Consider the following 576,716-nt stretch of genomic DNA (forward strand, 5'->3'; position numbering starts at 1 on the left):
TCGAGCGCTAACCTTTGTGGCTTCTTTTCCATTTATTATAATTAACAGTGTTTTCTTTTAACGTCCAATGATTGCCTGTGTTACACTAAATTTCGCTACACCTAATAAAGATGTGAATCCACGTTATTTCTACGTTCCGTCTTCCACTGCTACGAGTCGTTTATCATCATCAATGCCATTATCTCTAATGGCTTTTCTCTCTTGACTGAATATTTCTCAGCACCAATCTAAAAATCTTAGAGTAAATAAAAAGAATCGTCTATTGATTTCATAAGCATTTGCAATCAACAGAGAAATAGCAATCAAAATTATCATTACTTTGAATCTGAGTCTCCGAGTACCTATAGTTTTGAATTTATCGCTTCTACTACGCTGTTTCCAATTTATGTATTCAGGTACAGCAGTAAAATGCAGTATAAAAATGCTCCCTATTGATTGGGATAGATGAGAAAGTACATCGCAGACCACGGATTATTTTGTAACAATGTAAGCTGTTTTCTACTTTACGATTTCGTCTTTCACAGACAATTATGAAAAGACGTAGAATCAAGACGATTTGGACGGAAATAATAGTCATGCTTGGTTCAATAGCACATTCTAAAGGTTGATATAGACAAGACGCTGCAGGAGTTATCTGCTTAATTAATTCCTGGTTGGTGTTGGAATTTGCTTAATTTATAACCATAGCAGCCCAATTTTACTTAAAAATAGAATATAAATCCAAACACTTCTGGAAATTAGGTTTCGTTACAAAATTATTAAGGAAGCTTCCTTTAAGCATTGAGATGTTAATGAAGAAATATTAAATATAAAAATTTGTAATAAATTTATGAACATTAATCTCATTTTGCATCCCCATAGTGGAAAGTCTCGCTTAAATGGTCTTGTCGAGCGAATATAAATTTTGTCAGAATGTCGTTTTCAACTTCCATCCCACACCCAGAAAAAAAAAAGATTCCTATTTCGGGCGTGTCCAAAATAGACAGTCTGCAAAGTGCCAGACAGCCCCCGGTTTTGTGCTGCGAACAGGAAGAAAAGGGGAATTTCTAAGGTGGTCGTCCTAGTCTATATTTATCCGGATTGCAGTCCGAAGAGAGATACATCTTCTGCATGGAGTAGTCTCTCTACCGGTAATCTCTTTTGCCTTTGGGCGCCAAACGCTCGCTTTTGGGCATGCGTCCATATAGTTTGGAGAGCGTCGCGACGCCCGACCACCAGTATCAGATTGGAACGCGGTCGTCGCGACGCTATTCATCGAACTCCAGCCATACACGTACACGCGCGAGTGAAAATTTTTAAGTGTTCTTTTTTAATATAACTGGTTATCCAATTTTTCAATTTCGGTGTACACCCAACAATAGAAAGGTAAGATAAAGATACTTTTATTTTTATATTTATTATTTTTATCCGTTACCTTTATAAAAAGAATTTTAACTTGAAATTATTTCTTAGTATTCATAAATGAAATCACAAATTGTTTAAAAAATATTAATCAGAAATTACTAATTTTTCAATAAAAGAAAGTTTATCTTTTTGAACGTTGTTAAGCCTCTAAAGTCGGATAATACACAATAGGAGACCTCGCTGGGGGCCGAGTTGTAAGCCTCCCTCGTTCGCTGACATCCCAGAGATTTGTTGAACATGGATTACGAATTAATGGAAACCCTCGAAAGGAGATGAAACTCAATTCCATGACGATATTATGTCAAAAAGTTATTACATTTATTTTAAACCGGAAAATAGCAGCAATCACTTGCTTTATTTTTAAAACATTTTTACAACTCAAGGTAAAATTTAATAATTTTTTCATTAAGTAATTATTTTATTGCGATACATTTCCCAGAATACAACTTAATACTGCAATTACACATAATTAATTTATTTTCAATTCACGACGAACGAGAAAATCTATAGCCCATCAAAATTTTATGGTGGAAAATACATCTAGCATAATAGAAACTACTAAATTGCAAATTATTCTGTTAGAGATACGTAATACTCGGTAGTATTCGTTACTCGTCGATAATTGCTTCATCAATTTACGATTTGCTTCAATTTGTCGCCCGTTCGTGTCGTTTTTTTAATTCAAAAAATCGCCATTAACGAGTAATTGTCCATAAATCACTTAAGGGCATATGACAATACCAATGAAATGCAATTATCTCTTCGTTGGCGTATATGAATACATAAATCATCTTTAAAAATATATCACAACTTTTTTCCAGTTTTTTATTTGATAAATTTAACTCGGTTATTCTTCTTTAATAACTTAAACCCCCAAAGATGTTATTTTGAGTCACTTATTTACAATTAAGATTAGCGTTAATCACTTTGTGTAAGTTATACGTTCCTAACGGCAACATTAACGATGTAATTATCCAACAACGTAGAACTTAATCGCAACAAATTAAACGAAATAATAGTTACATGTTAATACTTGACATATTCAGTTATTTATATATGTTATTTGTTACGGCAAACTTTATAGCTGTGTGTTGATGATAATTTGTTTTGTGACATTTGTTGTTCATGTTGTGTTCTAAACGAGGATTATTTATGAATTTGTGGTCGTTTAAATTAGACCCACACGTTAACTGGTATTTTATTATTTATTTATTAAAATATTAACGCGAATTAAAGATGTTATCTTATAAAAAATAGTCGCGTTATTAATTAGTTTATGATCCCAAGAGAAAAAATAAAAAAAAGGATAAATTAATTAACAAATTAAATTTTTTTTTATAAAACATTGACATCAATGAAAATATATTAAATCATTTCATGCTATAACCGAGTTATTATTTCATTTAATTTTGTACCAATAATATTATTACTGAAACTTTTTGAATCCTGATAAAAATTTTGTGTCACAGAATAAGCCGGTGTTTTTGCGTTAAATTCATTGGAAGGTAGATCCTACACCATTCTGTTGGGAACCGTTTTGCGAATACTGTTCGTGTTCGAACTAAAAACTACATTTACCACGACTGCAAAGCGGCTACTGTAAGCGACTGTTATTGTTTCCAACTCGTTTGATCTACTTTTTTCATTATTGGTTTTTTTCAACGAAAAGGTTAATAATTATTTCGGGTATAAATAAACAAAACAAAAATAGATGATCTTAATACAATTTTAATGAAATTAAAGTATATTAAACTACACCATTGAAAATTCGCACCCACACTAACAGGAAGTAGAAAATTAATGTTTACCTTTTTCATTTTTAAAATATTTTCATTATTCCATTGCATTTAATAGTTAAAACTTGTTTCAACGGAACAAGTCTTAGAAAGATAACTCATAAAAGTAATAATTGCAGTAAATAAACTGCGAAAAACTCAAAGTTTCTTCATAATGTTATGAAGTATGAACTCTGTTGTAATTACAGCAATGTGTCAACATTGACATACAAAGGTTTAGTTTAGTGTAAGTGTAGTTTAATCATCAATTATGTTGGATTCACGAGTGTCAGAAAACTTGGGCGCAACTAACTCAACGTTGATCAATGCTAGTGTTATTTTCTTCTATCCGGCTTATTATTGAAGATATAATATAACCTAAATATCTATATTTGAATTTGATCAATATTTTAGCAGGTGTATAATGCGTGGTATTTTAAATTAAAAGCCAGTTATATACGATGATAAATGTTTTATTTTATTAAAACAGGGTAATTCGGTGCAACAATGTTTCAGCTGACAATTCAGCCTTTATCAAGCACGACTATGAAAAGTGAAGGAGAAAAATAAATCTTCTAAAGAACTAGATATTTTCAACCTAAACCACAAATTTTCTTTACCCAGGATCATCAGACTTCTGGATCTTGCCATTAAAGTAGAGTCATAGCTACTGAATAATGTTAATATCAAAGAAATATTTCTTGAAAATAACGACATTATAAATAACATTAATGATAAACAAAACAAAATGTACAAATTTCTCTCGATATGTAAAGATCTCAAACTCCTTAAACAAAAAATCAATGATAACGAAATTATTGTCATGATGGGTGATAAAAACGTAGGATATGTAATAATGAACAAAAATACCTACATGGATAAAACTAAAGATTTTTGTAGAGAAAATAACATTACCACTATAACTAAAAACCCCACTAACATCTTTAACAATAGACTAAAAAAATGCATCAAACACCATCAAAATGAATTACATACCTTTAACATAAACATATACAACTCCATAGTTATGAATCCTCTAATACCAACTCTCAAAAGTCTAATTAAATTACAAAAAGAAGATAAAAGTATAGACCCATCATTGCTAACTACAATGCACCTTCTGGTAAAATAGCCAAAACAATATAAAGTTTTTTATACAAGACATTTAAAAATCAATTTTCATATAACATAAAAAATTCATCACATGTTATCGAAAAGCTAAAAAACATTCATATCACTGATAAACACAGACTAATTTCACTAGACATAAAAAACTTATCCACCAATATACCCATAAATACTTCACTTCAAATCGTCAAAGAACACTTAATAAATAACCTTCACATTTTAAACTTGAGCATTATAGAAATTAATTCATTCATCGCCCTACTTGGAGTCGTATGTGAACCCATATGAAACAAGGGCTTCCCATGGAATCACCTATTTCAGGTATCATTTCAGATAACTTTGTAAATTCTTTATAAAATGTACTTTTCTCCAATAAATATAATTTATTCACAAGAGACATAACCTTCTACGGCAGATATGTAGTCGACATCCTGATAGTTTATAGGGGTAATAAACATTTTTAATAATTTGAGAATAGCATTAACTTCTTGGATCTCACAATCACTAAAAATCTTAATGATAACACTCTTAACTTTAACATATTTAGAAAATGGACTACCACTAAAAACTCTTTTAACTGCAAACAGCATAAAGAAGCTGCCTTCAGTTTCATGTTTAATAGGCTTTTTAACACACCTCTTAATGATAATAATTATAATACAGAACTGAAAACCATAATAAAAATAATATCAGAATCGATAATATTCAGAAAATTTATAATAAAATTCATAATTCTTACATTAATAAATATATTCACATTTTACTTCACCAATTAAATACATTTCTGTTCCATACACGCCCTGCCCTCCCTTGACTTTAAATTTAAACATAATCTTCAAAAATTTAACAACATTCCTGCGTTTTCATCAGGCTTAAAAATTAGTAACCTTATTAACAATATCAAACATAGATTTGGAATCGAACAATCCTGTGGAGTTTACGAGATCCTTCACTTTTCATAGTCGTGCTTGATAAAGGCTGGATTGTCAGCTGAAACATTGTTGCACCGAATTACCCTACTTTAATAAAATAAAACGTTTATCATCGTATATAACTGGCTTTTAATTTACAATTTTTACGATGAACATCGAATCACAAATTTCTAAACGTGGTATTTTAGACATTATCTGCATTATATTGACCATTTTACTAGCATCATACATTTCATATACATCATTATACATCCTTGAAAAATAAATGTGCGTTGTTCAGGTATTTATATTTGTTTAAGTTGTGGTAGATCACGCGGATATTACGAATGCGGTCACCACACCTTCGTTTCCAATTGCTACAACCCACCCCTTTCTTTTTACTGGAAAGAATTATTTACAATTTACTTTGCCTAGAAGTTGTTTGATTAGCCAATCCCAAGCTCCTTTTTATTCGTTTCTGTTTTTATTTGTGTCGCAGTAAAATGGGACCCAACCTAATAGAGCCCAACCCATTATAGGCACAGCACGTTTAATATCAATCGTGCAACGGTAATGTGGTAATTCTGTTATTTCACAAGTTACCCATCAAAAACCTCTTACCAAATGACGCTGGAACACTGATAACAATACAGTCTTGCGTTTCATCGTTGTGCCTTCTATATCCAGTGGATATTATCCACCAATTGCTCGATCCATTCTTCAATATGCCCTTGTATGTTTTGCGCGTCATGTCGTCACATTTCTTACCCATCCTCACTTATAGTCCCTAATAACGTTAACACTACTAACACCCATCGTATACAGTCACTTTGAATAGAAACGTTAACTAAATTACTCTTGTCCTTTTAGTCTGTGTCCTTTAAACTCATTTCGCTCACGCTTCTTTGACGTGCGACTGGATCTATTGTTGTCGTCGTCGGTAATCGGCGGTGTTTGGTCCCATTTCCAATCTGTCCACATTCCAGCAATTGACCGGTAATGAATCGACGGCAATACGTTGATTAGGATTAATGTATTCTTTAACCTCCTCACCAATGGAACTTATATCATTTGGCTTAAACGTTTATTGTAAGTGGTTCTTGTTCACGTTCCATTATCATTTCTGAGTGTTGTGTTTTGACTAATTGGACGTTTAACTTTGTTGTGCCACAATATTGCATCAATTTTTATCGGACGCATGTCTTGTCTGATGCAATATTCTTCTAGCACTTCTTTTTTCTGCTATTAGTATCATAATTTCTTGAGGATAACTGTTGCCAGCAGTTTTCTTTTACAGTTCGTTTATATTGGGCCATGTTACTTACTGAATATCATATCTCATACTAAATTTTCTACTTCTTCTTCAAGTTGTTCTTTAGTTTTCAGTTAGATGTTCAGTATTAACAGCATTAACACTCATGCTTCAATTTAAAACTTTCCCAATCTGTTGTACCATTTGTCAGGGTTGGTGTTTTTTGTTTTTTTGATCAAGCTGGAATTTCTGCACTACAGAAAATCCTTCCTTGTGTTCAGTATGATAAGAAATTATATTGTTTACATCGTATGGACCAAATCTATTGTAAGAAGAATCTGTTACAATCATATTTTTCATGGTTGATCCCTCGATACATCGACAATATCAGCGTGTACTTTGTCGCAGAACATTGATCAAAATAAATTCAATAACGTATTATGAGCTGGCAAGGGACAGATCTTAAATTTCGTTTTCAGTTAACCAAAAGCTTGTTCGATAAACCTTGTAACAAATCGCGATATAATTTGTCACAGGGGAGTAATTGGCCTAGGCCAGAATAGTAAACGTTTACTTTTTTAAGCTTTAAAGCACAGTGTTATAAAATGAAATATGAAATACTTATTTTTAACTTGGCAATTCTTTGATTTATATCCAAAACGATGTGTAACAATCCCTGTTATCAGTAACATTCCCTAATCGAATGTCTTAGTACATCTTTTATATCATTTCTCACATTACTAAAACTCTGATATTTGACGTCTAAATTACATCGAACGGGTGAACCAATCTTATTTGATACATTTTTGATATGACCAAAAAAATTAAAGTAATTTAGCTAAAACAAAGAAAAGAATGACGGTATACAATCATTTATCACTAACATCCTGTTAAAAGTTGAGGTCTTTACAAAACTGTCAGAGTTTAGACAGTTCATACAATCAAGATCAATTTTTCTTAGTTTGGGTTGCTACTTTGTATAAGTATGTCTTGGTGCTTCACCTTGTTGCACATTCGATTTCCCGCACATCCATCAAACTGAAGACTCATGAGATTGTACATGTCCAATCGAAAGGTAGACATTACGTTTAAGATCGTAATGTTTCTGGTTTAGGCATTATGTTTTTCTGGTGGTCAAAATCCTAATAATCCTTCTTTGATGGTAGTGATGCTACTCTTTTCCTAATATGTCAGATGTTTCATCATCCAGTATCTGTTCGCAAATGTCAATTAGTACATTTTAGGCAATCCTCTCCTTCTTCTTTGCCAGTAATGACACACACCTTCAAAATTTTTCAGATATACCTTTTCATTTCCTTTTTGTGAAAAGAGTGTCTCACCAAACTATGTCTGTGTATTGTAGGGAGATCCTAAATATTCGTTTCCACTCTCCTTACAGCGTCCTTGCTGCTATATTCAATGATCATCAGGGGCTGGTTTAGAAAAACAGGAATCACCCATCAGGAACCTCCATATAAAGACCCTCTCCTATCCCAGTTCCTCGAGTCTCAGTAAGTCAACTAATCCCAACTTCCTTTACTCTTATTTTTTCGAACACTCCTTTTGCATGCATCTTTTCAATACGTAATTATTTCAATATTGTTTCCACGATACTTAAAGATTTGATTTCCTTTAGTTATTTCTCTAAATGAAATTGGCATAACTTCTTGTCTATAATACCCAAAGTTGACCTTTTGTGGTGTTTCTTCATGATCTGGTGGTTTGTGGATTAAAAAACCGATTTACCCTTTTTCAAGGATTTTTTACTTTGTATCCTTTTGAACCCATTTCGGTGGCGCCAGATTAAGCTTATTGTTGATTATTACGTCCCATAATTCTTCTTTACTTTTTAATAGCTCTTTCATTAATTCCTTCTTTTCGCATCCGCCATTTATTCTATTATCTATCCTAACCACTACTTAAATTAAATTAATAATATTACCAACTATATAAATAAGACCACTAACAGTGTAACGATTTAAAAATTTATAAAATATATAAAAATTGCATAACCTCGACGACATTTATTCTATCCGTTTAATTTTCTGAATGGCTAATTCCACTATAAACATTAGGTCGACGAAGGTTTTCCAAGGTGAGACGTCAGCGGGATATTCGCTTCGGACAAGGATTTATGTCATTTGGCGCTTTGCCAACTTCCCGTAAAAGGGGCTATATGGCCATGACTTAAACAATTGGACGGCTGAAAATATTGCCACCGAGCGTGCGATAATAAGAGAGATAATGAAAACCGCGGATCAAATGAATATTTTAGCAGTATATCCGACGAGGACGCCCTCGCGGCGGTTAAGCTTTAAATTTTAAACGTAATTTCCAATATGACCTCGTCTATGTACCATCTTCCCCTTCAAGGTGATTATATAACAGAGAAATTTTATGGTTTAGTACCTTGAAAACAACCAATAAAGTGAATAAGGGGAGAAAATGGTTAAGATGGCATCAAGATTTTTTTAACGTTGTAAAACTGGGTTTGTTTTTTAAAATTAATCACAAACTAAAAATATAGAGAACATCAAACATTTTTTTGTGTATATTAAAAGGTGTGTATTTGATATAAATTTAGATTTATTTATTTATTTTACCTCCTTCCGCATGAAAAAATATTGAAAAAAATTTTAATCCACGTAAAAGTAAATTGACAAAGGACGGGCTATAAAAATCAAACAAAAAAGAAGCTAATGCTAGGCACGTGCACGGCATGTCCGTTCGGGACCAACAAGGGTTTCCGTGCTACTGTATAGTCTCTAGTTTAGTAGTTAGAATTCCACGTGTACAAACGCAAGGGCATCACCGGTCCCTTGTATGTATGTACAGCGTGCTAGCCGGAATCTTTTCACTCGGGCAAACACAACACACAAACGTTTGTCGAGCAAATTCGGTAGTAATGCTTCACCGGCCAACAGAGTTCCCGTTTGCACACAACCAAAAAATTATTTTAGTTTCTCGTCGACTACTGCCTAACTTGTTTACAGTTACCTCGGAAAATTTTAGACCTGCTCTCGTTGGACTTTCGGTTAACATTGTGGACTACATGACAAATTAAATAGGTCGTAATTCTGCTTTGTTGCAATTTAAAGCGTTGGGGATGTGTAGACATTTTATAAAATCAAAAAAAGTAATGCATTCCACTACTAACATATTTCTCTAAGACACTACACTATTCTGCTAAACATAAAACTAGAAATATTTGGATTAGCCGCACGTCTCTTAAGACAGCTAAACTCGAATGTTTCTAGTTCTAGGTCTAGTGTTAGTTCTAGTGCTAGTATTATTTTTATTCAAACGGTCTTTTGGCTATAATCGACATTACTTTTACGGTCTTAATCCGTTATATCAAAGTTTTACAGTATATTATAATTTACGACATTTTTTTATACAAGCATACAAGAAAAATCTTTATATCAATCTCTCACCTAATAAATTTACTCGACCACCACACAACTTCTTTTGGTTGCGCGCGATAAATAACCGCTTCGGGAATTGCGAGTCTCTTCTCTCCTTGCACCGGTCACAAAGAAGAGCCTCTTTCAGAGAGTTATCGACCGAAAAAATAAAAGGAAAAATAAAAAAATCACGACTCGAGAACGTCTTGCGCAATTTTTCATCATTTTTGCCATAGAACAAAACACATTGTGCCGGGGACACAAAGAGCTGCGAATTTCGAACGTTTTATTTTCACTTTGATGTTTAAGGGCCAAGATTAACGTACGTTAAAGAGATTACAACAAGCTTTCAAAACCAGAAGATAAAGAATCGGAATATTGTCATATTTCAGACATTGAAAATAACCGATAGACCTCATTATATTGTTTTCTTATACAAGCTTTTAGACTCCAAAATTACAACTTCCTTATTTAATATTTATCTCAATAGAATCCATAAATGCAGTCACTGCGATTTTTTGAATTTTTATTCGAAATTGGATGATCAAGTTTACTACATTCTTATTTATTATTTATCTCAATATTTTTATAATCCAACCTACTAATTAAGATGCACCGTCTAAAAGAAGAAAGTTTGGGCTTTAATTTGATATAAAAATCTTTACATAAAATCCATAAGAACAGTGATTTTTTGAATTTTTTCAATTTTTATTCGAAATTATATGATGACTTAAATTGCAACTTTCTTATTTATTATTTATCTTAATATTTTTATGATCCGATCTACTAATTAATATATACTATCTAAAAGTAGAGAGTTCGGGCTTTAATTTGATATAAAAATCTCGACATAAAATCCATAAATACAGCTACAGCGATATTTTGAATTTTTTCAATTTTTATTCGAAATTGTATGATGACTTAAATTACAACTTTCTTATCTATTTACCTTAACATTTTTATTCCAACCTATTTATTAATAAGAACTGTCTAAAAGTGGAGAGTTTGAGCTTTAATTTGATATAAAAATCTTTACATAAAATCCATAAGAACAGTGATTTTTTGAATTTTTTCAATTTTTATTCGAAATTATATGATGACTTAAATTGCAACTTTCTTATTTATTATTTATCTTAATATTTTTATGATCCGATCTACTAATTAATATATACTATCTAAAAGTAGAGAGTTCGGGCTTTAATTTGATATAAAAATCTCGACATAAAATCCATAACTACAGCTACAGTGATAGCTGTATTTTTTCAGTTTTTATTCGAAATTGTATGATGTCTTAAATTACAACTTTCTTATTTATTTATCTTCACATTTTTATAATCCAACCTATTTATTATATAAGCACCGTCTAAAAATAGAGAGTTTGGGTTTTAATTTGATATAAAAATCTTTACATAAAAGCCATAAAAACAGCTACAGCGATTTTTTGAATTTTTCAATTTTTGTTCGCAATTAGATGATAACCAAGTTTACCACTTTTTTATTTATTATTTATCTTAATATTTTTATGATTCAACCTACTAATTAATATAGACTATCTGAAAGTAGAGAATTCGGGCTTTAATTTGATATAAAAATCTCGACATAAAATCCATAAATACAGCTACAAAGATATTTTGAATTTTTATTCTAAATTGTATGACTTAAATTGCAACTTCCTTATTTATTATTTATCTTAATATTTTTATGATCCAACCTATTTATTAATAAGCATTGTCTAAAAGTAGAGAGTTTGGGCTTTAATTTGATATAAAGCTCTTTACATAAAATCCATAAATAGAGACACAGCGATTTTTTGAATTTTTTCAATTTTTATTCGAAATTAGATGATGACTTAAATTACAACTTTCTTATTTATCATTTATCTTAACATTTTTATAATCCAACCTATTTATTAATAAGCACTGTCTAAAAGAAGAAAGTTTGGGCTTAAAATTGATATAAAAATCTTTACATAAAATTCATAAATTCAGCCTCAACGATTTTAATTGTTTCGATTGTTATTCGAAATTAGGTTTATAACTTTCTTATTTATTACTTGTCTCAATATTCTTATTCTTCAGGTCTTTCTGCCGAACTTCGTATATATGTTTCGTAAAAAATATATTCTTGTAGCTTTTTTGGATCTTACCCATAAATAAATTTTCAGGTTTTTGCCATAAAATGATTTTTTATATTTATTTATTAAATTCATATAAAATAAAGATATCTAAGAATTATGTTTATATTAAAGTATTAATGTGTTAAAAATGTAATTAGAGTCCGATTTTAAATCTCAAAAGGCACATTAAAACGTAGAGTAGAGATTTATGTATACAGTTGGGATTTATAGGAAGTCGGGCAACGAGCTGGTGTCTCGTCCAGGAGGGTTTTATTTTTCAGCACGTTACGGCGCGGGGTTTCCCCGTTTTAGTGGACCGCGACAGTTATATTAAACTTTTGTGCGCAATCTGCCGTTCATTGTTCAACTTACGGCGAAAATATTTAAATTTTAACGCTGAGGTACGAAACGGCGTTGCCCAAAATTGTCGCTATTCCAACCATCCCGTTCTTTATGGGACTAGTATTTTGTGACCGGACCGCACTGATATTAATTAAATTCTATAATCCAATAGAACTTTCAACCGCTTCATATTCATAAATTTTATCTGTCCATTTTAATTAAATTTTATTGTGTTAATATTTTCCCCAATTATTATAAATTATCAACACTTTATTGTTTAAAATTATCACAGAATTCATAACAATTACTAGATAAAGCTGTAATCAACTAATTTAGTTACTTTATTTGAGTCTTTGTATATACAATGTTAACGTTTCACTACAAATCCTCTAAATGCGCTTTCAATGTTTTTCTGTAAAAAGTTTCACCGCATTGAACTTCTTTTATACTTAAAGAGGAAGAAAGAAAATCCTTTTACATCGTCCTGATCAATATTAGGTGCGAAACTCTGCGGCTTTATATGCTTTAAAGCGTTGGTGTAACGGGTCGTCACGGGAAGGGAAAATCAATGTGCCAAAGGTAAAATTAAGCTCCGTGTGCCACCACCCCCTTTACAATGACTACATTCTGAAACGAATCACGAAAGTCACGTAAAAATATTGCATTTGGTCCCGACATATATAACCTAGCTAACGTTGACAGCAAAAAAAGTACTTTACGCAACAAAGCGTTAACAAGACGATAAAAAGGTTGAAATAAGTCGAAAATTGTCTGGATTTTTTTGCGACAAGAGCTTTTATAAATTACATGAATTAATTTAATTTATCATCATGGGGATATGGGACAATTTAATAGCGTATTATATTAGTTTTGAACTCGACCTGGCATTATAATTCAATTTCAGCAATCATAAAGGGGGTCTTTGTTAAACGATTATTGAGCGTTGCAGATCGAATATCAAACTGATGAGTTTTGGTAGAAGTTTCAGTTTGCAGACCCATTCTGTGTTTGGATTTGATATTACAACTTTGACAATATAAATCGACATCGTGGACAATATACGAACTCTGCATTGTCCACGTCAAATATAACACGATTTCAGTTATAATGTGTGCTCAAATTATTTCAGAGAAGTAAATTCATAATTTAATTTTTGACTCAAAAACGGTGATAGAACGTTACCCTTTAATCAATTTTGATTAGGATAACAAATACTAACAAACGGTTTAAATTAAGATTAAGAACAGTAAGAATTCAGGAGCTGAACTTATAATTAATGGAATTGATTACCCAAATAACTCCAAATAAGTCTTAGAATTTATTTTTAGCACTTCGCTATTCGCGCCTTATCTGAAAGATAATCCCTTAATTCAAAATGAATAATTGGATTGCTTCCAAAGTCGCGATTCTTAATCTTCCTGCTCCGTTAATTTGTTCCACTTAATAGCATTCTGCAATTGTAAGAACAAACGGTGTAAATAGTTTGACAAAATTAGTATGGCATGTTTTTATTGAGTCATAATGTAAGGGTTATATAAATGAAATTCTTAGCATTTGCTTTGCAAGAGAATACTAACGCTGAAATTTAGAGTTAACATTGCATTGTAGAGTCAATAAATTGTAATTATTAGTAAAATCTATCAATTTACGTTTTGTAGTTTTAGTACGATAAGACAAACAACTGATATAGATTAGATTATATAGATTAGACTAGTTTTTGCTTGAAGACTTTGATGAGGAGAATGATGGAACGTCATTGTAGCACAGTCTTTTAGCATATATTTTGAATATCTAGAATAAATCAGAAAATGTAGAAGAAATAAGTGAAGCTTCTTTGTACAAAACAATGTAGCAGTGATTATGGAAAATATTAGACTCTTCAATCAAAACCTGTTGTATGATCTGGTACATCCTTCAAACTTTAACATATATCATTTAGGAGGCATTTAACAGTCTTTGCTAATTCTACATTACATTCCCAGCTCGTTTCGAAAAATGGTTTTAGCGATAAATACCAAAAGCAAGATTTTGTTGGAACACAAGACAACGCTGTATGCAGATATCAACAAGATAACAAACCAAAAAGTTCATTAATTTCAAGTACCCTGTTTTTCCGCTAGAAGCCTGTTATACTTTTTTTTATTTTTTCTACATTTTATCCCTACTAAGCCACACACAAATATAAGCCGCACTCAAATACAAACCGCTCTCGATTATAAGCCGCACACATTCAGATGTGTTGGGCAGTAAGGGTCATTTTGTTTATTTCTTTCTGCAATGTGCGCTGCGCCAGTCGCATGGTGTTCTTATTGTTAGCTGGCTGTTTTGAGAGAGGTTAGGTTACTGTTTATTAAGGTAAGTTCTAAATCACGAATAATAATTAGGTAAGTTGTTTATATTTAATAAAGGCGTTTACGAGTTATTCAGCCACTTTATATTAATAATATTTTATCTTTGTAGAATGTCAGCAAAAACCGCAAAAAGACACTCATATACAGCAAAATTTAAATTAGAAGCAATCCAACTTGCTAAAGCGAAAAGTAACAGATATGCTGCTAAACATCTGAATATTGACGAGTCAATGGTACGTCGCTGGCGTCAAAATGAAAAAGATTTTGAAATGTCGAGCACTAAAATAACAACAATTAAGCGGAGAAGAACTGCACGTTGGCCACAAGTAGAAATTCAATTAAAAAATTGGATAACTGAAAAAAGAAAGGATCGAATACAAGTTACTGGTAAACAGGTTCTCCGACAAGCAAAATTAGTAGCCGAAGAGTTAGAAATTACATTTAAAGGATCTCCAAAATGGGTATATAATTTCATGAAAAGAAATGATTTTGTAAGAAGAGCTGTAACATCGGTGGGACAACATTTGCCTGCAAATTGGGAGGAAAAGTTAATACAATTTCAACATTTCGTAACCGAAAACAAAGCAAACGTGGACTTACCTAACATTGGGAATATGGATGAAGTACCAGTGAGTTTTGACTTACCATCAAAATTTACTTTTGCAAAAAAAGGCAGTGATGACATAAAAATTGTAACTACTGGACAATTTGGATAATGGCCTATTAATATTGGACTCCGCACCTGGACATCGCACCGATGCTGTAAAAAATAAATTAAAAAAAAATCAAACAATACCTGCAGTTATACCTAGAGGATTAACGAAACTGTTACAGCCGTTGGATATTTCAGTTAATAAATCTTTTAAAGCAAAACTAAGAGAATTGTGGAGAAATTTATGATCAATTCTTATAATGCTTATAAAAAAACAGGAAAACCGATAAAGCGAGTGTCTTATGAAGAAATCGTTAATTGGATTGACACAGCATGGCAAAATATTTCTGAGGACGTCATTAAAAACGGATTTAGAAAGACTAAAATAAAATTCTACAATGAAGAAATAATTCCAAATGAGCAACTACAAGAAGATGAACCTATAAATGAAGTGGAAGTAAACGATCAGGAAGAAAGCAACGAAAATAATCACGAGGACGATCATTTACTGTATGACTGCCTTTTGTCAGGTTTCGATTCGGATGGACCACGTCATGAAGAAGACATGGATTTTATGATCTCATAGAATACTTATCTACCTACACATAGTAGTAGGTACATAATTTGTTTTATTTCTTATAGAATATATCTTTTGTTTTAATGTAGAATATATTATATTGTTTCATTAAAATATATTTGGTTTTTTTTAATTACCTAGATATCTACGTAAGTAAACTTCTTCTAACGGAAAAACAGGGTATACGTTTCTAAACACTAGTTTTACTCTAGTTTAGATCTTTTGCGTCTTTAAAAGAAAAGATGAGACACTAATTGGTCGAAAGGATTTAGGATCCGCTGGGTTAATGAAATCATTAATACATAACTTAATATACTATTCTTCTGATTAACGCTGTAAGAATCAATTGAAAATTAACTCTCTAAAAGGAAGTTGTAATAAGTATTCTTTTTGGAAAGAATGAAGAATGGCTTTAATTGTAATAAAACTTTAAAATTAATTGCCTGCCATATAGAGTGTAATATATCCTGATGTAATGAATCGGTTTTGTTATGTACTCTATTCTATTTTATGATCATTCAAAAAGGTAATATTAAACGTAAAAGTTTTGTTTTAATATTTATCAAACAGAGTTATTTATTGTATTTCATTATTTATTCAGTTTATATATTTTTATTAATTCATAACTTTGTCATTATTAACAATAATAAACTGTTGTGCCTTCTTTATAATGTATAGGTGTACTACACAATTTTGAATAATTTTGCTCATTATTTTATGGAAAATTTTTTAAATTATAATAGTTTTTGCCAAAAACTCTAGTCAAATGAATAATTACAAGAACTGGTTATTAATGATGGTTAAATAAATTACTCGGTTTTGGGTAATCAAGTAGGATGGATTTGCGGTATGTTTTAGACATTACCTCTCCAAATGTCCAACAAACCAGAGGTTTGGTTTATGGGTGCGGTTTCGTCCAAGGGTTGTATTATTAATTTCCTCTGAATCGGCTCTCGATGCTTAAGGTGATAATGAATTTACTGTGTCCAACAAGTTGGGTAGTTAGTTCTAATTGCCCGTGATAGGGACGGAGCGCAATGAATTGTGGCCTTCCCGAGGCAAGATAATGGACGATACCAAAATGCCCAAGTTCACGGCGAACTTTGGCCAATTTATTCCGTACACGGCTTATCGATTTTCACCCCCGCGTCATCCACCTACCAAACTAAGTTCCGGCAATTAATATTAAAGAGGTGCGAATATATTCTATAGTATGGAATTAAACCCGCGTCATGAAGTTGGATCATATATTTTAGCTCTTAATTGAAATGAATTATACTAGCTATTAATCTGCAGCACCATTTATCCCTACCAATCTATATTCATTTACGTCAATGCGGAGTTTCATCTACCAACTCCTTGATACCATTCTTTTAATTAACTTCAATTTCTCCTTTTTGTATGATGACGGCGGAAACGATTATTTGTGAAGTAAAATACAAAGTCGTGATTATGCAGCCATTACTTCCTCGTGTATACGAGAGCATTTAGACTAAAAGATTAGCCACACGAAACTGTTAAGGAAAAGTCGCAATTCGAACGAAAGCACGCCACCACTTGACATTTTACCATTTTGCGAACAATAGGGCCTTAACGACGTAAGAACGACCCCTAAAATAGAAAATAACTGGCGCGCGATTTAAACAGATTGCGGTCGGGGTGGCATTAAGGAAGGAGAGGGAGTTTGTACACCCTATTTTTACTATTTTTAAGCGCTGTGGATTCCCAGTTGTTACAACATTCCGCGTTAAGCAACGAGCCTTCATGTCGCCCCATGACTCTGTAATCGACCAATTACTAAGTATTACCAGCGACTTTCCCCATTCGATTTTACGGTTAAATGAAATCTAAAGTGAAAACTGGGGAATGCGATCGTTACATTGCATTCGAACGTTTACAATCTGCCCTCGATTGTTATTGCTTTTACGTGATGTTAGGCGATTAGTGTCGTGAGTTTATTGCAATATTGAATCATAACCAAAGTTTCCCAACTGTGCAACTTCTGTGATAATGGAAGCAGAATTATCCATAGCACTGAGATTTTGCAAGAAAACATTTCTAAATTCATAAGACGTGCATCTAAGTAATTAGAATGAACAAATGAGGCATTTTGTTTAAGGATGCTAAGTGAGTGCCCATTCGAGAAGTTCGCAGTCGTTAATTATTAGGACAACTGCAACGCTGTCGCTCGAGTGCGACAAAACTTCGGGTAACGAGGGAACTGTGACATTGTTGGCTCACAATGTTAACTAATTAGCCGATAGTGAGGAGGCAAAATGCTGTCTCTCACGTTTACTCTTCCGCAGGTTCACTGTCGACAAAACCGTATTATTCGGTTGTGTTTAGGGCGTGCAAAGTTGCCCGGAATTGCGTTAACATCTGTTTTATTAGGCATGTGCGCGACTCAATTAGAACTCTGTAAATTGGATTTTCAAATTAATTCCAAGGAAAATTTATTATTATGTTCAAATTATAGTTTATATGCACAACGTCATCTCTTCAAATCCCATTATACAGCTTAAAATTCAATTAACATACAATGTATTAGTATTAGATTGTGTAGGGAATCAACTTTAAAGTTACTTTTCTCGATCACTTCGTTAACCTCGTTAACGGAGTATACGGAATTTTATAAAGGAACATCTCACATTGTCTTTTTTCAACCTCAAAAAGTTACTTTGAAAGGAAGGAAGTACTCTTGTGGATGCGGGATGAGAAAAGAAAGATCACTCGAGAAGACACGCGACGTCCTCCCGGTTGCGCATTGTACGTCCCGGTGATCCCGCGAGAGAGCGTAATTAAAGTGTCGAGGTCCTTCGTCCTTTTGTCTTTCGCAAGTGGAGTTCCTTGGTGCAGAGGTTGTGGGCGAAAATAGTGACTCTTCGCTGCAAGAGCTGCCTGGGCGACAATCCTTCAGGACGACACAAAAGCCTCCCGAAATGCATTGCTGTTCCTGATGGTGGAAACAATAAGGGCACGATTTTACCCGCAGATACCGCTACACAATGATATCAAAGACCACGTGCACCAGCGCTCGAACACTCTAAACCCGTTAATGAAATTATAGTAATGGCACAGACTTCAAAACGAAACGACATCGTTCAAAGTGAGTTTGAGGTTTAAAACAATGGTTCTAGACACAGAGTATTCATTCGTGTATTACGCCATATTAATGGAAAGAGCTTTATTAGAAAAGTATTGAGATCTTATATGTTAATCCCTTATCAATCCAATCGAAGTCAATTTTGAAGTCAAAAGCAATAAATTATATTAATTTTCTAAAAAGGTAATGGAAAAGGTAAATAATGACACAAATATGGTACTCGTAGTATAACGGAATAATTTCAATGTGGCTGGAAGTTGATGGAAACAATATATTAATGGTGCTAATTAGGTAATGATTCTTTTGGTTGTTGGGACCAGAACATATTCATTAAGCAGTGTAGTGTAACCAACTTAACACACTAATTAACCTAGAGCCTCTAAAGTGTAACCTAAGTTGTCCTTCAAGTAATGATCGGATTCGCTATATTACCAGAGTTCTACATACGTAATTAGACCAATCTTGAGTAGTCACCGTGTATGTACTATATAAGCAGCGGTTTAAGTGATAACTGTCAATATTGAGTTGATAAATTTGAAGTTACATTTAAGTCCATTTCATTAAATGGAGTTTTAAAATCCTAAATTTGGTGACTGGAGACTTGAAAGTTGTTCACCAGATTTTGGCGCCGATGTTGTACATGTTCTTTATTAATTTTTATACTGTTTATAGGTATGTTTTTATACTTTTTTATGAATTATAAGTTATATTGTTAATGCCCATCTAACCCAAACCTACCAAAGAACATAACTATTACTTACATCAAAAAGACAAGCAATCGTTGTAGATGATTTGATCCATTAATGTCTGCGTCAAAACACAAAGCAATTTTTAAGAACTTGCAACGCACTATATCGTGAATTTTGGACCGGATAACATTTGCGATCGAATAAAAGCATCTCTTAATTTCTATAAAGCTTTCCCACAAACGTCGCATAGTGAATGGTTCACTGATTCATTGATTTCATGTATTCTTTTTCTTTTTTTATTTTTTTTTTTTTTGGGTAAAGTTTAAGCAGTGTTTGTCACTGAAGTTCGCCCTTTTGTACCCTTCTCAACCCTTTTTGTTTTTTTTTCTTCTGTTTTCGGGATATAACAATTAAGTTATTTTCTAATGTTCTAATGTTATTTTGAGTTATAATTGTTGGGTACAAATAAAGACATTTATTATTATTATTATTATTATTATTTGGCTGACCTAACTAGACAACACTTTTTTTATGTTTAATTCATTCCATGGATTTCTGCGACAATAACAAAAAGATAAAATATTAAGATTAAGATGTTGATGCCGATAAAAATACTTTCTAGCATTTTCTTAATTGGCACATGTAGTGGTGAGTGATCACAACAAATAACGATCATAAAAGGAGTTAGGCAAAGCCATAAATGATTCAGAAGTGAACGGTATGGTCTTCAAATAACGAGAAGTGTGATACCAAGAATGAAAAAGTAGCTACAATTGAATAAGCGAATGAAAAAGAGCTTTACTGCTAAACATTTAAACCTACACCTACGTACAAGATTGTTTCGTTACTGCATCTATCCGGTGTTTTCAGACAGATTAGAAGCTGGATACTTAGTCCATTGTTAGATAAGAAGATAAATTATGTTTTCGAAATTTTCGTCTAAATCCCATTCATTTTCCAACTGTTGCTAGAATTGTGCTTATTGAGATCCATCACACTCCCACTTATAGACAATTGATAAGATATTGTATTCTGCATTAGGAAATATCTTTAACCCTTTCGTCCCGGATGGTAATATGTGTACCACAAATGTGCTTTTTGATAAATTTCATGTTTTAGTATTCCGGGACGAAAGGGTTAAAAGTCTTCTATTTCGTTAATTTTTCATTTTCACTCTTTGTCAAATGGAGTAGTAGGGGAAAAATTCTTTATTAGACTTTGGATAATGTCACGCTGTTTTCTGGAGTATCTAGCTTTAGTAAACATAGTGCTTGTGTAGGTGACAGTTGTGTTGGTTGGTGTTTTTCCAAGTATGCCTTTCTCCTATAGATCGTAACCAGACTTGAGCAGCAAAAATTCGTTTGTTTGACTTCGTTTACAAGTAGTTCTATCATACATCTTCTATTGCGTTCAGTACACTCTTGAAATGCTTGTGATAGTCAATCTCCTTGGATTATTGTCCAAAATAACTTAAAGCTACCCTGCGGCCTCTTATGATTTTTCTTTAATTTCAGATTTTTCTTTAGAGGTTAAGTTGTATTAAATATCGTAATAACGAATTGGAGAGATAGAAAATGGTATATTTGAAAAAAGCATATCTTAAAAAGTAATTATTAATGGTGGAACGGATATCCGGCAACTACCCGGTATCCGGCCTACCCGCCCCATTTTTTAAAATCCGGCCGGATACAGGATAGTTACCAAATATCCGGTTTTGGCCGGATATTAAAAACCTATTACTTAGTACTCCACCATTCACAGGAATTAGTATGTCTTTTAGGTGTTGGACACTGCAGATAATAATCAAGTTGAACCCCAATAGGACTTTTTTCACTGAATACAACTTTATTTATGTCAGGTTTGTCACTAGCAACCTCATTGTAACAGTCCCAATACGATATATAAAATTTCTTATTGCAGTGTCGTCTCTTCGCTTATAATTCATCATCACAATCATTACTAACAGAACTGTCGCTGTTGGAATATGAGTATGAAAATTTCCCAAAGTGTTAATAAGAGTGTCCTCTTTCCAATGAATAGACACGTTTTGAAAAATAACTTTTAGTTTTAGAGAAAATAATATTTGAAGTTTTGAAAAAATTTTGGATGTTGCAATTTTCATCGATAAATTTCAAAATTCGCTATAAAATTAATTTCTTAAAGGATCCATGTGGAAATAACACCAATTATTAATTAAAGTATCCTCTTTTTAATGCAACAAGCCGTTTTGAAAAATCACTTTTAGTTTTTGAGAAATAAATTTTTGAACTGATCGACAATTTTTTGGAATTTTGCAATTTTCGCCGATTAAGTTTTAAAAATTCGTATAAAATCCATTTCTTGGAATATGAGTATGACAATTTCACAAAGTGTTAATAAGACTGTCCTCTTTCCAATGAACCGACACGTTTTGAAAAATAAGTTTTAGTTTTTGAGAAAATAATATTTGAAGTTTTGAAAAAATTTTGGATGTTGCAATTTTCATCGATAAATTTCAAAATTCGCTATAAAATTAATTTCTTGAAGGATCCTTGTGGAAATAACACCAATTATTAATTAAAGTATCCTCTTTTTAATGCAACAAGCCGTTTTGAAAAATCACTTTTAGTTCTTGAGAAATAAATTTTTGAACTGATCGACAATTTTTTCGAATTTTGCAATTTCCGCCGATTAAGTTTTAAAAATTCGTATAAAATCCAGTTCTTGGAATATGAGTATGGAAATTTCCCAAAGTGTTAATAAAAGTGTCTTGTTTCCAATGAACCAACCCGTTTTGAAAAATAGCTTTTAGTTTTTGAGAAAACAATATTTGAAGTTTTGATAAAATTTTGGATGTAGCAATTATCATCGATAAATTTCAAAATTCGCTATAAAATTCATTTCTTGAAGGATCCTTGTGAAAATATCACCAATTGTTGATTAAAGTATCCTCTTCGAGTTGGTTCGTGAGTTAAATCAGCATCAAAAAAGTTTATTTTGTATCTTGGATCCAAGCAAGTTGTATTAATTTCATTTTTATTCAAATATCGCAATAACGTGGCAATGAAGATATGCACCAGAAGTTATAACTAAATTGGCTGGATAGATATGCCGAATATCCGGCTTTTCGCAAAATCACTATCCGTTGCATCATGAGTAATTATGATATCAAGATGATTTAAAAACCATTTCATAGTGAATTTAATTAATTACATTAATTAGTCTAAAAACAATTAAGATTAATTTAGAGTTACTATTCTTTTAAATTCTTACTATTGATCGTTATTTTAAAAAATAAACCCCATTCCTTAGAGTTGACTTTAGAAATAGTGGTTTCATTGTAGAGTTATCCCAACGACCGAAAACCGTCTTCAATAAATCACACACCCGCCCAGTAAATAGGTCTTTTCGTACCCGGGGCGTGTTTCCAGATACAGGTTTCCCTAAGCAAGATTGATATGGAGGTGGTTTAAAAGCCCCCTCGTGGCCGGTGTGTAACCAATCCTTGCCTGTAATACAAAGGGCACATACAAGGCACGTGTATATATAGATAGTGTGATACGGTTGGTTCATTTTACAGCTCATTTACGGCGAACATCGTTGCTTCGTTGTTCTCTGTAAATGAACACTTAATCCTATACATTTCCTCCCGCTAATAGACCGCGTACTCCAAATGATGAGATTGATTAATATTTAGTTACAAAGTCTTCTTAATCCTCCGCATACGAGGTGGGGTATCACATACCCCAGCTTCAGAAAAACTGAAAAAACTGAAAAACAAAAACATTTAATGTTTAAAATAATATTAAAACTTTTTGTTGTCGGATTAGATATTTTTATTTACGGAAAGTGTGATATGTAGTTGCGTAGAAAAAAATATCAACAAACCTACACCCTTAGAGGTCATCCAATTCCGCGAAGATCGGGCTCTCGTCGGTGAAATTGTTTTCTTTTTATCATCGTAACGTGTTTGTCTCGCCTTCCGATCCCTGCTACCTCCTCCGGGGCGTAATCTCTTCCGATAGCGCGCGTTTCGTTATACACTTATCCGAAATGAAAACCGACGACGTCACGTTCTATTAGACTTATTTACTTTCCGTAACACGGCCAATGAATTTTAAGCAGTTACTTATTTAGTTTTAAATTTATGAAAATAATACGGGGAAAATGAAAAATGATAAAAAAATAATCTTAAATTTAATTTTTGAATACTTGTTGTGGAAATTGAATCGAATTTAATGAAAATCTTTCTGTGCAAATCATCCAGAGATTATTTGTTTGTTGTATCAAAATTCGTACTATCCCATAAATATTTAAACAACATTGTTCAAAAATACAGAAGCTTCATGCAATATTCATCATAATACGATTCACCTGGGTTGCATGAATAATGTATAACACACAAAATACTGTCAAATAGTCATCCCTTTCTTATGTTCCATCTACATTTGTTTATCTTTTCCTTGGTTCCTTATCTTTTATTGGTTATCGTGTTATTCGTCGGGATTAGAATTAAAATGAAGTATACTCTTTCTCTTCGATATTTTAACAGTCAACCGTCGGACAAAGTGGTGTTTGCCAGTTTGACGTCGTAATGGATGATGAAAACTTGGTGGTGCTTGTGTGACCCAGTTCACAAACTAAACATATAAAATCTGTTGGTCTTAGATCGCTTCTGGTGAACTTTCTAAAGCAAACCTCCTCGACATTCAACAAATGAACTTGGAAGGTTTAAATCCTTTAAGTCTTAATTGATTGATCGTTTAAGCGTACGTTTTAATTAAAATAAAGTATCCCATTTTAAGATTTAAACCTTTTTCTACTTAAACTTCCATTTCAAAATTAGCGAGCATATCAAATTTACCACAAAAAAAAGAACACTTTAGGTTCTTTGTAACGGATCTTATCTTTTAGTAAATATTCCACCGGGATGATCCCGTTTTGTGAAACTTGGGCGATGAAAAATGTGCAACGAACCGTATACTTAATATAGGAGATGGGGTCGTCGTCATAGCGTCAAATTCTGTGTCCTTTCCACCCTGGGTATATTTAAAACAGACATTGACGTGCTCCTCTCTCGCTAAAAACTTTTTAACGACACTATCGGGACTTTACTCGGCGTGTAACAACTCCAAAGACAAATATCTCGTGGTCGCCCAGGCATGTCGAAGAGATATGGTAATTTCTTACTACTTGTTAGAGTTTTCTGATAATGGGATAAGAAAGTTTTATAATCGTAACCAAATGTTTCCTTTTTTAATCTGGTGAAATCTTTAATTCTACTTCAACTATTCCAGAATTCAACAAAAATGAAAAAATTAACAAGTGTTAATAAAATATTTGATATCCGAAAGCTTAGAATAGTTACTTAACTAAACCTTTTGAATTGAATACCCGTTGAATTGACAAGAAAACTAAAAATAATTAACTTTTTTTTGATGTCTTTTTAATTTCATGTTTTCACAATTAAAATAAAAAACAAAAATAGTCGTTCTATTTCCGGTTAAAGAACTTTATTTTCAGAGTACACACGAGAAAAGAAAATAAGTCAAATTAAAATGGTGTTTGGAACGCGAGGTAAATTCAGCGTCAACATTGAAACGTCTCAATTAAAAAGTGCAAAAACACGTATTAACGCTCCACAGTAATGAGGTCGAAGATGAAAAAACATTTCACTGCATTAGTAGATTTTTCACAAGCAGAATTTTCGCATTTAAATTAAATCTTGTACTATACAAGAAAATTGTATGTTTCATTACACGTTTGGAATTGCTTTCGATTGTATTTGTTAATACAACGTTTGAAAATCGAAATAACTACCTAACTGATTCACATTAGATATTTACTACGTCTTTATTGCCTGTTTGTTATCTGGTCCATTTCTAAATTGGATTTTTATTGTGCGTGATGTAATAAAGAACTCGAACGGCATCGAAACGAAATAATCGTCGGAAGGGTTCTTTTTGTAGCTTGTCCTAAACGCGCTTCGACTCTCGTATTACTCTTCCTTTTGTGTTCCTATAATAGGAATGCTATATATTTTGTTCCCTTTTTCTCGAATTCAAATAAAATAACTTATTTCATTCAAAAATTATCGTTAAAATGAAGTTATCACAATCTCACGACCAGGAATTTCCAAAATATAAAATAAAAACGTTTGTTTTCCAACTTGTTATAATGTTCTCTTCATTGTTCATAGTTGAATACAATTCGTTAGTTTTACGTACTTTATATTTGTACTGTCTTTCCGTTCGCACAGGAAGTGCCAGAGGTATTTCACTAAAATAAAGTTAACATGTTTTTTTTTGAAAGTGCGAAAAAACTCCTATCTCGAGTTACAAGGGTTGAAAGTTGGGATGAAATTACATTTCGCTAATATCACAGAAACGAAAAGTGATTCTGAAAAGTTGTAAAGATAATCTATTTTAACCTATTTTTAGGTTTTGTTCAAAAAAATTTGTTGTATGGAATTTACGGATCGTAACTCATATATCTAAGGGCTATAAAGAAGATATATTATGATGTTATTTCAAATAAACATTGTTTCTAAATTCCTATAAACAAAGTAGATATGATTTATTAATGTATAGTAAAGATAACTTGAGTGCGAGAGTTAAAAGTCGAATTAATGATACAGCAGTGAGGGTACGCAGAAGACTCAGAAAATGATAACGACGAGAGGATCCTGAAAATGTTTCCGTTTTTAACCCAAAAATCTTTAATAGGTTATACAGGGTGAGTTGGGAGGAACGGACCAAACTTTAGGAGTATATTGTACGCTTGAAAATAATGTAAAAAAACTTATATGTTGTTATCCGATTTTCTTTTATTTTATTTTTTTTATTGCATAACTCTTACTGCATAACTACAATTAAACAAAATCTTATACATTAACATTAAATATTGGTCATCAGCGTTATTTTAGTAATTGTTCGAAAATATCGCCATTAACTTCTAAACATTTCCGGCTTCGTTTACTAAGAGCTCTTGTTGCTTTCCTAATTGCTGCATGATTTTCCTTAATATTAACTGCAACATTTAGAATGCGCCTAACAAGTGCATCCCTAGTGTCAACTTTGACTTTGTATACCTCACTTTTGAACCATCCCCACAAACAATAATCAAGTGCTGTGAGATCTGGAGATCTTGGAGGCCAACTAATAGGACCACCACGACCAATCCAACGCCCTGGAAACCTTTCGTCCAAATGTTGCTTGTCCTGACGAGCGAAATACGCCGGAGCTCCATCGTGTTGAAAGTACATTTGCCTTCTAATGTTTAGAGGAACATCTTGCAGTAAATCATTTAATTCATTTTGTAAAAACTCTAGGTAATGGTTTCCTGTGAGGCGATTCTCCAAAATGAAAGGGCCAATTAAATAACCGTTGATCATACCACACCACACATTTACCGAAAACTTGTGTTGAAAGTTGTTTTCGATTGTTGCATGGGGATTTTCATCGGACCATACGTATGTAGGCCGATGATCATTATTTATCCACCGACAAAATTCGACTCGTTTAACATAATCTTCCGGCAGTAGATGTTGTACCTTACCTAAATGGTATGGATATAAGCATTGCTCGTGGAGTGTGTTTATTACTCTCTTTTGTGGGATGTCTAATTGAACAGCAATTCTGCGTGAGCTGGTCGTTGCATCTTCTTCTACTAGATCCAAAATATGTTCTACTTCATTTAAACATTGACGCGTAGCTCGTTCAGATGTTACTTTAACGCTGGGAAGTGTACCGGTTTCGCACAGTTTATTGAAAACCCTAATAAAAACGTTTTTATTAGGATGTCTGCGATTTGGAAACCGTTGACGATATTCATCTGCAGCAGCTGTAGCACCACCGTTACAAAAACCATATACAAATAACATGTCTGTATATTCTAAATGTGAATAATTACTTGGCATTTTATAGCACTTAATGCAAATCAAACTGTCAAATCTACGTTAAATGTTTAACTGTAGTCTATGACTGTAGTTATGCAATCAATTGAAAACAAATGAAAATCGGATAACAACATATGAGTTTTTTTACATTATTTTCAAGCGTACAATACACTCCTAAAGTTTGGTCCGTTCCTCCCGACTCACCCTGTATATATTATAACTAAAAACTACTTCATATTCAAGCAAACAGTATAAGAGATAAGATATAAAATTAATTTGTGTCAGTACGAAAGTTTAAGAGAATTCTGTTCAAAAAGACTGGTAAGAGATCTATTTACAGTGGATCCAATGAAATATGTGAAATAAAAGTACGAACAAATAAAATAAAGAACAAGGTAGCTAAAGATGTTCTAGGGTAGCATAAGAGGGAGGAAACTAATTGAAAAAGTAGAGAGGTACGTAATAATATAAGTACGAAGGCTTTCACGGCCGGTGTTAATTGAACTAAAATTAGAACTAAACCTAGAACCAGTTTCTGAAGAAGGTTGCAACATGGCATCCGAAACGTCAAACCTTTTCTTAAAAGACGCACGGCAAAACCCGAAAGGTTCTAGTGTTAGTCCTAGTTTTAGTTCTAATTTTAGTTCCGGTACGTAATAAAGTGAAAATATAGAGGAACCAGTACTGAAATTTTGAAACCAATACTTTCACGCTTCTAAAAGCTGTTACTCTCTTATCTCCATCTACACGAATACAATTTCGCTCGTAGACAATCACCAGGAACTTCTAATCGAAGTGAATAATTGCAAACAAATTTTGAAATCTTTTGTTGCTTATCGATCAGTATGGTGTAAGTTATATACAAAGGAGGCTACATAACTTCTAACAAACTAAAGGATGGAAAAGTAACTTAATCGCAGCAACATCAGAATTCAATATGTAATTGGTATTGATTACATTTGCGAGTTAATGTAAGTACATAACATTTAACAAGTATTATAACAGTCAATAAAGGAGTGAAGGTATTCCTGAAGATTTTTACTTGAGGTAAGGAACACTACTTATCACCTAAATGAAAAGAGCTATTATAATAAGTACTATATCTTCTATATCATCTTTACTAAACCAAACTGGATATATCAATTATTTATAGCTGCCATTTATTTTAGATTTAAAGCAGTCTAATGTGCCATAATTAGTTTTATAAAAAGTGTTGAAACATTCATTGACTGTGGTAAAATCTAAAATTTGGAACCAATTAAATTTGATACGGCGCAACAAGCTGGTTGGATCAGCACCGCTAATATTGTATGATTAGAATTTTGATGATGTAGATAGAGGATGACACTTCATAGAGTGCCTGTAGAGAGGGGTGATTATTATCGTCCACAACAAGGGGGTTCTTTACTGGACGCACTTCAATGGCGAGGTAAGAGATTATCAAGATTACATCAACATCCTACCCATGCCGTTAGGCATGCCATTTATTTGACTAAGATTAAAGTTAAGGAAAGCGGTGATGAACTTAATTTTTTGAAGTGGTTAACTCCTTTTATAGATCTTTACCTAAATTAATACTCATTAATTTAATTAATTTAATTTTTTGAATTTCCTTCATTAATGATCACTGTTTACTATTTCATTCCTAAGTCATTTTTAATATTTTGTGTATTATAAAGTACAACTAACATCAAGTATTAATTAAAATTCATCATGTATATTTAAACGATTTCCTTTATGCGAATATTTCGTTTAGAACAACGTTGCCGATATTTATTTGTATTTTTGTTTTATTTATTTTTTATTGTTTTTTTTTTGAGGAGAGTATTTTTTGATGGTAATATTTGATACGGTACGTTATTTGGTAAATATATACGCGAAAACACAAAAATAATATTTGATTTTCAATAACATGTACAAACTATAAGTTTTAAAAAAAACGTTGTAATGTTTACGAATAGATCTGTTTGTATATTTATTTGGAATAAAATCTGCAAAGGTTATATTTTATATACAATAGGCTTTTTAACGCGAAATTTTTACATTAAATTATTTTATCGTGTGATAAAATAAAATATACATATTTACATCACAAATAATATTAATAAGATTGTATTATAAATAAATTGTTATTTGTTAGGCGCATATTTACCCGTTTCTAATTTATATCAAGGATCTAATCCAAGAGACGATAAATATTAATCCGTCGCGTGTAGCAGAAAGGCAAAGTTCAAATTACTTTTGGACTTATTCTTCCGACTGGCGATAATTGAATAACTAGACGGCACGCTGAAAGAAACTTGCTGATAAATTAACTGAACGCCCGGACCGTTCCGGACTGAAGCCGATGTCGAGCGGCTTCCTCCCCTGAACAAAGAAAGTTAATTAACCGTAACCTACAATATTAGGAAACAATTTTGACCAAGCTGTAATTCACCAAACGGACTTTTTGTTATTATCTTTTTGAAAAATACATGACATTTTTTTACCAAAAAATAAAGTCGTATCACGCCTTTTTATTCAATTTCGTTTCGGTAGTCCTCACCCTAAAAGAAAGATAAACCCCGTGCAGATTGAAATAGCGTCGAAGAGAGGAAAACCTGAAAAGGTGCTTTTATTTTATTTTCAACAGGGGATGATAAATCGCGTCGGGTGAATACCCAAGGTAATATCATCACGGATATATTCGGCGGAGTATGCGCAGTCACGTCAAATATTCGTGAAAGAGGACGACGAGTTTCAGTTGAGGACAGCGCAAGAAAAGGAAATACCTCGACGAGAATGGGTGAAATTATAAAAGACGGATACGTAGGGTGCGCATTCAAAACGAAACGAGAAGGAACTAACAAAAAAAGGGTAAAATGCGAGAACGCTTTCGCAGCAAAGGATTCGTGAGATTGCGGCACCAGATCCGACCTTTTCGTCTTCGTGGATTAACGTCAGAAAACAATGTATCGACAGGCTATTCGTTACTACGCCAGAACGAGCTGCTACATGTCAGTTCACGTTATATTGGAAGTGTCGGATCAGCTTTACAGGTCGTGACATGAGTAATGAGTGGTTCATTAAATCTTTAACGTTCCAAAATTTCATACACATTTTCAGTAGTACAGTAAATCCTTAATATAACGACCTCGTTAGAACAGACTTCAGGAAGGTATAACGGACAAAATTTTTTAAGTCATACTATTAATATTATCTATGTAATACATAAATTATGAACCGTTTCGATATTTTTTGATTTTCAACCTATCGATCGTTATACATCACCTTAAAGCACAGATTCCAAGCTTTCATTTAAGATATAAAGCACTTCTACATCTTTATAAATAAAGCTAAGGCAAGTTTTTGAATTTTTATAAATTTTCTTAATTACTTCAAATTAACATAAATTTCAGACTATTCAATTTTGAACCATTTCGGATATTTTTGATTATTAACATATCGATTTTTATATAGCATCTTAAAGCACAGATTCCAAGCTTTCATTTAAGATATAAAGCACTTCTACATCTTTATAAATAAAGCTAAGGCAAGTTTTTGAATTTTTATAAATGTTCTTAATTACTTCAAATTAACATAAATTTCAGACTATTCAATTTTGAACCATTTCGAATATTTTTGATTATTAACATATCGATTTTTATATATCATCTTAAAGCACAGATTCTAAGCTTTCATTTAAGATATAAATCATTTCTGCATCTTTATAAATAAAGCCTAGGCGATTTTTTGAATTTTATAAATTTTCTTAATTACTTCAAATTAACATAAATTTCAGACTATTCAATTTTGAACCATTTCCGATATTTTTGATTATTAACATATCGATTTTTATATATCATCTTAAAGCACAGATTCCTAGCTTTCATTTAAGATATAAATCATTTCTGCATCTTTATAAATAAAGCCTAGGCGATTTTTTGAATTTTATAAATTTTCTTAATTACTTCAAATTAACATAAATTTCAGACTATTCAATTTTGAACCATTTCGAATATTTTTGATTATTAACATATCGATTTTTATATATCATCTTAAAGCACAAATTCCTAGCTTTCATGTACGATATAAAATACGTCTACATCTTTATGAATAAAGCCAATTCAATTTTTTGAATTTTTACAAATTTTTTTAATTATTGCAAATTAATACAAATTTTAGACAATTCAATTGTGAATCATTTCGGTAATTTTTTGATTATTAACATATCGATCTTTATATATCATCTTAATGTACAGATTCCAAGCTTTCATTTAAGATATAAATCACTTCTACATCTTTATAAATAAAGCCAAGGCGATTTTTTGAATTTTTATAAATTTTCTTAATTACTTCAAATTAACATAAATTTCAGACTATTCAATTTCGAACCATTTCGGATACTTTTTGATTATCAACATATCGATCTTTATATACCATTTTAAAGCATAGATCCCAAGCTTTCATTTAAGATATAAATCATTCCAATACCTTTATGGATGAAGCCAAGGCGATTTTTTGAATTTTTATAAATTTTCTTAATTACTTCAAATTAACATAAATTTCAGACTATTCAATTTCGAACCATTTCGGATACTTTTTGCTTATCAACATATCGATCTTTATATATCATCTTAAAGCATAGATCCCAAGCTTTCATTTAAGATATAAATCATCCCAATAACTTTATGAATGCAGCCAAGGCGATTTTTTGAATAATTCAAATTTCCTTAATTACTTCAAATTAACATAAATTTCAGACTATTCAATTTCGAACCATTTCGGATACTTTTTGATTATCAACATATCGATCTTTATATATCATCTTAAAGTATAGATTCAAAGCTTTCATTTAAGATATAAATCATTCCAATACCTTTATGAATGAAGCCAAGACGATTTTTTGAATTTTTATAAATTTTCTTAATTACTTTAAATTAACATAAATTTCAGACTATTAAATTTTGAACCATTTCGGATACTTTTTGATTATCAACATATCGATCTTTATATACCATTTTAAAGCATAGATCCCAAGCTTTCATTTAAGATGTAAATCAATCCAATACCTTTATGGATGAAGCCAAGGCGATTTTTTGAATTTTTATACATTTTCTTAATTACTTCAAATTAACATAAATTTCAGACTATTCAATTTTGAACCATTTCGGATACTTTTTGATTATCAACATATCGATCTTTATATACCATTTTAAAGCATAGATCCCAAGCTTTCATTTAAGATATAAATCATTCCAATACCTCTATGGATGAAGCCAAGGCGATTTTTTGAATTTTTATACATTTTCTTAATTACTTCGAATTAACATAAATTTTAGACTATTCAATTTTGAACCATTTCAGATACTTTTTGATTATCAACATATCGATCTTTATATATCATCTTAAAGTATAAATCCAAACCTTTCATTTAAGATATAAATCATTCCAATACCTTTATGAATGAAGCCAAGGCGATTTTTTGAATTTTTATACATTTTCTTAATTACTTTAAATTAACATAAATTTCAGACTATTCAATTTTGAAACAAAATTATGTTAAAAGTTTCTCTTTGTATACATCGTAGGACATAGTCTTTCAAGAACAAAATAATTTCATGATCAAATAAATACCGATTGAAATTGTAAAAGTATTTTTACATGTTGGTGAAAAAGCATTCCGTCGAAGTACATGAAGGTATATTTAGACTTGCGCGGCCCATCGAAGTAATAAAAATCAATTTTTAATAAAGAGAGAAAACCAGGTCAGCGGTATTATTCAATATTTTCCAAATGCTCGGTTGAACCTTGGCTCTGCAGAATTATACATAAGTGAGTACTGCGGCAAGACATCCAAGCAACGGCAAAACTTCGATCAATCGAAATTGCTTCGTTCACAAAATCGGAGCTATTCCGTTTTGGCAATATTCTCCTTGCGTCATGTTCGCGAATTATCGAACAAATACTCGTACAGTCAAAAGTAACTTACTTGACAAAGCTTAATCAGCAAGACAAAAAGTTATTAATCTTTGAGCCTTTTGGTTTTCGTCTCTAAAGCAAACATCAAATCTCATTAAGTTCAAATAATTTTAAATGGGTTTAATTCCCGACCAAGTTTTGTAAGTAATTCGGTGGTGGAATGATGGATGTCTGCAATGAGACTGATGGTAATTACACGTTCAGCAACGAACTTTATAAAACTTTGTTTAACCCGAACTGGTAAGACGGTTAAATCATTAAAATTAATACTCCAGACAATTTTAAATGGAGAAAGTTTTACAGTTACTTCGATGTGGATTACATTAAAGAAGAAATAATTACAATAAGATTTTCAAAGTTTTTTTTTATGGTCCATAAATTTTAATAAGCAGAGATTATTTATTGTTTTCATGTTATCGGGAAATAAAATCGAGTACGAATACTTTAAATTCTCATCGTTCACTAGGCGAGAAACTTCTACCTTAATTTGATAAGTTTAAATGACTACCCAGTTCGCACTTCTCTCGTACCTTTCCGTTGTTGCGCTGCGCCCTCTCCGGGCGAAAACGATTTGAACTCGTGACCCCTTTCACCCCTCGTAGGATTTGCAATTAAAAGCCACCATGTACCCCGTGAATCCTACTTTTCCTCTCCCCGACCTACATTCTTTTACTTCTTTTTTATATCATGACCCCGCTTCGGTCACCACACCACCAGTTAATACCGGTCTTAACGGAAAACCTCCAACCCCTTCAGTACGTTATAAAGTGTTTCGTTTAAAGGTTGGTCACCAGGGGACTCGGTTTGTGTTTAGTTCTGAAGAGGATTAAATTGTGGCTGGGGTCCACTTTTGGTATGCGTTAATTATGAATCTAGGTAGATTTACAGTCCCTAACTACCGGTGTAACTGTTATTTCCTCTGCGGTGCCACTGAATATTGTATGACTTTAATAAAGCCGTATAATTATATCTCTATGGATTTAATTCTCAAAATAGTAGCGACAGTTATATTTAAGGATACATTTTTGAAGGTTTTAAAGAACGCTATGATTTCAGTTCAACCGATATTTGTATCGTAGTACCATTTGTATCAATAGTACCAAAAATAGAGATGAAAAAAAGTATGAAACTTTACTAGTAAATGTGGTTGATGATATGTTGGTTTGAAACATTTTTTGGAATGATTGATTTTAAGATAAGGTTACATTTTATGGTTCCCTTCGAAATAAAAAACTTGGGAAATAGTGGCCCATTTTGAAATTCTTTAATTGGTGATGTTGTTGGATTGGTGCGTTCTTATCTTTTGTTTAATACGATATTGTTCAACCATTCTTCAATAAGCTTTTTTCAAAGCTAGGAAACATAACCATATCAGTATTCTGATAATTTTTGTATTAACCCAAAAATACCAAAATAACAACAAAAATACTTTTCTAGTACTAATATCAGGTAACGTTTCGTATTGACAATTCATATTGATGATATTGTGAAACAATGTAAGAAGGAATTTCGTGCAGAATTGTGTAGTTCATTATCAACAAATTGTCCTTATAGCTAAACTAGTAACTAAGAATATTTATGCTTTAAATGCATATAGGAGTTATTTTGCTGTTTAAAATAGAAAAGATACGAGGAAGTTAAATTGCGTATTAAAGTGTAATTTACTTACTAGGAGGACAACAGCGAAAGGATAACAAAGCGCTTTTATATATTTATTTATTTTACTTTACTTACATGGCAACAAGTTTAATATGGACTTTTCAATTTGGACACCATCATTTCCAGCTCGGAAGTTACAAATTGCGGAAGTTACAAATTTAATTCATTTTATATAGGTACAGAATATATGATAAGAATCAAACAATCAGAGTAGTGAAGGCCATCAATTTTGTAAAAACGTCAATATTGTAATATAATTTTAAAGTTGGTTCATTATAATGCTTTTGTTATGCTAATATACAAGCTGATTAGCAAAGATCCACAAAGGTATTAAATAAAAACTTCTTGGTCCATTATGCATAAATTCATTCGGATTCTTACAGTTTGAACTTTTCACAATGCATCATTGTATATACTACCTACAAGTTGTTAGTGGAAGTTAATGGCCGTAATATAGTGTGTTGTCTTTCACGGTCATCTTCTTCGAACATTCCAAGGATTTTGATGGTGATTTATAACACAAAGTTCCAAATATTTTCTATTTATTTCAAAATGTGCTTATTAGTGGGAATCTCGTGTTGTTCAGAATGTAAACTACTTTTTAAGAAATTTATTAGAACTATAATAATAGAATGGTTAGATCCTTATAGAATAAAAATGAATGCAACAATAATAGTATGTGATAAATCAGACTAAAATATAGTAAAGAGTCAGATTAGCGTTGTCAGCTTAAATAATGAGATGTATGGGATAGCACACTGGTACAGATAAAAAAATATTTATGAAATATACGAGCTATATAAAGATAAACTATTGTAATAGTACAATATTCAACCTCGAATCCATTTAGATTATCTATACATGTATATGTACGTACCTAACATAATAATTCAAAAACGCAATTAGCAGCGTTGACGGTATTTCGTGTATGACTATTACACTGAAATCGTATCAACTTTCAAATAAATCGATTTGTTAAATCCATTAAGCGGAAGTGGTACTTAACCTAAATATATATCGCAACTTTCTCATATAAACTTGAATTTCAAATATACACCTTTAATATGTAGCAATTGTGTTTGTAATCATGATAAACATTCAGTTATAAAATTTCATTCAGATTGCGTAACCGGAAATGATGCTTTATGGTGTTATAAATTATAGTTATAACACCTAGTTATAAATGATACATCGTATTTTAAAATTTTTGAGCATTTCCGTAAGTTTTGTAAATATTGTTAGTCTACATTAAAAAACAAAACAGTTCTACACGTCTTGATACGCTATAGACACGTAGAGGGAGACTTTGGACAAAATTAAGACAGACTTAAGATAGATTTTGAACTATAAGTTTTGACCATAAACTAAGAAAGAAGAACTTATTTACAAAAGGAACCTTACTTGAAACTTGAAGACAATACCAAGACAAATACTGAGAATCTTCCATCAAGATTTCAACAGTGATTCTGTGTCAAATTGACGAATATTAAATTTAGTAATCGTTTATTATTATTGATAATTGAATTGCATTAAAACTATGGAAGTGTCCTAAATTGGGCAAAATTGTATTCAAACCATCAGCAAAATCGATCAAAGCCTACGCTACATTGAAGGCATCAATAAGCATGGCGGGTTCACGTTTCCACAATCTTTTCCTGTAGATTCAGTAGTTCAATAGTTCTAGTGTTGTTCAAGGTTGCAGCGCAACATGAATGATGCAAGAAATGGATATTTGACATGAAGACTAACTATTATATCTAAAATAAAAGATCTTACATTTTTAGCTCGCATTTAATTGTCACATTGATGGTGGGGATCGCAAGGTATGACGAATCTTAAGATCAACAGAAAATTTTAAAAACATTAAGACCATGAAAGTTTTATGCATACGTTTTTAGTGTTTAAATTTTTACACCACCATTTGAAATCCTCAGTATCATATTTACATAAACGGAAATGAAAGAATCCAGAAGAAATTTTTAAAGTACTTAACCCTTTCCAGCTGAGTGATGCTATTTGGAATAATAATACAAATGTATTGTTATTAGTCAAAAGATGATAGCACTATATCTCACACTGCAGCTATAACTATACTAGATGGAGAAACTGTATGTTTACCGCTCACCTATAATGGACTCGACATAGTCGTTTTATAAAAGACAGCAAGAAGCAATTTAGACATTGGCGATGTTCACGCTGTTCCGAAGATACTGTTAATTGAATCAGAAGAGTGTGATGGAAATTCCACTTGCATAATTGGTAAGAAAATTTGAGAAACCTTACACAAACTTTATGTTATACGTGGCGGTTGAAAGATCTCACTCAAATAGACGTCACTAGCAAAAATACTTTCACAGATCCTAATAATGATATGATGTCAATACAACATTGATTCTCACGGATTATATTAACATACAATGCATATCAGATAAATCTCTACTTAGTCCACGAAACTGGTGCGTCTCTGAACACGGGTAAAAACTGAATGGGGAGGAGTTATTGTCAAGACCTCTTTTATATGGTATCAATGTCACTTCAACTCAACACCTCTTCTATTTAATATTTATGTATATCAATGATATTTTTTCAATAATTAAATACTCTCATTGTTTGATGTATGCTGACGATTTAAAAATTTTTAGTCGCGTTTCTTCATCTTTGGGTTACTTGAGGCTACTGCGCGATAAGGATGCGCTACGTCTTTATTGCAGCTCAAATTTCTTGTCACTGAACCCTGAAAATTGTAATGTTATTTCTTTCACAAGGAAGGTAAGCACGATCAGATACGATTATAGCCTGAGTTATGGCATACCTAAAGTGATTCAGGTCAGGAACTTAGGCGTCACATTTCTCCAGAACTCTTCCACGTTGAGAATAGCGCGGGATTGATGTCTTTTGCGACTTCACGCAGGATTTGATAATTGCCACATGTAAGGCATGTTAATTAGTTTATATACAGAAATTATATATATTTTGATATATTTTTGTTTTCCTTCATAGTTGTTATTTTTGATGCACGGTGTCTTGGATTCGTCCCGTTTCCGTGCCCAACTGTATTTTTCATCGTAGTTATATCTTGTCATGCTATTGACACGACCTTGTTAACACGCATTGCATCGAGGCGTTATTATATTTTATATACAATATTGATATGATATGAACACCGTGAATGCAATCATGTCTGCATTTTTTACAAAATCGTCAATAAATAGATATGACTGTTCGATACTGTTACATGTTTTGTGCCTTTTTCGAAGTAAATAAATAAAGATTTTGATGGCAATTGCGACAACAAACGAAAAAGTCATGAACTAAATGATCTAGTGAATATACTACTCGAATAATTGGGAGAAGAACTTGACGCTGAAATTTTTCAGCTTAGATAAATAAAGGCAATTATAAGAGCTAAAATATACGAAGCACAAAAGCAAACTTTGATTCACGAATATTCGCATTTCTTTAATTGTATTTCCTCGGCCGCTGTAAAAAGTTCTTAAATTACTGCAGCCAAATCTCTTTTAGTTTCCTTTCTTAATTTAATTCTGAAGAAGTTCTACCTTTAACATTTTCTATTAAGGTCCACTAGAAATAAACCAATGAAAACGATGTACCTTTCAACGTTGACTTGACATTAATTTATTGTAATGCAATTTCATAATGTGATTGCGTCTTTTTGTGCTATACAGGGTGTTAGGTAAACACGCGGACCTCTTTGTTTCGAAGATACAGGGCGAACAAAATTTTATTATCAAAAAGTACATGTGAAGTTGTTCAATCTACAATAAATGTGCCGAACTCTTTCAAACATACCAGGGTTGTTTCTAATTGAGTTACACCCAGCAATTATCCGATTTCGCAAATTCCCCACTGGAGTAGCGTAAACTAATGACTTTCATTATTTCTATGTTGCTGTAAAAAAATTACGAGCAACCAAACTGAAATGTGGTGGTGCACCATCGTGCATAAACCACATTGCAATTCTTGTCGCGTATGGTACATCCTCCAGAAACTCAGGCAACGTTTCTGCCATAAAGTTGCGATACACCACGCCAGTAAGTCTTCCTACCGGTCCAATTAGATAATCATCCACAATTCCAACCCATTCAACGAGAATTGATCTTGAAAATGATATTCACATACCTCATGCGGATTTTCATCTGCCCATACATGATTATTATGAAAATTCCTTATTGTATTTCTTGAGCAACTGGCTTCATCGGTAAAAAGAATCTGTGTCAGGAATAGAGGGATGCAAACTAATGGTTTGCAATATCCATTGATATAAAGCAATACGTGGAGGAAAATCATCTGGTGGTAGTGCTTGAACGCGTTGAATGTGGTATGGATACAACAAATTGTCCTTAAAAATTTTCCAAACTGTCCAATGACTTACATTCAAAGTATTTGTAATTCTTCGCGTAGAACTACGAGGATCTTCCTCGATCATGTCTAGCACATTCTGTTCCAATTGTACCGTTCTTGCACTCATTGATCTTCCTGCTCCTCCACTTCGTTTTAATGAGCCTGTTTCACGAAAACGTCGATGAATATTTTCGATGATTTTTCGGTCGGGGACATTACGGGCAGGAAATCGTTGAATGTACAATCGTCTAGCTTCTGATGAATTGCCATCAGCAAATCCATACATGAAATGCATATCAGTCATCTCGGCGTTCGTATAAGTCATAATAAAGTACTACACTAATTGTTAAAGACACGTCAAACAGTCAAACGTCACTCAATCTAAACAAATGCGATCAGTGAGACGTATTTAGGTGCTTGATAAAGTCATTGGCGTACGCCATACTTTTACTTACATTAATAATTTCAACAAATATCGAATATGGTTGTCGCAAATTTTGTTTGCCTTGTATCTTCGAAACAAAGGGGTTCTTCAAAAATCATCATAGGACACAATATTCTGAGGATAGGCCAAGGAATAACCCCTTCAATTTTTGCCGCATGTTTACCTAACACCCTGTATATCATCAAAAATTTTAATCTTAAAATTTCTTTGATTCAAAATAATTCTGCTTTATTAAATATTTTCTATGAAATACATATTCGTATGTTTAATTTTGATTTCACCGGTGCATCCCAGAGTAATCCAACCACTATTTCTCCATCAACCCACCCGTAATATTCCCTGTTTGCTTTCGTTTACTGCTAGATGGGTGAAGACTTTTATACGTATTTCCTTTCCATTACGTCGAGTCGTCGCAACGTCAAACAGCGTTCGGTGAACTACTGTGATCACTCACACACCATCATTGGTTGCATTTGCATTATTGAGGTAACAAGTCTTGACGTCTGCGTGGAAATGTCATATGGAGGCTCGTCGAAGAGACATTTGGCGTCGCGACATTGGTGGCTCCTTTGTGCGGTTCGTCTATTGGGAATTATGTAGGCGTCGATCTGTGATTTATAGCGGCCCGTGTAAACTCACTGCGACGCTCGGCGTCGCCTCAGGGCGCCCTCTGGTGCTGTCACCACGAGTACCGGTCGACGACGACGACAAAGTCCAAGGTAATAGATTGCCACCGGTGCGAGCGATGAACGCTGAAAATGTCGATTTCTAAACGGAAATCAAATTGTTTGACGTCCAGATTATCATATTAAAAATCTTTATAATACGTCAATTATCGAAGGATTAATATTTTTCATAATATAAAATTGAAATTAAAAAGAACTAACAATAAGAGAAATCAGATATTAGATTACTAAAATTTATTGAATTGAATTTACAAAATTGACTAGTCCTATATGGATACAAAAATTCCATAAAAGTTTGTTATTATACTAGGAATATTGAAAAATAGTGGTGCAACTGGATTCAGCGAGGCATATTGTATTCAAATACCAAACACAATTTCGCAATATTTGCCCTTATTATACGAGCCTTTTTGTTTCTGTTCTGCATCATGCGGCGATTGTTCGATTTATTCAAATTTTCCTCGTCGAGCGGTACTAAATCTTCCGGAAATTGGTGAAAGATACGACCGTCGCCCATTCCGTAATGGATTGCCGCTTACTAAATCACTGTCAACCGAACGCGCCACCAGCAGCAGTCCTGTCCCCCCGAGATAATGATCCTTATAACAAGCGCCAAGGAGTGCCAGGGAGTCCCCGGGGAACCTCTTGGAATGGAGAATAGAAACTTGATAATGGAGTGACCCAACTTCGCCTGGGGACATGACACTTGTTAGTTGAACCCCTCGATATGTCTCATTAAAATGACACACGTTTATGTGTGTGAGTACATTAAGGAAAACGAATCCTCAAAAAAAAGGACGCGGATGATGTATGAAAATTTTGTCTGACATTACCGGTTTGAATTATGCATACACTAGGATGTAAACCTTCGTCCGAGGTATTATGGAGATATGGAATTTGTATTCATTTCAAAAAGTTTTTGGAGAAGTATGCTTGTAACTACTGCGAATATCTTATTCCCGAAAGAAGAATTTTTTACACAAGAAAAAGAATACAACTTTATTACACCATTGCTTCTGTGGTGTGACTAGATTTCTCTAAGGTGTCATAAGTCATGGAGTTATAAAGTATCTGTCATGTTCTAGTAAAACAGATTCTCGGGTGGTATATTTCTAACCATCATAAAGAATCAACTTTAAATATTTAAGATTTATTTATAGGTACAAATAAATCTTTACAGTAATAAAGAATTTATTTGTAAGTATAATATTTTAAAGTATTTTTTCTAATAGGATGATGAATAGTGTCGATGCTATTGATCTCGTTCTATACACCGTATGATTGGATTTGGCTAGTGCATAGATGCATTTTAACAAACTCATTGACCTAATTACACGGGTTTCACATCACCGCTTTATTAACTTACATGTTGCTACACGTATTTAGAAAACACTCAAACGCAATATATCCGCTTAAATGTATGTTGATAATTAGTGAAAATACTCGCAAACGAAATTGTTCCAATTTAAATGTCCGAAACGGCGTAGCCCCTTTTTCATACTTATTACATTAACGTAAAAAATTTCTAAGTTAAGCGGCCATGGTACAAAATAAATTGCATTCATTATAACCAAGAATAGCGGCATTAATTAACAGAAAACGTACACTGCCCCGACTGAGGTTAAGCTCGGTTATTATTTATAGTCTGTAAACTGGAAGATAATGCGCACTCCTACGTTACGACTACTACACAGCGTACTTAATTTAGAGGAGTTTTCGGACAGAAAATGTAAGAATGTTTTCAGAAATAAATAACGGGGTGTGTACTTATGTAGGATTATGGTAATTAGAGTTTCGAAGAATAAAAGCTAACTCCAGATGGATGCCTACACATTAATCAGCTCAAGAAAACTTTTTTGTTATCTCTTAAGACATTAAGTATGTATCAAGTTTTAACAGATCGAAATAAGTTAAATCAGTTCAGAAAAATAAATTATTAAAACGAATTTTCAGAAATTTTAGTTCTGAATTATGCTGTTTGAGTCATTGTAACTTATTGCGTTGAGTAGTTACATACTATATCAGTAAATTTCTCGTAACGTAAGATATGTTTATTTCTAAATTTTTCGAATTGGTATTAGGGTCGTTCTCAAAAGGGCAAAAAAAGTGTCCCTCTAATATCATATCTTATAAACGTAACAAATTACATTCATTCGAGCAAAAAGCAATGTAGTGAGACTACATTCAGTTCATTAAGTTACATCAAAGTAACAAATATTTTATGTACGCAAAACTTAAAAATTTGTAAAAGTTGGTTTGCACTTCATTAATCAATCTGGTGTCCCTCTGGTAAAATTACAACTAAAACTACTTCTAAATCGGAAATAAAATAGTATTATATTATTTTATTACAGTTTTTTTTATTTGGGATAATTAACAAATAGATTTGAGGATGGTTTGCAATTTCTTATAGATTTCGATTTTAAATTAATCTCGGAAATATTGTGTCCCTCGTTTTAATCTCAACTCCGTTACCACATCTTCTAATATAAATATTCGTGTCGTCATGGTTACCCGGCTCATTGTAAACACTGCAGAGGGAAGTTGATATTAGTACGACACTATAACTCTCAAAAAATATTAAATTGACACGCTGAATATATTCAAGATTTTGATTGATATCTACAAATATTTTTCTGACCATTCGGATTCTCAACTCCGTTACCTGTCATAAAAAGTAAAGTTTAAGTGATTTCTTACTGTAATTACATTAAGTATATTAGTAAAAAATATACGAACACGGTATGCAACTATCAACATAAAATCAAATTCAGAAAAAAAAAAGACATCACAGTTAACAGATCGAGATAAAAGACATAAAAGGAAAAAATGGAGGGAACATAGTAAAAAACATTACCAAGCAAAAAAGGCAGCTGCTTTAAAGAACCACAACTCTACACCATCAAGTTCTGTCCTTTTAAGGGCCAAAAATGTAAATAATAAACTCAAAAACAAGGTAAATGTACTCCAGAAAGAAATTGCACAAGCGAAAAAACTTATACAAAAGTATAAAAAACGTGAAACTCGGAAGCCTCGTAAAACGGACATAGAAAGTACTATAAGTAAACAGCGCCCATTGAATAATATTTCCATCAGAAAAACCGTTCGTACATATTTAGAAAAAGACGAAAATAGCAGACTCTGTCCTGGGAAAAAGGACACGATAATATACAAGAAAAACAAAAAACAAAAACGCTACTTGAACGATTCCCTACAGAATTTGCATAGAAAATTTAATAAAGTATACTCAAAATTGCGCATCGGTTACTCCACATTTTGGATTTTGCAGCCTACAGCACGCCAAAGAGATACTTGTTTATGTGTTACCCATACTAACATGAATCTTTTGGTGCATAAGCTAGGGATCTTAGACATTATCAAAGAAAACACCCCATCTCAAGTGGTCCAAAAAATGTGCTGTTCAACCGTTAATATATGCAAAAATGAAAAATGCCTCGAACGCAAATGCGTCAAGTGCAACAAAAATACAATGACCGTTCTGCACTACAATAAAAAGGAATTAATGACATACATGAAATGGGTTAACAAATCGGTACAGGTAGTGGTCAAGGGGAAAATAAAGTTTTGTAAAAGAACAGTGAAAGAAAAGCAAACAGTAGAGAAACACCAAGCAGTTACAGAATTGATACAATCTATTACGAGATATATGTTGCAACTCAGGAATATATCTCATCAATATCGGTGTATAAATGCAGTGAAAAAGAATCTGTCTGTTGATGAAATCTTGATCCATATGGATTTTTCTGAAAATGACTGCTGTAAATATACTGAAGAAGTACAATCTGCACACTTTGGCTCTTCAAAGCTTCAGATATCTCTTCATACCTTAGTTGTATATTACAAGCATCCACACAATAACTCAACAGACCATATCTCATACTGTACAGTATCAAGTAGTCTTCGCCATGACCCCTCAGCCATATACGTGCACTTAGGATATGTTTTTGAAGATATTAAAATGATTGTTCCCAGGGTAAGACATATCAATTTCTTATCGGATGGACCATCCACCCAATATAAGAACAGAAAGATGTTTTATTTTATTGCCACACACCTGCACAAAAAATTACAAGCAGAGACAATTCGATGGCATTATAGTGAAAGTGGCCATGGAAAAGGAGCGCCTGATGGTATTGGAGGCTGTATCAAACGTACAGCAGACTCAAAAGTCGCACAAGGAATCGACATACCAGATTGTGATACGTTAGTAAAAGTGTTACAAAAGTCAATAAAAGGGATCAAGATCTTTCGTATTGATGAAAAACTAATCCCTATTATTGACGAACTGACCCCAGAAAATATTCCTACGTTTAAAGGTACGATGAAAGTTCATGAAGTCACCTGGATCAATAAACGAAAGAATAGACTTACTTTCAGAGAACTGACATGTCTGTATTGTGAACCCGGCGAGCTTTGCTTACACTATAACTTGGGATCTATGGAGTATAGAACACCTCTGCGTTATAGCGCTATATATACAGATTCATCATCATCAGATGATGATGTGCCATTGAGTTTACTTCGGACTAAGTTTGATAGTTAAGATGTTAGGAACAACATTTGGAATTAAATTATTATTTGTCAACTCCGTTACCACTTCTCAACTCCGTTACCTCTAAATATAACATTATTTTCATTATTTAATTATATTCTCAAAGTACAAAAGTTTTGTTATACTCATATGTTTTCTTCTATAAATATATAACCTAGAAAAATAATTACACAAATTTATTACTTGTAAACCTTTTTTCCAACCTTTCTGAGAATGACCCATTAAGCCTTCTTTGGACCTATGGGTTAGTACTTACATCCTATGAATTACAAATCCCGGTGACATCTCAGAATACACCTTTAGTCATCTTACCACAAATTGCAACGGGTCACAAAAAACGAAAGCTCTTATTAGCGACTCTTTTCCGACGATAAAGAAAAATCAAACAGTATCAAGAAAAAATTGGTCCGTGATATAGATTGCAAAAAAAACGGTAGTGTAGAAATTGAAGCGTTTCTTGGACTTTTATACTTAGCAGAAGTATTTCAAGGCGGTCATCAAAAGTTTGATGATTTTTGATGAATCGATGACTTCGAAATAGACTTTCTGACTTCCTCACCTTTCTGGGAGATAAGGTCCATTTAGGTGGCCAATAGTAAATCTCATTATTTTATTTAATTATTTTAAGAAAACTTTATCCTCACCGATCCGTTCTTTCGATAAAATTAAAAAAACAGTTATGTGATTCTCTTGTGCTGTCCAACTTCAACTTTATGGCGCCTGTGTATCATCCAGCTATAGATGTGCTTACATCGAATCGTATACAAAAAGTTCAAAATAGTTGCCTTAGGTTCATTTTTGAAATCCGGAAGTATGACAGAATCTCACACAAACTTAAAGATGTTGGGTGGCACAGAATGTTTCATAAAATCGTCACAACACATATACCGACATAGCTGTATGAGAAAATGACTTTTAAAAGGGCGAACAATGCTCTACAGACGAGATTAAAATATGCTTTCATTGCTTTCATTTCTGTACCTGATTTATGTCATTGTGACCATATTCTATTAACAGCAACCAACTAACCATGTAAGCGCACTGAGAACTGATTAAATTTGGAAACTACCCATGTCATTGAGAATGCAGTATTTTCTATTATAACGAAGATCATTACATTACGTAAGTACATAGATATACTATATCTAAATAGTATGATATATGCTGATTGGTGATCACTGATCTCTGCATTAAGGTATGTAACCTTGTCTTATACTGCTGTCATAAACAAGAGGATAGAACTATCTGATAGGTTTTATAGAGATTTAAGCATATTGTACTTCATGTTGTTAATCATCAAGTGATACATAATCCAATAACACAAATATCATCTATACAAATATTACAGAACCTCACTGTATTCGATCCTGTAATATTTGAAAACGTAGTAATCCCAGTAATATTTACAACCTTAAAGGAAAACTCGTTTTTACACCAAGACATAAGTAATAATGATAAGACTATCCAGAGAACGTTACCTTTGAATTAACGACCAAGATAACATACACACAAAATATATTTACCAAAATATTAAACGTTAATTTGACTGTTATTTAACCAGTATATCCAACTCTGCTCATCGCTTATCACCGGAAAAGTGGACGTTATATTTTACGATGTGTGCACGTTATGATCAAATAAAGCTCGACATAAACATCGACCTGGGAACGTATTTACATAAAAGCTCTGTGTATATTGTTCATTAAAGCATTACTGTATGATCCAATTTTCCATATATAGTCATTCAAATATTTTTATTAAAATTTCTTTCACAGTTTTTCAAAACTATCAATAAATAGCACAAAAAAAGTTTTATTCAATTGTATCGTTATCATTTACAATGTCGATGAAAACATACATTATCATCAACCGCACCACGTAAATTGTATAATCGATATTTCGGAGCCGTGATACAGCTGTTACCCTTAGAATTAAGTTACCAGCTCATTACGTGAGCAACGAAGCGTTGAAATAGATACGTTAAGAGCTTGGGTGCTAATTTTATTTGACGATGAAACTGGAACTGGTTAATATATATTTGGTACCAGTTCACATTGAATACATTCAATGTACTAATTGAGAGAAAAGGTATCGATTTTAGGGTGGCAATTATTATCTATCTAATGGTGTACTAGTGTTCCACGATACATTTTGTTTTGATGAAAGCAAACGACCCCGGGGTTTCCCCGAACGACGAACATAATATTGATTGCTGATTTTCCCTCCGGCAAATTTCCGTTTACCTTGTAATTGTCCTCGTCCTAATGGTTATAACAGGTAATGGTTACCACCGCTGCAAGTTATTGGAGATCCTCAATTAGGTTTTATGTTACAAAAAACTTATGTAATAACGAAAGTAGTTGGTAATAGGTCAAAGAATTAAAAGAAAATGTAGGGTATGGTTATAAAATAGGTATTGTCGTTTCTGGAACGTCTTGGCAACATCAATTCTTCTCAGCGTGCATCGTAACACGACAAGCCATGAACGTGTAGATAAATTTACTTTAGCGGTTTAACATAAAAACTCATAGTAAATAGCGGCACTAAGTCATCGTAGCGCTCCCAAGCTTTTTCGCACCACAAGCTTTCGTATAACAACATTACGCTACCGGTGATAAATGGCAAAATTCCATATGGATTACGTAATCAGCCCAAGAACCAACCAGCTACTAAAAGAACTCGCCACGGTTGGTTTCGGAACGCGACGCGACATATTTTTATTTACCCGAGTTGTTTGCATGTATATAACCATATGCAAATGATTATGCAAATTTAGATCGTTATTTAGGCACAAAGGGTTTATGTATTGTAAGTCTTGGCTGTTTTCATTTAATTTGCCGTCGTCGTGTTACCGACATTTTTGTTAATTAATTAATTTTAATTATGTATGCTATTAATAAGTACCTTTTCAGCTAAAACCATGACATCATTGATATTTAACAAATGATTCTGGTTATCTTATTCTATTTAACCAGTTGATGTAAACTGATATCCACAATAGCATTTTAGTATCGATTTGTAAAAAAAGTTATGGTTATATCAGTTCGAACATTTTTATAACAAAAAAAACCTTTAATCATTTTTTATCACGTCAATCGTTATTGGAGCAGATAATTCAATAAATATGAACCCCCTTTATAGATGATTCAAAGCGGAAAACTTTTTTATGTTTATACTATATACAGATCACGCAACTTTCTAAAATGCTAAAAAGTTCTTCTTCATTAAAGGACTAATCTCGTTAAATTACAAGGGAGCTTGTTTAAAAAAGCTGTTCGTAGAACGTGAGGAGACGATATCTAAGGGGAAAATTTGGAAATTATTCGGGAGGGCGAGTCGATGGGAAGACATTTAAGGAACGCGGGGACCAAAGAACACAGACAAAAAAACTTTAACCGAAGATTTCATTAATCAAAGAAAACGTTAATTAAAGTCCATCATCGTCTCTCTTTTTTAGCTAGAGATAGCATAGGACGCATTAAAGCTCGGAGTTTTTAAAAATCAGACGGATTATGATATCGAATAATGAAAAAAATTTAATTACCACGACCCCGGCGAATAGAGGGAGATATTGGAATTAAATTTAAATATAAAATCATTTTAATTTTAATATCTTAATAAAAATCCTAATAAAATAATGCTTGCCAAATAAATACCCCAATTATAGCTCTAATTACCAAAACTAAGATTATTTGCTTAAAGTAGATTGATATTTGTTCAACTCCTTGTTAATATCTATTAAGTCAATATTTAAGCAGAAATTTCCCAATAATTCCCGAGAGTTTGAACAGCGAACCAAACGCAAGGATCTTTGAACTTCTCTTTACATACGTCGAGAGAGTTGTTCACTTCGTGGAAGCGAACTACACATAATAATGACATACACGAATTGTGCAAATCGAATTTGATAATATCTTCGTAAAGAATCTCTTCATATTCGACGACGATCGCTTTCAAACTTATCACGCGAGTAAATTACCATCCGAGTCCTGTACATTGTGTGCATGGCAGCTGTACGAACATGCACGTACATGCCGTAGGATGCAAATTCAATTTTCAAACGCGCACCAGTAATCGTTCAATAAATTGTTAACGGATACAACAACTATCCGCGGGATAACGACGCCCTCCCGTGGCTATTTCGAGAACGAACGTCTGTTGCTTTGCGGCGTTAAATCTTATGCGAATAGATCCGGTTGATATATTATTATTGAAATGTACGTGGCGCGGTGGTAGTGATAAATTTAGTTCAATGTTCTAATGTAGTGTGGTACAATCAATTTGTTGATTGAAATTTTAGGTCAAAAATTTTCTGATAAAGTGATGACATTTCCAAAAGAAAAATCATTAGATTTTGTAAACATGGTATCATAATCCAAGATTCATAATCCAAGGATGACGTTATTGCATTAAATTAAATATATACCTTTTTGTTCAATGTTTGGCAAGATTTTGTAAAAATCATGGAATTGTGTATGGACAAGGGCCAAAAGGGATAGTAAATCATTTTTTTTACTTTAACTTATAAATTTGTACTTCTGCATAAGATCGACGACTAAAATTTACTAGTTGAAGGATGCATCATTCAGAGATTCCTTGCCTGGAATTTGTCTTCAGTTAAACTAAAACTAGACCTAGAAACATTTGGGTTAACATTCCGTGTTTTTTGGAAAAGGGTTTGATCTTTCAGATGCCATGTTGCAATATGCTTCAGAAACAAGTTCGAAGTGACGGAATCGGTTAGAGTTTGATATATTAGAGTTTGATATATTAGATTGATATAAACATTAGTTACTATCTAATTGGCAACGAAGGATAATGGTGCGAAGAAACGACCTCGAAAGATTTACCTTAGAGATTATAGTAGGTGGCAAAAGACCGCGTGGATGATCTCCAACGAAGTACATGAACCAATATCAAGGGACAAAGTCTGGCGCACATTCAAGATGGATGAGAAAGGATGAATGGGGAAATACTCTTGAGAACAACTCATGCAAGTACGATTCTCAAATACGGAATTCCTGAGAAGAAGAAATTGAAGGTCCACGTCTTGTATACAATACAATACACGTCTCTAAATGGTGTAAAAACATTGTTGTAAATCAAAAACATAAGTTGGAACTTTTTTGGCTTTAATTTTCTGGGTAGATTTACAAGTATATGCAGTCTCATCTTCTTGTTGATGGAATTCTAGGTCGGTCTGAATCATATCTGTTTCTTCAAGGGTACTACAAAGAGTTAAATTCATATTTAAAGGATCACAATTCTGATAAGTATCTGCTTTTGGTTTCTTGAGTGACAAATTCAAAATACGAAATATAGATACATATAAAGTTAGTACATTTTTGCCAATCTTTGATGCAATAATGTGGTAGTTAATAATAAATTTGTTAGTCTTATAAAATTCTGTCGTGTTTTATGTGCTACCTGATTCGGTACTGTATATGGCTTCGCAAGATGTGCTTTTTATCTCATAAACTCAATTATCATCTTGTTAATTTGATCTTTGGAGTTGTTAAAGATCTTTATTATGTTATGTTTGGTATAGAATGTGGAATTAATACATCTAATTGTATTCTTTGTCTACTCGTTACTGGATAAAGTTATATTCTTCTTAAAATTGTTTGTAACAATAATAGCAAAAACGCTGAAAAGGAAATTGCTAAATTTTGAATTATACAGCCAAATCTGGATAAGTGGGTTAGGTTGGGTTGGGTTTAGATCAGTGAGAAACCTTTATAACCAAGATCCAAATGCCAGTATAGAGTACACATAGAGGTGATTAAAAGGGGTTGCGTCAATGTACCTGCAAACAGGCGTATTGTTTTTCATCAACCGAAAAGACAGATGTTATGAATCAACTACCGAGGTTAAAGTGACAATTGGCAAGCATGTGGCAAGAAAGAACATAGAAAAATTGACCAAAGAATAACCTTTTGGAGACCACGAGAAACTAGAAGAGGTGCAGGAAGATAAGAACAGCAAAAGACAGACATAAATGACCATTATAATGGTCAATTGATGGATGCCTTTTCCAAGTGTTTAAAAATCTTTTATTTTATATTTAAAACCAACATTAAAATCTTTAATAAAAATCTCAGAAAAAGAATAAGCTTCTGGTTGTTTAATTATTACGATATTTAATAAATAAACCCCATGTTTTAATTACTTTTTTATACCGAGTTTGCATTCTTTGATTCAATCTATGCAGCCGAACAAAGAACAATGCTGTATATGAAAAAGGCAATAGCATAAATATTGTATAATACCAGGTTTTGTTCTGGAATTCCTCGTTTGCATTGTTATTTACAGTTTATAATTTGCAAGAAAGGGTTGACATTGTATTAATGTATGAAGCAGAAAATCTATATCTTATTAATATATTTACTGGAGTTATAGATATAAAACATAATCAGTGGGAATCATACTTTATATAAATAGTAAAAAATTACAAAAGGAATAATATTTAATATTTTAGATAACGATCCAGTAAAGTTTATTATGCAGAAATGTAAATTTGATGGAGAACAAATTTGCCCCGCAAATCTTCATCAAAGTTCTAAATCCTCTAAGTAGTGCTTTATTTCTCTTGATTGTTTGAGGATGAATCTGTAATGAATCGCGTTACTCGAATTTCCGCTGTGAATTGTCAGATGTAATAAACGTGCGTCAGTCTCTTCTAGTGAAAGAAGTCGAGTTTTGCGAAAGTTAATTATAAGTAGCCGACTACGTAAGAAGATGTAATGGTTAAAGAGATACTTTAAAATCTGTTTAATCTCAAAGCGTCTCTTAAAACACAAATTGGTTTTTGGATTAATAAAAGAAGTAACTATCATCTAGATAGAGAGAAAAATATTTGATAAACTGAACACTGTAAAAAGGACCTCTGTGTCTAGTGTTCAAAGGATAACTTTATCGATTTAAAACACTTCACGTCAGCCGATTTGTTAACGTGCCCAAACTTTTCCAACGATTCCCATGCGATCAGCGTTCCACAAAGTTTGATACTACATGGAGATAAATTGGAAAGGATTTTTCCACAACTTGCTTTCAGAAGAGAAAATAGTTTCGATTCGTTTTACTCCGCTCTCAAAATTAAATGATATGTAACTCGGATTAACGCACACATCACTGCAATGCCATAACGTTTATTAAACGCGCTTTTGTGAGGATAATTTATAAATTTTCGAGATAAACAGATCAAATTTCGACAGTTTAATTTCCCGCTTATTGTTGTTGATTATGGAAATACATAAAAGTTATTCACATATATTTACAACTCTTGTTAATATTCCTGATAATACAGTACAACTTTTATGTTGTCATATTTTCGGTGCGCATTTGTGGTGGAACCACATTTCCGCGTAAACGAAAATCACAGTTAGCTGTTGTCCAGAAATTCATTCGAATTCACAAATTCATAAAGCGACAAAACAAAATGAACTCTTTGTATGTGATTTTAAATTTAAAATACTCATTGTCAGTCACAAATGAACAGAACGGACTGACTAAAATCGCATTATGCGTATGCACGGAATTGAATTTAATCAGAATAATTTAATTGGTACGATCGATTTGCAATTCAGATCTGTCGCACCGCGGCAACGCCTCTCGCGTTTCCATATCGCATACTCAATTTGTTTATATTTTAATCGGTGGAATCGACTGCCTGTCGAATTCCGGGATATCTGTCTGTCTGTATACCAGACATTCAATGAACCAATTCACACCTCTCTCGTCGACACGACACGACGTCGTCGTGTCATTTTCTATAATGCGTTTTTCACGGAATTGAATTGGGGGGGTTTTGTGGAAATGTCATTAACATAGATGCTGCAGTTGAAATTTCTCCATTGAAAAGTTAAAATCTCGACGTGAAATTTATTTACAATGAAATATTTATTCGATTGCGGAAAATCGATTAAAAATACCCAATAATAAAAAATTGATTTCTGTAAAACGGTTCTCTAAAACTGTGCATGCATAACAAGAAGAGACGTGTTCCAATAAGTGACCATCATCAATTTGCAATTTATTCCGATCAAACTTTACGGTGTGTGTACACAGCATGCTACCGTTCGAACGATCACCAAAGTTTTATTAACCTGTCCCTCGCAAAACTTCCTAACCAGTTTCCTACAACTCAGGCTTCCTCCCATATATTGTGCAATCACAATGATGTCGTGACAAAACTTTTCAAAGCTTTTAGTTGTAAATTATACCCATAACAAAAATTTATACATCAATAAATTTCAAGTTTACTAAATATAATCTACCATCAAGTTTCTCGCATATTTAATACATATAAACTTTGGTACGTACGGGGAAGTCCCCTAGTGGCGGACACCTAAGGTTGTAAGTTTATTTATGAATTAACTACGTAAAGAAAGTTTAAAATCGAAATAAATGAACAAAAATGCAACTTCTGCGTAAGCATACTTAGAACCATATGTTAAACTTTGGTAACAAAAACTGCAATCACTGCAAGCACCGGACATTTTCAAAACATCCTGTATATATAGCTCTCTGAAGACTCAGGGATGTCTGCACATTCTTCATGAGCTCACCCTCTACAACTGGAGTACTGTATCCAATCTTCGTTGTGGTCCTCTAAGCACAATACGCAAACAGTTCTTCCAATGTTAGATACTTCAGTTAACGGATCCCTCTTTGCTTTTCCACTTTTTCCTTTGACTTTTATTTCTTTGGTTTGTTTCCCCTCCTCACTTATTGCTATTTTCCCACCTTTTCTTTTTGTCTTTAACGTTCTTTTCATTCTCTTTTTCTTCAACGACAATTTTGTACGGTGATGATGTTATAATTTCACTTTTTTCACATTTTCTCCTCCGAGCCGCTGACCGTTTTTTGAAGCATCGGGCAATGGCGATAAATAATGGAAAATCTGGACAATATTTGGATCAAAGCTCGTTGATGGCTTGGGACTGCTGATTGTTGGTTCGTGGGTAGATCTTTTAGGAGTGTCTTTGGATTCTTCTGACACCAAATTGTTAAACAATTCTGCATCGCAGAAAGTTAATGAGCTACCAGCAAAGGCCAAATCAGTGGAATACAGGGAAACATCCCCGGTGCAACCTGGCGCGTTTGAGGAAGTTCCTGGCTCTTCTAGTGGTCACGTCTGCAGTCAAATAATACAGATCAGAAAATATATGTCTGTCGAATGGGTGAATTCCTGTACATTTGAACCCAGAGATCGTAATATCTACTCGAGCTAGTTTTGTGAACGCTTCATTGAAAAAACCAGCAATACCGTAGTCGGTTATCCGAGATCCAGCATTTGCTCTGATCCAGATCTCGCATCGTTGGTTGTAGGTAGTCTTAAATGGCTTCATGAATGTTCTGTCTAGTGGTTGTAGTTTATGGCTGGTGTGTGGTGGTATGCTCATCAAATAAATGTTGTCTTCTCGGCAAAAATTGATGACCGCCAGTGTCTTATGGCCACAATGGCCGTCCAACAGTAACAGGACAGGGCTCTCTTTCGTCGGATGTTAATGTTTTGCGAATGTTCTGCAACCATTGCAGGAAAAAATCACTATTAATCCTTCCTTTTGACTGAGCCACGCCTACGATTTCGGCTGGTACATTAATCATGAGCCGATCATTCATCCTTTGGCTAGGAAATATAAAAAATGGCGCTATGAAGTGGCCGTTAACATTCATGCAAAACATAACTGTTATATTTTTGCCCCTGTCAGCAGAAGTAAGCTTTCCTACTTGACGTACAGCCTCGGAGCAAGAACTTTTTGATGTTTATGTACGCAGCTCACACCAGTTTCATCACAGTTATAAATATTGGAAGGTTGAAATTTGTATTGTGTCATCAGTTTTTCCAAGTTATCATAAAAAAGATCTATTTGTGGTTTGTTAAACTCTTGCTTCATGCTCGTCGACTCAAGTGTTCTCAGCAATATATCTGGATGCCTTTGCATGAAATCGTAGTAAAAGTGTTTCCCGGCAATACCTTTCTCTTTCTTTCTTTTCTCTCTTTTGATTTTTATCAAAACGAACAACAAAAATAACTGACAATCCTAGTTATTTACTGTATCTTTTTAGATTTTTGAATACAACATCTCATATATTGTTGCATTATTAGACATATATGTACAACACGTAAGATCACACACAGACACTCTGCTCCCATGTGTCCATCTTTTATAACTCCAGCTTCCTCAAAATACTTTACAGTTTTTTTTGCACTATCTCTGTCTGTTAAACAAATTTGCCACATCACTATAAAATCCTGTTGTATCGCGATATCCTCTCTAAATCTCCTGAATTTTGTATGATTCCCATTTACCCATTTAAAAGTTTCATTTCGAAGACTTTGTTTCATATACTCCAAAAAAGAGTCGGAATGCATTTAGTTGCCTCCATCATATTTATATATGATTTTAATACGTTCTCTTCGTATTTGTGAAAGAGTAAATATAACATGTCGTAGAATAAGTTTTCACATACACACACACAATTTATCTAAAAGCTCCATCCGTCATAGTAGAGCGCATACGCTACAATAACTCAATGTTGTTGCGGTGTGAAGTTGTTTTTCGTCGAAACTATAATGGCCCGGCTATAGAGAAAATTAGACGGGATGAAGTACCGTGCGGCGATGCAATTATCGTTAATGGAAATTTACGGTAACATTTGCATACTGAAGTAGTACCGAGGTCTCCGGTGTATCCTCGGCGGTTGACTCATTTGTTGAAGAGCAATGTGCGGCGACGTTCAAAAGAAAACAATGAGCATCAACTCATTTGATATCCCGCATTTAGTTTCGTACTAAAGTTAGTTGCCGTTGTTCCAAGAAAATAATATAAACGGAAATTATTTTGTTTGTAGTCCCTTAATTTTAGCTATTTAATCCTTTTCGTATCTTGTTTTAGAAAATGTTTCATTTCAAGTCATTCATCTCCTGAAAATTAATTAGGGACAAAACTCTTACAAACATCAAAGAGAGTTTCGAAAAGAGTTCTCTTTATGAATCCGATGTTAAAGGTCTCTAGGTTTTCATGCTCTATAATACGATACGTGGCTGTAGTTGAAGTAATGAAAACACCGGACCTGTAGGGATGATTAATGAAGCTGTAATAAATAGAATTGTTGTAAACATTTAATTAAACATTTGAATGGTAGTGTACGTATTATATTTGTGAGATGACTGAAGGTTTCGGTGTACTAAGTGACTTTAATTTGTTTCAGAGGGTTCGCCATGCTGTGGATCCTCATATTCGCGACAAGTTTACTGGAGGCCACCGGATCTAGCGCCATCGGCAAAGTGAGACGCCGCGAACTAGACAATCAAATATACTACGAGAGCTCGGTGAGTCTAGAGAACTAATTTTGCAAACGATCGAGGGGCTCAAAGCGGCATTACCACTTTCGTGTGCGATGTAAATATTCCTCCACCAACTTCAAACACACAAAACATCCAGTAGTTTCGGACATATTGCGGTTAAAATATCTTGTTATAGAACTTCATTTTGCGAGTTACTAACTAAAGTTTAAAATCTAAATTGTAAAAAATATTCATTATTCATTCAAAAAAAATCATCATCAAATCCTAACTTGACGTAAAAGCGGAAAAACGAAATGTCAGAGAGGTTGTGGACAGAGATTAATTGTGTCCCGGTGGTCACATTGTCCAGTGTATAATCACAGCGCAAGTACAATGCGAACAAATCAAATGCGGATGAATAATAATCGTTGACGAACTGGGTTAGGAAATTGTTGAAAAGGCAAAAAAAACGGACGGTGTGGTTGAGAATTGTCGTATAGTTGAGTCAAATTGTGTTGAACGCAAAGGTCTGAATTTGAAAAGAAAAAAAAATTTAATCGTTGTTAATGATTGTACGGGTCACGGAGTTGCACAAAAGGCCGGCTTAAACTAATGGCCTCATAAATTGTGCATTCGCCCTCGTGCTATTGTTTTCCTCTAAACGAATATAAATTATTTGGTGGTGGTTGCAATTAATTTTTGTTTTAATTTTGGTATACACAAACGTGTCTGTTAAAATAAAAATTTACCATTATAAATCATATTCGATATGATACGAAATTTGTTCGTAACAATACAAGAGAAATAAAATTTAATTTTATAAAATATACACGATATTAACATAAACATGATTTGAACATTGTGATTTCTAAAAAAGAGGTGGAAGTACTGGTTGTATAACGTTAAGAGTTAAGTTTAACTAAGAGTTTACGGGGAAGGAATTAAAAAAAACCTCCTTTAATTGGACCAAGCTTTCGATAAATATATTCTTATCTTCGTCAGGGTACGCTACAAATAGATGAAGGGAACATTACACGTAATTCCAACAAACATTTCAAGACTTACATTTAGAGATTAAAATGTAAAAACATGTAAAGACATCTATAAAGAGGGAAGGTGATATCCACACCAAAAACACTAATTAAATTAACGACAAGATGGTTAACCACCAACGTGATCAACCATCAATAAAAGGCGCGAAACCGATCGGACAAGGGACGGCAACTGTCTCTGGTGGGAAAACTTAAGGAAATAAAACTCACCAGGTTGACGTTAGACAGAGAGAGAAGATGGCGTTGTTGTTGGAAAACATCCAAAACACAAGGACGAAAGGAAAGGAACAAGTCAAGGACCAGAAACTTACAAAACGGACCCTACAAGTAGCACTATTAATAGCCCTAATAATAAATTTATTGAATAAAAGATCCTCAGGGCGAAATTAACACATGGCAGAAGGTCGACGCAAGCGTTAAATGTTGGTTCTAAGGAACACAACCAGGGAAAAGGAGAGTAATAAACAAAATTAAAAGGCCGAAACATGATCTGTGTAAATTTTTGAACAAAAAGAAAAAAATTAACTGGGTATACCAGTTAATTTTTAATTTGTTATAAACTACTTTAATGCCCAAAGGCAATCAACACCCAAAGATGGTGAAAACACTAAAAAAGGGGGGGTCATATCAAAATCGGTAAGAACCCAAGGAGGAATCAGACCTAAAGGAATCTACGGACGGCTTGTTGGTCAGATCAATCAGGTGGCAGTAGATCTCGCTATTGAATATAGTATATTGAATGAAGTACAGGAATCTCAGCAAAATTTTAATATGCCAGTCACTCATCGCCAAGATCAGCAATGTAGCAATCAACAATTTAACTCATCACTAACATCAGACCTCGAACAATATATTTTGCTTCAACCTCGCAATTCGACCAATGATTGTTAAATAAGTTTAAAATTAGTTTCTTTAAAAAAAATAGTTTATGCAGACGTGTTTTTTTACTTACCTTTAAATAACTCTTTTTCAGTGCACTATATATAGCTTCACAGGTTTCAGGAATAATTTTACTTAGTGCTTGAGGTGATATTCCTGTTCTAAACTTAAGATCTTTCTGTTTGAACCGTGTGTAGAGAAAACGACAGTACTGCAATTCCTACGATTTTCTCTCCAATCTGTAGTTCGGCGTGCAGTACGACAAATCGTTACGTGTGTGGGCCGTTTAAGACCCTGGCAGTCAGTTCTAAAGTTGATAGTATTAGGCAGAAATGTGAAACATCTCCAGGAAGAGTCTCCTGTTATATAAGTTATCTCTGCAAAGAATCTTGGTCTGATCAAAATCAAACTTATGGCCCGTAGAGACATGATGTTAGAGACAGATTTCAGAGCAGCACGAGGAATAAAGGGGACCTTAGCAAAAGTGGGAAGTGCTATGGGCAAATCGTCATCAGGAAGATGTGTCATCGACCAGTCAAGATGTGATGGGGTATTACAACTGGGACTGTTATGGGGTGGCCTATCCGGAGAATGGAGGACTCTACTAACTAACGATCGAAGAAAACCGTTGTTACATAATATATCTGACAGGAGTTTGAAGTAGCGATCTCTAAATTCTAAAGTCTGCAATGCAGAACTCTATTCTTCATACCTTTGAGAGTGTTAATTTTTATCTGAATAAGATGGCAGGAGAAGAAATTAATGAATCGACCAGAATATGTGGGCATTCTATATCAATCTAAGACAACGCGTTGATCACTCCTTCTAATGACACTTGTGTCCAAAAAGGGAACATTGTTATCGGATTTACTCTCGATGGTGAACTGGATTTATGAGTTGACAGAGTTGAACTCCCTTTGCACAACCAATAATCTGTCGTACGGAACAGAGCAGATAATGTCATCGACATATTTATAAATGAAAGGCGGTTGGAATGGAAACTTGGGAATGCAACCATCCAAAATCCAGTCCATGACAATGGTGTCTAAGATAGGACTGAGTGGACTACCCATGGGTGGGCCAAACTTGTGTTTGTAGAACTTGTCACGAAAGGAGAAAACCGAGGAATAAATCATGAGGATTCTGCGTGTGAGGTTGTATTAAGTTCTACTCTGCTGATAGCCTATTAATCACCAGCTGTAAGGCGATGTTGATGAAAAGGGAAACATCCAATGACACCAAAACAAAATCCGGAGGCAAGGTCAGATTTCTCATTTGGCCTGACTTTCTATTCAACATCAATGTATTAATGTAACAATTTTTACATTTTAACCTCTAAATGTAAGTCTTGAAATGTTTGTTGGAATTACGTGTAATGTTCCCTTCATCTATTTGTAGCGTACCCTGACGAAGATAAGAATATATTTATCGAAAGCTTGATCCAATTAAAGAAGTTTTTTTTATTCCATCCCCATTTTTGGGTTGATTTCCCAATAATTAAACTTAACTTAAACTCTTATTGTGATTTCTTTCAAAAAAGTAATCCAATTTTCTAGCAAAATATCAATCTTCTATAATATTTAAGCAATAAAAACTTTTCTGGTTAACATTGCGTGAAAAGACTGAAAATTAACATAACGTTTGAGCTGAGTGTACTAAATCTGCATTTTCTCACCTCGGCATTTAAAGCTGTAAAAGTTCTCGGCTGTGTAGCCACCATAACGTTTATGTTCCACCTGAAAGTTTCCACATTTTTCGAGACCAAACTTCGCGGCACGATTACGTTTACGCGCAAATTAAGTTTTGAAATGCGGCAAAGTCGGTTAATAATATCCCAAAAGCACGTCGAGTACTTTGTTCTTATCGTTGTCGAATGGAAATTCAAGTTAATTTTCACCGAAAAAGAAAAAGCTGTTTTGTTTATGTTTTTTTTTTGTTAATTTTTTATGAAAACTGTTTTTTTATCGTTATCGGAAATCTACTAAACCGTCCTCGTTGAAAGTCTCCCTTTTGATATATAAAAGTCTCCTTCTTAGCCTCCTTAGATTGATGATCTATTTATGCGAGCGAACCTAGGTTGAGATCGAAAACGTGTGAGGAATTTCCCGCAAAGGTTCGGAATGAATTTCAGATTTTCAGGTTGTTACACGTTAAGGAGACGTCTTGAATAACTTTGATATCGACCTATCCGTCTTTTTTGTGCGGAAGTACGTTTGGGAAAAAAAAGCATTAGCTTTTTCACTTTCCACATGGTGCCACCTTAATTGATTGATCATCATGCTATTCACGAACCGAAAAAAATTTATATGGAAATCTCGATAAGGCAAAAAAGATTACACCTTTCCTGAAAAAGAAGACTTATACGACATAATAAGTTGAGTTTTTATCAGATATTTTATGAATTTATTTTTTTTATTTAAATAATGTTTCTTATTTGCCTGAAAAATTGACTATATCTTTTTTGAACAGTTAAGGATGCTAATAAATTGTAAATATGTCATATAATATTAAGTTAGCCCTAGATTTTTTACCATATGGTGTTAGTAGATGATGCTTAAGAGATCCTAAGATTAGTTCTGTCTAGTGTTCTAGCTCATTTAACGCATGTGCGAAAATCCGAACTCGCAATAACATCATACAAAAAATCTGCTGCTCTACTTGGGTTGCCGCTGCAACCACACTGCGATGTTCTACCCTGTCACAAGTTTATTTTGGTGCAGAATACTGCGCGCCGGTGTGAATAAACAGTCTGTATACTCAAAAAATCGACACACAACTGAACTCGACTATGAGAACAATATCAGGATGTCTTAAATTCACCTTGCCAAACCTGCGAAGAAAGACTGCCCGCCTAAAAGAGTTCAAGAAAATAACTGATAACTCACTTCTGCTTATTCATGAGGACCTACCTTATCTTGATATGAATAGCTTCAGATTCCGGCACCATCCATTAATTGTTGCTGAGAAACTGGATAGAAACTGGAACAACTGCAACATCAACTCTGAGTGGAAAAACACTGGAACGATAAAGCACCACCAAGAATAAAGCAATAGATCCTCCTCAACCAAGAACTAAAATGATTTGAACTCCCCCACTACCTATGGAAGGACCTGAACAAAGTACTTACAAGACATAAAATCTGTGGTGATAGTCTCCATAAATGAGGAGCGCTGTCATCGTCTCAGTGTGACTGCGGTGGTCCAAAACAATCTATTCTGCACATTGTGGGGGACTTCCTTATTACATATACGTGGTATTGTTAGTGTCAGGCAACGGACAATTCCTGAATCTATAGGCAACGCCGATCAAGTTAATAACTTTTTCCTCGATGCACAGGTCAGTGTGTTGAGTGACGCCAATTTAATTCGGCATTATCAATCTAATACCTTCTCTGGTGTTATCGAATCTTATCTATTTCTTATATCGCTTCTTTACACTCTTCATTCCTACGTTTTCTCGCGCCACTTGCGATTTTGGTGATTGAATTTTTTATGCATTACCATTGTGTGTCTACATCATCAGAAGGTTGATAGCCTAACAGCCTCTGATTTATCTTCATCTGGTATGGGTCCAATTCATGCTCCACAATAAATTTACGAAATTCAAAGAACCCCAAGTAATCAAAACAAGTAATTTCAATTACATTTTCATGGAACTCAACTACATGCAAAGAACCTCATCTGTAAAGATTTTGCTGCCCTTCACTCGTCTAAACGCACCTATGGAAAGACTGGAGTTCTACCAACGGTCGCAGTGGCTTATAACAAAATTTAAAGATTTTCATTGATGATTGCTAATGTTCGATAGATTTAGTCATTGAGAAATTTAATCGAGAAGAAAAAAAATTTCGCCAAAAGGCCTTAGAGTTAAAAGTTAAACCCAATCGAATATGGATGATTACTGTTTATAGTAGGTGTAAAAGCTTGATTGGCGGACGTAATAACTAATATTTTGGAGGTTAAACATAGCCAATATTGACCTCACCCACATACAGAGTTTGTAAATTAGAGGACATCGTTCAAAACAACATTAACAAAATTAACGCTATTTATACCACGTATATTAATAGTATTTTATTAATTATATAAATATAATTTGTTTATGAGAAATTAAAGATGGTTTTGTTATTCAACGACAGTTAAATTATTAATTTGACAATGATTAATATGATTTTAATTGCGATTAATGCCAATATGATTGTAGAAGTTGCCAATTTGGTTTTGTTTAAATTTGATTCGTATCAAAATGATTTGAAAAGGTTAATAGTAATGTTAGCAATAGAGCATTATGCCGTAATTATCGTTTATGCGGAGTACATTGCTACACCATTTTCCACTAATGCGGTTCTGTCAATATGGCCAGACCTAAAACGGATTATACCCGTTCGGGGATTATGTTTCCTGACTGATAGGACATTGAAATTAATAATTTTAATAAGGTTACAAAATGAAAACTTCCTTACCTCTAAAACTTCCGACTATTACACTTTTACTACACGATTTATTAAGTCTTGGAAGGAAAATTCTATATACGATATTTTGGATTAGTGATGTAGAAGGAAGAAAAGAGAACATGTAAACGAACAGATTGATAGAATGGACTAGACAGCCATGCAGACCAACGAAGCAGTGTTAAGCAAGCCGTTCTTACATTATTTAAAACTATTAAAATAAGAAAAATATCCTACCCAGGGCATATTCTTAGAGGATTCAGATACAAAATCCTTCAGTTAAAAGCTAAAATCGAGGGTCGCCGAGGAATTGGAACAACTATTTAGATTGTCCGAAAGCCGATGTGGTTGCCAACGTTGGGAAGACCTGAATTATGGTACCGAAAGAAATGTTCTCTTTTCTTCCTTCTACACATATTGTCTATTCTTCGTCTCACTGCTTTAAGATTTATTTGCATTTTTTTTGTTTACCGTGACACATGCCTCCTATGTCTTTCCCTTCTATCGCTTTCCTATATCCTTTATCAAACCAAGATGCTCTTTTGCATCTATCTTGCTTTCCATAATATTCAATATTTATTCTGCAGCATCCGTTACTGTCATTTAATGTTGTGCCACTATCTTCCACTGGTTGTGTATCTAGTTATTAATCTGTCTTGTAATTTTCTTTTGAAAACTCTCATAAATTTCTTCAGTTGTTCATTCTGCTTATTCTGCACCAAGAAATGAACTGAGATATATCCACAGAATACAAATTCTTATCCATCTCATTTTCCTTACTCCAGCTTCATCTCTTACTTATGGCATTCTTCCCGTTTCTCACTTCTGTTGTGATTTGTTGCCACATTTTGAATCAACTACTCCTCTTGCAGCCATCTCCTTTAATTTAGGTAATTCATCTCATCGTGGAAGATACCATTTTTTATGTAAAATTTAAAAATTAACAAAGCATTTGAATAGTAACTTCTTTTCTTATGATAACGACAAATTCATTTTCGTCTTCAACGGTTAAAGCAATCTTTAGAGATATTTGTGACACAATTCATGTTGAGCCTTTAAGCTGCATATTCCCTTTTTCTCTGAACGTTGTTTTCAATCTAGAATCGTTTCATTTCCAACCTCATTCTCTATCTTTCATATTTATGTTCAACATTTTCAATACTTTCAACAAGATTTTCCATTCAAGATACTAACTGTTTTGTTCTATTTAACATTTTCTTCGTCTACAATCTTTGTCTATGGCGAATCCACTATATAATAGCTTTTTGCTTTCATCTACCACATCCTTTTTCCATCTAGCATCTCCATCATTGAAAAAAGTTTTCATCCCATCTTGCATTATGCAATTCCACCCATGTCGTTTCTTCACCCATCTAGTATCTTCATCTTCAATATAGTTATATTCAACATCTTTAATTTATCTACAATTTTCCCTAGCATTTTCTTGCATCTAGAACATTTTACCAACAAGTTATCACTATCAAATATCTTCTTTTCATTTAGCAAAAACTTTCTTCTAGGTAGAAATCTTTTTTGCCAAGTTTCCACGCGTTTCACATCATTTTGTGTATTTTGAAAGAATGATCTAATGGAAACATTGGTTTAGGGATACTTGGTTAGCCCACATTTCTTTAAAGGAAATATCACGCTCAAATTTTATTCTTAATCAGCTGCATTATTTTCTTACTCAATTTAGAACCATGTATAATCTAATAAATCGATTTATTTAAAACTTCTCCTATGCTATCAAAACAAACTTTACGAGTAATTGAGTTTATCTTTTGATGCAAATAGGAATTAAGGGCACTACACAACTCTCTGCGGTACATCAGCTTTACTAAACACCCAGAGCTTTCGTAAACTGTGTAGATGAACTTTACTGCACGCAAAACTATAAACTAAAAAATAAGTTAACTAGGTGCGTTAACTTTCATTAATAGACTTGCTAAGTTCCGTGCAAATGCATTTACCGAATCTTCTAATTACACCTACAGCAAGTTAACACAATCGATCGCGTTTAATCGATACAACCATGATTTGAGATGAAATAATTTAAAAGCGTTATTAGTTAAATAAAAAATATATTAAGGGTTTAACTGAAGTAATGCATTATTCGAATATTTACAGTGAAAATTCTGGAAATGGTCCAATAAATGCTGCCAAAAGTACTTCTAAATCCAAATATATGTATATAGGACAACGTACTGGTTATGAAAATAATATAACATAAGCTTACCATTTGTGGAATTTAAAGAATATTTTCATTTAAATTTGGCCTAAAAAGTCGGAATGTTTAAAAATAATCAGAAAACTGATGAAATTCGTTTTTCGTTGATAAAGTTCACATAGTCCACATACTGTTTCCGTTGGTTTTGGTAAAACACAAAATTTTTAATTTCCGTGGTGCAGTTCATACGCTCCGCAAAGTACACCTCTCCCATCAGAAAGATAAACAAGAAAGACACGCGGTATATTTTAATTAAAATTTTGATTAAAACTGTGAAACCCTAACTTAATATTTACATGTATTAGAATTAGTTCGCGACTTAGCACATAAAAGACAAAGTAAATCGTATCGTATTATAGTGATGAACGATTTTAAACTTAAAGTAGACAACTTAATGTACGTTTCTCTCGGGTTGTAAAGAACGTTAAAAGCTAAAATCTTTCCTGTCGTCAATCCCAAACTACAAGTTAAAATCCATGATGTGGTCCTCCCATTTCTTGTTTTTCCAATTCAGCACTTTAAAAGTAACATCGATTTGAACAAGATTTATAACATTCTTCTACTCATTTTATTTTATTGTAATCGTAAAGAATTACAAGTTCAAACACAAATATTTTGATTAAATTGATTATTGAATGCACTATTCATTTGTTACAGGAAAGATGTGCGTTTCCATGCACATGTCCATCACCACAAGAAATTTGCGATGAATGTCTAGAATGTCCAAGACAACTTGGGGAACCATGCAGCGAAGATAGACCATGTGATATGCAAAAAGGTCTTACATGTAAATATTTACATGGTGATACAGAGGGAACTTGTAGAGGTACGTGTTTTACAAACTTAGCCATAAGCATGTTTTCAAGTTATCTTGTAAAACCACTCGCTCTAAATCTGTCAAGATTCATTTATTTTACCTATTGTTAAGCTTAAAACCGCGGTGTGCGTATATTCTGTAACACGTCTAAACGGGAAGAACACCTGCACTAGCTACCATAGAGAGACAGACGGGCGGTGTGGCAGCCAGCGAGCGATTTCCACGACGTAATATTTATGACTTGGGCATTGCCATTGTTGCAGAGTCCGGCGGCGTGCCATGCATCGTCTACAACAGGACGTACGAGCACGGGGAAACGTTCTCCCTGGACTGCAGGACACAATGTGCATGTCAGGTGAGATTTTATTCGTATGCCGTTTTCCTTCCCTGACACGTACTCTCCCGTTCCCAACGGCAGTATACAGCGAAAGGTAAAGGGAAAATTGAAAACTGCAACTCTTATCCAGGCTCCGGATAGCTGAAACATCTTTATGGTCCCATTGCAGATATGCGCAGACGTAAAAATCGCAATAGCATTCTTGAACGATGGACGTAAAGTCGAGCAAACAGTACTATATAGGTAGTATATTCGTTGTAGAATAGGGTAACAAGAACGACAAGTTGAAAAGACCTCCTAACTTTCTTAAGTTTACTCAAATTTTGTTTTCATGTAAAACAGAATGGAAAACCGTAAGTTGGATTTACTTGAACATAAATTATTCAAAATTATATTATTAAATTCTTGTTCAAATCTTCAACATTGATCACTAAGCAGTTTATTAATTACTTTTCTTTAACTACAAACATATTTACCTTAATTTGAAATAATTTTGTGACCATAAAGTTTGTAAATATTAAATTCAATATGTACGAATAGAAATACAGAAATCTTATATATAAAATTGCCTCTCACGTAACTCTCGGAATGCAAGTAAGCCCAGTTTACGATATTGAAATTCTGTGAATTTTTTTGGCAAGAAATACTACCATTTCGTGAATTTTAGAATGCATACTAAATCTGGTCTACTAGCCCCTTTAAACAGGTTTAAGGATATAAATTTACTTCTAAAATACCCAAAGTGGGGCGCACCTGGTGGAAACTATGTAGGTAGCAGTATGTTTACGACGAACACCATCTGGCGTAAGAAAACTTACGATTTTATCAAAAAGTTCATACAATATTTTTAAGATTCAAGATTACCATTAACCTCAGAAACAGCAATAACTAAATTGAGGTGTAATAATAGAATACTATAAATATGTAGCTTCCCTATCAATAATCTTGTAAATACAATATCTACATATGGGAAGCTTTGTGTAATTTAGATAATTTCAATATATAAAATGTTTATTATACAGGGACGTCTTTATAATAAATATAAATTTATTTAAATATGTCACAAATACTTACATCTTTTATGCAGTAATAAACGACCTTTTTTTGAGTATTAATAAAAAAAATAATCTTGGCGGTTGCATGCTACTGCTAAGGTTGCTTTTAATCCCATTGAGTTTCCAAACTGATGTTTCGCCACTACAATTTATAATCAACAATGCCGCACACTTATGGCAATATTTGGAAATAAATCTTCTAACTTATGTGTGATTAAAATCCTTTTCTCTAGATTTTATATAATCAATGTCAGTGGTTTGAAATTTAACACAGTTTATAAGCAGAGTTGGGCAGTAGTTAACTACGTAGTCAACTACTTTTTGTGTAAAAGTAGTTGTATTCTAACTACTTTTGTTCTATTGGTAGTTATACTCGATTATTTTATGCTGGCATTGTTAACTACTTTAGGTATTTATGTTTATTTTAATTCCTTTTAAGTAATTTAACTACTTTTAAGACAGTTTAAGTACTTCCAAATATCTAGTATGTACTTATGTACACAAGCCGAATTAGAACCTATGGTTAGAACTTGCTTTAGAAGTACCAAAAGAATCTGACTTTTAAGCATAATTTATGTCTAACAGTTCAAACAGTTGTTAATTACTAACTAGAAACCTAGTTACCTTTAAAATAAGCTTTATATAATAAAAAGATGTTTATTTTATTTTGCATTTATTTATTTATTATTTATTTACCTTTTTATGCATTTTTGCAGTTGTAGGTACGGCATTGAGTTTTTAGGCCTCAAAAGTGCATTTTATTATGTAGTTAACAATGTAGTTAGATATTTAACTACTAACTACTTCGTAGTTAGTAATCTAAGTATCATATTCTAAAAGTAATTTAACTACCAAGTAGTTAAACTACTTTTTGGTGAAAGTAGTTAATAATTATACTCCACTACTTTTTTCAAGTAGTTTGCCCAGCTCTGTTTATAAACCACTCCTTCAGCGCTGACTGTAGTAAGATTATGTAAAAAGTCGAACTAAACATTGATATTTTTGTAGTTTACAGATTCTTCAAGGTGAGATATTAATATATCTATAATTTGGTAAAATACCTCCACCTGAAATCTTTCCTTACGAAGGTCCTTCTAAAAATCTTACAAGGGAAGTAACACAACTGTGGCACGCCAAGAAGAAGAACATTACAACTTAGCCATCTATGTACGATGTGCGCAGCTCAGTGTAACATGGAAACAACAAGGTTCTTCCAATTTATTTAGAAAATGTATACATAGTTTTAGGTTTTAAACCACAACTGAAGTATAATGAAACAATTTTTTAGCCAGATAAGCTAAATAGTAACACTAGCACTGGAACTAACAGCAGACTTAGAACTAGAAACGTTTCGGATGGCATGTTGCAACGTTCTTCTTGGACTTTGGCGTCTGAATGTTGTTTATACCAAGAAATGATCTGAGCCATAAAATGCTCCTCTTCTTGTTTTGACACCCAGGACGCCACTGGTAACTCTTTTGTCTATCATAGTGTGGTCTATTTGATTTTCTATACTTCTATCTGGTGATATCCATGTTGTTTTCTGGATGTTTCTGTGAATTAAACATATTTAGCTTACTGTCATATCTTTACTAGTGGCAATGTTAATTACGAATTCTTCATTGACATTACTTTTTCCGTGCAATTAGTGTTTTTTAAGTGTCTCCTTTACTGCTCCTTCTTTCCTAGTTTAAAGAATTGTGAAACCCTTCTTTGACATCTTTTTTCTTACTTCTTTATGGGACAGTGAACATTTATTAGTATTATATTAAAGAAACAAGTGTTATACAATACTTTTAAAGTTATTGTCTACTATGAACGCCACGCTAAATTCTCTATTTCCCCCATCAATTCATATTTCCTTAGTTCGTCGAGCAATGCTATGTTCCGAATATATATTCCATATTTCTTTGCATGAATCGTATCCGAAAACTTCCTCCAGTGCGAAACATTTCTTTAGCACATTGCCCTAAACTCAAGAATCTGTAATTCTTACAATTTCAGAAACGTGGTTAATATATTATCTGACCTCACGTAATTTGAACTTTAGCCTGCAACAACACAGTCATAACTCCTATAAAATGGAGAACGAAATGAGAGATTAACGTTAGTCAATCAGTTTTACCAGAAATGCATTGAGAGCTAAGCAATGAAATATAGAAAAACGCAGTCACCGGAGTTAATTCGGGTTTAAAACTGCTTTTTCCGCAAGCCTGAGTTAATTTGTGGGACTTACAGTTTTGAATTTCTATATAAATACAACCGAATATACTCGTGTGCTTTTTCCTTTCACAGTAAAAAAGTTGCCATCGGTGAATAGCTGCTGTTCTGATTGAACATTACATATTTACATTTCAGTTGCCTAAATTTCTTCGTGCTTTTTTTATCTACCATTGATACATAATATTGTGAATGAAATAAATAGATATGCTAAAAGTCATTATCGAAGCAGAGAAAAGACTTTGGTATAGCACAAATTTAAATAAAATTAAGGTGTTTTTGAGTATTTTACTTTTGCAAAGAATAGTTAAAAACCAGAATACTATTTTGGACTATTTTTTGAGCAAAATGATTGGGGAACGATTGGAGGTGATGAAACAGTTTCTATTTATTTGATTTTTGTCCGAAAGTAATTGAACTCTCCATTGAAAAATACAAAACTACCAACATTTCAAGAAGAGGACGGCCATCTATCATCTTAACACCATTGAAATTATCAACAAGACATTTTCCACCATTTGTGCTATCAACAGCAAAGAAAGAAAATGCAACTCGATACTGTTTCCTCTGCTCAAAAAAGAAGAATGAAAAGAGAAGATGCTGAATATCACATTGTTCTTTGTGTCATTGTGCGTTTTAAAATTTACCATGGTGCTAAATTTTAACTAAAAACTTATTTTTTAATATTTTTTTAATCATTTTCCTGTTATTCCTTTCAAGATTTGTTCTGCCTAATATAAAGTTGTTCCTGATTGTTAAGTCTCACGTTAAATATTCATGTTCTGTTACAGAACGGGACATACGGATGTTCCTCGTTGTGCCCACAGGAACACATATCACCGAAGGGGTCGTGTCGACATCCCAGGTTAGTGGATGTACCGGGCCAATGTTGTAGAGAATGGATGTGTGATGGTCAAGCAGGTAGCAATATTTTATTCAATAGTATCCAGTAGGAGTAACGATGTAAATTTTTCTTTGATAGAACAGCCACCATCGTGTCAACCGGCGTTTTCGAAATGGTCGCCGTGTAACAATGATTGCGGCGGAGGTTTATCCGTACGTCGCTCTAATGTTAACGCAAAATGCGAACCGGAAACTGTAACCCGAATCTGTCAAATTAGGAGGTGTGACGACGAACTTTCACCCATCATTTACCGCAACACGCAACACCACTTAAGGGTACGATTTATAACACTTTATTTTGCTTCGTTTAGTATTCGGAAATGATATTGAAAACGTTTCCAAAATACTCTTTAGTCTTTATATTGAAGGATATTCTTTTTTTCAATATTCATCCACTCAGTAAATTTGTAAATAAAAATGTTGGAATATTCTACTTCAACAAATGGAAAAACAAATGCGAAATCAATAATAATAAACCGAATTGTACTCGAAATTGTAGTAGTTCATATTTCGTTGTTGATGCCCAACTGCATATGAATTTAATTGGCTCTTATTGTTGTGTTGGGTAACCCAACAAATAAGGTCAATGATATTCATGCCAGTAGCAAAAACTATTGACCTAATACATTCATCCCATCCATTTCAACTCATTTTCAGAGAGGACATGAATGCAAAGCCACACATCGTCTTAGTTCAGCTGTAAATTTCCGTTTTGGACCCTGCAAAAGCCGAAAGAGATTTAGACCGAAATTTTGCGGGCTATGTCCTGTACCTGGAATAATTTGCGAACCCATTCTAAGTACGACGGTAAAGGTGGAATTCCTTTGTGAAGGTACCCAAAAATCTGAGAATGTGAACGAGCTGCTTCCGGAATATCTTGAACCGGGTGAAGATGTTTGGCTTGATGAAACACCGCAGAAATGGTGGGATTCGGATTACAGGCTTCTTACCGTTTCTGTACAATGGGTCCTTAAGTGTCGGTGCGGACCAATTCCCGCGGATCCTACTTCAAGCAGTGGTGAAGTAATTTTGCACCGTGTCCATAGAACTGCCGCACCCTGAGAAGAAAATCGACTAAGAACGTATTTATACTTGGTCCTCATATCAAAAATAAGAAAATAAAACAAAATGTGAAAGAGGTAGAATGAAACCAATCAATCATTTTTGAATAAGTGAAATCTCTTAACGATTTATTTCTTTTCGGTGTGATATTTTACACGAGAAAAGAATTCGTTTGTTTTCGAAAAAATTAAATAAATATTTTTCGTGTAACATATCATTAAGATTAGAAAATCCTTTCCAGAGACGTAATTACCAAAGACAAAAACCCTAACGATAACAATTATTTATTACGAATTCTTGTAGTCTCTGGTAAGGTGCGTTTTAAGAATCTCACTATATACAATATTTAAAAATATTATCTTGTGCCTTTTGATACTCGATCAAGATACGTGAAGAGAGATGGACATTGTTTGTGACATGCATGTTGGTACGTATTAAAAAATGGAAGAAAAAAAAATAATGTGTAAATATATTTCATAGGCGTACAACTTGTTAAATAATAACAATAAACGGATACCTAGTCTTATAAATTTAGAATGCGCGGGAGACGTCGATGTATACAAAAGAAGATGAAATAAAAAATAATAGATTATACGTGTTCTCTCTTTATACACATTTCGTACGGAATTTGCATGCAATGTATATTCTCCCGATCGATAATCTAAACTGACTATGGTTTGTTTGCAGATGACGGAAAGTTTGCATTATATTAGTATAATGGGCAAACAACTAACAGTATCCTAAAGTCAACCTTCATATTTTTTAAAATCTTTTTAATCCTTTAACGCACAATATTTTATTCAAATTAGTTCAAAATTTAAAACAGCTCTGGTTTAGAATAAACAAACAACCAATTTCAAAGAGAATAATATAACATTTCATACATTAAACTGCGTTAAAGGATTAATTCCTGTACAAAGCTAATAACTTAGAGCTTATTGTGACAATAGAAATTATGTAAAATAAGACAGTTTGGAAATAGTATCCGAAAAATAATAATATACGAATAAGAATATATTGCATGCGAATTCTGATGTATTTATTCACGTGAAAGTTGGCTCAGATCACACCAACTCTGTTCTGGACATCGGGAAAGTCGTGATTGTAATACCCTGTTAGTAATATTTTGTTACCTGTTTCATATAATACATGTACATTTTTGCTATAAGTACCAAATAAAATGTAATTCACTAGGGTTATTTTCATTTTTTTAATATTAATTATCATAAACCTGCTATAATTTACCATTTATTTTGGTAAGTATTTAACAATTCATATTTATAAAGTGATGCTTAACAAAATAATAAAATATAATTAATAATAAATCGTCATCAGAAACGTGTTAAAATATAAATTGTGAAATAAACGGGATATATGTATATAAAATACAAAACTGGTAGAGGTTGCTGAATTATTAAAAACATATTTACGTTTATTCATATTTATCAAAGTTATTTAAAAATAATTGTATTTAAAATGATTTTAAATTTAGTGTATTTTAAAGATATAGTTGTTTTAGAGTGCGGATATTTTTGAAATACGCAGTCGCAGAACTTTTATCGATTAAAACGTTTCCTTATCCTTGCCATTGAACTTGCAACTTTTCACAATGTCAATGACATTTTATAATGGTTAATTTACAAACACCAATTCTTATTATATCTTTGATAAAAATTTGAATGTACTTCAAAAACTTTAATAAAGAATGTTTAGAAAGTAAAATGTACTTCTGAAACAACCATTAATATTAGTGATGGATCGGATAGCGATTTTGCGAAAAGCCGGATATCCGGTTATCCGGCATATCTATCCGGCCATTATGGTTATAACTTCTGGTGCATTTCTGAAGTGATACCCTACATTGCCATATCATTGCGATATTTGAATAAGAATGAAATTAAAAGAAAGCTGATAAGATATGGCAACTTATTTGGATCCAAGATACAAAATTCACTTTTTTGATGCTGATTTAACTCACGAAGCAACTCTAAAAATTTTGAGCAGGGCATTTTGAGATTTGAGCAGGGAAGAAAGACAAAATATGTGACTGCAAAATGGGTGTCCAGCACATTTTTCACATATTACACGTGAAGCTTTAGATCGGGATTATGCTGGGCGATGGATTGGAAGGGGAGGTCCAATTTCCTGGCCTGCCAGATCACCTGATTTAAATGCATGTAGAAATAGTAGCCAAGAAACCCTTTTAAGATGTAAAGAAAGTTTTAGTAGAAGGGTTAATAAATGTATAGAAGTGAATCAAAAACATAGGGTGCCATTTAAAAAATTAGTCCTTCATATGACCTTGAAAATAAAGCCAAGGTTAAAAAATGTTATCGTCATATAGTTTCCCCCTTCGCATAGAACAACTTTTGTTTTCGAGATAATCGCTTGTCTCACGTTAAATGGACCACACTGTATATCTTCTCCATGATGTTTGAACAGCTACAGTAAAACTCGTTCGTTTCAAAGAGTTACGATAAGCGCACATGGGCAGCAGCGAATGCAGAAATTGTCATTCATTTTGCGGAAAATCGCCAGCGTTTTATTTGCTGTGTTCGGTGAATCGATTTGTTTTAGGGATTAGGCAACTGATTACAACGAAGGGATGTTTCAATGCTCGTAATTCCCATCTGTGGGCATCGGAGAACGCAAACTTGTAATGCCCAAAATCAATTTTTCGAATTTATACCTAGTCTTTCTAGAAAAAAATCTTTTGGAACTTTTTGAAGACGCTGACGTGTTTAGATATATTGAAACTTTTACTACTACTTCTCAAGGATAGCTACAAATAGAACCGCTTAAGGTATTAAGTCCTCAATAGCTAGAATGAATCATCCAGAATACTTGGAGCAGTGTACTTACGATGCAGATTGCTTAGGATATGATCCAAATTGTATTGTATTAACCTAAACTCTCTCCATCCTTCGCCTCTCTACGACTTTAGTGAAGGCCCCCGTTGTCATATCGTCAGCCCAGAATTAATTTGTTCTAAATCACATTTTGGTCCTTTTGAAGAAAATTACATTGAAAATATCAGCAAAAATAGCTTGTTCTAAATCTATTCAGACATTAGAATTTTATCTAGGTTCAAATCCAAATTTTTACTAAATATTTGTTCTATATCCAAAATTTAGTTAATACTTTGAAAAATATGTTGTTCCTTATATGAACTCAGAATTATAATGTTCTATGAACCAAGTCCGTCATATTTTGTTCTAAATCCTCTCACTCTATACGATAACAAAATTGTGCTAAATTTTATCAAAGGCTAAATCGCTAAATTCATTCAATTTGTTTTGGGGATTTTGACATTAAAAATCCGTAGTTTTAATAATTGATTCCGCCGCCAGGGGCGCCCTTATGTGCATTTCCGTCAACTGTCAATTCCTGCGTTATTAAATTTGAAAAAGTGACATTTATTATTCTCGTTGTATTTTTGAGTGTTTTTTATATTAATAAGAACAAAACATAATAATGACTAGTACGACGAGTTATATTCTTCCTAATAATAATATATCGCCTAGTTGTTGTTCCGAACTTTTGAGGTAAATAAACAATAATACCTATTCTAATCTAACTTTTCTAACTATTATTTGCCACTTTTTAGTAACCAATTAAATGACTCAAATCTAATCGATGCTGATGATAGATTAGATGTAGATAAGAAAAATAATTCTAATGGAAGTGTTGATGAAGATAGAATTGATAGAATAAAGAAGTTGAACAAGAAACGTAAAAGAAATCCTTCTTCGTGGAAACAAAATATAAGAAAGAACAAAAGGCAAAGAGGAGAAGAATACATAGATTGTAAAGGAAATTTAAAACCAAAGAAGAAAGTAAAAACTGCGACATGTCATACAGAAAAATGTAGTTTCAAATGTTCATATGATCCCTCTCTTCTCCATTAATTGCTTAATGGAGAAGAGAGGGATCATATCCATAATCAATTTTGGAATTTGGATGACAAACGTAAACTCCATTTCTACTCACAGCATGTCAAACGTATTGTTGTATCGCTACGCAAAAGAAGAAATTAGTAAGAAAACATACAGCATAAATACTATTTCTATGTATCCGGAGTGGAAGTTCGAGTTTGCCAAGAGAATTTTCTGAATACATTGAATATAAACAAACAACGGATCTACTATTTCTTCAAAAATAATATGAATGAAAATGTACCAAGAAGTCCTAAACATGGCAAACATTGCAAAAAAACTATTAGTGATGAGCAAAAAGACAAAGTAAGGGCTCATATTGGTAGCTTCCCAGCAGTAGAATCACACTATTGTAGAGCACAAACTAGTAAAAAGTATTTGGATAGAGGACTCAAGCTCAAAAGAATATATGAATTTTATAGGTCTTCGTCTAAAATTCCAGTAAAATTTAATACATATTCTCATATCTTCAATAATGAATTTAACATTGGATTTTTTAAACTTAAAAAAGATCTTTGTGATAAATGTGAATTATTCAAAACCACTAAAGAACCTTCCCCAGACGACATTAATAAACACGATCACCACATCCGTCAAAAAGAATTGTGCAAGAACGAACGAGATAGAGATAGAACAAGATTTCTTAATGATGTTCAAGTTGGGATTGTGACATTTGATTTACAAAACACATTTTCACTTCCAAAAGCTAATGTTTCCAATTTCTATTATAAGACAAAACTTTCGTGCTACAACTTAACCGCGCATTTAAGTAACACAAAAGTAGTCTACAATGCACTTTGGCACGAATTTTCAGCAGGTCGTGGGGCGAATCATATTGCTGCTGCAATTTTTAAAATCCTAACGCAAATTATGATTGATAATCCTCAACTCAAAAGCCTTATTCTGTGGTCTGACAGTTGCGTTTCACAAAACAAAAATTCGATAATGTCCTTCGCCTTACAATATTTTTTAAACTCTATAAAAAGTAAGGATCTCGAGACGATAGAACAAAAATTCAGCGAACCAGGACATGGAAATATTCAAGAAATCGATAATGCACATAGTTTAATTGAGAAACATATCCGCAACATTGAAATTTGGAGTCCCATCTCATTAGTTCGTCAACTATTATTGATTCCCTCATCTTGGAAATTAAAATTTAAAGTCATTCAAATGCAGCCAAATGATTATTTCGATTTTCAAAAGATTTCAAAAGCTTTGAATTATAAAACTATTCCTTATACTAGACTGAAACATATAATCTATAATAAAGGTAATATAAATAATATCGAATTTCGAGAAAAATTTGAAGGTGATTTTACAAAAGCAAAAATGTATCGCTTTGTATCAACAAAGAAAAATGAAATAAAAGTGGTTCCATATCACTTTTCAGAAGAACTTCCCGTGGCGAATCAGGAGTTTAAAATACCGGAACTAAAGAGAAAACATCTTTCAGAAATTGTGTCATATGTGCCACATGAAGATGAAAAGGCGTTTTATAATGCACTGCTTTCAAATAAAAAAAGTGCAGTAATAATTGAATAAACTAAGAAAATACAATAATAAATAATATAAAAAAAATAAATCTTTTGTTTTAGAAAAATTACTTATTAATGAATTTATCTATTAATTCTTGTTAATAATTATAGATTTCATTACTTCCAATTAAAATTATTTCATATAATTTGTTTTTTTATCAAAGAATTCCTTAGGCGAATTTATTTAAAAAAACAAGTGGATATAGACTAATTAGTTAATAAAAAAATGTGCAATATCCCATATAGTTTTCTAGAAATAAGGAAAAGTCGAAATTTGTTCTAAATCCAAAACAATTATTTCAAATTTTCAGTACATTTCTTCAAAATTCATATAACAGACGACGAATTGCATTACATTTTATATATATCTTTATGAAGAGTAAAGATTTTTGATAATACATATAATTAAAAGAAAGTATAAAAAAGTAATGAAATCCGTAAAGTCCAGTTTCCCCAACATTGACGTTTTGGGATAAATCACAAGATAATTCTAGGGTGACGATATAACAAAGGAATTTGTTTCGCAGCATGTCACACATTTACGTCTAACATTAGAAAGGTTCTCCTCCAAGCAATGACAAACTTCGGGTACTTCGTTGTCTTGTTCCTTACCTTCCTTCAGGTCTAGAAGTTTTTCAACTATTTGTTTTCTGAATTCAGTTATGGCATTTTATGCCTTTCTGTAATAACTAGGAATATGATATTCACTAGTCCGATAAGTTGATAAAAGGTTAATACACCGCTTCCACATCACACTTATCTTTCTATTTCAGAACGCCCATACTCGAATTCGATTCTTTTCAGATAGACTCCAATAGTTTTTGAAGATTAACTTGTTAGCCCATCTTAGAGATTTATCTAAACCGCGCAGTGTCTTCCGAATTGTCACATGGCCTGATGATGAGATATTACAATTTACTCTTTCCTGATGAGATATTACTTTGTTTTACAATTACAGATAATAGTAGGTAAAAAATGACTCTTTTTCAATTTGGTTGCAAATATAATAAATACACATATACATTCTTAACATAACAGATAAATAACAATTAATGACTTTTAAAAATTTGTAATTTAAACTTTTAGACTGAATAGGACGCACATTTATAATCATTCAACTATGCATCAACGTTGGTAACAGTTACACCGCAAATCATAGGGGAGGTAATTGAACATTACTCACCAAAGCTAACATAGTTAATCGCGATAATGAGAATATTCTCGATTGAAATTCTGCCATAATCAACCATACAAATCAATATAAACGCAGAACACCGATAATTTCATACAAATAAACTCCCAGCACACATTATTTTATTTCCGGTATAATTTGAAATACCCACAAACATTTTGATATGTAGGATGAAAATAAAATATTTTAAAATTGTTACTTAACGAGATTGGCAAGGATTCAATTGAGACAGACAAAGAGGGATACAAAATATTTTATTATGATACTCTTTCTATTACATACTTTGAAAACGTGAACAAAGATAAGGGACCGCCCGAATCCCGGGCGCAGACCAAATCAGACGGCAATTTGATGGTGTTTTAGTATTCAAAGATGCATCTAGATAGGAATTTCCACGCGAGTCGCGGTCGCCTCGAGCTTTTCACGGGGGAGCACAAATTGAACCCCCAACAACGTTCACCTCCGGTTCCCGTGTGCAAATGGAGGCACAATCAGAACACGGGCTGCCTGATATCGGCACAAAACGTTCGTCGGCCAACTAACTATATGGAGTGTGAATATATTTCAAGCTTTATTTGTGCGCACAAACGACCATATACAAAGAGCAGTAATTAATTAGGTGGTGAATTTGAGGTTGGCTGATTTTGTAGTTAGATTATGTTTTATCCTTTATGCTCTACAATTTTGTAACATTTATGATTATAAATAGAAGTTAAAAAAAATCAACTAATTCTAAATTATGTATTATGAAAATTAATGTAGAAAGTTAATTAGTGTATTTTTTGTTTCATTCGATCACTTTTCTTAAAACATTTTAATATGAAACAAACTTTCTTAAGAACACACAGCTCGCTAATCCGGCATTCACTAATCCGACACGTCCAGTAATCCGGCGTCTGACAACTATTATATCTAACTCTATAATCCGGCACTCAATAATTTCTATAATCCGGCATGTTTATTATTTCGTCACATGGCGTTTGGACGGTTCTCAGTAACAATAGTTAGTATAGGTGATTCCCACGACTTTCTGTTATTGCCTCTATGTATAAAATTTTCATTCATCCAGATTGAAATGGAAAGTAAATTAACAAAACGTAAACACGAAAGCTAAAAAAATGGAAATTTTAAGAAAGTTGGACATAAATTTGCGACATAAAGAAAAATCGCAAAAAAAATGATTCTTGTGTTAAACAAGCTGATTCGAGAACGTGCAATCGATAAACATTAAAGGTAGGAGAATACCCAGATATGGAAGATGCTTTATACTCTTGGTTTCTTCAAGAACGACGTCGCAACAAAACTCTCACGAAAGACATTAGTCATTATCCATTAAGGTAAGATATGGTATTAGAATGTTGACTCTAATGGGAGAAAAACTGTCGCGTAACGATCAGGTCTACAATTCCTCTGAAAGTGGATTGTTCTGGAAAGTTTTGCCAATAAAGACATACGTTTACAGGGAGGAGCGGGAAGCACCAGGCAGAAAAGTGTCTAAAGAGAAGGTTACTATTATGCCTTGTGCCAATGTTGATGGTACACTAACTCCAGCTTTTATTTATAGGCAAAGCGAGACCTAGGCCATTTAAAAATATCTCATATACAAAACCCAAAAGAAAGCATGAGTTGCCAAAGAAGTATTCTTAGAATAGGTCCATAATGATTTTGTCCCAGTCAAATGATAAAGACTAATTTGCAGTTTTGCGAGAAGATAAATTTAAAAGGTAATGGTAATGTACCTGAGAGGACAATATAATCGTTATGGCAAAAGTTGTGGTATTTTCTTTTTAATAATATAGTTTGTTTATGTTTTCCCGCATAGTATTTTTTTTTGCTATCAAACCCGCTAATCCAGCATTGCTAAAAATGTTATAGTGCCGGATTATCGAGCTTGTACTGTAATAAATAAAATTATTAAGGAAAACCCAAAAATATCCCAATTATCAGTTTGGTACCATTTCATATATCTCGCAGAAACTGATAAATAATCCAAATCACCACATTTCAAAATATAATCAATCCAAATTACAAATTTTTCCAAAGGTGAAAACTCGATGCAAGGATTATTAGGCATGATAGAGATACAACATAGACTTGCTGCAGAAATAATCATCTACACTTCTACATATAGCTTTTATACAGACTCGATAAATATTTAATATAAACTTAATAAAGATTTAGCTTTATAAACACGTTGAAGATTTTATGTAAAGATAATATTGAATTTATAAGAAGTTATCTCAATGAAGACTTCGTGCAGTTATAATAGACACATCTAGGTATAAAGCATCTATCACATCAGAGACATAGTGGATGCAGACTTCTAAAACTTGATGCAGAGTCGAATACAGTTGAAAGGCTTTGAAGAAGTCTTGATATATTCTCAAACGTGGTTTTAATGTAGACGTCGACAAAGGTACTTTATATGGAGTTATCAGCAGTTTTGATAGAGATGCAGACTTGTAGTGGAGACTTGATCCAGAAATGATAGAGATTTAAATTGGAATTCATCCAAGGATAATACATCAATCAAATCAGAGGCATACAGCAGATTTGATACAGACTTCAAAACCTTGATACAGATTTAATAAGTACTATATGGAGATTTTATGCAGTTGTGATAGAGTCCTTATAGGATATATATACACTCTTAGAGTTATAGGGGTTTGACTCTGTATAAAATTGATTTAATAGAAACACTGTAAACGACTTCTGCAGAAATAACATAGACTTTATACTGGGTTCTCCGGAAACAAAAATGATGAAAACTTGATGCAGACAGGATATAGATTTCAAGTAGACTTAATAGCGGCTTAGTGCAATTATCAAGTCAGAAATATAAAGAAGATTTCATGCAGACTAGAAAACCTCAATACACAGATCGTATGTAATCTTAATACAGATTTTATAGTAAATTTTATTAGAAATTTACAGATATGATGTAGATCTTATAAGGAGCTGTGTTGTTGCAGATTTGGAAGAGAAGATGAAGTCATGATGGAGATTTGATTCTGAACAAACTTGACTTGAATTATCATAGAACCGTATCATATTGCGATCATTGGAGTTGAACCAGCGATAGTCAAATAAAGAGTTGTGCCCGTTCTAATGTACAGTAACAGCGAGGAACATATTGTATAATTGCTGTTAACTGTATCAGGCTCCTAATTGAAGTTTTTTGCTATTTAAGAAGCAGCGGTTGATCAATTCATGTACATTATATGTTCTTGGTCACGGAGAAAACTTTGATTCACCTGCGAATGTGTTAATCTATAATTGTAGCTGTACCTCAGAATATGAGTTTCTGATATGAACAAGTATAATTTCAATTAAATGTTTCCAAAATACCTTAAATTTCGATTAGAAGTTTAGTGGTTGTGTTGATTAAACAGTCTAAAATAGAAGATTTAAAATTTACATATTTTGATTTTGCCCGGATTAGAATTTTGCGATGTGGCGTTCGGATTACTAGAATTAGATACATGCATATACATAGGCATAGTCGCAGAAATTTGCATAATTGATTCAGTGATGCAAAAATGTATAAATCAAATTTTTGCTCAATATTTTCTTACTAAATTGAATTAAAAAATTAAATAAAGAACATTAAAGTGAAATGGAAAATAAAAATATAACTTAAAAGCTGTAAGGTTGAATGCATAGTTCGAGAGAGTCCATTAAAATTTGATTTGGTTACATAAAAACCGCATTCGCTCGTCACCTTAACATCATGTTAAAACCGGCAGGGACTTTTACTGCACTCTAAACCGGCGTTTAACGATCAAAACTATATTCATCCGCCATGCTTAAAATTTAAATCTTTTCTCTCAGGTTGGACTGTAGATTAAGTCCAAGAAAGCTATAAAATAGATAGAGTAATAAACTTTTAAACTTAAGCTTTACCACCTTGGCAGAATTTTATTGCACCGTGAGGATTTTAATACTATATTCTCGTTAGGTATAAGAAAACATTTACACTTATAGATTGACAAGAAAAAATAAATCTTAACAGAAGATTAAAAAGTGATTATACAAGTTTATAGATATTTCATGGGTAGACGACAACTTACTTCAACCGAAAACTTCCAAACTTTACTGATTAAAAGTAAGAACTTTCGGTTATAATACCCAATCTACAGCATACCAAATTAATTTCTGATATTAAAGCACAAGAAATAGTTTTCTAAATCAAGCTTAACAAGTTATTTACAAGAATTTCTAACGAGAAATGCGTAATACTTTACTTAAAAGACATCTAATTGAGACGTTAAATTAAAGATTTAAAAGGGATTTTGAGATTACTTCACTAAAACTTCCCGAATAATAATGGTGTTATTGATCCATCGAATTTGCATTCCAAAAATAAACGATAAAACCTATAGAGCGTCGTTATTAACGGACTTCGAAGCGTTTCTGAACTTAATTTGCGGACGAACGCAATCGCGACGGCACTTTACGATGCGAGAGCTACGAAAAATGCCCAAACTTTTCGCAAGATCGTATAAATATTCTACGTCTTCTAGACGTTAGTAAAAACTTTCGAAACTTTAAATATTGAGACGGTGGAAAATGCAGATTTAGTGCGTGGCGATACTTTAAGTTTATGGTAATTGTGGATATTATACCTGTATGCTTTCGCCCCCAAACTTTTTCACGACGTCATAATAATTTTATTTCAGTTGTGCACTTACATTTCCTCATAAGAAACTATTACTTAACGCTATAACTCACACATTTCAAGATGATTAAGAATTTGCAAGAACTACTAAAAAGTCCCAGGAAAGTGCAATAATATTCTAAAGCATTCTTGAAAATTAATTCTGCGACGACGCATTACCTGCTTGAAATAACAGGTTTGACCTTGTTTCCCAGCAACGACAACTGGAGATAACGGTGTCTCGGGGTTTCATTTTGTCAAGTAATTAGCTACTCCCGCTTTACAACGGTCTGTGCAGTAATAAAAGCCAAATAAATCTCCTTTCTCCAGAATGTTCCGACGAGCATCAAATTCGAGGGGAATGTTATCGCTATGCTCCACGCGTTACTAAGCCAAGATATATTCTATTAGAGACGGTTCTCGCGCGAAGTACTCGTAAATGTACTTGTGAATATTGATGGAAACTCGTAACCCTGTCTTCCACTTTACTTAATTTACCCTTTTACGTTTCTCTCAGTTTAATGTAATCGATTTTGAATTAGCTGAATTCCATTACATAGCAAACAAAAAAATTAATAGGGTGTTTTTGTGTTTATCTACTAAGTACCTTTATATTATTTATTAGTGACATAGAGTAATCATGATTTATGGTAACACATTCGATATGGCAACTTGCAGATAAATACGTATTCTAGATAAAATAATCTGTCATTCAGACTTCTTATACATTTCATACAGATTATATAGTTGCTTGTGTGAAGAAATTTTTATGCTGTAATTTTAATTATTAGTACCTAAGTTCAAGAAAATTCAAAGATTGCCTTGACAGGGTAGAATTTCATTAACCTTTAATAATAATCTTTCAAATGATGTCGGGTCAAAATTTTCCAGCAATTAATGTAGTTGTGATGTACAATTAATCCAAAAAGTTTGCACAAGTTTAGGAAATGAGAAAAATTTGGATGATCAACTAAACTCATTAATCCTGCAGTGATGACGTGGAATTCTAGAACATCATTTATCAACTTCGCCTGCAGTGGAGGAAATAAATTAATGGATGGTCACAGCAATGCAGGAAACGAGAAAACTAAGAAAAGGAATCAGAGACACGAGCACACACACAATATTTTTCAACAATGTCTTCGGAGTGACTACTAAGCCAATAAAATCAAAACCATAGATATCTGTAGAGACGAAAGGGGACCGCGAAAGATGAAGGGAATTGGAAACAATTTTATCTGATGTAAATCTAAGTGCTGAGGGCGAAAAAAGGACAGACACCCCAACAATAGAACAAGTCGAAGAAGCAATCAACTCCTATCCAAAAGAATAACAAGGCAAGAAAATGTATTGAACTAGGTGGTCAACATCTAACAAAATCTAGGCATGCACTGATAACGAAAGTATGGGAGGAAGGGGCAATTCCCCAGGACTGAAAAAAAAAACATTATAGGTACGCCCTATCTACAAAAAAAGAAATAAATTAAAATATCTCCTTTTATGCACAGCTACCAAAATACTTACAACAATCTCTGGCAGAAATATATAATTGGCGAATATCATGCGGGATTCAGAGTCTTTATAGATTGTCTCAGAATGGCTTATGAATCGATCAATAGAATCAATAGAAATAAAGTGTACTCGATACTGATCGTACTGCCGATACCACATAAATTAGTCAGAATGATAAAAGCAACAATAGTAAGATAAATAGACATCGAAAAAGGCTGTCTATCCAAATAACATTAATATCTTAAGCCGTACGAAGGGAAGCTTTAAAACAAGCATATTTAGAATTAAAGCTAGATACCAAATGCATTGGTATGGAAATACAAGGTGAAAAACAAAAACGTTAATACAAAAAAAACGAGTTAACGGAGACGCACATATCATATTAGAAGACAATATGGTGACAGTAGATCATTTCATAACCTGGAATGCCTACTTCGCACTGCCCCATGTACTAAATTCCAAAAACGTACACCGCAATAATAAGATACTTTACAAAACAGTATAACGATAAGAATGAAAGGCATGCTTAATAGGTTCGAAAGAAGAGTTTTGAGAAAAATAATGTTACGGTCAACAAGGTCTGGATACCCAAATTTAATCAAAAACTGTACAACCTATTAAAGAACTCTCACTCTCAGAACTCAACAGATTGCGACGGTTACAGTGAACGGGACATGTGCGGGGAATGGAGGACGAGAAGTTACCAAAGAAAATCTTGGACAGCCTAATGTACGTGACAAGAGCAGTGAGGAGACTCCGGAAACGCGATTAAACATGCGATATTCTAGATAATGGAGTTATATAAGGAAGGCAAAAAGCTATGAATATGTAGGTTTTCGAAAAATTTTCTTGGTACAAATATATGAATACATTTACTTCAAGAGTGGTGAAGGAAGCCTTAGCAGGGATTTTCACAGAATACCTGAAAGCAAGAGTAAGTGTAACAACCCTAACAGGGAAGTGACCAGAAGTCGGTATCAAAAATTTAAGTTAAAAAAAACTAAAAAATTAAAAAAATATGATATTAATCAATGCCGATGCTGCTTTCCTATGGAGGCGTTTCTTCCCTTTTGAAGGGAGTTAGGATTAATCAAAAGCATAAATCAAAACTATTTTTACTGCCGATGATGAGGCAGTAAGTAAAAATTAAACCATATAAGAAAGTTTCCCATCTATTAAAAACAGGTTACAAGGTTGCTGCCTATCGCCTACTGTTGTCTATCGCTGTTCAAGATATATGTACCCTATGCCATCAAGCAGTGGACGAGGAAATTCTAGAAAATGGGATTACGCATAAACAACTCCTTTATACACACTTTACTGTTCGCAAATGACCAAGTCATTGTAGCTGCAGGAACTAGAGAAGATGCAGCATACATGATAAGGAAACTTAAAAAAGAATATGAATTCTGGGGTCCTGAAATAAACATAGCGAAGACAAAATACTTAGTGGTGGGAGCAGACACGAAATATTTTGGATATTAACGACTGATAAATAAGGGGGTGCGAAAAGAAACTCCAAATTGTAAGAATGATAGAGTTCTTAGAATAAATCTAGGACGTAATACAGTAAAACAACTAAATGGTATGTGGTGGCCTACAGAAATAAGAAATTGCACTAAACTGCAAGAAACTGTATTGCATTGGGTTGCTATGAAACTTGGGATATTGTCAACGTTGTAGTCAGACCACCGCCAAACTGTAAATATACATTTTTCGTTTGAGATAAATGAATAAAAATAATCCAGATAAATTGTTAACGAAAATTATACTCTATAATGTATCATATGGAGATTTGCACACTAGCTTCTACACCAAGTCCGATTCGAAGAACTTATAACCTCATTTGAATGGTTTAATTTTCATATACTACTATAAACTTTTTGCCCTTGTGCCCTTGTTGGAATGAAAGTTGCTCTGACAATTTCAATAATATGATGAATTTTATAGTATCTATCATTTATATCTTTTGTTATTTATCATTGTTATTGAAGTAAAAATGTTAAAACATAATTTAAGCAATCGTGGTCATGACAAAACATTTTTTTTCTTAAATAAGTGACTAAGTTGTCAAGTAATAAACAATACAAATGGATTTATTACTAATACAAAATTTATTTCTAATTTTGTGTTATCAATAGGTTTATTGAGTAAAGAAGCTTAAGCAACAAACAAAAATTTTTAACAAAAATTTGATTAAAAATCGAATTAAATATTTGATAGACATATTTTATTTTACACAAAAACCGTTTTTATTTGTAATTGGTTTATTTTTAATCCAATTTGACCCATCCACCGCAAAATCATCAAAATAACTTTTTTCCACCTATTTCCTTGTCTATTTGGTCTAGTTTTCAATAAAAATAGTTACTTTGAAAAATCAAATTTATTTTTGATAAACAAATTTTGTATCTTTAAATTTCAAAATAAGCATTTTTAAATAACATATATAACAAGATTACAATAATAGAACCGTTACTAAATATGAGTAGAATTATTTATGAGCTGATGATTTAATAATCCCGAAACAGTGTTAATGACGCCCGGAGTATAATTTAAAACACTCATGAATTGAAACTCATAAATTATATAAATAATAACTAAATCTCATATTTGCCATTTATTATTGCTGACTAAATTTATGGCGGAAGTTTTTTGTATCAATATCGACATCTCAATCATCTTATGATGATTACTGTTAATGGACAAAAAAAGAAATGGTTGTGTTTTTTTTTTGAAACGAGCAATTTCGATAAAACCTGTTTCAACGAAATTAGTTATTTGCAAAGTCAAAATAGAGTCGAACTCGAATCGTATTAGTAAACAACTCGAAACTCGATGGTTTCAATCCCAAAAGCTATTTATATCTGATGCTTTGACGTTGAACTTAAAAGATAATATTAGTTAATAGAAGTCAAATATCGAGGGTTTTCAAAATAAACATAGTGATGGTTAAATCTTGAGACAAACCGCAAATATTACGAAGACATAGGGATGGTTTTTTATCGTCAACGATATTTCAATTATCGACAACATGATTACTAATAATGGATAGAAGCAGAATTGGTTGTGTTTTTGAAACAAGCAAGTTCGATAAAACCCGTTTCAACGAAATTAATTATTGCTAAAGTCAAAATGGAGTTGAACTCGAATCGTATTAGTAAACAGTTCGAAACTCGATGATTTCAATCCCAAAAGCTATTTATATCTGATGCTTTGATGTTGAATTTAAAAGATATTTGTCAATAGAAGTCGAATATCGAGACCTTTTAAAACAAACAGCATGAAATAACATAATTTATGTTCTAAAGTTTCAATTCGATTCGAAGGGGAAGTTATGGAGAAGTTTTACATTGCCATCGATATCTCAATTATCGACAATATGATTACTATTAATGGATAGAAGCAGAATTGGTTGTGTTTTTGAAACAAGCAATTTCGATAAAACCTGTTTCAACGAAATTAGTTATTACTAAAGTCAAAATGGAGTTGAACTCGAATCGTATTAGTAAACAACTCGAAACTCGATGATTTCAATTCCAAAACCTATTTATATCTGAGGCTTTAACGTTTGTTAATAAGAGTCGAATATCAAGAGATTATAAAATAAACAGTACGAGATAACATAATTTCCGTTTTGAAATTTCCACCGGGTTCGACAGGGTGATGGTTAATGTTTGAGTCAAACCGCAAATATTAGGAGCTTATGGGGAAAGTTTAACTCTGAACCCAACGTCGTAGTTGCGATAACAACTTCGAGATATATTCGTCATTATTTCAACTATTCCTGCCGTAAATTAATACTTCATTTATATTTCTAGTGGGGCATATCATAATTTTATTGGAACAATTTCAACAATAAATAGTTATTAATAGCTCTCTACATAATCGACTACTTATCAAACTTTGAAGGATAAGTACCATCATAAATTCGATATAGCTTCTGCGACTATATATGCCATTAAATTTTGCTATAAATTAAACTGAAATCTGTACCTTCCGTCCTATATAACTTTAGATAGGGATTATTTATATCGGTTGACTAGTTTCAATGAAGTAGTTTTAGTCACGTATAAAAACGCTGTTTTGTTTTTAGAAGGAACCCTTTATTTGAGTGATCAATTATAGGTGGAGAACTTTAGTTATGAATAATATCTGGTAACAAACACGATAGCTATGCGAGAAAATATTCTAGACATTGTCGCTAATAATCACTAATAATAGGTAAGGTTTTAGTTTCCATTCTGAGCAAAGAAAAAAACAAACATTAAAAAATCTATAACGTAAAAGTAGGTTAAAAATTACTGTGCTATGTACATGTGCATTTACCACTAAAATTACCTACTTTATGGTACATAATATGTGTTAGATTTTATATTATATTGGTTAATTTATATTAGATTTGATAGGTTTATATTATATTAGTTCATTTATATTGGATTTATTTGTATCGCCTCATTTGTTTAGTCTAGATTTGAAGTGTCTCGAGTCGCAATATTAGAGTCTTTTATCGCATTATTTATTGGGTGGAGTTAAGTGTGGGAATGCGTTGGGGTATTTCGGTGTTTAGGTAAGGGTTTTTAGTTATGACCTAAAATAAAGAAGGAGCCTGCGAGCTCAACTCGTATCAGTTATTCAGTCTTCGATTTAACACACACCGAAACAGTACCCCTTCAATTTACGCGGAACAAGGCTCCCTATATAACTCTCGCCACAACTAATCGCAATTTATATGTATAGTTTAAGTGTAATTAATAATAAAGTTTATGGAAACGTAAAACCAAGATTTTGTTGTTAACCAGCGCCCACCAGATAAAAATAAATAATCATAAATGGTCCTTCGAGCCGGATAGGGAAAATATAAGAAAATTTAAGTGTCTTCGGTTCCTTGATGCGGCGTGTAAAATTAAATTAAATTCGACAACGTTGGCCCGCCAGTTACGCAGCTTTTTGGAGAACATTCGCCAGGAGTGTTCGAAGACCGAATTTCTACTTCATGCAACTCCCAACAAATTCGAGATAGAAGAAATTCGTCCATCATGTACTGGAAGCGACCAACGCCATTGAAACAAGTACCGTAAGTCCCTTTGCTTTCGCCTTTATCGTTCTCAATCTGAAACTTGTCAATCGCGATCATGAGTCAGTCAGAAAATTTAACTAAAAAACGAGGTATTGTCAAGGGCAAACTCACGAATTTTGCGAAATTTGTAATAAAATTTGAATCAAATATCAGAGAAAGCGGTATTAATCAGGAACTTTCGTTAGAGTTAGAACAAAGATACAATCGGGCAATTAATCTTATCGATGAGTTCGAGGAAATTCAGGGTGAAATAGATTTGTTAAGCGTTGATGGCGAGTCACAAAACGCGGAGAGGGAGACATTCGAGGCGAGTTTTTACGCAAATACGGCTAAAGCTAAGCGAATTTTGACAAATAGAAATATATGCGCCGATTCGTCGTTCATTTTAGGACCTTCCCCGGATCAACATGTAAAGCTACCGGTTATAGATTTACCAAAGTTTGACGGTGGTTACGACGCATGGCTAGGGTTTAGAGACATTTTCGAATCATTAATTCATAACAACCCAATGATCAACGACATTCAAAAATTTCATTACTTACTGTCGGCACTGACCGGTAATGCTCGTCAGGTTATCGAAAGCTTAGAATTGACAAATTCTAACTATGAAGTCGCTTGGGGGTTGATTCGCGAGCGTTATGATAACCCGCGGATATTAATTCATAATCACGTTAAGGCATTGTTCGAAATTGAAGGGGTTTCGGGTGATAATCCACAGCAGATTCGAAGTTTTATTGACGACTTTCGTAAACATCTGCGCGCGTTAGCTGCACTAAATGAACCTACGGATAATTGGGACACGCTACTTATTTATTTAGCCGTGTCGAAATTGGACGCTGATTCCAATCGGGAGTGGGAAAGGAAAAAGTCCGGTTTAAAGAAAGCGAATTTAGAAAATTTGTTAGGGTTTTTGAAAGAACGCGCTGATTTATTGGAAACTTTGGAAAACGGTTCGGGTAAGCGGATAATCGATAAATCAAAACCGAAATCAAAAACGTTTTTGGTTGCTAATTCGGGTGTTAAGCGTTGTGTAAACTGCAATGGGGAACATTACATACAGGAATGTTCAAATTTCACTAAACTTACGGTTCAGGGCCGTATAGACCGGGTCAAACAATTAAAGGTGTGTATGAATTGTCTTCGGTCGGGACATTTTGTTAAACAATGCCGTTCGAGCTCTTGTAAACGGTGTAATTCTCGTCATCATACCTTACTTCATTTGACACACAATCGCTCAGATTCACCACCACAACCAACGACATCCACCCAAGCACACAGTCTAAATTTCGCACAGCATGCAAATTATTCAAACATCTTACTCTCCACCGTAACTGTTCACGCATTCGACAGACATAACAAAAAACATTCATTACGCGCACTCTTGGATCCGGGCAGTCAAAGTAGTTTTCTTTCGGTAGAAGCTTGCAAGCGGTTAAGATTGTCTAGAACAGCAACAAACGTTAATGTAGCAACAATAAATCAAACACAGTCAACAATAACGAGTTCTTGTTCATTGCGAATACATTCACACTGCACGGATTTTTCACTTAAGGTTAATTGTTTGGTCATAGCAACAATCGCGAATGATTTACCCAATTTTGAAATAAACGCAAACACTTTAAAAATACCTACACACATTCGCTTGGCGGATCCATTGTTCAATAAACCCGATAAGATAGATATGCTTATCGGGGCTGATTATTTTTGGAATTTGTTGTGCGTCGGGCAAATCAAACTTGCAAAAGGGCCTATCATGCAGAACACCCGTTTGGGGTGGATCGTTTCGGGGCCGATACAAGCGAGCGCGGCACATTCGGTGCAGTGCAATTTAATTTGTAAGGATGACAATTCCGTAATAAACAAGCAGTTGGCGCGATTTTGGGAAATCGAGGAGATTGAAGGGTTAGTTCACTCATCCAAAAATGAAACATTTTGCGAAAATCATTTTAACAAAACCACTAAACGTGCAGAAGACGGACGATTCATTGTTTCGACACCGCTAAAGAAAGGTTTAGATTGGTTGGGCGAATCGTATAAAGCCGCGGAAAATCGTTTAATGGGTATCGAGCGGAAATGCAAACAAAATCGTGAATTCGGTGAGCAATATCATACATTTATGCGAGAGTATTTGGAATTGGGTCAATTAAGAAAGATTGTTGATACACGCGAGGGTTATTACATATCACACGGCGTGTTAAATGAAAATAGTGCCATCACAAGGATCGTTTTCGATGCACCATGTCCCACGTCAATGGGATATTCGCTTAATAATTGTCAGATGGTGGGACCCATATTACAGCCTGACTTGTTCAGTGCCTTGAAACGGTTTAGGGAATACGCGCACGTAGCTACCGCGGAGATACCTAAAATGTACCGTGCCTGTTTAATCAATCCAACCGAACTTAGTAAAGAGTGTTTTATTGCCGCTCTTTGGCGATTTTCAGCTAGACGCGGGAAACCGAATCGAATGTTCTCTGATAGCGGAACTAAGTTCGTGGGTGGTAATCGCGAATTACAGGAGCTAAGTCAGTTCTTCATTGATAACTCTAGCGAACTCAAACCACTGATTGCAAACGCTTTTATTGGTTGGTTGTTTATTCCCCCTAACTCACCACACTTTGATGGATTATGGGAAGGCGGTGTTAAGTCAGTAAAATTTCATTTACGTCAGGTTACCGGCAATGCCTCGTTTACGTACGAAAATTTTTATACATTATCTGTTCAGATTGAGGCCATCCTTAATTCCCGGCCATTAACCCCATTATCCACCGATCCCAACGATACGACTCTATCAACCCCGGCACATTTTCTAATTGGTGGGAAACTTACTTTCCCACCAGATCCAGGTTTGAGTCGCAACAATGAAGACCGCTTATCGCAGTTCCATCGCGTCCAGCAGATTCAACAACATTTTTGGACCAGGTGGTCCAAAGCATATTTGTCTGAGCTGCAGAGGTACTACGACTGGTTTACGGGTGACGCTAACTTAAGGTTGGGCCGATTGGTGTCAATGAAGAAAGACAATTTGCCTGCCTTAAAGTGGCTTACAGGCCGAATTATAGAATTGCACTGCGATAAGCATGGAGTCGCACGAGTGGTCGCGCACACAAAATGGGATCATCAAAGGGGCCACGGTCAGACTGTGTCCACTACCAATGGAATAGCAGTCTTGGGTTTCATTAATGTGATTGCTTGTGATTACGTGAATTGTGTGTGCGCGATTAATCACTCAGTAGTGTAAATTTACTTTTTCGATTTTTTTTCATACATTTTGATGTTGAGTCATTATTGTTAATTTGTGTTTTTATTTGTTGAAAGGTAGTTCTTTCAAGGCGGGGAGTATGTTAGATTTTATATTATATTGGTTAATTTATATTAGATTTGATAGGTTTATATTATATTAGTTCATTTATATTGGATTTATTTGTATCGCCTCATTTGTTTAGTCTAGATTTGAAGTGTCTCGAGTCGCAATATTAGAGTCTTTTATCGCATTATTTATTGGGTGGAGTTAAGTGTGGGAATGCGTTGGGGTATTTCGGTGTTTAGGTAAGGGTTTTTAGTTATGACCTAAAATAAAGAAGGAGCCTGCGAGCTCAACTCGTATCAGTTATTCAGTCTTCGATTTAACACACACCGAAACAGTACCCCTTCAATTTACGCGGAACAAGGCTCCCTATATAACTCTCGCCACAACTAATCGCAATTTATATGTATAGTTTAAGTGTAATTAATAATAAAGTTTATGGAAACGTAAAACCAAGATTTTGTTGTTAACCAGCGCCCACCAGATAAAAATAAATAATCAATATGTATGCATGACTTGGGACTATAAATACTAGTCGGGCTCGTATTATAGAAGCAACAAAACAGTTTTGTTGTCGTAAATATCTCCATTAAGAAAACCGTTTACGATTATTAAAATGAGAAAGTCAAAAACTTAATATTATATAAATAAATAAACAATAAATACGCTCATTCTTCGTACCAAATAAAGTTTCTGCAACACTAAAAAATTCGTAGATATGTCGAATAATGATTGAATACATAGTTGGTTGTATTTACATATCATATCTTACAACATAGATAACAAGCTATCTATAGGTAGTGGACATAAGGTTTTACAGGAAGAACCTATAACAATAATAAACATGTACAAAAATTGTTCGTATTGAAGCAAGAAAACATAATTGATAACTAGTTACAACCTAACTATCACCATCTTCTAGGCATAAAGCGAATATCTCGAAAATGTTTCTTATGATTGGTTTTCATTGAATAATCTGTCATCACAACAAAACTATAACGGATAGAGTACCATAACATGTACAAAAATTGTTCGAAATAAAGTAAGAAAGCATCGTTCATAACTAGTTCCTGCTTAGCTATCATCATTTTCTAGAAATAAAGGGAATATCGTCAAAATGTTCGTCATGTTTGGGTTTCATTAAATAATACATCTTAATATCAAAACTACAATCGATAGAGTATCTTAATATGTACAAAAATTCTTTGTATTGGTGCAAGAAAACATAATCCATAACCAGTTACAGCCTGGTTATCACCATTTTCTAGGTATAAAGCGAATATCGCGAAAATATTTAAGAAAACCGTTTACGATTATTAAAATGAGAAAGTCAAAAACTTAATATTATATAAATAAATAAACAATAAATACGCTCATTCTTCGTACCAAATAAAGTTTCTGTAACACTAAAAAATTCATAGATATGTCGAATAATGATTGAATACATAGTTGGTTGTATTTACATATCATATCTTACAACATAGATAACAAGCTATCTATAGGTAGTGGACATAAGGTTTTGTAGGAAAACTATACATCCAACAGATTTTAACTTTGTCACGTCGATATAAGTGATTTACTTTGTGTAAGTGTAACAGATGTTAAATACACATAAAATTCCAGAATTGGTGATATTTACAGAAGTTTCAGCAGAACAACTGAAAAGTTTGTTTGTTCACGTAGAAATTTGTAACTTTCATCAAATTATCGTTACCTAAATTGCTATGTTACCATTTTTTAATATTTGATGTAAAACATTTCAACAAATCATTCTAATACAAACTTTTATCAAAACAACACGTCTTTGTTTTAATTTTTAAAAAAGAGTTTGTGTTATATAACCACTACTCTTTAACCACTAAATATTTATGAATTACCTAAAATCCATAAATCAAATGTTCTCAAATGTTCCCTATTGTCAGTGCCATAAATTCTCCAACGTACATATCAACCGGTGAAAAACGATTCTACGCATTTTTGTGGAGTCAATTAAAAGTATGAAGTTAAATCCTGAGTATATCCTGGTAAGTTTCGATGTGAAATCTCTATTTATCAGAGTACTAGTCAAAAATTCCGTGGATGGTCGTCGCCAGAACTCATTCCGAAGGGCTTACGAAATATGTTCTAACTCTAGTGGAGTACTGTTTAACATCCACATATTTCAGTTGGAGGGGAAAATTCTACGAACAACCATGGGATCACGTTTCCCAGCAGTAATCGCTAATTTTGACATGGAGATGTTTGAGGAAGAAGAGTAAAGACCGTAGAAATCTAAGATATGGCTTCGTTATGTAGGTGATACCTTTGTGATCTGGCGGCAAGGAAAAAAGCGTCTAAATCTAAGTAATTCCTAGATCACCTGAACTCGCAATACCTCATGGATATAACATGTAAACGAAAGCTACAAAATAGTTACCTTTCCCGGATGTTTAGGTCACTAAGTAGACAGATGGGGGTATGGAACTGGAAGTGTATCGGAAGAAGACACACACGAACAGGTATCTGGAGGCTTCGTTCCGTCACCATCCTCAACAGAAGAGAGCGCTATTCCAGCGAGCAGAAAGACTATGCAACGAAAAGAACACTTTAAAAGATATCCAGCGAGCCACAAAGCAACGCAAGCAGAGGAAATCCACGGTAAGTTTCAGGTGTGACGGAGCGGATTTCAAGATGTCTAAAGAAGAACGCTATCATGGTACAATACTACCATATTTCTGACCGTACAGAACATTTTTTATACCGATTTATACATTTCTGGTTTTGCACAGTTTGAAAAAGCACGAAACTCGACCGGATTTTTTGTATTGCACATTTTTATTGGTAATCTGCAAAAAAGTAATTCTAAAAGTAATCTTATTCTGAATTTTAATCGTTTTATTTTAAACTAATTTTGAATTTCCTTTGATATTTTGTCAAAGCAACTTTTAACTGCGCAAATAAACGTACTACAAAGACAAGCTCCTCTAATTTCAAAACTCGTTAACGACACCAGATTCTAACAACACAGGATAGACTTATTGACTCTTGTTATTATGTAGTCGAGGAAGATTTAATAATTTAAATAAAATTATCATGTTCATTATCTCTTACAAGAAATTAAAAAAACAACAAACTCTTTAGGATGAAGAAGTCATGTTCGGATAACTTGAATCGGCAACGAATAAAATTAATGGCATAAAAACAACTTCTACAGTTTTCCTTTATCGTTTTATAATTACGAAGTGGCTATTTAAAAACCACTTAGCCATTTGATTAACTAAAGTTTTGATACACTTTTAGTTCTTTTTTTAGCTTTGTACCATAACACTCCAAACAGTTACGTTGCACTCAGAACAACTCACCTTGTATCTTTTCACATTGACTTTAGTTGAACAAAAGTACATTTTCTACAGTTCCCTTTGAAAGGGAAATGAACTCAATTTTCACCGATATCGGTTAGGTTAGGTCCTTCGTTATTTCGTTGAGAAAACATAGCTATTGGGTAGAATAAATGAATTTATAACAGAATTGATTAGACAGTATAAGATTTTTATACATCATCAGAGGGCTTATTCGAATTATGTAGAGTTGCCTGAAGGTATTTTCTGATTCTTGAGAAAATAACTCCTAAGTTTACAATTAAAAATGTCAAATATTAAAAAGATGGTCCCTCTGTCCTATCTAAGTTTGAGGTGTTGTTGCCCCATGATTTTTATAGTGCACTTGTGTCCACCATTGTCTTACTTCAGAAAAGAAAATCTATGATTTCACGCTTATCACCAACAATATCCATAAATGAGATTAATAATAGATGACTCCTATAAATTAGTTACTATTCTTCCAAGCCAAGAGAGAGATATATATATAACATATTGATCAGTATGTTGATCAATATGAGCAAAAACAATGATGTTGTTAGTACAATGGAAATCATTTATAACGCTTTTCTCACTAATACTTTTGATCTCCCTTTTTGTAAAGACTTGCAATTTATTGCCATCTATTCTCAACAGTGATCATATCTTCCAAACTTTTTAATGAAAACATTACAAAAAAGTAATCCAACTTGCAAAACTTCATTTTGGGAGATATACCTAAACCTCTGACTTCTTGTATTACATTATTACAGAAATAACAACGAGTGAAATGCTTAAATTTCGATATAATTTGCAATTATATAGTATTGATTTGTGTTTCTGAATATAGCTGCAAGATATAATCTATACATCACTGAAATTGGATATTAGAACAGTATGTTTGCCAATATGTATTAATGCTTCCCGATATATGCAATGGGTGATATCTTAATAATACACTCCATTAATATAATGCATATCGACCAATAAATTTTTTTGTTATATCTATCTATCTATTGACTTCACATACTTTTTTTCAAAATATATATTCAGAATTAATCCGAAATGTATTCGTTAAGAAAACAAAAAGATTTTTGCCCTTAATAAAAGGTATTTTGGAAAAAGATAATGTGATGATTACGGATTATTATATTCTTATCCATTTTCCTCTCGATTACATTTGATTATAACGTAGCTATTGAAACGGGAACTCGAACGATGGAAAGTAAAGACTTCGAAAATGGAAATGTCGAATTTATAGAGATGTATTAAAACGAACTTACACAGATAATATTATTCCAGACAGTTTCCAAATGAAATAGTATAAAATAATGATACAACGCAGTACTCGTCGTGCTATCGTATTCGCTTCGGCCCAAAATTGAATTGTCGCAAAGAATATTTGCGGTATGCACCACGTCGAAGTTAAATTATTCATTATGCTTAGTTGGGTACGTTGCGGGAACAGTTCCACCGACGGCAACTACGTTTCAAATGCGGCATCAAATTCGCGAGGTAATGCAGTCAGAAACTTACTTTGAAATTCAACTAGTACCAGGATAACGGTTCGACCGCACCAGAACTAGACTTTCCGGAGATCTAAACTTAGAAAATCTGTCGTTAAACATTCATCTTCAATATCATATTTGGGACATATTTACATTGTATGGGAAAACTTGGGGTGAATAAATATAATGACACTAAAAAAGTAAAAATAATTGTGATTTATCAATCTCCTTTCTTTTTAATACTAAAGAAATAAAGTATTTGACTTTTTTGTATGATTTATTACTCTATGATATTACATGAGTACATACGAAAATTGAGTTGGTCCATTATAGTTAACTATAATAGAAATAGACAATAGCGTCAGGTAAGTGCCTATTAAATAATGAATCAAATGTTAGAGCTGGAAAATTTGAAGTTTATAATAGGTTACACAATGTAACCGCTTTATAACACAAGATTTCCATACAAAATTATAATTTGGTTGATCGGAGGGCGTTTATTACATTGAAATTTCTGGTTAATTTTATATAAACTAAAACTAGAACTCTATCGACTTAAAAACAAATTAACAATAACTATTAAAACTAATCTTCCTACACATATTCAAACGTTTAAAACCTTTTTACATTTATGTTTTGTGTATCAATTAGTGTATTGTTAAAACATTATTTCGCTAGTTGTGTGGTAGAAATACAAGTAGTTCCATTTTGGGGATTAATGATATCAATAGATTTGTTATCCAATTAGTGGCACTAATCCGATTAGTAAATAGTTTATAAAGCTCAATTTAATTAAAATAATCGCAGTAATAGCTACCACAACACCTTTAAAATTGAAATTGGACAAAATAAAAAAATTTTATCAAAGCCAAAGAAGACTTACTTCAAACTGATCGATATTTAAAACTGTGCATAAAGTACAATTATCTAAAGTCTTATTCTATAATTCTAAATCTAAAATAAATACATGAAAATTAAATTTGTACTTCTATTGAAATATATCAAGCAAAGCCGTATAATCATGATCGAATTCGTTACCGTTAACAAGATATTATCGGTGATCCATCCTTCGAGTGACAATCTATCAGCAAAGGTTCTCCAAGTTGGTATCTATATTGACAGTGGCATCGTATCTCGGCATAGATGAAATGTCTACCACTAGGTAGTAGTTTCACACACGAACATACCGATCAATTCCCATTTGTTGCCAAATTGAATTATCGTCTAGGATATGCTTAACTGGTTGAATAATAGAATACGAGAAAGCAATTAATCCATTCCTGGATCGATTTCACATTTCAACCAATATTCCGCATATTCCATAAGCATATTCAGACTAAATCTGCATAATATTACGGATTTATCTTTAACGCAAAATAATTTTTTTTATGTATGATACTAAAATCTCATTTCCTTTTTATAATTAAAATTCTCTTTCAATTTTTTTTTAATTTGCTTTTGGAAAAACAACAAGAAACAATTTATGCTGCGTGTCACCGCGTCTGTGGTCAAAAGGCCGGGACGCATATACTACGACAAACAAACGACACAAAAAAGCTTACAGAAACGGTGTACATTTTTACATAATGAAAAATTAAGCGAACCGTTTAAAATTGTAACAAAGGATTGCGTGATGTTTGTTATATGAAAAATTTTATGTATTAACATTTTCACAAAATACGGTGTTTATCAAAAATTAACATTAGCGAATCTAAGCAAAAACTTGCAGCAATTACACCTTGAAAACAGTCTCTTATTTATAATACCACAAAATATGAAATGCCTAAATTTACTTTATAAGAAAACATCGGTATTTTAGTACCTAAATGTTCAAAGAAAGCAGATCTTTAAAGTTTGTGGATTGTTTATAAACGTTTTGTATCAGCAGTGTAAACTGCAGTGAACCAGGTGGACTGAAAAAAAAGTGGGAAATAAGCGTAAACGCCAATGAGAATACTAATACCGTCACACAAACTGTAGCTTCATTAGGGCGATCTCGCCTAAAATCATTAAATGAAATGGGAAATCCTTCCAAAGAATAAATGGGGCCGGTACCCTCAATCGAACAGAAAGAACGTCTTTCAAAAAATCGATAAACTATGTAAAAATAGAAGGATTGGCAACATTTTCAGATCCTAAAACTGTTTAATTTTTGCAATATTTAACATTAAAATTCCAAATCCCCTCTATAAAAGCTTTGGTGACGTTTACGAGGTTTTCGCGTACGACTGACCTCTGTTAAGTTGGCACTACATCTTGCGATTTGTATAAAAAAAATTATTGCATTAATTGTCGCTTAATTTGTTGTAATTTGTCGTAAAGTTTACAAATTCGTCGTATCTTTTTTTATAAACAATATTTGAAATATTGCATTTTTGAGGTAGTGCCAACTTGACAGTGGGAAAAAACTAATGACGTCATAAATTGTCGCTTAATTTGTTGTAATTTGTCGTGAAGTTTACATATTTGTCGCGTCCTTTTTTATAAACAATATTTGAAATATTGTATTTTTGAAGTAGTGCTAATTTGATAGTGGGAATCTATGATAAAGAGTGGAGATAACAAAAAAACTAATGACATCATAAATTGTCGCTTAATTTGCCGTAGAGATTACAAATTTGTCGCGTCTTTTTTTAAAAACAATATTTGAAATATTGCATTTTTGAGGTTGTGCTAACTTGACAGTGGGAATCTATGGTAAAGAGTGGAGATAACAAAAAACTAATAACGTCATAAATTGTGGCTTAACTTGTTGTAATTTGTCGTAAAATGTACAAATTTGTCGCGTCAATCGCATGATGCAGTAAGTAGATCTAAGGCTGTGCAGCATGGTAAAATGAATGAAAATCTTGCTATACATCAGTTAGAAGAACAGGATAATATAAAGGTGGAAACGTGCGGATTGTTCATAGACGCTGAGTATAGCTTCCTAGGGGCAAGTCCAGATGGTTTAGTGGGACCAGGAATTGTTGTAGAAATAAAGTGCCCTTTCTTCACATACCATATGCATCCCAAGGATGCCATAAAACAAAAAAAAACTTTCAGGAAATGGAACCAAGAAAGAGATTAAAGCTTTATAATTTTTCAAGCATAAAACGCAAAAATTTATTGAATGGTACCGTTTTTCAAGCACAAATCCAATGAGTAGCGTTCAAACGGTTTTTATCTGGCAACATTACACCATTTAAATCGCAATTTATCCCGATATGTTTTGGTAAATTAATAAAAATTAAAACGACTCACCGAATGGATGTTGTTTTCCTTGGATTTTACTTTGAAGCTCAGTTGGAAAGAAAAGATAAATTAATTTATTGTAATAAAAAAAATTAATTAATACGATACCTTTTAACATCCATAAAATAGCAATCCGATGATCTCAACTATATCACATCACTAACATCACCTAACACTTAGCATAAATATAGCACGTATTTATCACTTAATTCAAGTAACAAGTTTTATTTTTCAAAACTACTTTATCACCCTTAAATGGCCGCACATCAACTAAAATACGTTGTTAGCGAATCAACTTCCAAACATCCCCTCCTTAATTTATTGTGTGAAGAAGGAATACTGGAGGTGAACATACAAAAAATGTAAAGACGAGGGGGCGAAGCGGTTTTAAATCGTGTTTTTGGTTTTAAAACTCAACCTTGCAATAAAAAAATTACTCGCTTTCTCGAAACATTTCAAATAAAACTTACGTCATTTTATTCAAATAAAACGCACTAATCGAATATTGAATTTATTGGTGCCGTTTTTCAAGCACAAATCCAATGAGTAGCGTTCAAACAGTTTTTATCTGGCAACATTACACCATTTAAATCGCGATTTATTCCGATATGTTTTGGTAAATTAATAAAAATGAAAACGACTCACCGAATGGATGTTGTTTTCCTTGGATTTTACTTTGAAGCTCAGCTGGAAAGAAAAGATAAATTAATTTATTGTGACAAAAAAAATAAATTAATACGATAGGTATACCTTTTAACATCCATAAAATAGCAATTCGATGATCTCAACTATATCACATCACTAACATCACCTAACACTTAGCATAAATATAGCACGTATTTATCACTTAATTCAAGTAACAAGTTTTATTTTTCAAAACTACTTTATCACCCTTAAATGTCCGCACATCAACTAAAATGCGATATTAGCGAATCAACTTCCAAACATCCCCTCCTTAATTTATTGTGTGAAGAAGGAATACTGGAGGTGAACATACAAAAAATGTAAAGACGACGGGGCGAAGCGGTTTTAAATCGTTTTTTTGGTTTTAAAACTCAACCTTGCAATAAAAAAATTACTCGCTTTCTCGAAACATTTCAAATAAAACTTACGTCATTTTACTCAAATAAAACGCACTAATCGAATATCAATGTTTAACACTTCCTGCAAAAGAATCAGGTGCCCAACAAATAATTAAAACGAAGCAGCCAAGACATTGGATTATGCAGCATCCCTTATTTTTTGTGTCATGAAACACAAATTTAAAAAAAATCGTATCTCAAGAATGAGTTGAGATATCATAATGAAATAAAGAACATTTTAAAGCAAATTTAATGAAGATTTAATGCGCTATATATAATTTCTTATTTTCTATAAACATCGTTGTTAAGATACAGCCGGTCGGTATCCTTAACGGGATACCCGGTACAGCTAAACATATAAAATTTGAAAAAAAAGACTAGACAAGTAGTAAGAACAACAATAAATTATATTAAAGGTAGAAATACTAAAACCAAAAATTAAAAAAAGCGTTTATGTTTTAGTACAAATACATTTTAAATCAGCCTATTACTTTGTTCGTTTGTTTACATACTTTATTGTGACTAGTAGAATATTTCAAACATTTTAGTAATCCGTTAACAAAAAAATATTTTTTCTGTAATTGGGAAGTAGATTTCCAGGTAGTAAAGTAACCGGAGTCGTTTAAACAATCGTACCTACTTAATTAGCAAATTGAGAGATCGGGCATTTCCATTTTCGCATTCACCGTGGATAATACTTTCGATGGAGATATTGACGACTAAAATTTGTTAATTAATAAAGGAGATAATTGACTTATTTGATTAAGTAGTTTTTTGTGTCGGTCACCCTTACTTGTACCCACAATAAATTGCTATATTTAATAAGTTTGAATTGTTTTCTTCTTCTAGATAAAACTGAAGTTAAATATGACATTAAATAGAAATTATTTAGTGACTGTTTTGCGTGAAACAAAAATTATAATTTTAAAGAGAAAGTAAAAACTCTGAAATTTGAATAAATAGATAAATACTGGGTAAGCATATTCTCCCTATTTAAAGGAGCTTTGTGCAATGAATCAAGTATTATGGCAGCATCTTTAGAATTTGTAATGAAATGAATACAGAAGGATATCATTCAATAAATCGAATAAAGTATAAAATATTATCGAATAAAATATTAAATGCTTAAAATTGTGCTGTCCACATATATTACCTTATATTCGCAATACTATAAATGCGTGCATCGAAACATGTGTTTTTCCAATGACATGGAAGAAAGCCGTAATAAAACCGCTTTCCAAAATCTCTAAACCTACGGTACTTAGCGACCTAAGACCCATTAGTATTCTGCCAGTATTAGCAAAGGTTGCAGAAAAAATTCTTTATGAACAAATGGTCTCCTTTGTGGAGGAGAATGACATACTACCACAGAACCAATCGGGTTTCAGACGGGGTTACAGTTGCACGACAGCATTGATACATATCATTGATGATATAATTCGCGAAACCGATAGAGGTAATTTAACAGTTCTTTGCCTACTAGATTATTCAAAGGCGTTCGATACGGTCAATCATGAGACAATGGCATCAATTTTGAGGTATTCCGGTTTTGATGATAAGTCTACCCGCTTATTATATGATTTTCTAACACATAGACAACAAGCCGTATTTATGGGTGATGAACAATCTGAATATCAATACACTAGTTCGGGCGTTCCTCAGGGTTCTATACTCTCGCTTTTGCTTTATGCTTTATATACATCAAACTTTAACCAAGGGGTTATGCATTGCAAGACCCATTTTTACGCCGACGACACGCAAATATACTATTCTTTTCCGGCTCATGATATAAAACAGGCTTGTGTGCGAATTAATAGTGATCTAGAATATTTGCGTATCACCTCAAGCCGACATGGACTTAAAATTAATCGGAAAAAATCAAACGTTATTATGTTTGGTCCTCAGAAACAAAAACAAAAAGTCATTAATGACTTACAAATTTGTGTAAATAACGAATTACTACCTATTCAAAAACAGTAAAAAACTTAGGCATTTTAATCGATGAGGGCCTTACTTTTAATGAACACGTCAATAAATGCGTTCAAAGAGCTTACAGTAGCCTTAGAATTATTTATACTAACAGAGCCTTTGTTAATCATAGTGCAAAAGTGCGCCTATGCGAAAGTTTAGTACTATCAATGTTTAATTATGGCGATGCATTGTATGCACCCTTTCTGTCCTATGCATTGAAGAGGAAAATTCAAAAGGTACAAAACACCTGTATCAGACTAATTTTTGGGTTGAAACGCAGAGATCACGTCAGCTGTAAGCTGCCGGTTTTAAAGTGGTTGAACATGCAGGGGAGAAGAATGTTGCATGCTGTAGGTTTTTACCATAAATTACTCACTCTACATAAACCAGCGTATCTTGTAAAAAAGTTGTCTTTTCGGGGTGACGTGCACTCGGTTAATGTGAGGTTTAAGGGAAGGCTATCTCCACCAATATTCCACACTATGAGTTTTAAAAAATGCTTCTCATACCAGATATGCAAAGTAATTAATGAGCTCCCTTCTGGTTGCGCATTGACAGAGTGTGGGTCTGCCGTCACCGCCAGGAGGCAATATGCTAATTTTCTGTTTGGGCAGCAGTGTTCGCATTAACCTGCAAATCTCTTAATAGTCACAGATCTTGCTTTTGCGTTTGAATGTTTTTGTAATCTTTTTGTTCTACCTAAATTTGTTCTTAATTTATGGGGAACCCTTTCGAGTACTGACATGGTATCGATAACGACTTGTTGTGGCCTTTGGTAGTATTCACCTAAGTATTATATGTTAAAACTTAGTAGTTAAAACTCTTGTTTTGTTTATAGCTTTATACCGTTGTCGCGATTCTTTTTTTTTATATGTAACACGCTCTACTGTTTTTCTTCTCTTTATATACTTTATGGTGAAGTGGAAGAACAATATATATTGAACCTCACCATAAGATTGATCAGTTGTTTATTGGAAACCATTTTTAGTTGTTTATTCTGAAGTGTAGTACATTGTGATCAATAAATATTATTATTATTATTATTATTATTATTATTATTAAAGAAGAAAAAAGCTTGTGGAAACCACGATTTTCTCTTCGAGCCTGTATAGATATATGACGGGTTGTTCTGTTTGGGTTAGAGAAATGTTTGATATGTCAGGTAATGAATCCATTAGCGTCATATTTTCATTTCAACCTCTAGAAAAGTTTCACACTAAATGATACTAAACGCACTATTTACTTTTCGATTAGACATGGACAAACTCATGGATCTTGAATTTGATGTATGTTAAGCAATGGTTGGAAAGGAATCGGGTATGCTACAAAGATGATAAAATGAAGCACTCCAATATTTCAGCAATCAGTCAATGCAAGAAACACAGTTTGAATTTAGTTATTAATAATTTATGTTCAGTTCGTAAAATTCATTAACTTTATAAAGCTATATCAAAATTGCCATGGTCGTAACAACAAAATGCAAAAACCTCATCCATTAATAAACTCATTATTTCATAACTTTTCGGACTTTTGATAGCCCTAATTGGTATATCCCAAGATTTACGGGTAAAATCTAGAATTGACCAGTTTTTGGGGTTTTACATTAACATATATCTACAATTAATAATATTTATATGTATTTAGTATATTGTATACTATGTAGATACTATACATTATACTTTTACTTCAACTAATTAGATCGTGTAACTTGTCATTACTCCTAGTTGTTATAAATTTTAATATTACAACACGCTAATTTCATAAAACAAGAGAAGAGACAAGAAGTTTTAAAGAAAAGCCCCGAAAATTAAAAAAGTTAACCAACAAACTTTTAACAATGCGAAGTTATGTAAGGGCAATTTTGTACCTTATTTACTTCGCTTCATTATAACTGAAAGTCGAGGCGGTGCCACCCCTGAAACGCAATAGATTATTATCGCGGAAGCTAAACTTCTTCAAAAAATTGAGAAGTTTTCTAATAAAAAAACACAGCGTCAAGAATGACTTAAATTTTAAATTTCCAATACCGGAGAAAAAAGTAAAGCTAAAAATAAATTTAAAAAGAAATAATGTTATTCGTAATTCCGGCATAAGTATTCATCATAATTTACCCCAATTACCGTTTCGTTTCAAGTAGTGCTTGTGGTCTTTAAATGGCCTTTCATAACCGCATGGGAAACTTTCAATACTCAGTTATTTGGCCGTTTGTTCGCAGGCGAGATTTGTTGTAAAGTTGACTACGAACTTTTGGTGAATGGCCCACGAAGTTTAGGCGTTGAATGGGAATTTTCCAGGACGTTCGCCTTTATTGAACATCTGCAGCACTTCATACTCCACTACTGTTTTCGTATGCACCGAAAACTTACGAAAACTTACACTATTCAAATAAATATAGTATGAATCTTGTTTTCAAATGAAATGAATCTTTCAGCAACAATAAAAGTGTAAACAAAATAACGCGTATTTATATTTTTAATCAAAACTACTACTTCATAAGTCGCAATTTCAGTTGTGTTATGCACGCAATGTAGTACCTACATATATACTAATTTCATATGTGACCTCGTGCATCAGTTGCTATTTGGCTGTTATATGTACATGCAGGTAAACTACCTCTACGATAACGTAAACGCATTAAGGTTGTTTATATTAATCAGTACATGCAGAATACTGTCTACATAGTGGTTATATTAGGAATATCAAACTAGGGGTAATGAAGTTTATTTTTATTCTGTTTTTTAATTCTTAAACAAATTCGAACAATAATTCGTAACTAACCACAACTAATATCCGTGTAAATTAACAAACTGGATTTAAAGATTACAATGGAGATTTGATGTAATAACGTTGAGGGATGATAGTAATATTCTCGTCCGACTCTAAATTAAAATTAAAAACCAGATTAAAATAAAACCCTTTGCCGCAATACGAGAGGGAATGAACGCTCCCGTCATTATGAAACCACAGGGAATTCTCTGGCACACAGAGAAAACTTTTAACAACGAATACCCCGGACCCGTCTGCATTCAAGTTTCGAATGATACTTTCTGACATCAGACCTTATTAATGGAGTTTGTGCCGTTTCGTAACTTAATTTGCCACCCAATGCAACAGGATCACCTCAAAGTTTACACTTGAGGAAATACAACAAACTTTCTACAAAGGCAAGATCAACAACAACCCATTATTATCACACAAATAAAATCAATTATTTATTTATTATATGAAATGTAATTTCGTAACAACATACTTTGTAAATAATGTAAGTACCAACACCTGCTGCATCTATAATAATGTGATTAATTCATACCGTTCATAATTTATCTCTTGAACTATTTTAAACTTTACACAACATTTTGATAGAATTTTAACATTTCAAATTATTTACTTTTTGCTTTCTAAACCGTTAACCACAACGTGGTAGCTCCGAATTTCTAGTTACCAAGCTTATTTAGAGGAGTGGGTAAAGTTTTATTTTTATTATATTTTTTTTCATTTCATGGTGCAGACAATGTAACGATTTCATTCTACATGCTATGCCCAGTAGCCAAATAAACACCATTTCCGAAGAGTTTTTTAATTAAAGTTTTAATTAAAACTCGGTGCATCATTATTACGCCGAAACGTAGTAGTTATCAAAAGATAATTGCATAATTTTTTTAATCAATTAAAAATTTTTGGTCGCCATCAACAAAAACATTAAAACATAAGTTAGTAATACATTAATAATAGTACAGTAAAATTTTGATATAAAAGACCTCATTTGAACGGACTTTGGATATAACTGACAAAATATTTTTAAGTATTTATTGAATTTTTAAACATTAATTTTATTCTACCACATTTTATATGTTATTCTTGCATTATTTATTTATCAATCGGTTTTTTGTTTTTTTTTTGTAAATTATATAACAAATCATTTATTAAAACAATTTTACATGGCACACTTTGTGTGGTGCATGACACATTACAATACTCCCCCTTCCGTGAAAAATAAATTAATAAGAAGAGGAAGGTAAAACAATGGTACAACTTAAGAAAGTAATATGTTGTAGTAATAAAAAAATAACGATTATATGTTAAAATGTACTTTCCTATTCGAGGATGACACATGTTTATCAATTTCCGAATGATTAAATTTAACACTCTCGTTAAAAATAAACGCAGGCTTAAGACGATCGATATCATAATTTTATCATTGCCTTTCTGAATAACGAAATATTTGATAACGAAATTTGATTTGTGCAAGTCTTTATGAATAAAAGTTTTTTGAATAAAGTGAAAAGACTTATTCACTGGTTTTAATTTTGAAAAAGTGTCTCTTAAACTTGAGAGGAAAGGCTCATAGTTAACAGATGAAGGAAGACTCCAGGAAGTCTTAGTGGTTGCCCGTAAAGCAGTTCTGCTGAGGAGCAACCTAGATTTTCCTTACGTGATGTTCTTAATCCTAGTAGGATGAGGGTTAGATCGTTGTTCCATCTAGTAGTGCCTCCTTTAGCGATGATAGCCGTCTTCAATGATCGATGAAATCGTTCTAACATTCCATTTGCTTGAGGATGGAAAGTTGATGTGTGTATTTATCGTGTGCCAAGTAATGTGTTAAATTTTGAAAAGAGGTTTAATTCGAATTGCCGTCCCTGATCATGTGTTATTGTGGTAGGTATACCAAATCGACTAAAATAATGCCGGAAGAGCGTGTTCGCTTTAATAAATGTGATATCTTTCGGCGGAAAAGCTTCTGGCCATCGAGTGAAGGAAATTTCGGAAATTTTTTTAGGAAATTTGATGTTGATGATTACATCATTGTTGATGATTACATTTTGTATGTTTTTGGATTTTTACTTATTGACATTTTAAGCAGGTTTTGGTCCAAACATGAATTTGCTTTGACATGTGTGTCCAAAAGAATCTTGTTTTGATTGCATGAATGCTGGAACGTATTCCGGGATGAGATAAACTATGAATTTTGTCAAAAATTGCTTGTCTGAACTGTTGCGGAATATAAATTCTTGGAGATGATGAAGAGGTTTCACACCATAGTTTGATATCAGATTGTGATGTTGTTTGATGTGCCAAACAATAAGATTTTGAATTGCTTATTCAGTAAGTTTGACAATTCTGTGGCAGCAAGTTGAGCATTGCTAAGGGTTAGAAAATCTGGATAAGATGAATTTAGATGTTCGATGTTTGTTCTGGATAGAGTATCTGCAACAACAATTGAATTTCCTCTGATATATTTGATATCTGAAGTAAATTATAACTTAGATATCGGGTTTGACGAGGAGTTTTGTCTGTGGACGAAAAAATTGATGTGTCAATGGGTTTGTGATCTGTATATACCGTAAATTGATTTCCATATAAGGAATGTTTGAAAATTTTGATAGCAGAGTAGATCGCTAATAGTTTCGCTCTATCAAACCATCTCTTTGTGCTGCAAATGGATCTTCTATTAATACTTATGGTAAAAAGATATTGACAGTAACATTGAATCTAAGAAGAAATTTTCCCTTTATATTTACTATCGCCGATCTTAATAAGCCTATTATCGGTGCAGATTTTCTTGAAAAATTCGCCATTTTGGTTGATATTAAAAATCAACGATTGATTGATTCTACAACCAAAATAACTTCTTCTGGATCACTGATGCAAATATTTGTATTGTCCCCGAAATTATTTGCTTCTCCCGTAAGCATTCCACAAAACATCATATTGTTACAAATTCCTATTTACCCTTCTGCAGACCAAGACGGGTGGACTCAACAAAATTCGCAATTGCCAAAAAAGAATTTGATTTAATGATTTCCCGTGGTATATGTCGTCCTTCATCTTCTTCCACTACTTCTCCATTACATATGGTTCCTAAAAGGATTCTGGTGATTGGCGTCTTTGGGAAACTACCGCCAATTAAATTTGATTACTGTTCCAGATCGTTACTTACTTACGTTAATCTACATGGTTGTAAAATTTGTTATTCTTCTATGCTTCAACTGCTATTACAACTCAGCACAGACGTTCCAACGGTTCATTAAGGAAGTCACTAATGGTTTAAACTTTGTATTCGTATATTTAGATGACATTCTTATAGCGAGTAAAAATGAGGACGAACATCTTTCACATTTACATAAACTTTTTGAAAGATTAAATAGCTTTGGCATGAATATAAAAGCTTCAAAATGTGTTTTTGGGGTTCAATCCATTGATTTTCTCTGTCATACCGTTTCATCAAATGGAATTCGTCCTTCATCCGGTAGGATTCAGGCCATTAATGACTTTCCAAGACCGAAAACCCTTAAGGAATTGCGAAGATTTTTAGGTATGATTAATTTCTATCATCGTTTCGTCCAAAATTTTTCAGCGATTCTTAGTTCTTTGTATACTCTTTCTAATTCTTTGAAAAATAATAACAAAAAAGATGAACATGAACATTCATTTAATACTGCAAAAATTCTTTTAAGTCAATTAATTGTTCTTGCGCATCCTTGATGCTTCATCTACAGCAATTGGAGCAGTTCTCTCCCAAACATATAACAATTTTACTCAACCTATAGCATTCTTTTCAAAAAAACTTTCATCTTCACAGATCAATTACTCCACGTACGATAGAGAACTTCTTGCAATATATTCAGTGATTACATTTTTCACATGGCCATAATTTTAGGCTTTTTACCGACCATAAACCTTTAATTACTTCATTTCATTCTAAAGCTGACAAAACTCCTCGTCAGATACGTTATCTACATTATATTATTCAATTTACATCTGATATACAATTTATTAAAGAATCAGATAACATAATCGCAGACGCATTGTCTCGAGTTGAATCGTTGACTTCTCTTTTTCCTAATGTCAAAAGTATACAAGTAGCGCAAGAAAATGATGTACAATTAAAACATCTTTTATTACAACAATCTACAAAAACTACCAAGTTTATTCTCTCCAAGGAAGAAACTTCATTTTCTAAATATCGAATTTGGTGTGAGATTTCTTCTTCCGTACCTAAAATTTATATTCCTGAAAAATTTCGTAAAATAATTTTTGATGCTTTTCATAATATTTCACATTCTGGCATTCTCGCGTCAGAGAATTTTCTTAAAACACGGTATTTTTGCCTGGTATGAATCTTTGGAAGAAATCTTGTCTACATTGTCAAAAAACGAAGACTCACAAATATTCAAAATCACCATTTAAAAGATTTGCAATTCCAAAAGGAAGATTCGAACATGTACACATTGATATTGTTGGTCCCCTTCCTCCTTCATGTGGTTATACCACCTAAAGCATTTCCTCTACGGAATATAACAGGGACTACCATTGCCAAGACTCTTCTCCGTCATTATTTTTCTAGATTAGATACGAAGGCAATTTGAATCTCAGATTTTTTCTCGATTTAGTATATTAATTGGAGCACATCAAATTCATACCTCCTCATTTCATCCCCAAAGCAATGGAATTTTAGAAAGGTTCTACAGAACACTTAAGACTTCTATTATTGCTAAGGGTTCACACAATAACAATTATTGGAGTGACGAATTCCCAGTCTTTCTTATTGGGCTCAGATCTGCTTACAAGGAAGACCTTGATTGTTCTCCTGCAGAATTAGTGTTTGGTCAACCTCTACGTCTTCCAGGAGAAGTATTTCTCACATCACACGAATTTTTGGATACTGAACCTTTACTCATAGCTTTACGTGAAACCTTTTCAAACTTACGTGCTCGACCAGTTTTATATCATACATTCCAAAAACCTTTTGTTCATAAAGATTTACTAAAATCAGATTTCGTTATCCTTAAATTGGAAGGTATGTATTACAGGTAACACAATAATAAACATGAATATACAAAGTTCACTAGAAAGGTGATAGTGATTCATAGGTGTTATAAGGTTTCAATTTCAGCAGGACTTGATTTGACAACAAAGGGGATTTCGATTACACCACCAACGAGGCACGACCTTTGATCGATTGTTTGGGAGACTGCTTCCGTTATGTATAATTAGCTTTGTCGAGAGAGGAACCTAAGTGGTTTCTCATTTAGTTGTTTGAGAAATCAAGGTGGAAATTCCCCTATATTTATGTTTCTCTGGAACGTATTTGACGTTATCAAAGCGCGTCTAATGAACAACAAAACCAATTAGATTTTAAATAATTTCAATAATAAAACAATTCGGTGATATTATCCAAATAAGTAGTAAAAGAATTTATCTTGTCAACACGATTCCGCGTTAAATCCGGTGCAGTTTGCGGTTTACGCCAGTCGAGGCGTTAATAACTTTTATTTTTCATTAAGTCCGCTAAAAAGTAAGCCGAGGTTTTAGTTTGAATAGAAACGTAAATCAGGGCGGGATTAACGCGTTTCAAGGCGTGATATTCATTAACGTTACTCTGAAAAATCTCCAAAAGAAAATAAAATTCAGTGTCCATATAAATCAGCAGTGTTTTTATTCTTTTAAACCCTTACTTTAAATGTTACTCATTACATTTTTCAAATAATTAAACTTTTAAAAATTAAAATGGAGAAGGCTCGGAAACACCTCGAGCATCAAATACCGGAAAGCTTTGTAACCTGTACGTAGAAAAGCTCGTCTTGCCAAGGGAGCTTTTAAGTGAAGCACCCCCGCTGGGTTACCACCATTTTGTACGTTGTTGTTGACACAGAGGCGTCTAATTAACTGTCACCACCAAATCCCCACTTGATTGCTTTAATGTTAGACCAAAAACGTCACATGAGTAGTACAAACTATTTGTAGTATCTAAAATAAAAATCTAGTTGATTCAATTAAGATTTATTTTAAGTAATAATTAGTGATTTTACTTTTAAAGAGTTATATTCGCCTGAAACAGAATTGCAACATACTATCACACACGCACACAGATTGTGCCGTTATACTGTTGGATTTAATCCCTGCATTGTTCGCGTTTGTCGTTCGCGTCCAGTTGTGAACTGACTGGTATTAACACAATCCGCATTAAATACGACGTCAAATATTTTTTCATTAAAACAGCATTAAGTGGGTAACTCGGTGGATATAAAGCCATCGTTGCGGGTTTTATGCAAAGTTTTTTTATTTTTTTTCAAGACAAATATGTAAAGCATGGAAAATTATAGCTCATTTTATTTCAAACAATAGATATTTAAAATAAAAAAAAGATAAGATTTGTTCTAAAGCCACATCTTAATGAACACTAAAAACTACCATACGAAGAAACAAGCTGTATTTGTACCAACACCAAAATGAGGATACACAAAGCCTCTAATAACGACATTAACTGCGGAGACGGGGAGATGGTCATTTTGAAAACAATCACTGCTACACCCTTTGAGATAAGAGACGAAGCAAGGAAATTCAGGAAGAACTTCGAATTCTTAAAAAAAAAAAAGGAATAGACTACCAATGATTGCTAAAGAGTGCAAACCTAGGTATGAATTCATTTTCCGTACATATTCCTATCTTTAGCCATTCTTCATACTGCGGAGACACTTTTCCATCGTCTTCTTCTTTGTTCTGATTTTGTATTGAACATTTTCTTTAGTATTCCTTCCTCAACAATTCTAACCATGTCATACCATTGCTGCTGTTTCTGCCATCTTTTGTACTAGAGATGTTGGAATACTGGAGATGTCATGTGCTCCCAAGTTTACTTCTTCTCTGGCGTTCTTGTCTCGCAATCCGTTTCTTCTGGTTTTTCCTACTGTTGTTCAGAGATACTTCATCTTTGTTACTCCTATTCAAAATTTTTGGCCTGTAGATGAATATGAGTGTATAAATGATTTTGTACAAATGTAATTTTGATTTAGTGCTTAGTTCATTTCTACCTACCAGGGTATTATTTATCCGGTAATATTATAGTTATTTATTTTACAAGTGGGCTGGAAACATAATTGCAGTACGAGTGTGGAGAATTGCACGACGAGGTCGTAGACCGAGTCGTGTAATCACACGAGTACTGTAATTATGCTCTAGCCCACGTGTGATATACAGCACTTTATCTACGACTGCTAAAAATTACAAAAAAATCAATTTCTTTAAAAAAGTCTATTTGACATTTATAAAAATATTTTCAAATGATTGTTGACAATTTTGAATTGTCAGTTTCAACAACATGTTTACTCATCTGGAATAAGTGTTTTGAAATGTAAAACCATAACAATTAATGTTTGTAATAAATAGTATTGTTTCTCTGTAAGTAGATAGCAGTTTTTCTTTTGTATTGTTGTTCGTTTCAATAAATTAAGTCTGTTCTGATTAGGCTAGAAATGCGTTACGTAATGAAACCAGTGCAGTAATGAACTTCATTACGTAACTCAAATGAGTGCGGTAATGGTGACTTATCCAAGCAGTCGTAGATAAATATTATTTATCTTGAAATCTTTTTTAATTATGATTCCCAAATATTCGTATTTTTCTACTAGCTGTAGTCGTTGTCCACTATATTTATGTTTCCTGTGAATTGTAAGATTTTGCTTCTGTTCCAGTTTATTGTCATTCCCTTCTTTTGTAGGCAGGTTTCCAGGTGTGAATGTCTTTTTATACAGGACTTCTGCTTTGCCTGATATTAGTATATCGTCTGTAATCGTCTGCCTATACTGAGTGTTGCGTCCAGATTGAAATTAAGGTGTGGTAACTCAAAATTCAAATTCATCGTCACATTATGATACGTATTTATATTTAAACATTAGATATTATCTTGGATGGTTTTATTTGCTGCAAATCATAATTAACACTATCTTTGAAGACATGATATGTCATATTAGTTGACAAAGTTTTGAGAGATATTGTGGAATTTTTGAGAAAGGGCAAAAATTTAAATTATTAGGAAATAAATAATATTTGTTACGAATGAATCTCCATTTTGTCAGTTCACAATACATATATAAAGCATTTAATTTTTAACGCATTATTACTTACATCTTGGGGCCCATCTTTGGTCATGGGTTTAGACAGCTACATTATTAGTATTGGAAATTTTGAATGGTAATTTTTCAAATAAATTGGTTTGGTGGGGTGGACCAATAGGATAGCCTTCTCGCTCTCTCGTTTTAACTCCAATAGATTTTTGGCTATCGAGATATTTAAACTAAAAGATATTTTTTTGAAACTTGAGTTTTTTATTTGAACTGGAACTTGTTGTTCAACATCTTGTATTGCTGCAACGAGATACATACTTAGATCTTTTCTTCCTGGTCTCATTACGTACGGTATTACCAGTTGAGTTACAGCTTCTTTTACCAAAAATTTTCTGTTTGTTAGGTTTCCATTGATTTCAAGCAATTTGAAAATTGTTCCATAGAGTTAGAGAAGCATTTCTACCAATGTCTAGAATATTTGGAAAAAGCCACACACACACATTGGCCACCGGTTAGTCTTTTGGCGAACTGTATACTTCTACACCATTTGATTCGTGTCGACATTATACTACAAATTTATTTCAGCTTTGTTTTTCTTCTACTTCTTCTTTATAGAAGCCATTTTGTAACTTCTTGGAGGTTGTCTTGGAAGTCTTTTGCATTCACGGTGTGGTATAATAGGGGCAAGAGAAAGAAGAAGAACTAAATAATACCAAATTGCATTTCTAATTATGGAAAAGTTGATGAAACCATATTCACAAAAAAAAACATTTGGTATTGCGAAAAATAAAGATATCTGTAATTCGCACTCTTTTCCAAAGCCAAAAGTCTCTGCGACGGGGAAAATTTAAAGAATAATGACCTCTAAAGAATGTAATCCAGAGGATTATTTATATGGTGAGGGACCTTCAACGTGCCCACAAGTAGAAGACAACCGATGCGGTTAGTAGTCAACCTGTTAGTTTCATCTATCTTCTCTTTGTTTCAAGTGTAACGAAATAGCTAGATTACTGAAAAAGCTGGGTGAATTATCATAGCCATCATGATGAATTATGGGGCAATCAGCTTACTACGAAACGTATTCTCGATAAGACAGGATACACTTCATATTTTAAAAGGGTCAGAAGTTAAATCAACAGTCGAGAGTAGTACCATGCAAAACGCCTTCCTGAAATAAGTTTAAACAAAAATACTTGCGAGCAACAGTCACTATTCGCAGAGGATGATCAAAGAGGTTGGATTGTCAGCCAAATCCGCAACATAACGATCGACTTGATGAAACTTGTGTCAATTGTAACAGTAGAAACTAGCTCGTATCTCATTTATCTAAATACATTCTAGATAGTGTTATTCTTAACAACCTGCATATAGGTATCATAAGTTTTCCTAAAAGATGAAAGATTTCCTAAATACATACCACTAGGATCAGTGGTGCAATAAATAACAGCTCGTACTTTTTTCTTCTCATCAACTACAATTATTTTCCGTTTTCGGAAAAGGTAAAATAAATAAAAAAATAATCATAAACATTCATCAAAACACTATTCTTAAATTTTCTTCAGATATTAATGATGTTTCAATAAATACAGTCGTATTAAAAAAGTATTGTTTTGAGATATTTTTATTTCGAACATAGTAAGTGAAGAAAATTTAAAGAATTTTTTATAATAAAAAATATCGTGCAGTAATGTGACAAACTTGTCAGTTAATTGAAATGTGATGTGTGTAGTACATGTGAAACTTGTCGCGAAATAATGTCGATTTTAGGTTCTCCTCGACGTTTCTTGTCTCATTACTGAAAGTTCACAAGTTGTCACGTCAGTATGCGACATTCGTATTCCAGTGGAGACGTTCATTACTTGCACTCCCACGATTCTTTCAAGTACAACATCATACATGTCAAGATAACTTTAATTTTTGTTGTTGCCATAACTTATTACGAATAAGAAACGTCAATATTTAACATTTTCATTACAATAAAAAATCCGCCACATTAAAAAAATATATATCTTAAATAAAACTCAGTTTATTATCGTAGATTTAACGATGTGTTTTATCGTAACTTACATAAAATTTACGACCATCGTATTCTTTAGACTTTACTACCATACCTACTAAGTAACAAAATGTACGAAAATTTGGTTGTATATCAATATTCAATTTCTTTAAAAACCGATTCCGATTAATATTTCACATCACGTTCGAGTAAAGAAAACTCAAGAAGGAAAGTATAATCGCCTTCATTGGCGTTCGTTCATTAAATCGTCGACTACCGCTGAGAGTTCTCTTTTCTTTCTCATTTATGTTAGGTACTTTCGCATTTGAATGGAGAAAACCGATGATGTATCGCGGAAGTGAAGCACGTCGTACAGTTGAAGCAAATTTGCGGTTCCATCTAGAAAATCGTTTACATAACAAAGCGCCCTCAAAGTTATTTGTAGAGCGCGGAAACGTGACTAAGTGTTCCTTTGCTGCGTCCGGGAACTGGTAACGTTGGAAAATCTGCGTCGAAAACCTCCCAAACTTAATAAACACTGATAACTCAATAACATTCTCGAAACGTGTCTTGTTTTACTATATCGTTGTAGATGTACTTGTTGGAATTGTAATATTGTGTTGTACAACACTTATATTGTTTGGAATAAATGTTATGATGATTCTTAGTTTGAAAATGTAACTAAAGTAGCTCATTATGCAATTCGTTTCACCCTTGTTATTTAATTATATAATAATAATAAATTATGTAATATTATTTGAAATATTTACGTATAGATCGTATAGACCCCGAGTTGTGTATACGATGTCGATCAAGGGCAATATTGATCAATATTGTATATTTTTATTGAACCAACACTAGACCTACACCAAGAAACATTCGCGTTTAGCCAAACGTCTCTTAAAACGGCTAAACCTGAATATTTCTAATTCTAGTGCTAGTGTTAGCGCTAGTTTTAGTTGTTAAGCATTTGCTAGTTCAAAGTATGAAAGAGTGGTTGCCTACCCATGCGTGAAGTCACAAACGGGCCGTCAAGGGATGCAATCCTTTTAGATTCTCCCATTCTTGGTATAAATATAAAGCCACGTAGATTGAACGCAACGGCGTGGAAAGCTGTCCGAATTTGTGTGCATTAAAATTATTCATATAATAGACTTGTGGCTATTAAGAACACTCCCTTCTCCGTATTAATCCGTTACATCGCGATTTTACTATATTTAATTGTAGTTATAAAGGACATTATTGACAAAAATATATTTGCTTAATATTTATTATTTATGAACAAATAAAAAAAGGCAACAAAATAAATTTACGCGATCTTCTTAGATTCTCTTAGGATATTCTTTGTTTCTTCATATAACTACGAAACTTTGCCATAAATTTCAAAAAATGTCCATAATGAACTCTAGAATATTGACGATTCCATAGCATTTTGAATAGTTTTAGTTCAGTAATACTAGTACTTTTAGTATCTAGTAATACTTGAATACTTTTAAAACAAACGTTTACACAAGGTGTTTCATGATCATTTTAAGCAGAAAAGTTCCTAAAAATATGGACTCAATTCTCAAAGGTAACTGAGATACAGCTAGTTAATGCATAAACTGATCTATTTAAATGTGTACATAAAATATCTAAATTCGGACTTTAAACGAACTGTTCGAATGTCCCACCGCCTAACTCGATGCACTTGGCTGATCTCTTGAAGATATCACGCCCTGTGCTGCGTAATTTATCCTGATGTGCCTTGATTCGTGTAGCACTGGCAGTAATACGAGCGATTGGTTTATCATGCGTGTTACTTTTACTTGATAAACATCGCTTTTCAGCCATCCCCACATTCCGTAATCTAACGGATTAAGGTCCGGTGACCGAGCTGGCCAACTGATAGGACCCCCACGACCAATCCACCGTTCCGCAAAGGTTTGATTCAGGTATTGCGTCACTTGACGGCCGTAGTAAGCAGGGGCCCCATCATGCTGGAAGAACATATTGGCTCTGGTAGACAAAGGAATATCTTCTAACAGTATTGGAAGCTCATTGCGCAAGAACTCTGTTCGCTATTAGACGCTCGGGTGGTACGAAAGGCCCAATTAAGTTATTGTCAATCATTCCACACCATACATTCACAGAGAATTTTAGTTGAAATTTTATTTCAACACTGGCATGCGGATTATCCTCAGACCAACTTACGGGCGAAAGTGCCTTCATCGGTAAAAAGTATCACAGGAACCAAGCGGCGGTAAGATATTATCCATCCACAAAATTCCAATCTCCTGGCGAAAGTGTGTTGGTTCAAGGTGTTGTGCTGGTTGAACATGGATGGATACAAGGGATGAGTACGCAATGTTCTCCATACTTTTACATGAGCAACACCAAGATGAGCAGAAAGTCTTCTAGCACTGGTAGATGGTCTGCGTTCTACCGACTGAAAAATTTGTTCAAATCATTCAAAGTTTATATATAGTACTCAGTACTTTTGAGTTCAGTTAAAAACTTATTAGGGAAATTATACCTTTTATAAGTATCTATAACGTACTTTCTTTTATTTTCAAAGTATATTCGATTTTTGAACGGAATTTTTCGTCGTTTTTGATTTGATGACTCAACACTTGGTGAAATGTAATGGTCGTATTTAGAACAAATATGTTTGAATGGCAAAATCGATTCTGGGTTGAAATAAATACGAATAAGAATGCTGTATGTTATAAATATCATTTAATGGTATTTTGTAATTTAATTTGGACTGAAGGCGATTAATCCATACGTTAATATTTTTAACGTGATTTGAACCTTGTCCCACATTTAGTTTACCAAAAAGTAAGAGTTGTACAGTTGTTTGCATATTATCTCTTAGTTTTGCTGTTTCTTGATTATAACCAGCTTTTCTACTATCATCAGATAATTTGCAAAGCCTCTTGCATAATGTCCAGTAATTGCCTTCAGCTTTATTCAAAGTTCCCTTATGCTTTAACAAAAAATCCAACATTTGTTTGGATTGCTGAGGTAACTCGTGTATTGAAGGCATATCACCTAAGTACCGTAGTATTTCTTCACGCACATTTTTAACGTCAATTTCCAGTGAACTTTTCAAAAAAGTCTCACCACTCGGTGAATCATCATATTTATCAACTATTAGTTGCAGTTCTCGTCTTCGTCTTAAACTATTAATAAAACACAATACTTGATCTGTATTCATATAAGCAAATTGTAAATAGTTTAGTTTTAACGTTTCATCATATCCTGTTAAATTTCTTTGGTATTTTATGACTGGTACTTTATAAGGTGATTTATATATTTCAACATTGTCATCATCCATTTTTAAAAGATCATCAATGAAATTGTTCGCACCATTTTCTTGTGGAATTGGTTTACTTTCCAAACTAATGTACTCTTGTAAAGAAACTGGCTTTTTGAATAAAACTTCATCGGAATCAACACCATTTCTAGACTCAACTCTACATCCTGTTGATGTGTTTTCTCCGCCTAAGTACTTTCCTTTCAAATAATTTATTTGTTTCAAAAAGTAATTAGGGATTAATTTGGTTGGAGAAAAATCAACATTAAAATACATATTTTGTTCGTTTTTCTTTTGATTTGGAACTTCCGCGACAATTTTATCAGGACTTTCAGTTCTTTCCACACTCTTCAGGTGCAACCTTATTGGCCTCAATACTATTAATAACGGTATGGATAGCTGTCCGAATTTGTGTGCATTAAAATTATTCATTCAGTTTAAAGTGCAAATTAAAATTTTTCATATAACTGAGTTTTGGTTATATTTTTACTGCAATCGAAAAATTAAATAAAAAAATGTCAACAAAAATGAAGTTTGCATTTGCCGTTTATATACATACAGCATGGTAGTAATTATATAAGAAAGGGGTAAAAACGTGGAGTGTAGTAATTAACCCCGTTGGGATTACATGCGACCTTAGTCAGAGTAATAAAGGTTAAATATTGCGAACGTACAGTGGCCCCAAAGGTCGTTTACATGGCGAGAATGTGCTAGAGGAAAGTTCGGTCGACCGCGTCATCAGGGTGGTTGGGTTTTGAGAGGGGCACGGAGAGGACGCGGAAACTCGTATCTCTGCATCTTTGATGAAGTCTGGCATAAACGATTTTCCGATGTTTTAGCAAAAACGTGAGCGGAATTTCAAATTAAAGGTGGTTTCCGATACCGAAAACTTCATCCACACGCTTCGTTTATAAATTCCGTATTGTTACAATCTATATCAGGTTTTGACATTGATAAAAAAGTATTTTTTATTTCATATTTGTTTCAAATGTCACACCGAATATACCCGATTTATCTCACATTTTTGTAGGTTCCTATTGTTATATATATAAGTGATAAAGTATCATCCAAAAATAGAAAAAATATTAAACATGAATTCCTGTAAAATTATGTTTATTGCATTAATCCCTGTAACACATAATGTCTCAGTTTTCATACTTGCGTCTACAATTTAACATAAATATAGTGATATACCATAATATGTAATTTCGTTTTAAATACATTTGCCCATATTTACTGTTTATTATTCCATAAATATTTTATCAACAATATCAATAAAATACAGAAGGGCTTTTCATGCATTATTCATCACAGTGCGGCTTACCTGGGTTTTATGAATAATACATGAAAATTTCCCCAAAAATGCTATCAAACGTTTCCTCTTATGACACATTTGTATTCCTTTGTATTCGTTTGATCTTTCACTATCTCCAACATAAACATATTTTTAACTTTTGTATTGAAATTTACAAAAAGGCTTTCCACGAATCGGGAGTTAAATAGTAAAGGAAGCTTCCTGCTTTTTGTAATAACAAGATATCTGGACGTTTTTAATCCATCACGCAATCTATACGCCCTCTCTTTATACGGCTATTCGTTCTAATGGCCCTCTATAATTAGGATTGTATTTCGATTTATGGTTTATGCCGCTGATCGAGCGTTTTAAAAAATGCCAGTGCAAAACATTCAATTAAAAATAAATATACGAGAGGCACTTTTATAGAGATCTGTTAATTACATTGATTTAAAAAAATCATATCGATCAGATGATTCCTTCCTGAATTGATGTACATATATTTTACAACATTTTAAATTGTTGCTCACAAAATAGCTGATTTCAAATTGGTGATTTCTTCTTCAATATTAACTTTCAAGTCTACCTATGACATTACTTTTGCTCCACCTAGTAATACACAAGACATGCCACATTTAGTACCTACAATGCTTTCAAGGTCTAAATTCTCTTCTCCGAAAAAAGTGAAGAAAATGAAAATCTGACCAAACTTTAAGTTCCTTCATATAAGCAGAAAAACTTTATTCTTTGAAGAGGTTGTTTAAAAAAATTCCATCAAGTCAAACAGAATAGAGGCGAAGTTGTTGCGTCACCGTTCTGGATTCTGGATTCGCGGGAAGGCAGGCTGCACCGCCCGCAGCACTTTGACCTTCTTCGGAGATCCCTTCTACTTACTTCCCTCTTTTGCTCAGCATTAAGGTCCTTCCAGCCATATTACCTTGGAGGCAAAGGCTAGATTTGTCCTGGTTGTGCTGCCCTGATTCCACTCATGCGAATCTGGATATCTCCAAAAATGGATAACCTTAATGTTTGGAGGGCCACGCAGTCGCATAGAATGTGTTCCGCCGATTCCTCCTCCTCACCGCATCCTCTGCAGATATCGGTGTTACTTATTCCCATGTTCAGTAAGTGCTTCTGTAAATGCCAGTGTGAAATGATTAGACCTATGACCAAACGTAGATTCTTCCTGGACAGCCTCATAAATAAATCTGTTCGTTTAGGGTCAGGGTACATCAGAGCCTCTTTGGCTTCGCGACATCCTGGTGTCCTGTCCCAGTAAGTTAGAAACTGCTTACGTGTTTCCTCTTTTCGAAGCTCTATTAAAGACCTTATTGTTGGGGCGATGAATGGTTCTGGCGATCTCGGAGGTTCGCCTGCAGATTTCCTTGCCAGATTGTCCTCCATGTCATAAAGCTTATTTCCCGAATGACCCTTTGTCCAGCAGATCGTAATCTCATTGCTAGCGGCTGCCTCACAAAGATTGTTATGGCAGTCCTCAAGCAACGAGGATGAACAGCGATACCGCCCGAGCGAAAGGAGGGCTTGTTTGCAATCACAGTATATTATAATTTTTTTGTTACTAATTTTGTTAGAAATTTCCTCAGCCGCCAGAGAAATGGCCACCAGCTCCGCTTGGAGCGCGGTGGGCCAAATTTCCAGCGGTTTAGAAACTTTTATTGTTGGTTCGACGGAATAAACCGAAGCACCAGAGCCAGTTTCCCTACGAGATCCATCCACCCATAATTGGAGGATAGTTTCGTCAGGCATGGATTGTTCTCCTACTTTTATTTCATATATATTTTTTATATATATTAAATTCGGTCTTTCATTAAAAAACGAAGATTTGATTAAGAGAAAGTTTTGTTCCCTGTCCAACGTCATTCCTACATTGAATGCGACAAGAAAATGAGTTTCATCAACAAAAAGCCAATATTGAATTTGTTAAGGACCATTTCGAGGTGTTTGTGATCATCAGACTTTATTCAAATCTTGAACGTTTGAAACTTTTTTATATGTTTAAATGCCATTCTCTAACTAGAGTTGTGCAGCATATTAAAATTCTACACGATGAAGATAAATTCCTACTTTCATACCTCCATCAAAAGGTAAGAACAACAATATGACATCAACTTACATATTCCTAAGACTTTCCCCTTCCGATCAATATTGCAGAGTAGAACGACTTTGGCAATGTTTATAATCAATTCGCAAAATTAATAATTGATTTTAAACATTACATATCTTAGTACTTTAATGCCTAACTTTAGCGTATTCTAATAATTCCACTACAAAATAGTATACAATATATTACAATATATTTTTTTGACGTTGCTCCAGTGTTTACTACTGGACTACTGGAACAACGTCAAAAGTAACGTCAAAAATAGTAAATATTATCTTGTAATCTATGTTTATAGAATCAATCAAATTAATACTTCTAAATACGTTATCAAATTAAGTGTTTTTTTTCTATCTTTTGTAACTCCGGTTGTATTTTTAGCAACGTGGGTTGCAATATTCTGAAGTGCTAAATAAGTTTCGAATATCATCATTTTATTGGTGTATTTGAGTTGTAGTGTTGGTAAATTTAGCATTGCTTGGATAAAACTTCCAGAATTTATCAGCTAAATACAACATTATTGTAAATAAATACATCCATATGTTGTAATTGCATCTATTTGTTCCAGTGTCGGTTTTGGAGATTATCTGTCATATTTTGCTCTTTGGTACACATTTCAGGCACTAATAAACTACGCTACTTATTAATCGAGGTTATTGATCTAGTTTTGTTTTATATAACCAACCGTTTAACTGATTCCGCAATGATTTTTCATTTTATATATTCATTATTTTTTCAGTTATAATTAGAATTTCAAATTGTGTATCTAGGTAGTCGTTTTGTATGGCAAGTACTCGTTTCATACAACCTGAAAATTTTATTTCTCCTTCTTTAAATGAATGAACTTCTTTTTGCGACTCACATGACTATACAGCTCCAGATAGTTCTAAAATGTCGTTGGAATTTAAGCTACAATTATCCTCATTATTATCTTTATCGCTGTCTTCGTCATGATTCATTAGTACATAAATTATCTTCCGAGTGATTGATTTGTACACGACAAAGGTACCTACATCAGAATTCCATTTACCTCTCGTCCCAGTTATATTCCTCTACATAGATTCTCCATCTGTGAACCTAATAATATTGCGGCATATGCGAGACACGCCACGATCTTACCGGCACACCACGTGCGAAGAAGTACAAATACCGCGCATCAGCTCGCAATGTTTAGACACACCCTAAGGTCCCAAATTCAAATTGTCTAAAATATCTTTTTGTTCATAACAACTATTTACATAGATGTTCATCCCCTAGATTTACTTACGTTTTGTATCCATCAAACCCCGTGCGGTGTATTTCTTTCTTATAATCTATAAAATATAATTTCTTTCCTGTGCAATGGAGAATAAAATAGTTCATTAAAAAATGATAAATTCATACAATATATAACCAAATCATCACCTTTCTATTTTTTGCTTTAATATTTTTTCCACAATTCTCTACACATAAAGGTGGTTTAATTTCGGTGGTCCTCTAATTTGATATAAATGCATGTCACACTGTGCGCAAAACTAAGCTCGGTTGATTGACATCACTATGCAAATTTGCTGGCGGCAACTTTTTGTGGGATTTGGTGGACAACAAAAGCATACAAATGCTCGGACGTTTATGGATCCCCGGACGACGGCGCATATTCAACGCTCATCGTTCGTAGATAAACTTTTTTGACCGTTGGACAATATCAAGGTAAGCCATGTTTTTTCAACCACATCCAAATTCTGTCTGAAATTAATGTGCTCATTGAGCTGAATTATCTAGCCTAGTTCTCTAAACCTTGCTCACGGCATTTATATCCACAGTGCAATTAACCAGAACGACAGGTAGATACACTGGTAGATAATGATAGCATGTTTATTAGAGACCTAAAGCTATTTATCAATCTATTCGAAAGCATTCTAATTAGTTTCACATTTCCTGTTTAAACGTATCTGGAAACTACTTTAAAATAATTATGGAATTATAAAAATCGAGTAATTTTTGATGTACCTATCTGGCGTAATTGAGCACAATTATAATAAGATTAGGCGGTGTAATTATAGCGCATTACATCAATATCTCCGTATCATTAGATAGCGTTCTAAATCGATTTAGGACGTTCTAATAACGTCTTCATAATGTACACCAATAAACATGTAAATTATTAGACATATTGGAATATAATTTAGTGTATTGCTAATTGGATGATTAACTAAAATACATGTATAATAATGTGATATAAAATCTGGGTCAAAAATTATTCTACAAATATGAAGCTTGAAATGTTCAAAAATATTAACATGTAATATCCATTATAAGATCAAACAACTATTTAATTATACGGTTTAATTATGATGTATTAATATAATTTGCATTAATTTATATTTTAATAATAAAGAGCAAACATGTAATTTATGACGTCTATTAATTCTGCGCGGTGTACGAAGTGCATTTATTATTAATTTTGATTGATTTACTGGATTTTTAAGCACAATTTCAAAAACATTTTGCCGCAACAGCCTGTTTGCGCCGTCCATATTAAATAATTGGATTAAAATTTATGTGTAATTTAACCGTAATAAACCGGATGATATTTTTAGACACCTTGTTCGATTGATTTTCCGTAATGTATTATTCCAATATAAATTTTCGATTCATATGAAAATAAATGTGGGTATCTATTTAATTAACTATCAGATTAACAGGTACATATTTGAATCAATTTGTATCAATAAATTATTTTAATATGCATCATTTTTCTTGATAAATTTTAATGATATTGTTATTTAAATTAAATTACAGTAAAACTTCGATATAACGGATCTCGTTAGACTGAACAATATATTATTAAGTCATATTATTAATATTATCTATTTAATACATCAGTATATTTTTAAATAATTGTTAGCGCTCATAGATAGACTCCAACTTGTCTTATTCCCCATGTTCATAGATTAACGCGGGGTATTCCCCGAGTTGTCTATACGATTTATCAATCAAGGACGTTACGTAGTTGTAATTGTTATTCAACACTGACGTCACGAACGGGCCTTCGAGATGTGCACGAATGTTTCTAGTTCTAGTGTTAGCGCTAGTTTTAGTTGTTAAGTATTTGCTAATTCAAAGTATGAAAGAGTGGTTGCCTACCCATGCGTGACGTCACAAACGGGCCGTCAAGGGATGCAATCCTTTTAGATTCTCCCGTTCTAGGTATAAAAATAAAGCCACGTAGACTGAACGCAACGGTGGGGAAAGCTGTCCGAATTTGTGCGCATTAAAATTATTCATATAATAGACTTGTGGCTATTAAGAACACTCCCTTCTCCGTATTAATCCGTTACATCGCGATTTTACTGTATTTAATTTTAGTTATAAAGGACATTATTGATAAAAATATATTTGCTTAATAGAATATTTATTATTTATGAACAAATAAAAAAAGGCAACAAAATAAGTTTACGTAATCTTCTTAGATTCTCTTATGATATTCTTTGTTTCTTCATATAACTACGAAACTTTGCCATAAATTTCAAAAAATGTCCATAATGAACTCTAGAATATTCTGACGATTCCATAGCATTTTGAATACTTTTGAGTTCAGTCAAAAACTTATTAGGGAAATTATACCTTTTACAAGTATCTATAACGTACTTTCTTTTATTTTCAAAGTATATTCGATTTTTGAACGGAATTTTTCGCCGTTTTTGATTTGATGACTCAACACTTGGTGAAATGTAATGGTCGTATTTAGAACAAATATGTTTGAATGGCATAATCGATTTCCTGGGTTCAAATAAATACGAATAAGAATGCTGTATGTTATAAATATCATTTAATGGCATTTTATAATTTAATTTGGACTGAAGGCGATTAATCCATACGTTAATATTTTTAACGTGATTTGAACCTTGTCCCACATTTAGTTTACCAAAAAGTAAGAGTTGTATAGTTGTTTGCATATTATCTCTTAGTTTTGCTGTTTCTTGATTATAACCAGCTTTTCTACTATCATCAGATAATTTGCAAAGCCTCTTGCATAATGTCCAGCAATTGCCTTCAGCTTTATCCAAAGTTTCCTTATGCTTTATCAAAAAGTCCAACATTTGTTTGGATTGCTGAGGTAACTCATGTATTGAGGGCATATCGCCTAAATACCGTAATATTTCTTCACGCACATTTTTAACGTCAATTTCCAGTGAACTTTTCAAAAAAATCTCACCACCTGGTGAATCATCATATTTATCAACTATTAGTTGCAGTCCTCGTCTTCGTCTTAAACTATTAATAAAACACAATCCTTGATCTGTATTCATATAAGCAAATTGTAAATAGTTTAGTTTTAACGTTTCATCATATCCTGTTAAATTTCTTTGGTATTTTATGACAGGTACTTTATAAGGTGAATTATATATTTCAACGTTGTCATCATTCATTTTTAAAAGATCATCAATGAAATTATTCGCACCATTTTCTTGTGGAGTTGGTTTACTTTCCAAACTAATGTACTCTTGTAAAGAAACTGGCTTTTTGAATAAAACTTCATCGGAATCAACTCCATTTCTAGACTCAACTCTACATCCGGTTGATGTGTTTTCTCCGCCTAAGTACTTCCCTTTCAAATAATTTATTTGTTTCAAAAAGTAATTAGGGATGAATTTGGTTGGAGGAAAATCAACATTAAAATACATATTTTGTTCGTTTTTCTTTTGATTTTTGAGTTTTTCCTCGATAATTTTATCAGGACTTCCAGTTTGAGCATCATGAAAACTACACTCTTCAGGTGCAACCTTATTGGCCTCGTTAGAATTAATATTTTCTGATTCTAATTCGTCTTCTTTATGGTAGATAAACGGTTGATCTTTTGGAAAATTGTATAAATCAACATAAAATTGAATTTGAGGGTTTGTAACTGGATGTGTTCGATTACCACGGCGACATTTATTTTCTAAATGACCCGATTTTGAGCATAACGCACACCAACGATCTCTTTCATCTTTAAAAGTTTCCTCGCGTGGTTTTACAATTGGTCCCGGTTTGGTCTATGATCAGTAAAATTCAATATTACAAAAATTTTATAGTTACATTAACCTATTAGGGCATAGCATCCTTAGACATTTGTATTTGATGTGGTTAATGAGAATCTATGCACTAATGGGTTTAAAAATATTTATAATAGTTTAACTCTTTAATGCACCAATTTTGTTGGTAAGAAATAAATTATGCTTTACAATCTCTTTTTCACACAAAACAGACATTGTCATATTCGGAGTGCATCAAAGAGTTAATTGGATTAACTTACAGTTAAATGATATCTTCGCCACAAATCTGGACAAACTGAATCAATGTGTCCATACAATTTACAAAGATGGCATTGGACTTTCTGCCAATGAGCACATCTACTACAATAAGTTGTATGTCCGCCAAGATTTCCACACTGCGCAAATAACAAAAAAATTATTGATGACTTTATGATAATGAAAATACTCATAATTGAGTCAAAAGTAAATTAAGTCAAAACTAAAATTAAAGGATATAAAAAAATTCAATTTCCTATAACTAATAAATTCATTATTAATAAATTAACTGTTTCAAAGCATACTTAGTTACTGTTTAAGTAAAGAAATTTTAGTTTTGACTTATTTGTAATTTTAAAAATGTATTTTTTTATATATATATTTAAAAAATAAGAATACTTACAGATGTACACATTGCCAAGGGACACCGTGGATCTTGATGGCCTCTCTCCCCACAAAGAATACAAGGACGCGGACCTTGTTTGTTTGTACAATGAAGAGCCATGTGACCAACCTCTCGACATCGGTGACATCTAGGGCCCCTTGGAGTTTCATAACGAAAATGTAAACGATCAATATCCAAAATTTTCCAATCATCCGGATTATCTATCCATGGAATAGACATTTAAATATAATTACGATTTATTAATTAAATGTAATAACTTTTTAAATTTTGTGTTGATTTAAATCTAATCAAAGATCCAAAAACAAAAAGGAAATTTACTAACTGTACAGGTGTATTAATAATTAAATAAATTATTTAATTTTAATACCTGACATTGTTTGTTGAACTTTTTCCACAGAAAAATTTAAATAATCAATCTTTTCTTCACCACCTCTATTCACTGAATTAGAAGCCACAGGTTGTTGCGGTATTTTTTTTTCTTTAATTCCTTTGTCTTCACCTCTCCTCTTTGTTTCCTCCTGACAATTTCCCAATTTTAGATCGGATGTGATATTATTGAAATCATCACAACTAAAATATGACTCAGTATCATCATCATCACTATTTTGTGCATTTGGTTCATTACAAAACGTTTCATCAATGATTATAAAATTGGGATTACTTTCTATATCAATATCAGAAATAACAGTATCATTATTTTTATCTTTATCTTCAATAGTTGTATCATTTTGATTTTGTGTCTTTCGTTTTTTACTTGTAGATGTATCCAAACTTTCAGATTTTCGCTTCTTTGTTTCAATTAATGTTTGATCTAATTGAGAAGTACTAGGGATTTCTTCTGTAACTAATTTTGTTATGGAAAGAGAAGAATCTCCCAACGTTTTATCTGGTTCAACTACATCTAAATCATTATCTCTATTAACAGAAGAAAGTTGAGGTAATTGTTTCGAATTTAAACAACTAACTTTATTTTCTTCATAATCACTTTCTGAGCTTGAATCATCCGAACTTGAATTCGTCGCAGCTACGGTATGTCGTTGACTAGCTAGCGTACAAACTTGTTCAAAACTATCTTTTTCAACACGATTCGAGTTATCCCTACTCGGTGTTATATAATTACCAAACGATTCGAGATTTGTATCATCAAAAAATCGTTTCGTTGGCGTTTCAAAATCAACGGTATTGAAATGATTAGTTTTGGGGAGAGTAGCATCACTCGTTGTGCTATCAGTTTCAGACATATCAATAACATTTTTTGAAGAATTATTAGTGTTTCTAAAATCACTTCCGTGTAGACTAAAATTAAATTTCGAATTATTCACGTCAACGGAATTATCGAGAAAATCATTCGAAGCCGAATCAGGTGTTCTTAATTCCCGTCTTAATCGCATTTGAGGAATGTTTGGTATTTTTATATCCGAATTTGTTGAAGCTGTTTCGCTATGTTTTTCATCGTCTTTAAGACTGGCACTAACGGAATCACAATCAATTTCAATTACTTCTATATGTTTCGATTCGGGTTCGATGAAAATTACATCATCGTCGGTTTTACTTGTGTTTAAACTATCAGAACTGCCTGGTTCTGTTTTAATACTATTTAAAGTGGGATCAGGTGTCGATGTATCAAGAGGTCGGGTTTCTTCTTGTTTTACATCGTCATCCGAACTTAACTCCACTACTTCCCTTTTTTCTAATATTTCCTCACAATCGCTATTATTATCACTTTCAGATAATACAATAACTGAATTGTTTCGGGAATCCCTCGATAACGGTTTTACCGTTAAAGAATGTTCAATAAAAACTTTGTTATTATCTGTTGTTTTAGACTCTACTTCGTTTTTTTCTTGTTGAATGAGAGCTTTTAAGGCAAGCGCTTCTTCTTTCATTTGTTGCCTCCTCAACATCTTCTTTTGTTTATACCTTATGGAAAAATTCAAGAATGTGAAATAATAATAATAATATAATACCGAAAAATCACATTAAAATTTCGATGTGACGTCACAAGCAATGTTAACCATGTATTTTCCTATTAAATTAAGGTCAACACTAACCTACAAATTGTTTATTTTATAGCCACGCACAAAATCAATCTGATAAACGTAAAAGTAAAGTTATTTTCACTAAACTAGGTGAGATTACGGATGAAACACCCTAGTTTTTCTTAGGCTTTCGATGACTGCATAACGAGTGACTACCTGTCGTTAGATAGACTGTGTGTCAATAGACTGTATTTTAATACGAGAACTAACACTAGACCGAAAACTAGAAACATTCGGATTTAGCCCCACGTCTCTCAAGACGGCTAAACCCGAATGATTCTAGGTCTAGGTCTTGTGTTAATTCTAGTGATAGTGTAAAATAGAACTAATACTAGATCTAAAACTAGAAAGTATCTGGTTTAGCCGTGCATCTGAAGACGAAAGATAGTTTTTCCAAAAAAAAAACAATTAATATTTTTCACACAATAATGTTAAGTCAAAAGGAAGATTTCGTCAAAATCTAAATTAAATAGAAACCCAACGAGTCCAGAGTATTATTGCTTATTATCTCCGTAAAACATTGCGGAAAATGTTGAGAGATTAGCATAAACTTCTACAAATTCTGCAAGTTGGTTGAAAAAGATGCAGCACATATTAGGTAACTGATTCCAGAAAGTTCAGAATCAGTTGTAAGTATTTAGACAACGTTGAGGTTGACCTTTATTTTATTCTCATACTTACAATAGATTCTGGTGATATTCAAAGCTGCGTTTTGAAACCTTCCAAACATATTCAATTTGCATTATTACATATTTTGGCAAATACTAAAACTTGCAGACTCAGTTTTGAGTGTTGACACAAAATTATGCAGGTTGGTAGGAAAAGATGCAGTACATTTTAGGATGTGGTGACTGTTTCCAGAAAATTTAAAATCAATTCTAAGTGCTTAGACAACGTTGAGGTTGGTGTTATTGAAAGCTACGTTTTGAAACAAATTTAGCTTATGATTGGATCGGCTTTCTTTTCAGACATTTTCAAACTCCAAACCCGTTCCATTTGCATTATTACATCTTTTGGCAAACACCAAAACTTACCAGAGTCAATTATAAACGTTTACATAAAATTGATTATGGAAAATATCTTTCCAAGAGAAAAAAAATCTGTTGTAGTTCAATAATATTATATACATTTTATTATCTAACGCTAAATATATTTAAAACTAGAACACTAGACCTAGAAACATTTGGATTTACACGAACGTCTCTCAAGACGGTTAAGCCCAAATGATTCTAGTTCTAGGTCTTGTGTTAGTTCTAGTAATAGTGCTAGCGTAAAACTAGAACTAACACTAGACCTAGAACGAGAAACATCCGGTTTAGCCACACGTCTCTCAAGACGGCTAAACCCGAATGATTCTAGCTCTAGGTATTGTGTTAATTCTAGTGATAGTGTAAAACTAGAACTAACACTAGACCTAGAACTAGAAAGTATCGGGTTTAGCCGCATGCCTCTCAAGACGGCTAAACCCGAATAATTCTAGTGCTAGATCTTGTGTCAGTTCTAGTGTAAAACTAGACCTAGAACTAGAAACATTCGGATTTAGCCGCACGTCTCTCAAGACGGCTAAATCCAAATGATTCTAGTTCTAGGTCTTGTGTTAGTGTAAAACTAGAACTAACACTAGACCTAGTGTCACACTAGATCTAGAACCAGAATTATTCTGGTTTAGCCGTCTTGAGAGAAGTGGGGCTAAATCCGAATGTTTCTAGTTTTTGGACTAGTGTTAGTTCTAGTAATAGTGCTAGCGTAAAAGTAGAACTAACACTAGACCTAGAATTGCTCCATGCCTAACCCGACATTTGAGAAATTCGCATTGGTGCAAACGTTAATTAACCTAACTCAAAGTGGAATTTCCACACAAAATTCTGAAATAAATCAGTAAATTATTGGATCAGAATGTAACATTTAAAGAGGGGGTAGGGCATCAAGTATAGATTTTAGGTTATCTTTAGTTTGTACGACATTTTAGTCGTTGTTCGTCGAAACCCTAAGAAATAACCGTATTTCACCCAAAAATATGCGTTTTAACCAAATGTGCTGCGAAAATACAGGGGGTGGTTCAGTTTTTAATCGGGAAACTTTACTAGGATGTAGTACTTGCCAAAATAACACAAGTTTTTTATATAAACATAGGGTCGAAAGACTTTTGTTTTCAAGCTATGAGCTGTCAAAGTTGAGCCAAAACTTTACATTTTCTCTTTTATTTTGGGTATAAGTAAAGTGTAGAATTTGAAATTTTGTATGTATGTACTACTGGTTAACACCATACTTTAAACTTCCCTTGCGCCCTTCTAAGGGGATGAAATTCACAACCCCTTTGATTTTTTTATAACAACTTTTTAATGTCATGGAATATTAACATAAAAAAATATGAGTTGTAAAACTTATTCATTATTGGTACTTTTTTGCCTTTTAAGTTTTTTCCATAAAGACAATAGTTTTAGCATAAAAAAATAGTAAAGATTCCTGATTAAAAACTAAACCAGCCTGTATATGGTTATGACGTCACAAAAAGTGAGGTTAAGTAGAAACTTTAAAGTGATTTTTTTGGTAAATTTTACACTTTTCCGCACTTTTTTTTATTAATAACTGTTTAATTGATTAATTTCGCTTAAATTGTCGAATTTTAAGCGACATGATGATTCTTATATTATACCTACCTTTTTCTTTTTTCAAGATTTTTTTGTTTCTTAGCTTCAACTTTTTCTTGTCTCTTCAAATATTTTTCAAAATTTTTGTTTGGAAATACATTTGGAGAGATAATTTGCGTAGGCACTATAGGTGGCACAATAATGAAATTATTATGAGGTTGAAACGGCGAAATCACCGGTGGTTCCATCATATCAATTCCTTTATAATAACGATTGTTGAAAATCGTTCGATGCGTATTTTCCTGAATATCCCTTATTTCTTGGTTTGTAGATAAAGGTATAAACTCGGGAGGTGCTGTCACAACAGGTTTTTTTATGGGGATTTGAAAATATCTTGAAGGTCGCTTAAATTCCGCAATAACATTTGTTGGAGTTTCTTGTTTTTGTGTTTGAGGATTGTTATTTTCCGCAGGGGAATGATAAACTTGACTGTAAAGTCTTGATTCTAAATCCTCCATATCTATATCTAACCCCTCCTTTAAAAACATTATATAATTTTTGATATTTCTTATAAAAATAATCACTTACCATCGCTGATATCTTATGTTACACTTAAATTACGATGTCATATAGTTTTTAATTAGATATGAATCTACACAGTTGAACACGTGCAAATATCATGTCATGTCAAAAAAATTACTTAATTTGCAATGGCAGATAGGGAAAAATAAAATATCCCCAGTATTATCGATAAAGTAGAAAATTACTACTTTTAGAAACAATTTTCATATTATTTAGATTCCGTAATTATTCTTATCACACTTAAATAAACCAATATAACACTTTGCCAAACATAAAATAATATCGAATTAAAATTTAATGTTAAAAATTAAACTATGTCGGTAAAGTAGAATATAAAGATTTTATAGGTTAAATTTTATAACTGTCACTGTCATTAAATCAGCAGTAACAAAAATATTTTTGTATTCTAGAATTAATTGTAATAAATGTTAATAAAATTTAAAAAAGAATTGTTTAATTTAAATAAAACTACATACCTTTCGTTTATAAATCAATATTACACTTAATCAAAACATACATATTCATTACAAACATAATAAAGGTTCAATACTACTGGCAATAATTATCGGCTGGTTGCTTTAGGTAGTGTTGTATTGGTTGCTGAAAGTTTTATCAAAAAATATACACGTATTCCTGGCGTCATCATTAAAATAGAATAACGGTACCGGCGTTGAAGAGTTTTAGCCGAATTATTCTGTTAAAAAATGATTCCCATACGATATACGCGTAACCTCTTTCTCAGAGCGATTTGTGTAGTTTATCTGTTCGCATTTGCATCTTTTTACATTCAAATACCAGGTAAGGCGTATAATCACTTTTTTTAGGTTTTCACCTCCTCATTTTCTAATTTCTTGTTCCACTTATTTTTTTATAATAGGTCTTTATGGTGATAATGGAGTATTACCAGCTAGAGCTGTTTTGGACAACAGCATGTACAAAACCTTCTCTGCAAGGGCTCATTATCAACCAACACTACTTTGGCTTGCACCATATCTTGGTTTAGATACCAATTATGCTTTGGATGTGTTAGCTTTGATGGGAATCTTCTTAGCTTTTACTGGGTGCGTAAAAAGTAGTTAAAAGAGGAATTATTTAGTTTGAATAAATCTTTTTAAATTAAAGGTTTATATCTCAGAAGATGTGTACTATTCCTTTATATGCTGCTTTGTGGTCTTTATATTTTTCATTATACCAAGTGGGACAAGTTTTTGTTACTTCACAATGGTAAGAACTCATTTTAGTAGTTTTAGATAATTTAAATCTTACTTTAATCATATTGTTATTAAATATATTATTAATTTTTTTTCAGGGATGATTTATTATTAGAAACAGGTTTTCTAACACTATTAGTAGCCCCTCTTTTGCCAGGAAAAAGGCGTGGATCCAAGGGGACACCTAAGGATAAAATAAGTTTATTCTTAATAAAATGGCTTTTATTTAGATTTTTGGTATCAAGTGGGTTAACAAAACTTCTTAGTGGTTGTCCAAAATGGTTTGATTTAACAGGTAATTGAGTAATTATTAATCAACTGAGTAATAATTAAACAATTCAGGATTTAAGTACTTTTTTAATCCTTAACTACACACTTTTATTTAAAGGAACTCAAGCACAAACAACCAGATATATTTGCCTATGTCTTTAAATATTAAAAATTGGACCAAAAAGATTTCAAATTATGATCAAATACTCTAAAAGGTAAAATTTTCTGGTTGTGTGTGATTGAAGGTTAATACTATTTCTTAATAAATATTTGTATTACATTAGGTCCCTCCCCGCAATATAACATATTACACCCAGAGTTAGAAGGTCAGGTGTTAATTTTAGAACATCATCTAGTATGTCTATTATTAAGTTGTGATCAAATCACATATCATCATGGCTACATATTTAGAAAGGTTTGTTCACAGAACCGACTACTGATTTGAAAAAAGCTTAAATGCGCATTCTTATTTATATATCCTTGAAGGACTATACTTTTAGGTTATAAAATGTAAAGTCTTTGAATTACCATAAACTAGAGCTGTATATTCCTGTAACTATTGGGCTGAGATCCCACCAAAGTCCAGAAATGCATTTATATAGCACATAAATTACCTTCAGTATATGTATCTAATTAATTTAAAGAAGGAAATAGCGTTTGCTAATTTACTTTAATTTCTTGCATTTTTTTTATGGCAGTAATAAACTAATAATATCTATTACACACACGTTTTTGCAACACATTGTTCTTTTTCCACAAAAGCAGAAGATTTGATTGTTGCAATCCAGTACTTTTTGGTTTGTTGTTTGCAACTGAATCAATTTCTAATACTAAGCTTGCAAAATGAAAGATCCGCTTCTAACCCAGATAGAATCTAGACAGGTGATGACTCCCTACCAAATTATGGTGCAGCTGTGAGTTTGATAACGTCCAAATTAGGGATTGCAATCATGAAGGGTTTTTATAATCCGGGATTTTGAGATCAGAATTCTCTATCCCGGGTAATCCCAGGTTTTATGGGCTACATATGTAATAATAAATAAAATGTGCAAGGTGTTTCTAACAGTTTATTTTAACCATAACACAAAGCATTATAAAAAAATCTACCATCCATAGAACTATTTTTAAAGAAATGTCGCAGAACAAGCAATTTATTTATTGTTTTATCTCCTAAACGAGATCTAAAGTATGTGTTTAATAAACTTGCTGAAGGGAAGCACCGCTCTCCGATTCCACACTTGTTGGTGGAATAGTTTTCAAACATTCAAAAGCGAATTGAAGATTTTTATTCATGCCATTATTGAATATATCAATTTCTTGGATCAATGTATTGAAGATTGCATTCTTGATTAACTGGACAGGTGGCTGTTGTTTGTTTAAAGCAGTATAAAGTTTTTCTTTCAGTGTCTGATTCGTTTCCTATCGTTGAGGCTCCGCAATTAGTAAGTCATCTTCATCATTTTCAAACATATTTTGTTCATCTTTTGATGTTAAACGTAATATAAGTTTCTCTAATGTTTTGCTCTAATACACTTTGTTTTTTTTGGCTTTTTGTATAACACATCTATTATTATTGCCAGCTGTAAACCATGTGCTAAACAACTGATGCCTTGAGGGCGTTGATGTGCCTGATGTACCAGGTGCATTTAACCTCCTGAGTACCAGACACACTTTTTATAAGTTTATTTTTATGTTTCTAACGTACTATGAGTAGTACAGATGTACTCAGGAGGTTAAATTATTCTTTTCGTTGTTCTTTAATGTTTATTTTGTTACCCTTTGTTTTTAGAATAGATAACATATTTTGCATTTTGCCATTTCACCATGATCAGCACCAGTTAGATAGTAGTGCCATACCGAATATTTTATAAATTAATGACACAAACATAATCCTGAAAATCCCGAAACCATAATCGATTTCTCAGGATAATTTTCAAGATTTAAATATGAACGGGATCCCGAGATTTTCAGGATTAGTCCCATTTAATCCCATTTAAAATAACAATATTGGTTGCCATAGCAACGAAAGAGAAAACAATACTAAATAATAATATTTTTAATATTATAAAACATAATAATATTTGAAACATTTTTCTCTAAAACCGTAAATGGCGAAGTTATTGGCTATATTCCAGACATTTGACACACCCTGTATGTATAGTCTGTATATTTCAGTTTGAACATAGTATATCGATTTGACACTGTTCACATAAAATAACAAAGTAATTCCACATTGTGTGTAGAATGTGCACCACATTGTCAAAAAAAAAAAACTCTTGTGCCATATATTGTCAAGCTGACTGAAACAATATCATCAATCGAATTTTCAAAATAATTGGCTGATGTAGCTATGAAACAAACAATACTTTGTAATCTTCTAAGTTTTATAGACTTGTACTTGAAGTTTGGTGATGTTTATTCACACATCCTTCATGGACTCAGAAACTTTATCATATCGTAAAGTCCTTCAAATGGTGAGAGGGAAAATCAGACAAAATGAGAGAATGCTCTCGAATAAAGTTGTTAACACACATCGTCTAGCTAAAACATAGCAGCATGTTTAATCTGATTCAGTGAAAGAATATCACCAATATAACCGCTCTTGAATATAAAATGTATTTTTTTTTGTATTGGCTGTCTCAACAATCGCAGTAGTTTCATCAGTTTGATTACCCTAACTTTAACCTCTAATTGTGCATTTTCATGTTGCTGAGTTCTGGCATAAATTTTCTGCTACTTTAGCTCCGACATCGAATCAAAATAATTATCAAGTTTTTTATGATTAAATCCGAAATATCCCTGACGTTACTTCATATATCTTTCCTCAGCGTGTGTAGCCTTCGCCCACATTGATATTTCTTTAGATCAATCCTTGCCTTCTAAATCATCCCAGAACTCCTTCAGTTATTGTTCATTCTTATCTTCGTTTCTGCAGTTTGTTAATATAGGTCTGACCTCTCATAACATGGTCTCTTTGAACTTCCTAATATCTTATAACATCCTCCTTTACGTGTTTTAATCTATTTTTGATCTCTCTCCACTTTTTGTTATCTAGAGTTAATATATTTTCAGCCATATTATACCTAACTACAATCAACTTCTTTCAACGGTTTTCAGAACTAACAAATGCGACTCAATATCTTTCTATATGTATATCATTTCTTCTATGTACTCTCAACAATCTCAACATCTCAATATCTTTTGTAGTCAACCTCGTCTCATTTCAAGAGAAGGTCATTCGTCGCCTCTCTTACCATAATTTCTGAAATCTCTCAACAAACAGACTTGTGATTAATATAATATATTATGAATTGGAAAACTATTACTTTTATGTTTTTCTATGTTATTTTTTCAATTTTCTCGACATAGTTATCATATTTATTTATCATGTATTTTAATTACATCCATAAACATTTGCAACTACATGACTCATCGTCGTCCCGAACATCACTTACAATTAGTATTGTTTTTGGTCTACCAGAATATCATCCCCAACATTTCTTAACATAACCTTGCAAAAATTGAGCTAGATCCCCATCTTCAAGTATTAAGTACGATTAAAATTAATACAAAGATAAATTGAATAAGCCTTTAATCTTATTGCAAAATTATTAGTACATATATGAGGTGCTGTGTCTAAAAAATCAGCAGTTAAGCAATCAATCAGTAATCGTTCTGCGAATAATCCTAATAACAATCACTTTTTTTTCTTAAATTAATTAATAAACTGCTTCATCGCTTATTGTGGATATGAACTCACAATATGAAATCATTTAGATTCTAAATTATCGCATTTTAGACATTTTTGTTATATTGTGACTTACACATAGAGACAGTTGTGAGTCTTTATAGTAAAATTAACTTTTTATAATCACAATTAAAAACAATTAGCATAAAAGTATGTAAATATACCCTATCGTTATGAGAAAAATAAGCACCGTTTTTAGAACTGCACTACTAAAGATTGTTCAATTTATTTTTTTTATTTAAAAAAACTCACAAATAATTCATACATTTAATTTTAGCTATGAGTTATTATTTTGAAACAACTGTTTTACCAACACCTTTATCATGGTACGCTCACCATCTACCATTATGGATATTAAAATTGATGACAATTACCACTCATGTAGTCGAAATAGTGATACCGTTCTTATTTTTTGTACCTATAAGAAGTACAAGATTATCAGCGTTCGTTATTCAGGTAAATGTATCAATAAGAACAAATAGAAAGAATTAATTCACCGTGAATTTTTGATTCTTAGGTTCTGTTCCAAATAGGTGTCTATTTAACAGGAAACTTTAACTTTTTAAATATTTTAATAACGACGCTTCTTGTGTCACTTCTCGACGATCAATTCTTCTTTGCGAAACCTCTAAAAAGTAACAAAAGTAATGCAGTAATGAAACTGTTAGGCACTGTAATTAACATCTTGATTTTTGTCGCTTTAATTGGTGCCGTCATTGTACTCTTTAATTTGAAGATAAGCGGAAATGAAATTCAATCATCTGTTGGTAAATTAATAATGCATACATTAAATTCCAGTCATTTTAATCAACTTTAAATAGGTTTTACTAGAGATCAATTCTCGATGTTCGCCAAGTTATCAATTTTATATGGAATATACATAGCGTTAGCTACTTTGGGAATCACAATTGTGAATGCTTTTGGTTCTGCTATCGCCGATCATCATGGAATGGGGCAAAAGATTAGTTCGATACTTCAAACGGGATTTTACGCATCATTGGCTATTGTTTTGTTCATGGGATCAACTGTAAATTGCTTTAAAAATGTTCAAATTGTTTATTTAATTATTTATTTTAGTATCCTTTATCGACTCTTCATAGCGCCACAAATTCCACGGTTATGTCCAATGTCAAAGTTATTCATAATAGACTGAGTAAATTACATGTCGTAAATAATTATGGGCTTTTTAAACAAATACCGAGTTTTGAGGGGCGAAAAGAAATCGTTCTCGAAGGTGCTGATCACATTGATGGCCCCTGGCACGAATATAACTTTTTATACAAACCTGGAAATGTTAATTATTCTTTGCCGTTTGTGGGTAGGTTTTTATTTCTTTCTTTTGCGTTTGGGTTTTAATTAATATGAATTTTAGCTCCTTATTCGCCAAGATTAGACTGGCAAATGTGGTGGACCACTCAATCATCTCCTGAAAAAGAGCCTTGGTTACTTTCACTGGTTCATCGTTTACTCTTAGGTAAACCGGAAGTGTTGAACCTTTTAGACAAAAATCATATGCCGTATGCGATATTTGGAAAACCACCCAAATTTATTAGAGGAGTGTTATATAGATATAAATACACACCATGGAATGAAAGGTAAATGAAAAATAAATAGTTTAATTTTCAATTGATTTTTTTTGATTGTTTTAGATGGGGTCAAAGTTGGTGGAAACGTGAAAAGATCGGTGAATATTTTCCAGCTCATGCTAAAGATTCAGCGTCTTTGTTAGATACGTTAAAAGCGAGAAACATGTTGCCAAATCCAATTAAACGAGAAGTCCATCCACTTTGGCAACAATCTCTTGATAGCATTAGATATGTAACAGGATACATGGAAGCTAGTTTATTGATGTGGTCTATCTTTACCGCTGGATGTGCTATTATCACCACTACAACTAGAAATAAATAAGTTTTGGTTATTCAACGAAAAATCTACTTGCAAGATTTGATGGATGTCTTAGTCCTTGTTGTATTTAAAATCAATCAGGATTAATAAAGACGTAAAAATAGAGTTTTCACTAGATGTTGTCCATTGCGATTTTCACCAATATAATTGATCTTATGAGATTACTCATTAATTAAGACTTTTTAAGATGTTTTGTATATTTTAAAATTTTGTGTTTTTCTTCAAACCATCTTATGTTTTCTATAATAAATACTAGTTTTAATTTTTTTACAATTAATTTGGTTAATAAATTCATTAATAAAACATTTTGTAAATAAATTTTGAAGTTTTCTTTAACAACCATTTAAATTTCCCGCGTTTCAAAAATTTCTACGATGTATAAATTTCACTAAAATAAAAATTCTATAATTGTAATGGCAAAAATTAAATTTTCTATAATAAATACTAGTTTTAATTTTTTTACAATTAATTTGGTTAATAAATTCATTAATAAAACATTTTGTAAATAAACTTTAAAGTTTTCTTTAACAACCATTTAAATTTCCCGCGTTTCAAAAATGTCTACGAATTATAAATTTCACTAAAATAAAACAATTCATTAATTGTAATGGCAAAAATTAAATTTAATTAATTATTTATCTCAAAGGTATGAATAGAAATTATTTATTATAAATAAATAAACTAATATTATTTTAGAACGTACCCTAAAAGATATGTCAACTGTCAAACTTTTTCTAAGCTGTCAAAAACAATAAAATATAAACAAAAAGAAAACTTGAAATTTTAACTATTATGACCGTACCAAACTCTCAAGAGAATGAGGCAAAAAAAGATTCTTCTTCTCCTGTACAACAACAACAACAGGAAGAAGCAGAAGAAGAAAAGAAATATTTACAATCATATATTCAAGAAGCTGAAGAACGACTTACATCCAAAGCTGAATTGCGTGCTGTAAACCAAAACGTTCAAAATAACAGACCGAACGAAACCTATTTCAGTAAATTAGACTCCAGCCTTAAAAAGAACACTGCCTTTGTTAAGAAAATTCGTAATTTTAGTGGAACGCAAATCGATGCATACCTAAAGGAGATGTCAGGTTTAAATTTATCAAAGTATATTTCGGAAATTGCTTCAGCTATAGTGGATACAAAATTAAAAATGACTGATGTTGGTGCAGCTGTAAAAATGTGCAGCATTTTACATCAAACATATGCAGATTTATCTCAGCACTTATTTGAGAATTGGCAAAAAAATTTATCGTTTAAAGTAGGTGAAAAGATTGGTAATCCTAGTAAACTCCGAGTTGATTTAAGATTTTATGCTGAACTGGTTAGTGCAGGCTTATTTAACCACAAAAATGCGTTTAGTTTATTAGGAAATGTATTAACCACTTTAATAAACATGGATAAAGAGGAACATTTAAATATATCAATCATTTTAAGTTTTTGTCGACATTGCGGTGATGATTACGCCGGTTTAGTACCTCGAAAAGTTAGAGAAGTATCAGAAAAAGAAAAAATTCAAATTCCAAAAAGCATGTTTTTACCACCAGAAAAGCAACAGAATGTCAGATCATTATTAAAAGATTATTATGTTTCTTTAACTAAACATTTAGTTAAAGATCACATTGAAATGCAAGAATTTGAAAAGCAAAACCATCGTATTATGCAAACTAAAGGCGAATTAAGTCAAGAAAGAAAAGATAAATTGGAAGCTTTACAAATTTCTTATGACAAATTATTAACTGCAACGCAAAGTTTTTCAGAAATTTTAGATGAAGATATGCCTACATTAAGAGCTAATGTTATAATTAAACAGGATGAGGTAAAAAAATTATTTTGAATTAGATTGTTTTTTTTTTTAGTTATTTAATTTATTGAACTAATTTAGACTATGGTAATAACCGGAACAGGGGCTGATTTTGAAGAAGGGATTAATAACACCAACATTGAAATGATTTGGGGCGATGTTGACACACAACGATTTTATTGTGAACTTCCTGAACTTCAAGCTTTCCTTCCCACTTCTTATATACAAAAGAATCAACCACAACCACCTCCAGAAACCGTTTCTGAAGAAGTTTTAGATAAAGAAATTCCAGCTGAAGAACTTGAAGATGATGGTAAATTTTTATGATAATTGTACAGATGCATCATAAGTAATAACAATAACTTTTGACGCGTACTGTATATACCGGGTGTCCCAATAAGGCTGTATCTCAACAATGTAAGGTCTAGATGTTTAGGAAAACCTTTATTAGCAAAGTTGGTAAGAGAGATAGCTGGAAATTATTATGAAGTTCGTAATTCGACCGCTAGAGGACGTAACTGCCACAAAGAATCATAACATTTCCGCTATCTTGGAAAGTTAAATCATGAGCTATAACTTTTTTTGTATTTATTATGCATAGTACAATTATATAACATCTAGTACATGTATACTAATTAGTTTTGATATTTTGGTACAAAAAATCTAACTTTTACAGCTTTTCTTAGTGATACAGTCTGCTTTACACTTAATAATGATAATGCTTTATTGAGCCAAGATATAAATACAGAAAAAACAACGAAATATCAATCAATTAAGAAATATACAGGGTCGCTGATATGTATGCAAACGGTCAGTTATCTCCTAAAGTAAAATAGCTAGCACAAAATGTTAAGATACAAAAGTTTTAGTGTTTTTTAAAATCTATTACAATAAAGACAAATTAAGTATATCTACAGTTTCAATCAAAAGGTTATGACGAAACAAAGTTACGTTTTATTTAATGGAACAACCTGTATATTATTCCATATTTCAGTTCATCTCGAAATTCTAAACAAAATTCATGTAGCACATCATAGACCTAAACTTAATCGTCTTCCAGATATACAGCTTTTAAAAAATTACGAATTTATCTAATTAGTGATGTAATTTATCGCTGGGTGCAAATTATTCAAACTAATTTTGTATTTTTGACATGTGTTATGTCAATGCGTTGCTATGGAGATGAAAAACTTACAAAAGTAACTTGATGAATTTTGAACATAAACGACTAAAATATTTTTGTGTAATTTATAAGAGTGATTTTCAAAGTTCAATATCTCGAAAACGGTTAAGTTTAGGTGCTACATGAATTTTGTTTAGAATTTCGAGATGAACTGAAATATGGAATAATATACAGGATGGTGTATTAAAGACTTTGTATAATTCAAGCTTAATGGGTGCAAGAGCAGAAAAGGCAAAAGAGCTATTGCAGGACATCCTCATTGTCAAAAAGCTGGATGGCCTTGATGTTGGGATGATCATGCATTCTCTTCTCATGTTTATATGCAAATGATGCAATGACACCAATGCTACATCTAACTCACGATGTACCTCGACCTTAGTACTTTGTTTTGGAATCTTTGAATCAGATTTGCATTTGTCTTGCAAGTACAACCCCATAGTTGAATTTGTATGTCCATTTTGGTTTTAATACTTGATTGTATACAAGAGTTGTGGCATAATTTTAATTTAACTAGAATTAAAATGATGACGATTCGTGTAAAAATTTTTGGTCTAAACCCTTTAAATGCTTAAGAATATGGACCGAAGTTAAAAATTTTTTCAATATGTTTTATCTTAAAAAGATAAAATTTGGCAAACAATGCAATGTTATCATGAGAAATGGTTTAAGATCACTTTTGAAAGTATGCCACCACGGGATCAATGCTGTACAGGTGTCCACAAAGGTTATTTCCTTAACACTTTTATATTATGTCGTACATCCTTAAAACTTCCAACTGATTCTAAAAGCCTGTTTTATTTTAAAATTATTTTCTCTTAAAAATTTTTATTTTTTTTTTGTTTTAGAATTATTCACAAAAAGATACAACTTCGATTATGAAATGTTTTCATGTTTTTTTGCTCCAGTTACAATTTGTTTTCATAGGCACATTCGATTAATGAAAACATTTCATAATCGAGGTTGTATCTTTTTGCGAATAACTCGAAAACGATGCGTCTAGACAAAAAATTTTAAGAGTGTAAATAATTTTAAAATATGTTATATGACATAAAGTTTTAAGGAAATCACCTTTGTAAGCACCTATATAGCATCCTCTTGGGAGGAAAACCGTTTTGACAAATCACTTTTAGTTCTTGAGAAATAAATTAATTGAAATAGTCGACAATTTTTTCAAATTTTGCAATTTTCGGCGATTAAGTTATAAAAAATCGTATAAAATCGATTTCTTGGAATATGAGTATGAAAATTTCCCAAAATGTTAATAAAAGTGTCCTCTTTCCAATGAACTAACACGTTTTGAAAAATAACTTTTAGTTTTTGAGAAAACAATATTTGATAAAATTTTCGATGTTGAAATTTTCATCGATAATTTTCAAAATTCGCTATAAAATTCATTTCTAGAAGGATCCTTGTGGAAATATCACCAATTATTAATTAAAGTAACCTCTTTTTAATGCAAAAAGTAGTTTTGAAAAATCACTTTAATTCTTGAGAAATAAATTTTTGAAATAATCGACAATTTTTTCGAATTTTTCAATTTCCGCCGATTAAGTTTTAAAAATTCGTATAAAATTCATTTCTTGGAATATGAGTATGAAAATTTCCCAAAATGTTAATAAAAGTGTCCTCTTTCCAATGAACTAACACGTTTTGAAAAATAACTTTTAGTTTTTGAGAAAACAATATTTGAAGTTTTGATAACATTTTCGATGTTGCAATTTTCATCGATAATTTTCAAATTTCGCTATAAAATTAATTTCTTGAAGGATCTTTGTGGAAATATCACAAATTATTAATTAAAGTATCCTCTTTTTAATGCAACAAGCCGTTTTGAAAAGTCACTTTTAGTTCTTCAAAAATAAATTTTTGAAATAATCGACAATTTTTACGAATTTTACAATTTTCGCCGATTAAGTTTTAAAAATTCGTATAAAATCTATTTCTTGGAATATAAGTATGAAAATTTCCCAAAGTGTTAACAAAAGTGTCCCCTGTCCAATGAACCAACCCATTTTGAAAAATAACTTTTAGTTTTTGAGAAAACAATATTTGAAGTTTTGATAAAATTTTCGATGTTGCAATTTTCATCGATAATTTTCAATATTCGCTATAAAATTAATTTCATGAAGGATCCTGGTGAAAATATCACCAATTATTAATTAAAGTATTCTCTTTTTAATACAAAAAGCCGTTTTCAAAAATCACTTTTGGTTCTTGAGAAATAAATTTTTGAAATAATCGACAATTTTTTCGAATTTTGCAATTTCCGCCGATTAAGTTTTAAAAATTCGTATAAAATCGATTTCTTGGAATATGAGTATGAAAATTTCCCAAAATGTTAATAAAAGTGTCCTAAACTTTAGTAAAACTTTTAGTTTTTGAGAAAACAATATTTGAAGTTTTGATAATTAACTTCAAAATTTCATTTTTATTCAAATATCGCAATAATGTGGCAATGTAGGGTATCACTTCAGAAATGCACCAGAAGTTATAACCATAATGGCCGGATAGATATGCCGGATAACCGGATATCCGCCCGAAGGGGATGCCGAATATCCGGTGTCACTAGTTTAGACCAAAAATTTTTACACGAATCATCATCATTTCAACTCTAGTATTTGTGATTAAAATTATGCCACGTCTTACAGGAACTCTGTATAAGCAACTTGTTTCTTAGAAGTATTTCTTAGTCTAAATTTAATATCAAGTTCTTCACTTTTTTCTTGACATGAGCTTTACATTTGGGTCTGGTTCTTATAAGTAATGTTTATGTATGTCGATTTATTTGTATTTAGTTTTATTATTCATTGTTTAGTCCAGTTTTCGATTCAATTTATCTTCTTAATTTTCTGCAACAGCCAACATCGTTGTGTCATCTGCGAATATAGCTGCTAAAGTTTCTGGTATCTGAGAAGGTCAAAGGTGTAGAGTAAGTACAGTGTTGGGCCATTTGTTTTCAAGGTGCAGTAGAATGTTCTAATAATCTTTTCTTTTGAGATTATATCTCGTTGGTATGTACATTGTTGCTTTTTAGACATTTTGACTTCTTTTTTGAATCACCTTTGGTTTCAGTTGCTTTCAATAAGATCTGCATATAATGTTTTTATTATTTCTTCTTGTTAAAGTATTTTTTGTAGTATTAGATCTAATTTTGTGTTAGCCTTTTTATTGGTTAATATAGTTTCAGTTTTCTCTACAGTTTCACCATTCGCGTTTTCGGCATACGAGACTTCTGGTAGTCTCGCTAATTCACTTTTACTTGAATTTACTGTGATCTTCCTGATGGCTTGTAGTTAGTGCATTTGCTGGTCCAGTGTTCACCAATGTATTTAACACATCTCTGTGTCAGTATGTCTTGGTGTGGCTCCAACCTTGACACATTTGGACTTGGAAATTTTGACACGACTTCCTAATATGTATGTTATTTCAGGAATTCTTTTTACAACTTCTGAAGGTGCAAAATCCGAGATGTACTGCTTTTTTGTTTTGTATTTTTACACTTGGGTTACTTTACAAATGTTATAATTGCGCTCTAATAGTTCATCTTTCATGTCATTAACATCACAGCTTTTATCTTTTTAGCTACCACTTCCAGATTTCTGGTTTTCTGATTTCTGGTTATCAACATTTTTTCAAAGACAGTTTAGATAGCGTGATTTCAGTTTTACGTTTTTTATAAACTATTTTAGCGGTTACTGGACGGTTAAGATTTTGTTGGGTTTTCAGATCTTCTATGAGATATAGCCACTCCGCACTCTTAACGAAACACCCGATATAAATATATTAATATATTTTTAATCTTTAAACAGGAAAAGCAGAAGAAACCATAGAAGATGAAGTTGACGATACAACACAAATAACAGTAGGAAATAAAATAGTTTTAGAAGCCTTTTTAAATAATCTTTCAAATTGTGTAAATCGTGAAATGATTGATAACGCAGCAATAGATTTTTTAATAACATTAAATAACAAACATAACCGTAGAAAATTAGTTCGTTCGTTGTTTGGTGTAAATCGAACCCGTTTGGATTTACTTCCATTTTATGCTCGGTTTGCTGCAATTCTTTACCCAGCCTTACCAGAAGTTAGTAACGATTTATGCCAAATGCTTCGGCAAGATTTTAAATATCACGTCCGAAAGAAGGATCAAATTAATATCGAATCAAAAATAAAAGTTGTACGCTACATTGGAGAACTTGTCAAATTTAATTTGTACTCAAAAAACGAAGCTTTGTATTGTTTAAAAGTGTTATTACACGATTTTTCGCATCACCACATCGAAATGGCTTGTAATTTATTGGAAGTGTGTGGACGATATTTGTTTTGCCATCCAGATTCGCATCAACGAACAAAAGTCTATTTGGAGCAGATGATGAGAAAAAAATCTGTTATGACTTTTGATTCGAGATATGTTACTCAAATTGAAAACGCTTATTATTATGTTAATCCACCGGATGTAGTTGCTGTTACTAAAAAAGAACGTCCTGTTATGCACCAATTTATTCGGAAATTATTGTACCAAGATTTGCAGAAAAACAATACTGACAAAATTATTAGGTTGATGAGAAAATTGGATTGGAATAATGAAGAAGTTGCCGCGTATGCTGTTAAATGCCTTACAGGAGCTCATAATATGAAATATTTTAATATTAGGTGAAGAAGAAATTATTTAAAAAAATTTAATAATATTATTTTTGTTTTTGTAAAGATGTTTAGCTAACTTATTAGCAGGGTTAGTGTCGTATCAAGAAGAAGTCGGAACGAGAGTTGTTGATGGTGTATTAGAAGATATTCGATTGGGAATGGAAGTTAATCTTCCTAAATTTAATCAGCGAAGAGTTGCTCAAGTCAAATATCTTGGTGAACTTTATAATTATAGAATTGTGGAAAGTGCAGATATTTTTAAGGTATATATCTCCTTATCCTTGAGTCTAAAGATTAAGGACGCGTCTATACTTTTTTTAGGTTCTTTATTCTTTTATAACATTTGGAGTCAGCATGGATCCAACAAATCCAAGCGTTTTAGATCCCCCAAATCATCTATTACGTATCCGCCTATGCTCCATTCTTTTAGATACATGCGGTACTAAACAAAAAAATTTAACATTTTTAATAAACACCTAATTCATTTTTAATTTTTAGGGATGTATTTTACAACCGGAGGAAGTAAACGTCGTTTAGATTATTTTTTAACTTACTTTCAAGGTTATTATTGGTTTAAACATTCTTTGTGGGGCGAATCTTTTCCGCCTCCCTTAGAGCATCTGTACAAAGACACGTTATTTAATTTAAGACCGAAATTAAAATTGTGTCAAAGCTATGAAGAAACACAAACGGAAGTCAATAATATTAGAACTCAATTAGGAATTGGTATAAATGTTTTTTCTGTTTAATATCTCCATTACACAAATTATTTCATGTTAGATCGTTTAATTGGTGGTAGTGATGTTAATAAGGACGATGATGGATTAGAAAGCATTGCTGAAACTGATAATGAAGATATTGGTGATGATGAGATGTCAGAAGGTGTAACTGGACCAATAACAGATGATGCCACAGAAGATGAAACTGCTGAACAGGGTTCAGATGATGAAGGTTAATTTCTTTTAAAAACCTGTTTATATTAAAATAATTGAGCAAATTCCTAGATGTGTTAAGTGAAGGAGAAGAAGAACCAGAAGGAGGGGTTGTTTCAGAAACAGAAGCAATTCCAAGTGGGCCAAAAAAAGTTGCATGTCCAGAAGATGATGAATTTTTAAATGCTTTAGATAAAATGGTTTCTGAAAACATTCAAGAAAGAATGCGCGAACCTGTAAAGGCTTCAAACGTAGATATATCAGTCCCAATGGTCGTTAAATCCAGTAAAAAAACTTATGATCAATTACAAGTATTCCTTTTCCACTTTCTTTTTAAATTGCAAAATTATAATTTTTTATATTTAGGATACTCCTGAAAAAGAAACAAATACAATGGGTTTTGTGCTTATGTTAAGAAAAGGAAATAAGCAACAATACAAAACGTTTCAAGCTGATGTCAATTCTGAACTTGCTCAAAATCTCCGCGATCAAGAATTGGCGCAAAGAGAAGAAAAACAACGCGTTAAGAGACTAACTTTGAATATAACCGAAAGATTCGAAGAGGAAGATTATCAGGAAATGATGCAAACTCAACAAAGACCGGTCACGCAAAATTTAAACAGGGAAAGAAAAAAATATCAACATCCCAAAGGTGCTCCAGATGCTGATTTAATTTTTGGTCCAAAAAGAGTTCGCTAACATTTCCTTTAATTTTTGTAATTATTATGTTAAAATAAATATTAATTAAAGTTAGTTTAAAAATAAAGACAATATTACAAAAATGTATCAAATTTCATTTAGTATCACATCACAAAACTGATTACAATGCACAACAGTGTGTTCCAAAGAAATAATAATTTGTCATGACAGCCACAATAATAATTAATCTTCCAACAAATTTAGACTTTGTAGGAAAAAGTGCCAATTGTTCGCGTCGACATTATGTATTTGAAGAAGTTGATTCAAAGATATTCCATCTCTAGCCAATCTTTGATGAGCTGTGTATAAAGCTGAAATATCAGAAAAGTATATATCAATATTTAAATAATTATTAATAATAATTATATATAAAACTTGTTTATTTAAAAGCTTAATTTCAAAATCAAATATATTACTTAAGTTTACTTCTTACTTATGGTTTTTATACCACATACGATTATTAGTGTATTCTGGCCAAACTATTCAATCAAACCTTTATTCCAAAATAGATAAAACGTAAAAAAGTATGAAACTCTGTGGTACACCAGACATGACACTACCCTGTACAGACAGCTCTTTATAAAAAAAGTTACTTGCTATGATCGGTTGCAAGGATAATTCTGCATAAGTTCAATAAGTGCAGATTGCAATAATACAATATAGTGAAGAATTATAATCAGTAAAAATCAAGAAGAACAAGGATAGTGGCCAATCTGTTAGAACATTATCAGTGACATCCAAAAGAGATCCATTGACCAAGAAATGTATAATTCTCAATGCAAAAGTTTACTGTGTAACAAACATAGGGCAATATGACCGAAGAACTTAATAGAAGTAGAACACTGTCATTCCATTATTACCAACAATATTTGTTGTAATTCGATTCAGTGCCCGAAGCACCTCTCAGAAGCAAGCCAAAAAGAAAATTCTCTGCAATAAGTCAGAGATGATGGAAGTGACACCCCAAAGTCTGCCACAATCTCTTTTATCAAACAGAAATGTTAGCTACGCTTTTCGTCCACGTCGAATTGCTGAGTTGATGAAGATTCTTAACTCTTTGTATGAAAGAAACTGGACGAGATCTTTTGAAGATTGCTTTTCAATCATACTCTTCATTGTTAAAATATTTGAAGATACCTCAAGTATCTATACAGTACAAGTATTATAGTACATCAAGTAAAACATCAGAGCTAGCAAAACGTCAGCAAAATCATAAACAGGAAGAACACCATAATCTTAAACATGTTGTCGAGGAAGTCGTTACACGTGTAGATGAGTTTATTATTTGTTTCAAACTTAAACTGTTCAATTACCAGAATCTTTTACCATAACCACTTAAATCGTCATTAATGTTGAAATCATCAAGTAATCATTCAGATCTAGAAAGTAAGACAGAAATATGTCCTCCACCTCAGTCAAAAACTGTAAGATAGCACCATTAGGGCGATATAATACACTTACCACCACGAGCGCAATGTCGATGGAAGGACAATTAGAAAGGGTATAAACATATGATAAAGAAACTGAATTTATAAAGCCAATAGAATACACCTCCAAAGTATCAAGACACTCATCAAGAAGACAAACCAGCATACAATTGAGCTGATGACAGTTTTGCAAACACTTCAAGAATGCAGAGTTGATTATTGATACATCAAACTTGTTCATAACATCTACAAAAATGCTACAATGACGGTGAAGTTGCATGAAAGTACTGGAATAAGACAAGGCGATAGAATATCCCCCAAATTATTCATCACAATCCTGGTGACTGCATTTAAGCAGCTGATTTGACGGCAAATATATAAGTAATTTGCGCTGGAAGAGTAGGATTAGATATCAACATGGGAAAACCAAATTTATGACAACTCTTCTAACATCAATATGGGTGATAATGAGGTTGAGAGGGTTGTCAGCTATGTATATCTTGACAAGCGAACAAACGAACAGAAACCTACACGAAAGTTAGAGATATTTTCAAGAGCAATATTCTCATACATTTGAAAACAAAGGCTTTCAAACAGTGCGTGCTGCCAGTTATAACATACGGCTCTAAAACTTAACCGTTAACGGTGGCCTCTACCAGGAAGCTTAAAGTAACACAAAGAAAGGTGGAAAGGTCGATACTGAGTATTATCCTGAGGGACCATATATGAAATGAAGACCTACGAAGAAGAACTGGTGCAAATGATGTAGTCAACGTTGTGGTAAAACTAAAATGGAACTGGGCGGGTCATATCGCGCGAATGAAGAATAGACGGAGTAGAGGAAGACCAACAATTGGATTCAGACAGCATAGAACCGAAATGGCACAGAACAGTGGAGATCTACAGACGTCATCATTGCAAATATGCAATACCAATATCATCATATTGGTATTGCAATACGTGATTTGCACGATAATTAATTAACACACTGTATGTCCAACAATGGACGCAGAGATAGATGATGATAGGCTATGATTTTAACGTAAATTTATTAATTTTGTACTATAAATAGCAAACATAAAACATTACGATTTCATTTTCACTATCAAATTTGTATTAGCTGTATTAAAAATGTAATTTTTGACATTTAATTATCTATCTTCAAGTTTAATTTCAAAACTTGAGGTTTAAAATAACACTTGTCAAGTCTAACTCTTTAAATTAACATTTTTGATTATCTCCACATTTAATCCTTTATCAATAATTAAGAATGAATGTCAAATTGGATGTTTACCCATCTTTTTTGATGCTATAATTCCAAAACTTACCATAAGGAATTTAGTGAAGCTTGTATAACAACCCTTTATTTAAACTTACTTTGTCTATGTAAATCTAAAACTAACCTAAAGTTAATTTTAAATAATATATGAATACATTTAAAGACATTTTTATTCTTAGTATAACTGTTATAAAAAGTACAGGTTAAGATAACGACAACTTATTACTACTTATACTTAAAAAAATTCTTAATATTAATCAGCATCTTCAAATACTTCCTCATTTTGGTCTCCATTATCATAAACTAAATCCACATCACGAATTCGATCATTTATTTCTTCCATTGCTAAACACATTTAAAATTATATTTTAAAAAAACACACAACTAAACCAACACCAAGCACAAATTAACCAAAAACACTTTCAACATTAACAATTTCTTAATATGAAATCTCTTACAACTTATATGTGTATAAAATCTTACCTGTATCACCACCTCCACCTATATCTCCCAAATCATTAGAAACCACGTCGTTTTCTCTAAAATCTTCATCAGCATCTTCATAAACTTCATCATCACTCGCAACATCATCAGGATCAGGATTTAAAGACTAAAAATTTTTTTTTAATAAATCAAATGGTTACTTATTACTTTTAACCACACCTGACATTCTTTTAAAGCTTCATACATGGGTGTTAAAGCACTGGGATCACCAGGAACTAAAATTAACTCCGAAAAATCTGACTCTGATTCAGCATCACTATCGCTATCCTCCACCATATTCTCATTTTGAGTACCTAAAAATGTTTAAATTAATACCATTTTTTTAATAATACATTAAGAAATTTACCGGGCATAACAACATGGGTATCAATCATAATGTAAATACACTCTCGTGGGTAAAGATTTGGATCAGATGAAGTGGCGTGCAAACTTATATGATGATAGGAAAGTGAAAAACCTGATTCGACGTCACCCTGTTCTTTCCAACTTACAGTTCTGTGGAAATAATAAAAATGTTAAGTCAGAAATTAATTTTAAATGTCGAAAGGTAAACAATAATAAAACATAACCTCTCACTGATGAATAGTGTCCCAAGACCAAGATCTTTTTTATCTAAAACGGCCCTGGTGTTCCGCTGCTCGAACCGAATCGGGGAGTCTGGGTGTAGAAAAGAAGATAACACTACCATTTTTTTTATTTCTTATTTCAATAACTATCGATTTTACGATGGCAAACTATAAATTTGCTAGGAAAGACTGTCAAATTCACGTCTCGATTTTAAATTAGCGTCATACCAACTGTAAAATATTCCAACTAAAAATTATTTTTAATACAAAAATAAATAAATTTTATTTATACTTATTTTATATAATAATATTAATATTTAATATTTTTATACTTAATAAACTTGTTATTTCAATTTTAAATTATTAATTTTCTAATCACCAATTTAGTACAAGAATGACATTTCAATTTAAATTAGTGTCATACCAATAGTTAAATATAGGGTGCGACAAAAGTTCAGAACTCCCCAAAAGCACGCACTTCCGGATACAGTAAAACCACGATATAGCGGACTAAATTAAAATAAAACTTTAGAACAAATCTTCTCCTAATATTTCTACGCAACGACATTCTCATGGGTTGTCGGCCCAGATAAGTTATTTTCATTTAGGGTCTTGGTCATGTTGGACCACCAGGTAGAACAGGACTACCTCTAAGTCAGAAAGTATGTCCTCCAGATCAGCTAAGACCCTTAGCTGATCTGGAGGACATACTTTCTGACTTAGAGGTCCAGGTTTTTCTTACACCTGATATTCACCTTTGCGCATTACTTGCCCGTACTATCTCACGCAACTCCGTATGATTCTTAACCACAGGAGTAACCTTGATGTTACCGCGAACATATTCGTTCCGGATCCTGTTTAGCCTTGTTACTCCTCCCAACCATCGTAACATTTTTATTTCAGTCGTATGAAGTTTTTGCATATGAGTTTTCTTTACCATCGATTACCGCCACCTTATACTTTGCCCTTTGTGCGAATAGGCATATTTGAGTCGCATAACAGAATATTAAGGATCGCCATTTATGTCAGGCCACACCGACTCGATGAACGTCGGCTTCCATATCCGCGTTATTGGAGATCACAGATCCTCAATACTTAAATTGTGCGACTTTCGGAACGGGTGTTTTTATGGGTAACGGATGGTAACTTTACTGGTTGAGTTAACTTTACTGAAAGTGTACTTTGATGCTTCGGTGAACGGAAAGTGATAGATCGCATAGAAGAGCAGGAAAAAAATTGTTGTCACGCTGACAAATAGCGTAAGTAAGGAATTTAATAAAGCACTTTTTTGCAAAAGTTATAGAGTAATAAGTCTAAATAAAATAATTAATATTCCTCCGTCAACGAAAAGCTCTGAGGGATATACTCAAGGTAGTAACACTTGCGCAATCTCAATTTTTTTTGTAAGATTTGGAAAACACATGTTTGGAGATTGAGTTCTTTTGACAACAGGTAGATCCATTCTGCTTTTGCGTACATTATATGGTGTTGCGCAGCCATGACGATGTATGCACTCGTATGCTGATTTTTTGCCGCATCTAAGCATGATCGGGTATATTGGGTCGATTACACAGAGTTAGTTTTAACGGCACTAGCATGCTTTCTTTGCCTTTTCCGGTTAGTCAGTTAGTTCTCGAGTAAACAAGTTTTGTCTTGTACTCTCGCAACCGTCTGGTTATCGTGTTCTTTCCAAGGCGCTAATACGAAGTGGAATAAGTAAATAAGTTAACCAAGTTTTTGGAAATTTAAGAAAATTTTCCGATTTCATGGATACAAAATTAAGAGATTCTGCTTTTGAAGAATTATCGGAAGCGTTAAAAACTGAAGGTCTACTTGAAGATATGACAGCAAACCTCCAAGAACTAAGGCACATCCATGGAATACTTCTTTTGGCATTTTAGATGTCATTGTTAGAACTAAATCCTTTTTCAACTAAATATGTTGACGGTAACGTGATGAGAAGTGGTTCAATTTTTCCCCACAGTTGTGGATAAGCTTCACCCAGACTAACTCGTACCGCTCTGGTTGAAAATGATTTTCGCCTCGCAGTCATACTTCAGATCTAGAAACTCTGCCTGCAAAGAGTTAACAAATCCGGAATGGCACTTATAAATGTAAACAATAAGTTTATTGTCGTGCACGTGATAGCTTAATAGTGGCTTGGCAGTATTTTGGAAAATTATTAGAAAATATAAACTTAAACGTCTCAATTGCTGAAAGAGACTAGATATTGCTTGCAGAAGACTAAGTATTACTAATGAAACACTAGATGTTGCAAATGAAGCACATCCTTCTTACAGAAGACTACACACTACTACTAAAAAACCAAATACTGTTAGCCGAAGACTTAATTTTACTGTCAGAAGACGAAATTATGTTGTCAGAAGACTAGATATTACCAATCGTACAAATCCCATTTAAATTTCTGTCCAATACTTGTTAAAATTGCATCCCTCGTTTCCCGATTTCTATGTTCTTTAGATTTGGTATTTCAAAGAACTTGATTTTCTTCATACACTTCATCAATTAATTCAAATATTTCTTCTTGGAACCATTTTCTTTTAGGTGTTATTTTTAAACGCGTTATATTGAGTAAACTCGCAGCAAAATTCGAACCGTGATCTTTTTTTGACAGTTACTCTCACGATAGATAAATTGTGTGTGTCCACTTGAATACAAATCTTAACCTCTAGTTACTCTCAGATACGTATCCACCAGAAAATATACTCTCGATAGCATTTCTCGCAAGTGGACACCTAGCTTTAGGGTTTCATGCAGGACACCACTAAATTTTTTCGCTGCTAAATGTTGACGATGAATGACACAGTGAATAGTGATAACCTATGACACTTCTTTCTTGAGGTGGGCTAGAAACCCAGCATGAAGACCTGATATGGCAGGAGCACCGTTTGCTGCGCAAGCGCTTACGTTTGTTAGGGGAATCTCTTTTTCCTCAAAATAATCTTGCACCACTTTAAAAATCGCCAGCTAGTGGCTAGTAAAGTAGACTGATCTTCAACTTTACTCGATCACATATTTACTAGTTAACATGTTTACAGGCTCCCATAATTGCATAGAACTAGTTACTACAAGCAGCTAGTAATAAGCGCGCTAGTAGGAATTACGTCAGAACTCACTCCTACAAATTTTTATTAATACTGAATGGTCCATTTAACGTGAGACAAACGATGAACCACTTTCATTTGGTTCATTTTTATATCGCTTGTTTTACGTTAAATGGACCAACCTGTATATTAATATCGGTCAATAGAATTTTGCCAAATCCTGTATTTGATATTATATGTATCTCTTTAAAACCCCATATCCCTGCAAACGTTCATTCAAAAAAGCTCTAAATTGGCACGATTACTTTTTAGATGCTGTCAAATAGATTGTCATTTGTTGTATCAGAGTATCATATACAGAATGGTCAAAAATTGTATTATCGTTTCTCCATATTCAACCGCAAGAAAGTCGAAAATTTTAAATGGAACGTCATTCCTATACCTATTTATTGTAGTTTCTCTCATATTGGGAAATTTATCAAAACATGCAGGAAACCGTTTGGATTTTTATTAGAAGGCCATGACATTTTGATAGTTTTTCGTTTAATTTATTTCTATTATTAGCTACGATTGATAATCCAAAAAATTCCATAGCTTTCTAATAAAAAAACCTGCATTTCGTGCATGTTTTAATAAATTTCCTAATATGAGGCAAACTACAATAAATAAGTATAGGAATGTTTGTAGATAATTTGTAGAGAATTAAATTCCCTTCCTGATAAGCTAAAAAAACATGGGGCGTTCCATTTAAAATTTTGGAACGCCTCATGTCTATTTAAAATTTTCGACTTTGTCGCTATTGAATATGGAGAAACAGTAATTCAATTCTTGACCAGCCTGTATAAGATACTCGGATACGACAAATGACAATCTATTTGACAGCATCTGAAGAGTAATTGTGCCAATGTAGATCTTTTTTGAATGAACGTTGGCTGAGATATGGCGTTTTAAAGAGCATGTTGAAATTTACCAAAAAAATTTTAAAACCAAAATAATGTAATAAAAAACTGTAGAATTCCATTTAAAATAACGAAGTTATGGTCTATTTTCGGTAGGCCGGATGTGGCGGCCATATTGAAAATATTTTAGATCGAAAGTTTCGAATGAACAACCCATGCTAATAAAATTTCTAATCTCTATGAATAGTGGAACCTGAAAAGTTCTAACAAACCAGTTACATGAGACACCTGTATTAATATCAGTCAATAGATATTCTGAAGATGCCTTAAAATAAAAAAAGGGAATTAATTATATAAATTCAAATTCTTCTTCTTCTTTTAGCGCTACAGCCCAGGGGATTCCGCCCTATAAGTTAAAACTGGTCTGACCAAGGTCTTATACATACTCAGTTATACAGGTGTCTCAGCGAGACCGGTCATTAGACCTTTCTGGGGTTCTGGCGAAAATAAAAATTTGAGAATTCAGACTTAAGTATTATCAATTACGATCTCTTCGTCTAAAATATTTTCAGATTTCTTGCACTTTCGGTTATACCGGAAGTCGCCACCAACTTTATTTTTTTAAATGGAACACCCTGTATATTTTTACATATTTGGATTTGTCTGTTTTCAAGGTTTATAAATAACTTTACTTTTTGCAATTTGATTCGGTCGTTCTCGAGTTATTGGAATTTTTCTAGAAAAATCTGCTCCAGCAGACATTTGTTCAAAAAATCAGAAAACACTCAATTTTTGGGATATCAATTTAGGATTGAGAACATGCTTAAGCAACATGATGGAGTATGTTTTGGTGTCGAGAACTGCGGTCTAGAACGTTTGATCACTTTACTATGGCACGTTAACTTTTCAAAATTTAGAAGTACCATAACTTCATTTTTTTAAATGGCACCCCCCATATTTTATTTTTTAGTCGTCTTCGGTGTCTCATTCTACATCTTTTATATCGCATATGGCCCATACCTAATATTAATAGTTTGGGAGATAATTAGGGTTTTTTGAAAAATGCACACATATCATATGGATATTTAGCCTAGTGTGCCATGAAAAACAAGCCTTCTCAATGAGTTCTTGTCAAAGACTCACTTGTTTACGTCACTTGATGCATGTGAGCTAATTATTCTGTTATGTCATTTAATATTAGTACTGAAACGAGTTAAAATCGATAACAATAACAAAAGTAATATTTACACAAATCAAGAAATTCTTAATTTAATTTTTTTTGCATGAAAAGCGTGACAAAGTTCGTAGTATGATTCCCAGATGTTCTTTGGCAGCTCGAATTGAGGTGTTGGGACTGGGCTCGAAATAAGCCAAGGTATTCACCTCTTCCGTTGCATTATCTACTACATTTTTTGGTCAGTTTAACACGTGATTAATTCGTCCAAAATGCAAAAAATTTGCTTCTATTCCTCTAAATTTACCTTTCGTCATTGGAGATAATGTGGATAATTTTCATTAAACATTCTGCAAGTTCTAAGAACTTTGTCGCACTTTTCGTGCACAAAAAATAAATTATGGATTTCTTCATTTGTATAAACATTATTTACGTTATTAATATCCATTTTAACTGGTTTTAGACTCACAAGCATCAAACAACCTAAATTAGATGTTTATCAATAAGTCATTAAACATTTGTTTTCCATGGCACACTAGGTTAATATCCATATGATATGTGAGCATTTTTCAAAAAACCCTAATTATTTCTCAAACTATTAATGTTAGGCATAGGACATATCGAATATAAAAGATGTAAAATGAGACGCCGAAGAGGACTAAGTAATAAAATATGGGGGGTGCCATTTAAAAAAATGAAGTTATGGTGCTTCCAAATTTCGAAAAGTTAACGTATCATAGTAAAGTGACCAAACGATCTAGACAGCCGTTCTCGGCACCAAAACATACTCCATCATGTTGTTTAAGCATGTTCTGAATCCTAAATTGATATCTCAAAAATTGAGTGTTCTATGATTTTTTGAACAAATGTCCGCTGGAACAAATTTTTCTAGAAAAATTCGAATAACTCCAGAATTGCTGGTTCAAATTGCAAAAAGTAAAGTTATTTATAAACCTTGAAAACAGACAAATCCAAATATGTAAAAATATACAGGGTGTTCCATTTAAAAAAATAAAGTAGATGGCGACTTCCGGTATAACCGGAAGTGCTAGAAATCTGAAAATATTTTAGATGAAGAGAACGTAATTGATAATACTTAAGTCTGCATTCTCAAATTTTTTGTTTGGCCAGAACCCCAGAAACGTCTAATGACCGGTCTCGCTGAGACACCCTGTATAAATTAAAATAAAAGGAGTTAATTTAATAAAACTACATATTGACTCAAGGTAAATTTCTTTAAAAAGGTCCATAATAACCTTAAAATAAACATGTAAAAAGATTTAACTTAAAAAATTGAAATTAAATTGATTCAATATTAAGTCTAATTTTATTGATAACACTAAAAAAAAAAGAAAACAAAATAACCAACAATGTATGTAATCAGCAAATGCACTTAGTTGGTGTTAGATTGTAATTCTCATTTAGTTACAATAAAATTTACAATCTATTTTTATGTCTCGGATAAATAATTAAACAAAAGAGCTCTGGGACTAAATTATTATAACGAGAAGTTCTCATTTCATTTATCGGATTATTGGTGGCATTAAAGGCATCCCACCACCACCACCACCAGACATCGCCGTATTTGGTCCTAACAAAATCTAAAAAATACAAATATAATTAAAAATTTTTGAATACACTTTAATTATATACCTGTTTTTGTTGATTGCGCTGCATTTCTTCTAATTGCGCACGTTCTACTTCAAATATAACTGGTGCAAACAAAATAATGGAACTACTAAATACAATCCAAAACAATGATCGGGAAAACCCATACAAATGCTTGATTCCCGAAGTAGTATTTTCCGCTATATTTGCGGTGGTGTTTCGTACAGTTTCTGGAAACATTTCGGTCAACCCCCACAATCTTTCACCCAACGTTTCGGCAGGCTTAAAATGAAAAAAATTGAGGTTATGTCACATTCTAACCTTAAAATGTCGCGTTTTATTTTGTACCAAGTACAAAATTATGCTTTTAATGAATTTAATAATGTATTTCTTTAAAACTCACTTCATCGTCTACATCACCTTCAATTTCTAATGATTTTTTTTCTGGGGTTTCATCTTTTGCGCTGCCTTCTTGCGACTCCATCCCGCTGTCTTCACCAAAATCTTCACCTAATGCCATAAGATTGAGATTATTTTTGACCGTTCGATATTATATTCAAGTTTAGTGGGGAAACGTGACGATAACGCGAGCTCAATTTATGTTTATTTTCGGTGAAAAAATGCCACGGTGAGAACGAAATTATTCCTTCTCGGCTAAAAGGCCGTATTTAATGCGCATGCGCGGTTTAATGGATGATACCAAATCGTCGGCGGGAAATTTGAACTTTGCACCGAATCGATTTACTAATTTCATGTTACTAAATGCAGATAGTATACTTACTTTTTTACTTTAATTTACGCGAATATCTTTCAGGGTAGCCGAATGCGATAATTTTTAATCATTGAATTTAATGTCGTTTTTTTGTTACATTGACATTGACATTCGTTCTTCTTTGTTTTTCACGTGTTAATTTGGAATTTTAAAATGTTTATGCTTCATAAATAATTATTAATCAAATGTAATTGAAGACGTGTTTTTGAAGACTTGTTTTGTTTTTAAAGGTTGATTAATCTTATCTAAATGTAAATATCCATATTCTGATTGAAAATAGAAAACCACGTAACTTTTAATATTTAATAATAGATGGAGCCACAATAATTTTTCAAAATAAACATGTTTTATGAAATATATTAAAATTAGAAAAATGTTCTACGACAAGAACATACTTCTTTCTAGCTTATCCCTATGATTACGTTGAGATCTCGAATTCATCTTCTGAATGTTTCCTCCCCCCAGCAAGACTTTTGAGCTGCTGCATAAGGCCTGTTTTGGAATTATTTAGAAAGAATAAAACAAATCTATTGACATTAACAAATCTTTTTTTATTAAAAAAAAATAATACTCACATATACATATTTACAAAGCAAAACATATAAAAAAATTGAAAAAAAAAACAATTTCTTGGTATATGTACAAGAAGAAAATGTACAAGGAAAGAAAATGATAAATGAATGGATGCTTTTTAACAATGAAATTTTTGTAAAGATTATTTTTTTAAGATGCAAAAATGGCAAGAGAAAAAAAAAGAATTAATTCAAAATTAAGTATTGTTCGTAACTAGACGTTCTTCCTGCGTTAACGTTTTTGAAGTATTCATAGAATTGGAGTTGTTGGAGGTCTTCGAGACGCAGTTATTATGATGATTCGTTTCACAAGGACTGAAATCTTGCGATAAACTGGAATAGTCAATATCACTAACTGGGGCGTAAACTTTCGGGTCGAATTCGGGATTTAAAGGTCCTTCGACTCTTTCACTGGGAAACATGGTACTCTTCGTGAACACTTGAATCGGCCGTTGAAAACCGCGCGAATGATGCTGAGGAAATCCTAGAATCTCGCTTTTGGCGAATCCAATTTCCGGCGATAGAAGATATTGTGTGAATTTTTCGGGAAAAAATTCTATCGAGTTGTAATTTTTATAGATTTCTTCCTGAAAAAAGAAAAACGAAAAAAAAATTTCTTTTTAAAGTGTGTTCTTTTTGAAGATAAATTAGAATCGAAACAAATCATTCTAAAAAAAGATGTTTAAATAACTTAAAATTATTTGTTTTAACCTTCTAATACACGTGATTACACAGTCACAAGTTATTAAACTTCAAATTTATTAGATATTTTTTGTATTAAATCTATATAAGTCTGCAGTATAGACTCAGATATTTGCGGAATAACTAAAACTAGAACTAACTCCAGCACTAGAACTAACACTAAACCTAAAACTAGACTGCTTCTGTTATTTCTAGATGTAATGTTTGATCTAGAGAAGTAAGTGTAGAATCGGAATGGCAGAGCATTAAAAAGTGGTTAAAACTTGGTTTTGCTAAGAAGTTAAGAAATCAAACGAAAAAGCTATCTTTCTTATAAAAAAGCACACTCACACCTGATTCCTTAGCCACAGACACGCAAATAAGAAATGAGAAGACCTAAAGAAGGATTTGGAAGATGCTCCGAAATCGTAAAAAAAGCACTTGACGAGTTTATCCAAACCACTGTCTTGGTTTGGATCAAAAGAAGAATGGCAGAAATATTTTTAAACAACTATACTCCTTGAAAAGACTTATACACCTTGATGAACCAGTAAATACCAACTCGAGAAACTCAAAAATAAAAAATCCCCTGGAACAGATAAAATACCCAACAAATTGCTAAAGGATGGTGGGAAAGCCTTATCAGAAAAATTAACCCATCTATTCAACAGAGTGCACCAAGACTCTGAAGTACTAAATGAATGGCGCAAAAGCATAACAACTCCTATATTCAAAAAAGGAGCAAAACCTTGAAAACTATTGTGGCATAACATTGTTTAACATTTCTATGAAGCTATTTACAAACATACTAAAAAAAAGCTGGAAAATATCATAACAAATGCCGAAGAACAATAAGGCTTTAGAAAAGGCAGGTCGATGAGTCAATTGAGTTCAACAAACACGTATACATATGCTTTGTGGACTTGACTAAAGCTTTCGATTTGGGTGATATATTAAATCTGTTAAAACGAAGAGACACCAGCTGACATTATAAACATTTTTTTATAATTATATTATGCATAGCACAATTGTATAACACCTAGTAAATATGATGATCATGCATTCTCTTCTCATGTTTAGATGCGAATGAAGTAATTTCTGATAACACCGATGCTACTTTAAAGTCGCGATGGAGGTCGCTGTTTCTTATATACCAGGGTGCATTCACTATGCACCTTAGTACTTTGTTCTGGAATCTTTGAATCAGATTTGTCTTGCAGGTACAACGCCACAGTTAGATTCCTTATGTCCATTTTGGTTTTAATGTTTGCTTGTATATTAGCAACTTGTTACTTAGTGATAGCGTTGATTTTCTGCCAATATAGGTGTCTAAATTTGATATCAAGTTCCTCACGTTTTCTTTTGACGTGAGCTTTCCATTTGAGTTTGGCATCCAGCGTCATACCAAGATATTTTGCGGTGTCGGCGTAAGGGGCTGCATTGCCATTTATGTGTACTGGGACATAGTTTACTTTTTTATAAGTAAAGTTTATGTATGTCGATTTATTTGTATTTATTAACTTTATTAGCCATCGTTTGGTACAGTTTTCTATTGAATTTAAGGCCAATTGTAACTTATTTGTTGAAACCACTTCATTTTCTGCAACAGCCAAGACCGCTGTGTCATCTGCGAATGTAGCTGTTAAAGTTTCTGGTACCTGAGGAAGACATCTGACCAGACTTTGTCGAAAGCTTGTGCAACATCCAAAAATACGGCTGAGCATTATTTTATTCTATGCACTTGATCTATTGTTGCATGCTTATTCCGAAACCCAAATTGATGTGTTGGTATTAGCGCTTTTTCTTTTATGACAGGTTTTAGTCTTTTTAATAGTAATTTTTCAAGCAGTTTTGATAGTAAAGGTAATAATGAGATTGGCCTATATGATGTAACATCTGTTGGGGGTGTACCAGGTTTTGGTATCATTATTATTTCAGCAACTTTCAGAATATTGGGAAGTATTTCTGTTTAAAAGCAGCATTAATTATGTGTTATAGTTTTGTAATCATCCATTTTGGTAGATGTTTCAATGTTACAGCCTACTGATTTCTTTATATTTAGTTTTTGTATTTCATAATACAGTTCTTTCTTTCTTACACATGGTATATTATTACACATGGCTGAATTCCACAGCATTATTTTTAGATGCTGCTTTTTAGATATTTTGATTTCTTTTTTGAAACGCTTCTTGGTTTAAATTGCTTTCAATGAAATCTAGATGGCATATAATGTTTGTATTGTTTTTTCTTGTTGAAGTATTTTTTCTAGTATTAGATCTAATTTACTGTCAGCCTTCTTATCGATTAATGTACTTACAGTTTTCTCTGCAGTTTCACCACTCGCTTTTTCGGCATACGAGACGCCTGGCTTTATTTTATTAGAATTTACTGTTTTCTTATTCTTGATGGCTTGTAGTTCCTTAATCATAATGCATCCTCGCTAGTTCGCAGGATGATTTTCTCCACAGTTGAAACCTTTAGCCATTTAGCTGGTCCAGTGTTCACCAGCATATTTAACACATCTCGGATTTTTGTGGCAGTAGGCTTTGGTGTGGCTCCAACCTTGACACCTTTTGCACTGGGGCATTTGTTTTGGCATTCTGTACTCTTCGATTTTGACATGCATTCCTAATATGTTTATTATTTCATGGATTCTTTTTACATCCTCTAACGGTGCAAAATCCAAGATGTATAAAGGAAGAGACTCTTTTGTTTTGTATTTTAACATTTGGATTACTTTACAAATGTTTGTTCGATTTCTTTTTTAAGTTCGGCGGAATGTGTTCTTTCTTTTTTTAGGGAATTTAACAGGGAGAATTCCATATCCGTTTTTGGAGTAAACTTTTCCATGTTATTGAAATCGAACTGATTCAATCTGCTAATGGATAATATTATAGAAGAAGTGAGAACTATGCATCTTGATTATACAATGGGACAAGAAAAGATTTGTGGGATCTGCTATGCCGACGATGCTACGATAATAGCTAGTTAGTTCTTACTCAGAACATGACCTAGGAAAACAACTTTACAAGTTCTACCAAATGAGCAAAGAACTAAACATATTGGTCTCTGCTAATAAAACCAAATTCATGGTGATAGGGAAGGAGCCAATAAGGTACAAATTGGCAGTTGAAAACACTCCCATCGAGAAGATCATGATGATCATAACAATAATGGATAGAAAAATCAAGAATGATGACATCAGGGTAAAGTGCGAGATACAGGATATCGTCAGATCGGGCAGACAAGGGAAAACAGCGTAGCATGATCACGTAAACGGAATACCAAATAACAGATTACCCCAGACTGTCTTGATATACAACCCCCCAAGCACCAGATCACAAAAATTGTCAAAAAGCTGGTGGGAGAGTTGGCAATCAACATCTTAGGTCCTAGGACATAAAACGGAGGCAAAACAATACAAACTAAGCAGACTATATGGTCTAACATCAACAAGAAGAAGAAAGTGTTTGAGGAGCTTTTTTAAAAAAACGCAACATGTTCATATTTTAAAAAATTAGCTTATAGATGGTATTGCGAGCTATGTCAGCAGTAGAATATTATACATCGTCAATTCTGGGTTCTGGTCAAAGCGATACAACTTCCGTTATATTGTCTTATATTGTATGTTAGTTTCAAAACGTAACATTACTGAATCAAACTGCAACTTGTCCATATAATATGAGTTATGGCTGAAGTTACAGCAGAGTCCATGCTCTTGTTGACAATTTGTGTTATTTTCGATCAAACCCGTGATAAGACGACGAATTGGTTCATAAAGAACATCGATCTCTGTTACAATAATGGATGGAATATTAATGAAAGAATTGTCTGATAGCGGTAGTAGAAAACGGCAACGTATTAAAGGAAAAGCGAGGTAAATCTTACTAAAAGACCTACACTTAGAAAGGTGGATTGACAAAATGCATTTTCTACTTGGAATATACGTCATTTTAAAATAATGTTTTTTTTGGTGTATTTTCAGCAATAAAGCATATTTTACCCAACATTTTGCAAATATTAACATTATTAGTCAACAATATTGAATGTTTCTATTCATGGAAATAATGTCATTTGAAATAGCTAACCAACAAAAGATGGCATTAGTAGGAAATTAGAAATTTAAATTGTACGCGTGTATTAAAAGGTTAAATTTGTTCTTTTTAGAATAATTAAAAAAAAATGAAATACATACAGTTAACTTTTTCTTTCCCTTATAACTTGACCAATTTTGCGGTTCTAAAATAAGTTTCCCTCCGGGTCTAAGTTGTGCGTACATCCGCCTAAAACTTTGTTTAATTCCTGCATCGCCCCAATTTAAGTGGAACCATTTGGTCACGCTCAAACACAAGATCACATCGAACTGCGGCTGCTCCATCGTTAACAAAGTTTCATCGTCCAAAATGTAATTTCCCTAAAACGAAAAAAAAAAATGTATTAATTTAAAAATTTACAAAGAATAAATTGTTTCGAACTTACTTGTACGAAACTGACATTGTAGGGAAAACCATGTTCCTTGCGTTTGTTCTCACTGAGTCCTGGAATATCAATAGGCCCATATAGTATAGGCATCGATATGGGATATAACTCACTACTTTTCCCAATATCATCATGATCATTATGATCGATTTTTGCTGAATTAACAAAAAATGTCGGACCGGCTGTCAAATCGACGAATGAGGGATCGTCCTTATTTCGAGGCGATTCGGCGCTACTAACGTAATATTTTACGTTCTTACGCGCTATGCCTATCAAGGACTTATCGATATCCAGGCCGACGATACTTTTCGCTCCGAAATCCCTGGCTACTGACAGCGTGATGTGACCGATGTTACAACCTATGTCTAAAATGTCTTTGCCTTCGAACAAATCGTGATGGTACGAGAAGCACCTCAGTCTTGGATCTAACTCGTTATTTGGATTTCTATAACCATAATATCTATAACAAAATAAAAATATATTAAGCGTTTTTAATCCTTTCTAGAGAATTTGTCTTAAAATTTTATAAGAATTTAATTAAAGTATGATTGTATTAAATGTCCACCGTCAACGTTTTTTTAGAAAAGAGATTTTAATTTAGAAAGCTTCGTCTCTACTTATAGAGTAAGAAGAGCTCATTCAATTTGACTTTTATACATAATAGAAAAAGCCAGTAGAAAAATATTTTAATAAAAAGCAACCCGAGATTTTCCGTACAAAAATATTTCCTCTTTCAAACGTCGCATTTCCGGGAATGGACAATATTCCCGGAATGAAACGAGAACTTATTCCGAGAAAAACAGAATCATGTTTTTGTTATAATCGTAATAACGAAACTTTTAACTTAAATAAATCATTTTTGGAATGACTTTATAATAATTGCTTCAATTGAAATTAATTAAAAGTATAATAATAAGAAAAAAGAAAATCTTATGATGTAAACGTGACCTGCTTTTATCGAAATTGTTTAGTAGAATCACTTGAAGCGTATCCAATTAGATAATGTACTCTTAGCAATCTTTTAAAAGTAACAAAAAATTATTTGTTAATAAATATTTTTAAAATTAATGATTATTTAACTGTTATTAAGTAATTAAAAATTGTTTAACAATAGAAACAATGTAATAAAACATAAAGGATAACAGCATAAAGGTGGAAAACGAAGTAAAATAGAGAATAATATGGATATCAAAATAAGGCCAAGCAGCGTATTCGAGAATATTACAGAAAATCTGGTTGGTGTACTTCAGACTCGTTTTGAACAACTCTTAGAAGAATAATTAAGGAGAGTGGATGTACTTGACAAGGAAAATTTAAAATTATGAAGAGATATCGATCGACTAGAATAATATTCCAACTTGCGCTTATTTGGTTTGCCAAAGGTAAAGTTTTGAAGATCTATTCGACTTGATTTACTGATTGATTCTTTGATTCCTTTGAAAACTTCAGAAAGTCATAAATGCCTTTAAAAATATTTAAAAACCCTCTGACTTTTGAAATTTTTAAAAATCATCTGGAAATCCGTAGAGGTTTTTAGATATTCCTAAATATTGTTGGACACGATTGGAACACCTTGACGGTTTGTGAAAATTTTAGGAATACCAGATTCTTGCACTTTACGAACTTACACCAATAATGGAAGTCGAGGAAGTTCTCCTAACGTTGTGATACTGAAAGTTACAGAAATTACAGTACGAGCTTTTTTATTAATAGTTAAAAGTTCCAATGGATGCTAAGAAGACAAATGGTAAATCAATTAAAGTGCAGAAAAAAATTTTGAAGTCCTAGAAGTAAATGTCTCCAATAGTGATTTTGCGAAAAGCTGGATATCCGGTTATCCAGCATATCTATCCGGCCATTATGGTTATAATTTCTGGTGCATTTCTGAACTGATACCCTATATTGCCACATTATTGCGATATTTGAATAAAAATGAAATTAATAAGAAAGCTGATAAGATATGTCAACTTATTTGGATCCAAGATACAAAATGAACTTTTTGGAACGCGTGTGAAGTTGGACATAGATTTTAAACTGAAAAAAATGCGTGATCGGGGTATTCAATCGATCTAATTTCAACGGCATCGTATTCATGGTCGCCTCTTGTTTCAGATTCGAAAAGAAAATTTTCCTAACGATTTCTTATTTTCAGGGAAAATCGATTTTCTTCAAACTTTCGCAAAATTCGGCTCGTTCGGGGTTTTTAATCGATCTAATTTCAACGGCATCGTATTCCTGGTGTCCTCTTGCTTCAGATTCGAAAAGAAAATTTTAGTAACCATTTCTTATTTTCCGGGAAAATCGATTTTCTTCAAACTTTCGCAAAATTCTGAAAACATCTGAAGCAAAAGGCCACCAAGAATACGATGCCGTTGAAATTAGATCGATTAGAAACCCCGAACAGGCCGAAATTTGCAATTGTTTGAAGAAAAACAATTTTCCAGGAATATAAGAAATGGTTAGGAAAATTTTCTTTTTGAATCTGAAGTAAAAGGGCACCAGGAATACGATACCGTTGAAATTAGATCGATTAGACACCCCGAACAGGCCGAAATTTGCGATTGTTTGAAGAAAAGCGATTTTCCTGGAATATAAGGAATGGTTAGGAAAATTTTCTTTTTGAATTTGAAGTAAAAGGGCACTAGGAATACGATGCCGTTGAAATTAGATCGATTAGAAACCCCGAATAAGCCAAAATTTGCAATTGTTCGAAGAAAAGCGATTTTCCAGGAATATAAGAAATGGTTAGGAAAATTTTCTTTTTGAATCTGAAGTAAAAGGACACTAGGAATATGATGTCGTTGAAATTAGATCAATTAGAAACCCCGAACAAGCCAAAATTTGCGAATGTTTGAAGAATATCGGTTTTTCTGGAAAATAGAAAATGATTAGGAACATTTTCTGTTCCAATTTAAAGCAAGAGGCGACCAGGAATACAATGCCGTTGAAATGAGATCGACTAGAAACCCCGAACCGAATCGGCCGAAATTTGCGAATGTTTGAAGAAAATCGATTTTCTCGGAATATAAGGAATGGTTAGAAAATGTTCTTTTCGAATTTGCAGCAAGAAGCGACCAGGAATGTAATGCCGTTGAAATGGGATCGATTAGAAACCCCTAACAGCCCGACATTTGCTTGTGTTTGAAAAAAAACAATTTTTCCGGAAAATAAGAAATGGTTAGGAAAATTTTCTTTTCGAATCTGAAGCAAGAGGCCACCAGGAATACGATGCCGTTGAAATTAGTTCGATTAAAAACCCCGAACGAGCCGAATTTTGCGAAAGTTTGAAGAAAATCGATTTTCCCGGAAAATAAGAAATGGTTAGGAAAATTTTCTTTTCGAATCTGAAACAAGAGGCGACCATGAATACGATGCCGTTGAAATTAGATCGATTGAATACCCCAATCACGCATTTTTTTCAGTTTAAAATCTATGGCTGAAATCTATGGCCAACTTCACACGCGTCTTTTTGGATGCTAATTTAAGTAACGAAGCAACTCTAAAAAAAGGATACTTTAATTAATACTTGGTGATATTTCCACAAGGATCCTTCAAGAAATTAATTTTATAGCGAATTTTGCAAGTTATCGATGAAAATTGCAACATCGAAAATTTTATCAAAACTTCAAATATTGTTTTCTCAGAAACTAAGAGTTATTTTTCAAAACGGGTTGGTTCATTGGAAAGAAGACACTTTTATTAACATTTTGGGAAATTTTTATACTCATATTCCAAAAAATGGATTTTATACGAATTTTTAAAACTTAATCGGTGAAAATTACTAAATTCGAAAAAATTCTCGATTATTTCAAAAATTTATTATTCAAGAACTAAAAGTGATTTTTTAAAACGGCCTTTTGTATTAAAAAGAGGATACTTTAATTAATAATTGGCACAAAAATGATTTAACGTTATTTCTATTTAAAATATTAAAAAAATCTATTTATTCTTACCTATTATAATTTCCATATTGATATTGTTTATTTTTTTCTTTAAACTTAGGCATATGATTCTGATCAACTGGAGCTCTAGCAGGCCTAACGTGCCTAATCGCCTGACTATTACTTCGTTTTAACCAAGCTCCAGGTTGCGGAATAACCGGGCTAACAATTTTATCCATAGAGTATTTCATTTTTTTCACGTTTTCTTTGTGATCATCAGATTTCCGTTTGTTCTTGTCTTTTTTCGGTGATAGATCTAAATTCAATTCTTTATTAATTATCACCGGGCGATTTATTAAATTAACTTCCGTTATTAATCCTTCGCTTTCATTCTCCACCGTTGTTACTTCAGATCCTTCCGGTATTTTCGCCGAATCTCGCCTTGATTCTGGCGTTTTCGCTTCAGACGAGGATGTCCCACCAATATCATCATTATTAGCTGCGGAATTTATTTCCGTTATTGAACAAACTGTCGCGGACATTGTTCGTTTTTTTCTTAATCGCTTTTTTCGTCCCTTTTTAATCGGTGAACATAATTGTTGTTCGAATTCCGCTTCATCCGCACAACCAATTAAATCTAATGGATCGTTTATATTCGGTGGTATGATTACTTCAACTTGACCTTTTCTTCGCGGTGGTGTTGGAATTGGAGAGGATTTTGGTGTTACGGCGTTCATTGCTCGGTTTATATCTTCGTCTTGTAAACTATTTAAATTTAACGGATCGTTTATGTTTCCTCCTAAAAGAAATTTTGTTGGTAACACCGGTTTCATACTTTTCATTTTCATAGGACCACCGCCTGAAAAACTTTTTGAACGTTTTCTTCCACTTCTATCATGTTTAAATTTTTTTTGGGAAATTGTACTAAAATTATTCGACGTTCGACGATTATTACTCCGTTGATTTGGCATTTTTAATGAAGATGGGTGGTTTTCTAGTACTGCTGAAGACATTATTTCTGAAACAACAAAGATAAATTAGTAAAAAGTCTATCTAAAATATTATTTTATTTCATTATATTTTATTGTTATCTTATTTTGTCTTATATTTAATTATTTATTCAGAATAAATATGCAATGAAAACTCTAGAACTATATTTGAGTAACGGATTTTATACTTTAAATGGAGATTCTTGAAATTTGCATTTTTGAAAAGCGTTTATATCTGTTGGGATTTGGTACAATTTTCTGACGTCGCGTTGCCTTTGTGTTGTCGCGTTTCGGAGAGCTTTATTGAAGCAAACAATCCCGGGGTATTGTTTGAACGTGAGATATTGCAGCGGAACCCCCCGGGTATTTCATACTAAAGAGAATTGCATACACGATTCGCGTTCATCTATGTATGCAGGAGGTGAGTTATAATGTAGTTTCAAAATAATTCCTTGAAAATAAAAGACGAAAAGTTCGCTGGAAATTTTTTCAGAAAATTATGACGATTTTATTTATTATTTGTACAATAATATTTCTTAATTAAAAGAAAAAAACAATTTTCTGCAATAATTGTTTCGGTTGAATTTAAAATTTATAGATCTATAAATTTTGTTACTTCAAGTAAAACTGAAATGTTTTGAGGTCAACAACCGTGTTTCGTTTAATTTTGGACCTCATCTCCTCATCTGTATACAAGCAAAAGTAGATTCGCTTTCACTTTTATCATCGCCCCAATTTACTATAGTTAGCTTTTATAATCTTTTCATCTCAACTTTTTTATTTCCTAAAAGTAAATAGATTTTATCAGGTAGTTAATTTTAAAAAAAATGCATTTTCCGCTTTTTTTTTGCATAAATGTTGATAAAAATAACCACTTTGCAATTTTTGATTGTAAGCCAAATTCTAAAATACACTACTTTCATCACACTCACAAAGATATATGAATTCATCTATTTTAAGTTGGTGTAATTTTTATTACTTCATTTAATATATAGGTACTAATACTCAAAAGAAAATCGCGAAAGCGAATCGGAAGAAAACTTTGAGTTGAGAGAATTCGAGTTAGAGAAAAATTAGTTGAATTACAGCAAAAATTAGAAATTTACTTTTCTAATACGTACATTTAACCTTCTAAAACTAGAACTAGCAGTAGCATTAGAACTAACACTAGACCTAGAACTAGAAACATTCAGGTTTAGCCGTCTTGAGAGACGTGCGGCTAAATCCGAATGTTTCTAGTTCTAGGTCTAGTGTTAGTTCTAGTTTTACAATAGCACTATCACTAGAATTAACACAAAACCTAGAACTAGAATCATTCGGGTTTAGCCGTCTTGAGAGACATGCGGCTAAACTCGATACTTTCTAGTTCTAGGTCTAGTGTTAGTTCTAGTTTTACAATAGCACTATCACTAGAATTAACACAAAAAATAGAACTAGAATCATTCGGGTTTAGCCGTCTTGAGAGACGTGCGGCTAAATCCGAATGTTTCTAGTTCTAGGTTTAGTGATTGTTCTAGTTTTACACTAGCACTATCACTAGAACTGACACAAGATCTAGAACTAGAATTATTCGGGTTTAGCCGCCTTGAGAGACGTGCGGCTAAACCCGAATGTTTCTAGTTCTAGGTTTAGTGAATCTAGGTTTAGCACTATCACTAGAACTAACACAAGACCTAGAACTAGAATCATTCGGGTTTAGCCGTCTTGAGAGACGTGCGGCTAAATCCGAATGTTTTTAGTTCTAGGTCTAGTGTTAGTTCTAGTTTTACACCAGCACTATCACTAGAATTAACACAAAACCTAGAACTAGAATCATTCGGGTTTAGCCGTCTTGAGAGACGTGCGGCTAAACCCGAATGTTTCTAGTTCTAGGTTTAGTGAATCTAGGTTTAGCACTATCACTAGAACTGACACAAGATCTAGAACTAGAATTATTCGGGTTTAGCCGTTTTGAGAGACATGCGGCTAAACTCGATACTTTCTAGTTCTAGGTGTAGTGTTAGTTCTAGTTTTACACTATCACTAGAACTAACACAAGACCTAGAACTAGAATCATTCGGGTTTAGCCGTCTTGAGAGACGTGCGGCTAAACCCGAATGTTTCTAGTTCTAGGTCTAGTGTTAGTTTTAGTTTTACAATAGCACTATCACTAGAATTAACACAAAACCTAGAACTAGAATCATTCGGGTTTAGCCGTCTTGAGAGACGTGCGGCTAAACCCGAATGTTTTTAGTTCTAGGTTTAGTGAATCTAGGTTTAGCACTATCACTAGAACTGACACAAGATCTAGAACTAGAATTATTCTGGTTTAGCCGTCTTGAGAGACATGCAGCTAAACTCGATACTTTCTAGTTCTAGGTCTAGTGTTAGTTCTAGTTTTACACTATCACTCCAACTAACACAAGACCTAGAACTAGAATCATTCGGGTTTAGCCGTCTTGAGAGACGTGCGGCTAAACCCGAATGTTTCGAGTTCTAGATCTAGTAATTGTTCTAGTTTTGCACTGGAACTAACACAAGACGTAGAACTAGAATCATTCAGGTTTAGCCGTTTTGAGAGACGTGCGGCTAAACCCAAATGTTTCTAATTCTAGGTCTAGTGTTAGTTCTATCTTTAGTTGTTATTCAGTGCTAGATTATTGTATAATACTGTTTTACGGTTTTACTGTAGTTGTTTTAAATGATTTAATTAAAACGTAATATGTAAAATTAATTACGGTAAAATACATGAAACGATTTAATTTAATGTATTATTTTTTTTTTGTTTTATTCGTTAACATTTTCATTGCAAATTCACCACCAATATTTTCTCTATTCATACAGCGCACCAACAATAATCAAATAAACCAAACTCGAACGCAAACGGACATATAACGCACCGTTACGTGCGTATACATTAATTTCCGGTGATAATAACGAATTGGGTATGGTGTTGTGGGGGAAAACGTTAAACATTCTCCCATCCCCCAACCTCGGTTGGGCTTGCTATTTATAATTGGAGATATAAAACATTTCAATTTGCTAATGTGTAATTGAATTCGTTTTGATTGTCACTATTGAACGATTGTTTAATGTTAAAATTATTAAGTTAATAAAATGAACACAGAAACCAATTATGTAACGTCGATAAATCTGGTTGGTTACGAATGGTAAAAGTTTGTTTGCGAAAACTCCAATACTATAGGAAATTTATCAAAAAACTAAGCCCATTTGTATTTTCTTGACGACCTGGGACGTTGGTAGTAGTTTGAATGTAAAATTGTTCCCAAAGTAGAAACCCGGTAAAGTTAACGGAGAAAAGGAAACAAAATTTTTACGAGTAAAGTTATCTCTGAATTTACGCGAGGTAGAAACACTTTAAAACTGGAACGCTGCATTTTAAAAAGGTTACGATAAAACTATTTACAATTCATCAAATATTACTAAAAAAACTGTTAACTAAACAAAAATTAAATTAGAACTTCCAAAATAAATTTATAAAGAACTATTTCGTACTAAATAACATTGTTGTTTTTGCTAATTCAGGTTTAATTTATTTTTACTTTATTATCATACCATAAATTGACGTCACATCATACCATCTTAATGGATAATTTAAATATTATTTTTAACTCAATACTTAAGACCTATTAATATTTTATGTATACTCTTTAAAGTTATAGAAAGAATCATTTCCCAACAAATTATATCCTTTGTGGAACAAAATAACATATTGCCACAAAACCAGTCAGGTTTTAAACGCGATTATAATTATACGACAGCGCTTGTATACATCACTGACGATGTCGTAAGTATGACGTCACTGACAGACGATTAGACATGTATATACATATCTTAATTTCCTTATAAACACTCTTCCTGGACTTTTGGAAGACTTATCATTAAATCAGAGACCAAATCTATGGTTTATGCAGAATGGAGCACCATCCCACTCTACGTTTGATGTAATGCGGTAATTTTCTGACTTTATAGACTTTTCCTGGTTTCTTTCATTTCTTGCCTCTGTGTCCTTGCTTTTTCCCATATCGGTTAATTAGGTGGTAGAGTTTTCCGCATGTTCTATTAGCTAGTGATTTTCTTTCTGATTTTCGCGTGCCTTTTGAAGTTACATATTTCTCTTGTCGAATGTCATCCCTAAGTGGGTGATGGTGCTTCTTGTAAATAGGTTTTTACTAGTATTTCCTATTCTAACTTTATCGCCTATGTATTTTCCTTCAGCTAATCTTACCACCTCGGTTTCTTGTATGTTTATCTTCCACTTCTTGGCCCATGCTATTACACTGGCTGTCGCATTTTCCGCTTTTGTCCTCACCTGCCCATAGTTCATCCTTTCTATTATCCTTCCTCCTAATTTTCTGGGTATATCATGTACTATTATGATAGGATCAATAGGATGACGAATATTGGGAGTTCTTGTGGTAATTCTTCTGTTATCACCACCTTTCTGGTGGTAGCAGAAGTAGCAACTTTTATCTTGTAAGGAGAATGCTGTCATCTGTTGCAGGTATTCTTCTCTCCATGTTCTATTGTATGGCTTCTCCATGTTGAGGACTGCGCATAGGTTTCTTCGCTTTCTTTGCACTTTTCCACATTTTCTTCACATCCTTTCCAAATCAGTATTGACTGTCTGATATTATCTTCCATTCTTCTACGAACTCGTTGAATTCTTTTTATTATTATAGAGTCTCGTATTTTCCCCATCAAATTTAGTAGGCTACTATTTTTGATTCTTTCCACGCCTTTGGATATAGTCCTTTTTAATTGTTTTATTGAATACCTCTGTCATCTCCTTCATGACATCCTCATACTGTCGGGTTTCTAATTAAATAAGAGGGTAGTGTTCTAATTAAATAAGAGAAATGAAAAAAATCAAATTTGATTTCAGATTGTTATAATGAATGGCCTTTTACATATTTTGATTTAATTACATGCCGCTTAATAATGATACTCTTGTCAACCCCAAGCTGTCAGTGTGGGATGGAGATTACAGATTTAAAGATATTGATTAACGGCAAAATTATAAGATGCACGTTGCCTCTTATTACTAGTATAGAGAATGTATTAAGTGGCAATTATTTCGATCTAAGAAAAACCACTTCATAAATACTTGCACAGCGTCCAATCATCCATCTCATTCATGTCAACTACATATTAACATTTCGCTGACACAAAACATTGATAGTGATACTTATAAAAATTTAAATTATTATATACTTTTACGAGATTAAAAACGTTTACTTATAAGCAAAGTTTACTACTGGTACTGATATTGAAATTGTCAATGGAATTTCTGCAAAATTATTCAGAATCGGTTGGCATTTTATTGAAGAGAAGTGTTCGCTCGCCGATGTATGGCATCCGACACCAATCGATACTCTGCAAAAATGGATTTTGGGACCGTGAAAACTCGATTTATGTGACACGATTGGACTTGGTACTTCAATTACAGGAGTTAGTCGAGGATTACGCATGAAAACTGAAATGAAAAAAAGTTTCGGATATACAGGGTGATTCATTAGCTCTATGACAAACTTTGGCAGATGAAAGGTGATGCGATTCTAAGAAAAAAATATTATATGAATATGGGTCCGATTCATTTTGGTTAAAGAGTTACAAGCCTTTGAAAATTTTACACAGTTTAATAGGCAAATGAAAATGTAACATAAAAAATAAGTTTAAAAATTACAAAAATTGTTCGAAATGTCCGCCTTCAACTTGAATGCACGCTTCACATCGACGAAGTAAAGATTTGCAACAATAATTATGAAATACAGAGTTGGCTGTGATAACAAAACTGAGTTCTTTATGTCAAACATTTCAATTTACTCTATTCTGTGTGTTTCAAAGTTTATAATTGTCAGAGTTTTGATCGAAAACGAAAATGCATGTATTTACGACTGAAGAATATGCAGATATTATTTTTGTATACGGGCTTTGTAACGGAAACGCTCGGCAAGCAGCAAGAGAATACCTTCGTAGGTTTCCAAATAGACATCAACCTGTCCATACAGTGTTTAGTGCATCATTTCGCAGACTGAGAGAAACAGGTAACCCCGCTCCACTACATTCCGTTCGTCCCCATGATGTGAATGTACAAAATGAAGAACGTGTTATTGATTTAGTACTTGACGACCCTTCAATTAGTACTCGGCGTATAGCGAGCATGTTACAAATATCCCAAAGTTTTGTATGGCGTGTATTGAATCGAGAAATGTTACATCCGTTTCATCGCCAAAATGTTCAAGCATTACATCCTGGAGATACTGAGCAACGCTTAGCATTTTGCCACTGGATTATTCAGCAACATGCTCAAGTAATAACTTAATTTCCCAAGTTCTGTGGTGTGATGAAGCGTGTTTCACTAGGGACGGCATAAATAATTATCATAACGAACATGTGTGGTCCTTGCAAAATCCACATGCAATTAGACCAGGAAGATTTCAGCAACGGTTTAGTGTAAACGTTTGGGGTGGCATTTTTAACAATTCTTTGCTACCTGTATGGGTGATAAATGAACGCTTAAATGCAAATATGTACAGAAATTTCTTGGGACATAACCTTTTCGATTTTATCGACGACGTACCACTTAACATCGTTCAAAATATGTGGTATCAGCACGATGGTGCACCACCACATCGAGGAAGAGAAGTCATCGCTTGGTTACATGAACATTTTCCAAACAAATGGATTGGCAATGGAGGTCCAGTAGTCTGGCCACCACAATCCCCAGATCTAAATCCGCTGGATTATTATTTCTGGGGACACATGAAGCAGCTTGTGTACCATGTAGAAATTACTACCCGTCAGCAGAATTCAAGATGCAGCTAATAGCATACAGAATGATCCAAATATCATACGTCGTGTGATAGAATCTTTACTTCGTCGATGTGAGGAGTGCATTCAAGCTGAAGGCGGACATTTCGAACAATTTTTGTAATTTTTAAACTTATTTTTTATGTTACATTTTCATTTGCCTATTAAACTGTGTAAAATTTTCAAAGGCTTGTAACTCTTTAACCAAAATGAATCGGACCCATATTCATATAACATTTTTTCCTTAGAATCGCATCACCTTTCATCTGCCAAAGTTTGTCATAGAGCTAATGAATCACACTATATTTATTATTGTTTTACATCATCTAAATTTTCTGTTAGAAAAGTTATCACATTGATTGGTTGAAACTTTGATAAATTATTCTCATCACAAACACACACGATAAGAATTAAAAGAAATAATTAAAGTAACGAATCGTTTAATAGCAAACGAAGCAATGTGGTCCAATAAACATCGTAACAGTTCCAGCGAAGCGTGCAGAAAATATGGATCATTCCCGTTTGTTGCGGTCAATTGTTCTGCAGCTCTCAATCTTGCGTTTGTATCGTTCTACCGTATATACTACTATTTCAAGGAGGAGAAAGAGGAGAACCCCGACCCTCCATTTCTCGCCGTACTTGGATACACAATCTGCTCCGTTCGGTTTGTTTGTCCTCTTTGTGTCGATCTCGGTACATTAGATGTGGTAAAGTTAGACCGGCGAACCGGAGAGTTGTTCCTAAACCGTAACAACAATCAACTCCCAATAATCCGTAGAAACCGTTCTTCCTTGTGTTTCTACTTATTAGTAATTTTTATGGAGGTAACTAAATAGTATCGTAATATAATTAAAAGTTACTGATTTAATTCGTATAATAAACATCAAATAGAGTATTGAGAACTGTTGCTATAAGTAGAAGTAATAATATTACGTAGGTGGAAATGTAACATCAGAAACTAGGTCGGTTATTCAATAATAAGCATATTACCAGTAACGAGATTCTCACAACCAGTAACAAAATTCAGTGGGTGTACATCGTTACCAAATACACTTCGTAACTCGCTGAAAACGTAAACATCCACTTAGGCGGAAGAAGGAGAACGGTACACCGGGAGCTTCATGCTCGTCGTCGTCGTTTTGAACTTCCGGCAACATTGGAATTTAATCTGTAGAAGTCGTTCAACCGTTGCGCATTGAATGCGACTCGGGGAGAGAACTTCTCCGGTGATGCTGCCCTTATTTGTGAATAAAACATGATTTCATTTGAACTGAACCGCTCCGGTAACTCTGCAGCTGCTGCTCGTGTGACAAAACTCGGTCTAGTACCTAACCATTTTTTTGTTATATAGACGTATGTATATTAAAGAAGAGCAATAGAAAAGGTTGAAAAGTAGAAGTAATGTTTTGTACGAAAACGCTTGAAAATATTCCTCTTTACTTTTTGAAAACATCCTTTTGAAGTAGCTTGTAAACAAGATTATTTTTTTTTTAAAAAAGAAAAAATTTAAGTAATTTTCAAAGCTGTGTTACTAACTAAATGACGTCTATATAAAGACAATTACTAGAGGTAATATAGCACTAGAGGACCTTTCAGTAATCAATTTTGAAACGATTGGATAATACCGGACTCTCTGGTTAATGGATGGAGATACGTCGTTGAGTCGCTCGATGAAAGAGAACGAGCCACGATTTGCATTCAATACTAAGTTATGTGCTAACCACAAATCGATTACGAACCGCGCTTTGTAAAATCGATCCTCCCAAATCGTTTCCAAAGCTACATTTAACTATTAAGCAAAATTAAAATCAATACTTTATTATTAACCAGTTTAGAGAATATATTGTTACGTCGCTTAATAAATCATTTTGGTTAATTATAAATAACTTTTGGATTAACGAGAATGCATTTGAAGAGAAATTACGATTTAAGCGATTAATTAGCGGGAGATGCCAGTGCACAAAGAAACCGACTTAAACCAATTAAAATAGTTAGAGTAGTCGGACATTTGAAATTAGATTATAAACGTATAGAGCCCGTGTCTCCCGAATTTCAGAAACCGCCAGAACTCCACCTAAAAGCAATCGTTCTCCCGAGAGACGTGATTGAAGAAAATGAATTGAATGTAACTACTGTATTATTCTAGTTTCGAATTTACGTTCAATTAATTGAAATGAAATGGAAAAATTAAATAATGATTCTTCTTGTTTTTTCTCAGCATTTAGCCACTCCTGGTCATATGTCTCCTCTTTTATTTTCCAATCGTTGTGGTCTTGTGCTGGTTGTAGCCAATTTTTTCCTACTTTTTCTTTAATGTCATCAACCCATCGCACACAGGCGAATTTTTTAAAAATCTCGGCCAAAATTGGAAAAATTTAATGAATAAGATTGAAAATGCAATTAGTGCTCTTTGATTAAGTAAACCCGAAGGTGCCTTGAAACACCTTATTTATTATTATTGTAACAATCGCCGCCAAAATATTTTAGTTGTCAATTGATTGTTTGGTAAACAGTTATCACCTAGGTAAAATGTCGGTAAAAATTGTGGTTTTTAATTAATTTTTCCTTTACACTGTTTTTTATATATTTCAAAAATTTATCATAGAACCTATTTCTGGTGGTAAGTAGACTTGTGTAATATATTGAAAGCAACAATTCGGTTATTAGTATTTTTGTAATATTGTTTGATTACATCATATGTTGAAATTGAGAAAATAATTTATTTTACGATATTTAGATGGGCAAAAAATAAATTGTTTAGCATTGTTCAAAAGTAATATTGTATACGTGTTGTAGTATAAGGCCTACTATTGTAGATTTTACTAGAAATTCTTGCGGTGTTTTGCGGTTTTACCTTAAAATAAATTTTTATTATAGTGTGTGTATCTTTATACACACACTATAATACTATTCGGAAAAAAATCATAATTCTGCTATGTGCTGTTTGTTTGGGGAGAGCATTTGCAGTTAGAAAATAAACGTAAAGGGACACTTTTTCACTATTAAATTGATAATATAGGTGTCCACAAAAAAAGTTTCTAACCAAAATTACAATTTATTTTCTGAACCACTAATTAATTTTAGTATGAGATGTTACCGTTCTAAAGTTAATAACTTTCTAGAAAGAAATTAAAAAATTGAATTGACACGCTGAGTTTTCGGTAAAATATTAAAAGTTGTTATTGTGTCAATTCAATTTATTATTTACAAGATTTTTTCCTTGAAAATTATTAATCATACGTCTTATACAGGCTGGTCCGTTACTAATGGGACACAGAACAACAGTAAATTCCTTACATTAAATTATTACGATTTATTTATCTTAGCCCACTTGTAAATAATAATGAAGATACAGATGGGTAAAGTTTATACTTTATTTTCATTTTTCTTTAATAATTTTACTCATAGCATTAATAAATTTTTTTAATTAATTAGCATTAATACTCTAGTATTAATGCCAATTGACGATGTTAGTCTAGTGTTTGACGAAATAAAATCATTTTCAACGCCAACTAATGTTTACTGAGCATAATTAAATTTTGCAAAGTGCCTTTAAACAGTGATTATCTTGGAAACGGAGAACTTTAGAGAAGGTTGGTAGGTATACCAAATATATGTAAAAATGTCTCAGAAACTGTTTCAAGTTGTGTGAGTTGCAAAAATTTTAACGATTAAAAGGATATGTCTACTTTAAAGGATTTTTTTAAGGCAGGCAGTGCCATAAATCAAAACTTATACCAAATTATTATTTATCGTCTCAAAAAATGATAATGTACCAATTTTCATGTTCATAATTTAAGCAAAAGCGAAAATAAAGTGTTAACTTTAATCATCTGTATTTTCGTTATTATTAACAATTGGACTAACATAAATTGGGTAAAATCGTAACAATTTAATGTAAGGAATTCACTGTTCCTCTGTGTCCCAGTAGTAACGGACCATTCTATATACAGGTTGATTCAAAAAACCGCTGACAGACTTCTAAGGCAGGTAATACATCAAAAATTAAGATGAAAAGTCTTAATATACATGGGGTCGCAAATGCTTCTTTAACGAGATATAGCGGGTCAAAGTTTCTTTAAAATTAAACATTATATCTGCAATAAAAAGCCTTTTTTTAAAAATATTGTCTACGCCATTGCTAATTCTGTCAAACGGTGATCAATTATCTATCAATTGGTCTCTTACAAACTTTGATCAAAGCAATAGTTTTTAAGAAAAACACGTTTGTAGAAAATTTGTTAATCGAATCAAAAACTGTAACTTTAATCAAAGTTTTGTAAGAGACCAATTGATAGATAATTGATCACTTTACACGAAAATACTGCCCGTTTGGCAAAATTAGCAGTGGCGTTGAAAATATTTTAACTTTTTATTACAGATAATGTTTAATTTTAAAGAAACTTTGACCCGCTATATCTCGTTAAGGAGGCATTTGCGACCCCATGTATATTAAGACTTTTCATCTTAATTTTTCATATATTATCCACTCTAGAAATCTGTCAGCGGCTTTTTGAATCACCTTGTATAAAAATATAGGTAGATACAATTAAATAAAATCGCAGTATATCATAAAATACTTCATCCTTGTTAATTGTATAGATATTTTTTAATTTCCGCCAATTTTGAAGTAAAAAATTGACAAAAATATTTTTTTGGCCAAGATTTTTAACTAATTCGCTTCTGTGCATCGCCTGGGTGTTCCTATATTCCACTTGTATATGCTCGGCCCCCATGTTAATATCCGTTTCGACCAAATACGCTATTCCCATCTTAAGCGGCCCTGGTTTATTCGCAAAAAACGACTTTTTTTATTAAACACCCTGTATCTCGAAAATGGTACATTTTAGAGGGTAAGTTGATAGAAACTTTTTCCAAATTTTTGAAACACCTGTATATTTCAAGGTGTTTCTGTATCTAGAATCTATTTTTGCATTATCCATGGCTGTAAAAATTGCCCAAAGCTCTATCGAGTCGAACGCTTTTTTTGTAGTCTACAGAAGCTAGATGTAGTGGGATGTTGCATTCCCTGCACTTCTTTCTTAAGGTTTGTCTGAATGTGCTCCACTGTGTTAAAACCCCTTGCCGAAGTACTCTTTCATCATTAAGACTCAATTAAGACTCAAATGACAAATTTTCCTCTGTTGAGTGTGTTATCATATTCTTTTAAGCTTATTATTTTTGCGTTAAAGTCACCTATTATCATGGAGAATTTTGCTTTTTCTGATTTTCGTGCTAGTGAAATAATTTCGTAAAGTTGTTCAACTTCTTCCACCTCAGATATATCTAGATCACTTGGAGCTTGTAAACAACGAGAACAAAGACTTTGTAAATAACGATTAATAAAGTTTAATTCAAAATTTGTATTGTACCAATATAATTTTTAGAACAATAAGAAAATAGTAAAACACCATAAATCGTTATAAACCTGTGACTCATTTATCTTTTACACGAGACATATTTTAAGATTTCTATTAAAAGAGATGAAACACTTCAGTCCTATTTTTTATTACGAAGCCATTTTTGAGCATTAATCAACGTTATTCAGTGTCAATGCTAAAACGGCTCGTTTCTACTATGCTATTAGAAAATTTGCAATCTTGCCAGAGAACCAGTCTTTCCAATGCCAAGTATCGACCAAATAGTGCCCATATCGAAGCTAAAAACAGTTTCCGCGTTTGAACATTTACATAAAAGTGCACCATACAAGCACGCAAATGGATTTTTAAACTTTCAAAGTCAAATCTAGGTCAACAAAATCATTCGCAATATTTATATTTTTGATAATTATGCTTAATTAAATTCTTTCAAAATTAATTTATACCGATAAAATTAATTTATATTTCAAAGGTTATATTAATTGTTAATAAAAATTGAATTAAAACAATAAATCAGATATTATAGATAACGTACCTGTTACGTGTTTTTAAACCGTTAATAACAACGTTGATTATGTAGTGGGGTTATAATTAAAAGAGATAAGGAGATGAATAAAATAATTTTAAAAAGCTTGTTGTATTGTTTATTGCGGTTCAATAATAAATAAATATTCAATCGAAATCTTATTCCTGGTTGTAAAACGGGAATTAATGATAATTAGTTATCGTGTTGCCCACGCACCTTGATTTCTAATTAGTTAATTAAAGTAAAAACTTATTTTGAAAGTCGTCCAAACAACATTAACATAGATAGGTAATGAATCTATAAAATAAAAGCTTCAAGATTTTATTAATTACCCATTTCTATTTCTGTTTATAGCTGGAGAGTATAAAATTAATTCTTTTTTAAACCTCTTAATACTGAAATCAAATTTACCACAAAACCCGTTCGTATAGGCAATAAAAAAACAGACTTGTAAAGAGGGTTATCTATACAGAAAAGTTCTTGATGCATAACTTTCAAGAGACAATTAGAAATTGAGTTTCATTCCAACCTGACTCCATATTCATGCACCTAATTACAAGAGTTGTATAGGTAGTTGTGTACTTTTAATGGAAAATGAAACTCAACAGACTCATTTTGATCGAATTACAACTCGCAGTCGGGGTTGGCGCAAATGCAAGATGACCCGCTGATTTAATATCATTGCAAATGATACTTAGAATTAAGAGCACTACATCAAGTATTTAAAATAATGAACTTTTAATTAAAATTTTTGTAACTAATAAAGCCCATTTGTTTTTTTTCGATACTTAAATGTAAGATTAAGGTAAATTGGATGGTTCGAAACTCTAAACGCTCGCTTTGAAATCACTACTTGGGAAGTTTCCAAGCCAAATAGCTGTGTACTTAATAAGTTCTATGGAAGTAAGTTCAACACATGTGTTTAGCTTAAGAAACTTCCCTTAATAAAACTTTAATGCTACTCAGAAATTATGAAATGTTAATCTACGTGTTATGTTCTGGGAATTAGAAATGCATATTTTATTACTTAAAATAAGTTAAACCGTGAATATAAATTTAAAAAAAATTTAAAGGTTCTGCAAAACATTATGATTCACAAAATATTTAAATAAAAATGTAATATTCATGTTATGTAACCAACTTGTTTATTTAACCCGGCTTAAATTAGTGTTTAAAATAACGATTTTAAAAGAATCTATACTAGCTATATTAATACAATTGAAGTATCTTTATTTCATAGGAATGGATGGAAAATAAATTGAAATAGATTTGCAGCCTATAAAAATACAGAACTTTTATGAGGATTAAAAACATGATGCTGTACTGCCAATAAATCGAGTATTTCGGGAGTCTTTAAAAAATTTGTTTGATATGGAATGCAGACGAAAGATGGTGGGTTAGAATAATTTATTGTAATGGATTATAAAATTAAGAAGAAACAACTTATAGCAATACCAAATAAAATCACCATTACATTTAGACAAGTTGAAAAAGATAAACTACCAAAAACGGGTCATCATATACGAAGTTACCTGCTTTTATTCAACAAAGAAAAAATATAGTTACTTGATACAAATTCCTTCAACTACATCATCAAACTAAAACATTACCAGATTGAAAAAAATTTCTGGACCTAGTACATGTATGGCACTTCTTATGAGCTTTTGACTACAAGAGGTGCTCCCTTACAGCAAATTTTCGTTAATTTTTTTGCTCAGGAATTATTTGATGGTCCCACTTTGACTTTGTATAGGTCTACATTCTTGTGATCTGTACATTCCTGGGTTCACCTTAAGGACACACTTTGTAAAAAGTTTTTGCCAAATAGTTTTAATGATCAACTTTTTGATATTATGCATTTTAGATGCGCATATGTACTGCATAGGTGACTATTGTCATTGCATTTGGTTCTTAGAAGAGTTGTGGAAACCAAAAATTAACAGCGATATTTATTATCAAACTCACAAAAAAAAAACACAACAAGCCATTCGACAGAAACAAAGAACGTTGATAAAAGAAATCAGGTTATTGCATGACAATTTTTTGTAAGGCAGTATTTTATAAATTTGGATCGCACCTCATATGAGAAGCTCTACAGAGCTTGTGCCTCGCTGGGATAGAGTAAACTAACATTGGCGACGATTATGTTGAAAATAGATTTAGTTCTGACTAGAATTTGCTTCTGACCATAATATTTTTAATGAATATGAATTGCAAAAGGATAAATTTAGCTAAACTAATTGATAAAAAGATTCATTGAAAGTAAAGTTATCATTTTGAATTGTGGTTACTTCACAAACGTGAACATAAACACCCTAGAGTTTACAAACATTGGATTAGGAGGACGGAGGGGGTCGGGGGTTTCTGTATATGTCTGGAACAAACAGTGGCTTCAACAGTATATAATAACCGCGTGGTGGCTGGCTGATTTAGAGAGAAGTAAAGTTGAAACTTGTCCTAATTGGTTCCCTGGTGTAGGTTTGTCTTTGAGAAATCCCAATCATCATTCACATAAGGTCATAAGTGATCTTATAAAGTTATCTTGAATAATTATGATCAGAATGAAAAAATTTTACTGTGTATATAAAATTTAAGTGTGTCTTATCGTACTATCCAGAGTTATGAAGGTTTGAAAGTAGTATACAATTTGAAATTTTGTTGTTGTTCTTTGAGTTCATCTATTAAAGTGATTGATAGTCAGATATAGCCCCAACATTGACTTTAAGTATTGTCAAGTTTCCGCGCGGATACGGAACCCATTAAATAACACGATTATCTGGATTTTGAATCGAACGATTTGATCAGAGCGTTGCGGAGCTCTTAATAGCTTCATGTACTTAACTGTTTATATGAGGGCTTAAATTGGGCTCAGATGAATGGCATCTATGTACGTCCGAATTGCGTTATTTAATAAATTTGGTTTGCATATCAACTCCGAGAAAGTTATAGCAATATTTAACATTCCTGTTCGTATAATGTAGATTTATTCCAGATTTCGCGACTTTGTTTCCTCTATTACAAGTTTTTTAAGAAAGGGTGTTAAGGTTGAGTGGACAGAAGAATGTGAAAGGTCATTAAAGAGAGATTAGTTAGCTCGTTCCGACAACCTGTATGTAGCAAACCTTGGCAGATGATTTCTGTTAACCTGTAAAACGTCCTCTTTAGTAATAAGGCGCAAATCCTTTATATTATTGCTTTATGTAAAAGTTGCTGTAAAACTTTATGTAAAATTTTGAGTAGTAGCAAGACTATATTTGCAACTTACTTTTGTCATAGTCTATAACACAAATCTCTAGGCAATGAAGATTCGAATTGAGTTCTCTTTGTGATAAAATTAACAACGAAAATCTAATAATATACCCTTGCTAGTAAGAACGCGGCCATTGTCGTCCTCAATAAAGTAGATTACACTAACAAACCATTAAAAAATTTAAATACAACAATATAATTTTTAGTTGAAAAATTTCAATCAAATCGAAAAATTGAAATTTTACATCAAAATTCGTTTCAACCTTAACAAAAAGACGCATTTTTAAAATATCCTATTTCTTAATTATAAATTGCAACACAATGCTGTACCAACACAATGTTGGAAATAAAAATTAATTTCTACCTCCCTATTTTCAGCACGAACGTAACAGAAAAAGACCTTTCTTTATGCACTGGAATTGAAATATTTAATAGCTCGCAGCGTATTGTGCTGAACGCTGTTACTTTACGCGCATTCAAACGAAAACTCAAAAGATTATCTCCAAAGGAGTGTATTTTATAACATCAATGAATTCCTTACTGCCTCCGCATACCCAGACAAGGCACCTACCTGACTTTTAAAGAAGGCAATGGGTTCGGTTTGTTACGGTGTATCTTGTTTGATGGTCAATTATAGAGTTTTGATTACTTCGATATTTATTGTTTAAGTAAATTTGTTTTCGATATAAAGGCGTATTGTTACACGTAATTTCTAGGGATAAAATGATGCTAATTAAAATCCCGGTAGTCTGGATGGTATTGAATTGGATTAATAAGGAGAAGGGAATGTCCGTTATATGAAAAATTTTTAATTTGCACTTTAAACTGTTTGAATGAATAACAATTAAAACTAAAGCTAACACTAGTACTAGAAATAACACTAGATCTAGAAAGTTAGCTATTGGTAAATCACATCAATAATTATACGATACCCAGACTAATGAATATTTTCCTAGTAACATTTATCTGGAAATATAAGCATTTCTGTGATTCTTAGAATTCCTGCACTATGAGGAAAAAACATTTCCAGTGCTAGCTGAAGCTAATCATTTAGTGCAATGAATTAGTTAAACCCTAAATTTAACAATTAATGCCTTCAATCATAGTTCTAATATATTCAGCACGGAAAAGTCCCATGCTTTCTGCATAAATTTATCCAGTATCACAAATTAACAAACGCTTCTGTACATTCTATAGAAAATCTAATATAGGATATCGAAAAGATTTCAGTCTCATAATCAGAAATAATAAAAAAAAAATAGTTAAATTTTAACTGAAAAGTTAATGAGAGATTATCCAGCCGAGAAGTTATTGAGGTGAAAGTTTATCTTAAATTCATAAGCTTGAAAGAGTACTTATAGACATGGAATGTAAGTAGGTTTTTCTTGAAATTGATTTGTTTTTATAAAGAGTCCATCGGCCAAGGTTGAGGCATGGTCAAATTATTCTCTATACTTTGTTGTTGGTAAAGTTTATGATATTGTAACATTCTAGTTAATGTACCCAAATCAATCATATACAACTTATACGAATTTCTCACGACACAACACTTCAACACGAATGTAGTCATGTAGTTACGTCACGCTAGTCAAGGTCAGGTAAGCTATTACCTTACTTATAAACAGCATGTAGATATTTAACGTTTTGTTTATCAATTTCAAGAAAAAAATTTGAATAATAAGCTAAAAAAAAATATTCCTCATAATTTCCATTTTTTTTACTCATTGTTTGTTAACTATATTTCAATGACATTACAAAGTTCAACTTAATATTGTAAACGTATGGTTATTTCTGTTTAATGCGGAAATGCTGCTGTTGGAACACTACACCGCTTAATCTAAAGAGACAATCCGGCACCGGGTAATCATTATTATTGTTCATTGTGTTTCCTCGGGCACACAGACCTAGTCGTCGCAAAACAATCGGATTCCAAACTCCTAACGATAGTTATATCCAAACTTGAACACGAAATCCGTAGATTCCGTGCCACGGAAGTTATATTATTCTCGTCAAGTTTACATTATTCAGTAATAATGGCGTATTACCATTATCGTATTAAACCTTAATGCAACAATTTACTTAATTTTTCTAAAAGACCTACAAAGCATTAATAGAATGACATAATCGTTCTATAAACAAACTCATTTTAAATGAGAAAAGCCGTAAAAATGTTGAACTATTCCTTAAAAGACTTTAATTGAAAAACTTAACCAAGTGTGTGTTCGTATTGATTTTATCATTAAACAGTCAAAGTAGTCGTGTAATTCGAGAACGCCAGGCCGACTAAACTTTATCGAAGTTTAGTCAAGTTTGGAGAACTTAATTACTGATGAAATCACGATATTTCCTATCCTGGAACAACTTGACATGAAATGATATACACAAAGAAAATTTTTTTACAAATCCATTAAAATATATAAATTGAACTTTCAAAAAATAGATGACCGTGGAGTATGGAATCTACACTGTGTTAATTAATTATCGTACCCGACGTCATTATTGCAAGTATGCAACCAATATCACAATATTTTTATTGCAATAAGCGATTTACGTATGATGCGTATTGCACTGTATTATTGGTTGCATACTTGCAATGATGACGTTGGGTACGATAAAATTAACACACTGTATATTTAAAAAGCAAGTTGGATTCTTATATACCCAAGATATGTTTTTTACCAGTAGAAACGAAGGAGAATGAAAAGATACCTTAGCCTACAGTACTCACTTTTCATGTAGGTCAATTGGGATAGTTAAAATCCATAAAAAAATGTAAACATACCTCGTCTTCTGTTGACGGTTTTAGTCGTTTTACCAAGTTTTACCGACGATATTTTATTAGTCATTACAAGAACTTTTATTATACAAGATGTTATGGTTTGCATAATAAGATAGCAACATTAAAAACAAAAATATTAAAGCTAATTTTTGAGAAAAGTAAAAAATAATCATTTGAAAAACAAGAATATACAAAAATACATCTTGGAGAATTTGGTTGCAATTAAAAAATGCAATTAACTCCTGGGTCAAAGATAAGAAACAAGGTCTCTAACCATAACAACAACAAAGTAGGAATTGTATGAACAAGACACTTAAAAACAAACAATAGACAAAACTTGAAACGGATGTAAGTTCATTTCGTTCTTATACTTTCCCCTAAATTCATCACAAATACACAGTTTTTTTATTTATTTATGCAAAAAGTTAGAATCTAACGAATTTGTTAATAGTAAAGCACTTAAAAACTTTCTCCTTTACGAAACTAAAATACTAGTTTTAACGGAAATAAAGTTTTCTTTTCCGCTAAAACACGTAAAAGTCTTTATATACAGTTTTACTGAAAAATAAATATTTGTCATTGAGAAAGAAATTATCGTAAATTATTCTTTAATTGCCTGCTCAGGTTGTTGAGGTTCCGCCTACGTGTAGTCTTAAAATAATGTCTTACTCTTAACTCATAACTGAAAATATTACGTCAATTTGTCTCTTTCTTTGACTGCTTTTAAATTAAACAATTTAAATAGTAATAATATCCTGGAAGTTTCAAACGATGTTATCTATGAAGGATGGAGTAAGTATTTCAAATCCACTTTTTGTATAAACAACAAGAGAAATTTAAATAAATCGTAACATAAACTTCACATTAAAAATATTTCTTTGTAGTTGATCTTTCTTTTTAGAGTCGTTTCATTTACAGCTTTAACACCGCATCTACTAACCAGTGTATAAGGTCAGTGGTTTTACTAACTAAGTTTATTGCCAATTAAATCAGTTGATATAATTGCCAATTTACGAAACCTTAACGCCAATAATCGTAAAATTTGTACATTACAACTGATATATATCGTGTTACATTATCTTAAAACGTTCATTTAAACATCAATTTGTGCAGAAACGTTATAACAAAGGAGAATATTAATTAAAAAAAAAATTTATTAAAAATATTGGAAAATAATTTCTGAGAACTTAATCAACTAGAAATACAGGAAAATTGTAGATTTTCCAATATCATCAGTAATTCATTTGGATTCTCGTTTCCCAGTTTTCCATTAAATTGAATTTATTTCCTGAATCGATTTAAATTGATGAATTTGTTTACGTGCCAGTTATTTGATTAAATTTATTTCGAATATTTTCATTACGTGTTATAGAAATGTAATTTAAAAAAAATACAATGTCCTCGAAAACACGATTCACAAGAAGCTTTCTTGGCACAGCAATAACTTGCCAACCACACCTGCTCTTAAATACTACTACAACGGAACGTATCTTGTACAGCTGTTGCACAATTTATAAAACCAGATAGTAAATGTACACAATATTAGGTCATCTAATAAAAATGTCGAATAACCAAGTTTTTAATACTTTGATGAGCCACATTTTTTTTATAAATTATTGTTTATCAATAAACATAACAAAATTGTTTTTTCCAGTCATTTATCTTAAATATAGAGATTTTTAACACTATTATGATAATCGTGAAAATCAGCGATTGCATAACTTAAATTTACATTAAAATGTAAAATACACAATCGTATTATAACCAAATACAGTAAAAGTTAGTTCTACTTTTAGTTTAATGAAAAATTTACAACAATTTACTGCTGAATAACAATTAAAATTAGAGCTAACACTAGCACTAGAACTAACACTAGACCCAGTTTGTCATCAATTGTATTAAGATCAAGGACAGCCCCCCAATTCATCAATTGCAGATAGTCATTCAAGGCATGAACGTCAAAACTTCGAAGATCACGAAAACTAATAACTTTAGCCTTAGACTTAGTACTCATTGATATCGCTAACTCACAAAAAACTAACAAATGATCCGAAAACCCAACATCGACAGTGTCACAAACACGAAGAGGCAACTAATTTAACATAATAACATCAATGAGTGTTTCAGAAAGATTGGTGATACGAGTTGGCTGGTTAACAATCTGCCTTAAACTAAAAGTATTTAGAGTTGAAAGTAAACAATCAGTAAAGGGATCAAGCACCATGAGGTTAATATTAAAGTCACCCAAAATTATTACTCTATCCATTACAACATAAATCTCCTACAATGACTCCTCAAACGAACGAAGAAACAAATTAATATCAAAAGAAGGAGGCCTTTAGACAACTCCAACTGCAAAATTTAAGTCATTGAGCCGAACCTCAACCCAAAGCTGTTCCACTATAAGTACGTACATTATCCCTGAAATCATCAAAGTGTGCAAGCAGAGACCTCACATTCAAATAACCCACACGAAAAGTATCCATAAAGTGTATAGACAGAAATACCAACCCAACAGCACAGCCAAACAGTCAACCAAATACAAGACTCTTTAAAAATTAAAAGAAAAAAAATACAATTAAACAAGAATTTCAAATGAGAAAGAGCAAAATAAATATAAATATATAAACAAAAAAGGAAATGAACAAAAATATCTATGTATATTATATATAATTTAAATTCAAAAAGAAAAAAAATGTTAAAAAACATCACTTCAATGTTCTTATTGAATTTTATAATTTAAGATTGCCAAAAAAAAAATACAAGAGTTAAAAGAAAAATCTCAACGATTATTTAACTTGACTGTTGGCTCTATGTTAATGAGATAATACAACATCAGTTGGTTTTACAGGCAAACACAAACAACGCACAGACAACACACAAGCAGTTGGCTCGCTAACCCATTTACTGACCTGCAGCAATGTCAGAGGTTTTGAAATTTATTTATAAACGAAACATAAAACTGGCGCAAACTACACGTGGTTTCAACACACATAACCTTCCACATTATTTTCTTTTACATTTTCTGGTTTCAATTATACCGACTTAACACGGTTACAATCTTTTAAAACACAAAAAATCAGAGATCAAACACATAATTTGTTGAAATAATTCTTCGTAAACTCCAAAAATATTTTTTAATTTGATTGTATTTCAACTTGTTTTTCCACATTGGTCTATCAACAGGATTCGCATCAATATCGATTATCAATTTACACCGGTGCATATTTTATTAACCGCTGTGGTGCATGCAGGACAGTTACAGAAACATGAAAAACACGGGTCGCTTTCGAACCGGAGGCAAAACTTTTTGTTGGCAAAATGCCGATCCCGAAATTCAAAACGTCAACGTAGATTAACCGTACTGTACCGGGTTTTGTCGCTATGTAGGTCCCGGTTTGTCGACCGACGACCACTTTAGGGTTTTGTATGCTCGAATATTGCAAAACCGAGAGCTCACGGCGCCGGCAGATTTGGAAAAGCCACACAAAACGCGTTCGGAACGCGAGCGCACTCGGTTTCAATTACTAACGGCTCCAAGTCATTAGTAAACGGCGGCTGTTATGTTCATTAGGGGTTTACAAACGGCTTATGCAGACTTGGTAAACGGGAATGTAACCGTCGTCGTCAGGTTGATGGATTACGTACTGTGTAATAGTTTATAGGGATTCTATGTGCTGTACAATTTAATGATATACAGGGAAAGAGTGAACAAGATAATATTATTATATCTAATTAGATATGGACTATAATCTATTTAGAATTATTCAAAATAGTTTAAACCCAATTAAAATGGTTGTTTTTGATTTATTTAAGTTTTATATGTTCTATCTTATTATTAGTAGTTGTTACCTTTCACCGTTTAGATGCAACTCACAGACATGATATTGAAAGGCGATATAAAAATCTTATATCAAGTTGTGTTTATGGAATACAGAGAATCACAAGAATCAGAACTTTTGAGTTTATGACCACAAAGTTATCACATCTATCTGGTTTTGGAAGAAAATATTTGTTTCAAAGTAGCACGGCTTAACCGAGAAGGATTTTATGTTTCATTTCAAATACAAAATCTGCACAAATAATAACCAATAGAATATTTCATGTAGGAGAAACTTCATAAAAGAATTATCTTGGATTGACCTATTTTGGATAGTTCCTTTAAATTAGGTTACTTAATTAAGTAAAAATCTTGAATGTTAACATACATTTAGGACAAAACTAACAGCATCGTATTAAAAGATCTTTTGTAATACCTCAACACAAGTGTTATCAATTTTTGCGTTCTCCCTAACTCCAGTAAATGACCAAAAGCTGCTTTTAGTACATTAATTCTACACGTTCGCTATTGTGACGTTCATTATCACAGCGGCGACAACAAAATGAGCTACAATGTCCAATGTTTAACGACCGTACTACATTAAGTCCCCTATCTCTATCTCTCTCCGTCTCCCTATCCACGTAGTACAAAAAGAGGCGGGCGTGTTAAAATGCAAATGTGATTGTAGAGAAAGCTAGCTTTGAAAAGGATTACCGTCGGTAAACGGGGGCGAGAGTGTAAAGGGGATGTAAAGCGGCCGAATAACAGAGTTTTACTCGAGATTTACGACTCATCGAGAAGACGGATTAACTCTTATTTGATTACCATATAAAACGAATCAATCAAACTCTTCTATTTTTAGTCTCGGAGAATTTTCATGAAAATATAAATTCTGTTCTACGTAAAAATTAAACTTCAATTTTGCTAATTGATAACTTAAGTAGCAACTCTTACATAGATTACACAAATAACAAAGACGTGATTCTCCACAAGACAATTGCACGTATAAACAGCTTTTGAGATGGTTTATTTGGATTTTAAGTGAAGCGTGGGTGTTGAAAATACAAGCAACCTTTTTATAAATATACAATATACGATAAAAGGTACAACAAAAACTACAAAAGAAATTCTTGTAAATTGTGTAAGCCATAATATTCACAACTTCACTATGTTACTAAATCTGTTAAAAAAACATACAAAAACAAAAATAAACAAAACCCGTAAAATTTCTAATTAGTGTTTGAAAACTAATTGAATAGACTCCAAACTGTAGCTAGTAACGAAATTCATGAATTCGGAGTTAAAACTAATTACAATTTCACCAACTTGGTAAATTAATTGCTGAGTTTGCCCAACAAATTTGCCGATTCGAGTCAACATAAAAAAAATTGTATTGTATGATTATCGAGAAGATTCATTCAAAAAAATGTTAGAGAAGTTAACAAAGTCATGGAAAAAAAGTTTTTAAAACGCCTAAATATAGACAACCAATATCACAATAAATTTTAATTACAAACTAATCAAAATTAAACACGCAACATAAATCAATTAAATAAATTTTACTTAAATTAATATCGCAATATATTTTTAGTAATTTAATAATTTCGTAATAAGCTTTGATGTGGTGCATTCAATTAAATCATTCAGGTAGATTTTCTACTTTCACGTTTGTACGTGTATGTATACATGTACAAATCCCATCGAAAATATGCAGCTAGCTTTCAATAGAACGTAATGAAGACCATTATTCAAAGCTAGATGAAAGTACGACATAAACCCATAAGCCCTTTAGTTGAATACTAAATGAATCATAATCCAACTGAATTAATATTCACTAATTGAACGTGCATCACGTTTCTCATTCTGCTGTATTACACTATCAAATATCAATTAGTTTGACTACATTCAATTTCCTCTCGCAATATTAATTTGTGTTATGAAAATAATAAATTTGGATAGTGTAAAGTAGATGGGAAAATAGAAAACATAAAACTAAAACTGACTCATAATTGTACGGATCCTAATTATAAACGCGAGTTTTAAAGCCCTCCCGCTTTGTTCGCAACAGAACATCGACCGAGATTTCGTTGCCATTAAATAGTAGAAGTTGGTTCACTGTTACTTGCCAAATAAACAATCTGAAACTAACGCGTTGAACCTTTTACAGAGAAATTTCATGTTTGTTTTTACAAGTGGGTGAAACTGAATTCTAAAGCAAACTTTAGACCGTTTAATGTAAGAAATTAATCGAATAAGTTATAACATTTTTCAATAATGTTATAACTTTTAAGGCTTTCAATAAATTCCAATGAAATTAGTATATTTGGTTATGAAAACGACTTGTCAATCGAGGAGATGAATATTAAAAACACCAAAGGCTGTAAGTATCTTGGAAAGAGCTAAACAGATTATTAAATGCTGTTCTATGGAGCCAACAAGTAACCAAATACATAAGACGGTAGTGAAAAGTATAGGCAGATACGGATTCGAACTAAGCCCAACCTTATTCATAACATATATGAATGAGATAATAAAGAAGTGCAAAATGTCGAAGTTCCAGAAGGAGCATTCGCGGATGACGTGGTTATTATAGCTAGAAATGAAAAAGAACTACAGTCTAAATAAATGGAATGAGATTTCAAACGATTTTGGAATACAGATGAACAAGTAGAAAACTAAAGGAAATAGAGTAGATTGCAGGATGTAGAGATGTAATATATGAGAAGAGTAAAATAAGGAGAGAGTAAAATATTGAGGCTCAGGACGATTTTATACAAAAAAAGGCATGAGACTAGATAGGTGAAATGGTTGGCAAGAAAGCAGAGAAGTGGAAAGAGAGGAAGACCACGACACACTTGGGGTAAGGCAATAAACAAAATAATCACTAAAAGAGGAAAAACTATACAGAAAGATAAATGTTTAGCAAGAGATAAAAAATGTGGGCAAAATTCGTGAACGGCCAAAGATCGCCAAAAAACATTTAATTGTACGTAAAAGATACACTCACGGCTAAACATATATGACGAAATGTTATAAAAAAAAGTTGCTCCACACTTCATCTATTATCTGCCATATTCTAGAAATCAATTGAGCATCAAATGTGTTAGATAATGCAAATACATTCAAAAATTTTAATAGAACGTGCCCAATTTTATTACGTATTATAAAACTATATAGATTTATGCGGGCTGTCATTTATTATATGCAAGACCATTGCAGTATTTTCATCATTTCGAACTCGTTTTTCTCTGTATCTATATCTTCAAGACTAATAAGTTTTTCAAATCAATGTTAATTAGGAAAGTTACACAGTTTTCGATGTTGTATCACATGCACCTAAAAGTGCGTGAAAGGAAGGTATTTTTTGACTTGAAAAATAATAATACTTAAAAACTGACTCTCAAACAACAACTAGTTACAAAACTAAAATTTCGCAGCCCATTCCAGAGATAATCGGCCTAGGAGTTTTAAGTGAAACACCCTGTACATATGCGAGGTGTGTAAATTAAGTAATAAGACTAGTAACGTAGCGTCCGATCTGACAACACTTGGGACTCGCCTTCAGTATGAGTTTGAACTTCATTTGCTAAAGTCATTTGGTTATCCGTAGCGAGTTTTTTCCTAAAACAGTTTTTTAACGGTGTGCTATCAGGTTTTGATTCAGATTTGGACACAGTGCAACGAATACTTTTGCAAAACTTCTGCCTACGGAGATAATGCTTTGCCAAGGGCCCAGGGTTTTCGGTGGTTTAAGACATTTTCAAAAGGAAGAGGGTTGATTGAAGATGAACCACGAAGCGAAAGAACTGTCATTCTGAAAATGTCGATAGAATCCGGGATCTTGTGCATTCATTAGATTTTGACCAATAAATTGGGATCAGAAAAATTGTTCAAAAAAACCTTTTGCAAGACCAAAAGGACATCAGGTGGGAAAGGTGCCTTGACTTTTGGGAATCCATAGAAAATAACCCCCATTTTCTGGCACGTGTCATTACTGGAGACGAGTCTTGGATGTTTGAGTACAACCCGGAAACCAAGCGCCAGAGCATGGAGTGGCACACTCCAAACTTTCCAAGGCACAAAAAAAGCAAAAATGAGCAAGTCGAAGATGTATGCTGATTTGCTTTTTCGATATCCAAGGAATCGTCCACAAACAGTTTGTGCCTCAAGACCAAACGGTCAATCAACACTTTTACCGAGAGGATTTTGAAAAACTTCGAAAACGGGTCATTCGTGTGAGACCAAACATCAAAAACAATTGGGTGTTGCATCACGATAACGCGCCTTATCAGCAATTTCAATAAAAGAGTTTTTAGGCAGTAAAACCATTCCTGTGGCTCCTTGGCCTCCTTATTCGCCTGACTTGAATGGTAGTGACTTTTTCGTCTTCCAGATATTGAAGAATTACCTCAAGGGAACTTATTTTGAGGCCCTAGAAAACATTCAAACGGCTGTAACCGACCAGCTGAAGGCTATTTCAGTATCACTGCTATGAGGATTTGGAAGAATTTGAGGGAGACAATATTGAATTGTAAAGCTATTCAAATAATAAATCACCCTTTAAAACTCCTTCGCAGCAATTTAGTAACATCCTGTATATAATAAAAGAAATTTTTTTTAGGAATCAATTTTAATAATTCTTGTTCTCATCAATAAGAAGATGAAAAAGAAACTGTTACATAATCAGCTCTAATCTGTAACCAAATTAAGATCGAAATTGATATAGAATTCGTGAAATGTGATATCGATTAGATGCGAATTTTGATTATCGACTTCGAATTATGATCCGCATTAAGGGTACCGCTCCAAACTTATTGAATTGAGATACGTTTTATGAACATTTCGAAATTAATGCAATTTAGTACATCCTTAATCTAAATCTCGATAAAATTGTTAAATTTGCGACGAAATTGTTGCCTTCGATTCCACTCGTTAACATATTGCCCCTAGAATATGCAAAACATCACCTTTTCCTTTTGTTTTTTACATTAACTTACTTGCACAATTGTGACTTTTCAATTTAGTTGTTTGCGTAAATTCAATAAATTCGCCGGTTTTCTTGCCAAACATAAAACCAAAAAATCGACTAAAATGGATAACCCACGTAAGCTAAGAACTATAATATAATTACTTTTTATAATGTTATTTATGATTATTCTTTTTAAGGTCTTGAAATATTTACTTGGTTTCCATTTAATTCTTGGAAACCTCCAGCGATCGTTTTATTCTTATACATTTGGTTTGTTTTGAAAGCTGGGCCGCATTTTATGAGAAATCGAAAACCGTTTGATCTACAAAGAGTTATTATGATATATAACTTGTCATTAGTTTTATTGAATTTATGTAACGTATTTATGGTAAGACTTTGATAATTATTATTTTTAAAAATAAATTGTATTAATTATTTTAGGGGTACAAAATTTTAAGCACATTTAGCTTAAAATGCCAACCAACTGACTTTTCTAATAGCCCCACCGCACGTTTAGTAAATATAAAAATAGATTTAATAGATATACAGGGATTTTTAAATAATAGATAAATATAAATTGTGTCAATTAGCTTTTTGATTTTACTTGTAGAGTATAAAACTATAATTTAGGAAACCCTGTATTAATAATTTACTTCTATAACATAATAACTATGTTTTAGACATGGAAGATGAGTTGGCTTGTTTACTGCTTGAAATATATTGATCTCCTTGACACTGTACATAATTCTATATATTTTCATAATTACTTATTAATTTAATTTTTTTTAAGATATTTTTTATACTAAGGAAGAAAAACAATCAAGTAACACCTTTCCACGTTTTTCACCATTTTATAGCTCCAATTTATACTGGCATAATCATTTATAATCAACCAGGTATTCATTTATACATTTGTATTTTAAAAATGTTATTGTTAATGTTTTATTTTAGGTGGACAAAGCATGATGATAGGTTTTTTAAATTCAGTCGTCCACGCTTTAATGTACTTTTATTATTTCCTTGCTGGTTTAGGAGCACAATATCAAAAATATTTATGGTGGAAAAAATACTTAACGCAAATTCAAATCGTAATTTAATCGCATATTTTGAACTGGAATAATTTGTTATAATGCTTATGATTTTTTTAGGTTCAATTTGTTATTATATTTGTGCATTCAGCTCAATTACATTTTATAGAATGTAATTACCCAATGTGGTTGGTAAATCTCAACATGGCGGTTTCTATAACGTTCTTATATCTCTTCGGTAAATTTTATTATAAAACTTATATAAGAAGTAATCTCAAAGAATTACGCTAACAAAGATGGTTTTTAAACAAAAGCTGTTTTAAATAAAATACTTTCTAAACATATTTTTTATTTGTATACCAGAAGATTTTTTTGAAAATCATTTCTTGTATTTTTTCGATTAAATCTAAACATAAACGTGTTTTGTTGCAAGGTCGTATCTTATCAATGTGGCAATAATTTCTGAGGTCTTTTAAAGCAAACAAAGTTTTTTTTGTCACGTCCAGATTTCAGATACCATTATTATCCTTTATAATGCTTAACAAGTTATTTAATTAACAACATTTAAAAATTGTATGACGCCGAAATCGTAACCAAAAACAATTTAAAAAAATTACATTTTAAACCAGATTCAAGATACCATTATTAATTACTTTTTACAACGGCGAGGGCCGGTTTTGCAGACTGGTATAAGTAGTTCTTGGTGTAACTCCAAAAGTTAATTCTCTTTAGTTAAAAGTTCGAGAACTTTGCTCAACTATAAAACAAGTTGCGATAAAGTTTGTTATAAGCAATAAACGTTTTCACGAAGCTTTTCTGATTTTGTAAATTATCGGCTTTGAAAAAAGAAACCGAAATAAAATGAAAACATTAACTTATTATGAAGGCACCAGTAAAGTCAAGTCATTGTAATTTTTCATTTATGAATAATCATCATAGGAGACTAACAAAAACATGCGCAACCACATGGCATAATGAAGGTTTTGCATTTGAAAAATAAGCTTGGAAATTTAAATGTTAAAAGAATAATAGTGATAACGTTGCGTGGTTTACTTCAATCTTCTATGATAGTTTTCTAGAAAAAATAGCAAAAGAGGTGACAACCTCAAAATTTGTACAGAAACTGGCAACTTTTGAAGCAAAAGAACTAAGCCACAAACGTTACGAACAAACTTTACCGCAACATTTCTGTAGAGAAAACAACAAACATTCAAAATAAACACATTACAGAACTGATAAAGAACTTCACACTTGCAATGAAACTGATACAGAGTTTGGAATGAAAGGGCTAAAAGAAATGTAGGTAAAAGATGATTCAAATTAATGTAATAGTGAATAATGAAAAGTGCATTTGAGATGTATTAACCGTTTGGGTACTAAAAAAAGGTTTTGAAAAACCACTGTCGAAAAATCTCGAATAGCGCCACCGAGCTTTTCTCTAAATGAGTACGAAAAGATCCAAATACAGTTGAAAGTCAGTTGACCATAGTGTTCGAAATGTACTGGGATTTTTTGACATAAAATATTTGACAGTTATACAATAGCTGATAAAATTAAAAGAAGGAAATTTATGCATTAAGAAGTGTTGAAAGCAATTAAGTACGCAGACATGAAAGAAAAGAAATAAAAGTATAAATATAATTGTAAAGAGGTAGATGGAAAACTCCAGGCTATAATAAAGAGACTTAGACGTGAAATATCCAAGTCAATAATATGTCTTGGAGGAAAGAGCATGTTGAATCTGCGTTAGAGATATGGAATATTAATTGTAAGATTATTATGGCAAGGTTGGCAGAATGCCAGGTCAAGGTTCTGACTATTTTCAGCAAAATTTTTAAAAAATCGCTCAAGAACAATAAAAGATACATTGCTGTAATGTGTGTCTGTATGTAAGAAATTTCCGCGAGTAAAGGTAAATATCCAAAATTCTTAGAAGGTACTATTATGTGGGTGTCAACAGGCCAAGTTAAAGTCGATAACACCGATACATGGCAGCAGATCAATTTCTTTAATAAATAATTCATTACCTATCGTATCCGGGTTATGATTTGAATAACCACATGATTAAAAGAGACCAAGGTTCATTTCAATTCAGAAGACTACAATGTATAGGGCACGGTTAATGTTGGATGAAGGAGAGAGTATATATCAAGATTTTCGTTCAATCGGAAAAGATAGTGCGTTCCAGACAATACGTCGCGCCTTTATTTTACCTACATAAAGAAATAAAGTCGCGACGTCCTATCTAGAACACACACCAGCACCATCTTTTCCGATTGGATGGAACCCCCTCTCCCCGCATACTTTATTATCGTTTCTTTTTAATTTATAATTCACGTAAATCGTTCTAAAAAAAATTAGAGAGACATAACTTTAAAAACCTGATAACGGGATTCGACACTCAATGGTTTTCGACAAAACCGCATCGAAAAAATAAAATATATCCCTCGTTAAGAATACATCATTTTAACACATGTTCAAATTTGAAATTTTTTCTTTTGACAGTTTTTGAGAAAAAAACTGCAAAATGGTCAAAGTTGCCCGCATCCTCAAAAATCGGGTACTTGAATGTACTACGAGAACAAATGGAAAATGTAATGGCAAACATCCATTAGTGGATAAGCATTGCAAAAAGAAAAAGAGATATAGACTTAGAATCTTTTTCATGATTCGATATGTGTTGAGATAAAGTATCGTTTCCGGTTGACGAATTTAACTTAAAAGTTAATATAGATCTACCATTCTAATATAATAGCATTACTCCAAGATTACTTATAGCAAGCATATTTGAAATAGTGCCCAGAAAATCTAAAATTAGTTTGAAGCTAATTCAATAGCATAATAAAGTCAATAGCACTGGGAATTTCCTTAAAAATCTTTTATATCATTCTATATTAAAATGTCATTGCATTAACAAACACTGCGAACCAAAATTTTAAATACGCAACATGTTGCGTGTTACGGGTTGTTATAGGCATGAATACAATTAGAACATTAAATAGAACTCAGACATTATTGTGAATTATTACATTTGGAAATTGAAAGTTGCTGTTTCTAATTTTTTAGAACACGATGAACATATTAGTATCTGTGTTTCTTTCAAACAATATGAACTGATGGCAGCATTGAGCTAATTGTAAATACCAGGTTGAATACCAGAACATCATGCACGTGTAAATGTTGCATACTTTTACAAATACATTGTGCGAGGTGATCCGGATTTATGATCAGCTATTTTATCAAACATGCAACCATATGATTTGTTTAATGAATTTCAAAGGATTAATTTACTATGAAGAATTAATCATCAGATCTAAATTGGCATGCGTCATCAAATTTATTGAACCGTACATAATTAATTCTATAGACGCCATAGACGGAATACATAAAGGACGAATTTATATCCTCGGATGGTCATAAGGAAAATCAAAAAAGATGTACACCAAGAAAAAAGTGTTCTAGAAATTTAATACCAGATATACAACAAATACAGGGACAAAAAAGGAGAAAATAGAGAGGCAATGATTGATGATGTCATATAGATATAACTTACCAGACATATGTGCTATACCGAATTAAATAAAATTGTTGAAAATTTTGTGGAGAAACCCGTGAGACAGTTGAAGTAGGTGGTTTAATAAACGAATTGGATAAAAAACAACTAACGAAGATAGTGAGAAGAGTGTTCTCTGGGAAAATGTATCGAGCTATTTGAAAAATATGACGAAAAGGTTCTGCATAGAACGTTAGCAGGAACATCAAATTTATTAAAATGATGAGATGAAACATATTAGAAACTGCAATTAAGCAGCCATATTTGATAATCCGACCAGTTTGATAATTCATGGTATCAATGAGCTCAGATGAGTTATCTGTTTAATCTTTCTATTTTATGCAATACTATTCTATTCTAATTCTAGCCAGTAGAATTAAAACTTAATTTAATTTGAAAATTGCTAATTTGTATGAATACAAAATAAGAAAAAATTTGCTGATGGTTGATGGGTTTTAATTGGACACTTGCATCACTTGACTAAGGGCCGGTTGTACAATATACCGATAAACTTCCCGACAGCGTTATCTGGCAGGTAAGTTAGTTTGTACTGTATTACAATGTAAGGATATTTTTGTCGGTGAGATTATCGGCAGGATAACTTGTCGGGTACTCAGCGGTGCCGATAAGACATTATCTCCCAGATATTTATGGTTACCAAGGTTTTTATATAAAAACTTTTTATGGTTACTGCATAGGTTAACCTATAACATTAAAGGTTAACCCTATATGTACGATGTGTCTGCCGTGAAAATTTTTTTATACAATTATTATTTGTCAAAATCATAATTCAAACTTCAAAGAAAGACGCTACCAATCTACGGCACAAATCACTAGATATGGGCAAAAACTACTACCAACCGACTCTTATTTCGCCGATAGCAATCCTACCGAGAAAAACAGTTTGTACAACAGCGAATATCTTTATCCCCCTGATAAGTTTATCGGCTAGATATATATTAGGTAGATTTATCGGTATATTGTACAACCGGCCCTAAGCGAGAAATGAATAATGTTGAAAAACGGGATTTTCCTTTTCATCTCTCTAAAAATATAAGACTTCTCAGAATAAACAGGCTCAAACTATTAAAAATTGTTTGGTGTTTATCCATTTTTATCACAGAACACTGATGACAGCTATCACAAGCACAAAGGGCATACAGGATGTTTCTGTAAGTCGTGGCATAAATTTAATCACTAACACTAGAGACAAAATGATGACGATTCTGGTAAACATTTTTTAACAAAATAAACTAGAGTTTGATTTTGTACTTTTAAACTGGTTTTTATTTTATATAGAATTTAAGTCTAACCAGTTTCGGCCCTTGGCCATCTTCAGAGACTCTACAAATAGATTAACATCTGTCATCTTATCCATTTTACGAACTAAGTTTTTTAATATTTCTTTTTGTTTTGTTAAAAAAGTTCACATATCAAAGTCAAAATCAGATTATTAGTTACTAATTTACAAAATTAAAGTTTAAAAAGTTGTAAAATGGAATTAAGGACGAAGGACAAAAGAAATATTAAGAAACTTGGAAAAAATTCAAGAAACATCACGTTGCTTAAAAATCGACGATTTTTAAGATCGATTCCTAAAAAAAACACATTAAAAATAAAAAGAAAGTGCGGAAAAGTGACTAACACTAGATTAACTTCAGTTATAAAACTTCTATTATATGATAACTAAGTTCAGGTTTAAAATGTTAACCTCAATTTTGACATATTTGTAATCTTCATTAAAATCCTTTAAAATGAGTACAAACACGACATATTTATCTTCAATATTAATAAAGTTATGGTCAACTTCCGGTTAAGAATGTCAACGTCAATTTTGACATTTGTAATCGCCGTGACATACGTTTAATTTCAATATTACTCGAGATATAAGCAACTTCCGGTTTGAAATGTCAATGTCATTTTGACATATTCTTAGTTTTTATAAAATGTCTTAATATTTGTCACAAAACAAAAAAAATAATAAAAAAAATAAAAAATTAAGGTTGGTATTAATATTTAAAAATTAAATTGCTATCTTCATTGTTGCTAACTAGGGTTTAATATTTTTTATTCTAACTTTTTTGTTTTTTGAGATAAGTGCGTCATCTTTGGACTCATTTTAAAGGTTTTTTAATGAAGATGACAAATATGTCAAAATTGACGTTGACGTTTCAAACCGGAAGTGATTGTATTTCCATTAATATTAAAATTAAATATGTCGAGTTTGGACTAATTTTAAAGGATTTTTTAAGTTGACAAATATGTCAAAATTAAATGTTGAAAGTTCGAACATAATGGTTTTTTGAGATAAATGCATCAAGTTTGGACTCATTTTAAAGGTTATTTTATGAAGATTACGAATATAATAATAAAATTAAAGTTGACACTGACAACTGAAAGTTTTTTCACGACTAAACCCGAATGTTTCTAGTTCTAGGTCTAGTGTTAGTTCTAATTTTAGTACAATAAAAATATGCAACATAGTGATATCTTATGCTAACTAGCGTTACCTACCGCTGTCGTTTGTAAAATGGATAAGATGAGAGATGTTAATCTATTTGTAGAGTGGCAAGTTTGCCTCTGAAGATGGCAAAGAGCCGAAACTAGTTAGACTTAAATTCTATATAAAATGAAAGACATACACTTTTAATTTTATACTAACATCTAGAAAACGACATTGGCCATAAATTGTAGGTTCATCTATTTTTGTTTATGATGCAAATCGGACTTGAAATAGTATGATTGACGCTTAGCTTTATACTTTAAAACAAATTTTAGGTCTTTCGGTATACTGCATTTTTTCCAAAATAAGTTACACCTTCCAGACAGCATGAAAATCTCTGAAAACCATAAAATGTCGCTTAGTCAAGAGATGTATAACGCGGTCTAATTATCAATCTAAAATGATTCGGCAATAAATTGACCTTTATAAGCCCCCTTAATTGGTGGCCTAACCACCAAAATATAATAAATTAACCTAACATGATTATTAATTTCTTTTTCATTAGGAAAAACACTTTTTAATTAGTCTCTATTAAGTAATAAAAATTGTTAAGAAATTATTTAATGATAATTTCCTTCCCACATCAACATGTTTAATTACAATAACAGATTTAATGCAATGATTTTAATTAATTTTGGTAAACATTTATGATAATATATCGTGTAACAATCATTTTAAAGTCATACAAAAATGTTACAACATTACTTTGAATCTGAAATAACTCAAATTAATTCAATGATTTCGTGGAAGAAGCAAGATACTTGATATCTCTTTATGTTTATGTTTAGAGATAAGTGTGTTTTATGGCCGGAGATTTCGTGTAAGCCGAGAGAGGGTTGGAAGCATTAAATCAGAAAACCCGAAACAGGGTTTTATAGAAGACAATTTATCCTTTTTAAACAATACAAAACCGGGACGTTTTTAGATTTAACTTAATGTATTTTGAAATTTATAAGCGTACACTAAAATTTATTGAAATATTCTACTTAATCCCGATGATACCCACCTACTCCAGTAAAATAACGAATTTATTTAGCATCATAATAAGTTTCAATTCAATTCAATGGTTTTGTATTCAAAAGAAAACAAAACTTTCGATCATTTATAAATAACTTTGGTCTATAAATAGAATTTGAATAATAATAAAGCAAAATGTTTTCTAAGACAACTACTAAATGTTAAATTGCAACCGATAAACAAAACCGATAACAAATCGCCGATAATTATAATCAATTTATTACGCACCATCACCAGATTAACATTTTCGAATGTTTTAATGTTTAATTCATCGGTATCTACAGAAAGCAAAGCAAAACACCTTGTGTGGCAACAAAGACATCGATTGTAAAAGGTATTAGAATTGTTTCATTTCAAGAATTGTTTGGCGTCTTCGTCGTCGTCATCTCAAACGGTGCGTTTCATTTCGCCTCTTACACAATGCACTGTAGGTATTATTTACAAACGCGAACAGTAATTATAGTTTTAATAGCAATGGAAATGGATAACAATCGTTTATTAACGCTTTCTATGCAAATTTTTTTCAATCTAAATTTCTTAATGACAAAAACGACAGAATTGATTAGAATCATTTGAAAGATTTCGATTTTAAGTCTTAAACAAATTTGTATTCCAGACAATTCGAATAAAACTAAAACCGTTCACCCGTGTATGAAGAAATCAACCAGTTAGGCACGTGAAAATGTGAATTGAAGGCCCCCGGTTCGTGTTAAAACACCGATCCAAAGGAATTACTAGTAAACCACGGTGAGGAAAGAGAGGAGAGCTTTGGGATTTGAATTCTTCGCCGTCGACGAAAAAGGATTTACTCTTTATTTTACGGTCGTCTTCAAAGACTCGGGGCTCTGTATGGTGTGTTTGGTCTTGATGCAATCCGAAAGTAATTCACCGCGACGACGTCGACGTTCTCGATAACACACAGTCGCAATGTGCAACTCGTTTTATGAGAGTTAACGGGGTCCGCAACCGCGACAATATAAAATTTCATCGCCGAGCAGTGCCGGATTATGTATGTTTTAATGCGCAATTGGACCGTTTTATAAATAAGACGCACACATCGACCCTAAACAAGATTATAAATCTTTATGTTTTATAATAGTAATAAGGTCATCAATTACTTACTAAAACATTAGACTGCAAACTAAGATTTTAATTGCTTTTAAAGTTTCCATTTACACCAATAAAATTGTTTTAAACTTGGTCGTAAAATGAACAAAAAACCTTATAATTATATCATAAAATGGGTTTTTACTTTTAAAGTTCATCATCGGGACACATTATTGTAACTTGATTAAAGAAGCTATAAAATTGAAAATAATAAAATAATTTCATTAATTTGAATTTGTATCAGTTAAGCCTTCATATCCCACCAATTTGATACTGAAGCCACAATATATGTGTATGTTACCGGCAATCTGTATAATCCGGTATTCTACAGGTGTCCCGCAACGATTGTACAATACTGCATCAGCGTATTCTATGATCGAAAATAAACAAAAAAAAGCCTAATAAACATAGGTCAGAAAATGGACCATTTTCGAGATATTCAAAGATTTAGTTTCATAAGTTGATATTGTTAACATCATGAATTTAAATTTGTTTTTATAATAATTAAGTCGTTACTATGATTACGATAAGTTGTTTAATAAAAAATCCTATTAATTACTCCAAGGAAGAAATGGCGGATATGGTGTATTGTTACACCATATCCACAAGGCCGGTGGAATTAGAAGAAGCAGTTTTGAGAAGAGTTAATGAAAAGGCCTCAACCAGCATTAGAAGAAATTCTGCATTAACATTAAGAAAAGAACCGTTCACCGCATTTTAAGGGAGCAGTTGCTTTATCCTTATCATTACAACACCATTCAAGCTCTAACAGAAAATGTTGGGGGAAAAAAAGGTAAAAAGATGGCGTAAAAAGAGGGATTTTTTGTAGGTGAGCCATATAAGAAGAGGTAGTAAACGTCGACTTTCCCATAAACATTGTATTTACGGATGAAGTAACATTTACTCAAAACGGAATTTTTAATATTCATAATGCGCATGTTTGGAATGATGAAAATCCCCATGCAATGCTAGAAACTCATCATTCAGTGTTAATGTATGGGCTCGAATTATAGGTGATCAGTTATTAGGTCCATTTTTTCTTCCAAAGAGATTGACAGCCGATGCTTACATACATTTTTTACAAAATGACCTTACAGAGGCATTTGATGAATTATCTCAACAAATTCTAGAAGATTGCTACTTTATGCACGATATGCACATTATGCACGTGCTAGTCGAGCATACTTAAATAACAGATTTGACAATAAGTAGATTGGCCGAGGAGGTCCTGTCAAGTGGCCACCTCGTTCACCAGATTTAAATCCGTTAGATTTATTATTTATTAAATTTTATCTTAACCATCGTAACCATGGTAATCATATAATTACTGCATCTAAATCGTTATAATTAATGATGTTAACAATAGGTCAACTTATGAAATTAAAACTTTGAATATCTCGAAATGGTCCATTTTCAGACCTGTGTTTGTTAAACTTTTTTTGTCTATTTTCGATCAGAGGATACGCTGATGCAGTCTTGTACAATCGTTGCGGGACACCTGTATACAATACCTAGGCAATTTATAGAATACCTAAAATTTAGGTAATATAATATACAGGGTGTTTCGGTGACTCGGGGAACAAATGTAACCATATATACTAGAGTGAAAATGATGACGATTCATGTAAAAAAAATTAGTAAAAGTCTTCAAATTTCGACGATACAGGCCATCAAAGTTAGGAAATTTTAACACATTTTTCCAAGTATCTTAAACACTATTTACAGTAAAGCGTTGAAATTTGGTACAGTGTAAGTCAATGTCATGTAAAATCGTTAGGCAATTTATGAATTGGATCGGTCATCGGGAACAATGCTATACAGGATGTTCCTAAAGTTTGTTTGTTCAGAACTTTTTTATTCTATCATAACAGTACATTTATGTTTGCAGTTTCTAATAGCAAATTTAGTTTAGAAACTTTTATTACTCTTAGATAATATTGATTAAAGGCACCGTTTTCGCGTTAAATGCAAAAATGTTGGGTTCCGATTTCATTAATAGCACTAAAAAAAAAAAGAAATCCAAGTTTTTGAACATTTCCTTTAGTATTTTTTATTACTTGTCTTGTTATTTTATGTATGTTTTTATTATTCCTGTTAGTGTTGTCGTTTTTTTGTTTATTTTTTGTTGATTTTTAATTTATTGTTTTCGAATTCTTTTATTAAACCAACTAAAACAAATTAAAAATGAGATTTAGCTAAATCTACACTTGGACATGTTGCATACATAATAGTTATGACAGCTCAGTTCGATTTTCACTTGTCATTGCCAATTCAGATTATTTATTTATTTCTTTTTTTTAGTGTTATTGAATTCGGAGCCTAACATTTTTGCATTTAATACGAAAACGGTGGTTTTTATCTATATTCTCTAAGAGTGATAAAAGATTCTAAACTAAATTTACTATTAGAAACTGCAAAAATAAATATAGGGTTATGATAGAATAAAAAAGTTCTGAGCAAACAAAGTTTAGGAACAGCCTGTATAGCACTGTTCCCGCGTACCAACTCAAAAATTGCCTAATGATTTTACGTGATATTAGTTTACACTGTACCAAATTTCAACGCTTTACCATAAATAGTGTTTAAGATATTTAGAAAAATGTGTTAAAATTTCCTAACTTTGATGGCCTGTATCTTTGCAATTTGAGGACTTTTACTAATTTTTCTTACATGAATCGTCATCATTTTCACTCTAGTATACTAGGTTACATTTGTTCCCCGAGTCACCGAAACACCCTGTATGAAATATTATTAATTTTACACTTTGCCTAAGTATTCTATAAAATACCGAATGCGAAGCCGGCAATGTGTAAAAAGCGAGAACTGAAGAGAGAGATTTTTTTACTTACTCAATTCTGAGAGGCCAGTAGATCTACGTATTGTTTTTACAGAACTATTTTCTTTCCTAAGTTTTTAATACTTATTACTTGATTACTTAAATGACATTATGTTAGTTAACCCAGAAAAATTTTAAGTTTAATGTAATTTAATTGTGATTACTATAGTTACAGAAAGGTACTAGGAGCTTTTTTTTTGGTACAATAACTTATAGATTATAAAAAAGTTTATTATGAGCAAAAATTAATAAATATAGACCGAAATTTATTTATTTTAGACGTTACCGGTCGACCAACAGGTACTCTATGTAATCCCGAAGAATTGTATACATTACCTAGGTAAAGTATCTAAGGGACAATAACCTTCATAATATTTCATATATTGCCTAGACACCCCTGGTATTTTATACATTACCTAGGCATTGTATAGAGTACCTGAATTATACAGATTGACGGTAACATATACAGGCTGTCCCGAAACTCAACGTCAAGTGGGCACCGGGTGAGAGGCCAACTCATACCTGTTCTGGTAAAAATAAGAAAAAAATTTTATGTCTCTTAGTTAAGTGGTAATAGACATATTTTTGAAAATGTTAAAAATCGTTTCATTTAATAGTGATTTTTTTAATAATGTAGTCCTTATGAACCATGCTACTATAGCAGTCACAAATCAAAGAACAAAAGTCGTTAGTTTTGCAAAAAAAAGTATTAGTTTGATTGAGTTAAGGTTGAAAGAATTTATGTCTATTTAGTTTGACACACGATTTCTAAACAACGGAGTACCTTTGGCAAGTTATTTTAAAAGATGGCCTGTTTAATCAAAATTCCAAAATGCTATAACACTTACCATTTTTTTTTCCAAAAACATATTATTGCTTGCTTTTCTGCAAAAAACGCGTAATTTAAAAAATTCATACTTTCGTATGTTATTTATATTTCCTCCAAAATAATTTAACAAGTTTGTTAGAAGATGTGCCACTCAATATCTACAGAGAAATGTGGTCACAACAAGATGGTTGCCCAGCTAATTATGCTCCTGTACGGTATTGCATACAGAATAGCCAGAAAGATAGATTCGACGTCTTGGTTCGATTACGTAGCTTCCTCGTTCTCTGGGCATAAATTCCCTTGATTTTTTTATTAGGATTGCATAAAAGAAACAGTGTATTAAAAACCGATTGAAAATCTTGCCGAACTGTGCCACAATATTTATACAGCAGCAGAAGAAATAAATGCAAAGAGATTTGCACAACTAGTAAGAAGATCATTTCTGCGACTATGCAGAGTTTCTATTAGTGCCGACGGCAAACAATTTGAGTATTTCTTTAGTTATAAGAAAATAATGCTTTTGTTTGTTTAATTTTGTCTTTAGGTTAATCTTATTTGAAGCAGTCCTTTTCAAAGACATAAGAGCAACCATTTTGTTGAAACCACGTTTTGTAGTTCGTAGATATTGACTGGCACATCTTCTAATAAAGTTACGAGGAAATAAAGAGTAAATACAAGTAGCATATGAAAGTATGAATTTTTTAAATAACGTGTTTTTTGCAAGTGCTGTACCATTTTGGAAACTTGACTAAACAGGCCATCTTTTAAAATAACTTGCCAAGGGTGTTGTACTACTCCTTTTTTTTTTAGAAATCGAGTGTCAAACTTAATAGACAAAAATTCTTTTAACATAAACTCGATCAAACTAATAGTTTTTTTTGCAAAACTAACGACTTTTGTTGTAATTACAAGGAATACATTATTAAAATAATCACTATTAAATTGCGAGCATTTCTGACCGTAGTACCTAAAGATATGATGTACGGGAACGATTTTTAACATTTTCAAAAATATGTCTTCAGGCATAGAATTTTTTTCTTATTTTTACCAGAACAGGTATGGGGTGGCCTCTCAACCGGTGCCCGCTTGACGTTGAGTTTCGGGACAGCCTGTTATACAAAATGTATAAGATGGAGTCAATGGTTATCCATAAATTTCAATATTATTTAAATCTCAATCGTCGGTAGCAATAAAATTAACAATAGGAGCACAAAATTAGCACGTTTTAATGGTATTTAACAGACGAAAGAATAATTGACGATGCGGATTAACCATGATAGAGTATGATGAGATAAGTTATGAGGATGTGGGAGTTCGAAGAAAGATGCGAAAGGAACAACTTTAAATCGAGTCAAATGCAATATGGCTTAAACGAGAGCCAAAATTCAGGTTTAATACCAGAAATAAAGAATTCAGGTGATCCATGTTGTAAGTATAAAATAATTTTAAACAGAAAAATTTAACTTCAAACTTGTTTTTGTTAAATATGCGCAGTACATGTTTCGAGAAAAACCTCTCATCTTCAGCTGAATCTAATATAAAGATTGGATACGACATTAATATACAATATTGGATGCAATTAAAACTTACGTCATAATTAACTATATAAAATTTATGTAGAATGTGAAAAAAATCATAATACCAGTCGATTAACTACAAAAAACGAATTAAAATCGATTACGAATAAAAAACTTATTAAAATATTAAAAACTTACTAAAAATAGAAGAAAAACGAAAAATAATTTGAGAAAAATTGCAAAATGAATGGTGGACCAAAAGAAGAGACACGACTGACAACTAACACGACAATCAAGGTTACGAAAAAACTATAAAGGAAAACTTTATTTACAAACCTATCAAATATAATCACTTCACTTCCCAATCTAGATTCATCTTTTCTAAATACAGCATGTCCGGAAATGACGTGTACAACGCAAGACCACAAGTACCTTGACCAAAAATATGATGATTTAACTAAACTTATCTATATACAAAATTGCTTAGTTTAGTCACTAGAGGGCTTTGAAAATTCATGATGAATCAAAGATAAAAGGCAAAACGAAAAATGCGAATACAGCTGTCAAGTTCAAATGACAAACTGTTTTTGTTTTTAAAATTAATTATACCTAGTCAACTATTAAAAAAAACATTTTTAATTACCTTGCATCACTCATTCGCGCTTATGGGGATTTACAAAATATTTTTTTGTGGCTAAACCGTTCACCCAATAGTTTCTAAATTAAAGTAACTGTTCAGAAAAATAAAATGGTAGTGTTTGTACAGGGAGTTAAAAAGATATGGATGCATAATTTATTGTTACAAAGTTTTTAAACACCCTATAATTTTTGAAATTAGAGTTTATTCCACAAATAGCTGTAATCTACTGATACAAATGGATGACCAAAAAATGAATAAAATCCATCGAGGATTTTTCGACTTATTTAAAAAAAATTAAAAAACATATTATTTTTAAAGCCCTCTAGCGGCCAAACTAAGCAATTTTGTATATAGATAAGTTGAGTCAAAAAAAAATATAGTATAGCAGACATTAAAATTGGCTATTTAAAACTAATAGGTTTCAACAGATGGCACTATAAGATACAAAAATATTAGGAGTGTAAATCGTTTCTCGGGATTTAAGACTAAACAATCAATTTTCTAAAAAGTTACAAAGATTCACAAAATGTTTGTTATTCCGAGAAGTCTGTGCATTATATTTTGCATAGTCACTTGCCAAAATAAGATTATTGCTCAATAAATCGCCCAGGGCATCGTGCTTTGATCACCCCTGTATAATTAAATTATTATTTAATATTTTTTTATTTAAATTGTATTCAAATGAATCACACAAATTATCATAAATTATTTTATACTATGAATAATGTCATACTTACATTCTTTTAATACAATTAATACTTAGTTATTTATATTTTTTTTCATAATTTCAAGATAATATATATAGTTTAATCCTTATATACTAAAAAAGACGTGTAACAATCGTAAAATCTTATAATGATCATTATTTGTTACCATCAATAGTTTTTACGACACATAAAGTTGAAAATCATGAAATGTAATTGCGTAAGTTTCAATTGAAGATTATCACACAAGTTTCTTCAACACGTTGTGACAAGATAACTTTCTCTCCAACATTTTTTTGTTAAAATAACAAAAAATGTAAGTAAAATATGTGTAAAACAAGGAAACATCTTCAAATAAACAAAGAAATATACCATATGAAATGTTTACATATTCTTTTCCTTTCAAATAGAAAGCACATGTTCGATATTAAATCATTATAACACAACCTCGAGTTAAAAAACACAAAAATAACTTGTGAAGAATACACTTTTTTACCACCCTGTATATAAAAAAGAAAAAGTTTTTGAGGTGAGTTTTTCTTTGAACATAATAAATCAATTAAACCCCGTTAGAAAAAACTTAAAAGATAAATAACTTACCAAACAATTTGTGGTTAATTAAGTACCTTGAAATAAATAATAGTTGTTAAAAGTTGTAGAAGTATTAAATATAAAAACTTATTCAAATACCTCCCGCAAAAAACAAACTCGACGCGCATGCGCACAACGCACCCAAACATGTACACCACTGCAGTGACTTAATTACGGAACGGTTTTTCGTTAGTTTATGCGAAAATATCGATTAAAAACGTAAAAAACTTACCGTCGACGGATTCCGCGCGTCCTCCGGCGCCAGTTTGTACAGATCGAAATAATTGAGGGCTCAGCGTAACGGCTGAAAATTCGTTTAGATTCACGAACCACTTCCTTATAGCTCGCTGTCACAACGACTACAAATCGTTGCGATGAGAACGCGTCCTCCATTTTCTTTCTTGTTATCTTCGGCGGCTGCGCCCGAATATATCCGACATAAAACGAAATCCGATCTTGGTGGCAACAAAATCGAATTAATTTATTTTTAATTATTAAAAAATATTATGTTAATAGTAAATCGCATAATTTTTCGTTTTTATATTAATTGAAAAGATAAATCGGAGTTAATTTAAATGAAAAAAGTGTTTTTGAAAACTTTTAAGTGTCAATTTTGATTTTTGACAGAAAGTTAGTAAATCATTTCAAACGTATTATTAATAATTTACATTAAAAATATTTTTTGTTTTTAATTTTTTTATTAATTAATGTATTTTGAAACTATAATTTAAAACTATAAGTATATTTAAGTTTAAAAAAAATATTTTTTTTATGGTAATAATTGTACTTTTACGTAATAGATGGCGCACTTCTAATTGACATTGATAAAAATGTATAGTGAACACAAATAGTTTGCAAGCAAATTGAAGACCAAAATATAAAATAAATTTCTTTTTAGACTTACAACATACTTGACAACAATCCAAAAATTTCACCAGTTGTTGCAAAATTCTAAGTTATATTTGCTAATTTTAGAAAATTTTACAAAAAGAATGCGTATTTCAATTTAAGGAAAAATATATGTACAGTTGCTCACAAAATTGAGTATACTTATAATTAAAATAATGATTTATATACAGGGTGATTTATAACATACGGAAACTAAAAAGATTTTTTTAATAACGTTTTGTTCAAAACTTAATAGTTACGTAAATATAGTATATTAATCTTTTAAATAAGTTAACGTCCATACTTTTGAGAACTTCTGATATTTCGTAAAGAACAATTAAAATACTTGTCAAAACGCCAACCTCACTTTTGAAGGAGCTGTACAACTAGACACTTTATTGTTTCAGTAGTTTTGTTACTTTAGCGAGATGTTAATTTATGGAACATCTAGTAATAATGTTATAATTGCAAAATTACGAAATCGTTAAAACAAGTATTTAGCCAGCTGCAAAGGAAAGTTCGCCAAATAAAGTTCTGGGAAACCTCGAGTTAGTGAGAAATTTAACAAGTTCTAGTACTTGGATCTGCATCAACAATTTCTAGAATTTCTTCTTCTACATTCATATCTGTTTGGTCTACTGCCACCAAGACCTTTCTTAACTTGCAAATTTTCTGTCTCTCTTCCCCGCTGGACTAACCGAAGAAAAATATTTTCTGAAAGCATCTGTCGATTTGCAACTCCATAAACAATAAGCTTATCTACGTATTCCTCCTTACTACAAATTGCCATTGTTCTAGTTTTGACATTAAATGACATCGTTTAATTTAAATGACATTGTCATTTATGGAGTTTAGTGAAGGAAATATGACAAAATTTAGTTATTTGGCCAAATTACACCACAAAGTTAGTAGTTTTCATGCCACGGCGAATGCAGGTGATAATTGACACCAATGGAGGACCTACAGCGTATTAAAACATAATACCAACCTAAACTTAAACATTTTTGCTCAATTTTATGGTGTTAATTTCGTATCATTTGTTATTATTGTGATTATTTTATTTGGAAAACTGAATTATTTGAAATATTTACAATTATCTATTATTCCCCTGTATACTTAATTTTGTGAGCAACTGTATACATATTTTGAGTTAGAAATAAAACCCAAATAACATACAAAATGTGTTTATTTTAAATTATGAAATTAGTGTCAAGTCTTTGAGACAGAATCGTATTATTTCACTATTTCAGTTTATTCAGAATGATTTTAGCATCAAATTTTTTTTTACATCTCCGAAGGCACAGCCAGGATTAGATGATCCGCGAGCAAGATAACATAGAAAATTGAAGAATATGATATTTTGTTTTTAAAATATTTACAACATAATTCAATCGTATCCTTAGTTTGTTACAAATTAACACCACAACAACAAATAAAAATTCAAATATTGATAATTCGATGAAATCCGTTCAAAAAGTAGTTGTAGCGAGATATAGCAAGATGTATTTAGTTAAAGAGACACGAAATAGTAAAATACGTAGATTCTGTGTTATCAATCAAAAAAAAATGATTATCACTATTTTATAAATTTATAGAATAATACTAATAACGAAAATGAAACATTATATAATACATTTTGGTACAAAGTAAAAAAAAATTTAAGGAGAAATTAATATTAACATTTGAACATTGTTTATAACTATATACGTTACGGTAAATGTGCGTATTTAAGGAAATGTAAATATAAATTTGAGACATATAATTAAATAACAATTAAGTTCAATGCCTAGACTTTTAAGGGAATAAGCCGTTTGAAAATCACCACATTTACCGTAACATATATAGTTGGTTTGAAATTTAGTTTAGCGTTATGAATACCAGATGAATCAATTTTCTCCTAAAAGTTATTTATGCACACTTTTTTACTTAACATTGTTTCGCAACTTTTGATATTAACAAAGAAAAGAATTCTTTTTAATTTCGTATCTAAAATCGTCAAAATATATATAAAATACAATATTACTGAAATGTTTTTGTCATGCCAATAATAAATAATATCAAATTATGATGATGTTAGCTATGACATAACATGAAAGCCTACTTAATCCTAATAAATAAATGTTTGTACTTATTTAAGTAGTTGTTCAGTTGGAATGAAAACTTTTTGATCTTACAACCTACTTCACAATTGACGCTAAACTTCAACGTAAACATTAACCTTTTCGCGCCGAACGGATCATGAGTCCCAAAAATTTTCTTGGGGCCATTTCCTCACTTCTTACAACAACCGGATGTCCCGGCGTAGTAAATTAGTGTTATTTCCAGTTCAAGTTATATTCTGCGTTTAATTACTTATTTTACCATTAACGAGGTATCAAAATATGAGAATTCTGCGATGCCAAGACAAATTATGTATAATTTCAAATTTTGGAAAAGATCTTGAAAAAAAGTTACACTACCGGGTGTCACAGTCAATTTTTAGAAAAATACTAAAATTGTGTTGGTACTTAGCAATAATTAAAATTGAAAATGAAAAGTGGTGAAATACTATTGACTTAACCAAGTATCTAACGGTACTCCAGTAAAAAACAGAAAATGGTAGAATAAATTGTTTTATAAAATACTGAAAGTTGTAATTATACCAGACTACAAAGATTTTTTAATAATGCAATATTTGCTTTACATCTTTTGATACTTTGAACAATAAACGCGTTTAAATAAACACTTGTACTTTCTATAAAAAAGTTAATGTTTCAAAAATAAACTTTATATCATAAATTAGACTAACAACGCTAAACACATCGAAGATTAGAGATGTAAAAGTCACACACTAAGAGAATGAAAATTTATCTTCACCAGCTAAGAAATAATGCTATTGATACCTTCTTCTCTGATTATATGTAAAAATTATTAAGTACAAGTGATTCCACATTCTGTGCATATCATCGCGATTCTCTAGTATAATCTGTCAGCTGTAAAATATAAAATTTTGCGATTTAACCTTGGCTAGTAGGGGTTGTTACCATATCAAGAACATTATTACGAGTTGTTGGTATACAGTAATTATTAAAACACCAAAGTTACGAAGTATTCTTCAATGGGCGAGAAAGCTTCTTGTTGAATTGGAATACTTCTACACTTATTGCATACAGGAAGTATTAAATATTACTAAATTGTACTTTATGTACTGCTTGACCACGTTTATATTTGTGGATCCAAATGGAAGCGTTTCGGCGGCAAATAATTCATCTCAACCATAAGACATAACTTTCTAACTTTGTTATACAAATAATTATTGTCTAAAAATGTCTATCGTCTATTATATACCACAAGCTACCTTAGCAACATCACAATTATTATTTATTAAGGCCGGTTGTACCACCTTTTGATAAATTTATCTTATAGATAAACCCATCTACTAGCCAATCAGAGCGCGTAAAATAGCCGTTATCGTGGTAATAATCCCTTAGATAGCTTCACCAGAAGATGGTAATAACGAGCATTAGCCAATGAGAGCGCTTAAAACCGCTGTAACCATGGTAGTTATCCCTTAGATGGTTTATCAGGAGGATGGTATAACCGGCCCTTAGTAAAGTTATAAAGCTTTGTCTTCAAAAATTAAAAAATCCTGTTACTACAACAACCAAGTTTGTATTTGACAGTTCAGATCGATTCCACTACAGCTAAGGTCTATCTAGTGATATAAAATTTTGCTACTTTAGTAACGAAATAATTGTTTTCAAAATTATATTATCTCATAGCTGAAATATGAGCATAAAAACACAGTAATTTAATTGTACAGATATTTATAGATCAAACAAAACGCTGAGACGTTCAAACAGCAAAATTTTAAGAACCTTATAGTATCATCTTCACATGTCATATGTCATGGACAGAGATGCGAAAGGGATTTTATCTGCTATGAGTTGAGCAAGTAGAACCGCTCGCATTTCTGTCTATGGTACATGAAATGTGTAGACGGTAGTACTTTGGGGAGTGTAATGAGCAAGGCCCAGATAATTTAGGAAAGTAACTCTCAAAAGCTTCTCCCTCCAACCTCAATGTTGAAAGCAGCAACAAAGCAACGTCGCTGAACATTGAGGTTTGATCATTGATTACAGTACTCTTCAATCCATTAACTTTAAAGCTGTTCAAGGAAGACACTGGGGAGAATACTAAGTTAATCTCTCTTTAAGTTTCGTCTTGAAATAGATAATTAAGATGAATTATGGTGATATAATTTGAAAAGTATTTAGACCTTAATATAAGAACTTAGCAAATCCATTTTCAATCATATTTCAACCACTAAGTAATAAATATTAATTGATCAAGCGAAAATAAACCGTTGTTCAGTGAATGATTTCTTGAAATAGTCATATCTCTAATCAATTTTGTCATATTCCAGTTAATCACTGTGCCAACTATACAGGGTGCTTCAAAAAACCGCTGACAGACTTCTAGGGCAGCTAATACATCAAAAATTAAGATGAAAAGTCTTAATATACATGGGGTCGCAAATGTCTCCTTAACGAGATATAGCGGGTCAAAGTTTCATTAAAATTAAACATTATCTGCAATAAAAAACACTTTTTTTGAAATATTTTCAACTCCACTGCTAATTTTGTCAAACGGGCAGTATTTTCGTGTAAAGTGATCAATTATCTATCAATTGGTCTCTTACAAAACTTTGATCAAAGCAATAGTTTTGAAGAAAAACACGTTTGTAGAAAATTTGTTAATCCAATCAAAAACTGTTGCTTTAATCAAAGTTTTGTAAGAGACCAATTGATAGATAATTGATTAGTTTACACGAAAATACTGCCCGTTTGACGAAATTAGCAGTGGCGTTGAAAATATTTCAAAAAAAGTGTTTTTTATAGCAGATAATGTTTAATTTTAAAAAAACTTTGACCCGTTATATCTTGTTGAGGACGCATTTGCGACCCCATGTATATTAAGACTTTTCATCTTAATTTTTGATGTATTACCTGCCTTAGAAGTCTGGCAGCGATTTTCTGAATCATCCTGTATACTGCCAGTTTAAAATAATATCTGTATGCTGTTCCAATATAATACCAAATATTTCTTGCGAAAATTCGTTATGTACCAGTTCAATTTTGCATGTTAATCTAGTTTGACTGTATGAAACGAAATGATCATTGCCTAAATCATCACAGAATAATAATAATCCTCATTCAAATAAATTAGTATTATCATAAATTGTCATTCATATAATCCTTAATGTTTTATTGCGAATATAATTATTGCTTCGATTTTCCAATCAAATTTTCGGTTTTAGTTTTTCCATTTGTGTCAATTGTGAATCAGATTTAATTCAACTCAACCAGATCGCGCTAAAACTTTGAAAATTTTATATTTAATAATTACATTTTCTCCTAGAATTTTATAAGAAACAAAAATTATTTGTGATACAAAAATTACCTTCATTATAAAATGATTATTATTGAAAATAAATAATATAATCCATCTGGTATATCAATCTAAACTAAACTTCAATTTAATTTCTTTATATCTATAAACAATGATTTTGATACTGAAAATAAACAAAAATAATAAATTAATTACAAAATAAAAGAAAATTAAACTGGATGTTTTTTTTTCATAATATATATTTTTATATATATATATATATTTTTAAATAACTTTTATTTATTTTTTTTCATTTTGAATTCGTGAGAATTCATTTTATTTTTTTTTATCGTTCGCGATACCACCGACCCCTCGGTTTTCTTAAAATCCGGGGTGATTTCGGCGAGGGCGGCGTCCTGCGAGGTCTTTTAACTGTCCTGTTTGGGGACGAGCCGCTTTTCGCTCGTTTCTTTGAACTAATTTTTTCCGTTAATTTTTGTACACGTACAACCGGCTGTAACAAATCTTTATCATTATTGCTCACTTCACTACCGTTTGTCACTTTTGCCATTAAAACTTTTTCTTTAGGACTGTTATCCCACTCAATATCTTTTTTATTATTCAAATCGTCTTTTTCACTATTAAATTGTTCACCTTCATCGTTATCGTCATCTTGTTTTTTTAATTTATTAATTTTATTTAATACCCTGTCTTGATCATCGTCATTACCATTCAAAATGACTTGATTATCATCTAAAATAACACTATTTACATTTTTTATCGGTACACTTTTTGTTTTATCTGTAGTACTTTGGTCACTAAAATTATTACAGTTATTTTTTGTTTTTTGGCTATGATTTTTTAATGCCCCACTATTATTAAGTTCTTTGTGATTACAACAAAAATTATCTTTCGATTCTTCTTTCCGCCGTTTACTGTTTTTATTCGGCCATCCGGTTCGATTCTTTTTCTTTTTCCTCCACGGTTTTTTCGCTGTTGAAAATAATTTTTTGGCTGGTGTAAAACTGTTGTTGTCTTTATCATCGAAATTATTTAATAATTCGATTGCGCTTAATTTTAATCTTGAGTTTATTAAAACCGTTTCTTCTTCTGATAAATTTAATTCTAAATCGTTTAATAAACCAAAGTTGAACCATTCTTCGTCGATTCTTTTCGCGATTCTTTCATTTTCCCGAACGATTTCTTGTACTTTTCCCTCTGGACCTTTATAAATAATTATTTCTTCGTCTTCTTTTTCATCTACACTTTTTGCTTGATCTTCTTCTTTTTCTTGTATCGTTGGAAGTGTTTTATCTAATTCTGAACTTGATTTGTTATTATCACTTCTTCTTTTTCTTTGATGTAGTAAGCTGCTTAAAATTGCTAAAGTGGATGCATGTTGACGTGGAGATTTTCTTGGATTTTTGCCTAAAGCCATAACTTTCCTATTTTTACCACTTTTACTTTTCCCATGTTCGTCAAAATCATCTCGATCGTTGGTTATTGATGAATCTTCACTTTCTTTACTGTTTTCTTCATTCAATTCAATTTGGTTTTGAGTAGGAGTGTTACTTCCGGCGGATGTTGTTGATAGGCTTTGTTGAATTAGTTCTTTTTTAAGTTCTTTGTAGGATTTGATACAAAAACGAGGATCTAAAGGCGGTAAAGGACCTATTTCGTATGGTAAAAGAAATGGTTTTTTGTAATCTAAACAAAGAGAGAAAATAAATTAATTAAATAAAATGGGGTTAATTCATTTTTTTACCTAAATCAGTGAATTTTTTGTAAGATTCTTGACCTTCATCCTGTCGTTGAAACGTTGAGTACCAAGATTCGCACGTTGGAGCTCGCTCAAACGAAAATTCGAAAGTTTTATAATCAAATACATCGCTTTTTTCTCCTTTTATGTTTAGATCGTAACATTTTCCATCGAGTTTTATAATTTTACTTGAATGCTCTCCATTACATTTTGAAGATTTTGGTGATTTTGAGTCTGTTGCAACTGGAGCTAAATAAGAACCATGATATCTCAACCTATAAATGAAGTAAATTTTTAATAATCCACTTTAATATCTTTATTTCAATTAAAATAATACATACCTTGATCCAGGTGTTTCAAATTTATAATACTTTTGGTTATCCAAAATAAAAGCTTCAGCATGCGTCCTTCGCTTCTTCTTCTTCGAACTACATTCCGACCAGTTACTATCCAAGGAAGCCTCATCAAGATGTCTAACTTCTTCTCTTTTAGGCGTTGTATGCGCTTCGCTTTCGCTCGATAACAAAATTGTGCTGTCACCGCCAACGCTGGCCGTCGTATTTGGATTATCTGCGTCAACATCTTCTTCAGAGCTAGTTGTTTCGTCTCGTTTCGGAAACAAAAAACTTTCTGCCTCGTTATTCAGTTGTCTCAATTCATAACTACGCATCTTTTTAAATTTTACTATTAAACTTTTATTTTTGTCCGACCCCACTCCTTCGCTATGATTATCCGTCGTTTTTGCGGTCTTTTTCGCCGGCTCGTGGTTTTGTTCTTTTTGAATTGAGGAATCGCTACTCGATCGTAATTTGTTCGATAAAACTTCGACTTTGTAATACATTTTATTTTCCAATGGGATCGAATCCTCGATCGAAAGTCGTTTTTGTCGAATACACGCTCGTTTCGGTCGACCCGAATCCCACGTATCTTTTTGCTCATTTTCTAATAATTTTAGTAATTGCCTTGTACTCGATCTTAATTCCCGTTCTCGGACACCTTCAGTTTTCACCACTTGATGATCATCATCGATCAAAGCACCTACGTAATTGGTTACTGCGGCGCAATGTCGTTTCGATCGTAATCTATTACTATTACTCGATTCACTTCCGGTTGGTGATAAAGGAGAATTTCTAATTTTATCACACAATGATACTGTTCTCGGTCTTAGCATCCTCTTCTTATTCTTTACAGGCTCTGTCTCTATCAGTTTATTGACTAACAATTAAAAAAATTAAAAGAATGTTATCATAATTTTCAGTTTTAACCTCTTTAACGTACTGGTTCTTAAAGAAACATATCAATTTAAAATTAATATTATCAATCCCAAATTGTTTGTAATCTAAGCAAAAAAGTTCGCGTGATCCCGCTTCTTAGTACTTAAACAGCTAAACATAGCAATTTATGGTAGAAAGTAGCCTAAATATGCATTCTGTGTCAGCAATAATGTGTGGTAGTAAAAAGTATAACTAAGCCCTTATTTTGATTTGGTAGTAATAATATTACAGCTGATAATTGAAAAGATAAAATTATCATATGCCCCCAGAATTTACTGTAGAGAAAAAGAAGACAGAGGTAAACACTTTTTACAAATCCTGCTATCTCCAGCGTGAGCCTGAATGTTACAAGTTGGCCAATGATCATATTTTTCAGAATGCTGAATGGGAGTGGCATTGATTCCCAACTGATTCTATTCAGATTCAGTACGAAGAAGAGTTTTCCTAAAAACGTTATCCCACCAACTGGCGCTTGGAGAGCTCAAATAAACACCAACCTCAAAATACGACTGAAAAAGTTCCGTCTGAAATCAACGTTGTAATTAACCCCGTCCACCTCCAAAAAGATGCTCAACCTGTACAACTGAAACGGGTTTCAGAAGGATGACACATTATGAATGTGAAAACTGTTACTCTACAATCAAGGTTTATATACAGTATGTCCGTAAAGTAACGGATATAGGCGATAAATTAATTATAAACGATTTACGGAAAAATCCCTGAAATGGATCTCAAGATCTTAAATTTCTTCCGCCATTTTTAAACGAGTTATGACGTCATTGATATTTTTTTCAAACGGCAATCTCCCATTTTTATTATAGAATATGAAAGAGAATTTTTTTGTGGATCTAGTACAGTCAATATTAATATTGATTACATAAGAAAATTTTCGAGAAAAATTACTTTAACGTTTAACTACTTCAGATTTGTTAACACGATGAAAATAGCAGTAGCCATGAGTAACTATGGTAACCAGTTATTTTAAACAATTTCCTAAGTGTCAAAAACTGATTTAGTAAGTAGATGACCTCTTTAATACAACATATCCTAATCGCCAACTCATGAGCCAAAGTATGGTGACCCTAGCTGTGACTAAATTTAAAAAGGATGGGCAGCTCTCAAAGCATTTCTCGAAGTCTGGCGTACTAAATGTTTCAGGAGAAGTTCAATAAACCGTGGTTTTGGCTGGCCAAGAAAACCTTCATGTTACTGTAAGGAGTATTGGATCTAATTTGGACATTAATAAATCCTCAACCTCCTTTTAGAAAGTTGTAAAACCCCCAAAATATCATTCCCATAAAGTAAATCTCATTCACGAGCAATGAATCGTAGTTTTTGCAACAACAATTTTGCAACGATGACGAAGTCTTTGTCAAAAACATAATTTTTTCCGACGTAGGGACATTTACATAGAGTGGACAAGTAAATAGAAAAAGTTGTCGGTATTGGGCTATCTAAAATCCAAATTAGCCAACAAAGTCGCACACCTAATATCCGCAAAAGATTTAAGGAAACCTAAACTAGAAAGAGATGTTTAAATTTTTAATTTAAATCTTTAGACCCGTTTCAGGAATTCTTCCATTAACCGTTTATTATGATTTTACAGCCTCTATCCGTTACTTTACGGACATACTGTATATATGAGGTTGTCTATACACTTAGACAAACGCAACCATGCTGCGAATTACGTCATTGGCAAAAAAATACCGGGAAATAATTCAAATTTTTAAAATAATGTAATTGAATTACTTTAATATATTTACTGTGGTATATAATTAACTGCGGTAGGAAAGCGGAAAATAATTCAACTTAATTTCTGATATAAATTCATTTATCATAAAATAATTGAGGGAAACTAAAGTAGTAATTGATTTGTTATACTAGAGAAGACACTTCAACTCTCACTAAACATGACCTTGAGGTTGCGCGCGCAAGCCACTTACGCCACGAAACACTCCCGCTCTTGCCCATCGCCCACAAACTAAAATCAAAGTATTGCAGTAAAGGAATCTAGACAACCTCTTATATATAAACCTTGTGCTGCTTGTCTTCTATTAACAAGCTTCGACTAAATTTCCCCTCCTAAACAGTATAATATAATATCCTTTTCACTAAACTTTAAATAACATCTTTTTTGAAAAATTATTTTTATCAAGCGCATTGCACCCAAACTTGCAAATTCTTGTTACTATATATTCAATACTGTTATTTATTTAAGAATAACTTCATCTTACATTAAAAAGATACCACATTGTATTACTTCCTCTAAAGACTGCACTGAGCTGGTTTTGTAGAGAAATGTAAAGGAAGACTTACATCCAGTGTTTAGGAACTTTGCAGTTTTCAGCAAATTATTTGTTTTTCTGCGTTAGTATTTTAAACATTTTTCAAAAAATAATATGAATAAATTACACGCTATGAATACATTGTAGGTCCAGAAAAAAGGCCAGAAGATATTTTAACACAATTAAAAATAGAAAAAGTATGGCTTCCTTTTTTATCATCAATTATTAAAGCATTAAAGCACACTTATTAGAAAATAAATTCCTTCATATTTGATCCATATATCTATACTGCTTTCCCTCAATTCGTTTAGAATGCCATTGTGTATCAACTTGTGCTGATTCAGCCAATATTGTATTCGTTTTTATAATCGCACAAAACGTCATATCGTTGTTCCTGCAGGTATTTTTAGTCGTTGATTTATCGTAACAATACTCCATTAATAAACATATCACATTATATATAAATTATTAACATTGCATTTTGAAAACTTTTCACTTGAAATAAGAACCATGTTTAATACTTATTTAAAACAGACACTGAAAACAAACAAAAATTATCAATTTCCGATATTCGCAACATTTGCATTGCTGGAAAGGTAAAGAATATTTATTCTGCACCAAATTTCCAGCATATTTGAATACCGACCTAAATTTCTTCTAATAATTTAATTAATAAAGTCAAAAGAGTACGTTAAAGGGTTAACATATTTTTTCTAACATTAAATATACATATATTTTTAGACTTACCACCATTTAATTTCAGGAAATTATTGATGCTTGAGGTGTTTGATATTAAAGTATCCAATTGTAAAAAATTGGAATTGTCCTTGATGAAAGTTAAGTGTTTGTCGCTTTCAAGATGTTCGTCAAGTCGCAGATAATCTGCTCGGCAGACCTCACAATAGCCGGGTTGTAGTGCTGTGTCAAGACGCGGGTTTGACCGGGTCTTCCGAGTCATGTTACGCTCGATGTTCGAGCGTATGACGATGCCAGGGTCGCCGGCCGATCCTTGGAAGTTTAATTGGGGCCAGTTCCGTATTTCTTGGAAAATCGGTCGAGTTTGTCTTCGAACAAAAAAATATAATTATTTAATTTGCTTTTTTGAACACATTTTAAAGACATCTTAAATCGAGTCACAAAACCAGTCAGAGTCTGATAGAAGAAAGTTCATCGCATCAAATAAAAACGAATCAGTTTTATTTGACAATTAGTAACACTGTATAATTAGAAGTGGGATTGGGTCAATTTCAACATCAATTTATAGCATTGGCTACAATAACAAAATCGGACTCGCCTTTATCATTTATCTGTAATCTTAATTGTAAGTGCAACTTGTTATTTGTTTTATTAAAGGTGGAACATAAAATTGCTCTTGATGCTTGCATAAATATGGTGAGTATAAAAGTTTTTAGATAATGACGTTAAAGACAATAATGACGAGATCTATCTGTGTAGAAGATGTGCCATTTTTGTAACTATGCAAAAATTGAAACAATGTTAAACCCAGTAATTGCAATATTTAAGTTATAAAATCAGGCAGGACTTACATATATTTTTAACAAATCAGGGAGGAAATAGAACATAACAGTCTAAAGAACCCCCGTAGATGCAAGATAGAAATCAATGGGCAAGTAATAGAGAAACAAATGAAAAATCAGTATCTGGATAGGAATATAACAAGTTATGATAAAATTGTAGAAGTGCAGCAACACCAAATACAACAGCTGGACGCCTCAACCAACTGATTTGGAGAAGCAAACATATTTATTTAAAACATGAATATACAAAACAACAATAACACAGTGAAGATATAAGAAAATATAAGAAAGAAATGCAAAGTAGAAAATATTAATGAATGGGGACTAAACAGGAAACAAGAATAGCAACCAACAGACTTATGTGAGTAGTAAGAAACATAACACTACTTAATTCTTACATATTTCAGTGTATATTGTGTACAGGAAATAACTTCGAACACTTGCTGTGATGTTATTTTAAAATGTTCTATGTATTCTTAAGTAATTTCACAAATATCTAGGACTAAAAAACTTTTGCTACACCTTTTTTCACCTATTAGTCATTATTTATGCAAGTTTATGTGTATAGGTTGAGAATCACTATGCACATTAAGTATTATTGTATAATATACAATATTGTTCTATTTTGTACTTTTTACATTGTGATAACCAATACTATTAATTATTTACTTTATTTAAATAAGCAAATTTTGTTATATAATTACTTTAGTTTACTTGATATGTTAACTATGTGTAAAGTAGTGCATACAACGTTAATTAACATGTAAATGAATATAATTTTAAAGTAGATCGTAAATCCAGTTCAGAAAAGGATGGGAAAGTTTAGTAACTGGTTGTGAGTGGGTTTGAGTGTGACCAAAAAGAACCCAAGATCCAATGCAATAATATTAAATAGATTTACTTTCAGTCAATATTTTAAATAAGGGTTAATTGATTGAAGGAAACAGTTAAATTCGTTACAAATATTTACCTGTTGAATGCTTCAAACTTAATGTAAGGAGTCTTGAGTTCAAAGAACTTTTGCGTCGTTTTCTTTTTATTTGATAGCTTATAAGATGCTGATACTTGCTCTAAAAAAGCAAACGTCTACAAAAAAAAGAAAAGAATATAATTAAAAAGTTTGTTTACATTTATTGATAATTAGATTAAAGCTGTTAACCTTGCAATACACGTATGTAATTTTAATTTCGCAACAGTGCCATCTTTTGTTGGCTAATTGTTTCAAATTACCATATTTAAAGGAATACAAACATTCGATATTGTTAACAGACAATAATAACAATTCTAATAAATACTAATATTTGCGAAATGTTGTTTATACAAAATAGGTAAATACAGGTTTATTTAGCTTAGTTCCAGCTAAATCCGAAATTTTCTAGGACTAGTGTTAGCTTTATACCATTTCAAGTTCAAATTGGCACCAATCAAACAAAAAAAGGCATTAATCAATTACAATTTTTCACTCTTAACAAACTATCTACAAAATATTATATTAAGAAAAAGGAAGCTGCAAACGTAAAACGGCAAATTTGTGCCGTTTACGATACGAATGGCGAAATTTAGCTGAAATTCTTGGTTCAGATGAGTAAATCAAGAGGAAGCAAACGTAAAATAAAGATTACAAATGAACATCACCGTTTCTTTAAACTTAAAGTTGAAAAAATCCTAAAATCACACTTAAGCAGTTGCGAAATGCAAGAAACATTACGAAATGATTTCAGCTTAATGTAAGCAAGGAATGTACTCTACAACACCTTGATGACCTCATTAAAACAAATACGTTTTGAACCGGAAAGAACCAACACCTTCGAAGTGAAAACAAAAAGATCTCAATACATAAGAAATTTGGTTAAACTTCAAAGTGAATTTATTTAGACGAAACAAACTTTAATATATTTATGTCGCGAAATCAGGTTAGTTCAAAACAAGAAAGTCATTGTACTTTCATTGCTGCTGGTAGTCAGGGAGCAAATATGCATCTTATCATGCATTCAGAAGGGGGTCATTTAAAAGTGATGAGGATATTGAGTTTGTTAGGCAATGTTTAAGGAGAGCTCAAAGTAGCTATCAATGCTCAGAGGATTTACTCATTGCTAACACTCCTTGTCATTGTGGTGTTGAAGAAGTGTTTGAAGAACAATAATTTCTTCATCATAAACTGCTAAACCTAACTGAACACACTTGGTCTCAAAAATTGTCTCAAACAGAGTACAGAATTCGAAAATTAGAAAATATAATATTAAAAAAAATAATGTAACTAACTGTAAGAAGTTTATAGCTGGAATTCAAAAGCACATCACTTCAATTTTAAACATAGAGGATGTCACGTTTTGAGTTAAGAATATTGTTTATTACCAAGTATAAAATTATGTATTTAAAATATTTAAATATTTAAAAATTGTTTTGTTAAATTCGAATGCCAATTTGATGTTGATTAATTAATAATAATTTTGATTTTGATTAATGCCAATTGGTGATTATGACAGTTGTCAAATGGTTTTGTTTAATGACATTTTGGCACAGTTCTAGATCTAATGCTTCTAGTTTAGATTTAGTGTTAGACAGCATTGTATAGCACTGTGTTGTATATTTTTATTAAATTAAAACTAGAACTAACACTAGACCTAGAACTAGAAACATTCGGATTGAGACGCAATAAAAATACAGGGTGTATCTAAAGTTATAGCCTTCTAAAGTTAAGTGAAAAAATCTGCAACTTTCTTATTTCTTGACATTTTACAACTAACAAATTGTTAGCTTGATCACAAAAAATAAAATAATGCTGAAATCAATTTGACATAACTTCATTTTTTTGACTAATAATAACCAATCTCACCTAATTCACCTGAACCTGTGCATTATTTTATTTTTATGTGATCAAACTAACAATTTTAGGAGAAAATAACAAGAGAAAAAAGTTGCGTATTGAATCCCTCTATTTGAATCAAATTTTTAAAGAGAGAAACATAAACACATTAAAAAGTTATGATGCAAAGTATTATAGGGGTTGATTTTTCACCCCCTTGTAATAACATTTTCCAGTTATGAAGTGACATTTTATTAGCAACAGTTATCTGCCAAATTTCATCCTTCCAAATTCCTCCATAGTGGATTTATTAAAGAAAAACAAATTTTTCCCCCTAATTTTGGAGGGCTGTAACTTGGAGGAGAAGTGGTTTTGACCAAAAATTAATTTTCGCTGAAAAAACACCCCTTAAAATCTTTCGCATCAATTTAGGTACCACCTGTATATAAATAATTTAGCGCTTCTTTAAACGTCTTTAAAAATGGCTAAATCCGAATGTTTTAGATCCAGTTGTTAGTTCTATTACTAATATTAGTTCTAGTTTAAGTTGTTTTAATTCAAAAAAAGTAAATAAAATTGGTGTAATAAATTTTAATAACTTCTAATTAATGCCATTTTTTGCTAGACAATCGCTTTTATTAGCAATTGGGGTCTCATAGTCTATGTAAGCACGTGTACTGGAAGGTTAATATAAAATTGTAAGTAAAAATGATTAAAAATTCATTAAAAGTAAGGTTAGAATTATTTACTTTATCAATGGACCATATGGTAATGCCCCAATTTCTTGCTTCTTCCAGTGGATCTTTTGTAATGACAGTTGGAGTTTTTCTGGCTCTTTCAAGCATTGCATCAGCACGTGTTTTCTATAAAAAATTAATAATTTTTTTCAATATTAAATAAAAATATACAGGGGTGTTTAGAAATTGTCGGAGTAGCGACATTTTTCATTACATTCTAAAGCAAAAATCTTAATTTTAAAATGTACTTTGTCCATAAATAATCATTAATATTCAATATATGTTGATAAAGAAGCTGTAATTTAGAATAAAAAGAATTTTGACAACTAGTTTTTTCATTAAACTTATTTTCTTTAGATTTAAAGTTCGTTTTTAACATTTTTTCATTATCATATCTTCATGAAAAACACTTTTGGCAACATTTTAACATTAAGATTTTCTTAAACAGCCTGTATAAAAGTACTTACTGGTCTGCCCCTTCTTGGAGTAATCTCCTCATTATTTGTGGTTCCAAATTCATTACTGGATAATTCATGAGGAACATATTGGGGGGTGCGGGGTTGGGACCCACCCCCCTTAGTACTGCAACATCCTTCCCGATCAGTTACAACATGTGTTATTTCTTTTATCAAAAATAATTCTAAAACCTAAAATAAAAAGTTTGAATTTTAAATGATAATTTATAATTGATGAATAATTCAAAACAAAAAACATCTGATTCGGGGATTAGTAAAAATTCTTAATCAAGGTCAAGGATTTTAAATCACTACTCAGAAAAAAAAAAGACAACTAACAAAAAAAAGACAGTCAAAAACATCAAAATCACCACCCAAAATCGAAAGTTTTAAATTTCTGTACATAGATGTCAGATGTTTTGGGGAGGGCAAGAGACGATTATCATCTTATTATTATTATTATGTTATCAGCTGGTGTGCGGTGAGATATCCCACCAGCACAAATAGGGACGACGTGTTTATACCGGTACTTTTAACTAATCAAACTACTTACTGGACACCTATTTGATGATATCCAGTCGGTTCGGGTTGATATTTTGCTTCGATTATCGTCTCTAACAAAACAACTAAATTATGGCAATCGGTAGCTGTCATGTATGATATACAAAATGGCCCGTTCGGTTAGGTATTTTCCTAAAGATGGCGCTCAACTTTAAGTCGTATTTACACGACTTACATTTATATCACAAAAAATTTAGTGGAAATAAAATCACTAAAACAATATTTTGCATCATTTTTATCCTACTTTTTAAATTTTATAGGTTAGGGTTGATTAAAAAAATTATTTTTTTCTTTTAATTAATTACTAAATTAATGCATTTTATTAAAAATGATTATATTAGGATTAATTTAATTTAAAGCGTTTAATTTAATAAAAAACGATTTAGTTTATAACTAAAAGAAAATTTAATTTTGTTTATAAATGTTAAAAAATAAATCGTGTAAATCGGTTCTGATTGGAAGGATATTGACGCGGAAAGTTTGCTTGATAACAAAATTGACAGCTAACTAAATAAAAGTGTTTTTTGATGATGTTTTTATCCACATTTATAATTTTTTTAATTAAAATTAAAATAAAAAAGCGGCGTACACGATTTGAAACTTGGCAACAGCGTCCGCTGTAAAATACACAACGAAACTCGAGAAAGCGTCTCCTTTTTGTGTCCCAAGCGATAATGTTTTGACTTTTCTTTATTTAACGGTTGTTTGTTATTAGGAAACGAAATTGTTCTTAATATAACATGGGGGCTACGTTGACAAATTTACCTTGTTTCGTTTTACTTTGTTTAAAAAAAACAAAAGAGAAGGTTGTTTTTTGTTATATTTTTATGTTGATCGTTGCGCAACGAAAAAAAAGACTTTTGAAATCATTTGTTTATTCTAAATAAAGAAATTAGGTTGGCAGTTATGGAGATGAGATGAACTTATTGAAAATGAAAATAAAAACGAAAACTTACCCCTCCTAATTCTTTTATTTTTAACTCAACTTTACTCGCGATTATTCGATTTTTAACGTCCAAATAAAACTTGTAATTATGCAACGGTTTGTTCGTTGTCGATGAACAGCCGTTTAAACCTAAAAAAATTAATTTTTTTTTAATACACCCACTTCACAAAAAATTTCGCCGATTTCTTTACTTTTATTCACATTTTTGCAGCAAGGTACAGCAGCATCTTCTCTACCACCCGGTTGTGCACTAGCTTTCATTACTCAAACTCCTGTACGCGACGTAACATAATTTTTTTTCTTTATTCTGTTGGTATTGTTATTGTTTAAGGGGCCCCCCACAAGAAAAAATCGTCACTTAACCTAACTTTTTTTTAACACTACAATTTTTATATTAATAACACCTCGATAACTTAAACGATTACTCTTAAAGTTCTTTTTCGATTCTTTTTTTCTAAAAGACGTCTTCTAAATACGTCGAGCGAGAAATACACACGCCCAGAACACTGGTTGGTGGTGCAAACACACCACACACACTGTTGCCATGTCACGGACCGGCGCGTCCCGTACAAAACCGTTCGATATGGACACGAACTAGGGGAACACGGTTTTGTATGTTTGTCGCTCACGAAACTTTATTTCTCTTTTCTTCACAATCTCGATATTAAAGCTGTACGATTACAAAACAATTTTCAAAACACGACTCAGTATCTCGCGGCGCCAAACCCGATAAACAATTAACCAATCAAATCAAGTTTCCTAATAGTGACATCTATTATCTTTTTATGTTAATTAATTAAAGAATAAAAGCGGGAAATTTAACTTTATATACTACTAATATCGTTTATTATAATATATAATTTTATTAAAATAATAATCACATTGTTTATTTTAATATACATAATAATTATAGATAAAATATTTTGATAAAACATAAAATAATATTTATGATAAAAAATGCTCTACATAATATAAAACATTACATTAACTTAAAAAAAACTTAAAAATGATCTAATTTAACGTTTAAAATCAAATAGTATCTTCCTTTAAAAAGAAATCACAATTAATATGGAAGAAATATGAAGCACCAACTTTTTTGATCAGTCGTTTCATTACTTAACAATCGAATCCATTTATTTATTGATTAAATCGATTTTTAAAGAGAAATTTGTCCTCTAAATAACCAGGAATCTGAAACAATTAATAAAATTAAATTAAAAAAATAAATCCCTGCAACATTTTAAACTATCAATATGTAAAAGTGGTTGCCTATCTAAACCTTAAAAAACACAATCCCTATAAATCCTTTAATTCTTTGTTGTTCCCATTTAAACAAAAAAAAAAAACAAACTTGAGGATTGGACATGCACGAGAATAAAAAGAAAAACAATAAAAAATCAAAAAGTTTTGTGTATGTTCTATAATTTTTTTATTTTTTCGATAAAATTGGCCAAAACTTTTTTTTTAGAACAAACACACTAAAACGTCATTTTTATAAACGGAGTAAAAATTAGAAAATTGGCTAAGAAATGTTTTCCCTGCTTGGTTCGGCAGAGCGTAATTGAACTAAATATTGTTAAATAATCTTAATATTTAGCTCATTACGGCTGTGCATTCTATGTTAGGTTCGTCACTTATGCTTCCAGGAATCTGAAAACGCAATGATTTCATTTATTTATTAAGCTGAAAATGAAAATGATATACAGGGTGGTTCAAATTCGATTTAATTTATATTTGTTTTACACAAAAGTTGGAATAGATTGCATTATTTCACATTTTTTATTAATATTTAATATTATAAAATGACGTAATAAATTATTGATAGATGGTGCTCATATTTATTTTATTGAATTTAAATAAACATAGCAACATTTGTTTGTATTCAAAAATTTACGAACAGTTTAACTTGTTAGAATGTTACATATTATCATATTATAAAATAAAATAAATTTTATATAAATTTTTAGTAGAATAATTTTTACTGTAATTTGCAGGAAACTGTAAATTTAATTTCTTTGACGACACTAAAATAAAGTTTATTTTTAACTTTATTCTAAAACAATAAGAAATAGACCTATCTAACTTCATATTTTTGTAAAAAAAAAATAACGAATTTAATAAGTGGTTGTTTCCATTTAAAAGAACGAAAATTGTCATAATATCTCAAAATCTAAAACCGAAAAAATTTTTTTGACTACGTCATCAAATTCTCTGTAAAAAAGTGTTCAAATAATGTCTTAGTTATAATTTATAATACTCCACCTATAATAATAACCAAGATAATTGCACTTGCTGGTTTTACGACATCAATTTTGGCCTCTAGGGGAAGTTTCTCAAAAAACATGTCAGCTACTTTTTTTCTAACTCTTATAGTTTCCAAGATAGCCTATTAGGACATCGAATTTGAACCACCCAGTACATTAAGAAATATTTTAAAAGTTCTGTTATAAAGTGTTTTAAAACATTTCTATTTTTATTAATTGCAAAAAAATTAAACATTTTTTTATTTAAAAAAATAATAAATTACCTTAGGTTTTGACCTGTGAGTATTTACAGCATCGACAGGTAACTTAACATGTTCAACTCGACATCCATAAGCGACGGGAGTTAGTTTGATTACAGTATGAAGAGGAACTTCAAGATAAGGTAATTCATCTACAATTAAAACAATTAATTTTTAAAGCCAAATGAATCGAATTAGATTTTTACCTGCTGATTTATTTTGAAAATACGCTAAAAGACATCTTAAAACCGCTTGATGTGAAACGACCAGTACATTTCCTTGTCTTTCCAATTCCATAATAACCGGTTCCAATCGCGCAACCAAATCCTCATAACTCTCACCCCTCGGATATCTGTAAGCGAACTTGTTCTGATCCCGCGACGCGAAATCCTCCGGGTACTTTTCTTTAATTTCTTCATATGTCATTTCTTCACAAATTCCCTTAAAAAAATCATTTATAAAAATAAATCATCAAAAAATAATTTAATACAGTAAAATCTCGATATAATGGAGTAAAATAGGTAAGAGAGAAAATTCTGCAAGGTAATTTTTTCATTGCGCATGGTGGCTCCCTCCATCGAGGTTTCACTATAATTGTTTAAATTTTAATATTTACAGCGTCAATTTCGTTAAGAGCTTTCCATCTTTCTTGAGGAGCTGGAACTCCTTCCACCGTTTGAATGGTCCGTTTTAACCAAGAAGTCCAAACGCGAAGCCCTTCAATATTTTGATTTTTAATGTAATTCGATAAAGCTGTCGCATATTGGCGACCTCTCTGACTTAAATCTGAATCACCACCGATTCTTCCCATTAAATTTTGTTCACTTTCACCATGCTGTAACAAAAATTGTTACACACACTATGATAACTAATTAATGTTTTAAAACTTACTCTTGATAAATAAATCGTTCTTGGTGTAATATGAATATTCATTAAATAATAAACAATCCTCGCTTGAATATGCCCTTCGTGTTTATGAACAACCACTTTCTCACCGGTATTATAAATCTTCATAAACGAAACATCACTCTCTTTCTCTTCCATCAACGGTTGATAACGGTCCTGGTAATGTTGTATTCGAAGTAAGAAGTCGGCTAAAGCAGCGTCGGAAGTCATCGCGGCATAATCGGGACTGCCCACTTTGACTTCTTTGATGTTCTGTTCGATAATTTTCGGATCATTGCAAATGGATTCGACGAAAAACAATTTAAAACCCATCTTTTTTACGACGATGTCGTGGATGATTCGGCGTCTATCCATTGTGGAATTGGTTGCATCAAAAACGGCTACTTCGCCTCCGTTTTCTAGCCATAAACATACGTCTTGTAGGGCTTCAACGGCGCATTGCGTTCGAATTGCCATTGCTTCAGCGTTATCTTGTTTAAAAAATTCGTGGCTACGGTACGATGAAGTTGCATGTCTTCTATATTCGCCAAGATTAAATACTGGAAATAAATTGAAAATATTTTTGAGTATTTTTAATATTTCTGTTTCCGCGACACTTTGGATTATTAGTTAGGGTTTTTAATACTTATATGATATTTAGCATTATAATGATAAATTGTAACAACAAATTTTAATATATTAGTACTTCTTTGGACTTAATATATGCTTGAAGCTTGTTTGCGAATGGATTATTTGATATATGGCTTTTTCTATTCAGTTTGTACATGTATAAGACGTTCTTATAAGCTGTTTGTTATCGAAGTGTGAGTATTGGGGTTGATATAGCTGGAGCATAATTTCTAATGAGCACATTTTTTAATCATGGCACACCATTACCCTTACCTAACGATACCTAAGGCAACGACTCCTCAACCTCAGCAAGTTCAGAGGCAATTCTCTAGGAGATACGAATGATGACCTAATTATTTCTTTCCCATCAACCTAGGCAGCAATCGGTTATATGACCACATTGAAGTATTCGGGAAAAAATGAAGTCTGTTACAAACACATGCAATATCACCACAGTTTGAATGCCTGTAGCCTTTTAATAGTTAAGATAAGACATTCTTGTTTCGCGTCAGCTGCAATATTGCGTTGCACCTGATCAACATAAATGTTGCAGTATTGATCAATAAGGAAGATTGACCTGCTTTGCATCTATTACTATATTTGTTCTTGTTATGAAAAAAATTGGGCAACAAATAAAAATCTCTGTCGCAAGATTTACGGTCTCAACGCAAACTAACAAAAATTTCAGAGATGAGTGCACTACGTCTGCAGGAAGCAGAAGTAGTGACTTAACACCATGTAAGTCAATGTTACGAAAGGTTCCATAAACAAAACGCCAGGTTTGATCATAGTTGGCACTTCTAAGGGTCTACAATTAATTTATTGTTATTTGAATATTTCATAATTTGCATTTTTTTAAAAATTCTTGTATTATTAATTTTCGAGCATTGTCAAGACACATTTTCATTATTATGAACAACTGTTAAGTTTCACCAACACTTTGACTAATTATTTTGAACCTGAGGAAAAAGCTTACTTTGCACGAGTTTTTAATTGTAATGAGTAATGGATTCACGAAATCTTTGGAGCCCTTTCAAATGACCGAGAGTTTGCTGATAGGCGTGATATTCATGACAGTATTGGAGATTTGAACTCTTTAAAAGAGTTCCATTCATTCAAAATATTGAGGATCTGTGGCTTATCAGATATATAAGATAGATTATATTATCCCAGTTTTATCAGACGTTTTTGAAAATATTGGGGGAACACTTTCCGTTGTACATCTACTCGTTTGGATGATATGTTGCGAGCTAGATAGATGTGGGTTAATGTAAAAATCTTATATTTTGGTTGTCATTATTTATGCAAACAGTTGGATGCACTTGACGTTTTTTGAATATATTCTCGTAATTGATTCAATTAATTTAATTAGTTCAATTTGGTTTACTCAATTAAATTTTGTTTTCTGGTAGTTTTCCTTTGCAATAACTCCTTGATAGAGGCCAATAAAAATAAGATACTTGTATAGATTAACTTGGCTCTGTTATCAGCTAAGCCTCTCAGGACTTAGTTACATTACATATCTACGGGATGTAACAGGTATGAGTAGAAAAAATTTGAGGGGTTATAGATCTCCTCTTTCTGAATAAAAAATTCTGATAACACAATGTCCCATTCTTTGTCCTTCTTAACATCTTCAGACCTCGAATTTTCTACTCATACCTGATACACCTGTATATTAGTTTTATTAAATTTAGAATTTTAATTTCGTTTAATAGTAGCTGTTTTGTGAACTCTACTAAATATGCAAAAACAGACTTAAAATCCGGCAATTTTGAAATGTAGTTACAAACCTTTTTATCTAGTCTCCATAATTTAGCAAAATGTACGTTTTGCAAATCATAAATAGCCTGAAGCGGAGGGAGATATCAACATACCTAATTATGTGTATAAAAGAATACCTGAACGAGATATATATGATGGTAATAAATAAGCAATGTATGGAAGCGTCCCGAAACTATTCATATTGCAGTCGCTCCTTATGCTTGCAGACTTTATGAATAAATTGAAAACTAATGGGGAAGGGATCGCAGAAGAAAAAACAGAGGCAATTCTGCTTAATGATTTTAAACTTGATAAAATTGGTAAAACCTGAAGTGAAAGAGCCATATAGAGCCGGATCCTTCACTTCTAGACGTGCTGTTATATGCCTGCCAGTCTTAGCAGGATGCGATATAGGTAAAAAAACATAGAAAAAATTTGTGAGCTTGCAACGAAAAGTGTTGCAACGGCTTATAAGAAACATAACAGCGTAGCAACCAAGGAAGTGTCGATGACTACATCACTCAATTGATAACTGAGCATGGCTGTTTTCTATAACACCTTCTTCATGCATAAAAGAAGCCAAAGTGTCCATATTGTGATGCAGTGGACAATGTGGAACATACCATTATTGCGTGTCCCAGGTGTTGTGAGGAAAGACAGAATCTAAGAAAAAATTTACAAGAAGACGTAGAAGTGAATATTATTGTGAAACAGACTTTTCACACCATCTTTAAGGCGTCAACAGCAGGCCGAAACGCATAAAGTATTTTCTCCTCCTCTGCGTCAAAAAATAGGTATCATCAATGAAAAAAGATTCAAAAGAAAGAATAACTAACAACAATAATTAGAGAAATAATAAGCAGTGATAAGTTAAAAATGCGCAATCAGTAGAAAACATGAAATGAGCGACACAGCAACAGTATTGCCGAAATAAGCGACAGAAAGGTGCATCCATAAACATTTTCACAGGCCTACACGTGTGACTCCGCACTGATCAGAGAGTGTACCAGCAACCTGAGAGAACTCGCTAGGGGCAATGATGTTACTCTATGGAGGGTTCCAGGTCACAGAGACATTGAGGGAATGAGAAGGCAGACAAGCTGGTCCAAGAGGCAGCGAAAACGCTGCCTCTTTGGTTGTGGACTACAAAGATGCCACCTAAAACAAGTAATCAACAGTTGGGAGGCCTCAAAGGTAGTCTTACGCTGGAAAGAACTTCCAGGTCACAAACAAGCGAAGAGTAGGTATGATAACTTCATCGCAAAACAAAACCAAAAAGATTTTATGCCTCAGCAGAGGGGATGTAAGGACGTTCTCAGGTTTCGTGACCAGCCATGCGCCCCTAGAATACCACCTCTTCCACATTGGACAAGTTGAGGATCAAACTTGTTAACTTTTCAACGACAAGTCAGAAACGGCTGAACATATACCGTGTAATTGCGTTGCCAGAGGCCGTTTTAAACACAAAATTTTCGGTAAAGCTCTTTTGACACCTACCGACATAAAGGAACGAGACTTTGGAGCAACACTAAGGTTCATTAAGGACCTATATTTGCCCTAAACTTTTGGAGGGCTAAAGTTATAATAGATTTTATAAGTCGCGGTGACGAGAGGGGCCGCTCCCCTCAGCAATTGAGTCTGAAGACATACTGCTAAACCCGAATGTTTCTAGTTCTAGGTCGTGTGTTAGTTCTAGTGACAGTGCTAGTTAACACTAGTTATTGTTATTATTCTTTGTCAACAATATTGAATTTTTGTATTCATTTAAATAATGCCAATTGAAACAGCAAGCCAACAAAAGACGGTGCTAGTGCGAATTTAGATATAAATTTAGAAGGAAAGAGAAAGTGTGGTAGACCATGAGACCAATGGACCAAGGGTGAGATTGAGAAGATGGTTGAAAGAAGAGGGAAGGGAGTCGCGGAAGTACGAACTATGGCCAGAATTAAGAAGATGAATAAAAGATGGATCCAAAACCCAATACTGTAAGGTATAAATGGGGGCAAGAGAATGAAGAAGATGTGAGATACAACTCAACTAAAATAGGTTATTAACCAATAAAGTCATGAACCTTTCTTTAATAATAAGATAATAATGATGATTAAGAAAACAAAAACCATTTAATAAACTAAATTTATACTTAGTGATGTACTAAATACTAGTAGTGCTTCATAGATGACTTTTCCATCATAAAATTATATTATGGAAAGTTTTGATAATGGAATTTTAATTTTGTAGGAATATTTATAAAAATAAATTTGACCTTAACCGTCATCAAAGAAATCTATCAATAGATTCTGATGTCTCAAGATCACTTAACAAGTTATTGTTATTAATTGATAAGAACTTGAATAAATAAGAAATCGATTCAACAAAATATTATGGAAATTTTAAATAAAACTATCCCACTAAAAATAGTCCTAACATTAAGTGAATTAACTAATTTGGCAAGTTACCAAATAAAATTAAATTTAACGACGTTTATTTCTCACCTTTAGTATTGATACCGATCCAATTAAGATATCGGCTAAGTTTTTTTGAAATATATGTTTTTCCTCGAGCTGGCAATCCAACCATAGCAATAACATGGGGGCTATTGACATAATTAGCACGTTCACCTGCAAATTAAATAAAATAATTAATCAATAAAGAATTTTATAAAATAATTTTAGAATCTTATTTTAATATTACCAATTCTTATTGATTCTTTTCGAACCAATTGACTTCGTCTTAAAAGCATTTTTTCAAAAATATCTTCACCATCCTGTTCATTCACATCCATATTTGATACTTATCCTTTAAATTTCACTTTAAGATTGAGTGTAGGCATTCACTTTAATTCAAATGTATACCGGCTAAGAAAGTTTTTGAATTGCGAATGGCACAGTACGAGGTCTTATTAATAGCAACGCTATGATGACGACATGTACACGCGGGTGTAAACAAACTAAATTAATTTATAAAACGAACGCAATAACAACAATTTATAACTCAATTATTATTGCAAAAATAATTAATGTGAAATTTGACCTTAGATTTCAAAAATTTATGTTTAACGAACTTAAATAATGCTTTGTTGTTGTACGTTATCGGGTTTTAATGTTGTCTTGTTTGTTTTTAACTTATTATTGTTTAATTCATGGGAGGAGAATGAAATTTAGTAAATATTTTGATTATAAAAAAAGATATTTTTAATCAGTTATTGTTATTACTTACAATAATTAACGAATTTTTCTTTGTTAGAAAAACGATACAAAACAAATTATTGTTGTATTAAAAGACATAATTAGAAATTTTGGGTTAAGAAAATTTTTAGGTTAAGTTGAAATTTTGACACATAAACACTCTTTAGGCAACCAAGTGTACATATTGTTTTATTTTCCACCGATAGATGGCGCAATTTTTGACAGATCATATGATGAATCAGTGAAAAAATTACATCGAAAACGGTAATATTCCAGTAAGTAATGTTTTTTTTATAATTGCCCTTTTTGGGTACTTTTTTAAGAATTACTAAAGTTGTATTAATTAATAGATTTTACGTACCAATCTCGAAAGTTTCTTTGTTAAGGAACTTCCACCCGACAGACTGGTGGTTGTTGTTGTTAAAATTGTTCTTCTGATTGTCAGCAGCCATCACGCGTATTTTGGGCCCTCTATGTAACGAGAGATTGTACTTTTTTCGTATAGAGCAACGTGGCTGAGACCGGGTTTCTGTTTCTACTGCTGACCTTCGAGAAAAACTGGTCTATAATTCCGCACGGGTAGAGATAACCTTCTATGCTAAAAGGAGTTAGCGAATAAAATGCACGTGCTTGCGAATTTTTTCGTTGCATCTTTTTACTACTTCAAGTTTTTGTACTATCACAACGTTTCACTTAAACGAACTTGAAATCCATTTTGAGGTTATGTTCGCCTTTTTGACGTTTCATTATCTTATTTTGTAAAAATAGTTTCAAAACAATTTCTAATAAACTAGACCTATTTAATCAACTTATTTTAATGAATTTCACTAATTAACGTAAATATATTAATTTATTACTTAGAAATAAATAAATAAATTTGAAATTCATTTTGAGGTTATGTTCGCCTTTTTGACATTTCAACATCTAATTTTTTGAAAAAGTTTTAAAAAATTACAATTTCTAATAAACTATATCAATTTAACCAATTTATTTTAATGAATTTGACTAATTAACGTAAATATGTTAATTCATTACTTAGAAAAAAATAAATAAACTTGAAATTCATTTTGAGGTTATGTTCGCCTTTTTGACATTTCATTATTTTATAAAAAAGTTTAAAAAAATACATTTCTAATAAACTATACCTATTTAATCAATTTATTTTAATAAATTTTACTAATTAATGTAAATATTGTAATTCTTTACTTAAAAAAAAAAAAAAACTTGAAATTCATTTTGAGGTTATGTTCGCCTTTTTGACATTTCATTATCTTATTTTATAAAAAAGTTTAAAAAATTTACAATTTCTAATAAACCATATTAATTTAATCAATTTATTTTAATGAATTCGACTAATTAATGTAAATATTGAAATTCATTACTTAAAAAAAATAAAAACTTGAAATTCATTTCGAGGTTATGTTCGCCTTTTTGACATTTCATTACCTTATTTAAAAAAAGTACAATTTCTAATAAACTATACCTATTTATTCAATTAGTTTAAATTAATTAGACTAATTTATATAAATATTTTAATTAATTTCTTTATTTTCAGGAAAAAAATGGCAGATTTGGAAACAATCAATTATTTCTTAGACAAATTAACCGTAGACTCTTTAACATTAATGGAAGAGTATATAGATCTCAAATTAAGTTTAGAAGACTCAATGAATGATGGTGAAACAAACTTGGCTAAATCCCGCTACATCCTTGGCCAAAATAATGTATCTAAATTACAATTACCAAGCGAAGATAGCAATGATTTTTCAGCGGGGGTTGTTGTAAATAGTGAAATCAACCCCGATTTGGGATTTAGACATTTCGACGTGGAATTTGTAAAAGAAAGTGATGAAAAAAGCGAGGTGAAAAATCCTTTGAGATGGTTTGGCGTTTTAGTCCCTCAAAGTATGCATTTGGCGCAAAAGAAATATAAAGAAGCCTTGAATTGGGTTGGAATGATTGCTAATATACAAAGCAAATTAGAGTATAATTGTCTAAAAATGGATCAACTCAAATATATGAAATATGAGTTGACTAAAACTGAAAAGCAATTACAAGAATAAGAAAATTTAATTAGTTGTATTTATTTTGTAAAAAAATTTGTTGATATTAATGTAGTATAAATAAGAAATAGAAAGGTATCCCAATTGAAACCATAAAGCCTTAAAAAAGTTACATGTTTCAATTAGAAACCAAAAAAACCTGAAGATTTATTTTTGTAAATTGAGTTCATTGTCCTTAGTTAAGTAATTTCCAATCAAAATTTTCCAATCTTTTTTTATTAATTGTTATTGATTGTTAAAAAATATATCCAAGGTTCAAAAATTAATATAAAAATACTTGACACTGGATTGAAAAGATGATACAGTATCAAATAGAAAAAAATGTATTATCAATGTTAATAATTATGTCTCCATTTCAAACCTTGACCCCTGAGTAACTAGCAAATTGATAAAACACTTGTTTAGAAACTGTTTAAATCAAGATAACTTTAATGTATATTTTTTTTATAACTTTGACACAATGAAAATTAAATAATAAATTGTTTAATTTATTCTTTGAAAAAAAATGTTTGGCTTAAAACTTAATCTTTGAATGAAAATTCAGATAATTTAATCAAATACTAGTACTTTTTGTATTTATATTAACATATCTAAAGTTAATAGTCAAAGGTCATTAAAATAATCAGTAATTTTCATTGCTATGGTAAATTAATATGAACTAATTTTTAAATTCGAAGGTCGAAAATTTACGATCGATGTAAGAGATAAAACTAGAATCTTCCGGGTTTAAGTTCATCTATTAAAATAATGTTTTAAATTTTGTATTGCATGTTGTAACATTCTTTAGAAACAAATTCGAAATGGAAGAAAGGGGTGTTAGTAATGAAACGAAGACGTCTCCAACATCTCAATGTTGGAGACGTTTTTGCCGATTTTGCCAACGTGTACAATATCAGCTTTTTTATAGTGTCAATAATGATGGTTGTGATAATTCCTTGTTGGCTGAGATGCTCTTCAGCAGTAAGCAAAGAATTATGCGAAAAGTCAGAATGATGATAAATTTCGTATAATGTGTAAAAATTTACTCTCAATTGATCTTATCTTCAGGATGTAGCATTTCATCAGGCTTTAGATACAAGTGAATATCTTCATATAGAACACATATCTAAGGGTTGGGAAAAGAAAATTGACACAAACATGCCAATTTATGTATTTACAGATATCTGATGTGGACAAGATGCTGAAGAGAATTTGTAGATAAATTCAATATTAAATAAATTACAACCTTAATTTACAGGATCCGATATTATAGCACATAAAGCGATTGGACCAAGATAATAGATTTTCTTATCTCAAAATTTTGTAACATAATAGCCACCTTTACCCTAATATTGATGATGATGCTAATAAAATAGAAACAGTTTTTTCAAAATCACCAATAGACGTTTTTACCTCATAAATAGATTATAAAGTAAATATAAACTTTTTGATCCTTTCTTTGAATGTAGCAGTAAGTGTTTTTTTATGTTAACTTTAGTTACTATGTTGTTTAGTATACGCATATTCTTTACATGTTTAACTATCTCTAGCAGCCCTCTAAAAGTTGCTGAGATGAGCTACGGTTAAGTTATAGCAAAGTGTGACATAAACAGCCAAAAAAACGCAAGGTGCTTGCAAAGAACTTGTTATTGAATGTAATAAATTTGGCCAGACAAAAGTTATGCTGGGGATATATGATATATTGTTCGAAAACGTGCTTACTACACCGATGGATCTTGAAACCATACATGGCAACAAAAAGAACCATTATTGCAGGATGTTAAGAATAATTCTTTCGACAGTACACCTTTACTGTCAAAAAAATACGCGTCACTCCCAACTCTCTGTTCTAATAACCATATGTACTCAATACCACTCAAAGCCTGTTCGAAATTTATCATAATTGTAACATTTTATATAATATTTTGTTTACTGCTAAAGCACATGTCAGCCAACAAGAAGTTTGCATTTACCACAACTACCATAATTAGCACTATAAAAATTCTCATATTGTATGTCTGTGTATGTTTAGATAAGAATTTTTAAAAGATTGATTATCGATCCACATTTTATGTCAAGTATGGCAAAACTTACAGTGATATTTGTGGGAACACTTTGTCAGGTTTTTTTAGAGGACAATCAGTGCAACAATTTTTCAACACGGTGGATCTTCTGCACATGCTACATTACAAGCAAGAGAAATTTTAAATCATCGGTTTCCTAATAAATTAATATTCGTTTCACTTTTAAATTGATTTCTGAAGAAAGTTGCAAGATGGCATCCGAAACATTAAAACAGTCTTAATAAACACACGGCATAACTCGGGAGGTTCTAGTTAAAGTTTTAATTAAAAACCATCACTAAGAGGGATCAGTGGTTATTACAACTAACTTATTCAATCATTTTCAAAGTCATAAGCACTAAAGTAAAATTACAAGGGGGAATTTTACTAGATAAAGAAGAAATTGAGAAATTTATCAAAGTAAAGATTAATTAACAAACAAATTAAAAAGGAAAATAAATAATGGGAATCCGTTCAAAGTCGTAAAAATGAAATCTTACATCTCACAACAATTTATTGTACTTTACCCTTTTGTCGCAATAATCAACATTATAATACGGAGAGAATCGCCTCATTATTTCCTCCGTATTGATTGATATTTGTCACAAAATACTGCGTACTCATTTCGTATCTATTAAAAGGCAAACATAAATGTATAACACGTTTTTGTTGTTTAATTTTATGCTCTTTTAATCCATTGTCTTATCAGAATATGGCTGGTGATGCAGTTTTAACGCAATTTCATATTCGAGTTGATAACAGTTTTAGAACCAAAGCGGTTGGTGATTAACTCGTGATCCGTTTTATTTACTTTATCACGTTTTTGCAAAACGACCATTGTTTATAGAAACCTCGCGGGTCTGACCGCGTGATTATGGATTTGCGGGTCTCCTAACACATTTTTTAATGTCTCAATTAAACAAACCAATGAAAAAAATACATAACATACTAAATACAAACGAACACAATTTGAATCGATAAAACGCTTTAGTGTTTGTTTAATATTCCGGAAATTAGGATTTAAAAATAATTTTTATTGTTGTAATAAACCAGTCATTTCTTTGTTCATGTGATTATTGTTTATTATTATTATGGTTATGAGTAACGCAATAAATTTTCTTTGATTTTATTATTATTTTTTAATCACATTAATGAAACAAATGGGGCCACTGTCGTTTGTTGCAACCTTGACATAGAGAGGAAGGTGTTTACATCCAAAACCGAAGTTAACAATACATACATGTGTGGTTATGGATCATTTTGTTAGAATCACGTTGCGTTCATTTCAGCTACACGCGTTAAGCTCGTGGTATATTTTCGTTTTAGAAAAATAAAAAAAAATTAAAGCAGTAAAGTTTGTTATTTAATAACTAAATTGTAATAAAGATACTGGGAGTCTTTAATAACTTTATAATAAATACAAAAAGATAAATGAATTAGATAAATATTTTTTAAATTCCATTCTATACTCAATCAATTTGTTTATCTTTTTTATTTACTCTAAGTAAACAAGAAATCAAAAAGTGTTAATATATTTTAGATTAAAAAACTTCTGTTTGTTTCCTTTTGAATTAAGAAATTATTTTAATAATATAATTTTAAATATTTTCTTGCATAATATTACAATCAAAGACGTAATTTCTAGGTACGTGACAAACGTCTCGGTTTGGATTTGCAAAAGATCAAGAACACCATTTAGTTCTTTCGCGAAACGCCTTGACCATCGATGGTAATATTGCGAAAGTCCAGCATCGAAAAAAATTCGTTCTACGTGCCAAAAATCATTCAATAAAACTTTAAAAAGAATTAAGAATAAATTAAGCAATAAATAAAAATACATTTCAGTTGCATTTGTTGTTATGTTTGGTATCGACCTTGCCAAAAGTGATGAAAATAACGGAAACGCTCTTGGCATAAGTAGTTTTCTTGAATCTAAATTTAAACCGCATCTTAATTCTCTTTAATACTCGGTATGTCTCGGTTCAATTTTTCATTTATAACATAATTGAGTCTTATCTTAAAACTAAATAAATAAATAACTACTTTTGATAGAGTTTTTGTTTCCATCAATAAAACACTTTATGAGATAATCTATTGAATTGCGTAATTACTTAATCGATCGATAAAATACGTGTTTAATGCGGCGCGGTAATGTTCGAAATTATATTGAAATGTATAATTAGATTCTGAATTTTTTTGTTGTTAAATTAGACTCGTCAATTTGTAGATATTTTTCTTAACTAATCTAAATCATATGACTAAATAATCTCTAAACTCTTCGTGTTGACTTGATTGACGTACGATATTTATCTTTTTTTTGTGTTTTAATTTATATTTGATTATATTTTAGTCATCTTTAGAACGCAAAAGATAATGTTATGATTTTTGTTAATTTTCATAAAAATAAGGATTTTTTAATTAATTCAAATTAAGCAATTTTTATTAACACTTAGCATTAAATAGTCCATTAAAAACGCGGTGTCAACTCAAAGGCAAACTAGGCCCAAACAAACAAGGATTAACTTTAGGTGGGCCGCAAACAAAAATCAATATTCATAGAAACGTAGGTTTATTTCGAATAATACTTTAAAATAATTATGTGCCGATATGTTGTGCGCTATCAATATGGAATTAGGATAAAAGAACCATCAACAGAAACAATGATTAGATACAACAATCTCTGCAGTGACCATTAAATCATCATGATTCATAAGGGCAAAACCATTAAATCTGGTTTCAATGAGTTAAACTAATATTTTTGTGTGTCAAATACAATCCAAAGACGCGTAGACACGATTGCAATCGCTCTCAGTGTCACTTCAAAGTGAAGAGTTTTATCGAAATATTTCCGATAGTGTATCTTAGATACGAGTTATGTCCAAGTATTCCACGTGGATTTACATTTTTTTAACGTTAATATGGAAAGTGTTACGATGGGACCATTAACAATTTATTTGGATTTTATTAGTTATTAAAGTGAAGACAAAAGTGTAATTTTTAGTGAGACAATGCACTCGTCAAAGTACCGAAAACATCGCAGCTATAAACTTCACTTCAAAACGAGCTAAATCAGTCGATTCCACGTCGTTAATGGAAAGACATCTCTTAATCATTTGAAGTGCAGAAACTTTTCAGATTGGGCTCTGCTAAACTTTGAAGAAAATCCTCCAAAAATCATCTTCAGCCTCATTTTTCGCTGAATGGCTTTGTCAATAAGCAAAATATGCGTTATTAGATAGCAAGAAAGCAACATGTGCTTCAAGAGACTTCATTGCGGCTACAAAAAGTAACCGTGTAGTGTGGATTTCATGCCGGAGGTGTGATTGGACCATATTTTTCGTCCATGAAAATAACTACATTGTTATGGTCAATGGAGTTCGTTATCGTGCCATGTTGAAAGACTATTTTTAGACAGAATTGGATGGACTCAGCAATATCAGATCAGTAATATGTGGTTCGGTAAGCGTGTAATCTCGAGAAATGTTATCCCTTTAAACAGTCTCTCCCTATCACCCTATGTCTCCTTGCTGCCACCATCTCCCCATCCATCTCCTTCCCCAAGCACCTACCTCCAATCCATCTTCTCTTCCCTCATCTTACTGCACTCCATCACCAGATGGTGTTCCCACATAGTTCCCACACACCTTCCCCACATAGTCTACATCCCTCTCCTCATCTTATCTATTGGCACTTTCTTCATTGGCACATCTAAACCTGACTACCAACCTCTTCCCCTTCTTACCCTCTCCATCACCATCATCAGATACTTTGGTAGCCCTTCCGCTATAACTTCGGCATATTTTGGCCAGTCCCTGCTTTCCAGTTGTTTCCATATCTCAATCCCTTGCTTCTAATAAACTGAACCCAGAGACATATTACAAACCACTTGTTTATGAACATTATGAGTGATTATGACTTTTATTGTACTCATAAATACGCACCAAAACGAACAAATTTTAAAACCTTGTTAAATTCTCAAGTTTGGTTATAAGGTTGGTAATTGGTATGCTGTTGGGTTGCTTTCAGGTTGGGTTGGGTTAATTTGTGTTGCGTTCGGGTTGGGTTTCTTTCACGTTAAGTTGCTTTCGAATATATGGTTGAAACTTAAACAATGGTACAGTTTATGCTTGAGATACCTCAAAAGAAAAAAGTCATGGACGGTGCACTCTGGGGTACCATTTCGAGAAATCATGAGTCCAGGAAAAGTAGTTTTGAGAAAGTCCATGGAAATCCTCATCGTAGCTCCACCCTGTTGGAACCTAACGCTGCTAGTGTCAATTTTATTTTCATCAAAATGAGGGATTAAAAATCTTTGAAAGGTGACCAAACTGAAGGGAAGTTTCGCTGCTGAATATGTCAAAATTGAAGCGATTTAATACACTTAATGGGTAATGTAAATGTTGAAAAATTGGAAGAAATCTCGCTGAATATCCCAAAGTGTATGGAGGTAAAGGGGGAAATGCATATCTTGAGGTCAAAGGAGCGGCAAACAAGTTACAATCTAAAATAGGGATAATAGAAACCTTATTATCGCAGACAACGTTTTCTAAGAAGCCGCAATAACATGAAATAATTGAAATGGTTCAAAAACAGAATTCTGTGTTCAGCAACGATTATTCCGAAACATGCTGAAAGCGATGAATAAGAAAGATTTGTCAGGGAGAATCTTTGTTAATAAATCTTTGGAATAAGTGGTTACTAACTTATTCCAAAAGAAATAGGTGTAATCTAATTTTGTTTTTGGGATACTATTTTAGTCGAAATCATCATTTTGTTTTAGCCAAAATAGTGTACAATTTGTTTTAACTTTGCGCTCAATAACATTAATTTATTACACGAGTGTTGGAGTTAAATCCCTAGACATGTAACACCGATTAAGCATATAAAAATTTATGCGTAAAACGAGAGATTTCTGGATTTGCAATAAAAAATTTGTTGATTTAGATACAAAGAATGTCGATTTATAAAGAGCGAAGTTTTGCTTTCTGTGAATTAGATATTTAACTGTAGTTAAAGAAAATCTGATTATGTTACAATTTTTGTATTTAAAAAAACACGTTGTTTCGGTTGGATACAAACAATTAGTAAAACAAGATTTATGTTTTCTTTGGTTATAAAAATTATTTGTAGTGGAAAAATACCTTTGTGTACGTGTGATAAAAGATAAAACGTAAAAGATATTGTAAATAGTACATATTATTATTATTAGTTTTAATGCGTCTTTGTCGATTATGTGCATAAAGTGTTTGTAGATATATTCCAATTAAAAATTTTTTTTGTTTTAATTAAATATGTAAATAAAATAACCCAACAAAACACAACATTTTTCAAACAACTTCTTGTAATTAACAAATTGTCAACAATTTTTTATTATAATTAATAAAGGCAAATTTAGTTTCTTTTTTTGTAGTTCTATTAAAATGCATTTTTTAATGCATTTCAAGGGAATAAAAAAATAACTACAACATTCTTACGAAACAGAATAAAAAATAGAAAAGGCTTTTTAATCATAAAAAATCTGATTAAGACGAAATAGTAAATAAAAAATAATCATATCTTTGTTGTATTTAAGAAAAGCTTATTGCGTTCGACTTGAGAAGTGTTTCAATGTTAAATTATTTTAAGCTGCAATCTTGTATTTTTAGCGAAACAACGGTGTATCTTGTTGAAATACAAGATTTTTTATAAAAAAACTTTTAATAACCATAGAAATATTTTACCGCATAAAATTTTTTTTTTAACTTACCTCTAATAGGAAACGGTTTAGTTAACACAGTTTCAGTAGTTGGTGGTAACTTCCTCACCGTATCCAAAGATTTAACACTCGGATACGAAATAACATCATTGATGTCGCTATATTCCCGTCCATTATTATTACCATTACTTTTACTTATACTGGACGTTCTCACTCGTAAAGATCCTCGCGTCTTCGGTAGGTCCACACAACAGGCACTGCTCATTTTCTTTTTTTTTGCTGCTGAACACGTTCGACGTTTTCAAGCGAACTGATTAAAGTCGCATCGCTGTATATCGGATAAATGAGACGACAACGAGTCTGGCGCGTGTTCGTTTTGGAAGGGGAATTTGTGTTGTGGGTTAGAATCGCCAATCAGATTCGCGTTTTCATCTTGAGGAAATCCCCCGATGAATAAAAGCCTGAATAAGAAAAAAAAATAATGTGGTTTTAAAATTGAATGTGTTTCAACTGGAATGAACATGTTAATAATATCAAACTAAAAATTCTTTGTAATTATCACTTATTTAAAAAAAAACCTTTAAGGTGTTTTCAATAACCTCTATAAAACTATCTTATTATTGTATTTTATAAAAGAACCTACAATTTGTAAAGTAGACACAAAAATTGTTTAATAAATTCTGAAATTATTAAATTGTTTTAATACTTTACGGATGAGCTTCATAAACATTTATTAAGTTACCGTGACGTTAATCGTTGTAAAGCCTAAAAGATAAGGTTTAAATTTGGTCATCAAAGTCAACGTAAAAATTCAATACAAATTCAAATCTATCAAAACAGCTTAAACTTAAAATCAGCACAATATTTTTGAAACAACTTTATCAATATGTGCCGATAAAAAATGTTTAAAAAAATAAGAAAATTCAAATTTTAAATATTTTTAGTTAATAAAGTTTAAATATTTTTAATTGATTCCGTGGAAATCCTCAATGAAACAGTCCTATTTATTGGTCGATTTATCTGGTAACAGTTTATTATGATCTGTAACCGAGTGCCAATTGAAAATTAAAAGTCTTACATCGCTGGAAATTTGCTTCTATAATAAACATGTCCAGACTTGAAACACGTGAGACTTCGAAATATTTTAATAACTAGCGTTTCTTACTTATTTATGTTATCAAATAAGCTTCTTTTCTATATTTTAACTACCAGGAAACATAGACGGGTAAAAAGAGCATCAAAACATATTTTTGTGATCAAAACAGAGTACAAAAATATATTAAAAAATAACAAATATTTTATAACAAATGCGTGAACTACAAAGAAGCATTTTGTGATTATCATTCCATCTATATCTATAAACAAAATGTACACACAAATCGTCATTTATCTTGTTTAAAATAATATATTTTAAAATACAATGGCACGTTAGATTACCTTCACAATTAGATTAAACTGAATACTTTTTATTCATTATGAACAATATTTATTAATAATAATTAATAACTTTTCGTCTGTTGCTATTCGTTATAGAATTGTATTCAATTTTCATGACTAAATTACAATTATTTTGAAATTTAAAAATTTTTAAAAATGGTCTTATTTGAGTTGATTTTTATCTAATTAGTATTAACAAACAAGAAATTTTGATATACAGGTGTCCCACGTAACTGGAAGTAGACCCCCAACTTCCTTCATTTTAAATGGAATGCTATATTTTTTTTAAATATGTTGACTTTGATAAAAGTTATTGGTACCTAGCGTTTTTCGTTTTCGAGTTATTTTGATTTTCAGTTTTTTGGCAAATTTCACCAAGATTTTTAAAACCTCATTTCTCAGCCAACGTTATTTTTTATTAAAAAGCCATAGAATTTTGTTGTGTTGACACAACTTTGTGTTGTGTTGAATTTTAGATCAGTTACATAGTATCAGAACACGCTGTATACAACTATAACATTGTCATAGGTTTCTTTCAACTTAATAATTTCTATCTATGATATTATTATAATTGGATTAAAAGCAGTGAATTATATTTTATAATTCATTATAAACAATTTTGAACCAAATTCGTTGAGATAAAAATATTCTATATAATTTAAAAAGTATGTTATTATTTATTCAAATAATATCAATAAACAATTTTCCATTTAGAAGGTGGTTCACATTCAAAACTATCACCGCCACAAAACCTATTAAAAGTACTTTCAACAGGAAATCCAATAATTTCTCTTTCTTCCTGGATTCTAAATGAAAAAGTACTTTCATAAGTACCAATAAAATACCTTGAATAAGAACAAATAATTTGTTCAATAATGGCGACCCCGCCATCACCAAATTTTTGTAAAACATTTTTATTAGGCTCATATAATAAAACTTGAAATCCATCAGATTCCAAAATAGATTTTAACTCATTAATTTCATTAATTTTTGCGTCGGTTGCCACAAAAACCTTATTAATAGACAGATCGATTAATCGATTTTTAATTTGTTTCGCTGCGTGGGAAATCGTTGGTGTATCTTTGGGTCTAGCTCTAACAAAATCGCCCCGGCGTAAATGAACTGACAAATATGGACCACCTAAAGCGGTTCTTCGGGGTTTTTCTTCTTTCCAGTCTTCTGGTAATTCAGTCTTATCTGATACATCAGTAGAGTTTAAATTTTTGTTTCTAAATTCGTTTGCTATGTTTATTAAGTGTTTATTAAATCTCATACTTCGTCTACATTTCCAATATAGTTTATCTCCAAAATTACTATGTAAAACTACTTCACCATGAATAAATAAAAATGTCCTAAAAATATTTCAATCAATAAATTAAAGTATTTTTTTAATAAAAAGTGATTTCTTACTTTGAAGAGGAAGTTTCAAATAAATTTGTAAGTTGATCAGTAAAACCATGGAATGATAAACATTTAACATTATTTGATGTGATATTTTTGTAATAAAAGTAGTTAGGATCTACTGGCTCATTACATTTTTCTATAGACATTTTTTCAATGAATTTTCCGCTTTGAAACATATCCTCGTAATGTTGTAAAATATAAACTTCATCAATTAATACTTTATTACTTCCTGTTTTCTTAACATCTACAAAAATACTTAAAATCCATGAACATATTCAAGCTGGTTATTAATAACCTTACCATCAAAAAACTGATACATTTCTATAACCGGAGCAAATTTTTGCAAACTTTCTAAATCAAAATAATAGGACCAAGGTTTAAACTCAGGTTTTTCACTATATCTCCAATGATACAGCCTCGACCACGGAGGTAACACCAATTTTACATATTTATGATACTCCAATCTTGAATTTAACATTAATTTATGCGCCCATATTGCATATCTCATATAAACATCTCTACGAAGATTAAATCCTTCCGGAGGGTTCACATCATAAAATAAATACCTAAAATTACAAAAATTAGAATTTCTTAACCTTAAATTTTATTATAGAAAAGAAGTACCTGTAGTTTTGTTTAAAACTTGCACCTTTGCAAACCATATCATCTATTTCACAATATTCTTCGATTTGTAAGGTTGATGTTGTAAAAAACAACAATAATAAAATAATTTTTGAAAAAATTAACATCGTTTTAAGGTTAAGTTTTTAAAAGCAACATAAACAAAGATGTTAATTGGGTTGCATACTTTTACTATTTGATATATCACTTTTTAATTATTAAATTTTTTTAAATAATGTTAACTTATAGAATTTCTATTATAATTTATAATGCTTCCTTTACTTTTCGTATCTATTCTTGCCACCACAGTTTAGCCTTTAAACCATTTTCTTAAATTAAACTAAAACATCAATCATTATATTTCTTATGAATTCTTCTGTTTTTTTGCATTCTGTTGATTTTATCATCAGTCATACAAATGTAGAACTATTGCAAACTTCTTTTCTTTTGCTTTACCTTTTAGATAAAGAACCATAAAGTATAAATCGCACTATTGCAACATCATCAATCATCATTCTGGCAGGTTGGAAAAATAGTACTTTTTCCTGTATGGCCTAGCTACAAAAGATCTATCTTTTTCACCATGATTTTCTGTTAAAACTTGAACAATGTTGTAATGATACGAAAAAGAAACTACTTCCTTAAAATGCGGTGAACAGTTGCTTTGTTGATGTTTTCTTGTGCAGAAATCCTTCTAATGCTGGTTGAGGCATTTGCATCAATTCTTCTCAAAACCGCTTCTTCTAAGTCTACATGAAGAGATTCATTATTATTATACAAAAATTGAATTGATGATGTTAACAACGGTCCATTTTGGGGCTAAAGAAAACGCTGGTGAAGTATTGTACAATCGTTGCGGGACACCTGTATAATAAATTAATAATAATAATAATAATAAAAGTGAAAAATACGCGCATATCTGGGCTTATGTTGCAAATGGTTTAAGTTGTGTGGATTTAATATAAAATATTAATAACATTCGGATAATTAATTTTAAATTTAATAACTTATAAAAAGCGCCATCTTTTGCCGGCGATCGTTTCTATTGGCAATTTGAAACTCACAATCCGCTGCGTGTACTGGAAGATTAATTTAATTTTTGTTTAAACATTAACCTTTTGTTGTTAAATTGTTAATTGTTTAGAATTTCTAATTAAAAAAAAAAAATTAAATATATTAACTAAATTTAGAATCAACTTAAATGTGTTATTTTGGTTGCCTATATTCATCATATTACAAAACTCGGATGCTTTTTCCAAAAAAAATGTTTGGAAGTTGTATGTATGGTGTTTTTAAGGATATTGGTGTTACTAAGCAATAATCGGACAACAACAGGTAACTATATAGATTTAATTTGTAATTGTCAATGTTACTTTTGTAATTAATTAATCAAAAGCCAGAGTACTCTGTTGAGTGATAGTTGAAACAATAGTAACCTAAAAATCGAGTAGTAACTATTTTTAGATTCAACACGCAGGCAGTAATTCCACATTTTCTACTGGGCAGTCGGTAAGTGGAGACGTGTGTTTTTTTAATTTTTATTTTCGAAGTGATCACGCGAAATCATCTCTCTGTATCTCTGTTTCTGTGTGTTTTTAGGCAGACCATCCCAAGTAAAACTGGAGCAATTCAGGATATCCACCTTATTCTAGGACGGCTTCTCTGTTTTTACAGTAAAGTAAGTGAACGTGTGCCGTTTCGTAGTCGTCGTTCGCGTTTAGAGTTAGGTCAGATGGCAAAAGGGGAGTTGACACGTCGACTCCGTGTACTGAGTATACACGTTTTTTTACCAAAATGTGCCAATATACAAATACAACGATTCATTTAAAACGAAAACATCACTTTTATAGTTAATTATTTTCAATTCTAACATCACATTTTACTTTAAAACGGAAGGTACCCCTTATCTCAATAGTGACAGGTTGAAATTTTATATTTTCCAACATGTCACTGATCCATATGTTAACTCAGAATTTGTACTGTATCTATGGACTTCTTATCATTCTTATCGGTATAATATGCACTGTTGGAACATGTTTAAAGAAATTTAAAAAAATATGTGTAGCTTTTCTTTCAAAAATTTTTTTTAAATTAACCTCAAAAATTTTTTTATAATTATATGTAAATTATGCCCATTTAAATACCGTATTAACTCATTTATATGATTATCTATAATATTTATTTAAAGAATATCATTAAAATGTACTTTAATTAAGTGGTATTTAACTTTTGTCACATCTAAGAAGAAATTCTAAATTTTGCTTTTTTGATAATAACTCATACATCACATTGTATTTCATAAAATAGCTTATATCAGTAGGTATTGCCTGTTTTGGATCAAGTGTTCTGTAGTTCCAAACAGTTCTATACCTTTCTATGCATACTTCAAAACTTCCCAGAAAGTCTAAATTTTCTTTTTTTGATAATAACTCATGCATTACATTGTATTTAATAAAATTGCTTATATCAGTAGTTATTACCTGTTTTGGTTCAAGTGTTCTGTAGTTCCTAACAGTTCTAAACCTTTCTATGCATACTTCAAAACTTCCCAGAAATTCTAAATTTTCTTTTTTTTGGTAATAACTCATACCTTACATTGTATTTAATAAAACATCTTATATCAGTAGTTATTAACTGTTTTGGTTGAAGTGTTCTGTAGTTCCAAACAGTTCTAAGCCTTTCTATGCATACTTCAAAACTTTCCCAGAAGTTCAAAATTTTCTTTTTTTTTGATAATAACTCATATATTACATTGTATTTCATAAAATAGCTTATATCAGTAGTTATTGCGTGTTTTGGTTCAAGAGTTCTGTAGTTCCAAACAGTTCTGAACCTTTCTATGCATATTTCATGACTGTTCAGATACAATAATTATTTTTTTCTTCTTTTCAATTACTTTAGTGTTACTGTAACGACTTGGCGCGACACAGGACATCCCAAAATGCAGCAAGTAGTGAATGAAGAGGGTGCGGCGTATGAGCCAGCCACACGCAGTTACAATGACTTGTTTCCCGCTCTACCAGAGTCCACGTCCACAGCTCAGCACACCAATAACACCATGGGACAGTGGAACAACAAGATGCGAGTTGGTACATCAGTCATCACTCAAGTTTTCAGGTAATTAAATAACTTCATATACATTTTTCCATACTTATTATCAAAACATCGAATTTTTGTTTTATAATTTGTTTGCAGACTTTCTAAATTATTTTTGTCATTGTTATCATTTAAATGTACAAAATGAACTTGAAAAATAAATTTATCACGTTGACCTTTTTGATAATGTCGGTTGCAATATTTTACATAAGTTTTGATCTTGTTTTTATTTTTTTTTAATTAGAGTACCATATGAAGAACGTAAATTAGATCATAGCGATAAATTTGGAGAAGGTGAATCCTTTACAACATGCGCTTCAATAATGAAAGAAACCGGTGCTCGCATTGAAATATCTTCCAGCAAAGATATGTCTCTTTCATTTTTGGTTACTGGTAAACAAAATGAAGTGTTAGAGGCACGTCGTAAAATTTTAATACATTTTCAAACTCAAGTAAGTTAGAAATGTTCATCATAAATTAGAAATAAGAAAAATCCAATTGGAAGTTTTTTGTATTTGTTTAATTGCCCATTATTAAATGTTTTTTTAAATTTTGTACTAGAAAGGAAATTTTATCAATTTTATGTTAAAGGTAGATTATGTTATGATGTCTTTTTTTGTTGGGAATCTATTGTCTTCAATATCTGTTTAATCTTTCGATTTTAACATTAACCCTCCTTCATTATCTGCTGTTGCAGTATTTTTTCCTGATTATTCCAACTATGCTATATGGAGAGAATGTTATTTTAGAATGGGGCGTCAGTTGCCTTGATGTTATATGCAGTAAAAGTTATCAGTTCTTTTTAGTACCTAAGCAAATTTTATGGAAATCATCAAGTTAAAGAAGTTTTATTGGGAACACTCTTGTAGGTGTTGTTTAAATTGCTGAACCGCTTTACTTTTTTTTTACTACTGAATCAGAATTATCTATATATTTGAGAGTCGCGTTTTCAGCATGTTTTGTGAACATGTTTGATTCTTTCTATGGAAAGCCTACTCCACTCCAGCGATGTTCTATAATAATGGATATATTTTAAATCAAAATCTTAAATCGTTAAATGCTGCCAGGTCACAAATCTCCTCATAATTTCTCTTATAAGATGTCTCTAATTCTGTGTCTACCACAATCTAGTCTTGTACAAGAAATCGCCTTCTTTGTAGAGATATTATAATTTTAATAACCAAATAAGTGTTCATAATATTATTGTTTATTGCTCTTAAGTATAACATTTCTAAGAATTGAGTAGAGATGAAAACTTTGTTTAGACATAGGTTTTTTTATTAAATATCTGGTATGGCCTACATTCAACTTGTTGCATTTTTATATGGCGTAGATAGACTGCCAATATTTCCATGATTATTGAAGACAAATTAAATTTTAAAAATTTGTCTTAACTGCAAAATGTTGTTGAACCTCAATAAACCTATAACAATAGGGTTGCACTAAAGTTTAATATGGTTTATTAATTTTAAAACCTAAACTTTGTGGTATACTTGGAAATATTTTAGAAATTGGCTTTGTCTTCTTGTGGTTGTGCATGAAGCAGAACCACAGCAGGATTAATTTAAAGATAAGTTTACTCGTTGTTTGCACGCCTTAAATCCTATCTACAGAGTTCTTATGATAAACATTTGATTCTTATAACGTTCTAATTCGTTTCACTTTTTAGCTTGTTATATTCATAAAAGGACGTCATTTGACGAACTCTTATAATGATATGTGGGAACTGCTTCTGACTCTATTGCTGAAGTTATGGACCACAGTCCAAGTTCATTGATTTGTTTGCTACCGCGGATTTTGTTTTCCGCAGATCATTTAGCCATACAGAAAAAGCCATCGTTAAAAATTTTAGCAGCTGTTCATTGTTGTGGCCTTCAATGTTGATGGAGAACCTAATTTCACAAAAACTGTTGACTTGAGTTAGAACTCCGCTACCTACTCAAACAATCGTTTAGAAAACGCTAAAATTTATGATCCGCTTGGGTTTGGTTACAGTTTGTCGAAATCTGATTATAATGTTGTTCATGCTGAAGATATATGTCATTGTTGGAGTAGAATAAAGTCTGATTTAACTTTAATAGCTGATATTACTGCTTGCAGTATAGAATATGCCCAGAAACAAAATGTACACCTTGAATTAAAAAGAATCCTTGAATCTAACTTGTATTAGAAGATTGTGATATGTTACAATATCGCGGTGAAATATTGGAGATTATTATACACAGAGGAAATTATTATTAACCTAATTATGATTTGCAGATTTTTTTGGTTCTTTTAATTGCCAATGTGAGAGGTTTTAATATTATTTTAAAGCCTTTTTACAACCATGATAATATTAGTTAAACACGCTCTATTTTCCTATTTTCCTTCAAATAAAATTTATATTAGAACAAATACGAAATACTCCCAATTAGGTTGACTTTCACTAATTATAATTAAATAATAATATATAATAATATAAAATAATTTTTTTGTATAGGCAAGTAAACAAATATCAATCCCAAAAGAACACCATCGTTGGATTCTTGGTAAAAAAGGTGAACGTTTAAAAGAACTTGAAAAGGTTACAGCCACAAAAATATCAGTGCCATTAATGAACGATTCCTCTGATAAAATTACAATAACTGGTACAAAAGATGGAATTGAAAAAGCCGAACATGAGATAAGAGTCACATCTGATGAACAATCGAAAAAAGCGTTTGAAAGAGTTACTGTTCCAAAAATTTATCATCCTTTTATTGTTGGGGCATACAATGAAAATTTAAATCAAATGATTGCTGATACCGGTGCAAGAATTAATGTACCTCCACCATCAGTGAATAAAGACGAGATTGTTATCGCTGGTGAAAAAGATGGTGTTTTGGCTGCTAAAGCCAAAGTCGAGGCGATTTATAAAGAAATGGAGGAAAAATGTCATATCGTTTCTGTTGAAGTTGCTAAACCTCAACACAAGTATATTATTGGACCAAGAGGGTCTACAATTGCGGAAATTTTACAAAAAACCGGGGTTAGTGTTGAAATGCCACCGACGGATTCTTCAACAGGGACGATTACTTTACGCGGACCTCATGACAAACTTGGATTAGCTTTAAATTTCGTTTATGAAAAAGCCAATTCAAGTTGTACAACTGATATTGATGCACCAGCATGGATTCATAAATACATAATTGGAAAGAAAGGTTCCAATATTAAAGAAATTACCCAAAATTATCCAAAAGTTCATGTTGAATTTACTGATAAAGACAATAAGATTAAAATTGAAGGACCACCAGAAGATGTTAAAAAAACTAAAGAAACAATTGAGAATATCGTAAAAGATTATGTTGCCAAATTGATTTTTATAGAAATGAAAGTTGATCAAAGATTTTATAAACATATTATTGGTAAAAACGGTGCTAATGTGAACCGATTGAAAGAAGAAACTAATGTTTTAATAAACATTGATGAAACTGGTTTGATTCGTATTGAAGGAACGAAATTGGGAGTACAGAAGACTAAATTAGAACTGGAAGAGATGGTTAAAAAGTTAGAAAATGAGAAAGAAAAAGATGTTATCATCGAACAACGTCATTATAAAAACATTATTGGTTCGAAAGGTGAGAAAATCAGGGAAATTCGCGATAAATTTAATCAAGTACAAATTAATTTTCCGGGACCGAGTGATAAACGCGACGTAGTTAAAATAAGAGGTCCCAAAGAAGATGTTGACAAATGCACGAAATTCCTCCAAAAATTAGTCAAGGAACTAAATGAGGCTTCCTATCAAATAGAGGTGCCAATCTTTAAACAATTCCATAAATTCATTATCGGCAAAGGAGGCGGTAATATTAGAAAAATCCGCGAAGAAACTCACACAAAAATTGATTTACCAGCCGAAGGTGATAAAAACGACGTTATTACGATAACCGGAAAAAAAGAAAACGTCGAAGAAGCTAGAGAAAAAATTCGTAGAATTCAAGACGAATTGGAAAATATCGTTAGCGAAGAAGTCACAATTGATCCGAAATTTTATAATTCATTAATTGGTACTAGAGGAAAACTAATCCATTCAATTATGGAAGATTGCGGCGGTGTTACTATTAAATTCCCCACGGCTGAAAGCAAAAGCGATAGAGTTACCATTCGCGGACCTAAAGACGATGTTGATCGTGCTAAACAACAATTACTCGATCATGCTAATGAAAGACAATTATCTAGTTACTCGGCCGAAGTTCGCGCTAAAGCTCAACATCACAAATTTCTCATTGGTAAAAATGGGGCTAACATCAAAAAAATTCGTGAATCAACCGGAGCTAGAGTTGTATTTCCAACAAGTGCAGATGATGATCATGAATTAATTACTATTATTGGTAAAAAAGAGGCTGTTGATGCTGCTAAATTACAATTAGAAGCAAGTATAAAAGACATTGTAAGTATAATTAATATGTTTTAACAGTATAATTTCATTTATGAATTCTAAATAAGAAAAATATCATTTTAAATATTTAATCACATTTTTTTTAGGATAACATTACTGAAAGTGAAATGGTTGTTGAGTCTTGTTACCACAAACATTTTGTGGCAAAACGCGGCGAAGTACTTCATCGTATAACTGAAGAATGTGGCGGCGTGATGATCTCTTTCCCTCGTCCGGGAATCGCAAGTGATAAAGTTACATTAAAAGGTTCTAAAGAATGTATTGAGGCAGCAAAACAACGCATTGAAGAAATAATTTCCGATTTGAAATCGATGGTGATGATTGAGTGTGTTATTCCGCAACATTTACATCGTACCGTTATGGGCGCAAAAGGACACAAAGTTCAAGGTATAACAATCGATTACGACGTTTCGATAAAATTCCCTGAAAAAAATAAAATCGACGATTACGAAGGTCAAATAAACGGCGAAACTAACGGCGATCCGGTTCGGCAATGCGATGTTATTCGAATAACGGGAAAAGAAGAGAATTGTCTTAAAGCAAAACAAGCACTTTTGGATTTGATGCCGATAACGATCGATGTTGACGTTCCTTTTGAATTGCATCGTTCGATAATTGGTCAAAAAGGGCGCGACGTTAAAGAATTAATGGATACTTATGACGTTCATATCGTTTTATCTCCAGCCGACTTACGTGAAGATAAAATAAAAATAACTGGCACACCAGCAAATGTTGAACGTGCGAAATTAGCAGTTTTAGATAGAGTTGGTGAATTAGAAGCAGATCGTCGCGATCGCGAATTAAAATCGTTCGCCTTGAAAATTGAAGTTAACCCTGAATATCATCCCAAAATTATTGGAAAACGAGGTGCTGTTATCACTAAAATTAGATCTGATCATGATGTACAAATTAATTTCCCGAAAAAGGGCGACCCAGACGAACATATTATTACTATTACTGGATACGAAGAGAACACGCATCGCGCTAAAGACGATATCATGAAAATCGTTAACGAGTTGAACGATTTGGTTAAAGAGGAAATTACGATCGATTCCCGCGTTCATTCGCGACTTATCGGCGCGCGCGGAAGAAATATCCGGAAAATTATGGAAGATTATAAGGTGGAAATCAAATTTCCAAGAAGTGATGATCCAGATCCAAATCTTGTTGTTATTATGGGGCAAGAAGATAATGTACTTGAAGCTAAAGATTATTTGCTCAATATGGAAGAGGAATATGTAAGTATTATTATTATAATAAATTATTTATATTTATTTAATACAGTAAAACCTCAATATGACGGATCAATACGGGAAATGCAGTGTCCGTTATAGCTCAATAAAAATATAGAACAATCTAGCGCTGAATAACATAAAACTAGACTAACACTAGAACTAACACTAAACCTAAAACTAGAAAGAAAACTCTCTTGAGACGGCTGGTAGGTGGTAAGTAGCGCTAGTCAGCATAAAATATCACTAGGTTGCATATTTTCATTGAACTAAAACTAGAACTAACCCTAGAACTAGAAACATTCTGGGTCTAGTGTCAGTTCTAGTTTTAATTGTTATGCAACGCTAGACCAAGAACTAGAATCATTCGTGTTTAGCCGTCTTTAGAGACGTGTGGCTAAACCCGAATGTTTCTGGTTCTAGGTCTAATGTTAGTTCTAGGGACAGTGCAAGTGTAAAACTAGCACTAACACTATACTTAGAACTAGAAACATTCGGGTTTAGCCGCACGTCTCTAAAGACGGCTAAACTCGAATGATTCTAGTTCTAGGTATAGTGTTAGTTCTAGATAGTAACAGTGCTAGTGTAAAACAGGAACTAACACTAGACCTAGAACTAGAATCATTCGGGTTTAGCCGTCTTTAGAGACGTGCAGCTAAACCCGAACGTTTCTAGTTCTAGGTCTAGTGTTAGTTTTAGTTTTAATTGTTATGCAGCGCTAGTGACAGTGCAAGAGTAAAACTAGAACTAACACTATACCTAGAACTAGAATCGTTCGGGTTTAGCCATCTTTAGAGACCTTACTGGCTGCTCTACTTTGACCAGCCAATCAATGAGTGCCTCAGCTCATAAATTCAAAAAGACGGCATGACTTTTCTATTTGCCTCACTACAATGTTAAATAAATAGAATTGGTCACGAATATTTATACATGTTTCATAATTATAGTGTATTTTATGAGGATTTATGACAAAACTATAATAAATATTATAAAATAATTATTTATTTTTGACAGAAAACGTAAATATAATTATTATTATTTTTTAGTTACTTAAACTATGAGGCATCACGACGTACCACGCCGTTTTATTGAAACAAATTTAGTTTATAGACAGTGAGGTATAAACGTGATGGCCTCATAATTTAAGTAACTAAAAAATAATAAAACTGCATTTAAATGTTTGAAACTATGTAAAATATTTATTATACATTTTTTCCAAATGAAATACTATCAAAATAGTTTGCCATCCTTAGTGAAAGAAAAATTTATTCTACACCCATGCTTAACGTGTTAAAAAAATGTTTGATACACACTTGATACATGAATAACTATCATTAACTCATATCTTATCTTATCAACAAATGAAAAACATGTTTTCTTTAATTTTCTGTTGTTTGTTTTCCAGTTACAAGATGTTGCTGATCAAGAACACAGAGATAGTTATCGTCCTACATTCAGTACTTTGGGCGATAGTTTTGTAGGTGGCGGTCGTTCAAATGGTCGCGACAACAATGGATTCGTTGTACAGGGTGGTCCCTGGGAACAACAACGTGCGGCTGCTGTAGCTCCGAATACAGCGAGCGTTACCGAATTTCCGACGTTTGGTAACCGTAATGCCATTGAAGAGCCTCAAATAACTCCAGTAGCCGGAGCTTGGGGTTCACGCCGTTAAAAAAAATCGAAAAAGATTAAAAAGTAAAACAAATAAGCTAAAAACTACTACATACGTTTACTACTACTACAAAAAAATACTACTACTACCCCGTTTTTTTACATGCTCAGTCCCATAACATATATTATACAAGAGAGTCTTCAATTTTTATAGTTAGATTTTTTAGATTTACATAGAGTATTTGCGGGATTACAAAAAAAAAGTATTGAAAAACGACGAAAAAAAAAAGGGTTTTTTAGTTAGGTTGGGTGGATTTTTTTTTGAAGTTCCGGTTTGTTTAAAAAAACGAACATCACTGCCAAAATATGATTTCTAAGATTTTTTTTGTGTTATTTTGGGCGGACTGGTGCTTGTTAAAAAAGTTATGATTACAAAAAAATAAAAGTTATAATAATTAAAAAAAGAGAGAAAAAAAGGAGAAGCTGTAATGTACTAACACTAGGGCTAAGTCTTTAGAAACGTACGAAAATAATTAAAAAAAAAAAGAAAAGAAAAAAAATGAACCAAAAAAAAAGTAATATAACTGCATCCTCTTCCTCACACTTGCTGCATTATGATAGGCCTGGCTACGACAACGGACTCTGATATGGAACTGAATTTAACACAGACGCAATTCGATTTATAAAAAAAAGATACTAATTCTAAAAAAAAAATTAAAAAAAAAGTGGTTCGCTCAGAATACAAAAATGAGGGGCGGACTAAAACTTTCTATATAAAGTCTACTAAAAAAAAAAGGCCTACATACGGCTCTAACCAAGTAGAGATGTTATGATTTATAATTTTTGAACATTTTTTTTATATTTTCATTTTTTTAGTCTTGTTCTTAATTTTTCCTTTTTGCTCATACAAGCTGTTTCTGATGGTGTATATATAAAGAAAAAAGAATTCATAATATACTTTATATATATTATAGTGATTTATACCTTTAGAATATTATCTTTATCATGGTGATAGTTTCCTGCAATTTGTTTGTTTAATATAATTTTCCAAACATTTTATCTTCTTCTTTTCTTTTGTGTTGTTATATAAACTCCTTGAGAAACACGCGTGTGATTTCCAAAAATATATCTTCCTTTCTTGTCTATTTAAATAAGCATAGAATATGGTTTAAAAAAACTGTCCTATACAGGATGAGTCAAAATAATTTGTAAAAAAATAATGTATATTGATGTAATCAAAAAAATTAGTTTCTAAAATGATTCTTCTAGAAGATATGGGGTATTTAAAAGATTGTGGAGTAATAAAATTAATAATTTTGATGTTCAGAATGTATACTGGGTGTTGGATGTAGTGGGCTTCAATGTTTGAACCTGTCATGTTGATGTTACTTCAAGTAGTTTAATTTAATTTTTTTGATTTCAGAGGAATAAAAAACAATCACAAAAATAAATATCCTGTATCTTAGTAATCAATTCAGAGCTACAACTTATTTTGATAATTAAATTTTGTACATTTTTATGACTCACCTGTAGATTATGTTGTAAGTTTTTTTCTTTAAATATTTTATTTTATATTATTAATATATTCGTTGTATATGTGTTGTTAAAAGTTTCATTACGAATAAGAAATAACAAAAATGGAGGAGAAAACGAAAATTCAAAAATCATTTTCCAAAAATGATTTAGTAAAGAAGTTAAATCTTGCCATCTTACTTTTTTACAAGTATAACATGTTTTAATTTGTACACTTAAAAAAAGAGGAAAGAAAAATTATATCTGTGATAATGAAACATGCAATATTTGTATATGGGGACTTTAAAACCAGGTTTCTATTAAATTTTAAATGCTTTTTTTTTCTCAGGAACGATTAATTTATTAATGACATCAAAAAAAGAAATGAAACTTTTAAAAATACAAATGTAAATGAATTCAATAACATTGCATATTATATCATATAGTTCTATATAATTAATTTGTATATTTTTTTTTGTTAATTATGTGATTCTTGTAATTTTTATTATTTTTGAGATCGTCTCTTAGATGCTTGTGTGTCATAACTTCTCTGCCCCATACGTTTTGAGGCGGTGCAAAGGTGCCTTCCTCTTTTTATATAATGTGACCGTACCGAAAGAAAACTCCAAAATATAAAAAAAAAAATAAAACTGTAGTGCCACACACAGTGAGAAAAGACATAACATTTACATTTTACATATAAACATAAATTAGACACAACCACTCCACACGTGTAAACTACATTAAAAAGAAATTTACGCATTCGTTTTTTAGCTTCGTTTTCAGTTGGTGGTGGGATGTTTACCCCAATCTCATATTTTTCCTTATTATTATTTTTTTTCCTTCTGTATGGTTATAAATAATTTTTTTTTGGTTGTTCGTATGACAATGTTTACGAATCAGACTGAGTAAACTATATTATTAATGGCTCACATGATATGATTATTTAATTGAGAGTGTTTTATTACTTTATCTGGGTAATATTTATGTAAATATTTGGTATACTGAGTCCTCGTGGTCGATTTGTTAGCCCAGGACTAACTGAGGGAGAGAAATATATAATTAAAAGTATAATTAATGTTTCTTTTTTAATCATAATCTTTTTCATTTTTTTTTTTGTATATTTTCTAATATCTAGATAATGAAAGAAAAAAAGGATGTCTTTTCGACTTTTTTGGGAAGGTATTGTTCTGTGATAATATTCGTTTTGTAATTAACACCATATATTCTTTTTCCAGGTAACAAGATCAAATTAACATAGAATTTAGTTTAATATTCGTCTTAAAGAAAATAACTAGGGACAAAAAGTCCAGATATTTGTTCCTGTAGCATTAAAGAAGTTATGCGATTAACGAACGTACCAAGACATAATCTATTCTACGAAGAAAGAATGAAAATGCTTCATTTAAAATAAGAAAAAAATTATTAATATATTATTGGTGTGATAATATACCAACAACGAAATTATGGGAAGTACTACTTTCTTAACTATAAGCCATACTCTAATAAGGGCCTTACAAAACTTATATTTCCAATCAACATCTAAAATGAAAATTGGTGATAAATTATCAGAATCATTGCCGGGCACTTAAGGATTGTGCCAGGGCTGCTGTTTTCAAGCTGTTTTAGCTGATAACAAAAAAGATCTAGAAATAGCGCGCAAACTAAAAGAAACTTGTGAAGATTGAGGTCTAGAATAAGATCTCGAATCGTTCGTATCCTTAAACAGAATTCTATAGAATATACTTATCAAGAGTCACTTACTACATGGAGACTGACAACCTGAAATTAGAATAGCATAAATGCAACTGAAATGGATGGTCTGAGAAGATCTACCAGAGTATAGCATATAGAAAAAGTAAGAATTGAAGTGATACTAGCACAAATGGGGTTACAATTGACAATAATGAAAGATATTGAGAGAAAGCAACTTATATGGTATGGCCATTTACAACGACTGGCGGAGGACAGATTACCAAAACAAAAAAAAATAATATAGTGGATATCGCAGCAAAGAAAAGAGCTGGGGAGAGGGAATTACAAGTATTCAAACAGTATTTAAAATACGTGATAAAACGAATTGTACCAAGCAATTTGTTCCAATTTTGTAACTACGTCAAGGCTCGTAAAAAAATTATCAGCTGACACATTTTTCTTTGACTCTTCCAACCTGTTTGTCACATCCAAGACACAACACCCTGTGCTTGATTCCGTTTTTTCCCAATATATGTGGTCAATTACTATCTATCGATAAGTATATGGACATCCATAAATCTGCAGTCCAGATGTCCGTCACAGTGCATAGTTATCTGATGTCGAAAAAATAGTCGTCGGGTATCATAGAAATGGCCGATCCTTAAGAAGCATGTCATAACGAGTTGAATTACCCAAAACTGACTGTGGGATATATTTTTTAGAGGCGAAAAATGGGCAGCGATTATCGGAATGATTCCTGAGTCGGCAAACCCAACAAAACGTTTTTTTTTTGCGCCAGGCAACGTACCCAACCGATGGACCACGTACGCCAGCAGTTTCAACATGCAGGAAGCATATCTCCTTAGTTTTAATGGACTGTAAATTAGGTTCTCCTGAGGTGACGTCATCATGAAGAATACATTTTGCCTACAGTAAAGGTCGGCGGAGCTGGGATTATTATAATAATAATAATAATAATGCCTTTATCTGGGGATGTTTCTTTTTGAGACCATTGGAAACATCATCGCCTACTGCACAATTATGGATAATAATGTACATGTTGGCAACAAGTTACCGAGTGGACCCATACTACTTTTAGAACAACAACGCTAGCTGTCCAATAGAACTGGCCTGCTCAGAATGAGTTGGGCCGCCAAGGTAAGAGATGCAATAACCGTTCAAAAGTGACAAGTGAGGTGAAAGTACATTTATGGTTTCTCCAAGCTGAGTGGAATAAAATACTAACAGCCATTATACAACGACTTATAGAAAACATATGCCAAGCAGGGTTCAGACTGTAATTATCGCACGTGGAGGCTTTACCAATCACTGCATATGAATAACGTTTATATCTTCTATTAAATGTGTCCAGTTACTTATTACAAGTCACACCATCATAAACTACCCAAATCTTTATCTATATTTTTTTGGTTTAAAAAGAATGTGCCATTTTTATCATCTTATATAATACCGCATTTCATAATGGTTAGAATCAACGCTTAAAGCATGCCGGTAAGCCATATTAAGAATGTAGTGATATTTTTCGGAAATTGGGTATTAATTGACTAATAATAAGTGTAATAAGAAGAAGGATAAACTAAAATATGTAATCTGAAGACGAGGAGAACAGATAATTAACATTCAATAACCGATAAATATTGGCCTGAATGTTAGTTCGTCATTAGGAAGGTTAGGAGTTGTCGTAAATGTGACAATGTTATGTTACGAAATGTTATCGCCTTGTTGTCGCCCTTTTCCCCATTTACTTATGGGAAAGATTAAACGAGTTTGTGGGAGTCGCCTGGTGTAGAGTTTTTGCATTTGGATTTTCTTTGCCAATCTTTCCTCACTCATCCTTTCAACATGATCCCACCAATATCGATCTTATCCATCTGAGCACATTCTGTACCTGACACATCTCTGTGGCTCTCTCATGGCCTCTTTGGTTGTTGAGGTCTCGGCTGCATATGTTAGCGTAGGTCTTACACAGGCTTTAGATCTTAACTTTGCTTATTACCGTCAGATGTTTGTTCCATCATATGATATTCCCGTAGGCAACCAGATATTATTGCGACTGTGGTTGCTTGTGATTTCACTTCATGTCTAGTGATGTTATTGCTTGATATATCGACTCCAAAATATTTCAACTGCATAAACTGTTGGATCGATCTACATTTTGTATCGTGTTGGGGCTGTGAAAATGACCATTGATTGTAATTTTATTGAATACTTGGGTGAAGTCGATGAAACGGAGCTAGAGTGGCTTAGAAAACTCTATGGATTCATCAATATTCGGAATCCTTGCTGTTCTTCACTTATTCCGGTTTGTGTTGTTATTTTCTGGACTATGATCTTTGTGAGTAATTTTAAAATACTGCTCAAAAGACTAAGTAGTATCTTAGATCTGTGTTGCTTCTTGAGTATGGTTATTGTTACACGTTTCTTGAGTTGATTAACTCCTTCTTTGTTATGATACGTGTTCGTAAGGCAGTAAAGTAGCGAATGGATATAAAGTGGCTATAAAAAGAGGAAATTGGAAGGAATTTAATATGATATTTATAATGATTAAGTTTCAATGAGTAGTTGAAAAACTCAATTAAACTGATGAATATATATGTATGAGAGAATGTAGAATTCCAACAACTGGAAAATAGCGAATGATGTTACTGAAGGATACGAATAGGTCATCGATATTAAGAAAATTAATTTGGTTCAAATTATTTAATTCTTCAAAATATCCTTTAAGAAGAGGTATTAGAATGAAGTGGCTATAAAACAGTATGTAGACATTTCTTTTCGAAGTTATGATATAAGAAGTGATAATGAATGAAGAAATTATTAACAATTAGTATCATTATTAAATCATATTTTAGCGATTATTATTGACAAAATCAATTCGCAACCTTTGGATATTTCTATAATCTCCAAACAATCAGAAATAGATACTTAAATTTATGTGGTATCTAATTTTTTTGTATCAAAAAACTGCATAATTAAGTAAAGATTGGTAAACACAACAATTATTTAATAATTAAGTCATAAAAAAGTTGGAGTGTCTGATTTAAAATATTTTTTTCAACATTCTGAAAGTGCAACAAAAAATTGTAAGAATCTGCTTGTTATAATAGTTGCCTACAGAACTGAATCGGTAGGAATCAATACACAGGACGTTCCATAAAAACTAACTCATTAAAAATGCATTATGTATCGTACTCAAATTCGAATTCGTATCCTATAACAGGATGTCTTCAGAATCGTCGAAGAGAGGGTAATATTACGAAAAGGAAAAATAACACGTTGGTTATTGAACAATGCCGACACACGTGATTTAAAGGTATTTTCCACAGTGCGTTGGTAGTCGACGCAAGACAGTCGTCCTCGTCGTTGGTGTAGCTAAAATTAAAATTTACGTTTTCTTTTTTTTTTGTAACGTTAGTACAACACTGAAAATTCGTACGAAAAAATGGCTAAAGAACTACAATTATTTCGATTGTGTAGGAATACAATAGGAATGGTGCGTAGGGAAATTAAATACTTTTATATTTTAATTTTTTTTTATTTACGCCAATTATGTAACAATAATTTGGACAGTTAAAAAAATTGTCTGTGTTTCTTATGCTAACACGTTTTATTTTAGGTGCGAAATTTTCACTCTTCCGCTATTTGTTCTGCTACACCTTCAACAGATAAAAAACCTGCAATAAAAAAGGTTGAGGTTTATAGATGGAACCCAGATGAACCCCAAAAGAAACCTTATGTTCAAACGTTTGAGATTGATTTAAACGATTGTCAACCAATGGTTTTGGATGCTTTGCTTAAAATTAAAAATGAAATTGATACCACATTGACTTTTCGAAGATCTTGTAGAGAAGGAATTTGTGGATCATGTGCTATGAATATTAATGGTACAAATACTTTAGCTTGTATTAAGTAAGAAATAACTCTAAGGAATGTCTTTGATTAGTAAATTTTTGTTTTGTTTTAAAGGAAAATTGATACTGATGTAAGCAAACCATTGAAAGTTTATCCTTTACCACACATGTATGTTATCAAGGATTTAGTACCTGATTTAAATAATTTTTATAAACAATATAAATCGATTAAGCCTTGGTTGCAAAGAGTGTAAGCCATAAATTTTAATGTAATCAATAATCACCTTTTTATTACAATTTTTTTTAAATAGTAAAGAACCAAAGTTGGGCGCAGAACAATATGCCCAATCAGAAAGAGATAGAAAAAAACTTGATGGCTTATATGAATGTATCTTATGTGCTTGTTGTTCAACATCATGTCCAAGTTATTGGTGGAATAGTGAAAAATATTTAGGACCAGCAGTTCTTATGCAAGCTTACAGATGGATTATTGATTCAAGAGATGATACCACAGTAGAACGTTTGAGTCGTTTAAAAGATCCTTTTTCTGTTTATAGATGCCATACGATTATGAATTGTACAAACACTTGCCCAAAGGTAATAATAATTTTTAACGAGGCGATAAAAAAGAAATTATTTATTGTATTTCTTTTATAGGGATTAAATCCTGGTAGAGCTATTGCTGAAATTAAAAAACTTTTGGGAGGACTTGCTGAAAAAGAAAAACCAGATATTGAACCAATGATATTACACAAATGAGAATTTATGTTTTATAAAGAATAAATTGTATGTATTAATTTATCAACGTATTTCTTAAATGTTTTAGCTTTATTAATTTAATTTATTTAATTAATTTCATGATCTAGCAATTTTGCTGATTTATTGTGAATACCAAATGTTTCAAATAAAATTATTTGCTATCTTATTTTAATTTTAAATTAATTCTTCGAAGTCTCTAAGTATTTGCTACCGAATTTTTTTTATTACTCATAATTTTTTTATTATTATGTAATGGAAAACCACACACGCATAGTTATTTAAGTAATCATTAACTTGACAGGAAATGAAGTAGCAAGGTCAAATTGTAATGAATATTATTTCAACTAAGCTATTTCTAAGTTCAGTTGAAATTCTTATCATAATTTCACTTTAATTACTTCAAATTCTATGTAAAAAAAGGTTATAGTTTTAACGTGGCCATTTTTCGCATGGATATTGTTTTCTTGTAGAATTGATTATGTAATAACTCTTGGAATATTTCCTTCTTAAATATCTTGGTAAAAGTAAAATCAACGTACAACCACAATAACTTTCATAACATTGTATATTAAAAAAAACAAGTCTTGCGGCAATTGTTGTTAACACCCATATTTATAGTATGTAATCGTGCAAGTTATTGCTTTGTAAATAAAAAATATATTTACGAGATTGAAATTAAGAAAGGAAACAAAGATTGGATTTAACAAAAAAATATGTAAAAGTCAAGACTTACACCAGTCTTATCACTTAAATGTTCACATAAACTTATTAGAAAACGTGTTTGTTAGAAAACCATCTTTTTTTCATTATTTACTCATTGACCTTGTATTTCACTCAGGACCGTATTTCAGCCTATTGGACTGATTGGGTACAATCAAGTTGCTTCAATGTTTATATTTAATTCAATATATACAATTTCTGTAAAAATTATACTGAATCATGTTATTCTTAACTTGGGGAGATAATCATAAAGTCATACAGATTGTAACAAATAGTGCAATCAGTACAAAATAAGAAATAACCCAATATAATATCCCTTTGATAACATTAAACGCATCTAGGGATCGCAGATAGATTAGCATAGGAAGAACGTTCTAAAAAACTATCAATAAAACTAATAGTAGCTTTAGTTCTAGGTTTACTATTACTTCTACTAATAGTGCTAGAACTAATAGTAGCTCTAGTTCTAGGTTTACTATTAGTTCTTGTAATGGTGTTAGGTTAGTTCTAGTTTTTGTACTTGTAATATTCAAAAGCTTATCAATCTGATAAAAATTGAGTGTCAGAATAAAATTAGTCCAACCAGAAAATAAGTACCGTTTTGAAAAAAAAAACACATAAAAACATTTTTTCAAAACAAAATTTATTTTTACATGTAAGAGCATGTCTTAAACTATTTTTTTACTTACTTGTGACCAACTTTTACTTACCAACTGTTGTATACCCTCTTCATGGAAAGATGCCGCCAGTCACGACAAAGTTGAATTAAATTTTAGTTTTTTCCACTCCATCTGCTGTTGTTTGGATTCGGGAGTGACATGACAAACCCAAGTTTCATCACCGGTCATAATTTTGCTTAAGAATTCATCTCCTTCATCATTGTATCGAGTAAGAAATGTCAAAGCACTTCCAAGTCGTTTCGTTTTGTAAACATCCCCGAATTTTTGGAACCCAGCGGGAACACAATTTTCTATAATTTAATCGTTTTGTGATTATCTCATACAATACAGTGGATCAAAACGATACTTATTTTCCGGACAAGCCTCGTAACACACAACAACGTATGCTAGTTATTAGAGATATACTTTGTAGTACATCTCATCTGATATATCACAGTATGCAGAAACCTATGTACAGCTCTGTTCAGATTTAATGCGAATCGGCCGCTGTTAGCTCCGACATGACGCTGGTACTGGAAGAAGACGGAGACATCTTTTTTTTGTTTCTATTCAATTCGGTTTCTGAGACTAAAGGAAGAGGGTAAAACCGAGGTAAAACCGTCCCAGTTTGAAGTGGGCCGAAGAATGGATCACCCTTTTATTAAATGTGTTAATTTTATTTTATTTTAAATCTTTTTTGATATTTTTAAGTACAACAAATACACGATTTTTTATATGTTCCTCTAATAAATGATTTTAGAGTATTTCCATAAATAAAGCGTCAGATAAAATTCATTCATGACCGGGCTGTAAAAAACCCCTAATTACGGAGCAATTGGCTACAACACGGTTACGATTTGCCCGTGAATATCTTGAGTATAATTGGGAACCAGTCATCTTCACAGACGAAAACACCTTCTGTTCGTCGGACGACCAATCGAAATTATGGCGAAGAGATGGAACCCGGTATGATGCTAATGATGTTCAACCAAATACAAGAAGTGGACACATTTCCTTGGGTTATTGGAGATGGATGAGCATTCATGGACCGGGAGAACTGACCGAAATTAAAGGAAGATTTAATTCGATTTAATACATTCGAGTGCTGGAGGATGTTTTGATACCACCAGTAAGAACCTGTATCCAGAAGGGATCATCACGATAGTCCAAGACAATTCGCCCGTGCATTCTTCAAGAATTGTTCATGATTGGTTTGACGATCATAATGACGTTAGGCGAATACCCTAGCCAGTGTGGTCACCGGATCTAAACCCATTCGAAAATCTATGGGCTTTGGTGGAAAAACAGTTCAATAAAAATGCCAATTTTCCTTTTCGCAACGTGTATAATCTGCGCCGCAACATTACAGTTGTGTGGGAATTGTTCGCGGCAAGGATGTATACGAAAGATTAGTAAATTCGATGTCCACCAGATTGCAATGTTGCATAGAGAATAATGGGTATTATACAAAATACTGATATTTGATGGTATAATGGACTGTATGAAATTCTCCCCAATTCGATTATTATAATATTTATTATATTTTATATATCTAATAATATATTATATTTTTTGTTATATTGAAGTATTATATATTTTTTTTTGATTTTATTATATTAAAATGGTTTGCGATATATTTCAATATATATATACTTTATATATTACTTATTATCAATATATCATTTTCATTTCTTTTGAGGTTCGTCTCATCCTTCCACTGTATTACCAAAGTAATACAGTAATTATTAGTAATTATTTTCATTTACTACAGGAATTGTGTAAAGTAAATGAATTGCTTATACCTATTTATTTTCTTAATTATTCTTTGTGATTCAGTCATCTTGGCCATAAATCACACCACCCCGCTTGCCTGTTCGGAACTTTTACAAGACTACAGAGCAGGTAAAATCGAATTGAATGCCTCGTCAACGTAGGTCGTTTCTAGCACAATTTTATGCCTCTACGAGCGGCTCTTTTCGCATTATATCTGAACAGAACTGTACATACAGATAAAAGATTATGTTTGGCGAGCTTTTACTTTTTCGCCAACAGCAATGATGCCATGAATGAGATTTGAATTTACTCAATCATATCTCGTATCGTGGTGTTACTGGGAGCTACTGGAACCGGAATTTTAATACCAAAGTGTCCAAAGAAATTATAGGCAAAAAAACGAAAAATCATTTTTTTGTTTTTCGGCAATATTTTAAAAACTAAAACGGCTAGATTCAAAAACTTAGTTGAAAAATGATGAGCTCTAAGATACGCAACTTTGCCCCATTTAACCATTTTTGTATCTCTTATTGTTTTTGAGATTCCAATGGTGGGGGTCAAATTTGAATTACCCTATATACTTGGTATACTTCGCTTTTTGTGTCGCTTTCTTTATTTTTGATACAAGTGTTTCAGCTTTTTGGTCAACATCTATAGTATCTATACATGTGCGTAGTTCCACATAGTTTATGTACTCTTTTGTATATTTCTGTTTAACCATAATTTATTATCGAAATTATTGCTTTATTGTCTGTTATTTTATCTGATAGAATAATTGGTATAGTCTGTCCTACACTTGGATTTATTTGTTTTATGAAAATGTGATCAATGCATGACTAGTTAAACTGTTAGTTATACTGAAGTAGTTAAATAAATATGAAGGCAACCGCTGCAGCATAAATTTTTTTTCTTGGTTTGTTAGATCCGGTCCTGTTTCAATTCCACGTTGAAATATTATAGAAATATATTAATCAGAAAACATAGTCCGCATATTTCTTGTTTATCACAAACGTTAAGTTGGTTGTCTATAAAATAGTAAAACTAATTGTTAAATAAGAAGACAGATGATCACTTTTTTGTTAATAGCTGATATTTGATAACTGAAATACTTACTTCTGTTAATTGTAAAATTTAATTTAATTAAAAGATAACGTTTCTTTTATCCACATTTTAACTTTGTAAGGTTGGTAATAGCCAGTTTTGTGTTATCGACATGCTGTTCGATATAAATTGAGATATTCCAATTAAATAATGCTATTCGTTAATAAAATCGAGTACACTTAGATACATAACATGTCCAAAGAACTGCAATTGTTTCGACTATGTCGAAATGGCATCAATCAGGTGAGCCGTTACTCTTTTGTTTCCCGCGTTCAATTATTTACAACTTTCACTTGTTTTTTTTTAATCTTTTTTTTCACACTTCTTTTTTTAAATTCCAAATACCACAATTAATTGATTTTTTTTTATATTTTAGATACGTACATTCCATTTATCCTCGATTTCTTATGCAGCTGTTGTTAGAAAACCATTATTAAAAAAGGTTGAGGTGTATCGATGGAATCCAGATGAGCCACATGTTAAACCTTACATGCAAACTTATGAGATTAATTTAAATGATTGTCCACCTATGGTTTTGGACGCTTTGCTTAAAATTAAGAATGAAGTTGATACCACACTAACTTTTCGGAGGTCTTGTAGAGAAGGTATTTGTGGATCATGTGCTATGAATATTAATGGTACCAATACTTTAGCTTGCATCAAGTAAGAATTATTATTTAATGTTTTATTTAAAAGCATGGAATGTTTTACTTATCTTTAATCCATACTTTTAAAATGAAAATTTTATTTATAATAAATTAAATAATTTTCAACATTTGAGTTAATAAATTTAAGGAAAATCGACCGTGATGTTAGTAAGCCATTAAAAATCTATCCATTACCCCATATGTATGTTATCAAGGATTTAGTACCTGATTTAAATAATTTTTATAAACAATACAAATCAATAAAACCTTGGTTGCAAAGGAAGTAAGTTTCATTTTTGATGCAAAATATTTTTTACATAACCAAGATTTTTAGAAATGAACCAAAATTGGGAGTGGAGCAGTATTCCCAATCAGAAAGAGATCGTGAAAAATTAGATGGTTTGTATGAATGTATTCTATGTGCTTGTTGTTCTGCATCATGCCCAAGTTATTGGTGGAACAGTGAGAAGTATTTAGGTCCAGCTGTACTTATGCAGGTTTATAAATAATACAAAAAAAAATTGTTTTGGGATTAATTCTTGGATTATTTTCTTTTAGGCTTATCGATGGATTATTGATTCAAGAGATGATACCAGCGCGGAAAGGTTGGAAAAACTGAAAGACCCATTTTCAGTTTTCAGATGCCATACAATCATGAATTGTACTAATACATGCCCTAAAGTAATTATTTAATTAATTTGTCATCATTAATAATTCACTTTTAATTTAAATAGGGGTTAAATCCTGGAAGAGCAATTGCTGAAATCAAGAAACTTCTTGGTGGTATAGCAGAGAAAGAAAAACCGGATATAGAACCAACTTTACTACACAAATAAAAGGAAAAAGAAAACAAATAGTAATAATTAATCTTGTCATCAAATAGTCTGCTTAAAAAATCACAATTAATTACCAATTTTATGTGAAATTTTTTACACCAACAAGTATTAAATTTTATATTTATTTTTAAGTACAAAATGAATTAAGTAATTTTTTCTTATTAAGGTTATAAATATTCATTTAAATTTTTTGTTGGTTTCTAGAATTAATTTAAAAAAATGTTATTTGATAATGTAATTGAAAAAGGAATTAAATACATTTCAATATCTCTGAGAGGATTGCATAATATCTTATCTTGTTTTCTTATTTTTGTGGTTAATATAGGTTTTGTGGACTTTAGATAACCATCTCAATCAATAGTTTTTATTGGAGAAATAAAAAAAAGAGAACCATTCATTTTATGGTTTTTTTTATCACAATTTTTTTAAGCCTGTATCAGTAAATAAAATTATATCAACTTTTAAAAATTAGTATTCAAACGATGTATGCAACCAAATATACTATTAATTTGACATAGTACATAGATAAGACGGTTTTTATATATTCTATTTTATTATTTAGACTATAAATGTTCATGGTTTCCGTTCATGGTTGACGCATGGCAGCGTCATCACCAAACCCGGATTTGTGGACTAATCATCCGCTGGTCCTAAATATGCTGATTAGTGAAACCTTGACAAACAACTAGACGGATCTACAGTTGGCATCCACCTTTGGCATGAAGCAACGTACACGAATAGAAACATGGAACATTAGAACCCCCTGGAGGCGAGACAGCTGGCTCAAGTTGCAAAGGAAATGAAGGCCTATAAACTATTTATGCTGGGACTTAGTGAATTCAAATAGCCTGACAAGGAAAACACAAAAAGGGTATGTGGCAAAACTCTAAGCTATGTACTCAGTAGTGATGGAACGGATACTGATTTTGCGAAAAGCCGGATATTGTTTCTCAAAAATTAAAAGTTATTTTTCAAAACGTGTTGGTTCATTGGAAAGAGGACACTTTTATTAACATTTTGGGAAATTTTCATATTCATATTCCAAGAAACCGATTTTATACGAATTTTTAAAACTTAATCGGCAAAAAATGTATAATTCGAAAAATTTGTTGATCATTTCAAAAATTTATTTCTCAAGAACTGAAAGTGATTTTTCAAAACGGCTTTTTGCATTAAAAAGAGGATACTTTAATTAATGATTGGTGATATTTCCACAAGGATCCTTCATGAAATTAATTTTATAGCGAATTTTGAAAATTATCGATGAAACTTGCAACATCGAAAATTTTATCATAACTTCAAACATTGTTTTCTCAAAAACGAAAAGTTATTTTTCAAAACGTGTTGGTTCATTGGAAAGAGGACACTTTTATTACCATTTTGGGCAATTTTCATACTCATATTCCAAGAAATCGATTTTTAACTATCCGGTACCCGGCCGGATTTTAAAAAATAGGCGGATATCCGATAGTTGCCGGATCTGTTCCACCACTAGTACTCAGCAAAGAAGAAAACCGAGCCAACGTAGTGGGTGTATTAATGAGTATGAGAAAGTGATCAAAAATAGCTGACAGAATAATTCTAGCGCGTTTTCGCACAAACGTGAGAAATCTGAGCTTAATACAATGCTAATCGCCGACGGACCCATCTGAGGAATACGAGAGACGTGAGAGACGAGAATATTGGCTTTGGAACACATCATGACAAAACAATGTCTAGGAAATAGAAACAACAACGGTGAATTATATCTAGACTTCTGCATGAACAATGACTTAAGTAAAGACTTAAGTAAATGCTGCAACTGGCGGGGAATCATGCTTTTGAATACCATCAACAAAATACTGGTATAAATCTTAAGAAGTAAATTAGAAGAAGTGATAGAGTCAAAGTTAAGGAAAGATCAAGCAGGTTGCAGAAATTCAAAATTGTTTGAAATTAGTTGCGCAACCAATTGACACAATGTGCAATAACGACAGTTTCTTTTCATGTGTGTTACCATGACCAATAATTCACCAAAAGTGGTGGGATCCATTCGTAAATAATTTTTGTAATCTAATGGTGAACTCAACCTCAGTTCTTTGAGAAGATTTGAGCAGCTAAAAAGTGATTTTTTCTTTAACCACTCTGCACTCATTCATCCATACTCTTTGCTTCCTTTTTCTTTTTCTAACACCATCTTTCAACGCAACAGTAATTATTATAGCTAAACGGACTGCTTCGTCAGACGGCATGTTTCCATGCGTACACAACACAAGCAACTGAAGTTTGCATAAAATTGTGTATAGTGTATGGGTAACCTTGTTTGCACAATAACCTGTTGTGCAACGTCAGTTTGCGTAATTTGTTGGCAGATGTTTGCAGATTCTATCCGTAATATCTGTACGATGAGAAATAGAAGACCGACGTGCGTAAAGCATTTTCTACACTTTGCAATATAAGCTACACTTTTGTATTTTTTTCACTTCTCGGTTCCTGTTCTGCGATGTTCTTGATCTTCTCTAGTTCATAATTGTTGCGTATGATCAAGCGAGAATCAAATCCTTCTACTAAAAATTTAGTCAGAAAAATTCCTACATTTTGGTGTTGCGATTTCCAGGTTACTGAGTCAATTTTCCATGTTTCCTTATGGCAATGAATTAATGACGAAGATATGAACCATAAAAAATACTAATCAAATTAAACAACCTTTATTAAAAAAAAGAAGCGATTATCACAAAATGACAATTATTGTTTTACAGTTAGATAATTAAAAAAATACAGAATATTATTATAAATAGTTATTAAAAAATTAGTCGCACAGTAGTAGGAAGATTCTGAATATTTTCAGACATAATTTGATTTTTTTTTAAATAATAATAAATTGTACGTGACATAAATCGTAAGATAAGTAAAAATCTGAACGTTTTCGTTTTTTACAATAAAATAAAGTGGAGTAGATCGGTTGTTTTGTCTCGTTTCGGAGACGTACAAAAAAATTGTCGTAAATTACGTTTTTTCTTCTAAAATTACATAAAGTAAGTAGTGATTGACTAAATGTGACTTGTTTTTCGTGCCAAGTAGCACCAATAAAGTTTTCAGAGCGCACAGCTCAACATCCATACTTAAAACCATTCATACACTTTATACAATTCGTATTTATATATATAGTCTTAAATGTTATTAGTTTACATCAAAAGTTTTCCAAAGGCTTATTTGAAAAAAAAATATATATATAAGAATAAAAAAAATCCAGTTTAGAAAAGAAATAAATCTGGTAATCATGGTAATCATATAAATAAAAATCTTACAAACTGTGATAATACAATAAACTGATGTAAAGGTGTAAAAAGAGTTCATAAAAAATAATATAAATTATAAATCTTTTTTTAGACGAGAAAAAAATTGTTTTGTTTAAATTAATTAAAGCGTTATTTAAAAGGAATTAAGTCCACCACCTAAGTTTTTTTCCCTTGTCTAAGTTATAATGAAAGTTTTAAGCCAATGGAAAAGATTTTTTTATATGAAATATGTAAAATACTTCTTACAAATTGACTCTTGAGTACGCTACATATTTCACGGCTATTTGTATATTTACTACAAGGGTTTGCTTTTTTTTCTTTAACAATTTACACGTTATCCCACAGATTATGTTCTGGGCAGTAAATAATAAAACTTGAGTGAGTAACAGTACGGCATTTAAGATCACATTAAATCTTGGATAACATGCAAATCATTAAACAATAAATATATAATACACAACTTGATATTTATATATATTAGTTTTTTTAATTTTTCTTCGAAGCGTCTTCGTTTTTCATTTTCGTTTTTCGACGAATTCATTTTCTTCTTCATTGTACAGACGACACTTTTTTTAAAATACTTTTTTACGTATTGTCCCTAAACATTAACTTTTTTTTTTCTTCGATAACTTTCTTCACCGTTACGTAAGATAATCGGGACTTGGTTCTGCCATTGGTTCAGGCGTTGTAAATAGTGGATTTGGAAATTCTGGTGGATGAGGAAGCGGTCCAGTTGCTTTTGGTCTTCGACGGTATGCCATCAACCAACATGAAACTGCTACTGCTACCGCCACCAGAGCTAACAAAGCTGTTATTATTAGGGCAATTATAAAGCCAATCATTGAGACGCAAATGTCATCCACACGTTGAGCAAGAGGAGCTAGAAAAAAAAAAGAAATTGTATTAAAAAGAGGATTAATAAATTATAGTAAAACCTCGATAAAGCCTGTTATATGAAAAATTGTGTTAGTTTTAGTTTTTGTTTAATGAAAAATATACAACAATCTAACGCTGAATAACAACTAAAGCTAGAACTTGAAAGATTCGGGTTTAGCCATACGTCTCTTAAATCGGTTAAACCCAAATGAATCTAGTTCTAGGTGTAATGTTAATTCTATTTTTAGTTCAATAAACATATACAGCAATCGAACGCTGAATAACTATTAAAACTAGAACTAACACTAGACCTTTTCGTCTGAAGACGCACAGCTAAACCCGTATGTTTCTAGTTCTAGGTCTAGTGTTAGTTCTAGTTTTAATTCAAAAAAATATACAATATAGCGCTATGTAGTGCTAATTAGCGCTTCATAGCACTATTACTAGAATTAACACTAGACCTAGAAGTAGTAACATTCGGATTTTGCCGCACGTCTCTTAAGACGGCAAAACCCGAATGCTTCTAGTTCTAGGTTTAGTGTTAGTTATAGTTTTAGTGCAATAAAAATATACAACATAGCGCTATTGAATGCTAACTAGCCTTTCCAAACACTGTTAGTAGAACTAACACTAGACCTAGAACTAGAAAAATTCGGGTTTTGCCGTCTTAAGAGACGTGCGGCAAAACCCGAATGTTTCTAGTTCTAAGTCTAGTGCTACTTCTAGTTTTAGTTCAATAAAAATATACAACATAGCGCTATGTAGTGCTAACTAGCCCTTCATGGCACTATTACTAGAACTAACACTAGACGTAGAACTAGAAACATTCGGGTTTTGCCGCACGTCTATTAAGACGGCAAAATCCGAATGTTTCTAGTTCTAGGTTTAGTGTTAGTTATAGTTTTAGTGCAATAAAAATATACAACATAGCGCTATGTAGTGCTAACTAGCCCTTCATGGCACTATTACTAGAACTAATACTAGACCTAGAACTAGAAACATTAAGACGGCAAAGAGACGTGTGTGTGCCGTCTTAAGAGACGTGCGGCAAAACCCGAATGTTTCTAGTTCTAAGTCTAGTGCTAGTTCTAGTTTTAGTTCAATAAAAATATACAACATAGCGCTATGTAGTGCTAACTAGCCCTTCATGGCACTATTGCTAGAACTAACACTAGACCTAGAACTAGAAACATTCGGGTTTTGCCTTACGTCTCTTAAGACGGCAAAACCCGAATGTTTCTAGTTCTAGGTCTAGTATTAGTTTTAGTTTTAATTGAATAAAAATATACAACACAGCGCTATGTAGTGCTAACTAGCGCTTCCTAACACTGTTACTAAGACTAACACTAGATCTAGAACTAGAAAGAATCGGGTTTAGCCGTCTTAAGATACGTACAGCTAAACCTGAATGTTTCTTTCTAGTTCTAGTGTTCTAACGAGATTCGTTATATTAAGGTTTTACTAGATTTTTGTTAATAAAGATAGAATATACAGATATTCATTTTGCTTACATTCTGTGGGATCAACTAGTCTTTCTTCACGTCTCTCAAATGTTAGAATCGTATTCGAATGAATCGTAATTTCTTCACGAAGTTGCCCATTAAGTGTATCTGGTTGTAAAGCTACGTCGGTATCTGTTTCGTTGTAATCAATTGCACGTTTCCTTCTACCAAACGCGTTATATCCTCGGCAGTTAACCTTTAAAATAAATTAAATATGTATTTAATTAAATTTTTGAATAAACATTTTCATGACTTACTGGTTGACATTTTCCAAAACAAACTCTAATATTACATTGGAATTTGATGTTATCACTACTAGGGAATTTAAATGCATAAAAGCTGGCTTGTAAACTTTCGGTATCTGTGCTGTAATCCCATTCACCAAAGATTTTGGGATCGGTCGCGCAGCCGTCTTCATCAGTTACGATGTATGTGTTTTCTGTTGTTCCTTCCATAGTTTTCGCGACGCAACTTCGAGCAAATCCTCCGTATATCGAACCAGGTTGAACTTCCACTTCCAATTTTAATTCATCGCCGATTTCGGCAGATGAAATTTCTTGTCCCGTTTTTGTCACGATTCTCATCAAACACGTTGGTGGAGGACCCGTATTTGCAATGGTACCGGCGGTCGTTATCATAGAGACGTTAAATCCTAATGTAACGTTTTGTTCTCCAGTTTGATAAATACATTTAATATGGAAAGCTCTTGCTTTGTATGTTACGAGTTTAGGATGTTTTTGAATCACGAGAATAAAACTGGCGTTACCCTGCAAATTACAACGAATTAATGAATTAAATTAAAAAAAAAATTAAGTTTTACATTGACTAAAATAAGTCCGCAACTTCCGAAATGAACCTTGAAGTCTTGTTTACGATCTTCTGTATCTGTTGAACTTATTGTTAAAGATCTTCGGCATTCTTCGTCTTTACTGTGGCCTTTTACGTATAATACTCCGTTAAATTCTTCTTTGGGGAAGTCAATATCTACTTGAACGCCATCGGAAAGACATTTTACGTTCATTTGGGGTGGTGGGAAATCCGGTGGAGGAATTACTTTGTATGGTACTAAAAACATAAGTCACATTTGATTTTTTGTCTTAAAAATAAAAAAAAAACTTACAGCATGCATCTTCAGCGTTTCCATAATAATTTGTTAAACAAACGCAAACGGCACGATGATTTGTGGCATTGCAGAAAGCGTTTAATCCACAGATTTTTTGTTGAGGATTAATACAAGGATTTTCGCACGTTCCGCTTTCAAGGTTGCAATATTTATTGTCAGCGCATTCATCGTCGCTATAACATCCGGTTGTTTTGGGTTTGCAAGCTCCTGAGACATCCAATTTATAACCAAATTCGGTTGGACACACGCATTTTCCTCTCTCGTCGATTATCCAACCCTTTTCTAAGTTACAAACACATCGACCTCTTTCAACTATAAAACCTCTCTCGGGCAGACATTTTACGCACTCGTCGTTTTCGTTTAGACCTGTATTTGGTGGACATTTACAAATGCCATCTGTTGCTATTATGTAACCTTTATCAAATCTGCAGAATGTGGCTATAATAAAAAAAGTTATTGAGGTTCCTGATTAATAAGCAATTAAAGATACTTACTTTTGTCGCATTGTACAGCTGCATTTCCTTGATATCCCTCTTTACATTGACATATCATGGTTCTAACGGGTTCTGTATTTAATACGGTGCAAACAGCATTAATTCCGCATGGTTCTTTCTCGATGCATGGATTAATACATTCGCCGCCGATGCAAACCGTTTGAGATGGACAATGAGAGTCGTATTTGCATTTCGTTTGAGTTGGGAAACATCCAGAGATGGGGTTTCCATTAAATCCAGGTGGACAAGCGCAAATCGGTTGGTGATTAAAGACTTTGCACTCTGCGGATAAATCACATGGGTTTTTAGCTTCGCAAGGATTTTTACATTTTTGATTAATGCATGATTTGCTTGATGGACACTCGCTGTCGGAACGACATCCAATAGTGAGGCAGTTTATTTTTGGATTTCCAATCAATCCTGGTGGACATTCGCAAATAGCTCTATGGTTAATTCCGTAACATTCAGCGTCTTTCCCGCAGATGGTTTTATCGGCAGGACAAGCAGGTGTGCATTGTCTGTTGATGCAAGCATGTTGACTGGAGCAATCGGAATCTGATCGACACCCGATTTTGGTGCATTCGATTTCTGGGTTTCCAATGTATCCTTGTTTGCAGGTACAAATTGGTTTGTGGTCTTTAATGCGACAATCGGCGTTGTGTCCACAGTTGCAGGGGTTTTTACAAATTCCTTGTACGCAGGATTTGTCTGCTGCGCAATCATTATCTGATATACAACTGACTCGTGTGATTGATTTTGTTGGTTGACAAGTTCCACTTCCGCTACTAATGTAACCAGATGGACAGACACAAATCATGGTTCTAACTGGAACTGTGTTGGCTACTTGACATTCTGATGGACTACTACATGGTAAGAAAACTGCGCATGGATCTTTACATTTCTGATTAACACAAGCTAATCTAGGTGGACAATCGCTATCTAATCTGCATTCCGGTTCTGGTTCTCTTCGACAATCGACGTATGGGTTTCCAATAAATCCAGGTGGACAACGGCAAACAGCTAGATGGTTTTGTACTCTACACTCAGCTTGGGCCGAACAAGGATCTTTGAAGATACAAGGATTTATGCATTGGGCGTTAATACATTGTTTATCGTTAGAACAGTCGTTGTTTGATGTGCACCCAATTATTAAACATCTATCATACGGATTTCCTCGATAACCACTGAGACATCTACATTCAGCTCTGTTTATATTAACGTGACATTGAGCGTTTATTCCGCAACGATCATTAACTAAGCATGGATTAACACATTGCGAATTGACACAAGATTTTCCTGGTTGACATTCTGAATCAGTTCTACAACCAACCGCGTAACAAGCGATTTCCGGATTTCCTTCAAAGCCGTTTTCACAGGAACAAACAGGACGATGGTTTTCGACAAAGCAAGCGCTATGTTTTCCACAGTTACATGGATTTTTACATATCCTGTTCATACAAGCTTCATTACTAGGACAATCGGTATCGCTGACACATCCTGGTGGTGGAATTGGTAACGGATGGCATTCGTCATTTTCGTTTGGTACCCATCCTTCGGGACAAGTACAAGTCATGGTTCTTACAGGAACTGTATCCAAAACGGAACATTTCGATGTTGGGTGACAAGGCGATAATTTCGTACAAGGATTGACGCAAGTATTTTTGATACAAGCCAATTTACTTGGGCAATCCATATCGAGACGACATTCAGGTGGAATAACCGAGGCGTAACAGTACGACAAAGGATTTCCTTCTGGTAGTTCTGTTGGACATCTACATCCGGCAGCGTGATTTTGAACATAACATATTGCGTTTTGGGCACATGGTGGATTTGCAATTGAAGAACATGGATCGATACAATGATGTTGTATACAAGCTCGATTTAATGGACAATCGTTGTCTACGTGACATTCTACCAATTCGCACTTTTGAAGAGGATTGCCGATATATCCCGACAAACATTTACAGTTGGCTCTGTGATTATGGCCGTAACATTCCGCATTTGACGCACAGGGGTCTCCCAAAATACATGGGTTAACACATTGACCATTATAGCATTGTTTGTCGTTGTTGCATTCGTTATCAGTTTCACATTCAACTAAACAAAAAGAAATTTTAATATTTAAAAAATGAATTATATAAATTCTGCTTACGTTTTGTACAGCCAATTTGGGGATTTCCTGAATAACCGGGTCTGCAGTAGCACGTTGGATAATGACCTGCGACTCTACACTCGGCGTTGGGACCACAATTGCATGGACTAGCACAACGAGCATTAATACAAGCTTGAGATCCAGCGCAGTCAGAATTTTGTTTACAACCTGCTACGGGTCCTTTAGCTATAAATCATAAAAATAAATATAACATATATTTATATAATAAAGAATGAAACAAATAACTTACGGGGTACACACTCAATTCTTGGATTTCCTTCATATCCTAAAGGACAATTACAATTTGGAATATGCGCTGAAACAGAACATAAAGCTCCGATAGCGCATACTTTATCGCTGGAACATGGATTTACGCAAATTTGGTTTCTACAAGCCAATTCGGAGGAGCATTCGTCGTCTGAGTAACATTCGGGTGTTGGTGGTAATGGTATTCTCACTCGAGTACATTCAACGTGGGGATTACCGTTATGGCCCGGTGGACAAGTACAAATCGCTTGATGGTATTTTTCAGCACATAAAGCGTTAATTCCACACTGATCAACAGAACAAGCATTTATGCAACTTCCTTGAATGCATTTCTTAGAGTCGTCACATTCTGAATCCGTGGTACATCCTCGTGTAGCAATTGGTTTACATTTTCCGGATTCATCCTTAAAAGTATCGGCCGGACATTGGCAGATGAAAGTTCTCAAAGGAAGAGTATCCCAGACCCGACATTCTTGATCAATCGAGCAAAAATCTGAGATTGCACAAAGGTTTTGACAACGGGTGTTGATACAAGCAAATTGTGATGAACATTCTGAGTCGGTTGTACATTCTGGACCTGGTAATGGTACCCTTGGTTCTGTATCTTTACACTCAATATATGGATTTCCGTATTTTCCTGGTGGACATTTACATTTCGCTTGGTGATTTTCTCCGACACATCGAGCATTGTCTCCACAGGTTTCGTCATCGCAAACTGGTCGACAAACTCTATTAAGTCTATCGCACGCTTCGTGATCGGCGCAGTCTTCGTTGTATTGGCAGACGCCGGTTATACAAGAAACTAGTGGATTTCCTTGCGATCCAGCTGGACATTGACATTGAGCACGATGATTGTGAGTTATACATTGGGCTCCTTGACCGCATGATGTGGTTGTGCAGGGATTTAAGCAGTTCGAGTTAATGCAAGCTTTATTGTACGGACAATCATCGTCGACTTTACATTCTGGTCTGTAGCACATCACTTGAGGATCACCACCCCAACCATCAGGACAATAACACGCTGGTCTGTGGAAAGATGTTTGGCAATCTGCGTTTGTTCCGCAAGGATTTGAAATACAAGGATCTTTGCAACGTTGGTTTATACAAGATTTATCATTTGAACAATCGGGATCTTTAGTACATTCTGGCTCGATGTTGCTGACTGGTGAGCAAGAAATGAATGGATTTCCAACCAATCCTGCTGGACACTTGCACACTGCCTTATGGTTGAGAGGTTCACAATGAGCATTTTGAACGCAAGGATTCGCCGCCACACATGGATTTATGCATTCTCCGTTAATGCAGGTTGTTGTTAACGGACACTCCGAATCTGTTTTACAGCCTTCTTTTTCAGCTAGAGGTATCATAACAAAATCATAATTAATGTTTATGCAAAAAGAAAGGATTTGGAAGTGCGTTTAAGGATTTAAGTGTTGCTGTCTTGTTAAGGTGTAGGTACAAAAAAATTAAGAGGTATACACAAAAATTGAATAAAAATATTCTGTACATATATGTCATAAAATGTATGTACAAATTACAATTGGCTGAAAAGAAATTTAAATAAAAAATTTTTTAAATTTTCTTTGATTATTGATTTAATTGAAGATAATTCATACCTCTGCATATTTCACCAGCATCTCCTACATATCCTGCTAAACACGAACATGACATTGTTCGTAATGGAAGAGTATCCACCACAGAACATTCAGCATTAATTCCACATGCTTTAGCGACAATACATGGGTTTTTGCAAGAACCACTAAAGCACGCATATTTACTTGGGCAGTCTGCGTCAATTTTACATTCAGGTATATCTTCCTTAGCTGCAATAATCAAATCATTTTTCAACGTTACTGTTGCATATGAGAAACTTACATAAAGAGCATGCTACTAATGGGTTTCCATTAAAACCAGGTGGACACGAGCATTGGGGTTTGTGATTATAAACAGTACAAATAGCACTTTGACCGCAACGGCATGGATCTTCACACCTTTCATTGCGACAAGCAAGTTTGTATGGACAATCTTCATCGTTACTGCATTCGGGTCTTTCACATCGGATTTGTGGATCACCTCTGAATCTATCCGGACAGTAACAACGGGCTTTATGGAATGAATCTGGTCTGCAGAAAGCGTTTAGACCACATTGAGTGAAACTGCAAGGGTCTACACATTCACGATTAACACATGCTTGAACTGGTGGACAATCTGAATCACTTCGGCAACCAACTAAAATAAAATAAATAAATTATAGAATAAAATTTTTTTATTTTTATCAGATTGTTAAAAAACATACTTTCAACGCAAGCAGTTTGGGCATTTCCAGTAAATCCGCCTTTACATATACAAATAGCTCTATGAGTTTGCACTCTACATTCCGCGTTATATCCGCATAATCCTGGTGATGATGTGCATGGATTCAAACATTTCTCGTTAATACAGGCTTTATCATTAGCACAATCTGAATCTTGAATACATTCGGGTCTTGGTACCGGAACTGGTTGTATTTTACATTCAATCTCTGGTATTCCACCGTATCCGTTTGGACATGTACAAACTGCTTTGTGATTGATGACTTGACATAATGCGTTATAGCCACAAGCATCTCTGCAAGGATCTCTACATTTTTGATTATAACAAGCTTTATCTCTCGGACAATCTTGGTTGATGATACATTCTGGGTAGATGCATATTGCAACACCGTTTACTACTTGGCATTGTCCGTTGATGTTGCAAGGCGATGGGTTACATAGATCTATTTCGATTTCTTGTTGTTCTTTGCAGAGAGTGAATGGATTTCCTATAAGAGGTGGTGGACATGTGCATACTGGACTATGATTGATTACATTGCACTGGGCATTAAAACCACAAACTCCTGGACATGGATCGATACATTTCATGTTTGAGCAAGCTTTATTGAGAGGACAATCTGCGCTGATGGTACATTCTGGTTTACAACCACTTGTTGATGGATTTCCGAAGAGACCCGGTAAACATTCACAAACTGCTCTATTGTCGAATTCTTTACAGATTGTGTTTAAACCGCATGGTGATGGTTGACAAGGTGATGGTTCTGACGACAAGGAGATGAGATAACAAAAATCAGCCGCTATTTTTAGTAATTCACTTACCTGGTCCGGTTGGTAAACATTGCCTAAACGCATCTCCTATAAATCCTGTTGGACATGAACATATTGGGATATGATTTCGTACGTCACATGTAGCACCGACACCGCAGGTTCCAGGGCAAGGATCTTCACATTTATTTCTTATGCAAGCCCTGTTCATCGGACAATCTGAGTTGCCCACGCATTCGGGTCTACAACCTTCGTAAGGATTTCCATGATATTCTGGAAGACACTCGCAAACTCCGTAGTTGTTCTCGATACGACATCTAGCGTTGGATCCACAAGGTGATGGATAGCAAGGATCCACCTTAGGTGGTTGCGTTGGAGGTGCTAAACATACAACACAAAATTAGATGGCGGTTTAACAAAATTGGAAACATAAACATAGTTTTATAAAAGTGCTACGAGTGTAGATTAAACTTTGTTACTGAAACCAAACTAGTTGTAAATAGTTTGTACAATATGAAGTATACAAAATAATTTTATAAAAAGTGCTACTCTATGCATGCAAAGAAACAAACATAAATGAGAAGATGAAATGAAGTAATAATAAACTAACGATGATAAATATTCCTGAAAAAAAATACATTGTATCATTAATTATATTTTTCAATTTAAATATTAATAAACAATAGGGTAATAATAACGAGGGCTTACGTGGTCTTTTAGAACAAACGGCAAATGGATTTCCTTCGTAATCATTTATACACATACAGTTTGGAATATGGAGAACCACGTGGCATTCGGCGTTCAATCCACATGATCCAGGACAAGGATCTTTACATTTTTGGTTTATACATGCTTGGTTTGTTGGGCACTCTGAGTTACTGACGCATTCAGGTCTACAATTTGGTGGAATTCCAATATATTCAGGTAAACAAAGACAATTGTATCCTCCGACTGGTGTTGGTTCGCACCTAGCATTCGCGCCACAAGGAGATGGTAAGCACGGTTCTGGTTTGGGCGGGGGTGGTAATTCTGGCGGAGGAGCTAAAAATTAAAATTAATTTTTCGAGAAGTTTTTAATTAATATTTCTCAATTCGTCTTACGCCTGCATTGAACGAAGGGATCGCCGATTAAGGGTGGTTGGCAACTACACACTGGGTTGTGATTAACCACGTGACAAGTTGCTGATATTCCGCAAGTTCCAGGACATGGATCAACACATTTTTGATTAAGACAAGCTTTGTTTAATGGGCACTCGATACTTAAAATACATTCAGGTTTGCAATTTGGTGGGTGGCCGTTGTAACCTATTAGGCAAGAGCAAATTGCTTGGCCATTAAGAGATCTACATTGACTGTTTAGACCGCACGGGGATGGGTTACATGCGTCGGTAGGTTCTAAAAAATGGGAAAATTATTAAAAGTTTTCTAGAAGGAAAGGCTAAGGTGCTTACCATTTTCCACCTTTCTGCAAATATAGAAAGGATCACCTACGAAATCTTGAATACAGGTACATGAAGGGATATGATTCAAGACAGAACATTCGGCATTTTGTCCACATATACCAGGGCAAGGATCTTTACATTTATTGTTTATGCAAGCTAAGTTCTTTGGACAGTCGTTATTTTGAACACACTCAGGTCTACATTGAATATAAGGGTCGCCTCGATACTCAGGTAGACATGAACAGATTCCGTTGTTGCATTGTGCATTAGGACCGCACGGTGAAGGGTTGCATGCGTCTTTAGGTACAGGGGGACCTATTCATTAAATAAATAGTTAAAAAATACTTCATGTATTAGTTAAAATTGATTATACTTGGTGGTTTTAAGTTGCAGTAACTAAATGGATCTCCAACATAACCATCCAAACAACTGCACATTGGGATGTGATTAACCACAGAACAAATCGCGTTGGCGCCACAGCTACCAGGACACGGATCTGTACATTTTTCTCTTATGCAAGCTAAATTACTGCTACAATCTGAGCTGATGACGCATTCAGGTCTACAGTTTGGTGGACTTCCAAAGTATCCTAACATGCAAGAACAAGATGGAACTCCTCCCAGATCACGGCATTGCGAGTGTGGACCACAAGGTGATGGTATGCAAGGATTTGGTGGACTTGGTATCACGGTTGGTGGTGCTATAAAAATATTTATGTAATGGTCATTTTTGATTTTTTTGTAATGTCTTACGTATTGGTAAGCATCTTATGAATGGATCTCCTGTGTGGTTTATATCGCATGAACAAAGTGGGCTGTGATTAAATACTCGACATTTAGCATTGATTCCACATGCGCCAGGACAAGGATCAACACAGTGTCTGTTGATGCAGGCTTTATCGGTTGAACATTCAGTACTAACAGTACATTCGGGTCTACAACTTGGTGGGCTACCAATGTAGTCTTTAAGACAACTACAAACAGCGTTATTATTGATTAATCTACATTCGCTGTTTGGACCACACGGAGATGGGCTGCATAAGTTAATTGGTTTCGGTTCTTCTTCCCTAATAATGCTACAAATTCTAAATGGATCACCCGTATATCCTGCGTTACAACTACAAGATGGTAAATGATTGATAACTTGACAATAAGCGTTTTGGCCACAAGTTCCTGGACATGGATCTTGACATTTATTTCTAATGCAGGCTTTATTGGGGGCGCAATCAGTGTTAATTGTACATTCAGGTCTACATCCAGCGTAAGGATCTCCAATATATTCGGATAAACACATACAAGAACCTACATTTCCTCTTTCTTTACAAACTGCGTTAGCCCCACAGGGTGATGGTATACATGGAGTAACAAGTTCTGGTGGTTCTAAAATTATTTTGTTAGAAATATATGATATGAAAACTTATTATCTAACATACTTTCGATGACTCTACATCCACTAAACGGATCACCTTCAAAACCATCTTGACAACTACAAATCGGGGTGTGACTGACCACTCTACAAATTGCGCTTGGACCACAAACACCGGGGCATGGATCAACGCATTTTTGATTTCTACACGCTAAATGATTTGGACATTCATTATTGCTTACACATTCAGGTCTGCAATTTGGTGGCAATCCTAAAAGACCATCAAGACATTTGCATGCTGGTGGAGTAAGACTTCGATCACAAAATGAATTTGGACCACAGAATTTGCATGGGTCTGGTGTGGGTATTTCTTCAACTAAAAATTGGCGAATGTAAAATATAATGATATATAGAAATGGTTTAAATAATACCTATCAATGTACACCTGGTGAAAGGATTTCCAGTATATCTCGATGGACAACTACATACTGGATTATGGTTTATAACGTTACATAAAGCCTCAAATCCACAAGTACCAGGACAGGGATCTATACATTTTTGATTTACACAAGCTTCGTTTTGAGGACATTCCGAACTAGTTATACACTCGGGTCTGCAAGTCGGTGGGCTTCCTATATAATTTGGTAAACAAGAACAAACTGCTTGACTATTTATTTCTCTACATTGACTGTTTGGACCGCACGGTGAAGGTGTACATGGTTTTTGAGGTAACTCAACTAAAAAAGGTGAATATGAATTTAAAGTTGTGAAATGAATTATGATGTAGATACCCTTGATGGGATTGCATACGACGAAAGCGTTTCCGGTGAAACCTTGCCTACAACTACACATTGGGATGTGATTGTATACAACACATTCTGCATTTTGGCCACAAGTTCCCGGGCATGGATCAACGCATTTATTTCTTATACATGATTTAGATTTCGAACAATCTGTGCTTAATATACATTCCGGTCTACACCCTTGGTATGGATCTCCTAAATATTCACTTAAGCAAGTACAAACACCATTGTTGCATTGAGCGTTTGCTCCGCACGGTGATGGATTACAAGGATCTTTTGGTAGTTCAGGTGCTAAAATGTTTTAATAAGTTTAAATTTTTTTGTATGAATACAAAATTCTTACGTGGTGGTGGTTTTGGATAACAATTACTAAATGGATCTCCTGTATAAGTATCGGGGCATGTACAAATTGGTATGTGATTAACCACAGAACAGGTAGCATATGAACCACATGATCCTGGGCAAGGATCTTTGCATTTTTGTTGTATGCACGCCAAAATGTTTGGACATTCATTATGGCTTGTACATTCCGGTCTACAATTTGGCGGTGACCCAATGAATTGGGGTAAGCAAGAACACGATGGAACGTTTCCAATTGGGCGACAAAGAGCATTTGGACCGCATGGTGATGGTACGCATGGATTAATCGGTTCACTCGGTGGTGTAACAGCTATAAAATGATTTGTAATAAATTTAAGATCGTCTAAGATTTTTATACTCTTACGTTTTTGTTGTAAGTAACATCTAGTAAATGGATCTCCAGTATAATCAGTAAGGCAACTACAAATTGGATTGTGATTATTAACGATGCACTGAGCTTGCAAACCGCAAGTTCCTGGACAAGGATCAACGCATTTTTGCTTAACACAAGCTTTGTTTAGAGCACATTCTGAACTTGATGTACATTCAGGTCTACAAGATGGAGGTGAGCCAATAAATTGAGGTAAACAAGAACATATGGCTTGTTGATTGAGTTCTTTGCATTGACTGTTTGGTCCGCAAGGTGATGGATTACATACATCAGGACGGGGAACTAATAAAAAAAAGATGATAAAAAGTTTCATAAGATTAATTTGCATTAAAATTAAAGCTTACTTTCTTCGGGAATTTTGCAAAATTGGAATGGATTGCCAATAAATCCTGGTTTACAATTACAAGTTGCAATATGATTTACAACTTGACAATCGGCGTTTTGGCCGCAAGTTCCAGGACATGGATCCTTGCATTTATTTTGTAGGCAAGCTTTATTGTATGGACAATCCGAATTTAAAACACATTCGGGTCTGCAACCTTCATAAGGATTTCCAATGTATTCTGGCAGACACATACAAGATCCCGCATTATTAGATTCTCTGCAAATTGCGTTTGCACCACACGGAGATGGAGTACATGGATTGTGTTGTTCAAAAGCAGGTGGTGCTATAAAAAATTAATCCTTTATAAATCATTCATTTTATGATGGTGTATTTTTACCTGGTGGCATAGGTTGGCATGAAATAAACGGATTACCGACATAACCATCGTTGCAGACACAATTTGGAGTATGACTAACGACTCTGCATATAGCATTAACTCCACATGATCCAGGGCAAGGATCTTGACATTTTCTATTGATACAAGCAAGTTTTGTCTCACAATCACTATTACTGGTACATTCTGGTCTACAGTTCGGTGGAGCTCCTATAAATTCTGGGAGGCACGAGCATGATGGGGAATTATTGATTACTTTGCATTGTGCATTGAGACCACATGGTGAGGGTTGGCAAGGGTCTGTTGGTTTTGGCGGTTCTTTAGCTATAAATAAATATGTCAGATATTTTCTGTAAAAAATAGATTTCGTCTCCTTACGAATTGGTAGACATCTACTAAACGGATCTCCAGTATAGGACTCTGGGCAACTACAAACCGGATTGTGATTAATTACTTGGCATCTAGCCCCAATACCACATGTTCCAGGACAAGGATCGATACATTTTTGGTTTACACAAGCCTGATTTAATTGACATTCTGAGCTAGTAACACATTCAGGTCTACAAGTTGGTGGACTTCCAATAAATCCAGGAACGCAAGAACAAATTGCTTGTTGATTAATCACTCTGCATTGACTGTTTGGACCACATGGAGAAGGTATGCATGGGTTTTGTGGTGATGTTACTAAAATATTGTAATTTTAGAAGATATTTCGATTTATATAATACTTGAGTACCTTCAGAAAGTTGGCATGCTACGAAAGCATTTCCCACATAATTCTTAATACAAGTACACATGGGAATGTGATTGATAACTTTACATTCTGCGTTGGTGCCACATGTTCCAGGACAAGGATCTTTACATTTATTTCTTAGACATGCTTTATCGTTAGGACAATCCGTATTTAAGATACATTCAGGTTTACATTCTCTGTAAGGATCTCCTTGATATTCGGGTAAGCACGTACAAATTCCATTATTACATTGAGCGTTAGGTCCGCATGGTGAAGGATTGCAAGGATCAGTTTCTACAGCTATGTTTAAATATAAAAAAATAAATCTTGTTGTATTTAGTGTTTTCAAAGTAGACTTACGCGGAGGTGGTTTAGGTTTGCATTGTGTAAATGGATCGCCAATGTATCCATTGATACATACACAAGTCGCAATATGATTATTTACACTGCAATCCGCATTTAAACCACAAAGTCCAGGGCAAGGATCTCTACATTTTTGGTTGATACAAACTAAGTTTGAAGTACAATCGGAGTTTGTTGTACATTCAGGTCTGCAGTTTGGAGGGCTTCCTAGATAAGTTGGTAGACAAGAGCAACTTGGTGTTCCACCGATATCTCTACATTCCGAGAAAGGTCCACATGGTGATGGTACACAAGGATTTGGCGGTATAGCCGGGTCTCTTGGTGGCGCTATATTATTGATAATGTTATAGTTAGTGAAAAGAAATTTTCAATATATTCTTACGTGGTGGTATAGGGGTACAAATAGTAAATGGATCTCCAGTATGTGCGTCTTTGCAAGAACAAATTGGACTATGGTTGATGACTTGACATCTACTGTTGACGCCACAAGCTCCTGGACATGGATCTTTACATTTTTGATTAATACAAGCTTTGTCTAATGAACATTCTGAACTAATTGTGCATTCAGGTCGACAACTTGGTGGGGATCCTATAAATTCTGGGAGGCAGGAACAAATTGCTTGATTATTATTTTCTTTACATTGGCTATTTGGGCCGCAAGGCGTAGGTTGGCATGGATTTTTTTCTGGTTCCGGAGGTGATTCAACTTTTAAAGTACAGAAAGAGAATGGATTTCCGGTGTATCCTTGTAAGCAAATACACGATGGTAAATGGTTTAAAACGTGACATTGGGCATTTTGTCCGCAAGTTCCAGGACAAGGATCTTGGCACTTATTTCTTATACAAGCTTTGTTTGATGGACAATCAGTATTATAGATACATTCGGGTCTGCATCCTTCGTATGGATTTCCAATATATTCTGGAAGACATATACAGGCGCCAACACCATTTTGTTCCCTACATTGTGCATTGATTCCACATGGTGATGGCACGCATGGTGTTTGTGGTTCAGGTGTTACAATTGGTTTTTCTTCTACACATTGAATAAATGGATTTCCATTGAAGCCAGGAAGACAAATACAATTTGGCGTGTGAGTCACAACTCGACATTGCGCGTTTGAGCCACAAGTTCCAGGACAAGGATCGGCGCATTTCGTATTAATACAGGCTAAGTGATTGGGACATTCACTGTTACTGACGCATTCAGGACGACAATTTGGTGGCGACCCTATGAAAGTTGGTAGACATGAACAAGATGCTTGGTCATTGGTAACTTTACATTCTGAATTTGGACCGCAAGGCGATGGTTTACAAGGGTCAATAACTTCTACATCTTCTGAAATTGCATAATAAACTAGAAATAGATGTTATCATTATTGTAATTTTTAACATACGTGGAATAATTGTGCATTGCGTGAAGGGATCTCCACTGTATAAATTGAGACAAGTACAAATTGGATTATGATTGATAACGTGACATTCAGTGTTTAAGCCACAAGTTCCAGGACATGGATCGATACATTTTTGGTTTACACACGCTAAATTTAATGGGCATTCTGAGCTTGAAACGCATTCAGGTCTGCAAGTTGGTGGGCTTCCTATGTAACCAGCGACGCAAGCACAAACCGCCTGATTATTAACTTCTCTACATATACTGTTTGGTCCGCAAGGTGTTGGGTTACATGGATGTTGTTCAACTGGAGCTATAAGGTTATACTTTAGATTTGTATTTTACTTTTTGTTGTTAACTTACGCGGAATAGGTTTGCACAATACGAATGGGTTTCCACTGTAGCCAGGTTGACAAGAACACATTGCAATGTGATTAACTACATTACATTCAGCATTTTGGCCGCATGTACCAGGACAAGGGTCAGTACATTTGTTTTTAATACATGCTTTATTTCTTGAGCAGTCAGTGCTCAAAACGCATTCAGGTCTACATCCTGTGTATGGATCACCGAATTGATATTCGGGTAAACATGTACAAATTCCGTCTTTGCATTGAGCGTTTGTACCACACGGGTTTGGGTTGCATAAATCTTGTGGTTTTGGCGCTATAAAATGTTTTTAAATAGGACATGTTTTAATTTATAAAACTCAACTTACGTTCTACTGGTTCAGGATAACAATTGGTGAATGGATTTCCTGTGAATTTCGATGGACAAACACAGATTGGGGTATGATTTATAACTGAACATTGTGCAGAAATTCCGCAAGATCCAGGACAAGGATCAACACATTTTTCTCTTATGCACGCTTTATTACTAGAGCATTCTTCGTTTGTAGTACATTCGGGTTTACAATTTGGCGGTGTTCCGGAGTAACCAATGAGACAAGAGCAGGATGGATTGCCGCCAATGTCTCTGCATTCTGAGTATGGTCCGCAGGGTGATGGGAAACATGGGTTTGGAGTTGGTTTGTCTTCGGGTGGTTCTACAAAAAATTTTTGTATTTTTAAAATTTTAAATGTTTTTCGTTAGTCTTACTTGGAATGAGAGAACATCTAGTAAATGGATCTCCTGTATGTCCAGGATTGCAAGAGCATATTGGATTGTGGCTGACCACTTTGCAAAGTGCGTTTATGCCACACGTTCCTGGACAAGGATCTTTACATTTTTGGTTTACGCAGGCCAAATGTAGTGGACATTCTGAACTTATTACACATTCAGGTCTACAACTGGGTGGAGTTCCTATGTAATCTATTAAGCAAGAGCATACTGCTTGACCATTAATTTCGCGACATTGGCTATTAGGACCACAAGGCGATGGGCTGCAAGGGTTCTTTGGTTCCTCTGGTGGTTCTAATATTAAGTTTAAATTAATAAATCATTTGAATAATAAGTAATTTGAAAACTTACTATAAGGTATAATATTGCAAAATATAAATGGATTTCCTGTGTATCCTGAGCGACAAACACAAGACGGTAAATGATTGATTACTTGGCAATCTGCGTTTTGACCGCACGTGCCAGGGCAAGGATCTTGACATTTATTTTTCATACAGGCTTTATTTGATGGACAATCTGAGTTTAGGATACACTCAGGGCGACAACCTTCATAAGGATTTCCATAGAATTCTGGTTCGCAGATACAAGCACCTGCGCCATTTTGTTCTCTGCATATTGCATTGATACCACAAGGCGATGGAAGGCATGGTGTGGTTTGTATTGGTTCAGCAGCTAATAAATAGTTATTTTAGCGATAATAAGATTGAAGTCATTTTGTATACATACGTTTTGGAGTACAGAAAACAAAAGGATCTCCAATATAATTTTCCAGGCAGACACAATTTGGCGTGTGACTAACCGCGCGACATTGAGCATTTTGTCCACAAGTACCCGGACATGGATCTTTACATTTATTATTTATACATGCGAGATTGTTACTGCATTCGCTATTACTGGCACATTCAGGTCTACAATTGGGAGGTGAACCTATAAATTCTGGTAAGCAAGAACAGGAAGGCGAATCGTTAAGTGGTCTACACTCAGCGTTAGGACCGCAAGGAGATGGTTGACAAGGGTTTTCTGGTATATTTGGTGGTTCTTCTATTATCTGTAAACAACGTATAAATGGATCGCCAGTAAATTGATTAGGACAACTGCAAATAGGATTATGATTGACTACGTGGCAAAGAGCTGATATGCCACATGTTCCTGGACATGGATCTATGCATTTTTGATTGTTACATGCTTGACTTTGCAAGCATTCGGAACTAGTTGTACATTCTGGTCGACAAGTAGGTGGGCTTCCTATGTACGAAGGTATGCACGAGCATACAGCTTGACCATTAATTTCTTTGCATTGACTGTACGAACCACAAGGAGAAGGATTACATGGGTTTGGTTTTGTGGGGGCTAAAACAACTAAATTAGATTCATTTAAAAGATTTTGCTCACATAACATACGTGGTATCGGTGTGCATAATACAAACGGACTTCCGGTAAAACCTGGGCTACAAGAACACATTGGAATGTGATTGATTACGTTACAGACAGCATTTTGACCGCATGTTCCTGGACAAGGATTAACACACTTGTTTTTAATGCATGCTTTGTCTTTTTCACAATCTGTGTTCAGGACGCATTCTGGTCTACATTCTCTATAAGGATCTCCATGATATTCTGGGATACAAGTACAAATTCCATTATTGCATTGAGCATTGGGTCCACAAGGTGATGGATTGCAAGGATCTGGTATATCTTCCACTAAAGAATAGGCACAATTAGTAATATGATCAATAGTGATGATACTGAATTTCTTACTGGGTGGTTTTAAATAACAATTTGCAAATGGATCTCCAGTGTAACTTTCGGGACAAGTACAGCTTGGAATATGGTTGATTACTTTACATTGAGCATTTGTGCCACAAGACCCAGGGCAAGGATCTCTACATTTTTGATTAATACATGCCAAATTACTGGTACATTCTGAGTTTATGGTACATTCTGGGCGGCAGTTTGGTGGTGAACCTATAAATTCTGGCAGGCAAGAGCACGACGGGGTACCTCCAATATTTCTACATTGAGCATTTGAACCACAAGGGCTTGGAACACATGGATCGGTAGGCAGTGGGGCTGGCAGTGATGGAAGTGCTGTATAAAAATTGTAAAAGTAAGAAATTAAAAAATAAAAACAAAAACGTATAACAGTTTAACTTACGAGGTATTGGGTAGCACCTAGTGAAAGGATCTCCGGTATGTCGGCTATTACAAGTACATATAGGGCTGTGATTTATCACTTGACATTGTGTGTTTATTCCACACACACCGGGACAAGGATCGACGCATTTTTGGTTTATGCAAGCTTTGTCAAAGGAACATTCGCTACTAACAGTACATTCGGGTCTACAATTTGGTGGGCTACCGATGTAATTAGCCAGACAAGAGCAGACCGCTTGTTTGTTTACTTCTTTACACTGACTGTTTGGACCGCAAGGTGAGGGATTACATACATCTCGAGGAATATCTTCAGTGGCTACCAAAAGAAGTTTTTTTATTGCCATGTTTTAAGAAAAAGAAAATGTGTTTATCTTACGTGGTGGAAGTGGGTTGCAATATTGGAATGGATTTCCGGTAAATCCAGCGCGACAAGTGCACGTAGGAAGATGAGCTATAACTTGACAATCCGCATTTTGGCCGCAAGTGCCAGGACAAGGGTCTTGACACTTATTTCGAATACATGCTCTATTTGAAGGGCAATCAGAGTTTTGGATACATTCGGGCCTACAACCTTCATAGGGATTTCCAATATGTTCGGGTAGACACGAACATGACCCTGCGCCGTTTTGTTCTCTACAAACAGCATTTGCTCCACAGGGGGAAGGAACACAAGGATTTATAACTTCAGTGGGTGGCTCAGCTGTAGAGATTCAAATTGTAAGTTTATTTTACAGTAAATATTTGTGGTTAAAAACTTATCTATAGCATCATATTTTAATGATCTCGAAGATAAGTTTTATTTATGGGATATGCAATCATTATAATTATACGTTACGTACATTGTGGAAGTTCGCAGTTTGTAAATGGACTTCCTATATAACCTTGGAGACACGCACAGTTTGGAGAGTGACTAACCACCCTACAGTTGGCGTTAGTACCACAGGCTCCTGGGCAAGGGTCGGCGCATTTTTGGTTTATACATGCTAAGTGATTGGGACATTCGCTATTGCTAATACATTCCGGGCGGCAATTAGGGGGAGATCCTACGTAATTTGCCAAACATGAACACGAAGGGCTTTCGCCGGAAACTTTGCATTCGGAATAAGGTCCGCATGGTGACGGTTGGCAAGGATTAATTGGCGGACGAATGTCGTCTTGTTCTAAAAGGTAAGTTTATAAATATGTATTGTATTCTATATGTTGTTTTTCGCAGCTTACGTGGTAAACACCTAGTAAATGGATCTCCTGTATATCGTGGGGGACACGAACATATTGGGTTATGATTTATAACATTACAGATAGCACTAAATCCACATGTACCCGGACATGGGTCTATACATTTTTGATTAACGCACGCTTTATTTAAGGGACATTCTGAGCTTGTTACGCATTCAGGTCTACAAGTTGGTGGGCTTCCTATAAATCCAGGGACACACGAACAAACTGCTTGGCCATTAATTTCTCTACATTGACTGTTTGGACCACAAGGTGATGGAACACATGGATTTACAACTTGTGGTGCTAAAATGTTATTAAATGATAAATCAGCAGGTTAAACTAATAGTTTAGAATTATTTGTAAACGTACGCGTGAATGGATGACATGCAACAAAAGCATTTCCAGAGTACCCTTCTGGGCATGAACACATTGGAATATGATTTATCACAGAACACAGAGCATTGCTTCCGCAAGTTCCCGGGCAGGGATCAACGCATTTATTACGTATACAAGCTTTATTTTTAGGACAGTCGATACTCAAAAGACATTCTGGTCTGCATTCTCTGTAAGGGTCTCCTTGGTATTCTGGTATACAAGTGCAAATGCCTTGATTACATTGAGCATTTGGTCCACAAGGTGATGGATTACATGGATCCTTAATGGGTTCTTCGACCACAGGTGGTTTTGCGAAACAGTTGACAAATGGATCACCGGTATATTGCTCAGGACACGTACATGTTGGGTTGTGATTGATAACACTACATAAAGCATTGGTCCCACAGGATCCAGGACAAGGATCTGTACATTTTTCTCTAATACAAGCCAAATTGCTGGTGCATTCGGAATTGATAACACATTCAGGTCGACAATTAGGTGGAGTTCCAAAATAATTAGGTAAACATGAACAAGATGGCAAGTTTTGTATGTTCCTACATTCTGAATTCGGTCCGCAAGGCGATGGTATACAGGGATCCCTAATAGGTGAGACAATAGAAATTGATGGTGCTGAAAATATAATTCATGAGTAAGTTTTTCAACAAAATCTTTTGACATTCGATCATCTTACGTGGTTGGTAACATCTAGTAAACGGATCTCCTGTAAATCCGGGAGAACAAGAACAAATTGGACTATGATTAATGACTGTGCATTTGGTATTTAATCCGCACGTTCCAGGACACGGATCACTACATTTTTGGTTAACGCATGCTTTATTTTGAGCACATTCTGAACTAACGGTACACTCTGGTCTACAACCAGGTGGCGTTCCTATGTAATTTGGTAAACAAGAACATACAGCTTGTTGGTTAACTTCTCTACACTGACTGTTTGGACCACAAGGTGAGGGATTGCATACATTAATTGGTTTTGGTTGTTCTTCCTGTCGGATGATGTTACAATATCTAAATGGATCACCGGTGTAACCAGAAATGCAAGTGCAAGATGGTAAATGGTTAATAACTTGACATTGCGCATTTTGTCCACATGTTCCTGGACATGGATCTTGACATTTACTTCTCACACATGCTTTATTTGAAGGACAATCAGAATTAATTACACATTCAGGTCTGCATCCTTCGTAAGGATTTCCTATAAATTCCGGAAGGCAACTGCATGCACCTGCCCCATTGCGTTCTTTGCAAATTGCGTTACTTCCGCAAGGTGATGGATTACATGGTGAAATGTTCTCGATTGGTTTGACAATTTCTTGCGTACACTGTACGAATGGATTTCCAATGAATCCTGATAAACAGAAGCAGTTTGGTGCATGGCTAACAGCACGACATTCTGCGTTTGCACCGCAGACCCCTGGACAAGGATCTTTGCATTTTTGGTTGATACATGCAAGATTAAAGGAACAATCGCTATTACTGATACATTCTGGTCTACAATTTGGAGGAGATCCAATAAAGCTTGGTAAACAAGAACATGAAGGAGATTCGCCTGTAACTCTGCATTCTGAGTTTGGACCGCAAGGAGATGGTTGACAATGATTGATAGCTACAGGAGGTTCAGCCGCTAAAAATAATATTTTCTTTTGATTCAATGAACTTATGCTTAAACTAAATGACTTACGGATGGGGGTACATCTTACAAATGGATCACCAGAATATCTTGGGGGGCAACTACAAATTGGGCTGTGATTTACAACTTGACATTTGGCTCCTACTCCACATGATCCTGGACAAGGATCAACACATTTCTGATTAACACAGGCTTCTGATGGTATACAATCGGAACTCAAAATGCACTCTGGTCGGCAAGTTGGAGGGCTACCGATATAACCAATAATACAAGAACATACTGCTTGACCGTTAATTTCACGACATTGACTATTCGGTCCGCACGGAGACGGATTGCATGGGTTCTCAATAATTTTATCTGGAATATTATTACATTGTACGAATGCATTTCCGCTGAATCCTTGTAGACAAGAACACATTGGTATATGATTTATAACGGAACATTCAGCGTTCACTCCACACGTTCCGGGACAAGGATCTATACATTTTTTTCGAATACAAGCCAAACTTTTTGGACAGTCTGTATTTAAGACACATTCTGGTCGACATCCTGTATATGGATCCCCTTTGTATTCCGTTAAGCAAGTGCAGATGCCGTTGTTGCATTCGGCATTTGGTCCACAAGGTGATGGGTTGCACGGATCTTTTTCAACGATTGGAATCTCAGGAGGTTTTGGGAAACAATTTGTAAACGGATCACCAGTGAATCCATCTGGACATGTGCAAATTGGTATATGATTTATTACTGAGCAGTGAGCATTAGATCCGCATGATCCTGGACAAGGATCTCTGCATTTTTCTGTAATACAGGCCATATTGCTTGAACAATCGCTATTTATCGTGCATTCTGGTCTACAATTTGGTGGACTTCCTATATAATTTAATAAACAAGAGCAACTTGGTGATCCACCAATATCACGGCATTCAGAATAAGGACCGCATGGGTACGGTACACAAGGATTAACAACAACGGGTTGTAGTGGTTCTTTCATTGGGGCTACAATAAAATAATTTAAAGAATAATGTAATTTTAAAAATGTTTTGCTAGGCTTACGTGGAATTGGATAACATCTGGTGAATGGATCTCCAGTATATCTAGTTATACAAGAACATATTGGGTTATGGTTGATAACTTGGCAGTTACTATTAAGGCCGCAAGTTCCAGGGCATGGATCAGTACACTTTTGATTTACACACGCTTTATTTAGTGGACATTCGGAACTAACTGTGCATTCAGGTCTACATCCGGGTGGAGTTCCAATATAGTTAGGTAAACAGGAACAAACTGCTTGCTGGTTAATTTCTCTACATTGACTATTGGGTCCACACGGTGATGGATTACAAGGGTTTTTCGGAATTTCATCTTTAACAATTTCTAGAATTCTGCAATAATTAAATGGATCTCCTGTGTAACCTGAGTTACAACTACATGATGGTAGATGGTTAATGACTTGACAGTTAGCATTTTGCCCACATGTTCCTGGACATGGATCTTTGCATTTACTTGAAAGACATGCTTTGTTTGATGGACAATCCGAATTTAAAATACATTCTGGTCTACAACCTTCATAAGGATTTCCGATATAATCCGGTAAACATGTACAAGATCCCGCTCTATTTTGTTCTTTACAAATAGCATTTGCACCGCACGGAGATGGAATACAAGGTGAAATGATTTCAGGTACCAAAGCGATGGCGTTACATCCCGAAAACGGATCACCAGTAAAGCCGGTAAGACAAACGCAGTTTGGAGTGTGACTTATTACTCTGCATTCTGCGTTATTTCCACATGAACCAGGGCAAGGATCTCTACATTTTTGATTTATACATGCTAAACTTGATGAACATTCGCTGTTACTTATACATTCTGGTCTGCAATTCGGTGGAGATCCAATGAAGCTTGTTAAGCAAGAACAAGAAGGAGAACCATTCTTTTCTAGACATTGTGAATTGGGACCGCAAGGTGAAGGCACACATGGGTTGACGGGTGTTACGTACTCTTCAACTATTTCTATAAATGTAATTAATTTAATAACAGTTTAAATTTTTTTTTGGGGACTCTTACGAATTTGGCATCTAATAAATGGATCTCCGGTATGTCCAGAAGGACAGCTGCATATTGGGTTATGATTAACCACTTGACAGATTGCTAAAATTCCACATGTTCCCGGACATGGATCAATACATTTTTGATTTACGCAAGATTGAGCTAAACTGCATTCTGAGCTACTGATACATTCCGGTCTGCAAGTTGGTGGACTTCCTAGATAGCCAGGTACACAAGAGCAAACTGCTTGTCCATTGAAAGCTCTACATTGACTATTAGGTCCACATGGAGATGGGTTACAAGGATTTGTTGGTGTAGATTCTACAATGTATATATGTTAGATTTGTAATGTAATAAGATTTCTTTTTCGCGTTACCTGGAATTGGGGAACATAAAACAAATGCATTTCCAGCAAAACCTTTCTGACAACTACAAATGGGAATATGATTTAGTACTGTACAAATTGCGTTTTGTCCACAAGTTCCAGGGCAAGGATCTATACATTTATTTCTAGCACAAGCCTTGTCTTTAGGACAATCACTGCTCATTACACATTCTGGTCTACATCCTTGATAAGGATCTCCTTGAAATTCATTAACACAAGTACATATTCCTTCCCTACATATTGCATTAGAACCACACGGTGAGGGGTTACATGGATCTTTAATTGGTACTGTTTCAGCTATGAAAATTTCGATATTATTAAATAAATAAGTTTTATAATAAATTATCTTACGTGGTTTGGGGAGGCAACTGGTAAAAGGATCTCCTATATATCCTTCGAAACATGTGCACATAGGGATATGATTTAAAACATTACATTGAGTGTTGGTTCCACAGGAGCCAGGGCAAGGGTCAGCACATTTTTCTCTAATACAAGCTAAATGGCTAGCGCATTCGTAATTTGCAATACATTCTGGTCTACAATTGGGAGGTGATCCTATATAGTTAATCAAACATGAGCATGATGGTGATCCACCAACGTTTCTGCACTCAGCGTGCAAACCACAAGGTGATAACATACAGGGATCCGTTATGGGTTCAAACTGAATTGGTGGCGGTAAAGCAGCTGAAAAGATTTTAAATATTATTTTATATTGGGTGAAATGAAACTGAGTGAAACTTACGGGGAATTGGATAACATCTAACAAAGGGATCGCCGGTGTGTCCAGAATTGCAAGAACATATGGAATTATGATTAATTACGTTGCAAATAGCATTTAAGCCACATGTACCAGGACATGGGTCACTACATTTCTGACTAATACATGCTTTATTTAGATTACATTCCGCGCTTGTAATACATTCTGGTCTACATGATGGTGGGGTTCCTATATAAGTTGGTAAACAGGAACAAACCGCTTGCTGATTAACTGTTCTACACTGACTATTTGGTCCGCAAGGTGAAGGATTGCAAACATCAATTGGCTTAGTAGGTTCTTCTTCTCTTATTATATTACAAAATTGTAAGGGATTTCCCGTGTAACCAGGTAAACAGTTACAAGTTGGAATGTGGTTCTTAGTATAACAGTTTGCATTTTGTCCACATGTTCCTGGACAAGGATCTTCACATTTATTTCTTATACAAGCTTTATTTTGTGGGCAATCTGTATTAAGAGTACATTCAGGTCTACATCCTTCATAAGGATTTCCAATGTATTCTGGTAAACACATACAAGATCCCGCTCCGTTGCGTTCTTTGCATATAGTATTTGTGCCACAAGGTGTAGGTAAACAGGGATTAGTGAGATCTTGAATTGGCGGTGGTTGATATAGTTGGCATTGCGCGAAAGGATTTCCTGTGTAACCGTTTAAGCATACACAATTTGGTGTATGGCTCACAACACGACATTCAGCATTTGATCCACATGTTCCTGGGCAAGGATCACTACATTTTTGATTTACGCATGCTAAATGAGTTGGACATTCAGAATTACTAATACATTCAGGTTTGCAATATGGAGGTGAACCGACGAAATTTGGAAGACAAGAACATGATGGTGATTCGCCTGATATTCGGCATTCTGCATTTGGACCACACGGTGAAGGCTCGCATAAATTCACTGGTTTCAGTTCTTCTTGTTGTATAATTTGACACCGCACGAAGGGATCACCTGTGTAGCTGGGTGGGCAAGAACAGATAGGATTATGATTTACAACGTTACACAATGCACTAAGGCCGCAAGTTCCGGGACATGGATCAATACATTTCATATTTGAGCAAGCTTGTGTAAGTGGACATTCCGAGCTTGTAACACATTCTGGTCTGCAAGTCGGAGGAATTCCTATGTAACTAGGAACGCAAGAGCAAACAGCTTGACCGTTAATTTCTCTACATTGGCTATTCGGTCCGCACGGAGATGGGTTGCACGGATTAGTTTCAATTGGTTCTAAAATGAAAAAGGAGTACAGTTTGTTATATGATTCTGATTGATATATATTTACTCTCAGTAATTCTGCAGCTAACAAAGGCGTTTCCAGTGTAACCTTGTGGACAGCTACACATGGGAATATGATTTATAACGCTGCATTCAGCGTATTGACCGCAAGTTCCTATACAAGGATCTACACATTTATTTCTTATGCAAGACTTATCTTTGGAACAATCTGTGCTTAGAACACATTCAGGGCGGCAACCTGTGTAAGGGTCTCCTTGATATTCTGGTAAGCATGTACAAATTCCTTTGGTACAGTGAGTGTTAGAACCACATGGTGATGGATTACAAGGGTCATCTTCTATAATTACTGGAGCTATAAGTAAAACATTAAAGTAGAGGTTTTGTTTTCGAAAATAACATAAATGAATAATTACGTACGTGGTTTAGGGTAACAGTTGTTAAATGGATCTCCAGTATAACTTTCAGGGCATGTACAAATTGGAATGTGATTTATAACATTACATACTGCAGTTGAACCACATGAACCAGGACATGGGTCGATACATTTTTCTCTTATACAAGCCATGTTACTGGAGCATTGAGAATTAATGGTACATTCTGGTCTACAATTTGGAGGAGTTCCAATATATGTCGGTAAACATGAACAACTAGACAATCCATTGTTGTTTCTACATTCGGAATATTGGCCGCATGGTGATGGAACGCAAGGATCTATTACAATGGGCGCCAGTGGAGGGGGTGTAATTTCGATGATGTGACAACGAACAAATGGATCTCCTGTATATCCTGAATCACAGGAACATATTGGGCTATGGTTGATTACTTGACATTTTGCATTTAATCCGCAAGAACTTGGGCATGGATCAACGCATTTTTGATTTATACACGCTTTATTTAGGGGACATTCACTGCTAAGTACGCATTCAGGTCGGCAACCAGGTGGACTGCCTATGTAATTTGGTAAACAGGAGCAAACTGCCTGTTGATTGATTTCTCTGCATTGGCTGTTTGGACCACATGGTGATGGATTACATGGATTTATCGGCTTTTCATCCTGTTCAACTTCAGGTATCCTGCAATATCTAAATGGATCTCCAGTGTAGCTAGGGAAACAAGTACAGGTTGGAAGATGATTAATAACTTGACAATTAGCGTTTTGTCCACATGTTCCCGGACAAGGATCTTTGCATTTGCTGTTTATACAAGCTAAATGAGAAGCACAATCGGAATTTAAAGAGCATTCTGGTCTGCAGCCCTCATATGGATTTCCAATGTATTCCGGGAAACATATACAGGCACCTGCATTCTTCTGTTCGACACATCTTGCATTAACACCACAAGGCGAAGGTGTGCAAGGTGTGTTTATAGCGGCAGATACTAAAATAGTGAAAATATTATTATGAGGGAAATGTCTACTGTAGCATAAAACCTTACTTTCTGGCAATTTACATTCTCTAAATGGATCTCCGTTATAACCTGATATACAAACGCAATTTGGTGAGTGGCTAATAACTTTGCATTCAGCATTTAAGCCACATATACCCGGGCAAGGATCTTTACATTTTTTATTAATGCAAGCCAAGTTCACAGGACATTCAGAATTGCTAACACATTCGGGCTTACAAAATGGTGGTGTTCCTATAAATTCTGGTAAACAAGTACACGATGGAAGATCATTTATTTTTTTGCATTGTGAATTTGGACCACAAGGTGTTGGTGGGCCACATGGATCTTCTATTTCTGGTTTTATTTGTATTACTAAGCATCTTATGAATGGATCTCCAGTGTATTTAGGCGGACAACTGCATATTGGATTATGATTGACTACTGTACAGATTGCCGTTATGCCACAAGTGCCTGGGCAGGGGTCGATACATTTTTGATTAACGCATGCTTGATTTAAAGCACATTCGGAGCTGGTGACGCATTCTGGTCGACACGTTGGCGGAGTACCTATAAAACCTTGGACGCAAGTACAAACCGCATGACTGTTAATTTCTCTACATTGACTGTTTGGTCCACAAGGTGATGGATTACATGGATGTATCACATCCGGTTCTTAAAATAATAAATAAATCAATATCACCTTCGGAACAGTAATTTAAAAGTTTTTACCTCTAACAGGGGAACATAAAATGAAGGCATTTCCAGAATGGTTTGGTAAACAGGTGCACATCGGTATATGATTAATTACTGAACATTGAGCGTTTTGTCCACAAGTTCCTGGGCAAGGATCAACACATTTATTTCTGATACACGCTTTGTTTTTAGGACAATCTGAATTAAGAACACATTCTGGTCTACATCCTCTATAAGGATCTCCTTGATATTCTGGTAAACATGTACAGACGCCATTCGAACATAGCGCATTAGGTCCACAGGGCGAGGGATTGCAAGGGTCTGTTTCGACAGGTTTTGGTGCTATAAAATAAGTGCTATATAGTTTTACAACAAGATATTTACTGAATCCCTTACGTGGTGGGGGTTTGGGATAACAGTTGGTGAATGGATCTCCGGTGTAATCATCTAGACACGTACAAATTGGAGTATGGTTGATTATACTACATTTTGCATTATTTCCACACGATCCTGGACAAGGATCCATACATTTTTCTCTAATACAGGCCAAGTTACTTGAACATTCTGGGTTAATGGTACATTCGGGTTTGCAATTTGGAGGACTTCCTATATAATTTGAAAGGCAAGAACACGAAGGAGAAGATCCTACTGCACGACACTCTGAATTTGGACCGCAAGGTGACGGTACACAAGGATTTATATAATCTAATTGTGGCGTTGGTGGCGGAGCTAGAATATATACATAAATATAAGATAATAGAATAAATATTTTTTTTGTGTATAGGGTCTCTTACGTGGTATTGGGTAACATCTTGTAAATGGATCTCCGGTATAACCAGACTGGCAGGAACATATTGGACTATGATTAATTACTTGACACTTAGCTTGTATGCCACAAGTTCCTGGGCATGGATCGATACATTTTTGTTTAATACACGCGTTATTTTGTGGACATTCAGAACTGACTGTACATTCGGGTCTACATCCAGGGGGGGTTCCAATGTAATTTGGCAAACAAGAGCATACTGCTTGTTGATTAACTTCTCTGCATTGACTATTTGAGCCGCAAGGTGATGGATTACAAACATTAATGGGTTTAGGTGGTTCTTCGTGTCGAATTATATTACAATATCTGAACGGATCTCCAGTGTAACCAGAAATACAAGTACAAGATGGAAGATGGCTGATAACTTGACATTGAGCGTTCTGTCCACAGGTTCCGGGGCAAGGATCCTTACATTTACTATTTATACAAGCCAGTTGGGCTGGGCAGTCTGAGTTTAATACGCATTCTGGACGACAACCTTCATATGGATTTCCAATATATTCTGGTAAACACAAGCATGCGCCAGCTTTATTTTGTTCTCTACATATGGCATTTGATCCACATGGAGATGGTTCGCATGGTGATTTGATTTCATCCAACACTACAGGTGGGGGGATTTCGGAACAAAATCCAAATGGATTACCGGTAAATCCATTTTTACAGGAACATATTGGTGAATGACTAAGTACATGGCATTCGGCATTTGTTGCACACACCCCTGGGCATGGGTCTGAGCACTTTTGATTTATACAAGCTAAATGACTAGAACATTCGCTGTTGCTGATACATTCTGGGCGGCAATTTGGTGGAGAACCAATAAAGTTAATTAGACAAGAACATGAAGGCGATCCTCTAATTTCTCTGCATTCAGAATTTGGACCACAAGGTGATGGTTGGCATGGGTTTATTGGTTCTGGAGGACTTTCAGCTAAAAAAAATTAGGTAAAAAAAGAATTTGTTTGGATTTAAAATTATCTTACGTATTAAGAGACATCTCACAAATGGATCTCCAGTAAAACCTGAACTACAACTACAAATGGGATTATGATTTACCACTTGGCATTTGGCATTTAAGCCACATGTTCCAGGGCATGGGTCGATACATTTTTGGTTTACACATGCTTGGTTCAAAGCACATTCTGGACTAGAAACACACTCTGGTCTACAGGTGGGTGGGTTTCCTATAAAACCAGGCACGCAAGAACAAACAGCCTGACTATTAATTTCTCTACATTGACTATTTGGTCCACAAGGTGAAGGATTGCATGGGCGTTGAATAAGTTTTGCTAAAATAAAGGTGCAATGAAAACAGTGTTTATAAACATAAAAATCACGTACGTGGAAGTGTACTACAAGATACAAATGCATTTCCGGTGAAATCCGGAGGACAACTACACATTGGAATATGATTTATTACTGAACATAACGCATTTTGCCCGCAAGTTCCCGGACAAGGATCGACACATTTATGTCTTATGCAGGCTTTATTTTTTTGACAATCGGTACTGAGAACACATTCGGGTCTGCATTCGCTATATGGGTCCCCATGGTACTCTGCAATACAGGAGCAAATTCCATTGTTGCAATTTGCGTTAGGTCCACAAGGGGATGGATTGCAAGGGTCGCTTATTGGTGGTTGAGTCGCTGAAATGTAAATTTAAGTTTTTTTCGATAAACGATAATAAAAGATCTTACGTTGTGGGGGTTTGGGATAGCAGTTAACAAAAGGATCACCAGTGAATCCTTCCGGGCATGTACATATTGGAATATGTGCTACAACTGAACATTGAGCATTTGCTCCACATGATCCTGGACATGGATCCCGACATTTTTCTCGGATACATGCTAAGTTACTGGTACATTCGGAGTTAATAGTACATTCTGGTCGACAGTTTGGAGGGGTGCCAATATAACCAGGCGTACAAGAACAGCTGGGTGAACCACCTATATCTCTACATTCTGAATATAACCCGCAAGGAGATGGTAGACAGGGATTAACGATATCTTCCACAATTGAAGGGGAAGGTGCTAAAATTATTTTGATTGACTTATAAAGCAAACGATCCAATAAATAAACTTTTACCTGGAATAGGATAACATCTTGTAAATGGATCACCTGTGTGTCCAATATTACATGAGCAAATTGGACTATGATTGCGTACTCTACAAAGTGAATTAAGACCACATGTTCCGGGACATGGATCCACACATTTCTGGTTTAGACAAGCTTTTTCTTGAGAACACTCTGAACTAACGGTACATTCTGGTCTACATCCAGGTGGACTTCCAATATAATTAGGTAAACAAGAACACACTCCTTGTTGATTAACTTCTCTGCATTGACTATTTGCACCACAAGGTGAAGGATTGCAAACATTGATTGGTTTTGGCTGTTCTTCGTGACGAATAATGTTGCAATATTTAAATGGGTCACCGGTGTAACCAACAATGCAAGTGCAAGATGGTAAATGGTTAATAACTTGGCATTGAGCGTTTTGTCCACAAGTGCCTGGGCACGGATCTTGACATTTGCTTTTCACACATGCTTTATTTGAAGGACAATCAGAATTGATTACACACTCAGGTCTACAACCTTCGTAAGGGTTTCCTATAAATTCTGGCTGACAACTACATGCGCCTGCACCATTGCGTTCTTTACAGATTGCGTTACTTCCGCACGGAGAGGGGTTGCATGGGTTTCGAATTTCTTCTTTAAGTGGTAAAGCTAAGTTGCATTGGACAAACGGATTACCTGAATAGCCATTATTACAAATACAGTTTGGAACATGATTCACTACACGGCATTCCGCGTTTTCTCCGCATATACCAGGACAGGGGTCTTTACATTTCTGATTTATACAAGCTTGATTGAAGGAACATTCGCTATTACTTATACATTCTGGTCTGCAATTTGGTGGTACGCCAACGAATTCGGGTAGACATGAACACGATGGAGAAGATCCTGCTACTTTACATTGAGAATTAGGCCCACATGGGGATGGTTCACAAGGGTTTATTGGTTCTGGAGGAAGTGCAGCTAAAAATTATATATAACTGTAATATGGCGGCAAACTTGGTGGTAAGTTTAATTCTTACGCAATTCCAGACATCTAACAAATGGATCACCAGTAAGTTTTGGTGGACAGGAACAAATTGGATTATGATTTATTACTTGACATAGAGCACCGATTCCACACGTGCCAGAGCATGGATTTTGACATTTTTGATTTATGCAAGCCTCAATTAACGAACATTCCGAGCTTGTTATACATTCTGGTCTACATGATGGTGGACTACCGATATACCCGACCAAGCAGGAGCAAACTGCTTGATTATTAAATTCTCTACATTGACTGTTAGGTCCACATGGTGAAGGCAAACATGGTCGTTGTATTGTTGGTTCTGAAAGATTGATTGACAAATTTCGTTGTCAATATTTTGGCAATATAATGAATAGTTAACCTACTTTCTATTGGTCTGCACGATATAAACGCATTTCCAGCAAAACCTGTAGGGCAAGTACACATTGGAACATGGGTAACAACATTGCAATCAGCATTTTGACCGCAAGTTCCTGGGCAAGGATCAACACACTTATTTTTAATACAAGCTTTAGTTAAAGGACAGTCATTATTAAGGACACATTCGGGTCTGCATCCTTGATATGGATCACCTTGGAATTCAGGTAAACATGAACATATTCCATTGTTACACCTGGCATTAGATCCACAGGGGTTTGGACTACAGGGGTCGTTTGGTTTGGGCGGTACTACAAAATAATTTTATATCACATAAGGATTTGTAATTCTCATCAATATCTTACGTTCTGGTGGTTTAGGAATACAATTACTAAATGGATCTCCTGTGAAACCTTCTGAGCAACTACATATAGGAATATGGTTTATAACAGTACAAAGTGCATTGACTCCACAAGATCCTTGACAAGGATCGGAACATTTTTGTTTTATACAGGCTAGTATACTGGTACATTCAGAATTTATGGTACACTCAGGTCTACAGTTCGGTGGTATTCCTAGGTATCCTACATTGCAAGAGCATGACGGACTATTTTGAATATTTCTACATTCTGAATAAGGTCCACATGGTGATGGTATACAGGGGTCAAGGATTTGTTCTTCGTATTTTGGCGGAGGAGCTGCAACATATTTTTATTGTGAATAGTAGTGTTAGAGAAGCAGCTCGGGTTATGTATAAAATACAATAAGGCATATCAAATTTACCTAATTTTGCTAAAATAGGCATTTTAATTGAATAAGTTAAATATAAGCCACTAGCATCTTTGTTTGACTTACGTGGTATGTGCATACATCTAATGAATGGGTCACCGGTGTATCCGGGTCTGCAAGAGCATATAGGACTATGATTTATGACATTACAATAAGCTTGTATTCCACAAGATCCAGGGCAAGGGTCAATACATTTATGACGAACACATGCTTTGTCAAACGGACATTCCGTGCTCATGGTACATTCTGGTCTACATGATGGTGGGGCTCCGGTGTAGTTAGGTAAACACGAACAAACAGCATGTCCATTAACATCTTTACATTGACTATTGGGTCCACAGGGTGACGGTTGGCAAGGCTGAGATGGTTCTTGTTTAATAGCTAGAAAAGGTGGGTATTTTTCTGTTGTGATGTCATGAGTGCTGTGTAAAAAGGGCTTACGGTCTCGTTGTATGACGTTACAAAATCGATATGGGTCTCCTGTAAATCCAGTGATACAAGTACATGAAGGAATGTGGCTAATAACTCTACATTCTGCATTTTGACCACACGTGCCTGGGCAGGGATTTTGACACTTATTCCGAATGCAAGATTTTGTGGATGGGCAGTCAGTGTTGTGAACACATTCGGGTCTACAACCTTCGTATGGGTTGCCGATATAATCAGGGCTACAGGTACAGCTACCAGCGTTATTTTGCACTCTGCAAATTGCGTTGGCACCGCATGGCGATGGCATACAAGGGTTCAGAATTTCAGGGACTAGTGGTACTGTAAACATGGCGTAACGTTAATTAAAATGATTGCATTTTTAGTTCAACCTTATTATTCGTTAAGGGGCATGGGAAGCAATTATTATTGATTAATATTTTTTAAGTTTAGTCACTCGACTAAACCTATTTTAGGCAATTTAAATCCAGCTCTAATTCTGTTACTAGCATGAAAAGCTTGCCGCTTTTTAGCTTGCACGATCATTTATTCTCCGCTCCCTCGCTGTTACTCCGTTGGAGGACGTCTCACTTACCTTGTTACGTCCCATTATAAAAGAAGCATAGAAGCTCAAGACAGAAATCAGTCAGACAATATAAAAGCTCGTGCGGTTAGCAGATTTGTAATAAATAAGATAGAAAAGTGTGTAGAGTGCATGCAATGTTAAGTTAAATCTTAAAAGAAACTCACCTCGCGCTTCAACGCAACCAACAAATGGATCTCCAGTGTAGCCTGTTATGCAAGTACATACAGGATTGTGATTTATTACCGCACATGTTGCAGATGGTCCACACGAACCCGGACACGGATCTCGGCACTTTTGATTAACACACGCGCGGTTTGATGCGCATTCAGGGTTTATAACACATTCCGGACGACAGTTTGGAGGAGAACCGACATAATTTGGTAAACACGAACACGCAGGATTTTCGCCGCGAACTTGACAGACGGAATTTGGCCCACACGGTGATGGTTCACAAGGGTTGATTACAGGTGGTGGTTCCTTTTGAATTGGGTAACATCTGGTGAAAGGATCTCCAGTTTGGTCAGCCATACAAGTACAAATTGGATTATGATTGATAACTTGACACTTCGCATTAACACCGCATGTGCCGGGACATGGATCAGAACATTTATTGTTTAGGCAAGCTTGAGTTAGCGGACATTCTGCGCTGATAATACATTCTGGGCGACATGAAGGTGGGCTACCGATTTGTCCAGGTTGACAAGAACAAACTGCTACTTCATTAATGATTTTGCAAATACTGTTTGCTCCACATGGAGAGGGATTACAAGGGTTAACTGGGGGTTCTGAAAAAATAAGGATATAATATTGCAAATTAGCTATTAAATTAAAAAACGTACTATGCTCGACATGTCTGCACGTTGTAAATGGATCACCTTCGTAGCTTGGAAGACAGCTACACATAGGGATGTGGTTTACCACATCACATTTGGCGTTTGTACCACATGTTCCTATACAAGGATCAATACATTTTAGGTTTGAACACGCTTTCATTGGAGAACAATCAGTATTCATTGTACATTCAGGTCTACATCCTCGATATGGATCGCCGAAATATTCAGGTAAACAGCTACAAATTCCATTATTACATTTTGCGTTTGGTCCACATGGTTGTTTCTCGCATGGATCACTTGGTCGTTTTGTAACTGGCTCTTCTATTTTCCTTGTGCATTGCGTAAAAGGATCTCCAACAAAACCACTAATACACGTACAAATTGGAATGTGATTATGAACTCGGCATTCAGCATTAAATCCACAAGATCCAGAACATGGATCTCTACATTTTTCTGAGATACAAGCTTTGTCAGATGGGCAATCAGTATTCACAACACATTCAGGTCTACAGTTTGGCGGGGAGCCAATGTAACCTGGATTACAAGAACATGACGGCTGATCGTTGAATTCTCGACATTCTGCGTTTGGACCACACGGCGATGGATAGCATGGATTTAGTGGTACTTCAGGTGTTTTAATAACAGGTGGTTGCTCAACGCATCTGGTGAACGGGTCGCCAGTTAAGCCAATTGGACAGCTGCATAGTGGATTGTGGTTAATAACTTCACATTTAGCTCCGATCCCACAAGCACCATTACATGGGTTTGAACATTTGAACTTATAACATGCTTTGTTTGATGGACATTCTGAACTAACTACACATTCTGGTCTACAGTTTGGAGGTGCTCCAACGTATTCTTTTTCGCAGGAACAAACAGCTCGATTGTTGACGTTTCTGCAAATGCTGTTTGGTCCACAAGGCGATGGGAAGCATGGATTCATTGGTTCTTCATCTAAATTAAATAAATAAAATATTAATTACATAAAAATAAAAATACTGATTAATACTAACGTTTAACTGGTTCTATTCGACATCCGGCAAATGGATCTCCGATATATCCTTTTATGCAATTACATGTAGGTATATGATTTACAATTTGACATTCGGCAAACTGTCCGCAAATTCCCGGGCAAGGATCGACGCATTTATTTCTTACACACGCCTTCGTTTTTTCACAATCTGAATTTATGGCACATTCTGGTCTACATCCTTCGTATGGATTTCCGTGATATTCATCTAAACAAACACAACTTCCAGCGTTGTTACGTTCCTTGCATACAGCGTTAGCACCACACGGCGATGGTTCACATGGATTTGGTTCTGGTCTTGTGATCGGTATACATTGAGTAAATGGATCTCCAGTGTAGCCAAAAAGACATGAACAAGAAACGGTATGAGATATAATATGACACTCTGTGTTTTGACCACAGCTTCCAACACATGGATCTTTACATTTCTTGCCAATACAAGCTTTCGTGCTCGGACAATCGGGATTGATAACGCATTCTGGTCTACAGTTAGGAGCTTGACCAATATAGTCTGCTAGGCAGTCGCATTGTGCTCTTCCACCCACATTTCTGCACAATGCGTTTGGTCCACACGGCGATGGTCTGCAAGGATCTTGAGGTTCTTCTATTGGCGGAGGTGCCGGTATTGGATAGCACCGTTGGAAGGGATCACCTGTTAAAGATTCTGGACAACTGCAGATTGGGCTATGATTAATTACTTCACATCTAGCTTCTAAGCCACAGGTACCAGCACAAGGATTTACACATTTTTGATTTACGCAGGCTTGCGTGAGTGCACATTCGGAACTGATGATACATTCTGGTTTACAGTTTGGTGGACTTCCGGTGAATCCTTGTATACAAGAGCAAGTGGCGTGGTCATTAATGGCTCTACAAATACTGTTTGGTCCGCACGGTGATGGATTACAAGGTTCTGATGGCGGTGCCTCTTGCTTTTCGATTACACGGCAATTAGAAAATGGATCACCTGTCATTCCTTCCGGACAAGAACAGGTTGGAATGTGATTAATTACATCGCATCGAGCGTTTAAGCCACAAGTTCCAGGGCATGGATCAATACACTTATTTCGGGTACACGCCTTATCTCTACTACATTCGTTACTCAAGACACATTCGGGTCTGCAAGACTCATAAGGATTTCCAAAGAATTCTGGCAAGCAAGTGCAAACTCCGTTATCACACTTGGCATTTGGTCCGCAAGGTGAGTTAGCACATGGATCTTCCGGTACTTTTTCAATAAGGATTTGCGAGCATTGAGTAAAAGGATCTCCAGTGAAACCATGTTCGCACGTGCATATTGGTAAATGGTTCAAAACATGACAATTGGCGTTATATCCACAAGATCCTTCGCAAGGATTCTTACATTTCTGTCGGATACATGCTAATGAACTGCTGCATTCGGAATTGATGATACATTCAGGGCGACAAGTTGGTGGAGATCCGACAAACGATGGTAAACAAGAACAAGATGGAAAACCATTTCTCATTTGACATTGCGCATTTGGTCCACATGGTGAAGGGAAACACGATGGAGGTTTTTCTGTTGTTGTAGGTTCTGGCGGAGCTAATTATGAAGAAAAAGTTGTTATTATGTGTATAAAGCAATTATAAGAATAAAGAGTGTTTTCAAGAAAAGAATGAATAATAATTATAAAATAAACATCATGCACAAAATAATTTCATTCCTTTCAGAAAAGTATAGAGTCTTACGTTGCGGCGAACATCTGGTAAAGGGATCGCCAGTGAAACCAGGTGGACATGCACAGATAGGACTGTGGTTCTTGACGTAACATTGCGCTATCAAACCACAAGTATTTGGACAAGGATCAGCACATTTTTGATTAATGCATGCTTTATCAGGCGAACATTCTGCGTTTACTACGCATTCTGGATGACATTGAGGGGGTGTGCCCATATAATTAGGTAAACAAGAACACACTGCTTGATTATTGATATTTCTGCACTGACTGTTTGGTCCGCATGGTGTTGGAGAGCAAGGATCTTTAGGTACGGGCGCTATTTAGAAAAAGAAGACATTAAGAAACAAGAAGAGATACTAAATATAATACAAGAATACAAAAACGTAGAGAAATACATGCGGAAAACGAGATATATTTACTTACGCGGCATCAAAATTTGTCTACATTCTACAAATGCATTTCCTGTGTAACCTTGCTGACAGAAACATTTTGGAATGTGGCTTTCAACCCTACACTCAGCATATAATCCGCATATTCCAGGGCAAGGGTCGACGCATTTAAAGTTAACGCAAGCTAAATGGGTGTTACAGTCATCGTTATTTTCACATTCTCGTCTACATCCCCGCTGAGTATCGTATGGATTTCCTTCGAATCCGGTGTTACAGTAACAAGCAGCAGCTTGTTTATTCTCTCTACATTGAGCATTTGGTCCGCATGGATTTGGAATGCATGGTGATAACAGTTCTGGTGTTGGAGTTGTAGCTGAAATCATAGAATATTCAATTAATGTTGGTATATATTTAAAATATTGGACACCATTTCAGAAAGCATAAAAATCAGCAATGATCTTTCCGAGCAAAATCTTAATCTTACATGGCGGAAGCAATCGACACTCTGACCGAGCGTCGCCGACATATCCAGAAAGGCATGAGCACATGGGTTTATGATTTACGACTGTGCATAAGGCGTTTGCGCCGCAGATTCCTGAACATGGATTTTTGCAGCGCTCATTTTGGCAAGCAAGGTTGTTGGGACATTCGGAGTCTGTTATACATTCAGGTCGACAATTTGGTGTTCTACCAATATAGTTTGGTAAACAGGAACACGCCGCTTGCTCGCCGATCACTCTGCATTGAGAGTTCGGCCCGCAAGGTGATGGTTGGCAAGGATTTTCATTTGGAACAGCTGAAATTTAAGAGATAGATAGTAAAGATAGAAGAAAGTTTAATAGCCATTCTTAACATATCGTGGCAAATTGAACGACATACAATTCAACTTGCTAATATGTCATGGAATGACGACAGAAACATATAGTGATAAATAGAAAAAGTTAAGTAATCTATAAAAGTATAGAAAAGTAGTTGTCTTACGTTCTGCTGGTAAACAACGTATGAAAGGATCTCCAGAGAATTGTGGACTACATGAACAAATAGGATTATGATTTATAACTTGGCAGTTTGCGTTTATTCCACACGTTCCAGGGCAAGGATCTATACATTTTAAGTTTTTGCATGCTTTATTTTGGGCGCATTCGGAATGTACTAAACATTCTGGTTTGCATGCAGGTGGTGCGCCAATGTATCCTTGATTACATGTACAAACAGCATGCCCGTTTATTTCTCTACATTGGCTATAAGGTCCGCAAGGTGAAGGTTGACATGGATTGCTAGGTGGCTTTTCTGTTGCTAAAGAGAAGAAAAAAAGAAATGTTTTACATGCAAGAAGTAAACAGTTTTAGGTCATGCCTTACTTGGTGGGATAAAGTGGCATTCTCTTAAAGGATCCCCGGTATAGCCAATTATGCAAGAACAACTTGGTGCGTGATTCAAAACTAAACATTCGGCATTTATTCCACACGTTCCAGGACATGGATCTCTACATTTATTGTTAACACAGGATTTTGTTCTTTCGCAATCAGTGTTAGTTACGCATTCGGGTTTGCAACCGGTGTAAGGATCACCAAAATACTCAGGTAAACAGGTACAAGAACCTGCACCATTTTGTTCTTTGCAAATGGCATTAGCACCACACGGAGATGGCGTACAAGGATTTCTTGGTCCTTCAGTAGGTAGAGCTATATAAAAGAAGAAGAGTAGAAAAAAGAGTTGACAGATAACATGCATAAATCTTACAAGGTGGTATTTGGCTACATCCAGAAAATGGGTCGCCTGTATATCCTGACGTACATTGGCAAACTGGCGAATGTTTTATTACTGAACAAGTAGCGTACCGTCCACAAGATCCAGGACAAGGATCAACGCATCTTGCATTATTACATGATAAGTTTGAGGGACAGTCGGCGTTTATTTTACATTCCGGTCTACAATTTGGCGGACGGCCTATATAATTAGCTAAGCATGAACAAGCTGGTTGTTCTGCAACAACTCTACATTGAGAGTTTGGTCCGCAGGGTGTAGGAACGCAAGGGTCTTCTGTAGGTGTAGGAACACGAACTAGAAATTAGTTGTAAAATAATAAATCTAGACGAGAATTTAAGGCACATATAGCTTACTTTGCTGAGGAAGGCAACGTACAAATGGATCTCCCGTGTATCCAGGAGAACAGCTACATATTGGATTATGGTTTACAACGGAGCAACGAGCGTTAACTCCGCAGGTACCTGGGCAAGGATCTCGGCATTTATTTTTAATACAAGCCTTGTTTTGAAGACAGTCTGCACTGACCATACATTCTGGTTTGCATGATGGTGGATTTCCTACGTAATCTTTTAAACATGAACACACTGCGTGTCCATTTATTTCTTTACATTGACTATAAGGTCCGCAGGGGGATGGTACACATGGGTTTACATCAGGCAGTTCAGTAACTTAAAAAATATGTTTTTGAAAATATGTTTGTAAATTTTTACAATGAAGAATCTTACTTGGTGGTGGTAAATGGCAACCTATTAATGGATTTCCAGTGTATCCAGGAACGCATAAACATGTTGGATTATGATTCCTAACTAAGCATTCAGCATTTAGTCCACAAACACCTGGGCAAGGGTTTCGACATTTATTATTTGTGCATGCTTTATCTGAAGGACAATCTGAGTTTGTAACACATTCTGGGCGACATCCTGAATAAGGATCTCCAAAGTATTCTGGTAAACATATACACGATCCTGCGCCATTTCGTTCTTTACAGATAGCATTTGATCCGCATGGCGAGGGATTACATGGATTTGGTGGTTGTTCAGTAGGAAGGGCTACTAAATTGAAATAATTATGATAAAATTTGTTTTTTTTTGCATTAAATGAGGGCTTACATGGTATTTGTGTACACCCGCCAAAGGGATCGCCTGTATATCCGGGAATGCAAGAACAAACTGATTTATGATTTAAAACAGTACATTCAGCATTTGGGCCGCATGAGCCAGGACAAGGATCTATGCATCTTTCATTAATGCAAGCCTGATTGCTTGGACATTCAGGACTGATTGTACATTCTGGTCTACAATTTGGAGGTCTACCAATATAATTAGTTAAACAAGAACATGCTGGAGTGCTGCCTATAGCGCGACATTGCGAATTAGGACCGCAAGGTGATGGTTCACATGGATTTTCAGGTGGCAATTCTACACGTTCTAAAATTTAAGATGTTTAAATAGAAGTTAATTGATAATAGACGTTGTTTCAACTCTTACTTTCTTCTAAAATACATCGTACGAATGGATCGCCAGTGTGATTAGGAATACAACTGCAAATTGGATTGTGATTAACTACGTGACAATTGGCGTTAATTCCGCAGTTGCCAACACAGGGATTTCTACATTTCATGTTAAGACAAGCTTGATTTAGCGGACATTCCGCACTTATCATACATTCTGGACGACAATTTGGTGCTGCACCAATATAATTTTCCTGGCAAGAACATACAGCGTGATTATTTACGGTCCTACAAATGCTGTAAGCGCCACATGGATTTGGTTGGCATGGGTCAGTGTCTTCTTCAACAGCTATAATACCATAATTAGATGGAACAAATTTTAAACTACTTATAAACACATACGTATTAAATGGCAAGCTATCATTGGATCTCCTCGGTAACCATCAAAACAGAAACAGAATGGTGCGTGATTCGAAATCGTACATTCGGCATTAACGCCGCATGTTCCAGGACATGGGTTTTTACATTTATTATTGACACACGCTTTATCTAATGGGCAATCGGAATTTATCACACATTCTGGTTTACATCCTGTGTAAGGGTCGCCGAAATACTCAGGCAAACAACTACAAGAGCCCGCTGAGTTTTGTTCTTTACAAATTGCATTGGCGCCGCATGGAGATGGATTACATGGATGTGGTGGTTCTTCACTAGGTGGGACAACTATAATTGAATTATGAGAAAACTAAATTGTGGGTAACTCTGAAAATCTTACTCGGCACAGGTGAACACCCTGCGAAAGGATCTCCTGTATAACCAGGATCACAGTGGCATCTTGGGGAATGGTTTGTAACCATACAGGATGTGAATATACCACAAGATCCAGGGCAAGGATCTTTACATCTTTCATTAATACATGCCAAATTTCCAGGACATTCTGCGTTTATAGTGCATTCAGGTCTGCACATGGGTGGACGACCAATAAAGTTAGGTAGACAAGAACATACAGGTCGATCTCTTATTACTTGACAGTTCGAATTTAATCCACAAGGTGTGGGTTCGCATGGATTTATAGGTGGAGAAGGTGGTACTACAAAATATGTATTCAATTTACTTTTTGTTGAGTATTATGAGTGAAAAACCTTACGTCTCTCCTCCAAACATCTTACAAATGGATCACCAATAAAACGTCCAGGACAACTACAAATAGGATTGTGGTTTACCGCACGACATTCGGCATTTATTCCGCATGTTCCGGGGCACGGATCTTGACATTTATTATTTATACAGGCTTTACTTTGTACGCAGTCTGCACTTATCATACATTCTGGTCTACAATTTGGTGGAACACCCACGTAGTTTTGTAGACACGAACATACCCCATTGTTATTAATTTTTCTACATTGACTATAAGGACCGCATGGTGACGGTATACAAGGATCCGCTGGTGGTAAATATGTTGGAGCTGTTCAAAAAATTAATGTTAAGGTGTGCAAAAATATAAAAGGGGAAATTCTTACGTGGAGGAATAGCGTGACAAGATCTTTGTGGATTTCCTGTGAAACCTGGTAGACATGAGCAGGTTGGGACATGATTTATAGTGCGGCATTCCGCATTTACACCACATGTACCAGGACATGGGTCTTTGCATTTATTATTTACACAAACCAGGTGTCTAGAGCAGTCCGTATTCATTACACATTCTGGCCTACAGCTTAGATACGGATCCCCGTAATATTCAGGTAAGCACACACATGACGCAGCTCCGTTTCTTTCAGTGCATACTGCATTTATTCCACAAGGCGATGGATTACATGGATTAACAGGCTCTTCAACTTTAGGAACTAAAATAATATTTTATTCTGTTTGTATATTGATTCAGTTTATTTGGGTTAGTTTCTTTGTGTTTACTATTGAATTAATATTGCAGTATTTTTGTAAATATTGGGTTAAAATATTAAATTCCATCCCACTATTCTACTAATAAATATTTTAATCATAAATTAATTGTGGATAAGTAACTTAATAGTGGTTATTTATTGTGCTGTTATTTGGAAAAAATAATATCTTACTTTCGAAACAACCAGAGAAGGCATCTCCGGTGAAACCATTGAGACAATAACATACAGGAGTATGATTCACAACTTTGCACTGTGAATTTGAGCCACAAGATCCAGGGCATGGATCAACGCATTTTTGATGTACACATGCCAGTGATAGTGAACATTCCGTATTTATTACACATTCAGGTCTGCAATTAGGTGGTTGGCCAAAATAATTTGTTTTACAAGAGCATACAGCTCTATTATCGATTTCTCTACAATCTGAATATGGGCCACAAGGACTTGGAGTACAAGGCCTGATTATATCTGGTAATGGTTCTAGAAAATATGGTACAAAAATATGAATTTTATCCATACTATACATTCTAATGGTTTAACTTACTTGGAGCTAAAATACATTGTGTGAAAGGATCACCTGTATAACCTGATTGGCAACTACATATTGGTATATGATTAACAACTCTACAAAGAGCATTGTACCCGCAAGTACCAGGACATGGGTCAATACATATTTGATTTGAACAGGCTTTATTTAATGCACACTCTGCATTAATTACGCATTCTGGCCTGCACATTGGTGGGGCACCTTGATAACCTGGTGCACACGAACAAACTGGTCTACCTTCCTGTACGCGGCATATAGAGTATAAACCACATGGGGAAGGTCTACATGGATCTCTAGGTTCTACATCTTAAACGTAAATTTTTTTTAGAAAAGAATTGATTCGTGTTAAAGTCAACATACTTATTTTACGGATTTCAGTACAGTAGTTTAAGGCATTTCCTTCGAAACCGGTTGGACACGTACAAATAGGGTTGTGTTTAATCACACTACAATGGGCATTGACTCCGCATGTGCCCGGACAAGGGTCTTTGCATTTCTTATTGAAACATGCCTTATCAAGCGGACAATCGTCGTTTACGATGCATTCGGGGCGACAATTAACGTATGGGTCGCCAAAATATTCCGGCAAGCATGTACACGAGCCATAACCATTGTTGTCTTTGCAAATAGCATTTGCTCCGCATGGCGATGGGTGACAAGGGTTCTTAGGAATGTCTATGACTAGAAGGCAATGAATTTTATGTACATTGCACGAAACATTTTCAATTTAAGCATATGAAAAAATGTAAGCTGCAAGAGGTCGATAAAATTAAAAAGAAAAACCATCGCTTACCTTGCATTTGACGGCAGCCGCTGAAGGGATCTCCTTCGAATCCTTCAAGACACAAACAAACAGATTTGTGGTTTAAAACTGTGCATTGAGCATTTATTCCACATGATCCGTCGCACGGGTTTTGACACTTTTTGTTGATACAGGATAAATTAGGTGGACAATCTTGATTGATTACACATTCAGGTCTACAGTTAGGTGGTGCTCCTAGAAGTCCTGGTAGACACGAACAAACTGGCCTATCTTCGAGTACTCTACATTCAGCGTTGAGTCCACACGGCGATGGGATACACGGAGATGTAGTTGGTGGTGTTGGTGTTCGCGATTCTAATTAAGTACAATAATTAATTAGTAACAGATAAAAATATTGTAAGAATTTACTTACCTTCTTTGATACATTGTATAAAAGGATCGCCGGTGTACCTAGGTGGGCAAGAACAAATTGGCGAATGGTTGATTACTTCACATCTAGCGTCGAGACCGCAAGTTCCAGGACATGGATCTTGACATTTTTGGTTTATACATTCTTTGTCATTTGAACATTCTGAAGTAATAACGCATTCAGGTCGACATCTGGGTGGTACTCCATAGAAACCAACTGAACATGAACAGATGGGGTGCCCATTTGAAATTCGGCAATTGCTGTTTGGACCACACGGTGATGGTTGACAGGGATTTTCGTCTTCTGGATGTTCTTCTTGCCTACACGAAGTGTATGGATTTCCAATAAAACCAGGGAAGCAGTTACATTGTGGATTATGGTTGACTACGCGACATTCTGTGTTAACTCCGCATAGACCCTCACATGGATTCCTACAGTAATTGTTAAGACACGATTCGTGACTTGGACATTCTGCATTTGATATACATTCAGGTTTGCAGCCGCCAGTGTATGGATTTCCTATGTACGGCGGAATACATTTACAAACAGGTCGGTTATTTTCAACTGTACACATCGTATTTTGACCACATGGACTTGGATTGCAGAGAGTTTCCATTCTATCGATTGTTTTCGTACATCCAACGAAAGCGTCTCCTTCGAAACCACGGCTACAAGTACAGAAAGCTCGATGGTTGATGATATTACATTCAGCATTTCTTCCACAGGCTCCAATGCATGGATCTATGCATTTTTCTTGAACACATGCTTTAGTTTTGGCACATTCGCTGCTTCTTACACATTCTGGTCTGCAATGGGGTGGTGTACCAATATAATTTGCAATACATGAACAAACTGGCCGGTCTTCCTTAACAAGACATATTGAATTAGGTCCGCATGGTGATATAGCTGCGTCACATGGATTTCTTGGTTCTGGTACTGGCGAAGGAAGCCCAATTGCTACACAACTAATAAAGGGATCTCCTTGGAAGCCATTTCCACAATAACAAATTGGATTATGATTTATCACAGAGCATATGGCATTATTTCCACAGGTTCCAGGGCAAGGATCGACACATTTTTGGTTCACACAGCCTTTATTTTGAGGGCATTCTGAGCTTACCACGCATTCTGGTCTACAGGCAGGAGGAGTTCCTTTAAATGTCGGTAAACATGAACATGTTGGGTATCCTTGTGATGATATTAAACATCTGCTAAAAGGTCCACAAGGTGATGGATCGCATGGATTGATACCTGTAGGTGGTATTTTTGCAACAGTATCCGGATAACAAGAAACAAAGGCATCGCCGGTATATCCTTCTGGGCAGTAACATATTGGAGAATGGTGAACTGGTTTACATTGGGCGTTAACTCCACAAACGGCTATACAAGGATCTACGCACTTATTATTTACACAAGCTTGAGTTTGCGGACAATCAGGATCGATTACACATACTGGCCTACATACTACCCAAGGATTTCCATAGAACCCTGGTTTACACGCGCAGTTTAGAGCACTGTTTTCTTCTCTACATATCGCGTTTGCTCCACATCTAACATTTTCACAAGTTTCCTTTACCATTGGTTTTTCTTGCGGCATTTCTACGCATTGTTCGAATGGGTTTCCTCGTAAATGAGCTGGACATGCACAAACTGGTGTATGATTTACTACGGTGCAAATTGCTCTAAATCCGCAGGAGCCTAAGCAAGGATCTAAACAAGTCTGTCCGATGCAGGCCTTATCGAAAGGACAGTCAGCATTTAATAAGCATTCTGGGCGACATTTTGGATCGTAAATTGCATTTGGTGTTAAGCAAGGATCGCAAATGGCCATTTGGCCATCATAGGCAGTGCATACTTCTGCCGGACCGCACGGTGATGGTGAACATGGTCTTGAAATATTTATTTGGGGCACATCATATATCGGCTTTGGAAGACATTGTATAAATGCGTTGCCATAGAATCCTTGTCGGCATTGACATGTAGGGGTGTGATGTTCTACCATACATTCCGCGTTCAAACCACAAAGATTTCCCGTGGTACATGGACTAATACAATGTCGATTAATACAGGTTCTATCAGATGAACAATCAGAGTTTGTAACACATTCTGGTCGACAACCAAACTGAGGATCTCCAGTAAAGTCAGATATACAAGAACAAACAGCTCTATTTCCCATAACTTTACAAATAGTGTTCAATCCGCAAGGACTAGGCAGACAAGGGCTTTGTGGTGGTAATGGTTTCGGTATTGGTGAGCACCTGATAACAGGATTGCCGGTAAATCCAGGATTACAAGTACAAACTGGATGGTGTTTTTCTGATCTACAATTTGCGTTTATTCCGCATGCACCTGGACAAGGATCGCGACATCTGTGAGCCATACAAGCTTGCTTATCCGAACAATCATCATCATCTAAACATTCAAAACCGTGACATCCTTCTGGTCCAGTCGGGTCACCTCCAAATCCTGGTGGACATTGACAAAGAGATTGGCCATTTGGTGAAACGATACATATAGCTCCAGGACTGCAAGGATTTGGTAGACATGGACTTGGTGGTTTTGGGCGACAGCCTGAGTAGGGATCTCCGATGTATCCAGGTTTACAGAAACATTGTTCTTGGTTATTAGTCGCTACATAACAATCAGCATTCATTCCGCATGGTCCGGGTTGACATCTTGTTGCTGGTGGTGCTGTACAAACTCGAAAAGCGTTGCCGACGGTTCCTTCTGGGCAATAACATACTGGTTGTCTTTGTGGATCGCATATGGCGTTTTCGCCACAAGGGTTCGGTTGACAAGGATTAATTGGTTCTCTACATCCTCTAATCGTATTAATATCTTCTATATAACCATTTAGACATGTACACTTGGCAAATCCATTTCCGAGAACAGTACATTGTGTGTTTGGACCACATGGTGATGGATCGCACGGATGAATTGGTAAAGTGCATGGTGTATGTGGTGGAGATCCTTCAAATTCTGGTAAACAGAAGCAAATTGCTTTACCTGCTACGACGCGACATCCCGTGTTTGGACCACAAGGATTTGGAGTGCATTCATCACCTTCGGGTACTGTAAAGTGTTTAGATAGTGTATTAATTAATATATAAAATTTAGAAATTCGGTAAATTAATGGAAATATTAGATTACTTACTGCAACTTTTAAATGGATTTCCTGTTAATCCTTTTGGACAATAACATATCGGTCCTACTCCGTTATCAAGTTCACAAAGAGCGTTTAATCCGCAAGGATTTGGATCGCAGGGATTTGACGGAGGGTGACATTCTATGGAAGCAATTCCTGTATAACCCGGTGGACATTTACAAGTATATTTGTGGTTATGAACTTCGCAATTTGCATTGATTCCGCATTTACAGGGAGATCTACATTTTCCCGCAATGCATGCTTCTGAGGAAGAACATTCTTTGTCACTTCTGCATCCTTGAACTCTATTACAAAGAATGTATGGGTTTCCTATGAACCCTGGTAGGCATTGACAGTCTGTTCCATGATTTTTCGGTATACAATCTGCATTTTCACCGCAAGAATCTTCAAAGCATGGATTTATACATCTTCTATTGAGTCGATCACATAGTTTATCTGGTGGGCAGTCTTCGTTGTATTGGCAAACTGGTGGACCTTCCAATACTATAAACGTATGTGCATTAATTTAGGTTATTATATAGATTAATTTTTGTTCTATTCCTACCTGGAACGCATCCAACATAACCGTTTCCTTGATAACCTTCAACGCAGCTACAATCCGATCCGTGGTTGGTGTTGATACATACGGCATGTTGTGTGCAAGGATCGTGAATATCGCACGGTCTTTGACAAGCTCCTCCGATACACGCTTCCGTAAGCGGGCAGTCTTCGTTTGACGTGCAACCAACTAGTGTGTAACACACATAGGAGGTGGACAGAAGGTGCAAAAGAGAAAGAGAAAAAGAACTTTACACGTGAGAAATGTACAGGCGGTTTTTACAGGATATAATTTCTAGTTATTTACACCGTTTTTAGACCAATGTACGCTATACAGGTACTGGTAAGTTATTGATTACTTAACACATTATTAAACGTTAAGTTGTATTAACAAAAGAAAAAATCTTATTGGATATCACAAATTTGTTCAACAAAAATTCAAGTTGTTTCATTGATTTTTGTTAAGAAAAGATTTTTTCTTGTTAACAAAGCCTGGCGTTAAGGTTAAGTCTTACTTGGATGAGGCTTAAAACATTTGATGGCCGGGTTTCCTTCGTATCCAATTGGACAGGTGCATATAGGTCTGTGCATTTTCGTTTGGCACTTGGCCGTTTCTGCACAGATGTTTGGTATTTCGCACGCGTTCTGGCACCAGGACATGTAGCAAGCCTCGCTTTCCAAACAATCGAAGTCTGATGTACACTTATGTAATTTCGACTGTGGGGGTTCTGGTTAAGAGTTATTAGAATATTACAGATTAGTACAAGTTATATTATTAATAGTATCGAGAGATTACGTGGAACACGTTTCGTTTTGCTTGTTGTGCATACATTAATCTTTGTTAGGCGAACGTTATTATTAATATGTTATTCCAAGTTATCTCTGTTTTATGTAATCCTATCATTTGATTCTACTTCATTTACAAATTATATAAAAACTGTTTTTATGTATACATATTATATACATAATATTTTTGATGTTACTATTTACATGTTAAAGGAAACACAAATATTTGCAACAAGAAAAATTATGATGGAATAAATGTACAAATATGAATAAGTTTTTCTATTTTTGTGGAACATTTGAGTTCGACTGGATACATATTCAGTAAATAGTAATTTTATATTAATACCTTGCAAACAATTCGTTTTCGGATCTCCACTATATCCCTCCGGACACATACATATTGCTGCGTGATTATGTACAGTACAGATCGCATTTGACGCACATATTCCCTTTTCAGTGCAAGGGTTAGTGCAAATATTACTTAAGCATGCCTCGTACGGATTACAATCGCGATCAAATTCACACCTTCCTTTAGTTATGTTAGTGTCAACCTCGGTAATGTTTCTACTAGTTTCTATTTCTGCGGTTGTTAGTTGTGTTGGTTCCGTTGAAAATTCAACTGTGTGTGTTAGTGTTGTTGTTTCGGCACCTATTTCTGTTTGTGTGGTTAGTTTTTCTATAGCTGAAGTGGTACTTTCGATTATCGGTTTAGTTTCTTTTGGAATAGTTGTAGGTTGTTGTGCTTCGGTTGTAATTACTGTTTTTGATGTATAACCAGTTGGAGTCTTTTCAGTTCCTTGATCTTCTCTAGGTAGAGGAGTTGTAACCTCTCCAGAAACTGTAGATGTTATTGTTTTTTCAGTGATTTTGGTTGGTGCTGACGTAGTACTTTCTATAACCAGTTCTGTTTCTTTGGGAATAATCGTTTCTTGAAGTCCTTCTGTTGTAATTAGAGTTCGTGATGTATAACTGGTTGGTATTTCTTCCGTTTCTCGCTCCGATTTAGGTGTTGTGCTTGTAAGTTCTTCGGAGATTGCGGGTGTCTTTGTTTCGGTACCAGTGTAAGATTTAAGTGTAGTTTTATATGATATTTCAGTCACCCCGGTTTCAGTTGCTATAGCCTCGTAAGTTGTTGTCGTTTCAACAGGTTTTGTATCTTTTTCTTGCTTCATAGTAGAACTTTCTAACGTAGTTTTTTCCACATGTTGAGTAACTCCTTCTTCTTTAACAGTAGATGTCGATATTGTCGATTCAGGTATAATTGCTGTAGTTACTAAACTTTCAGTAATCTTTTCTGCTTCAGAAGCAGTTTCAGTTATTTCTGTAACAACTTTAGGCGTTACTACTGTTACCGGTACACTAGTTGCTAATTCTTCTATTGTACCTGGTTTAGATGACAGAGTGGTTTTTTCAGAAATCGTGCTAATTTCAGCTTCTATAGTTGGCATTGGTATCGTCTTATCGGTAACACCTTCAATTTTTGTAGTTGGTGATGATTCATAAGATGGATAAGATGCTGTAGTAATTTCTTGAAACTGGGAGCTTTCTTTATCTATAACCGTAGTGAACACTGGTTGAGTTATTTCCATACCTTCCAATGTAGTTCTTGCTTCGGGCACAACTGTTCCGATTTTTTCTGTTAACATTTCTGATGTAACTGTTTTTGTTTCTTCTGTTGTAGGGATTTGTAAAGTAGTTATTTCTTGTGGTAATTGAGTCGTCCTTTCTATAACTTCTTTCGTAGCTGTTACTTCAGGTTCTTTAGAAGTGATGATTTTTGGTGTAAATGTTTCCAGTCCTTCTTTGGTAGTTACTTGTAAAGTAGTTATCTGTTCTGGAAATTGAGTAGTACCGTTTATAACTTCTTCTGTAGTTGCTACTTTAGGTTCTTCAGAAGTGACCGTTTTTCGTGTAACAATTTCCATGCCTTCAGTGGTAGCTACTTGTAAAGTAGTCATCTGTTCTGGAAATTGAGTCGTACCTTTTATAACTTCCTCCGTAGTTGCTACTTTAGGTTCTTCAAAAGTGATCGTTTTTTCTGTAACCGTTTCCATACCTTCAGTGGTAGCTACTTGTAAAGTAGTCATCTGTTCTGGCAATTGGGTCGTACCTTTTATAATTTCTTTCGTAGCTGCTACTTCAGGTTCTTTAGAAGTGACGATTTTTGGTGTAACTGTTTCCAGTACTTCTATGGTAGTTACTTGTAAAGTAGTCATCTGTTTTGGCAATTGAGTCGTACCTTTTATAACTTCTTCTGTAGTTGCTACTTTAGGTTCTTCAGAAGTGATCGTTTTTCCTGTAATCGTTTCTACACCTTCGGTGGTAGCTACTTGTAAAGTAGTCATCTGTTGTGGTAATTCAGTCGTACCTTTTATAACTTCAGGTTCTTTAGAAGTGATAATTTTTGGCGTAACTGTTTCCAGTCCTTCGATGTTAGTAACTTGTACAGTGGTCATCTGCTCTGGTAATTGACTAGTACTTTTCTCGAACTCTTTCGATGTTACTCCAGGCTCTTCTGGAGTGCTTATTTTTTGAGATGTTTCCCTAAATATTTCTGTTGTTATTTCTTTTGACGTTGTTCTAAAACTAGGAATTTCCGTCATAACCGGAACTTCAGAAGTTATTTTCGGCACTTCGGCTTTTAGAACCGTGGTAGCTCGCGTAGTATTTTCCGGAAGTAAAGTTGTTGCGTTTCTTTCGCTTACTAAATCGAATGGTTTCTCAGTTGTAGGACTTGTCAATTCTTTTTCAGGCTTTGTAAAAATTTCAGATGGTTCAGATGTACTTTCAGTTGTTGTTTTTGATGTGCTAGAAGTTATTTCTAGAGGTGGAACCTCATTAATTTCTGGTTCAGGTGTTATAACGGGCGATTTTATCGTGGTTATTTCTTCATCGGTCCTAAATTGTTTTGGTGTTGTTATTACAGTTACTACTTCCTCTTTTATTGTTTCTGTGGTTAGTGGTGGACTAGTAAACTCAAAACCAGGTATTTGCGTTGTGCTTGTTGTTGTTCTATTTGGTAGCACCGGCTTACTGGTATATTCCATTTCAGTTATAGTTGGAGATGATTCAGTGTTATCTGAGATTGTAGCCGTTGTTTCTTCCATTTGTATTGTGGTGTAATTAACTGTTATAGTGGTTATAGGTACTTTAGTTATAGGTGCTTGTGTTTCTGTTAGTGTGGCTGGTGTTGTGCTGGTCTCTGTTATTGTAAAATTATCTAAATTAGTTTAAAACTATATATACAGCTTTCAAACGAAAGTCTTCTATATATGAAAATTGGTTAAAGAAGTAAGTAGAGTAACTGTAGAAAAAATTTAAGTATTTTCCATCACCAATGTTATAAAGCTTTAAATATTTTTGTATAACAAGTGTAGATAAAGGGAAACAAGATGAAAAATCGGGCGGTCTGTGCCATACATAGTACAGGAAAAAAGTTTGCATCATTTGTACATGATTTGAAAATATACAGTATGTATACCTGCGAACTCACATAGTTTCGTACTTTTCTGTACTTTTAGTTCTATATCCAGTCCTTGTGGTTTTATGTATACTTTATTTACTAGATCGTAAACTTCATGAATTGTTAAAGTAGAAAAAAACAATAAATATATTCAGATACATGTTCAGTTAGTTGAATGAAACAGCAACACGTTTAGAGACAGTGAATATGCATATTTTTTCGTGTTTTGCTACTTACCCTTAATGCAAGCTCCGGTTGTTGGGTCACACGCGACCCCAGGTGGGCAATGTTCACACCCAGTTTTAACTCCGGGTGATGTCGAAATGGCTATAATAATAGTATGATCGCGATCATAACAAATACAACACTAAATATTTATATAAAACAGCTTACTTGGTCTGACGCAGTTACAACCATCGCAAATATAACCATATCCTGGACAATCAGTCGCTCTTTGACACTGGCATACTAAAATAAACAGCAAAATAGTTAAAAATAAAACAATTAAAATCTCTCTACATATTTGATTAGTAGTGTATCAATTAAGTTTCGATAATGAATGATTTTGCTCTGGCTATTTACACTGTACCTTTAACGCAAACCGGCTGATGATCTTGAATTTGACAGTCTTGTTGAAGGCTGCATGGATTTGCAACTATGCACGGATTCTGACATTTACCGTATATGCAAGCTTGCTGTGTTGAACATTCCGAATGCGAATGGCATGTTATATCTAATAAAATGAGAAATAATCATATAGAAATGGAAGTTAATAGTGCTGCTTAACAAAGTTATAATCGAACGCTAAAACTTAACAAAGCATATAAGCAATATGAGAAGCAATTTATAAAAAGATCAAAACTATACTCATTAATTAAAATTTAAAATTAAAAGCAATAACCTTCCACCAAAATTTATTATATTACACAAGAGTATATTTTAAAGACGTACCAACACCACAACTATCTAAATATATGTGTCCTAAATCTACTATAATACAGAAGTATTTACATATGTACAGTAGTATAAAAATAACATATGTAATATTCAATAAATAAAAAAAAATAAATAAAAATAAATAGAAAAAGTTCTCGCTGAGAACTTTAAAAAATGGTGATCCGTCAAACTATCGACCATGCATATATATGATGTTGATTGAAAGGTTCCTGTAGTTGGACCTTAATGAAGGACAACTTAGTATTCATCGGTTGTCGTTTGCAACAAGAACATGCTTGTCTGTTCCTTATACATCCACTATTGGGTTGCAAATGCTTTCCTATAAATAACATATACGTTTACCTGGTTCTATTTTGCAATCAACTGTATCCATCGAAACTGATGGGCATAAGCACATTGGCCGATGGTTTTTTACAAAACAATTTACAAGAGATGGACAAGGATCATAAAATGTACAAGGATCGAGGCACACATTTTGTATACAAGTGGAATTATTGATACAATCTGAATCTTCACCACAAGATCCATAAAGATCACCTTCCAATTCGGATGTATCGAACTCTAATGTGCTAGTTTCAACAACTTCATAGTCAGGAGGAACACTCATAGTCCTTCCAGTAGGAGGAAGATACATTGAGGTAGTATATAAAGGAGAAACTGTTGATTCAGTGACAATTACTTCTTCTGTAGTATTTATGGTCGATTTTCCTACTAATTCATCTACAACGCTAACCGAAGCGAACGGTGTTTCAGTAGTTGTTACATTCTCCAATCCGCTTTTCGGCGTAGTGTAGTTATCCGTACTAACTGAAAATGTAGATGATAATGTAGATTCAGTTATATTAATTAATTCTTTAATGGCTGTAACAGTAACGACCACTTCAGATGTAGTCTCCGGCTCTTGTGTTGTTATTTCCGGTACAGTTGTTTCTGTCGACGAATAGATAGGAGTAACTGTTACAATTTTGAAAGATGTTGTGGATGCTTCTTCAGTAATATTTACAACAGAAGATTGAGAGATGTTCATCGGAGTGACCGTCATTACCTTTTCTGTGGTAGATAGTGTTGTGGTCACAAGATCCTCCATACCAGTTGGTAAACTAACTGTAATCATTTCGGTTGTTTTTGGGTATCCAGGAGTCGTTGGATACTCTATAGTAACTCCTGGCGTCATTTCAGCTGCTATTGAAGTTCTTTCCTCATATGGCGTTTCAGTTGGCACTTGTTTAGTTACAACTTCACCAGTCGGTAAAGTAACTGTTACAATTTTAGTTGTTTTTGGGTATCCAGGAGTCGTAGGATACTCCGCAGTAACCCCTGGAGTCATTTCACCTGACGTTGTTGTTTCCTTCTCATATGGTGTTTCAGTTGGTACTTGTTTTGTTACAATTTCACCAGTTGGTAAAGTTACTGTTACAGTTTCAGTTGCTTTTGTGTATCCAGGAGTCGTTGGATACTCTGCAGTAACTCCTGGCGTCATTTCAGCTGACGTTGTTGTTTCTTTCACATATGGCGGTTCAGTTGGTATTTGCTTTGTTACAATTTTACCAGTCGGTAAAGTAACTGTTACAGTTTTAGTTGTTTTTGGGTATCCAGGAGTCACTGGATACTCTGCAGTAACTCCTGGCGTCATTTCAGCTGACCTTGTTGTTTCTATCTCATATGGCGTTTCAGTTGGTACTTGTTTTGTTACAGTTTCACCAGTTGGTAAAGTCACTGTTACAATTTTAGTTGTTTTTGGGTATCCAGGAGTCGTAGGATACTCTGCAGTAACCCCTGGCGTCATTTCACCTGACGTTGTTTTTTCCTTCTCATATGGTGTTTCGGTCGGTATTTGTTTTGTTACAGTTTCACCAGTTGGTAAAGTAACTGTTACAATTTTACTTGTTATTGGGTATCCAGGAGTCGTAGGATACTCTGCAGTAACTCCTGTCGTCATTTCAGCTGACGTTGTTTCTTTCTCATATGGCGCTTCAGTTGGTACTTGTTTTGTTACAACTTCACCAGTTGGTAAAGTAACTGTTACAATTTTACTTGTTATTGGGTATCCAGGAGTCGTAGGATACTCTGCAGTAACTCCTGTCGTCATTTCAGCTGACGTTGTTGTTTCTTTCTCATATGGCGCTTCAGTTGGTACTTGTTTTGTTACAACTTCACCAGTTGGTAAAGTAACTGTTACAATTTTAGTTGTTATTGGGTATCCAGGAGTCGTAGGATACTCTGCAGTAACTCCTGGAGTCATTTCAGCTGACGTTTTTGTTTCCTTCTCATATGGCGTTTCAGTTAGCACTTGTTTTGTTACAACTTCACCAGTCGGTAAAGTAACTGTTACAATTTTAGTTGTTTCTGTGTATCCAGGAGTCGTTGGATACTCTGCAGTAACTCCTGGCGTCATTTCAGCTGACGTTGTTGTTTCTATCTCATATGGCGTTTCAGTTGGTACTTGTTTTGTTACAACTTCACCAGTTAGTAAAGTAACTGTTACAATTTTAGTTGTTGTTGGGTATCCAGGAGTCGTAGGATACTCTGTAGTAACTCCTTGCGCCATTTCAGCTGACGTTGTTGTTTCTTTCTCATATGGCGCTTCAGTTGGTTCTTGTTTTGTTACAATTTCACCAGTTGGTAAAGTTACTGTTACAGTTTCAGTTGCTTTTGTGTATCCAGGAGTCGTTGGATACTCTGCAGTAACTCCTGGCGTAATTTCAGCTGACCTTGTTGTTTCTATCTCATATGGCGTTTCAGTTGGTACTTGTTTTGTTACAACTTCACCAGTTGGTAAAGTAACTGTTACAATTTTAGTTGTTATTGGGTATCCAGGAGTCGTAGGATACTCTGCAGTAACTCCTGGCGTTATTTCAGCTGACGGTTTTGTTTCCATCTCATATGGTGTTTCGGATGGTACTTGTTTTGTTACAATTTCACCAGATGGTAAAGTTACTGTTACAGTTTCAGTTGTTTCTGTGTATCCAGGAGTCGTTGGATACTCTGCAGTAACTCCTGGCGTTACTTCAGCTGACGTTGTTGTTTCTACCTTATATGGCGTTTCAGTTGGTACTTGTTTTGTTACAACTTCACCAGTTGGTAAAGTAACTGTTACAATTTTAGTTGTTATTGGGTATCCAGGAGTCGTAGGATACTCTGCAGTAGCCCCTGGCGTCATTTCACCTGACGTTGTTGTTTCCTTCTCATATGGTGTTTCAGTTGGTACTTGTTTTGTTACAGTTTCACCAGTTGGCAAAGTCACTGTTACAATTTTAGTTGTTTTTGGGTATCCAGGAGTCGTAGGATACTCTGCAGTAACCCCTGGCGTCATTTCACCTGACGTTGTTGTTTCCTTCTCATATGGTGTTTCGGTCGGTATTTGTTTTGTTACAGTTTCACCAGTTGGTACAGTAACTGTTACAATTTTACTTGTTATTGGGTATCCAGAAGTCGTAGGATACTCTGCAGTAACTCCTGTCGTCATTTCAGCTGACGTTGTTGTTTCTTTCTCATATGGCGCTTCAGTTGGTACTTGTTTTGTTACAACTTCACCAGTTGGTAAAGTAACTGTTACAATTTTAGTTGTTATTGGGTATCCAGGAGTCGTAGGATACTCTGCAGTAACTCCTGGCGTCATTTCAGCTGACGTTTTTGTTTCCTTCTCATATGGCGTTTCAGTTAGCACTTGTTTTGTTACAACTTCACCAGTCGGTAAAGTAACTGTTACAATTTTAGTTGTTTTTGAGTATCCAGGAGTCGTAGGATACTTTGCAGTAACTCCTGGCGTCATTTCAGCTGCCGCTGTTGTTTCTATCTCATGTGGCGTTTCAGTTGGTACTTGTTTTGTTACAACTTCACCAGTTGGTAAAGTAACTGTTACTATTTTAGTTGTTCTTGGGTATCCAGGAGTCGTAGGATACTCTGCAGTAACTCCTGGCGTCATTTCAACTGACGTTGACGGTTCCTTCTCATATGGTGTTTCAGTTGGCACTTGTTTTGTTACAACTTCACCAGTTGCTAAAGTAACTGTTACAGTTTTAGTTGTTTTTGGGTATCCAGAGGTCGTTGTATACTCTGCGGTAACTCCTGGCGTCATTTCAGCTGACGTTGTTGTTTCCTTCTCATATGGTGTTTCGGTTGGTACTTGTTTTGTTACAATTTCACCAGTTGGTAAAGTTACTGTTACAGTTTCAGTTGTTTTTGTGTATCCAGGAGTCGTTGGATACTCTGCAGTAACTCCTGGCGTCATTTCAGCTGACGTTGTTTTTTCTTTCTCATATGGCGCTTCAGTTGGTACTTGTTTTGTTACAACTTCACCAGTTGGTAAAGTAACTGTTACAGTTTCAGTTGATTTTGGGTATCCAGGAGTCGTAGGATACTCTGCAGTAACTCCTGGCGTCATTTCAGCTGACGTTGTTTTTTCTTTCTCATATGGCGCTTCAGTTGGTACTTGTTTTGTTACAACTTCACCAGTTGGTAAAGTAAATGTTACAGTTTCAGTAGCTTTTGGGTATCCAGGAGTCGTTGGATAGTCTGCAGTAACTCCTGGCGTCATTTCAGCTGACGTTGTTTTTTCTTTCTCATATGGCGCTTCAGTTGGTACTAGTTTTGTTACAACTTCACCAGTTGGTAAAGTAACTGTTACTATTTTAGTTGTTCTTGGGTATCCAGGAGTCGTAGGATATTCTGCAGTAACTCCTGGCGTCATTTCAACTGACGTTGATGTTTCCTTCTCATATGGTGTTTCGGTTGGTACTTGTTTTGTTACAATTTCGCCAGTTGGTAAAGTTACTGTTACAGTTTCAGTTGTTTTTGTGTATCCAGGAGTCGTTGGATACTCTGCAGTAACTCCTGGCGTCATTTCAGCTGACGTTGTTTTTTCTTTCTCATATGGCGCTTCAGTTGGTACTTGTTTTGTTACAACTTCACCAGTTGGTAAAGTAACTGTTACAGTTTCAGTTGATTTTGGGTATCCAGGAGTCGTAGGATAGTCTGCAGTAACTCCTGGCGTCATTTCAGCTGACGTTGTTTTTTCTTTCTCATATGGCGCTTCAGTTGGTACTAGTTTTGTTACAACTTCACCAGTTGGTAAAGTAACTGTTACTATTTTAGTTGTTCTTGGGTATCCAGGAGTCGTAGGATATTCTGCAGTAACTCCTGGCGTCATTTCAACTGACGTTGATGTTTCCTTCTCATATGGTGTTTCGGTTGGTACTTGTTTTGTTACAATTTCGCCAGTTGGTAAAGTTACTGTTACAGTTTCAGTTGTTTTTGTGTATCCAGGAGTCGTTGGATACTCTGCAGTAACTCCTGGCGTCATTTCAGCTGACGTTGTTTTTTCTTTCTCATATGGCGCTTCAGTTGGTACTTGTTTTGTTACAACTTCACCAGTTGGTAAAGTAAATGCTACAGTTTCAGTTGCTTTTGGGTATCCAGGAGTCGTTGGATACTCTGCAGTAACTCCTGGCGTAATTTCAGCCGACGTTGTTTTTTCTTTCTCATATGGCGCTTCAGTTGGTACTTGTTTTGTTACAACTTCACCAGTCGGTAAAGAAACTGTTACAATTTTAGTTGTTTTTGGGTATTCAGGAGTCGTTGGATACTCTGCAGTAACTCCTGGCGTCATTTCAACTGACGTTGATGTTTCCTTCTCATATGGTGTTTCGCTTGATACTTGTTTTGTTACAATTTCACCAGTTGGTAAAGTTACTGTTACTGTTTCAGTTGTTTTTGTGTATCCAGGAGTCGTTGGATACTCTGCAGTAACTCCTGGCGTCATTTCAGCTGACGTTGTTTTTTCTTTCTCATATGGCGCTTCAGTTGGTACTTGTTTTGTTACAACTTCACCAGTTGGTAAAGTAAATGCTACAGTTTCAGTTGCTTTTGGGTATCCAGGAGTCGTTGGATACTCTGCAGTAACTCCTGGCGTAATTTCAGCTGACATTGTTTTTTCTTTCTCATATGGCGCTTCAGTTGGTACTTGTTTTGTTACAACTTCACCAGTCGGTAAAGAAACTGTTACAATTTTAGTTGTTTTTGGGTATTCAGGAGTCGTTGGATACTCTGCAGTAACTCCTGGCGTAATTTCAGCTGACCTTGTTGTTTCTATCTCATATGGCGTTTCAGTTGGTACTTGTTTTGTTACAACTTCACCAGTTGGTAAAGTAACTGTTACAATTTTAGTTGTTATTGGGTATCCAGGGGTCGTAGGATACTCTGCAGTAACTCCTGGCGTCATTTCAGCTGACGTTGTTTTTTCTTTCTCATATGGCGCTTCAGTTGGTACTTGTTTTGTTACAACTTCACCAGTTGGTAAAGTAAATGTTACAGTTTCAGTAGCTTTTGGGTATCCAGGAGTCGTTGGATACTCTGCAGTAACTCCTGGCGTCATTTCAGCTGACGTTGTTTTTTCTTTCTCATATGGCGCTTCAGTTGGTACTTGTTTTGTTACAACTTCACCAGTTGGTAAAGTAACTGTTACTATTTTAGTTGTTCTTGGGTATCCAGGAGTCGTAGGATATTCTGCAGTAACTCCTGGCGTCATTTCAACTGACGTTGATGTTTCCTTCTCATATGGTGTTTCGGTTGGTACTTGTATTGTTACAATTTCACCAGTTGGTAAAGTTACTGTTACAGTTTCAGTTGTTTTTGTGTATCCAGGAGTCGTTGGATACTCTGCAGTAACTCCTGGCGTCATTTCAGCTGACGTTGTTTTTTCTTTCTCATATGGCGCTTCAGTTGGTACTTGTTTTGTTACAGTTTCAGTTGATTTTGTGTATCCAGGAGACGTTGGATACTCTGCAGTAACTCCTGGCGTCATTTCAGCTGACGTTGTTTTTTCTTTCTCATATGGCGCTTCAGTTGGTACTTGTTTTGTTACAACTTCACCAGTTGGTAAAGTAACTGTTACAATTTTAGTTGTTTTTGGGTATTCAGGAGTCGTTGGATACTCTGCAGTAACTCCTGGCGTCATTTCAACTGACGTTGATGTTTCCTTCTCATATGGTGTTTCGGTTGGTACTTGTTTTGTTACAATTTCACCAGTTGGTAAAGTTACTGTTACTGTTTCAGTTGTTTCTGTGTATCCAGGAGTCGTTGGATACTCTGCAGTAATTCCTGGCGTCATTTCAGCTGACGTTGTTTTTTCTTTCTCATATGGCGCTTCAGTTGGTACTTGTTTTGTTACAACTTCACCAGTTGGTAAAGTAACTGTTACTATTTTAGTTGTTCTTGGGTATCCAGGAGTCGTAGGATATTCTGCAGTAACTCCTGGCGTCATTTCAACTGACGTTGATGTTTCCTTCTCATATGGTGTTTCGGTTGGTACTTGTTTTGTTACATTTTCACCAGTTGGTAAAGTTACTGTTACAGTTTCAGTTGTTTTTGTGTATCCAGGAGTCGTTGGATACTCTGCAGTAACTCCTGGCGTCATTTCAGCTGACGTTGTTTTTTCTTTCTCATATGGCGCTTCAGTTGGTACTTGTTTTGTTACAACTTCACCAGTTGGTAAAGTAAATGCTACAGTTTCAGTTGCTTTTGGGTATCCAGGAGTCGTTGGATACTCTGCAGTAACTCCTGGCGTAATTTCAGCCGACGTTGTTTTTTCTTTCTCATATGGCGCTTCAGTTGGTACTTGTTTTGTTACAACTTCACCAGTCGGTAAAGAAACTGTTACAATTTTAGTTGTTTTTGGGTATTCAGGAGTCGTTGGATACTCTGCAGTAACTCCTGGCGTCATTTCAACTGACGTTGATGTTTCCTTCTCATATGGTGTTTCGCTTGATACTTGTTTTGTTACAATTTCACCAGTTGGTAAAGTTACTGTTACTGTTTCAGTTGTTTTTGTGTATCCAGGAGTCGTTGGATACTCTGCAGTAACTCCTGGCGTCATTTCAGCTGACGTTGTTTTTTCTTTCTCATATGGCGCTTCAGTTGGTACTTGTTTTGTTACAACTTCACCAGTTGGTAAAGTAAATGCTACAGTTTCAGTTGCTTTTGGGTATCCAGGAGTCGTTGGATACTCTGCAGTAACTCCTGGCGTAATTTCAGCTGACGTTGTTTTTTCTTTCTCATATGGCGCTTCAGTTGGTACTTGTTTTGTTACAACTTCACCAGTCGGTAAAGAAACTGTTACAATTTTAGTTGTTTTTGGGTATTCAGGAGTCGTTGGATACTCTGCAGTAACTCCTGGCGTAATTTCAGCTGACCTTGTTGTTTCTATCTCATATGGCGTTTCAGTTGGTATTTGTTTTGTTACAACTTCACCAGTTGGTAAAGTAACTGTTACAATTTTAGTTGTTATTGGGTATCCAGGAGTCGTAGGATACTCTGCAGTAACTCCTGGCGTTATTTCAGCTGACGGTTTTGTTTCAATCTCATATGGTGTTTCGGATGGTACTTGTTTTGTTACAATTTCACCAGATGGTAAAGTTACTGTTACAGTTTCAGTTGTTTCTGTGTATCCAGGAGTCGTTGGATACTCTGCAGTAACTCCTGGCGTTACTTCAGCTGACGTTGTTGTTTCTACCTCATATGGCGTTTCAGTTGGTACTTGTTTTGTTACAACTTCACCAGTTGGTAAAGTCACTGTTACAATTTTAGTTGTTTTTGGGTATCCAGGAGTCGTAGGATACTCTGCAGTAGCCCCTGGCGTCATTTCACCTGACGTTGTTGTTTCCTTCTCATATGGTGTTTCAGTTGGTACTTGTTTTGTTACAGTTTCACCAGTTGGCAAAGTCACTGTTACAATTTTAGTTGTTTTTGGGTATCCAGGAGTCGTAGGATACTCTGCAGTAACCCCTGGCGTCATTTCACCTGACGTTGTTCTTTCCTTCTCATACGGTGTTTCGGTCCGTATTTGTTTTGTTACGGTTTCACCAGTTGGTAAAGTAACTGTTACAGTTTTACTTGTTATTGGGTATCCAGGAGTCGTAGGATACTCTGCAGTAACTCCTGTCGTCATTTCAGCTGACGTTGTTGTTTCTTTCTCATATGGCGCTTCAGTTGGTACTTGTTTTGTTACAACTTCACCAGTTGGTAAAGTAACTGTTACAATTTTAGTTGTTATTGGGTATCCAGGAGTCGTAGGATACTCTGCAGTAACTCCTGGCGTCATTTCAGCTGACGTTTTTGTTTCCTTCTCATATGACGTTTCGGTTGGTACTTGTTTTGTTACAATTTCACCAGTTGGTAAAGTTACTGTTACAGTTTCAGTTGTTTTTGTGTATCCAGGAGTCGTTGGATACTCTGCAGTAACTCCTGGCGTCATTTCAGCTGACGTTGTTGTTTCTTTCACATATGGCGGTTCAGTTGGTATTTGCTTTGTTACAATTTCACCAGTCGGTAAAGTAACTGTTACAGTTTTAGTTGTTTTTGGGTATCCAGGAGTCACTGGATACTCTGCAGTAACTCCTGGCGTCATTTCAGCTGACCTTGTTGTTTCTATCTCATATGGCGTTTCAGTTGGTACTTGTTCTGTTACAGTTTCACCAGTTGGTAAAGTCACTGTTACAATTTTAGTTGTTTTTGGGTATCCAGGAGTCGTAGGATACTCTGCAGTAACCCCTGGCGTCATTTCACCTGACGTTGTTTTTTCTTTCTCATATGGCGCTTCAGTTGGTACTTGTTTTGTTACAGTTTCACCAGTTGGTAAAGTAACTGTTACAATTTTACTTGTTATTGGGTATCCAGGAGTCGTAGGATACTCTGCAGTAACTCCTGTCGTCATTTCAGCTGACGTTGTTGTTTCTTTCTCATATGGCGCTTCAGTTGGTACTTGTTTTGTTACAACTTCACCAGTTGGTAAAGTAACTGTTACAATTTTAGTTGTTATTGGGTATCCAGGAGTCGTAGGATACTCTGCAGTGACTCCTGGCGTCATTTCAGCTGACGTTGTTGTTTCTTTCTCATATGGCGCTTCAGTTGGTACTTGTTTTGTTACAACTTCACCAGTCGGTAAAGTAACTGTTACAATTTTAGTTGTTTTTGGGTACTCAGGAGTCGTTGGATACTCTGCAGTAACTCCTGGCGTCATTTCAACTGACGTTGATGTTTCCTTCTCATATGGTGTTTCGCTTGGTACTTGTTTTGTTACAATTTCACCAGTTGGTAAAGTTACTGTTACTGTTTCAGTTGTTTCTGTGTATCCAGGAGTCGTTGGATACTCTGCAGTAATTCCTGGCGTCATTTTAGCTGACGTTGTTTTTTCTTTCTCATATGGCGCTTCAGTTGGTACTTGTTTTGCTACAACTTCACCAGTTGGTAAAGTAACTGTTACTATTTTAGTTGTTCTTGGGTATCCAGGAGTGGTAGGATATTCTGCAGTAACTCCTGGCGTCATTTCAACTGACGTTGATGTTTCCTTCTCATATGGTGTTTCGGTTGGTACTTGTTTTGTTACAATTTCACCAGTTGGTAAAGTTACTGTTACAGTTTCAGTTGTTTTTGTGTATCCAGGAGTCGTTGGATACTCTGCTGTAACTCCTGGCGTCATTTCAGCTGACGTTGTTTTTTCTTTCTCATATGGCGCTTCAGTTGGTACTTGTTTTGCTACAACTTCACCAGTTGGTAAAGTAAATGCTACAGTTTCAGTTGCTTTTGGGTATCCAGGAGTCGTTGGATACTCTGCAGTAACTCCTGGCGTAATTTCAGCTGACGTTGTTTTTTCTTTCTCATATGGCGCTTCAGTTGGTACTTGTTTTGTTACAACTTCACCAGTCGGTAAAGAAACTGTTACAATTTTAGTTGTTTTTGGGTATTCAGGAGTCGTTGGATACTCTGCAGTAACTTCTGGCGTCATTTCAACTGACGTTGATGTTTCCTTCTCATATGGTGTTTCGCTTGGTACTTGTTTTGTTACAATTTCACCAGTTGGTAAAATTACTGTTACTGTTTCAGTTGTTTTTGTGTATCCAGGAGTCGTTGGATACTCTGCAGTAATTCCTGGCGTCATTTCAGCTGACGTTGTTTTTTCTTTCTCATATGGCGCGTCAGTTGGTACTTGTTTTGTTACAACTTCACCAGTTGGTAAAGTAAATGTTACAGTTTCAGTTGCTTTTGGGTATCCAGGAGTCGTTGGATACTCTGCAGTAACTCCTGGCGTCATTTCAGCTGACGTTGTTTTTTCTTTCTCATATGGCGCTTCAGTTGGTACTTGTTTTGTTACAACTTCACCAGTTGGTAAAGTAAATGTTACAGTTTCAGTTGCTTTTGGGTATCCAGGAGTCGTTGGATACTCTGCAGTAATTCCTGGAGTCATTTCAGCTGACGTTGTTTTTTCTTTCTCATATGGCGCTTCAGTTGGTACTTGTTTTGTTACAACTTCACCAGTCGGTAAAGTAACTGTTACAATTTTAGTTGTTTTTGGGTATTCAGGAGTCGTTGGATACTCTGCAGTAACTCCTGGCGTCATTTCAACTGACGTTGATGTTTCCTTCTCATATGGTGTTTCGCTTGGTACTTGTTTTGTTATAATTTCACCTGTCGGTAAAGTTACTGTTACAGTTTCAGTTGTTTTTGTGTATCCAGGAGTCGTTGGATACTCTGCAGTAACTCCTGGCGTCATTTCAGCTGATGTTGTTTTTTCTTTCTCATATGGCGCTTCAGTAGGTACTTGTTTTGTTACAACTTCACCAGTTGGTAAAGTAAATGTTACAGTTTCAGTTGCTTTTGGGTATCCAGGAGTCGTTGGATACTCTGCAGTAACTCCTGGCGTCATTTCAGCTGACGTTGTTTTTTCTTTTTCGTATGGCGTTTCAGTTGGTACTTGTTTTGTTACAACTTCACCAGTTGGTAAAGTAAATGTAACAGTTTCAGTTGCTTTTGGGTATCCAGGAGTCGTAGGATACTCTGCAGTAACTCCTGGCGTCATTTCAGCTGACGTTGTTTTTTCTTTCTCATATGGCGCTTCAGTTGGTACTTGTTTTGTTACAACTTCACCAGTCGGTAAAGTAACTGTTACAATTTTAGTTGTTTTTAGGTATTCAGGAGTCGTTGGATACTCTGCAGTAACTCCTGGCGTCATTTCAACTGACGTTGATGTTTCCTTCTCATATGGTGTTTCGCTTGGTACTTGTTTTGTTACAATTTCACCAGTTGGTAAAGTTACTGTTACAGTTTCAGTTGTTTTTGTGTATCCAGGAGTCGTTGGATACTCTGCAGTAACTCCTGGCGTCATTTCAGCTGACGTTGTTTTTTCTTTCTCATATGGCGCTTCAGTTGGTACTTGTTTTGTTACAACTTCACCAGTTGGTAAAGTAGCTGTTACAGTTTTAGTTGTTTTTGTGTATCCAGGAGTCGTGGGATACTCTGTAGTAACTCCTGGCGTCATTTCAGCTGACGTTGTTGTTTCCTTCTCATATGGTGTTCCGGTTGGTACTTGTTTTGTTATAACTTCACCAGTTGGTAAAGTAACTGTTACGACTTTAGTTGTTATTGGGTATCCGGGAGTCGTAGGATACTCTGCAGTTACTCCGGGCGTCATTTCAGCTGACGTTGTTGTTTCCTTCTCATATGATGTTTCAGTGGGCACTTGTTTTGTTACAACTTCACCAGTCGGTAAAGTAACTGTTACAGTTTTAGTTGTTTTTGGGTATCCAGGAGTCGTTGGATACTCTGCAGTAACTCCTGGCGTCATTTCAGCTGACGTCGTTGTTTCCTTCTGATATGGTGTTCCGGTTGGTACTTGTTTTGTTATAACTTCACCAGTTGGTAAAGTAACTGTTACAACTTTAGTTGTTGGTGGGTATCCATGTGTCGTAGGATACTCTGCAGTAACTCCGGGCATCATTTCAGCTGACGTTGTTGTTTCCTTCTCATATGATGTTTCCGTGGGCACTTGTTTTGTTACAACTTCACCAGTCGGTAAAGTAACTGTTACAATTTTAGTTGTTCTTAAGTATCCAGGAGTAGTAGGATACTCTGCAGTAACTTCTGGCGTCATTTCAGCTGACGTTGTTGTTTCCTTCTCATATGGTGTTTCAGTGGGCACTTGTTTTGTTACAACTTCACCAGTTGGTAAAGTAACTGTTACAATTTTAGTTGTTTTTGGGTATCCGGGAGTCGTTGGATACTCTGCAGTAACTCCAGGCGTCAGTTCAGCTAACGTTGGTGTTTCCTTCCCATATGGTGTTTCAGTTGGCACTTCTTTTGTTACAACTTCACCAGTCGGTAAAGTAACTGTTACAGTTTTAGTTGTTTTTGGGTATGTAGGAGTCGTTGGATACTCTGCAGTAACTCCTGGAGTCATTTCAGCTGATGTTGACGTTTCCTTCTCATATGGAGTTTCAGTTGGTAGTGTTGTTGTTACAATTTCACCAGTTGGTAAAGTTACTGTTACAGATTTTACTGAGGTTGCCGGATATTCTGTGCTAATTCCTGGTGATATTTCTTTTCTCGTTGATGTTTCGACTTCCAATGCCGTTTCAGTTGTTACGTCACCTATTGATAACGTAGTCCTCTCGTATTTACTTGTTTTATCGTATTCTGCTGTCGTTGTAATATTGTCGGTCAGTGTTTGTGTAGATTTTTCTGGTGTTACTATCATAAGCTTTTGTGTAGTAGTTGTTTCCGAAATATGTTCAGGAGTGTATGCTATTGGAGTAATTGTTATGTCTTCGGCAGTAGTTGGTATGATTGTGGTTTCAGGTAAAACAGTTGTTATTGCGGCCGTGATTATTTCATCTCCAGCTACTGTTGATTTTGTTCTTGCTTCAATATCAGGATATACTTTTGTGACCATAGGCGTAATTGTTGTGCCTTTGGTGATGTTCATTGGTAATGTGGTTGGAATTGTTACGGGAAGGGATGGAAAACATTCAATGAGTGGATCGCCTTTGTATCCTTTGGGGCAGATACAAAGTGGCTTATGTGCTTGAGCCCTACAAATGGCGGTTTTACCGCATTTGTTTATGCAAATGTCTACGCATTCACCTCTAATACAGGTTTCTGTTTGTGTACAATCCAATTCCGTTGTGCAGGTCAAATTTGCTGTGAATTATAATACATAAACGTACAACAATTTACAAAAATATGTACAAAATAAACTGGAATTAGTAATATTCAGCCATTAAAGAAATAAATTCGTAGGGTTAATGCGTACATAAAGGTGAAAGAAAGAAGAAGGCGTAAATTATCTACCGTCGAAAAATAGAAGACGTAAGTGGTAGAAATTGTAGAAAGGAAGTAAAAGAAAATGTAGTTGTTTTGGGTAGTATGTTTAATAGTTGGTTCGCTCCAAGTTTTTATGCATATCTTTTATTTTATCTTTTCATTAAGTTTTGAAGAAAGTTTCACGCCAAGTGTATATTGGCTGTGTGTACAGTAATAGAATGTAAGTAGACCTCGTAAAAAGAAAGTTTGTAGTAAATTATGAATGCATCAATCATACCAATAAATAAAAAAAAATAGGAAGCGTAGTAACGTAGTAGTAATAGTCCGTTGTTGGGACTCTGAATGTTGATTGTCAAGCGACTAAGAAGTATCTGACACCCTGTGATTGGTTTTTTTACCTTTCTGGCATCCGAACTTTGGGTCAGATCTATATCCTGGTGGGCAGAATTTGCAGATGGCTTTGTGATCTTCTACATGGCAAGGGGAATCGCTTGGACAACTTGCGGTTACACATGGATCTTGGCATTTAAAACCTCTACATGCTAGTGATGGGGGACAACCATTGTCCCGCAAACATATTGACAAAGATGGACTGCAGTTTTTAAGACATATGCAAATTGGTTTATGATTCATCACATCACAGGATTTATCTGCTGAACATGGTGGCGTTTTCAAAGCTGTGCAAGGATTTTGGCATTTTCGTTGAATACATGCTGTCGTCGGTGAGCAATCATTGTCTCTAATACATTCGATTTGATCTGGAGCGCAGGCGATCTCCCCTCTTTCGTTTACTGTGAATCCATTTTTGCAAACACAGCTAACGCGATGGTTATGGACTTCGCATTTTTTGTTCTCTTTGCATTTAAAAGATGAACTTTCGCAAGGATTGTGACATTCTCCTGACTGTTGGTTGCAAGCTAAGTATTTCGGACAATCGGTGTTTCTGGAACAGGGTTGAATATCCGCCGGTCTTGGATGGGTGCTCAAGCACTTGAGATCTGGATGACAGGCTGTGTTGGCCATCCCGACATAACATTGTGGGCAGGAACATGTTGGTCTATGGAGAACTGTCTTGCAGAGCGCATTTAAGCCGCAGGCACCTCTTAGGCTACAGGGATCAATACATTGCAGGTTGATACAAGCCTTTTCGTCCGGACAGTCGAGGTCTGTGTTACATTCCGATTCTAGGGGGGACATCATCAGGAATGAGCAAGAAAAAAAGAAAAGCGGTCTTAAGAACTGTGAAAGGAAGTGCGGCGTCTCACAAACAAAACAAACAACCGGCAACGAAACAAAATCATAAAATAATGAAAAATATAAATAAATAATGTCGCATCGGCATGCTCGTGAGTGATAGACGTGAGTGGAAAAATATGAAATATAGGCCGATAATAATAACGGTAATAAGACCGACCAAATATAATTAAAGCAGCAGTATTTACAAGCGAGCTGACAGCCATGTTTACTAAAAAATCAACATAACTTTAATGTACAGGGGCCAATGTGAGAATGCTCCTTTCACAGTTCCCAATCTGACTAATCCGAGGGCAACTGCAGATGGTAAATGTTATTTAAATCCTAATAATTAAAATGTGTGATAAAATTCAAAGTTTTTAAAGCTCCCGCTTAAAAACTTTCAATTCTAGATCATGTGACCTGCAGTTGCCATTCTAAATATCTACATCTACTTTACATATACGTGGAATGTGTGTCGCAGTAAAAAAAATTAATAACGATATATGTTAAGGAGGAAGGAAAAACATGATAGGCAGATTGGAACTTTGAAGTATACATTCCACATATGGTGACTTCCTCTGTATATGAAAGATCATGTGTGTCATTGTGTAAGTTGCTATGTACAACGAAATAATTATGATAAACGATATACGTAGCAGACAAAAATAATATGTGGCATAGTAAATATCACATTTCCAACGTGCACAACTTTTTGTACAATGTGTTGTAATTAATCCATTTATCTAACGATAAAAATAATAATATGCGTAATTGAAAATCATTAATAGTAAAACTGTTATAATTAGTGTTAAATTGTTGAGCAGTAAGCTTATTTACTGCAAATGTCTTAATATTTTTTAATATCAAAAAATATATATGTGTCGGTGTGTTGATGTTAGTAATTAAAAGGTTAGGCGGGGTAAACTCACCCCTGGTACATTCTATATCTGGTTGACCTGACGTTCCTGGCAAACATCTACAGACAAAGAATGCCAGTTCGCGAATACATTCCGCATTCTTACCACAACCCTTTGTTCGGCAGTCTACTTTTCCTTCTTCAACAGTACCTGGAAGAACAAATATATATACAAACAAAAATAATAAATAAAATTGATTTTACTTACATTCAATTGTAGGATCTCCAGAAGGATGCGTCTTAGGGCAATAACATTGAGGAGTGCGGTTCACGATACGACACTGCGCGTTCACACCACAAAGTTTATTTTTGCACAAATTGATTAGTTGCGGGTCACACACGCATCCTTTAAAAGGATCGCCGACACAACCTGGAGCACAATGACATTCGAAGCCGTCGCGGGTTGTTTGACATCGCGTATTTTCACCACACGGATTTTTTAAACACTCGTCTGTACCAGCTTTTTTACATTCAATTATGGCATTTCCGGTATATCCTATAGGACACGAACATTGAGGCCGCCTATTAACCACCTTGCATTGAGCATTAATTCCACAAACATTCGATTCTAAACAGGGATTGCGGCACGTACCATCAGAACAATGCTTGTTTGATTCGCAATCTTTATCAGCTTTACATTCGAACGGTACACACGATTTTGTTGGTTCTCCTTGGTAACCATCTGGGCAAATACAAAGCGCTTTATGATCGGCGATACGACAAAGAGCATTCTTTCCGCAAGGTTTGGTGATTTTACATGGATTTTGACATTTTCCTCTTATGCAAGATTCGACGTTAGGGCAATCTGAATTTGATTTGCATCCAGCTATACATGCACCGTCTTTACAAACTTGACCTCTTGCACACGCACTTTGGATGGAACATTTAGTACGGCATTTACCACCAGAGCAGGTTTCGCCACAAGGACAATCTTTTTCTTTTGTGCAGGATTTTATGCAGTATCCAATTTCATCGCATTGACAAGAGCCGTCACATCTTACGGCTGGTTGTTGACAGGATATTAATGGATTTCCAAGGAAAGATTGCGGACAACTGCATTGGGCTACATGATTTGAAACACTACACAGAGCACAAGTTCCGCAGGTCACACGGCCATTGCAAGGGTCTACATAAAAAAGAATTAAATAATTTTAATTAAACGCAAATACTTTGTATATTATAGAATTACCTTGACATTTATTATCAATACAAGCTTCATTAGCAGAGCACGATGTATCGCTTCTACATCCAACTTGACATATTCTATTCTCGCAAATTTGATTATTACCGCATTTAGCATCAGAATTACAGATAGTATCGCACATCCCTTTGACGCATCTTTCATCTGCCAGACAGTTATTATCACTTCTGCACAATTTCTGGCACATTCCAGCAAAACATACTTGATTATCTGTACATTCTTCTTCAGTGTAACATGTTCTTGCTGGATATCTACAATATTCTTCTGCATTTCCTATAAGCGGTTTAGGACAAGTGCATACTTTTTTATGATTTTTCACATGACATAACGCGTTTGATCCACAAGCTGTTTTTGATGTACAAGGATCGACGCATTTATTGAGTTGACATTCTTTTGTGGATACACAATCTGTATTACTTCTACAACCAACAACGCATGACAAATTTTCGCAAATTTCGCCGCTTCTACAATCTTTATCTTTTCTACAGAGAGGTTTACACACTCCAACAGATGTATCACAACGCTCGTTTTTAAGACAACCATTAGGTGACGAACATACAGGCATGCATAATTTGTCAAGACAAACAGTTCCTTGTGGACAATTTTTATTTTCATTGCAAGGTTGAGCTGGAGATCTAACACAGGCTACTTTAGCCAGTGGGTTTGGTACGAAACCATCACCACACGAACATGTTGATCTGTGATTTATAACATTACACAAAGCGTTTGGACCACAGGGATGTGTAACACAAAGATTGACACATTTGTTGTTCCTACATGATTCTGTTGCGCTACAATCGTCGTCGGTTTGGCATCCAATTATGCACATATTTTGTTTACAAATATGACCAAGGAAACAATCATTATCAACTCTACAAGTTAGAACGCAGTTTCCTTTTAAACATTTCTCGTTAAAAGCGCATGCTTCATCATTTAAACATTGTTGATGACACGATCCATCTTTACATACGCTTCCCTGAGGACAATCTAATCTTTGAGTACATGAAGATGGTAGTCTCAAGCATTCCGAGTTAACGTTTCCGGTGAAGCCTTCGGGACATGAGCATTCTTTTCTATGATTAATTACTGTGCAATCTGCATTAACGCCACAGGCTGACTTTAATTGGCAAGGATTAAAACATTGGCCTTGTAAACATACTTCTTGTAATCCGCATTCAGTGTCTGATTGACATGTTGGTGTGCAAATTTCTTGGTGACAATAAGTATTGGATGGGCAATCAGATGTTGATCTGCATCGTACCGGTTTGGGTTGGCAACCGACGGTTTTTTCGTTTGGATTTCCTTCATAGCCGTTAATACAAGAACAATGACCTTGGTGATCTACGGCGATGCATTCAGCATTTGGGCCACAAGTAGTATAAAGACAAACGTCCCGACATTTAGGATAAGTGTTTATTTTGTCACATTTGGCATTAAACGGACAATCATTGTCTTGCTCGCATTCAACTGAACTTCTGCAACCTTCGTTATATGGATCGCCGATGGTTCCTCTCGGACATACACATTTAAATGAGCCTCTTGAATTAAAGCAATCAGCTCCTGGTCCGCATGGATCGTCTGCACAAAAATCGATTAATTTGCAACCCTGTGTGGGATCCCCTGTGAACCCAGGTTGACAATAACACACTTGTTCGTGATTTTCCGATGAACACAATGCATTTTTACCGCAAGGATTTTTAGTTAAACAAGCTATTTTACAGGTGTATAAATCGCAAAGTTTATCTAAGGAACATTGGCTATTCAATTCACATTCTATTTCTTGACATCCCAGTTTCTCGTCTCTTGGATTTCCGTAATAACCAAGCATACACAAACAATCACCTTGGTGATTTTCTGATCTACATTGTGCGTTTCTACCACAAAATATTTCATCACAAGGATTTACACATTCAGTTTGTCCGATGTTGTTACGTAAACATTTTTCTTGGTATGAACAATCATCATCTGATTGACATTTTAGTTCTTGAGTACAGATATTGTTCTGGCAGAATTGAAAATCGGGACAGGATGTATTTGTTTTACAAGTAGGTTGGCAGATTCCTTGAAGACAAAGTTGGTCACCAATACATTCTCGATTTGAGGTACATAAAGCTATTAAATAAAGATATAAATTAATTAGCTATTAATGAATACAAATTAAAATAAGTTTCTTACATGAACAAACTCCGTTTAAACATTTCGTTGCTGATGGACACTGATTATCAGTGGCACAGTATTGAAGTGGTACGCATCCCAATTGTGGGTCTCCTGTATATCCTTGTTCACACGTGCAATATCCGACATGATTTACAGAAGTACACAACGCCTTTTGTCCGCAACTATTTGGTAATGTACAAGGATCAACGCAGTGTGCATCAATGCAAGCTTTATTATTGGAGCAGTCATCGTTATTTTCGCATTCGATAGGGACACATTCTTGTAATGGATTTCCTTTTGTTTGAGGGGGACATTTGCAAGATGGTTGATGATTTGTAGGAACACATTCCGCGTGTTTACCGCATATTTTTACGTCTTCACATGGATTTTTACATTGGTTGTTTATGCAGGTTGCAGAAACAGGACAATCGTTGTCCGCAAAGCAATCAGTTGATTTTCGACATCCTGTTGTATATGGATCTCCAACTAAACCATCCGGGCAAATACACATGAAACTTCCTTCGTTATTTTGACAGCTAAAATTATATATAATTTAGTAATTAATAATAAATGTTACCTTTGTTGTACTTACGTTGCTGTAATATGACAAGGATTTAACGTTGCACATTCATTGATATCTACGCATTTGTTATCAGTGAGTACATATCCGTTTTGACACACGCACGATGCTTTATGATTCTTGATAATACATTGTCCTTTACCACAAGACATTTCATCGCAAGGATCAGAACATTTATTTATTTCCCAGTTGCAAAATTTATCAGGTCTGCAGTCGTTATCATTCAAACATTCAACTTTGAAACATCCAATATTTTGATCGTTTGGATCCCCGAGATGTCCATAAGGACACGTACAAACTGGTTTATGTTCGAAAACGATACATGCCCCGTTAGGTCCACACTTTGTATTTTGGCAGGGATCAACGCATTCTCCTCTTTTGCATGCCAAATTCACCGCACAGTTTCTATCACTACTACATCGGTTTGGAATTCTACAACCTGGTTCAATAAAAGGGTCACCAATCATACCATCTGCACATTTACATTTATAACTTCCCGGAGTGTTTAGACATTGCGCTGATCCATGGCAAGGATTTTCTTCGCATTCGTTAATATCCAAGCATTGATTCGGGCCTTGAATGAATCCAAGTGCACATTTACATTTGTTTTTGATGCAAATTTGAGTTTCTTTACAATCGGTGTCTATCGAACAACCCGGTTGACATGTTCCTTTAAAACAAATTTCACCGGGTAGGCAGTTACTATCTCCATAGCAAATTTTAACACATTTATTATCATCGCATCGTTCACCAATTGCGCATGAAGAGGTATTTGAACATGGTAAATTGCACACGTTTCCAATGCACATATGACCTGTTGGGCACTGTCGACTTGTTGTACATTGTGAAGGAATCCTCACGCAACCTTCTTCTGGAGTTGGGTTACCATCGAAACCTTCTGGACATCTACATGTCGCTTTATGGTCAATTGATGTACATTTAGAATTTGGACCGCAAACACCAGCTTGTAGACAAGTATCTTCGCATTTGTTGTTAATACATGATTCATTTGGCTTGCAATCCCTGTTGTTCCTACATCCTACTATACACACCCCATTAATACAAGCTTGATCATTTCTGCATTGTTTATGGTTTATGCATGGAACCATGCAAACGTTGTGCAAACATTTTTCTCCACTAGAACAATCTTCGTTATGCCTGCAAACTGGTTTACATTGCGAATTCACACAAACTTCATCTCCACAGTCTAAATCTGTACTACAGCTCGTTGAAACTCGTAAACAACCCTCTTTAGCAACATTTGCCGATGGTATGAATTTGGCAGGACATGTACAAACAGGTCTTCGATTTACTACGTTGCATACTGAGTTTGGCCCACAAATTGTTGTTTCGCAGGGGTTTACACATCGACCTTGTTGACATACAGATTGTATAGGGCAGTCATTATTGCCATTGGGACAATCTCCTTCTGGTCTACATCCTGTTGTTAAAGGATCTCCGATGTATTTTGGAGGACATTTGCATGTATATCCTATAGAAGTACTTTCACATTTTGCCGATGAATGACATGGATTTGGTTTACAGAAATCAACAGGGCTACATTTAATATCAGCTACAGGATTTGGTTTAAATCCTGGTGGACATACACAACTAGCTGTATGCGATTCTGCAATACACACAGCATTTGTACCACAAGATTCTTCGTCGCAAACGTCGTGACATGTATGAGTTAATCTATTGCAAAGTTGTTGTGGTGGACAGTCCAAATTGTATACACATGGCACCGATACGCATCCTTTTTGTAAGTCATTAGGATCGCCTGCGTAGGATCCTGGTGGACATTGACATTGTGGAACGTGATTATTAACAATGCACAATGCGTTAGGTCCACAAGTTATTCGATGACAGGCAGATTTACATGATGATAATCCATTACGTTCTTTTTGGCAGGAATCTTGTTCTGGGCATTGAACATCAGAAGTGCAACCTCTCTCAACAATTGGTCTGCATCCTGTTCTATCATTTGGATTTCCGGAATAACCATTAATGCACTCACATGTACCTCTGTGATTTGTAGCAACACAAATTGCGTTCGCTGGACATGTATATTGGGAGCAAATAGATATGCATTTAAGAACGCCCAAAGCATCTGGATGACATATTTCTTGTTGTTGGCATTCATTATCGCTTTTACAATCTGGTAGTGATGGTTTTTCGCAAGCTGAAGATACAGGATTCCACAAAAAGTCTTCTCTACAGGTACAAGTGGGATGACGATTAATATCTAGTTTACATACTTCATATAATCCACAAGCGACATTAGTACAAGGGTTTAAGCATTTATTTCTTCCTGTTTCATCTAATCCACAAACAAATCCTTCCTTGCAATCCGCATCTTTAGAGCATTCTTTTGGTGTTCTAGCTTCTGGCTGACATCCTAAAGATAAATCATCAGCATTTCCAATATAATTAGCAGCACAAATACAATGTGAAATATGAGCATCGGTTACACATAAAGCATTTGGTCCGCATTGAATTTTACTGCAAGCGTCAACGCATTTTCTAAGACCTTTTCCAAGCTGGAAACATATTTCAGAATCTTGACAATCTGTGTCGATGTTACATTGCCCTTTGAGTTTACAACCGTTTCGGAGATCACGGGGGTTTCCTTCATATCCTGGCGGACATATACATTTTCCTGCATCGCATCCTGCTCTTGGACCACAACGAACTTTTTCGCAAAGATTTTTACATCTTCCACGTTCGCAACTAAAACCATTTGGGCAAAGTAGGTTCGCGTTACATCTGCACAGTTGAGCATCGTCACACATTCCGACTTGTACTCTTGCGCAAATAACGAATGGATTTCCTGCGAATCCTTCTTTACATCTACAATCGTAGCTTCCTGGTGTGTTGATACAGGCAGCACTTTCACCGCAAGCATTGTTTAAGCATTCGTCGAGATCTTCACAGGCTACATATGGATTACCTGCGTAACCAGATGGGCAGAAACATTCTACAACTCCGTATGAGTCTCTACATTGAGCTCCTCTTCCACATTGTGTTTTTGAACAAGATTTCTTTTCTGTTACTCTACAGTTTTCGTATGGATTTCCGGAAGTTCCGCTGTTACAAACGCATTTGTTAATTAATCCGTATTCGCAATGAGCGTTATCACCACAAGGAGGATCGCAAGCAGGTCCGGTAATTGCTAAAAAGTAAAAATTGATGATTAGAATACAATTTTAGTATGTTGGTAGGATAAATACTTACGTGGCATACAAATCAAGTCTGGATTTCCAATGAAAAAGTCGTCACAAACACATTTATTACTATTTTTGTCGCAATGAGCTCCTACACCGCAAATGATTCCTTCACATCTTTCTTTGCATCTTCCTCCTATACACGCTTGAGGCTCGGAACAAGGATTATTACTGGAGCAAACATCTGGAACGCATTTTCCACCGGGGAAAGGATTTCCAATTAAACCTTCCCTACATTTGCAGGTTGGGCCAGAAGTTGTGACGATACATTGCGCACCACTAGCGCAAAGATGATCTTCGCACACTTTAACAAAAAAGAATATAATTAAATGATTAACTATACGATTTGTTGTAAACTTACTTGAAACGCATTGTCCTACAGAATTTTCTCTAAATCCAATCGAACATTTGCAATGCGCAATGTGATTTTCAGGTTCACAATAAGAATTCGGACCGCACAATAACGTGCCGCACGGACTAACACAACTTCCTTCTATGCACGCTAACGCATTAGCACAATTTGTGTTATGTGTACATTCACTTTTTCCTTTTTCTTCGGGAATAGTAACATGAGTGACGACACACTCGGTTTTATAAGGATCACCGTGAGTACCTTGAGGACAAACACACCTGAAGCCACCTTTTAGATTTATACAATGGGCCGCATAACCACAAGGGGAAGATAAGCACTCATCAATATCGACACATCCTTGAAGTGGATTTCCGGTGTATCCAGCCTCGCACATACATCTGGGAGGATCACTTGGCGTACACTTCGCGTTAATGCCACAAGCGAATCTTTCACAAGGACTTTTACATTTATTATTATCAAGGGGATCACTGAAGAATGGTGGAGGACAAATACATTCACCAGGTTGAACACATTTTTCGTTCGTTGAACATTCACCGTCGTTGATGCATCGTTTCTGTGATGGTGAGCAAAGACCGTTGTAAGGATCTCCGCTATACCCTTCTGGACAAATACATTCGAAAGATCCTGGTATGTTTATACATTCGGCTCCGAACCCACAAACTCGATGACCTTCAGTACATTCATTAACATCTTGGCATGACCCGTCTATTAATGATTTATATCCTTTAGGACAAGCACAATAACTCACCCCACCTGTTATTGTTATACATTCGGCACCGTTTGGACATTTTCCTTCTGAAGAACAACCGGCTAATACGCAATTACCGTCCATTAATTTATAAGGTGGTTGGCAGCGACAATCAGGACGGTTACATTCTATGCATTCAGAGAAAGGATTTCCGTTAAACCCGCTGGAACATTGACAATCGTAACTTCCCGGTAGATTTTTACAAACTGCGTTAAGCCCACATGGTGGTTTCTCTCTCAGTTCGGTACATTCGTTGATATCGCGGCATTTGCCGGAGTCGTGATCTCTGACATATCCTTGTACACATATACACACGTTATCTCCGTTCAAGTCATCGGTGATGCATTGTTCGCCGTGGGGACATGGCTTCGAGGCCGAACAGCTGAATGGTACCGCCGATTTCAGGCAGCCGGTCCTGTAAGGATCTCCGGACGTACCCCCGGGACATTGGCAATTGAAACTGCCAGGTTCGTTCTTGCAGATAGCGCCCGGTTGACATGGGTTTCCTATGCATTCGTCTACGTCGACACAACCTTGGTTTGTTGGGGTATATCCTTCCTGGCAGATGCATTTCGCTTCTTGATTAATGAGCATACAATGTTCATTTGGTCCACAAGTTATTGACTCACACGGATCTATTTAAATTAAAAAAAGGATTAATTAATACATTAATACAAGCAATAAATATCAACTTACGTCTACATTCATTTCCAATGTTAGGTTCAGGACATAAACACCGCTTTAATCCATCACAAACGGCGTTTCCAGGACAATCATGATCGGTTTTACAAGTAACAATTTCGTTACATCTTGTGTAAGCATCAGGATCAGCAACAGTTCCTTCGGGACATTTACAACTATAACCTCCTCGTGTATTCGTACAAACTGCTCCCAATCCACAAGAGTCCGCTTCATTACATTCGTTGATATCATCACATCTCTCACCGGGGTTTCCAGTATATCCTGTCGGACATTGACAAGAATATGATCCCGGTGAATTTCTACATATTGCTTCTGCTCCACATCTTCCGTTTGGACCAGCACTGAGATCACATTCGTTTATGTCTACACAACCTGCTGCTATGTCGGTAGGGTTAAAAGTCCAACCATCTTCACAGATGCAATAAGCTTCTTGTCCGTCGGGTTTACAGAAAGCATGATCACCGCACTTAACATCTTCGCACGGTGCTTTACAATCAACGCGTGGAGGCGCACCTGCATATCCACTTTCACATTCACAACGATAACTACCCGGAGTGTTCACGCACAAAGAGTTCGGTCCGCAAGGTTGGTTCGAGCACTCGTCGATATCCGCACACGAGGCACCGTTCGGCTTAAATCCTTTTTGACAAAAACACTGCCCTTCGACGCATTCCGCGTTATTCGTACAATCGAAGTTGGACGAGCATAGCGTGTTTACATCAATCTGAAATAAAACAAATCATATTCGTTTTTATATTTCAAAAACAAAAGGTGAAAAATTTCATTACCTGTTCGCAGGCAATTTGTGGTGATGGGCTCGCCCTATATCCTTGAGGACACAAACAGTTGAATCCTGGAGATGTGTTCTCACAAATAGCATAAGTGCCGCAGGGTTTTTCCCTCGACAAGCACTCGTCGATATCGACGCAACCTTTGATTGGATCTCCAGTGTAATCTTCTTTGCAGAGACACACATAACTTCCTATCGTGTCTCTACAGATGGTGTTCTCTCCGCAAGGATTTGTCTGGCATTCGTTAATATCTAAAGAACGTCGAAACATTCGAGAAAAATTCGACTAAACGGTACTATTACCTAAAGAAGAAAGACTGGAAGGAAACAGAACAGTAAAGACGTAGACAGTAGATCAGACAGTTCAAATCATACAGGCAACAGATGCATTTTAAAGATGATATCTTCTATAATAACAATATAATAAAATAATCTATATACAAAAGATCAAATAGGTCAGATCAACCGTAGAAATTTCGAGCAAAATGGATTAATCACACATTGTACAAAAACTTTTCGTTGATGTCAATATTTAGTCTACCACAAGAGTCTACGAAATAAATAAAATTAAATAAGATTAATTAATTAAACATTAAAATAAATTAAGTTTAAAAGGTAATATTAGGTTACGTAAGAGTGTTAGTGGAATGATTGAATGGTGAATTGTTAAAAGAAGCGTGCAATATATTACAAAGTGATCACTAACTTTCACAAAATGAGTGGCCTTTTCCTTTGAAACCGACGGGACATATGCATTTGTATGTCCCGGGCAAGTTTATGCATTTTGCGTTAATTCCACAAGCCCCTTGTCGTCCGCATTCGTTCACATCTAAACATTCTTCGCCCCTCCCCGATCCCGTGAAGCCTTTTTGACATAAACAGTTATAACTGCCGTTATTGTTTACGCAGTTGGCGCCACTTGCGCACGGGCTTGACTCACACTCGTTAATATCTGAAGCGATGCAGGTTTATGTTACATTCGACAATGAGGTGATTAGATGTGGATCATTGATTCGATTTAATTTGTTTGTGTTTGTGATATACGTGACGAAGATTGATTTTCTCTAATAATAAATACAATTATCTACTTCATACTGAGTTTAGTACCTATTTAGTATCAAATACTACTTATTAACAAAAAATTATTAAAGTTAATTCTAAAATTTTGACGTTTTTGTACAAAGAAAAAGAAAATCAGTCTTCACTGGTCTTGTTTCGTGGAGTGTTTGATATTATGTACAAATTATGCGACTCTGTACACGCATATGTACAATATACCGTCATATATGGTTGTTTAAGACTACCTGAACAGCCGATGGTTGGATCTCCAATGAAACCTGGAGGGCACGTGCAACTGAAAGTTCCATCTAAATTTGTGCAAAGAGCGTTTTGACCGCATGGCGATCTTAAGCACTCGTCTATGTCGTGACATCCCAACGTGTAGGCATCTCCTTCGTAACCTGGTGGACATATGCACTGTTTTCCTCCTGCTACATTGGTACAAATAGCTCCTGGTCCGCAAGCATTATGACTTTGACATTCATCAACATCTATACACTGTTAAAAAAAATTAAATAAACATAAATCGACTATTCATTTATATTACTTACCCCATCATATGGATTCCCAACATATCCATCCGGACAAACGCACGTATAATTTCCGGGTGTGTTAAAACAATGAGCATTTTGACCACAAGCTCCGGGTCTTGCACATTCATCAATATCTACATTCAAATAATAAATATGTAGATATTTCAAAAGATTTTTTAAGAAAAAATACCCACCAATACATAGCGATTCGCCATCTCCTTCATATCCCGGTTTACATTTACATAAGAAATGAGCTGGAAGATTACAGCACTCTGCATTTTGAACACATCTCGATGCAATAGCTGGATCTGCGCATTCGTCGATATCTACAGAAAAATAATAAAAAAGATATTAATGATTCCTAACGTTATCTGAAAAACGCGTTTCAACCAGGAAACCACGAGAGCCTCCCACCTAACTGATCTCTTTGGTTTACTGTTATAAAGCAACAGAAGTCCGGCACATTCTGCAAGAGCAGGGAGCAGCCGATGGCTATCCGGCACATTCAAAGAGACTCGAGATGACGGCGTTTAGTTCGCGAACGAGATGCGATCGCATCCCGACCGAGGCCAAACAAAGAGACACCGAACTAAAGCTAACAGTTTTCCTCCCACGACCGATTGCAAACGCCCTTACGGTACTGTTGCAGGAGAAGAAGAAAGAAAGAAATCTCTTTGCCTGTCTACCCAGAACTCACTTAGCCCAACGAGAACGCCAATTGGACTCTTAATCACCAACTCCGTTTTGGCCGTAAGGAAGTATTCTCTCCTGATGTCAGTCACGACGGGATCTTTAACTAGGCGTGTAAATAACATCCTTAAGGTAATCCTCTTTCTTCCAGGAAGAAAGGGATTTGAATGAGACATATATTCGACGACTAACGATACTGGAGGAACATTAAACTTTGCATAAATAAAAAATAAAGAACGTAATTTAAGGAGTTTTAATGAAACTCATAAATTGTAGTAATGATTTCTTGTTTTTTTGGTACACACGTGCTGACCTTTAGTCTCCGTGGTAATTGAGCTCTTCTCCTATGTAAATTGGATCACGATTCGCTTGGCGCTCGTGACTTTTATTTGAGAAGACCGCGACGTTGATCATTAGCTGGACGTTATCAGGTAACGTAATGATTTTAATTAAGCGAATTAAACGTGAGCGAAGATATCACGGAACCATGGCGTTGAAAATCCTTGTGTGGCTCTAAAATCATCATATTTTAAGCCAAACATATTTTAGTTTCTTTCTCATCATTATATTTTAATTATTCCTAATTAATCTAAATACACAAATAAGAAGTTTTGAGTTGTTAAAAATTGTTTCACATAAGTAAATATTTCTTGTTACTCTTCGTCTAACTTGCTTTCAGGCGACATAACTTAATATTTATGCAAATAAGTTGCAGTCCAATAAACGAGTACATACCTTCGCAATGAAACCCATCTCCTTGATACCCTGGGAAGCAGGTACATGAAAAACTGCCCAAGGTATTGGTACAATGCGCAAACACGTCACATGGTCTGTACTTGCATTCGTTTTCGTCTGAAAAAAAAATCTAAAATGAAGAGATGATGTTATGAAGTAACCATTTAACCACGGCGGTAAAAAGTTTTTTTTCTTTTTTATATACATATAGTATAGAAGGTATGATTCTGGTAAAAGTAATGATTAATTGTGCGAGAAAACATGGTAGGTCCATAATACCATTTATATGCTAGATCGTAACTGGTCTGACTTTTAAAAGTAATCCATATCCATAACGAGTTGCAACTTGCAAACTGGTACTCGAGTTCCAGATATCTCATTTTGAACTGTCACTATCACGTGGAATCTTAATTAAAAACAACAATACGTCGTAGCCATTTACAAAACAGGATCATCGGATGTGGGTTTTTCAACAGCTCTTCTCATAAGCCAATGCTAAATGCTCTGTAAATTCTATTGTAATTCCGTAATAGGGCAACTAATTCAGGACAAGTTCGCGGCTGGCACGCGACAACGAAACCTGGTTATTTTAATTTGACAACGATCGATGCATTCTATCCATAAACAAACTAAAACAATCATTTTATTTCTAATTGCTTATATTAACATTTTTAAATATCGAAGCTTCTTGCTTCTAATGGAAACGTGATCTGGTTTACTCTCTACTCCACCAAAGATCGAAGGCTTCATCTGCTTCGGCCTTCGAAGGTAGTGACTAAACGCTTGTACATTGGTCGGCTCTTCTCCATGGCAGATAAAGAACTGGTTTTAGCTCGAGTCTACTCGCTTTTCAGTTTAGAACACCACTTTAATAGATAAACCAGGACGACATTGTTGCAAGGTGCTATTTAGTCAGGTTTTATTGATTTGTTTCTGCGAAGGTTATTCTATAAATATACCAACCGCGCAACCATAGTAGAGTTCAAGTCGAAGTACGTAGGATGATTTTAATTACCCAACTATTAAAGCGAGAATTTTTACCAAGATTGCAATGTCCTTGTTATAATTGCATAAGATACTGTATGTATTTATGTGTCTAATATTAAAAACTAACCTGGTACTTCGCAGCTACAGCCTCCAAAGCCATCGTTGCAATGACATTGATTGTCGATGCACACACCGTTTTGGCAAAGAGTACCATCGTCATTTCGGCAGTCGTCTGAAATTAAAAAATATGTTTTATATACTAGTTATAATTAAAAAAGTGTTTGGGTATATATTTGGGTGATGAATTTATTTATAAGAGGGGTTTGTGAAATTAATGAATAACTCTACTATATCACCAAGTGTTATGCGTAATTAATACCAGAAGACATACAAATGAAGTTATAGAAAAATCTGTAGCATCGATCATGTTTAATTAGAGGTCTTATCTCGACAGAGCCGATTACATACGACTTGGTGGTGAAATGCATGTGCGCAATCTAGAAGCGGGCCATTAAAGGCCAAATTGTTATCGATTACCAAGTGACATATCTAAATTAAAAACGCGATTTAATCGACAAAGCTACGTGGAAATAAATCGGTCATAATTGCACCGTTTATCTTATATAAAGGACGGTTGTGTGGGTAGAATTTGCAGGAGAAGGAAAAAAATATTTACAGAATATAAACATATCTTGACGATAATTGAATAGTTCTTTAAGGCAATAAAAACCTTTAAAATTGACCGCAAGGTGAAGAAAACAGACTAAAATGTCTTAACCATGTCAATTTCCTGTCGCCAGAGGGCTCTTGTGCGGTCCCTCCAATTTGTCGGAACCATTTGACGAGGCGATTCCATTAGTGCTCGTCGCAGGGGTTAAACAGCCAGTAAGAGGCGGTTAATGCGCGACCAGATTTGCGATAATGGTCGACAACCACGGGATACAATTACATAAAACGGACGCAACACTTTAACGCCAACCAATTACAAAACGGAGCCTCAAATTTGAACTCGTTTCAATCGCCAAAGAGAAAAATCTTCCTGGCATAATTGTTTTATAAATTACAGACATGACCAACTTCGCGTCGTTTCGTGTTCATCGTGTAGAAATCTCCATGCATGACCGTACTTATTTTGAATCGTATACGCTAAACGAATGAAGAAATATCGAGTCACGCTTTCCCTTACGTTCTGAGCCATGATTTTATAAGGATGTTTAGTTGCTGGGATAGATATTTCGACTTTTTTTGGTTTCTTCACGATGTCACTTGAATAATCTTGCACGATTTCGTTCAAAATTTTGCATACCGGAGTATATTTTTAGTTTTATTTTACGTTGCTCATATGTAGTTAAAACGTGGCCTGACATCCGAAACAATTTTAAAAGGCGAGGTTACGGAAGGTACGAAGAAGTAATTCAAAAAATTGTACACGTTAAACGTTCCATTAGGACGTTCATAATTCATCATTTATTAGCATACCCATAGGATAGTGGATTTATAAATTATAGCCATTAGCAGAGAAAATGCAAATTATTCGCTTGGCACGTAATATTTACGTTTACAAGGGTACGACCCTCGGCGGAATGGGTTCGAATACATCTGCAAAGACCTTGCAAGGTCATCTTCTTCAGAACTCCAACTAACCTCATAAAGTACGTTTACGCTCGGTAAAAGAGCTAAAAATTGGGAATAGCATTAAGTAACAGACGACGATAAGTCAGGTGTCTGCGTTTAAAAACCTTGGGGTCGGTGCGTGGAAGATAGAAACGATGCGTCGTTGGTCATTTGCATAAACACCGGTTACGCAGCTTCTGAAAAACGTTGGAAAAACTTGGCGCCTGAGCCTGCAGTACATGTATAATTAAATCGAACTCTTCCCTTATAAATAAAGCCGCCAGGATGCGAACGATGTCATGCTACTTCACTATCCTTGCCCGAAATCTCTTGTAATAAGACGAATCCGTGTTAAACGTTGTAATTTAAAACATCTTCTTATGAAAAACATCGTATTTCTAAGACACGTGAAAGGAAATTGTCTCTTACTTAATGCTTTATGTTATTATATACAAGAATAAATTTTAATTTCCGGTATTAGATATAAATAATTAGTGCAAATGATCATTTTAACTAAAAACGTCACTTTCTCAGCTGCTCTATGACTGACGTATTTACAGTAGCTCGTAAAGGTTTTACGTATTCCAAGAAATGACATAACGGAAACCGCAGAAGACGTTCAGCTTATAAGGCAAGCCTGCCGGAATTTGCTTAGTATGACTCTTCTACAATGCCAAAAGGAGCAGAATCGTATTAGATCGCGACATGCGTACGCAAGGATGGGAGAAAATGTGCACAAATATGTTAAATAGGGTCGAAAGCGAGTTCCATAGCCTTACGTATATGCCGCATAGCGAACGGCCAACATCGTTAGTGGGCAAAAACCGGAGAAAACGTGGTTTGTCACAGCGTGCGAGTAACATTCAACAGACTTAACTATTAATTTACTTAAACGGTAATCTATGTATTTGCTAATAAGTTTTTAGAAGTAAAATGTAACTATTTTCTCAGAAAATATCTTTAGGCGCCACTCCCAAGCTATTTATAGCCATCCAAATAATTATCCTCATTCCAGACGTGGTTCTTGCAACCTCACCTACGTGAATCTATGACTTTCGCTAGTTGAGAACCATCAGGGCTAGATGAATACCTCGACCGATCTCGAAGATTTACTTTGGTATCCTACGTTTGGGTGTGTCGAAGCGTCTAAAATCCTGCTCCCGCATCGAGTGAAACAGGATACAAACGGGAGTGTACGCATATCATTACAATAAAATGAATGGTGGCAGAAAATGCGAGGATTGTTTTTGGTCCCCATTCAATGTTGCCAATTAGGTTGAAAGCAAAAGGTAAATCATCCGGGATGCGACTGAAGGACAATCGAGCGTTTCGAGAACCCTCCGAGATAATGATTGAATTATTGAACCATTTGCTGGTAAATTATAGCAGCGTTCCTACCGGGAAGTATGAATATCACGCCGAAGACTTTTTGTATCTTATAGAAACCATTACCGACAAGATCAAGATATCCATGTATGTGTGTCAATACTAGTGTTTTGAAGTATAGTTCTACAAGATACCGGGAGATTGAAGACACAAAAGTAAAAGTGGTTGATTCGGCGTTCAGTCTGGTGGAACGGTCAAACCTGTCGCGCGTGAAGCAACCGTCTGGATGAATGATTCATGGTCACGACCGGCAACCGGTGACAGTCGACTAGCGAGGAGGAAGATTGTTAACTCGCCATTGTACTTGTGTACGTCGGCGACAGCAAGGACACGGCCAAGAAGCGAAAGAATTGCAAACCAAACGAACAGTTCGAAGAAGCGCGCGCGGATTTGCCGGACGAAGATTTAAGACGAATTTGTAAAAAGGACGGATGGCTTAAGAATGTCGCGACAAAGCAAGCTTGTTACAACGTGCGGCCTTCGTAGTACCACACAGGATGTGAGAGCTAAGAGAATATATTGCAGCCTGAAAAGGATTCAAAACTAAGAAGAATAATACATGTGTGGGATTATAAAAGAAAAACAAGACAAAACATTGTTTAAGCAACTCGTATATCTATCCTTTCTAATGACATACTCTTTTTTATAAAAAATTTAGGGTGTTGCGATTATTTATTCATCTTGCATTTCTGCATAACTCGACGTTATTTATTTCGTTTGCATTCCTCCGTTTCCGTGAAGTTTTTTTTCAATTTTATCACACGTCAATCCTATCGAAGTTAACACAGAATTTAAATTTCTCGTAATATGTAAATGGAATAGTTAATGTTATTGCCGGAATGCACGTTTAATTCATGTTATAAGTAAAAAGCGAGGAATTTATTGATCTAGCGTACTCGGAATCATTAAATAAATGTAAAGTATCTACACTCACCTGTACATTTCAATTCATTCCTAAGTTCATCTGATCCTAAAAAGCAATCCGGCACTCCGTCGCAGAGTTTGGATAGCTGGAATACTTGCAGTACGTCAAAAGTTTCGTTTACTTGGCACGCAAAGATGCCGTCTTCGAGTTTTAGAAAAAAGTTCTCCCTTTTGATACCGCGACCAATGCCGGTGAAGGATTGGGCAGTCTGAAATAAAAACAAAACCAGTTAGTTTAAGACTTCTCGACTTTAAGATTCCAAGTCTACTCCATTCATTCATTCCGGACAAAACGCATGAGAGAATTTAAAAAAATTAATGATTGATACGGTGATCAAAAAGTAAATATTCGCAGGGAAAGCTGGATAGTGGGTTAGATAACCATAAATAATTGGTGTATATACACATAGCTTGAAGATTAAAAACATGTCGTGTTGATAATTTTAAGTGTGTGCTCGTAGATGTCGGTAATTAACAAATATCGTCTTCAGATGCACGGCTAAATCTGAAACTTTCTAGTTCTAGGGCTAGTGTTAGTTCTAGTTTCAGTTGTTATTCAGCGATTCATTATTATATATTGTTATTGGACTAAAAGTAGAAATAACACTAGACCTAGAACTAAAAATATTCGGGTCTAGTATTAGTTCTAGTTTTAGTTGTTGTTCAGTACTAGATTGTTGTATATTTTTGTTGGACTAAAAGTAGAAGTAACACTAGACCTAGAACCATTCGAGTTTAGCCATACGTCTCTTAACCCTCCGCATACGAGGTGAAGTATCATATACCCTAGCTTCAGGAAAACTGAAAAAATTGAAAAAAATATCTCAGTTCTACCCCATTCATTCATTCCGGAGAAATCGCATGAAAGAATTAAAAAAAATTAATGATTATATTATTATTGATCAATTTAAAAAAAAATTTTTACTTTCCAAAAAGCGTTATTGAATAAATACAATGAGTTATGCAAAGAAGTCTGTATTTAACGTATATCTTACGGTGATCAGAAAGCAAATATTCGCATGGATAGCCGCATAGTGGGTTAGATAACCGTAAATAATCAGTGTATATACACATAGCTTCAAGATTAAAAACATGTCGTGTTGCTAATTTTAGGTGTGCGCTCGTAGATATCGGCAATTAGCAAATATCTATTGCGGTGTTGATGTTTGTCTTTTACGGTATTTGCGGATTTTCGAGGATTCGATTTTACCGTTCTATGCAAAACGTGCAAATGGAAAAGACAATTTCAATGCCATAAAGGTTGACGTAAAATAACTTCATAAACCAAACATTTTAGATACAAAGTCTGGTTGCTGTTTAAACGTAAACCTCGCGTGGTCAGTAGTACTTAATGAAGGCCATTTCTGCATTTATCGGTAGCCACTAACCGGTAAAAATATAGTTTTATTTTTATACGACTATGTAATTCATCTGCTCCCAGATGGCTTCTGATTATGGTTCTCGTTGTAATTGCTTAAGATACGCATATGAGATTTAAGATCTCATCGAAAGTGACCGGATGTTGGTGCAACAGAGCAGAACTCGTTTCCGTTATCCGACCGTTAGCAGCAAGGTCATATACCACTCTAGAACTTTCCAGTTTCTAGTTTTCCAATGGAAGTTGTAATGACAAAAACTTTAATACTTCCCGAATTCATGTATCTTATAATAATATCAATTATAATCAATCACCCGGCAATTAATTCCCGTTTTAATCATTCTGTACGTGCCATGAATCGTATACAAGATCTTCGCCGAAACACACAATTAATTTGTTTCGACTATTCAGGTAATTGACCTTCTACTTGGATTACTTGTTTTTTTTTTCACGGCAAAATCGTCGTTTAGAACTATTTTTGCGAGATGTCCGCATTATTACATCACATACACCTGTTTATGTAGTATCGTTTATGGCCATAGAACCGCATAATAGTCAAGGTTGGAATCGTAAATTAGTCATTAGCGATGACCAGTTTATGTGTTTCTGAAGTTTATGCTTAACTGTATTCTATTCGATAATTTACATAAATTTAAATCGTAACCTTAATTAATTGCAAAAATGAAAGCTTTGAATTCCACGATGAGGTAATTTATGCTCTATATAATACGGTGAAAGTTTTTCACATGTAAGTAACCTACATTGTAAGTAATTCGTTCTCAAAGTAAATCCATCAACTTTATTGAAGTTATACAGTAAAACCACGATATAATGGATTAATACGGGAAATGGAGTATATGTTATAACCAAAAATTCGTTATATGAAAAATAATAATGAATAAACAATTTTGATGTATACAAATTATCCACACTGCTAAATATTCGCGTTTATCTTCAGACGCACGGCTAAACCCGAAACTTTCTAGTTCTAGGTCTAGTGTTAGTTCCAGGTTTAATTCAATAAAAAATATACAGCAATGTAACGCTGAATAACTTTTTCAGACGCACGGCTAAACCCGAATGTTTCTAGTTCTAGGTCTAGTGTTAATTCTAGTTTTAGTTCAAAATAATATACAATATAGCGCTATGTAGTGCTAACTAGTGCTTCATAGCACTATTACTAGAACTAACACTAGACCTAGAACTAGAAACATTCGAGTTTTGCCGCACGTCTCTTAAGACGGCAAAACCCGAATGCTTCTAGTTCTAGGTCTAGTGTTAGTTCTAGTTTTAGTTCAATAAAAATATACAACCTAGCGCTATGTAGTGCCAACTGACGGTTCCTAGGAAGAAATAGAGCTAGACACTAGAGCTCACTAGAATTAGAACTAGCACTAGACCTGAAACTAGAAACATTTGGGTTTAACCGTGCGTCTCTTAAGGCAGTTAAATCCGGATGTTTCTAGTTCTAGGTCTAGTGTTAGTTCTAATTTTAGTTCAATGAAAAATATACAACAATATAACGCTGAATAACAATTAAAACTAGAACTAACACTACTGTTAATTCTACTTTTAGTTTAATAAATATTTATAACTTCGAGTTTAATAGTATGACTTAAAAATATTTTGTCTAAGTTCTTCATCTCTATTTCAATTCGTTTTCTCATAATTTCAAATAATACCATACAAATTAATTAATTCTGATGTCACAAAATTTTTTGAAGGTCATTTTTTGCTTAAGTTTTTTCTCTTCTAAAAATCATCAAAATCATAAAAGATGACACAGCGATAAAATTAGTCGCTTATTTCATGGCTACTGTTTTCGTGTTGTTGATTCTTCGAAACTTCTCGAATTCTTCCATCGTCGTGTTTATTTACGGATAGGATTTGCTTATAATATTAATTGGCGATGACCAATCTCGGCTGTTAAGAACGGCAAAAATGGCGCTAGTAGGAAAACAAAACTGTCCGTAGTAGAGTCAGATTGCGGATAAGGTGGTCACTTAAAGTAAATGGCCATACTAACGGAGTTATCTAGGCTTTATATCTCCGGGCGTTTCGCTATTAATTACGGCTTTTCTGAGCTACTCTCCCCTATGTTCTAGCTACCAACCACAAACGCCAAGATCGGCATCCTCCAATACACACCAATACACGACGGCTACTTGTTTGAGATACTTTTTCTTTTCATTTGATACCAAAAAAAATTCTCTGCGCGGAGCTTCCTGTATAGATTGGTTGGTTGGGACGTTACGCTACGCTGGTTACTATCTTTTAGCCGGGAACGGTGTTGTTTGTGCAAGTTTCTTTAATGTAATTGAGGTATTTTATCCTTGTAGGAAGTAATCGCGAAATAGTCGACCGAGATCCACGTCGCGATACTATCCTTATTGCATCGGTCAAATGTCTTGTACAACATAGTACTTGGCACGGCTTTTTAATTTCTAGTTCGCTTCGGATGGGATTCTTAAATAGAAAGAAAATATAGTCGGATTCTTTATAATCTTCTTAAAATTGCTTTGCTATTTTAAGCCATCCTCTCTGATACAAATACGCTCATTACGATCACCACTTATAGTAATTGAGAGTCTAGAGTTAGCTCGCAAATCAGGACAGTCTATTAAGTTCCTTCTTCTTCTTCTTCTTCTCTGTGCTGTCAGTTGCATCTTCGAATTACCGGGTTATGCAAATGGACACATCTAATTTAAACACGAACTGCCTTAAGGCTGTCGGTCGGTGCGCCATGCTTTTTCAAAAGAGCAAATAAAGAAAACTGAAAAGAAAAATCAGTTGGAATTCGCGAGCTTTTATTACATTCAGTGGAGTTGTGTGCCAATAATGGATACGAGACTCCGGTTGGTCAATTACACATATCAACGGGTGCAGTTTCGCTTTCGAAGATGTCCACCTTGCGATAACGCTATAAATCCTCTCGCGGTGTCGCAAAGAATCGACCGAACAGCAACGGCAGCTACGTAGCCGTAGGTTGTTTATGTTGACCACTAGTTAAATGATGCAAAGAAATGGGAAGAAAGAAAGGGATGAGAAACCCATCCTCCTTTTTTACTCCTTTTCTTTTTATATTCTCTCTAAGTCTTTCAGAAACGCGACACACTTACACGAGTTTGTTAACGCTAATTGTAAGTGCGTATTGAGAAGAGTGAATACTTCTGTCGTTCGTTTCAAGATTCTTTTACCGGCACCGAAGAACTTAAACCAAAAAGAATGACTAAAAATAACTAGAGAATTGGCGATGCTGGAATGCAGAGGCGGTTTCATTGTTTATGCCAAATACGTGTCCAACACTTTTTTGTTCGTACGTAAGGGGTTAGTAGTGTCAAAGGGATGCCGAAGAGACGTCCTAAAGTGTTAACAACGTGCGATGCGCATAGTTAATAGTGATGAATTACGTGACTAGATAATTAAATGGCGATTTTTTGAGTCGTTTCAGCAATACAAAGAAACGTAAATATAGAGTTACCTGTAAATTATAGACCTCCGTTGACCTTGTTCATAACCTAAACCATACCGTTACGAAACAAATTGTAGAATCACGTTTTTATATCTGTATGAACGGTTTTTATATTAGCATTATAAAGAGATATAACATAGATATCGCGTGTCAATAACGTAATGTATCTAGATTTGTTTAATGACGAAATAATAGTGTTGATTAACTTTATAAATTATATAGTACATAAAATTTATTTTTTAATCAATAAAATTAAAATAGTTTGCAGTCTATTGTGTACATGAAATGGCAATTTCCTGTATAATTGCCGAAGGCATAAAATTTATACGTCCAGCTTATGTCGAGGTAGGACATATTCGAGAAGATAATCCTATATCTGGTTTCCGTTCCTTTCTAACCGTCGCATTGCGGATTTTAGAAAGTGTTCGTATACACGGCTCTGCACTTCCAGGACCCAACCTTGTTAATGGACGAGAGAGAGAGAGCATAATTTAGCGCGTGATTCTCGTTTCTGATACGTTATAGATCAGTATGTCGGAAGTTATTCTACAACCTGACGTCGTATGCCAATAATACAAATTTAATCTATTAGTCTTACACGAAACGATCTTAAGGCAAACGAACGTAATAACAATAATTTATCGGCGAATAAATTACTCTGCTTGAATGCGCGCGATAATCCTCATTAGGAGCTTGGTCGAAAAGAAATGGGCAGTTGTCAGAGAACGAGTCCTGAAATATATAACTAAAAGGATTGGGTAGTGTGGATTTTCTTTTTGGCTCTCATTTTTTTTTGTATTCTCAACCACTTTTTGTATGGCAAAATCTTCTACCAAGCTTAAGCAATGTGGCAACTTGTCGGAGTTAATATAGTATTTAAAAGGGATAACGATATTTTTTTGATGGGAGGAATGTAAAAAGTTTGAAACAACAATAAAGATGGTTAAATAGTTGAATACAAAAGGATTAGGAAAGATAAAGAATATACATTTTAGTGGAAATAAATAATCTACTTCATATTAATCAGGATGAACATGGATTAAATAACCATAAGCTTATACAGTTGTGTGTTATACAGTATGTGAGATACCACCATACTGGTAGAACAATCGCGTAAGAATGAAAAACAGTAATGTAATAAGTTAAAGAGAAGGCACAGGAATGATTTAAATGAAGTCCAGAATCTGACTCCATTACGTTAAAACTGCCAGAATCACCTGATCCAGCGAGCCTAGCATCAAAGAAACATATAATAAATTGAGATTTTTCTATACTTTGGATGGTGATGAACATATTTTCGACAGGAAAGTTTAAGAAGGAAGCAGACCAAGTGTTTGATATTTATAGGATATTTAATTGAAGAGTATAAATTAACAACTTCAACGATTCAAAGGGTGCAAGGTTAATAAAAACAATGAAAAAAGTAGTTATAACACAAAACAGTTTCAACCTCGCTTAAGAAAGATCTTCGACTGTAATTATACTATATGTAGTATAACATTCGTAGGCATCAACATTCGCGAGGGTTAGGTTCTGAAAATACACCAGGAATGTTGAACTTCTTTTGTATTATTTTAAAAATGTGAATATAGCAACAACATTAAAAATTTCAATTAGGTATAATTTCAAAAATTAATAAAATTATACTTGTATTAAATAAAACAAAATTTCATAATAAAACGACTGAAGTTTACGCAATAATTTTTGTATACAGATCTAATATACTAAAATAATTATAATAAGCAATAATAAACAGCAACAAAATAAACTAACAACAAAAATAACAATTAACTGTATATGATTTTAAATTATCCTTATAATAACAATTAACATTTCTTCTCATCAAGAATACCAGCTTTAGAACATGATAGTTTAAAAAATGAAAGGATAGTAGGTTGCAACTTTATGTTGCATATCCTTTTGAAGCTTTTTGTAAGGTATAAGAAAATTTTAAATTTTGTGCTTCGTTCCGTTAATGGATTATGTTCTACTATCTTTTCAGCAAGATTATTTGCATCTTGTATAAATAAATTAAGTTCCTTCAACGTTAATTTGTTACATGGGGAATTAATATCTTCTTCATCCGTTCCTGATTCATTTTCTATTAGTATCGCTTCTAAGTCTGCATTGGACAACTCTTCCTGTTGGTCATTGACGAGAGATTCGATATGAGCTACAATGGTTTGAAAATCACATCCCGGTAGCAACCAGAAAGGACAGCTCTGTCTATTGCCTCATCAACTTCACTCGCACTTTGGGCAGCGTCTTTTTTTAACAGTTTTTCTATGCATTACTCACGGTTGATACTTTAATGTCATTTAAAGCAAGTTTTATATATGTAATATATATTGTATAACTTCCACACATGTTTTATTGAGAGAGAAATGTCATTTTGTAATTTCTCATGTACAAAACTAAACGTGTGCCAAATATAATGACTTTTAAAAGCTTTTATAACACTTTGGTCTAAAGGTTGTAACAAGGATATTGTGTTGGGAGGAAGAAATACCACTTCCACGCATGGGTGAGCTAATTTGAGAGCATCTACTGGATGAGATGGAGCGTTATCCAATATCAATAAAACGTGAAATGCAAAATTTTTAGATTTTAGATAACGTTTCACTTCTTTAACGAAACACTTTTTATACCATTCTATAAATACCTGAGAAGTCATCCAAGCTTTTGAATTAGCTCGCCAATAGACAGGAAGCGCTTCTTTGTCCATGTTCTTTAAAGCTCGTGGATTAGCTGCTCGATGTATTAACATTGGTTTTGTAATCTGTGTGACTCTATCCTTAGCTGATTTAAAACCAGGAGCTGTCTTTTCATTCTTTGAAATGTATGTTCGTGTTGGCATTTGTTTTCAATAAAGCCCGGTTAAAAGCCCATTAAATACTTGTTCAGGACGGTAACGTTTTTCTTCTATTAATTTTATTATTTCACCAGGAAATTTTGCAGCCTGTTGATGATCAGCTGAAGCTGATTCTCCACACAACTTAATGTTATGGAGATTAAAACGAGATTTGAATCTTTCGAACCATCCCCTGCTTGCTTTAAATTTATAACATCTTCAGCACAATCCATATCACCCAAAAAAAGTTGATAAAATTCCTTGGCTTTATCTATTAATCTAGCCCTAGTTAATGGTATATTTCTGCGACCTTGGTCTTCAATCCAAAGATAAAGATGCCATTTTTTATGCTATTTCTGATTACATCTTCTTGTTTCTTTATAGATCTTATCGTAGATTCATTGACACGAAAGACCCGACCTACTTCGGTAGCTCTTTTCCCTTCCCGGAGCATATCAAGAAATTGAATCTTTTTTTAGTCATAACTGACTTTGCACGTTTGGCAATTAAATTTATTTCCGTCGCAGGTCTTTTTGTAGCCATTTTGAGTACTGTTTTTAGTAAGATTAATTGTTTATAAAATTATGGTGTGAAAAAATCAGGAGAAATGCTAACCTGAATGAAATAAGTAACACAAAAAAGCACCTAAACTAACACAAACATTAAAATCGAGGATAAATGAGGGATTCCCAGAGAAACGCATGTGTGAAGCTGGTTGCTTGTACAGTAAATACTTCGTTTTAAATAAACAAAAAAAAGGACGTACTTGCTATGTATTCGTGAATAATCGAGTCGTGAATGTTGAAAAATGTTACAAAATTTAAAACGGGAATATGTAAATCCACGTAATTTGAAACCCGATTAGAGGGAGCTCCAAAATAACGTTTAGTGTAAGTGTACCGTGATCGATATTCTGGAGTATCTTCTAAAATTATGTTCTGAGAATGTAAATGGAAAAAGTGCGAGATATGTAGCGTTTGTTGCTGTATGAGAGAACAAAAACAGAATACAAATAGAAGATCGGAGCCGTGATGCAGATGAACGTAATTCGGTAACATTACTTTATGAGGGTTAAGGTAGTCGCTCAAGAAATAGAGGTATTCGTGCTACAATGAACAGAAACGTGAAGATTCAACAAAGGTATGACAGTAAACTCCCACACACGAAAGATTGCGGAGAAAGCCACAAAAACATTTTGTGTCACATAATGGCAAACGTCGGCGAACCCAAACAAGCTAATTGCAAGTACTGATATGTGGGAAGTGCTGTACGTAACACCGATATGGAGGTGTGAAGTGAAATATAAATATTTCACGCAATAAATAGGATAATTTCCTTAAGAACATCAATGTAATGTACGATACTATGTACTCGCACGTGTTGAGGTTATAATAACAGTACCTTCCATTACCCTACTAATAGAAGAACGCCAAACCACACATGATAATGAAAGAAAGTAAAATAACGAAGTTAAACACATTTTCTTAAACCATTTATTACACAGATAGGATGCAAATAACAAACAGTGTATGATATTTATTAAAAACGTCAGCGTTTGGAATAGGTGGAGAAGTGCATTAATTGAGGGTATAGTATCGTATAAAAAGTTACCAAAATTCATAGTATTTCCAGTTATAATACATAGAAGATTGTGCTTCCTATATACAACCATTTAATAAGAAAGGTTTTAAAAAGCTCCTTCCCAAACCTTTTTATATTTTTTAAACCTTTGCTTCCTTTTAAAATTAAAAGTACTTCTTACTTTAGTAAGATAAACAACAAAAATGTTTTAAAATTCCTTTTCTTTATTGTATTCAATTTCCCTTTTATAAGCAATTCTTTTTCTTGGGTAGGTAATAAAATTAAATAAAGCATGGTTAAAAAAAGGCCCCAAAAGATAAATGAAGTAGATATTTACGCACATATATTTTCTTTTTTAAACCGATTCCCTTTTGATTTATTCATTTCCATTTAACAAAGAGTACTTTGTCTTATCGGTTGGGATATAAATATTGGAAAACATGATCTGAGAGAGTCCCAATAAAAATAAACTCGGTGGGCGTTGAAATGCACGAAAATAACTCTGGGTGCTGCTATCGTTCGAATAGATTAGCACAACGTTTTTGCGTTTGAGTGGCTTTATCTTTTGCAGTCTACATTACATCCGAGGATTTATTATGCCAATTATCCGATTGTTATTATTATTATTATTATTGATCGTCCACAAAGACGCCGATGAAAGTAAAAAGAATCTTAATTGACAATTTCTTTTCTTATAGTAGTAAACCCACAATTAAGTGTTATTTAAGTCTATTAAGGTTAATTATTTTAATAGAGGAATCTAGTTGGAATGGAATCTTAATCATTTTATCTATAAAAATTAATTATATTTAGCATATTAAAAGCTCCAGTTATATTTAAAGAAAACAAAAAATTCTCTTTTATTTCATTGTTAACTTTAACGGTACCGAACAAAGAACGTGGTGATTTGTCAGTTTATAAAATAACGGTTTTAATTTTTTGTGTTTATGAGAACCCATCTAAGCATTTAGAATTTGTTTCATTCCTTTTTGCGTATTTATTGTTCCAATGACGAATAAAAATTCACGAAACGGGAATCACTTTGTGTTTTAATAGCTTGTATCTTTTGAAAGCATGAGCTCACCTCTATGGGGTGTCCCAGCTTAATCTAAACAATCCTAAATTTATTAGACTCGTTTGTAACCAAGGCTATATGTAATCCGCTTATCTTTGCACCACCTGCAAACTCCTTTTACTACGGATATTCGTCCGGTTATTGGATCTATTTCAACTCAAAATTTCATATAATGTGTATACAAAACTATTTTTGCATCATATAAATATATAGAAATATCTAAGAGGATGTTCGGTCCATTGTTATCAAGAATGCTGTACTCTTTCCTGGGTAAGCTTTTTAACAGCACAATTACCTATAATTGACTGAATACCAACGTTGCGTTAAATTGGACGGACGAAAGAAGTAAGAAAGAAAAAGTCATAATAACAATCTAAGATCATTTTAATCGTAATTAACAGTTGCTTGGATTAAGAGAGGATGTTACTTCTTCCTCGGTGATTAACCTCTTCTGCTACTTCTTGTTGTTCCTTCGGCGTACATACCGCACGTTCGAAACTACCGCGGTCTTCACTTTCGACCTCGTCGCTTCACGTTTTCCCAGTTCCGAGGCCGACGATGGCCGCTTTTAATTGAATTTCACTTTCTTCAAGGTCTATGTCACTACGAAGACATGCAGGTACGTGCAATTTTCTACCAGACGAAATTCACAGCGGGCGTCTCTATTACATTTGTCGTTTCTAATCCTATTGTCGTTGGTACAATAAAAATTTGTACAATTTCTGTTGAAGAAGGGAGACGTCGTTAACTCCACGACACTCCTCCGTGTTGGTCGTGTCTAAGAGTAACGAAGCAAGAACAACACCGTACCCAGGTCGGTCATGGTTTCGTGAGAACATAAGACAATTAATAATGGAAATATTTTTGATGAACTAATTGCTGTGGGAAAATTGATTTTGTGGTTGAAAATCAAATCAAGTAATAAAAGAACTAAAATGGAATTGTTTTGGAACATTGTAAAAATAAATCGAATCATTAAAAGTTTGCTTAGTATAAATCAATATTTCTGCGAACCAGTTAACCGTCAAGAACAAGACGACGTAGCTAATATAGATTATAGCTATGAAAGGAGCACGACTTCGATGTTGTCGATGTAACAATGTTAACAACTTGGAGTTTTCGTCCCACACCAGATGAACGTCAAGGAGATGGGTAAAAATTGCGGAACTCATCTTACCAGCTCGAGAAGAACACAATAGGCGACGTTTATGTACCTGTCCGATTGTATAAAATGGATGATTCTAGGTCCATGACGACGCGACGCGACGTTCCGAACACGTGGAATTTCTTCGGTAAATGTTTATGGAACAGCTGGTTAAGGTGATAAAATCACCTCAACGACTTGTGGGAAAATGTTTTCGAGAAAAAAAATTGTTAATAGAAAATTGACCAATTGAAGAGAAGCTTTTTGTTACTCTAACATTATTTCAACATACGTCGAAATTGTACGATTTAATATCATATTCATATAACGAGTAATTACTATTATGGTATAATAATTACAGTCTATTCGATTTCATCTTTATGACTGTTAACGCCGTGTCGTCATAAAATCAGTCTCGGATATGATGCCATTTTGCTGCTCATTGACGCATGGTTATATCCGTGCAACAAACATGTCTTGCACAACGTTGTAAACCACCAATCGATGATTGGCTCTTATTAATGATCGGTTTGTTCACATCACAATTCACGAATGTGGTTTCAAACCATGTGGTTTCTGTCAAATGTAACAGAAAGAAGAAGACTGATCTCAAAAGTAACGTTTTTATAGTATACATTTTCACAACGTGATCTTTCACAAATGGTAATTGATGGGTGGTAATGGTCGTCGTGAAGGTGCATAATCGTCTCTTGGGAGCTACTACCGATGGTCGTGTTGGGAATTGTGAAGTTAGCCATTGACACGGGGCCAACATCAGAACGCGAACAGTCGTAAAGAAGACGTTTTTCTTCGTTCACGTCCTCGTGACTTATCGAGAGAAGATACAAGTCGTTCCGGGAACATGGCGACTTCGAAGAAGGATTGTCTTATAACGAGAAAGCTTTTTACTTTATCAGTTTTGGTAAATATCCCAATACGACCATCACTTTTCTGTAATTTGATGTCGCTTTTTAGTTGAACCCGATATAACCGTTTATTTGTTTGGGCGTAGTCCGGTTTATTACAAAAGTTATTTGCGCATAAGTTGTGTACTATGCTCGCCTAGAAAACGGCACGTCGTAAAATTAAGACAATTTGCGGTGAGTTTACTACCACCGTAAATGAGATGCCGGACGTGGATACTAAATTTTAGTTTATACCCCTTCAGATTGCGCATTTTCAGTTCAGAATTTAAACTATCTTATTTTACGACCAATAAAATGTTAAGATATGGATGGATCTTCTAGTATTAAACAAAATCTTCGAATTTAATATATTAACATTGCTAAAGTACATTGTAAATACATTAAAACCTCGATATTATGTACCTCGTTGGAACGAACTTCGGATATAACGAACAAAATATTTTTAAGTTGTGCGTCTAAAGATGTCTGGCTAATATCAAAACTTTCTAGTTCTAAGTCTAGTGTTAGTTCTTTGTTGTTTTGTGATTTAGTTATTATTCAGTGCTAGATTGTTGTATTTTTTGTTGAATTAACAAAAGAACTAACACTAGACCTGGAACTAGAAACATTCGGGTTGGATTCTAGGTCTAGTGTTAGTTCTAATTTTTGTTGTTATTCCGTGCTAAATTGTTGCATATTTGCATTTTGCATAGTTTTACAGTGTTGTTAAATACCAGGGTATTTATTTTCAATGGTAAATTTCCGGGGTATGTACCAAAGATGGGTATTTAGAGGTATTTATAAAATTTAATTTAAATTGAGTTGATGGCAGTTTTGCGAACACTTCAATAATGCAGAGTCGATTATCAATATACCAAACTCATTTATAACATCTACAAGAATGTTACAATGACGGTAAAATTGCATGAAAATACTGAAGAGAGAAGTAGTAAAGTACTGATTGTGAGTAAAACAAGGCGATACACTGTTGAACCCAAATTGTTCATCACAGTCCTGGAGAGTGCATTCAAACAACTGGATTGGACCCAAAAAGGCATAAACATTTGCCTAAGTAATTTGCGCTACGCGGACGATATAGTTCTTATTTCGGATAGCGTTGGACTTAAAGGAGGTGTGTGCAAGAGTCGGGCTAAATATCAACTAGGAGAAATCAAAATTTATGACAAATCTTGTTCCCAGCTATAACATCAACATTGGGGATAATGAGATTGAGAGGGTTGACAGCTATGTATATCTTGGCTATGAGGTTCGTGTCGAGAGATAATCAAACAAGCGAACTAAACAGAAGGATCAGCCTACGGGAAAGTTAGAGACATTTTCAAGAGAAAAGGCCAAGAAAGGCTTTCAATCAATGCGTGTTTCCGGTTATGACATACATCTCCAAAACTTTAATATTGACGATAGCCACTGCCAGGAGGGTCCAAGTAACGCAAAGATAGATGGAGAGGTCGATTCTGGGTGTAACTCTGAGAGACTACATACGAAATGAAGACCTATGAAGAAGAACATTGTGGCAAAGCTTAAGTGGAACTTGGCGGGTTGTGTCGCGTGAATGAAGAATGAGCAGTAGACAAAAGGGTTGCTTGAGTCCAATAATAGACGCAGAAGGCTGCTTGATGATAATAATCATAATAACTTGATCTAATCTAAATTACGACCGATTCGTCTGATGATAATACGTCTTTGATTGTTGACAATTACACGTCTTCAACGTCCATTTTATCATCTTCCTCTTCATTTTTTTTGAATCTGATATATTTTCACTGGTATCACCTTTAAACGCACTGATAAATACCCATTTTAGAAATACCTACCCGCCGGGTATTTACCCAGCGCCCATCACTGTATACGAGTATTTCCTTAAAGAAGTATTCAATTTAAATGAAATATGATGATTTTAATGATTCTAATCATTTTCTGGATAAGTTAAAATATGACTGTTTATTTATGGGTAAAATTGATGAGTTTGAGTTAGATTATGTTGGATGACGCCTGAACAAGATGAAATAAATTCCGGTACAAATATCTCGGTATTATGAAAGTGACCACGCAATCAAGTTCCTTCTCATATTAGCTGATAAATATTTAAAAGGTGGCTAGTTTGTATTGACGACGATGTGCTTCCTTATTTTAAACCCACGGTAAACCGAATACATTTCCATGTTTTAGGTGGTTGGAATTTAAAATAACTGGATCTTTCGGGTTAGTTTTAATGACGTAATTTTATAGAAGCAACCGGAAATAATCAAAGAGTGAAAGTGAAATGAATATTAATGAAATAATGAGAAATATTGTTATCACATGTTAATGTGTAGCAATAAACAGTGCGACTTTACTGTTAGTTTGCGATGATGTAGTCCATAGTACCTTGAGTACTGCTTTGTTGTTACAACATGCAAAGGCCGAGGTCGCGCTCGGTTTCATTTCCATTCAAAACATCTCGTTTTCCATATTATGTAAGGTCCTGTGCAGTGCAGAGTTAGCTCTCGTTGACGTAGCGAATGCGTTGGCAGCAGTACCGGTGGCCTTCGGCCGTATTGACCCGTTCCCGACCATATTTGGCCAGGAAGGCGTCGACTTCAGCTTGTTTTCAAGCTAAACCAAAGAAACGTACACGTTTCTTGCATAGAAATATCCGTTTTCTTTCTAGTTTGTTCGAATTCGATGTTGCTTTCGAAACGCGGCTTAAAAATGACTTTGTAGAACTATAACCAATTGATGACGAATTTGTTTCGCAAATCGTTGATCAGTTTCTCGATTAAACGAACAAGAGTATGAAGAAATATAACCAGGTTTTAGTTGGTGACCTGCTTTTAAAGAACAACACAATTTTGCGTTCGATTTGTTAAGAAAATTGAAAATGATTTCAAAATCTTGTGTCGAATTAGAAGAAGTCGATTTATTAGTTGTTTGTTCGAAGTAACGTTACTCAGAAATGAAATTTGATCACGTCTTGACTGCGCCCGACTACGTTTTACCGAAGAAGTATGTGTTCCGCATATACGCGTACCGGTCATCTAACAATCGCTTTCAAGAGGGAACGTTGTCATCATAACGGTATTCGAATCGCTGAGCACATTCACTTTTTTCCCCTCAACGTTCGCATGCCACAACGTTTTCTTCAGTAACAATATCGTGCCGGCCAAACCGTTGATAAACATCGAAAAAGCAACCGGCGAGACGATAGCAACAAACCGCCCAGCAACAAACTTTTTCCTTTATATTTCCACCTACTTCTAGGGCCCATATCTTTGTTATTTAGAAAGATAGCGAAAAACTAAGCACACGGTTGGAAAGCTTGGTCTTTTCTCTATCTTAAACCGAGTTTTCGTCCGCCGATATGTTGATAATAAGAGCAAGAAAAAATAAGAAACGTCGCGCTGCATTCAATTTACCTTAAAATTACCAAACTTCACGGCCTTGTGCAGCCGTTACCAGACGAAAATTTAATAAATGGTTTACATATTCGGAAAGAGCTGACCTTGGACTATCCTATTCCGAGTTTTCGTCCGTCAATATCTGGCAGCGTCTGTAAAAAAAACGCTCCTGAAAAAGAGTCTACAGTTGGCAACAAACTTTACCTTTGTATTTCCATCTACTTTTCGGACGGATATCTTTGTTACTTATAACGCTAGCGAAAAACTAAGCACACAGTTGGAAAGCTTGGTCTTTTTTCTATCCTAAACCGAGTTTTCGTCCGCCGATATGTTGATAATGAGAGCGCGAAAAAAATTAGGAAAGTCGCGCTGCATTCAATGTACCTCAAAATTACCAAACTTCACGGCCTTGTGCAGCCGTTACCAGATGGAAATTTAATAAATGGTTTACATATTCGAAAATAGCTGACCTTGGACTATCTTATTCCGAGTTTTCGTCCGTCAATATCTGTCAGCGTCTGTCAAAAAAAACGCCCCTGAAAAGGAGCCTACAGTTGGCAACAAACTTTACTTTTGTATTTCCATCTATGTACTTTTCGGACGGATATCTTTGTTATTTATAACGCTAGCGAAAAACTAAGCACACGGTTGGAAAGCTTGGTCATTTCTCTATCTTAAACCGCTATTTTCCTCCGCCGATATGTTGATAATGAGAGCAAAAAAAAATAAGAAACGTCGCGCTGCCACGAATTTTTGCCGCGGCTAAACCACGCTTGGGTGAATAACTCTCTTATATGACGTGGAGAAAACTCTAGAACTATATTCATCTTATGGGAAATTTTCTGCTCTTTTCAACGGTATATAACACATCTCAATCACACGTTTGCACAATCGTTTTTCAGCCCAGCAACAAACTTTCCCCTTGTATTTCCGTCTACTTTTCGGTCCAATATTTTCGTTATCTAGAAAAATAGCGAAAAATTTGCAGCCCTTATTAGAAGGAAATTCAACAAATGGTTTACATATTCGAAAAGAGCTAACCTTGGCCTGTCTTATTTCGAATTTTCATTTACAGACGCCGTCAATATCTGCCAGCGTCTGTAAAAGAAACGCACCTGAAAGACAACCTACAGGTAGCAGAACGCAATCACTTCTTAACCTAACTTTCTTATATGATGAAGGAAAAATTGGAACAAAGTTTTACCTGAGAGAGAATCCTAACTTCATTTCATGTTGACAGATAATTTTTCATTCACTCTTAATTTATTTAAAACCGTTTAAAAACATATAAGTACGAAGGGTTTCACGGCCGGTGTTAATAAAACTAAAACTAACACTAGCACTATCATTACAACTAACACTAGACCTAGAACTAGAAACTTTCGGGTTGAGCCGTGCGTTTTTTGAAAAAATTTTTGACGTGTGGGGTGCCATGTTGAAACCTTCTTCAGAAAACAAGTTGGAAGCGAACCCGAAAGTTTCTAGTTCTAGGTCTAGTGTTAGTTCTAGTGATAGTGTTAGTGTTAGTTCTAGTTTTAGTTTTACGTTTAGAGACATGTTAAACTGTTCAAAAAGGAAAGATTATTTCATGTTACACCTATTTTATCAGAATCTGGAAGAATTTGAGTGATTTTAGACTCGAATTGTTGAATTGTGTTTTGATGGTTTTGAATCTGGTAACGTTACCAACTTTGCATTTTAACTCAGTTCATCAATTTAAAAATCGCGTATGCAAACGCGTAAGCGAAGTGCGTCGGACACCGTTGGAAAGAGCAGGAAATTTCCCATAAGCTGAATATTGTTGTAAAGTTTTCTCCCTGTCAAATAGGAAAGTTATTAGTGCAAGAAATATTTGCGTGTTTTTATCGGTAGGGGCTTTTTCAGGTGGGTTTTTCTTACAGACGCTGATAGATATTGGCGGACGAAAACTCGGAATAAGATAGTCCAAGGTCAGCTCTTTCCAAATATATAAGCCATTTATTGAATTTCCATCTCTTAACGGCTGCACAAGGCCGTGAAGTTTGGTAATTTTGAGGTAAATTGAATGCAGCGCGACGTTTCTTATTTTTTCTTGCTCTTATTATCAACATATCGGCGGACGAAAACTCGGTTTAGGATAGAGAAACGACCAAGCTTTCCAACCGTGTGCTTAGTTTTTCGCTATCTTTCTAGATAACCAAAATATTGGCCCGAAAAGTAGACGGAAATACTAGGGAAAAGTTTGTTGCTGGGCTGATAAACGATTTTGCAAACGTGTGATTGAGATGTGTTATATACCGATGAAAAGAGCAGAAAATTTCCCATAAGATGAATATAGTTCTAGAGTTTTCTCCCCGTCATATAAGAGAGTTATTGACCCAAGCGTGGTTTAGCCGCGGCAAAAATTCGTGGCAGCGCGACGTTTCTTATTTTTTCTTGCTCTCATTATCAACATATCGGCGGACGAAAAGTCGGTTTAAGATAGAGAAACGACCAAGCTTTCCAACCGTGTGCTTAGTTTTCCGCTAGCATTATAAATAACAAAGATATCCGTCCGAAAAGTACATAGATGGAAATACAAAAGTAAAGTTTGTTGCCAACTGTAGGCTCCTTTTTAGGACCGTTTTTTTTACAGACGCCGACGAATATTGACGGACGAAAACTCGAAATAAGATAGTCCAAGGTCAGCTCTTTCCGAATATGTAAACCATTTATTGAATTTCCATCTGGTAACGCCTGCACAAGGCCATGAAGTTTGGTAATTTTAAGGTAAATTGAATGCAGCGCGACGTTTCTTATTTTTTCTTGCTCTTATTATCAACATATCGGCGGACGAAAACTCGGTTTAGGATAGAGAAAAGACCAAGCTTTCCAACCGTGTGCTTAGTTTTTCGCTATCTTTCTAAATAACAAAGATATGGGCCCTAGAAGTAGGTGGAAATATAAAGGAAAAAGTTTGTTGCTGGGCGGTTTGTTGCTATCGTCTCGCCGGTGAAAAAGCACCGACTCATCTATTTTATAGACGGGTCTTTCTCTCGGCAATTATTCGGATATAAACAATCCTCTTTCATTCGTCCCGATTCTTCGTAACAACGTAACGTTATAACGTCATCTCTTCTTTGGCCCATTGTCGTTTCAGATCTGCTGCGATATTCTTTAACATTCTTCAAGAAGATTCTCTCCCGTGGTGAAGACGAAGTAAAGAACGGCAGAAAAAAAAAACAAAAGTTAGAATGACATTAGCCATATGCTGCTAACGGTATGTCGATTATGTCAGCGACGGTCGCGAATGGGTATAAATCGTGTAAGAGTGAAAAAGGATGTGTGGTGGTTCCAATGAGACGACATTAAGGAGGTATTACGCACCACAAGTACCGCAAGATTGACGAGGCTATAATTGAGGTATTTTTGGAGTGGCTTTTATGATTTAACGGCAGATGATGTTGTTGACGGACTTTCATTATCTCGTTTTGATCTCTCACGTATGTACCAAAAAAGTTGTCTTGAAATACATCCTTGATTATACCAAGGTTTTCATGGAATAAAACAATATCAAAAATTAATGATTTTATTCAATCCATCTTTGTTCTTGCATATTCTCATTTTTTGCTGTGACTAAATTACCCGGATTTTTTTGGTCGCGAGCTTCTAATTTAAATTAAATCTGGCTATTGAAAGCGATAGTTCCACGAAGTAATTTTCGATAATCCGTCAATCTTTTTCTCTCTTTCGTTTGACTGGCCCTCATCAAAAAGTAATTTTTCCTTTCGCGGAATGAGAGCGATTTTTGCTTTGGCTTTAAATCGGAGAACGCCGGCTTAATTCGCGCAACTTAAATAGTAATCGCCACAGAACTATTATCCTCGAAACCGGGTTCAACAGTTCCTTCTTGGAGTTCACTCACTTTTACTTAGTAGCTTGCTTATAGCGGGAGCGTCCTTGTACGGCCGTTGGTGATGCTGTTCACTCGGTCTATGAATCCTCAAAGAGAAAGACTCTTTAACTCTCCTCCTTTCTCCATAAGTTAATTAATTTCTTCGATTTTGAAAGGTAATTAAACGTTCTTAATTTTGAATATGAGATTCAATTCGGATTGCTGCTAAGCATAATAACTATGTAAGCCTAATAACATCAATTTGTTTGAAATGATAAAAATAAAGTCTTTAACCTTCATAAAACCCTCAATTAATGAAGATATATATCCATAAACAGCTCAAGATACGACTTTAATTTGTACCAAAACGAGTTTTCACATACAACCTTAATATCTTAATTTTTATTTCAAGCTTTCCATTTTCAGCGATAATCATCGAAATTCAATGGGTGCTCATGCATGATGTAACTGCGCACCTAGAAAGATGCCGAACTTACCATAAAATAAAAGAAAATAACCGATGTGCAACACGTACACATTAATATTGATGTTATAAGTAGCGTAAAATGCGTGAACGTACAGTGGTACCCAACTCAACAGAAAACGAGTTTCCTCATTTCCATTGTGAAACAATTTATCTTCGAGGAGTTCATTGATCTAAGAGGAGAGACTAGTTCTCGATTTTGCCGCGCGCCGTGTTATAGGCGCTTCATAACATCTGGTTAGCAAGGAGAAGTAATCATTAGACAGCGGTCTATCAATCACGATGAAAAATCATTTCGGAAGGACATTCTAATTATACTCATTATTCAGATTAGAGAGCACCAGGTTACGATGTGCGGCATAGTTTTCTCATTATCTTCGCCATTTTGAAAATTAAACAGGCGTGGGTGGAACAACGCTAATTTAAATCTATTTTTACAGCAACCATAATATACACATTAGTCAAGAGATAGCAATAAAAGACAACTAAATGTATTATGATACTCCTGTTCGTTGAATCTTGTCAATACTTGTTGACATGACAACTCCTCGTTGACATCGAATCCAAGATGTAGTTGGTCACGTGTGTGCAGGCAAACACATGCGTTCATCGTCATCTCAAATTATTTCACATTCCTCCTCTCAACTGAACCATAAGTAAACTGTACTCAAACACGAGGAGGCAACAACCAAGCCTTCGACCACTAGAACGATGTCTTAGTCACCGCGTCTCCCGCATCTCTCCACCTGAAGAAGCGAGAAGTAGACGCGACGTCATCTATAATCATTAATTGAAGTCGATCGTCATTGAAAGAATTATATGCAGCTGGCGGTTAGTGACACTGTGAGAGTTACATAGATGCTGGAGTTGGGGTCTAGGAGGCTGCAAAGGAAACGAAGACCGAGACGACGTCGACGTCGAGAAGAAACTTGTGTAATTAATCGCTAATTAAGAATATCTAGGCGCGAGCCGGCCTCGCCGTAGAATTTATCTTCGGCCATTTGCAATTTAAAATCTCACTTTCGCTATTTTTATATTCCCGGTGATGCGACCGGATTCCATAGATAATGCTGTTTGTAGGAAGTCACTCTTAGACTATGTAAATATATCCATCATCTAGTAATGGTGTTTTCATCCTATACATAACTAGATTATAACGTAAACAGTTTATAGTGTGCATAACAAAATGTAACAATATTGTAACCGTCGTTATAACTATCACAAGGTTTATTATAGGTTAAAAAGCAACTGGGATTCTACGACGTCCATAAACCCAACGAACAATAACCAAATAATACGTGGCATTACTTCCGATCCGTGAAGACTCTTATTGGAGTCAGCCTTAATCATCGTGATCGATGCTCATCAAGTAGAGGAAAGATTGGCTAGTTCTCTTCCTTATCGCCCATGTCACGGTCATCAAGAAATTATCTACTAGTACCGATCTACTTGGACATAGTCTTTTGCAACCTTTACAAAAATAGAATTAAACTCTTCGGGGAATTGGTAGAAAAATTAACGGTGAGTTGCGCGATCATCGAACCGACTCTAAAATTACTTGAACCAACGGCTTGCTCAGTTCGCAAAGGGCGTTGTACGTGTCTTTGCCCTCAGTACCCTTACCACAACCGCCTACAACTATCTGCAGCTTGGTCTTCTCTATTTCACGTGTAGGCTGGTAAGGTTACACCTAATAAGCTTTTCAGTAATCTTTAATTACATGCTAATTTTAGGTCGAAACTATCCCAGAAGTGATACCAACAATAAGATAGAAACGATATACTAGATAATCATGTGCGAATATAAGCTTTAATAAATCGAATACCACGTTGGTCCTTCGGCCATTCTTCGGGACCGCTCCTTTTACCAGTTAATGGGCGTGATGGTTTTAGAGCAAGATCGCAACGCGCTTGGGCGGTATTCGATGACGAGATCTTGGCCTCTCGACTGCAATTTCCGCATTTCTGTCAGAGTGAATCCACTTTCAGCAATCTGATCATGGTTTCGGGCGGTACACGTCCAAGTCATGTCAAGGACCAGTCAGCGTTCAAAGCCATGACCTTTACAACAAGTGGTCAATCCGAAAGATACAACAATTCTACAATTGTCTTAAGGAATCTTCTTTTAAGTCGATTTATAATATTATTATAATTAACTTTGATGTTTTATAATAAAACAACATTCTAAAAAGAATTAATTGTGTTGGTATATAAGAATAACTATCCAGTATGCAATAAAGGTAATGGCTAAGGCATAAAGTTACAAAACATAACCCGAAAGCATATTTCAGGCTGTTACCCAGCGGGTGAACGATATTGTGGTAGTGCGTTCAAAACGAAAACTCATAATAGATCGTAAAAAGCTCCGTTCAGGTTATTCTTTACGACAACGAAGCCCTCGTGGTGGTACTACCACCAACAAGCGGTCAGTTATTAACTCTTTCATTTTTTTTATCCAGGTCGTTTTCGATTTTTGCTATTCATTCACCTGTTCGCAAGCGCAACGATCTCTTCGGCTCGCGATCTCTATAAATATTCCCTTTGTTAAACACTACAATATGTGTACATACAAGAGGTCTGAAGAGGCTGCACTTACGATGTCCATACGAAAATAATGATGAAGGCGGTTGATAGGTAAAAAGAAAAGATATTGGACTATAATAAAATAAGAGAATAAACCTTCAACAATACATCGCGATAAAAAATACAACATGCATTATACTATACATAATAATGATAAAGAACATTGTTTTATTTACTGATATTTCATTATACTCTTTAAAGATGGTACTAGATCTTTAATAGAACGTGAAACATGGTATCTGATGATAGATGACGTATGTTTTGATCATGACGGCTTAACTTACGCTTCAATTACTAAAGCAATATGCAATTTAATGTAACTAAGTATGTGAATTAGCCCATCGAATCAGTTGAGTTAGTAGATTCAAACAGATTATGTTTGATATGAAAGTTAATGGTGTTTATATTAAATCCAATAAGGTTACAAGTAATATAGATTATCTATAGTTATTAGTTCAATGAATGGTGGAAACTTTTGTCGTGACTGCACATTTTAAGATTCAGGAAACCATCAAACCGTCAAATCATCACTTTGACCGATAGACGGCTATTCTAGTACCGTCCTAATCTAATCCGATCTAACAACAGGTTTACAGAAAGTGGCGCCCAGTTCCAGTAACACTTAACAATCATCGGGGTTCTTTCTATCGCCTTCTCGGCTGCAATAGAGAGGCGGCAACAAAACGAAGAAGTATCGAGTTTAATGGCCAATTTTCTTGTTGCCATTTTTTTCCGTCTGGAGTAGTCCCGCTGCGTTGCCGTTGCGCTCGTGATGTAACACCTCTTCGCCGTCGTGTTACGTCACTGGAAGTCCGAGGGCACCAGTCTTTAATTGCTGACAGAGCTCGAGGAACCCAGTACTCGAAGAACTTCTCGCACGCAATCCCTTCTTCTATCAGGATAGATCACGGCAGATGGTTGTCTGCTGTCGGAGTTCTTTGTGCCCATAGACCGTCGCTTTTAACAGTCGAGGGGTTCTTCAATTGTGGTGTAATTATTCATGCTATGTAGTATGATGCGTAAATTTTTATCAGGAAACAATAAATGTTCGGCTATAAATTTGAAATCCGTAGTAAATCATGTAGATTCGATTGTAGATACATATTAAACAACATGTACGAAAACTTGTCAATATGCCAACTAGTAGATCTATCGATAAACACGATCTTCCTCCGATGTAATTTCCGCCGCTGTTTTCTTCACAGAAGAACGCACGCAACATTTGATGTGACGTGTTTTATGTTATCTGATATCAGTCGGTGCATTGTCGACGGTGCTTTATAGCATACACTGTCGAAACAAAACCGCGCAAAGTCGGACATCCTTAACAGGGACGATCCACTCTTTATCTTTGTAACACGCCGGCGTAGTAACGTGCAACAGATTCTTTGGAACATGTTCTCAACATAATGGTACATACAATATGAATTAGTCGTCTGGTAGACGTCATATCTCGGCGTCCATTGAATTCGCCAGCCCCGTTCGTTGTCTTTTACTTCTCTCCGATTCACTTTATGTGGCACCAAACTCGTACCATCGTAAACGCTATAATAACTTCATGGCCCCCAGTAATACTCGCAGTGTTCTAAATCTTACCACAACACTAACTGAATTGCGTAGTAGGCATATGTACGATGACATTTATCTCTGAGTCGGTGCAAGAGAATTAATAAAGAGACTTATATCACGAACAGGTTACTGGTAAAGAAAAGAAAATGCTACTCCTTGAAGTTATTTAATTTAGATTTGTAAAATGAAGAACGTTATTATTATTATTATTACAATTGGTCATCAATCACTGTACTTCTGTTTACTTTTATTATCTTCTATTAACTTCTAACCATCTTCTTCCTATTAAGGTTAGACGCCCATAGGGATTCAATAATTATAAAAAAATCATTATTCGCCGATCACGTGTAGTTACTTACATACGTTCAAACGGTATATGAGTTTCATCTCCCACGCTACATTTCCATAAACAGTTAGGTATTCAAAGAGATTAGACTCACTACCGAACATCATTCTTGATGGTAGCGACTTAATGGAATACAATGGCTCGTAAACAGGTCCCTCATGAATTCATCTGGTTTTCAAATCACTTCCCCATCGAACACCCTTTTAAAGCAATCTTGAAGTACACAAGGTGCTGTTAAAAGATTTACAAGCAAGACAAGATTTTTTCCATCGTTATTTAAGTCTAGTAAAAAATGTAGGTTATTTAATATTTGAGATTCAAAAGTAAATATACCTAACGTGTGAGGGCATTAGATAGTTTGTTCACGAAATTAACACTTTAAAGATGCACCGGCTATTGGTAACAAGATGAGCCGTGATGCCCTTCACCTTTCTGAGATGAGAAAAGTAAACGTTAGACCTTCGAGTTCTAAGAGAAAGTTTATATATCTTGCATTCTACGAATGCTTATAGAACTCTTCTTTTTATACTTGCACAAAAAAAGGAAGTGACTAATACTACAAAACCTTAGTCGTTATATCAGAAAAAGCTGTAAAGCGTTAATTAACCGAGATGTTCTTCCGCGAAGGTGTTAAGAGCGTACATATATTTTCAATGAATATAGACTTAGCTGCCAAGCTATTACTAGTTATTCCAGTTTGGTATAATTAATGAACGATAAATCGGAGATAATGCGTATAGTTTATTACACGTTGCGATTCGTCGGTTCATTTTCAAACCGTTAGATTCAACATGGTTAAGAAGATTAGGTTTTTGTTATACATCTGTGTAGATCATCTTCAACAACTTGTACAATTTAAGCCTGATTAGCTTTACAATTACATTTTCATTTCAACTTTAAGACTTTGTAAAGTTTTATTTCATAAATTTTATAAATACATAGTTAAATTCTTGGATATAACGATTATGAGTCATGTGTCATTCGACTACGGTAATAATTTAATTACTATGCTTCCATTAAATTGATGTGGCAACGTTCTCTTAATTGCTTAATAATACTTATAAATTTTTTATGCTATGATAGCGCCAGAAACCTGAAATTAATTACTGTTAATTAAGTGAGTTTAAAATTTTCTGTTTTGCAAATAACATCGTTTTATGAACAATAAATTTATCAACCACACAAAAGCAAAACAACTAATCATTAAAAGGTTTTCTCATTAAACTAAGTATGGAACGTTTCCAATTTACCCAAATTTAGAGAAATAATGTATTCTGAGCAAAGAAAAAAGATGGAATGGGCAAGGGATAGGATTATTGCGGGAATAGTTATGACGAGTGAGTCCAAAATGAGGCAAATAGGAAGTAATAAAGATGCTAATAAGCATTAGTGGTAACTAAGCAGAGATAAAAATTTAAAACAAGATTATGAAAGCAACATTACTACTCGCGGAGAGTCAATGCGATAATCGGAACGGTGGGAGGAACAGAGTTGTTTGAAATGGATGGTGTCTAAGGAAGATTAAAAAGTACAAGACCAAGAAACATAGCAATACAATTCTCCCTATAATGATTCTATTCAAAAAGAAAGAATTGTAACTAAACCTGTATGTTATCCAGATGTAAGCAAGTTGTTTCTATTCACAAGAATAAAATAACAAATTGCTTTCAAATTACAAATTGATTTAGTTATTAACAATATTAACCAAAATGGATTTTCCAAACTAACACAATTTGTTTATGTAACACAATATAAAGGTGAATGGATCGTGGATCGTTTATGTAAAGTTAAGAATGTTTATAATGAAATTACAGGTTATTTTTGGAGTTATGGAATGGACGTTTCCAGAGTAAGGATTTGTTTTGACAATCAACTTGTTGGAATACCTTCGAGCACTAAAATTTATGCAATCCTACCAATTACAATAGATTGACTCAAAAAAGACGTTCCTAATGGAAGCAAATATGAAAAAAAGGTACTGTAAGCAATGATGGGTCTCGGAAATCACATTGTTTTCATAAAATGGTTCGATAATGCCGCAGTTTTGTTAGGATCCAATTATAAAGGAATCAAATCCACGGACCTCTGCAGAACATGGAAGAAAGTGCAGAAGATTATGTTGAAATTGTGTATACTGAAGTGGCCACTACTAGTTTTATGGAAGAAGATGAAGTTTTTAATTGTCAATCATAAAATATTTATTAAATCAGGAAGTCGACTCTGCAAACATTGGTGTTATACCTGTCTATGTTATTGATATAACTTGATACTTGGAAATGTCGACAATGGATGGATAGTCGTACCTAATCATTTCAATTTTTGAAAGTACAGGATAAACTATATAACACAAAGAAAGCACAAAGTAGTCGAGATTTTATAGTTAATTAGGCATACTGATTACAAAACTCTAGTTAGTATTCATCTTCCACGTCAAGTTTTTTTCTCAACATTTTATTAGGTTATGACCACTCTTCGCGGTATCAAGCGTGAATCATGGAAAGCACTACGGCCATTCTATTTGCTCATTCAAGTCATTGTTACCTTTGTATAGTGAAAACATTAGAATATAACAAGAAAAATACATGTAAAATAGAGTACCTCAGTTTACATTAAGCTGTATGCCCAGTGCCTAATGTAGCTGAAAGCCCAGTGCCAGTTTTCAGGTCTGGTGAAAATCAAAGTGACCCCATCGATAAAGATTTTGAAATTGAAGACGATTCAGTTAGTAAGAGATTTGAGTAGTTGAGTTTAATGATTTAGTTCGAGATTTGGCATAAAGACTGCTAGAGGAAATCTTGCTTAAAAAAGGAAGTAAGGTATCCTGTTTTTGATCAAGAGAAAGTGCTGATCTGAGCAAGAAAATACTTTCTAAGTAATAATGGATTTATGCGTTGCCATAACGTGCATGGTTAATGGAAGGGTTGGGAGTTATCGCCTAAAACATTACTGAATATCAAATGTTTATCGATAGCTTGATGTGCGTGTTGAAAGAAACGAAGTGTAACCATGTGAAGTCCGATATCTTGGTGAGGTCTTTAAGTAACTAACTATTCAACTCTCCACTGATAAGCAAATACGATCCATTGAAGGGAGCAGTGATCTACCGGTTAAGTACAAAACAGGACTATAAAATGCAGCAGTTATTGGATCAGGAGGAAATCGGAAGTTGTAAATCTCACTGCGTTAGCTGATATAGTCCATGACGATGTATTGCGACGCCTAAAAGGTACACTTTACATTAAGCACTGACCTCTGGGAAGTCAATACAGAACATATTTAATAGGATCAAGCTGTGGTACCCAAACGTCAGTTATAGCTCAAATTTGTTCTTTCCACTTTTCCAGTTAAGAAGGAACGGTAATGCAGAAAGACTGGAGGGGAGAGGCAATTTCCTTATACATTGACCTATTATCATATCCCCGTACGAAATTAAGGTCAACTATGTTACCATCCGTTTAAAGTAATCGATAATTACGTGCCAAGTAAACTGTTTGTAATTAATAAGAAGTTCCTCGGACGGTTTTACGGTAAATTAAACGCCGGCAACAGGATAACATATAAATTAGTTAACTAACTGACCTTTAGGCGCCGATCACGTCAATTAAAAACCGAAATGTATGTCAAAGTTGTAGACGGAACAACACACATACCACAACGGAACAGGAACACTGTGTTTTGTATCACACGGCTCGGATTTGAAAGAGGTGTTCGCACTGGTTTTGCATAAAATACGGTAAAACTGATGGTGCGATTAACGGGCATAACTGACATAGACCTACTTTCTTAATTATCATTACATTACTTTCTTAATTAAAAATGTTGTTTCTTTAATTAATTGAAACAAGTTTATTTCGTATTTAAAGTTGCGTGGGAATTATTAATGACATTGAGTCACCACGAAAATCGTTCGAGTCTGGTTTGAGAATATTTAAATTAAACCGTGTTGATTTTTTTGTTTTAAGTTTATTAGTAAACCCGAAAAAAAAAACAACTTTAATCACATTAAATTTAATTTAATTTAAACTAGCCACCATGACACAGCATTAAAACATTATGCTTTTATAATTAAATTTGCTAGTGTTGTAAAGTAAAATTTATGATACGAAAAATATTTCAACATGACGCATGAATTTCCGGTTTATTCACGGTACTTGACCAGCGTTTTTCACCACTGTTAATAACCACCAACATAACCAGAAATTTTCAACTGTAAACTCCCATAAAATGATCTACAAAGTACTCTCGACTTTAAGACCAATCAGTCAGAAACCATCAAAGATAAACAGTTAAGGTGACGACTATATTCTCCGTCGTCTGTCTGTTCCTTTTTCCTAGTATAGAGTTTTTTTATTAACCGCTTCAAGTTTGGAATGATATTTCTTGGTGAGTGTTTCCCATAGCTCGACCAGGTGGTGTAAAAATAACAGAATCCCATCGAACTAGAAACTGTCGAAGGTATCATGACAGGTCGATAACTTGACTCGTAGGCGTTGTGCTTACGGGCGCTTGAAAATTACGTTCCCTCGGATCAAAATAATGTGTTGTGCGTAATAAAGGAGTGCCCCAACACGGAACGGTCACCTCCAGACTACTGACCATAATAAAACTTTATTGGACCCGTTTTAACTGAATCGGAATCAGGCAACGTTGATTCTAAATTTACGAAACCTTATGACTTCATCAGTATATCTCGACTGTGCGTTTAAACTGATAGTAGTCCAACTAAGCTAAGTCAAGAACCAGATGGTCATCAACACGAGATGTTGTATTTCACAATTGTACAGTTAAGATACTTCAATTCAATGCGTTTCAAATGGAAATGATATGGTTTGTACAAGAAACGTGATGAGTTTAACTCATGAGATCGGTATAGTTTAGAATTTGTAAGTAAATCAAAGTTTTTAGCCTGTAAGATATTAACCGTGTACTAATTAACATTGATTAATTAATACGATAATTTAATTCATGTTATGCAGTGTTTGAGGTCGGTTTAATATTAATGTTGAATTTTCAAGTAAAGCCTGAAGCAAATTTATCAACATTCGGTACTGATTAATGAAGAATCATAAATGAATACAAAGTATGACTGTTAATTGCAATTCTATAAATAATTTAGAATGAATAATGTTCGCTGTATAGCAAAAACTGGTTTAGAACTATAGTTCTACCAAATCTCAATAATAAATCAGTTAGGTATTATACTAGAAAGACGAGAATTGGTTATTACCCTATCATATTTTACGAGATATGTCACTCCCTATCGACATAATAACCACCAGCGTAAATTTCAAAGTTATAATTATCAACTGCGCCGTACATAATTTCTCAAGGTGGTCTTCCTGAATCGTCTTTATGACATGTTTTCTTATCAGTACCGATATACATTACAATTACCCAATGAATATTAGATCCTGCAATCCTCTATCGCAAAACTGGTTAATATTAATGTTGGACTTACTGAGAAGACCAAGATAACGTAGTTTAGTGTATTAAAGATAAATAATACTAAAAGGGGAAATTCAATTTAGACTTCAGCTTTATTGAAACTGCGAATCTAATGGCATACAGGGTATTACAACATAAATTGATATGACATGAGCGGAATAGTCTAGATTTAGTTACCTTGGGGCATCTAGATTGCACCAAGGCAATCTGGACGCCTCCAGTCTGCTGTGGATATTTCATTTCTAATCTGACAAATTCTCATTACATCATTAATGGAACCTTAATTGCTACTGTTGATCTATGATTTCAGGCGGTGCTTTCTGACGTTTAAATTTTTCTTCGTTGAGAATCAACATTTTTCCATAATTAAGTCAAATTCATTAGTAAATCTAAGAATGTGATTTTTAGATGTTTCTATTCATTTAGAAATGTATAATAGTTTGATTAAATAAAAATAACCTCAGTGCATGTATGCGTGAAGAATGGTACGAGTGGCAACTAACCAACAGACACTCATTGAAGCAAGCAAAGAGAAATGAAAAACTAGACCGCAGAGCTCTCTTCGGTGGAGAGAAGAAAATGACTCAGGAAGAACTCGAAAAGAACGGCAAGTAGCAGAAAAACAACATTAAAAAACATTGCTAGAATACTTCGCGTGTGTGCTCACGGAGGAAAAGATGACAAGTTCGTGAGCAAACCGCTATAGTGAACGTGTACAAAGCGCGTACTTACAAGACCAATTCAATTTTATTAAGACCGGATTTTTTTATTTATCTAAATCACCTTGAAACTTTTAAAGTAAAGATTGTACTTATATAAGAGAATTTTCACACGATCTTGATTAAGTTGGCTTGAATTAAAAACATGGTCGACGTTCTGGAAAATGCACATCACTGTAAATAATATAACGGAACGTTCGAGATATTATCGGAACGTATAGAAAAGTGTCTCATCCTCTCGCGTACCTCGCCGTAACGTAAACAAACGAGTAACGGGGAAAATTACGCATACAGTTAGCTTAATCAATGCCACACACTAAAGTAACAGTAATTAATCTCTGATAGTGTCATCGATCGACTCGTTAAGGCCTATTAGAATGTCACGGAAGCATCGGGTGGGCTCTAATAGTAGGTAGCTTCGAAATGGCTGATGATATACACATAGTTGTTTATAACACAAGCAAGAAAATTTCCTGCACTAAAGATATTCATATAATCAACTTTAAGCTTTTAATTCAATTCACGGATGATGTCCACTTTTTGCATACCATCCAGAATAAATGTTGCAGAAGTCTGTGAAGCATCAACCATTTAAAGTGGTTATATGGTCGGTTTGTTTCTGAGACGAGAGCCGGTTCATGCTTGTCTAACCTCAAAGCTCTGAAATCGTCTCGACCGTGACTTTAAAGTACTCCCCCAAAATAAAAAAAAAAATTTAACCGCGAAAGGATTAATTTGCTTTGCTCTCGTTTATCTCTTTTACGTAATAACAATAACGATCTAAGTTTTAAAATGTGGTTGGAAAGCTTCAATGCGGTCGCATTCCGCGTTCTTCTGATTTAGATACGAGATCGTGCAAAGTTCAAGGATAACGGCGAGCTTACCGTTCCAAAGGCGAACACTTTTATACGATATCTTCGTCCGGGCGACGTATTTCTCAGATTGCATTGTGACTCCGGGCCTATTATTTGCGATATTTACGCCGAGAACTCGCATACTTTCCCTCTGTGCAGAGATCGCTCGCGCCTGTTTCGATACCTACATAATGCGCATCTGAAGATAATCTTATGCATTTCTGTAGAGTAATTCAAGGACACGACGGTGTTATCTAAAGGCCATCCGTGAGTTGAATATCGTAACTCAAAATGTGGCGCCGGCGCAAAATAATAATAAATGCAAATGAGACTAAATCAACGACACACTTTATTATTTACTACACAAATATAAATCCCAACCTAACTCATAATTTTCTTGATTCTCAAGAGTTTCGAATAAAACGCAATGCGTATGATGCTTAAGACAGTTCAGAGATCGTGTCGGAAGGCTAAAGTTCATTTATTCATGGGATGGGAAAACTCGACATTTCCCAACAATTCCTTTTAAAGAGTACCTTAGAGATTATTGTAGTTAGACTAGGGTACAAGAATAAATAAAAAGATAAAATAAAAAGTACTAACTACAACGGGGTTAGTAATTACAATTAATTATCGTACGGTGTTGCTGAAATAAACGGACCAATCTTACGGTGACCATCGTTGTTGGTCGTCGTTCTTGGGTCTACCAGGTTTATTGTCCTCCCGTAGCGTTCGCAGGTCGATTCCCTGCCCATTTACGGGAGTTGTGTGCCTTAATTTACTGCGCTAGAGGAGCAGCGTGCCTTGTTATGGTCGTTTTTGTTCGGGAAGTTTTTCCTTTCAGCCTTTGTTGCGCAACGACAGCAACGACGTGCTAACGTTAGAAAAAAACTGGTAATTTGCGCTACTGTGCTGCTCATGGCTCCTAAACCTTTCGAAACAAGTTTTCCGGCATACTGTATTTAGCTTAGTATAAGACATCAAAATCGTGATTAGATATTTTATTATTTTAAAATGTTGAGAGACCAATTATTTATAACTAAAGACATATTTATGAGCAATTTTATTCCTATGTAATTTTGCAACAGAAGTTGCAAAGAGAATGGCGGTTGTTTTACATGATAATGTAGGCGATCCATCAAGTTGATGTCTCCTCAAACGCGTTTTATATGATACTTATCAAACCGCTTTATCTTTCGCATTGCCTTTCTAAAGAGAAGTGACTTAAGTGTCGTCTACGACTTATGGAGAAAACCACCGGTAAGAATGTGTAATTATGACTAAACGGGCACTTTGTTCAAACACAATATTTTGCCTAAAGGCAATAACTGTAACTAATAAAAATATTGTCCTTGACATCTCGCCGCAAACCAAACGACCAATAAATATAACCACGTTTATACTACGGGGACGTCAAGGTTTTGTATAAAATATCCTTACACAAAACAGGCTCTTACGTAACCATGCCAGAATTCGCGAAACAGGAAAATTACGGTTGCCTTCTTCTCGTTTAACGGTACCGGAATGCACCATACAAGTCCTTAGAACCGTTTTCTGCCAACAAGTTTTCTAGAATATACTACGAAAGTATTTTTTTAAAGTAATTCTCAGTTGAATTAGTTCTTTTTTGTTGGTATCGATGATTCGGGGAACGCAAATGATTTAAATTTCGAATTAAGGTCACGGTTATACATTTTTTTACGCGAAAAACTAAACCAAGAAGTCAACCTTTCGCTGCACCCGTGATAGTAACTGTCGTCACGCAAATTTATCTGTACGTAACCCTACTCCTAACGGGCAAGCCTTAAACAGGTGCTTGTCACCTGAGAACCGCGCCATGCAGAGAAACGGAAATGAATCTCTCGACAGTAATTTACTAGTTGACGGCACTTGAAAAATGACCGGCACCGAAATATTGCGGTTCAGGGAACAACTAAATTAACGAGGAGGTCTATGCACCAGGAAGAAACAACACCTAAAACATTAAAGAAAAAAGTTTACCAATAAAATTCTTATGTTAATAAGACAAGATTATCTAAAAACTTGAAATGGTCTATTACGAAAGAGATGATTCTCTATTGGTTTAAGCCGAAAAGCACGATCGTCCCATCAAAAATCATATTTCTTCTTATGGATAATCCCGGGAAGTCAACGAACTTGACACTGACGATGATGCGTTGCCGCCGGCAGTCAGTCAGCGTTGAAGCCTTTCTTTCTTGTTGTTTCTCCTCAACCGCTCTGAAGAGTCCACGATTCAGACATGGTTTCCGATCTCGCGGGCGTATTCCGCTTTTATATAAATTCCAATCACGTGCTTCCGGTCTTTATACATACGTAGACGAAGGAAGAAATATGAAGAATGTGTCACCAAGAGTCATCGACGTCATAGAAGGAGAAAAAAACAACACCAGAAGAGACAGAAAAATGTACGGTAATAATTTTTTAAACAATGGAACATAAATTCTTTTTCCTTCTAAATACTGCCCTCAAGAAAACGATTGTTGCGTATTGTACTAAAATTGTTACGGGTGAAGTTATTATAACACTTTCACTACTTGTTGAGGGAAAAAAATAGAATCATGTGAAAATAAGAAATATTATTTAAAAATTTAAATGTTATCTCACATACCTAGTTGAAACCATACAATAACTTTTTGATAGTAAATCATAATACTCCCACACGATGCGCACGAACATTTGCAATACCTCCCATAAATATTTTTTATTTATATGTAAAAAAAATGTTCATTATGACCTCCCAGTGGGTAGCTGGCTATACACAAGCTTATGGCGCCGTTTCGTGCCGACAGTAATATAAGCGGGCAGTACTGCGCGTAGAGTCTTTTATTCGCACATTCAAGAATTATTATTTATTATTATCTACCTTATTGCCTTTCTATTCTACGCAGGTAATGTTATCCTAGACGTTGGAGATCCCGAGAGCCGACAATAGTCTAACTAAGGAGATGCTGTATCATTCTCTTCGTGTCGTGATGTAATCTTAATTATTCAATAACGCGAATTGAATTATACGGTGGCGGCTTGTAAAAAATTCGATACCCATTGTAATTGAGGTGTAATTAGTTTTGTACAAGTTCTGTATTGTGTAATATTATAAATGTATACTATACAGTAGTTGATGATGTTAAATTAGATATAATGGTACTCATACAATGTATCGTAGTATAGATACTAATCGGTATTTAAAAACAAGAAGATATGGAGTTTTCTACGAGGAACAAATTTTTCCCACATATAAAATGGAAATTATCCTATTGAAGCGGTGAATGTAATAAACACAAGATTTCGATTTGATTGGAGTTGTACAGGTAATCGCGTTTCGATTGTGGCCGATTTAGCGCGGGCAAATGTAACGGGAATGCAACAACCAGAGAGAGGCCATTTGCATCCGTAACTGTTTGTTTTAATGGTGGCAAATTCATATCCAGTGAGTGAGCAGTGTAACTGTACGCCGGTAGGCGGCAGGTGATTTGGTTCAAATCTCTTCGGTGCTGGTCCGCCGAAGGGGACGAAAAATTCGCCAATTGCACGCCCACGGAGATCACAGAATGTAATTTAAGCGCACATAGCCAACGGTCGTAAATCGCTCTTTATTAACTATCTAACTGTATACTCTAAGCCCGGTAAGTGAGTAGTTTAGCACCAACATGCAAATTGACAGAGTAATTCCTATATGGTAGATATTATGATTACGTCACGTGTTAAACGTAGATCTCTTAAACTTTATAATATATATTTAATTGCTTCATTATAACAGTTATTTTCATACTATATAAATTTGTGTAGATATGAAAAGAGCTTATTACCACCTCATGATGATGTGCATAACAGTAAAATCCTTTTAAATACTCATTAGGAGAAACATAGGTGAATGCTTGGGTTTTTATTTCTAGAACGCATGGGATTTGCATTATTAAAATTCCGTTGCGGTACGCACACTTCTCCGGGTCCCCGTTACGGTCTGCACGTGAGTAACGCGCTTCAATACATAACAGTAACGCTGCGAACTTTCCTAACAATGTTACAATTACCTAGTGATCGTCGAATGCATGTCGGAAATTCTTCCAACCACCTAACAGATCTCTCCTTCCTTGAACGTTGATATTCAAAGATCCGTTGTTCAAATTGCTCTATAACAAGCTTGTAAGTATATAACATCATACCAAGGTGTGTCTCTTGTTATTTAATAAAAAAAAACAATTGACCTACATAAATCTGTTAATACCTCAATTTTATTTCTTATAAAGGTTTAAAGGAAAGAATACTATCCGTAAGCGGTCAACTAGATCATATTCTATTTCTGTTCTGGGCAACACCCACAGCCTTTTACGACCGTTCTATAGGAAACTCTACTGCATTAAACTGTATAATTTGAACATTAGCTCCGGTACTCCGTAAAGCTATTATAATCGAACTGCACAAAAGCCTATTGAAAGTGATTCATGATGTGTTTCGAAACGCTGCCCGGGTTTTGTTTGATATAAACGTTAGCGGTGTTAATCAACTCGAGAAAGGATAAACCATTGCTGGTTAGTTACAGTCAGATCAAGACATTCATAACTTGTCAATTTGGTAACTTTTAGACTATTTTGATGATAAGAAGAATAAGTAAGATTCTGAATGGTTACAATAGTTTCAATCAATTAAACATTACGTGATACAAAATAATCACTTTTATAAAATAAATCATATTTGTATTTTAAGCGGTGGAAAAGATTAGTCTATAAAATTTAAGTAATTTCCATCATACCATCTTTAACGTTATCATATATTAACTTCCAATCAAACCAAAATTTACAGGAACCTAGGCAGAATTGATAACAGACGATCTTGACCACGAGGTTGAAGTACGGACTCGTATAAAATATGCCAGATCCGCTTTTCAAAGAATGAGAAGGATATGTCCAGGGAGAAGAAAATGCTCGTGGTTGAATAATATAAGGGACTGGATAGGCATGGATAGGTGCATTATTGAGAACAGCACAATACTACCTAAAATTGTGAGCGTTAACAATGGCAACAAACACAAAATATCATTTCGTATGATGTGTTATATTTAACTCCCGAAACTGTTACATTACTAATATGAGCAATAATGTAACCACGGTGAAGATAAACAAGGGTTCAATTATGCAGGAAACAGAAAAACGTGAAGAACAACAAGAAGAAAAGAAGATCCTCCTACATGATAAACTGATTCTGGCTTTAAATTGAATTCTTGATTAGTTATTGTGAATAGTGATAAAAGAATTTCATATAAGGCGTTTGAAGGTAATCTAGAAGTTGGCTGATTCAACTAAAATTTTGTACAGCTTGTTTATGCCTGCTGATTAAAAGACTAGAATGGCAGCGACAAAATTATGACCACCAGTCATCTTGCTAAAGTTTAAAATAGAAGTACTCAATAATTTTTCCACTTTATTGGTTAGTAAACTTGTTGATAGGACACAAGAAAGAAATTAGTTTTGAAAATGATTTGGAATTACTTAAATAAATTAGATAACCATGTTCATCATAGGTTGGTTTATAACTTGAATAACTAAATACATAATATTGTCACTAATTCCGCCTTGGCAGAAAATGGGTGATTTGAGTAGTTCGTCAGCTGTTATTGCCGGTGTTAATCTCGGATAAAGGAGAGGAGAGTTTTCAGGTGAGATTAGGAGCTTGCCAGTACTAAAAAATATTCTACTCTCAAGAATATCGCATTGGAATACAACATAATGGAATAATAGAGGCCAGGAAATTATTATCGAAATAAAAAAGCAAAAAATTGATATTGGTGGAATATCAGAAATAAAAAGAAAAGCAATCTATCGCGAAAAGGCAAAATAGGAAAAAGTACAGTCTGGAGTAGGCCTACTATAGCATACTGGGTAATATCCCATCACCAGGTGGAATCAATGAGGGGACAGCTTAATCTCATTCTTGTTTAACCTGATAATAGACAAAACTTTATAGGAGATGTCGTCATTCAATTTTTGCTACAGAATCAACGACGATAAATAGGATGATAGCCCAACGATGCAGCAGTCACGAAACAGAAGATGATGCACAAAGACAGCCATTCTATCAAGTCAGCCAAGAACTAAACATAACTATATCCATCGATAAAACAAAGAACCAATTAGTTGTAAACTTGTGGTAGAAGAGAAGCTTATCGAACAAGTTAATCAGTTTAAATATCTCGGACTAGATTCTTCAGCAGCCATATCCCAGCAAAACATTGTAGAAACTAGATCGATAAAGCAGAAGCCTGCCTTGAGGTAGACAAAGAAGAAGAGGAAAGTACGACGATCATGTGAAGAGTGAATGAATGCAGAATGCTGCGTATACTATTAGAGGGAAAATCAGCGGGGACTTGAACACCAGGAAGACTAGCCAAAAGATGGTTCAAGGAAGACCACAATCCCCAGTTCGGCTGAGAATTCAGAATTCATCAGAAAAACATGTCTAAAACGAGTTGGAAATATATATCATCATTTATGTTATTAAGATAGATTTAGCATTATTATATGTATGTTACACACGCATTAAAAGCAGCAAAAAATTCTCAATCACAACCCATCATGCAAAAAAAGCAATTGCTAATGATGGCTCAGTATATCTTTGCTTGTATAAGCTCTCAGCTTGTTTCAATATCTTTTGCTTTTAAGGTCCATCAATGATTTACAACAGGAACAAATAAATCCCAATGCTTCTTACTGACTTCAAATACCTTCTAAAAGCAGCTAATAGATTGATTAACCAACGATATCCTATTTTCCTCAATGTCTTTCGTTTCTACTAACTCCCATATATTTGGTCTATATCTCATCCAATTGCTTCAAATGATTCCATTTGATTCCTAATTGCTATTAATAAGTTGCAATATTTCTGTACATATCGGAACTATGTGAAGGTTGACTTTCTTCTTTAACAATTAAGAATAAATGTGAGGATTAAGAACTAATCATTCTTACCTCAGAAAACACTTGTATGTAATTATATGATATAATGAATAGAGTATTTAGATACTTTGTGACAAAGTGAACGCAAAATGAATATGAAACATTCACATTATTAATATTGATGCTCTAAGTTTGTTCAAAAATAAATTACTGTTCATACATCATGTTTCCATAATCGTATGAGTCAATTGTAACCTTATGTTTCTATAAAATACTAAATCTAAGTATGTGTAAAAAGACTTACCGTTTGTGTTATCAGCCATATCCATACGACTAACGGAAGAATAATCTTCATTTTCGCTGTAATCAAAAACAAAAGTAAATAATTAGTATTCATGTTAAATCTGCCATAACCATCATTATAATGGCACGCAAAGATGCAAAGGAAATTAATAGACGTATAGCCCGTGCCTGATGTAATTAAGTTTTAATAACAAGTTATAGTGGTCGTCTTCGTCGGAAAATTTTTTTGAAAAGCCGAAAGGGCCGATTTTAATTATTTGATAATAACGTTAATTAAACCGTTTCGCTACTATGTAAATTGAAACGCCACCTTTTCTCTTTTCAATTTAATGGTTAATAGTTTCTAAATATAGAAAGATCGCAATGACACATGGCGGAACCTATAAAATACAAATTGGTAGATCGGTATCTTTGATGGGTTTGTTTTTATTTTAGCAAGTATATTAAATCGAAGATTTTCCATCAAACAGAATATATTTAAAATTGAATAAATTTACAATTCAGATTAAAATTTTTTGTGAATGTACATTCCTGGACGATCATATATCATCAAACCAGATAGCGGACTCATGAAACATTCATCAAACCACAATAAAGCGCCACAGCTAATGGCTGCTCCCTTAATCAATTATCGAACTCGAGAGAAAACACTCCCACGACTAATATGTCCAATCGCGAACAATAATTATTGTGTTGTACCCAGAGAGTCGTTTATCGAACAGTAATTGTGTAACGGTTTGTTTACGGGTCGAACCTCCGACAATTAAGCTTTAGTATTTTAGATTCGTTACCAAAGACTCGACCGATTAAAATTCCAAATCCAAACAAGCAAACAATGGATCGTGGACTCCACCCAAACAATTTCCAGAAATTTTCTAAAAACAAAACTTAAAAATGAGAATGTCAAAGATATGTTAACACGATAAAACTAGCAATCAATAATTTTAATATCTTTCTCTATCAGGAAATGTTTATCATTTCTTATACAGGAATGAATTTCCTGGATGTTTGAGAAAATTCCTCTCCGCCACTTAAACATTCCGCCATCCTATTTATTTAGTAACAGACATTCCCGGTCGATTTTACTTTCGAAACTCGCGATCAATAACGGCGCGTTGCTTCGATAACAGTAAAACGACCGCCTTTTCGCCTGCTGCGCTACGTTTAAAGCCGGACTCTTCTCATGTAAATGATCGACGGGCAGCGATTACGTGAAAACGCGTGTCGCATTAGCAAATCCGCTAGTCGCGGCGCAACGATTGCATAATACTGGGACGAACGCGAAGTTTATGAGTTTCTTCGCTTCTTCTCCGTCTTCTTTCAGCTTTCCGCAAAACGGCTACGACAACGACCCGAAGGCAACCGAAGCAATTTGTATTTCGAGGTAACTGTAACGATCATTTTACTTTGCTGCGGTTGATCCGTTCGTGTTTAACTTACGGCCATAATAAATACACAGCTTACATGGCTTTTTACTCTCAATAATATATTTAAAATGAATGATGAACTATTAGAAAGGTACATTAGAAGTTACATTACATTACATTTACATAAATTACATATCGGGTAGGCGGACTAACCAACCTTGCATTGCGACCCTAAGGATCTACTATACTCTAAATTCAGATAGTTTGGAGAGATAAACTGCGACCCAAAAATCGAGAATCTGATACGATTAACAACAGGGCAGTGGCATAGAGACAAAAGAGATATATGCACAGCTGAATCCAAAAATCCCATTAAAGAAAATTTCCTTAAATTGCTGAAATAACGATGGGGGTAACAAATCATTTACTCGTCCATGCAGAGTTTATCAACAAAACGTGAAATTATCTGCTATATGTAACATTTCCAAGAAGAGGAAAATACCTGTGAGGTATTGGAAGAATCAGAATAATCCAATTTTGTATGCATAAATCCCCATTATATAGGCTTCGTTCTATCTACAACTACGACGATGCCTTGTTAGGGATGTTCTTCATTGTTAAAATAGTCTTCGTTATATTAGTCAAATCGATCCATTAGAATAATTTGAGGTTCAGTTTTTTTCTATTACTTATATCAATAACCTTGATTCCTATCTTAACTGGAGTTATTTATGTATACATATATGATACCCCTGCCATAATGTACTAAATCAAAAAATTAATCTAATCTCGTTACAGCAGATTGTGGAATTATGTAGAGTTGTAATCTGAATATAAATGTCAAGACTTTTATTAACAATAATAATTTATAGTAAAAAGCAATAAAGTTGTCAGAGATGTACATATACCTCTTAGTCTGAAAATGTTGAATACCTGCACAAATCTGGGACCATAACAATTTTTAAAGAACGTATTGTATTAGGTGCATTTGAGATGAGGTATCGTATGCCAAGGCATCGTATTGCAACAAAGTAAGATTTAACGGCTCCAACGAGCGCAACAAACACTGCAAGCTGCAACCCACTATTTCTACAAAGAAACCTACTTAGCTTACTTTCATTATTCATCCTCAGAAGTCTCGTTTATGTGCACTCCTTCGAAGACTCGCTAAAAAAGGTTGTGTTAAATACCTTTACAAAACTCATCTTGCGGCAGATGTCACTTGCAACAATGTAGAGGAGATCTTTTATCCACATCGGAAATGAAAATTTATTTTTCACTTCGTAATATTTCTAAGTTTTAGGTCTAAATTACAGTTATATGACCTTATCTGGTTGACCTGACATTTAAACTTTTAGTAAATTATTGTAAAAACTAGATTATTGGTGGTTAAAGCAAAGTGCGCAGAAAATTAATTCGACTTATTTTCTTGTCCTCTCACATTATAATAATGATTCTTAGTCAGCAACGGTTTTTAACGATCGCGGTCTTGGGTTTTGTAATGACCGACATTGCCTCTTAATAATGGTTATCCTTGCCACGCCCTTGAATATGGACACACAGCCCGAAGATATACGCGATTCCCGACGTGATTTACGTAAAATCGCAAAAGTCGTGTGACCGATGCAACGCCTCGTTTCCAAGCTGGTTGCTCTTAAAAGTAAAAATATCGACGGGGCACAATTATCCGAGCTTGTATTAATCAGTAAAAAGCTGCTTTAATAACCGTTATTAAACACGATAACAAGGGTATAGGGCCTCGGGTGCACTAGGCCATGAATATTTACGTTAATTACCGATGGCTATACGCCATCTAGGACAGTTTCTCAAGGCGAAAATTTTCTAGCCCGTGGTATCTGCGTACACCAATTAAATGGTAATCAATTCTGCAGCATGACAATTAACGAGTTTTATGAATTTACTGAAAATTTACTTTTAATAATATTCCTTCGCAGCACAAGCAGTTAGTGTGGGTACTTTGAAGTCTTAATATTAATTTTATTTCCAAAAAAAAAAACATGTTTGCAGCCTACTCAACCAAAAGAAGCTTTCCTTACATTCCTATTACGTTGGATTAAGTCGTTAACATTCACATGTTCTTCGTTGCGCCTACGTATACATTAAGTCGTAACGAAAATTTTATTTTTACTCTCTATGCGAGAGAAAGAAACCGACGTGATGGCAAAAAGCAATTCAATTTTGTAACGTTCAGTTTCGCCTTCGGCATTTCGACGTGTGTGTGTGATGATAACCGGTGATTTTGTGGCAACCTCATTCACTTAGAACTGCTCGCTAACTGCTCTTTGACTTTGATTCGATATTATCACCGTTGATTGCTTAGGCATCGAAAGAAGCTAGATATTTTCGTTACTTATTACGGTGGTATTGTTTGTTTTAGTTTCGTTCTACTCATTATTGTGTACGAAGGTTGCTGCTGTCGCCTATACTTTATTTCCTGGAATCATACTTACATCTTTTTATGCAACGATATAATTACTTAAGGTTATATCTAAAGTTAAGCTACGATATATCAGTTTTTGTGTAATATTAAGTATTTATTAATGTAACTTAGATAATCGTTGTGCCCTTCACCAGGAGACGAAAGTTGGATGGACTAATCCGCCCAACGATCCAATAAAGAAATTTCTTTCTCAAAGGACGTCAAATATATAAGGGTAATCCTTATACAACACCCTCTCATGGAATGGACATTTGAAGGGAGTATTACACAAAGTTAAACTATCCTTGAGGACTTGTAGTTTTTGTGGAAAAAATTGTACTGGCTTTATATCACTGTGGTTAGAACTATGATCACATATGGAGCAGCAGCCTGGTATAGGAAAGCTATATCAAGCTGCTACCGTGGCTTGAGTTCCTTGTTCATCTGGGGGTTGTTTTAAGGGGGGTGTGTATGGCGTTCAAAGAAATGTATACAATGGTCTAACACGTATATTGTAGCACAAGATATCCGTTTTGTGATTTAGAGTCTGCCCGTTTATTGGCAATATAATTTACTATACCCTCAATCTTCTACTTTGTTTACTAGAATTTGCCAAATTGTTGGCAGCATGAGTTATTGCACCTCTAACCTTCTACCTTGTTTTCTTGAGTCTGCGAACTTATTAGCAGCATGAGCTATTGTAGCCAAAGAGATTTGTTCTGTCATTTAGAGTCCGCCTACTGGTGGAAAAAATTTGTCTTAATTATAAGATATAACACCTTCCACCACTCGCTGTACTCTTTCTTTGTTTAAATCTAAATAAGCGTTGCTCCTTCCCTTAATCATAACCACTTGTTCATATTACAATAAGTTAAACTATGATAAAGCTGACGAATTCGCTCCTCTAACATTGGAACTACAATTTCCGTTAAAAATAACATCTTAATCTACAAAGCACAAAATTAAGTTTATTTTTAAACTTACAAAAACAATAATTGTCGTAAGAAATTGTAGCAAGTAATTTTTTAAACCGTTAGATTTTGTCAATTTACAAAACTACCTCCAATTAGTAACACCAAACATCATTACAAGACTTCTAACGTAATTTGTACTTGTATCTTTTTTTTATGAACCCACAAAACAAACGTACCCATTAGTTGATGGTCAATTTGATGGCATGCAACCTTACAAGGACATCACCACCCGGTAGACGGAAATAAAAGAAAACGATTACCGAGTATGTATGTTGAGCCCGAAGCGATACACAATAATGCTTCTTCTCTTGGAAAACTGTCATTACGGTGTGAGCGTAGAATGGAAATTCAATTTGGAATCGCAAGAAAAAAGGGTCTCTTTACCATCGACAGTATACATTGTACACCGTAAATTGCTTTAAGCGATGCGCGGTTTGACATTGAAGAAAGTTAATGTAATGGAATGACAAAATGTATAACGTTGACGATGGTGAGATTAAAAACTATTTCTTATTAAATGTTTATTATAAGCTGGTTTTGGCGACCTAAATTTAAGCAAATGTCATGGGTTGAATGAATTAGAATGTTCTTTTATTAGAATTATTAAATTTATTATTTATTAGATGATTTAGTATTAAAAATCTTTTTTGGTGATTGATAAGTCTTAATAGGATTTCTAACATTTCACACCTGGCAGGTTCCTTATATCTACCTGCAGTATCTCTACCTGTAAATTATGTATTTACGGTCTAGTGAATCTCACAAAAGATTCCCTTAATCATTTCCGCATAATAATGACTTAAAAGCGTATAAAAACCACGTGGGAACACGTGAAGTGAATAGAATGATTCACAAAATAAATATTAAACGATTTATTGTGAAATAATTACGCAAAAATTTTTCTACAAGCATCATTTAATAGATTTTACGTATTATTTTTAATGATTCTTTAGAAAAGAAAGTGAAAAACTCAAATCGTTAAATTGTCTTTCGATTTCGATGGCATCGCGTACTAGCAAAACCGTAAAAGGGTGGCACACTTTCTCTTCTTCCAGTTACAAAATTTTAGCAGCGCAGTATTTAATCGAATCGTTTTCGTGGTGAGTAGTCATCGTCGTCGTTCGAGAGAAATCGTCGTTAAATTTTCGGGTCACGTTCACAACCGCGTCTATTTACATCCTGCCCGTACTTCTTCCCATTTTCTTTAGCTCAGTTGAGGCAATAATGTTATTACCGACTACATTTTGTAATTTGTACCACGTTTGAAGGTGGCTTCAATAAAAAGAAGGAAGTGATGATGATGATGATGACCTTGATTTTAATGTATCAAAAAAATTTTGAAAAAACTCTCATTAGAATCCGTTTGGATTCAATAAAAAGATTGATTAGTCAAAAAGATGTATAGTAAATTTTTTTTATTAATAAATACATATTTATTTAAGGTGTGAAAGTTATCTTTTGTGTTCGTAACTTCTATTTTAAAATTATACTAGGTGAAAGTTTTTTGTTCATTTTGTTAGTGTTTCTTTGTGCTATCTTAATTGCTAATAATGTTAACCCGGTAAGATACGGCCCTAGTTATTTTATCGTTTCTCATTAACGTTTGTAACGATTATTTTAACAACGATTTTCACTTTCAGTATCGTATAACGAAAAATCGAATCGAGTTGAACACGAGCTTTAAATTACAAGACCCTTCGCGCTCACCAGGTAAAGGGGTCGAATTGGTTTCTTTTTTGTGAACTGGCTATCTTTAGCCTTGGCCGGTGTCTTCGGGGTCGTTTTTATACTAAAAATGGAACATTAAAATTCCGCTAGCATCCCAACGGCGAGAGCGTTTAACGACATACGCGTTATGCATTCCCGTGAATCTCTTCACCATTGTTTAAGTAGGAGCAGGTTTTTAAAAATAGCCAGCATCAACTGAAAGGGTATGACTAGAAATTCTCACTATAAAAAAATTATTTAAGACTATAATAAAAGATTGTGTATTTTCTTTCTAATAACAAGCCTAGCTTGTTAACGGCACAAAATGACGGAATGAAAAACTATTAGATTGATTCTAAAGAATTTTGATTTCTCAGAAAAGTTAAATGAACATCCATTTTATGGTTAGATTAAGTTGATTCACGGTTCGTAAATTTAAATACCTGAACTATCTCGTTGAGCTGTATAATATAAAAAAACTGTTTTATTCAAATTTAAAATCGTGTCTGAAAATTATGTGGCCAAGTATTTCACATTTAGGAGTACAACGACCTTTTGAACTAAACAGTTATTAAGCTTGAGAACTTTTGTTTTATAATATGAACAATTTTTACGTAAATTTAAAAATGTGTTGTTTTGTGTTTTACGGTCGGATAAAAAATAAACATTTTATGATATTTTTAGTATAAAACTGGATTGCTAATGTTGTTTTATGGAGGCAATTCTAATATTCTGGATTGAAAATCCAGAAGCTATCAGTTTAGGATATTCAACAACTTTTAATCGTAGTACTCAACATAAGCACACTCTTTAACCTATTTAATTTTTTTTTTCCATTTCAAAGACCTTGTACGGATATTCCTTCCTGCAACTGGTGGCACTGCAGCAAAGTGTTATCGCTGCAGCAAAGTTTATATTATCGAAATATTAGAACATTTTCACGAATTTGTAAAAAGTACATCCAAATTAACAAACCTAATTTTTGCTGGTCATTGAATATTGCAAAAACCATAAAGAAATATGGCTTTAAAACAATTTTCACATACCAGTGGAAGACTTAATATGGTGAATAAGTATATGTATAAGCATTTTAAGTAGTATTAAATAGATTATAATCAAAAACGTCTGAACTTTGCACAAATTTTGACCAACCTCATCCGAATCTATCAAAATGAAAACTTTTACCTACATTAGCTTGAAACATGAATTCACATGCATTCTTGTAAAAATGGTAAGATGTTGAGGTATTAGCAATTAAGATGCGATCCTTTCAAAAACATAACAATAGCAATAATGGTGATAATATGACTTGCCCTAATCATTGTAACATTCCAGTATGCGGTAAATGATTCCAATTTCTAGTAGGGTTTTTCAGAATACAGTTGTTGCGTGCAAAATTCATAATTCTAGTATCCTAAGTTTATATACAGTTAACATAGTGATTAGGGCCATAGTGGGTGATGCCAGTAACTAGGACATAGTTCCAGTATAGAGTCGATGATTTCAGTGTCCATTTGTTGAGTGCAATTTATGATTGGTTCAAAATTCAGAAGTTGGCTACAATTTACATATAGATCAGGCTTTACAAAGTTGATTGCAGTATCTCTAATGATTGTTTTAGTATTCAGAGGTCGGATATAGTTTTCATAGTAATTAGACTTGAAATCTAGTTGTTGTGAATGATTTCACCATACAGTAGACGATTCTGGTATTCCGTAATTGGGTTGGGTTGGGAGTATCTATAGTAATTCGTTTCAGCGTCCATAAGACAGATACATACCTTGTGCTTTGAACCATAAATTAGTGGTTAACTTCAGGATGTCATGGATGATTTCAGTGTTTGTTCTAGTATCTAGATGTTGTTGAGACATGACTAGTGACTTTAGTGAATTTACTCTATCTAAGTTCTGAAGTTCCATAGCGATTAGCGCCAGAATTTGGTGGTTCACTTCAGTATTTAATGGATGATGTAAATATGTAGCATATGATGTGTGTGATTATAGTACCTTAATGATTTCAGCATTCAGAAGTTAGACATGGCTTTCATACTAATTAGACCCAAAATCTAGTAGTTGTATGATTCGTATCAATAGTGATATACACAGCTTCCTTAATAATTAGAACTAGAATATAGAGATTGCTTCCTGCATCTGGTGAATGATTTTACCATTCGGTTGATTCCGGCATCTAACGCATCAATTCAGTATCGTTAGTTATTAGAAACAGAATCTAGTAGTTAATTCAAGAATATAGTGGATGATTCCAGAGTCCAGTAAATGATTCCAACATCCAGTTGTTGGATGCAGTATCCATGCTGATTCGAACTGAAATATAGTGTTAATTCCAGCTTCAGTACCAGATCATTCTGAACCCACTTCTTGGATGTAGTTTTATACAGTGTGATAGGTAATTGATTTGTATTATGGTAGACGATCCCAGCGTTCTCAAGATAATTCTATGGCTATTGAATATTCATTATAATTTATAGTATTTAGCAGCAGTTCATACACTAATCCAGTCAAAATGTAACAATATATGACATTGCTAACCTTGTAGAAATTTCGCATCCAAAAGCTTGTATTTGGTCTATAAATAGATTTCTTTTAAGGACGATAATATGTTGCGATCTGAATTAACAGATAGGCTACAAACGACATTCATTGAGTGTCCAAACTCACAACTACAGACGGTATTGGTGGATACCGTCTGTACTACAGCATTCGTCAAATATCAGCCAAATTCACATGATTATTATTAATACATCAATGTAACGGCGCCTACTAAAAAGTTGATAGCTCCTATATTGAATTCACAACATATAATATATTCGAAAATCTAATGAGTTCTAATGAATCCTATTTTATCTATGTTTTTATAAATGTTATGAAATAAATTTGATTTCTTCAGTTGGCCATTATATATTTCAAAGTTGCCACGGAAACTATACTTGTCAAGGTAGACAAAATAATTTTGAATTTCATCTCTCACTTAACTTTACATTACAATGAGAGAAATTGTGCATGTACAAGCTGGTCAATGCGGAAACAATATTGGAGCTAAAGTAATATTTAAAATTTGAAGATTTTTATCATAATAATTTCTTGTTTGTTTTAGTTTTGGGAAGTAATTGCTGACGAACACGGTATTGATCCTACCGGAACTTATCACGGTGATTCCGATCTCCAATTAGAACGTATCAACGTGTATTTTAATGAAGCAACCGGAGGTAAATACGTGCCACGAGCAATTTTGGTCGACTTGGAACCAGGGACAATGGATGCGGTCCGTTCAGGTCCTTTTGGACAAATCTTCAGACCGGATAACTTTGTTTTTGGACAAAGCGGCGCTGGTAATAACTGGGCGAAAGGACATTACACTGAAGGTGCGGAGTTGGTTGATTCAGTTTTGGATGTAATTCGAAAAGAAGCAGAAGGATGCGATTGCATGCAAGGTTTTCAATTAACACATTCATTGGGAGGTGGCACTGGTTCGGGTTTAGGAACACTATTGATTTCTAAAATACGCGAAGAATACCCAGATAGAATTATGGTCACCTTTTCGGTTGTGCCGTCACCGAAGGTTTCTGATGTGGTTGTGGAACCTTATAATGCAACCTTATCGGTACATCAATTGGTGGAAAATACTGATGAGACTTATTGTATAGATAATGAAGCTTTGTACGATATCTGTTTTCGAACTTTAAAATTAACAACTCCGACCTATGGCGATTTGAATCATTTAGTGTCTGCTACACTTTCAGGAATAACCACGTGCTTACGATTCCCTGGTCAATTAAACTCTGATTTAAGAAAATTAGCTGTTAATATGGTACCGTTTCCACGCCTTCACTTCTTCATTCCAGGATTCGCGCCATTAACATCGAGAGGAAGTCAACAATACCGAGCTTTAACCGTTCCTGAATTAGTTCTTCAAATGTTTGATGCTAAGAATATGATGGCAGCTTGCGATCCTCGGCATGGAAGATATCTAACTGTTGCAGCTATTTTCCGTGGACGTATGTCAACAAAAGAGGTTGATGAACAGATGCTTAATATTCAAAACAAAAACAGCAGTTATTTTGTTGAGTGGATACCCAATAATGTTAAAACGGCTGTGTGTGATATTCCACCAAGAGGATTAAAGATGTCGTCGACGTTTATTGGGAATACCACTTGTATTCAAGAACTGTTTAAGCGTGTATCGGAACAATTTACAGCGATGTTTAGAAGGAAGGCTTTTCTTCATTGGTACACTGGTGAAGGAATGGACGAAATGGAATTTACTGAAGCTGAATCGAATATGAACGATTTGGTATCTGAATATCAACAGTACCAAGATGCAACCGCCGAAGAAGAAGGGGAGATTGACGAAGAAGAAGAAGAAGGGTGATAAGATATTGTTAAGAAATTAAGATTTATCTTGTGCAATTTAGCACGATTTTAGGTGATTATTAGCTTATTTTAAAAATATAAGATTTATTTTATTGTATTAAAATCGTAATTTGAATTTATTTTCGACAGATTTTAATGTGGGAAAAAATCATTAATTGAATTAGATTGACCTGTGTTATTATAAATCAGCCTTCGAATAGGGATCGGTGAAAGTGACCAATCTGGGTAGTACCGTTTTAAAGAACCGGAGATCAATGTCTGAGATAAAATTCATGAGCCGAAACTACCTGTTGGCCCTCTTATGCCCCGGTTTTTTAAACGAATCAGTTACGCGACCTTGCGGCAAATTTTCGGGTACCCTTCAATTAACGGTATTAAAAAAAGTCAGGTATGGTGGTTTAATTCGTGTATTGAACCCTTTTTGAACGAAGCCGAGTTGTAAAATCCAGTTACGTAACGGTTATTCATAACAAGTTTTCAAACTAATAATTTGGAATAAGTATTTTTTTTTTATTGGTTTCAGTTTTTTATTTGCTTTTAAAGAAGATATTATGTGAATTATGTTCTTTTAGATTAAAATCAAATTGTAATAATAATAAGGAACCTTAACGGAACTAAATACCAAAATGAATACCAACAAAATTAACAACGACCAATTGGGGCTTTTGAATCTTTTCATCTCATCCAGATTCTGTTATGTCATTGTACTTGTTAATTAACAAGGATCTAAATAACTAGGGTATGAACTAGAAATATATTGAGAATCTAATTTCTATTCCAAGTATATAAAGAAAAAAAGTTAACAATCAACATTATTATTATTAATAATTAGTGTCATTTCATGTAAAGGAAGTACCCAAAAAAGAGAGTGAAAATAATTGAGATGATACAAAGATAATTAATGAGTTTTGAACTATCAATCTAGAGACAAAAAAATTAATTAAGATTGGTATCTCATAAAATCAAGCTGTTTTGTCACCACCTTGACCTTATTAAACAATACCAACACAAAAAAAACAATAGAGCTTAATGACGAATTAATTGCAAGACTATATTTTACAATTTTAATCACTTTTTCATTTAAACTTGACATAATCACATTGGAATTATAAGAATGTTGGCGAAAACATAAAATTTTTATTTTTGCCCCATCTTCGAGAATTTTCTGTCCAAGATCTTCGCAAATACAACGGTAAATAAAGTCAATAGTGACTTTTTATGTTATGGAAAAGGTGTCCGTCTATGTATTTTTAAGGTGTGAAGGTTAACACGCAGAAGATTATTCTTGTGAACCTGACCATGGGAACTCTTAAGTGTTTAAGTATTATTTGTCTTCGTGATTTTATGACTTTTTCGAATAAACCAATACATTCCAAAATTATACGTGAAGAATGCAAAAAAAAAATTTTTTAATTATGTATTTCTAACCATATTATAAATTACCAAGAAAAAATTGACTTACTTAATATCACCCTAAGGATCAATTACGTTGTTGATAAGTACTTGGAGAGTAGCAAATAAGGTCTATGATTACTGGATGATGAAAAGGTATCGGCGCGTAACGGTCTAGCATTTTAATTATATGTAACCATATGAAAGGACGTTAAAGCTCAGTGGCCACGAGACGCATATAAAACTCCTATTTAAGGAGGCGCTATCCTTCTATATATCGACTCGTAGGCTGTTTTGTATTTCAATTGAACTCAACCATTAATTGCGGAGAGTCATACAGAATGATGTTAATAGTCTCGGCTTCCTCACCAACTTGACTTGATCTCTCATCTACTTGTAGTCGAACTATTAATAGAAGAAATACGAGAATGACAAATAATTTCTTGTACTTTTTTTCTATGGTCTTTGTACAGCTTTTGTATCACACCTCGTAAACACCTCGTATAGTATTTCTTCAGTCATTCTACGCGTTTCGCAACACACAGCGAGGTCATCCGGTCTTAAAGCCGGCTTAAGACATTTTCGTATCTACCCACATATCCGATAGTTCGATCCCGGTTAAACACGATTTTACAACCACTAAAGAGAAACACAATATAAGAGAACCTAAAGAAAAACTGCAATCATAAACAAATTCTAATATTGTAAAACGTCGATATAACGGATTAATACGGGGAAGAGAGGGTCTGATGTAGTCAAAAGTTCGTTGTATGAAATACTGTTTCAATGAATAATTTTAATGCACATAAATTTGAACGTTTCTAAAAGGCTAGTCCAATGAAAAATATACAACTATTTAAGTTTGAATAACAACTAAAACTGCAATAACACTAGCATTAGAACTAACTCTAGACTAACTAGGTTCTAGGTTCTTTAGTTCTAGGTCTAGTATTTGTCTAGTTTTAGTGAAAAATTTACAACAATCTAGCATGAGTTGTCTATACATCGTATAGACAACTCGGGGAATACCCCGAGAAGGGATTCTAGAAGTTGGATTCTATCTATAAACTGTAACATTTATATTTAAATATACTGGAGTGCGGGAAGTTAGCCCCCCATTTTTCGATTTTTAAATTTTTCTAGATTGTTCTAGAGTTGTTCTACATTGTTCCAAAGTGGCAAATAGAAAAAATAAAAACTCGGCGAGAAAAACAGAAAAAACAGGTTTTTTTACTAACCCCCATTTTTGGAAATATCAGATTTTCTTAGTTGTTCTGGGTTGTTTTAGTTATTGTTCTAGAAAATCAAAATTATGGGATACATCATTACGAAGTTATAACTAAAAATAGGATTTCTGCCAAAATGTCTAGCTGATTGCTGTGACCAGTTTTTTTATTTATACCATTATTTTATACCTAAATGTAAGTACGGACATTATTACAGCTTCCAGTTTCTAAGTTAAATCACTAAGATGAAGATTAGAAACTACTACTGACGACATCGAGAAATTCGCACAATTCAAAAGCAGGAAACTGGCAATGACACTAAGTACACAGTGCGTCAGCAGGTATATAGGTGCAGAACGAAGATTCATGGGAATAAGTTACCTTCTTCTTCTTGGACGATGACGCCGGAAGGTTATTTGTAACTGGAAATTTTAGTGGGCTACAATTAGCTTATAAAGATCAATTCAATTACAAGATAAAATAAAAATAAAAAGAAAAATTATTCACGCAACTAAAGCGAAATTCGCCGGGAATGTATTAATATGTAAAACTAACACGTATCGCGGAACGTGTTAATCCGAAATGCAAAGTTCGTTGTTGTTGGGTTGGTTGCCTTGTCGTGGTAGCAAACGTGGTATGGGAACGGGAATACCACCACAACGAGTAATAAACTAAAATAAGAAATTACCTCATGGAACCTGATTACCACAAATTACTTCGATATCGTTGGTTTTATTGGTTACGATCATTTAGACAATGAAAAATCCTTTCAGATGATACCAAAAACAAGTTTTTTTTTGTGCCCTTTCAAATATAATTATTTAATCAACAATCTTGTTTTCGCACTAGCAATATAGGATAATTAATGACCGTTTTAACCGGTGAAGAACCGTACCTATACACAAAAGGGCCTTGCAGGCAGACGCAGCGGGCACGCGGAAGTCACTTCATCGACCGCAATCAGCGGCATAGTCGAAGAACCTAATGAAGACGTAATAACTAGATTCCCTATAAGCGCCGAACGGGTCTCGGCTTCCACCTCGTTTTTTTCCTTTCTACTTCTTCTTTTCCAACTTCAACTTGGTGCGAGCAGAGACCACGGTGTCTCTAATCCTGAGAAATGACAGAACCGGTAGCGACTGAACCGCAACAGACAACCACATTAAGATACAAAATGACAGTCAAACACGCACAATCGACTCCGGTGTACCTACAGGAAATGGAAAACCACAATTGGCCTTTGACAATTGAACACATAGTTTTTAACAGAAAGGGAATTTCGAAGACCTGGAATAAATGAGGCAGTTTCTAGGTCGGTTACCTTGATTCTATTTACTCCAATATGCAAAAAGCTTGGTACTACCAAAGTAGGAGGAGTGAAGTGTAATTTCGACTTCCAGGATGTGCACGCTATTTTATCTGTCGAATCGATAGTAGTTAAAGCAAATGAGCCTGGTCGAGATTCTTGATTAAATTAAAATTGCGAATATCACATATCGCGGTTATTTTTAAACTTAGCCCAAGTAAATGGAATTGGATATTTTAAACCCAGTTATGTTATTACACAGTTGGTTATAGCATTGTAACAATAATTATCGACAATTGCATTTGAAGGTAAATTATGGTCAACAGGCCACCAACTGTTCAATTCTCTCTAATCTTTGTCAGTGTACCGCGAATATTGCATAACAGTACCGGTAATAATTCAAATAGCTTCTAAACCAACACACACAATTCCCAAATAGCTTTCTTTCCATATCTTCCTCAACAATACTAAATGTTGGTCGTCGTATTCGAATATACATTTAAACCGCGACTCAGTCATCAAAGAATATGTACAGTTAACTTCCTGTTTTCGTCACGTATGATTAGAATTGGAAGTTAGATGGGAAGTTAGTTTCTCGATTATCTTTCGTATGCGGACTATTAGGTAGTAAATTGACCGAATAATAAGATATGAATTACTTATATAACAAAATGTCAAAGTTAAAAGAAACAATATGAGGTAAAACAAAATTTAATCACTCATAATCGTGATTATACGTTTTCTTCCAATAATAAATTATTATGAGCATTAGTTGTAGACTGTCCGTGAAAAAAGAAGGGATTGAACTGTAAACTTATAGAAGAACAGGGTATATTCCACTTTTTCAAATCATTCAGGGAAATTTGTTGAGATAAATAATGTTTATACTCGAGTACAAATATCATAAAAGCTTACTTACGTATAAAGTATATTCCATTAAATACCCTAAAAAGGCAGCGAAAGGTGTTAGTGCCATCGTAATTAAGGAGTCCTATTATTGTTAGATAAGGCAAGAAGATCAGTATCAGGAGTAACCAAGGAGTCATTTACACTATTACTAAAAATGTATTGATAACATTAGGATCTGACAAATAAGAAGGCAACGAAATAGCAGAAGATTTCAACACGTTAAACCTTGTCAGGTTTTTCGACAAACACTTAGTTAGAGTCACCAACGATTAAATTTTTTTCAAAAATGACTTTTTTTCCCAGTGAATAGCACCCGTGACGTAATTTCGTAGAGTCTTATAATATTGAAATCTCCGCTGACTCCTAATCCTTTTATACTTACCAAATGCTTCATTCCTTAAGCAATTCAGTCTGTCATCAATTGTATTAAGATCAAGGACAGCCTCCCAATTCATCATTTCATCAATTGCAGATCGCCATTAAAGGCACGAACGTCAATAGCTCGAAAATCACGAAAACTAATAACTCTAGCCTTAGACTTAGCACTCATTGATATCGCTAACTCACAAAAAACTAACAAGTGATTCGAGAACCCAACATCGACAGTGTCACAAACACATAAAACGGCAGTAATTTCAAAATTTGGCTATTAATATGGTCATCTCTCAACAATTGATTGGTAATATAAGGTTTACACCACCAAATACACTAGATGGATCAAAACTCAATATACGAAAAAAAATTAACGATTAATTTGGCAGGAAATTAATTTTAATAAATTAAATCATAAATTGCTAATAAATACAAACAATTAATTTTATTTCCAGTATTATTTTTAATTTTGTTCTGAAATCGTAGATATACAACATCATTTTTCGCGAAGATTCCTGTTGGAATGACGCAAAAAAGTAGCCAATCTACACGTTGAATCATTCTGTTGGCTTCGTCTCGCTGAATGCAACCGTGAAGGCCATAGGAACCAGTTAAAAGAGCTAAATTTTCCCCGATATCTCGATAATACGCGCCGCACCGCGTCTGTCCGTTTAATTCGATCGCTGATTTCTCCTCCTGCTGGCCGCATGGCCTTGTCTTTTACTAAGACCGAGAGCTCTGAAATGTTAAAGGCCACAATTGCCCACACACGAACGATCGCCACAGCCGTTTAACCGAACCTTAATAAGCCATTCGGACAACGTTGTCTTTTGCTTCGTCCATTGCGACACTTTTATTATGTCACCATCTACCGTGTGACGTTCTAAGTAATACGTGGGATTGAGACTTCTGCTTTTTTTAGTTTGCTGGATGTTTCTTTAAACGACAATTCAAGGTAATTTTGTAGTAAATTTATTAAATCGGTGGTGATGAACTTTACATTATTATTTTTCAATTAACTAACCTATTACATTATAACAGGTAGATGAAAATAATCTTCCATAAAAGTTGTGTGGGCCACAACGACCTCCAATAAACGACAACCAGTCATTCTAAATGCCACTGGAACCCATAAAGAAGGCGGAATATCATTATTCCTCCGTGTAACCATCAACAATAGCGAATACATTATGAACGCGTTAATTTTTGCCAACAATGATAATACAAAGACCGGTTGACAGCCGTGTATCCATTAGTGCCATAATATACAAAAGCCTAAATTAAAATCGTCTTGATTGATACATCAGCTACCACAAAAAAAAATCAAAAAAAAACTGTTTACATTACCCCGAGATACAATCTAAAAATATTTCATTATTGGACAAGATAAAAAAAGGAGTTTGAGAAGCTGTTGAAACCGAAAGTTTAATTCTTTTTTGGGTATCAGTATCGACCGCAATATGATAAAAAAAGAACGAAATGTACCTTAAACGGTTCGACTCTTCGAAATAAGAAGGCAGTATACCATAGTGGTTTCGAAAATGACTAAAAAAACTCGGTTTGACGATCAGCATTACACGAGATGATTCGGCGGTTATAAAGTAATATTATACGGGTCCAATGAGGTGGTCCAGTAGCACTGACTAATTTGCATCTTTAAGCACCCGTATCCCGCCTTAATGTCCGTGTATTAGCACCTACCGAAAACCAATAAGACCGGATAACTGCCCAATCATCTTGGGCCAATTTTAAATCGCTTACTTTGGACCATACCGGTATCAAGTTTTTTACGATGCAATTCCAAATCACTAAGGAAATCATTATACAAATTGGATTCGTTTTTGAAGAACAAAAAAAAACATTTCACATAAAAAGATTTAATTGCTTTTTATTTCAGAGTTAGTTCTAATAAAAATCGTAAAATTTCAAGTCAAATTTAGTCAATGCCACATCTTAGTTTTGACAACAAACGGATGTATAAGAATATGTCATGAAGCATGAAACTTTAAAATATTTTAAGGTCCTTAAGCATCCTTTAATTTGAATCAGACCAGGAAAGAAAGAAAGTGAGCAAGATAATTTTTCATCAAAAGTAGAGTATATGAATAGCATGAAAACGTAAAATATTGGCCAACCAGAAAAGTGAGAATTTCTGAATATAGATGAAATGCACAGGACAAAATGTTGCAACTTGATAAGTCATCGAGAACTCCAGTACTACAACAAGACCGTGTTTTCAGTTCCCATATTCATTCATTATCTTTTGGCCTCGCTTTTTTATAGTCTGCAAGATCAATTTGGTTTTATTACCAAATTCAACTGAATACTTACGATACTTCATCACTCTCACTGGAAGTGTTGACTGACTTATTTAATAAAAATATTTTAATTTTCTTACGCCTTGACAAAATCACAAAGTAACATACTGAAACAAAACGAGAACTATTTATTCTTGGATTGTTGTTGTATGAATATTCCATGTGGAATGTTTAAAAGATTTATGTACTCCTGATTATGGACAGATTATCCTTAGTTCTGGAAGATACCAACCTAGATCTGCCTCATGGGCTCCATCTTTGAGTGCTTAATACAATTCCATAAGAATATTGTCTATAACGAATGTTTATAGAAATTTCTAATGGGTGCCTTCTAAAAGCTGCAAATAAAAATCTTAAGAATTGTGAATTGAAACAGATTTTTAATCTTTGAGAGCTAATCTGGAAAACTTTTTAACGTTTTTATTCTACTACAATATGTCAATGAGGCTCCTTAATAATAACCATGAATCCCTCAATATCACGCCCAAATGAAACATCAATAGATCAGTTTTTAGACCAAGATTAAATTAATCTGAACAGAAGTGATGAAGAGTGAAGTACTGTGACAATATGTTGAGTTCCAACGAAACCAAACCCAACCCAAAATGTAACGCAGGTAAAACTATTTTAGGAGCTATTAAAAAAATAATCCTGCAGAAATACATAACAAAGATCTTGAATTGTGATCAACACCACGGATACCTGTTCTAAAACTATTGTTGCATTAATGGAAAACTACAGAATTTTATACGTGTTGACATAAAACAGACCGCAGTTTTAGAGCAGTGGTGAAGAATATTCAGCTTTTCAGAGAACTGAACGATGGCAAAACAAAACATAAAAAATCATGGGCAAAATTTATTTATTCAATGTTGAGTTATTTCAAGATTTAACAAATAACGATATCAATAAAGTTACAAGACCGCACAATACGATAATGAAAATTAAATTTTCCTAAAAGAGAACTACTGCAATATTTATAATATTAGTTTAGAGATAAATTCCGAGACTTCAGAGTAGAGAAAATCAGTGACGTAAAACGTGCAAATTGCGGACAAAATCCCTCCGTTAGCTACAAAAGAAGTGACGTTTCAAACATTACATTCCATCTGCATGAAAATTACACACTATCAAAAAATGTAGAAAAAATTATAGAGTAAAACGAAGTGCACATGATTGATAAAAACTTCTTTAATCGCATAAATTAACATAAATTTTGTACCAAGCATAACGGCCTAAGTCAGTAACATTCAGATTTAAGCCGAAAAGCAAAATTACGGCCATCTATAGGAAATTTATACACGGTTATACTAGTTTAAATTTGGAAATCATCTGCATATAGGTTATTGTGATCAGTTATCACTATAAAGATACTTTGGATAAAAATGAAGAACATCAGCACGCCTAAAATACTGCCCTGAGCATCTCAGAAAGATGTTTGTGAGCGGATGAGATGCTGAATCAGTTTGCATATTCAAGAAGCGATAGATGTCGATTATCACAATTGTTCCTTATGTTGCCAATAATCTTGATTTATGAGGTTGTAGTACTAAAACCAGTGTGGACGCCAGATTGCGTGTCGTTGATTATACGATTAACCTCAAGATAATTAAAGAAACTTGCTTTAATTTAATCTGTATTGTACAATGAAAACTCTAAGATGAGATACCCCAACAGCTTGACTTAAATTATAATTTTTTATGTTCACCCAGAAAAATCTGTGTACTGATATTTCAGTTTCTCCATTCGAGATTTTTTGTTTGGTTTCAATATTGTCTTTTCGGAACGTTATCTTTTTATTTTTTCAATTTTATGTTGTATTATATTATTTAATTTTGTAATACATTTTTTGGATAAATTAGTACTACTACGCAATAAAAAATGAATTAATAATGAAATTTCAAACTACAATTGAAATTCGATTTGGTTTTGAGAGGCAAAATAATATTTCTATTTCACGAAATAAAAAAAAAATAATTAATTGCTTCTCTATTTTCACATCTAACAGACTTAGTGTCATTATAAACATGGTTTTACAGTTAGAAATAACTGGTTTCTACTTGAGAATATGAAATAACTATTATTACGTGTTGCAGTGATTCTAATTTTAGTTTTGAACCGGGAAAAACTAGCAATTATAAAAAAATGAGCACCTAATTTGAAGGTCATTTCTATTGCAATTGACAACCGTAACTAATAAATCTTTGCTTATCAAGGCTAGATAATAAATAACACAACAGTAATAGAGTATGGGGTTCTAATAAAAGCAAGTTTATTATGTTTCGTCCTTAGAAGAACTTTAAGGTTTTCTAAATTAAGATGTTTAGTAATTTGGTTTTTTTCGCCAATTAAATAATAAATTTTCATTTGAACCATCAAACTTTCTATTTTTTAATTAACATTTACTCGTCACCATAACCTCTCTTATTTAAAGGAGTGTATCCGTTTTTATTAATATTGCGCAAAATGCCAACTGCAACGACACCCACTCTGCGTTTTTAAAGCAACTTTCTAACGTACCAATCAAGGATTTCACAAAAAAAAACAACCCACAACCAATTCTAGCTTTGCATAAAATGTCTTCTTGTTTATTTCAAAATTAAAAATGTTAAATTTAATATATAGATTATTTCAATATGTTGTGTAACATCTTATTTGTCTCAAAATCCCAAAAATGTATTTATTTTGTACCATTCATTAAGACGTTTTAATTTTCTTATTGTTTATCGAATTTTAATCAGTTTATTGTGCGAATTTTAAGAGCATATGCACCGAGTTGTTTCTCAAGGAGTAATCACCCACTCGTATAAGGTGAAAGTGCGTGACGTCAGTGGCCGGTAACGACCGCTAGGTCCCACTTCTTCGTCCCCGATGTGTTACAATCGGTTGTGGACCATAAATATTCAAGACTTGTTGCATTCCGTGAACGCTGTTATATGAGAGTCTATATGAAAAGAGAACCATTGTTCAGTGTTTTACACCTTGAAATGGTAACGCCAAAACAACACATGAATATTCACTCTTGATAACAATAAGTTCAATAAATCTCTGCACCGTTTCTTATAATTATCAGTTATTATATTTTGATGTCGAAATTTGATACGATTGGAATTTTAAGGTACCAAATTTCCGATTAAAAAAGATATGATCAAAAGATTTACATTGTGCATTATAAATTTATTCCACCATACATTATTTCTTGTTGTGACATCTCAAAAAACGAACTTATGCGGCAATAACAATACGTTAAAATTGTTCCTTTTTTTGGATCAGATTCACAATGGCCCTCTTTTTCCCACCCTGACGTTTTCGGCATTCCTTTGATTCTTTGTTAGTTCTCGGTGGGTGGGTTCTGGAATCTACCCACAAATTACTCCACAACGGCAAAACACCGACGATTATAATAAATACGTGTTAGTGTCAGTCTGTTCATCATCTTTTTATTGCGAACGAATCCTCTCGGTCTGTAATCTTGGCATATTTTTAGAATGATTTTATTGCCTTAGGTTATACGTGGTCATTTCAGACCTTTTTAAGACTGTATTAGTTAGCAAAAATTTTATGATGATTAAAATCTAAACGACTTTGAAAAATCTATCATTCCATAGGCTTAATAATTGTTGATTTCTAACGGAATCATCGATAAAAAAACAATCAAATGAAAATCCCGTTTTCCTTATAGATCTATAATTTATCATAATGATCGATTGTGCGTGTATCTGTTTGGCCGCGGCATTTTGCTTGATTTAAGGGCCACGAAGAAATTATCGCGGAAACACGACGTCCGCAACTTATAATCTGACTGCACCCAACAAGATATATGACAATTAAAATTAACGTTCCTAGACTGATAAACCACGCGCCTTTGCGCCGATCCCAGAAAGAGAGCTATTTAGAGCGAACTGTAAAACGTTATATAAGTGTCTGAGACGAAGATTAACGATGAAGAATCTGTTCCGTAATAAGACGGAAATTACCACTCAAGAAAACCTATTAAATGTTTAAAAAATTCAAGTTCAATTAAAGTTCAACAATTTATTTAAAATGTTGGAGTAAAGTTAAACTATTATAATACTAATATGAAGTGTAAGAAGACGAAACTTACCTACATAGTTACAACACAATATACAATTTTATACTAATTTTACGAAATGACCATCAGTGCTATGCACCGAAGGTAGCAACTTATACAATTAGCGCAATTACAAAGCGTGATTCATTATGGCACGGTGTCTGTGGTACTTTTACGTAATCTATAGTTAGAGGAGTTCTATTGCGAACATCGAACGATTAATAATAACTTTTTTTAACACAAAAAAATCGTGTAACACTTCACATTGAAATGTAATTAAGAGTACAATCTATTTATAATTTTAACATTGTTTTTTTATTTGAGATGTTACAATTATTTTTATCTAATAAATTGCGGTTACCCGCTAATTCTAACGTTGAAATCGATGAGAAAAAGTTTTTTTTTATATTTTTTAAGTATTTCTATTTTTATTATATACCGAGTAAAGCAAAAAAAAGAATGGAAGTTAAATAACGGCTCCGATCGCAATTAGATTGCACACGTAGATAGATTCACGTCCCGAGAAAGGTCGTCGTCGCTATTAACGTATTATTTGCGTACAAAAAAATTGTTCCCTCTTTAGTCTTTGGACCCAGAGTAATTACCATATGTTTACCGGCGTTGTATGTATTCACTTGAAACGGTTTTGCTGATGCAGCTATTATATGGCCGTTACCTCTAAGCTTATCTTAATAATTGTTATTGATGATTCAACTTTGATATTTTGTGTGAAAAAAATACTTTTTTATTTTTATATTAAGGATGTGTTCTCAAAGACTTTGTTATTTGTGAGTTTTATTTGACATAAAGGGCTTGTATTAATGGGCTATCAAACAAAGTTGATGTGAAGGGAATTAAATAATTTTGTTTAATTACAAAATTGTTGTTTTTGTATTTCTATTTATAAAATGTTGTATGTATTTCTAAATTGTGTTGCGAACATTTACATAAAGTATTGTTATTCCCAATTTTGCACAGTCAGAGAAAAGAAACATTACTTGTTGTATTTGAAATGGTAAATTGCGAAACAAACGACTTCAACCTCGTGTAAATAAATTAAATATGTAAATTTCGTTCAGATAATTTTATTAAACTAGTTTTGGGTCAGTGTTTGCATAACGATGTTGTGATAACGTTCAATCAACATTGAATTTCTCATATTGGCTATAAACTGTAACCTCATAAAAGCTAAATTTGAGATAATTGTATTTGGTTGAAAATGAGTAAAGATTTTGTTACAACACTGTTGAAATAAAGAATTGAAAAAAACGTTGTTTATAGCTTATACATAAAAAATACCGAAACTAAATGTTTTAATTGTTGTCGAAATTGTTATAATTGAAGAGTTAGTACAAGTTTAGGATTTATGGAACAATAAATTAATGATTAAAACAAGTGCGAATAAAATTCTTGCGGTTAGTTTCAGTTATTCGTAACTTTGTTAAATATTCACAATGAAATAATTGACATTGAAACGAAACAGTTGGGCAGGAGTCGTGAAGGATTGTCTTAGAATCCGTCTATCGTAGTTATTCTTAGAAACGACGAAGATGATCAACAATCTCAGTGGTGCATCAGGCGTACGGGTGGTCTATCGAAAAGGTAATCAGAGAATAACTGGGATTTCAACCCATCAAACTGCACTCGACGCATGTACTAATTAATACGAAACCCTCCGCGGGGTTTCATCAGAACATCTTACTCGCTTCACCAAGTTCTTAATATGCAAAATTCTCGAATTCTTGCTTCTTGGAATTGAGACGCATCTAAAAAAGATCACTGCATTGCCAAAATAGGGAATTCTAAGACAGATCATCTAGGATGGGTTATGGCATTTTCCTGTCCCCATGGATTAACATCGAAGGTTATGTTAATGATTATGTAGACACGACATTATAAATACTATTGTGGATTTCATGCACTTTGGAAACATTAAATTTATAAAGAGATGAGCCTTAGAGAAAAACTTACTGAAATTAAAATTATTTTAGTGTGGTGAAGTTTTGGTGAATGTAGCAGTTTTCAGTTTTTTCATGCTAAATGATGAAACTGATAAGAACGAAGATTATTGGTTTGAAACGAATTTAATATGCAGGTACGGGTATCCAGCTAATGGTCCGCCGTCGTTTGAGGAAACCATTGTTAACAAAAGGAATGATATTAGAACCGATTACCACCACAGGAAACATGTTGTTTAATTTATTTGTTAAATGCGATTTAATTAGGTTGATGTTAATGACATTGATATTTAAAAAAACTTTGATTTATATTTATTATTATTAAGAAATAATCCATAATGATTAGCAATCAACACTAGAACATTAGCTCATCTTACAGAATGGCCACATAACTATAATAAACTATAATGTTAGCTTTGAATTATCACTGCCCGACAATTCCACATAATTTTTGTTAGCTGTCGAATAATTACCGAAAAAAATGTATGGCAGGGTTTAACCAACACATGAACTTTAATCTAATTTCGAATTGTAATTTGACCTTTTTAATGAACATTTCAAATATTGAAACAGAACTTATAATTTTCTGTAATAACGGTAGATTTTGGGATTGTTACGGAATATGAACAGAAGTCTGTCAACCGGGCAAATAAGAGTGTCGTGACGAGTCATGATTGTCTTAATTGGGGGATGCAGACCGTAAACTTTTACGAGCGATACGTTTTAGTGAACACTCCCTGGAAACCAAAGTTATGGTTATGAATTAACTAAAGTTACAATTTCTCATCTTGCAATACAGCAAACAATTTCACGATTTTTCATATCCTAGTAACCAATGATAAATCGAACCACCACCTACATGAGAATATAAGTTGCTTTTTGAGGAAGGCAGAAAAATATACGGATGGAAAATTTTAAGAAAAAAATTAGATAGTCAGGTAACTATTAAATGAATTGCCGATAGGAAATGAACAAATTTTCTCCGTTAAAGAGTTTACAGATTGTCGTACAAATGAGAAAAGTATTATGTAGGCTAAACCGGAGGGAACTTCCAATATCGAGTAAAAGAACACGAAACGGATATCAGACTGGAAATAACGAGTAGTAGTTGTCGTAAATGATTGCTGTGTTGCCCTACTCTACATCAAATGCAGTTAGCAAATAAAAATTAGTTCATTATTTAGTTGATAGTAACCTAAGAATATATTGCTAGTTATACAAAGAATTTATCACTATAAATCATCATTGTAATTGAGAAAATTAAATAAAATATTTGTGATATAAAAGAATGTCTAAAGTTATTAGACTATTAGTGCTATATAAAAATGCAAAAAAAAGATTGTAAGTCACTATAGTTAATTCATGTTAAAAAAATATCATACATCATGGAAAATTGCACATGTAATTCCTTATAAAATCTGAGATTGGAAATCTATGTCCCTACTTTCTATTGTGTTATGTTCTACTACTGTCAAATATCTTGGAAATATTCATCAATTTAGGTATTGCTTAGTACAAAATTACTGCTTATTTAAGATATTAAGTGATGTTCTAATACCTGTGTCAAATAACATACATTCTGTGACACAACATTATTCAATTTTTCTGCCAGTGCAAGACCAGATCGCCAAAAATCTTAATTTATGTTATTTCATAATAATTACTTAAATAATTAGTTGACAAGAACTCTTTATTAGTGTACTCTTACTATTATTCCTACTCTCGATAATATTTCAAAATTATAAAAATAGGAATACAAAAGGTTAGCTAAGGTTAAGTAAAGAAAATTTTTAACTACCTTTATAAAAGAAAAATGTGTTAGAATAAACGCTGGTTGCTAACAATTAAAATTAATAAAACAATGACGATTGTTTTGAAAGGAAATAATTTTTTTTTAAACGTTTAATTATCTTATATAGATCTTTAAATCTTGAACATAATTGTAACTTTATTTCTTAAAGTTTCCCCAAGGCCTAGTTTAGTTCAAATAATCGGCATGAAGAAAATATAATTGTTAGATGCACGATGGAGATTGAAATTTGTTATAAATTTGAAACATAAGTGATTATTTATAAAGACATATTAGTAAAGTCGATGATCGTTCACAAGTTTAGCAGAAGAACAAATCTAACCTCTAAAAGTATTATAGGAATACAAAATTACTTATTGTTATTAGTTAATTAGTAGAATAATTCACTTTCTAAGAGTTCTATAGAATCTTTGTATAAAAATCTTTCTAAAATAAAGTCGAAAATTTATTTAGAAAGTGAAGTTTGTTCTTCAGAAAGCATGAATTTACTATTTTCAATAGTAGAGTAGATTACTAATTTGAATACTTTATTTCGGTAGATGGGAGCTTTTGAGAACCCCACTATTTTTGTAATTCTTTTTTGAGCGTTTATAAAAATCAGAAATAGATTGTAGTCTCTAAAACTGAAAAAATGTTATGTCTCTATGTTTACACCAAAGTTCTTTTGCGATAGATGTTCTAGAAATTTCGAGACTTTATATATATTTTTATAGAAATAATCTGATTCTTCAGCAATGTATTTTCTTTGACGTGCTCTTTGGTGCATTTCATATATAGATTAGTGGATGGAGCATGGCAAATAGAACAAGACAATGTACTCAATAAATTTTCGCATTGCTTCCCATTCAACGACATCTACATTAGATTTTGGTATTGACTAACACTTATACAGCGTTATTTATAATTATTTATTAGATATTTTTATCTCTAAAAACTGTTTTGAATTAATTTTTCTGTTCTTTCGAGGAATGTTTTATGTTTTGCTGCTTTTGCAGCGAACTCTTGATAAAATAATTGTAAGAAAAGTCAAGCTTTTAATCTTCAGGCTAAATTAAAGGCACCCGGCGACTAGTTTTGTGTAGAAAGAAACCTTATATCGGTAATAATTGAAATAGTTGACGATAAAATTTGCAATAAGATTTACAAAAATAGTGACTAAAATACCGTAAAAAACTTTCAACAATTTAACACACTCTATGGCACGAAAGTGTCGCAATGCTTTTAATAACAAAGGAGGAATTCATGCATTTTTTTCAATTAAACTTTCATTTACCAACCTTTTTAAATATAAAAAATTTTGGAAAATAATTATTTCGGAGTATTAATCATAAATTGATTTTAATTTTTGTTGCTATCAAACTTTGAAGAAGACTCATAAACTACTAAAACACTTCCTCATTTTCAAAAAAAATATTTTTATTGTAAATTTTAATCAAGTATTCAAAAAGCCCATAAAAAAATCTCGTAATTTAACGCCCTTAACGTTGACCATATCATTCTGTTTTCTTTGACCGGACCGCAATCGTTCAATTTTCCGGTCGATGTTCCGGATGATGTTTTAAATTGAAAAGAAGCTTCACGTGCGACCGCGAAAAGCGCGCAATTTCAACGGTTAGCTTTTGCATTTCGCAAGAGGTCACGAAAGAAGAAGACGAAGAAGTAGCGACAGCATCGCGGCGTTTTCGTTTTTCTGTATTGGCGAGTTGCGCTCGGTCGCAAAACCGGATCAGACTTAGAAAACAGTCTTAGTAAGAACAAATACAATTTTGTTAGTAAGTAGTTATTAAAGGATTGTGTGTGTGCGGGGATTGAGAATAAACTTTTCATGGAAAAAGTTAAAAATGACGCACTGTTAAAAGCACTTTACTTTTTTAAAGTTTTGCTTTGGTCCGAGCAGTCAGTCTCTTGCGGTACTGGCACTTTCAATGTATTTAGGTCAGATTTCTCTCCGGCAACACTCGTTCGCCCGCCACGAAATGTATTTATCTTTTATGTAACCAATTTCTCTTATATCGCGAGTTCTTCTTTTACTATTGTTGTATCGGTTACCAGCTTCACCCAGAATTGGAATCACTCAACACTATGTTTAAAAGTTTTAAGAAACACAACGTTTTTAAAATCACAACGTTTTAACGTACAGGTGAAAGGATTAAATGTTGATATACATGGTGAAAGGAACTTGGATTTTTGATTTCGTTAGTATTTCAGCGTTGAATTTCATTTTTGATTTAGAACTTACCAGTCGCCATGGCCAGATGTCGCCAGGGCAGATCTCGCCCTATGACTCCACTTTGATGATGAACTTTTTCTATTTTAATACTAAGTGTTACTAAAATTGCGCACTTGCTACTCACTCAATGTCTTGTGTCAGACTGACTTCTCTTAAGGTTCTAGCGTTGTCTTGCTATCCAACCGACCGTGAGGCAAGCGTCGCTATTGGCCAAGATGCCGGTGTGTGAGAGCAGGAGTCACTCACTTTACCGTCGTGGTAGCAGTGGTGGACTCTAGGTACTATTAAGCTTGCGACGCTAGGTCCTAGATATTCTGCAACCCGCTTTAATAGATCAAAGCGTAAAAGGCGTTGGATAAAAACTGTTAAAAAAACGCCGATTTCTACTTAATGAACCATCTTCAACCTCACAGAGTGTTATCAAAATGATACACATTATTATTTAATGTGAGTTATTACATTTTTAAAGCAAACCCAAAATATGATTACAAAATATTTTTAATTTTATCGATATTTTTAATAATACCTTAATAACTGTAAGTGTTCGTGATCTGAATAAATAATACACCACAAATAAATTGTGCGAAAGCGAATATAAAAAAATTATTTTTAAAACTTGTCTAACCGTAAAAATCGTTTGCGGTATAGTTGATAGCTAATAGTTGGTTGACGCAATGTTTATTTTTAACACCATGATGATGATACTTTTCGATTCCACTTAGGTATAAATTATTTGTTGCTTTTTTACATTTCATTAACGTTAGAATCAAAACATTTAAGAGTATCCGTTTCCTTTTTAGGAATATTGTTTTTGTTTCTCATCCACTTTTATTTTATATTTACTTTTCATTAGATGATGTTGAAATAAAAATCTATAAAGATTATATTTAATCTTGACTCAAACACCATATATGGGTTGTGTTTTATTATCCGAAACTAATGAATTACGGAGGAAAAGGGCTCTATTCCCATGACACAATTAATTATTGTTGCTAATTGGTTTTAATGTTAAAGGTGCCCATTAAGGCGCTAATTGTAAATAAAAGAACAAAAACTGGATTCTCTCGACTCTCACCTGAATTATGAAGGAAAAACATGCCTAGGTCTTAAATAAAGTTCTCCTGATGGCGTATTAAGAACAACAAGGTCCGCAGAATGAATTTAATTACCCGACATATACACTGAACACAGAAATGATCCACTTGCGCAATTTATTTCCACGGATAAATTAAAATTTAAAATTAAATTTCTTAGTATATGTTCTACAAACTTATTTTTTATTATTTGTAACTAACCGAACATTAAAATTTAGCTATCAACTTCTACGATAACTATTCTGGACTAATAAACGAAGTGCGGTTATGAAATGGATAGTCTCTTTAGAAAGGAGAGAAAAAAAAAGTTTAAATATGGAAACAAACCAAAAAATATTGTGAAGAAAAGAATTGAAAATAAAAATGTGTAACAACGTGATGGGAGGTATACCGCGAACCAGAAGGTGCGAAACTAAAATTCCTACATTACTTTAATTTTCTCCAACATCTGGACGTTAAATTTTTAAGAAGAAGAAAAAAAGAGTGAAATTTTAAATAAAATTAGGATGAAAATTGAAAAGTGATATTGAGGAATTATTAATTAGCACTTTTAACATTTATTTTTAAAGCCCTTTCTGTTGATTTTCATAACGTTTGGTACACAGATTCAATTTTTACCTCCACACTTCTCTATTTCTTGCTTATCTCTTCCAAGATCTGCATTAACATCAATCATTTCACCACATCCTTTTTGTAATTTGCTTTGGGTCTGACTCTGCATATCTTTTTGTTTACTAGCTTTCTTCTTTCATTTTCGAAACATGGCCAGCTCGTTGTAGTCTTTAGATACTGATGGTATAAATTATAAATAGATTCATTAAGGTGGTGGTATGCTCATGAGATAAAAATCATGTTTCACAGCCATAGATGGGTCTTATAATTTTACTTTTACTTTATTGTTTTACTTACATTAATTTGAATGTTGCGATGAATTGTTTTTGACTAAAAAAACAAAAAACGCAAAATATGTTTTGTTAACTAACATACTTCTCCTTCGAATTTCTCCATCTTATCTGCCAAAGACTTTTTAAATCTACACCCAAATAATTAAATTGTTTTACAAATTCTATTTAGGACGAAATCGAAGTACTCTTGTTAGCCATGGTTTTGGTTCTGCTTTGAAGAATGACTTTGTTCTGTCCGCACTTCAGCAGATTCTTTCATTATTTTGTATGTTTCCATTGTATCTTTCATTACTTTTTGGATCCTTTCTATTTCCATTTTCTTTATTACAAATTCAAAACGAGGTTATCTAGTGTTAACTGTAATCTGCTTCAGCCTTTGTGGTATGAATATAAATGTTTCTATTAACAGATTTTGTACACAAAAATATGCCACTGTGCTTGGTAGAGTGGTTTTTAATAATCTTTTTCTCAATCAATCTCTAAGTTGCTTTCTATCGACAAAGTCATCTGCTGATAAAATCTATAAACCGACAATGTCAAGCCAAAATTTTTCAGGAAACACACAAAACTTTTATCACGTCGTATTTAAGTAGGCATTTGCGAAAACTTTAAACCAATATTGTAGCGATTACAGTTTGCTTGCGATTATCGCTTTAACTGTTGGATGCAAATTTAGCAATTTTGTTCGACAGTGTAGCTAATTAAAAAGTAACCACTTTGAATTTTATGCCGTTGTGGCTTGACAGCGCCGAAATATGTTATATTCATATATTCCCGTTTAATATTCACTTGTACTCTTTTCTGCATATAGATGGGGTCGTTGGTTTAGATCATATCCTGTACATAACAGTGATGTCTATTCTAGAGTGTTCCATTTGTTCATGTTCTTGTTGTTCCTACACTTCATCTTTTAAGTACTCTTCCTCACTTACCACTGTTTTGATACTCACTAATTATTATATCATTCATTACTTGATCCTTTGTGTGTCTGCATAGTGTGATGTCAGACATAGATACCTGTCTCTGTCTTTTTATCCATTGATAGACATTTCTTGTATTGTTGTTCTTAAATTCTGTCTCCATAGTGAGTTGTTCATTATTTTCATACTGTCTTTTATTTATCTTATAGACCTTGTCCGTTTTCTTTGGCATTTCATTTTTTTATAGATTTTTACCCTATCGTGTATTCGTCGTTCCTTATATTTTATGTCAGCTTCATCTCTTTGCACTATGTTGTCTCTGTATTCTTTGGCAATAAAAAAAAAGCTATATTAATTTGATTTAATTCTTATTAATAGTGCTGTTTCTGATAAAAGTTGTTTGCAAAACTTGTTCTACTTCTTTTGTTCACCTTGCTGTAATTTCTCCATATTTACGTTACCATGCTCAGTTTTCTTTTTTTTTACTATCATGTGTTGGTCGTTTCCTACTTTCAAGCAAACTCGATAGATTATAATGGAGAAGTATTAATGGAGATTGGAAGATTCTATCCCAGTAGCAATGATGACTAGGTCCTATTTTGGAATATCAAGAGCATGACGAAATGTTGTGGGGTATGTATACTAAATATTGGTTGAGAAGATTACTGAAAGAAGATACTAAATGGGAATTGATGGTTGTGGAGATCATTGTTATAAACACGCAGCAACGATGGCAAAACGATTTGCGATTATGATCACCAATCACGTCTGCATTGGGTGACAATGCTAATAAAGTGCACCGAAACATAGAAAGTAATTTCATTTCTTGAGAACGATATCTCGACTATCTTCTCTGACCATGGTTCCCAGTTTATCAGTATTGATTAGGACACAATCTGGCTACGCAATCAGGTTACTCATCATTAACAGACAAATCCAACGGTGCGGCGAATCCAAAAACTGAGAAAATATTTCAGTCATCAGTTCCAGGGGTGGAACTCGAATCTTGTCAGAAAGTTTCTTCTTTCTGAGCAAGCTTGCAAAAATCTGCCTGATAGCTCCAACTCTAAAAAGCTCACCAAACCCTACTCCTGGGTTACGAGTTACGACTTTGATAATTCATTTCTTGTCAGCAGATGAGACCGCAAGTCATCATTTAGACTGCGAACCCGGGAATATACAGAATTAATAGACAAGGTGGTGGAATGGGGAATTTTATTTAACTCCTCCACCATGACAATTACACCGCCGCTATCGCAAAACTTATTAATATCGGCGCATTTTCACGTTGGCTTTAAATTGTGTCTTCGAGAGAGTGAACCACACCGGATGCTACTCCGAATACTTCTTGAAACAAATTGTGATAGAAATTGTTTTACTAAAACAAAGAGGATAGAAGTGGAATGTATAAATGAGTATGTATAAATGTATACAACACCTTCTCTAGGAGCCAAAAAGTAATACAAATTAACATGTAGTAAACATATTGATTATATGTATAATATTTATTAATACTCTGTGCATATTTATTACATACTTTTGTCGTATCTCATGTTTAGAAACATAGAGTTTCTCAAATTTGTGTTGGAATTCTGGAAAATGGTGCTTTAATAATAAAGTATCCAGCATTCTTCGTCATAAGAACTATAAATCTGTAATATATCAAATGAACAAGATTGAAGTGGTTAAAACAAAAAACTCAAGTATGCTATATTGAAATTCGGAAGAACTTCATCCATATCTTATATCATGGTGTGCCAAAACCATTTCATCACAAAAATTGGATTAAATTGAGGTATTTTGGGTTTGTTATGATCTTATAGCAGAGTTCGGGAATACTTCAAAGACAAATCAGTCTGATGCCACTCTTGTGTTACGGGTGGTTACTTACGTGGTTGAGTTAGAGTTGCTACTATAAGTTCTGGAAATTTTTTTAAATGTCATGTTTGTTGTCTACCTGCACCACATAAAAATGCGGAATGTGTGAGACATAATGAATTATTTGTGAATGATTAATTATGCATGAAAAAAAAATGTTATTTTATATAGAAATCAATAATTGTTACATCTTCATTATTTTAAAGTAATGGTTATTCACGTTTCACAAATGTATGTTATAGTAAATGGCAGCGCATTAATACAAAAACAATTTCTTATGAATGTCATGTCCTCCTTACTACAAGGTGCTTGTTTTATACGGATTATATTTAATTGCGTTTTTAATTACGTTCGTGTATTGTGACAAGTATTAAAAGATAAATCAAATATTGATTTTTTTTTTAATATCTTCTTTCAACAATTTATGTGTGAATCCTTGTGTCAATAGTAAAAACGTCACGACTATGAAGAAACAATACCTCTTAAGAAACTACTCTAAGAAATACTATTAAATATTTTTATAATGCCAGAGTATTATTATTATAGCGTTTTATATCAAGGAGGGGTTAACTTTTTTTTTACTAGATTGTGTATCTAATCTAACAATAATTATGTTTCTCTAATGGATATAAGATAATTCTATAAAAATCGCATGCTTTTAATAGAGGTTCTACAGTTAATTTATTACCGCATTTAAGGTAATATTTCAAACAACAAAGATTATTGCGGTCCCTTTCTTCGGACTGCGGCCATTAACTTCATTAAACACGTCGAATACACCTCCTTCTAAAAATAAAAGACACACTCGTAAGGTACATCTTTTTCTTTTCTATATAAAGTCATAATACTCCGTGGATAATTAGAACCGTGTAACATAAATTATAATTTAATACATAAATTTTCGTTCTGGATAATTGCCTGGAAATGAAGATTAAATGACCACGAATAAAAAGATTGTGTTTGTAAAAAATAAAACGGCGCCATGACTACTTTTTTGTGTGTGATGTGAATGAGACTTAACGCGTTGTTGATGATTTCTTGTGGGCGTCACATTGACAACTTTGGTGGTGTGAATACATTGATTGATGGTGATGTGGTAAATCGTAAACGAATCAACAGAAACGTTTCGTATATTTGCTATTTTGCCTATTCATTTTGATTTTAACAATAGTTATTCATGACGATGTAACGATGCTTATGATAGATACAACAAAAATTTAAGATCATAGATGTTGTAAATTGATATAAAAAATTATTTTAGGTGGTTTAAATCAACTTGTAAACAAGTAATTAAAACTATTCTTGGATCAATTACGAACAGAAGAAGAGTTTTACAAGAACGTGACTCAATGAGGTTTAAGAGAAGATGAGAGTTGAGTTGAGCGGATTATGAGGTCGAGGAGCTCGTTGTCTAGTTCGTTAAGCTCATGCAAATTTGCACTGTTCACTATAAATTAACCTAAGAGTATATACATTTTCTATACTTTAAAACGACTATCTTTCACTGTAACATCACTCATTTGACTTTAGTTAACTTTAGTTCCCAAGCCGTTTATAATAGCCTCTAGTTATCCATCAAAAAGATAACATGGTTTATGGGTTTTTATAGGATATGGGGGCAATAATGATAAAGAAAGAGCTTTATTTGCGTGAAATTTCAAGAGCATTTAAAACACCATTAAAAGTTATCGAGGTCTAGAGTCTAGTAATTGCACGCACCAATGTTTTAGCTGCGGATGTCGTTATTGCAACCATCAATAGTCTCGGAGTCTTTCGCGCGCACGAAGGCAGGTTAATGGGACGCGCGCTCCGATTTAAGATTTACAATGGAGGAGCCGAAGAGCACCAGCTCTGTGTCTTTATTGCTTGCCACTTAAAATTGGGCCAAGACGCCGCTAATTTACATTTATAACCCAGAGCGACTAAAAACCAGTCTTTCAACCTGAATTTTTATCCTTTTGTGAATTATTACCACCGAGAGCAACTTAACTAGAACAAAATAATATTCTAGAATTTTTCAGAAAATAGAATGGATTGCTTTCTTTATTGTCGTAGAAAGACGCAACACCTACCAGAAATAAAAACCGGTATCTGGACGATTTCGAAGATTGAACTGTGCCATTTTAAAAGTTCTTGCGGTAACGCTACACACAATGTGAATCATCGATGAAAGTCAGAAAGAGATCGTCGTCTGGGTTAGCCATATTTGACCAGCGGCCAAGGAAAAATGTAGGTTGCGTAGGATTGCTTTTACTTTCGATTATTCTTTGGCTCGTTGAAGATTCAAAAGTTAAATTTGCTCAACGTAGTTTCGCAAATGGAATATTTTACGACCTCTTTTACATGGAAATCGTCTCTTATTAATCTTTAAGTATTACTTTAGATAGTATATTTTAAGAAAAATTTTAATAACTTCATTGAAAATTTAAAAGGATGCAATTTAAAAGGAACTTATAGTGGGGAAAATTGCCTTTCTATTCGCACATAAACAGTTAGATTAAGATCAATTAAGCCCACAAGTTGCTAATTGCAGGTCAGACCACGTTGAATACGTAAAAATCGGTCTCCCGTATGGTAACAGTTTCCTGCGGCGTGTTTAACAATATCGCGTTTTAATATATCAACGGTACCACCATGATTATTATTTCAGAGCATGTTCATTGCAACGGTAATCTGATATAGGAAACGATATTTAAAACCGTGTCAAATGTCAAATGGAAATCACCATTTCTTCATCTCCACTTCAATTAAATTTTTAGCTTTTATAACTAACTTTGAAAACGAGAAACTGCAATATCAACTTTAACAAGCTACGTAAAGTGCTTGTCAACAAGTAGTGGGTTTTGAAAGGCAGGTTAAAAATTTCTTAGCCCCGGGCAATTGTCCCATCCTCTTACATCTCGCGAAGAAACGACCAACTCGGGTAGCTATTTTTAGATCATCCAAGTTCAGTACATACCATTCGAAATTGATTTACATCCAATGAGAAATGAAATCGTGGGATTAAACTATTGCTACCACATAAGTTTATTGGGGGCGTGTTTTAGCTCATGGCTTCTAAAGCTATCACACCAAGTTTAGTTGCTTTTTTTCATCACCTTTTCATCTCGCTTCATATTTTCTTTTTCAATTCCGGTCCTTATGCAACTAACGACCCAGGAGAAAGAGTATCGAATGGAAAATCAGTGGCACCACAAGGTAATAAATTTACACTCGCCATATTTACGGTAGCGCTACACTTCTGCTCTGCCATAACCAGTTCGTTAGCATACAACTTTTTTTTAGAAGATCAGTTTCTCAGGTATAAGATAAATGTAAGGAATGCTCGATTTTAGAACTTAGTTTAGATTTTAATAGTTACCTATTATAGGATGGTATCGAGTTCAGTGAAAACGTTGTTTTGCATTTCGTGGAGTTGTAGGTGTCACAATATATTTTCTTCAGCTCAACTATGGTATATGCGAAGATGGGGTCCTGATCATGGTCGGAATCGATGAATAAAAGTGTCCGTAAACCTACTATGGGGCCAACAGGACCGCGAAGAGTGCAAAAACCTCGGACATCTGCTCGTGATTCAATGCAGAGTCTATGAAACGTGCTCTGAATTATAAAGTAGTAGCCGGCAGGATGGGCACGCTGCTGACCGGCGGTTGATGTATTTTGAGAAAATATCGGGGAGGTTGCATAAACAGGAGGCATAACGTATCGGTAATTGGAATTCTTTGAAAGAAATTGACTGAAGGTTTCCTTTTTATTATTAAAGGGACGTACGAATGGGATGCTATATTTATTCTATACAATTTATAACCAACTTTTATTTTTATAACACAGACTTCCTTAGGTAGTCGTTATTAAAATATATGTTTATTAATATTTTATCGGTAAAATCGATTTGTTTTATTTTTCTTAAAAAACTTTTACCCCATCATTATCCTATACCCACACCATATCATTATGTATATCTTAAACTTAGGGTTTCAAATTTTAATATTTATGATCTAGATTAAAAAATTCTACAAGAACAATATTCATCATCAAAAAATCTATATTACATCAACTATTAGATGCTTCGAGTTTAAGTGTGATATTTCACCAGAAGAAATCGTCTGGATTTTTCTCAGTATTATTTTACGTCACCGAATCATGGGGTTTACCTCAACTATATTTACAATGAATAAAGATTGCATAACTTTTATCGTTCTACAATCAAATACTTTTCTTCTACAAGGAAATGTTACCAAAGCCCAAACTATACAATAAAAAGGTACATAACTACAATAATAACAGCCACCTTGGAATCTATAAAAACTAAATTTATTTAAAGAATTCATGATTAAGTGAATATGTAGTAAACGATAAATAATATAGTTTAAATTCGGCTAAGATAGTTTTAATGTCTTTAGATTTTCTTTACACTTTATATTGATATTGCCGAAAAGAAATTTTAATAGCATCGATAGTTGTTTATCTATTTAGAAAAGTATCAGTTTTATCAAAACCGTTCTATCAAGTGTAACGCCTCAAACAACAATTCTCAAGTACCAATTTATTTTCTCGAATTGTACAAAGCCTGTAACCTATTTTCTCAATATATATTTGGCAATTATAACCATATGAAGTTTTATTGTCACAGGCTATCCAAACCTTTGTAATTCCTTAATTCAAAATTATCAAAATATAAAGATTAGGAAATTGTAGTGAACTTGTTCCCAACTATAGTCTTGTTGAAGATGAAGCGTTCATTATTCTATATACCATAAATAATTAACTCCTTCGTTACGGGATTTGTAAACACCTAGGAATATTAACATGTCAACAAAGAAAATTTCTCAGCATATAGCTTATTTCATGCGTTCTTCATGCAATACTCTGCAATAGTCCAGTGAACAACGTGGTTGATAATCTCAACTATCTCCTATTCATAAGGTTGGAAAACTTACAGTTAAAAATTGTACTGTTAGTCATCATTATCAATAGTATCATCGCTTTCAGATTCTGAGTTAGACGAATTTTCGAAGTTGTATTCTTTAGAAAAACTTATCTTATAAGAATGAGTGATAACATGAAAATGAGTGAAAGAAACATGGCGTTAGGCAGGTCACATCGCGAGGATGGAGAGAACAAGACGAACACAAGAATGGAAACCGGTGGGAGATAAAGGAAACCCAGAGTATCCAATTTTGCGCTGGTACGACGATATAAAATTGGGCTCTCCATTGAATCTATGGCATGATAAGGGTTATTTATTTATTTATTTATTCATATTCGGGACACGTACAGGAAAAAATCCCAAAAAAGTGTCCACTACAATAATATAAAAGAAAAGAAAACAGACTACATAAGAAAGAACAAAAAAAAACAAAAAATTTATCAAAAGCATGAAACAATAAAAAAAAATGGAATTAAATCAGCAAGCACGAAGCAGAAAAGAAAATAAACACAGAGACTAGATTGGTCCACATAATCATCGATATTACGCGGATAGAAAAACAGAATAATAAGGACCATAAGAAAGGACAAATTTTTGTTGCTTTTCTTTTCTGCCCCACCACCCGCAAGAAATCAATATAAATATGGTAAACGAATGTGTTTCGATTGAGTAAATTAATTTAACAAAGAAAAAACTAATGACAAATACTTAAAATTAAAACGGATTTTTTAAACGACATCATTGAATTACAAAAGAAATCAACATTGAAACAATAAACATTGCAAGTGTGCATCAGTCTCAACAGAGGTGAACCGGCATGCGCACTAGATCCAGAAGCAGGTAGTCTGAACAAAAATGGTGATCGAGTAGCATAAGAAGGAACATTAAAGTGAATCTGCTCTAAAAGAACCGGAGCGTCGAGAACTTCATTAACTAGTTTGAACAGGAACAATAGGTCCGTACTGTGTCGACGGCCACAGAGAGATCTTAGACCAAACACCTGGCATCTTTGGGAATAAGGGCAGTACGGAAGATAAAATTTGTGAGCAAGATAACGGATAAATCTTCTCTGTAGGCCCTCAATAAGGTCGATGTAAATATTATAGGCAGGACTCCATACTACTGAAGCGAAATTTAAACCGCTAGCAACGTATGCCATATATAAAGAAGTAATGCAGCGGACGTTAGTAAATGGACTAGAAATCCTAATGATAAATCCTAGGCGCTTAGTAGCTTCAGAAACGATAGAAGTAATATGATCGCGATAGAGTAGTCTAGAATCCAGAACAACGCCAAGATCTTTAACTGAAGAGGATTAAGTAAGATAATGCGGACCTATCATATATTTGAAGTTAACATTATATCTCTTTCTACTGAACGTGATCTGACAACACTTATCATGATTTAGAAATAAGTAATTTTGTGAGCAATAAGAATCAAATCTGTCAATGTCATCTTGCAAGCGAATACAGTCAGAAGCAGACCTGATGCTAGCAAAAATTTTACAGTCATCAGCGAAAAGAGAAAAATTCGAATAATGAAAGCACTCAGAAACATCATTTATATAGGCTAGAAATAAAATAGGTCCAAGATGGCTACCTTGAGGTACACCAGATGTAACAGGAGTAAAAGTAGATATGAAATTATTTACTTTCACTGCTTGAAATCTCTTAGATATATAGGACGAAATCCATAGAGACAGCCCGTTAGATAGGTTAAACTTGTTCAGCTTATCCATAAGAATGTTATGGTGAAGCTTGTCAAAAGCTTTTGTCAGATCGGTGTAGATAGCATCCACCTGAGAGTTATCATTCATAGAATCCTGAATGTATTGAACAAACGCAACCAGATTCGTCTCAACTGATCGCCCACGCAAAAAACCGTGTTGTTGAGGGATAATAGCAGGTCGAAGATAATAGCTATATAAGTTGTCATAAATTAATTTTTCAAAGACCTTCGAAACAATGGATAATAGGGAAATTGGACGATAGTTGCACACAAAATGTCTGCTACCCGATTTAAAGACTGGAGTTATGAAGGCTTTTTTCCATTCAGAGGGAAAGACTGAATTTTCAATGGAGCGGCTGAAGATAATGAATAGAGGAGTTGCTAACTCCCCTGCACATTTAGCAATAAAGTGTCCCGGCAAGCCATCGGGGCCAGGGCCCAATTTATGGGCCCTTATGCAAATTATTAACTTGATATTTTATTTTCATTTGAAATTGTATCGATCTTTAAAGTATATAGGAAGATCACAAAATTTGTTGTATAACAATACATTTTGTAGAAACATTACTGCAATGTACATATATTAGAAAATAAATTAATACCATATTTATAACGGTAATAAATTTCATTATTATTTACTGAAAACGTATATCAACGTTTTCATTGCATAAACGATCAATGCTGAAAATGTACAAATAATCCATAACCAGCGTATTACCTATTATGACCAAAAATACTTTTAGTGTAGGAGATGTATTGATTATAACGTTCGGGAAAGCTCGGAAAAGCGAAATGTCTCGATGTATTTTCGATTTTCCAGGTTGGATAACAGACTTCGTAGTGTGTCAGTGTTCAATCCACAAAAGTAAGGTAAAATTAAACAAAATAATTTTGAAACATCACCATCATTACACATAATTAACATATCAATCAGGTAATTTGCTTCTAGATGGTGACATCAAATATGGAACACACGTTTATATTCTTCACGGTTTTATTGTATGGTGTGTCAGCATTTTACGGAGCTGACAAAGAAAGTTTTTTGGCACGAGACATATTAAGGGATTTGGTGAGCAGGATGGGAAAAGAAGATTTATTCGATCAGTCTCAAGTTTTTCTCGATTACCAACCGGTTGAAAGTCGATATAGTCCGATGACGGATACTCGATCACTTGCGAAGGCTTTGGACGAAGAAGAGGAAGAACAATTGTTTCCTTTAGATTACGATAGTTTCGGGAGCGACATCAACATCAATCCTAGTTTACGTGATCAGGAATTTTTGGAGCATAGTACATTATGGGGTAGTCAATTAATGTCTGGTGGAGCAGGAGAAGGGAAACAACGTTTAAAACCGGATGCCATTTACAAAAATCACATGGAGGTGAAAAGTGACACAACTTTGCCGGCATACTGCAATCCACCCAATCCATGTCCTTTAGAATATACATCAGGTAAGAATTAAGACTGAATTGACTATTTAATTTATGTTCTTGTTATGAATTTTATTAACGGTACACGATATGAATATGCATGGTGATTATAAATTACAAAAAGAAATGATGTAAAGTTTAATAATAACTTTAAACTTAATATTTTATTTTAGAACAAGGATGTTTAGAAGAATTCGAAAACACAGCTTCGTTCAGTAGGCGTTATCAAGCTTCTCAAAATTGTATGTGTGATAGCGAACATATGTTTTATTGTCCTGATATGGTTTCAAGAGAAAACAACTTGGAGACTGCAATGGATGATTTAAACAATTTAGATTTCAATAATTTTCTTCGCCAGGTACTTAAATTAAAATAAGTTAACGAAAAATTATATTCTATCAATCGTTTTTTAGGTTGATCCTATGTTTCAACATAAAAATTTAGCTGCTAAGAAATTTCACGCGAAGAAGGTAAATAAACGACAATATAATTAGTTCAAAATAAATATTTGTTTTGTTTTTTAGAGTTATCGTGAAAATCCATTTTTAACAGGTGAAAAATTACCGGTTGCTGCTAAAAAAGGAAATAACGTAATCTTTTAAATTTATTTTAAAACCTATCCTAAACATTCTATCTAACACGTATTTAGATTACGAAATAAAAAAAGTAATTGAAATGAAATAAATGTGATTAAAATTTAATTGTGGTTTTATTTAATTTACATGCATTAAAAAGAATACAAGATCTTTGTGATTATATGATGATCGTATTTTATGGATTAATAAAATTATGAAATAAAAACGAAGCAAATAAGAAAATCGCGTTTATTGCATGACATTTATGTTTATTAGCTCAATGAATTTTTCAATTTAAATAATTACAAAAATAAATAATTAAATAAATTATGTTTTAACTAATATGTTAATTATTACATAATTATTATATTAACATAATAATCTTGATGTATTTGTAGATTATTAAATGAATATAAAATCGAATCTAAATTATGAAAAACCAATTGATTTGCGGAATAGTTGCATAGAATATCTGGTTTTTTAACATAACCTGTTTATAAGTTGATCGTGAATAACTTAGATAGACCACTCATGTTAGGAACATCTTAAGGCAAATTAATGACATTTCACGAACATTAAAAGACACCAATAAGTAGAAAATGCGTAACTTGTTAGAATCGTGATCTCCACCTTTTGTATTTTAACGGTATGGATCTTGCAATGAAACATATGAGAGAAATTAACATTATACTTTGCTTGCATTTATAATTAATAACATTAATAACTTGTCTAAATGATTAAGAACTGGTTATCAACTAGTACAAAATCTTTTAGACAATTTATTAATGTTTATTAACGAGATTTTAAACATTTTGAGCAACCTGGAGTAGTGACAAATTCTAAATCATTTAGATATTTAGATTTAACGATTGGTTGACGAGACGAGCTGACTCTGCTTTGGAAGGTGGTTGTTCTGATGGATGCCATAAAGACAATATTTGCGATTCGGTGACTCCCCTCAATGCGATGAGGTCATGGCTGGTTGGCAATAAGTTGTATTGTAATTGTATTTAAATAAATTCATCTTTTTGAAGTAGTCTTACAATGTGATTTCTAAATTCTCTATTCTATCTTCAGACATTTGTGTCGTTTTTAAATTTTTTTTAAAAGGGTGAATCATGAAATTATCATTGCTATTATAGTTAGTAATTTGTACAGCTTATAGGTTAAGTAGTAAAGTTAATCTTAGCACTTCTTGTTAGAATTCTGATTTTTAGAAGACATAACAACATCAACCCTAATTCATATTTATTCTAATTGTTATAATCTAAATTTCGTTTCGTAGCTCTCATTACAAATAACATTATTAATTTGCTAAATTTGAAATTTTTAAGATTTGCAACATTCTTTGTTAGATCTTTTAATTTATTCGATATAGAAGTGTTTTAACAAAACAAATTATTTTTTTTTGTATAAAGTGGAAATTTGATATAGTGATGAGTTTTTCCAAATTAATATAAAATTTTAAATAAATGTTGTATTTTGAGTTCATTACGAGAGTATTTGAAATCACGGTGTCTTCTGGACGAACACACATTAAAATTACAAATGTATTCCAACGCCTACGGCATGTATAAGGTATTGTAAAAGACCTTTGCTTTTTATGAACCATTAACTCCACAGGCAGAGTGTTGGAGCGTGTTTGCTTTGCTTTGCAAATTGCACTCGGTACGTACTATGCACCCTACCCGGAGGTATATTATGTACTTTCTTAATGCCCTAAGACTTGAAGAGGCCACACTTGAGTGAGAATCCCCCGGTTCTACGTTCAACTCTTCTCTATATGGTCGTAACGATTGGCAGAAAACATATCCCCGATCTTTAGTACCGTGTCTTTACGCCCAGACAAGCTTACGTGTAATCAAAATAAATTATTCTTGAGTTGGATTGTAAGTGCGGTAGAAATGGAGAAAAAGCTTTTTCAAGCAATAATTTTTAAGGATTATTTTTACACCAACAATAAGTTATGTTTCAGGATAGCATAAATGAAAACGTCATCAGATTATATAAACCGCTACACCATTCTTTCTTTTTATTATTCGCCATCGAAATTCGAAATGAATATTTATTTCTCGTTAATACCGGTACTGTGATCTTTGATTTAACAGAGTTGTTGAATTGAATAAGACTGAATCGTAACATTCGTTTTCTGTAATAATTATAAAACCCGATATACGAGCTAAAATAAGAGATAAAAAAAGAAATTTCAGACGAGGAAATTCCGAACTCGTTTTATATATAGAATAAAAATATACAGCGTCGGATTCAGCTAAATGATCCGTATAATTTTTTTAGGGAACATCCTATGTATTTAGTAGCTGTATAAAAATAGATCTAACATTACTATAAAATATCTATATAACATGAGTGATATTTTCATGCAGTTGAGTTGCCTACACTTTAAAATAAATAACCGGTGTAAAGGTGGTTTTGTTCAAAAACATGGATACGTCAATAATAAATTTAAAATAATATGCTAATACCCCATGACGGGATCGCGACTTTACGTGTAGTTTTTGCGTTATTCAAAACACGTATTCGCAAGCGGTAACGCCTGCAAAGATTGCAGCGATATACGTGTAAGTTATTGGTACTATGGTTTTCTGGTGAATATAAATTAGTTTTCAATATTAGAATACATGTTTGTTAGACTTTTATATATTCTATCATGTTAACCGTATCTGTACCAAATATGGCTATCGTCATGTGTAAGGTATCCTTAATACAAAAAGGAATAACAAATCTCGTAATTTATAAGTAGAAATAATTTCATATTTTCTTATTAGTAATCAAGTAATTGGTTCCTAAGGAGGAGAATATATGCGTAAAGTTTATCTACAAACTATATCTCATTGTCGGTTAAATTAAATCGTTTTCACCCGTATAACTGCTGAGAAATAAATCCGAATAGCATCGCAATTTCGAAGTATAAAAAGAAAGAACAAGCTACCGGTTAATTACACATTAATATAAACACACATATACACAAGGTATCTTGATCAAATCATCATTGTGATTGTGATCTAATCTCGAGTCGTTATAAACTATAAATAAATCGTGAAAGCACGTTCCTGACCAATAACACCCAAAGAAAAAGAAGAGAAAAACAAATAACACTGCGGCTACAAGGACGTAGTATATTTATATCACTTCTGAAATTAAAAAGAATTAAAAAAAATAAGGGCGTTGTACGAATTTGGAAAAGAAGTCCAATAAATCCCAATCTGAGCTTTAGAAATGGAAGAATCCCTTTCTTCTACCTGACCCGGCGCCCACGTGCTGCGCAATAAGACGGCAACGACTTAATTTTTGCGAAATTCTCGCTCAGTTGGGAGTCCTCGTTTCGGATTTTATCAGCGGACCAACGAAATATTTTTTAATTACGGCGGTAAGTGTTTTTCGCTCTGTACTTCGGAGATCCAAATTATGACATTGTTACCGTTGAAATATGTATCATTTTATTCGGAACGGCTTTGTTGACCAGATAAAAGATCTGGATTTATTTGGAATGCGAAGCGAGATGGAAGATTTCCTTATAAAAATGAGATTCTTAATGCATCGCGAAAAAGCAAAGTTTAATTGCAAGACGTCGCTGGTTAACGTTTAAATATACGATGGTCGCTTAATGTTAAGCACAATAATTATTTTGAATATTAAAGTCTTAATACATAAACAAGACAAAATAATCTTTTATCTAAATTTTAAATAATATAACACATGTGTGAAACAAGTATGGTCATTTTTAATGTTAATATAAATCCATATTTTTTATTTGATGTGATATTATACTTAAACAGATTCACCGCTTCTGTAACTATTTTAAACTTTATTAACATAATCTTTCATGAAAATAAATCAAAATATCTCCTAAGTATGGATCTTCACGACTTAGATGTACCTATGACACTATACATTTATTTTGTATTGAAAAGAGATAAGAGAATTTATTTACAATCGCAAATGTTTTAAAAGGTGATAGTGTAGGTGATTTGGAGTAAAAACTTCATAAAATGATAGGTCAGGTTCCTAAGTAACAAGACACAGATGGTAATTTAGCGATTTGGGATTCCAGTTTCATCGTAGTGTGGATAATGTAATAAAAGTAAGTTTTACGATGATGATTGTTTATTTTATTTGTTTCGGTGCTACAATTGTTTCGACCAGTATGGTCTTCTTCTTAGGCACGACGTCAAAAGAGGTTAGATGTTGAGATGGAGAAATAAAGTTGATTCGGTAATTAGTTTATAAAAACGGTCGCAAAGGGGTTGTGTACATTTTAATTGATACATTTCCTCGAATCGGAACGTTGTTTACATTAAAGTTTGTTAAATGGAATTCGAAAACACGTTGAAAAATGAGGTTATAAGTTTTAAACAAGGATCATCGTAAAAAAGAAACAGAAAAGTTAAGAAAACAAAAAGATGAACTGTTAAATGAAAAGAACAAAAATTAAGAAAAAACTATGAAAAAATATAATTAAAAGTGAAACGGTACTTTTCCGTGAGGCGCAAAAGTCCGACTGTTTAACTTAACAGATGGTAATGTTGGTAGATGTAGAATGATGTATATGTATTGCTAGCGTTTGTTTAGTTCCTGGCTGTAACTACGCTATTACTACTCTTGACAGTAATTGTTAAAATCAACTACAAACTGTTCAAATTAGTCATACTTTCTAATTCTTTCATGAGAGCATTATTGAATTTATTCTGGTGGAGTAAAGTATGGCAACCTAGATACCAAGGAGTTAAATCATATCACAAAGTGCAGGAAGTGTAGGATCTCCGTTTGTTCATAATACATGCTTGTTTGTTGATATGATGATATGGAAAAAGTTGTTTTAAAAATGTACACGGTTGGATAAAAGGAAAGGTTGCGGCTTAGCTGTACAACACATACTGGTAGACAACACAAACTGAGCTACAGACAATCAGGTTGGGTGTAGAATGGGTCAGGTCAAGCTAGAGTGTCTAACGTAAGGACCGTGAAGTGACTGAGAAGACGCAAAAGGAGAAGTGTGAAAATGGATGGGATAGTGAGATAGTTTGTGAGTGTACGAAGAGAGGGAGGGGATAGTATGTGAATAGAAGTGTATGTTAGGAACGAGGTATTATAAGGAAGCGCGGGAGGCATTAGAGAGGAGATTGAGAGAATTGGACAATAGCAGGGAAATGTATAGATTTGCCAGGGAAGGGTCGATAACGTGGCCATGTCCAGCAACATTCATTGTTAACCACTGGTCATGGATTATTTAATGTACATTTGTAGAGATTTAGGCTATCAGGTATGGTTAGAGTATGAGGTGCATGAGGGAACATCTGACCCACTATGTTGAAATAATGGAAAATTGCATATATTGAATAGTAGTAGAGTGGAAACCATAGAGGAAATAACAATGAAGAGAGAGCGTTAAAGAAACTAAGGGCTAAGTGTGATAGGGGATGAAATATATGGTGTTATATGGTGACGGAATTGACGCATGCCGGTCGCTACACACGCGTGGTGTAAGAAATGTAAAGTAGCTTACATTTCTCTAACAACTTGTTCATCATTTCTGATCTCAGACAAAATCTTTTGCTAGAGACTGCGCCAGCTTTAGGTAGTGCTCTCACTAAATACAACCGTTGGTCTTAAAAAGCAGTTAGTCTTGAGGTCCTTGGTCTTAAGTAATTGTTATCAAGGTTAAGGTTCATTATTAAGATCTTATCTTAATAACTTATCTTTTGATGAGATGTTACGATAAGAGTGACCACTAAAACAGTTTTGAACATCGACCGTGGTAAATGATTTGAAGGATTAAAATTGCTATTTTCGCATTAACACAAAATACCTCATATTACTTCTCATATTTACAAATATAAATCGTATATTTCACATATATTGCATATTTCTGCATTTAGTATTTTTAAATTCTGATCTGAGCTACCAAATTACAGTTATTGTATAGCTTCGGCATGGTCATCTAGGCTCTATTTTTGCTATCTATCAACAAAAATATATGGTAAACCTAGCATCCCAACGACGAACCTTATCAAAGTAATTCAAAATAGCTTTCTATGTTTTCGATTAATAATAAATTGAATAAAAAACGAAGCAATAAACGCAGAAATAGATAAAAGTGCTTTATTAGTTATTTTTAAATCTTCCAAGAAATTTTTTGCTAATCGATCGTACTTTCATAACAAATCGTGATCAATTTAGTTCTAGAGGGTTTCATCTAAGCTAACAATCTTTTTCTGCTCACTATATGTAGTATTAAAGGTGCAGCTTTGTCATCTGGGAGATCAAATAATTCCTTAGGAATAAGAATGATATCATATGCAAAGAAGCTTCTTTGAAGCCTTGGAGATATCCCGAAAAACACAGCTGTCAACTTAATAGTTACAGATTAGATATTGTCAATTGCAAGATATCAGTAAAAATATCGTTGTTAAACAGCAGTTTAAAATGTGTAGTAAATACTGCATTTCTGGGGGTGTAATTATATGACAAAATATGATATATAGATGCTCTAATGAAATGATGCATGCCAAGATGAATAATGATGTAGGGTTATGTTAAATGATGCAAGATAATTTAGTTTGATGAGTATAAGCATCTAACGATTATAACACTTTATTGCTTTCGTTGAATAGCTAATTCTCGTATTCATTGGTGAGTGATTATAAACCTGTATAGCCTCCAAGAAGATGCAGATGATGCTTAATTTACAACGTATTATAAATCTTTTAGACTTAACTAACAAACATAAATTCTGAAATTGTAGCCCATGAAGCACATTTCTCTAAAAATCAATTGGATCTTCTTTCATCAGATTTTTTAAATGTATATTTTTTGTAAGAAATAGAAATTCCACCATAACACAAGATACGCATTAGATTGATAACATTTTATACTCTTAGTTCTGAAAACTTTCAAATACAGATTTTAGCTTTACGTGCTAGTTTACTGCTATCAATGATGTAATGCGATCAACGAGCGATATAGTTTTACACCACTTTAATCAATATGTAGTTTGGCTCAACATTAGCAAATATCTTAGGCCTCTCGCTTTATCAATGTGTTGCTCAGTCAGATGCAACTTCAAACTATATATTAACAATATAACTATTGTTATATATAAGTAAAGATATTCTTGGATGAAAACGAAAACTTCAAGTTCGATTAACTCGTAGTTCATCACTCATATTAAAAATAATTTGATATAACGACTTGCAATACTACTTTGATTAAAATACTTGATAATATTGATATCTTTACAGAGTAGTATAATTCATTTGCACAGAGCAATACAATTCTTTACAGTTATATTCTTTATCAAATGGTACATTATAAATAACTTAGCGATGTTTTCTGCGCATAAAACTGTGTGTTAAATTAAAATAATATTTTAAAAGAAGATGATTTCTTGACTTATTTACTAGTAAAAAAAACTTGTTTATAGATTAACATTTTTATGGATCAAGATTGATATTCGTCCTATAGTAACATAAATCGAACTAATTGGGTCCATTAGTGGAAAATGGACAGCATCGGACCTTTTCGCAATTAACGTTCATGCTCCTCGAATTACTAACATCCTGTTCGTTGCAACGATTATCGCGGTTTATAGTGTCTCTTAGGCGCTCAATAACTTCCTAAAACTCATTAAGATACAATGTTGACCAATCTTATAGTTGTATCAGTAGGTCTTGTATAATCAATCGTTTAAAATATTTAATTTAAGCTGTGTTTTAATTTATTTACATAAATATTAGTGCAATATTGCTTTATCACGATGGTATTGTGTGTGTTTTTTTGAATCGGTATGTTTCCAATTAACTGACGTTTATTGAGTTTACCACAAGTAGAGAGGCAACTTAATTACTTGTCTCGGTAATTAAACTTTGTAAGTCAATCGAGGAAGGACCGGACTCTTGCAACACTGATGCGATGGGAAAATATAGTAAGCTAATAACGATTCATTAGCTACTTGTATTAAATCTCCTCTTGCAGGCTTGGTCGTCCGTATACATACATGCGTGAGGCATGTTGTCGAGCTTATCATCAGATAATCAGCAAGGATGACCTTACGTGTTGTAACTATACGGCAGCAGGAGACCGAAGGCGTGGAAAGTAAGATCAGACAGCCAGTATATAAACTATCGTACATTACTCACAATTAAGTTATAAGCTTAGTAAATAAAGATGGAGTATTATCATTAAAATTTTCGTGATATCGCCTTAACACCAAATTATTAAATTTGAAATAATTATTGAAAATTGTGGAGGTTGTACTGACATTGTACTTAAATGTAATGATGATGTCGTCAATTGTATATTAAGCATAATTACGGTCATATCTGATAAGTGACTGCCGTTCTGCGGAGTCGTATAGAATCAATTTTGCCGAAACGTTTATTTACGGCGATTCGTAATTTCCTGTAATTATCTCTCATCATCGGATTACAGAGATTTTCCATACTGCATATCCCAGAATTCGACTCGTTCGCTTTCAAATTGCTAATAATTGAACCAAACGTTTTTTTTGAATCTAAATATAGATTTGATGTATTTATATCGGCAGGGTCGTTATTTTTGTTAGCGTCGAGGACGCCGACTCTATACCCAAATTAGCATATTGGGTGCACAGAGGTGGGCAATCGCATCTTTTTCTTCATCCCCGTACACAATAAAACAGTAAGGACACACGAAGAACGGAATATTTATTATTGGGCGATAAATGAAGGGAGATAAGCAATTTGAAAAAGAGGGGACGACGCTGTTGAGACTAAGCCCGAGGTTGAATAAGAAGACGATTGGATCCGATTGGACCTTTTTGATTAGCACAATCTTGCCTGGGCGACAAGAACCCAAAGATCCTTGCACAGAAGTAATTAAGTTACGACTTGAGGCAAAAATTCTTTTTTGTGTTTACCTTCTTGTGCCAGGTATAATACGAAAATTGAAAATGGTTACGATGACATGTTTATTATAGAGCATGTTTATATTTGCATTAAATCTTTTCTTAGATCGGAGGATCTCCGATCTTCTTAAATCAATTTCAATCTGTTTTAAATTATCCTTTTAAGAATGTAAATTATGACGGACCGAATTTATTTTTGGCTCTCGGAAAACGATACTTTAGATTTAGAATATCGAAGTTGTTTGGTACTGCTGGTTTTGTCGTGCATAAAAGCTTATTGTTGGTAGGAATGAAAAATTTGTCAAGTACACACTCACATAAATCGAACACGCAGCGGGACAATAGAAATGGCGGTAGCTGAAAAATGTCTGAACACAATGCCGTAGGGGAATAAATACACTTTAGTTAGTCAAGTGTGCAGCGAAAACTATTTTGAATCGGGCCCCTTCGGGGCTTGTCTCACTAGATGATGGGCATTCCACCGACAGGATACCACAACAGTCGTCCCCCTTAGATTCCCACAGATATGCTGAATTATTTTAATTAAACCGCGCGCACTCTCGAATTGTACGCAAGCCTCTCTACGGAGAAGACGAGTTGGGAGATATTTAGACTGTTTGTGGCCATTTATCGTCTGCCGCTTGGTACCTAGAGTTGCATGAGATTCTTGGAAATCTCCGACAATACTGTGTAATTTTGCCCGCGCGTTGGCTTTCGCTATCGATATCGAATTCCACATATGGTTTATTCGAAATTTACACCGCACGTCCAATCGAAGGAATTTTCTTTATTGTGTTTCAGCGCGTTGCTTGAAAGGGAAAGCGTATTACTTAAAGCATTCCCAACTTTATTTACTTATTTTCACTTCAAATAGCATCAAATATAAACATTCGCATTTAAATAGTTTTAAAAAGTTTTTAAATCAAAATGAAACTGAAATTACTTATCGATAAAATTATGCAACCCAATATGCAGATTTTAAAATCTCTTGGAATCCTGAAGGTAAATTATTATTTTGCGATTTCTTTTAAAAAAGCCATTAACATTGGATTTTTTTAAGTTCATTTTTTTATAACTTATTATCATCTTATATGTGTACCTTGTATGGTGTGTTTTGAGTAAAAGAACTGGTACGTGATCTCATCGTCCGATACATGCTATTATGCAGAATGTTTTCTCGAAGGTTTACTATACCATGCGCCACTGAAATTATGTCCAGTTTTACAGGCTATTTTGGACGTAATAACTTAATAACTAAGCTTGGTGTATCTATATTTATAAAGATTTCTTATTTCGAATAATAAAGACTGTTTATTTTACATATCACAAATATGGAATTAAGTACTTTTCATGCAATTGATGTAGACTAACCAATGTTAAAGAAATAGCTCCTCTTTTATGTTCGAGATAATCACCTTTTCTTAGCTTCTTTTTATATGTATACATTTTGTATTGTATTGAAGTAACTTCGCGAATATTGAGAACCACTGATAAACCACCAGCATGGTCAGTGCACAAAGATGCCCCGTTAACAGTGTGAATTTATGAATTGCATTGTCCGCAAACAATCGAACTGTAAACCGATAAATCAAAAGCCGATTAATGCCCAGCACGGTGATTGTGTGATTGGATACAGTGAATGCCTACATCTTAAGAGGAGCACTGTGGGAACAGAAACGGCAAAATATCGGTGTGTGTGTGCGTGATTGATAGACTGATTGATTGTCTTTTATGCCAATACTCAACCGTAACTCCGACCAATTAATCGCTTGGTATGAAATCTTATTAGTTCTACCGTCTTATAATTACAAGCTTCTTATTTTATTCTTCAACCAATCTAAAAACCGTTAAGGTCCGATAAACGTTTCATTTCGTTTTAGCTACAAATATTTTGCGTTCTTCAACTCGATGTTTTCCCAATGCACATCTCCATTTCTGTTGTCCCATATGCAGTTGCTCAATAAAATAGAGATCCCCGAGCCACGCACAGTAGTTGTTTTACAAGGTAATTGCCGATCCGATTGACAATGCCGCCCTATTCATTCTCTACTAAATAGTTATACAGGTACGTTGACTATTTTACGCCGATGGGGGCAATGAAACAAAAGGCCCACTCGCTTCGGCGTATAAATCGCGATGTCGTTGTTGCAATTCTAAATTTTACTAGAAAGGGCAATTGAGCAGTTTTGCGGCGCCTTCTTGGATGTATGAACGTGTTCGATGCTGGCGTTGTTGCTACAATATGCGACGCTGTAAGCCATAAAGTTCGGTATACGACGAAGGCGGGCTTTTTTACTTCTTCATCGCATGGTTTCGAACAACGTGTGCCTTTCCATAAAAGCAACCAACCACTCGACCTGGCGATCATAGCGGACTATAATAGCACCTAAGAATAAATGGAAATTATCAAAACCTTGATCATAAATTTTAATTAAATTTACATACATAAGCTCTGCTTTTATAGAAGGATTCTCATCGACTTTTCAATTTACGCTGAGAATGATGAAATATTTACTGAATTACACACATCCAATGTGACCATTATACGCAAACATGCGGTCCCATTTTCAGATATATCAGCTTGTTTTGTGATTCCCGACTTATTACCCTAATGAGATATAATTCAGATCGTCCGAAGAAGTGAGAGAAAGATCGAGATTGCCATCTAAGAGATCGTTAACAGGGCATGATTTATTTTATATCTTAACATTTTTAAGCTTTAATGTAATCGTTCATTTATACCTATATAATTGTATAAAAGTTACAAGACGAGACGAATTCTCGTAAGATTAAATTCAAGCTTGACCATATAAAATAAGTGACTCGTCACCCATAAATAACGTCTACTTAACCGAAGTGATCTTCGACACAGAGGAATAACACGTTATGTGGAACCTTAAAAGGAACGCTTTACCCTTTATGTCAACCAAGCAAATTTCTTTATTGGTCAATTAACACGCCTCAGGGCAATAGAAGCATCTCTCGTTAGGCATCAACTCAAGGTCTTTCTACCTATTTTTCCTCCACGACGGTACCGTGTAGTTAAGGCGAGGGATGTCTCAAGCGAGAGGCGTAGTTAAGATCTAGTTAATGCCCAAGTTTCGCGTGAAATATTACCATCTAACCATTGTGTACGCACGCGGTTTAACTGTTAATTACTGGCGGTGAGGGAGAGTAAAAAAATACAACTCGAGGTTGCATTCCATGCCACCAGACCTAACTCCTAATAGCTTCTGGCAACCGTATGGATACTGGAATGCATATGTTAGGAAAAGACATTATGGTATTTTACCTGAAGAACGAAGGAGTGGAAGCCTTCCAAAGGAGTACGATTCGAGAAAATTTTGTGTCGAATGGATTTGCTACGTCTCATATAATGAAAATAATTATATGTGTGAGATGATTGACGATGATTTGTTTTACGATAAAAGTAACTAATAATTAAATAGAACCCGCAATTACAAAGATGGAAGATAAAAACTTACTTTTTTTATATTATTATTTTTTACTTGCAATGAGAATGGACATAATTTACTTCTAACGGTAAATACTGTTTTTTAGAAAATACAGTAAAACCTCGATATAACGGACTAAAACTTGATCTAGAACTAGAAGCATTTGGGTTCAGCCGTAGACGGCTAAAGCTGAATGTTTCTGGTTCTAGGTCTAGTGTTAGTTCTAATGCTAGTGTTGGTTCTATTTTTCATTAAACTGAAACTAGAACTGACTAGATCTAGAGCTAGAAACATCTTTTCCAGGTACCATTCTGTCATAATTGTTTTCTTCGGAACTTCCTCAGGTGAGTTCTACTATTTATTATTGACAAATAACTTTACGTGTACTGCAATTGTTTTAAATTCGGTTACATTTTGGTTGTCTGTGTCTGCGGAGCGCGCATCTATGCAAAGCAAAGCTGTGTACCACGTTGTGGTATTGTGTTGTGTTGTCGTGTGTGCTTCTTCATTATGGCACCCAACAAGAAAACATGGGACATAAAGAGATTTCTGATAGACCAAGAGCTTTTCGAAGCTCTTATCAATGATTCAGACGTGTCGGAAACTGAAGAGTATATCGAAGAACCTGATGAAATCGATGCTGTCAACAACGCTTCACAAACCCTTAGTGAATGTACTGACGATGAGATTGAACATAAACGGGTACAATAATTACATTGAAGCTACATAGCGCCGAAATTAGGAAGAATCTTCTATATTGTATTTTTTTAGACCATTTATATCTGACAATCTTGATTAATGACTTTTTATATCGTAGATCTTAATGTAAAGTACAAACAAACGAGCTAGAGATTTTGTAGATGATTACAATGAAAAATAATAGAATGCAGGAAATATGAACAGGATGACATGGGCTGAAGTCGATGTCATAGAAATGTTGAGTTTACAGGTATTCTTAATCTTACTGTTCATTTCAAAGAAAACAAAAAGAATTATCATAGCTTACGGTCAGTTACCAATAAAGCATTGAACAGAGCTTTTTATCAGGCAATAATGAGTAAAAACAGATTTTTGTCGATAGTGAGACATATTCGATTCGACGATCTTAGTATTAGCCTTGAGAGAAAGAAAAATGATAAATTCGCGTTTAAAAAAAGCTCCGATTCGTGAGATATCTGATATTCTTGCTTTACTCAGAATTGTAGAGATTATTACTGTCCATCAGCTTGGGGGTCCATAAATGAACAGCTAGTAAGCTTTAGAGGACGATGTCCTTTTCGCGTTTTCTTACCTAGCAAACCCAGCAAATACAGGATAAAAATTTAAAAACAGAAACGTTTTTTTGTTGCAACTTCGAAGTATATTTAGGAAAAGTATAAGATGCAAGTGAAAAAGATCAAGATTCAAGAATTGTCAAGACTCTAGCACAGCACTGGCATGGAAGTGGACGAAATATTACGACTGACAACTTCTTTACAAACATTCCTTTAGCAAACGATTTTTGATTTGTACACGTAAAGATATCCCAAAGCAATTACTAGACGTGAAAAAAACAAGCGAAATGACCTTAGTGTCTTACATTACAAAACCTAGAAAATTTGTCGTTCTCCTCTCATCTTCACACCATCATTATGAAATATCTTGCCTAATCAAATTGAAAACGATGGACGCGGATTTGCAAATGCTGTATGCAGGGCCATCGAAGCTTCTGCAGTGACTGTAAGTAAACGGCAGGAAAATCCTGTAATCGGCACTAAACGTGGAAGATGTTATGTCTGTCGTGGGAACGACAATAAGTACACCAACAAGTGCGAAGTTTGTGCCCCAGTCATAATAAAACAACACATACTGTCAATATTACACACTGAGACTCGATAAAGATGGTGAATTATGAAAGGCAAAATATACTAATTCTTAGCAACACTTTGCATTTCTACGAGGCCAAGATGAGCAAAATATAGAAGTGTTGGAAGTCAGTAATGTTAAGTTTGTTATCGTTTTTCATATAATAAATAAATATAAAATGCAGTTAACGTTTAATAATATTTATCTATACGAAAATATGCAGTAAATGTTTGTATATGTGAATTTCATATTGACTTGACCAGTTTTTAGATAAAATAGAAATTTACTGAAAATTTTCAGGCTGTATAACATTAATTACTTAAGCGGATCACCGTTGACCCAGTTTTGGGATTTCATCAATGTTTGTTATTTTGGGACGGCGAAGATTAAGAGATGTAAACCCGAATGTTTTTAGTTTTAGGTCTGGTCTAGTGTTAGTTCTAATGCTAGAGTTAGATGTGGTTTCATTAAACTGAAAGTAGAACTAACTCTGAAGACGCATAGCTAAACCTTCGAAACTTTCTAGCTCTAGTGTTAGTTCTAGTTTTAGTTGTTATTCAGCTCTAGATTGTTGTATATTTTTATTGAACTTAATTAGAACTAAGTAATAGAGAACGTAATGGATAGCTGTTCGAATTTTATCGTTCGAGGTTTTACTGTATTATTAAAATCAAAGTAATATGTAATAAAATAATCAGTAATCTACTCTCTGTTAAGTAAATATGAACACTTTAATCGACTTGGCTTGAGTCATCCGTCAAAAAGCGCTTTATTGTTGATTTATGCAATTAAGAACATTAAGCGTCGGTCGTCGAAAGAGACGGAGGCTCGCCGCCGCCACCATTAGAGATGACGAACGGGTTCCTTCAGTTTCGCGGTTATTTACGACCGCCCTATACCATACCATTCCGGATACGAAGCTCCCCGACTCTTTTGCTATACTACATAAATTACGCGCACTGAGTTGTATGATAAATGGCCTAAGCAACAATCCGTTTGTGTATATGCGTTTTTGTTCGCTTCCTTTCTGGGGGTTACTGTTAAATGCAGAACCGGACTTATTAGGCGGTTTATAATTAACCGCAACCTTTACATACCAAGTCGTAACACCACTTTTGCAATACCGTATTACGAAAATACGATTTATAAAATGTATGCGTATAACTATTTTTAATCGATCTTGTTTTGATTATGATGATGATGACATTAGTTGGTGAAGCTATTATATTTATACTGATTGCTCTAAAATGCGTTAAATTAGTCTTGTGTTCTTGTTCTACATGTGGTCTTCTTTGTACGGTTAACGTTAATAGCGTAAACACGTGGCCGACTTCGGGCTTTACTTGATTTTTCTTCTTCTTGGATTGAATCCGTGGCTATTACATGGAAAAGCAAACACATTCCGGTGCCGTCTTCGCATCATCGTTTTTTCTCGTTAGAGCAGCACCGTCATCGTTAACACCGCGCGCCGTCGGTCCATAATTAGGAGATTGGGCCGGTGGTCCGCAGTGGCCTTGTGGCCTTAAGTAAGGTCGACGGAACGTCATCGCACACAAGTATTTATAGATTTCCCGAGCGATAAGTGGGACTAAATTGCCACGACGGTGGTGCATTAAGGGCGCAGACGCGAACTTGCCAATTTTTAATGCAAATCTTTCCTCTAGGGGGGAATTTCTTCAGTGTTTAGCACGCCAACGGTCAATTAATTTAGATTCTATCCGGAGTAAAAAGTGTTATGTTAAAGTAGCCGAAGAAATAAGCGTTATAATTAACGGATTACTTATTGAAAAGATCTTTTCATGAGTAAAGTAATAATTATTTGGAATGACAAGATGTGTAGATATTTTTTAATTTTTTTTCTATAATAAGGCGGAGTTATTAAGGTTCTTTATAAAATAACTCTTAACAAGCTGCTTTTAAAATAAATATCTAAAAATGTTTACGAGACAATGCATCCGCAGAATGAGTATAACGAGTTGATTATAGTACGCCACAATTAAAATTAGAAACTTCAGGAACACACGCATCTTTCCACTTTGCTGCCGCTTTTATATACAGCCGACGACCAATAATTACGGTGGTCATAATCGTTGCGAATAATTTAAAATATGCCATAAACAATCGCGATGCTAAACAATTACCGAGACATATTAAATATTTGCGTTTCATTATTTCTGTCTTCCGACGCTATAATTATTATTAATTGCCGAGTCGAGTAGTTTAGTGACTCACTTCTTTCGCTAATAATGCCTGAGAAGTAAAAATATTACCTTTGCTGTGATTTTTTATTTTTTGGCGTAAATTTTATGATTTACTATTAATTGGTAGTAAACAAACGGTTGTTCAAATTGAAAGCTAGCAATTACTTCTCCTGAAATAGTATTACACACTTTGCTTTACGACTTTTTATACGACCTCACACCAAGATTAGAGATTAGATTTATTTCCGAAAGAAATAAAATAAAAAGAAATGCAATTACCGGTTAGCAATAACCCTATTGTGTTCGACAATGTCTCAGTTGTTTCTTCATCGAGAATCATGTGCATTAACCGCCATTATTACAGAATGACAATAAAAAAAATTGTGAAGGACTTGCTAAGAATAGCACGGTGATAAGACACTGCACGTGTTTACACAACCCACGACAACAAGAATAAAGAATTCCAAGTAAGTATAATGTCTCTTACACAAATTTACTTTCTGTTTCAGCTTTTTCACGTCCTTACTATTTTACAACCATCCAAACTCAATATTTAATTTTAACCTTTTTGTTTATGTTGCGTAAAAGTTTGGAGGTTAACGAACAGAAAGAAATTCAACATTTCCTTTCTTGTAGTTTTTGTTTTGGCACTTTGTTGAAAGCACAAACAATTACTGTTGACGTTGTCTTAAAAGCTGTCATTAACTCAATGCCAACATACTCATCATATACACTTATAACACATTACTACCGAAAAATTAGGCGTAAAAACACGTCGAGTTGGTAACCTTTTAATATATATTTAACCGACAGCAGCAACAATAATAATTAGAGAACCCATTGTTCATGTTGTCGTTCGGAAACACTTCGAAGCGCGACGACCTTCACTATGGGTACCTATACGCGAAAGATGTGTAGAAATTTTTACCTTCCTTCAAGGTTTGACTCTCAGGTATTCGTTCAATTAAAGAATCCATTATCCGATTTTTTTTCTCGTCAACTGACAGTCTCGACGTTTCGAGCAAACAAACGTGCGAACCGCCTTAATTCGCGTCGATTAACCGAGGGTCGTAAATTTATCTTTATTACTTCAAATATTAATGCGGTTGCGGTTTGTTTCAGGCAGAGTTAACTTAAAACCGCTGCTGTGCCCTTCACGGTACCCCGTTAAAATGCGTACCTAGAGGCGCCACATTGCATTATCTCGTCTCGGTAGATTATAACCTGATCTAATTAAAGCAACACACAAACAATCAGCCTGTCATTTTCAAGATCACTTCATTTCAACTTTAAATACTTGTAAAGTTAACACCGCTGTTTAATTTTTTTAGAGAATCTGTATTCGCTGATCTTTTTTAAGTCTTGTATGATATTCATCATTCGTAATTAGAACATGTTTTGTGGAAAAACTTTTCACAATATATTTCTACGCTTTCCCACAGTATATTCTATATACATAGTTCCTTTAGATATATTTGCTTGATCAGGGTTCTTATAGCAACTATAAGTAATACTAATATTAAAAGCTGGCTCTTAAGGATGTTACCATAACAGCGCAAAACTGGATTTGTAAGCTGCTAGAAATAATGTTTTATATATCAAGTGTTCGAAAGCACTGGTTCAATTTTTTAGTTTCAAACACATTAGCGTGGTTGCAGTAGTCGTACAGAAAATTGCAGCCGTTTATTTGAAATCATTTGCAGTGACGATGTCCTTTCTCATAACAATGATTTCTTTAATAGACACAATTTCCACACGTGGTGCTCAGAAATTCCACGAATCATTCATAAGGAACAAATGCAAGCCCGGCGCGTTATAGTGATGTGGAGAATTCATTGGATTATTCTTTTTAAACGAGCTAATGCAGTAACGGTAAACCCAGCCAATCTGAACCTAGTTCTTTGTATCTAAATTGTAAAATTTTGCTTATGTAGGAAGCACAAACGATCTTACCATAACTTAGGATGGAAAATTTTGGACTTCGCCTGATTAAGCCAAGATCGTTTGCCTTCAAGACTATGTGTAATATTGTTTTAAACCCAAACCGAGCAGCATATTGCAGCGCCTCATCTGTTTGCAACATCGGCTAAACTTGGTGCAGAGACTTACCATTACACAGAGTTATTTTTATGCCGTATGGTTAGGTAAGTTTCACTCAATATTGTATAGTAGTAATTACACCTCCTCAACTACAAGTGGTTTCAATTGAATTTAATCTAGAAATGTTTGTAACATATGAGATAAGTTATAATGGATGTGTTATCCCGATTTTGCAACATATGGTATCATTTCCTTCTGGTAAATTCAACATTGTATTCGCCTATCTTTAGGATTCATACTCGACTTTCACCGCGAATTCCAATTACTCCTTCTCAATGTTGCTCTTAACAATCTATGACTTGGTATCAACCTCCATTACACTTTGCTAAAATCACCAATATTGTCAGAGCTACCATAACAACAGATCATTCTTGTAGCATTACTCGAAGAAACGTACTTGTTTGATAATCTTATCTTTGGAAGGTTGTCTCCGAATCTTCTAATTATCGAAGACAGATTCTTCATTCTAATAGCGTTTGTTATAGCGAAACAATCGAATGTAACATTCTATGTAGAATATATTATATTTTTTCTTGGTGTTGAATTGATAGTTACTCTAATTGCCCATATAAAGAAGAAAACTCAATACCTAACAACTTAATGGTAATCGTGATCGCCGATGTTATAATTTTCAACATTCGGTGAATATAACAGCAGCAACAAAACCGTCGCGATATTTAATTTATATTCGTTCTCGAGAGGCAATATTTCACAATTATCGTCGAAATGTGGCCAGATAACGCCATTATCCGCGTAGTATCTCTCCGCGATGTATACTTACCGTAAAGGTAAACCGGAGCAGCAGCTCGTAAAGAGTGCTTTTGTGTTTGTTTTGAAATTACAGATAAATATTATAGAAGTTGTAAAAAGTAACGTTGGATTTGTTAATTTTATGTAGCGTAACGTACTGCCTTATGGCATTAAAAAGAGATAAGAAAAATGTACGAGTTATATCTTACGAGATTATTTGAAGCAATCACTATTTATTTTTCTTATATTTATATAATTTTACTGCTGATGCACTTTCCATTAACATCTTTTACTCTTCCTGTTATAAACATTTAATGGATTTTCATTAGTTATCGCAACATTATCGATTTTAGGTAATATAATTTAGTAATTTATATTGCACTGCTACTTTAAGGATTACTTTAACATCAAATTTTTAAATTTAAGTTTATGACACTAAACCAGTAGATTGATATACAGTTAAAAGAGTCAAATGAACTGAATATTGAATTATAATCGAAATTTATTCTATGGGAAAGGATTATAACATGCAAAATTACATTAATTAAGCTTATATTTCGTATCTTATTCAATTTGCTTTAATTGCGTTAACACGAAGGTTACTGCATAAATTTGAAATTTATTGATTTAAATTTCTTACCAAATCACGTATCCATTTTCAAATCATTGAATCATTGTCGTATTATAATTATTTTAATTATTAATTAATAATACTATTTAATTGACCATATAAATTGATCGATTTATTAATAAGTTGATTTGTTGTTGTTACGAGAGAAATCATTTGACAAAGATGACATCATATCATCAATATCAAGGACCACATTATACATTTTCTTATTGTTTACTTGAGATGACGACCTAACTCGACATATTTCCACGTATATGTTAAGTGCAAAAGATTGAAAAGATTAATTGCTCGACGTGACCTCAGATTTTTCAGCAACCTTGGAAGGATCATTAGGTATGTCAGGGGGAAAGAATTGCCTTTTGTCGTCGTCGTCATATGTTTTTCTTCTTCATATAGGTATAAGTAATGCGCGTTGCCATTTACCTTAATGGATTCGAACAACAAATTACTCAGAGAAGATGTATGTTACGTCCTCTTTCTTTAAGCCTTCGTCTCTTGTATTTTATGTTTCTAATATCGTTTTCAACTTATAGTTTTAACCACTTAAAGTAAAATAACTTTAAGTAATTAATGATGAGATTAATTTCAGAAATTATCCGCTGTGGAATTTATGTTTTTTGTTGGATTAATAAAAAATTTATCACAAAAATAAGTAATATTTAAGAAATCAATTTTTAAAGCATTCTATTAGCAATTAAATAATTTTATACATAACAAAATAACGAAACGAAAAAAAAAGCTGTGTAAATGCGATTATGCTAAATGTAAACCCAAGAAGATATTTAATTACGGTATCAATTAGATCAAGATATGCTTCATTTTACCGTTTTAAACTATCTAACCAATAATAATACCTTATTAATGATCTTACTTCGTGAATACAGGATTTAATAATTTAATTTGTATGAACTGAAGGTCTAATTTTGGCCTTCTAGTTTTAAAATAATATAAATAAGTATCTTTTTCTAACCTCGGCATTATAATTAATCATCTTACAATTAATTGTAAGATATAAATAGGTATTGGGAGTTATTGGCAGCAATTCAGTGGAGTTGGAAGTGATTGAGAACAATTGGAGTAGGTTTAGAAACATTGGGCCTTTTTTATGAGTCTTTATTCATGTCCCCTTTCAGAAATCAGAACCTTAAAAACAGAGTTTCTAGGTAACAGTATTAATGCCAAGTCCAAAATGAATGACAGAACCATATCAGCACTAAAAAAGCTCTTAGCATATCCTTATACACAGATCAGAAGATAGTTATCATAGTCTCTATCTCTATGTATAGATATATCGGAGTCAAACCATGCAAAACGTCTTTATTAGAGTTGGCAACCAGAACAACAGAGTTACCAGAACAATAGTATCTATTGTTCTGGTATCACCAATTCAACAACTTGATGGATTCGTAAAACTTTACTGAAAACCAAGATGTATTAGCAGTTCCCTTTGAAAAAAGGATAATATGATCGACATATGCCAGATTATATAAAGCTACTTCAGTTGACGTTTCTACTTCATATGAATAGTGATGGAGACTTAGCGGACTGATCTTCACTATCATCTGAACAGATATTCTTCTTCAATTTTTTCATTAGTGCCACATATATCACATTGAGAATGAGGACAGTATGTTGGGTTTTAGGTATATGATATACCTATAAGTTAATACTAAAACAGATAATACATATAAGAATTTATTAATTGATGCAATAATTCGTAGGTTTCAATGGCTGATAGGCGCTGATTTTATATCATCTTCCAATGGACTCCTGACAAGTACAAACTTTTTTGCTATGGACACCGACAACATGCATAAAAAAACTGCTCATAACATACTTTTTCTGACTATGAATACTATAGATATGTCCTATTGAATAAAACGATGTAATGTTATTAAAACATTTTACAATCAATTTAATTTAATATTAATGTCCATAGAATCATTCATAAATTGAAATTCCACCTGCTATAAAACGCAGCTTTCTCCTTTATCTTAAATTAAAATCAAGGTAATCAAATATGAAAAATATTTTTTGAAATATCTTGTCGTAAAGATAAAGTATCTCCTTTCATACACAATAATATTTTAAATTTATTTTAATAAATTAAAGTTGTCATACGAAATTGTTAATAATTCATAGTTTAAATCTGTATGTAATTTGTTTATGAACAGCCTATTTTGATATGAAACTATTCAAATTTCTTGTAACATTTGGTAAAATCGTACTAGGAGTTTATGGCGATTACGCTAATTCTGTAACAACACACTGTAAATAATCTTGTAATGTAGCTATGACCAAAACAGTTTTAACACCACCTGACTTGAAGGAAGTAATAATCTGCATGGCTGTGGTGACCTTGTATTGTGATGATAATTTTTATACGTTGGCACAGGCTTTAGCCGTGTACAACAATGCCCAATATTACGATAGGCATCGAGGGAACACCAAGCATAAATAAAAGCCGTGGACCAGGAAGATATACAGTTATCATAATAAGTGGTTGCCGAAGGCACGATTTATGGTCGTCGTGACAAATTTCGCATGACGGTCGTGCACTATTTGATATTGATTAAGCAGTTAATAGAGACTGGTTTACCACGTTTGTGTCCTTATGACAATACGTTCTCGAGATATATGAATAAACTTTGGTTTCAAACTGCTCTAAATGATGAAATCCGAAAGTAATTTAGGATTATATGTAATCATCGATTGCATCCAATCATACTCTTCTACTTGTTAATTCTACTTATCTCAAAGCAATTCATACATATGTTCTAGCTTACAGTCTATTTTGTGGTTGGTTCGATAGGTTCACTAGATCTACAACTAATAGTAGTAACAAATACCCCTTTGATTTAGATTACATAAAGACAAGCTTCTGAGTTGTCCTTGCCTCTCCGTAGCGTCCACGCATCGGCGGCGTTAGAACGTTCCAAAGAACTGGTCCAATTAACTCTGGTCCACCTGCTCGAGATGAGAGATTGCCCGATACTTTTTACTGTTACTTGTCGACATGTCCTTTCTCCTATACTAGATGCACTCTTGTATCGCGTGTAGCAGTGGCAAAAGGTGATGCTGAGAAGGTATTTACTATAAACGCTACGTGTAAGGAAATGACTCTCAACGAGGATGGCGGCTGGAACATGTTCTCAACCGGATGAAATTTTAATTAGTAATACATGAAGTTATTTTTCTAGGTTAATCATTGCGTTAGGCATTTTGCTATTCTTAACTATAGTCGTAATCATCCATGCAATTAAGAGCTTTATTCCCTATAAAATATTTAATTAATGCACCAGTGCCTGTTTATAGATTTAAATTGTGCAAGCAACATCTGCGACTATTATTGCAGTATGATGTTTTTAATAGCATCATAAATTATTTGTTTATATTGTTTCGGCTACTAATAACATTTCCGTATAGTTTCAGGCTTATAATTACGTAACATATGGGTGATTACCCATGAAAGTGTGAACGGATATAACGAGCCGTAAACGTTTATAAAAAATTCATTACCGCACATGAAATCAAGAATCAATTTAGGATAATTTGCTACGGTTTATAGCATTAAATAGTAGTAAACAAATCTCTCATGAATGGCCTTGATTTTCATCTTATACATTGATTAATAGCAAACATACGGTACTACGATATAAAATTTTCTTTGGAGACCGATATACCGCACATGCTCTTATTAATTAATAAATATTGATTGATTGCGTGGCGCGCAAAAGAAAGAGGAGCGAACTTCGATCTCCAGACTCCAGACTTGATCGATCGTTATTGGTATTCTGCACCAAAAAATAATTGATTTCAATTATTTTTAATTGCCTATACCTACACATTCTTTTTTGAATGGCGGCGAATTTAGTTGCGGGGTCGCCATTAATAATATACGACGTTTCTTTTTTGCTTTGCAAGGAGAAACTATGGGCCTCATAGGACCGCTAATGATCCTGTTCACATGTCCGAGACCGATGAAGAAGAAGAGGAAGAAGGAGGAGGATGCGTGATCATGAGCACTGAGGCCCCATTTAGCGGCCGTAATATATGGTATTAGTGATATAATGACGGGCCGTCATCAACGCGACCGCACCGTTCGTTCCTCTTCCTTCTCTCCATATTGCTTGAATTGCCATCGCGAGATTTCGTTCCATTCATGCCGAGAGAATCGTAGCCGAAGACTCGCTACTAAATCCCGTTTTCGTCGTAGCTCTTGAGTGTTTTACGGCCGCTCGTCGCTTCGTGAAAATTTCCCTTTCAAAAGACCTTTTATAAATGCTCGTTAAATTTTAACATTCCTACACGTGAGTTATCTAATACCTACCTCGAAGAACTTCAATTTATTCAACCTTCATGGAATTATTTTATTTACACAAGATGAAAAATTATGTTTCGCCATAATCTTGAATTGAAAATAGCAAAGAATTTCTTTCTGCGCTTATTAACTTTGAAAAACAAACTTTTCTAGTAATACTGTCCGTTATCTATTGCGTGTTTTACCCTTCTACGGCGTGTTAATATGTCAACACCGATTCCGCACTCAGCTTATCGCCAACTTTTTGACACGAACATAAAATCCCGCTTAAGGTACGGTACGGATGACATGATTAATCTCGAGCTTCCTGTTGGATACTTAGCACTTTATATTCCTGTTTGTACGTAATTTTCTCTTTTGGACGTGGCTGCTGTTATTTCGCAATTCCACGTTTACCGGTAATCGATTTTTAATATTGCCGTCGACAGGCGTAGGGCACTAAAATCAAAAAAGATTTGTACGTCCAGGATGCTTTGGACTTCAGTAACTGCCATCTGCCGTAGTTTATACATCGTTCGTGTTTCCTTACATGGATATCGCATGAATCCGTTACATTATAATAGTAACGACATCCGTAATTGGAATCATAATGCTGGTACCCAATCATTATGTCGCTAAATAATATTTCGTAAACTTACAAAATTGAAAAGATCCTTATAGGTAGTGTAGGTGGTAAGATGAAAGTGGTTAAGTGATGGCTTAAATCGGAACCTAGAGAGATTTTCTGCTCTGGTCATTATCCCTTCAGTACTATATATACCCATTTACTGAAGTAATATTCCTTATTTGAAACCATATTACTAATAGCCAACTACGACATGAACTAATGAACTACTTTGTTATCGTGGTTCATGGATTAAAAGAGAATTCCCGGATTACTATTATGTGTAAGGTTTCACTTTCACTACTTGATGTGTACCTGAAATATTTCAGCTGATTGATTGAAAATATATACTTAGTTTATGGAGATTAGGATTGTTTGTTTTTCCACTATAATTAAATCCGTTGTAAAAGTAGTTTGTATTTTCGTAGCAAAGTGACTTAACGTTAAGACTAGACTTTTGGGGCATTTTCCTCAAGTATTCTAAATGAACATAGTCCACCAAACCCAACTGTAGCGTGCTGTGGCAAATACCGTGTTGGCTAATACCTCATAGCCACACCAACCTATGTTTAGTCAACTATTAGAACTTTTGCAGATATGTAGGTTTTAAGATTACAGCTGGACTAAGAAAAAAATTTCTATTCAAAAACAACTTCTTGTGTAAAATCAGAAATATTTCTGCCAAGTCTCTAAGTTTTCTATCATTCTTTATATTCCTGTATCAGTTCAATACTCAGCATTTTTATTTATTTATTTTATTATTCTGGATACATACAGGGAGGAACTCCAATCAAGTATCCTCTAACAAAACAATATTTATATCAATTTATATACTAAAAAGAAGAAAACTAATAATAATAATACTTAACAAAATCAATAACAAACGCTCAAATTCCGTACATATTTCTTGAAAACAAGAGGTGAGGGAATAAATAAATCAATACAATGGGCATTGAAAAACTGCATTAAACGTAATAAAGGTGAGTACGCATAAGCTAAAGACCTAGAGGCAGATAGATAGAAAAGTGGCTGCATTCGGGTTACATAAGACGGTGCTTTAAAGCGAGCCTCCCGCACGAGCTCCATGTAATCAACCAAACCACGAACCAATCTATATAAGAACATCATATCAGCAACACCTCGGCGACCACTTAAAAATGTGATTCCAAAAACTAAACAACGCTGGGCATAAGAACAATACGGAAGGTTAAATTTGTGGGTCAGGTATCTAATAAACTTTCTTTGCAGACCCTCCAAACGATCAATATATACAGCGTATGTATTAAAACACTACCAACATACTCTGCATACAAGGAAATGATGCTCTGGATATTGATCAAGGACGTGATACTCGAATAATAAATCCCAATCTTTTTGAGGCTTCAGACATAACCGTATCAATATCACTGCAATAGACCAATTTTGAATCAAGAACAACGCCCAGGTCCCTAATTTGGAAAGTAACATTTACCGAATGTGTTCCCAAACGGTACTCAAAATTTACATGGTATCTCTTTTTGCTGAATATGATAGTATGGCCCTTATCATATTTCAGAAACAAGTAATTTTTTAAGCAATACTCTTCCAGACGTTCCAGATCCTGCTGAACCGTTAAACAGTCAGACATGGATCCAATTTCAGAAAAGATCTTACAACCATCCGCGTACAGCAAAAAATTGAAATGAAGAAAGCACTCATTAATATCATTGATGTAAACCAAAAGAGAAATATGAGAATCTCTGTCTTAAGGAGTGTGGAAAAACGACATAGCGATTATTTGACATAGCCTCTTTTTGACTTACAAAAAACTGCACCAACCTTACTCATCCTTTGGATATTGAGCCGTTAATTCTGCAGAATTATCCATGGAAGGGGATTCCCATATTAGCTTCTATGCTTACTGAAATGAGTGATGAATCTGATATTCAATAAAAAGATTTAATTAGTTCGTTTTGTGCAACCGGTGTTGCTCCTCTACATCCTTAAAGAGTTTTATAGAAAATTCCGAATGAAGGCGTTTCAAAGCATATGAATGTTCTTCGTTATTATTTGAAGCAGCAAGGTACACAGCAAAACCAACAAGGAGGATTATTATACGATAAAATGATTCAAGTGAGACAGAGGTAAATGAGGCTACACCAATGATAGCTACGATGAAGATGTTCTAGAAACTGAGTTAAAATTATATACTTTAAATTCTTGGAATATTACGATTTATTGTTCTTCGTTTTACTAAAAAATTTAAAACAGGATATTAAATCAACTTAAATTAGATTGGGAGTTTAAAAGATATCTAAATTATAAAATTCATGCTTACAATTGTTTAGTTTAATTATTACTAATGAAAAACCTATTAATAATTACTTTAAATGATATAATCAATCAATACTTCCGATAGTTTGTAGTTCAGATTACCAATCTTACTATGTAACGGACAGGCAGGATTTTAAGATAAGGAGAGAAGAAGTGCGAAGTGAGTTCGTTTCGTATGTATAGTAACGCTAATTGCTACTGTGCGGTAATTGGAAGCGTTTGTAGATCTCGAAGGTGTCAAAATGGTTGTTCCAGTTTGCTTCCTGGTTGATATTATCGCTACCTTCTAACGTCCACCAATCACTATTTAATTACTATCTAAAAGCTTTTGATGGTTATTGTAAACGTAATTAGAACCTCATGTTCTAATCAAGTCATATCTATTATTTTCATAATAATATTTCTCGATGGCACTGACACCAAAACGCCATTTGCTATTATTTATTGCCCGCATATTATTATACGTGTACGAAGTGGCATATGTGAGATATGATTGTCGTAGTGAGTGTTATTTCCCCTTTCCTTTAAGATAAAGCCGCGTATGATGTCACGCGGCAGAATGAAAAGGACGACAACTCAAGAAGTTTAGAAGTGACCATTAATTCTCTAACGTGTCATGAACGCACTTCACATGACGAGAATCATCTTTGGCTCATAATTGTTATTAATATTGCCTTCTAATGTAAAGCTTTTGTAAGCGTTGGTAATGCATACATAATTTTCTTCGATTTATTTGTTTTCCAAAGAGCCTTGGGTTAATGACTGTCTATTACATTTAGCAGTTAAGGATGATCATAGTAAATAAAAATAATCTTGATTTTTGAAATACGCTTTATGCCCATAAACGATTTAGTAACTACGACAAATAACTCTGCCAATTAAGGTACCGCATGTTACTTAATTAATATTGCGTTTTAATAAATATTCTGGGCTGAACAGGCCTTGATGATTTCTGACCATAAATAAATATAATCTACAGAAGGAAAGCTTTGGAAAAACTAATACGTCTTCAGGTTAAAATTTATAAGTACCGGCAACAAGTTAAACGATGTTATGTAAATTGCCACCATCGCGTTTCTAGTTCAATTTTAATTCTGTAAAATTTGATTTACGCGTCTCCTAGCGCCAGACCACGTGCTTCATAATCACCGCAATTTATATTCATTTTTAGACTTAAAAGATGCTACTCAAGGAAACTCTTTACGACATTTAAGTAATAATTAAACGAAATGGTTAGTACTTTTAGCCTTATCGAATGGTTTATAATACCACAATTTTCCTGTTACTTTAATAACAACCGGACGCTAATTAAATTACTTCTTATAGGCAATTTATATAAACTTTTACCTATAAATATAACGTAAATAATCGATACGGGTTAATAAAACACTACTGCACCTTTGTGTAATATCTATATAATAACTCAAAGGTTTAACAACCTTATATTATATCTTAACACGCCCACCAAACTTGTCAATATAAAATACACTCGGTTGTTTCTGCTGCTTTTTTGTTGATTCACACTTTAGTATAATATCAAATAATCAATTAAAGCGATTGTAATTAATCAACCTATTTCAATGAACAATACCTCATCCGAGAGCTTAATCTTTGATCAAAATAACAAAATGCTCGATCTCAATTTCATTTCCATTAACCTTGTACGAGCCCGAGCATGACACCATGCTCGGGCTCGTTATTTACACACTTATATAATAAAATAATAAAATTTGCTACAACTTCTATACTTAAACTTTTTTTCTAATTCATTCTGAAACCATCAGAATGATGTAAAACCACGATTTCATCTAATTTTTACCATCATATTTCTTGATGTTCATGCATCCGAGAGAAAAAGTGTTAAAGAGCAATATAGTTAAGAATAAAGTGTATTGCAACATTTATACTAAAACTTTTTTTCTAAAAAGTTCTGAAACCCGTGCTCTGCCATCAGAATGATGCAAAACTACGATTTCATCTAATTTTATCCATTGTTGCGTATTTTTATCGATATTTACTCATTTGAGAGCAGGAGTGTAATTAAAGTGAAATTGTTAAATTAAGCTTTCGAATGAGATATTGTTCAATGAAATCAGACGAGCGGTTCTCTTGTTATAATCAAAAAAAAAATACATATAGGTGTAAATTTAAAGATCTAAATATATTATTATACTTCTTAATGTTTATCTTTTAACATGGATAGAGCATCAACATAAAACATTATGTTTGTGGATACAAGTCAAATAAAGGTTTATCATGATCTTAGATAATGAATTTCTTCACTCGTTTTTGATGATTGTTTTAGCCGTACAGATTTGTAAACACACAACTTGTCATCGCAAATAATCGGGGTTCGTTTATAGTGTAAAAATAAATATACTGTCAACGTTAAATAAATCCCTGCTAATTGCATGGAATACTAGGAAATCAGATAGATCGAGACGTGATGTTGCAGCAGCACTACCAGAGATTAATTGGAGAAGATAGCCAAGTAGGAAACGCAGGGGAAAATAGAGTTTGTGAATTCAATTGGAAAAAGATGGACCGGTCGAAGTCCATAAAACTAATCCGCTTCCATATTTGCACGGTCAGCTCTAATCGACGATTATCAAAGACTATCAACAAGTCTACATTGAAGATACCGAACGACTACAATTTAGTACCTATCTTAATAATTTATACAGTACCCCCAAAACAAAAAATATAACATATAATGAGTGATAAATTGGTCCATATATCGTAGTTTTTTAGGTGTGTGAATGGTTGGCTGTTAATAATGGGGTATTTTTGTCACGAAACGGCGACGCATCAATTTAGTTTGTAAATCTTGAGAGGTACAAAGAGGTATGACTTTATTAAGTGATTAGTACCGGTTATCTTTCGTAGTAAACGATATAATCATGAATAATCAATCTCAGATATTTGCATATGAGATAGTACAATTTTTCGATCTAGGTTGACCGCTCATCCATTCGATCAATGAACGGCAATTATACGCAATTATACTTATAATTTCATGGAGTTGCAAGAAGACAGGAAATACCCTTCATTAACATCGGCTAAATCTCTAGAACCGTCACCTGCCCAAGTATTGCAAAACATCTAACGATAAATTCGATAAATAAAAAATTCACTTTTAAATTTATTATCGTTCTTAAAATAACTGTTTATTTTTTTGTCGAAAGAAAACATACACTATTATTACTTAGAAACAATCGCGTCAGCAATCTTAGAACATCACATTAAACTGGGTGGTTTCGATGTATCCACAGATCATCGTCCATGCTGGTCACCTCCGGCAACTTACACTTTCCGCAATGATCGTGTGACGCAAAAATGTATAGCCGGATCAGATTTGCGAAGAATATCGCTTGCGTGATCTTTATATAATCCGATTACCTCTGTGTTTCCGTTCGACCAACTCGACTATTATTTTAATTAAGGCGGCTACTCGACAACGCTAACTAGATTGAAATTAATGTGTTCTACCCGCCTAGACGTGCGAATGCGGAAGACCAACAGAGTTCTTCTTCTCTTTTTGGAGTCATGCCCACACGACTCCTATGCAATGTCTCAAAGCCACCGTTAGGACACTAAATATATGTAATAATAAGTAATTTAGCGGTTCGCAAAATGCATTCCTTAAAGGATTTGAATCTAAAGAATATAACTGCAATATTTTGATGTCTTGTTTCCTGTTTTAACTTTAACTTCCTATTGAAGATTTGACTTTTTATTGCATCAACGAAGTATTTTGTCGGGAAACGATGATAGATTATACTTATTAATAGATGATGTAGAAATCGTGTAGGCAGCTTATTAAGTGAGTGGTTATAGAAATACCTCCTCCAGTCAAATATTATTATTACTACAATTACGTACGTGAAATGTCGGCCTTAAATTCACTTCGTGTTACCCACCAACGTATTTCTAGTTATTTTCTGTGAGTGCTTGTCCTTCGCGACCTTCGGAGACCACGGTGAAGTATGGTTCATAGGATCCAAAAATAACTTCTCGTACAAATCACCTCAATTACTAAGTCTAAGTGGAAATTTTTTTTCTTGTTTAAGTAATAAATCTTTTACAAAGATGATGTGAAAGATAGAATGTATCTTTTAATCTTTCAATACAAGCGCGCGTACTATAAGTGTTAGTGTTAGTTGTAGTAATAGTGTTAAGATAATTCTAGTTTTAGTTGTTATTCAGCGAGGTTCTTGTATATTTGGGTTGAACTAAAAATAGAAATAACACTAGATCTAGTGCCAGTATCGGTTCTAGTTTTAGCTGATATTTAGCGGTAGATTGTTGTATGTTTTTATTGCACTAAAACTAGAAGTAACACTAGACCTACAACGTTTAGGTTTACGTATAAATACGAGTGTAAGTACCGTGACAATCAGTTTGTTATAAAAATTAAAGAATTATGCCTCGAGTTTATTGAACATGGGAAACACATTTATTCTGCTCGTAATTATATGAAGAAGATCTCAATTGTGTTGTTCAAAATATTCAACGTCTGCTGCCGTCTTTCAAAATTAAATGGTCTGCATCTCATAGAAGGAAAGAACGTTTTTTAGAGCAAAATTCTGAATGGTTAGTTAAAAAATTCGTTGTGAATCTAAAAGAGGAAAATCTACCATCTACGTCTGCAGTAATCTTAGAAATAGGCCGTCCGTGTAAAACATTTGATGATTCCAGTGAAAGGACAAAGAGAAGAAATTCAACTCGTTTGCTGCAGGCTGAAGGTTTGGACCAATTATGTCATGCATTTTTGCAAGGACCACGAGCAGGAGACCAAATTAGGAACGCAAATATTATTGAAGTATAAAATTTACATCAACGGAACAGCAAGATTTGGTTTATAGTGTATTATTCCAAAATGAAGATATCGAAAGTCCATTGAGTAAAGAAAATTCGTTGGCTCTGATGGCAGATATAGGACTATCAGTATAATATATTAAGATCATACGCTGCAACACAAGGATGTATATTATTATCTAGTTATTACCAAGTTCGGAGTGGAAAGAAAGATTGTTACCCAGATCCTCTATCGATAACTGTAAGACCAGTAAGTGCCAGTATAACATTACAAAGTTTAGAGACTTTTAGAGACCATCAAGAGACTTTTTAAGACACAATCAGAGGAAGTGTTAAAATATCTTACGGTAACTGATCTCATATTAATGTGTAAGTGGCGATGTGATGGGTCCTCTCGACAAAGCCAATATAAACAAATTCTGCCACGTGAAACTGATCAAATAACCGATTCTCATCGATTGAAAAGTATGCACATTAACAGACACTCCTTCTACATCTACTTGTATGGTATGCCTTGCCAAACCAACGGAAATGAATAATCTGGAGGGTCTGCCAGTGATCCTGTACACAAAAAAAAACAAGTACAAGACCGATTTAGAGATGAAGTAGGTATAATTATTGATAAGCTTCGACAAGGTACTGGAAACTGCAATGATGGTAACACTGCTAGAAGATTCTTTTCTAATCCTTCTTGCACAGCAGATGTTACAGGAGTAGATGAGGATTTAATTAAAAGGTTTTCCATAATTCTTCAAACATTAACCAGCAGAAGAGCCATAGATTCCAAAAAGTTTGGGGAATACGCATATCTATTGATTGCCATCAATCAAGATCTTTTCAATACGTTACTAACATCTCTGATCTTTATATCTCATCAATTAGACATGTTGTAGAATAAAGCAAGTTAAATTTCGATTCAGAAGCTAAAATAAATATTAATTAACTTTCCATTATAAGTGTAAGCATTATTACGTGTAGTTTAAAAAAAGGCAAGCATTATTTTTTTCTTAACAACAAATCTATATTTAGATATCATCTGTGTCTTATTTTAGAAGAAAGAATTGTGAGTAACGTATGATTTCTCTGCAAAGTATACATACAATTGTAGGATGATTATATCGTTTATATTATTTATTGGAACTTCACAGGGTTGCTATTAGGCGAATGGGACAACATCTTAACTAACACTTTTAAACAGACTAGAAGGGTAGTAAATATCCTTAGAATCGATAAGATAATTTTTAAATAAAAGCAAAAGGGGTAGTTTACCCCATGCAACCCTCTGGCACATGTGTGATACATCAATGGAAAGCTCTTTAAAAATGAATATCAGTTTATATATATGACAAAAAAAAATTATTTATAGTATTTAAAAGTTATTGAGTTTTGGCCAGCAAAACAGCGTTTCGCCCCACCCTGGGACTGATTCTAGTTTTTGGTTAAGTGTAGGTTCTAGTGTTAATGTTAACTCTAGTTTTAGTTGTTGTTCAGTACTAGATTATTGTATATTTCTATTTAGCTAAAAGTAGAACTAGCACTAGACCCAGAACTAGAAACATTCGGGTTTAACCGTAAGTGTTAATTTTACTGATAGTGTTAAGTTAATTCTAATTTTAGTCAGCGCTAAGTTGTATATTTGGAACACCTACATCTTGTTTCTGAAGAAGGCTATATTGCTAGTGTTAATTCTTGTTTTAGCTCAATATAATTTACTACTAATTATAAAAGTAGTAAAAATCTCATAGTCCGTCGTCTGTGACTGTATAAGCATGTATTGGAAGGTTAAATCTTTCTTTACCACTTTCCTTTAATCTTCCTTTTAATGATAGAGCAATTATCGTGTATTTTTTTTCGTTCGATTAATAATAGTACGCTGTAAGTTGATGTGAAGAATTGGATTTTGCCTTATACCAACTTTCCTACCACCATCCTCTACGATTGACCATACGTTCAGTAATGAAAACGCATTGTCTGGACGCCCTGTACGGTACAGCTTGATTGCTGTTGGCCATTCATACACGTTGTCCCTATTTACTGCTTGCAAGCGCAGTTTTCTAAGGTTTCATATTATTTACATTATCCCGGGCGTAATACCTTTGCGTCATTAGAGACATAATTTCTTTGGAATTTGTGAGAGAAGAACATGGAGCGTTTACGCGAATAATAATTCCGAGAAGCACTTCTTCCTTCCCGCAAATAACAGGTTGGAGATGCCCATTAACAATTTTTTTACATTTATCAACCTTGTATAATAGAGCAGTATAAATTGAAATTTTTCAATTGCTTAATAAACTATTAAACTTAAATTTTTTTTAATAATAATCTTCTCAAAGAATGCAGATGTGTCACTTTACGCATGACTGCTAATAACTTACATGTTCTTCATCAGACGTGTCCTTACGATCTTGTTGGAGGATTTAATAACCAAATTTGACACATCCTGTCTTTAATTTGCTCGTTCTTTTGCACACTTATGTTGTGTTTTGAAATTTTAGATTATATCAACGGTTCCACTTCGTAATGAACCATGATTATATTAAATCCTAATTAATTGCGTTTCATTATTTTTACTGATATAAGACATGATATTAATATTTCGCTGGCGACGTCTAGACTGAAGAAAACTTTTTATACTGATATAAAAGATATTCATATTTAAAGTGAAGCCTGCTAATCTTATTATAAAATTAACTAAAAATACTTAGAATACCACGACGGATAATCTCTTAAACGTAAATTCTGATTGATACGAAAAGCTTTTTTTATAACAACCGATCTTTTCGAACATTTCCACCGCTTAATTAGCTCGCTACCGATGTTATAATATCACACGTATTAGTCGTTGTTTTTCAGGCAATGATGCAGAACTTCCTTCATTACCCATAGTCATCCAGAAGTTCAACATAGACCACTTTCCACTGCGCCACTTATAGCATCGAGTACCTCGAGGCATATCTGCTTGGATTCATCGTGCCACTATAAACTACGAAATGGAACAGCTAAAGGCTGAGAGTAAGAAAATGGGCAAATTGCGATGTTTGCGTCGCGGCGATATTTTTCACAGATTTACCCGCTAAATTCATAAGCGTCCCATTAGAGACGGTTTATTATCCTTAATAACCGAGAAACGGTTATTTATATTCGCCGTTCGAGAGACATGGACAACGCAAGCTTTATGAAGCGTAACAGAAGCTATTTTAATATTTCACTTTAGAAGCGTCACCGCCGGTTTGCCGATGTGCTTCTGTGCTGCTACAATAATAATATCAGAGAATCGCGAGGATGTCTCGAGTAATAAGAGTAAAAGAAATAGTCCTACCCATCAAGAGCAGCTTGAGCAAGGTTTTATAGCTTCAATTTGCATTTCATAGGGACTTATTCAAACTCTACAGCGGGATTTTAGTAATCTTACTTTTAAGAAATTTTAATTTAATTAAAACACTATGTGTTATCCACCGTATAGAAGCACAAAGAGGAATCTTATAGATAAATCTGAAGCTTCGTCAAAGGTTCTTCTGGAAGTAAACACGATCCCAGATATGCTGATGGCTGCCGGCGTTGAATATTATGCGGATCACGATATTTTAACGTTTGCATTCCTCATCTTGACACTAGGAAACGTGCAGATGTCAGATACAAACTGTACGAAGTACCAATGCTCTTTGTGGGGCTCTCTTTGTTCAAGATATGTACCGTTTTCTGTTTCTCCGAGAGCCAAACAAATGGTTAACGGCTTCATGAAAAACGCGATACAATCAATTTAAAGCTCCGCGAGAACTTTATCATTCGTTATCTGAAAGAGAAACGAGTAAATTGATTATCCAGGGTATCTGGCTATGATTCCGGTGGATTTGGCGGAAGGAGATCACATTTGTCCTATAAAGGAAGTGTCTAACGCATCAATTATGATTTTTCATTTTTATTGGAATTACAATTATCACAAAGTTTAAACCTTCCCGAGAAGGAGACACACATCGTAATGCTTCCTACTTTTGTATTGTGATTTGTATGAATAACCTTATCTTTTAAACTACTAAACTGAAATGACGTCGAATGTATTAAAGTTTAATCGACATTAATTAGCAAAAATGAGATAAAAGTTTTACTTTGATTAAAAAATAATAGAAGTAAAAGTTTTGATCAAAAAATAATAATGTGGTTATTATTATTATTTTTTTAATAAAGTAAGATGTTTTGGTATAAAAAATTATTTTTTAATTCATAACGTATCTTAGCAAAACTGTTTTATTCTTTTTGTTCATTATTTGAAGACCTTACGGCAACAACGGTACAAACCACATTTTTAAAAAAAGTGAGTTATTTAATTTTTTTATATCAGTAGGCTATGACTTTTACTTAAAAAACAAAAACTTCCGATAAAAAAACGTTGACAGGTTCGTAAATAGAGAAAATCGTTTTTACATTAAACTTAAAATACAGTTTTTTTAATGTAAAAAGGGTACAAGCCGTATTTAGCGTTATTAAATTAAATTATGGCGGCGTCAAACAGTATTCCGACTCAAAAAAAAACGTTTCACAACGAAAACTCAGAAAGTGATAGTGACTTAGACCTTGGGTCTGACGATAGTGCAAATGAAACTTCTTCAGACGAATATAGACAGGTAAGTTTTAAAATATGTGGCTTATTCCCTTCTTCAGTTAAATTAATGTGACTTATTTTATTTTATTTTTTTTTTTATATTTAAATTACGATGTTATATTTTCATAATGCAAAAATGTTACATTTTCCTATTCTTTGGTTCAAAATGCTTTAAAAATTATACAGGGTGATTCTCTACCGATGCGACAAACTTCAGCAGATGATTCTCTGGCGAAAATTAATGTCAGTTTCTATTATGAACCATATGCGCCTTCGGTACCCCTGAGGAGCTACGCCCCTCTAATTTGGTTTTAATTTTTTGCTCGGAAACCATAAGTACCTTAGGAATGAAATTTGGGGTAGAAGTTCAGCTCCTAATAGGCCACGTTTTGAGCCATTTTTAGCTTTTAATCTTGCCCTCAAGTTACCAAACTTGACTACCACCTTCACTTAACTTCGGCGGTTGTAGTTACGTTTGGTAACTTGAGGACCAGATCAAAAGCAGAAAATCGGTCAAAACGCGGCCTACTAGAAGCTGAACTGGTACAAAAAAATCATTCTTAGATGCTTATGGTTTCCGAGAAAAAATAAAAACCAAATTTTCTTTGGGGGACCGTAGGTCCTCAGAGGAGCAGAAGACGCTTATGGTTCATAATAAAAACTGGCCTTAATTTTCGACAGAGAATCATCTGCTGAAGTTTGTCGCATCGATAGAGAATCGCCCTATAGATACATAATATATTAGTAATAATTTTAAGAAATTTTAAGAATAATAATTTAGTAATAATATTGTGACTTATCCCTTTATGCCTTCGAAAATATCTGAAACTACTTAGTACTATTTTTAGGAAAATGGTTTTACTAATCTTGAAGGTCCGCGTTCTTTAAATAAAAGAATTTCTTTTCACACGCCACCTAAAGCTATTCCTTCAAGAAAGCGCAAGGCAAACTTTGCAAGGCAGGTTAGAAATAAAAGAAAGATTAAACGAAATTTGGGTCACAAATATGTGAATAAACGACAAAAGCAAATAGCTGAACGAGAACTTGGACCTTCATGCGACTGTCGCCGAAAATGTCGAAATGCTTTAGAAGGAAAAGAGATGCACATTTTCAACACTTTTTGGGACTTAGCGGATTACAACAAACAAAATATTTACCTTTTTTCGCAAATGAAATCTGTACCGAAAAAAAGGTTATACCCTAAGAAAACAAAAAAAGAAGTATCGTCACGCAAAGTTACTATACAATACTTTGTAAAAGTTAATGGCGTTGATGTCAAGGTGTGCAAGCAAGAATTTCTTGCAGTGCATGGCTTACAAAAATAAAAAAAAAGAATTCAGCTTTTGTATGAACAAATTAGCAAAGGAGCTACTACCCCAAAAAGTGACCAACGTGGTAAACACCAGAACAGGGCAAATAAGATTAGTGATGCTGATCGTGATAATGTGAAGGCACACATCAATTCAATTCCTAAATACACCAGTCACTACAGTAGACAAAAAAATCCTGATAAGGTGTACATAGATCAAGACTTATCCATTTCTGCTCTGTACCATGATTATTACCTTGAATGGTGTGAAAACAAAGGTTTACATGCCGTAAAAGAAAGTTACTACAGAAACGTGTTTTGTAATGAGTTCAATATTGGATTCAAACTCCCTAAAACCGACACTTGCAAAACATGTGACTTTCTCAACATACAAATAAAACACGCTTTGAGTAAAGGCGAATTAGCAGACACCTTTAAAACTGAACTTGAACTACATCATTGTAGGGCAGAAGAGCTACAAACAAGTCTCAAAGAAGAAATAGAAAAAGCTAAAAACACACGAGATACCCTCGTCTTAAGTTTCGATTTACAGCAGGCTCTACCAGTACCAAATTTAACGGTTGGACCTGCTTTTTATCTAAGAAAAGCGTGGACTTACAACTTAGGAATACATGACTGTATAGAGGATAGAGGATATATGTACATGTGGCCTGAAAATGTAGCCAAGCGAGGCAGCGATGAAATTGCTAGCATTTTATACAAACATTTTAAGAAAAATTGCAATGATCAGTATACAAAGCTTATTGTATATAGCGATAATTGCGCAGGTCAAAATAAAAATTGGACCATTGTTTGTTTATGGCAACAACTAATACGAGAAAATTTTTTTAAGAGCATAGAGCACAGATTTTTAGTAGTCGGTCACACGCATCTTCCATCTGATCGTGATTTTGCAGTTATAGAAAAATACAAGCGCAACTATTTAAAACAAGTATATTGTCCTGAGGACTGGTACCAAGCTGTTTTAAAAGCAAAAAGGAAGAATCCTTTCAATGTTATTATACTTGAACAAGAAGACATTTTATCTTTTAAAGACCTACAGATGAAAATAACAAAAAAAACAAGCTGAATTTCAGTAAAATCTGTGCTTTTAAATTTGTACAAGACAATCCAAATATAATGTTCTTTAAACACATTTGGAACGAAGAATATAAAACAGTAAATATAGGTAAAAGAGGTATAAGAAGATCTGTAAATATGTTAATAAAAGATTTAAAAAAAAAATATGATGCTCCCATTCAATTAAACCAAAAGAAACTATCCAATCTTTTCGCACTTCTAAAGTATATACCTCCGATTTATCAAAATTTTTATAGGGAGACTGGTGTTGGTGAAAATAATAATGTAAATAGTGCACCGACTATAGATGACATAGAACATTTAGACAACTTCAGCGACATTGACGACGAAAAGTAAAATAAAATTCATCTTAATTTATTAGAAAATTTAATAATGTTTATTGTGTGTTATTTTTTGTTTTTTTGTTTGTGGTGACTATTTCATGAATTAAATGTGTTTTTGTTCTTATCTAGTTATTTTTATTTCAAATTTTCACTTATTTCAGACTCTTTAGTGTTGCCATTATGAATTTGATGTCTTAGGTAATACCTTCTCGACTTATCATTTTTGAATACATTTTCGTGTAATAAGGGTCTAAGCCACACTATTTTGACATAAATTAAATTTTGTCATTGAAAGCGCTGTTTTTCAAAAAAATCTTCAGTTTTCATCGAAGAGAAATAAGCAAGTTTCAAATAGTAAATGTTATAGAATTTTTATCTTACTTCTTATTATTTCACGATTTAATTACAAATTAAAATGTTGATTTTCTCAAAAAGTTAGTTGTATGGCATGTACCGTTGTTGCTCTAACGTCTTCATTTATTCTATTAGTCTTAAGAGCTGGAAAAGGCAATATTAATCTGAAAATGGCAGCGTTTCGGATTAGGAACAGAACAGCATTGAGATTCCTTTTAAAACAAGACATTTCAACATCATATACTTACTTCTCATGTTAATCAATTCTCCCGTTTTCTTTCAATTTCTTTGTTGCACACGCAATGTGTGTAGGAGTGTTGTTGTCATTACGATATTTCTCATGCTTTTAAAATATTAAAACGAGTAATACGTAACTATTCTAGGATCTTCGCAATGTCACTTAAGATTACTCATTCTTATATACATAAAATTCTTTAGTTCCATAACTTTTCCCTGCAGGTATTAATATTAATCAGGAGTTCTACTGTTCAACGTGTTACCTAGCAATCTCATTGATTTTATAGCTATTGTAAAGTTCTCACATCCACTGGTGATCTAAAAATTTTTTGCTGTCCTGGATACTAATCTGAAAAAAAGTGAAATAAACGAGATGCTTTGCTATGCATACAGAAGTTTAACTTGAATCTCTGCACACATATGGATTTCATTTCCACTTCGAAATTTTCATTTACCTCTTTATTTAATTTCATGCACCTCTTCGAAATTGTCGAGTCGTAGCCCATCGCTTTTTTGACGAATCGGTTGGAAACATTTTCTTTACTGTGGACTATCTTCTTGAAGACCGAGTAGGGCTTCCTAAGCAGCCGTCGGACAGGATTTCATTGCACCCGTTATGTTAAGACATGCTAACCGCTTTATTTGTTTTAGCTCTTGTTGTGCTGTCTTATGTTTTGTTTTTGGCCACCAAACCAATGAGGCGTAGGCGACCATGGGTCAGATTATTGCTACGTAGTCCTAATGTGCCATTCGTAGTTTAAGACCCCAGTCTTATTATCCATCTACCGTAGGCTTCTTCCTAGGAGATCTAATTGCTTGAGGGTGCTTTTTTTTGTAGCTTCCTTCTCCGAGTGAAGGGACTATTTCAATTTTATTGGATTTAGCCCATTGCTTCTACACCAAGTACTAGTGAGGAGTAGGGTTTTCTGCATTAGTTGAGTTATGATTATATCATATTTAGCTCGGATTGTGAATACCAGGTCATCAGCATACCCCTGAATCTTGAATCCGTTTTTTGTTAGGGTGTTCATCAAGTCATCAAGTACCAGGCACCGTAATAGAGGTGATAGCACTCCCCCTTGGGGACATCTTCTTAGCGACTCGCCTCCCAGACTGGCTGTGATCTGCCGATTTTTCAACATGGCTATACACCATTTGATTGTCGACGGATGTATATCTTTTACGTTTAGAGCCTTCTCTATGGATTCATAGGAGGTGTTATCAAACGCACCCTCTATGTTTATGAAAGCATATAGGGCTGTCTCTTTGGTTGTAATTGCCTCCTCTAAAGTGCCAGTCAAAGCATGGAGAGCAGTAATTGTTTATTTTACTTTCTGGTAAGTATGTTGGCTAGGGTGGAGTGAATTAGTGACAATTACTCTATTCCTAAGGTATTGATCGATTACCTTTTCCATCCCTTTGAGGAGAAAAGAAGTTAGGCTAAGTGGTCTGTATGCCTTGGGGTCGACGTTTGAACGCCTACCACCTTTAGATATGAAGACCCCTAAGGCTGTAGCTAGCTATGCTATATAGAGATATTATTACTGGGAGCAGGTCTTGTAAGCCTTTTTTGTATTTTCTACTACATCCCGCTTCCCTGCTTCAGACCCTTTTTCTTTTCACAGCCTCTTTTTAGTCTTCTTTATTTCTGTCCACTCTTTTTGTACTTTTTTCAGATTCTGTTCGGCCACTTTCTTTTCTTTCATTTCCTCTCTATTCAGGCTCTTTTTCGTCTTTCTAATCTCTCTTCTGTCTCTGTACGACCTGGCAAAACACCCCTACGTAATTCTCTTCTGTATTTTCAAGGTCCCAGACGCAAACCCCAACAGCGTCGACATTGCCCTGTTACTTGGAGGGCACCCAGATATCTTCCATGTAAGAATTACATGACACTTTCTCCCGACAACTGATGTAATCCAGAAGTTTAGGTGTAGGCATTAGGAACGTTTGAAATACACCAACTAAAATTAAAAAGTAACTAAGGACATTTAAGTATTTGTTGACTTTACTATCATACCTAGTAGAAACAACAAAATTACGTGAAGACTTTTCATACTATTTTTCATACTACTTTTTCATACTGTTGAAGGTAAATTGAATAAATAAATAGATTGACCTGCGCATAATGTTATCGCATAACTATACGATCTATTCACTTAATAGCTAATATAAATCGAACACGTAATAGCCAATAGATTAAAAATTGAATGAACTTGCCAAAGAACTACAAATATAACAACTTTCAAAATAATCATTGTTATAAAAATAATTATTAAAAAAATAGCATAAATTAATAAACAGAAAATAAATGATGTATTACTTTTTTGCTGACTCTATTGCCCTTAGTTTAGCACTCAACATATCCAAACGCATATAACCGTAAGTTATAAATAATCAATTTATTATTTTATGGTACATTTGCAAATACGCTATGCTCGGCAACCAAGGCGGGAGGTAAATTACGTAGGAATGGTAAATTACTCTTAGACGTCTGGCATTCACCGAATATGGTAATAATAGTAAAGAACTCGTTCCGGTTTCTGTGACCGCTGAGACGTTACCTAATTCGATAACTCAGAGAATATTGCAGAATGGTACCATGAAAATTGATTTTTGATTTAATGGTTTGTGTCGTGTGGGTAGAACCACATTGCAAAATTACGATTGTGTTTATTACGATGATTAACGGTGTTTCAAAAAAGAAATTTTAAAGTTTGTATAATTCACAAGCTGATTAACCTACGGTTCAAGGAGACAAACACATACCTACCCATATAAATAGTAGAGAATCTAAAATAGAATATCTTATTACCAATGGAGATGGATTGACAAGCAACTCCATCCCAAAGCCATAAAATAGTTTAGCTTATATTGTTATTGCAGAGCGCGCATAGCTGGGCGAAGTTTGATTGCACTATATGCTATTATATTTATGGTAGGTAATACCAAATTTAACGATTTCCGTAACCTTTATGAGACCTTGGTGGGAACATTGATGTCAATAACACGACAGTAACGGTTTTATTGTTAAAGGAAAATCTCATCGTGAAAAAAATTAAGTGCAAAAATAAAGCGTAGGTTGATTATTTTGCAGTGGCTCTCGAATCACCATGTATGGAATAAAAAACGAAACATAGAATTACATACTGCAGCAGTAATGTTATACCATCAATAATAATGAATTTTTAATAATATTTATACCTGATTTGCGATTCTAATTTCATGACAGTAGCCGAGAAATACTTTCGATAATGCGATGGTGATAAATAATAAGCACTATACGCAGAAGGCATCTAAATACTGAGTGAAATTATACCAATTATAATTATATATAATTTAAAATAAGTTATTATTACTTGTAAATTTATAAAATACTACGTTGTTTGCGATATTTTAAGAGTGTTATAAGATAAATATAGACAAGAAGATTCATTACAAGAAAAATATCTTTCGTTTCATCTTTCTTGACAATGCATGTAAATTTCATCCATATACAGAAATATACTGCCACGAAACAAATATGGTAGGAATACCAGAAAACGCTTAATTCCAGGTAATTTATGTGCTTACCGTAAAATATTTTCAAACGTAGGCGGTTATAGTGAAGCAGAGATATCAGAAGGTCGTTATTATGCATAAACAGCAATTAAGATGTCACGTAATAAGTTATTATTTGTAGTTGGCGTACGAAACAGTTACACGACCACAAGGGACATATATAGTATTTATTTTGATATAATGACAACTTTTATGTTAATGTAAAAATTATTTGTTGTGATTACACCTTTAATAAGTTGTAAATTTTTATATAATCGCACATAGAGCTTAAAATGACTTATGGTAAATTGAATTCGCACAAAACTATATTAACGGTAATTTGATTTTAATCCCCCTTAAACCTGGGAACGGGCAACATAACTCAAAATTGCCATTATTAGTGTTATCAAGCTAAAAATTGCCATGAATTTGTTCGTGGAAACGGTTAATGATGTACCTACGTTAAGATAAATGGTATGCGGGCTCTCGTTTTCATCTGCCTACCTAGTCGGATAAAAACGAAAAATTTAAGCGCGAAATGAAGAAAACCAAACCAATATGAATACTCGAGATTTTATACCCGTTTATTGAGAATATATTAAACTTATGATTGTACGCAAATGCGCAATTAGGCTTCTTGTATGGAAATTGAGACTAAATCTAAACATTTATTCTGGTAACATCTCTTCAGAATACATGTTTTGGAATTAAGTATCCAATTGAACTTATACGGGAAAGATACTTTTGGGTTGACAATATCAGTAAGATACGTATTTATATATTGTTTTAAAAAGGATTAAAACGATCAGTTCCTCTTCGTATATAACTAATAGTATACCGCGGCGCGAGCGTGTATTGAATTCCTTTCGTCTCACCTCTTCGTTTAATTGAATTTATAGGTCATTGTATCGCGCCCGGTACCACCAAGACTAATGATCGGTTCAGGGTGCTATGGGGACGAGACCGCAAGAGGGTAGGACAGTGCTTTGTGGCGAGGTATAATTAGCGGGGAATTAATTTCATGGTTTTTTGTTCATTATGTTGCTAACGTAGATATATATGTTTTTGAAGACATGGATGGCGCTTCGTCGGACTAGAACAAAGGCATTGTGCCACGGTATGGCACGTCCAAGAATGCTTTATTACAGGCATTTGCGGTAGACGCAAGAAACGAAAAAAATAAAACCTTTAATGGAGTCCAGATTTACAATGTAATAGAACAAAAGAAACCTCGAAGGTATTACATCGCGAAGAAGAAGTGATGACGACGACGCTACTACCTACAATAAATTACATTGCAGTAAAATACAATTATCAAAATTACCTTGAAGTAAATTGATGCAATCAAGCCAAAAAATAATATACTAACAATGAGATATTTGAAATTGTGTTATTATCAAGATTAACTACTTATTAACAACAAGACATTAAAAGTGTGGTTGACTGAGCAACGTTGATTGACCGGATGCAATTTTCTACATTTTACGATATTTATTTCGATAACTACCAGTTATTTTGGCACAAAGAACTCGAGAATGCGTTGGTGGTTTCATTTCAAATGGACGTACCGCAACAAAAAGGCCGTTTTATATTGTTGAAGGTTTTCCCATCCAGTTCGACTCTAAAACCAAGACACCCACAAATGAGTGTACAACCCACAAGAACAGCCAAAAGTGTCCGCGTAGTTTAAAAATGTGACTCACAGAATCGAACAAGTAGGCGGACGTTGTTCGTAATGATCACTTTTACTTATTATTATTTGCTTCTTACTTGAAAATGTGGGAGTGAGAAACATTGACCGCTGTTGGTTATTCTAAATATAGCAAAGCAAAACGTATCTTCATAATAATACAGTCAATGTAAATGCAGGGCTATTTGAAATGAAATAGATATCTCGACTGTTTTATTAGACTAATAATGTTATTATGAATATATATTAATGTTTATCTAATTCGTCTCATAATACATCTATATTGATGCTTTATACAAATGTTGCAATACATTGTTTTAATAAAAGCTGTATCATATAAACTAAGTGTTTTACATATAAAAAATCGCAAGGATTTTTGAAAGACCTTGGTTCCACCTAAAAAATGCGGTTATCGGCTGTTGCAGGATCTATTCAATACTGTGGAAGCGTCTCATTTAAATAATTTCCACCCACACGGCATCAATTAAGCAAATTTGATGATACACACGTTACATTGCTGAGTTTTCTTCAAAAAGTGTGTTCTGCACAGTTGTACAGATAGATACAGCACAAAACCAAACCTTAATAAATAGATTTTTGAAGAATCATGCAAATGTCTTTCTAACACTATCGAATTAGACACTCTACCAATCTCTGGACTGTTTTGTAAGTAGTGGTTTTCCAGAACGTGGTAAAAAATGTCGTTGGATAACTGTTAAGGAGGTTGCTTTCCCAAATTCAAACCCATAATATAATTTCTCCAGACAATTTGGTAAAACTTGAAACATACTACTTTCGAATGATACAAACATATGGTAAACGCCAGAACAAGAACAAAGCAATTGGCCAATTAGTGGTCAATTAGCAACTCTACTTTGGAATTTTTGCTGATCATTAATCAGGTAAAAGTAAGAAAAGCCCTATGACACAATAATAGCGAAATGAACTTTCAAACATCTAGAAACATGCGGACACATCAATAATTCAAAGAAAAGATAGACCTGACAGAACCAAAATCTTACAGGCCCATTTAAATCTTGAGCATTCAATGAAAAATCTTCGAAACGGGAATCTGGAGCAGACTTTATAACTATAGAGAAGAACACTACAAAGGTGGTTTGCGCTTGAGGTAATACAGAAAGTCTATCTATCGAGGAAGCATTAACTACTCTACGTAGGAAATAAGACTTTATACCTAAACCGAGTAAGTAAGATTACTTCCTTCCGAAGTCAACCAATTAGCCTCTCCTCCTTTCTATTGAAAGCGTTGAAGAGGTTTTGCGACCGATACATTAGAGACTCCTGTCCATAGCAGGCCACTAGACTCTAATCAACATGCTTACACCCAGGGAAAGTCCACGTTGACGGCTCTTCACTGTATCTCTTTCTGCAGTCAATTAGCAGCTAGGCGACAAAATATGCTTAAGCACTGTACTTCACGCTTCTTCTTACTATATTTGCCCAACATCTTATTAATGTCTTTCAAGGACATCAGGACCAGATGGTATTATACCAGCCCTTTTACAATGGGGTCTGGAGGATTTAGTACCTCACCTGGTGGAAATCTTCCAAGCATGCCTGGCGCTGCGCTATATACCCAGTCGATGGCGTGAGGTCACAGTGAACTTCATACCAAAACCGGGTAAGCTTGATTATTTCACACCGAAATCGTTTAGACCAATCAGTCTCTCCTCCTTTCTTTTGAAAACTCTGGAGAGACTGTGTGATCGCTATATTAGAGATTTCTGTCTTCCAACTAAACCAGTAAATCCTAATCAACACGCTTACACTCAGGGCAAGTCCACACTAACGGCTCTTCACTCAGTGACCAGCTTTGTTGGTGGGGTGCTGGACCTAAAGGAGTCCGCCCTGGGGGTTTTCGTAGATATAGAGGGAGCTTTTGATAAAATAACTTTCTCTGGTATTAACGATGCCTTGTTAGAGCATAATGTTCCACCGACTCTTTGTGGTTGGATTGAGAACACTCTTAAACATATGATAGTTAAGCTTAGGGCTGGCGATGTCAGTCTTCAAGGAGGAGTTACTCGAGGCTGTCCACAAGGGGGTTTACTATCCCCACTTTTGTGGAACCTCACCCTGGATAGCCTCTTGAACTGCCTCGCCGAAGCCAACTTTATCACAGTTGGTTACGCAGATGATTTAACCATTCTCGTCAAAGGCAAGTATATAAACGTGCTGTTTGACAGGATGCAAGTAGCTCTCAAACTGATAGAGACTTGGTGTGACGAACAAAGACTCTCTGTGAATCCTAAGAAGACAGAGTTGATTCTTTTCACAGGAAGGTTGGCAATCCCAGAATGCCATCCCTTGCTGATACTCCATTGGTATTGTCAAAAGAAGTTAAATATCTGGGCATCACACTTGACAATAAAATGACATGGAGAGCCCACCTAGATAATAGAGTTAAAAAAGCGTACGTTGCATTCGGTCAATGCCGGAGGGCTATAGGTAAGACATGGGGTTTGTCACCCAGAAATGCCCTCTGGATTTACACGGCTGTAATCCGACCTATGCTTACTTATGGTGCAGTAGTATGGTGGTCAAAGACCCTACAGTCTACATCCACTACTGCACTTAATAAAGTACAGAGACTTGCGTGTTTGTATGTTACAGGTGCGCTGCGGACTACCCCCACTGCAGCCATGGAAAACATGTTAAACCTAACGCCACTTCATTTGTTCATCCAAGAGGTGGCATTGGTGACCATGACTCGACTGCGAGCAGCAGGAATTCTAATGGGTGAGAGAAATAGTAAAAATGCCAATCTCTGGAATGAAATGGTGGATTACTCACCAATTCTGGAGTGTGTAACGGACTTTACACCCCTACAACACATTTTTACGAAGAAATATCTCACCCACCCAAGCTCCACAGAAGTAGAGGTAAAAAACAGCCTTAAAATCTACACTGATGGTTCAAAGAGACGGGAAGGAGCTGGAGCCGGAGTCTTTTCGTACGATCTCCGACTCCACGTATCTGAACCTTTAGGTATAAGTACCACCGTCATACAGGCGGAGTTAATCGCCATACAACTTGCCGCTGACGTTATTGTCAGATCCAACTTGGTAGGTAAGACTTTTACAATTTATACTGACAGTAGACAAGCTATTTTAGCCCTGAGTAGAATAACAATTACCTCAGGACTTGTTATGGGTTGTCATCTGACATTGGAAAAGGCCGCAGTGCATAACTGTGTCATACTTCAATGGATAAAAGGACACTCGACTTGTTCAGGTAACAAGCACGCTGATAGGCTTGCCAAAAGGGCTGCCAAGCGAGCGCCATGTTCGCCTGAACCGATAATCGCTCCGTCCTTATCAACTCAGATTGAGATAATTAAAGATTTTACCCACAAAAAGTTCATGAACTGGTGGGATAGGGTTAAGGGTTGCCATCTGTCTAAGGAAGTATTACATTATCCTTCAGCAGAGGCGGCCTTGTCTTTCGTAAGGCTTGGTAGAAACGCTCTACGAACTGTAACGGGACTCGTCACGGGTCACTGTAAGGTAAACAAGCATCTTTATAACCTCAAGCTTGCTATTAGTCCTCTCTGTCGCCTCTGTAAAGAGAGCGAGGAGACGGTCCGACACATCCTGTGTGAATGCCCCACTCTGCAAGACCTCAGAATGAGAGACTTCGGAGAGGAATGGCCGACCACAGATGGCATCAGGAACACACCTCTGAGCTGTATCCTAGCCTTCGGAAATTCCTTAGGCTGGTTGATGTAGCCGGAGACAGTGTAGGAGGATGTACAAGGGGCCCGTTGGGGCCTAGGTGCTGTGTGCGTAGCATACCCTCCGCTTTCCTACATACATACATACATAATGTCTTTCAACCAAAGAATACACAGTTTACGGTGGATATCGTCATGTTGAATCATCATGTTGATATACTTGATTAATGTCTGCATGAGATTGAAGCATGTCTTGAAATGATTTAAAACGTAGTATGTTCAAAAAAGCCAAACCAGCGGAGCAAGTAGGATCACACAGGTCTATCTCGCTGCCATTTCCAAACTGATTGAAAGATTACTTAACCCTAGGATGCATAAACCGGTATCTGCAAGTTAAGCAAAAAGCTACTACTATCAATTACTGGAATCATATCTTTCTGAAAGAAAGTATAGAGTGATATTCAATACTCAAACCAATTTTGGCTGAAGTTTCACAGGGCAGTGTCTTAGTACCACTCCTTTATCTATTTTATATCGCAGATATTCCAATTTCAAAAGATACTGTACTTGAGACACTGGATTTCACAGTTATTATGGTAAAAAAACTCAACTGAGATCTTTACAATTCTTTTTTGTCAAAATTTTAACTTATTTTGCCTGGAAACCTGCACTTAATTTTTACGTTTTATTTATGACTCGTATCACAGTTGATAGTTATTACACAATCTCTTGATGTACTCTTCTATAAATAACATGAAAATAAACTAAAAGCTGACTTAATTAAACCTTCCTCGAACGTTCTTAGATAAATAGAAAAAGAAATCCAAAATCTCTTATTTTATTTTAAAAGAATACAAGGTACTTATTCATGTTTTCAAATAAAATTTTTATTTCTCCAGTCTAATAAGGGAATTGCACTTTGACCTCCTCAATCTTCGGTCAAGGCTAACTGTAGTAACCTGACGACCGACTTCGCGTTGTTTCTTCTTCATCGGTTTGACCATTATAGTAAGAAGAAGCGTGAAGTACAGCGCTTAAGCATATTTTCTCGCCTAGCTGCTAATTGACTGCAGAAAGAGATACACGACTAACAATAACCTGTTAGGTTTGAATTGTACATACATTGTACTAAATATTATAATCCGTTTAGAACAAGTTAACCATTTTTATTTGAAATCAAATATTATCGTAATTATTACAAATAGGATTCGTATCTATCTCGTTGGAACGCATTTAAAATGTAATTCATCAAATATTACAATACACAAAGAAACGTTACCCACGCAAAATAACAGACGATTATCGTTTCTCAAAGTAAACGGACATTGCAATTTACAATGATTACACTCTCACATTGTACTTCTCAAATGATTGTCCTTTAAATAATTGCAATTATCTCGTAGACTGTTGCCATTGTCTATCCTTTAAGACATTGATGACAAACTCAAGATAAGAGTTAAGAATTATTGCGGAATCAATCGCAATCAAGATAAATCATCATTAACCACTAATGAGTTTGAGAAGTCTTTAATTTAACTACCGAAATATCATTATGTCCAAATTCTATATACAATTTAATCAATCTGCTAATTTTCCGTAAGAATTTAAATAACAGATTTGGTTTGTAAATTTAATGCAAATTGGCAGTTTGGGAATCACTGATTACTACGATTCGTCTTAAATGTAACCAACATTAAATTTACGCGTGGGTTAAGCTTTTGGCAGATCAAGATACGTCGTTTTATATATCGGTGTAATGACTTGGTGAAATCCGGGATGTCATCATAATATAAAAAAATATATAAATTTCATTGACTTAGTTGTTTTTGTAAAACTATTTGCTTTGATGTCACAGAAATAAACTATTACCGTAGAATACAAAGCACTTCGATTATGCTCATCCCGCTTTAAATCCTTTAATATTCAAACCATTAAAAGCAATACCTGTCGAGTTCTTAGAACCTCGATCTCTCTCGTTATGCAAGATGTCTTCTTTCATCTTTGGCATACCGCGGTTTCTATACCAAAGACTTCGGCATCGTTCCAAGACCCTTAGATCATTACACAGAATGTATCATGAACTACATAAATGATGTAATGTATTAAGATATATTTTTATTTTAATTATCGCGATTATTTATGCATACGGAAATATTAATTTTCAAAAGAAACTTAAGCTTCGTTCCTTTTATATAGTTAATAGAAATAGTTTTAAGTAATTATTAGAATTTTAACAAATATTAAATTAATCAGAACCGGAAATAATTAATTTAGGTGACTGCATATCAACTAATGCTAATGGCAGTCCTTATAGATATTTAAAATTTGATAATGTTATATCGAATAATGAATATTAACTGAATAATATCCAGCCAAAGAAAATGTGTAATACTAACTTGTTGTGTATCGTATATGTATATTGAGATCGGCGGTACACTTCGTGGCTGACATATCCCCTCGTGGTCAAATCGAGGAAATTGCGAAACGTAGCCAATCTACTTCAGTGTTTATTAGTAACTAAACTAGAAAAGCTCTAAGGTAACTAGAAATACATAAACTGGCGATGGAGAATGAAACTCAAAGCGGATAGAAACGAATATGGGAATACTTATGGAAGTACATGTTATATGGAGATTAGTATTATAGAAAAAACCAAAAAGTCATGTAAGACAAGAGTAACACAACATGCAGAAGATGCTGTTAAAAAGAAATATTTTAATGGAAGAAAGCTAACTGTAGAGAAATAAATATTTCATTAGTAGATTCGTATCTGCCCAAAAACTGCAAAATCGTGGTAACTTTAGTTATCTGTATTACTACAAAATTGAGATACGCAGATGCACTTAAATTCTTACATAATTTTATGAAAGATAATGAACGAGCAACGTTCTTCAATTGGAGAGCAAATGATGATTGCGACGATGACAATGCTGGAAGCGAACGTGTCTCAATCATTAGATTTTTGCTCCCCTTCCACCCAAAGTAGAAGACAAGACACACCTCTACCAGAAACTTCTACTAACAGAAATGCTTCAGTGCTTAAAGACTTACAACAATTTCCAATGAATAAGCAAAAAACATCAAAAGTAGCAATAAATTTTTATGATTGATGAAAGTAATTATATCGATCCAAAACTAGTTCAGTCAAACACATTCATCAGATTCAGTCATGTCAAACATATGATAGAAATCTATCTTTACAACACTCTGTGCCATCTCAAGTTCCACTAATAGCAAAAAGTTAACCCAATTAAAATAACACATGTACTTAAAAAACTGTTTTCGCCTTTTATTAGAATAAACTTTTAAAAAGACTTCATTTATCTACAATTCGTTTAAAAGAAAAATCTGGCCATATTTTCAGACTCATCGAGTGTTTAATTAATAACTTAAAAATTATTAATAGCCAAGAGAATAATTGCAACAAAAAGCTGAGTAATAACCAGTACACATAAAAGTTTCCGTTAACACGGGTAATGCTAATGAAACAAAAGCGCTACCCACTTTTATGAAAACTAATTGAACCTTTTGTTTGATATGGCCGCCTATTAATTTCACTCAACCATTTCTTGTTATAAGGGCAAGTCGCTTTAATAATGGAAACCGGTCTAGATAATCCAGAATATTGCAACAATGTGTATAAGTTTGCGTTATCCCTACGATCGATTACTGAGTTCTAAGTACATGATGTCGAATTAATGACGATCTAGTTTTTTTCCTTTATCTCACATACATGTTTTAACATGGTGATTACTTTTTTTTGATTATAATCCTAACTAGCTTTAAGTGTTGGACAGTTGATGGAAGCATCGATTAAACTTTGGATTATAATCAATTTGAGATTTATATCGTTTCTACTTAACACGACTTTAACGAATTTCTTGCACGCAAAGGCCTTGAAAAATATAGTCTATAAAATACAACTCAATATGCAACAATAGGTGGGTGTTCTACATTCATTAAACAATTTTTAATTGGGCAATAAATAACGATTAGAGGCTTAGGAAAGTTGCGCAATATCATCTACATGATGGAAAATGCTGCTGCGCAATTCCAGAAGAATCTCCAACAGTAGCTCTAACATATTATATAACAGAAAGAAATTTACATAGTCTAAGTATTTATAAATATTTATCCGAGATTATCGCCGATTAATGTGAAGAAGAAAATTGTATCCTTCCTACAACGTGATTACATCAAATACCAAGAGTACAGCGTAAATTCTCTCGCATAATTAATACAAATCACGATTATTATCGGACATTGGCCAACGAAGCTTCTTTAAATTAATTATAGTGTTTTTAGTAATCGATTTTGACAAAGAAAAAGAGTAAAATCTTAATTGAATAATCTCAATGTCACCGGTATGTTGATTTCGTCAAAGGCCGCGGCAACATGTAGGTCGTTTCGTTTAAGTAGGCGTTGCAACACCAAAACGTAATTTCCTAAAGATATTCCAGGAGGCCTTCAATTTAATGCCAAGCTATGTAAATTTTGGCAGAACAGGAAATGGCCAATTTCACAATCATTGTTAGATTGCGTTAAGGTGCTATTACCAAAAATTACTAAATAGACAAGCATCTAAACCGTTCTTTTTAAAAGACCGAAATCATGGTTGTTAAATCAGGTGGTATATAATTACTTTACCGTTAGGTTTGTGTAATTTAAAATTTATTATGAATTGCAAAAAATTTGTTAAAAATTTTTTGGGTTTTCTTTTTTATTAAAGTTTACTTTCTTGATGCTTCTAAAAGATGGTAATATATTACGCCGTGTGTATCTACTTATTCGCCTAGTACTCGGCCATAATTGAACACACTTCTGAAAATGCTACAGTGCTTCTAACGCATGCATCGGCAACAGCAGCAGCTTGACCACCAGAAGCTCACCACTACTCTCTCTCTCTCTCTCTTTCTCTCTCGATCGAACGTAATTTCCTACACGTTGTTAATCAACGTCTCCGAGCATTTCTCGTTACTCTTCCAACGTATCACTTAGGCGGTCATGCAAATTGCTCTAACCCTCTACTACTACGCAGAAATGATACTCACTTCAACGATTCCTCGAACGCAATTTTCCATACCGTCAAAGAACACCACTAAAATTGCTTCTACTTTATCGTCCTTAGTTTTTATTCCCATTCCAAAGAATTTTCTATACCATAAGTTTGATCCAGTAACGCTTCTGTACAGTTTAATACTTGATAGCACGTGCGTAACTGAATAACTATTTGTGTGAGGGTTATAAATATATATTTTCATTAACTCAATTTTTTTGTTTCTTTTTATTGTTTTATTTTATACTATTAGTAGTTTAGTTTAGTTTGCAATCCAAATCCAATGAAGACTCATCATGCAGAATCTTCTTTGTGAGCGACAACTTTTTAAAAAATAACTTGCGCTGTGTGAGGTTACACTTTATTACGTCTTCATTACATGTTTCTATCCTTCCTTCCCATCCTACTCATCACAAATACTTGCTTGCTTTATACTGCTCTATCCACGAACACTTAATCTACGACTTTCACGATAAAGATAAAAATGATTCGAAGGCGTGGAGGTGTACGTTACAGCTCCGGCTTCCACACATTATTTTAGTTATGATCCTACATATACACCATCTCGTATATTATGTAAAGGATTTGTAGGCTGATACATGACAAAACTGTATGTCAATGTATGAAATGTATTAAATATTTTTATTGTCTGCAGTTCATCATATTCTTTTCTATTTTATTGGATAATACGTTAATATGAAAATTCTGGGCTTCAAGACTCATCATCACCAGGAAGATACCTTTAGAAAACCATTATGGACAATAAGCTAAACACTTTTTCTACAGATCAGAAAACACATTGGCTTTCGGACATGGCCACGTTACCTGATGTTATCGACTTTGGATCATATTGACCCATTAGCCTTCTGTCTGTGCTCTTAAAGGTACTGGAGACTGCAGGATAGTCTACCCAGGAAGAAGTTAATCCCAGCATAACATGTCTATTGTTTTGGATTCAAACCTAAAAAGTAGATTCCTTTTAGTACGATGAGACGATGAAAACTTAACCCTCCTGTCAATTGGATCTGGAGTTCAGCAAGAAAATGTACATTCAACGGTCATTGGTAGCTTCGATAACACCGTAATTATGTAACTATCCATTCTGAACCTAAATTGGCAACCCAACATCTTCAGTAGCATCTGGATTTGTTTCAGGAATAGCTGATAACGTGGATGATAAATGTTTATAGTACGAAATTCACGCACACTACACTCACTAATAGGAGAGGTAAATAACCATCAATACATTTCAACAACATGCCACTACCCATAGTAAGTCTTACTTAAAGAAAACATATATAAATGAAATGATCACAGTTGGTAATAGGATACAGGAAAATGTTTTGATGTCTGAACAAAAATTCTTGCCTAAGTAGTAAAAATAAAATTAGAATCTACAAGACCATACTGAGACCAATCTGGGAATATGGTAAACAATTATGGGGAACTGCTATCGAAACGTATTTTCTACGAATACAATAAAATACTCCATCGTATCTGTCAGGTATTTATCAATCATTATTGAAGTTAATGACCCACCATTAAAACCTGAGTCGTATAACGCCATGTATATCTTTAGATAATGTTTGCATTGTAGTAGTTTGAGTTGACATGTTACTTAGTATTTAAATGACTTACAAACAATTCGCCAACATTTGAATGAGCGTTACAAGAACTTCTAAAGTGCAACGAATTCTAAGGAGAATACTACGCGATCATAGTTGTTCATCACTGTTCAAAAAATTCATATCTTACAATTAGTAAGAAAATGGAAGATGAAATATTTTGATTGAGCGAGATTGGCATGCTGATAACAGAAAAGTTCTTGCGTGTTACTGTGTTCAGCTTTTATCTGGTGAACAATATACCTTACTGAGTCGATATGTCAAAACGGTCTGCAGGCAGAAGGTGGCTGTGATTGTTCTTGGAGCGCCATCAGGTATATACAAGGTATATACTAGAAAAGGGCAACAAATGACTATGAAATTAAACAAATTCAACAGATGAATAGAAAAAAATGTTATGACAAATCTTGAGAGAATCCATAATATTGATGAGAAAGGGTGCCGGCCCACAATTCATCATCAGCAAGTTTTTCTAAGAAGGAGATGAGCAAAACCAGTGTACCTAACAGTGTATTAGTACAGCTATTCCACTTATGGTGACCCTCAAAGACGATTGAAGCCAGAATGGGTGAAACACCTGGAACAGACACTGTGGCGCTAATGTTTTATTTTGATGCAAAGATCGCAAGCGCTGCTGATACAACTGGCTATTTTCCATAGAGTGTTGACACGAGCTTTGAAACCTGAAAACCTGAAACCACTCTGGGACCTATACGTTCGACCCTCCCTTTATTGCTTATGAAGCTTTTACTCATTCAGTTGTGTCCCATACAACAGATGAGACACAGTCTTTAATGTGTCATACTCCAAGAGAAGACATTGCCACTGTCTCCTCCTTGGTGGAAATTGTACCATTACAAACACACAAATCTCATGCACACAAGACTTCACAATTAACTCACAACAATTTCAACCAGAATGGCCACGGAGCAATGTCATATGAATCAAGAACTCGTCCAACCACTAAACTATAAGACTAACATAATTACGACTTAGCAGTCAGAAAAAAATCCGACAGACGAAGAAAAGCAAAGCTTTGAAAAGATGTCTTTGTGATATTTTGTGCAAGATATTAAGATCATAAGTGTGGAGACATCAGAAAAAAGCACTTATGATAACAAAGTTTTGATAACATTTTATTGTTTCTCTTCTTTTAAAAGGAAGAGAATATTGAAGTTGAATCGAATTTGGTTGCTTTTTACTGTAATTTTTCTCCAATAATATGTATGCGCTATTTGGACCGCTTACTTATTGATTATTATTATATTTGTTAACAGATTATAATAACAAAGGATCAAATAAAAATTTACATCAAAATTAAGTGAAGACATAACTAATCAGTTTATTTTTACTTTGCTGTTGATTTTTGTCTTTTTATAATGATTTATTTAAATTATGTTTATGAGATATTGGACAAGAAGATTCATCGCAATCGTGGTCTAGATATAAATAATAAATAATGGTTAGACGATTGCGCGAGGGCATGTTAAATTGAGTTAAATAAAGTTGTGAGATTCCGAGTTGCTCGTATTTATTCGTTCGTTGGCTTAAATAAAGTGCAACTAGTAAACGAGACATGTTTTTAACTCGCTGACTTTCAACTGGTTAAAAAGAACAAAACGGAAACGAAGAATTTTAGTGCGTCTCGACATTTACTTTGAAATCTACAAGATCATTTCGTACGATTAAGAAAACTTTAAATCATATAAACGTTATCATATTATGCAATTCTTTTTTCAGCTCTTAATTATTGTAACTGTATGTTGGATTACTCTCCCGTTTTCTTTTTAGTTTACGCTTTGATAAATGGTGGGTATTTCAGGAATCGTTATTAATGTACATCGTTTTCAATTATATAAAAGCCGCAGTAGACCTAATATTTGCAATTTTAATTAGCCCCCAACTGCGGCTAAGTATTTTCCCTTTCTAATATTACCGCTTTATATCGGGTGCAGTGACCAATCGGAAATGTTATGTTCCAATCTGAATTATATGTTCACCGATAGTCATCGGCACATTATTTATAGCCCCATTTAAAATTCTAATGCCGCATGTGTTATTAGAATACCGCATCATTTTACGCCGTCGTAAAACAATTAATGATACTCTGCAAAACAGTGGAAAATAATTACGAGGATGCGGAAGGCTCACATAGAATTTTTTCTTCGTACCTCCATAAAACCGAGAGAGCTGCAAGAGTTGCCAAGTTTGCTAAGCAATTACTAAAAATCTTTTCATACTTATTGTGTGCAAAATGACTACTTCAATTTTACATTTAAGGTTAATCATGATTGCGGAGCAACCTATATTTCTAACAATAACGACAGTGTGTTATAATCGAAGAAACGAGTTGTTAACAAGAAACGATGGTCACCTTCAGCAATGGTTACAATTGAGGAAGTTGACCTGGTAATGGTAAACCGTTAAGTTAAGAGAACCTGATGGTCACTGCCAGATGCCCTTTTTAATTTCTGGTCCAATTGTGCGTTCGTAACGATGATTATTAGAAGATATGGGTGAATGGATCTATTCGATTGAAGTAGCGGCATAATCATTTCACAAATGGGGACTTATGGCTTTGTCCTGTCAATCATTACGGAAAATAACGACCGTATGGATTACTAATTATTTAAAATGGAGTATCTACAAGGAAGTTCAATCTGAAAGCCAGTAATCTCGTCTTTATAACGTGGAGGAAAACGGAAAAAGAATCTGAAGGGGATATCCTGGCCGAGAAATAAATGAGATGATATCACGTAGTAGCAACAGATTAATTTCAACAGAAATAGATGAGAGGAATGTTTCCTCCTTCTTAATGTCGCCAAGCATTTGCCATCCTCTTTACACAGTAGCAATTTTCTGTCAGCATTTATTAGGATATAAAATATGTCCATCCGTACTCAAAGTTTATATTAAATTCACCACAGATTTCCTTTTTGCTACGGAACCATCAACGAAGGCGTAAAAAGAGTGGCATGAAGCATAAACCCGAGCCCGTTATCTACCTATATATCGTTCACGAGAATAAAAAAGAAGAAACAATCGCCCGTAGCCGCACACTCTATTTTTTTGTTATAGCCCAGCTATTGCTTACTGATGTTCCTTGGTGGACATCCTGTTGAGAGAGGAGCAACAAACAAGAGAAGCGAGAAGAGACGGTGTTCCCTCGGAATTATAAAGATTTATATCGAACTGACATCCTTGAATTTCTCCTCGAATTACCACCACCGGCGTCCTCCGGAGTTTTTAATTTCGTCCGCAAGCGCGGAGTGGTTCACTTAGATTTATCTCGACTATATAAAATAATCGGCGAGAACGCGGCAAGTGTGCTGAGAGTCTTGTTGCGTCCCTCAAATTCCACGTTTTATGGTCCCATAAAGCTGGAGCAACTTCTAATTCGTTAAGAAATTGGCAGTAATGTTCCCCTCTAATCTTGCTGAGAAGGGCACTAAACGAATTCTAAAACTCTTATCGGTTACGATCGGTTATATTTGATTATATTTGAGTAATCAAAAGTAAAATTCATGATCGATTGATTCACTAAAATATAAGATAATATTTAATGTTGGCTACGATGATAAAAGAATTTCTTAGAATTGACGGAGATAAAATCTAAATTAAGTGTGCGTTTTTTGAAAAGTACTCTTTGTGGTTGAATCTTGCTTCACCTTTCTAGGAGAAGATGTACAGCGGAGGCCGTAAACTAAAGAGGAGGCGGTCGGTGCCGGGTTTCTTCGGTGACGTCACCGGCATAGGTAACTCGTCCTTGATGGTCCTTGCTCGTCGACCAGCTCACTGAACCCCGCCAAATGGCGGTTGCATGTTTTTCTGTCCGCGAGTTCGAAGTAATAGTATGCTCGTCCAACACCTACGAACGCAAATATATAATTGTAACTGATGATGCTTCGCTCTCATCTTAATAGCTACGATTTTAACAGCATCATATACTTATATTTAAGTACTACTATACCGTTCTAGCGTATACTTTTGGTTAATGCTGTAGTTCTGCGCATCCAGATTATAATCACAGAATTATTACGTAACCTCTATATTTAGTTCATAATCTCTACTCCTCAACCGGAATACCTAGAAGAATAGAGATTTTTGCATTGCGTGTGCTGCACTCTCCGGGATTTTTCATAGATTTCAATTACAGAAAATTACACGTCCAAGACTCCAAATTGAATATTACGGTCGTCCGACGTTAAGTCGGCATCAGAAAAGAAAGATGATACGAGGACGAATCGGTGGTACACGCAGCATCCGACCTCGCGACTATTTTTATAAAGCACCGACAGCATGGGAACACCGCACTTGGTCGATAAACAGCAATTACTGACATTCTTTTCTTAGCCATTAGCCGCCTCCGAATGGAATAACGAAATTGTTGCCGTACAATAATTGAATTTGCAATGGTCTCGGAGGGTATGTCTTTGCAGAACATCACGCCCGCATAACGCCAAAGGCACCTTTTCTTATATCTTTTATTTCAATCTTTGTCATTTCTTTACGGACGAAACAACTTTTTGTAAAGGGCGATTTCATTTAAACATCTTAATTTGTGTACTAGAAAAAAATTAAATCAAATCTTGTAGATCTAATATATCCGTCATAATACTGGGATTAATGTTTTTATTAAAACCTTCGTTGGCTTCGTTGTATTCATTCCCATCTTTACACGTATTAATGGCTTATATGAAAGATATCTAAAATCTAGAAACCGAAATAATCCCTTACTTAGGAGTAAGTAATTATCAAACTAGTTATTATAACAACGAATATAAAACAACTTTTGGTGTATTTGAAATTTGCGACTATCCGCAATTGTGGAAATTATTTTATCGTTTTATTGTTATGGTTGCACGCATACTGGAAAATTATATATGTATGAAAACGGTTTAGTACAGATAGAACCTCTTTGAATTTTTCAGGAATGTTCTTTACGAAGAATTTTTTTTTTGGGTTTGCGAGTCGTGCCAGGGGGTAAAACGTCTTGGTATAGCACGAAAGAATTTAGCTGTCAGGAAAAGAAACGTAGAGGCAAAAAAGTAACGACGACGACGAAAGAGTTGGGAACGTTCTAAATTACCTCGTCGACTTAATGGTGCCCCGGGCGTTTTACAAGATTGTTTTCAATAAGAGACGCATATTTTAACTCTCTCCCAAGCAATATTTTTTTCAGAGAATAATGAACCATAAAAAATAACTTACTATAAGAGACACGAAACAACTAAAAATGTTTACTAATAGCATCGTTTAGTCATATTTTAAGCGATGACAATCAACCGCAACCAGGATATAACAAACGACAACTTCCGGCAACAACAACACCAACGCCACCACGACTATCGTAATCCTATGTATTTATAGGTTTGTGAATCTTCAACTTACACAGAAAGCCCTGATTGTTTATTCTAAGCATCTATTTATATCGTTTACCGTAGAAGCTATTTCTAAGCATAATGATGATACAAACTGCACGGCAATTGCGGTCTGCAGCAAAATTATTGTCTACGTTTCGATTTAAGACACGATTTTACTATTATTGATTGTAAGCGTCTGTAATCGTACCACTCAACGGAGATAGATATCCGCAAGAGGAGGCACAATAACATGTTTTATTGTTAATATTACCTATCATTGCCCCTACTGATAAATTATAATCTCGCATCGATACAATTATTGCATTAAGACTGAAACGAATTTATAATGAATATAAATTATGACATGATTATGATTCGTCATCAAAGCAATACTATTTCAAATCAACCACAATAATTCATTTAATTTTAATAAATTTAAAAAAAATTAAAAGGCGCTTAACGTTCAATAAAGTTAATTAAGATAGATGCATTATTTTAAAAAATCTCCACAAAGCTGATCGATAGATACCAGGTACACTAACTCTTCATGCTACTAGGTAATCGAGTATCATCATCATGCGCAAAACATTACTAATTCATCAGTGATCATCGATTATCGGAACCGAGACACCTATCCAGTTTAGATGGAGTTATATCTGGATGCAATAAATTCGATCGCCGTCTGGTTATCAGCGTCGTATCTTTAAAAACCTTAAAACACGTACTGCTGGCAATTAAGCGTTAATATATGTATAGATTCCGTGACGTAGCCGGCAAACGATGTTACCATCATTCGCTTCTTAACTCACCATGAGCCCGATTTTTCACAATTTCTAGCTTTACATTAAACAGATTCCTCTTAGTAGACAAAAAATGGCAATCAAATTTCATTATAAATAGAAAATTTATTTAAATATAACTTAAGCGATAATTTGAATTAATATCTATCGCGTATCTAGAATTAATACATACCATTATAAAGTCTCATAATACATCTTAAGTTTAAACGCAAAGCGTAACACAGTTACCAATACATATATAGTTAATTATACATTCCGGGACGATCATCAAGATATCGGCAGTGTATGTAATTTTGTATTTTTCGTATCGGTAACCACAGCATATCATAAAATGGTAATAAGAAACCTCTGTCTTTTCGTATCGAATATTTCTCTTCTTATAACAAAACCGGTTTTAAAAGGCAGCAATATACTTTGTTACTAATTGATTCTCTATCACTTATTACTCTTATTTTCTAATACTGTACATTTCATTGTTATATTAGAAAAAGAACATTTAACTTATTATATAATTCTTCTTGTAATAATATTATTTCTCTTTAAAATTGGTATCGATGACACAAAATCTATATTATCGATGTATCGCAACTAACAACGCAATGTTGATCATTCAATATACAACATTATTTTCTTTTTCTGAAATTTTTATACGTATAATTTTAAAGAACCGATTGCAATCTTTGAATTGATATAAAACTTATAATTTGGATCTCAAAGTTTATGATCAAAATACATACAATGTTGTTTATTGTTGTTTCTTCTTTACTTTTCAATCATTATTGATTGATATAAAAATCATTTCTTGCATCTTACTTAAGTATAGGTATTACGACAGATAAAGAATTTTTGCAAGTATGTAGGTGTGATTTTAGATTACCTGGATGTATGTACACCAATAATGTCGCTTTTGATAATCCATCTGACAAACTGGATGAGTTCATTAGTGCTTTGTGCCAATGAATTCTTGAGCCATGTGTTTCTAACAATAACAGGTTCTGGACTATTACACCCATTAGATAAAGAAAAGCCCTCGATTGGACAATACAATGGTCACCAGTGGCAGGCATCTTGGTGTAACTCTGGACAAATATCTGAAAATGACGGTCCATTCAAACTAATGTTTGAAAAAGAGGCGAATGTCGAAAACGTGATATCTAGATTGATGCTCAGAATTTATTGATGAGTTTCGTACAGAAAGAAAATAGTGCTGGTACCAACGATTAGCTCCGTAGTCGTTTACGCTGGAGACCGATGTAAAATATAAATAGTTTGCAAAAAAGAGTGTGTAACTTTCAAGGTACCCACCCCTGAGCATCCTAGTTTGGGAGAGAGTAAAGAATTGGGAGAATAAAGGAATAATTAAGACGAGCATACATCAGTAGTTTATGGAGAAGTAACAGGTGTTTTATAAAGAAAAACCATCCGTAACATAATTTTAAGAAAAGACAAAATTAAACATAACGTCTTTTTGTAGTGACGACCATATACAATGACGAGACAAATCCCGGCTGTCAAAGTGAATAAATAAAGGGGTTTTTAGTTGGTAGCTGAGATAAGCAGTTCCATACTCCTTGCCGATTATCTAATTTAGTTGTTACACCAGCACTTTCAGGTGCCATCAATAGGTCAGGGTGCATAACACAGTTCTCCTACTTAGCGCACATGAAAGACGAAAGTTGACAAATTCTTGACTTTTTATCCAGTAATTGTTGAACTGATTCTTGTATGCGTCCACGGCTGATCAAATTCATTCATTTGGGGAAACAAACACATTTTGTCATGTTTTTTGTCATGCACTTATCATACTTCTAACTTTTAGGTTATGACAAGTGTTGGAAACTGCCACAAAAAGATAAAAAAACAGTTTATATTGTTATTGCATTAAGACTGTTATCATTGGAGTTCCTGCCTTGCACAACCTGCAACGCCCTTTTTCACTACACACTAACGAATGTTCTGTTTTAACTTGACCCATTTTTGTGATTTGCGAAGACACGCTGCTTGATGGAGAGCTACGCCGGGAAAACATCAGATAATCCTTACTGCGTTAGACGGGCGCCTCTTTTATTTAGATAGAAACTGCAGAGACGTAGATTGCAAAAATACATCAGCAATTTCTAGTTGATATTTCATTATAGAAATATACTTTTGGATTAGATGTGGCAAATTTATACGTATTCCGTAAAGCAGGCACATATTTGTAACGAATGTTCCCAAACACTGATATAAAATTCTTCGTTGAGCGGTGGTTAACCTTGTAGAGTTTCTTGAGCATATCTGCTAGATCCACCCTTCCATTGCCTTTATTTTAGAAAACGATAAACGTAGATCTTTGAACTTCTACATATGCTTTTTCTCTGGACTCTAACTTTTACAAACCTCTATAAGTTGAATATCTAACCAGCATATATCCACTACATTACAATTAGTTCTTTTTCCCATTTCTTCCCTCCTTCGAGTCCCTTAGGCGATTTTTTTGCATTCAGCTTTTGAATGACAAATACAAATAAAGAACTATATCCATAGATAATCTCAATGAATATGACTTCAACATACAGCTTAAAATCGTATGTTAGTCCAGATGTTTCAGCACGCGTAAACAATTTTAAACCCCATTTGTGGAGTTTACCTGGGTTATATTATTTATACGTTAATCGATTGCTTGTAATCAAAAGTTACAGCTAAATATTATTTAGGCGCCCGTATATACATATACTGTCATATTCTTCTTGAGGTAGTTTAATGAAGTTGTCTCTGAAAATATCTAGTAAAGAGATCTTGAATAGCTAGTCATAGTTTAAATCTTTCGTCATTTTAAATTGGAGCTTTTTCAAAACACCTAATATAACAATATACTAATATACTGTTTTATTTCCTAATTAGCAGATTTAAGTTCGATGCACACTTCTTACAGGCCATACAAACTATTTTCTAGTGTGAGGAAATCAACAAAAATTGATTCTTTTGGAGTCATGAAGGTCTCTGGAAGTTTAAATTGCGTTGAACTTCGTTTGAGTGACTTCTAATCAAGTTTTTCGAAGCAAGTATCTTTAACACAGTAAGGTTCTTGCTTGTCTTCTTCCAAAATCTCTTTCCATAATCCCTTCCAAATTCTGGTCATATCTGCAGAAACATCTTTAATCTCACCACCACTTTCTTCATCAGTAGAAACATCCCCATCGAAGCCTTTGACAAACCTTTATCTTCTGGTCTCATAACAGAAATAAATTTGATTGTCTTTGGATTATTCCATGTAATCTCACATTAAGTCATCCCAGGTTCTGATAATTAAACTACACTAATTTTAATATGTAACCACCGCATAAGTACTCTGCTTTTCACTCACTTCACAACACTAGCTCGAAGGGTTTAGCCCACTTCAATCTTCTTGTCAAATTGGTGTTGTGCAGGAGCTGGAGTGCCTCAGCATTGACGTGTTGGAGTTGTTGTTCATGACGTTCTGCTATTTTTATTATCTTTATTTGATTAACTTTCTCTATTTCAAAATCCGTGAGTTCAGTGCTTTATTTTGTAGTCGTTGAGTGATTTCAATATTACGTTTACTAGCACAGCCCCAAATTTGTAGGCTGTACAACTATACTGGGTTTAGAACTTGTTTATTAGGAGCAGTTTATTGTGGATGGGTAACTTGAAGTTCCTTCCAAGCAACCAGTTCATTTTTCTATATTTTAGATTAAACTCTTCTTTCACATGGGCTTTCCAGCGTAGCCTTGCGTCTAAGGTTAGCATGTGGAATCTGGGCATCATTTGTTCTGATGGGTCTACATGTATAGACTTGCTTTCATTCAACTTGATACGCCAAGTTTTGGTCCAAGTATAAATTTTCATGACATTCAAAATGTCACAGGAGTTTTATTGAACGGACTATTTACCAGAATTGCCTCTTATAAGTAAACTTTTATAAAAAAAAACTATTAGATTTGCACATTTATTAACAAATTTTTCTGTTATTAATCAATTTCTTACTCTCCTTATAAGATTATTTCCAAGCCGTTTTTCTGCTTATAATAATAATTAACGTGATAGTCCATTTCCATAGTATATATTTATTTACTTTTTTATCTTAACCATATTCACCCTGTAAACTTTGTAGCCTAATACATTTTCACACAACCGACCAAAGCAACTTCATGGTGGCGACATCTGTTATTATTTCCTAAAACGAAACCGCACCTTCTTGATCATAGATGTCGCCATGAATCTTCATTGCCTATATATTTTTTGTCGATTTTTTCAAAACATTAATTTTATCCCCCTTTAGTAAATATTTAAAAGAATGTGATGTTATAATTAATATTAACGTGCATTGTTAAATTAATGTTAAAAATTAAATTAAAATTGATTGTTTTGAGATAGAAATGGAGGCTCGATCTGTTGACCACGTGCGTAGCACATCCTCATATATGCGCAGACTCCATGTGACCCTGTAATCGCTAGCTTAGGCGCGCAATTGGCGGTCTTATGATCAGGATCGCATGATATTTAGGAAGTAAATCGCGCGTTTAGTACCGGAGCCTCGAGAAACGTACGAACGGCCAAATCGGCCGATTACCGTTGCCATATCATGAGCTCCTGGTAACTTGGGTTCTTGTTTGATAAACTTGATGCACAAAATGACAGGTGTGGTGTGATTTGATTTTATTTAGAAGACTGAAAAGGTCTTCTTAACATGAATATAAATCGAAAATGACTTTATTATTAAAACAAACAAATTTAGTGTAAAAATCTTAAAATAATTGATGTGAAAGTAGTTTTTTACTCCAAAACAAAATTTTTTTAACAAACATTTTAAAATATCTATCTATATCCATCATCCATTTTGATTTGTATAATTAGAAACTATCCAGGACCCGGGTGTGCTTTTTTCCTATATTAAATCTGCTCGAAATTTTCTCATAATTCATAACTAAGAGGGCTTAAATGACAGGGAATCAGAAGATCGAGAAGGTGTCGTCTCGGTGCTGCGAGGTTGTTTTTTGTTTATCAAATTTTTTGGGCATGCTGTCTCTGTATCCATTCCAAGACTTGTTGCGAAAGCATATCAGAAATGAGGCAAACGTAAAAATAACGGTAATTGGATATTTTATATTTATTAGCAGACAGAAGAAACAAATTTAATATAAATATTTTTTTTGTTTTAAACAAAACATTTCTTTTTTTTTTTTTCTTTATTAGTACAGACATATAACATCTTTTTTGCAATGATTGATTTAATTATTATTAAAAACAACTAAAAGTAAAATATGCAAAGTTAACTTTAATAGTTTTTATTGCAATATTATTGATTTTCTTTCGGTAGTAATAATTTGTTGCAATACGATAATATAGAATCAATAAACGGAGTTGCGCAAATCTACTGTACATTTAATCAGATTTATTTAACAAAATAAATGTAAAACTAATAAATTAATAAGAAATTATTTAAACAAAATTGTTTTATTTAATTTATTTGATTTTTTAATTATAAATAAAACATAAAAATTTAATCTCACTAATCTTTTTTGCTATAAACCTCCACTCATCCTTAATTTGTTTAATGATGCACAGGTTAAGCACTGGAAATGACTCGAAACAAAATTACTAACAATTAAACAATTACATAAACTTGTTCCGTCTAAACATCGTTATTATACCTGATATACTAATCCTTTTATACACGCCCAACAAAATGTCTCACTTTTTGATAAGCACAATCTCATTGTTTTACTGTTCTACCATTTAAAATATTATAATTAACATTACCTATCGACGTCATTAGTTTATTTGGCATTGTAACATGCGCCAAACCGTTGCACACACGTAGAATAAAATTTTGTGCGTTTAGAGGATTTCGCGAAATCGCATGCAATTTCGGCAAAATCGGTAAACGTTTTCAACAAATTCCGATTGTCGTACAATACTTTTTTTACTATTTAGCAACAATTCATATTAGGCTAACATGAGGTTGAGGCGTATTGTATGCGCGTTTGTGTACAACATTTAAAATTATCAATACATTCAGTGACTCGTCGTTGATACGGAGATCAGATTTTATCAGTTTAGCGTCTGTGTAAACGATTTGAATGTATAACGAGAGCGTACGAGATAATGAGAATTGAGTACTTGAAGAGAACTAAGATTTCTATTAAAAGAATTTTGGTTTCAATGTTTTTTAACAATTTTTTTGTAGTATAATAAAAATTATAAATTTTGTGATGTAACACGCAATTAATAAGTCAATTGCATTAAATTTATTGCAAATATTTCAAATAACATTGTCACGGTGGTTATTTTAGAAAATTCGGTCAACCGCAAAACAATAAAATTGTATGGTATTGCTAAAGATGACTGCACTATTTAATAGTTTCAAAAGAAGTTACTTAACTGCAAATAAATATATCCAATTGGATTTAATGATTCTTGATTTCTTAACTTTGTTGTTTTAAGGTGATTTGACCTGAATTTCTGTTATATTTTAACAAACTTGAATACCAAAACATGTATTGTAAATGAACCTATCCTATGTATAAAATTTTTCTTAAGTTAATCAACCGTAACACAGTAATCGCAGAGTCAGTACAACTTTGACAGCAGCAACTACAACTCTTGCAGAGATAGTAAATATTTCTGCTTGTTAATAGATTTGTGTTGAGAATCAGATTCTGATAGTGATGGAAATGTGTTTTACCCAATCAAATTGGCAATAAAAAATTCACTGCTTTAGATTGAACGATGATCAGTTCAATGAAATGCATGACTTTATGAGGAGCAAAATTGATAGGAAGGGATGCGACACTATATCTTTAAGGTAAGCCATTATACGTAATGGATTTTTTTACTTCACTTGGCCTTACCCTACTTAGATCATTTAAACTAATTTTGTAAGCTAACTTTGCTTGTTCTTTTGAAATGATCATATTTGGTTTAAATTTGGCATTCTACCTGAGTTAGAGTTGATTAAATGTTTTCAGAAAATATAAGTCAATACATTTAATGGAATACAGAAATGACTATAAGGAGCAATTGGCGGAAAGATTCTTGTTCAAACCACTGGACCATAAGTTAGCATCGGTCGAATTAAGGTCACATAGATTCAAAGGGCTATTTCAGAAGACAAATCTCAAGTCGTCTTAATACCCTCGCTCCGATAATGGCTCTTGCACAGATCAGATATAGCACAACTCATCCTTATCTCCAGATGAACTTACCACGTTAACTTATTGTCTATTATTAAACCCAAGTATTTAACTTCCGTAAACAGTTTAAGTGAAGCATTGGCGAGCTTTAGCAACTTAAAACAATTTATATTACGCATTTTCGTAAAAAGTACTATTTCCATTTTCTTGTGGTCCATTACACCCATCTTAATTAGATTAAGTGTTGTTAAGGGTTTAGTAACAAACTAGCTTTTTATAAGAATTGTCAAGTCATTTGTCAATCATTCAATGTTCATTATGGTACATCGCCAACAAAACTGACTGAAGTATGGATAGGATGTACTTGCCCTGGGTTACTATATGCTGATTTAAGTCTAATGAATTAATTATAATTAATTCATTTATTAATAAGTAGACCATTATAATTAATTAATTAATTAATTATAATTAATGGTCTACTTTATAGATAATGTAGCGATCGAATAGTTTTTCTAACGATTTCGAAAAGGAACTAATCATTCGGAAAAACCATTTATAGTTGAACTAAAAAAGATTCTCCATATGCGATGAGAACGCTATGTTGACTTAGCTCTTTCCTTTTCGCCGAAAATTTTCATCAATAAACATTCATTCTCGGTAATTATATAGCTCTATATATACATATGTAGGTATGTATTTAACAGAATTAAATAGTTAAGAAGTTGACCGAACTTGAATATGTAACAGTAATTAGAAAGTAAAGCCTTCTGGACAATTATCGGTGTTATTACTTTGCTCAACGCTTGACTCAACGAACTTCTTCAGACAGGAGACTTAGCTAAAGAAACTATGCTTTTCACAAGAACCCCTCCACTCATCCCGATTTTATTAACGAATATTTCTTTATTCCTAACGATAAAAATTCCAGCAAGAATCTTATTTACTTTTTAGTTCTTTTCAAAGCAGTCCAAACGTGCTGTTTCAATATGGCAAGTGGAACACTAGCAAATGATTCCACTCCCAGGGTTCTGTTTCTTGGACGGAGACTATTTTGCAGCTATCAGCTTGAATCGAGTGTAGTTAATAACCTAGATTAAGTTTGATTTCGCTCTCTATGTTTCCAAGATCACTAGTCATCCATATATGATCAGACATTCTTATGATGTCGGCAACATGTCAATTCTAGGAGATACCCAAGGAATTTATAAAGATTACTTTTGTGTCCCAATTAAATATGTTTAAATCACTGCCATAGAAAAAAATCTACGAAGCTGTTGTATCTTTAGCATTATCTATTATTATATAGAAGCAGGCAGCAGCTGTAGTGGCCAAAATTAGGGACGGCCAAAACCATGTTCCTCTCAGGCATAAAACAACTGATATTAATCACGACTATCAGAAGTTATTCTTACACTAACTGAATTAAATTTGCCATATATAGGAAAATCTGATGTACTCTTTGAAAAAAATAACGGAGTGTTCGAAATATCGAATGTCTAGGTTTATATGATCCAATCCTTAAAGAACATCTTCTATGTATAACGTCTAAAGAGACACAGGTTGATTATCTTAGTAAACCATACAAAATGAATTAGTAGGTTTATTGGCACAAATGACTAAAAAGAAAATTATAGAAATAGCAAAAAAGCCGAATTTTTTTTCTGTAATCACGAAAACAAGTCCCGATATGAGCCACAAAGAACTACTTACATTAATAATTCGATTTGTTAACACCGAATCAAAGACTACGTATTTGGTGGAAAAACATTTTATTGATGTAGCTGACACTACTAGAGTCGGTCTGGCATCTATATTTTTAGACACAATAAAAGTACAAGGTTTAGACATTTACAACTGTAGAGGACAGGGCTACGACAGTGGAGCCAATATGAAAGGTAAGACTAACGGACTACAAAAACATATTACAAATATAAATCCGAAAGCGGTATTTGTTCCTTAACCTTGTTTTAAATGATGCTGCAGAATCAAATATAGAAGTGGTCAATTTTTTTGTAATAATACAAAGCTTGTATAATTTTTTTTCTGCATCCACTTATAGATGGTCTATTCTTGTCAAACATCTGACTAATTTAACATTAAAACCTGTATGTTCTACGAGATGGAAAAGTAGAATAAATGCGATTAGGCCCGTTAGATTTTTGTCCCGTCACTTTTTGGTATTGTAGAAGACACGTCCTTGCTGGGTTCTCATGAAAATAATACTAAAGTAGAAGCAAGCAATATATTAGAAAAGTTATATTATCAGGCCATATGTAATACAATAATTTGGTATAAATAACAATGTATGCAATGTACTTTTAGATGTTAACAGAGTAAATCTTCTACTACAAAGCCCAAAATGTATGGTTTGTGCAGAAGTTGAAACAACTGAACAGCTTGCAAATAATCTAAAATAAATAAGAAGTGACGAAGAGTATCAAAAATTGTTAGTTACAACGTCTGACCTTCAAATTCTGCAAATTCAATAAACGTACAACCAAACTTTATAGAAATCAGAACGCATTTTCAATAATGAAAGTTTTGACAACCCAACACAAGGTCCGTAACAAAAATTTAAAGTTAATGTTTATTTTAATTTATATTTTATTTGCCGACCTAAGAAATTGGGAAAAAGAGGACGTCATAAAGCAAAATATGAATTTGTTGAGTATTATTTCAAAACTTTTAAACCCAGGTGATACACCTTATGAAGTTTTGAAATATATTTTAAACAACAACTTAATTGTTATGTACGCGCAATTCCTTCAGATTATTGATATTTGACAAGGTTGGATAACTTTTTAACTGCACCCACCGAGAAAATGGTGAAAAAAGCTTTAACAGAATTGTTAAACAATCTCTTTGTTCTTCCTAATACCATAATTATAAATACGTTTTATCTATTGTTCTGCTTGGTTTACTATAGTATAGTAATTAAAGTTTTATTGATATAGGTTCGTATAAAAAGAGTGTTAATATCCAAACCAAAAATAAAAACCTTATTAATAATAGCAGCGTCTTCGGTTATAGAAGAAATATTTTAAGAGATTAATTTAAAGGAAATAATTTAAAAATGTTAAAGAAAATTAAAATGATACTTGTCAAATGCAAGTGAACGACCTTTTTACAAAAAAAACATTCGATTAGAGAGTGGTAAAAAGTTTTATCCTTTCCAATACCTTAGAAGTTCGAGAAAATTTAAAGCACTAAAAGTTAAATTAAAAAAAAAACACGATTTGCTTTCAAAGTTGTTATAACTACAATTTATGTCAGATTAAATTATTAACATTTCCGTTCTATTCAAAATCAGTATTATTTATAATTTATAATTACCATACAAAATACGTTAAATTCAGTATATAACGTTATTTTATTTTCATATATTATAAGGATTATAAATTATAAATAATCGAGTAACCTAGCAGCAAATTAAATGTTTTAGTGCGCATGCTCGTTTATTCGTACCGTCACATATCTGTGAACATTTCTACCGCGTAAACGTTTCACCGCCTCATTTTTCTGATACCCTAATACATGGAAGCACTTTTGAAGTCCATTGAGATCAGCGGAGTCTGACGAACTCTCTCGCAATTTGCAATCAAACCCAATGATTTATTTGCTTGTTGTCTTATTTTTTATGTTTGACACGGAATACCAAATTAGAATACATTAAAACTGAAAGGATTCGTAACTTTTTTAATAAATGAACTTCTTGGTCAGCCGCTTGACCGCTCGCCGTCCAAATCCTGCTTCTCTTTTTATATTTTACTTTCTCTCTTCTAAAAAGAAATTCCCTCCTTATATGCTCTCGGCAATTTATTTACTGACTGTTTGAGATTTTTTATCCTAACTCTCAAGGGTTCCTACTCAATTTATTCACAATCGCCTAATTTATGTATTTTTTTTTTCGTCTAAGGAAGTGGTTAATAATAAATTAATGAATTGCAAGTTTTGTTAAGAACTAAAGGAAGTTCAAGTTTACGCTCGAATCTTGACTTTCATAAAAATAAAAGTCTAAAACTATCACTTTATAATTACCGTTTAAATGTCAATTGCGTAACTGTAATTTTGAAATGCACGAGGTGAAAAAACGTTTAAAAATACCAAAATAATCCTAACCATGCAGATTCAATCGAATTAAACCGCGAACCGAGCTGCTAAATGAACATTCTTTCCGGCTCGCTTAGTTTCACTTCCATTATCAAAAAAAACAACGTGTTATCGCACTAACCAAGTAACCGGACATTAGAGTTTTTATTTTTCAATAAACTTTCTATATAAATACCATGTTCCTTGCAAATTTTACCTCAGTTCAGTGCTTGGTAGTAAATCAGAATGATACCTTTAACAGTAAGTTTTTGGGTAGTCTGGTGTGAAGTTTAATTTTATTAATATTATTTTCTTTTCAGATATTAGGAGCTGTTTGTTTGAGTTGGAGTTTCACAACTGCAAGCTCTCAACAGCAACCTCAACAAGTGTTACCACCACAGCAAGTAAATCCCCCATATCCAGTACCATATGGAGCCTACCTTCAGCAGATAGATGCTGCGGGCGCTCAAGCACTTCCCGTTCAGCATAGTTTTACTGTTAACCATTCTCCATATACTTATTATCCTAGACCAGAAATTTTTCATCCTCCTCAATCTTCGCCACAAGCACATAATCAATCACCACTAAATCATAACCCATTATTAACAACTAATAATCCATCACATCAAGTAAATAATAATCCACCATTAGTACATAATAATCCTCCACCACCACCACCACCAAAATATGTCGCTGAAAGACGTGATAATCCCAATCCAAATGTGCATCCATACAATAATCAACGACCAATTCAATTTTTGTCAAAAACTCCTCAATATGCCCCTCAACAAATTCAACCGAAACAACCAAATCGACAATTGAACCCGAGTCGTGCAGGAATTCAAGTTGTGCCACCTCCAAGATTGGGTAAAATCCAAAACAATGATCTCCCAATTTATGGAAAGATCTCCCAAGGTCGTCCACCGGTTCAACCATTCCTTTCACAAGGTGAAAAATTCCGTCAACAAGCTGCCGGCAAAAATTTACCTATTAAACCAACAGAAGAAAAGTATTACAATCATCATGACGCGCGTCGTATTCAAGTTCCCATTCCCCCACCAACAAGAAATCATCCTCAGCGACAACAACCAAGAAGAAAACAAGAGGAGGAAGAAGAAGAGGAAGAAGAAGCCCGAGAAGACTCTGAAGAAGAAAGTGAAGAAGAAGATGAAAGCGGTGAAGAAGACGAAAGTGAAGAGGAAGAGGAGCATGACGAAAAAGGCGAAGCTTCGGATCTTCCCCCAGAACACAATCGAAGTGAATACGATTTCGATAACAGAAATTACAGACCAACCTTTGATGCAGCTAAATATATCTTCAACCGTAAACAGAATCAGAAAAAACCGGGACAAAAATACTACGAAGATGATGTACCAAAATATCATAGGGAAAGGGGATACGGATACGTTTATCGTAAGAACACTAAATCAAAACCAAAATCAAAAAGCACCGAAATAGAAAAATCACCAACTGAAGTAATAACAACGACCGAACGCCCACAGTTTGCGTTTTACGATTCTGAACCAAAATTCAACCCTTACGAACCTTATCAATTTGAAACACCGAGATTTGATGAACCTCCTAAATTTGAAATGCCGAAAAGAATAAAGGCTGAACGAGTTGAAATTACTAATGGAAAACCGACTTATTATTATTATAGTTCACCTGAACCCAAACCTAATGATAATAAAAATAAAAATACTAGTACTACTAAGGATAACAAGCCACAAGCAACAAGGAAGAAGATGATCAGAGAAAAATGGTATGTGCACACTAAAGAAACGTAGGTTATTTTTTTAAAATTTTAGATTGTTGATGTAAATAATTAAATAAATGTATAAGTTGTTGTTTAATGTGTAATTTTCTTTATATATAATATAGAAATATAGAGGTAATGGATTGTGATAATTATTTTTTATAATTAATTTTTTGTTATAAAATTAATATGTTATCTAGACAGTAACAATGTGGTTTCCTTTATTAATAAAATATATTTCATAAAATTAAAAACCTAATTCATTTAAAATAACCGATTTGTTCTGGCAATAATCTTAAAGTTCATTTCAACCGGGAAGTAATCGTTGGTCAAGTGAAACAAATTATAAATTAGAACGAAACGGGAAGTTGTCATTATTTCAACTTTAAAACAAATTTGAAACGGAAACCATTACAATCTCAATTTCTAATTTAGATAATAAGGAGATTATTTAAATTTAAGTTTTACATAACACTTTCACTATGGTTTAACGTTATTTTGTATTTATGTTTTTTGGTAGAACTCTTAAAGCGCGGTACATTCTATTATTTTTTCAAATGAGATCAAATAAGTAAGTTAAAGCGATTAGATTTGGTGATTTTGGTGAATACAAGAATATCTACCGGCGAAACTTGAATGGCGAAAAACACGCTAGCAAACAAAACGTCCACGTATTGCACAGTGTTCTTTGAAATTACCGGCCATAACATTATTTACTAATTTTCTTTTTTAATATTTTGGCAAATGGGGGCCGTTAGGTTATATCGCAATACTCGCTACTCCGCAATAAACACTTTCTATAAACTTCAACACTGGATAAAAATGACAGGTAAAGTTAACACTTATTTTGCATATCAATTTCCAAAAACATTTGATTAATATTGAGAAACGATTGAAAACGTATTGAAAGTTGTAACCTTATGAAATTTCACTATAATTTTATACTGTATGTGTTGTTTATGTAACACTGTAATAGCTTCTTTCAGCATTTATTTATCTTTTTCTGAAACAGATTTTATTTGCAATGTTAAACTTTAATTTCAGCTACAAAAAAAGTCCCACAAGATCCCAGGTTGAAATTTGTTTTTTTATGTAGTTTCAAGCCTCCGTTTCCAAAAAAATACATTGCGCATATTTGCAGATTTTCAATAAAATGGCTAATATACAGAGTGGTGTCTACGGATATTCGACAGTGAATACTGAAAGTTAGTTTTGAAACTATCAATCGTTTATAATTTTTCAGAATAACTATTTTATATGAATTAATATTAGTACTAACTCTATTATTAGATCTAGAACTAAAAGCTTTCGGGCTTAACCGTGCGTCTTTAAAAAAAATAGTCATAATGCGGATATCATGTTACAACCTTCTTCCCAAACAAGCCTGAAGTATTTTTTTTAGTTAAAAAATAACCTATCCAACACACAGTAATAAAAAAGAAAATCAATAACGCGTTAAAACGCAAAACCAGATACCTATTTCACAAAAATTATTATCAAGAAATGAACCTAAAATAATACTTCAAAATACAGGTGGTTCAGTTTTTAATCGGGAAACTTTACTAGGATGTAGTACTTGCCAAAACAATACAAGTTTTTTATATAAACATAGGGTCGCGCAATTTTTTATTTCGGCTCTAAGTAAACCATAGGATTTGAAATTTTGTACGTATTTGCTACTGGTTATTATACCTTATTTTCAAGCATACCTTGAGCTTCCCTAGCGCCCTCTAAGGGGATGAAATTCACAACCCCTTTGATTTTTTTATAAGAACTTTTTAGTATTCCATCGCCATAGAATACTAACATAAGAAAATATGAGTTTTAAAGTCCATTCTTTAGTGCTACTTTTTGTCTCTTTAATTTTTTCCTTAAAGTTAATAGTTTTCGCCTAAAAGAATAAAATATCGCGCCATGTACTGCTATGTGTCGTCATGTTTAACTAAAATTGTTCTAAAAGTTGGCTTTGAGTTTCATTTACGTTGAATCCTCATAATTGTTGATGATTATTAATAATTTTTGATTGTTATTAAGCAAGAGTAGCAATTTTTTAATATTATTTATTATTGTTTAAAACAACGTAATTTGTTCACACAGACATTTACGTTATTTATGATTTTTGAAACTTGTGTTATTTTGTCAGTATTAGATCCTAGTAAGAGCACAACTTTCATAGGGTTATTAGATTATATAATCAATTATATAATTGGTATTATATGCCTGTGGAAGTACATAAAATTCTTGTGCATGGCCACTTAATAAAATCATTAAGTATCCCGATTGGCCTGCTTCCAGAAGATGCGCAAGAAACTAGGAATAAAGACCTTAGAAAGTATAGAGAGTGGACGAGAAAAATGTCCAGAATACACAATAATAGAGACATTTTAAACAGGCTAATAATATATATATATATATATATATATATATAATATATATATAAATTAACTTTGTTTACATTCGCTATAACTAAAGAACGGTTTGACCGATTTTAATGTTATATACCTCAAAGGAAAGCTTGCGTCTGATTGAATGTAGAAGTTATAAATGTTAAATTAACAAGGCGTATACACTCATAACATTTTAGTACATGAAACTAAGTGCATTTTCTCGAAACATCCGTTTTACATCTGGTGAACACGATTCTTAAAAAACTACTCATTCGATTGACTTGAAATTTGAAATGCACTTTGAAATAGCATCTTTCTATTATATGATCTACAGAGAAACTGTTACGATATATACATATGTATCTTTTTGCAATAAACTTATCGATGTCAAGAACAAAATCGATTATCTTAATTTGACTAGGCGTCATTTTGCCAATCAAGCTTTTTTTGCTTAGTTCTAGTTCAAACGATAATCACAAATATATAGAAAAGAATATCATTTGATTTTTGAGTTTCAGATCATTTCAAGGATAGATATAGTGTCAACCAGCAACTTAGACAATCCACGCACCAACTTGGTTGAGGGACAATGTAAAGATTATTATATCATGAAAATATATACAAAAGATTAAATTGAAATACCACATAATTTGGCAGCAAAAAATTCCCAAAGAAATCATTTTATTTGATACAAAAAAAGAGACTCCCCCTTAAATGCTTGAATTAGATTATCCTAGTATTATTTGGAGAGGTTTACACTCAATTTCAAATTATTTTATGTTCTGACAATGTTAATAATTAAAGCTTTATAATTTTTCAAGCACAAAACGCAAAAATTTATTGAATGGTACCATTTTTCAATCACAAATCCAATGAGTAGCGTGCAAACGGTTTTTATCTGGCAACATTACACCGTTCAAATCGCGAATTATCGCGATATGTTTTGGTAAATTAATAAAATTTAAAACGACTCACCGAATGGACGTTGTTTCCCTTGGATTTTACTTCGAAGCTCAGCTAGAAAGAAAAGATAAATTAATTTATTGTGACAAAAAAATGAATTAATACGATACCTTTTAACATCCATAAAATAGCAATCCGATGATCTCAACTATATCACATCACTAATATCACCTAACACTTGGTATAAATATAGCACGTATTTATCACATAATTCAAGTAATAAGTTTTATTATTCAAAACTACTTTATCACCCTTGGAAGCCCGCATATCAACTAAAATGCGTTATTAGCGAATCAACTTCCAAACATCCCCTCCTTAATTTATTGTGTGAAGAAGGAATACTGGAGGTGAATAAACAAAAAATGTAAAGACGACCGGGCGAAGCGGTTTTAAATCGTTTTTTTGGTTTCAAAACTCAACCTTTCAATCAAAAAATTACCCGTTTTCTCGAAATATTTCAAATAAAACTTACGTCATTTTACTAAAATAAAACGCACTAATCGAATTTCAATGTTTAGCACTTTCCGTACCCTTAACCCGGTACATCTAAAATTATAAAATTTGAAAAAAAAGAGACTAGAAAAGTAAGAACAATAATAAATTATATTAAAGGTAGAAATACTAAAACCAAAAATTAAAAAAAGATTTTCTGTTTTAGTACAAATACATTTTAAATCAGTCTATTACTTTGTTCGTTTGCTTACATACTTTATTATGATTAGCAGAATGTTTCAAACATTTTCACATTAGTTTGTGATCTACTATCCGTGCAAAAAGTCAAGGCCCCTTACTTTAGAGATCGATGTCTTCGCATCCTTCGATAAAAAAAATTGCGACAAAGTTTGCTGACAACATTTCTACGTAGCATATGTTAATTTGAAAATGTTCGGATTCACGGTTTTCTTTTTATCACGAGTTAAATGAAAAAAGTACCCGATTTTTGAGAACTTTGTCTACTTTGCGATTTTTTTTTCTCCAAAACTATTTGACAAAAAAATTTCAAATTTGATTCGGCTTTCAAATGAGACATTGTTTATCAAAATCGGTTCAGTGGTTTTCTTGTTATAATCAAAATACTATACATGTAAAATCCTATCTAATTGGGGGCTAGAAAAATGGGGGCTAACTTCGCATACGTATTAAATCAAATTATTACAATAAACATTTAAGAGTATATTTTTATTCATTTGGCACCTTGTTACTACCTAATCATTATGCGTTTACATATAAGTGCTTATTAAAATGGACGTAATAATTTTTTGATCAGATTCTTTAATCTATTAATTGATTTTTAATTTTGTTTAATCAACTTGAAAATGTGCTTAGCAAGTGTTTTTAATGTTTATTATTTTAACTACTTGTTAGTATTTACGTACTTTGCAGAAAAATTTTTTTTTTCGAAAGCTTAACACAGTTAAGCTAATAAAACAACGCAAACTTTTAAGCCAACAATAAGACTATCTGACGTAGTTGTGTTTAACGTAGGTCAATATTTTTTATAGGGTATTTACTCAAATTTAAAATATCAGCTCTAAAATTGGGTATTGATCATTTCGGTCAGATTAAACACTTGGAAGTCGCTTAGAGCCACGTTGTGTCGTTCGCACTCGTCCAAAGTTTGAGAAATTGGCTCTAAATATCTTAGTTCTCAACCCCAAAGTACAATATTAAAAGAATTGGTAAAAAATTCTTTGATTATGCTTGTGATTTATAAATGAATTAGATTACGATTGTGGGGGCTCACCCTTATGGCACGCAAACCAAGAATTTATATTAAATTAAAAATATTATCAATGTTATAAAATTATTTTATCTACGACTGCTTGGATAAGTCATCATTACCGCACTCATTTGAGGTGATTTGAGTTACGTAATGAAGTTCATTACCGCACTGGTTTCATTACGTAACGCATTTTTAGCCTAATCTGAACAGACTCAATTTATTGAAACGAGCAACAATACAAAAGAAAAAGTGCTATCTACTTACAGAGAAACAATACTATTTATTATAAACATTAATTGTTATGTTTTTACATTTCGAAATACTTATTCCAGATGAGTAAACATGTTGTTGAAACTGACAATTCAAAATTGTCAACAATCATTTCAAAATATTTTTATATGTAAATGTCAAATAGACTTTTTAAAGAAATTGATTTTTTTAGTAATTTTTAGCAGTCATAGATAAAATGCTGTATATCACACGTGGGCTAGAGCATAATTACAGTACTCGTGTGATTACACGACTCGGTCTACGACCTCGTCGTGCAATTCTTCACACTCGTATAGTAATTATGTTTCTAGCCCACTTGTAATATAAATAACTATTAAATTATTAATTTTTGAAGTAGCGTTGTTCTTTAATCAAAAAGTAACCCACACTACAACAATATTGTAACCTCTATAGTTTTAAACAATACTGTTTGAAACATTTCAATACAATCGTTACATAGTAACACACAAAACCAATTCGTCAAGTTGCATATTGGTCAATGCACAAGTTCCGATCGATATGATCTGGAACCGTTCCCATGGAAACAGGCGCACCCTTCTAGCATCCTCAGCTCTTCCCCCGTTTTAGGGACAGTACCTGAAAAGCTATGGCAACAGCAATGTGGCGATTAGTGTTGTTTTTCGGTGCGATATCAACTGTTTTAGTGAATGCAGTTTCAAAACCAACCGTTTTTAATATTGGAGGAGTATTAAGTAGTAATGAGAGTATAGCATATTTCCAGGAGACCATTCAGGTAGATAGATTAGAATTTTGTAATAAGTTCAAGGTGAAATGTATTTTTGTTGTTTTAATTCAGGTTCTAAACTTTGCCAGTCAAATTGTTCCAAAAGGAGTTACATATTATCACAAAGCTATTTTGATAAATCCTAATCCAATTAAAACTGCTTTAAATGTTTGTAAAGATTTAATTTCTAGTAGGGTGGGTTTTAAATAAATTCAAAAATTTTGTGGTTTATTCGATAGTAATCTTTTAGGTGTATGCAGTGGTTGTTTCTCATCCAACAACTGGTGATTTATCACCAGCTGCCGTGTCATATACTTGTGGGTTTTATCACATCCCAGTTATTGGAATATCATCAAGAGATTCAGCATTTTCAGACAAAGTATTAATACAAAAATCATCCAAACAATTTTTTTAATATTATTTTTTAGAACATCCACGTTTCATTTTTACGCACTGTACCACCATATTCCCACCAAGCCGATGTTTGGGTTGAATTATTAAAACGTTTCAACTACAAAAAAGTGATCTTCATCCATAGTTCAGACACAGATGGTAGAGCACTTTTGGGAAGATTCCAAACGACTTCGCAAACTTTAGAAGATGACATCGAAATTAAAGTTCAAGTACATTCTCAAAACAACCCATAATAATCTTTATTAACGTCTCATTAAAATTTGAACAGGTTGAAAATGTTCTTGAATTCGAACCGGGCTTAGAAAGTTTCACCGAGCAACTCCTAGAAATGAAAAGCGCACAAGCTAGAGTATACTTAATGTATGCGAGTAAAACAGACGCCCAAATTATTTTTAGGGATGCAACATGGCTGAATATGACCGATTTTGGATATGCCTGGATTGTAACCGAACAAGCTTTACAAGCGAATAATGTCCCAGTAGGTATATTAGGATTGAAATTGGTCAATGCGACTACAGAGAAAGCACACATCAAAGACAGCATGTAATAAAATCCAACGATTTCATAAATAAAATGTAAGTTTTGGTGTAGTCATATTTTAGCATCAGCCTTGAAAGATATGAACCAAACCAAAGAAATAACGGAAGCACCAAAAGATTGTGACAATTCAGAATCTCCTTGGGAAACAGGAATCTCTTTATTCGACTTTATCAAAAAACAAGTTTTACTTGGTGAAACTGGAAAAGTTGCTTTTGATGATCAGGGTGATAGAATTAACGCAGAGTATGCAATAGTAAATATTCAAAAAAATAGGAGGGAGATCACAGTAGGAAATTACGTTTTTAATAAGGTTGGTACATTCCATATTATATGTCATTTATATAATTTATAGTTTAGGAGAAAAATCGGATGCAATTACTGGTTGATGAAAAAAATATTACATGGCCTGGTGGTCAATACATAAAACCAGAAGGTTTTATGATACCAACACATTTAACAGTCCTCACAATAGAAGAAAAACCGTTTGTATACACCAGAAAGTTAAGCGAAGATCAAGATAAATGTCACCCGGATGAAATACTTTGTCCACATTTTAACGCAACTGAAGATGGTTAATTACATAGTGTTGTAATTAAATGAATGCTAAAATTTTTTTTTATAGAATCAGCCCGATATTGCTGCAAAGGTTTTTGCATGGACCTTCTTAAAAATCTTGCCGCCAAAATTAATTTTACATACAGCTTAGCTTTATCACCTGATGGCCAATTCGGAAACTTCTTAATCAAAAATAATTCCACCAAAAAAGAATGGTCCGGATTGATAGGGGAATTAGTTAGCGAGCGAGCTGATATGATAGTGGCCCCGTTAACTATAAATCCAGAAAGAGCAGAATACATAGAATTTAGCAAACCTTTCAAATATCAAGGAATCACCATTTTGGAGAAAAAACCATCTCGGTCATCAACATTAGTATCATTTTTGCAACCTTTCAGTAACACTTTATGGATTTTAGTGATGGTCTCCGTACACGTGGTTGCGTTAGTTTTATATCTTCTCGATAGGTTTTCACCATTTGGAAGATTCAAACTCGCTAATACCGATGGAACTGAAGAAGATGCTTTGAATTTATCCAGTGCAATTTGGTTTGCTTGGGGGGTACTTCTTAATAGTGGTATTGGGGAAGGGACTCCGAGGAGTTTTTCTGCTAGAGTCTTGGGAATGGTTTGGGCTGGATTTGCTATGATTATTGTAGCATCGTACACTGCTAATTTAGCAGCTTTTCTTGTATTGGAAAGACCAAAAACTAAATTAACTGGAATCAATGATGCCAGGGTAAGAATTGTTTTATGGATTAATCCTTTATAAAATTTTTGTTATAGTTAAGGAACACAATGGAAAATTTAACTTGTGCAACCGTCAAAGGTTCCGCTGTTGACATGTATTTTCGAAGACAAGTTGAATTGTCAAATATGTACAGAACCATGGAAGCTAATAATTACGATACAGCCGAGGATGCAATAAGAGACGTGAAAATTGGGTAAATCCATGAATTCTTGGAATATTAAATTCTTTATAATTTCTTTTTAGGAAGTTGATGGCTTTTATTTGGGATAGCTCAAGATTGGAATACGAAGCTGCCCAAGATTGCGAATTGGTGACTGCAGGAGAACTTTTTGGAAGGTCAGGTTATGGAATTGGGTTACAAAAAGGATCTCCATGGGCTGATGATGTTACTTTAGCTATTTTAGATTTTCACGAAAGTATATTCTAACAATAAACATCTAATTTAATTACTATTATGTTAATAATTTAGGCGGTTTTATGGAAGATCTAGATAACAAATGGATTTTATTAGGCAACATTCAACAATGTGAACAATTCGAGAAAACACCCAATACTTTAGGCTTAAAGAACATGGCTGGTGTTTTTATATTAGTCGCTGCTGGTATCGTGGGCGGTATCGGTTTAATCGTAATTGAAATGGCTTATAAGAAGCATCAAATAAAGAAGCAGAAAAGAATGGAATTAGCTAGACACGCAGCTGATAAATGGAGAGGAGCTGTGGAGGTAAAATAAGATTTTATATACGATTTTGTTGCTCCATGTAAGATTTTCTGCTTTAGAAACGGAAAACATTACGTCAATCAATCGCAACTCAACGACGCATTAAATCGAATGGAGTTAATGACCCAATTTCCATATCTTTAGCGGTTGATAAATATCAACGTAATATTTTACCAGAAAGAGGATGGCCAGGAGATTCTGATATCAGACAGAGGAGAATTGAAGATATCGGAGGAGTACAACCTGTTCCAAGATATTTACCAGCGTACACCCCCGATGTTTCACATCTTATCGTTTAAAGTTTACTTAAAATCGAAAATATACAACTCTATAATTAATTGTTAGATTGTACCCAATATTAAATAAAATTGCAATGAAATATTAATGTAATAACATGTTAATTGTTATAGAATGTATTAGAGAGATATTTAAATAAATAATTAAATATGAAAAGAACAACAATAATAAATGTTAAAATAAACAAGTACAGAATTTTATTGAGAACCGAGTGCATATGTACTTATTATAAGACCAGTACAACAGTACTTAATGTTACTGAACTTTGACATAGCCACAACATTGATAACAATTTAAATTTAAAAATTAGGCTGTAATATAATTCTTAATTATTTATTATTACTGAATGAAACAATGCAGTTTTTTTACAAATAAAATGCAAAAATAATCAGCTTTATAATTAAAACGACATATTTATAATTACTGAAAACGCATCTACTGAAATGAGTTTATATTTTTCCTGACATTGTTGTGGCACTTTGCCCTGGGACGAGATAAATTTGAAATGTAAATAAATAGGTTTGATTAAAGACTTAGTAAACCAGTTGAATTTATGATTTTATATTGAATGGATCGATTTAAATTAAGTTTAGTAGCATTTAAAGTTATTTTTCCTAAACATGAGCACAAAATCCCAAAATAAATCGTATGTTTCATTTATATCAATAACTAAAAAAAATTTTAACTATTTAATGTATTTTAGAAAACACAAATTAAAAAGCAAAGTTTTTGTTGAAAGAAAATCCCTTCTCACCGAATTATTAGAAACAAAAAATTTCTTAACGGTGAAATGCTTATTATATGCAGTTTTGTTTGGATTTGTTGGAAATGATATTGTTTGTGGATTAATATTTCGCAAAGAGTAAGTAATTATTATTTATAAATTATTTATAAGCTACTTTATTTCATTGTAGAGTAAATTATGGTTTAAGATTGGTTAAAATTGGATTTAGAAACTTTGAATGGGTTATATTAATGTGGATGTCATTGTTCGCTTTGAGTATATTAGTATTTTATTTGTTCCAATTATGGACGTGGTTAAAAATGAAACATACCATCTCAAAATTTGGAATAAAATTATGGGATTATATTTTTCTCCTGCTCTTCTTATCCTACTATTCTACCATATTTATCGTCCTACCTTTACTTACTAAACATTATAATCTAGGTGTTGTATCCAACAGTGTCATTCTTATGGAAGCGGTAGTTTAGAAATTAAATTTAATAAGATCGTCAAAATATATATATTTTTTTAGGTCAGAATTTTAATGAAAACACATTCATTTATACGACATAACGCTCCATTAGTTAATAACTACAAACCACACAGCGATCAAGATTTCCCTGCACCAACATTAAACCAGTATCTGTATTTTTTCTTTGCACCCACAATGCTTTATAGATCAGAATATCCACGACGAAATGATGTTAACAAAACATATGCTTTTCAATGTTTCCTCGAAGTAATTCTTATTATTTGGTTACAAAGTTACGTTATGGATGTATTTTTTATAAAAAGATTTGAAAATATTGACGTGCTAAAAATGCCTTGGTCAGATGTTTTTATCGCAATAATGCACAGTACTGTTGGTGCTTTTCTTATAATGACTACGGTATTTTATTTATTACTAGATAGATGGTTAAATGGATGGTCTGAAATTTTGCGATTTGCCGATAGAAGATTTTATGAGGTAAAATATTAGTTTTATTATTTTTTATAATTAATAATAAAAAACCACATAGTCTGAATAACATGCTTAAAAAGTCATTAATGATTATTTAGAGATTAAATTAGGGATTGCCGTCTTCTTTAAATCTTTACTTTATGGCCACCATTAAAACATCATAGCAATAATTAAAGAATGAGAGACTCATTGACCGTCACTTATTTCACACCACATTGCCACGTTTTGGCTGTGTAGCCTCTACACAGCCAAAACGTGTAATCCGTGTAAGTCGTGTAGTCCGTGTAGTCCGTGTAATTTTCGCAAATTATCAGGGGAGCAATTACGACAATATGACAAAACCATTCAAGTGAATGCTTAGTCTTTTCATATGACAACATCGCCACTGCATCTACATCCTATACAATTTACTGCACATGAATTGCTCACGTTGATGGAAATCTGTGAGGAATTATGGTGCATTTTCCTGCATCACATACATCTTGAAACTTTACATTCTTTAGAGTGTTGCTTCATACATACTTTCTAGCTGGTGATAGATGATGCATTAAGAAACAGTCCCCCAATAACAGAAATTCTGACAAATGCCCGCCGCATTGTGACATATTTCAATCACTCGGGATATACAAAACTTGAAAGTATTGAATCTGAACATGGATTGCCTAACTGATTCAAGATATTCAAACTAGTGGGAAGTCAACATATTACCTACTGGAGCGTCTTCTTCAACAAATAAGAGCTATTTCAGTGTATATCTCAGAGTCAAACAGCGTGAATTTTGAAAATTTAACCAGCGTCCAGTGGGAGATTATTGAACAACTGTTAAAGCTCTTAAAACCTTTCGAAGAGATAACAAAAATAACGATTTCCACATATGCACCTATATCAGATGTGATACCTAGAACAGTTTCATTAACTAGATACCTAATGAAAGATGAACACGTTGATTATTTTAGAAAGACGTTAATAGAAAATATGCAAGCCCGTTTTAACTTAGAGGATTGGTGCTTTAACAAGACGTATTACTTGTCAACATTTGTAGATCTTCGCTACAAGAACTTTTTCCTTGACGCTGCCCAAGCTGAACGGATCCTTAAAGTTGCGCTCAGAGGTCTTACAATTAGGCTTTCTTTAGACGACGAAAATGATGATTCGGATCCAGAAATGACCTCGTTTAGGCAATAAAAGTGGGAATGTCGACTCACAACTCATAAACTATTTTGGGCATAGTATTATAATATATTAATGTCGGTTCTGGACCGTTAAGTTAAACAATCCCCCTAATCCCCCTGTTCATGCGCATGCGCAGGAAGTGACGTCATAGCGCGGGAAATTTGAAATTCCAAATTCATGAGGCGCCATCTGGTGGTGTGTACCTGTGAGGAGTATCATGACTTCATGATTCCCATGAGTTCCACTCATGATCACCTCCACGACTTTTCCATTTGGTCGGTTTGACTGCATGTCAAAATGTCATGTGTGTATGCGCTTTCGTTTTGTGTTTATCAACAGCGATATATAGGACTACATAGGACTGAAAGACAACATGCAATTACGCCGCGTTGAACGACTCAATAAACTATTGTGCACCGTCAGCTTTCTGCCATCAGATGATCATTCAAAACTAGCTCAAGATCGATTGGACGAGATCGTCATCCTTTCGTTTCCAGAAATTACGTTCTTTTATTTTGGTCATATTATCCGTAATATTTAGAAAGGAGGACCTAAACCATGTACCCTCTCCACCTTATGTTAAAGAAACTTCCAAAGCTTGGATCTATGCCTATTCGATACAGTCTACAGTCACAGTATAATTAGGCGGCATCTGATAAGAAGCACCATAACCAGCACCTTAATGCTGGTCATAATTATCTGATGCATAATTCATGCACATATTTGCAATTCCCGTATTTTCGCTTTACAATCTTCTTTTTACACTCTGCTAATACGAATTTTTTCTAGTTTCGAAGACATATAAGATATTATTTTTTTCTGAAAAACATTAGGCATTGCGGAGTACACATAAATAATTTATTATAGAGTAATTATTGTTAAAATTAAATGAAAACATTTTTTTACAAGCACGGTTAATTCGAATCCTGGTTAATTGGTCCACGGATAATCGACACTTTACTGTATTAATAAATAAATAAGAAAAATATTTCTTTGCAACATCCATTACAATTCATTCATTAAAATGACTGACTCTGTTGATTTTTCTTTCAGGATTGGTGGACAAGCACAAATTATTCTTTTTATTTAAGAACATGGAACACAGTCGTTCAAGATTGGTTATTTGAATACGTTTACAAAGAGTTTTATGAAATAATTATTCCTAAAAATAAAAGGCTAGCGAAGATCATGGTATTTCTTGTATCTGCTGTAGTACACGAATACGTTTTAATTTTTATGTTGGACGAATTTTTTCCGTTGTTATTCATAAACTTTTTTGGATTAGGTCAATTTTTAACCAGTTACTACATCGACAGCAAACATCCTTTCTTTAATATGGGAATGTTGTACAGTTTATCTTTTGGAAATAGTATACAACTTTGTTTGTACACAATGGAATTTTACACACGACAATATTGTCAGGATACCAGTTCATGGTCTTATTTTAAACCTAGAATATTTAATCATGAGTGTTTCAATAATACGTTATAATGTAATTTTTTAAATAGTTAAACATTTATAATAAATATTTCCAAATATTCATCGATGAATTATTTTCGTTATCAACCTTCATAGAACTATGAGTAAGTTCATTGATAGTGAAGACATTGTGAGTTCGCGCGTACTTTTGTTATGAGCGTTTAGTACACAAGCACTTTAATAGTCTATCGACAACCTTGAAGAGATACACTATAAAGTTGACAGTTTTATATATAGTTAGTTCGATTACAACTTACTATTATTTATAAATGGTATCTTTAATGGTGTTACAAGAAAAACGTGTTATTGTAAAATACATTACGTGGGAGGGGATTTGAGAACCCCAACCAGTTTAAGAATTAGAATCATTTGGATATTTCCTGAGTGTGTGTTCGATTTATTAAAATTTTTCTGTGAAATGACTCAAAATAGTAATTGCGAGGAAGTTATTAAACCCAACAGGTAAACATTTTTAGTTTAATAATAAAGTTGTGATTATTTATGATTAATTTTATTAAAATACAGTGTTCGTCAACTTCATCTTAAACAATTTAAAGAGAGAAAATCAGTATTTACCGAACTTTCAAAAACGAAACATTTCTTAACAGTTAAGCATTTATTTTATTGTATATTGTTTGGATTATTATTAAAAGATGTAGCTTTTAATTTTATTTTAAACAAAAAGTAAGTATTAAGGTGAGAAACACGTGGGGAGTCAAATAAATAACAGGTTTTTTAGGGTGGATTATGGTCTCCGATCCATAATGTTTGGCTACGCCAAGTTTCACATTTTCCTAATACTTTGGTATTTAATTTTTACGTTAAATGTATTAACATTTACGTTTTATAATTTATGGGTAACCATAAGAAAGAAATGTTTAATAAGATCCCTAAATACTTTATGGGTTGATTGTATATTTTTTTGTTTGTTAATTGGTTATTATATCGGATCACTTTATGGTGTACCTGTTTTAATAAGAATATTTAATTTACCAATATTATCAGCAGGTTCTTTGTTAACGGAACAGGTAGGTTTTTCGATTTTATTAAAAAGCGAATTAATTAATTAATATTTATAGGTGAGATTAATAATGAAATCGTATTCATTTATACGAAGGAACGTCCCGGAAGTTTTAAATTATAAACCACATCGTGATAAAAAAATTTTCCAACCAAAGTTTTCCCATTATATATATTTTTTGTTTGTACCCACCTTAATTTATCGTCATAAATATCCTCGGTAATAAAAGCTATTTTCTGTATGCCTATATAACATGAATTCCAATTGTTTTTTTAATTTTATAGCACAAAAAGTATCAACTGGAATACTGCAATACACTGTTTCCTCGAAGTGATCGTTTGTATTTGGTTACAAAGTTATACAATGGATTATTTCTTTGTAAAAAAATTTGAAACAATAGGAATCATCAAACATGATTGGAGTTACGTAATTATAGTAATACTAGAAGGTGCAATTGGCGGATTTCTATTAGTTGTGTTACTTTGTTATCAACTTCTCCATAATTGGATGAATGGCTTCGCAGAAATTTTAAAATTTGGCGATAGAAAATTTTACGACGATTGGTGGACTGCAACGAATTTCCAAACTTTTTTTCGAAAATGGAATATAATCGTCCAAGATTGGTTATACGAATATATTTATAAAGATTTCTCAGAAAAAGTCACCGTCAACAACAAAGTTATCCCGAAAATTATGGTTTTTTTAGTCTCAGCTATCGTACACGAATACATTTTAACCGTTATTACGCAACAGTTTTTCCCATTTCTTTTCGTTAATTTTTTTATATTCGGCATGATATTTTCGTTTTTGAATACAAAACATATTGTTTATAACATATTATTTTTGTATGGTCTTTCGTTTGGTTTTAGTTTAAATGTAAGCTTTTATACAATGGAATCATTTGCACGAAAAAATTGTCACGTTGAATATAATACGACATCACAATTTTTACCTAGAATATTTTCTAGTCAATGTATAAACGCATTACAATGAAATAACTATTAAATTACGTTTAGAATTTATAAAGAATTTATTTCAGCAATTACATAAACAGTTTATTTTCTGAATGTTCATGTTTTCTTAACGCTTTAAAATACAATTTTAGAGGTTTGTAATTAGTTTTATGAAACTAAAAATATAAATGAAAAAGTGTAAAATAAATCTTTTTGTCAATTTTGTCGATGCGATAGCCGATATCTAAAATTATTTAATTCCAAGGATATTTTATAATGAATGTGAACATTACCTATAAATAAATATTTGCATTAAATATTTTTGCGATACCACTTAACATATTCAATATTACTTCATCATTGCTTGCAACAACAATCTGTTTATCAGATTTTCAATTTATTTATTTTTATTCATCAATTTCTCATGTTTTGACTAACAAATATTTTTGTGGATTATTTAATAATAAATATATAGTCTTTCATATTCGCTAGATTTAAACTTTTTCTCTTTTCTTAGAGAATTCTTTGAAACCATAAAAAGTAGAAAAAAAACGATTTTATGCAAATGTCAAACATTCAGTAGTTATCAACAAAAGAAGGGAAAGGTTGCCTAATAGAGATAAAAATGAAGTAGCTGAAGCTGATCCAAGCAAGGAAACTAGTTTCTTAAATTGAATCACTTACTTTTTTATGAGCAATTATAACAAATACAAATTTTGGCCTTCACAGTAATACCTGCACTCAGTATGTACCAAAGTGTGACAGTTTAATATGTTTTCTTGCTTGGTTTCTTCACACAAAAGTAGATGGCGTTATATGATTCAGGTACCTTACTTATTTGCTCAAGTCAACAGAACACCTATTACGGCTATTACTTAGTACTTTGTTCTGGAATCTTTCAATCAGACTTGCATTTGTCTTACAGGTACAACCCTACAATTGGATTCCGTATGGCCATTTTGTTTTAATACTTGCTTGTATAGCAACTTGTTACTTAGTGATAGCGTTGATTTTCTGCCAATAAGCCAATATAGGTGTCTAAAATCTTTAATATGTATCTTTAATTGCGCTTTTAAGGCCCACTTTTACCACCTCTTGATAAATTTATCCGATAGATAAATCCAGCTCTAAGCCAATGAGAGCGCTTAAAACCGCCGTAACCATGGCAACTATCCTCTAGATAGTTTATCAAGAGTATGGTAAAAGTGGGCCTAAGTAATTTATAAATGTCATCATATTGTTTGACATTATAAATTAATATTGGTGGGGGTAGTAATACCTTTGTTTTGTTTTTTACACCAGATTCTAGGGGTTGCTTTTCAATTTTTGCTTTCAATTTCCGAAGACAGTTTAGATGGCGAGGTTTCAGTTTTACGTGTTTTGTTTCTTTTAGCTTGTTTTATTATCTAGTCAGTCTCCAAAGCTAACTCATCTTCGTCTGTGGTACACCATTTTGGTGGTTACTAGAGGTCCTATGATATGACGCCATAGACAGATATTCCTGCCAAGAGAGTTACTTTTTTTGTAAATTTGCGCTCAACCTCACAATATTGACGTGGATATAAATCATTCTAGTAGTGCATAGTTTATACTTGTTATTCTTAATCCAAGTAAAATGTGTGTTCGTCACTGAAGCAGATGAAATTTATAGTTATGATGGATTATATTCAATTATATTGGTTATTTAGTTACAAAATTCTATTCTTCTATTAGGATCTTTATCTATAAGTTGATGAACCTTTTGAATAGCTAAATAATTTCTTGAAGAAATTTGTTTTTACACTTTAACAATAGATAGATATAATATATAAATTACCACAAAAAAATAGAATGGTTTTATCTTCCTGTTTCAATTCCATCATCACAAATACCATTTCTATCTTTTGTTCGTTTCTCAATAGTAAAACACATTTTATCACGATAACTCATTTTCTTCTGCGTTTTGTGGTTAAGGCGTAAAAGGTAATTACAACCGTATTACTTCATCGAAATCGTTTCAAATCTTTCAACTACGTTGTTGAAAATTACAACTTTATAATTAATTAATAATTATAAACCAACCTTATAATATAAACAAATATAAAGACCATGTAAGGATCTAATTAATATAAATAGCAATATTTATCTACATCTATATAACAATAATCATCTATGGTAAACAACACCAAATCTGTATCCAATTATAGAGCGCACTGTTTGCATGTGTTATTCTTTAATAAAAACTACCTTAAACTAACACCGATTACTCAATAATTTGTGAAAATAGTTCCAGTTGGTCCTCGTATATATTTACGAAAAGTTAACAACAATAAATGGTATAAAATATCAAAAGCCTTGCAAAAATCAACAAATATTACCATGACTGTTGCCCTTTCACCAACACCATTATATATACTAGCAAATATTTTAACAAAAATAGATATAACTGTGATTTTACGATAATTTACCCTCTAATTTAGACGTTTTTCTAAACACTAAATAATTTCAACTATCAAGTAATTAAACGTGTATAATTAAACAGTGAACTTCAATTAAAGTGTTTAATTCTATATAAATACACTTGCTTTCCAGATATACGGTTAGTGTTTTGATATATAGTTAAACGTCATGACGAATCGTAAAAATAACACTGCAATTCGTACAAAGAAGTCTACTATGTAAGCGATTAAATTGCGATTAATTAACGAATCGTTTTTAATGTTTGCGTTTTAGTGAAGGAAAAGTATTTGAATTACGGGAATCACCTTTAACACAACTTTCACACAGTGCACATTTTGCTACAATCAAAAACGTTTTCTACGCAACATTATTGGGGTTTATTGTTAGAGATGTTATTTATAGTTTTGTTTTAAATCAAAAGTAAGATTTATTTATAAATATAAAGTTTAGTCTGTAAATTAAATTCATTAATTATTTATAGGGTTACTTACGGTTTAGATGCAATTCAACATGGATTTGTTAAACTTCCGACAATGTTAATGATTTGGTGTATTTTGTTTGGATTAAACTTATTGACTTATTTCTCTTTCAAATTATGGAGTAATTTAAGAATGCAATTTTCCACTATACATTGCACAAGTTTAAATTGGAGAGTGCTAGCTTTGGATTGTACCTTTTTTGTAACATTTTTCTTGTACTTTATAGGTACTTTATGTCTGCTACCATTTGTTATAAGAAGCGTTACATTCGGGATGGCTGCTGCATCCGCTTTGTGTATGGAACAGGTACGCTAATTTAATTTTGAGAAAAGAAAAAATTGAAATGAAATGATTTTAGATTCGGTTGCTTATGAAATCTTATGCTTTTATACGAGTAAACGTGGCGAGCTTACTGAATCATAAAGAACATAGCGATCAAATATTATTCCGACCTACTTTCGAACATTATTTGTATTTTTCTTTCGCACCAACTCTTATTTATCGGCACGAATATCCGCGGTAAATATTTTAATATTACTTAATTTTGATGAAAATAACCTTGATTTTTTTTAGTACCACAACGATTAATTGGTTGTTTGTAATTAAATGTTTCTTTGACTTTTTTGCTTCCATTTGGATAGCAAGTTACATATTCGAAACATTTTTTCTTTATAGAATACATAATATTGATATAAGTAAAAATTTCTGGAATCAAGTTCTTCAAATTATTATGGATTCAGCATTACCTGGTTTAATTCAACTAGCAATGCTTTCCTTTATTTTCTTACATTGTTGGTTAAACGCTTTTGCAGAAATGTTACGATTTGGTGATAGACAATTCTACACAGTCAGTAATATATATTATCAATTAGAACTGAATATGAGTATCATTAATTTTATAGGATTGGTGGACCATAACAAACTTTACAGCGTACTTTCGAAAATGGAACGTAATTATTGGGGATTGGCTCCACGAATACGTCTACAAAGATTTCCGCGAAAACATAACGCCAAATTCAAAAAGTATATCACGTATCATGGTTTTCTTAATATCAGCCGTTTTTCATGAATATATCATGACAGTTATTACCCAACATTTTTTTCCTTTAATGTTTGTAATATTATTCCTTACTGGTATAGCACTTCCCTATCTCAACTTTAAACATTCAATCATTAACATTATTTTCCTTTATTGTACCGGAATAGCATGCGGAACACTTTTGATATTTTACACTGTTGAGTTTGTAGTTAACAGAAAGTGTTCGATAACTGAAACTGGTGTGATGAATTATTTGGTTCCTAAGATTTTTAGAAATGAATGTGTAAATTATGTTTAAATAAAACGTGGTTATAAATGTTTTTATTAGTTTGTTTGATGAAGGTGTGCTTTCATAAAAATGTAAGTAAAGAATAAGACAAAAGGCATTGAACAAGAACGGCGAAAGTATGATAGATTTCTGCGTCAATAACTAATAACATTAATCTATGAAAGACTAAAAACACAGAACTTAAGATACAAGAGATAGGAGAGAAGTATGAAAGAGAACTCAATGGAAGTTTACAAAACCTAGAACAGCAAGAAGTAGAGAAAGAAGACCACAACTGGAGCTTAATGATAGGTAGAATAAGTTCAGGGAAGCGATAATATTGGTAGAAACTAAAGTATGTGGAACAAAAACAATTAGGACATGTCAAATTAAAACAAGAACCAAATGGTGGGGTACACCAGTTGGTGATGTACACCATTTGGTGTCCTGTACCATTCTGTAAGGAAACTCCATTTGGGTGTTTCATGGAATGACAAAGAATAAGATAAAACAGAAAAATGAAGCTTGAAATAGTTTCTGAAGAAAAAGAACAGAGAGATTTAGTAATGGAGGATTTAGTAAAGGGAAGCCGTAAAAAGAGCAAAATTAAAACTTGAAGGAATGAATTTGGAAGGAAGTTCAGGAAAAATTATAAGGAAAACGAGAAACAGTTCTGGAACATAATCAAGGAGCCGAAGGGGAAAGAGCAAAACAAATACGAAATATAACAAACCAAAATGGAGAGTTACAATGACATTTCAAAAGAAAACTAATCTTACCTAACATTCCTTCACAGTGTAATTGACATTACACAAGAAAACTAACCTTCCTAACAATATTTCCCGAGATAATTGACATGTATAAATAAAAATAAGCAATATGTTCAAGGGCTTTATCTATTACTAATAGAGCATTAAGTATTAAAATTTATTTTATCAGATAATCTTTTATCACCTGAAGAATCATATAAAGATGGTAAAAGAATGAAAAAATGTGATTTTGATGTTTTTTCGGAGTGCTTCAAAGATACCAGAAAACAGAAAAAGCTAATTGATGTGTGTCAAAAAGTAAATAATAGTTTGTAAACACCTTCAGATTACTTTACATGAGCAAAATAAGTTAATAACATTAAAAGAGATGTTTTCCAGAAAATTTGAAGGTTTTAAAATATCATAATATGATATTCGTAGCTGATATGGATATAATAATAAAACAAGTCAAAGTCAAACAAGATCTTGATCTAGCACATCCAGACGATTTTGTACTAATGTCAAACAAAGTAGATAGTTATAGCAAAGAAGAAACAATCAAATAAGGAAAACTTACCTACAAGAGAAGGAAACTTTTATTTATGCCAGACCAAATTCTTAGCTTGAGCAATTGGCACATCATGGCAAATAATAACATAAACTGAACCCACTTGCTGATAAATGTTATTGTTACCTCTATAGTAACTTTTGCTTGTGTACATTTGTTACAGTTGTCTATTTAAATTATCTTCAAAAACAACATAGTTTTCATCACTTGATAATTGTTGTAATGTTGTAATTGTAATCAGCTAATAATTGCCATCTATAATTCAGTCACGCAAGTGAGCAGTTGAGAACCACATGGTAATAGACTAATCCTTATGAAAATAACAATTAAAATAATTATAGATGGCAATTATCAGCTCTCCCACTGCTTTTTCAACAATGATTTATATTAAAATCCTGATGAAGGGCATATAATAGCCCGAAACGTCGATTAAACATGTTTGAGTAAACATAATTAATCCATGAGACGTGTATTATTCCTTGCGAAATTATCCTTATAATAAAAACAAATCATATACAATTGATCAAAATTGTTTTCTTAAACTTAGAGATTATTAACTCTTATATTGATCAATACTTTTTTTAACACTGCATATAAAATGATTTTAAAAACTAGTACCGATCGGAAATAAAGTAACTATTGAAAAACCTGCATAATGGAAGCGAAATAAATTATACTACTAATTCAAGGTGCAAGTAAAACAAAAAAGACTATAATTTTGAGGTAAACACTAAATGAAGTGTTCAAATCTACATAACATAAAAGAATACTTTCCTGAGTACATGGTTAGTTTTTAGTATAATTTTGGGTTGCGATGATGCGTACAAATAGTAATCTAAAAGTTACAAAGAAAAATATTCGGTAAGTGTTCATAATTCGATTAATAACTTGTTACGAAACAATTTAATTTTTTCATTTTAGTAAAAGAAAAATATTTATGTTACGTGAATCTGTTTTAACAGAAAACCCCAATTTTGCAACAATTAAAAGTATTTTGTACTGTGTGTTATTGGGGTTCATACTAAGAGATGTAACTGTTAGTTTTGTTTTAAAGCAAAAGTGAGTATTTTTAATGAATTTAAAATTTATTCTACAAATATTTGTTTTTTATAGGGTGACTTATGGTTTGTATTTACTTCAACATGGATTTGATAAATTTCCAATAACATTAATGGTGTGGTGTTTATTTTTTTGTTTTAACTTATTGACATACTTTTTTTACAATTTTTGGAGCAATTTAAGAGTAACATTTGCAGCTCTTTCAAAATTATTGGATTGGATATTTCTAGTAATATTTTTATCGTACATAGCAGGAATTTTATATTTAGTACCGTTTGTTGTTAAAAATATTAAAATGGGATTAGTTACAGCTTTCGTTTTTTGTATAGAACAAGTAAGAAAAAATAGTTTTGGAGAAAAAATTATTACCTAACCAATTTTAGATACGATTATTAATGAAATCTTACGCGTTTATAAGAACAAATGTGCCAAATGTACTTAATTATCAACAACATACAGATAAAATGTTTTTTAGACCATCATTGAAACATTATTTATATTTTAGTTTTGCACCAACTCTTGTTTATAGACATGAATATCCACGGTAAATTTTCTCATTTTTTTCTTTATGTATTTGATGATAAGAATATTTTAGCTATAACGTAATCCGTTGGACGTTTGTGACACAACATTTCTTTGAATTCGTGGCTTGTATTTGGACAGTCAGTTATGTGGCCGAAACAGTGTTTCTATACAAAATCCAGAATATTAATATAAGTGAAAATTTCTTTAGCCAAGTTTTTAAAATCATTATAGAAGGTGCCATAGCTGGTCTCATAGCAAAACTACTCCTTTTTTATGCGGTCTTACATTGCTGGTTAAATGCGTTTGCTGAAATGCTGCGTTTTGGAGAGAGACAATTTTATACTGTAAGTAAAATATAATTCATTTTTTGAACAGAATGATATGAATTTTCTTAATTATTTACTTTTATAGGATTGGTGGACTGCAACAAACTATAAAATATTTTTCCGAAAATGGAACATTGTTGTTTCTGATTGGTTGTACGAATACATCTATCAAGATTTTTTCGAGACCATCACGCCCAACTCAAGAACCACATCAAAACTCATAGTTTTCTTAATATCGGCTATTTTCCATGAGTACATCGGCACAGTTTCTTCGCAACATTTTTTTCCGCTTTTGTTTTTAATATTTCTCATTTCCGGCTTAGCATTTACACATATCAACACCAAACATCGACTTTTTAATATTCCTTTTCTGTATTTTACCGGTTTAGGAGTCGCACTGCTCTCCACATTTTACGCTATTGAGTTTGTGGTTAATCAAAATTGTGCAATCAATAAAACCAATGTATTGTATAATTTAATTCCTAGGATATTGAGGAATGAGTGTGTAAATTTTATTTAAAAATTTTTTTTTATAATTATTTTACGTTTATTAAGAATCTTATAATAATCAGGTACAATATGACTCAATCAATACACTGACCACCAAATGAACAGGATTATCCAAAATGTGGCATCTTTTATATACACCTGTGTATAGTATCTCTACAAGTTTTTGCATATTTAAATCTTTATCGAATATGTTCTATAAAATTTTATAGATTATTGAAGCTGTTTTATTTTTATTTCATCCTAGAACTAAAAAACCAACATTCACTCATAATAAGTCTCCTGAACAGGTTCAAATGTTCATTTGAATAATGTTGCACAACTAGATTGGTACAACTTTAACTTATAATGTTTTCGGTTACTTTTTCTCTAATTTAGTAATTCTTAATACACATTATACTTATATACATCTTCTTAATTAAATTACTCACTAATAAATTACAAATACCATAAACATTAACCTAATCGCTAATTTGTATTATTAGTAGATGTTAAATGAATATAGCTCATTGTCGGGTTTGATTTTGAAAATGGAACTTGTGAGGTTCCCAAAAAATCACGATGGGAAGAATATTCCTTTGATTTATTTGCATCAGGATACATATTATCCAAAATATTGGAACCCTAAATAAATTATATTTTTATTCATTATAAAACATTGTAAGTACAGGGTCCGGCACTGAAACTTTCTTTCTTCAAAGGTAAAAAATTAAAATATTCAGTTTATATTTTAAAATTTTCTTTTGTTACCGTTATGTACTAATTATGTGTCATTATGTCCACCTTTGTTGTCAATGTATTGTTGTAGTCGATATCTGAAGTGCAAGTAGGCTATCTCCTGCATAGCAAAAGCTGTGGACTATTTCATGACTTCCAGAGTTGCAGGACGGTTGTTAAAATCTGTTGATTTGAGGCAACCCCATACAAAAATTATATGGGGATAAATATGGCGAGCGAGCGGGCGACGAGGTATCAATTCTGTTGGAGATAAGTCACCCTGGAAAATTTTCTCATATCTTGCTCACTCCATCTTGCTGAAACCATAGTCTGCCAGTAGCAAAATTTTCAAGAGCTAGCAGAAAAAAATTACAAAGCATGGCCACAAAACGCTCCGAATGTACTGTTATCGTGAGTTTGTCCTCTTCGAAAAAATATGGCCCTATGATATGACCCGATGCGAATGAAGAGGCCTCAAATGATGTTCCCTTGGATTGATGTTGTATAGTTTGTTTAACACAACCTGAGATGTTGAAATGAGCCTCATCACTAAACCACACAATTGCGTCATCAAACAATCTTTCAAGGAGCGTTTTGCATGCTGTTTGTCGTGAAACCATATTATGTCCGAAAGTTGTTGTGCGATTACTATTTTGTATGGAAAAAAATGTAGGTCATAATGAAGAATTCGACGAGTAGTATAAGCGAAGGTGCTCTAACGGTTCGTGATGCTCGTAGTCTCTTGCAGGACACATTTCCAATTGCCCTAAAAAAAAATTGCCCACCCACAATTAGATGGACCCTCCGGCAGGAACAGCACCTCAAGGGAGAATATTGTACCGTTTCTAACAATATTCGGCCACCAACATTTTCGGCTAAAAACACTATCCCGTCGCAACTAGCTCGTCTCATTGAACAAAGTAAGTTTCAATGCCAAACCCTGTATTTATAACCCTACCTTATTTATCTCAGGAAATATTGTACTCAAATTGAAATTGGTTAAACTAGATCCAACGCTGTTTAATGAAGGTGATATTTCCGGATGTGGTACCCCCGGTCTTGTAACCGGTGGTAAAGGCAACAAATTGTGGCTTAAATCCGATGTTGGTTTGGTGTACAAAGGGTTTTTACATGGATATAATTGGGTTGGTGTGGGTGGAGGTGGCAGAAAATTAGTATGCGAATGGAAATCGTCGGGAAGAATTGGAGAATTAATAGCTGCGGGCATTGGAAGAAAACTAAAATCGACTAAGCCAGGAAGAGTAGGTTCAACCGTTTTTTTCTTATTAGATTTTTTTGACGTTGACAATTGATTTAACGAACAACTATTGTTAGATTGAACGATTCTTTTTTCTTCTGTATTTTTAGATTTGTTAAATCTTTCTGGTGGGGGTTTTGGAACAACGTGCCCAAAAGTATTATCGATAATTCCAGCATTGTAATCAGTTGTATTACCAATATCAGGTAAATTGAAATTAGTTGGGACGAAAGAATTGTTTGAGTAAACGTTATTTTGAATTGTCGCTGTGAAATTATGTCCAAAAGTACTGGATTGATTTAGATTGTGTCCAAACGTTTGATTTTGAGGGAGTAAATTATTTTCTTGTTGGATATCAACTGGGGGGAAATACGGTAAAAGATTTTCGGCTAAAAACGGAACTGGTAAAGATTTATTTACAATCGGATTATAACTTGATTGTTGATTTCTTTGTCTAATATCGTTGTTTTGATGGCCAATTAAAGCTTCAGCTGAATAACTACTTGAAGGATTCTTAACGTTTCTATTTTTATTATTGTTATTATTACTCCCTAACGGATTCCATTCGTTATTACCATTATTATTATTTTGATTTGAATTAAAATCGTTTGATTGACTTTGATGTTTAATTTTGGTTTCTGCGCTTGATAATTTATTATAACTTTGCACATCTTTTGTGTTATTTTCGTTTTTGGTGCTTCTTTTAGCAGATTTAGAATTCTTATTCGAATTATTTCTACTACCACTTCCACTACTTCGTCTATTCGGAATTCTATTAGAATTTCCATCGTTAGTTTTGGAATGATCAACCAATTGGCTAACAGACAGAAAATTCTGCGTCGAATCAAAACTATTTTGCAATTTATTTCTTTTAACATCTTTAGTTCTGCTTTTATCTTTTTGTTCTGGAAATAAAGGTTGATTTCCTAATGCTAAATCTCCTACTAAAGTTGGTAAAGTATTCGACATAAAACCATGAGGCGGATCGAGCATATGCGGCAATTTCGATGGTGACCAAGAAAATTGATTTTCTTCGTCTGTTCTTTGAAATGTATTAGGCATAGACGAGAAACTATCAATTTTTCGCGTTTCAGGAAAAGACGATGTAAATTCATTTGCTAACGTATTTGTGTATGAATTATTATTAAAGTAACTACTTTGAGTTACGGAGGAAAATGAGGGATAAACCGTCCCTGGTGTAAAATCCATTTCTTTTGAAAATGGTATAAAATCCTGCGATTGTTGACGCACATCTGGAGTAGTCATCCAATTAACTGGAGGTCTTGTATTAGATGAACTCGTATTATTCGTATTGCTTGAAGGTTTGACACTTTTTTCTTTCATTTGTTGATTTGGTTGCGTATTATTATAACAATAAGGTTGATTGTATTGATTTCTAACAGGTTCGTAAGGTTTAGAAAACTCTTTATATTCGTAATTGTCATAATTAAAACTGTAATAATTTTTATCTTTTCCGCATTTAGAATTAGTTGCAGAAAAAGTAGTTGTATTTAAATTATCTCCATAACTGTACGAATAAGTATTTGTAGTATTCAACATATCATTGTAAGACTTTGAAGTAATCGATGATGTATAGGACGAAGATTTCGTTAATGGTAAATCCGTAAAAGGATTAAATGTATTATATTGACTAATGGTTGTAACAACTGGTAAAGAATAAGACGTCGTTGTAACCGTCACATAAGGAGCTGTCGTTATTGGTAATGAATAAGAAATTGTTGTTACAGGTGGTAAACAATAATTTGTAGTTGGATTTGTTAAAGAATAACTTGTAGTTGTTGCTGGATAGAAACAAGAATTTTTCTTATCCGATATAAGTTTATCTTTTTCATTTGGAACAATAGAATTCGTTTGAGGAGCAGCTTCAGATGAAAAAAACGAATTGTTGTAAGAAAAATCATAATTTATATTTGGTGGGTAATTAACTGAAGAAGGCATAGTGTGAGAATTAGAAAATTTTTCATTCTTTTGAGTTCTTTCAACTTTTATAGATGAGATATTCGATATAGAATGAGTCGTTACACTTTTAGCAACTGAATAAACTTGAGATGATGAAGTTACTTTTGCAACCTCAAACTCTTGCTTTTTAGAAATTACTTTTGTGTTATTAATATTACCATTATTTTGTGGCAAATTACTTGAAATTGTTGTATTTATTGCTTTTCCATTAACACTCGAAGAAGACGAAGAAGTAGACATAATCGGGAGCGGATTACTTTGAATTGAAATTCCCGAAGATGAAATCTTATTTATCACCCCACTATTATTAGAATTTGTTGTTGTACAATTACTTTGAATACTAGAAATAGAAGTTTTTTTAACAATCGAGACTTGTGAACTTGAAGAAGTATTTATTGCATCGGAATTATTATTTAAACTAGTTATATTATCCGAATTATTTGTATTAATCATATCGAAACTCGGATAAAATTCTTTAGGGAAAAACGAAAAATTATCTAAATTTAATAAACTCGGTGTTAAAGTATCGCTTTGACTTTGAGTTGTTTTGGTCGAATCCATCGTTCCAATTTGAAGTAAGGTTGGGGTTTCTCTTTGACTTTCTGTCGCTTCATCTTCGATTACTTCAGTTACTTTTAATGAATTTAACGAAGAAACTAGAGGGAAAGCTAACAAAAACGCTGCAGTTGGTGAAGTTGATTCTGGATTTTGTCCACCAGTAGCTACGTGAGATAACGAAGCAAAAATATCATTTGAAAGCTCTGAGTGACCTAAAGGATCGTTTAATTCAGGTACTTTAAATTCAACGTCTTTTTGTGTTAGTGTGTCTTGAAGTGTTATTTCTGAGGGTTTCTCTAAAAGTGCTTGTTTTTCTAACATGTCAGGTTGCTTTTCTAAAATTTCAGATTGTTTGTCTAAAATTTCTGATTCTTTATCTAAAATTTCAGTTTCTTTAACTACAATTTCAGATTGTTTTTCTAAAATTTTAGATTGTTTTACTAAAATTTCAGATTTAGTTTCTGTAATATCAGGTTGTTTTTCTAAAACTTTACATTTTTGTCCTAAAATTTCAGGATGCTCTTCAATTCCACTTTCTTTTTGTTCAGAATGTAAAGAATCCACTGCAATATTGACGGCTTTTTTGTGTTCATTTTTGTTTTCAGATAATTTTTCAGGTTCGATTTTTGGCGTTGTTAATAAATCTTGAGAACCATGTTCCTTTAAAATTGAAGTTGAAGTTAAAGTAGTTGTGCAAAGTGAAACGATTGAATACGTTAAAGTGGTAGGATTCTTTTTATTACCATCATCTTTTTCATCACTTAATTTAATTTTTTTCTCACTCGGTGGGGAAATATCTTCTTCGTGATTAATCAATTTTTTATTTTGTTCAACATCCGTTTCATTTAAACGATTTTTTTGATTCTTTTTAATTTCACCCTTTTTTTCATTATTATTTTTATTTTTCAATACTACATTTTGTTTAATTACAACCTTTTGTGGTCCCCTACATTTACTTTCTTCCTTTTTTTTACTTAAATAAGTTTTAACGCCGCTCACCACATTCGTATTCAAATTAATCGATCTCAACAAACACTTTTTATAATCAGCACTTAACGCTGGAATTGGAACTTTATTAGCCTGAGTTGTACAAGTATGAGCTTTGGGTCGTAAGGGTAGCAAAGTTTTCGTCGTCGTAATTTTTGGTAAACTCACCAAAGACGATGAAACACTTTGATTATTTTTATTAGAAGCGGTTTTTACGTTTAAACACGTAGGCGTTCCATTAGCAGTAACTAAAGTAGTGTTAGACACAGGAACTTTTTGAGTACGGTCGATTTTAATTGGAACGGTATTGCTATTTGTGACGGTTGTATTAACGAGAATGGAACTGGTTAAAATTGTAGGAACTATATTTTCGGCACGTGGCAACGGCGTATTTACAATTACAGGATTTGTTGCTAAAATTGGAGTTGGAACTAATGCCGGTTGATGAATAAATGTAGGTAAAAGGTTGTTATTGGCTACAAATACTGTGCCCGTTGGTCTTATATTTGAGGCTACTAATGGTGTTGATAATATTCTTGAATCTGTTAATACTAAAATAAAATAAATAAATTAGTACCTAAGTCTATGATACTTATTAATACATTAAAAAACATAAATTACAGAAATCGTTTCTAAAAAACGGTCTGGAAAAACATATCCAGAGCTCAATGCAGTGGACATTAAAAGTGAATTATTTGCTGAGGACGCTTCAGAATTGTTTATTCGACCTATTAAAAGACGATTCATTAAGGCAAACTTGCTTGGACAAATTTCACGGAAGTAAGCCTTTTGTAAAAAATAAGTACCGTAAAAAAAGCTTGAGTTTGCGCGGAAACAATTAATTTAGACTTTTTTAGAGTGGAAAAGGATTTTGTTTTCGACGATTCAACAATCAACCGATTAGATTCCAACAGAAAAATAATGATACGATGTTTTCCACAACATAAACATTTAAAATTGTTTTTTTATAGAAAGGCGTCGGCTCACTGAGACTCATTAATGAAATATTTAACCAACATTAACACAAAGAAATTTTATTTTACTAGAAACCATGCTTTCTTTTTAATGAACTATAAATCAAAATAGCGATTTATAGTTCATCGAGAATAGGCAGAAGTTTTAATTTTTGCCAAGCAAAAGCGAATAACAGTTTAAACTAAGACAGCTTTAACCATAGAACACAAACCATGTATATAGAAAAGGAAAATGTCAAAACATGACTTTCCAAGGTCAGTAGCCCCTCTGCTGCTACCTAACATACCATCAATGTACTGCATAAGATTCCAATACGACTGTTTCTGGAAGTGCAACGCTCCTCACATTACCAGAAGGTTTTTTAATTAGTGGTGAGTAAATTTTATGTGTCGACCATATGAATTGTAGCTGAAAGACATAGCATGTATAAATTCTTATGTAATCTTTATACACATTTGCTACAAAGAGAGCAAGAAGCCATTGTCTGTACTTGACTACATGTTGTCCCTCCATCAGCAGCTCTCTCATGATTGACAGCTACACAGATTACGATTATTTAAAGCAGCTATTACAACCCCAGTTTTCATGTTACTTTGATGATACTATATAATGCAGCGCGTCGTCCACAACTAACCTTGGCTAAATTTATAATAGAGCTGATGTCGCTTGCGGATGAGGCTCCGCATTATATGTTATAACTTAGGTTGCACACACTATTAGTTTAATTTTAAAAAGAAATGGACGGTTTTGTTTTATTAAGCCGAGATCGCTTGCGGCCGAGGCCTCAGTTTTCATGCCACTTTGATGATACAATATAAAGCAGCGTCTCGTCCGCAACCAACCTCGGCTAAATTTATAACAGAGCCGAGGTCGCTTGCGGATGAGTCGCTGCATTAAATGGTATTCAATTTTGTATCATCGAAAAAGCATAAAATACTGCGGCCTCGGCTTAATTAAATAAAACCAACCATTTTCTATTACAAGTTAAACGAACAGCGCGTGCAACCCAAGTTATAACACATAACGCGGAGCCTCGCCCGCAAGCTATATCGGCTCTATTATAAATTTGTATCATCAAGTGGCATGAAAACTAGGGCCTTGGTTGCAAGCGATCTCGGTTTAATGAAATGAAACTATCCATTTTCTGTTCTAAGTTAAACGTACAACAAGTGCAACCCAAGTTATAACACTCAATACGGAGCCTCAAGTTAAGCACAAAAGACCACCACTTTCTGCAGAAGTTAAAAAGCTATGGATTTATTGCAACGTTGTTTATGAGCAAACATCCAGAGTAGCAAAGAAAGTCTGAATTCGCTCATTTGGACGTTTTCGAAATTAGAAAAGGTTGGAATGTTCTGAACAGTGAGCATTAAATGCTACTAAACAGGCCAAAATAGAAAAAAAATAAATTATATGCACAAGGCTAGGCTTTCTATGAAGAAGAAGGACTTAAATTCAATTTTAGTACTTCAATTTTAAACGCTTTCCCAGAAAAATTGTTTTTCACAAAATAGTTCATGATTACACAAAAACTAATGGACCGATCTTTTTGGTTCGTGGCTTATTTTGTTCGTAAATAGATTCTCTATAGCCGGAACTGGAATTATTTCAATCCGCTAAAATTTACGATTTTTTTTAGTCTGTAAAAGTAAAAAAAAAAAATGTGAAGCACATTTTAATTTTTAACAAGCCGCCATATTTGTTGCATTAATTTTTTATCAAAGATTTTAGCTCAGGCTAAAATCACATCAATAATTCAAATAAATTTGGTTTTTTCCTTTCATTGCATTGGAAGAGCTAAAGAGGAGCTATTGTGTGAATGACGCAGCAACATATTTTTTACAGCCCATTGGAAATCTTTTAATAATTTATTAAAAACGTTGTTTCTATTTGAAATATTTTTGAAAGTTACCTCAAATATGAATAAAAAAACATAAAATTCGTGAAAATTATCATTAAACTTAATGAATCATCTTAGGTTAACAATAGAATGTGTTTTATGCCAATGTCCATCAGTTGTATCAAATTCTTAACATTTGAGACACTGTTTATATAAACAAAACCTTATATGGTGTATACTGGGCAAGGTCATAACACTTCTTTGCATCCTTGGACTATAAGTGAATGTCAATATCTTATTGGTTGTTATAGTTTAAAGCCCCCCTGATATGTAAACTTGTAAGTTTAAATTGTATTGACTTCACAAATTGTGACAAATATTAAATAAAATTATCTAAATTCAATCCAACCTAAATAAATATTTACCTGTTGTTGTTTTGGTAACACCAGTTTGTGATGCTTTTGGTGTATTAGTAATTATAAAACATGATTGTGTTGTGACTAGACTTAACAAATTACTCTGCGCAATGTTTAACCTAAAAGCTGATTGTACAAGCTTTTTATGTTCCTTCCGTTTTACTCTAGCTTTTTGGACCGATTTTAAACTGCTGTTTTTCTTTTTTAACTTATCGCTTCTTTTCTCTTTGATCGTATTACTATGGTTATTTTCCTCTAAAAAGAAAATATTAATTCATGAATCAAAATCTTTTTATAACATACTTTGGGCTTCTTTGTCTGCCAAAGCTTTCGCTTGATCTTGTGTAATTTTGTTCGCCCATTTTTTGGGTGTCTTAAACTTAACAAGGCCGCATTCTGATGGATATCTAATTCCAGCATCTTTAAGAAGATTACAAAGTTGTTCATTACGAATTAATAATTTTTTTATTTGATCACGTAGTTTTTTAATTTTCTCACCTATTAGATAAAAAAATTGGTTTGAAATCAACAATTAAAAGTAAAATAAATTTTTTTTATTAAAGCATTCTTACACGTTGCTTTCGGAGCATTATTAGCCAACAAATCTTTAACTTGAGTATCAAGTTCATCGATGTAACCAGCAGCTTTTTGTAGGATTTCGATTTTGCTGATGTTCAATGACGGTTGATAACATGGTAACTTTTTGCTAAGTTCCGAAAAGGAATTATTCAATCGATTCCTCCTATCTTTCTCCCATTCACGACATTTACTACAAAAATAAATAAATAAGTTGATTTTATATAGGTTGTTTTGAAGGTTATTTTTGAGGTTAGGAGCAGTAACCTTGCTTGTCTTGGCATATCTCGGCGGTAATTTCACATCTTTATTCATTTTTTGTACTTGAAATCTTGAAATGCTGTTTATTTTATAATTTTTACTTCAAATATACCATTTAAAAATAAGTTTTTAAAGTTTTAAAAATACCCAAATAACAAGAAATTATAGTACCAACGGTATATTTGTAATAAACCTAAAAATAACTAAATTGTAAATAAAGTTTTAATCATTTATTTGTACAACATTGTATGAAGAAAAATACGATTTATACATTTTTAAGACTATCAAGTATATAATAAGATGTGTAGGATACCTAAAGAAGAAATTAAATGATTTTAATTGATATTGTCGTTGTGTGTTGGCACTAATGATATACATGAATGTTGGCGCGAAATCGAATTTATTTGAAATCTATTTTTAATATAATAATAAAAATTGTATTTCTTTATTTAGTTTATTTAATAAAAGAAATAAATCGGTATAGAATAAAGTGCTTTAGAAATTACAAGAGTTACTACTTGTTCTTGAACGTTCAAGTGGGCTCTCATTTATTTGCAATTGTGCTTGAGATTTTCGTGTAATTCGAAACGATTCCTTTTCATCATTGGATAAATTACTCCAAGCTAAAGCTACGTATGACAAAAAACCTCTTCCTTTTACATTGTTGTTGTCGCTGAAGTACTTGATAAAATTTATGTAGGGATTCTTACTTTTTCGTGAACGTCTTCTTCGTTTCTTATTTTCACCCATTCCTCTTCACCCAAAGTATAAAATATGTATAATATATGATAGATACAAGTATAAGAAGAGATATAAATATGTAAGTGCAATATGATGTAACAACTGAAAATGTCAATAAATAACAATAAAGTTGACTAGATAAAAAATGTGTTAAACATACAATTTAAATGATGTACAAACAATATAACTGCAGTATTAAAATGATTCTAGATAATTTCAAAATAGTAAGGTGTGCTTTAAAGTTAAACATTGTAAAATCCTTAAACAGAAATAATAAAAATTTTAGTGTTCATTTCATGAGTAAGCAAAGAAAAACACCGATAAGTTTTAGTATTATCTGATAATCAAAAAGTATTTAAAGATGTTGTTGGAAAAAATATTTAATTATTGAAAATGTCTCAATTACGATTCTTCACCTTTTTGTGCTTTGCAAGTGCTATCTTGGTATTACAAGTAAACTCATGTAAGTAATATTAATCTCTAATTACACAAGTATACATGGTTTTGGAGCTGAGGAACCAAATATTATTTCTAAGGTAATTAGGGACACTGAATCAGAATCTACAATCCGTTCTTTAAGATCCGTTCTAGTTTTTGAGATATTTAATAAATTAATTTATACAATTTTTGGTAATTAAATGTAAATCCGGACCTTCACGATTGAGCACTTTGACGAAGTTCTTAATTAGCTCATGTTTGATGTGAAGAGGTAGCAGAAGTATATCCTGTGGATTTACAAAGGGCACAGTGGAGACGTTTTGTTTTCCTGGCTCATAACAAACGACTTTGCCAATTTTCTCTAACAAGCAGTAAAATTTAGGGAATCCAGATTGCACTTAGTCACCTTAGTCACTTTCACATCTTTTAATTACCACAAATTTATCATTGATTCTCATTGTATCTGATATTGAACAAAGATTGCACGCATTGTGTCCTACAATTCATTCGTTTGTACTGCATGATCAACTAGAATGGATGGTTTTTTATTTCCAATGCAGCAGAGCAATCTTTATACTGTATTTTGAACCGTCAATGAATAAACGCTATTCCGTTCAATCATACAGTGTATTCGTAGCATCAAATAAGCCGTTAATGTCATCGCCAAAATACAGGTTCCCTTCTTTCTTGAAGAATTGTTGAAGCACTACATTTCACGGCGATCTTTGCTGGCCATTTTCTCTTACACCTGGACAAACTGGCAATGGGTTGGGCTGCTTACATCATTGTTGAACCCTTAAATATTGTTATTAACAAATGATTTCAACAGTTCATTTTCCCTAATGAGCTGAAAATTGCGAGAATATCTCCCATATACAGGAAAGGTGATGTAAATAATCCTAACAATTTTCTGCCAATAGCTATCTTACCAATAATATCAAAACTTTTTGAGCATTTGTTGAAATCGCGTCTTCTTGACTATTAGTACAAGGAAGATGTTTTCAGTAATTTGTATATGTTGCAATATACCGACGACACTGCACTAATAGCGCATGGGAAGAAACTTGAAACAGCCATAGTAACATTACAAGAAGCAACTAACAAAATAACTAAATGGTGCTCTTCCTGGAGAATTAACATAAACGCTTCAAAAACATTTTCTAAGACCATTCCATAGGATAACAGATAATTCTCCAACAGTATACATCAGACAGACGCAAGTCCTTCAGCGAACATCAAATACCTGGGTATAATCTTTTACAGCAAAGTGAAGTTCCACATAGACACAAAAAAGGCTAAAATGAAAGCAATCACCAGAGCAAAGCTGTTTGGAAGTTTAACCTATAAGAAAGAAGGCATTAACATCAAGCATATTTATAAGACTATTTGTAGACCAATTTTAGAGTATGCAAGCCTATTGACCTATGATAGCAAGCGATGCACACTAAGGAGTTTGGAAGTTGGAGAAAGAACAAGTTTCCATTGCACAACATCGCAAATAAAACGCTATATGGAAAAACCGAAATAAAGCCTTTGACGGAACGACTTCTAATTTTAGCAAACAAATCTAAGAGCAAGATGGCTGAAGCAATGTCACCCCTATTTATACAATCAGAATTCGGCACTATTTACAATAGGATTGTGACAGGATAACAATATGTGGCTGATAAAATTTTAATTATTGACATGGGGCGGAAGAACTTTGGTCGATAGCCCTTTTTAGACTCAATATAGAATGTACATTATGTTGTTGTTTATGTTATATAGATATTGCTTTTAATTATCTAAAATAAATCCTGTCTCTAATAGCAAATACGCTAATTTGCTATTATTTTACCACTTTTAGCAAGCATGTAACTTCCGCAAACGTAACTAAAACGTTTATCAATCCACTTTGCAAAGTGGATTGTAAATGTTTTTTTTTTGAACATTTTATAAAATTATCACAGTTTTTTCCAAATTCCTCTTTACTTTCTAGCAAAGTGTAGATTTAAAACAATTTAAAAAACTCAAAATCCAGAATCAATCTTAACAAACGGATTGATGATTCAGATTCAGCGCATCAAATTACGTTGAGGAATTTGTAAACTTGTGTTATTCTACAGTTTTTTTTGTAAATTTTAATTTTTTCTAATAAATACTTTTTATAGTAAAATTTATGAATCTTGGAAGATGTAAAAAAGGAGAAGTTTACGAAAATTGCCCCAAAATATGTCGACCAACCTGCAAATATGGAACCTACGCGAATTCAACTGCGATATGTGCTGAAACACATGAGTGTATACCAAGTTGTATTTGCAAATTAGGGTATATTTTAGATCCGCAATCGAAAGAATGTTGGTCTTTAGTTTATTGTTGGTTTAAACAGGGAAGGATTAGAATGAATCAGATTTTTGGTAACAAATAAGTTTACAATAACATTTTTAATCTTGTATATGTATTTTATTGAAATAAATTTTTATTTTTAATTTATTTTTATATTATTTAATTAATTTTTAATTAATTTTAACAATTCTGTACAAATAAAACGTAAATAATAAATTTCTCTAGAGACCCCTAGCTTTTGTATCAAGTGAAAACGGTAAAAGTTGCTTGAAAACACTTAAGCCTTCCTCAGTGGAAAAGTTTTGAGCTCGCAAAGTAATAGGAAAAATAGGGTAATTGGGTTCTTATACGCACTCGTATTTGCTGTGTTCAAGTAAAAGTGGAATCCATTAAAAATGATGGAGAAAGTTCATAATTTTCTTTTGTATTTCCATTATGTTATCAAATATTATATTAAATGTTATCGAATTTAAAGTATTTAAATAAAGATATTTTTCATTAATGTGTCATGTTTTTTAACTAAAATGTATTTAAAATTAGGGATACATTTTCGATTTTTATTTAAATAGAATTTGTTCTTCTTTATCAATTTGTAGAGTTGGAGAGTTTTTGAAGAGTTGAATGGGAATACATAACCACACTTTTAAAATATGTATAAGTTCAAAGTGAATGAAAATAATTAACCTTTGAGTAGCTGATAGACTAGCTGTTAGATTAATTTATTAAATGGGGAATGTGAGTAGAGATGCCAGCTTTGATAATCATCTCACTCGGAGGCATTGATAAGATGCGCAGATAAGATCCATTGGCAACATAATATTACAATCTCTCTATGAAACAGAATATACTTTCTCATTTTTGAAACATATATTTGCTGTTACATTTCTATAAATCATGGAACCTCTATAAAATCCTGTTTATTTAAATCACGACAAATTTTCGGTGTTTATAGGAGTACATTCCTTACTGTAGTCTTTCAAAATCACTAGATCTCACCGTGCTGCTGGATTAGTCAAGCTTTAGGGCGGGAACACAAGGAATGCAGAGAAAGATAATACTGGGTACTACTTAGGCGATTACGTTTTTGACTTAAGAGATTTAATGAAGTATTATATTATATGAAAAGTGGATTTTCTTTTAATATTTAAAATTTACATAATTTTAAACCACTATATAAGTTCTCGTCAATATGTCAACGCGTCAAAAAGAAAATAAATCGAAAGTCGTGATGAATAAGTAAAACCGGTCCCAATCCGTCCATAAACTGACGTGAAAATTGATTACAGTGGTTATAAAGTATACAAGGTGAGTCAATATTCACCCCGCAGTTCTCGGATATGTGTTCTACCACTAAAAATAAAAACAACAAAAATACAAAAGTCCCCAAAGAGCGAAGCTGTTTTATAATAAAATTACAAAGAACTTGTGTTTCAGCAATTTGTATGAAAAAATGTAATTAATTTGGGTATACAAAAAATTATGGTTCGATACGGGATGTATTGCTCCAAAACGTGCTTTATACATAACGATCGACCTCGAAAACTTACATGGAAACTGGAAGAACATTAATTGTACAATTTTGAGAATAATTGAGCCACAAGCACACGTTTGTTTTGAAGAATTTTAATGAAGAACGTAATGTGCTATACAAACCAAAATGAATAGTGCAGCTACTCCAAAATATTACAAAACATAATTATTGTGCACTGTGCCAGATTCTGAAGCATGGATCTACGCATAAACCATGGTTTTCTGGACATATCGGGCAGTTGTATCTGGACTTCTTGTAACCTCCACATCTGCTATACTGGTGACATCTCTTCATCGCGGATTTGTCTTTCTGTGGGAACTGTCTTCAGATAAAGGAATTCTGATTGTTGGTCTGTGGTTGGGCTAGTATATCCTTCATTGACATGTAGCATAGCCTTTATAACTTCTTCTCTGAACCTCACGAGGTCAATTTTGGTTATAACTCTTCTATTCCACATTGCAATATCTATAAGATGACAGAACACCTTCCTGTACCATAATCATATGATTAGCGACACTGCGCAGATCTGCTCAACATTTTCAAAGTTTTGCACAACATCTCTTGAGGAGAAGGTAGAGTTGATTTATGGCCCGATGAGGGATGTATCTTGCACCGTTGGTAGCTCTGTACCCAATAGCATATTTTTGTATACTATATCCTCCGCAGAAATTCTAGCGGTCATCAAGCGCTTAAAAAACGTACGCTCGACGGGTTGCGATGGCATCGGTGTGAGTGTAATTAAGTATGTAGCGTCTTGTCTGGTCGAGCCCCTTAAGCATGCATTTAATTTTTCTGTTTGTTCTGGAATCTTTCCCGGGGCGCTGAAAATTTCTCGGGTCATTCCAGTTTTCAAGGCTGGTGATCCTACAAATGTCAACAATTTCAGACCAATAGCGATAACTAGCGTTTTTTCAAAGATATTTGAAAGCATCGTCTCGGAACGAATTTTGAGTTTTCTGGACAGGTTCAATGTTGTTAGTAATGCTCAGCATGGTTTTAGGCGGGGCCTGTCTACAGAGACTGCGTCATTGAATTTTATTGAGTTCATCTACGATAACCTGGATAAAGGTAATTTTGCTGTGGGTCTGTTCTTCGACATGTCGCGTGCGTTTGATTCGCTGCCACTAGTGTACATCATGCAGAAATTGTATGCTTTGGGTTTGCGAGGCACGATTTTAAATTGGCTTCAATCATTTCTGGAGGAACGAAAAATAAAAGTGGTCCTCTCTGGTCAGGAGTCATCGGAATCAAATGTTTTACTGGGAGTTCCCCAGGGCTCAATCTTGGGCCCATTAATTTTTCTATTGTATATAAATGACCTTCCTGAGTATCTTTCCGATGTCCACATAGTCATGTATGCCGATGACACGTCAATTGCCCTGGCGTCGAATGATGCTGATATGCTTTTTTCTAAAGTCAAGCATATCGTTGAATCATTTGATGCTTGGTACAAACAAAATCGTATTGTTCTTAATCTAAAAATGACCGTGTTTGTAAATTTTCATAAGAGGAGGAGGCTTCCGCAAGCCGATGATATCATTCTATCAAATAGCTGCAAGTTTTTGGGTGTTTATCTAGACCAGCAGCTAAGTTTTGACAAACATGTTGATCATCTGGTTTCGAAATTGAACTCGTCCTTTTATGCAATTCTGAAGTTGAAGGGATGCCTCCCGCTATCGGGATTATTAGATGCGTATTATGCTCTCTGTTATTCGCATCTCTCATACAATATATTATTGTGGGGAAGATCGACGGAGTGGCGGCGTGCCTTTGTAGCACAGAAGCGCATTATAAGATTAATCTTCGACCTAAACTGCAGAGATTCGTGTAGAGATACATTCAAGGCCAATTCGCTTCTTACTCTTCAAAGTATATATATATATATATAAATCAGTTGTTCATGTGCGGGAGCATGTCGATAGATACCCTGTCATGAAACACAATTACGAAACTAGCTCTGATAGTTTGGTGTGCTTGGGTCATAATAAGACGGCTTTCTTTGAAAAGAGTCCACGGTATGATTTCCCACAGCTCTATAATAATTTGCCATCTGCAGTTAAAAAAGCTGCTACGCTTAGCTCATTTAAACATAAAGTAAAAATGATGCTTGTAGAAAGGGCGTTTTACGACCGCCAGGAATACTTGTCATTTAATTTTACTATTAGTCCTAGTCAACTAGCATAGGTCATACTTCATAATTTAATTTCTCTCTTTCTTTGTTGAATATTGTGTATGTTGTGCATTATATATTATATGTGGTTTGAACTTGTCACATCTACTATTTGTAGTGATTAAATAAATTATTATATTATGGCTTTCCTTGGCGATGAGTAGTATCCCATCATCTGGTCTGATCTGTCTATCCCGGACATGTACTTATTGTAGGCGAGAACACACTCTGGTTTTATTACTTGTTTTTCTTTTCTATTCGTTCCTTCTAACATTCGGTGTTTATGAATTGTTGATATCATACTCCCCAATCTCTTGTCCTTCCGGTGTGTTACTAACACTGGATCTTTTCTTTCCCATACAGCTTCTCCTTTCTTAATTTTTTCTTGAAATAATTGTTTCGAATTTCCCTTTCTAAATTTTTGCAAAGTTCCTACAAGTTTCGTCTTCCTTTTGAACAAATATTTTGCTAGCCGGACACTACTGTAATAACTATCAAGGTATATTTCACGCTTTTTATCCAAATAGTCTTTTAGTAGCTCTGTTACGACTGAAAACGTATGGGAATGCTCTTGATCATTGTCTATTGTAGTGTCTTTTCAAGTATAGACAAGTACATATATTCAAAACAGAACCATCAAATGTGGTAAGCTCATACAGCTTTATTCCGTACTTATGCCTCTTGTTCATAGATTCGTTTATAGAAAGTTATTTTATTGGAGAAACCAACTGTTGAATGTTTTGAATAATTTTTTCTAGAATAGTTCGTATTTTATATAAACGGTCGTTCGTATCTACATCGCGATGATTTACAAATCGCAAAAATCTCAGGATATCGTAAAACCTATATGTGGGCATACATTTTCTGAAAACCGGGTAAAAGTAAAGGGAATTTGTACTCCATTGCTTAGTCCAGAGCTGGTGATAAGTCAGCCAAACTCGCTAAACGTGTAGGTTTAAAACCTACTCCGTCCAGTAGACTGGACCCTGGTAGCGAATGTGTTAACACGTATTCGTAGGTTTATTCACAATCATATATCATACTGCAGGACTACAAGAATGTCTTTGTTTTGTGAAAATCTCTTCGTAAATGAATCTCTCCTTGGCAAGGTATTATCCATTGTTAGTTCTATATCAGCACCTCGTAGGTAAGGTGTGTTAAGTCACATTCTTTTCGAAATGAGTTATCTCCACCATGTGTATTTGTTTAAACATTAACTCATTAACTACCAACTTTTTTAAATTCCCAAATGGAGATCGTAGCAGCTAATGAGTTAAGGCCACTTTCAAATCTTTCTCCTTAACAATTTCGAGTTTGTGACTTAACATACCTTACCTCTGAGGTGCTATATTTATCTACTTCGGAGCGCTACTTGTTCAACTCAGATAGTTGCTCCAAACTTCGCTTCTCTGGTATAACTTATATCTGGGTTACACCAAGGCGTTACAAATTTGATCTCTTCATCAAATTTAAACATATTTTTCGTTAATGTTTATAAATAGCAAAAAAAATCAAGTTTTTTCTTTTATTCAATTTTGGTTAATCAGCAGACTACACTAAATGAATTTTATACTCCAAGTATCCCACAGGATATCAAAACAAACATCTCGATTAATAATTAATTTGGTACGTGCATATTTTTCAAATACACTACTTAACAGATACCGAACGTATGTTCGTACGTGTAAAATGTCACGGACTTGTTATAAATATTCATGTAAAATGGAATATGTGAACCGACCGCGAAAAAGAGGATCCGTTTACTCTACTTTTGTCTTGTCGCATTATAAAAATTTCTACCGGACGTGAATCTAAACGCAAATCTCATTTAAAATTTTTTCACATTTTTTTTCCACTTCCAGAATTGTTGTTCATGCTGAAATTTCGAAGAGCAAAATAGTAAAACGACAGCCCCAGGTGTTACTCTGTAATTAGAAGCTTTGTACTCGGGGTCTCTTTTTAGTTACTTGTTTAGTGGCAACGTTCCAATAAAGTTTTTAACGCTTTAATGAAGCTCAAACGAAGAGTTTTAAAGATTGAGTTACGCGGTTGAATAGACTTAGGGGATTAAAAAGACAAAACGAAAATTAAGGACAAAATTGCATTCGGACAGTACAACTTTTTTTTTAAACATGTAAATCAAGTTTAATTAACAATTAAAACTAAAAAATCTTTTAAAATGAATACAAATGATTACAAATTCAATTAAAAAAAGAAATTTCTGTTATGTAGAAGAGAGAGAGAGAGTGCTTCGAGATCGTAATTGATACAAATGCGAGTAATAAAACGCAGCGCACGAAGTCTAGGGCTCAGAATATTGTAAAGCCGTGCGGAAATAAATTGCGACAATTTATATACTTTGTGGTTTTGGGGTCGTACGCTGAAATATCTCTCCAATGTAAAACATTGTTAATCTCAGCGAATGTGTGTTATATTACAGGTCAGGTTGTATTTGCGTCATCTGTATAGGGGTTAGAATCTAGCTGCTAAAACGTTGACGTCACATTCGAAATCAACATGTTATTGAGACAGAAATTGAATTATTTAGTAAAAATGCTTATTTTCTTACTGAAATGCATTTTATCGTTGTGGAACGAACATTGAAGTAATCGGTTTTTACGAATCCAATTATGTATCGAAACAATTTCTAGTTTAGCTAGTTCAAGTTTTAGTTCAATAAAAATATACAATAATCTAACGGTCAATAACAATTAAAACTAGAGTTAACACTAGTACTAGAACTAACACTAGACCTAGAACTAGAAACTCTGTTATATCGAGGATTTACTGTATTTAGATAGAGTAAAAATAAAAATAATCATTAAATAATTATATAGAATCGTTCTTAATACAATAAAGTATCAAACGGTGTTATAAAGTAAAATTTTCGAACAATGGTGTAAATTCAGGAACATCCCGCATAACAGTTTGGTTTGTTCCTGCTTTGAATTACAAGAATGAATCCATGACGGCAGAGGTTCTCGGCATAACTCAATCCACGTTCACAACGGCTACGACGTGCTGGTTGTACAACGGCAAATCCGCTTTGCGTCCAGGTAAATCGTCTTTGGGATCGGGATAGCGTCACATGGCTCACGTATATTATCCCAGGATTTTCTTGGAACTTCCAACATTATCCTCCCTCTCTTTCTCTTGCTCTCTATCTCACTTTAATCGCAATTATTCAAATGTACTTTATCGCTCTAGAACTTTAAATTTTTCGCATCTTTGATCTTTTCAAAGACTAAGTAACCTTTTCATTTCCTCGAATAGAAAATGCAAAAATAAAACGGAATTAGGTAAAATTAGATTTATGAAAATTTTAGTATTTGATATATTATTGTAATTGATAAACTAAAAATCTTTGTTGGTGTTCATTAGAATGATACAAAAACAATGGTGCGCAAAAACCGGCGACGATTCCCCCTTGAAAATCTGGATTTTTACAACCCAGCAGGGTTTTGCCCCCTTCGATGAGAGAAAATGAAAGGGTGTCAGGGAAATTGAAATTACCGTACCTTTTTTCGATCGTCATGCTTCGTCGGATTCTATTGCAAATTTGCTAAGTAATTTTTATTTTTACGCGGGAAGGAAAATTAAAAGACCCCTCTACTTTTAGAAATATTGTTTCATTAACATTTTTAAGGAAGGGAAAGACAAAAAAAGAAAAACCTTTCTCCTTAAAAACAAAATAAAATAAAGAAATATTTGAGAAACAAATCTTTATATAAAAATGAAAATGTTTATGTTTTCTTTTTTCGCCTACATGCGTCACATAAACTCCAATTTTTCTTCTCTTTCAGATTTATTTATTCGTCTGAAGCGGATTTAAGGAGAAAGGTAGGTGAATGTGGCATTCCAGACACGTAAATATTAATTTGCCAGAAATGCCATTCGTGACTTGGAAGTTGAAGAGGAACAGATCAAACGAAGAATGAGTAAAAAAACAGAAAATAAAGGAACAAGGGAAGGAAAAATGGGGATTTAACTCGAAATTATGAGTCTGGTACCCGAAATAACAATTTAGGGAAAAGAAACGGGGCAAAGTACCCCAAAAGTATACTCAATTTAACAATACACCGTGGTATAAAGAATAAAATCTCGCTGAACTGGAAGCATAACACAAAATTATGAGATTTTTAGGCATCATGTCTTATAATGCAAATTACTGTTATATCAATATCACCGGTTTAGAATATACATAGTATCAGAATAAACTCCTTGAAGTTTAAATACATCCTACAATAACTAATTGACTTGCAAATTAGGCTCGAAATTAGGGTAGTAGGTGGACGTATCACAACTCCCTCCAAAATTACTTTGGAAATTATTAATTATTATCCTCGGTTTATACGTTAGGAAGTTTAGGGGCTACATCTATACCTTTTTTGATTATTAAAGCACTACTTGTAAATGAATTTTAAACTGTTATAAAAACTAACTTCAAACTTAAATTGAAAACGAAAATTTACATGAAAATATTTGCATAAATATTAATTGTTTAATATTAAGACTATATAATAGACATCTTCAGTCAAATTTATTTTTAAAAGGGAGTTAAATGGTACAATAAAACTAATTATAAACCGTTTAAAAAAGACCGCAAGTTACAATTTAATGAAATCATTACTTTGGCTATCCTCTTTTGATTTAATAAGTATTTTTTATACATATTAAGCAATGCAGTTTTTTCCTCTAAAGTTTTATGGTCACGCAGAAAGAAATCATTTTGTTGTTGATGGATGTGGGCAAAAATGCCAGTTTTGTATTCTATTTACTAATTAAGGTGGTAGAATAGTACACATAAACTGTAATTATCGAAGGGTCAGACATAAAAAAGTAGTCTGTGATGTTCGACATCCAATGCAAAAGGTTTCCAGATTCACAGATTTATCTAAAACCAAAAAACAAGAAATAGGTATAGGTCATTTCGAACAATAACAAAACATCTTCTATAATATGGAATGAAAAATTAACACTCTTACCGCTATGTCACCAGTCAACAAACTGTTTGGTACTAGGGTACAAGAATGACTTCATATGGTAAATAAAATGTTCATAGGTTAATATGTCCAACTCTTGAAAGCCTACCTAACTGAACGATTTTTTAAGTTCGACAGGAAATTGAATAGTCCAATTTTAAAGACAGGTGTGCAAGGTAGCATGTTCGGACCATCCCTGTACTTGCTTAATATATGTGACGTGTCCAAACACGTCGACAAGAAGCAATTAGTAAGAATCTACGAATACTCAAAACTTTTCTACCCCAGCTAGATCTAATCCAAGTAAACGCATTGTAAAAATAAATCGATGATTTACTTCGTAAACATTTCGTACTTAATATTTGAATCGGTATCAATTTGGACTTATTCGGCAAAAGATTTGGATTTTTAATTTCTATATTTTAGAATTCTTGGTCGAGGTTTCCTCATATCATCTCTATCATCAATTTTATTTTCCGTTCCACTTTCACAGGGATATATGGAATTAAATAGCCATTACATTCAAAAAGCACCATGAACCCTTTAAAATATAAATGTCCTCCAAAATCTATTTGTTTCTTCTTGGGGAACATCGATAATGTCTAAAGATACTTTGAAATAGGTTACGGAGTAATGCAATATTTTATTAAGAGAACTCTAGAAACTATTTTCTCTTAAATTATTTACAAGTTCTGTCTCTGATTTCTTAGTCTTGTTGCCAAGATTCAAACCTAGAGGCTGTTTGTAAAAAAAGTTGAAGATGCTGATTTTGCAGCTTTAACATAAATGCTGTATTTTAAATAATATTTCGTTTAGATAACCAATGAAGAGCAGTATAGAAAAGATATAAAAGATTTTCATGATTAGAGTTCATGTTTTTTCATAATTTAAGTTTTAAGCTGGAATTGCAGTTTCTTACTAAAGCTTTCAAATACATACCCACGCACTTTTATTCATTATAAATTGTTACTTTCAAAGAATAAGCTTGGCATGTTCATGACATCTTGACAAAACTGAAAATCTTCTTTAATGTCCTTCAAGTAAATATATTTTACAATAACGAGTAAGGGAATATGAATGAAATAATTTGAATTAAAATCGGTGTATTCGTCAAGTTTAATAAATAAAACTGTGTTTGTGAGCGATTTTGCAATGGTATCGTGTTTTATTATTAACTTCCATGGCAATTTCGTACAATACCCAGAGATATTTTTTTTTGTAAATATTTGTAAAATATTCTGAATTTCATTATTGATATTTTATCATTCATATTTTAATTTTAAATATTGTTGTTCAAAAATTAATAAACGCAACGATAAATATATTATTATTCTCGTTATCTTGTAGTATTACTATCAAAATTACTATGTAATTTAATTAAATAGATTATTAGATCCTTGTAGATGGGACGTATACCTGATTTTATAATGAGACAGAGATTGCAGCTTCCATCAGTGTACCGGGGAAATTTACGTTGAGAACGAAATTTCCGAAGAGATATTAACATTATTTCTGAACTAT

The 576,716-nt window shown here is 33.7% G+C and overlaps 28 protein-coding genes and 5 long non-coding RNA genes across 46 annotated transcripts; 20 read left to right on the forward strand and 13 right to left on the reverse strand.

Moving 5' to 3' along the window:
* Window positions 1–1,255: 1,255 nt before the first annotated feature.
* LOC111428817 (cellular communication network factor protein Ccn) lies at window positions 1,256–71,646 on the forward strand. The gene is made up of 7 exons (XM_023064518.2): window positions 1,256–1,365; window positions 56,484–56,604; window positions 65,826–65,994; window positions 66,249–66,340; window positions 70,389–70,518; window positions 70,580–70,776; window positions 71,158–71,646. The coding sequence occupies exons 2-7, from the start codon at window positions 56,494–56,496 to the stop codon at window positions 71,560–71,562; spliced, it is 1,104 nt and encodes a 367-aa protein (XP_022920286.1). The 5' UTR covers window positions 1,256–1,365; window positions 56,484–56,493; the 3' UTR covers window positions 71,563–71,646.
* A 3,354-nt stretch (window positions 71,647–75,000) lies between these two features.
* LOC139429170 (uncharacterized) lies at window positions 75,001–75,470 on the forward strand. The gene is made up of 2 exons (XM_071194679.1): window positions 75,001–75,107; window positions 75,170–75,470. Exons 1-2 carry the CDS (start codon window positions 75,037–75,039, stop codon window positions 75,468–75,470), a joined length of 372 nt encoding a protein of 123 aa, XP_071050780.1. The 5' UTR covers window positions 75,001–75,036.
* Window positions 75,471–89,531: 14,061 nt separating this feature from the next.
* On the forward strand, window positions 89,532–92,717 carry LOC139429171 (uncharacterized). The gene has a single exon (XM_071194681.1). It carries the CDS (start codon window positions 89,532–89,534, stop codon window positions 92,715–92,717), a length of 3,186 nt encoding a protein of 1,061 aa, XP_071050782.1.
* Window positions 92,718–113,089: 20,372 nt separating this feature from the next.
* Window positions 113,090–114,175, reverse strand: LOC139429190 (uncharacterized). Its single transcript, XR_011639862.1, has 3 exons — window positions 113,730–114,175; window positions 113,326–113,652; window positions 113,090–113,274 (listed from the first exon to the last, which is right to left on the reverse strand). It is a non-coding gene; the product is annotated as an uncharacterized lncRNA (long non-coding RNA).
* Window positions 114,176–122,296: 8,121 nt separating this feature from the next.
* On the reverse strand, window positions 122,297–123,112 carry LOC139429172 (uncharacterized). The gene has a single exon (XM_071194682.1). It carries the CDS (start codon window positions 123,110–123,112, stop codon window positions 122,297–122,299), a length of 816 nt encoding a protein of 271 aa, XP_071050783.1.
* Window positions 123,113–126,841: 3,729 nt separating this feature from the next.
* On the reverse strand, window positions 126,842–134,481 carry LOC111428809 (Zinc finger CCHC-type containing 7). Its single transcript, XM_023064506.2, has 6 exons — window positions 134,362–134,481; window positions 133,843–134,309; window positions 129,511–131,063; window positions 129,141–129,343; window positions 128,743–128,877; window positions 126,842–128,482 (listed from the first exon to the last, which is right to left on the reverse strand). The coding sequence occupies exons 1-6, from the start codon at window positions 134,362–134,364 to the stop codon at window positions 126,923–126,925; spliced, it is 3,921 nt and encodes a 1,306-aa protein (XP_022920274.2). The 5' UTR covers window positions 134,365–134,481; the 3' UTR covers window positions 126,842–126,922.
* Window positions 134,482–134,939: 458 nt separating this feature from the next.
* Window positions 134,940–141,766, forward strand: LOC111428784 (lipase maturation factor 2-like). Its single transcript, XM_023064474.2, has 10 exons — window positions 134,940–135,153; window positions 135,233–135,416; window positions 135,478–135,579; window positions 135,665–135,861; window positions 139,862–140,040; window positions 140,102–140,351; window positions 140,406–140,611; window positions 140,662–140,902; window positions 140,957–141,179; window positions 141,234–141,766. The coding sequence occupies exons 1-10, from the start codon at window positions 135,060–135,062 to the stop codon at window positions 141,490–141,492; spliced, it is 1,935 nt and encodes a 644-aa protein (XP_022920242.2). The 5' UTR covers window positions 134,940–135,059; the 3' UTR covers window positions 141,493–141,766.
* Window positions 141,767–142,208: 442 nt separating this feature from the next.
* On the forward strand, window positions 142,209–150,833 carry LOC111428775 (UPF2 regulator of nonsense mediated mRNA decay). The gene is made up of 9 exons (XM_023064460.2): window positions 142,209–143,313; window positions 143,380–143,611; window positions 148,291–149,134; window positions 149,190–149,388; window positions 149,447–149,564; window positions 149,624–149,851; window positions 149,906–150,076; window positions 150,130–150,368; window positions 150,424–150,833. Exons 1-9 carry the CDS (start codon window positions 142,282–142,284, stop codon window positions 150,754–150,756), a joined length of 3,396 nt encoding a protein of 1,131 aa, XP_022920228.1. The 5' UTR covers window positions 142,209–142,281; the 3' UTR covers window positions 150,757–150,833.
* On the reverse strand, window positions 150,831–154,767 carry LOC111428776 (chloride nucleotide-sensitive channel icln). Of its 2 annotated transcripts, none has more exons than XM_023064461.2 (5): window positions 154,536–154,767; window positions 154,313–154,461; window positions 154,126–154,259; window positions 153,946–154,072; window positions 150,831–151,067 (listed from the first exon to the last, which is right to left on the reverse strand). In XM_023064461.2, the coding sequence occupies exons 1-5, from the start codon at window positions 154,652–154,654 to the stop codon at window positions 150,940–150,942; spliced, it is 657 nt and encodes a 218-aa protein (XP_022920229.1). In that variant the 5' UTR covers window positions 154,655–154,767; the 3' UTR covers window positions 150,831–150,939. The 2 variants fall into 2 exon arrangements, with proteins under 2 accessions (XP_022920229.1, XP_022920230.1); XM_023064462.2 differs by lacking the exon at window positions 150,831–151,067 and adding an exon at window positions 153,615–153,807.
* Window positions 154,768–160,886: 6,119 nt separating this feature from the next.
* On the reverse strand, window positions 160,887–162,297 carry LOC111428800 (translocase of outer mitochondrial membrane 22 homolog mge). Of its 2 annotated transcripts, XM_023064493.2 has the most exons (4): window positions 162,060–162,297; window positions 161,682–161,788; window positions 161,324–161,560; window positions 160,887–161,271 (listed from the first exon to the last, which is right to left on the reverse strand). In XM_023064493.2, the coding sequence occupies exons 2-4, from the start codon at window positions 161,760–161,762 to the stop codon at window positions 161,194–161,196; spliced, it is 396 nt and encodes a 131-aa protein (XP_022920261.1). In that variant the 5' UTR covers window positions 161,763–161,788; window positions 162,060–162,297; the 3' UTR covers window positions 160,887–161,193. The 2 variants fall into 2 exon arrangements, with proteins under 2 accessions (XP_022920261.1, XP_022920260.1); XM_023064492.2 differs by lacking the exon at window positions 162,060–162,297 and having other exon boundaries at window positions 161,682–161,957.
* A 283-nt stretch (window positions 162,298–162,580) lies between these two features.
* On the reverse strand, window positions 162,581–216,919 carry LOC111428801 (probable RNA methyltransferase Y17G7B.18). Of its 5 annotated transcripts, none has more exons than XM_071194407.1 (7): window positions 216,744–216,919; window positions 216,521–216,546; window positions 171,736–172,681; window positions 167,899–168,242; window positions 167,783–167,841; window positions 167,499–167,717; window positions 162,581–163,209 (listed from the first exon to the last, which is right to left on the reverse strand). In XM_071194407.1, the coding sequence occupies exons 1-7, from the start codon at window positions 216,902–216,904 to the stop codon at window positions 162,820–162,822; spliced, it is 2,145 nt and encodes a 714-aa protein (XP_071050508.1). In that variant the 5' UTR covers window positions 216,905–216,919; the 3' UTR covers window positions 162,581–162,819. The 5 variants fall into 5 exon arrangements, with proteins under 5 accessions (XP_071050508.1, XP_071050507.1, XP_071050506.1 ...); XM_071194406.1 differs by having other exon boundaries at window positions 167,896–168,242; XM_071194405.1 differs by having other exon boundaries at window positions 167,783–168,242.
* Window positions 200,229–201,558, forward strand: LOC111414374 (very long chain fatty acid elongase 7-like). The gene is made up of 7 exons (XM_023045696.2): window positions 200,229–200,321; window positions 200,384–200,574; window positions 200,628–200,702; window positions 200,867–200,923; window positions 200,977–201,082; window positions 201,138–201,274; window positions 201,335–201,558. The coding sequence occupies exons 1-7, from the start codon at window positions 200,309–200,311 to the stop codon at window positions 201,503–201,505; spliced, it is 750 nt and encodes a 249-aa protein (XP_022901464.2). The 5' UTR covers window positions 200,229–200,308; the 3' UTR covers window positions 201,506–201,558.
* Window positions 216,920–223,042: 6,123 nt separating the features above from the next.
* Window positions 223,043–235,845, reverse strand: LOC111414280 (DBF4-CDC7 kinase regulatory subunit chiffon). Of its 2 annotated transcripts, XM_023045588.2 has the most exons (9): window positions 235,322–235,845; window positions 235,141–235,259; window positions 233,636–233,815; window positions 233,181–233,294; window positions 230,596–230,711; window positions 228,835–229,151; window positions 224,870–225,743; window positions 224,535–224,803; window positions 223,043–224,476 (listed from the first exon to the last, which is right to left on the reverse strand). In XM_023045588.2, exons 1-9 carry the CDS (start codon window positions 235,389–235,391, stop codon window positions 223,116–223,118), a joined length of 3,420 nt encoding a protein of 1,139 aa, XP_022901356.2. In that variant the 5' UTR covers window positions 235,392–235,845; the 3' UTR covers window positions 223,043–223,115. The 2 variants fall into 2 exon arrangements, with proteins under 2 accessions (XP_022901356.2, XP_022901364.2); XM_023045596.2 differs by lacking the exons at window positions 235,141–235,259; window positions 235,322–235,845 and adding an exon at window positions 234,177–234,265.
* Window positions 235,846–236,185: 340 nt separating this feature from the next.
* Window positions 236,186–254,218, reverse strand: LOC111414189 (6-phosphofructo-2-kinase/fructose-2,6-biphosphatase). 4 transcript variants are annotated; one of them, XM_023045450.2, is made up of 7 exons: window positions 253,949–254,218; window positions 243,405–243,530; window positions 238,525–239,078; window positions 238,250–238,468; window positions 237,840–238,074; window positions 237,658–237,785; window positions 236,186–236,321 (listed from the first exon to the last, which is right to left on the reverse strand). In XM_023045450.2, the coding sequence occupies exons 1-7, from the start codon at window positions 254,160–254,162 to the stop codon at window positions 236,268–236,270; spliced, it is 1,530 nt and encodes a 509-aa protein (XP_022901218.1). In that variant the 5' UTR covers window positions 254,163–254,218; the 3' UTR covers window positions 236,186–236,267. The 4 variants fall into 4 exon arrangements, with proteins under 4 accessions (XP_022901218.1, XP_022901210.1, XP_022901227.1 ...); XM_023045442.2 differs by lacking the exon at window positions 236,186–236,321 and adding an exon at window positions 236,536–236,780 and having other exon boundaries at window positions 253,949–254,217; XM_023045459.2 differs by lacking the exons at window positions 236,186–236,321; window positions 253,949–254,218 and adding exons at window positions 236,536–236,780; window positions 244,459–244,549.
* Window positions 244,299–246,304, forward strand: LOC111414208 (coiled-coil domain-containing protein 115). Of its 2 annotated transcripts, none has more exons than XM_023045482.2 (2): window positions 244,299–244,372; window positions 245,653–246,304. In XM_023045482.2, exon 2 carries the CDS (start codon window positions 245,660–245,662, stop codon window positions 246,158–246,160), a length of 501 nt encoding a protein of 166 aa, XP_022901250.1. In that variant the 5' UTR covers window positions 244,299–244,372; window positions 245,653–245,659; the 3' UTR covers window positions 246,161–246,304. The 2 variants fall into 2 exon arrangements, with proteins under 2 accessions (XP_022901250.1, XP_071050511.1); XM_071194410.1 differs by lacking the exon at window positions 244,299–244,372 and adding an exon at window positions 244,613–244,676.
* A 1,729-nt stretch (window positions 254,219–255,947) lies between the features above and the next one.
* Window positions 255,948–257,525, reverse strand: LOC111414364 (O-fucosyltransferase 2). Its single transcript, XM_023045686.2, has 4 exons — window positions 257,363–257,525; window positions 257,039–257,304; window positions 256,745–256,982; window positions 255,948–256,686 (listed from the first exon to the last, which is right to left on the reverse strand). The coding sequence occupies exons 1-4, from the start codon at window positions 257,485–257,487 to the stop codon at window positions 256,026–256,028; spliced, it is 1,290 nt and encodes a 429-aa protein (XP_022901454.2). The 5' UTR covers window positions 257,488–257,525; the 3' UTR covers window positions 255,948–256,025.
* A 1,314-nt stretch (window positions 257,526–258,839) lies between these two features.
* LOC111414320 (satellite-binding protein 1 Dp1) lies at window positions 258,840–270,301 on the forward strand. Its single transcript, XM_023045634.2, has 7 exons — window positions 258,840–258,868; window positions 258,959–259,037; window positions 260,261–260,476; window positions 260,700–260,907; window positions 262,935–264,863; window positions 264,959–266,110; window positions 267,510–270,301. Exons 3-7 carry the CDS (start codon window positions 260,301–260,303, stop codon window positions 267,774–267,776), a joined length of 3,732 nt encoding a protein of 1,243 aa, XP_022901402.2. The 5' UTR covers window positions 258,840–258,868; window positions 258,959–259,037; window positions 260,261–260,300; the 3' UTR covers window positions 267,777–270,301.
* A 3,857-nt stretch (window positions 270,302–274,158) lies between these two features.
* On the forward strand, window positions 274,159–275,719 carry LOC111414354 (succinate dehydrogenase [ubiquinone] iron-sulfur subunit, mitochondrial-like). Its single transcript, XM_023045674.2, has 5 exons — window positions 274,159–274,436; window positions 274,560–274,852; window positions 274,910–275,044; window positions 275,106–275,391; window positions 275,452–275,719. Exons 1-5 carry the CDS (start codon window positions 274,386–274,388, stop codon window positions 275,551–275,553), a joined length of 867 nt encoding a protein of 288 aa, XP_022901442.1. The 5' UTR covers window positions 274,159–274,385; the 3' UTR covers window positions 275,554–275,719.
* LOC139429037 (uncharacterized) lies at window positions 275,207–279,895 on the reverse strand. Its single transcript, XR_011639744.1, has 2 exons — window positions 279,819–279,895; window positions 275,207–279,730 (listed from the first exon to the last, which is right to left on the reverse strand). It is a non-coding gene; the product is annotated as an uncharacterized lncRNA (long non-coding RNA).
* Window positions 279,896–279,958: 63 nt separating this feature from the next.
* Window positions 279,959–281,578, forward strand: LOC111414415 (succinate dehydrogenase [ubiquinone] iron-sulfur subunit, mitochondrial-like). The gene is made up of 6 exons (XM_023045757.2): window positions 279,959–280,049; window positions 280,183–280,469; window positions 280,602–280,736; window positions 280,788–280,950; window positions 281,012–281,134; window positions 281,188–281,578. The coding sequence occupies exons 1-6, from the start codon at window positions 279,999–280,001 to the stop codon at window positions 281,287–281,289; spliced, it is 861 nt and encodes a 286-aa protein (XP_022901525.2). The 5' UTR covers window positions 279,959–279,998; the 3' UTR covers window positions 281,290–281,578.
* Window positions 281,579–283,960: 2,382 nt separating this feature from the next.
* LOC111414383 (fibrillin-like protein dumpy) lies at window positions 283,961–441,884 on the reverse strand. The gene is given in 108 exon segments (XM_071194412.1): window positions 283,961–285,447; window positions 286,955–287,141; window positions 287,203–287,712; window positions 287,766–288,010; window positions 288,066–288,506; window positions 288,563–290,659; window positions 290,715–290,900; window positions 290,965–292,335; window positions 292,598–292,804; window positions 292,857–293,210; window positions 293,278–294,054; window positions 294,113–294,439; window positions 294,767–295,099; window positions 295,160–295,453; window positions 295,510–295,815; window positions 295,874–296,200; window positions 296,253–296,879; window positions 296,933–297,241; window positions 297,297–297,959; window positions 298,012–298,338; window positions 298,393–298,701; window positions 298,764–299,462; window positions 299,517–299,822; window positions 299,875–300,171; window positions 300,232–300,561; window positions 300,617–301,570; window positions 301,629–301,937; window positions 301,988–302,290; window positions 302,343–302,669; window positions 302,723–303,037; window positions 303,095–303,415; window positions 303,470–304,093; window positions 304,145–304,444; window positions 304,502–304,831; window positions 304,899–305,597; window positions 305,737–306,057; window positions 306,116–306,418; window positions 306,485–307,120; window positions 307,182–308,132; window positions 308,190–309,134; window positions 309,192–310,148; window positions 310,203–310,505; window positions 310,561–310,866; window positions 310,921–311,253; window positions 311,312–312,574; window positions 312,630–312,935; window positions 313,001–314,641; window positions 314,699–315,004; window positions 315,059–315,391; window positions 315,457–316,416; window positions 316,469–316,774; window positions 316,827–317,132; window positions 317,184–317,516; window positions 317,572–318,525; window positions 318,585–318,890; window positions 318,955–319,257; window positions 319,312–319,644; window positions 319,802–320,116; window positions 320,177–320,503; window positions 320,912–321,532; window positions 321,587–322,534; window positions 322,594–324,174; window positions 324,321–324,626; window positions 324,734–325,072; window positions 325,184–325,495; window positions 325,681–325,995; window positions 326,061–326,384; window positions 326,443–326,763; window positions 326,823–327,137; window positions 327,195–327,521; window positions 327,579–327,896; window positions 327,957–328,268; window positions 328,322–328,642; window positions 328,695–329,009; window positions 329,067–329,384; window positions 329,440–329,763; window positions 329,992–330,300; window positions 330,365–330,673; window positions 330,728–331,048; window positions 331,161–331,484; window positions 331,543–334,611; window positions 334,694–335,188; window positions 335,250–335,432; window positions 335,758–335,970; window positions 336,375–339,230; window positions 339,729–339,818; window positions 339,885–339,959; window positions 340,081–340,224; window positions 340,791–354,416; window positions 354,938–355,723; window positions 356,705–356,842; window positions 356,900–357,817; window positions 357,881–360,004; window positions 360,068–360,585; window positions 360,642–363,801; window positions 363,864–364,157; window positions 364,215–365,609; window positions 365,671–366,400; window positions 366,465–366,718; window positions 367,173–367,418; window positions 367,771–368,023; window positions 368,077–368,192; window positions 368,253–368,384; window positions 369,484–369,600; window positions 370,598–370,702; window positions 374,405–374,603; window positions 413,266–413,321; window positions 441,746–441,884. Coding segments are annotated over 108 exon segments (71,079 nt in total). The 5' UTR covers window positions 441,756–441,884; the 3' UTR covers window positions 283,961–285,208.
* On the forward strand, window positions 396,055–396,728 carry LOC139429179 (uncharacterized). The gene is made up of 2 exons (XR_011639855.1): window positions 396,055–396,213; window positions 396,269–396,728. It is a non-coding gene; the product is annotated as an uncharacterized lncRNA (long non-coding RNA).
* On the forward strand, window positions 422,694–424,216 carry LOC111414399 (tubulin beta chain-like). The gene is made up of 2 exons (XM_023045746.2): window positions 422,694–422,813; window positions 422,867–424,216. The coding sequence occupies exons 1-2, from the start codon at window positions 422,757–422,759 to the stop codon at window positions 424,139–424,141; spliced, it is 1,332 nt and encodes a 443-aa protein (XP_022901514.1). The 5' UTR covers window positions 422,694–422,756; the 3' UTR covers window positions 424,142–424,216.
* A 12,117-nt stretch (window positions 441,885–454,001) lies between the features above and the next one.
* On the forward strand, window positions 454,002–455,322 carry LOC111414271 (Secretogranin_V domain-containing protein 7B2). 3 transcript variants are annotated; one of them, XM_071194414.1, is made up of 5 exons: window positions 454,002–454,061; window positions 454,126–454,642; window positions 454,795–454,979; window positions 455,035–455,091; window positions 455,146–455,322. In XM_071194414.1, the coding sequence occupies exons 2-5, from the start codon at window positions 454,141–454,143 to the stop codon at window positions 455,221–455,223; spliced, it is 822 nt and encodes a 273-aa protein (XP_071050515.1). In that variant the 5' UTR covers window positions 454,002–454,061; window positions 454,126–454,140; the 3' UTR covers window positions 455,224–455,322. The 3 variants fall into 3 exon arrangements, with proteins under 3 accessions (XP_071050515.1, XP_071050514.1, XP_022901344.2); XM_071194413.1 differs by having other exon boundaries at window positions 454,003–454,061; window positions 454,141–454,642; XM_023045576.2 differs by having other exon boundaries at window positions 454,020–454,056; window positions 454,141–454,642.
* A 66,589-nt stretch (window positions 455,323–521,911) lies between these two features.
* LOC139429182 (uncharacterized) lies at window positions 521,912–522,962 on the reverse strand. Its single transcript, XR_011639856.1, has 2 exons — window positions 522,480–522,962; window positions 521,912–522,426 (listed from the first exon to the last, which is right to left on the reverse strand). It is a non-coding gene; the product is annotated as an uncharacterized lncRNA (long non-coding RNA).
* Window positions 522,963–528,224: 5,262 nt separating this feature from the next.
* On the forward strand, window positions 528,225–529,920 carry LOC111414165 (uncharacterized). The gene is made up of 2 exons (XM_023045389.2): window positions 528,225–528,311; window positions 528,371–529,920. Exons 1-2 carry the CDS (start codon window positions 528,297–528,299, stop codon window positions 529,835–529,837), a joined length of 1,482 nt encoding a protein of 493 aa, XP_022901157.2. The 5' UTR covers window positions 528,225–528,296; the 3' UTR covers window positions 529,838–529,920.
* Window positions 529,921–535,715: 5,795 nt separating this feature from the next.
* LOC111414338 (NMDA receptor 1) lies at window positions 535,716–539,357 on the forward strand. Its single transcript, XM_023045653.2, has 12 exons — window positions 535,716–535,903; window positions 535,967–536,089; window positions 536,145–536,273; window positions 536,323–536,517; window positions 536,577–536,851; window positions 536,900–537,158; window positions 537,206–537,419; window positions 537,471–538,141; window positions 538,189–538,346; window positions 538,397–538,569; window positions 538,623–538,876; window positions 538,933–539,357. The coding sequence occupies exons 1-12, from the start codon at window positions 535,757–535,759 to the stop codon at window positions 539,170–539,172; spliced, it is 2,838 nt and encodes a 945-aa protein (XP_022901421.1). The 5' UTR covers window positions 535,716–535,756; the 3' UTR covers window positions 539,173–539,357.
* A 361-nt stretch (window positions 539,358–539,718) lies between these two features.
* On the forward strand, window positions 539,719–543,570 carry LOC111414424 (sterol O-acyltransferase 1-like). Its single transcript, XM_023045769.2, has 5 exons — window positions 539,719–539,816; window positions 539,874–540,032; window positions 540,085–540,373; window positions 540,427–540,861; window positions 543,082–543,570. The coding sequence occupies exons 1-5, from the start codon at window positions 539,791–539,793 to the stop codon at window positions 543,517–543,519; spliced, it is 1,347 nt and encodes a 448-aa protein (XP_022901537.2). The 5' UTR covers window positions 539,719–539,790; the 3' UTR covers window positions 543,520–543,570.
* A 103-nt stretch (window positions 543,571–543,673) lies between these two features.
* LOC111414328 (sterol O-acyltransferase 1-like) lies at window positions 543,674–545,819 on the forward strand. Its single transcript, XM_023045642.2, has 5 exons — window positions 543,674–543,969; window positions 544,033–544,191; window positions 544,247–544,535; window positions 544,587–544,747; window positions 544,813–545,819. The coding sequence occupies exons 1-5, from the start codon at window positions 543,926–543,928 to the stop codon at window positions 545,519–545,521; spliced, it is 1,362 nt and encodes a 453-aa protein (XP_022901410.1). The 5' UTR covers window positions 543,674–543,925; the 3' UTR covers window positions 545,522–545,819.
* A 2,152-nt stretch (window positions 545,820–547,971) lies between these two features.
* LOC111414346 (sterol O-acyltransferase 1-like) lies at window positions 547,972–549,758 on the forward strand. Its single transcript, XM_023045664.2, has 6 exons — window positions 547,972–548,138; window positions 548,194–548,340; window positions 548,402–548,705; window positions 548,758–548,918; window positions 548,973–549,246; window positions 549,302–549,758. The coding sequence occupies exons 1-6, from the start codon at window positions 548,089–548,091 to the stop codon at window positions 549,734–549,736; spliced, it is 1,371 nt and encodes a 456-aa protein (XP_022901432.2). The 5' UTR covers window positions 547,972–548,088; the 3' UTR covers window positions 549,737–549,758.
* Window positions 549,759–549,848: 90 nt separating this feature from the next.
* Window positions 549,849–553,656, forward strand: LOC111414247 (sterol O-acyltransferase 1-like). Its single transcript, XM_023045539.2, has 6 exons — window positions 549,849–551,884; window positions 551,945–552,082; window positions 552,137–552,416; window positions 552,466–552,626; window positions 552,678–552,951; window positions 553,019–553,656. The coding sequence occupies exons 1-6, from the start codon at window positions 551,838–551,840 to the stop codon at window positions 553,451–553,453; spliced, it is 1,335 nt and encodes a 444-aa protein (XP_022901307.2). The 5' UTR covers window positions 549,849–551,837; the 3' UTR covers window positions 553,454–553,656.
* On the reverse strand, window positions 553,474–563,203 carry LOC111414238 (SUN domain-containing protein 2-like). Its single transcript, XM_023045527.2, has 6 exons — window positions 563,015–563,203; window positions 562,744–562,940; window positions 562,475–562,669; window positions 562,181–562,426; window positions 555,116–559,491; window positions 553,474–554,064 (listed from the first exon to the last, which is right to left on the reverse strand). The coding sequence occupies exons 1-6, from the start codon at window positions 563,029–563,031 to the stop codon at window positions 553,909–553,911; spliced, it is 5,187 nt and encodes a 1,728-aa protein (XP_022901295.2). The 5' UTR covers window positions 563,032–563,203; the 3' UTR covers window positions 553,474–553,908.
* Window positions 563,204–564,139: 936 nt separating this feature from the next.
* LOC111414172 (uncharacterized) lies at window positions 564,140–566,655 on the forward strand. Its single transcript, XR_002706249.2, has 2 exons — window positions 564,140–564,212; window positions 566,338–566,655. It is a non-coding gene; the product is annotated as an uncharacterized lncRNA (long non-coding RNA).
* The last annotated feature ends 10,061 nt before the right edge of the window (window positions 566,656–576,716 follow it).

The sequence above is a fragment of the Onthophagus taurus genome, chromosome 2, assembly GCF_036711975.1.
Source record: "Onthophagus taurus isolate NC chromosome 2, IU_Otau_3.0, whole genome shotgun sequence".
Taxonomy (NCBI): Eukaryota; Metazoa; Arthropoda; class Insecta; order Coleoptera; family Scarabaeidae; genus Onthophagus; species Onthophagus taurus.

Coding starts and splice junctions, on each gene's coding strand:
- LOC111428817 (XM_023064518.2), top strand. CDS start 56,494: ATGCTGTGGATCCTCATATTCGCGACAAGTTTACTGGAGGCCACCGGA. Junction 56,605..65,825: donor AAATATACTACGAGAGCTCG/GTGAGTCTAGAG, acceptor CATTTGTTACAG/GAAAGATGTGCGTTTCCATG. Junction 70,519..70,579: donor GATGTGTGATGGTCAAGCAG/GTAGCAATATTT, acceptor TTTCTTTGATAG/AACAGCCACCATCGTGTCAA.
- LOC139429170 (XM_071194679.1), top strand. CDS start 75,037: ATGACTAGTACGACGAGTTATATTCTTCCTAATAATAATATATCGCCT. Junction 75,108..75,169: donor TGTTGTTCCGAACTTTTGAG/GTAAATAAACAA, acceptor GCCACTTTTTAG/TAACCAATTAAATGACTCAA.
- LOC139429171 (XM_071194681.1), top strand. CDS start 89,532: ATGAGTCAGTCAGAAAATTTAACTAAAAAACGAGGTATTGTCAAGGGC.
- LOC139429172 (XM_071194682.1), bottom strand. CDS start 123,112: ATGCCTGACGAAACTATCCTCCAATTATGGGTGGATGGATCTCGTAGG.
- LOC111428809 (XM_023064506.2), bottom strand. Junction 128,878..129,140: donor CCTTGGCAATGTGTACATCT/GTAAGTATTCTT, acceptor TTATTTGCGCAG/TGTGGAAATCTTGGCGGACA. Junction 128,483..128,742: donor GGCGAAGATATCATTTAACT/GTAAGTTAATCC, acceptor TACTGATCATAG/ACCAAACCGGGACCAATTGT.
- LOC111428784 (XM_023064474.2), top strand. CDS start 135,060: ATGATTCCCATACGATATACGCGTAACCTCTTTCTCAGAGCGATTTGT. Junction 135,417..135,477: donor ATCTTCTTAGCTTTTACTGG/GTGCGTAAAAAG, acceptor TTTAAATTAAAG/GTTTATATCTCAGAAGATGT. Junction 140,903..140,956: donor TTATTCTTTGCCGTTTGTGG/GTAGGTTTTTAT, acceptor TATGAATTTTAG/CTCCTTATTCGCCAAGATTA.
- LOC111428775 (XM_023064460.2), top strand. CDS start 142,282: ATGACCGTACCAAACTCTCAAGAGAATGAGGCAAAAAAAGATTCTTCT. Junction 143,612..148,290: donor TGAAGAACTTGAAGATGATG/GTAAATTTTTAT, acceptor ATCTTTAAACAG/GAAAAGCAGAAGAAACCATA. Junction 149,852..149,905: donor TAGAACTCAATTAGGAATTG/GTATAAATGTTT, acceptor ATTTCATGTTAG/ATCGTTTAATTGGTGGTAGT.
- LOC111428776 (XM_023064461.2), bottom strand. CDS start 154,654: ATGGTAGTGTTATCTTCTTTTCTACACCCAGACTCCCCGATTCGGTTC. Junction 154,073..154,125: donor AAGCTTTAAAAGAATGTCAG/GTGTGGTTAAAA, acceptor AAAAATTTTTAG/TCTTTAAATCCTGATCCTGA. Junction 151,068..153,945: donor AGGTGGAGGTGGTGATACAG/GTAAGATTTTAT, acceptor CTGATATTTCAG/CTTTATACACAGCTCATCAA.
- LOC111428800 (XM_023064492.2), bottom strand. CDS start 161,798: ATGGCATTAGGTGAAGATTTTGGTGAAGACAGCGGGATGGAGTCGCAA. Junction 161,561..161,681: donor AAGGTGATGTAGACGATGAA/GTGAGTTTTAAA, acceptor TTTCATTTTAAG/CCTGCCGAAACGTTGGGTGA. Junction 161,272..161,323: donor AGCGCAATCAACAAAAACAG/GTATATAATTAA, acceptor TGTATTTTTTAG/ATTTTGTTAGGACCAAATAC.
- LOC111414374 (XM_023045696.2), top strand. Junction 200,575..200,627: donor ATTTATGTAACGTATTTATG/GTAAGACTTTGA, acceptor TAATTATTTTAG/GGGTACAAAATTTTAAGCAC. Junction 200,924..200,976: donor ATATTGATCTCCTTGACACT/GTACATAATTCT, acceptor ATTTTTTTTAAG/ATATTTTTTATACTAAGGAA.
- LOC111428801 (XM_071194405.1), bottom strand. CDS start 216,904: ATGGAGGACGCGTTCTCATCGCAACGATTTGTAGTCGTTGTGACAGCG. Junction 216,547..216,743: donor ACGCGCGGAATCCGTCGACG/GTAAGTTTTTTA, acceptor ATTTATTTCAAG/GTACTTAATTAACCACAAAT. Junction 163,210..167,498: donor AGGGAAAGAAAAAGTTAACT/GTATGTATTTCA, acceptor TTCTTTTTTCAG/GAAGAAATCTATAAAAATTA.
- LOC111414280 (XM_023045588.2), bottom strand. CDS start 235,391: ATGAAAGCTAGTGCACAACCGGGTGGTAGAGAAGATGCTGCTGTACCT. Junction 235,260..235,321: donor CTGCAAAAATGTGAATAAAA/GTAAAGAAATCG, acceptor TAATTTTTTTAG/GTTTAAACGGCTGTTCATCG. Junction 224,477..224,534: donor CAAAAAATTCACTGATTTAG/GTAAAAAAATGA, acceptor CTCTTTGTTTAG/ATTACAAAAAACCATTTCTT.
- LOC111414208 (XM_023045482.2), top strand. CDS start 245,660: ATGGCAGATTTGGAAACAATCAATTATTTCTTAGACAAATTAACCGTA.
- LOC111414189 (XM_023045442.2), bottom strand. CDS start 254,162: ATGAGCAGTGCCTGTTGTGTGGACCTACCGAAGACGCGAGGATCTTTA. Junction 238,075..238,249: donor CTCTTAACGAAATTGACGCT/GTAAATATTAAA, acceptor GATTTTTTTAAG/GGAATTTGTGAAGAAATGAC. Junction 236,781..237,657: donor CTCACAGGTCAAAACCTAAG/GTAATTTATTAT, acceptor TTGCGTTTTCAG/ATTCCTGGAAGCATAAGTGA.
- LOC111414364 (XM_023045686.2), bottom strand. CDS start 257,487: ATGTTAATTTTTTCAAAAATTATTTTATTATTGTTGTTTTTTACAACA. Junction 257,305..257,362: donor AGTTTTAAACAAAACTACAG/GTACTTCTTTTC, acceptor TTGTAATTTTAG/GTATTTATTTTATGATGTGA. Junction 256,687..256,744: donor TTTGAAACTTCCTCTTCAAA/GTAAGAAATCAC, acceptor AAATATTTTTAG/GACATTTTTATTTATTCATG.
- LOC111414320 (XM_023045634.2), top strand. CDS start 260,301: ATGCAGCAAGTAGTGAATGAAGAGGGTGCGGCGTATGAGCCAGCCACA. Junction 260,908..262,934: donor TAATACATTTTCAAACTCAA/GTAAGTTAGAAA, acceptor TTTTTTGTATAG/GCAAGTAAACAAATATCAAT. Junction 264,864..264,958: donor AAGCAAGTATAAAAGACATT/GTAAGTATAATT, acceptor CATTTTTTTTAG/GATAACATTACTGAAAGTGA.
- LOC111414354 (XM_023045674.2), top strand. CDS start 274,386: ATGGCTAAAGAACTACAATTATTTCGATTGTGTAGGAATACAATAGGA. Junction 274,853..274,909: donor AATACTTTAGCTTGTATTAA/GTAAGAAATAAC, acceptor TTTGTTTTAAAG/GAAAATTGATACTGATGTAA. Junction 275,045..275,105: donor AAGCCTTGGTTGCAAAGAGT/GTAAGCCATAAA, acceptor TTTTTTAAATAG/TAAAGAACCAAAGTTGGGCG.
- LOC111414415 (XM_023045757.2), top strand. CDS start 279,999: ATGTCCAAAGAACTGCAATTGTTTCGACTATGTCGAAATGGCATCAAT. Junction 280,470..280,601: donor AATACTTTAGCTTGCATCAA/GTAAGAATTATT, acceptor AATAAATTTAAG/GAAAATCGACCGTGATGTTA. Junction 280,951..281,011: donor GTCCAGCTGTACTTATGCAG/GTTTATAAATAA, acceptor ATTTTCTTTTAG/GCTTATCGATGGATTATTGA.
- LOC111414399 (XM_023045746.2), top strand. CDS start 422,757: ATGAGAGAAATTGTGCATGTACAAGCTGGTCAATGCGGAAACAATATT. Junction 422,814..422,866: donor GAAACAATATTGGAGCTAAA/GTAATATTTAAA, acceptor TGTTTGTTTTAG/TTTTGGGAAGTAATTGCTGA.
- LOC111414271 (XM_071194414.1), top strand. CDS start 454,141: ATGGTGACATCAAATATGGAACACACGTTTATATTCTTCACGGTTTTA. Junction 454,643..454,794: donor TCCTTTAGAATATACATCAG/GTAAGAATTAAG, acceptor ATTTTATTTTAG/AACAAGGATGTTTAGAAGAA. Junction 455,092..455,145: donor AGAAATTTCACGCGAAGAAG/GTAAATAAACGA, acceptor TTTGTTTTTTAG/AGTTATCGTGAAAATCCATT.
- LOC111414338 (XM_023045653.2), top strand. CDS start 535,757: ATGGCAACAGCAATGTGGCGATTAGTGTTGTTTTTCGGTGCGATATCA. Junction 535,904..535,966: donor ATTTCCAGGAGACCATTCAG/GTAGATAGATTA, acceptor GTTTTAATTCAG/GTTCTAAACTTTGCCAGTCA. Junction 537,420..537,470: donor TTTTAACGCAACTGAAGATG/GTTAATTACATA, acceptor TTTTTTTTATAG/AATCAGCCCGATATTGCTGC.
- LOC111414424 (XM_023045769.2), top strand. CDS start 539,791: ATGAGCACAAAATCCCAAAATAAATC. Junction 540,033..540,084: donor GGATTAATATTTCGCAAAGA/GTAAGTAATTAT, acceptor ATTTCATTGTAG/AGTAAATTATGGTTTAAGAT. Junction 540,862..543,081: donor CCGATAGAAGATTTTATGAG/GTAAAATATTAG, acceptor TTTTTCTTTCAG/GATTGGTGGACAAGCACAAA.
- LOC111414328 (XM_023045642.2), top strand. CDS start 543,926: ATGACTCAAAATAGTAATTGCGAGGAAGTTATTAAACCCAACAG. Junction 544,536..544,586: donor GTTCTTTGTTAACGGAACAG/GTAGGTTTTTCG, acceptor TAATATTTATAG/GTGAGATTAATAATGAAATC. Junction 544,748..544,812: donor TATCGTCATAAATATCCTCG/GTAATAAAAGCT, acceptor TTAATTTTATAG/CACAAAAAGTATCAACTGGA.
- LOC111414346 (XM_023045664.2), top strand. CDS start 548,089: ATGACGAATCGTAAAAATAACACTGCAATTCGTACAAAGAAGTCTACT. Junction 548,139..548,193: donor CGTACAAAGAAGTCTACTAT/GTAAGCGATTAA, acceptor TTTGCGTTTTAG/TGAAGGAAAAGTATTTGAAT. Junction 549,247..549,301: donor GTGATAGACAATTCTACACA/GTCAGTAATATA, acceptor TTAATTTTATAG/GATTGGTGGACCATAACAAA.
- LOC111414247 (XM_023045539.2), top strand. CDS start 551,838: ATGATGCGTACAAATAGTAATCTAAAAGTTACAAAGAAAAATATTCG. Junction 552,417..552,465: donor TCGTTTTTTGTATAGAACAA/GTAAGAAAAAAT, acceptor AACCAATTTTAG/ATACGATTATTAATGAAATC. Junction 552,627..552,677: donor TATAGACATGAATATCCACG/GTAAATTTTCTC, acceptor AGAATATTTTAG/CTATAACGTAATCCGTTGGA.
- LOC111414238 (XM_023045527.2), bottom strand. Junction 562,670..562,743: donor TAATGCTCCGAAAGCAACGT/GTAAGAATGCTT, acceptor TTTATCTAATAG/GTGAGAAAATTAAAAAACTA. Junction 559,492..562,180: donor TGTTACCAAAACAACAACAG/GTAAATATTTAT, acceptor ATTTTATTTTAG/TATTAACAGATTCAAGAATA.